At 33.7% G+C, this 576716-nt stretch overlaps 29 protein-coding genes, 1 long non-coding RNA gene and 1 other non-coding gene across 87 annotated transcripts in view; 13 read left to right on the forward strand and 18 right to left on the reverse strand.

Moving 5' to 3' along the window:
• The window catches only part of LOC106074211 (beta-alanyl-dopamine/carcinine hydrolase-like), a 22712-nt gene extending 12892 nt beyond the window's left edge, over nt 1-9820 (reverse strand). Inside the window, exon 1 of the mRNA XM_056028800.1 lies at nt 9650-9820. The gene's annotated coding sequence lies outside the window, so the exon portion shown is untranslated. The remainder of the gene's footprint in view (nt 1-9649) is intronic.
• LOC106074947 (beta-alanyl-dopamine/carcinine hydrolase-like) overlaps nt 1-13658 on the reverse strand; it is a 15238-nt gene extending 1580 nt beyond the window's left edge. The window contains exons 1-8 of the mRNA XM_056028801.1: nt 13367-13658; nt 9249-9348; nt 7289-7415; nt 6996-7169; nt 6068-6207; nt 4283-4348; nt 3955-4099; nt 1747-1914 (exon numbers count right to left, since the gene is read on the reverse strand). Of these exons, the coding sequence (XP_055884776.1) occupies nt 1747-1914; nt 3955-4099; nt 4283-4348; nt 6068-6207; nt 6996-7169; nt 7289-7415; nt 9249-9348; nt 13367-13658 (1212 nt within the window). The remainder of the gene's footprint in view (nt 1-1746; nt 1915-3954; nt 4100-4282; nt 4349-6067; nt 6208-6995; nt 7170-7288; nt 7416-9248; nt 9349-13366) is intronic.
• A 482-nt stretch (nt 13659-14140) lies between these two features.
• LOC106074948 (beta-alanyl-dopamine/carcinine hydrolase-like) lies at nt 14141-24298 on the reverse strand. Of its 4 annotated transcripts, none has more exons than XM_013235850.2 (9): nt 23882-24298; nt 22821-22926; nt 22551-22677; nt 20657-20830; nt 19314-19453; nt 18633-18698; nt 18362-18506; nt 17219-17386; nt 14141-16026 (listed from the first exon to the last, which is right to left on the reverse strand). In XM_013235850.2, the coding sequence occupies exons 2-9, from the start codon at nt 22916-22918 to the stop codon at nt 15808-15810; spliced, it is 1137 nt and encodes a 378-aa protein (XP_013091304.2). In that variant the 5' UTR covers nt 22919-22926; nt 23882-24298; the 3' UTR covers nt 14141-15807. The 4 variants fall into 4 exon arrangements, with proteins under 4 accessions (XP_013091304.2, XP_013091303.2, XP_055886478.1 ...); XM_013235849.2 differs by having other exon boundaries at nt 23828-24298; XM_056030503.1 differs by having other exon boundaries at nt 24140-24294.
• Nucleotides 24299-27798: 3500 nt separating this feature from the next.
• Nucleotides 27799-61951, reverse strand: LOC106064365 (proteasome adapter and scaffold protein ECM29-like). 2 transcript variants are annotated; one of them, XR_008778063.1, is made up of 50 exons: nt 61381-61951; nt 60378-60508; nt 59825-59941; nt 59180-59298; nt 58916-59065; nt 57904-58149; nt 57246-57366; nt 56574-56690; nt 56343-56428; nt 55789-55867; nt 53738-53854; nt 52502-52624; nt 51916-52019; nt 51543-51672; nt 50674-50754; nt 49605-49797; nt 48951-49042; nt 48704-48838; nt 47633-47703; nt 47461-47525; nt 47134-47372; nt 46732-46833; nt 46353-46466; nt 45886-45978; nt 45655-45769; nt 45271-45385; nt 44567-44638; nt 43934-44051; nt 43524-43694; nt 42887-42966; nt 42354-42459; nt 41907-41954; nt 41264-41385; nt 36560-36719; nt 35642-35701; nt 35399-35488; nt 35140-35206; nt 34810-34901; nt 33688-33754; nt 33266-33460; nt 32308-32519; nt 32153-32196; nt 31988-32042; nt 31398-31544; nt 31189-31309; nt 30338-30443; nt 30120-30214; nt 29847-29918; nt 28865-29131; nt 27799-28801 (listed from the first exon to the last, which is right to left on the reverse strand). XR_008778063.1 is itself a non-coding variant. In XM_056030062.1 (49 exons), the coding sequence occupies exons 1-49, from the start codon at nt 61403-61405 to the stop codon at nt 28968-28970; spliced, it is 5544 nt and encodes a 1847-aa protein (XP_055886037.1). In that variant the 5' UTR covers nt 61406-61951; the 3' UTR covers nt 27799-28967. The 2 variants fall into 2 exon arrangements, 1 of the variants encoding a protein (XP_055886037.1); XM_056030062.1 differs by having other exon boundaries at nt 27799-29131.
• An 8819-nt stretch (nt 61952-70770) lies between these two features.
• On the forward strand, nt 70771-99667 carry LOC106064366 (vitamin D3 hydroxylase-associated protein-like). 2 transcript variants are annotated; one of them, XM_056029764.1, is made up of 18 exons: nt 70771-70946; nt 79886-80059; nt 80306-80407; nt 81095-81151; nt 81926-82012; nt 83271-83342; nt 84145-84206; nt 85892-86098; nt 87266-87312; nt 92522-92646; nt 93001-93126; nt 93546-93643; nt 94333-94432; nt 94581-94627; nt 95981-96020; nt 96325-96436; nt 96597-96745; nt 97293-99667. In XM_056029764.1, exons 1-18 carry the CDS (start codon nt 70944-70946, stop codon nt 97416-97418), a joined length of 1734 nt encoding a protein of 577 aa, XP_055885739.1. In that variant the 5' UTR covers nt 70771-70943; the 3' UTR covers nt 97419-99667. The 2 variants fall into 2 exon arrangements, with proteins under 2 accessions (XP_055885739.1, XP_055885738.1); XM_056029763.1 differs by lacking the exon at nt 70771-70946 and adding an exon at nt 76805-76959.
• LOC129926361 (uncharacterized) lies at nt 88241-91813 on the reverse strand. Of its 7 annotated transcripts, none has more exons than XR_008777978.1 (6): nt 91710-91775; nt 91453-91558; nt 90094-90236; nt 89597-89696; nt 89078-89191; nt 88241-88408 (listed from the first exon to the last, which is right to left on the reverse strand). It is a non-coding gene; the product is annotated as an uncharacterized LOC129926361 (long non-coding RNA). The 7 variants fall into 7 exon arrangements; XR_008777980.1 differs by having other exon boundaries at nt 91523-91558; nt 91710-91724; XR_008777976.1 differs by lacking the exon at nt 91453-91558 and having other exon boundaries at nt 91710-91813.
• Nucleotides 99668-103617: 3950 nt separating the features above from the next.
• LOC106064317 (ATP synthase mitochondrial F1 complex assembly factor 1-like) lies at nt 103618-110635 on the reverse strand. Its single transcript, XM_013222816.2, has 10 exons — nt 110518-110635; nt 109116-109341; nt 108816-108969; nt 108335-108397; nt 107947-107997; nt 106714-106761; nt 106514-106609; nt 104416-104482; nt 104213-104253; nt 103618-103849 (listed from the first exon to the last, which is right to left on the reverse strand). The coding sequence occupies exons 2-10, from the start codon at nt 109328-109330 to the stop codon at nt 103685-103687; spliced, it is 900 nt and encodes a 299-aa protein (XP_013078270.2). The 5' UTR covers nt 109331-109341; nt 110518-110635; the 3' UTR covers nt 103618-103684.
• Nucleotides 110636-111895: 1260 nt separating this feature from the next.
• LOC106064315 (vacuolar protein sorting-associated protein 28 homolog) lies at nt 111896-119218 on the forward strand. Of its 9 annotated transcripts, XM_056028712.1 has the most exons (11): nt 112862-112928; nt 112961-112979; nt 113331-113385; nt 114007-114035; nt 114207-114244; nt 114461-114550; nt 115150-115252; nt 115354-115455; nt 115918-115971; nt 117400-117491; nt 118949-119218. In XM_056028712.1, exons 3-11 carry the CDS (start codon nt 113346-113348, stop codon nt 119067-119069), a joined length of 669 nt encoding a protein of 222 aa, XP_055884687.1. In that variant the 5' UTR covers nt 112862-112928; nt 112961-112979; nt 113331-113345; the 3' UTR covers nt 119070-119218. The 9 variants fall into 9 exon arrangements, with proteins under 9 accessions (XP_055884682.1, XP_055884681.1, XP_055884680.1 ...); XM_056028707.1 differs by lacking the exons at nt 112862-112928; nt 112961-112979 and adding an exon at nt 111896-111973 and having other exon boundaries at nt 113329-113385; XM_056028706.1 differs by lacking the exons at nt 112862-112928; nt 112961-112979 and adding an exon at nt 112128-112170.
• A 1147-nt stretch (nt 119219-120365) lies between these two features.
• On the reverse strand, nt 120366-129051 carry LOC106064318 (DEP domain-containing protein 1A-like). The gene is made up of 11 exons (XM_056028703.1): nt 128716-129051; nt 127331-127488; nt 127056-127169; nt 126228-126590; nt 125874-126052; nt 125083-125223; nt 123602-124927; nt 123067-123236; nt 122759-122935; nt 121729-121902; nt 120366-121049 (listed from the first exon to the last, which is right to left on the reverse strand). The coding sequence occupies exons 1-11, from the start codon at nt 128776-128778 to the stop codon at nt 120909-120911; spliced, it is 3006 nt and encodes a 1001-aa protein (XP_055884678.1). The 5' UTR covers nt 128779-129051; the 3' UTR covers nt 120366-120908.
• A 39-nt stretch (nt 129052-129090) lies between these two features.
• On the forward strand, nt 129091-154858 carry LOC106064319 (oxysterol-binding protein-related protein 9-like). 3 transcript variants are annotated; one of them, XM_013222819.2, is made up of 21 exons: nt 129091-129705; nt 131225-131275; nt 132238-132316; nt 132885-132955; nt 133251-133349; nt 133525-133602; nt 136065-136115; nt 136422-136524; nt 138323-138427; nt 142189-142291; nt 143013-143119; nt 143807-143836; nt 144734-144896; nt 145135-145303; nt 146318-146402; nt 146881-147055; nt 148226-148322; nt 148684-148806; nt 149232-149323; nt 149853-149988; nt 151788-154858. In XM_013222819.2, the coding sequence occupies exons 1-21, from the start codon at nt 129595-129597 to the stop codon at nt 151884-151886; spliced, it is 2127 nt and encodes a 708-aa protein (XP_013078273.2). In that variant the 5' UTR covers nt 129091-129594; the 3' UTR covers nt 151887-154858. The 3 variants fall into 3 exon arrangements, with proteins under 3 accessions (XP_013078273.2, XP_013078274.2, XP_013078275.2); XM_013222820.2 differs by lacking the exon at nt 138323-138427 and adding an exon at nt 141610-141669; XM_013222821.2 differs by lacking the exon at nt 138323-138427 and having other exon boundaries at nt 129093-129705.
• Nucleotides 154859-161192: 6334 nt separating this feature from the next.
• LOC106064367 (receptor-type tyrosine-protein phosphatase T-like) lies at nt 161193-185700 on the reverse strand. 5 transcript variants are annotated; one of them, XM_056028975.1, is made up of 26 exons: nt 185391-185700; nt 180385-180519; nt 179402-179656; nt 178853-178987; nt 177732-177866; nt 177333-177488; nt 176598-176732; nt 175597-175731; nt 173674-173782; nt 173338-173429; nt 172459-172643; nt 171691-171778; nt 171383-171459; nt 171242-171278; nt 170556-170653; nt 170219-170344; nt 169943-170094; nt 169216-169351; nt 168461-168607; nt 167158-167257; nt 166981-167054; nt 166740-166874; nt 166229-166363; nt 165021-165172; nt 164631-164766; nt 161193-163392 (listed from the first exon to the last, which is right to left on the reverse strand). In XM_056028975.1, exons 1-26 carry the CDS (start codon nt 185467-185469, stop codon nt 163339-163341), a joined length of 3198 nt encoding a protein of 1065 aa, XP_055884950.1. In that variant the 5' UTR covers nt 185470-185700; the 3' UTR covers nt 161193-163338. The 5 variants fall into 5 exon arrangements, with proteins under 5 accessions (XP_055884950.1, XP_055884948.1, XP_055884947.1 ...); XM_056028973.1 differs by having other exon boundaries at nt 170222-170344; nt 173323-173429; XM_056028972.1 differs by having other exon boundaries at nt 173323-173429; nt 173674-173779; nt 185391-185699.
• A 778-nt stretch (nt 185701-186478) lies between these two features.
• On the forward strand, nt 186479-199877 carry LOC106064321 (uncharacterized). 2 transcript variants are annotated; one of them, XM_013222822.2, is made up of 16 exons: nt 186479-186799; nt 188236-188371; nt 189576-189816; nt 191211-191366; nt 192016-192103; nt 192236-192360; nt 192500-192558; nt 193819-193897; nt 194012-194096; nt 194971-195043; nt 195195-195269; nt 195983-196107; nt 196620-196770; nt 196926-196999; nt 197931-198035; nt 199156-199877. In XM_013222822.2, exons 1-16 carry the CDS (start codon nt 186497-186499, stop codon nt 199282-199284), a joined length of 2004 nt encoding a protein of 667 aa, XP_013078276.2. In that variant the 5' UTR covers nt 186479-186496; the 3' UTR covers nt 199285-199877. The 2 variants fall into 2 exon arrangements, with proteins under 2 accessions (XP_013078276.2, XP_013078277.2); XM_013222823.2 differs by lacking the exon at nt 186479-186799 and adding an exon at nt 187896-187997.
• A 5278-nt stretch (nt 199878-205155) lies between these two features.
• LOC129926231 (cysteine-rich, acidic integral membrane protein-like) lies at nt 205156-206258 on the forward strand. Its single transcript, XM_056028802.1, has 2 exons — nt 205156-205186; nt 205801-206258. The coding sequence occupies exons 1-2, from the start codon at nt 205156-205158 to the stop codon at nt 206256-206258; spliced, it is 489 nt and encodes a 162-aa protein (XP_055884777.1).
• On the reverse strand, nt 206255-236473 carry LOC106064375 (uncharacterized PE-PGRS family protein PE_PGRS54-like). The gene is made up of 9 exons (XM_056028803.1): nt 236317-236473; nt 226804-226881; nt 225849-226034; nt 224903-225063; nt 222945-223499; nt 217318-219462; nt 215241-216018; nt 207395-207981; nt 206255-206687 (listed from the first exon to the last, which is right to left on the reverse strand). Exons 1-9 carry the CDS (start codon nt 236327-236329, stop codon nt 206358-206360), a joined length of 4833 nt encoding a protein of 1610 aa, XP_055884778.1. The 5' UTR covers nt 236330-236473; the 3' UTR covers nt 206255-206357.
• Nucleotides 236474-245656: 9183 nt separating this feature from the next.
• Nucleotides 245657-274727, forward strand: LOC106064368 (metabotropic glutamate receptor 1-like). Its single transcript, XM_013222918.2, has 3 exons — nt 245657-245817; nt 266469-269470; nt 272382-274727. The coding sequence occupies exons 2-3, from the start codon at nt 267293-267295 to the stop codon at nt 272904-272906; spliced, it is 2703 nt and encodes a 900-aa protein (XP_013078372.2). The 5' UTR covers nt 245657-245817; nt 266469-267292; the 3' UTR covers nt 272907-274727.
• Nucleotides 274728-282520: 7793 nt separating this feature from the next.
• Nucleotides 282521-344934, reverse strand: LOC106064322 (spermatogenesis-associated protein 1-like). Of its 6 annotated transcripts, none has more exons than XM_056029707.1 (14): nt 344633-344934; nt 309495-309601; nt 303031-303151; nt 301623-301676; nt 300486-300636; nt 295412-295835; nt 294712-294850; nt 293648-294229; nt 292514-292574; nt 291680-291805; nt 290312-290487; nt 289645-289743; nt 288382-288470; nt 283842-283980 (listed from the first exon to the last, which is right to left on the reverse strand). In XM_056029707.1, exons 1-13 carry the CDS (start codon nt 344735-344737, stop codon nt 288396-288398), a joined length of 2220 nt encoding a protein of 739 aa, XP_055885682.1. In that variant the 5' UTR covers nt 344738-344934; the 3' UTR covers nt 283842-283980; nt 288382-288395. The 6 variants fall into 6 exon arrangements, with proteins under 6 accessions (XP_055885680.1, XP_055885684.1, XP_013078279.2 ...); XM_056029708.1 differs by lacking the exon at nt 283842-283980 and adding an exon at nt 285061-285187; XM_056029705.1 differs by lacking the exon at nt 288382-288470 and having other exon boundaries at nt 282521-283980.
• Nucleotides 344935-346108: 1174 nt separating this feature from the next.
• LOC106064325 (39S ribosomal protein L15, mitochondrial-like) lies at nt 346109-353443 on the forward strand. The gene is made up of 5 exons (XM_013222829.2): nt 346109-346245; nt 348168-348322; nt 349244-349409; nt 350004-350198; nt 351320-353443. Exons 1-5 carry the CDS (start codon nt 346150-346152, stop codon nt 351590-351592), a joined length of 885 nt encoding a protein of 294 aa, XP_013078283.2. The 5' UTR covers nt 346109-346149; the 3' UTR covers nt 351593-353443.
• On the reverse strand, nt 352719-374183 carry LOC106064324 (EF-hand calcium-binding domain-containing protein 14-like). Of its 5 annotated transcripts, none has more exons than XM_056028742.1 (12): nt 373642-374183; nt 373107-373280; nt 371988-372148; nt 361944-362080; nt 359249-359347; nt 359089-359160; nt 358820-358870; nt 358630-358713; nt 358144-358206; nt 357875-357946; nt 355635-355709; nt 352719-355506 (listed from the first exon to the last, which is right to left on the reverse strand). In XM_056028742.1, exons 2-12 carry the CDS (start codon nt 373244-373246, stop codon nt 355330-355332), a joined length of 1131 nt encoding a protein of 376 aa, XP_055884717.1. In that variant the 5' UTR covers nt 373247-373280; nt 373642-374183; the 3' UTR covers nt 352719-355329. The 5 variants fall into 5 exon arrangements, with proteins under 5 accessions (XP_055884717.1, XP_013078281.2, XP_055884716.1 ...); XM_013222827.2 differs by lacking the exons at nt 371988-372148; nt 373107-373280; nt 373642-374183 and adding exons at nt 362491-362636; nt 363006-363523; nt 364470-364586; XM_056028741.1 differs by lacking the exons at nt 371988-372148; nt 373107-373280; nt 373642-374183 and adding exons at nt 362491-362636; nt 363006-363372; nt 364470-364550.
• Nucleotides 374184-378768: 4585 nt separating this feature from the next.
• Nucleotides 378769-387541, forward strand: LOC106064376 (uncharacterized). 2 transcript variants are annotated; one of them, XM_013222929.2, is made up of 3 exons: nt 378769-378900; nt 383339-383535; nt 387356-387541. In XM_013222929.2, the coding sequence occupies exons 2-3, from the start codon at nt 383344-383346 to the stop codon at nt 387449-387451; spliced, it is 288 nt and encodes a 95-aa protein (XP_013078383.1). In that variant the 5' UTR covers nt 378769-378900; nt 383339-383343; the 3' UTR covers nt 387452-387541. The 2 variants fall into 2 exon arrangements, with proteins under 2 accessions (XP_013078383.1, XP_013078381.1); XM_013222927.2 differs by lacking the exon at nt 378769-378900 and adding an exon at nt 379079-379205.
• A 3406-nt stretch (nt 387542-390947) lies between these two features.
• On the reverse strand, nt 390948-391034 carry Trnay-gua (transfer RNA tyrosine (anticodon GUA)). The gene is given in 2 exon segments: nt 390948-390983; nt 390998-391034. It is a non-coding gene; the product is annotated as a tRNA-Tyr (tRNA).
• Nucleotides 391035-391106: 72 nt separating this feature from the next.
• On the forward strand, nt 391107-401969 carry LOC106064369 (uncharacterized). Its single transcript, XM_013222919.2, has 2 exons — nt 391107-391516; nt 400265-401969. Exons 1-2 carry the CDS (start codon nt 391129-391131, stop codon nt 400687-400689), a joined length of 813 nt encoding a protein of 270 aa, XP_013078373.2. The 5' UTR covers nt 391107-391128; the 3' UTR covers nt 400690-401969.
• A 5651-nt stretch (nt 401970-407620) lies between these two features.
• On the forward strand, nt 407621-417884 carry LOC106064327 (palmitoyltransferase ZDHHC21-like). 2 transcript variants are annotated; one of them, XM_056030443.1, is made up of 8 exons: nt 407621-407941; nt 409289-409556; nt 410269-410367; nt 410630-410738; nt 412033-412171; nt 413509-413625; nt 413933-413979; nt 414669-417884. In XM_056030443.1, exons 2-8 carry the CDS (start codon nt 409334-409336, stop codon nt 414787-414789), a joined length of 855 nt encoding a protein of 284 aa, XP_055886418.1. In that variant the 5' UTR covers nt 407621-407941; nt 409289-409333; the 3' UTR covers nt 414790-417884. The 2 variants fall into 2 exon arrangements, with proteins under 2 accessions (XP_055886418.1, XP_013078289.1); XM_013222835.2 differs by having other exon boundaries at nt 407624-407941; nt 410627-410738.
• On the reverse strand, nt 417777-433442 carry LOC106064326 (fatty-acid amide hydrolase 1-like). Of its 3 annotated transcripts, none has more exons than XM_013222831.2 (21): nt 433356-433442; nt 430781-430954; nt 430084-430191; nt 429856-429909; nt 428614-428730; nt 427992-428156; nt 427720-427788; nt 427367-427431; nt 426968-427174; nt 426418-426455; nt 425411-425535; nt 424216-424341; nt 423868-423965; nt 423157-423256; nt 422516-422559; nt 422324-422363; nt 421438-421549; nt 420598-420746; nt 419681-419698; nt 418632-418734; nt 417777-418039 (listed from the first exon to the last, which is right to left on the reverse strand). In XM_013222831.2, the coding sequence occupies exons 3-21, from the start codon at nt 430177-430179 to the stop codon at nt 418020-418022; spliced, it is 1746 nt and encodes a 581-aa protein (XP_013078285.2). In that variant the 5' UTR covers nt 430180-430191; nt 430781-430954; nt 433356-433442; the 3' UTR covers nt 417777-418019. The 3 variants fall into 3 exon arrangements, with proteins under 3 accessions (XP_013078285.2, XP_013078284.2, XP_013078287.2); XM_013222830.2 differs by lacking the exon at nt 433356-433442 and adding an exon at nt 431914-432092; XM_013222833.2 differs by lacking the exons at nt 419681-419698; nt 433356-433442 and adding an exon at nt 431914-432092.
• Nucleotides 433443-434811: 1369 nt separating this feature from the next.
• LOC106064329 (uncharacterized) lies at nt 434812-441539 on the forward strand. Its single transcript, XM_013222840.2, has 4 exons — nt 434812-435638; nt 437972-438083; nt 438282-438468; nt 439957-441539. Exons 1-4 carry the CDS (start codon nt 435242-435244, stop codon nt 440251-440253), a joined length of 993 nt encoding a protein of 330 aa, XP_013078294.2. The 5' UTR covers nt 434812-435241; the 3' UTR covers nt 440254-441539.
• Nucleotides 441540-442164: 625 nt separating this feature from the next.
• LOC106064370 (tyrosine-protein kinase SRK2-like) lies at nt 442165-471313 on the reverse strand. 4 transcript variants are annotated; one of them, XM_056028388.1, is made up of 12 exons: nt 471017-471313; nt 453892-454115; nt 453464-453545; nt 452794-452901; nt 452590-452681; nt 450986-451144; nt 450372-450518; nt 449827-449948; nt 449261-449398; nt 448227-448383; nt 447943-448074; nt 442165-446489 (listed from the first exon to the last, which is right to left on the reverse strand). In XM_056028388.1, the coding sequence occupies exons 2-12, from the start codon at nt 454076-454078 to the stop codon at nt 446269-446271; spliced, it is 1545 nt and encodes a 514-aa protein (XP_055884363.1). In that variant the 5' UTR covers nt 454079-454115; nt 471017-471313; the 3' UTR covers nt 442165-446268. The 4 variants fall into 4 exon arrangements, with proteins under 4 accessions (XP_055884363.1, XP_055884362.1, XP_055884364.1 ...); XM_056028387.1 differs by having other exon boundaries at nt 471002-471313; XM_056028389.1 differs by lacking the exon at nt 471017-471313 and adding an exon at nt 459142-459579.
• A 3519-nt stretch (nt 471314-474832) lies between these two features.
• Nucleotides 474833-501304, reverse strand: LOC106064328 (rapamycin-insensitive companion of mTOR-like). Of its 2 annotated transcripts, none has more exons than XM_056029896.1 (36): nt 501178-501304; nt 501015-501065; nt 500496-500655; nt 500267-500398; nt 499049-499239; nt 498240-498412; nt 497955-498013; nt 497783-497850; nt 497434-497516; nt 497098-497185; nt 496336-496426; nt 495926-495992; nt 495453-495533; nt 495090-495190; nt 494034-494211; nt 493580-493684; nt 492807-492853; nt 492279-492414; nt 492031-492090; nt 491642-491796; nt 490918-491044; nt 490375-490539; nt 490098-490253; nt 488440-488546; nt 487454-487541; nt 487013-487105; nt 486803-486909; nt 486042-486138; nt 483184-484553; nt 480383-480536; nt 479564-479624; nt 478577-478699; nt 478287-478451; nt 477636-477756; nt 476045-476183; nt 474833-475715 (listed from the first exon to the last, which is right to left on the reverse strand). In XM_056029896.1, exons 1-36 carry the CDS (start codon nt 501230-501232, stop codon nt 475605-475607), a joined length of 5265 nt encoding a protein of 1754 aa, XP_055885871.1. In that variant the 5' UTR covers nt 501233-501304; the 3' UTR covers nt 474833-475604. The 2 variants fall into 2 exon arrangements, with proteins under 2 accessions (XP_055885871.1, XP_055885870.1); XM_056029895.1 differs by having other exon boundaries at nt 477636-477759.
• A 586-nt stretch (nt 501305-501890) lies between these two features.
• LOC106064330 (tyrosine-protein kinase SRK3-like) lies at nt 501891-523520 on the forward strand. 6 transcript variants are annotated; one of them, XM_056029472.1, is made up of 13 exons: nt 501891-501909; nt 506333-506376; nt 508056-508422; nt 511551-511635; nt 511800-511910; nt 513014-513105; nt 513208-513372; nt 513828-513974; nt 514867-514988; nt 515502-515639; nt 517325-517478; nt 518631-518762; nt 519580-523520. In XM_056029472.1, exons 3-13 carry the CDS (start codon nt 508260-508262, stop codon nt 519783-519785), a joined length of 1515 nt encoding a protein of 504 aa, XP_055885447.1. In that variant the 5' UTR covers nt 501891-501909; nt 506333-506376; nt 508056-508259; the 3' UTR covers nt 519786-523520. The 6 variants fall into 6 exon arrangements, with proteins under 6 accessions (XP_055885447.1, XP_055885445.1, XP_055885443.1 ...); XM_056029470.1 differs by lacking the exon at nt 501891-501909 and adding an exon at nt 501927-502048; XM_056029468.1 differs by lacking the exon at nt 501891-501909 and adding an exon at nt 501935-502092.
• Nucleotides 523521-524520: 1000 nt separating this feature from the next.
• On the reverse strand, nt 524521-539190 carry LOC106064377 (uncharacterized). 2 transcript variants are annotated; one of them, XM_013222930.2, is made up of 6 exons: nt 539043-539190; nt 537772-537932; nt 530264-530368; nt 528535-528636; nt 526391-526420; nt 524521-524995 (listed from the first exon to the last, which is right to left on the reverse strand). In XM_013222930.2, exons 2-6 carry the CDS (start codon nt 537851-537853, stop codon nt 524820-524822), a joined length of 495 nt encoding a protein of 164 aa, XP_013078384.2. In that variant the 5' UTR covers nt 537854-537932; nt 539043-539190; the 3' UTR covers nt 524521-524819. The 2 variants fall into 2 exon arrangements, with proteins under 2 accessions (XP_013078384.2, XP_013078385.2); XM_013222931.2 differs by lacking the exon at nt 539043-539190 and adding an exon at nt 538941-539039.
• A 2711-nt stretch (nt 539191-541901) lies between these two features.
• Nucleotides 541902-557342, reverse strand: LOC106064371 (inactive pancreatic lipase-related protein 1-like). 3 transcript variants are annotated; one of them, XM_056030259.1, is made up of 11 exons: nt 557169-557342; nt 555679-555850; nt 553344-553459; nt 552089-552279; nt 550471-550584; nt 549775-549888; nt 549071-549185; nt 546870-546986; nt 543853-543963; nt 542763-543020; nt 541902-542167 (listed from the first exon to the last, which is right to left on the reverse strand). In XM_056030259.1, coding segments are annotated over exons 3-11 (1086 nt in total). In that variant the 5' UTR covers nt 553408-553459; nt 555679-555850; nt 557169-557342; the 3' UTR covers nt 541902-542165. The 3 variants fall into 3 exon arrangements, with proteins under 3 accessions (XP_055886234.1, XP_055886233.1, XP_055886232.1); XM_056030258.1 differs by lacking the exon at nt 555679-555850 and having other exon boundaries at nt 557169-557341; XM_056030257.1 differs by lacking the exon at nt 555679-555850 and having other exon boundaries at nt 553344-553492; nt 557169-557341.
• A 2008-nt stretch (nt 557343-559350) lies between these two features.
• Nucleotides 559351-564075, forward strand: LOC106064332 (myosin regulatory light chain 12B-like). Of its 5 annotated transcripts, none has more exons than XM_013222844.2 (6): nt 559391-559501; nt 560740-560786; nt 561049-561257; nt 561486-561647; nt 561905-561972; nt 563226-564075. In XM_013222844.2, exons 3-6 carry the CDS (start codon nt 561074-561076, stop codon nt 563331-563333), a joined length of 522 nt encoding a protein of 173 aa, XP_013078298.2. In that variant the 5' UTR covers nt 559391-559501; nt 560740-560786; nt 561049-561073; the 3' UTR covers nt 563334-564075. The 5 variants fall into 5 exon arrangements, with proteins under 5 accessions (XP_013078297.2, XP_013078298.2, XP_055885880.1 ...); XM_056029905.1 differs by having other exon boundaries at nt 559392-559501; nt 560740-560838; XM_056029906.1 differs by lacking the exon at nt 559391-559501 and adding an exon at nt 559745-559824.
• Nucleotides 564076-568938: 4863 nt separating this feature from the next.
• Nucleotides 568939-576716, reverse strand: part of LOC106064378 (armadillo repeat-containing protein 1-like) — an 11000-nt gene continuing 3222 nt past the window's right edge. For both annotated transcript variants that reach the window (XM_013222932.2, XM_013222933.2), the window contains exons 2-9: nt 573552-573646; nt 573312-573386; nt 572944-573035; nt 572557-572667; nt 572212-572311; nt 571369-571485; nt 570664-570738; nt 568939-569665 (exon numbers count right to left, since the gene is read on the reverse strand). In XM_013222932.2, coding sequence (XP_013078386.2) covers nt 569462-569665; nt 570664-570738; nt 571369-571485; nt 572212-572311; nt 572557-572667; nt 572944-573035; nt 573312-573386; nt 573552-573646 — 869 coding nt within the window. In that variant the 3' untranslated portion in view covers nt 568939-569461. The remainder of the gene's footprint in view (nt 569666-570663; nt 570739-571368; nt 571486-572211; nt 572312-572556; nt 572668-572943; nt 573036-573311; nt 573387-573551; nt 573647-576716) is intronic.

The following is a 576716-nucleotide window of genomic DNA, read 5'->3' on the forward strand; positions in this document are numbered from 1 at the left end:
GTTTATCCAACTACGATCAGTTCCTAAGAGGCCGAGTGAGTACATGTCCCAACAAAATAAAAAAGAATTTATTGTAATTTAAGTGCTCACGAAAACAAATAAAGATCATACAGAAAGTTTAAAAAGCAAATATTTCTCGATTATTTTCCACAGTACAACTTACATCTAATATCTAGATCAACATTTTATTGTATATTATCATGCAGAGCCTCAAAGACGTGTTGGTCACAAACAAAATTGCCGGGCGAAAATAGATGAAGATAGATTTTCTATCAACACATAAGAAAGAGTTACTGATGGAAATACTTTCCTTGGACCGTATTGTTCATGAAATAATAGCCCCATAAGAACAACGCCATGATAAATATGAATTTTAGTCGCTTTTATTCAATTCTCAGAAGGAATTCAAACTCGACGGTTCTCCCAGCGACATAGACAAAAATGAATTTTGCCTGGGGGCTTCAGATCATTGTCGCAGTTACGCCGAACTTCCAAAACAAGAATCTATTGAGCTTTAGAGTTTTATTTTTTTTAAATATGTCAGTCCCCGAATATTGCTATCTTGATTCGCATATTTTTTTTTACTATTGTGGTAAGTGTGGCTACATGCAAGCGAAGTTTTTTCAAACTTACTTTGATGAAGAAATACTTACAATCAACGTTGACGATTTTAATATTCACAAATTAGGCAACTTTGTTTGTTGAACAAGACCTAGTCTAAAAAAAAAACTGACTTCGACAAAATTATCGATAGTTGGCCGGCGAGAAAGAACGTGAGATTCACTTGTATTGGTTTTTTTTTTTGTAAATTCGATGCTTTGAGAAATAGCAATGCTTAAATAATGAACACACTTTATTTTAAAATTAGAAACTTTTCGCTGTTTGAAACTTTTTTCTTGGAGGGCATCATTAGGAACTACCGCACAGGGCATCAAATACCCTAGCTACGCCACTGCAATGAAGGCAGAAGTTTAAAGTAATTTAAAAAAATAGTCAATAAAGGCAGAAGTTTATAGTAATTTTTTTTTTAAAGTCAATGAAGGCAGAGTTTAAAGTAATTTTTAAAGAAAAGGTTCTTCTAGAAATAAAATAATTTCTTAAATATTAAAGGACAAGATCAAGTAAGTTATCAATGACCAACTAAATGAACAGATAAGTTTCAGATCTTTTGTAGCTTTACAATTGACAAGTTTGTCACAATTACAACACAACGATAGTTTGAACTCTCAAAGTAACGTTTCACAGGGTAGACACCGCAACTCGTATTCCCAATTCGTTAGCCCTGTAGTCGAGGGCCCCACAACTTAAGCAGGGCTTTAACTGGCAGCCAGAAAATGATGGAGAGCAGTAGTTCAGGTGGCTATATAGACCTAGCACTGGTCTACATAGTTTGACACATCCAAACCGTTGTCCTCTGGTGTTCGATTCTCCTTTCCATTTAGGCCTGACTTCTGTAGTAGCTTCCCTTTTGGTCTCTGATTAAAGATGTAACCTAGCTATTTACTTCTCTTTGTTCTAATTTAAGATCTTCTACTTACTTGTTCTATTCTCTTTGTTTTAATTTAAGATCTACTATTTAATATTTTATTCACTTTGTTCTGATTGATATCTATCATATACTTCTATTCTCTTTGATCGAATTAAAAAATCTATCATTTATTTCTTTTATTCTCTTTGTTCTAATTAAAAGATCTATCATTTACTTTTTCTACTCTCTTTGATATATTTAAAAGATCTATTATTTACTTCTTCTATTCTCTTTGACCTGGCAATGGAACTCATAAAACCCGGAATTTCTTCTATTTCCAGATGTCTGTAGTTGTTGACATGATAATAATGACCGGACTTGCTGGGGTCTCTCTCTTCTGCTATTGTAAGCACGTGGACTAACGAAACATTGGCGTGGGGTCCAACCTGAAGAACAAAGTTTTGGACAATAAGAATTTTCTGACAATAATTTTCTTTAAATCTTAAGCATTGTTGGCTTCATAATTGTTATGCACAATCTGGACATTGATAAGATGGCTTATATATAAGTACAGAAAATGGAAAGTTTTATTTCTGGTTGAAAAGTCATAAAGAATGTGTTGGAGTACTTTGTACTGGATTCTATCAGCACACATAATCAATGTTCAGGAAGCTACATGAATGAATTTTTATTTTGGTTTTCATTTAGATTTATCTTACGGTACCAAGGCTCATATTTATTGTCAGGCCATTTTTTTTGACGACCATTGCCCTGACGTAAGCTATAAAGATCTCTAGTTGTATAAGGGATATTCTTCTCCTTAGCTTATAAATTACAGTCACGTTAAGTGTGCCCAACGCTAACCCATCTGTTAGTCTAGTCGTCAATATAAATAAGAGACTTTAACTCTTTTTAATCCATTGATTTTCCTGGCTGATTGAGGCAACCCGCTCCATGGTCTTACGGCATTATGGAAGAAAGAGCAGTTGTAGAAATATGTTATATCTTATGGTATAAGAAACGCTCATTTTTAGTGACTTTCTGAGTATTTTATTACGTTTTATTTTTGCATCTATAAATTATGGATGAGTGTACTATTATATAGTATAACTGCTTAACTCTTTATTCTTCTGTTTTGGCGTGTCACCAAGTGGAGGGAGGTTACTAATCGTGTTAACTCAAGTCAAATGTGAATATTCGTTTCATTAAAAACTAATATCGTGTACTTTATCAGAAACAAATTAAAACAAAATTGTTTTCTTATCTTTTAGTTTTTCTTTTCACATGTTGCCAACTTCAATTTGTTTTTCTTTTCAACTTATTCGCTTGGACAATTTCAGTTAAATGTTAAAATGCTAGCAGTACTTTTAATGCCTTAAGAAAATAACAAAAGCAGCTCCATCATTTTTATATTACATATTTAATTATTTTTCCGCCGAATTTAAAAACGATAAAAGAGTGCGGGCTGTAGTTCAACAAATGATACTTTAAATGGATGAAATGAATGATACTTTAAGGTCTATGGGACGTGGCATTGAGCCGTTGGTCTCTGTTGATTAAGATGAACGAATAATAACATAACTCTAGGTATAAATTATAATACAACTAATCAGCTGTTTAATCTTGCGCCATTTTGGTTGACAACAACAGTTACAGGGGATGTTACTCCCAAACACCGAGTGGTTCAACCTATATAAAACACACATCCACAGTCTCCAATGCCCACAAGTTGCGACGATGCAGGTCAGTGTTGAGGCCTACTAAAACGATTGGCCTCTGCTTAACGCCTCATACACCCAAACATGAGTTCATTAGACTTGTACAAGGTTTAAGAACAAACAACTTGTTAAAGCATAGAGTACATATTGACTATATACAGGGCTTTTTTTCTTTGACGGTACGCACCGGTTCGGCGTACCGGCACCTTTTTCAATGTGGTGAAAAAATTATTACTTTTCTTGTATTTTAACGTTCATTATTAATATATTATATTATTAATTTGTTTAAAATTTGAATTTGTTTAAAATTTCGCGCAATAAAAATTAAAATATAAAACGCGAAACTGATTTCCCCACACACTTTTCCGGTCATGCTTGTTTTTAAGCCTTAATGCCTTTAAAATTACAATATTTGAATGTAATAATTAAAGTTTAAAGAAATTAAAACGAGTTTCAATACTAATAAAGTAATAATAAAACAATTTAAGTTGGTTAATTATAAAATAACATTATTTAGACATTTACTATCTTTGGAGTTGGGATTTAGCTTGCATCAAGGTGCGAACTGGTACTTAAAAGTTAGGCAATCCATCACTGAGTACCGGCAACTATTTTTTTTTTACCAAAAAAACCCACTGACTATATATAAACTTACTGCATCGATACCTTTTAACTCAAGTGAACAAAAACTAAAATAAATATGACGATGAATTAATAAAAATAATAATAATTGACACCAATGTTAAAACTGATAAATAAATGTCTGACCTCTACTGACCACATACAAGTTGGGTTTTCAATGTCCACAACGTTCAATGAGAATCCAATAGCAACTCCAAAACCTGGGTTTTTAATGAGTTCAATGACTTCATCTATAGAATGAGCTTTCATGAGGCTCCTGTTTATAAATTGCCTGTCAATAATAAGAACGTTGAGGGTTGTTTTTTAAAGTTGTACACAAGTGTGTTCATAGATTGTTCTGAGTGTAGAGAGTCTGGATCTAAATAGATCAATACAGCTTTAAACTTTAAAAAAAGGAGTAATTTAAAATGCATGTCAATACTGAAACAGTAAACAAAAACAAAACTCTAAATACCTAGGTGTCGCTGTTTCAATAACATGTTCAGCATATAAAGCGTTGCCAGTAAACACCAGACCATGTCTGTCAGAAACACACAAAGTCATGTCGTGTAATTGTCATTTTATTTTATTTCTATATAAATCATCCCATTATAAAACAAATTTTTACCTTTACCATTACCTATCCCTTAGTCTGTTGGACAGTTGGGGCACCATGCAAGACTTGTCGACCGTCTTTCTCCATTCCTCCCTTTTTTTTTTTTTTTGCCTTGTTTAGAACCTCTCTCAATGGCAGGCCCGTCCATTCTTTAATGTTGTCCTCCCATCGCTTTTTCTGTCTGCCTCTTCTTCTTTACCTGGCACTGTTCCCTGAAGGAAGGTCTTTGCGAGCCCCGTAGATCTTGTAATGTGGCCATAGGTTTTAAGCTTTCGTCTTTTTACAATAGTTAGAAGGTCGTCATGGGCTCCGATCGCGGCAGTAAACCTGTCTCTGATTTCTTGGTTTGTGATGCGGTCTTTGAATGTGATGCCTAGGATCCTTCTGTAGCATCTCAATTCCATTGCTAGGATCCTTCTCTCTAGCTCTGCATTCAACGTCCACGACTCGCAAGCATATAGAAATGTGGCCATGACCAGGGAGCGCATCAGTCTGATTTTGGTGCCGAGGGCTAAGCCCTTGTCTTTCCATATTATTTTAAGTACTTCATAAACTGCATTTCAATTTTACTGAAAAGTTATTAATTTATTTTTTTATTGAACCACGGTTTATACATTTTTAATTATTTGAAATTGTTGACTATTTTAAAACTTTCTATATGTCTTAGCAATAAAACAAAAATAGACATGGAAAAGTGGTTTGAGTGCTTGACAAGTCCCCAAAAGTCTGCGGAGTCTAGGAGTGCATGGGGCGCCCTCGTGGTGGAGGCTGCCCAGGCCTGAGCAAGCTATTATAGCAACAGTGCAGGGCGCAGGGCATGCCACTGTCCTGTTGGCTCATATTTCTCACGGCTATGGTCAAACTTCGACTCATGGTGCCCCCGCACAAATTCTTGATCTGTATTGTGAAATGTATGCATTACACAAAACAGCAGGGTTTTTGCCCAGAGCTTTTGCAAGAGAATATTTGAACCTTTCAAGCCCTCACTCAAATGGAGTTTGATTATGATTATATGTCTTAGCATAAACAGCCTGAAATAACGAAAATATTTGAATGGAGCCATTGCAGATTTTCTTACTGGAACTAACACTCATATATTGCTGTGTATCTTACATTATTTCAGTTGTACTATATCAATAGGGGATTCTCATAAATGGAGTATGTGGTATATCTAGTGTACGAAATTCGAAAGTATTGACAAGCTTTGTATTTTTAATAACTTAAAATTGTTGTGCACTTTTTAGTACTACAGAATTTACGTTTTAGCTCTAACCACAGACATTTTATATACATCTGTGACTCTGATATTTGTAGAATAAACATGGCCAGATTTACGGTAATACAAGACTGTGCAGCCGCAAAGAACTTCATCCTTAAAGGAGCCTTCAAATTAATTTTAAGTATATTTTATATTTTAAAAAAATTTTGCATACTAAATATAATAAGCGAGATGACATTAAATTTACAAGTCCTTTATTTCACTCTTCAAAAATATGACATGCTTTTAGGTTTATTAATTATATTTTTATCAAAGCTTGAAGATGGTAGGGGCCTTCACAAAATCCTAGGGTTAGCCTTAGCGGTCGACATGCATTGTATATTAAGTCGTTCGGCAATAATAAATGAGAGTATGTTTGGCATTACCTGTTGAATGCTATTGCTGTACCTGGCAACTCGCCAGGGTAACAAAACGATGTAAAATTCTCTAATTCTGTGCCACTTTGGTCATCTACTATTCTTACACTCACCATGTAAGCATAAGTATCAATTTTGAAATCACAGTCCTGTGTTTTAAAAAAAAAGTAATATTAATTAATTGCATAGGCCTATTAACTCTGAGAAACTAAAGAAAATAATATTACATTTGCGTCCTTTATTTCTCTTGTTACAAATATGAAATGCTTTTTGAGATATTAATATTTATATAGTCACTTGAAGAGGTGCTTGCACAAACATAATGCCCATTGTTTCTACTTACTGAAATCCTTAGCCGGAAACACGCCCCATGCCTCAACTCTAAGTACTCTAACCACGTCAAGATCTGCAGCCCCCGGGATTGCTACCCTGCCTTATGGTGGCGCCCGAGTGGAAACGATCGTAGGAGGAAACGATTAGGCTAAAGGGTAGCAAAACAAGACTCCTGTGGGGGTGCCTAAGGGGGTGCGAGAGCATCCTCGTTGCACAGCGCGGAGTTGTAAAAAAGCTCCCACAACCTTATCACAATCCAGGCGCTGTTCCTCAAGGGGCCGTTACATAAATGGTGTGTCCCGCACAGTTAGCCTGGTATAGAAAAGGAAAATGGCGGGGTCTTAGTGTACGCGGTCTCTTGCCGCGAGTCTGACCCACCCGTCAGACAGAACAGTGTACACTGTTCTCATTCAGGCCGGGGAGAGGGAGCTCTTGTTCACTTTTGCTGGCCTAGAGTTCCAAGAGCCGAGGGCTCAACTCTACCTGACAGTTTAAGAAGATCTGCAGTCTTTTTTTTTTTCTCTCTCTCTGCTCAAAGATAGTCTCATATTACCTAATACTTTGTGATGTCAAAACGTAATGTCATAGAAGTCATAGCACTTACTTCATTGTGAGCTAAGATTTTGACTGTCGGTGTATTGAGGTAGATATCTGTACAGCCAGACCTTTCTTTGTAGGCAAATGGGAAATTCTTTGAAATATTACGAACTTCTTTAGATATATTCAACTTGAACAAGCGATCAAAGGGCATCTTGGCGCCGTCTGCCATGCCTTTAATCTGTCATCAAAACGAACATTGACTCTAAAAACCTTAGTCAGAATTTAAATAATTGGCAATCTGTTCATAATTAAAATGGATTACCCACATACAAAAAAAAATATGTCAGATTTATTTACCTCTTGTATGTATTGGGGAAAATTCATTTCACAAACTTTCAAAGCAGTGTTGAAGTACTCTTGTCCTCTTGGGGTCTCATAAAATGGAAGCTCACATCTAATTAGATTTTCAGATTCACTCCAAAACCTTGACATATATATAAGCCTATATGTAAGCTCTGAATTTCATTAAAAGATATATATATATATTATCAATAAGAATAGTGTGAATACAAAGTAACGCGCGATAAAAATCTCTGGTGGTCAGGCTTAATTATTTGAGCCCTCGAATGGTCAACCAAGAGACAATTGCGACAACGGTCGTAACGACCTACCTACCCACTCCAGTCTTCTAGCCCAGAGTGGCGCAGTGGGAGGCAGACCGCAAGATAGAAGAGGCCGTCAAGGCCGCGGATAACATTCGCAGATTTTTAGAAGCTGTAGTTTTTATGCAGTAGACTTTTCGCACTGCAGCTTGAAAGGCAATGAGACGGCTGACACGCTTACAAAAGAGAGCGCGCTGGACACACCAAATCTCGAAGCACTACGTATGTTTCTAAAGAAAATGACAAAAATCAGAGAGTGGATCAATGAGAAGTAATAGAAATCATATGACAAAGCCGTGGTGTCTGACAAAGCCGTGGTGTCTGACAAAGCCGTGGTGTCTGACAAAGCCGTGGTATCTGACAACGCCGTGGTATCTGACAAAGCCGTGGTATCTGACAACGCCGTGGTATCTGACAACGCCGTGGTGTCTGACAAAGCCGTGGTGTTTGACAAAGCCGTGGTGTTTGACAAAGCAGTGGTGTCTGACAAAGCCGTGGTATCTGACAAAGCCGTGGTATCTGACAACGCCGTGGTGTCTGACAAAGCCGTGGTGTTTGACAGCAGAGCCCAGACCTGGCGTTGTGGTGTCTAGGAAGGGCAAAACACTCTTAAAGCACAGCGCAAGACGGAACACTTTCATATCGGTGCCCCGCGGCCTTCGTGACAGCTCTCCAACAGGCCATCTGCTGCCAGCTACTTTCCTCTATGCCAGTGAGGGCAAAATGGCGCCTGAGTAGATCTTTATACGGGGGGCAACTCTGTTTTACATAATAATATTAATACGGACTCAAGGTATCAGGCCTACTGAATGGTAGGAGTAACTCTTCATGACAATACATTACAACCAGTTTTACATTTACATTATAAATTATAATTTTATGATTTACAAACGTTTATTAGGCAAGCAAATTTGAGACCACGTCTCTTGAAACTAGACCAAGTATGATGCAATGCTAGAGGGAGAGGCCCTTTCGTTTTTCTTTTCCATACAGGCTCATATGCCGTGCTAGTGTCTGGCACTGAAAAGCCCCTTTAATGAACGGCGTGTGGATTATGACATCCCCACCAGTGCGATGAACTCAGTTCCGTTTGGCACCCCAACTTGGGATCAGTTCTGCTTTCACATCGAGGCTAAGAAGCGTTGGCCGGAAATGCAGAGAATAGCGTTCTAGAAATGTTGCCTTTTTTTTTTTATTTTGCATAAACACGTTATGAAGACTAATTAGTCCTGACTGTGTAACCTAAGCCACCGGATCTTATGTCTTATTAAGTAAGACCTAATTAGTCCTGACTGTGAAACCTAAGTCACAGGATCTTATGTCTTATTAAGTAAGACCTAATTAGTCCTGACTGTGAAACCTAAGCCACAGGATCTAATGTCTTATTAAGTAAGACCTAATTAGTCCTGACTGTGAAACCTAAGCCACGGGATCTAATGTCTTATTAAGTAAGACCAAATTAGTCCTGACTGTGAAACCTAAGCCACAGGATCTAATGTCTTATTAAGTAAGACCTAATTAGTCCTGACTGTGAAACCTAAGCCACGGGATCCAATGTTTTATTAAGTTTCTTGTTCACTAAACATCTTAAAATGTTGTAAATGTTGTCTATGTATTAATACTCGGTGACTTCTCTAAAAGAATGGTTCAATCACCTGTTGATTCTCTCAGCAAATGTTGATCCAATACTGTAGCCAACTTCATAATAAGTTCCTGTGGTATACAGCAATGGTAGACTCTTGGACATATTAGTTTCTGCAATACAGTACATTCAATCATGTAGTGTTTAAACAAATGTATTATTAATCCATGCATGCATCACTCAACTAAGCCCTTCCACGTGCATACTCAACTTTTATTATTAGAACTAAAAATAGTCAAGTGGTATGTTCATTAAAAAAATATTAGAATCCTTACTCCATAATCTTTCACCAAGTAATTAATTCAACACTAAGTACAAATGTAATATATCTATTAATGCAAATATGTTCTTAAAATTTAGGAAATTCATTACAAGCAAACACTGCAACACTTTAGAAATGTTTAGCAAACTCACAAATATTCAGAGAGAAAATCTGCTATGAACACCAAGATCTTTGAAGAGAATGAACATCTCTAAGCTAATCGGTGTCAGTTTAAACCTATGAACGCGGCCTCTTAATAGCTTATTAATGAGTGTAGCCTAATGTCCACGTATGGTAGGCCTATTGTCTTAGTCTCGACAGGTTGAAACTTAAACATTCGACATATAAACTTAATTTACATGTATTTAAGGAGTGAATAGGTCAGCTGGTGAGTTAAGATACGGGCAACTCGTTCTGTCTGCCTGTCTGTCTGGTACAAAAAACAAAAGTGTGTCCACGTTATTTGTCCCACACCCATTCTTGGATGAAGTGGAAACTTTGCCACATGTATTCATCAGCATAGACAAGACATGAATCAATTTAAAAACATGTTCAATTAATTACTGGCAATTAATTTTTTTTTTATGCCAACGAGGACAACTAATCAGTATTCCCAGATACGGCTCACTATGTAGGGCTTCGTTTACTTAGATAATTGAACCGTTTTATCTCTTCCACACCCATTCTCGGAACAAGTTAAAACTTGAAACGATTGTTTATCGTGCCTCACAAATCATGAATCAAATATTTTTTTTTAAATGACCAATCAGTCAATTAATTATTGGTTATTAATTATTTTGCTTGATATCAAATAAGGGAAATAACTTCTGCATTGTTGAGAGATATAGTTGCACGTGCGGAGTTCTTAACTTTGATAAGCTTTGTTTTTTTTATTAAAGGATGTTTTGTATTTTGCTTGTTAAAGTAAAATATGAAATGCTTCTGGAGAACTTGGATAATTCTGGGGATAATTCTGGAGATAATTCCGACTGATTTGGTAGGGAATGGGTCACGGAGAACATTTTCACAAGTCATCCTAGCGAGGCCTAGAAAAAAACAAAATCAGAAGATTCAAGCTGGCAAAATAAAAATAACTTAATGAAAGTCCAGATAGGCCTATAGCAAAATTAGAGTGTAGATCCTTTTGATTAAAGTTTGAATGAGTTCATCACGTTTCTCCTCTTCAATGTTTCAAAAACTAAAAAGTTTAGACTCCCTGACGCAAACCCAAACTATTGTGGTAGTCAGACTTCATTAATTTGCAGGATGTAAACAATAAATACAAAAACGTTCCCCACTGTCTGATACATTTTGATGGAAGTCTGTAATTCCATTTCCTTGGACAGAGCTGCTGCTCTATCTTGGAGCACTAAGAACTAGTGTGGTTCGTTGAAAAAGGAATTTTGGACCAAACTGTGAAAATTGAACAGAGTTTAAGGGGAGGAGGACCACCTGAGGCTTTTTTTTTATTATTTTTTAACCAAATGCGTTCATATTTGGTATACATATATATGGAGTTAATCTAATGTAAAAAATGTAAAAAAAATCTTTGGTTGCCATGGAAACGCCGCCATATTGGATTTTTTAAGGTAACTTTAATGCCGAGTATTTGTTGAAAATGAATGAAATAACTTGAATTTAATACTTAAACAATGTATCTAGAAAGCTATAGACTTAGAAATTGAATAAATCTTTTTTACTTTTTTAATATAAACACACTGTACTCCCTTAATGAGTTCACATCACATGAATAAATAAATACAAATTACTTTACAATCATAATGGAACACAAAAATAAAGGAATTTTTAAATTTTTTTTGGAAAATGTTTTTTTCTTGAGGCTTTGAATAAGAGATTGACCCTTTACAAAATAATTAGATCAATTAGATTCATTATAAGACATCATTTTGGCCAGGTTCACATCTAACTGCACATTCACTTTCACCTATCCCTTGGTCTGCTGGACCTTTGGGGCACCACACAGGATCTGTCAACCTTCTTTCTCCATTCTTCTCTGTCATTCGCCTTTGATAGAATTTCATTATGATATTCTTTCTGAAAATATTGAAACCTACCTTTTTACCTGCCTGGGTGGACCACTTTGGGGGCCGACGTTGAGTTTGTGTTTCCACACAAAGAGTTTTTGTAACCTTGTTTTTAATTGATTCATGTTTGTTAGGAACAATTAATAATGGACCTCATTCACCAATCGTAAGCAAACAACATTTAGCCACGTGATTCTCTATCTCTTCTATACAAATTACGTAATACACTAAGGCTGTCACGTGACAGTTTTTTTTCCGTTGTTTTATCAATATTATCACGTGGCTAAATGTTGTTTGTTTAAAATTGGTGAATGGGAATTGGGAGAAATAATATGTATAAACCATACAGAGTTGGTATAAGCTTTGTAAAAATTTAATTTTCTTTTGAGTTCAAAGAGCTCAAAAATTTAGAATTTATGCAGGTATATATATAAAAAGTACCCTTAATTTTAAGACATAAGATTTATTGGGCAGATGATGTAACGGTCCTCTTTTTCTATGGCCGACGGTTAGCGAGAGTGTCATGTGGCCAACTCCACGATCAAGCGCCTTACCTAACTCAAGTCAGGTACTCATTAGAGTTTGGTGGACTCAGTGGCGTCCTAAAATTCCAGACCAAAATATCCGGGACATCCCGGTTCGGACTCTAATCGCTTTACCGCTCAGCCGCTACGCCCCCGTAGGTATATTAGAGAACAATTCTATATTAATAGGTCAGGTCAGGATGACTCGAATTTAACCGTTATAACCGTTTAAAAATATTAAATTATTGTAAAATGAAATTTGGCTTTGTCTTCTCATGAGGTCATAATGCGTCTTTTATGTTTGAATACGACGAATGAATTGGACACGTCTTTTTGTTTTTATATACGTAGAGATAAACGAATTGATGGACGCATCTGGTAGGACTATATGTAATATTTGCCCGCACTTAGCGTGGCACCCCTAGGAAAACGTCCATAATTAGACATTAATAGGCTATTGTGTGTAGGTCTGTGTTGAGCTGTACCTCCACTGACAAGGGCGGAACCAGAACTGTGGGAGTTGAAGGGAGGGAGGATTCTTTTTAAATGTTCAAAACCCTAACCCAAGTAAACCTTAATCCTAAATACAGGAAGGTGGGGCTTAAAAATCACATCGTCACAAAGACATAATCCAACGCGCAATTTTTTTTCTTATCTGTCTACCCGAATCCAAGTTATAACATCGGACGCTCTGAAAATCACATCTATAGCTCCTCCTTCGTGGTCCAAGATGACCATACTCCCCATTTCCTATGAACTCGAATATGGCTATAGAGTCCAATCCTCGATTTAAAAAGTCGGCCGCATACATGGCTTGGGTAAGTTGGGTCTAATGCAGATAAGTCTGCTTCTTCTCTCGGCGTTTTGTTAGCTCTGCGTTCTTTCATGCTGGCCGCTCTCCTTGCTTGGTATCTTGAGACTCCGACTCACTAACGGCTTCACGTCAGAAGCGATTGAGAACTCTTAAGGGTGTCTTTGTAATGCCTGTGTCCCCCCCCCCCCCCAGGGCGCTTTCCTGCAAAAAGATCCCCATAAAGAAATCGTTTTGGGAGGCGATTTTCTGGCATAAGGACATGTCCCTCCCATCGAAAATGGGACATTTTTTGCTGTGGCGTGGATACTAGTTATATGTGACAACTGTAGGATATCAACGACTGATATATGATCAAAGCAGCTCACCTGGTGCATTTTTCTTGGATAGTGTATGTGGAAGGAGTTACGCTTTTTTGGTGTAGTGAGAATATAAAAGGTCCAGCACTCTGGTGTACGTAAGAGTAAAGACAGGACTACAGTACTGTACCGTAGACTTTCACTTGTATAGATATGCTGAGTCCTCTCCGTTGCCACACATGTCCTTGAAGTCTGCCAAAAGCAGCACTGGCACGGAAGTCGACCTCGTCATCAAGGTTGGCATTTGCTGTCATGGTGCTTCCCAAATAGACAAATTCTTTCACATTTGCTGTCATGGTGCTTCCCAAATAGACAAATTCTTTCACATTTGCTGTCATGGTGCTTCCCAAATAGACAAATTCTTTCACATTTGCTGTCATGGTGCTTCCCAAATAGACAAATTCTTTCACATTTGCTGTCATGGTGCTTCCCAAATTCTTTCACATTTGCTCATTTTGGGCCATCTATGAAAATGTATGGTTCTGTGACTGATTTATTTGGTGGAGGTTGGTACAACACTAGTCTTTTTTTTTACATTGAATCTGAGGCCAAAATTTTTGCAGGCGATGGCGAAGGACAAACTCTTTTGAAGGTCCTCTTCATTGGAAGCATTTTAGGGCACAGTCGTCTGCGAATAGCAGGTCTCTGGTGTAGTCCTATTTTACTTTGGTCTTCGCCATCGTATGTCAGCTCCATCGCTTTCTTCGCGCAAGTCATCTATCAGCATGGCTGTGAACATTAAGCTTTTTTTTTTTTATAGAACTAAGAATGTCAAGAAAGTCAATGTAAAAAAAAAACTGAAGTAGGGGATGTATGATTGAGCTTACATTTCATAAAGAAACGTAACAATACATTTTCAACCAAGTGCTAACAACTTGTAACAAGATCAAAAAATAAAAAACTATTTCACTGGTAAAAAAATATTTATTAACAAAATGAAGAAATAATGAAGTCACATAATGAAGTGGTCAAAGTATTAAGTCAATGTGGAATAAGAATTGAACAAAAAAAAATCTGTTTGCAAAAAACAAAATAATAAACATCAGTCAGACTAATGAGGTCAATAAGATTAATGAGGTCAATAAGATTAATGAGGTCAATAAGATTAATGAGGTCAATATAACAAAACTCTTTTGATATTCTTGCTTTCAACCTTTTTCATGTTAAAAATCAGTTTGAAAATAAAAAACTGAAATGCATTAAATTGAGTCCAGGTGGAGACTCTGTGACATAACAAGACGGACAAGTAGTCTAGTTAATTAGTCATCAATTGGTTTTGTAGGTCTGATCCTAGCATTTAAATTGAGATGCTACAGAAAGATCCTAGGTCCTAAGTATCAGATAAAAAGGCCACATCAGAAACAAAGAGATTAGAAACAGAATTAACACAGCCATTGGACCCCACCATGAATTCTCAGCACTGTAAAACAAAAAAAAGAAATGAAAAACTCTATGGGTCCTTAAGACTGGCAAAGACCTTCCTTCAGGGAACAGTATAAGGAAAAAGAAGAAGAGGTAGACAGAGAAAGTGATGGGAAGACAACATAAAAGAATGGACAAGCCTGCCATTGAAAGAGATTTTATGCAAGGTGAAACAAAAAGAGAGTAGTGGAGAAAGACGGTCATCATATCTTGTGTGGTGCCCAATTGGCTTAGAAGACTAAGGGATGGGTGAATGTGGATATTCTGTATAATGGTGAAATTTTCAGTCCAAATTAGATTTTAACAAGAAAAACATAAAAATACTTTTTAAAAAAACTAAGCTTATACAGAGTGTAATGGTATCAATTAATTTGGATCAGTCATCTGATTAACAATAATAAATCTGTGCGATTAAAAATATTTTTTACTAATTGTTTTGGTTTAGCGCCATTTTATGCTTTTAGCTTTCTCAATGAGGTATGAACGAATCACTGACTGGATTAGTTTGGAAAGGGGAGGGGAAAAAAAGAGGAATATCTGTGTGAAGGTTACTGTGATCACTTTTTAAATGTATACAAAAAATTGCTCACTTGGCTCAAGGCTCCTCAGGGGACTGATATAAGCATTACTTATACCACCACATGTCAAGTATGACTTCTTTCTTTTGTTTGATACCAAACAAAATAATTAATTATCAACAGTTAATTAGCTAATTGGTTATATTTTTTTTAATTGATTCTTGATTTGTCAGGTACAAAATTTCAACTTGATCCAAGATTGGGTATGGCAGAAATAATGTGTCCAAACTTTTTACCAGACAGACAGAGTCAGTTCATATAAGATTTTTAAAAAGGCACAATTCTAGCAAAAAAAAAACAACAACATTACATATGGTGGTACAAAATGCCACTGTGATTATGCCACTATGAAATGGCATTTTCTTTATGTTTGAGGTCTTATTTTACAAGCACCTGAAAAACAAAACCTTTCTCTAAACTATAGATTCTAAACAGTTTCTGAAAATCGAATAATGAGAATCACATTTTAATGTAAAAGTTAATACTGTTGTTTTTTTTTAAATAATATTTCTGAAATACATAGACACTGTAAAAATATCTGATCAAAAACAACAATGAAGTACACAAAAAATCAAACATCCAAAATATTGAGATGAAATAAAGGCACAGCTTTCTCTCTGCTTGGGTTCTCTGTGTAAAAGTCTATTCTGTTTTTATTAACATCCACAATGGCAGTCAGAGCTGTGGCAGATTTGTCAGTGGACCTCTTTGTCCTATAGATTGGATACTCCATGTTTTCCTGATCCCCAAGTACACACAAAACATCATGCAGACTGTTTGGGGGTGGCAGCTGCAGGACAAAAAAAATATTGTGTTAAAGCAAGAATCCCTTTGGAACTACATCGGAGCACAATATGAATAGTAAGAATATTAAAAATAAAATGCACACTTGAAGCAAGAACGTCCCTTATGAAAGAGAAAATATAGCCATGTAATAAATAATGATGTAGTTTGTTCTGAGTAGTAAAATGGTTGATGCATTTCTTAGCTTGGAATGCTTACTTATGCAAATGTTTTATTATTTGCTGCAAGTAATTAAGTAAAAATGAAAAGGTTCTTAACATCTGATAAGACAGAATAAAGTAGGTTTCAATTTATCCCTTAAAGGTGTATGAGGCAGGTAATGTTCTCTATTTCTCTAGCATTCAGCTATTAAATGTGCATTGTGGGTCACATTATTTCCCCTTGCATAATATGTTCTTACTGTGTTATTGTGTTGGTTTGTTCAATAATCAGGCCAAGGGATTGTTCAGTTCATCAGTCACTCTTTCTGGTTTGTTGGTATTTGGTATGCAGTGTTAATGAGGTAGCACATGTCAGCCCCACTGCGGGGATCCAGGCAAACCCAGTATAACCCAGTGTTAGGATCTATAGAGCCTCAGCATTTCTCATTGTTTGCTGGCCAAAATGATCAATTGAAAGAGGTAAAAAATCCATCTTGGGTCAATTTAGGTTTGATAAACAGTCTTATGTTGGGTCAATATAGGTTTGATAAACAGTCTTATGTTGGGTCAATATAGGTTTGATAAACAGTCTTATGTTGAGTCAATATAGGTTTGATAAACAGTCTTATGTTGTTATATAGGTTTATAAGTATAGCCTAAAAATGAGTGATATTTTTTGTGATTTAGACTTGTATGTCAGAATTTTATCAATATTATGTTTTTAGTTCAATACACAAGACAGTGAGAGATCAATTAAAAGGAAAAAGATTACATTTTATTAGAGCTAGATCCATAGAAAGAAAAGGGAAGAGCCCTTCAGGATCACAGGTATTGGGGACTATTAGGTTAAGGGACTAAGGTGTGCTATGGTTAAGGTAAGCCACACAGAAATTAAATAAAATTTATTTGTAGATAATTTCATAATAGAACAGAATGAAGAATGTATTAAAATTATCTGGCAACATTCTAGCTCTCTAAAAAGAAATTTCATTTAACATCAACCTATTTGAACTCAAGATCATGAGAACAACTATTTACTTCCTCTGTCCTCTTAGTTCTGAATTTGGAGCTCTTTAGCTCTGCTGTTTCTTGAATGTTGAGATGTTTATATTGGTTTATATGGTAATAATGACACGGCTTGCTGGAGTCTTTCTCTTCTGCTATTGTGTGCACATGGAATAATGAAACATTGGCTTGAGGTCCAACCTAAAAAAAACAAAGACTTTTGTAATCATGTTTTCATCTCTTTCTTCTTTATCTCTTTGATCAAGAGGTTAGAGGTTACATGATGATTTGCTCATCAAATTACAGAGAGGTAGGAAAGCAGCTTATCTAACAGAGTTTTCAGGTTTTTGAATGTGTGGTTGATTTATAATGTTTCTGAACTATAATCAATCAAATGTTTATGTTAATTAAGCAAGCAGATTACTTTCAGATTTTTAAAAATTAAAATGTGTTTTTATTCCTAATTTTCTATACACTTACCAGTTTGTCCTAAACTATTCTAATTTATTTAAGTTTATACCTTATTACTAAGTTTTTTTTAAAGTCTTGACCAAATATAATAAAAATCTGAAAGCATTACAAATATCTTTTTTTATTTTAAAACTTCAGTACAAATCATCCTCCCTACCTTAATAGCTACAATCAAATGATAAAATGCTAGAGACATACTTAGATAGTTTAGAGCTTAATTTAAACACTAAATATTTATTCTACCAAATATTTGTATTTCTGCACTATAGAATTAAAACTTGTGTACATCAAAGTGAAAAGCTTGAACACAAAGTCTACAAGTCTTTGGTTCAAAACTTGATAGTAATAAGAATTTTGACTTGACATCCAAAGAGGGTCTCGAGTCCATCCCTCCATCTCATGGATATGTCACAGCTGTTTCTGGGAAACCAATTATGTTTGATAGATTTTCTGGTCACAGACATGAGTGATATCTAAGGTATATTTCCAAGACTATTTCCAAAGTCTTAATTACAGGGAAATGCTTCCCTTAGAGTACATTTTGTGACTGTGAGAAAAAATTCTATCTACTGCACAAATTCAATTTTACAAATATCAAAAAGCTGATCATCAAACATTAAATAAGGCCAGATGATAATTCTATTTTTTTAAGCTATAACAAATATTATAGTAAAACAATATATAACCTAGATAACAAAAGCTGACCTCTATTGACCAAAAGTCAGTTGGATTTGTGATGTCCACAACATTCACTGCAAAGCCATAGGCAACACCAAATCCTGGGTTTTTAATTAATTCAATTAATTCATCTAGAGAATGAGCTTTAATAATGCTTCTATTTAAAAATTGCCTGCAATAACGAAACAAAAAATAATTTTCTTAAAAAGTGAATTGGAAGGCATTGTGTTTGAAACATAAATAAATATTACAATACAATACAAAATGTCTTAAAGTGTTAGAATATATTTGATAATACCTAGGAGGAGCTGTTTCAATAATATAGTCTGTGTATAAGCCATCAATAGTAAAGACCATACCATATCTGTCAAATAGAAAGTCAGGTAATAAAACTACATTCATAAAAAAAAAATATCAATTTGAGTTTAAAAACAGGTTTATATAATACATAAAAAATTGTACTCAATAATCTCAGTAACCAAATTCTATATAGTCTGCCATAAAAATGGGAATCTTTTTACTGGTACCTGTACAACAGCACTAAAGATTTTCATACTCTGGCTTATAAAATATTGTTCTTAAATGTAGCAACTACCTTATATTCCATAAAAATAAAATCTTTAATATTCTGACTACAGTTTTGGTTGTAATATTTCTTGATGTCAATAAAATGAGACGATCATTTGTTTACATATTTAAGTCACTCAGTTACTTTTGAACAAAATGAAACAAAAATTGAGCTGTACTTTTCAAGCAGATAGATTGAAGTTAGCTCACAGATTGGAGTTAGCTCATAGATTGTAGTTAGCTCATGTCTTTTGAACTTTTTAGATAACATCTGGAATGATGTTTTCTTTCAACCAACTTAAGCTTCAGAAAAATTTGTATTGGAGTCCCAGGAATGAAATTATGCCTATATGTCTGTTCATGTTGGTTATACAGACTTTTGATGTTAATTATAAAGAATTTTTAGCATTACCTGTTGAATGAAACAGCTGTACCTGGCAAAACACCGGGGTAACAATAAGATGTAAAGCTCTCCAATTCTCTGACACCTTGCTCATCTAATATCCGTACACTCACCATATAGCCATATTTTTTTATCTTGGGATCACAGTCCTACAAAATATTATTATGCAGGTGTCTATAAGAACAAGCAAACAGATCCCTTCTTTGCTACCAGGCCTTCATCTACTTTTACTCTTTTATTAGTACACCTACCCCTAGTCTTTAGGTCTGCCACCCAACCCACAGCTCATCCTAGCCTTGCTTTCAACAAATTTGTAAAAAAGGGAAACCAAAAGTAAAGACAAAATTATTTGTTGCTTTTTTTGTTTTACAATGTATATGTCATTAGGAAAACCATATAAAAGGTACAGATTTTCACATATTATATGAATAATGAATATCATAACAATGCTACTTCCATAACATTTTCCAGATAATCAATGATAAAAGAAGTCAAGAACAACTATAATGAACAGGATATCCTTTTTGCGATATATTTTAATGAGAGGAGCTGGCAGAATAACAAAATACTTTTTCTTTAAGCATAACTCCTTTTTGTTAAACCAGAAAGTGAGACATCTTCATTCATCTCTATACTTATGTAATAGACTTACACCCATCTTTTTTTGCTTATTATATGAATAGTTCAATTAAAATTATTTCACACAAAAAAAAAGAATCTGATTTTAATAAGCTTCTTAAAAGGTTGCTTGCAATGCTCTATAACAATAACTTGATAATCCTGAGGTATATTTTTATTTCTTTTTTTTTTAATAAAAAAAAAAGTGAAGTATCCCTTTCAGACACAGAGATCTATGAGGCAGACGATGTAATGGTCATTTGTTTCTTTGGCCCATATTTGATGAGGATATCATTTTGCCAGCACAATGACCGATCGCCTTTAATTGTCCCCCTCTTATGTCAGGCACCCATTAGTGTTGGGTACACTCATGGAAGTCCTTAAAATCCCAACATAGAAAACAGTTTTCACCAGAATTAAAACCAGAGACCCCTCAATTTGTAAGCCAAGTGCTTTACCCACTAAGCCACCACACATCATCTTTGTTTACTATTGCATATTAAATTTCTAAGACTCAATTGTTTAATTAACTCATATTTTAGAACCGTGTCATTTAGTATGTACATTAAAACTAAAGGAAAAAATTTTAGCCAAGCAGTTCCTCTCAGTCACACATTTCTTGATTTTTTTTATTTTACTTTAACTTGATGCATAAATCAAAAAAAATTTAACTAACTACTAACAACAAGAAATAGAGCTGTGTTGATAAACTAGTAAAATTAAATACCACTCACTTCATTGTGACCTAAAATTTTGACTGTTGGTCTATTTAGGAAGACATCTGAGCATCCAGTTTTTTCTTTGGTTACACTTGGGACTTTGACTAAAACATTTTGAACTTCTTTAGAGATGTTCAGCATGAACAAGTGATCAAAGGGCATCTTGGCTCCATCTGCCATGCCTTTAATCTGCCATTAGAAAGAGAAAGGAAATACTGACTAAATTTTCTAGCGTTGATTAAAAAATATACACTCAAAATGAATAGAAAAAAAGCTTAGTTTCAGGATTTGGAATGTCTCTAAGGTGTTTTTAGAAGAGGCATTTTTAAGGCTCTGCCTGAATTTCCAATGTAAATCATTTGTCACCTTGTGTATATTCAAAATCATGAAACTAGGATTGTTTTGATTATTTTAATAACATTTAACATAGGGCTACCACTGATCTCATCACTGCAACAATGCAATGGCAAAAACACCCATCTGCAGATTGGAAATAAACATATTGAAATGTCAGGCACAATCCATCCTCATGGGACAAACATTTATTTAAATGAAATGGGGATAAACATTATGCCCTTTTCCCATTTATCTAAGTTAGATTGCACGATTCCCTTCTGATTTCCAGCTTTTTGCCACAAGTGCAGATCATTTCTTTTCTGCCTCAATAGACAGCAACATCAGACAGATGTAAGCTTATTTTGTCTTAATTGTTTTTGGGTTTTTTTGTATGTTTGTAGCTGATATCTCTAATAGAGGCCTCTTGCTTGCCCCACACAGCCTTTGTTTTTACTTAGTTTGGCAGAGTTTCCTATATTGTATTTTCTATACAGTCGTTCACCTCTACAGCAATAAATCTTTTTATATTTCAGTCATAAAACATATATAGAAACAAAAAGATCTTTCAATGGAATCACACAAAATATTAATTGTACACTTGGACATTTCCTTTACCATATTAATGGCCTACATATTAAATTATATTATTAAACATATATTTTTGCCATCCAGGTTATGTTGAACAAGTGTTCAGTTTAATTATGTGGAATGCTTGTTAATGATAGAACTTTAACATTGTGAAGCACTTCTATGTCTGTCATGGGACCTATATTGTCATGGGTGTTATTTGTCAGCGCTATTTCGTTGTTCATTATTTGTAAGTTGAAAGTAGAAGACAGAAATGGGAATGAAAGAAAGGCAAATAACTCTGAAGAACTAGGTATTTTATATATCACTCTAAACCATGGAAAGCCCTGCATAAAAGAATTCCAATATGTAGGGTCAGCTGAAGCAACTTAGAGCTAATGTTTTCATTTAGTTAATTTTTATATTAACTGACACTGACTGCAGAGCTAGAGAAGAGGATCCTAGCAACGAAATTGAGATGCTACAGAAGGATCCTAGCTATCACATTTAAAGACCGCATCACAAACAAAGAGATTAGAGACAGGGTTACTAGAGCGATTGGACACCACGATGACCAGCTAACTATGGCCATATTACAAGGTCTTCAGGGCTTGCTAAGACCTTTCTTCAGGGAACAGTACCAGGAAAAGAAGAAGAGGCAAACAGAGAAAGCAATGGGAAGACAACATAAAAGAATGGATGCCATTTAAAGAGGTTCTATCCAAAGCAAAAGACAGAGAGGAATGGAGAAAGATGGCTGACTAATTCTGTGTGATGCCCCAACGATCCAACACTAAGGGATAGGTGAAGGTGGTGAATTGTTAAATTAATAATGACATTTACAATAACTTTAAAAACAAAAATATGGCAATGTCTTAAAGTACAGAATTTCATGTAACTAGGGAGACGTAGAATAGAAATTGAAATATTTGTTCTCTATATTTGTCAAAGTCAGTGTCAGCTAAAAAATTAATTAAAATTAATTATGCAAATCAGATTTATTTACCTCCTGTATGTATTGGGGAAAATTCATTTCACAAACTTTTAAAGCAGCATTGAAGTACTCTTGCCCTCTAGAGGTCTCATGAAATGGAATGTCATATTTACTAACACCTTCAGATTCATTCCAGAACCTTGACAAAATGTAAAAAATAAAAATAAATTTAAAAAAAAAAAAAAAAAGAAGTAAACCTACCATTTATATTAAGAATTTATTCTGATTTAATCAGATCTCTTTATTCAAATTCTGTTAGTGGTAAAAGAATGTCTGTGTCACCTGTTGATTCTTTCAGCAAATGTTGATCCTATACTGAAGCCAACTTCATAGTAGGTTCCAGTAGCATAGAGGAATGGTAGTGTCTGACTCATAGACATTTTGATTTCTGTAATGCAAAACACTGAACATTGTATGATTAAAACAAGTGTATACTATGGCCATGCATAAAACACTATTCCAAACTCTTTATATAATTTAGACACAGACCTCCGTTTGTTTAATATATCACATAAATCATCAACTTTATACAGTACTGCACCATAAGGATTCAGATTCTTATGGAGAGAGTGTGTATAGACTGATGGTGCTATTTTTATGCTTCCAAGGTTAATTTTTAAACTGGTGTTTAAAAGGAGCTAGGTGACGGCTAATAAAAGATGAGACATGCACAGACAAGATGGCAGGTACAAACAAATTTGAATGATTTGTGTAATAATTGAAAATATTATAACATTTTGTGATAAAATTTTTATTTTGTCTATGACTACACAGATATCATAAGCATGTTGATATTTATGAATTAAAGTTGTTTATTTTGTTCTGACTAAGAATTTTAATATTCAAATTTATGAGTTAAGTTAATATATACATCAACAGAATAGACTGGATTAGCTGTCTGGGGATACACGTACCAGAACACCAACCCAACAACACAGAAGACTTTATTGTCAAGTTTAACAGAGAAGTGTTGGAGGTGATATGACATTCCCATTGGTACTTGCTCGAGCCCATAATAAATGACTTAGTCTTGTGAAAAGAATGTATTTTTACTAATAGATAAGATCTAGAGCAAGATTTTTAAATAGATTCTTCATCTCTTTCAATCAAAACAACACAGTAACAGCATAGGTGCATAGAAATATGATTCTAGATATAGCGTTCATTAAATTTAAATAAAACTGGAACTATGAGGAAAGAATTGCCAGAATACACCAACAGAGAGACAAAGAGATATGCATATACAAATATATATCTATATTATAGTATATAATATTTAAGACCGTCACCTTATTTATTTTTTTTTAGCTTTAAAGATGATTATTAATGTTTGTCTAAATTACCGTGACTGTAATTTCAGTGTAGCCAAAGAACTAAATAATAATACTAGTACTGACAACGACAAGAAATTCAATCTAGATCTATCATGTAGTACTATTATCTAGACCTAGATTCTTAGATTTACATCTAGATATATGTATGATCTACATCTAGTCTAGGCAGGTCTGCGTACTAATACTAATAATTAATTAGTGTAGTCATGGTGTGATAACACTGTGTGCTGCTGTTAGATAAAATTTAAAGATAATAATTTGGCCTACAAATGCAAACATCTAAAGAGGATTAGATCTGTTATCAAAGAAGTAGACTTCTATAGACACTATAGTATAGACGCTCTATCTATAGTCTACTATATATTCTATTAGATTGAGGTAGACCTAACTAAACTACATTTGAGAAATAAACACTATTGATGAAAGGGAAATCACTGCTTTTTTTTTTTATATGATAGGGTTAAGAGAGTTCATTAGGTGTGTGTGTTTGTGTGTAGAATGCACCTATACAAAATAGAGCTAGACATCTAGATTAGTGGTCTTCAACTGGGGACGACTGGGAACAAATGAGGGACGCAGAGATGAAAGAACTCCGATCTAAAGGTGCTCTGAAACACAATGAATAAAGAATATTTCAGAGTTAGATTCTAAAGCTGGCGAAGTAAAGTAGATCTAGGCCTATAAAGATATGGCCTCCTTCAGTCGCGAAGCGACTTTGGATCATCTCATGGAGTAGTAAGAAGTATTTCTGTCCACGAGAAAACAAGAATAGGCCTATTCACACTATGGATGACTGGCTGCGCGCTTGACTGTCGTTACAAAGATCCCGCTCAATAGCAAGAATTACCAAATGTTTCAATCTGTCTTTGAGAATTGTTTTCCATATTGAATGACACCTTAAAATGACAAAAATTTTTTTATATATTTCCGTATATTTTAATGACTTTTTCGTATATTGTGCGATTTCGGGAGAATTCCAGGAGTTTACTGGTAAATCGACAGGAGGGCGCTGGAAATTGGTTTAATTAAATAATTTAGATAAATTGGTTTAATTAAAAATGTAGGCCTATACACCTTGAAATAGAGCGGGTCCTTTGAAAGTGGGGGCCATGCAAAATAGCGGAGTATCCCTCAACAGTTTAAACGAGAAGAAGTAAAGGAAAGATCACTCTCTTATTTCTGCGGATAGTCCACGAGAAAACAAGAGGGGGGGGGGGAGAACACGTAGCCACAAAATAGCAGGGCCGGACCGTTGTAACCAAGAAATATCACTCTTTTTTTTATTTCTACCTCACGTTAAAAAAAAATAAGGGGGGGGGGGTAATCTACTCTGTAGTAACTATAGAGGCGACAGAGCACGCTCAAGAGTTTGGATACCATTTTTGCAACTCGGACGGAGGGAGTTATCTTAGGCAGGGCCGCCGCGAGGGTTGTGGACGCCTGCATGCGAAATTAAAAATGCCGCCCCCCCCCTTCCACCTTTTTTTTTTCTAAAAAAACAATTCCATTTAGACTGAGCTGGACGCTGTTCCAAAAGTGGCCTTTGATTTAAATCCATTTTTTGTAGACCATTCCATTTTTTTCTTGCATATTTGCACCGCTGTTGTATCTCTCAAGTAGGCCTACAACTATAAGCCATGCACTAGGAACAATTTTGAATATACATGCCAACAGAAATCTGAATTATTAGTTCTTTGTAATAAACATTAAAAACTGATCTCGTTCTGACTACTCGCTTATGCTCCTGTATTTGCGACGATTATAATTGATGAGCTGCGGCGGGTATATTACGATGAACAGCGGAAATAATCATGATCTATATAGGCCTACAATTTCTTGAGAACTTTGACTGCTCAATAGTGACCGTTACATGGTCTGGACGTGGGTATGTTCACGTGTTTGTTATTGTAAGTTAAAGTAGCCTATAATAATAAATAAAAGCTTGAAATTCAAAAGCCATCAGAACTTTTTCAACGTTCGTAAACTTTCATAATAATTATCACGATTGTATTTTGGAGAGATGTGCATTGTATCCATGTTATTTCTATTTCCATGTGTTGTATTATATCGTCACTAGATAAACTTATCCCAGTGTGGAATCTGCATGTTCAAATGAGACTATGATTAACATTGGTTAGGCCAATAATAGAATACGCATCATCTGTTTGGGACCTTTCAACTCAAGAACAGACAAAAAATATAGCAGTGAGACTCGAGATCATAACAAACGAATATTCACATTTGATTAGAGTAACAACTTTAGGAAATATCACTAAATTTAGAAACCCTTCAGGCGAAGACTTAAAAGTAAAGTAGCAATTATACATAAAACATCAAACCATAATCTTTCGATACAAAAACAAAGCCTAACGAAATACTTAGAAAAACAGAAAGATAAAAGAATTATTTTTTTTTAAAGTAACGTTTGTATTGTAGAAGATAAGATGACACCATCTTTTTTTTTTTTTGAAGTAACGTCTGTATTATTGGGCCCATAAGATAAGATAATTTTAAGTCGACTTCATGAACATATAGCAAGCTTCTTATCAAAAAGGACAAATCCTTAGAGAACTTTACGAAAAGAATGAAAATGAAAAATGAGCAGTTAATAAAAAAACGCTCGACTATTCATACAGCAGTGAAGCAGAAGACGTAAGGACATTAGGACGTTCCCAGAACCGCGACCCCTGGAGGAAGCTGGTTGGTGGCCTGTTCGTTGGATAAAAGCCTTTCTAACGATCAATGGGATAACGGCGGAATCGGTGCCGATTCCTTACTGGACTTCACTGAAGGTTGGTGACCTATAACCCAGACGGGACCACGTGAGAAGATGGTTTAGTGGCCTCTTACACGATTGGTTCATGGACCTTAGTCTTAGAACTCACTTCTCATAAATCTCAAACAGCATGTGACACTTATTTTCAAGAACACTAAACCTTAGCCTTTATATATATATACTTATTGAACATTATTATATTGTGAACAGCGCCATAGAGATTAAACTATTAATAGCATTACAATTAATAAAGGCAAAACAAATACGCCAAAATAGTTACATTTTACAGATCACATACTGATAGTGTAAGGAAAGTAACTGGAGAAAGGGAAGCAACAAAACAAAATACAAAGGATGCAGGGTTTGCAAAGTAACTGGAGAAAGGGAAGTAACAAAATACAATCAAACGACAACGTAGAGGAGAAGACAAAACTTAATGAGACTCCAAATACAGCAACAGAGCAGAATATAGTGAACCAGGCAGCCATACAAATGGTGCAACAGACCAGAAAAATGGTAGATCTAATTCTAAACGTTGGATCTAATTTGAAATATGTGTGTCCTTGTCCTTTTAAAATAAAAAAAAAATAATAAAAAATGTGTTTATAAACATTGTATATCAGTGTTATGTTTATTTCATCTTCAACATTGGTTTATGATTTAATTAGCAGCAAGAATTTTTAATAAGTATATTTTACTTTCCTCAAATTAATTCATTAATAGTTGTGTTACTCAACATCTTTAATCTTTTTGTGTACTTGGAATACAAAGTTCTAGACTGAGGCAGAGCAGCAACTTGTTTTTCAAGTGTTGATGTGTTATCAGTATTATAGCAGCAAGAATACATTCAGAAGTTTATATACATTTTGGAGAGATCCCAGTATCATAGTAACAAGAATTCATTTAGAAGTTTATATACATTTTGGAGAGATCCCAGTATCATAGCAACAAGAATAAATTCACAAGCTTATATACTTTCGGGGGAGTTTAGTCTTCAGTATGTTGACTCCTTAAAAGTTAAAACAGAATTTCTGACAAGAAGAAAGTAAAGGGAAATAGTCTATCACATTTAAATATGCTTCTTTTTTTTTTAAGATATTATATTTTGAAGATCAATGGGAACACAAGTCAACAAAAAAGAACACATGAATCATCATTAGGTTTTATTCAACAAAAATGTTTAACATTTGTAACTGTTTTAACACATAACAAAAAATTTAAATTTAAAAAAATCAAATAAAAAAAAAAAAGGCTATACATAAAAACAAAAAATCATAAGTTGAGATCTGTTTTTTACAAGTAATTTTTAGTATTAAAAATAATGATTTATTAAGACCCCAATTGACCAAGTTAGAAAATGAATAAATAAACTTCCTAATGTTCTAAGCACTCTAACACAAATTACTTTGGATAATTTTATTTCGTTTCCATTCAAGGCTTTGTTCTGTTGAAATAATTGTTCAGTTGAAGTAACTGTTGACTAAAGTTGAACTAGAATGAGATCCATTAGATCACTAGAACTAAGTTAATAAATCAAGCAAACAAGATGATGTACACACACATGGGACACATGTCTCAATAAAAATTTCTGTAATTTGTAAAAGCTATCTGTAATTTGACATTGTATAGTTTATTATATTCTAAAAATACAACGGGTGAGCAAATTTTCATATCAATGTTTAACAACGGAAACTTGAGAACAAGCATAACACTGAATGGAGTCAAGACTGTATCAATGGAGTCAAGACTGTATCAATGACCACAAGAGCTAAGATGCTTAATACTTCCAAGATAAAAATATATTTTACATTTCATTTTTTCAAAATCTTGAAATGAATTCAGTATGTGTGGGTCAAGATACATTTTTATTTTAAAAAAAAAATAAATTAAGAAAATACTAATCTACTACACAATAACTATGTTCTAAAATTGCATCATTTTATTTAATTCTAAACAGCATTTTTAATTTGAAAAATACTTTTACTCTTGAAATACTTTATCCTTAATATAAATACACATATCTTTCACACCAAAACTAGCACGCCCTTATGTAATCTCATTCAAATTTTCACAAATCAAGAGTTTATTTTAGTAGCAAGGTGTTCAATTTCATGTCTCTGAATTTCAAAATCCCATTTGTGATTCTATCTGATGCTAAAACAAACCTAAATCTTTCTAATGTATACAAAAAAATCTGAACTTGTCTTAAGTCAGAAGATAAAGTATGATAGAGATATGCAACCAGCATGTATGTGTACAGACTTCAAACTTGGCTAATGATGGTACAAACTCTAAAAGTAATCAAAGAAAGAAGTTCAATCAGTGTTCCATGGCCTCAATGTTAGCTGTGATGGGGCCGACAGTTAGGAGTAAGGTTTTAGCTCTGTCTCTCAACTCCCAGGGTCCAGTTTCTGCAATGGGTGTTATCTCATCCTTCAATCGGCTCAATAACGTCTCGTCAATTAATCTGAGCTGGTCACAGGCTAGAATGATAGCAATGTAATAATAGAACCTACTACAAAGTAGCGTGAATGCCAGTGCTGGCACAATAATTATATAACTGTGTGAGTGTGATGTTAATGAAATTAAAAGATTGGACTATATCATGCTATAAGCATGAAAGCTGTTCTATAAAAAAGCAATAAAAAAAAATACTTTAAAAAAATAAAGCTTGTCTAAGGGAAAGAACAGCTAATTACTGCCATTTAGCTGAAAATTACAAAGTTTAGCTCACTTTCTGCTATATAAAAAAAATTAATGATTTCGTACTATATGATTAACTAATTGGTTAATTTTGGATTGATTTGTGCATTGCCATTGACTATGAATAATTATGCAAATTTTCAACTTGATATGAGAATGGGAAGTGGGAAAAAAACGTGTTGAAATGTGATATGGGGATTAAATCCATATATATATCCACATCTCTTATTTATTCACCTTATTTCGATATCAAACAAAATAATTAATCACCAATAATTATTTAACTAATTGATTAATTATTTTTTTATTGATTCATGTCTTGCCAGGTTCAATGAATAATTGTACAAAGTTTCAACTAGATCCAAGAATGGGAAATGGGAGAAAAAACAAGTTCTAAATTTTTATCAGACTAGACAGAGTGAGGTGATGTAAGCTTTGTAAAAAAGTAATTTTAATTTTAAAATAAATAATGAATATTATTAAGAGAAATATTACCTGCAAGTGCACTGATGATTGATTCAATAAGAGACAGACTTTCAGTCCTCAGAGATAGATACTTAATGTTATCTGGGTAGTTGAAAATGAAAAGATACTATGACACAAACTGATTTTATAGTCTTCTGTGCCATACAGTGACATGTTATAGGACAGTGAGAAGACAGTAGCGTAACTAATCAGAAGTGTAACTAATCAGAGGTGTAACTAATCAGAGGTACCTCACTTTAAAAATGCATTTAATTCACCAGGAGCTTAAGCCTAAGTACTTACTGAGATCAGCAAGGGAGGTAATCAAAAGTTTTTGAACTAAGTTCTTCACATTTCCAGCATTGGAAACAACATTTTCTTTCTGTAAAATAGCCAGTCTGTGGAACGATGATGAAAGATATATTAGCAATATGAGAAAATGTAAGATTATCTGCTAAACAAGAAATATTAACAACTGAAAAGATTAGGGGAGAAAAAGTAAGTGAAACATTGATTTTTACCTTTGTAACAACTTCTGCAGATCTTTCAAAATAATCATTTGAATTTTCCATGTTGAGATAGGCATTGACTCACAAAGTAATTGTACAAACACATCTATATAAGAGGCTGAAAGAAAAAAAACATTTTGTTTTTTAAATAACTCAACTCTGTAGACAAAAAGATAAAGGCACATTCCTCAACACAAAACACAAATAAACAATGATTTATAATAACCACAAAAAAAGGTATTGACAAAAATCTGTAAAAGAAACCTAATCAATTTTAGTTTGTAAGTAATCTAGCTTGTGAGAAATTCACAAGATGAAGAGCATTAAGTTAGCAAGTCATCTACACAAGTAAGCTCACTCTACCCTAGGGCTTGTCTGTTTTTATGTTGTTTAATAGTACTTAACAGTGAAAGTACATTTTTACTTTTGTTGGAGTGAATGTATTATTTTAGTATTACTTCAGACCAGCAAAAAGTAAATTTACATTCTGGGAATACCTATAAAAGGATGAGGTCTATTTAAATAAAACAGAGTGAAAAAAAAGGTTTCAGAAGGCTTTAGTCAAATTAAGTTATCATTTTGTTAATTTATGTTATATTTTATACTAATGAGTATAGTTTATCAATAAAAGTTGGCATATATTGTTGTTTTTCTGTACAATTACTGTATATTGAGTTTTTATTTTCATTATTTGAATTTACTGAAGATATTTTGGGGTTCTGGAACAAGTCATCCTAGTTTCCATAGTTTCTAATAAAATATCTGCTTTGCAATACTAGTGCTTTGGATTAATTTGTGAGATGCTTAAAATACTGTTTTGCTTGAATGAAATAACTCAGTGCAGGACTAACTATTATACTCACCTTGTGTGGACGGATTGGACGGCCATGCCTCACCCAACAATGTAAAAGCACAACTCAATATCTCCTGTTTCTGACTCAAACTAGAATCTTCATCATCATCAGGTTTGTTTCCACTAGAAGCCTGATAAACAAGCAAAATGTTTTATAGTGATTTAAGAAATTTCACTACACTTAAAAAATTATCTAAGCAATAAAAATGTTGCTTCTACCTGGCCAACTATAGACTGAGTCATTTCCCAGACTGCCTTAAAATGGTCAAGTTGGTAGAGTTCTAAAATAGGTCCAAGACATTTCATTGCAGCCATTTTGTAAGCTGGATTCTCTTTACCACATTCTCTTAAAATAACTGTCAGTATCTGAAATAAATAATGTAAAATAAAGAAAGAGCACAGAAATCATCAGAAAAATGAAAAAAATGTTTTGATTATAAACATGTACCAAAGTTCACAGCCTCATCATTAAAATTCTATCACTGCTGGAAAGTTATCCACACAGACAGAAAATCCAGACTTTAGAGATTAATGTCTTTAGAGTATCAGCTATAAAGGGATGTATTCAACATGCTGGCTTCTACCATAATACAAAATGTCCTAGCTGTTTAGCTGAAAGAGACCACTGAGGCTAAATTTATCCCACAAAAATAAAAAAGGTTATAATTAAAAGGAAGGAATGAGAAATTATTCCAGACCAACTTTTTTCAAAATGTTAAAAGCCACTACCGGTACTGGAGACAAGACTTTGCAGGTTACAATAACACAAATATGAGAGGAGTTCAAAACAAACATAAACACTGACTGACCTGTTCTAGGCTGAGACTAGTTGAGGATGTTGAGGAGCTCTTTAGAATCTCTTGTCTGCGGAAACATGAAATGATTACCCAACATGCAAAGAGCAGAATGTAAGCTATACACAAAATTAGCTCTAAGAAGAATGTCAAAGTCTAAGAGGTAACCAGTTTTCCTACCTGCAGGATGTACACACAACTGACAGAGCATTCAAAAGAGATTCCTGGAGAGAAAAAAAGGATTGTGAATGTCAGAAACCCAGAAAAGTTTTTTTTCAAGTCAAATCATTGTAAGGTTGTTTCTTTCTTGAAATAAGACTTAAGTCACAACCAACCTTGCCCTCCCATGTTCTCCCTGATAAGCCTTCAACCAAAGCAAGTACAATCTGGTCTAAGTGTGGTGACTCCAGCTGATTGCCTAGTTTCTGGGCCACAGTGGCCATGGCCCTTGCAGACTGAGCCTTGACTGACCAGGCCTGAGACTGGATGGAAGAGGAGAGCAGAGCCACAATCTCTGGTAGATAAAGTCTTATCCCAGCTTCAGTGCCTGGAAATAGGTCAAGAACATGAACCAAGTAGTTCAATGCAAACTATTTTCATTTCAGAAAACATGCTCATTTATAGAAAAAAAAAAGAAATTTAAATCTTCCTCTTTAAACACAAAAATTTGATGAGATAAAATAATTGGAGGTTAAAGAAAAGGTAACAAAAATATGAATTAATAAAACAAATGAGGCCAAAGGAAAAAAAATCCAATTTACTTTTCAATTGTTTAATGACATATCATAGCTCAGAATTACATGCATTGAACTATGACCTAATGACATACAAAATATCTCTATATTTTAAGTCAGTGTACAATAAATAAAAGACATACTAGATTATCAGTGAATGTAAAGGTACACATTTAATACTACAAGAAGAAACAGTCCAATGAGTTACTTAAAAAAAACTCTCAAGAATTTATAAACGTACACATTTATTTCATCAAGAAGAAACAGTCCAATGAGTTACTTAAAAAAAAATTCTAAGAATTTATTCCACAAATAGTTATAGCAAAATTTTAAAAGTAACACAGAACCAATTTCGACAATTATTTTGCTAATAATTAAATATCAGGTTTGGTTTCTAAACAATTGTCTACAAACAAAGATTTTTTACAATGCGATATTTGAATCTACCATTATATAAATTCTTGAAATTATACTTGGCCAAACTAAATTTTTACAATTAAGAATGTATTATTATATTTTTCAAAAAAATACACTGAAGCAGTATCCACAAATGACAGACCTGGTGTAATCTCATTCCAAACATCCGACCAATCAGAAGAATCCTCAGATTTTTTCCCATCTTCCTTTTTCACCTCTTCATGCATAGCAAAAAAAGCCAATGGCATTGCCAGATTGGCATGTCTACGCAATGTGTCAGGACTGTATTCAGAAATGGCATGCAGAGTTACACTACATCCATGTCGAGCTTGTGATCCTGTTTTTGGTAGAAAGAAAATCATTTTTTTGTTCAGAGTAACACTCTCTCATAGAAAGACAACACCAGAATCAAATTACTAAAACCAAAAGGTCTTAATGAGTGCTTTATGTAATGAGTTAGTGAATCTACACTTTAAGTAGTGAGTTAGTGAATCAACACTTTAAGTAGTGAGTTAGTGAATCTACACTTTACATAGTGAATTAGTGAATCTACAAACTGTTTACCTTCACTTTCTAAATACCAAACTTTGAGTTTTTCAATGAGTCTCTCCACACTGCTGTCTTTGGAAACCTGCAAACATTTTGAGAGAGGTTTGTAATTTAGAATGGTACTTAACTTAGTGTATTGACAATTAAGAGTGACTGGACGGACATGCTATCGTGACAATCACATAAAAAGAATAGAAAAAAAATTAACAATCCTTGAACAACACAGAATATAGCTGTGTATAAATATGGCAAGTAGCTATTGAATAGAGCACCAAACCAAATGTCCAGGGCTGAAATCCTGGCTTTCCTAAGAAATGATAGCACTAGATTTAAAGCCTGCAATGACAGATATAAGAGAAAGAAAACTAGGAATGCTTAATTGATTCTTATTAGAAATGTCTTGTGATTACAAGGATAGATTTTACAATTAAAAACAGCAAGATTGAACAAAATAGAGCAGACACAGCAGACAGAGAAGTGCACTGAGTGACTACATACAGACATCTTGTTTGTTTTTTTCACAAGTAGAGCTGAGACAGTCTCACAGAGGAAGTAACAAAAGAGCTGTGTTAAACTTTCAACTGCTTCACAGCTGTGTTAAACTTTCAACTACTTCACAGCTGTGTTAAACTTTCAACTGCTTCACAGCTGTGCTAAACTTTCAACTGCTTCACAGCTGTGTTAAACTTTCAACTGCTTCACAGCCATGTTAAACTTTCAACTGCTTCACAGCTGTGTTAAACTTTCAACTGCTTCACAGCTTTGTAATGATAATGTTTGAATGTTAGTGGAGCAGATCAATCTAGAGAATAAAATTAGTTTTCTAAATCTACAAATACCAGTTCATTCCTCAAATAGGATGTGTATTCAAATATCGGTACAGTACAGATGCAAAAATCAAAGTGAACTTCCAATTAAAGATTTGGCCACATAGAACAACCATATCACCATTGGGAAAACAATTCTTGTGTCTCTTATTGGCAAGCAATTAAACAGTGAACATTCAAGATTTATACCCTCACAGCTAGCCACTATAAAGTTGGTCTATAGAAGAACAAAAAAAAAAATTTATATTTTATAACACTAGTTCCCAAAAAAATATGCATTAAAAAACCTTATCATAAGTATTCAACTCACCTTGACTAAATAGCCAATCGCTGTGGCATATGATTTTCTGACTACAGCATTTCTGTCATTTAATCCATGGAGAAAAGCTGCTAACAGTTTTCCTGTTAAACCAAACAATTGCAAGGGAAGTGATGTAAACACAGAAATAAAAAAGTTTGACTAAAATAAACAAACAATTAGTCAGTATAATTCATAAACTCTATATATCTTTAGCAACAAAGACTTAACTTCAAACTTAACTTTGATGTATCACTCATGATACTTACTAAATAGAAGAGTAGAGAAACAAAAAGTGATAATAGAAAGTAAGTATCAGGACTAAAGAACTATTTGTTTGACCTGTGTATGGGCTGAGATCTTGTGGGCATTGATGGACTAGGGAGACCACAAAACTAGAGCATCCAGCCTGAAATATACAAAACTTGGTAGTAATAATGGATAAATGGCAATGTACTAAAAAAAAAAACCATTAAACACTAGAAAATAAATTCTTGCTTATGCTGCTATTCATCTCAATCACAATCCATAATAAAAAAAAACAATTATGTAAGGAAAAGAATAGCTTAAGGTATACTCAAGTTTAAGTTAATAAACTCACCTTTGTGCTGACACCGATACCACCCTTGACTATTTCTATCAGTCTTGGTATGAGCTCCTCTAGTATTGTATTATCTACATACTGGACACACTGCCAAACACACAGTTGGGAATAAGAATTAGAAAAACTTTGTTACAAAATAATTAAAAAAAAACAGCTAACCAATGGCTAGATCACCAGACTACTATAGATTTCACAAAACCATAAACACATATCAGAAGACTGAACAATCTGGACCATTACCCTGTTAATTGTTTCCATCATGGGGGACATTTTGGAGGCTGCTATCCTGGCACTATCCAACTGAAAAATATAAGATAAAAAGGTCAAAAGTTTATGATGGCTCATTAAGCACTCAAGTCCCAGATATGTGGTGAGTTTTTGTTTGTCTTCTTCTTCATTTGTGGTTTCATAAATTTTAATTTGGTACACAACATCAAATTTTGAAATGTCATTACATTAGATAGCATCAGTATCCCAGGTAAAATATATATGCATGGAAATAGGGGAATGGGACATTATAAATTAAAGAATCAAAATCATAAGTCATTTTAAATTATAATTAAATTTAGAAAAATTGCAAAAATAAATGTTAACATTTTCATATTAATATTAAGATGTTAAACAAAAAGTCTGTCTGATTTTAAGATTACTTTGCTTATAGCTAGAAATAAGTTATTCTGATTTCCAAACTGCCTCATGGGCATTCATCACATTTATCACAAAAAAAAACATGTAATGTCTGATTGATATCAAATGATGTCTTTCAGACAGACGTTTAGACTGCAAAATATAGCTCATAGGGATTGAATCCTGCACCTATATTGTTTGTCATTAGTAGGGGAAAGTAAAAAAAAAAACAGCTCAGGGATACCAGACATCATTTGTGTAACACTTTACACTCAGAACTATTATTCAGAGTCTCCTTTATGAAGCCTAAGACGTTCTGCAACTGAAAGGCCAACTGAATACCCACTGAACAGTGTGATGGCCAAACATGTCTTGTTTAGCAGTTCACTAGTTCACCTAACTATTCACAATATCATTAGGACAAATGTTAATGCTGATACATTGATTGACATTGCATTCCCAACGTGGACAAAGAGACTGAATCTAACAAGAGGAGGTTGTTATTCATACACTAGGTCTTAGAGCACTGACCTTGTCTTGGTTAGCCTGTGTGCCTGTGTGTAGACTCAAGTAATTCATGACTGATGGTTCTAGTCCACTTACAGCTTCTAGAAGAGCAGGCACAAGCACAGGAATGCTGGGTTTTAGCAGTGCTCCAGCATTTCTACTGATTTGTAAGATGGTGGACAAACTGTACAGAGAAACAAACATAAACAACATTGAGAGCTACACAATACTACAACAATCTACTTAATGAGATTTCATCTAGGCATTGAGCTACTTTGAGCTCATTTTACACATTAATATCAACATTAAAAATATACAATTTAGGCAGTTAGGTGTCAAACAAAACAGTTGAAAAAATCCACTGTCAAGCAATGTTATCAATCAAAGTCATTTCCTACAGGATTTAGAAATACAAAAAAAAAAAAAAAACATAACCTATACATTACCAATATATTGATTAGAAAATAATATCAGGTGACCGAGCCTCGCTCGGATGAATAATTTGTTAAGGAAGGATATATACCCGAAGTCATTTTGAGAATATTTTTGTACCAGGTGGCCGAACCTCGCTCTGTTAAATAATTTCGGAAGGTTATATACCCGAAGTCATTTTGGGAATATTCTTGTAATTACGAAAATGAACGATCGGATAAAGACTACTAATCTGAAGAGTTGTTTTAGTGTTCTGTTAGTTCTAATTGTAGGCCTAATTGTACATGTCGATTAAATTTAAAGTCTTTTAAGTCCTCCTACAGTCTAGACAAACTACAGCTCACGTCCGTCTTATAGTTTTACAATCTATCTTTTGCGTAAAACTATTGTAGGCTTACTATTATTGGCTTGGAAGAAAGTCTTTGCAATGTAACTTCTCTACGTTATAGGGTAAAACATGCACTTAGTGACAAAGTAAAATGGCGCATTTTTTCTTATTAGACTTAAATCATGGCATTAGTTTTCTAAAGAAACGTTTCCGTGGGGCACCTCTGTTACGCCAAACAATATGCTCGTTACCCATACGGGATACGTGCCCTGCCCAGCCTGACAGTCGGACTATAGGAAGTTCATACCGGCTTTTGCCATCCATCCATCCTTGTGGTACTATGGCCTGCTTTTACACATCCATCCATTCAGATCTCTCCTGGCCCTAACTCCAAGCTTTTTACCGAGGTTTATAGTTAAATCAAAAGAGGCTGCAGTGTACTCAAACTCGTTGACCGCTAGATGGATATCATGTTTAGTGTGAGCAAGTAAGGCGTAGAGAAGCTGTGTTATGACCAGTTCCTTTGTTTTGGTACAGGAGAGGTAGACACTGAAGCATGAACACATGGTAATAATTCACCAGCAAAATAATAATAATAATAAGGCTTGTCTTAGAGTCCGAAAATTAATGAGGATTGCAGCTGTGACCTACATATCTTGCCACATCCAGGGCAAGCATAACCATTGTCCGCGATGTTCGATTAAGATTTTCTTTTAGCGTCTGCGTCTGTCCTCGGCAGCAAATTTTCTTTTGGTCTCAAATGTGTATCCGCGGCCTTTGTATAGAGGGAATTCTTTAAGTCCGACAGTTACGCTGGACAGAGCAGTATCCTATATGGGAGACGAATCTTAGACGAACGCATGCCAAAGGCAGTGTTTTTTTTGGTGAGCTAAAAAGTGGTTGACGTAACACCGAAACCCTTAAAAGACCAGCTTATGGCGCAAACTTGACTTAGCTGACATAGAAGAGAGCACATGGTTGCATGCAACCTCAGAACGAGACAGCTGGAGGTCACCAGCAAAATAAACAACAAAGTAAAAGGTATCTACACCGCTCTACACAATTAAAGTGTAAACAACTTATTAAGCACTTAAAACACAATAACTAATCATATATCGGCACATTTAATTTCATTACTTTTCTTTCATAGTTCTATAATAAATCAATCTACATTAAGATGGTGCGCAAATGTTTCATTAGGTCTATTGATTCTTTAGAACTCGTTATTGTTTGCAAAGAAATATTTTAGTGTACTGCGGTAAGCCTAGTGACGTAAGCAGCGTTTTTCCCGTTTACGTCATGGAAAATTTTCATTCATAAAACATTCTAGCCAAAACTAATTTTTCGATAATGAGGCATTTTCAAACCGATATAACGGTCGACCTCGAGTTTTCCCGATGTGGCCAATGAGTTGAGAATTTTTTTCTCACTATTATGCACATACCATGAACTTTTAAAGAAAATCGTTAGAGCCGTTTTCGAAATAAAATTTATATATATATATAAATATAAATATATATACATACATACATACATACATACAAGAATTGCTCGCTTAAGAGTATAGGATTGACAAATGTATTAATAGAACTACACTTTAACCTCCATAAATCCCCCAAATTCCTATAGTAGTTTTACAGAAGGGTATATAATGCTGTGGAATATGTTAAATCATGATCTTGGTAACAAGATTTGACTGTATTTTATAATGATTAATTTAGGAGAAAATTTAGATTATGTGAGAGATTAAATAATAAACATACATTTCCCTTTTCACTGGCAAATCTGTAAATGACCTAGTGTGACAAGTCAAAAACTCGCTGTCAGAGTCACTCAAATTTATCACAGCATTAATTATTATTTTTCATTATTTATTTATTTTATTTTAATTATTTCCCCATCCTACCCCTAAATCATTCACCCGCCACACCTTTTCCGCTCCAGGCTAGACTTAGTTGACCACATTGGAGATAGTTAAGGCGCGTCCTTTCATTTATCTTCCCTTGACCGGGGCAAAGATACACACAGACTCTTTGATCTTATCGGCAGGATGTCTGACAGCCGCAGTGGACACCACCTTGTGTGGAATGCAAGTCTACCCCCCCTTTCTCCTAGGTCTCTCTTTGATCTAGGAGACCACGAGGACAAACACGCCCATTGACCTCCCAATGTGCGAATCCCATCTCTTGTCGGACTTCACCCACGTGTAAGATAATTCTAAGCCTAGGACATTTCCTGTTTCCGCTCACATTTTCCAGGCCTTTGTATATAAGGTAAATTAAATCAAGTCAGACGCTCTCTTTCTCATTCGAGCTGAGCTATCGAGTCTGGACTATATCATTTATTCTCCCTCCTAGAGGAATACCTGGTGGTAAGCCGAACTTAATCACAAGTTCCATCTTAATTACTTTGTGCATATTTCCATTGGATATTATCATGTGTATTTTGCTTAGTTCATTTATATTTAATTAGTGCATTGTGTATTTCTCACTGGCGTAAGTAGAAAACATAAACATGTCCTATGTATTTATTTGTTTATTGCATTACTCTATTAATGCTACATTGCTCAATTGATCGTTGAGGCAACCATGTATATATTTGTACATCTTATTTTATTTCCTTTATCTCGGCTGATCGCCTTGATAATTTTACTATCGCACTAATACTGCGCTTAGAAAGGAGATATGAGTTATCTCCCCTGTATTGAATTATCTCCCCTTTACTCATTTTACTCTAATGAGAGTTGCGCCGCTTGAACGGACACACTCTCCATTCAAGCGCGCTCCATTGTTCTCGACCCACGATCATATGTAATCATACCGTCAGGGTCGCTGACCACCGCCCAATTCAACCCCCCCCCTTTTCTTTCTCTATCCACCTGTGTTGTTTATTTGAGATTATTATTTCCCCTTCTAAGTACATTTTTATATTATTACTTTCCCTTTTATGTACATTTTTATATCGTTACTATCAGCCATCTATTATTCCAAATCCCATTTGTCATCATCTCCCCTTTTGTGCTCAAAAGCAATTTCACCAATCTGACGAATGCACCTCAGTCGAGGGCATCGATAAGATGCATAAGAGACATGTCCTAACTTGTCTTTATTTATCCGCAGCCTCCCTCAGGTGTCTGCCTATTTACCTGCCTATTTATCTATTGGATCAATTGCCTATTTATTTGCTATCGAGAATCACCTCCTATTTAGGTGCTTTGTGCTATTCAGCGCTGCACTTGCCTACTGAGATCTACTCAACTCTACTACTTGGCGCTATCGGCCTTGCCCGCCTATCCGACAGCCCACCTGTCAACTTGTTAGGTGCGACGTCCCTATAGACCCAGATCTGTGTGAGACGTCATAGCTACGCCAACCCTCTGCAACTCACTGGACATATCCTGTCAACTACGCTGCCCACGGCAGATCAGCTCTGCCCGAAGTAACCTTGTGCCCACGGTAGCCGACCACCCGCCCTACTGTGCCCACTACAGATATTAGATTTTGGGGATTGAGACTCCACAAGAACTATATCACCGGCGTCCCTCTAGCCGCTAGAGCGCCACCTCCAGATGCAGAACCTCAAGCCAGGACACAGCCAGCTGCGACATCAACAGGAAAACCAGCTAAGTCAGAGGACAAAGTGACATACTCTCTTATTAGGTGCAAGAGTGATGATTAAAGCTAGCATTATTTAGAGATAGAAGCAAACCCTCCCCCTTTTATTCTTATATGTATATTTATGTAAATAAATATTCTTCATTTTTAACTTTTGTATCTATCTTTCATTGCTTTGTCTCGTTGCGTGTCTGCTCCCGATTCATATAGGTTGGTGTGTGATAGCTTTAAAAATAATCATCCCCTAGACATTAAACGCGCCAAACACACGTCACATTTCCCCACCTGTCACACCTAGATGTGACTATGATTTGACATTGATAACTATATAATATACAAACTGAGATTTCATACCCAATTGCTCTCACTTCTGAGACAGTGCTGTGTAGCGAACACTGGAGAAGACATGGAAGAATTAACTTGGTGGCTTTCTCTCCCACTTTACCATTAGTCACATCACAGACTTTGATGGAAACCTGCAGGTGGAACACAGGTGTTTTAACACTAGTTTTAAAATAGCTTCCTGTAGTAGTAGTCTTCTATTAACAGCATTGAGCAGAGTTCTTGATACACTAAAATTATGTTTTATTTAGCTACAAGTAAAAAAAAAACTTAAATAAAATACCAACATGTCAATGCATCATATTATTAAAACAGAATATTAAAATAATAAATATAATGGCTTAGTTTGAAGCTGTGGATTTGGATAACTTCTGTTTAATCCCCAATCTTTCACTGTCCAACTAGAATCAGCCAAAAATTAATATCCATTGAAATATAATGAATATGCTTAATTATTAACTAAAGTTTCCAACAGAGCTCTGGTTGATTGTAAAAATGTTCAATTTAATGATTGAATTGATCTACATCAGCAAGTGATTGGAATGTTAGCACTATAAGAGTGGTTTGTTTAAACTTATATCCATCAGTTCATGTTAAAAACATTTGTCTTATTTTGGTGAAATCAAAATTTTAAAATATTTTTTAAATGTCTTACCTTACTGAGTGTTTTACAGGCTGAGTCAGCAGCAAGACGCACAGATTCCTACAGAGATCAAAATTAATAGAAGCATAAGCAAGAATATGTCATGTAAATTTTTATAAAATCTTAATGAATGTATTCTTATAAAACATATAACACTAATGTTCTTTGACTTTAAAAAATGTGATTTTTGGTTTAGAAAGTAAAATTATTAAATTCAGAAATAGAATCTATAAACAGCACAGTTAACATTTCAATATCTAAGTCTTTTTGTAGATCAACATAAAGTGTTGGTAGACTTGAATTGAAACACAGAAAAAGTTAGTAGAGTTACAAAGTTGAAACAGAGACGTTAGCAGACTTGCAACTTGAAACAAAAAAAAGTTAGCGGACTTGAAAAGTTAAAACAGATAGAAAATGCTAGTACTTGAAAAATTAACGAGAAATATCTTAACCACTCACCTTGATATCATCTCTGACCTTCAAACAAATTTCCCACAGCTGAGGAATGTCCTCAATAATATCATCTAGCACACGCCCACGCAGTAAATCACTCACAGCCAAACAACTGGTCATAGACAAATAGATGGAAATATGTGTCAATGTATTTATTGTTGTTTACAAAACCAAAATATTTTTAAAATACATTTTTCTTAAAAGTATTAATGAAAAGAGAAAAAAAAGTTGAAAGCTAACTTTTGGAAGAAATGAATCTAGTTGGGCTGGAAAGAACTTCAATTACTTCTAATTCATTAATATTCTATTAATGAATGTTTTAAATAGAAATATTACATTAATATGCTACCAAATGATAGTTTTAGTAAATATAGGTTACCAGTCAAGATCCAGCAGTTGGAGTACAGTTAAGGAAGTAGACACTGACAAACAATGTTAAAGATGCAATAAACAGAAAATCTTCATTTACTGCTTTCTCTAATACAGGGGGAAGTGAACAATTGTTAATATAAATGACTAGAAGTCTATATCTGTATCACCTTGATTCTCTAATTCTCCATTGATTGCTGGTCAGATTGCTAATGAGGTCATCCAAAATTTTCTTCAGATAAATATCCACCTGGTAACATAGATAAACCATTTTATAGAATGAATGAGAGTGTAGATACTCAACTACATAAATAGCCTAGAGTTGCTGAAGGCAAAACAAGTCAATGAAACTGCTCAATCGCTATAGCGGAAGCTACAGCTTGACATCACCTGCCTTGAAGTTTGTTAGACTATTGGGGAATCACAAGTGACCAGTTTCTTCCATTTCTCGGCTGGCCAATCAGCTGGGTTCTTTCCAGTGTGAGGTTTGTTCTCAGCCATATTTTATCTTACCCCCTCATTTCATGCTCCTTAAATCTCTCTACTTTTTTTTCTCACTACTATAACCTTTAAGGTAGCATTTGTAAATTTTGAGGACCTTGTGATATAGCCTGAGTTTTCTTTTTTTTTACTCTGGTTAGGAAGTCAGCAAACATATAATTTTTACTTTGAAAAGATCTGGAATTAGACTATAAGGACTTGAAGGGAAGAAAAAAAACTTTCTCTTTAGTATCAGAAAAAAACATAAGAAAAAAACATACTTAGTATTTAAAATGTTAAAAACTAATACATCATCATATTACTTACAGTCTTTTTATTATCTTGAACTAATGCATTCCAAATGCTGGACATGGCTTGTTGAATCTTTGGATTAGGATCAAACTGATACCTGTACAGTTTTGGAACTATTTTATCCATAAATGGGGCCAACTGTTCACCAGCCTGTGCTGCAATTGTAGAGAATCCAAAAGCAGCTCCCTGAAGATATATTTACATATACTATAACATTGTTTAAAGAAAAAAAATTGTGCAAAATTTAAATAATGTTTGTAGAAGCTAACAAAATTATTAATGTATTAAACAAAACAATAACATAAAAAATGTTTTAATAGTATTAATGATGTAAAAATGTTAAAGAAAAAACAATTAAATTATATAACAAATAAAAGTAATAAACAAAACAAACCAATATCAAGTGTGTAAAACTATGTACACACCTTACGAGTATTCCAAGTTGCATTATGATTGGCTAAATGCATGAACTTGTAGATCAGATCCGGCTGGTTCAAGTCAGTTGCTATAGCACACAGCTCTTTGTAGGTTGATAATCCAGAGCTGTTGATTACAAAAAGATTCATTAACAAACAATTGTGTATTCCTATTTTCAAGCCTACAGAAAGCACTAGGTAAATAAAAGTGTGATCAAAAAGTCTCATCCAGGATTGAATTGAACCCAATTTAACATTTTTATACCATTTATTTTTACCAACATGTAATGGAAATGTTAATTTTATTCTAAAACTCCATCAATAGTTGAAATAAATGTGTTTGGTTTTGTTTGGCATATTTTGAATCCTCATTCAAATTTGAAAATTATTACATCCTAGCCCAAATTTCCCACAGGCTTGGTTTGCATCCAAGACCATTGAGACGACAGTCCAAGCACATACCAAACGACCAGGCATTCATTGTTTTCTAATGTGTTTCATGGAAATAAAATGTTTATGTTACAAATACTTCATGCCAAATGTTGCCTTATTAAATAGGAAATCATGACATCTAAGCCTTAACTTTGTCATTGTAACCACTCAGTACCAATGCTTGTGAGTTTATTATAAATATCAACCTACCCATCAGGTGCTTTGCCCAGCGCTCCACTCTGGAAAACTGTAGTGTCAGCACTTACTTCTGTCTTGGCAGAACTGAAGAAAGCAAAAACAAATTATATTGAAACAGTTTTCCTTTAAGATCATAGAATTTCAAAAGTTTCTCCGGCTGATAGTTTATGCACACAATAGTTGTTTAGTGGTTTTCTCCTCTATCCTATTTCTAGCAATAACTTAGTTGAGAATGAGATTTTACAATCCTCCTCCTTTTTAATCCTGGCTTGGGAAGGTCACATTCCTTGTTCCATATGCTAGGATACTCCTTCTTCCCTATTGCTATTAGAGCATGGAAAGGTTTACCTTAGTCAGCAAGGAAAACCAATGACTTGGCATAATTTAAGTCACTGCTTAACATGCATGACTAGACTGACCTAGGGACACCCGTAGGATGTAATCATCTTCTTTTTTGAAGTAACATGTGTATTTTATAAGAAGACAAGAGTTCCTATCTTGAGCAGATATCCCATTGTAAGGTTTTGAAACAGAGAAATTTGATCACACACAAACACTCAGCCCCAATCCCTACTGTACTGTAAGTTATAAACATAAAACTCAACATATTGTAAATATTTGTGTTTAATTTTCTTTCTTTTTTTAATTAAAGTCAGCCAAACCCAGTATAGGTTGGGATATTAAGGTTCAATTTATCATGATAATTGACCACTGACCTTTTTCCTGTCATGAGAGTTTCAACCAGCTCAGAAACTAAAACATTCTTCTGTTCAGGAGTGCACACTTCCATAACTTGCCCAAGTCCCTTGCTAGCCAAATCTTGAGTTATTTCTGTTGAGTAGCACAAACAGATACAAAGCAATCATCAAAGAACAATTAAACACACACATTTTATATTATCTTTATCTTTTAAACCTTCCAAAAATGGCTGCAAATATTAGTACAAATGACAGAGACATTCATCTTTATTGTTATCCATTTGATTTATAGAAGTATTAATACATTAAAAATTTAGTAATGTAATCCTTACCCTAATTTGCTTATATATTTTCTGAAGATTACCTGTGTAAATTTCTTTAAAAAAAATATAACTAAAATACCATCATTTTCTGAAAGCATCCTCATGAAAGCCCTTTGAATGTCTAAGAGAGATGACTGAAGAGCTTTGTGATGGCCTGCCTGGCGGATCAATGTCAGAAGCCACACACATGCACCCTTGGAAAATAAATTTGAAATATAACAAATCTATTGGAGGCAATCGAGACCATTAATGTAAATTTAGTCTTTTTATTTCTATCATATTTATATATCATGAATAGATGACTAGCTACCTGTCTCAGATGTGGATTAGAATGACAAATGTAAGTGGACAAAAGCTCATTCAAGAACCAAGAGACATCATCATTAATATTCACAACATTTTTCTGAAAAATAAAACATAAATTAGAAAAACTCTACCATACATTAGAGGAAAAAAAAAAGTTGCATAGTTTCAGTTATTAAAGAAACTAGAAAACAGATTAAGGCCAAACATAAGTCTTAGACCAGTGTTTCCCAAACTTTTTCCTCAACGGAACACTTTGCACATTCTGAGTATTTAGAGGAACACTTTTTTTTTTAAAGACAAAATAATTCAAATAGTGGGCTACTACATAAGTTATTCCAGTAGTTCATGGAACACCTACTCAGGCCTCGCAGAACACTAGGATTCCAGGGAACACAGTTTGGGAGACACTGTTTTAGCCTATCAAAATAATATCTTTCAAATTATTGCTGAAACCCATTCTAAAGTAATTACCTGATGTTCTTCCTTGGATGTGGTCCAGATGCATCTGGACCTTGGAGAACTTGCCCCCATTGCCATGTCTACAAGGGCTTGCCCAATGGTAAACTGAAGCTCTATTTGTTTGGACTGAAGAGGAGTTACAAATGTTCAAAGTCAAGAAAAAGAGATGAATGTGTCAGACAATAGTTTGAATAACAAGTAGTATTCATACAAATACTAACAATAACAAAACAAAACAAAAACAATTAAAATGTTATCACTGAAAAACACAATGCAATTTCGCAACAAAATTACAAGGAAACAAAAAGAAAATGACAAAAAATGTATAACAGGTATTAACAACATGTAATCAGATCTAATGGTACAAAGAATTAAAAGTGTTACTATTTACTTGAATTGCATTGATAAGGTCTTCCATTGCCTTCCTTTTATGAGGGAAGTCTGCATCTCCAACACAGATATCTCCCAAGCAAGCAGCTGCTCTCTCTTTGATCTAAGCAAACATAAAAAAATATAAAAGAAAAATATGTATAATGAAAAACTTCTACATGGCTATAAGGAATGTAGCTATGATCAACACTAAATTTTGTTAGTGTAATCTTTTTGGCACAGAAAATATACATAAATATTGGACAATGATCTGTGATAACAGCAAACACAATATCCATTTGGAAGTAATTTTGTCAATAGTTTCCTCAAAATATGAACTGATTGCAGAGTTAGTGAGCTAATTGTTGATGTAAGAGTGACATTACAAACAAACCAAGCCCTGACAAACCAAGCCCTGACAAACCTTGTTTTGTTCATTACTGGTTTTGATCTTGCCTACAAGTTTGTTGACTAAATAAAGTTTGGTGATGACTTCTGATGTACTCTCTGTTTTCCTCTCCTCTGTGTTGACTGGATCAGTGCCATTAATATTACCTTCTGGTATGCCAGGTGGTAAAGACAATGGGCCATTTCTGCCAATTTCACTCAAGGCCAAACAGGCAGTGGATTTTTTGGAAACATTACTGTCATCAAGTAAGCTAGCTGTTCCAAAAAGAAAAAAAAATTAATGCAAATATAGGTTGATCTATAAATCAAGGTAAAGGTGAAGATGTAAATAAACAACTAGTACCTATAGTTTGAACACACTGCGTCAGAAGAGGTTGGTCATGAACGGTACTACCATTACCACCAGACCTGGAAGACAGAGGTAACAATATGAACAAATTATGTTAAGAAACAAAAATGATGTTAAGGCTGCCACATTGCTAGTATTCTTATAATAAAGAAAAAAAATGTTTTACCTGAGAACTTTCATCTTGAGCCCAATACAATAGCCAAGAGCTAATAGTGATCCAAGCACTAGTTCAGAATTCTGGAAAATAGAACCATACTACAATATGTCAATGTTTGGGACAATGTCAAGAACTTTCTTTATTATTGGATTGGTTTGTAATGTGGAAACATTCTTCAAATTTTAAATAGTTCTTCTTAAATTCATTTTTTAGCAAGCCTGCAGGAATAAAAGTCGCTATTGTGTTTTATGCTGTTCTTTCCCTCTAACATTTTCACTAGTGAAATAAGTTTTGACTTCATCTTGTTCATGTTAAATCAATTTTTTTCTTTTATAACTATTTACGAATGATTCAGAGCTATACACTTAGTTAATGTCCTTTGTAAATAAAGTATGTGTTACATTCTGTAGCAGTCCTTTCTGTAAAAATAGCAATGGGTTACTAACACAACTGACTGTAGTCTTCAGGGTGCTTGAAATAGACATAGCAGCTTTTTTTTATCCCTTTCTGCAGAAGCACTCATACATAATCAGTTATATATGCATAAGTATGCACAAAGAGCTTTTTTATTTTAAAAAAAAAAGGTGAAGAAGTTTATACACACAAAGTCAAAAGCTGCAGATATGCTATTAAAATTTAATTTCATTATGTGCAACTATGCAAACAAACAGGTGCAATAGCTATCTCTTGTTATTTCAAAGTAACTGCGTAGCTGATAGACATTTTGATAACAAGGCCTATTTTAAATTATTACTATAGAAACACAAAATAAACTAAACAATTATTTGTAAGATGCAATTCATTTAATGACAGTATTGAATATACTTAACTATTTAGTACGTTTTTTTAATCAAATGTTGATTTTCAAGTTATAAACAGGAATTTATAATGAACCATAATTACTTTTTTCCATTTCCATTTAGTTCTTAGAAAAGATTGACCATTGACCCAAAATGTACAATTCTATCAAGTTTGAGGTATATTTTTTAGTTTTGTTTTCATAATGTCAAGGTGATAAACATCACATGTAAAAAAAAAAACAAAAAAATCTTAAGAAAAAAAGCTCCAGCTCCAGTGTACCTTGTCAGTGAGATTGCCTAAGAAAGTTTTGATATCACTGCAGAAATCTGTTGGGGACTTGGTGTACCAGCAGACAATGGCATACAGTTCAGCAGCATACTGCTTGATGTCATCCTTGGAGCTGCTCAGTAAACTCTGGGGATAAGTTCCAAAATCAGATCATTCCTAAAATTATGCAATGTTCAATACTGCTAATTAAAATTAAATGTACTGAGGTTTTTAAAAAAAAAGAGTTATTGGTACTGACTTTTATCCAATCCAAATTGTGAGAAAGCTTGGGTGCCAATACAGTGGGAACCATAGCAACCATTTCCAGAAGACAATACATTGGTTCACTATCTGTGCAGAAACAAAACCAAAATAAAATTAGGCTTCACTTTCTTGTGGAATGAGTAATCATTCTTAATGTCTATGAATACATAAAGTCCATAAAGAATAAATTTGAGAACATTAGGTCATCAATAGCTTGGGCTATAGCCAATGCCTGCAGAAGTGTATAACAACATTCCACTTTTATCTTCCCTTTAATCTTATTTTCTTTCTTTTTTTTTTTTTGAAGTGTCATTATTATTTTTTAACATTCATTGACAACATAGCTTATCTTTTAATAACTTTATTTAACATAAAAATTTTAACAAAATTTATATAAAAACACACCAAGTCGATGTAAACACATGATGATTTAACTGGATGGTTATTTTTAGATTTTGGTGAATTTTTTTCACATGCAAGTACTCAACAATAGGTAAAGCAGCATAGTGCCATTTTGGAAATTATTAAAAAAAATCAATACATTAGTTGGTGGAGTTAATTAACATAAGTAGTAACATTAGTAAATAAATTGTGAATAAAAAAGTGCATAAGTAAAAGCTATAGTCAACTAACTGCAATATAAACCTACTTGTTGAGACCATGAGGAGCTCTATCAACATGCGAACATACTGCTGTATGGGCCCATCATCTCCAGGATACTTCTCTAGAAGGCTCTTAACAGTGGCCAGCAAGGATGGAACTTGGTCTGGAAGGTTCTCCAAGTTCCAGTCAACTGCTATGCCTGCCAGTTGTGACAGGCACATTCGCAAGTAAAGTAGAACCTGAAAGAAGTAAATATTTGGGAGACATTGATATTTCTAAATGATTTGTGATATTTCATTTTGAAACAAAATGAAATATGCAATGTTGATCTTAACACTTGTCTATTCATTTCATTGAATACAAGAATGAACTCAGTTAGGTCAAAGAAAAAAAATGGTCTAAAATTAAAATAATAAATGTAAAAATCTATAACACTCATATTTAGAATTTCTATTTATCCATGGTGATAAAAGCATATTATAATTATATGTAAAAACACGGGTTACTTGTCATTATGTAAAAATATTTGTTTAAGGGTAATCCAATTACTAAATTTCAATGTAGTCCCTTAACAGTATTCACAGAGAAATTTTTGTTATGTTGTGGCAGAAACACAGCAGGATCAAACATGTTCTTAGGTAATATTCATGATATCTTGGCAGAAACGCAGCAGGATCAAACATATTCTTAGGTAATATTCATGATATCTTGGCAGAAACGCAGCAGGATCAAACATATTGTTAGGTAATATTCATGATATCTGTGAGGTCTTTTTTCCAACTTTTCAGCAGATATCATAATAGTGTAGTGTTATTTTTTTTTACATTATATTTTTGTTATATTTTAACAAGTCTAATAGGAATAATTTATGGTTGTTTTGTCAATATGTGTTATGCTGCAAATATAGATTTTTTTTTTATCTGACTTATGAAACAGAATTAGTTAACAAAGTGAATCAAGACAAAGTAGCCCATTAATATCAGAACATTTGTGGATTACATAAAAAACTGGAGACTCATTCCAAATATGTACCTTAGAAATTCTTTATACTTCTGATATCAATAAATAAATGTAATTATTATTGAAAGTTGTTAGTCTTGTCTGCAATGACTCACCTCACTGTATGTGATTGGACTAAATGGAAGAGTTGCATTGACTGTAGAGTATCTGTTCTGGGAGGCTTTCCTTTGTGCAGCCTGGCAAACCATATTGAAATAAGAAAAGCAGTACAAAAATGTTCATTCTATATTTACCAATATGTAGAAGATGAATAGTTGAAAAAAAGAGTAACAAGAATAATAGAATGTGAAGTCTGGTTGAGTGACATATTTCTTGGTTACACTAGGTTTATAACAATATGATATTTGAGGGGATCAATTCCATATTATGAATCAATCAAGAAATAATTGATTTGAAAGTAAACTGAAGCTGAAATGTAGTTTGCTGATCTTCTTCCAACAGCTCCCCCCCCCCATCCACAAAATAAATTAGACCACAGCACCAGGAGCCTGATATAGGAGCATGGAAATGGACAGTATAAAAATATTAATGATAAGAATGGTCATTTAGAAGCTGATAAAGTAAGAGATATTGGTAAGAGGAAAAAAACAACAACAAAGATGTGAGTTGTTTCCCATGAATTCACAATGATCTCTAGTGTTGATTCAGGAATTATAAAAGTGAACAGCTGAGCTCTTAGACTAAGAAATACATGTACATTATGACACTTGTTCTGTTTTTTCATCTTCATATACACACTGTATAGAATAAATAAGGGCAGTACTAAAAGATGAAAACCAAAACCATCATCCCTAGTTGAAGAGGCAGGTGTGTTATCTTGAATTTTTTCTAGTAGTCTTCACCTATCGTGTTGTGCGATCAAGTGTGACATGTGGATTCAGCACAATGCATGCACAAATCATATGCTAAGTGTACACAAGCTAATTGTATGTCTTTATATAAAACCATGGAATACAGTGTTTACCTTATCTACTATGTATCGCATCATCTCAACAAAATCTGGCAACTTCTGCTCATCTGACTGTTTGCTGGACAATGTTGGGATTTGTGTGTTTCTTAAAGCTTTCTTACATTCAGACTTGATATCCTCCTTCCTAGGAAAGATACATTTAGAAAGAATAAGTTTAAATGTAAAAATAGCGTAAATAATTATTTTTAAAAAAGCTAATCATCATAAGAAAAAAAAGAAATGCTGATATTTTTTATAATAAAATATACTACAATCAATAATAACAACAACAAAAATAAATAAATAAGCATTCATAAAAAAATTTAGAAAACAGAATATAATTTAACTGTATTTTTTTTTAAAAGATAATAAAAATACATAAACTTACAAATCACCAGTTCCTAAAAGTAAAATATAGCGAGAAGGAATATTATGACTTTGAAATACTGTTGCTGCATACTGTACAATGACTGTTCTAACTTGGGGCTCCTCCTGTTCATAGAATAAGATATTGAGTAAATGTTATATATTTCTCTAAAAGAATCAATTATTAAAATTTCAAAGCTGAATGTTAATAATGTAGATACTTAGAGATAATAGCCTCAGTTTAAATTATGCCATAAAGTGTGGGGACATTAATGTTTTGGTGAAACTTTTTTTTTTACATTATTGTAACTTTGGTATATGGCAATGATGCTACAATGTTAAGTTCTTAATTTTATGAATCATTTGCAGGAGAGTTCAATGTAGCCAAAGGAATAACACCAACCCAATGTACTCCCTTAAGAATGTCAGGCAAAAGAGCTCAACAGATTTTAAAACGTCCACAATTCAGAGAAAACAATCTATATAATCATCTGGACTTCCAGTTTAGCAGCCTAGTGTGCCATCTTTAAATAAATGCAAAACATTTTCAAGCTACCCATTTAAAAATACGATTTCAATCCAACATTTAACACTTAAAGGCCTATCACCTTGTCAATGTTCTGAAGTAATAAAGCTTCCATCAGTCTTTGGTTTGTATCATCCAAGCTTCGGAAAGCTTCTGCCATCAATGATAAAGCTTCTTGCACAGCCATCCTTGTCTCACCATCTTCCTGAAGTTGAAAAAAAATGTAAAATAAACAAACAAAATGACATTTGATTAAAACATGATAAATGAATTCGACTTGACTTATTTACAACTAAATTTATTAAACTAACCCTCTCCCAATTTTTTTACAATAGCAATCCAAATAAAAAGAAACAAAAAATTCCCCTTTCAGACCTTACATAGGGCAGATGATGTAAAGGTCATCTGTTTCTGAAGCCCTTGGTTAAAAAGGGTGTCATGTGGATAGCACAATGATTAACTGCCTTTAATTTTGCCCAACTAATGTCAGGTATCCATTAGAGCTGGGTGGACTCATAGGCGCCCTAAAGATCATGAAATTAAAAATCCCAGTCTTCACCAGGATCAAACCAGGGACTCCCGTTTCAGAAACCAAGCTTATAACACTCAGCCACTGCACCTCCTAACAATCAAATACTGCACAATAAATAAAACTGATTGGTCTGTTGAAAAAAAAAATGAATAGCCTGTAGAAATTCTGTAAGATGTGAGGTCAACTCTAAATGTAAGGGCAATGTTTCAGCTCAAGTAGTTCAAGCACTTGCTGGATATGGACAAAGTTACTTTAAAATGCCACAGATTTGTACATGTGAAATTCCTAAACAAATAAAGCTGTTGAAATGATACATTGAAATTAAAAGGAGAATGTAGACACTTAACCTATTTAGTTTAGGAATTCATTACAAGCAGTTGCATTATTTTTATATTATTTTCATAAAAGAATATAATATCCAAATCTTAAAATAATTAGTACAATTTATATGGATGTATTTCAATGACTGTTATCGCTGACAAAGGTACTATTTTTCATTAAAAGTATATATTGTCTTGCAATAATAAGTAATATTTATGTATATATTTTGTTTGTATACATTTGCCAAATTAAGCTATACCCAAATTACCACTTTGTATGTGGTCTGGACAAGATAACTTATGACATAGTTAGGGGAACTGCTTGAAACAAGCTATAACATTTTTTTAAAATCTTTTCTTTTCAATTACATAATACTAAGAAACCTACCTACTAGTTCTAAACCTAAACTTTAGACAAATAGTAAGACCTAAAAAAAAACTTCAGACCCTTCAACGTAAAACTTACTTGGCACAATGCATCAAAGAACAGTTGCACCACCTGCAAGTCTTTAGAAATTTTATTGGGAGATCTCCGTCCAATTTTTCCAACAGCTACATAGGCCAGGCTTCTTAGTTTTGCATCCTTAAAAAAAAATGATTTACATACATATGAAACATAAAGTGACAACAACAAATTTTTGTTTACTTGACCGAAGTAGCCTTAAAAAAAAAGGGTGGGGGGCATGATAAAGAATCAAAGTTATTAAAAAATTTTACACAATTAATTTTACACAGCAAGAAGTTTTAAGATTGATCTTGAAAACTGGTTTAAATATGGATTAAATTGTAGATTACTGTGGTGAGGTTCTAATTTATTATGTGAATTTAATATACACTAAAAAAAAAAAAAAAGTCTGAGAACAAACACATTATTTTACAACACAAAATATACAGCCATCTGTTAGTTGAGAACTAAAACAAGACAACACACGCTAACCATGGTAGGAATTTTTAATGTCAGTAAATATTTATGATAGCAAATAGTTTGAGCAAACCAAATATAAAAGTATTTGCAGTATGCGATACCAAATAACACCAACAAAACCAACAAAAATTATACTTTTTAAGATTATACTTTTTAAGAATAACTTGTTTGAAGATTATTTGAAAAATAAATACAATATTAATAACCGGCAATACTGCTTGACTTGTAAGTCAATAATGGCAATCAATATTATTATAAAACAAAAAGGATTTAGTTGAGACTTTCTAAAACAATGTCTGCTTTCTACCTGCTGCATTGCAACAAGACCCACATGCTTGTCAGCCAGATACATGAACATGAAATGATGAACTTATGGGATGGAGACAAACTTTGTTGAAGCTTCACACTAAAATGGTAATAGCTGATATTACTTGTTCTAGCAAATTTTCTAAACTAGTTAAGTGTATTGTTGGTACTAATTATTTAAATTCATTCTAAAGACAATGCATAAGCTTCACTAAGTCAATAAAAATAAAGGTATAATTCATTGTCTCCTACAGCTCAACCAATCAGAATGTAGAAGTTCATCTGGTCAAAACTAGTAAACCAGGAAACAAAAACAATCATTAGTTTGTCATTCTGGATATAATTCAGCAAACTTGATTTTATATAGACAGAACTCCTTCTAGAAAGAGTATCTTTTTATTAATAGTATTTTGCCTTTTGTTCCAAATTTCTCTGCTGTGAAAGACATGGAAAAGATTTGTACCCCTGACTTATGTGTTCATCCCACTAAGCTAAACTGACATATTGGAGTTGACAAAACCGTATGTAACTAAAATGTCCGTGCACATTTGAGACTACTGTGCAATGCATTTAAATAACAACAACAACAAAAAAAAAGGAGTGGAAGTGTACGGGTGAAAAATGTTCTTACAGTTCAAATACATTTGACTAGAACTTCATCTGAAATACATTCGACTAGAACTTCATCTCAATGTTAAAGAACAACAAAAAAATTGTCCTTTTCTACAAGAACCCAAGAACATGGGCCATGAACGTATTGGATGATGATGAGGAAGGCAAGTGCCATGGTGATGAGACCATGCAACTACACTCAATGGAAAGACAAACGTTTCCTTATAATCAAGTTTTGGGGCAGTGCCCATGCTAACTTGCCTTGTAAATAATATGCTTGCCTATTTTCCGATTCTGCAATAAGGTTCGGTCACACAAAATAAAACTCAGAGAAAAACAAACAAGAGTTAAACAAGAAGTAGCAATAAAAGAAACATAGATGTATTTCATTGGTATGAATGGTTCTGTTTGATAAAATGACTGTTTAACCCAACATTTAACCCAATGTTTAACCCAATGCAAACACATTCTTGAATGTTGACTTACAGCAAACTTGTGGCTTTAAAGATCAAAACTAAAAATAGACAAGCTACTATGTATTCTTTATGTCAATTCTAAATGAGTTTTAACACTGTATAGATGTTATTTATTTTATTCAAAAGAAACTGTCACAGGAGAAAATGAGATGAACTGAAATAAACATTTTGAGAGGTGCATATATTATAATTCTTTACCTCTTTGGATTCATTGATAAGCTTGAGTAAACCATTAAGTAGAATAACATCAAACATGGCAAACTTGCTCTCTTCACAACTGAAACAGTCAAACAATATTTTAACATGCACATTTAACTAGTGTATACTTTATGGAGCATCAGCACTTGAGACAACTAGAGTTGTCAATAGAAACACAGACAAAAATAAAACATCAAGTTGGCAGACTATAGCAGAAGATAAGAACTGTGAAGGAAAAAAAGTAGCACCAACTTATGATATAAAAATTAGTAAAACGAAAAGAACTTGTTTAACGATGTGCTAAAATAATACATAAGTATATAAGTATTTGAGAAAAAATTGTCTTGATGAAAAAAAAACTAATTATAAGAGAAGAAATTTATGTCAAACCAAGTCAGGCAATAAAGTTCTCTAGAAGAGATTAAGTTTCTAATGGATATTGGACATCACAATCAAATAAGTTGCTTTCATTATAGCTGAGTAGGGCCAAGGACGTGAAAAAGTAATGCATAGATAAACTCAAACAACACCAGATTTGAAATGAAGATACTTACTTCAGACAGATGTGATGAACAAACTCCACAGCCATGACACGAAGTTTTGCATTAGGGTTGACACCAAACAGACAGTCAAATACTATCTGAGGACAGAGTAGCATTTAACATATGGCAAGATTCATTTACTGAACAAAAGCTTTATCAGTTTGCATGAAAATATTTTTTTTTATATTTTAAAATAGCTAAATTTTATCATATTAAAACACTATTGATGCATATATATCTCACCTGCAGGCAAGCTGGAAACATATTGGTAGCCTCCCTTGCTTTCAGCAAAAGCGGAAAAATTTTCAAGCGTATCCTTGGACTCACAGCACTACGCCTGTCATCAGGCTTGATTAGTGGCTAAAAATGTTTTCATAGGTCAAGATGTGGATAAGTAGTAGTAAATTTAGCATTACTTAGTTCTACTTACAGAAAAAAGTATTTCCAAAAAAAAAACATAAAAGTAGTAGATGAAGCAAACACAGTTTGTATTTCTAGTTTTTATGTTTTGTTATGGTGCACTTAATAGTTCAATATAGTTTATTTATTGATTTGTCTTGCAACTACAAAATAACTTGTTCTACAAGTGCGTGTAAAAACAAATTATTATATTTATAATTTTGTATTTTATAATCCTCTTGTTAAAATGTGTACAGTTATAAATCAGAAAATAAAAAAAGTTTTGTAGGATACAAACAAAAACTTGTGAGCTACTATTAAAGTTTAAAAAGAACTATTCCTATGCTTAGTCCCTACAAAGTTCAAGGAGTGGGGAGCAGATTAATATTATTTTTTTCAATAAGAAAATACTTATTGAATTTAGATAGTGTTTTTAATAAATAAATGTAGGCTCAAGATTTTTGATCAACTGAAACATTAATAAAGTAAAATAATAAAGAAAATGGAAATGCCAACCTGGCCTTTTACAATCACTGTTCCTTGGAAAAGTGAAAACAATTTACTGAGAATCTCTTTGGAATTCCAATCAACACTTCCTGTGATTTTTTTAAGTTCCATGTCTGCTGATGTAGCAACACTGCAAGAGTTGATCCAAAAAATAAATTATTTTGACTGAAGCATAAAAACCAAATAGAAAACTAAGCTGATTATAATAATTTTCTTTTATTTTCAGACTAACAGAAAAAATTAGAAATAAACTGTAATTTGAAATTGTATTTCACACACACACAATTTTTAAAGAATAGCTAAATTCTTTTTTACATCTTCAAGGCCTAGAGGTATATAAAATGTGTTTCCATTACCAACCAACAGTTTAGGAGAATATGGTGTGGACAGCTTAATGACCTACTAACACTTTTAATTATACCAAGTAAGCATGCCTGAATATTTCAAGTTTGGAAAAAATCAGAACTGGCCATATCATACTTAGGCCTGCGACACCTGGTTTAGTGCTCTACCACTTGGTCACTACAAACAACACAAAATACTCTTTACTAAACAGTGACAAAGTAATATATATATATATATAATTATATATATATATAAATATATATATATACCAGCTAAAAATGGCTACAATAACTCGAGACAACAAAAGCAACTTTTGTATTACCTGTGTCTGGTGTCTGAGGAAGCCACAACAAAATGACACACAGTTTCTGACTCAGTCAGGACACCACTAGCCAAAAATGTTATTATGCTCAGCTTGGCTTTCTCCAGCTCCTCTGGCACCATAGGAGTCTCACCAATGAGGCGTTTGAAAGAAGTCTGGCTAAGACCAGGTGGTGGGGGCACATTGGGAGGTTGGGAAGGTAACTCTGAGCCATCTGCAGATGCTGGAGCAGAAGTGACATGAGAGCTGAAAAGAAATAAATCAATAGAATTAATATATGTATCTGTGATATATACAGAACATATTTTTAAATCAACTGTAGATTTTTCTTTTCAGTAACATCTCTATCCTAATAATATGTAGCTTATGGTGGTCTAGATTTTAAAGGGATATTTATGTTAAGTTTTCATCTACAAAATTTTAAGATATATCAGAATAGATTAGAAGAGATGAGATCATTGTCTTGTACTCTCTCTCTGTATTTCAAATCCAACTAAAGTTTCTGATTCTCCCCAACTGATAGTGAAAATCAGATATGGAGCACTGTGCTGACTCGCAATACCTTCCTGTATTATTTGACACTGAAACAGGCAAGCTTTCCTTTACCTGACCTGAATGTTGTTTTTCACTTCTATATGCTTTTATCTCACACTGTGACAAGGTATCCCAAAGACAAAATTTTTTAGATATTCAGAAAGTATGAAGCAATATAGCAAGAAGCAAGATAGACACTTTCTTCATTCTCATTTTTATGTTGGGAGGGTTCAGACAAGTAGCCCTATAAGTCAGATGAAGGTTTCTCCATATAGTTTTTCTTCTAAAGGAGGGTTTTAGGACCAATGTCTTATTCAGGCCTCTCAACAGAATATACAGCTCAATGCCAACCATAAAAAGAGTGCCAAGACAGAGTGTTCTAAAAATATGTAGTTAGCTGCCCATCATGATAGATCTATTATTATAAATACTGAAATATATAATTATTAATATAATAAATAGATAGAAAATAGTTTACTTGTAGGTGAGAAGCAGGACATCCATAAAATAGTCTAACACCAGCTGCTTGACACCAGGCTTATCTGCTAGCTGAAATTTTGATCTGCACTCTGCTTCAGTTTTTGGCATTTTCAAATGTCTTAGAGCAGGAAGCAGTAACTGAAGAAGGCTAAAATAAAAAAAATAAAAACAATTTAAATTCTGAAACAACAATAATAAAGAGAAAAAAAAAAGGCTTTACATTTAGTTATTAAAGTCCATAAGAAAACTATGAAGCTCTCACCTGTCTTGATGATTTTGAGATCTTCCATCTAAACAGTTGATCAGTAGTGGAACAAGCTCAGCCTGTTTATCTGGTTCAACTCTTGGATATCCAATTTTAATAAAAAGAATAGTGAAATTCTGGAAAAAAAAAAATCTTATTAAGTATTAAATATCAATCCCTTTGGTTGGTTAAACTTTACTACTTGAGATTTTGTTGTTTTTTTTTTTGTTTTTTTTTTTGCTTGATGTGAAGACTGGCAACTTTCAAAGAAAGGAATGACAACATTTAATTCTTTGGAAGGATACAAAGACAGAACTTGCTTAAAAAAATAATACTGTGTACATGTCATAATTCTCAGAATTATTATAAAATTTTAACTTGATTTTTTAGTTTTCAAATTTTATACAAACATCAACCAATTTACCCAGGTGTTCATACTTCAAATTGCTATCAGTGCAACTAATTTACAAGGTTTGCTATTTGACATTTAATTCCCAAAAGTCCTACAAATTGACATGTATTTTTGAGGGAAATAAAACCAAACAAACTTGACATTCCCCATAAATTGCCAGGTGTTAAAAATGCCAACTATTAGGTAATGCTAAGATTTAGCACAGCTATGATAAAGATGAACAAAAACAAAGACTTTTATGTATATCATACTGTAATGAATGGTGTAGCAGTTGGATCCTGAAATTGAGTTAATAAAGCATCAAGTGGAAGCTTGATCTGGTTTCTACTTTTCAATCTGGTCTTGATATGGGCTAAGAGTTTTAGTACCTGCTCACAAATAAAAATAAATATGGTTTCATTTTAATTTTTTAAAGTTAAAAAGAATTTGACAAAAGGTTTTTAAGACTACAAAAAAATATACTATGAATTGTTTTTTGTTTTGTTTTTTTACTTTTAATATTCAGTACAGAAAAGTTTTGATCCATATCATAAAGGTATTTTTTTGTATTAACATAAAATAAAACACAATATTTTTTTTTTATGTTACCTTCAAATGAAATGTTTATTTTCTAATTTATTTCTAATGAAGTTTTTTTTAAACTTCAATACATTTTTGTTAATTTAAAGGGTTTTAGAAAATGCTTTCAAAAACTTAAAAGATTGATTGGTAAAGTCTTCTAAAACAGTATTAACAATTAATTAATGAACAGACAAAAAAGGAATTTGAGATACTTAGACTACAAAGAGTCAACAAAATTCTTACTTTGGACCTCACTGCTTCATCTGGACTATTGAGTTTTAAAAGCAATGGTGCTAAAAATTTTCCAAGTGCAGTCTGCAGTTGTTCATCTGTCTCTGCTGAGCCTATGCGTAAAAACACTCTTTCCACAAGTGCTGAATTCAGAAATTAATTAGATTTTACATTTTACCAAAATAATTTCACAAAGATAAAATTGGTTTCAAATTAAGTGTTCTATGAGTTAGTATGTACTCCAATACTCAGTTTTATTAGTCATTTCTTTAGGGGTGTGAAGGGAGATCTAGGTGATGAAAATTCTAATAAAATAGAAACATTCCAACTCATTCACCACAAAAATAAACAAATAGATTTGATGGTGTTTATTAACTTTACCATCTTAAACTTAGAGATCTATTTAACTAAGGGCTAATCACATTTACCAACTAGCTAGTGATGTGCTTGGGAAATATATAACAAATTTTCAAAATTCAGGTCAAGAAGAAGAATTGTAAAGTATAAGCAGTCAGAGTATGTATAATTAGACTATCTAGATCTATACTATACTATATAACTCATGACAAGTCAAGATTAGAACAGATCATTACATCAGACTTTGAATAGATCTAGATCTAGATGATGAGAACAGTAGATGATCATGATGTAGTGGCATGTTCGGTGTCTGAAACTTGCCTGGCTGACTAGCCATGCGGTTTGCATGATGGACAGTACTGGACTGTCATTCGGAATTATCGATGGTCCTGGGTTCAAACCCTGCCCACTCCCATCGTCCCATCCCCTGTCATACTGCATAAATTAACTTCAACTATGAAGCTGGAGCATCGGAAAACACGTAAAACATTTTACAAACATCGTACTAGAATCTATAGATAGATCTATTAGTAAGTATGCTTAGCCTTAGCCCCTACAAAGTTCAAGAAGAATCTAAAATGACTAACTAGATTGAAATATTAGATAATTACATTCATTAGTCATGTCATTAGTAAATTTAAAATCATTTTTTTTTTACCATTCTCGTCTTGAGCTGAAGTCATTTTTTTGGACACAGGAATTTCCGGAATTTCACCTCCCTCTGCTCTATTGACCAGGCTATCTGAGTATTGTTTACTATTTGTATTAGATATCTAGATAGTAGATCTAGTAACTAGTATTTATCTACTATGATCTAGTCTAGTAATCATCTAGTATAGATCATTAGTCATTAGATTATGATTAGATCATAGATAGTTCATAGACTTAGTAGAATCTATATAAATCTAGATCTAGGACTAGATGACTCGCTGCTTTGCTTTTTAAACTTAAAAACTTAAAGTTAAAGTTTAACTTAACTTGAAGTTAAACTTAGTTAAAGTTTAAAATAAATTAAAAGTAAAAAAGTCAGGATCAAATCAAGATGTACTTCATCTAGTATCTAGGTCTAGACTAATATAGATCTAGTATGAAATGTGAGTCCAGTCAAGGGTAATTTATAGATCTAATAGATCTAGAGCTAGATCTAGTATTTATTTTTATAATTCTAATAGAATCCAGAGGGTCTAGTTCTAATGAGTTACGAAAAGACGTTGTTATGATTTAGCAAATTGTGCACATCTTTTGTGTTAAAGAACAATAAAGAACATTATACGTGCACCGGTAAACCATATTTATAGTTCAGTGCCTAAAAGGTTTCTCAGTGGTAAAATCACCCAAAGGCCAAAGCAAAGGTATTAAAAATCTTAGTGTAAAGGACTACCAGGACCAGAACGACTCAGTGCCGTATTAGACTTAAAAAGCTACAAAGCTATTTGAGATAGAGGGCCCTTTATAAATCCAGATATATGACAGTGCTAAATATATCTTGGATAGCAGCGGGCACGATATGAAGTTAATAATGAGCCCATGACCATCGAGGCGACGAACGACAATCCAGCGCATACGCACTACGACCAGACAGGCAGTCCAAGATGTATATTTCTCTCCTATTAAATTTATTAACCCTCCTAATAGGCTTCTTCTTTCATATGCGTAGGCCTACCAAATTAAAAGAATGTATAGCCTATAATATAGAGTCCTGTATATTTATCTTATATAATAGGCCTACAGACGTTACTTCAAAAAAGAAGATGATTAGGCTACGCCCTGCGCGTCACAACGACTTCTGTATGGGGAGCTGTGTGCAGGAAAGCGCTCCCAGGGAGGCCAATACAAGCGCTACATAGACACTCCCAAGAGCTCCTTCAAGGAATGCGATATCGGCATTCACAGTTGTGAAGTACTAGCTCTCGATCGCTCTTCATGGCGTGAAGCTGTGAGTCTCGGAGTCTCAAGATTTGAAGCAAGAAGAGTGGCCAGGGCGATAGAGCGCCGAACCAACAAAAAGCTGAGAGAAGAAGAAGGCCAATCTGCAACTGACCAAACCTACCCATGCCACGTATGCGGCCGGCTTTTTAAAGCGAGGATTGGACTTTACAGTCATCTTCGAGTCCATAGGAAATGAGAAATGTGCTCATCTTCGACAACGAAGGGTGAGCTATATATATATCTATATATGGTCCAGTTGGAAAGGGGTGGGAGTACAAAGAAGTTAGTGTCTGTGTGACTATTACCGTCATCGTTTTTTAGATGCATTTTTTTTAAAGTGAACGACCTAAATTCGATCTCGAGGACTCAAGCCTCCAACGAAGCACTATGCCAGGGAAGTGTTAATGAAAATAGAAGGTTCAAATTGTGAGTTTTGAGCTTTAAAGCTTTATCTCTACAAAGTATAAAGGAGACTAATTCAACTTATACCACGCCACATCGATACCAAACGATATAATTAATTACCAATAGTTAATTAACTAATTGTTTGTTTGTTTTTTTTAATAGATTCTTGTTGTGTCAGGTAAAAAAAATCATTTTGCAAAAATTTTAGCTTGATATGAGATTGGGTGTGGGAGAAATAACGTATACAACCTTTGTGTTAATATTAGAAGATATTACATCATTGTTTGTTGTTTATGTTTTATGCGAAAGCAAAGAATCGGACGGAAATAAAAGTTAGTTATATATGTCTACCTTGATAAAGACAGTCTCGTTATTATCATTATTAATTAGTAACGTCTACAGTAATTCATTATTAATCTGTGACTACAGAACATGGTGTCAGATTTGTTTTCAGATCTTGTGTCAGATCTGGTGTTAGATTAGGTGTCAAATCTAGTGTCACATTGCTTTAAAGTGCTGGTAACAGGTAGATTTAGATCTAGTGGTTTCTAAATTGCTAAAAGTACATTTTATATGTGGTGTCGTTAGTTCATATTGTTAGATCTAGATCTAGACATAGAATCTAGAATCTGTACGAATAATGGAATTATTCGATCCTCCTAAACCGTTGTCACTAGACGGTAATCTATCTGAAAGATGGAAAAAATGGAGACAAAGTTTTGAACTGTTTATGGTTGCCACTGAAAAAAATACGAAGCCCGAGCCAGTGAAGAAAGCTTTATTGTTACACCTGATCGGTGAACCCGCTCGAGACATCTACAATACTTTTCAAGTATGTGAAGATGAGACTGTAGACAAACTCATTGAAAGGTTTCAGAATTATTTTTTGCCTAAGTCCAACACTGTGTATGACAGATTTAAATTCTTTTCAAGAAAGCAGAAAGACGGAGAAACGTTTGAACAGTATTATACTGAGTTAAAGAATTTGGCAAAAGAATGCAAGTTTGACAACCTTCGAGATGAACTCATCAGAGATCGATTGGTATGTGGCATACAGTCGGATCGAGTGAGAGAGAGACTTCTGAGAGATGTAGACTTAACTTTAGAGAAAGCAGCAAGCATAATTCGTGCTGACGAGCATACCCAGAACCAAATGATAGATATGAAAGGACTACATGTGGATGCTGCTAACAAATTAAAGAAGACAGAAGATAGAAAGCCAGTCAAAACCTCACAGGAAAATATGGCAAAGAATCATGTAACAAGTTTCATTAGAGATTGCAGATCTTGTGGTGGATCTCACAGAAAATACTATTGCCCAGCATTCGGACAGACATGCCGAAAATGTAAAAAGAGAAATCATTTCGCTGTAAAATGTCGGTCGAAACACTTCAAGGCTGTTGATTTACTGGAAGATGAAAGTCAGTCAAGCCAAGTAAATGAGTTGTGGTTTGAGGCAATTGGTACTGACAACAATGTCAAAGTTTGGATGGTTGATGTCAATATTATGGGAAAAATAGTCAAAATGAAGATTGACACAGGAGCACAAGCTAATGTGATATCAGAGTCAACGTGGAACAATTTAGAAACTGATACTCAGTTAAAGAATTCAAATACTACCCTACGAGCATTGGGGGATGAAGCATTAGAAATGAAGGGAGTTGCATCGGTCACGTTTAAAGTCGGCGATGTAGAAGTTAAAGATGATCTGTACGTGATCAAGAAAAGTATAAATCCTATACTAGGTCTGAAGACATCTATTGCTTTAAAACTAATTGAGGCAAAGAGAAATGTCGAAGTACACGATGTCAAGCAACAAAATGAAGTTCCACAAGTGTTGATGAAAAAATATAAGCAAGTATTCGAAGGACTCGGTACATACAAAATGAAGTATCACATTAAACTGACGTCAGATGCAAAACCACTTATTCAATGTGCGCGCAGAGTTGCACCATCACTCTATGAAGAATTAAAAAGAAAACTCACACAAATGCAACAAGATGGAGTGATCACAGAATTTGATGAACCAACAGAATGGGTTCATAACTTGGTTATAGCAAAGAAGAAAGATAATTCTTTGAGGTTGTGTTTAGATCCCCGAGAACTGAACAAATATATAATGAGAGAACATTTCACTATACCAACATTTGATCAAATCAATAGTTCACTGGGAGCAGCAAAAGTGTTTAGTATACTTGATCAAAAGGATGCATATTGGCAAGTTGAGTTGGATGAACCAAGCTCTTATTTATGTACATTCAATACTCCGTTTGGAAGATACAGATTCTTGAGAATGCCTTTTGGTATATCCTCAGCTAGTGAAGTATTACAGAAACGTGCTTATCAAGTATTCGGAGACATCCCAGGTGTACATATCATGTCAGATGACATGCTGATTGCAGCAAAAGATGAAAAAGAACATGATCAAATTTTTGAAAATGTTCTGGAGAGAGCTAGAAAGAACAATGTAAAGTTCAACAAGAACAAGATACAATATAAACTTTCTGGTGTTAGTTATCTCGGAAGACAAATTGGAGCAGATGGTATTCGTCCAGATCCAGCTAAAATCAAAGCAATAATGGAGATGTCAGCACCAACAGATCGAACAGGAATTCAAAGACTGCTAGGGATGTTGAACTTTCTGTCAAGTTTCATTCCAAACATGTCAACAATTACCAGTCCATAACCCTGAAAAGCCAGTTACTATTCAGTGTGACGCTTCTTCTAAAGTGTTGGGAGCATGTTTAATGCAAGAAGATAAACCAGTTGCGTATACGTCAAGATCATTGACAGAAACAGAGTGCAGATATGCACAAATAGAAAAGGAAATGTTAGCTATAGTGTTTGCAGCTGAACATTTTCACCATTATATTTTTGGAAGAACTGTGACTGTACAATCAGAACACAAACCTTTGCAAACTATTGTGACTAAGCCTTTACATAAGATTTCACCAAGACTTCAGTTGATGATGTTAAGACTGTTGAGATATCAATTAACAGTAACTTACACTCCAGGTTCAAAAATGCAAATAGCTGATACGTTATCGCGTGCGTACATCAATGGTCAAGAACAATCAAATTCAAATGATGACATGGTTATGAGAATTCATAGCGCAACAGCACAGTTTCCGGGAAGTGATCAGAAGATTATTGAAATTAGAAGGAAAACTGAATCTGATGCTAAATTAAAACTTGTAATGAATTATGTCAGAGAAGGTTGTCCAAAGATAAAAACTCAAGTTCATGAAACAGTGAAAGTGTATTGGTCATTTAAAGACAGTATTCATGAAGAGAATGGAATATTGTTTTATGAGAACAGAATTATAATTCCTTCAAGTATGAGAAATGAAATTCTCGACAAGTTGCACATAGGTCATTTTGGTCTTGAGAAAACCAGATCGAAGGCAAAATAGAGTGTGTTTTGGCCAGGATTGTCTAAAGATATTTTTTCGACAATAATGAAATGCGCAACATGTGCAACGTTCAAAAGAAATAATGTGAAGGAAAAATTGCTACCTCATGCTGTACCAGACAGACCATGGAAAAAGGTTGCGACAGATTTGTTTGAATGGCAAAACAATGACTATTTGCTAGTTGTGGACTATTTCTCCAAATATCCTGAAATAAAACGACTAGAGAACAAAACAGCAGAATGTGTTATCAGGGCAATGAAAGGTATTTTTGCTAGACATGGCATACCAGAAGAAATAGTGAGCGACAATATGCCATTCAAAAGCTATCAATATAGAGAGTTTGCTTCTGAATGGGGTTTCAAGATAACAACATCAAGTCCCAGATACCCTCAATCAAATGGACAAAGTGAGGTGTATGTTGGTATCGTAAAGCAGATATTCAACAAAGCATACAAAAGTGGGAAAGATCCATATCTCGCTATGCTCGAGTACAGAAATACTCCGATAAGCGGACTGCTTTATTCGCCATCACAACTGTTGATGAGTAGAAGACTCAGGGACATCATTCCAACTGATCCCAAACTATTGAAACCATCGGTAGCTGAAAATGACATTACTCAACGAACGACAGAGGAAAAGCAAAGTGAGGTACGATGCAAAAGCAAGGTTACCTAAAGACTACTCTGTCGGGGAGAAGGTGAGAGTTCGTCTAGGACAAACATGGCAGAAAGCAGTCGTCATTAAGAAACATCCATCACCCAGATCTTACATCATAAAGACAAATGATGGGAAAACATACAGACGAAATCAACGGTTTTTAAACAAGAGCTACGAAAAAGACATCTCTAGGTACTATGACACCGACGAAGACAATGATCAGCAAACTGTTAGAACAAAAGAAACAGACAATTATAAACCAACATCTAGAGAACTTGCTGTGCCGGTCAAGACAACCAGAAGTGGTCGAGTTGTCAAAATTCCTTGTAAATATAAGTATTAAGAACTTTAAAAGGAAGGATGTGATGATAGCTTCAAAAGGAAGGATGTGTTAATATTAGAAGATATTACGTCATTGTTTGTTGTTTATGTTTTATGCGAAAGCAAAGAATCGGACGGAAATAAAAGTTAGTTATATATGTCTACCTTGATAAAGACAGTCTCGTTATTATCATTATTAATTAGTAACGTCTAGAGTAATTCATTATTAATCTGTGACTACAGAACAACCTTTTTACCAGACAGAGTGAGATGATATAGGGCCTATAAGCTTTGTAAAAACGGTCAACACATAATTATCGCATCAGTTGGCTGTTCTCCTTGGATTCAGTTTTCTCCTCACCTTTTTTTTCGGGCTTATGGACTTCAATTTACAAATTAAACTTTTCATCCTCAATTTGTTTAATTGTTATCTGACCACCTCGCGAGGTCATCTGTTATGTTCTGGATAGCTTAGAAATCTCGTTTGAGTGTCTACATCTAGGAATCTGCTACACACATCATTTGATGAGCTCTCAGAATATCAGACCCACTTGTTTAATTCAAAACGTGCAGGAAAAGAAAATACTGACACATTGTTACACTATATATATTCACGAAGGACATTATAGTAGCGGGGCTATTTCACTAAAGATAATTCAACCAAATTAATAATAAATTCGTGACTGAACTCAGTGGATACGCTATCTATAAGACTGGGAATGGTTTTGTTAGTCCCTTTATTGAATTATCCGACTATATTCACAGTTATATTCACACTAAGATTGTTCTTTATTGATTCATCCGACGTTATATTCATACTAAGATTGTCCTTTATTGATTCATCCGACGTTATATTCATACTAAGATTGTTCTTTATTGATTCATCCGACTATATTCACACTAAAATTGTTCTTTATTGATTCATCCGGCTATATTCACACTAAAATTGTTCTTTATTGATTCATCCGACTATATTCACACTAAAATTGTTCTTTATTGATTCATCCGACTATATTCACACTAAAATTGTTCTTTATTGATTCATCCGGCTATATTCATACTAAGATTGTGTTGTTGTTGTTTTTTATTGATTTCTCATTAGCTTTCAATACCATATAATAGAAATTCATTTACTTATGGAAAAAAAATGGAAGATTAAATTAGTCCATATATAATACTATGTGCTAATGAATTTTTGACACGGAGACCTCAGAGGGTTAGGGTATTGTAATATCGAATGCACGTATAATTAACACAGGGATGCCCCATGAGACTGTGACATCGCCATTGTGATTCATTTTGTACACTAATGATTTTCAATCGGATAGTCCTTTTTTTGTTCCTTCACAAAATTCGCAATTGGTGATTTTGGTCTCTTCTTGCCCCTGCTCTCAGAGAGCTCAGCCCTAAATGATTATTTCATATAAATAAAACACATTGAAAAATAGTGTAAAGATCAATTTTAATACTAAATGTAAAAAAAAAAAACAACTCAAAGAAATGATAATCAATTTTCGTAGAGAAAAGAAGGTACATGATAGGGGCCTATTGCAGTGGCGTAGCTAGGGTAGGCTATTTGATGCCCTGTGCGGCAGTGTCTCGTGATGCCCCCCCCCCCCCACCAAAATAAAAAACGTTTTAAAACAGCGAAAAGTTTCTAATTTCAAAATAAATTTTATTCATATTTAAGCATTGCTATTTCGCAAAGAATCTATTTTACAAAAAGATAATACAAGTGAATCTCACGTGCTTTCTCGCCGGCAAACTAACGATAATTTTATCTTTTTTTTTTTTTTGTCTACTTTCAAGTCATTCCTATTCTTTAAGCTTATCTATAGAAACTGACCATTTCTTGGACTTACGATTTATGACCTATTTTTGTACAGAATGTTGACCAGCCAATAACAGTTTAATTATCTTAACATAGTAGAAACTTTATCCTCCCCCTCCACCAATTGCCCCCCCCCTTTCCTGTCGTTTAATTTTGAACAAGACATTTTTTTTTTAACATTGATAGATGGAGTTATTATTTATTAGTTGTTCAGATGAATGACATGTATTCAATGTTCAGTAAGCCGTAGTTCTAGAGGCTAGTATTCTTTGTTCTCGGTTTACACCGTTTAGGATCGGAAACCGGGGCCCGTACATCACACCCTAGATGAGCCCGGAAAAAAACCTCCTGAGTGCTACGGCTTTGCCACCTTACAAGGGGGTTTGAGTTCGGATCCCGACTCTATCAGGGTTGTGTTTGCTGAGCGGTTGGAAAACCTTCTCCCAATACTCTTTCACCCCGCTTTTCAACAAGAGATTGGACCATTACTAATTGGTAATTTATATTTAAAAAAAAAGACAAATATAAACGTGTCCATAACCAGTGCATTGAACAATGAAGTAACATCATGTAAGGCTTCAAAAAAAAAGTGTAAAAGTGCGTTGCCTTCAAGAGATTGAAACAAATCTGGTAAAATTTGATTCAAGCTGGTCTACAGCTTACATTTAATTTAAGAAAGAATATAGGACATAACTAATTACCAAAACAAATAGAGAAAGTTTGTCATCAGTTTGATGCCCCACACCACTTGATGCCCAGTGCGGCCCGCACAACCCGCACATTGCTAGCTACGGTACGCCACTGGCCTATTTCTGTAGCTGGAGAGAACATTGAAATTGTTCAAACTTTTAAATACCTTGTTACAAAACTAGACAATAAATTACACTTTACTGCGAATACTGATTCTATCAGAAAAAAAAAGGACAACAAATATTACGATTTCTAAGAAAAATATCCTCCTTTAGTGTTAGCAAAAAAAAAAAAAAAAGCGTTGGCAATGATTTATCATTGTATATTACAATTATACTTCAAAAATAGGTAAAATGTTGTTGTTGTTTTTTTTTATTTGAAGAATTGTAGAACCCACAAAATGCTTTATATTTTCTTGTAAAAAAAAAGGTCCCCCGGACTGTCTTGATTGACACCCGCCTAACCTTTTTGTTGTTCTGTGTATGTATAGTGTTCCCAAGATGAAAACATTGGCTTTGTATAGCCTTTTTTTTTTATTTTCACGAAGAGGAATTCAAAGTTGTTGTTTTTAGGGGGTGCATGTGTTAAGGTTGAAGGATCCCCTTTAGGCATGAGAATTTTTTAAAGAAAAAAAAAATAGCGCTCTCGACAGAGTTACCCTCTAGCAGGTTTGGAGGGAGGGTGGCGAGCTCGCAGTTTGAGAACCGCTGGTTTACATCATCGGGATTAGATTTCAAGGTCTGTAACTCTTAGTTCTTTAGATTTTATATCAAACAAGTTTCGATAGCAACAGCTAGAGTTATTAGAAATTAATTAGATCTAGACCTCTAGACTATACTATAGAGTATAGATCAATGAATGGAGATTATGTTATTTAGGATAATCGTTATTTAATCGCTTTCTTGGCTGAGAACTTGGATTTATATCTAGAATAATCGATCCAGAGCTAGATCTAGATTCTATATAATTATTACAATGGTAAAAATCATCATAGGCCTACGTATAAATAATCATTTATAATAATTTATTGAATAATAGTTAAATAGATAATTATAATTATAATAGATCAGATGTGTACATTGTGTATTACTCATACTCGTCTCATACTCATAGTTGATAGTATTAGTATTGTGTAGTATAATTACAGATAATACTTTAATAATAATAGTAATATTATTATATTTATATTATTAATATAGACTTAGATCTAGATCGAATCTACTGATCTAGAATCTAGTAATTTAAGTGTGTTTGTGTGTTACATCAAGATTAGTCTCTAGATTTTAGATCTATAAATATTATAATATAGGGATATAGATCTATAGGCATAATACTAGATCTGAACTAGATCTATGTGGTACTACTACTAGATTTAGTAGGCTTAGTAGGCCCCTATACGGTAGTTAACCCAGATTTATTTTTATTTTTTTTAAAGATCTACAATCTAGATATCTAAAATATCTAGACTAGGATATAGATTATAGATCTAGATCTAGAATAGATTAAAGCTCTCTAAAATAAATTAAAATCAAATTCATTTTAGTTTTACTAGATCTAGGCAGCCTATACATCTATCACTATATATCACCTACTTAGATCTATCTAGAAACTAATAGATTATATAATAATTATATAACTATATAAGTATATAGATCTACTTTTAGTTTTATTGTCTTGTTGGTATTTATTGAGTAGAGGAGTATAATAGAATCCTTGATAGATTAACTTGGATATATTTTTTGACCTTATTAAATGATACAATATTGAAAGCATTATAAAACTTTAAATTGACACCAGATGTCATTAGCCTATACAATTTCCTATAAACAAAAAAAAAACAAGCATAATATTATAATTGAAATTTTGTTTTTAAAAAAAAGGGAAATAACTAAAAAAAAAAACATTGCCATATCTCAATACTGCAGGAAGAAGCTCGTTTTTCTATTAAAAAAAAAAACAACTAATTAGATCTAGATCTAGTACCACTAATTGATTAACTAATTGGTGAATTGTTTTATTGATTCATGCATTGTCATCAACATTAAATAGTTGTGCATGGGAAGTGGGAACAAACGTGTACAAAAATGGTTGAAGGGAAACAGCCTATAGCTCCACATAATGGCTGAGGTGCTTGTTTCTTTCTTTGTTGTTTTTTTTTCTTCTGAATCAAAGATTACAAGTTCGAATTCTGACTAGTGCTGAAATTGTTTATTCAGGATGTTTACGTTTTCCCGAGTATCTAAATGAGCATCTAAGTTGGAGAAAGAATATAGCTGAAAAGAGGTCGCTATATACAACAATTGCTATTTGAATCAAGCAGAAACAATCGATAGGCCTACTTGAAGTCAACTGTAAAGCAGATGCGTTGAGAACTTCGGCCCAATGCTAGAACGCTCCATGCGTCATTAAATTTCACACAGTTTGCTGTATCAACGCATCAATTGCACATTATCAAGAATTGAAACAGTGTCACTTGTTTTCCTGTTAGACCGACATTAATGCTTTATTAGCTAGTGTTTGTAATTATTTATGATTATGAATAGAATAATACAAAGCGATCGTCAAATTAAAAGACCTATCAAGGACCCCCGGCCGCTGCAATGAGTTCTCTCTGTGCCGCCCTTTACGATCCAGAGCTCAAGATAATTCGAGCTTTTCATTTTTTCATCTTTTCTTGACCCATTCTATTTTCTTAAATTATTAACTACAAATGCTGCCATTGTATAAGTCACGTGTGCTTCTCTCTGTATCCTCTGTTAACAGTAGGCTATGATCCTGTATGTCCTATTTCGTCATTATCTTCTTTTAAATCATTGTAATCTTTTAAGACTACGACTTGATCCTTTTTAGGAAATGTGTCGTGACACAGCACACAGAGAAGTTCACTGAGTGACTACGTAGACTTCAGACGTCTTGATCTGTTTCACCTTTACATCTTATCTTATCTTATAAATTACACACGTTCTTTCAAAATTAGATAACTAGGCTCTATGCGTAATGCTTATGATTGTATTAGTCTAGTTCTGCATGTTAATTAAAGACTTTGAAATTCTTTTAGTCACTGGTTTCCCTGGCTGATTCGCGCAACCCGTTCCATGCTTTATATGCACTTAGAAAGAACGAGCATTTTTACGAATTTTTCGAGTTTGTTGGTAAGCGTACGAAACAAAACTGGCCGTCATTCATTCGGAACTGATATGCAATGAGACGGCGTTGTTTCCGCGTGATAAAAAAAATTGACCTAGATTTGTTTGTTTTCACGTCTGCTTATGAATAATGCGAGAACGCCAAACTTAAAAATCTGTTCCAGTCAGCATATACCCAATGCCGTGCCCACTGAGCCTTCTCTGTCCTGCTCCAGAGGACCTTAAGTCAAGCTAGTCCACGGCCGCTCAGTATCCAATCGTTAAAGTCGTTCTAGTTTGTTGGATTTTGTTATCTTTAGGTCTCAGTTGTTCTTTCAGAAAGTGAAGATTCACCTTCATCTTCATGTCCGTCCGTTGAACTGTTGGGGCACCACACATGATGTGATGATGTGTCCACCTTTATTTCTTCATTCCTTTCTGACTTTTGCCTTGAATAGAATCTCTTTCAATGGCAGTCATGCCCATTCTTTAGCGTTGTTTTCCCATCGCTTTCCCTGTCTGCCTCTTCTTCTTCTACTGTTCCCCGAAGGAAGGTCTATGCGAGCTCTGAGGACCTCTTCTTCTACTGTTCCCCGAAGGAAGGTCTATGCGAGCTCTGAGGACCTCTTCTTCTACTGTTCCCCGAAGGAAGGTTTATGCGATCTCTGAGGACCTTTGATATGGCCATAAAGATTATTACGTCAAAGCCCGCACCTCTTACAGCTGTGGATAGCATCAAAATGGGTTCTTGACGACACTCTAAAGCGCATACCACACGACCAGCCAGCCAATGTTGTATTTTGTTTTTTTAATTTTGATTTCACGATCATACTATAATGAAAAAAACGGTCGTGCCACTTATTTTCCGGGTATTGTCTACGTTTGCAAACATTGTGCAGAGCGGCTAGGGATGAGCTGGACCCTAATTGCTCCATTCAATACCCGTCACCAGCTTCTTGGCATCTCTTTGAGTTGAGATTCTTGTCGTAAGGCTCGCACTACTCTGTTGCATTCAATCTAGTATAAAATGAATAGCAGACGATTCCTGTCTCATGTTTAAATAAGGCTAAAGAGCATTCCTCAATTTGTGGTAAGCAGAGGCGATCTTTTTTTAAGGGCAAACAAACATTAGTTGTATTTACATTGTACCAATAGATCCAGATTTGAGTATTGATCAATTAAAACATGTAAAAAATAAACATCTAAATTATGAAGCATTTCTTTCCTAACCGTTTTCACGAGAAACTTACTTGATTTTTTGCATCTGACATTCCAACGCGATTCTATCCTTCTTTCTCACACCATTAGATCGAAGACGTTAGTGCGTAATAGATATATATGTCTCTTGAACTAACTGGTATTTGATATTCTTTGTTTGACATTATTTGATCTTCACTATAGGGAAATATGCGGGAAAAAAAAGAAAAAAAAGTAAGTGTGACCAAAAGTACAGGAAATAACTTGCTGTCGGGAGCCCCCAGACTCTGTAGTGCACCTAAGGTTGTTGTTTTTTGGGGGGCCGGAGATCATAAGTAATTGATTTAAAACTCTGGCATAATGCACTAGTGTGGCCTACTGTTATTAGCTAAACTGTGCCTTAAAAAAATATCAAAATGATACAGGAAAGACGTCGCTTGGCGTCTACTACTGGATCTCAGAGGATTACGTCTGATAGAAATTTGTATAAGAATGATGGCTTCTCTATTCACGAAAAGGCCAACTATGTTAATTGGTTTAGAAAATTAGCAATAAATATAAAGATCTAGTCTACATCTTGACTAACCGAGCACGACATGGCCTAAATTGGGCCAATGTGCCAAAAACCCAAAATATCAGAATATTGATGGTTCCCCTCCTTTCCTACACCATCTCTTTGTCATTTCCAGAAGCTTTCATTGAGAGACTATAAAAAAGATAAATGTTGAATAACTTTTTCAGCTTTTGTTTCGTAAACTCTTTAAGTATGATTCTCATTTCCGAGTACCCTTTTTTCCACTTTTTTTATTGATACCCACGCATCTACATTCTGTGTTCATTTTTCGAATTGTGTCCGCCATTATTAAGTTCTTTGGCTTATTCCCTTCTGATGTAGGGGACTTGTTTATCCGAAACTAAAAAACACTGATTCTGTTGTCTCTATTTCTTTATGTTGTCTTTATATAATTCTTTTAGTCCAAACATCTTTGATCTCCTCACCATGGCACACCGTCTCACTATACACACTACTAACTCATTTACATCTTATTTGGCATGCGCTAACCACTTTGGAAATGGCCATGAATAATTTCAATACACAGGCCAACTAAAAACTGATCTCACTTCTCGAGATCTAATTACCGAAAAAAATGTATCCATTAGAAATGAAATGTAGTAAGGTAGTGAAGATATTATAAACCAGTGCTTCTCAATTCGAGGAATGTGGAGCCATCAGACTATATCCTTACCTTAACGTCATAATGAATATATGATCTAGGCCTAGTGATAATTGATTATATGATTACGATTACTTTGCTCCCCACTCCCTAAGCTTAAAAACTATTATTTAGACCAGTGTTTCCCAAACTTTTTCCTTAACGGAACACTTCGCACATTCTGAGTATTTAACGGAACACGTTGCTTTATTTTTTTTAGAGAGATCATTTCATTTAGTGGTCTACTAGTTAATTATTCCAGTAGTTCGCGGAACACCTATTCAGGCTTCGCGGAACACTAGGGTTCCGCGGAACGCAGTTTGGGAAACACGAATCTAGAACCCCCCAAAAAATGCTTATGATTCCAATATCCAATCAATGGGGTAAATATTGGCTTCAAAATCAGGACTCATAAAAAATAGTGACACCTTTAAGTTACAGATGGGAGGACAATGTTGGTGTTTTAATGTGGCGACTGAGGAGGTCAGAGCAGACTATTATTGCGCAGTGCAGGACAGAACATTGTCCTATTGGGGCATATTTTGCCCGGTTCCGCACGAACTTTGAATCCCGATGCCGTCACTGTGGAGAGAGCGTCGAAACAGTGTCGCATATCTTGTACAAGTGTCCCCAGCTCCGCGAGCTAAAGGGGGACGTGTCTGAGCAGTCACTCGACTTGTATGGTAGCTATGAGGCACTAAGCCGGACGGCCAAGTTTCTTGCCAGAGCACAACGGGAGGATTGAGTCCTTCCTGCTCTGTTTTTTTTTTTTCAATAGGAGTTCATCTCAGGTGTTTTACTGCGAGACGGTTAATAGACAGTCAATTATAGCAATACATGTTGTTTTTTTCATTCCTAATGACTATGTAAAGTTTCCCTCTCAGACCATGCGGTCTATAGGGCAGATGATGTTAAGGTCATCAGCTCTAATGGGTACCTGACATTAGTTGGGGAGAACTAAAGGCGGTTGGTCGTTGTGATGGCCACATGACACCCTCCCTTCACACACGCCTCCCTCACTGGCATACTACTATCAATTTCTTCTATTTAAAAATGTTTGTACTGTTTTTATGGATTTTATGTGTTATGTAATGGAATATCGTACACTAGTCTTTAAAGAAACAGTCTTCTGACTAGGGAAAAAAACACACCCAAACAGCATCATAAATATAGGCATACAGCCTACAATGAATAATTTGAAAAAGCCGAACTAGAAGGAACTATATAAGTACTTAGTAGTGATATCAGAACCACTCCACTTAACGCTTCACCGTTGACTAACTCCAGTCGGCCTGTATTATTAATTCAGACAGTATATTAGCTGGTGAACGTGTGGGCCTGGAGGGTCAAAGGTCCAGATCTATCAAATAGGCCTACTTGTATCGGCTCAAGACTAGTTTTTATTATATTTCATTTAGCCAGATGGATATCTACTGGAAAGACTTTCTTGCTCAAGTAAACATACAGTTAAATTACATGTGTTGATAGTCTGTGCGCGCATGTGTGTTTTTTTTTTGGTGCTAGCACATAGAACCTTTAATGATTTTATGGAAATCGCTTTGATTATCAACTCTTTTTCGGTTCCACTCATAGACTGTCATCGTGACGATCTTAGATCAAACCCTCGCTTGTTTTCTTTGGCGTAAACAATCCAGTATATAGGCCTACCAGTAATTTTAAGCGGCTTAGGTGTTGAGAAATCAATGATGTATTTAGACTTAAACTTTAAAGGCCCTAATAAGCTATTTGAGGGGCTTTTTATAAGTCCAGACATTAGGCCTATATGTCGGGGATAAATATTTCTAGGATGCCCAAAGCTATATAGCTTGTGTTGCATATAGGTAGCCTAATTCTGGCCCTTACTTTTGGTTCAGTGGTTTGGGTAGCTAACCATTTACAGTTTAAGATTTGTCCTAAACCACATTAGTCAGGGGTCAGTATCGTAGACTAAAGGTCACAATTAATGGTACTTTGCACGAGACATAATTAGTATGAAGATAAGGCTTAATTATATATTATTTTAGTAACTAGGCTAGCTGTCAACATTAATGAGATTTTGACGTAGGCGATGTATCTCTTTTGAAATATTCTTTTTAGAAGGGCCGGAATTAAGGGAGGGCAGGCGGGACTACTTTTACTTTGGCAACGCTGGCCAGAAGTGTCCGCTTGTAGTATCTCCGGATTTACGCCTACGGCAGTGCGTCAACCCAGGGCCTTATCCCCCACAAACTCAAAAAATAGACATTTTAAAACAAGAAAGAAGGAAAACGAAATTAAATTTACACGTAACTTTTTTTTTCTTTCTTCTAAAATATATAATGCTTTTTAGATACAAGTATTACTATTGATTAGGATTTGTATTGATGATTTCGAAAAAGTGCACCGCCGTGTAGGGACATCCACAAAATCCTGTCCCGGTGCCTCCACTTACCTAAATCCGGCCCTGCTTTTGAGACATTTTAGTCTAATATGTAGGCCAATCTATCTTTCCTGTAGTATGTGGGAAAGAATTGTTTGAACTGATGTTTATAGTCGTGTTTGGAAGCTCATGTCTGCCACCGAGTGTTTGGAAGCTCATGTCTGCCACCGAGGGGACTACTGGCGACATTTTTTCCCCCTAAGTTTTTAGTTGCTTCAAATCAAAGTGTGTGTGTGTGTTTGTATGTCGCTGAAGGTTATTATATAATAAATAAGGCTTGTATTTTGTAAGTCACAGTTGGGGCTGCGCAGCCAAGGGAAATACTGCATTCCTCACTGATCCATATTATATATATATATATATATATATATATCTTATATAATACAGACGTTACTTGAAAAAAGAAGATGATTACGTCCTTACGTCCTACGCGTCATGCATTTAGTCATATATATATATGCAGTATATATGCAGTATTGCCTCCAGCCTGCGCAGAGTATTTTTAAAGTGATAATTGGCTCGCGCAGGCCAATACCCTACAGTGGCACAGAAGTCTCAAGGTTTTATATTGGAGTTTCCGTCTCCTAGACTGGCTGCCGATCAAGGCTATATAGAGCCCAGTCTACATTGTTAGTGACATGCGATCTCCCACGAACGAAACTGTCCATCAGCGAGTCCTTCCAGCCGGTACACGTGTCATATCAATGTTTCATGAAGTGCTGTTATATAGAAGAAATAATTCAGTTTGTATCAGTTGACCAATCAATTGAGTGCTTGTCTACATTGGTCTACTTTTGTTACGTTACCATTCCATCAGATAAATGTTTGCATGTTGTAATGTGGTTATCTCAGAGGTTCTCACTGTGTTGTTTTCTAAAATGGCCATTGTTAAATATTTGCAGTGTTTACCCCCCCCCCTTTTTTTTTTTCAAGATATTCACACAGGACTAAATGTTCTCAAATGAAGGGCATTGACTGCCTTTACTGAAGACTTTTACCAAGTAACCTAATACGGTGGTTTGAGAACCACTGATTTAAATCTGAAGAAAAATGTAAAACATTGGAAAAATACATTATTAGTAATCTTTGACATGTTTTGAAACTATTGTTTCTTTGAATATATTGTGTTAAGAAAAGCCTATTGCCTAATAACTGCTTTAGTGACTACAATCATCTTCTTTTTTGAAGTAACGTCTGTATTATATAAGATAAGACACATTACGTCATAAAAAGATGGTCCAAAATTGAGTTTGCAGCCAAGGTCTTGGCTTGGAATACTTTTGTGTAACTGATACCTGGAGAAAAGTAGAGGTGACCATTGCACTCATTGTGCTGACCACTAACACCCTACATAATATAATAGTTATGGACTGAAACAGATCTAGCCCGCCCTGAGAATTAGGGTCTTTAAGAAGTTTAGTATTTTAAAGTTTTGTTAGGATTTGGCTAAAACAATGTTAGATCTAGTTGTGTGGCATTTAGAAACTCCAGCATTCACAAAACTAAAACCAAGGAATAGGTCTGTTTGCTAGATAAGATTATAATATCTTTGAATATGTGCACTTCTGGGAGTCTCACTTGCACGATGCACAGCACCACATTGCCCTAACCATGTTTCACTATGTTATACTATTTGCTCTTTAGGACATGTAGCACATTATATCAAAGGCATCTCACATCAATACACTATTTACGTTTAGGTTATGTAGTGTATTATCTTAACCATACTATATTAACCATATTTCACTTCGCTACACTATCTGCTTTTTAAAATCCATAGCACATTATAGACCCCACAATCTGTTTTTTATGGCATGCAATATATGCATCTTCAAGGCCAGTATAGACTTCAGTTACTCAATTATTGGTACAGCCTTGGAACTTCAATATCCCCAATAAATAACTATAGTGTCCTAGAGTTAAAAAGCTCACCCATGTAACTGATGATTATGCTCCCTCTAGGTGGACAAGTCAACACTATGTTCCAGTCTAGTCATCACTGTGGTCAGTTTCACAGCCCTCCAGTGGCTCTACAGAGCCTACAAACGACGAGAGATGTTTTTCAAAATTCGCCGCAGATACTTGAAAGCCAGGAGAAGTATCGAGCATCTGAGAGAGAAGCTGAGTGAGATTCGTGTGAGTAGCATTCCTTTTGTTTATCAAAATGTTTAAAATGTTTCAGATACCACACATTGGTGGATGAGTGAAGGAAGGACATATGTTTGCATAAAATTAAATCATTATGTTGGGATTAAGTCATTATGTTGTGCAAAGTGCGTATCATCTTAAAACATTATGTTGTGCAAAAGTGCATGTCATCTTAAGTCATTATGTTGTGCAAAGTTTATGTCTCCTATAAAGTCTTCTTATATTTTACATCAGATCAACAAAGATGTATTGAGTCTTAACTTCTCTGAACTACAGAAACTGTTACAATCAGGTGAATTGGGAGCTTTAGAAGTTCTGCAAGCCTACCAAACTATGGTCAGTTACTTTTTTCTTTCTTTTTTTTCTCTTTCCTTTCTATAACTGTTATTTATAGCAAAGATTATTTTTAAAAAAACATTGTCAGACAGTAATAGGTTTTGCAAAACAATCCAAGTTCTAGACATGAAAGTAAAAAATCTGACTTGTGTTAATAATAAAAAAAAATAATCTTTAACCTCCAAGAGCAATTTTTAGTCTAGGAACTAGGACTACTATTTGGACCAATTACAGAGGTGGTTGGAGAAATGGAGCATTCCTGGAAGAGATAGACTGAAATGAACATTATGTAGAGAAAGAAAAATTAATTTGAAAAACAAAACTACACGCTTTATTGTTAGGTCATAAACATTTGACACCAATCTTTACATTGTTTTATTACTGGTATTATTGAACTTTGTTTGTTTGCTTTACATATTTTGGATGCCCTTTCAGAATTGAAGAATATTACATCTTAGGTCAAACCTCCCACAGGGAGGGCTTAAGAGAAAACTACAGGACGAGGCAGCCATGAGATTTTTTATTAGATTATTGCCACATAAAATTTGTAAACATAATTCATATTTTATTTGCTGTGATGTGAAATAAACTCTGTAGATCTAGTTCTATGCAAAAATGAGTGTTTTGTAAATAAATAAATGCCCTTACTTTTTTGTATTCATTGTTTCATATAACTGAATGGACCAGGCCTTAAATATCAATGAAGAAATAAATGCCATAACAGATGTTATAGAGTCAGCCACTGTGAGTATTGCTTGTACTCCTTAAAAAATAATTTACACCATTGTAGGCCTATGTGTATTTTTTTGTTATTTAAAATTATTCTTCAATAGATGTCTTAAACAAAATTATGTTAATTAACAATGCAATTTTTAGAAGATTTTGAATTAATCATTTACCTTTACCTATCCCTTTGTCTATTGGACTGTTGGGGCACCATGCAAGACTCGTCGACCATCTTTCTCCTTTCTTCTCTGTCTTTTGCCTTAGAACCTCTTTCAATGGTAGGCCCGTCCATTCTTTTATGTTGTCCTCCCATCACATTCGCTGTTAGCCTCTTCTTCTTTTTCCTGGTATTGCTCCCTGAAGGAAGGTCTTTGAGAGCCCTGAAGATCTTTGTAATATGACCATAGATTTTAAGCTTGCTTTTTTTTTTACGATAGTTAACAGGTCATCATGAGGTCCAATCACTGCAGTAACTCTGTCTCATCATCTTGAAAGGGGGGGGGGGGGCTTTAATCAGTTTGACACTTTAAGTGAAAGATATAGCCTACTCTTTATAAAATTTTGTTGGCCCTAAAAAAAAATCTTTAAAATGTATGACTCACAGCATATATTCAGTTTACTGTCTGGCTAGGAATACTAGCATCATGATAATGGGAACATAGATTTTATAAATAAAAAAAATATTTAATCATTTCTGCTCATTTGCCTGACTTAACAATAAATTCTTTTGACTAAAAAAAATAAAACTACACTTTACATTTTGACCTAAATGCATTGTGATATATTCAACAGTCTGAGGCAATACGACTTGATGGAGTCAATGACAGAGGACCTTTACATGGGATACCTATTAGTGTCAAAGAAAGTGTTGGGCTGAAGGTAACACTTGTGTACCAGTTGTCATTTCTTTTTTTTTAAATTTAGATCTCTTTTAAGTCTATAAGATTCCATTCAATCCATTGTAAAGCAAGACTCCATGATAGACTCCTAGTCCAGTTTAGTATTTGTTCTTACAAGCTAGGCTAATGACATGTTTAGCTGGTTCTACATATTTCTTCTGTGATTGATGGCTATAATGATCATTGTTTACACATCTGACTTTTGGTTCTTGGTCTCATGTTCAGAAGATAAAGAACTTGTAATTTTCTATGTCTATTGTACTATAGTCTTATTACACTTAATGCTAACAAATTTTGATGTAAGGAGAACTTTTTTGTTATAAAACCTCATTTTGTCTTATTTACTATGAGAATTCTATGAACATTTAGAATACAGTTCACTGCGAGTATGGGATGGGGAGGGGGGGGTTTCATCAGATTGTTGGCGGAAAACATTGGAATTTCAAAAGTTTATTTTTTGTTGCAAATGTTGATGTTGGAAGTTGCCACGAATTTAAGATGGTTTCATCAGCATTGCACACTTGTTCAGGTGTAAGGCCTAGGTAGGTAATTTTAACATTTAAATTTTTAATAAAGTTTGAAACTTCTTTCTCATTGTCAGATAACTTCTCTGCACATGTAAGAAAGAAATATTGTGCAGCTTTTAAAAATTCTTAAACCAGCCGAGGCTAAAACGGAAATGATCTCTTTTTTTTTGTGATTTCACAATTTTAAAACGTTTTCTTTCTCTTTTAAATATCTTCAGAAATCGGGCCTTGTTTTTCCTTCCCTGTTCAAGCCAAGCATATAAGGAACTTCCTCAACATGTGGATATTCTCTTGATTTAAGGTTTTTTTCTCTTGGTCCCATCTTCAATAGATTTCATAAAAAGTTCTACCAACAAAATGACATGTGTAAACTGTCATCACAGACATTATCTTAAGCACATATAACCAAGAAACAAATAAAAAGAGACCGGACGTGTGTCACAATGTTATGTACAGCTGATGCATACTTCTTTTCCTCGTCAGATTACTAAGTGTGACAGATTATGAAGTGTTGGACTATCGAGAGTTAACTGTGTTATCATGAGTAGTATTAAGAATATATTTAGCTGAACAGTTTTACTTTATGCAAGTTGTGGCTCTGTAAAGAAGATTGGTGATGAAATAGTTTTCTGAATTTGAAACAAAATATATTTTTTTTGGTAATCATATATATGATATGGCATATTACTAACATCTAATATATTTTTACAGGGACTGGACTGCACTGCAGGCTTTGGTCAGCTGGCAGATGTTTTGAAAAAAGATGATTCAGTTTTAATTAAGGTAACTTTAATAAAGGGAATTATGAGGCAATTGGAAGAATCTCCTATTTTTGGTCGAAATTTAGTGAATGATTTTTTGCTATGATTTTGTTTATTTTAGATGAGATTTTAAGACTAAACCAGCACAGCCAAGGGGGTTTTGAGTTTAAAACCCCCTACCAGGGGTTTTGCAGTTAAATCCCCCTCTTCTATAAAACAAAACAAAAAAATGCAAACAACAATCCCCAAATTCCAAGAGCACAGCTAAGGAAGATTTTGATTTTAAACCCCCCTCCAAAATTTATGATAAACCCCTCTCTTCAATATAAAAAAGCAAATTACACACTTAAAATTCTATGAGCATAGCCAAAGGGGTTTTGAGTTTAACCCCCCCCCCTCAGTAGGGTTTGAAGCTAAAAAATACCTCTTCAATATAAAAAAAAAGCAAATTATGCACTCTAAATCTATGAGCGTAGCCAAAGGGGTTTTGAGTTTAGACACCCCTTTAGAGGGGTTTGATGCTAAAAATACCTCTGATTATTACCTTTTATTGTTTGTAATTTTTAAAAGTAATATTTTTAATTAATGAAAAAAAAAACAGCCCTCTACTCAAATTGAGAATTAATTGAAATGTCTTAAAAACATATCTATCTATCAATAATTTGATTTGTCAAATACAAACACTCTCTTGCTAAGCAGCAGTCTAAAGACTATCAAAATTTCTACATTTGTAATTTTAAAGACTCACTATGCATGTGGAGCAAATATTCAACAAAATTTCTTTGTATGTGAAGGAATAAACCAGTAACTTGACATCTTGACAGGTACTGAGACTGAAAGGTGCCATTCCATTTATTCGTACCAACATCCCACAAGGCATGCGAAGGTATTTATTTTGTTAATATTTTGACAACTTAAAAAAATAGAGAGATTTATAGATCTAGATCTTCTTCTTCTTCTAGCCAGTTTTATTGCTGCTGAGCTGTGAGCTCTTTTGCAGACTGTGCCAAGGAAAAATAGTGTGCTGTTTTCTTCAATTGTTCAGCACTGCCATACAGGGTGTTGGTTATGTTGGGCTGTAGTGGAAGTAGGGTCTGCCTAAGGTGGATTAGGGAGGGGCATTCAAAGAGGATATGGTTTACGGTTTCATAAGGGTGGGCTCAGTGTCTGCAAAGGGGAAGTTGTGTGGAATCTATTTTGTTCAGATGGTAATTTAACAGAGGTAGATAAATTAAACAAGTATTTCAAGAATGTTTTTTATCTGTGAATGTCAATTGCTAATAAGAATGACTTAAAATTAGTAATGTAGCAGTTGTCTTTAAAAAATTAAGGGGAGACAACTTTGGGACATTGGGGATAACAGTCCATAGCACATACCTCATGACCAGGCAACCATGTAAATGTTTAATGATATTGATCCAACAAATAATATACTTTCTGCAAATTTATTCTAATAGAAATCCTATTATTGGTGCACTAGATAAGAAGCTTCTACTAATAGGATACAAAAATCTCAATGCCTGTAGATGATATGGAACATTCAGTCATCACATGCCTGCCTCTTCGGCAAACTGATCTAACTGTCTGTCTTCTTGACACATGAATGTACTCATAATTTAAAAAGTGTTAAGTTTAAAAACATTTATAAACCTTGATCATTATATTTAATCACATTAAATAAATAAAAAAAAAATTAAAAAGATTAGAGATTGGTTATTATAATTCCTCTTTTAATTTTAGTATTGTTACGAATCTCACTATCCAGGCTCTCTGCAAACTGCACCATACACCACCAACTTAAAGAACTTGACAACTCAGGGCTCCAAAGTAACGTAACACTTTAATAGTTGCATAAATAACAGCCAATACTGTACAATTGGCAACACGTACACTGTACAAATATCTCTCCAATAACACCATTCCGCCGTATCAACTCTTGCACTGGCCTCTCCGTCTCGTTCCGGGCTTGCACTGGGTTCAACAGTTCAGGACTGACTTCACACACTAGGCTCGTTGTGTCGGACTCGATCGCAGACCAAGATCAAGATGCCAGTCGTCTCAACTGTACTTGACAGTACTCCGCACTGAACCGTCGTAATGCTCCGTACAGAACCACACCGCTGAACTGTGCTGTAGTCGACCGGACTGTAGTGAACCGGGCTCTGAACCGTCTTGACTGCGTCACCTCCGCTCTTATATAGGGTTCCTACTGGCCTTCTCAAACCGGACAGAATGCCGCTCGACGTTTCTAGGTGGTCAGATGACTACAACTCTCGTGACGCTCCTTAGCTCTGTTCACGACGGCGATCCTTCCCGAACTGTCCTGTTGACACTCGACTCGGCTGATCGTTGTAGCTCGTCACGGTTGACCGCTCGTCTAGCGCTGGGGCGATTTGCGTCGGCTGACTACACACACACCACTACCCCTCTCTGTGCCACCACCAAGTTTATAACAGTATTTATGACAAAAAATAAATTTAAATCTATTATGAACCTATTTTTTTAAGGGATTCTAAATAAATTTAATTATCCATATTGTATTTGGGTCAAGGAAATTTCTTCTGCTTTCAGCTTTGCCTGTTCAAATCCTATTTATGGTGAAACCAAAAATCCATTAAATATGTCAAGGTGTCCTGGTGGATCATCAGGTGGGGAAGGTGCCATTATTGGTGGAAAGGGCTCTATTCTAGGAGTGGGAAGTGATATTGGAGGCAGCTTGCGGTGTCCAGCCGCGTTTTGTGGAATATGTGCTCTGAAACCAACATCTTCTAGAATAAGGTAAAACACACATATTCTTTACATGCAACCAAAGAATTCCAGGTGTAAGCTTTAAGGCTCACTAGTAAAACATGTCAATAGCATAGATAAATCACTTAACAAGACTGGATTTAGACTTTATATTTGAGATACGGGGCCCTCTGTAAGTTCAGAAATTATATGTAAGTGCCAGATGTGATCTTCAGATACCTAGAGGGTTGAACTGATATACAAGTATGCAGTTAGATATTATATCTTTTAAATTAGAATCATTACAAATAGAATCATTAAATCATTTTAAAAAATATGCCCCCCAATAAAGTGTGGGCCCTAATCTATAGGTTGCATACCCTGTAAATCCTGCACTGCACTTAAACCATTGTTGAAAATGTTAAATATACTTTATATAAATAATAGATAAGTTAAATTAAGTTCCACACTTTGTCACTGGGAATATGTTCCTATAACATCATTTATAGAGATGATCATTTATCAAAGAAAGAGACATCTGGAGCTGAAGATGGTGTGAAACAACTATTATGTTTACATAGCAAAAACAAAACAAAAAGGAGTGGTTTAGAATTGAAGGAAAAATTGAAAAGAAAAAGAACTAATTGGAATCATAAAGTACGGGTACAGTGGAAGAATACTTTTCTAGCAAAGAACTCATTGCAGTAAAGGTAACCCCTTGTGATCTTAGGGGTCAGGTGATGTAAAGCTAATCTTTTCTATGGCCAATGGTTAATGAGGGTGTTATGTGGCTAGCACAACCATCTTTACTTTTCCAACATATTTCAGGTACCAATTAGAGTTTGGTGGATCAGAGCAGGTGTCCTAAAAATTATGAACTTTAAAACCTGAGTCTTCACAGACATTTGAACTTTGAAAGCCAAGCACTTTACCACTTGCCACCTCACCCTGGTATATATATACACAAAAATTTTGTCTTTTTGCCTAGATGATGAGGTCTATTTATTTATTTATATATATATATATATATATATATATATATAGCGGAGAATTTTGATTAAGCACCTTTTCAAGAACTTCCTATAGTACAAGTACAAGATTCAGTAAGTGAGTGATGCCTCTACATTAGGATTAAATTTCTTATTTATGAAATACAGAAATGCAATAATTACTGAAGAAAATACTTTGAGGAATCAACCTTTTTTTTTACTCTTTCAGTTCTTTTGGTAATTTTAGCACTGATGCAATAGGAGGACAGAACATAGGTAAGTGATGCAAGATTTAAATTCTCTAACATGTTATACAACAGAACCCTATAAACATGCCCATTACGGCCCAGTATCAGTTTTAATTAGGGTTATCCCCCTTTGCCCTAATTGCAGCCCTAAATAGCCCAAATCGCGCCGCGCATACCGTTTGCACATTGGCGTCATTAGGTTCCCATAAGGGACCAATACGGGCTACCCTAATCGTGCCAATATGGGCCCAGAATGGGTAAACCCACTTCCGGATTCATTGGGGATTTCCAGAATCGCACCCTAATCAAGCCCATACTAGCCCCAATGGTTTAGTAACTGAGATTTTCATTGGGGTTTAATTAGGGATAACCCTTACTGTGCCAATATCGGTCCGATGCTGGCCTGAATGGTTTAGTAACTGAAACATTTATTAGGGTTCAATTAGGGATAACCCTTATTGTGCCATTATCGGTCCAATGCTGGCCCTAATGGTTTAGTAATTGAAATATTTATTAGGGCTCAATTAGGTATTATCATGCAAATACTGTCTCCGATGGTTCAGTCATTAAATTTTATTATGGCTTAATTAGGAATAATCTTTAATGTTTTTCAATACTGTAGTTTAAAACAAATTCATTAGTGATTTTTTGTTTATAATGCCCTTTTTGTTCAAATGCAGCTCAATGGTTTAGTATGAGATTTTTAACCTTTTACATAGGTCTACTTTCACACTGATGATTTAGATCTAGCAATAGAATTATTTGGAAATTATAATAATTGAACCAGTGCATGATTTCTATATACATCTAGCTATAATGTCAACATATTTATAAAGTAATGGACAAGTTAAATTACATTTTTGGGTTTGAACACTATCAAACAATACAATTTTTGGTAACGTACTATATAAGACTTGCATGCTCTGATCATTTATTCTTAAATCAAACTTACACAATTAACTTTTTTTTATTTTTTATTCATGGAATAATTAACCAACACAAAAGACAAATATAACAGCACAAACAAGATATCAAGACAGCATTTTCATTCAATTCTTAGCATTCTTTACAAGCTGACTTCAAGGCTGGTGGCAATAATTCATATTTTGACTTCCATGCAGCAGCTGGAACAAACAAACAAACAAATAAATATTATAGTCATGTAATAAAACTACCTTCAAGCTGTATTAATAATAAAAAGAATCTAACAATTAAACATCAGAAGACCTTACATTTATCTATTACATTTATCTATGTGGACATACTATTTAACGGTTATATTTCCAGCCCTTGATGATAAACGGTGCTCAAAAATTAATTCTAAAGCCTATTAAGCAACACAAAAATTAATGGTATTCCAAAATTTGGAGTTCAATCTTCTCCTTATATTAAATGTTATGAATTGGTGTCAGCAAATGTGGCACTGGTATTTGACTATGCTAAAAGTGCAATGGCAGACTAGATCGAGCTAGGCTTCAATTCATTCAATATTATATTTTGTCCAATTTATTTATATTAACTTTATCACAGGCTCTTACTAATACAACTATATTCTGTTTGTAATTAGAGTTCTATGGTAATTTTAAAAATAAGTTGGCTGAAAAGTTATTCTAGAATTAAAATAAACAATTATCACAGTGAAACTTTAAAAAAACATAAAAAAAAAAACCCACAACCAGCATATTTCAAAATTAGGATAGCATTTCTTTATTTACATTTAATAAATTCCATCCCATTAACAATTTACTTTCAGATTGCTGATCAGTAATCTAAAAGCAAAATTTAATTCTTACCTTCTTGAGCAGGCTTGCTTATGAAAAGATGATGAACAGCATCTGTACTGCATGCATAGGTTATTATTAACCTAAAAGATTAATGTCAACTTCCCCTAAAGAAAATGTGGCGATCTGTTAAAAAAAAATAAAAAAATAAATAAATAAAAACATAAAAAATGTTTAAAGAATGCAAAAAAAAATAATATTACAATAGAGGCAAAACACAAAATGTTTAAGGTAAGGTATACAAGAAGGATTGTTGCTATATAATGACATTAGGTCAAAAACAATTCTATGTCCTATTTTCATTGTATAAATGTTCATTATAATTTTTTATGCAAATTAATAATGAACTTAAATCTCAGTGAAATTACAAAAAGCTGAAGATATTGCTCTCGAACATTGTTTCACAAGATTAACATTTATTTTACATTTTCTTTATTTAATCGATTTGATCTCATTAAAATTTTCATTTGGTTTAGGGGGATGTGGGGTGTCACTGATCAGTAATCTTAAAGAAAAATTTATTCTTCGTACCTTTTAGAGCAGGCTTCCTCATGAAAAGATATTGAACAGCATCTGTAGTGCATACATAGACAATTCTTATTGTCAGCTGCCCTTAAAGAAAACTGGCATTCTAAAAAAAAAAAATAAAAAATAAAAATAAAATTACAATAAAGACAAATCCTGAAACGTTTATGGTATGGTTATAAGAAAAACTGTTGCTATAGCCTAATGATGAGACTCTGTATTTTTTCTTTAACAGTATCCACACAATGAAATTTTTAAAAGCCTAAGCCTTAGCTAAGCCTATAGAATGAATCCTAGATCAAATTGTAGAAAAATGTATAATATAATAATTAGTAGATATTCTAGCAAGATCTAAATATAATCTAGATCTATGTCTAGTTTATAGATCTAGAATTTCTAGATCTGTATAGATCTATTTAATTCTATTACATAGAGCCTAGAGTCTTTAAAATTTACAAAAAATAAAATCTAACATATATTGGTGAATAAAGATGTAACGCTACCTGGACCTGGTTATGTGGTATGCACGATGGACTGTTTGGTCGCCTTGTTGGTCTCTGCATGGTCGTCTGGTTCATACCCTGCAACTACCATCACTTCCCTAAGCTCCTTTGAGGTTTAGACAACCAAGTAGATATCTTCAACTCTGAAGGAACATTTAAAAAAAAAACAAAAAACAATGTCAATATAGGGCTATAGTCTAAAGCAGCTATAGGGTTAGCCGTTAGTGGCGTTAGTCTATTATATATAGGCCCCTAATATAGATATACTATATATATACATATTTTTCTAGACATATCTTAATATCTGATTTTAAAACCAATATAAACGTTTGATTTTATTTATTTGTATAAATTTAAACATTCTAAACTCTAGACTAGATTTTCAAGATCTGGAGTGTAGGCCTAATATTGTACATTAGTCTCTACAAAGTAAATATCTATATTATAAGATTATAAGTCTATACTATAGGTCTATGACTATAACTAGTTACTAGATCTAGAATTATTTAATCTAAATGACCTATCGCCTATACTATGAAAAAATTAAAGATTAGTCTGTATTAACAATATATTAATTAAATATTATTCTATATCTACTAAATTTTCTAATAACAACTAGATTTTAGAATCTAGACTATTCTAGACTATCTTTTATTAGATCTAGATCTAAGTTTACTAAGTCTTAGTATATCTTATAAGTCTAGGTCAATTTTTTCTAACCTCAAAATATTTGAATTAGAATAGAACTAAAATCTATATATGAGTATGAGTACTATGAGTATAATAATTATTATATTAATATACCAAAGTGTCCAAAGTCCTAAGTCTAAGTATTAGTTTACAGTTACGTGACTAGATACTTAGATAGGCATATAGACTAGATCTAATATTCTGCCCTAAAAGTTAAAAGGTAGTAGATTTAGATTTAAGATCTAGTAAGTCCTTTTTTAACTAAATCTAATTCTATGCTGCAGATGCATTAGCCATTTCATGGTAGATTCTTAGCTTCTAGAATCTAGATCTAGAATCTATTCTAAATAGTAAATCAGTAAATCTAGTCATAACGCATGAATGTTAATCACTTAAGTTAAGTCTAAGTCGTCTAGATCTAGATTTAATAGGTCTCAAGTCTAGATATATATTAATAATATATTAATAATATTATATCGTACTAGATCTAGTAGCCTATTACTACTATTAGATATTATAATAAAACTAGTCTAGAGAGATCTATAGAATCTCTAGATCTAGATTCTTAGCATTCTAGATTATCTAGATATATCGATATATCTATAAATCTATTCTAAGTCTAGACCTAATCTACTATCTAGATTAGATCTGTTAGTAGTGTTAGAGTACTTAGAGATTCGTCATCTGATGATGATCTGTACTTGTGATAGGCTTAAGACTTTAACTTATAAGTTACGACCATTCCAATTGAATTTCCATGGCTGCTGCCATGAGTCTGATGAGTTGAAGAACATATGCATTGATTATGATATCAAGAAGTACAGCTCATATAATTATTTATAATAGATCTATTATATTAATGAAAGTCTAGATTGACTAGACCTAGACTAGAGCTCTATAACTTGTAGTATAACTAATAACTTAACAGATTTAGATCTAGATCTAGCTAGCTCTAATTTGATCCACGTGTGTACGCTCAAGAGTGAAGACTGAATAATCCAGTTTGTGCCGAATATCTCGAGCTTAAAAGAAATAAATGCTTCTTTTTCATTGGTCGAAAAAAATGTTAAAATGTATAAAACATTTTTTAAAAATCTAAATCTAAAAAAAAAACAACAAAAAAACAAATATGTTCTCCTTTAACTTTAGATTCTATGTGTGATTAAATATTACTAGATATAGATATATTTTTTTAGTGTGCACATTAAAAAATCACACACACACACACACACACACACACACTATTTGATTACGAAAAGTCTGCATTGGGCCCATACGGGTAAAACTTCACTATTCCAGTTAGGGATTTCCCCAATAGAACCCTAATTAATTTTTTTAAAAATCTTAATATTACTTACAAAAAGGATTCAAAGCAACATTTAGCTTTAAGACGATTAATACTACATTTTAAAACATCATAATATTGTTTTTTATGTTATAATAAAGATTTCATCATGTTGGTTCTGGCGTGATTGGGGAAATCCCACACCGGCACGAAAGCGGAAAGACGTTAACGGCCCAATAACTAAAATCCCACACCGATCCGTTAACGTTTTTATAGGGGCGATTGTAAGTAGGTCAATCTACCCAATGAAACCATATTACCCCAGACCGCGACAGAATGGTTTCGATGGGGCTTTGTTTATAGGGAACGTACATGTTTTATTTGTATTGCTAGAAATAGAATTATAAAATACATATTGATCTATTGTGTTTGTATATGTTTGTTTATGTTTAGTGCCATCAGCTTATGGTCCTATGGGAAGAGATGTTACAACCCTAATTGACTTTATGGAGGCTGTCATATGTCCTGAAATATTTTCGCTTGATCCGCATGTAACACCTATTCCATTTAGACATGAGGTAACATATACCATAGTAGGAATTATAATAGGTTATATATATATATATATATATAGAGAGAGAATTATATTCTATAATTTATACAGAGTTACCTAAGTATAGTGTTATTTAATCCTTTTTACAATTTACAAATTCTGTGAGAATTGCTTTAAAAATATTAGTTTAAAATAAATAAAAAAAGCAGCACTGAAACATTTGTAATATTTTTTTAATCACTTTTCCGTAGAGCAACTTTCATGCTTAGCAGGCTCGGAGCTCTATGGTCCAATCTCTTTTGTGGACCAGTTGGACGGGGGGGGGGGGGGGGGGGGTTAAAATGAAAATAGTAGCTAATGCAATGTATTGTTGTTTCAGTTACTGGAGAGCTCTGCTCCTCTCAGAATAGGTTACTATGTGTATGATGAGTGTACACGATGCACACCACCAGTTGTTAGAGCTGTCATGATGGCCAAGTCACTACTACAAGACAGGGGTCACACTGTAGGTATTATGTTCTAGTACCAGTAAATCTATTAATAGCAAATTTGATGTAGGGTTTACCACTTTCCTTAGCTAGACACTATGACACTACTAGAGTATTGTGTGGCTAGTCCAGACTAGCAGACTTGGGGAAACCATTAAAAGTTACTTCAGAAAAGAATATTATTACATTCTAGTTCAAATCTTCTGTAATATGGCAGATGAAGACAAACTCTGCTTTTTCTGGTTTCTAAATCTTTAAATCTTGAAAGAAAAAACACCCAAATAAAACTAAATTCTTATCACTATTTATGACTAATTAAAACAATCAAACATTGTTGTGTAAAAAGTTAATTTTTATTAAGAAAAAGCTATTCTGTTTCTAGAAAATTCCTTTTGTATAATGAACTAGCTTTTACAAATTCTTGTTTCTACTACAGCTTGTTGAGATCAAACCATACAAACCAATGTATGCTTGTGCTGATATACTGATTCCTGCTTTGTTTGGAGATGATTGTGACAGTTATGCAGACTTGTTGTAAGCAGAAGTGTAACTTTTCTATGTTCTATGTACTGAAGAACAGTAGATTGTTAAAATAAACTTGAAAAAAAAAAAAAAAAAGAATTTTTAAGTAATTTTGTATCTGCAATTACTCAGGCCTGACCAATTTATGTCTTTTATCGCCATTTGATCCAGAATTTATTTGTGTTATTTTCCCCAAATTACTAACTTTATTATTCAAACAGGATCGCGATAACAGGCTGCTGGTTAATTCAGTTGATATTTAAGGATTTTTACTTGAGATCTGTTCCTCAAAGTATAGCCATGTTAGTTTATGAGCTCTAGATATAAACCATCTGGGGATAGGTCAGCAAGTTGGTCAGTGTTCTGACCACTCTAAACTTTTAGACTTGAGGATTTCTTTTGGTTTGTGGTTCCTTACCACAGGTTTTAACTGAAAAAAAAATGCTTTTACTGCAGAATCATCAGTGAATAAAACAAAAGCAAAAAAAAAAAAAAGATAATTTAGGTTAGAGGGGAGACCCACTAATACTGACTTTGCATAACTGACTGTTATAGTGTAATATCAATATTTCTATATTATTTTTAGTTAACGAATTCAGAGTAGGAAAATGTTATTGCCCACTTCAAATTCATAGACTATACAAACTTTTAATCGAACATAATAAAATTTTGATAAAACAAGCAATCATCATTCATTTCAGAAAATATGACACAACTTGTGAGATCATGTATAATACCTACAGGTTTAATCAATATCCATATCTCTTGCGATTGCTGTTTATGAGACTTCAACAGCTGATGGTAACAGCAAAGTTGTTTTATCTAAATCATGTTAATATCTAATTAGTTAATAAATTAGTTAAATGAGATATATAGTGGGAAAAAATACCTTACCTTAGTTTTAAGATTGCTATAAAAATATTAATTTCAATTAAAAATTATTTTTCAGCATAATGACCCACTAATTGTTGCCATGATGAAAAGAAAATCAATGAGGTAAAACTTTGAGTGTTGAGATAATTATAACTTGAATGCTTCACTAAAAAAAAAATTTTTACCATAAAGCTTGAATATTGAACTGTAAATAAGAATATGAGGATTACCTTCACAGGAAGATTAATGTATATTGATTATTGAACATTAAGGCAATCCCAAATTGGTAATGCATTTATATAAACTAGGTAAAGTATATTTATTGTGTGGAACATCAAAATATACATCTGTCTTTGTTCTGCTTTACTGCAACATTTTGCAATAAATTTTGAACTTCACTCATTCTCATTTTTTGCCCCTTCAGATCATAGAAACATTGTAAAAAGAAAGCTAGTAAAAACAAAGTGAAGAGAAACATAGTATAAAGAAATAGTAAAAAGAAACATAGTAAAAAGAAACATAGTAAAGAGAAACATAGTAAAGAGAAACACAGTAATGAGAAACACAGTAATGAGAAACACAGTAATGAGAAACAGTAAAAAAGAAACATGCTAAAATGAAAGGACTATCAAGAGAACATTTACTGTTTTTTTTCCCAATATATTTTCTTTAAGCATTATACAATTTATAAAACAAATCACTGTTTTATTTTTTTATTATTGTTTCATTAATACCAACTACTAACCTAATGATTAATTAGATATTTTATATTATTATTTATATATTATGTTTTGTGCTGTTCTCTCCTCTCAAACAATAAGATTCCAAAAGCTAAAAGTGTATTGAATATTTATTTCACTATTGCCTGTAACATTCTTGATAAGAGTGCAACAGTTACTTTTGGTCTTCTGAATGTGGCTCTTGTTTTGAGAATTAAATATGTAGAAAGTTGTATAACATACAACAATATAATCAGCAATATAATAATAAGGAAAATGAATAAATATTTAGGTATATAATTTCACCCTCACTGGAATGAGGAAAGTAGCTGGCAGCAGATGACCTCTGAAAGAGACAGTTGTAGAGCTCTAACAAAGGCCATGGGACACACATTTGAGACCTAAAGAAAAGCCCTTATTGAAGAAGACAAAAAAAAAACTTAAATTAACCCCCATGGACAACAGCTTTGTCTGCTCGAGATGTGGAAATATATGCAGGTCACAACTGGGTTTGCATGGTCATGTGAAATGCTGCACTCATCCTTAATCTTTGGATTTGAAGACATTGCCATTATTATTATTATTATGTATTCTTAGGTACAACAGATACTTATGAAAATGTGCACATATTTTTTTTGGCATATAATATGCATTTAATTATAACATTATTTTAAGCAAATTAAAAGGCAGTGTATGTTAAATGATGTGCATACATAGGCATACATATATGCTGGAACTTTTCTTTTAATATTTACAGATCTATATCTGATTGGTTTAGGAAAGCAAATGAATGCAAGGTACAACTAACATATAGATTTAGTTTTTTTTTCATTTAATGTAGATGATATAAGATCTAGTACTTTTCATTTTAACTAGATGATTTAGGATCTAGTAGTACTGTTCCTTACACTACATAATATAATATCAAGTACTCTCTATATAAAGTTGATAAGATCTAGTAGGCTACTTTGTATTTAAACTAAATAATATGTGTTAAAATTTGTGTAAATTATTATGGATAACATTTTTTAATTGTAATCATTGAATATTAAATATTAGATGTCTAACAATATTTATTATTATTGATTGAATATCATCCAGGAGTACCAAATGGAATTTGCAACTAGATGGAAAAAGCAAAATTTAGATGTAGTAATCTGTCCATGTTTGCCTTGTGCTCCACCAAGGGTTGGACTGGAACAGAAATTGTTAGGTTGGATTTGATTCGTTGAGCTTTTTAACATTTTATTATAAAAATAATGATCAAACTGGGGTAATATTACTAAATTTATTTTATAAAATAATTTTTTAGAAATAATAATAATTAATTTGTTGTATTTTGTATTCTTTTCTGCATCCATTATCTATCTTAGCCATTTTGACCTACACTGGCCTTTATAATGTGCTGAACTACCCAGCTGGTACTCTACCAGTGACCACGGTGACAACAAGTGATGTGGGAAACACAATGAATCCTAGCTACTACCCAGCCTACACTGCTATAGAAAAACTGATACAGAGGGTAGGTTGTTCATTCAGATGCTACAATAGTTAACACTTAATTGTAATAAGTGCATTCTGTCATTTATAGATGCTGTCTTCAAAAACTATGAATGTCAAACTGTATGCATCCTATTAATTACCAATTTGTGTTCATTTATGTTTCTGACTAGTTCAAAAAATCTATTCTAAGTCTAAATTCACCAGCAAGGGAAAATCATGGTCACATTGAGACCACTTGGTTGTAGACAAGTAAACTTGTAGCAATATACAAAATAAATTGTTTGACTTCATAACACCCCAAAATTTGTATATACGTCTCTAGATGTAGATATATATAAAATCTTTCAAATGGCGAAAAAGTATTATTAATATTAAATCAATATCTTATAAATGTTTATTTCTTAATAATGACAAAATTGTATGAATTTTTTAAATGTTATTAAAATCACTGTCTGTTCTTTTTTTACACCAAGTAACTTTCTTGATAAGAGTCTTCATTTAACCTAATTCTTTCAATAGAAGAAACATTCTGTTGAAAGATGAAATTGTTTCTTTTGTCAATATAGGACTGTGAAGGGAGTGAAGGATTGCCTATTGGAATACAAGTTGTGGGACTTCCATTCACTGAAGAAGTTGTGCTGCGTGTCATGTTAGAACTAGAAACAGCACTTAAGAGCTCTAATCGCCACTAAAAATTCCTCTAGTGTTGAATTTATTTTTTTTCTGATTAGGATTTAATAAATTTAGTAAAGAAGTATTAAAACAAATATTTATATATTTTGTTCCATTAAAATCAATATAATTTAAACAATATATTCTTGTTATTAAAAATTATTATAGCTTAAATTTAGACATAATTTTTTAACCAAACAAATTTTGTGCCATTATATCTTTGAATCTTCTATAATAAATCATACTTATCATAATGCGGACTATAGGTGTACATTTAAAACAAAATTTAATATTTAACACCATTTGGTAAAAACAGAAAACAGTTTAATTTTATTTTTAAATTCCTAAAAAACAATACTCCAATAATGCAACAGTAGAAAGTAAGTTACATACATTTGTGTGATCTATTGAATATTAAACTGAGATAGTGTTTAGATGTATGAATCAATTCATGGAAATGGAAACCTGCTGGCTCATAGTTGGAAGCTATGCACTAGTTCAAAGTAGAGTGAATTAAGCCATAGATAACAATCATTTGTTGCACTAATTCTTGGGCCATTTCTCATTTCTGGGTAAATAGATTTTATAAGCAGATTGATAATACAATGTTCAAAAATAAATATTCAACTCAAGAAATGAAAATAGGAGAAAAAAAAATATAGATGAAGTAGGCCTAGTGATTTCTAAAATATTTCTCTCAGTATTAGCAACAATAATAGGATATTGATGGACATGACACATGATTCAATGGCTTGGTTACTAAGCTGATGGTCCTGGGTTCAACAAAGTTTTAAGTATTCCTGAAAAAAAAAGTAAAGTACCTGTTGGGATTAGAAATACGAGAAAGTGTCAAGGTGTAAATGAGAGAATGATGTTTGTTTTGGCAATATGTTATGGCTAGGTGAGATGTGAGCAATAAAAGTGTCTGCATGGTCTAGGATTGACTTTTGTTAATTTGAAAAGATACAAAGGTATTTAAAGGCCTGATTTTGTTAGTGTTAGTTAGTTGGAGCTGTAGAGAGAATAGAGTTGGAGCTGCATTGTAGAAGTATTTGTATAATAAATATATTGAAACTGCTACAAGATTTAGACTTGTCCTTGTTGTAATTCAAGAACAGACAAAATAAATCATCACAAAAAAAATAAAAATATCTTGCATCATAACAGTAACCCTTTCAGACCTTAGAGTCTATAGGGAAGATGATAGAAAGGTCATCTATGTCTTATGATGTAATCAGTTTAACAACCAACTGCCATTACTTTCCCCAACTAAAGTCGGCAACCCGTTCCAGTAGGATGGACTCAGGGGCACCCTAAAAATCCCAAAATTCAAAATCCTGTCTTCACCCAGATTCAAACCTGGGATTTCTCAGTTCAGAAGCCAAGCTCTTTACCGCTCAGCCATGGCGTCCCAGAGTACTCCTATATTCATAATAAATGAGTAAATGGTTTATTTATAAATTTCTTTTTTATATCATTTATATTACCAGACTTGCATTTTACAATTGTTTATGTTATACATTGCTACTCAGAATTTTGCATGTATCAAATATTTCACTAAATCTTTTTATATAGTGGATAGTTGGTTAAGCTAGCATAAAAGCCTAAATATATCTGTTGATGAGAAACCTTTAGGTCTATTTTCCATCTCTTTCCACTCACTTTACCTTCTCATTATTTGAACAAGATTATGTGACAGTGACTGATATATTTTGTAACATTAGCTGACATATTCCTTGAAGTGACAGGCATTTAGTGTGAAAAATGACAGAACTAAACACCTTGTGAATAAGCCTTGAGTTTTGTAATTTCAAGGTGTCTGTTGAATTCTGGTGGCTCTATTTTTTTTTAATTTAACTAAACATGAACATGTCTTGATGTGGCTGGATTGTTCACATTTTATATCGCTTTTACTTATATTGTATCATTTTTTTCAAGTGCTTTTTTCTTGATGTGATTAGATTTGACATCATATATTTTATTCAGTGTATTTATAACAGTATTTTTATTTAAAATCCTTTTTTTTAAGAATAAGCAGGGCATTTTATCTTATTAATTTCAAAGAACATAATTTCTTCCAAACATGCAGGTAAGCTGCACCTTGAAGATGACTTTTATATCTTTTCATTGAAAAAAAATGTTATTGTTGCTCTGTGAGTTTGGTATATTCAACCAGACATACGATGGCAAACATAACATTTTAAATAAATATTTGACATTCAATTTCATTTATTTGTATATTAAATTTTCAAGTCTAAACAATTACAAATGTTTGTTGACTTTTTAATACAAATAGGCCTATAAAGTAAATGTAATTTCCTCTAGTTCCACTTGTTTGCTATACAATGACGTTAAAACTGTTGGATAAAAGAAACATTGAAAATGAAACAAACTTCTGAGGTCGAAGTTGAAAGTTACCTGAAACATAAGATAATTGTGTAAAGTAAACATCAATCTTAATATCAAACTGCGACAGGATAAACTCAAAACCTTCATTTCTTGGAAAAGCTTACACAAACTAGAGTAGGCTAATAAACAGTGCAGATGTTATTATTTAACAATGATTTATTTTTTTTACAAAACATTAAACAATAATTCACAATTACGTTGAAAATACAATTTAAAAAACAAACTTACTATTGGACATTCTTGGTTTTAGTCATTACATTTTGTTAAACATTAGTTTCTAGAAACATAACATCTGTCATATTACTGAATAACTAGATTTACTCAAATATTTTTCACATAATAATAATGATAATTAAGGCTTGTCTTTGAGTCCGAAGATTATGAGAAATGCAGTATTTCCGTGGCTATACGCAGCCCCCAGCTGTGGCCTACATATAATAATTGATCAAATCATGTTCTACCTGCATCAAGGAACAGCTTTATTAATTAGTTTGATATTTGAGCGATTCCAAGAGCTGTCAATACCAAGGTTGGAATAGGAGCACTCAAAGCTTTAGACGATCAAATCCAGCTGCTATATTGTGGATTAGCTGACTTTTCATCTTGCCATTATATGGTTGGATCATCCAGTCAATACAAGACACCCTCATCCAACTTGTCGACTCCCTTTTGTTTCACCCGTTTATTTCATTTTTCTTGTAATGTAAAAAAAATCTTTTCCGTGTTCCTTCAGAGTTGAAGAAATTTACTTCCTAGTCCAAACTTCCCGCAGGACGACGGAGAATGGGAGCGGGCAGGGTTTGATCCCGGGACCATCGATAAATCCAACGACAGTCTAGCGCGCAAAACGCACGTCCAGGCAGCCATCCAGATGTTGATCTGTTTGAAAAAAGAAATTGATGCTACGACCTCTTTTAAGCTTGATTTAAGTATCAATTAATAGTCAGGGGCGGACTCGCTATGTTCGCATTCGGGCAAATGCTCGGTGGGTCGGTACCCAAATGGGCCGGTAGGACTACAGTAATCATCTTTTTTGAAATCACGCCTATATTTTATAAAATAAGAGCCACATGGATGTCACTAAGGCACTTATTCAATTGTTAAAGGTTTTCTAGTATTCTCTTACAACTGAAGCCCTCTGAGCGACGTATTTATATTTACTGTATGCACGTATAGGTCTACAATTATAAAACTTAACAGAATGATTTTATGGACAGGTAGACCCAGGATTGGATGTCCATCATAGAATATACAATTTATGGGCCTGATGAAATTAAAATGCCCCGGCCGATTTTGACACCCAGTCGCCCCTGCTGACAGTCACTTATGGGGAAAGAGCATATGCCAAAGGCAATCATTTTTTAGTGAGCGTAGTAGAGATGCCCCACGGAAACGATTCTTTAACACAATGTTTTTAAGTCTCTTTGGAAAAAATGTGCCATTTTATTTTGTTACAAAGTGCATGCTTTACCCTATAACGAGATTTTGCGTCACTTGATGTTTCGTACTAAAGACTTAATGAATATACTAATTGCAATATTAATGTCTAAACGTAACCATTTGAGACGTTACAATGCAAAGACTTTCTTCCGAGCCAATAATAGCCCCATAATTTTAGGCAATCGTAAACGACTCGACCTGAGCTGCGGTTTTCTAGACTGTATCTTATCTTATGAAATACAGACGTCACTTCAAAATAGATGATTACGTCCTGCGCTTGTTCTGTATGGGGACTTTCTTTTCTAATCGCCATGAACATTGACATTTAGAACTAAAAGAACACGAAAGCAAGATTTCGAATTGGGAGTCTTTAACTGATCCAAATTAAGTAAAATATATATTTCCTAAACAAATTATCAAACGAGCGAAGCTCAGGCACCTGGTAGTTATATTAATATATGAAATTATAACATGCATGACTAAATTGACACATGGAATGTGTATGACCAGCTTAGGCGCCAACTTGCTGTAGCTGACATAGAAGAGATCACCTGGTTGCATGCGGCTTCAGAATGAGACAGCTGAAGGTCACTCACAAAGGCCGCGGGATACACATTTAAGACCAAAAGAAAATCGACCACCGGAGGACAATGGTTATGCTTGCCCTGGATGTGGCAAAATATGTAGGTCACAGCTGGGCCGAAGGCCGAGCACACCGGGAATCCCTATGTTTTACCAAGCTATCCGTGCAGAACTCGCCTTTAGTGTAACTGTCCCTTGAGGAACGGCACATGGATTATCGACAGGAACTTGGAAGCTCTCAACTTCGCACCTTGCAATGGGAAAGCTCTCACATTCCCTTTGACACTTTGTTTTGCTATTCATTTAATCACTTCCTCTAGTGATCATTTCCACCCGAGTGCCACGTTGAGGCAGAATAGCGTACTCGGGTATGCTCCACCAAGGGTTGGACTAGAACAGATTGTTAGGTTGGATTTTATTTGTCGAGCTTTTCAACATTTTATTATAAAAATAATGATCAAACTGGTGTAATATTACGAAATTTATTTTATAAAATGTTGTTTTTTTTTTAATAATAATTTATTTGTTGTATTTTGTCTTTGTTCTGCATTCATTATCTATCTTAGCCATTTTGACCTTTATAATGTACTGAACTACCCAGCTGGTACTCTACCAGTGACCACAAGTGATGTGGGAAACACAATGAATCCTAGCTACTACCCAGCCTACACTGATATAGAAAAATTGATACAGAGGGTAGGTCATTCATTTAGATGCTACAATAGTTAACATCTGATCACTGCTATAGAAAAACTGATACAGAGGGTAAGTTGTTCATTTAGATTTTTAGATGCTACAATAGTTAACATCTGATCACTGCTATAGAAAAACTGATACAGAGGGTAAGTTGTTCATTTAGATTTTTAGATGCTACAATAGTTAACATCTGATCACTGCTATAGAAAAACTGATACAGAGGGTAAGTTGCTCATTTAGATTTTTAGATGCTACAATAGTTAACATCTGATCACTGCTATAGAAAAACTGATACAGAGGGTAAGTTGCTCATTTAGATTTTTAGATGCTACAATAGTTAACATCTGATCACTGCTATAGAAAAACTGATACAGAGGGTAGGTTGCTCATTTAGATTTTTAGATGCTACAATAGTTAACATCTGATCACTGCTATAGAAAAACTGATACAGAGGGTAAGTTGCTCATTTAGATTTTTAGATGCTACAATAGTTAACATCTGATCACTGCTATAGAAAAACTGATACAGAGGGTAGGTTGCTCATTTAGATTTTTAGATGCTACAATAGTTAACATCTGATCACTGCTATAGAAAAACTGATACAGAGGGTAAGTTGTTCATTCAGATGTTACAATAGTTAACACTTGATTGTAATCTATTTTTGTAGAAAGTCTGTTGAAAGATGAAATTGTTTCTTTTGTCAATGTAGGACTGTGAAGGGAGTGAAGGATTGCCTATTGGAATACAAGTTGTGGGACTTCCATTCACTGAAGAAGTTGTGCTGCGTGTCATGTTAGAACTAGAAACAGCACTTAAGAGCTCTCATCGCCACTAAAAATTCTACAGAGTATTGATTTTTATTTTTTTAGTAAATAATTATAGAAAAGAAGTATTAAAACAAATATCTATTTGTACCATTAAAATCAACATTATTACTTAAAATATAAATTTTTTAACTAAAAGTTTTTTCTTTCAATTATATATTTAAATCTTGTATGATATGCATTTTTATCATAATGTTGACTAAAGGTGTACATTGAAAAAATTAGGCGACAAAACAAATAAAAAACTTACAAGAACAACACAAAACAGTTTAATTTAATTTTTTTATTCCTACCCTGATAATGCACTAGTAGAAAGTAAGTTATGTACATGTGATCTATTTAATATTAAATTGAGGTAGTGCTTTAACTGCATCAATCAATTCTTGATAATGGAATCTTGCTGGCTCATAGTTGAAACGATACACTAATTCAAAGTAGCGAGAGTTCAGGCCGTAGAAAACACTCATTTGTTGCACTAGTCCTAGGGCCATTTCTCGTTTCTAGGGGAATACATTTGATTCAAAGATTTGATTATATAATGAATAAAATATTAAGTCAAGAACTAAATGTGTGAAGAAGCAAAGCCTAAGTATTGATTTCTATAAGATTTAACTAAGTATCAGCAATAATATAATAATAGGACATGGACATGTGTTAAAGTTATTTAGGTACTTTTCTGCTCAACTGGGTTTTCTGGGTTCAATTTCTGGTAGAAAAAGAAAGTAGTAATTATTTGATGATGTGCCTGATTATCAGTTAATGGGGATGTCACCTCTGTAAACTGCTGACTAAAGAACTGGGTTGGAACATGGAATATAATTATGGAGAGAAAGAATTAAAAGATATTTCAGTGTACCACTCACCAGAACATTGCTGTCATATTTACCAGACATTAGCACGATTCCTGGGGGAGAAATAATAATAATAATAATCTTCATTGTCTGTAAGGAAATTTGTCTTGCAATATAAAAGTATATAAAAAAAACAACAACAACTAATTACTATAAGACAAATTTTTATTTTATTATTATTATTTATTGCCTGATCATGTTTTCCTAATGCTTACCTTTATCTTCTAAAAACTCTGTGTAATGATTTAATGTTAAACAAGGAGGTGCATTTTCTCTAACAAGCTAAAGGAAAAAGAAAAATATACTGTGAATGTTTCAAGTTTTTATTACTTCTAAAGTCATAATCAATGGTTTATTTAAAAATGTGTCATTTGTTGATGTCAATTATGTTACCAGCATTGCATTTTAAAATTGTTCATGTTATACATTGCTTTTAGAACTCTGCATTTACAAATGTTTCACTAAAACGTTTTATATGGTCGAAAGTTGGCTGAGTTAGTGATAACTCCTGTAATGAGAAACCTTTCTGTCTCTTGAGCCTCTCTTTCCACTCACTGCACCTTCTCACTATCTGAGCCAGATTATGTGACAGTGACCGACAGAACCAAAACACCAATTTCAGCCTTTATTTCAAGAAAGTCTGTCAAATTCAGGTTCATCTAAACAAGAACATGTCCTAATGAGGCTGGATTATTTACAATTCATTAATATCACTTTGATTTCTATTTGTATTATGTTCTCAAAAGTAGTTGTTGTTTTTTTCTTGGTGGGATTGATTTGTCTGGTATTTTATTATAATTATTACAATGCTTATTGTTTATCAGAAGAATGCAAATTGATATATGTATGTATTAAACCAGGACATCAGTAAACTAAAGAAAATAGAAGCTCATCTGTGTCTTATTAGTCTTTGTTTTAGATTAAATAGAGATAGATATCTTCAATTAATTTACTAACAACTCACTACATCACAACTTGGAAAATGACATGACTTCGTCTGTCGCATCTGGTAGAGAAAATCAGTAGTACCGTTGCAAGGGTGAGCGATTGGATGGTTGAAAATAAACTCAAGATGAACGAAGACAAGACAGAAATAATTAAAATTGGCAGTCGGAACAATGTTTCAAAAGTTGAAATCACAGATTCTCTCTTTATCACGAACTGCCATGTTCCTTTTGTCCATGTAGTGCGGAATCTTGGAGTTTTCTTCGACTCAACACTATCTTTCGACCCACACATAAGTCAGCTCTGCAAAGGTCTTTATCTGCAGCTGCGCAGATTAGGCCAGATCCGACCATATTTAACAACGGAGTCAACAAAAACGCTAGCTGTGGCATTCATACTCTCCCGCCTTGACTACTGCAACGCCGTGCTAGCAGGTATACCTGATGACAAAATAGCCAAGCTGCAACGTATACAAAACAACGCCGCTCGAGTAGTCCTTAAAAAAACTAGACAAGATTCTGCTACTACGCTCTTGCGCACGCTCCATTGGCTTCCCGTGAAAGCGAGAATCGATTACAAGGTCGCCACACTTTGTCATCAGTGTATATATAACAATGAGATGCCCTTGTACCTTAGCGAACTGATTACTCCATATGTCCCCCAGAGAGCCCTGCACTCAATGGACTCAACCCTTTTAGTAGTGCCACGTTTCTCCCTCAAAAGCTACGGTGTGCGGGCTTTTTCAGTTCACGGACCAAAGCTTTGGAACTCACTTCCTATTGATCTCAGACAGACAACATGCTACACCACTTTTAAGAAGAACATTAAGACCTATCTGTTTAAAACTTTTTTAGATTAACTGTCATTTTAGCTCTCGTGTTTTTGTTTGTAATGTTGTTACAGCGCCTTGAGCCTAAATTTTGTTTGTTAACAGCGCTTTATAAATAAAATTATTATTATTATTATTTTATTCATTGTATTTAAAACAGTGTTAAGATTTAAAATCTTTTATTCTAATTTTTGTTGAAAGAATGAGCAAGACGATTAATTTATTAATCCTACCAATAATGCTTCAATAGGTAAGGTGCAACTAGAGAATGAGATTTTGTTTGCTTTTCAATTCAAGAATTTTTGTTGTTGTTGTGGACATATTTTACACTAACACAAACATTTTAAATAAATGTTTGCCATTCAATTTGATTTTTCGAAAAAATTGGATCTTTAACCCTAAACAATTAGAAATGTTGTCAACTTTTTAATACAAAATAAAATGTATTTCCCATATAACTTATAATGTGTGTGCCATACAATGAAGTCGAAACTGTGACAAAGAAAAATAAAACCATTTTTGGTCAAGGTTAAACTTACCTGAAACATAGATAACTGTGTAAAGTAGACATCATTCTGATCAAACTGCGACAGGATAAACTCAAAACCTTCATTTCTTGGAATAGCATACACAAACTAGAGAAAGGAACAGTGCAGGTATTATTTTAGTTTACAAGACATCAAACAATAATTTACTATTGTATGCATTTTTTTTTTATAAAAAAATTTTCATAACTTACTACTGGACATTCTTTGGCTTTAATCATTAAATTTTGATAAACATTAGTCTGTAGAGACAAAACACAACAAATTAGTAAGATTAGATTCAATTAAATATTTATCATACGCTAATCAAACTTTGTTCTATATGCATCAATAAGTATAACCTTTATAAGAAAAAAGCACTATAGCAGAAGTCACTAACAGCTGATTATCAAATCTATCCAGCTCTTAACAATCACAAGCCCAGCATTATTCTTAACTAGAGCCTCCTAACAATCACAGCCCCTTCATTGTTCTTAGCTGTCAGACCCTTTCTTGTTCTTAGCTGTCAACTATCACAGCAAATGCCTTGTTCTTAGCTGTCAGCCCTTGGCTATCACAATCCCTGCCTTTTTCTTAACTACTAGTCCCTATCTGTTCCTTCCCTGCCTTGTTTTACCAGTCCCTGCCTGTTACATCTCTGCCTTGTTTTACCAGTCCCTGCCTGTTACATCTCTGCCTTGTATTTAGCTACCAGTCCCTGCCTGTTCCTTCCCTGCCTTGTATTTAGCTTCCAGCCCCTGCCTGTTACATCTCTGCCTTGTATTTAGCTACCAGTCCCTGCCTGTTACATCTCTGCCTTGTATTTAGCTACCAGCCCCTGCCTATTCCTTCCCTGCCTTGTATTTAGCTACCAGCCCCTGCCTGTTCCTTCCCTGCCTTGTATTTAGCTTCCAGCCCCTGCCTGTTACATCTCTGCCTTGTATTTAGCTACCAGTCCCTGCCTGTTACATCTCTGCCTTGTATTTAGCTACCAGCCCCTGCCAGTTACATCCCTGCCTTGTTTTACCAGTCCCTGCCTGTTACATCTCTGCCTTGTATTTAGCTACCAGCCCCTGCCTGTTACATCTCTGCCTTGTTTTACCAGTCCCTGCCTGTTACATCTCTGCCTTGTATTTAGCTACCAGCCCCTGCCAGTTACATCCCTGCCTCGTTCTTAGTTGCCAGTACCTAGCTATCACAAAAAACTTTGTTTTTTTACTATCTAGTTACAGGAAAAAGGATGAAAGCTATAAAAAAGAATATCAGTACCAGTTGCTTCCAACAGGTGACTTTAGTTAGCTTAAAATTGACTACTTTGTGTTTTCATATGGTTATAGTCTCTCCCAAATATTATTATCTGACATTTAGAACTAGTTTTTTTTTAATGGCAGTTTGATATACAATACGAAAGGAAAAAAAAACAATTACAGGAAATATTTATATTTTACCTTGAGAACAGCATATACACAATCTTTACCATTATGATACTCATTCCAAATCTGAAAAATAAATATGGACAGAGTGACTAGACAAGCAAACATTAAGTTTAATAAATGAATAAAAAAAAAAAATTTTAACAAGCATCTATGTAGACTGAGTATCATTTTGCTACTGGTTGGTTTTCAAAAGCACTGCCTTGTCCCTATTGTCATAATTCAATAAGGGAAATTACCTACTACTGGTAAAAGGAAGCAAAAGCACTGAAAAAAAAAAGGCTTTAACTCCTATACTCTGTAACATATCTATTCTACTTCTTGTATGCTGAATGGTATAACCTTTAATGAGTTTGCTATATTTAACAGTTGTAATTTCAAAAAATAGTCTATAATTACTTACTTGAGTTATTTCTTCTGCTGTTTTGTCACATACCAAATCCATCTTCATAATGGAGTCCAACCCCTGAAAATAGCAGTACGAATATTTAAAATGAAATAAGTTAGGATTCCATTTTTTATGCCAGATAAACTTTCTAAGGCTAAACTAAATTGTCAACAAATTTATAGTATGTGAATTGATGTAGAGCTAATTTTAAAATGCCTTCACAAATGAGTGACCACATCCTAGTTTGTGCAATGTAACTGCAGGCTTGACACCCACTTCAGGAAACCAGGACATAAGAAATAAATAGGACAATTGGCTAAGCTGTAGATTTCTGCAGTTAATTACTAATATAATCCTTATCAGCTGACCTAATCCCTTTTTTATTAGAAATTTTTTCTTAGTGAACTTATAAAAGAGATTTCGTCCAAAACAGAATGCCAATTAATGAATTAGCTACTTCAACACTATTCAGAATTATTATTAAGTAAATATTTACCTGTTTTTTTGACATCCCTACTCCAGACTTAGCAACCTCTGAAGGAAGAACAGTTTGTGGAGGCTGAAGTTTCTTGGAGCTGTCATCAACTTTTTTAGGCTTAAGCCGATCAGCAAGATCTTTTATTCTAGCTTCATATTCATTGGGGCTGTTGCTATAAAAATAAACACATATGATACCCAATTATGCATACATAACTATTATACTATACAAATTTCTTTAATGTTTTAGGATTTTTTTTTATCTAAAAGATTTTTTAAAAATAAAATTTAAGAAGAAAAAAGGAAACAACATACTGACCTCTGTAGGTGCTGAAGTTTAGATTTATACTTGTTGAAGAAGGGGTTGGATTCTATTTCAGTAGAATTTGGGTTGGAATTTTCTTTATTAAACTTGATAGCAGAAGTTGAGAACAATGCTGATGGATGTGCCGACTGATTCTGATTCAACAGCATATGATTTAGAATTCTACGAAGGCATGTAACCTTTGTAAAAGTTGGTACTCTTAAATGCATCCTGAGCTGGTCTAAAATATATTGGATAGAAAAAAGTTACAAGTGAACGTAGCTATCTCATGATGATACCTTGATTTTGTATGATTAATTAAATGTATTTTAAAAGTATTGAAACCAAACTACTAAAGGAACTAGTCTAGACATGGTTTGAGGCTTGAACTGAAGTCTATGAGTTTCACTTTCACCTATCCCTTAGTCTGTTGGGCACCAGGCAAGATTTGTCAACCATCTTTCTACGTATATAAGAATGTGGACATGACCAGTCTGAATTTGGTGTTAAGGGCTATGCCTTTGTCTTTCCATATTTTTTTTTAGTTTAGCAAGAGTTTACCTAGCTCTAAATGGGTAATTGGAATAAGCTGAGAAAAATTAAGACAGCTGGTCGTTGTACTCATAACATAAACCCCTCATTAAATTTTGTCTTGAAATATTAATAAATATTTTTATTAACAAAAGATAATTTCAATAAATATGAATGAAGAGGTTTTTATTGCCTATAAGTAAGACTAAAAACGATTCAAAAGAACTTTAAAAAATTATTTAATATTATTTTTGTTCTACTTTTTGAAAAAAAAAGAACACTGAAAAAACTATTCAGTCTATAGTGCTTAGATTGCAGTAAAAAATTGGGTCAAACAATAATGTGTTGTGAAACACATACTATTTCATCCTAGTAATTTCTGCCATGTTGAAAGGTAGTTTCAGGGAAAATGTGGGGATGAGGTAAACTTAATCTACTAATGGCAACTTCTTCAAATTGTTATGGCATGATTAGGAGTTAATTACTTGTTACGGAGATAGGGGAAGTTTTGACTAAGAGACAATGACGTGGCTAGTAAAAACAAGAATAGGTTTTAGAGATACCAGCCAATGTAAACAGACTACTTCCAGGACAACGTAGAGATAGGTAGAAATTTATGAACGTATACAGTTAGCTGACATTCAATGGTTCCCTTCATTGCTATTAAACTTGTTCGACATTCAGTATCAGCATCGACTAACTTCTACTGATTGTTCGGCCTTTTGCCAGTGTTATTGAATTGCATATTACTTTGAGTGTTACCTCCATTTGGTTTATTTGCATTAGACACAGTGGAAGCACTTAACAAAATGTAGGAGTCTCAAAGCCTAATCAAATCAAACTCAGCAACAGATCAAAATAAATAACAGTCAAGATTTTTATTTACTGATGGTTATGCATTCAATTCTTGCTCTAAAATGAACTACTGCTACCTTCAGGCCACTCCCCCTCTCTGGTCTACAAAAGACAGGCACTGGCACTGAGCATGCTGTAATTATTAAAGTTGCCTAGATACAATTAGATCTTGATTCTTTATTCTACTAACAAGTGTAATTTTAGTATAAATTATAGATAAAACTAATCTTTTATTTATTATCTAGATTAGTTATAGATCTATAGATAAATCTGTATGACTATAGATAGAATAAAAGTATATATAGAATTTGCTGAGACTGCTGCCTTCAGCCTTGTTTGGTCTGTCCATCAACCACAAAAAAAAACAAAAAACACTGGTCTCTCTCCAGCTCCAAAAATCAATGTGAATGGTCATCTTCTTAATGGAGGCATTAATTGGAGGCAGGTGTGGACAGTATAGAAGCACTAATTACCATTCAACAGCTACGCTGGGTCGAACACTTATATACTAGGCTATATAATATAGCATGGAAGACAACTGCATGCCAAAGGCAATCCATCTTTGCTAGCTTAAAGGAGGATGGTATTAGCAGAGGTGCCCTGTAAGTGCTATTTATAGATGAGCCCATTTCACCCTTGCAGTCACTGGCATTTAGACTCTAGAAGAAAGTAACTGACAGCTGAAGTATGAAAGAGACAGTAGGACTCAGTAGGAGAGCTCTTTAACAAAGGACAGGTACCACGTTTGATATCCAAAGAAAACCCGTTTTATTGACGATAGGCACAGAAGACGATATAAGAAAACTTTTTTTTAACTACAGACAGACAATGGCTTTGTCTGTATGAGATGGGGAAAAATATGCAGGTCGCAACTGGGTTGACAGTCATCAGAGTCATCTCAAGTCATGTGAAACAAACACTGCACTCATTTGACTCCCCTTTTAATAATAATATATTAATATAATATAATTATAAATAATAAATATATTAATTAATAATAATATTTAATTCTAATTGAAGTAATTGTCAAATTGATGACTGTAATGTCTAATTACTGTAAATGATAACTCTGTAATCTACATCTAGTATCTAGATCTAGATTTCAATTCAAATTTTTTTATTCAAATCTAATCTAAAATTAAATCTTAATTAAGTTAAATCTTACTCTATGTGACTAGATCTAATATAACAATATAGATCTATTCTAAAAGACTAATAGTCTACTCTAGTAGATCTATGTAAATACTAGACCGTAGTAGACCCTTTTAATTTATAAATACTAATAGTAATAGACTCTACTGTGTATTGTGATTTTAATTTCAAATCTAGGCCAGTGAGTTTTGACCTTACGACACATATTCTGTGTGACCGTGAGCTACATTCTATTATTAGAACAGATTCTAAAATACAGTCAAATTCTAAAATCTAACGGTTTTACACATGTGGCGTCTAACTATCTATTCTTAAAATTAACTGATTTAGTCAAAAGTTTAGATTCTACTCTGACCATCAATATAGAAATTAGATCTAATATCTAGAATCTAGATTTAAATTTTGAGAGCGCTTTAGTGATGTACGGCGGCTTACGTTTAGATAGAAATAGTAGTAGAGTTCTCTTGTGAGAAAAATAAATAAATCATTGTTTATATTATTAGATCATGAATGATTAGACCTATTACTATTAGTAAGTATTACTAATCTAGACTAATTCCATGATTAGACCTACTACTAACTACTAGTCTATATTTATATTATATCTTATTATTAGATCTAGACTAAAATCTATAAGTTCATATAGATAAATGTGTAGATTAGCGGATTTATAAAAAAAAACGACTTTAATTAACAACAACAAGCCTTTGAATAGTTTGAAATTGACTAAATTCTAAATTGTTACACTACTTTATACTAGATCTACATCTAGGCATTACTACTTACACTTTCAAACTTTTACTTTGTAAGTCACAGTGAGTAAGTTTGTTAGATTCTTAGATCTAGATCTAGATAGATCTACTTGTAATTTGTAAGTGTTACTTAGTGTTACTCAAGTTACTGTTAACAACAACAAGCCTTTGAAATTGACTAAATTCTAAATTGTTACACTTTCAAACTTTGACTGTGAGTAAGTTTGTTAGATTTTTAGTATAGTATGATCTAGATTCTAGATCTAGATTTCTAGATAGATCTACTTGTAATTTGTAAGTGTTACTTAGTGTTACTCAAGTTACTGTTAACAACAACAAGCCTTTGAAATTGACTAAATTCTAAATTGTTACACTTTCAAACTTTGACTGTGAGTAAGTTTGTTAGATTTTTAGATCTACATCTAGATCTAGATTTCTAGATAGATCTACTTGTAATTTGTAAGTGTTACTTAGTGTTACTCAAGTTACTGTTACTCACTAAAGTTACTGTCAGTAGTGTCAGACTACCACTAGTTACTAGTTACTGTGGATATTTTTTAATTTTTTTTTTGTGGTACCACTGTTAGTAGTAAGTGTTTTAAGTAAAAGTGTAAAGTTAAATTGAGTTAGAATTAGAACTGTTAGTTTATCATAGTTTATGCTAGATCTAGTTAAAGTTTATTAAGTTTATAATTTAGACTAAAGTTTAGAAATTAGATCTAGAGTCTAGTAGTGTTTCTAGATCTAGAATCTTAGCTAGTAGTTCTACTAATCTACTACTAGAACTAGATCTAGACTTTTAGAGCTAGAAAAAAATAATGATTTTATTATTTATTATTATTAATTATACTGACATTACAGTTCATTACTGTTGTGTACACTACACCTAATAATATATATACTCATGATACTGACTATAATATAATAATACTTCATCTAGATTCTAAACATCATAATGTTTGCTCAAGTAGGCATTCAACAAAACTCTGCTCCAAGTAAGTTCTAGATCAAGGTCTAGATCTATAATCATATATAGTATTTTTATATAGTCATTATTGACATTATCATTATAGAATCTAGAAATATAGTCTAGATTATATTAGATCTAGATCTATACAATATATTATATATATAATTTAGATCTAGATACAAATTTACTTACACTATCATCAATCCAGTCTACTGTCTAGCATCTCTACCATCCTACCACTTACTCTACTGTCCTACTCATCACTGTAAAATGTAAGCTAGTTTGGACTTAGAAAATCTATATAGTTTACTCCTCCAAAAAATTATATCAAGATGTCATCTAATATATTTAATAAAGCTAATTGTAAAGTGTTTGTTTTATATTAAAGTAGATAAATGTTATTCACAAAAATCCACTCTATTCTACCCATCTTGAATCTTGGCATTTGAAACTTAATCATGAATATTTATTGGATTGTTTTGGATGCAGTAGGATGGGTGTCAGAATTCACAACCACAGCTCTAAACAAACAAGCAATTGACTTGAGTAGTACATTGATTTTATTGTAGCTTTAAGAATAAAAAAAAAAAGCACAAATTTTGTTTAAAATGTAAAATTATCTCTTTTTTTTTTTTCAATTTTACAGATCAAGCAAATAATCCAGGTTTATATGAGGTATTTAATTTGTCAAATCCAAAGATATTTATAGTTGATATTAAATATTTATTAGCATGTATGACTTTTTTTTATCATTAGTTAAAAAAAGGTATTTGAAAGAAGAAAAGTCTTAACCTAATCTCTCACATCCATTACAACCTTTAATAATGTATTCATTTTTTTTTTCAGGAAGTTAAATTATACAGGACAGCACGAGAGAGAGAAAAGTAAGTTTCGCAAGATTTTTTTTATACAAAGCAAAATTTCTATTTTTATTTCTAAGCATTTCTTGTTACATTAATGTATCAAAGACATGAAGAATAATCTGTTTGTAGAAATCAGTTATAAATCATTTAAAATGATTTGCAATTTATCACAAAGAAAACTGCTTATAAAGAATACAAAGTTTCCAGGAAAACTTTTTATTTATTTCCTTGAAATAGATATGACAACATGGCAGATCTCTATGCTGTGATCAACACATTGCAAAGTCTAGAGAAGGCTTATATCAGAGATGCTGTACTTGCCAAAGAGTAAGTAGTTTTGAGCTTAAAGACTAATCTTTTTGATCTATTCATCAAGTTCTGTTAGTCCTGAGTTATTCTTTATGATTTCTTTAAATTGTATTTAAAATCTTTCCTTTATAATATATGGGACATAATTATCTTCTCTTCTGAAGTAATGTTTGCAATTTATAAGATCATCAAGTTTTTACTGTTTATGAATGTCTCTCTTTGAATAGTAGGAGCCTGCTTGCAGTATTTATCCCACTTACCACTAAAGAAATAGGACCAGAGCACATGACACTGGAACTAGAAAAAAAAGAGATGCAAAAGCAATAATAAATACTCTTCATTCAATTTTTGCTGCATACTTTTTACTTAGAACAGGATTGATTTAGTTCCATCCTATATTGTTATAAGCAAATTCACTCTAGCTAGATTTATAAACTTATAATTCATGTGCAGCATATTTGATGCAGGTATGATCACTAAATTGCATAACCAATTTTACTTTGCTATGATCCTGGATGCATTCTTTAGTTGTTGCTGAAGAGATCTAATTGCAAACTAATTATTTGTTATTCTCTATTTTTATGTTGTTTGAAAAGGTAACATTTTATTTTTTTTAGGTACACTGCAACATGTTCAAAACTTTTGGTCCAGTATAAAGCAGCATTCAAACAAGTTCAGAGTGATTTCCCAACTATTGAAGAGTTCATGAAAAAATACAGGGTAGGAAACTTTGACAAAACAAATGTATATATTTTTTCCATTTGCTGTAATATTTCTCATGTTTGTTTGTTTTTATTTTGTTGTTATTTTTGTTATTACAGCTAGATTGCCCTGCTGCTCTAGAAAGGATAAAGGAGGACAGGCCTATTACTATCAAGGATGACAAAGGCAACACTAGCAAATGTATTGCAGACATTGTATCTGTAAGTTGTTATCCTTCCACCATCAAAATTATGACTTCTAAAACACTGAAATAGTTTTGGTTGGTGTTTTGTTCTTATTAGTAAATGAATGGTTGGCTCAACGAACTTTATGTATCCTTTGTAGTTTAACAAAAAATGAATTCCAGGGAAATATCATGGCATATTATGGAAGTTATTTGTTAAAGTACAATTAACTTATGATCTATCTGCAATGGGCATAATTATAACCAGTGTTGCAGTCTTTTAAAAAAGTTATTTAAAAAAAATTTCAAATACTTAGCCAGCCTTGCACTTAATGTTACACTAACCATTTATTGTCACAGGATCTTGTCTAAAATCTTTTGAAAAACGTTTTTTAAAAAAATCTCTACTTACACTCTGAAATTTTTATTCAAAATGATGTAAATGTAGACTCCCTATTTAACATTACTATAATGTAATTGTAGCATATTTTTTCCCCAGCTATTTATCACAATAATGGACAAACTAAGGCTAGAGATTCGTGCTATGGATGAGGTAAGGGCTAACTTTTAATCTTTAAACTTTTCCTGTTTTTTTTTGTTTTTTTTTCTTATATTCAAAATAAAAAAGCAACAGGTAAATATTAACTATTGTTTAAAAAAATGTGGACTCTTTTTTTTTATGTGCATGTAAAAGAAACAGGGTAAAGTTAATGGTACAGCACAACTAGGGTTGGCCTTAGGCCACTGCAACCTATGCTGCCAGATTGGGCCCCGCATTTCATTGGCCCACGGTAATTCTAGGTGTAAGTTATTAAATTAAACCATTATAACTTATATTCCCGTAGCCTCCTGATTCTCCAGGAGCTCCTGGCAATCTCCTGATATTGCAAAATATTATAAAAAGTGCTGGAAATCTGAAATTATTAAAAATCTAAAATAAAAATAGACAAAGTTGTCGTTTTGGGGTGTCTTTCAATATGATAAATGCCAATGTTATGCGCGATTAATAAAACTGCATTGGCACCTTTCACTTAACAATTTTCTAATACAACTCTTAGTTTTACTTATTATACTTCTCTGACTAGGCCCCTTGCAAATTCATAGGGCCCCACTATTGTTAGAACCAGCCCAGATGCAACTTCAACATAAGTTTTGTCAGACACCTAAGCCAGAATTATTAGATTTTATAAGTATAATGTTGATTGAATTTGTTAATACAGTGGTTGGTTAATCGTTTGCTAGCTGGTATATATATCATGGTGATTGAATTTGTTAATACAGTGGTTGGTTAATCGTTTTCTAGCTGATAAATTGAGAGTCTCATGCTCAAATCCAGAATGTTGTTTTCTTACAAACCTACAGATCTCAAATTATCCCCCTTAAATAGGTGCCTAACATTGGTTCAACATTTTTTATGTTGTCCTCAGAAACAAGGGAATGTACATTTTGTTTTGTGCAAAATGGAGTTATGTGTCTTTTGCTTTTCAAAACAGTGTCTATTTTTTTACTTCCACTCACTGGTTTTGGAAAAAGTTTACACTCACTAACTTGTTTTCTATGTGCTCACACCAGATTCAAACCATTGAATGAGAAAGAAGATATTTATTTAAGAATACAATAATAAAATTAAATAAATTCTGTGTTCTATGATTAATTGTTTTTTTTTGTGACCATTATTGTTCTTACCCTCACCTCCTCCCCCTTTCTCTCCAAGATTAGCACTTTTGGATTTGTTTAGTTTTTGAAAACAATCAAAACTTCTTTTCAGTGATAAACTTTCTTAGAAAATATTTCTGTCCCATTTGAACAAAAGAAGCTGAAAGTAAATAAAATATTTGCCTATTTGTAATTGGTAAATAAATGCTTTCTATTATCTTCATTTCTCTTTAATACAGTAGACTGTTCATGACCAGTTACCTCCTTATTTCTTTCATTATCTAAAATGCACGAATGCTAACTGTAGAAATTCCTCAATATACAGATCCAGCCTGACCTACGAGAGTTGTCTGAGACTATGACCAGGTTAAGTCTTCTACCTGCTGACTTTGAAGGCAAACAAAGAGTGAAAAAATGGTAACAAGTTTTAACAACTTTGTATTATTTTATTTTTACCTGGTAGTATTATATATTTTTTAAAAATTCTTTTCTATGTATCTCATGTTCATTCTGCTTTGGATTTGTAAAAAACAAACAAAAACATACCTAGCAACCAAGCTCATTGATAAAAAAATTAGTGTGAATATTATTTTTTTCTTCTGTTAAAACCAAGTTATAAATGCATCCAGTTTTTCAAGCAAATACAAAATTTTAATTTTCAGCTTTTTCAAGCTTATAATCTTTATTTTACTTAGCAAACTTCACTAAAATATTAAGTGACCTGCTAATGTTCTCTGAAATAGTAATCATGAAAATGCAATGGCGCCTGGTGATTTTATATGCCCAACCTGTGATCGCAGCTGTGTATCAAGGATTGGCCTCTTTAGTCACACAAGAAGTTGCAAAGGGAAAAGATCGTCTCACGAGACGTAAAATGCCACAGAGCACACCTTAACCATCTTCAATCTCCTTATGGTACCGTAAAGCAAAAGAGGGTGCTCTGTCAAGGCCTAAACTTATGTAACATAGGTGCATATTTATATGTACTTTTTAAATCAATAATATGTTTTTAAAAATGTGCAACTGTTTTTTTGGTGAATACTGTTTGCTTTTCAACATAAGAAGCTGCTTCATTATTGGAATCTAAATTTCTTAAACACCCCCAGCCATTTCCCAAAAATATTTATCAAATAAGAATACCTTTTTATTTTTTACATAGACACTTTTCTTTTCTTAGTAAAATAGGAGGATCCATATAACTAGTCTATCTATATCTCAGGTGAAATACACTGTGGTTTCCAGTTAAAGCAGGTCTCCTTAAAGTTGTCTTGGTTACAGTATGCCCACTCCACAAAACATCTGCCATGAACTATGGTGCTTTGACCAATATTTTATTTTTCTGATCCATGCACCGATTAGGAAGAACCACCAGCTTATTTTTGATGAGCTTTTTAAAGGCAGAGATCTTCCTATGCCAAAGGCAATAAAGCCTGCATTTCTTTCTGAATGTGCTTCCATATCCTTTAATCATCCAAGATCATCAAGGCAGCAATTACTTTATTTCAGAGTTCAACTCTCCTACTTTCTTAAGCATAGCTTTATCAAGCACCTTTCACTCACTATTAGCAATAATTGTTTTGAGATGTTTTAGTTGATACTCCACTCCATGACCTCAAACCTTGTAGCTGTTTCTATGGTATTCGGAGATAACCCTTAAATCTAATGGCCCTTTCCCTATAGACCACTGGATGCATTTTACAGGCAGTATTGCCTTGAAGAGAGACTTCTATCTATAATAATTAAGATTGTATCATTGTTAATACAGCATACAGTATATTGTAGTGATCTTCTCTTAAAATTATAGTATTCTAAATAGCTAGTCTTATGATAAAAATGTTTGAACTAATAAAAATATTTTGTCATAATCTTTGCAGGTTAGACACGTTGGGAAATATGCAAGCTTCAGAAGAATTAGATGATGGTCAAGTTCGACAGATGCTTTTTGATCTGGATGCAGCATACAATGAATTTAACAGAGTTTTGCATGATCATTAAAATGAATTTAGGAACAAGTTTTGCTTTTCTTTCCACCCCTAAAAAAAATTGTTTACAAATTTGCTGTATTTATTATGTTAAAAATATAAAAATTACTACAATTCTAAAAAACATTAAATTATGTCCATTTTCATTTTAAAATATACATTCATTTAGTCTTTGTTTTTTTATTCAGCCTATTTAGTTATAAATTACATGATGATTGTGGCAATCCAAAATATATATTTAAAGAAGTTCTCTTAATTAACCCTTTGATATATGGGCCCTATGCTTGTCTACATAATAATCTAAAACAATAATTAAGGGCCTTCATTAGTTAAAGGAGAAAAAAGTAACTTTCTTCAAGGTATCGTGAAACTATAAATACTACACTATAAGAATTAATCAACTCAAGAATTTTATTAAATTGAATTTTAATGACTAGATATTAACGTTTCTAATGAAGTTGAACAATGGATTTCAAAAGTATAAAAACAAAAGATTCATTAAGTATCAATACAAGTTTGAATACATTTGATTAATTGTTTTTAATAAATTGCATAGCTAGAAAAAAATTATTTAATTTGTCTAGGAAGTAAGCCTTTAACAACATAAATACTAGGACGGTCAAAATCAGCAGTAATACCAAGTATATAATTAGAATTGAATTGTTATGACAAGTTGGATTATCAGCATGGAAGTCTTTTTAGAAAACCAATGAAATTGTTACAATGATAACTACATTTGTATTACTACTTAAGAGGTACATGAATTAGAACATCTGTCTATTTATTGCCAATGTATGAGTTGTAGAAATGTAGTACATTTTGTTAGCATTCCAAGTATATTTTTTTTTGTAAATTGAACACCGGGGCTTCTGTATGAGTATACATAAAGAGGAATGTGGGCTTAATTTTAAACATACTACCCCAAGGCAGATTTTTAAAAATTAAAAAGGTAACAATATGAGAACACCTTTGAGCTTTATTTCTTTTTATTGCCATCCAACTAACCCTCCCCTCTCTTTTCCAAACATAGTTACCTAGAGGGCCAGCTATTGAAAATAAAAATCAAGCCTAGTAGAGTATGGAATGCATATGCTGTAAAGGTTATAAATCCTACTTGTACAATTGTGAATGTTATATTGAATGTACACCTATTTGAAAAAATAAACATTGCATTGAATTCATCAAATACAAATTTTTTTTTGGAATATATGTAATTGGCATGCATACAAATACAGGAGATAGTCTAATAAGTGAATTAAATGCTAATATATAAAATAAACTATTCTTAATGACATTAGTAGCCAAAGTAATTTTTGTTTAAACTAAGGCAACTTAATTTTAAAAATTAAAACAGAGTGAATATACAATGAACACATGAATTCATTATGAAATCAAAACTATATACAAATTAGCAGGGTATTATGGCACATCATCAAAAATAACAAGATTACAAGGGAAGAGGGAGATGTCAATACACATTGAAAAGAATGATGTGTTCTTTAGAGGTTGAAAGAAGACACTTAGTGCATAGTTTAAAGGCCTTGAACATATTTTACAATGTCTAAAAGGCAAACAAAATCAAACGACATAAATGAGATATTTACAAAATAGCACCTTCAAATTGAGACAATATATAGTATGCATAATAACTGCTACTTAGATGCAAGTTGTCAATAATGAAAAATAATTCCTTAAAGAAGGATTACTATTTTGGTAAAAGGATCATTGTTACAATTTTAAAATGTAAACATATTTACAAAATTTAATGCCCTTATGTTTTTATATTGAACCAGGAAGACTTGAAATTCAATGTGAACATGCCCAAAATATGACAAATTATAACAATGACGCTTCACAATCTAAGGCCTTTTAGTCTGTTGAGGGGTCCAGATTTTGAAGGCTTCCTTTCTTTTGGCTTCAATGTAACAACTGCAGCTTCTGATTCAGGTGTAGGAAAACGTTGTGCATAGATCGTTGGGTATGTTCTTTGAAACTTGTACATGCAACAACAAAAATTACAATTAATGTTTTTGAAAAAAAAAAGATTTAATAAGTAATAGATGTGTAGGCTACACATGAATCTTATAAGACCAAACCAGATTAACAAAGACAGTTGACAAGAAAAGTGAGACAGATTATCATATAGACATAAAGTAAACAGAGCTGCTGTGGAAAGGAAGCAAAGAGAAACTTCCTGCTGGGTTTTTAGAGATTTTAGGTAAAACAAAAAATCTTATTAGAGACATAGACACTTAAATGGTTTTAAAGATGCACAACCAACACTTGGACTCAATATTTCAATGAAAACTTTAAAATGTGGAGTATTTACCAGAGAGCATGTTTTTTCCTTAACATTTTTTAAAGAACACATATTGTTACTGGATCCATAATAACATTTTTTGTCCACAGTACATCACAGACTGACAGAATGACAAAATATATGATACAAACCCATCAATAAACAGTATTCTCAAGAAACTTCTTGTTTCTGCCTTGATTGGCTTTAATTGAAAAGTAGCTTTCAATGCTACCAGTACTAATGGTAAGTAAAGAAAGCACATTTCTCTCTCAGTTCTCTCTAAGTCTCTTCCTTTTTGAAGTTCTCCATTTTAAATTGTTTGTTTGACATTTTATTTTTAAAAATTGTTTTTATAAGTGAACAGTAACGTTACCTGTTTCAAATGTTTTTTCTTTGTTTTTGTGTCCAAATGATCATTGGCAACAATCCCCTCCAACAGCTGGGCCAGTGCAGACTGTGAGGTTGATATCCTTTGATTCTCATAGTCAGTGACAGTTGTCTGCTGGCAGAATCTGACAGTTCTGTCAGGTCTTGGTGAATAGACAACCTTTAAACACATTGTGAATTAATGAAATAATATTTTTTATTAAACTGAAAATTTAGTTGTATTTGAGAATATAATGACTTACACCACATGTGAAATGATGCTCAGGACAGCAGACAAAAGTTGAGGAGACTACAACAATAATTTAAGAATGAATGCTGGTGCCATACCAATAGACAAATTTATGTTTCAGCATAAAAAATAATTTGGCCCTCTACTACAAATGCCCACTAATCAAATATCATCAATTCACAGCCTCATCATAGTTCAACATGGAAATCATCTATGGAATATCTTTACCTATCAAAAAACTATGTAAAAATGATTTCACTAGACTTTATTGCGCTGTAAGAGTGATTTTTGCAGTGTGCTGTACACTTGTACTACCTTTAAAATTTAATCTACAAGTGGTTCAGGATACAGGCGCTGAGAGTTAAAGTGGTTGACTTCTAAACTGAGAGGTCCCGGGTTTGAATCTCTGTGAAGACTGAAATTTTTAGTGCGCCCCTGAGTCCATTCAGATCTAATGAGTACCTGACATTAGTAGGGGAAAGTAAAGGTGATTGGTCATTGTGCTGGCCACATGACACCCACAATAACGATCAGCCATAGAAACTGATGGCCACATCTGCCCTCTAAATAGCAAGGTCTGAAAGGGGTACTTTACTTTTATTCAGGATACACAAATACCACACAACAGTAAATTATGAAAACAAATGCAGACTTCAATAAGTTAATTCCCTAGCCGCTTGGGTTTTATTAAAATTAGTTTTATTTAATATTTTCCAACATTCTATTTTGATAGTATTAAAAAAACAACAACAATATATGGGTAGCACTAAGCATTTATGATTCCTACTTGTGGTCTCTGCATTATCTTGAGTCTGTTGCTAACTTGAGCTTTAATTTCTGAAGGCGGAGTGAAGATATCATCATAGAAATCTAGCATGAAGGACACCAGCTGTAAGACAAGTACATTGTCCAGTTCACTGTCTTCTTGAGAATGAATGATTCCTTTGTAAAAAGTACTTAAGAGCTGCAATAAGATCAAAAAAAAATATTGTTCTATCACATCCAGAGTCACCAATTTTTTAACATAATAATAATAATAATAATAAAAAAGCATCAGTGTGTGTCGTAAATACATATGATGGCTATTTGTCTTACCAAACTTCGCGTTGTCTGGGTATAATCAAGAAAGAGGTTTGGGTTCGAATTCATTTTAGTCATCATTTTAAACAGAAGGTGAAGTTTTCTTCTGTTGGCAGGGGGCAGAAGAAGGCTGACCATTTGTAGAGAATTTTTAGCCCTCTCTTCAAAAAGTCCATTTCTGGGAACTGGAATGGGTAAAAGAAAAACAAATTAATTTAGTGTTAATTAAATGAAATGATTGCTATCAATATTTAAAGACAATACCTTTTTTTTTTTAAAGCTAGCAATGAATTTAAAATTGTTTTTCAAAATACGAATGTATTTATTAACAAACGCGAAAAAAAAAAGTTTCTGAACCTCCTGTATCGCAAACTTGTGATTTTATAGTACAAGCTTTCAATAGCTTTTTTTTTTGCAAGATAATACTGTGTGTGTGTATATATATATATAAATAATAATGTTAATGAGTATATGTTATAGAATATCTGTTAATGCAAATATGTAAATTTATGTATCTATTAAGATAAGGTAAAAAAAAAAAAGTACTTACAGTTCAAGAAATTATTTTCACAACTCTGAACTTTATTAGTGCTAAAGAATGGGGTTATGTATGACAAATGGAGATCTGGTGTGACAGCATGACTTTTAGGTGACAGAAGATGAGTGGAAACTGTATCAGAGTAAGGCCTGGGAAGTGATGCCTCACCATTTTCTATTACTGGCAAGTTCTCTGTTGTCACAGCTAGAGAAGACCCTTTCTCAGCTTCAGTCAGTGAAACAGGTCTTTGTCTCTGAGTTCTGTTTCTTCTAAGCAAAGAGGTACCCTCTTCTTCTGATGATTTTACAGGCCTGTAACCAGGGCCATAAGCTTTTACTAAAGAAGGTGTCCTGGAAATCTGTGTGAGACTCTTGTTAGGGCCTAGGCTACCTGATGCAGGAGACGAAGAAACAGAGTGGCTCATGTCTTTTTCACACAGTTCCATATCATTTAAATTTTGGTGACTCAGACTTTTTTTCTTGCTTATACTCTCATTGTGTGATATAAAACTTGAATGTCTATTGACGCTAGTGTAACTTGTGTTATGCTTTATATTAAGTAGGCTTTTGTTTTCTGTCATGTCACATGACTGATTTGTCACATCATATTGTGACTTACTCCTGGGTAAAAATTTGTGAGGTGGGCTTTGTATCTGATTGACTTGTGAACTCCCTGGTGACCTCTCAAGGTCAGCACTGGTTTGCTTTTCTTTATTCCCAGTGCGATCAAGAGGCAGCTGATATAAATCATCCTCTTCATCGTGACCATAATCTGTGGTCATACCATTCTGGTAAAATATTCTTGTCACTGTCCGGTTATCAGGCCCAAATGCTGTTTCATATCTTGACACTTTCAGATTGGGTGTGGATCCATATTTTCTAATAGTTGACCGATCTAGGTGTGACACTGGCCAAGCTTCACCAGCTGAATGAGTGGTTTTGGACAAGGCGTGGCAGCTTTTAAACGATGTCATAGTTGGAAAGATGTCCACATTAGGAAAATGGTCAGTACTTTTGTGACCCTCACGAATTTTGTCCATGCCATCAGTACTTGGGAAAACTTTCCTGTTGTTGTAACTTAAATAGGATTTATCCATGTGACTGACAAATCGCAGGTCTTCTTGAGTACCAAAGTGTTGGCGAGACAGGCCAATCGACTGCAGATCCTCATTGGTGCCAAATGTATGATCAGTGTTATCCAGCAAGCAGTACTTTCGAGTGAAATTCAGGATAATGTTTTCCAACGAGGCAGAGGTCCACAGGCTACTGCCCATGCTTGCCTCTCCTTGACCAGTGTGATGAGGGGAGGAGTGTCTAGGTTGACTGTTGCCTGCCATTACTGAAACAAACAAAAAAATGCCTATTAATAAAGAAAACTTAAAACAAGGTTTATTGGGTGAATATTACATTCTGCATGAATGTAGAATTAAATCTGTGTTGAGACAGAAAAGTTGTATTTACTGATATTAACATAGTGCTCAATATGATACTTACCAAAAACATTTATGAAGACATCATAATATATGTAGGGTATGAGGGGTTCATCTAGCCCAAGAAAATAGTCTTTGACAACACCAAAAACATCTTTCTCGAATCCTGGATAATTAGGTAACCCTGGCTCTGGTGGTTCCGGCCCTAAACACAGATACAATTAATAGATTTGATAAATATGTTTAGATTTAGATTGCAATCACAAGAATTTAGATCTAAACAAAATTGAAAACTTTAACCCAATAGCTCCTATTTCCAGTTTGAAAAGAGTCTATGCATAGAGGTAGCTCTAAATTTTTTTTTAAATTTTATCATGAAAAAAACAACAACAACATTGGAACATTCTTTTTACAATAATATAAACATATATAGAAATAAAAATAGGAAAATATGTCTAGTTTTGAAACAATATATAATAATATATAAAATGGGATAATTTATATTTTTAAATTTAATATCTTTAGATAAAACAAGCCTTTAAAAAAAGTACTCAATTTCCTAGGTATACTTTCATTTTATAAAATTGCAGAAAATAAAAATAGCTATACACATTCAGTTTTCATTAAAAAAAAAATCGCAATGCTTGTGTTCTCATTCTGAACAAGACTCGCATAAAAGTTTTTAAAAAGGCTTCTAACTTTCTGTTGCATTAGGTATATACCAAAAACAATGCATCCTAATGCTTGGATTAAGTAAAAAACTTGAAAGAATGAAAATCAAGGAAGATAGTTAAATAATTTTAAAAAAACTGATGAAGAAGAAATGTATAATAAAAAAATAAATGGAGTATTTACAGCGAGCCAAACATTTCATGGCAGACATGACCCATTGAGGTAGGTGGTCTTTGGCATCCAAATTGGTCACTATGCCACTTTTGTTCAGATATATGCAATTGTGCATAATATTATAGCCATCAATTTCCTCTTCTGTGATGATGCCAGTCAGCTGTCTCACACTTAAAGTTTTTTGAAGCCTGGCAGAAAATAGAAATACATTACTAGTTAGAGTTACAGCACAACATCAGTCTACAACGAGGGGAAATGAAGATGATAATCCAAACCAAATAATAACTTAATAATTTGTAAAAAAATAATATATATATCCATTCAAACTTTTAAACATAAATGTTTTAGAAGAAAATCAAACACCTGTGAATAAAAATAGTTTTCCAAGTGTCCTTGATCTCTCGAGTTGTTAAAATTCTAGTCACAAGATGGCAGGGTGGGTAACTTTCTTTCTCTGTGTCTTGTTTGTTCCTTTCCTCCTCTTTCACACCTTTTTCTTTTTTAAGAATTGATATTTTTCTGCTAAGTTTGGATATTGGCTTCTGTTCCACAGTACATGCAACTTCTTTTGCTTGAAAAGGGGCATCCTTATCTTTATGATAAAGTGGTTTTTCAGGCTTATTGATTGAATGATCTTTTAGTGGAGGCCTGTTGATGCCAGAATCATTTCTTGGAGCAAGTGGAAGGCGATAAATTTTCATCTTTGATGGAGATGCTGGCAAAAATCTAGTTAATAAACAAAATTTACATTTTTTGAAAGTAATCATCACTAAATTTCTTATTGCTTACAAATTAAATATTATATGTATGTAGCACTGCAAGTTAGAATTTTTTTTTAAAGTTTCAGGATTACATGACCACCTATGTTTAATAGACAATCGACATTATGAAAAATCGGGGCACTTGGTGACACTTTTGAGTGATAACATAGTAAGATAAATTCTGCTATACCTATTGTATGGTTCTTTTTTTCAAAACTGATGTAAAATAAAAAGCTTCCATCAATGTATCAAATGAGTTTAAGCTAAAATAATTTGGGTTTTTTGCTAATTTTAAAATTGACATTTCAATGTATTAAGAAACTATGATGATGTGGTAGAGTTAGTGGCTACTGCGCTAAGATGTAATAATCTTCAATTTAAATGAAACATCCAAAAATGTTACAAAACAAAAGAATTTGTCCAAATTTACCTGTAAAGTCTATTCTCTTGTACATCCTGCTTGTGGCGCATACTTTTTGTCACTTTCACTTCTTCGAAGATACCAGCTTTATAAAGTTTATTGAGCAAGGAAAGGGCTTTTTGTCTGTAATAGGTTTTAGGTTTTTCTTGATTTTAAAAGTGCATCAAAAAAAGTTATAGAGACGTGTCTTAAATATTTACTGAAAAATAAATTCTATTCATCAGGTTCAAGAAAGGTTTTCCAATTTAACATTATCAAACATTTAAATGAAACTCTTAGCTCACCTTGAAACCTCTTCATTAAAGTTATTATTGTTTTTTAGATAATGCAGTAGCCATTCAGCAGCGGATGTTCCAGAAAAGCAATTATCAAAAGTCTTCATGTAACGTCTGTGTTTCCCACATGGAACATATTGGCGAAAGGCAAAAATCACATCATTCCACTGAGAAAAAAATAATTAATTAAGAGTCTTTTAATGCAAAAGGGTATTAGGATGGGATAATATAAGGATTAGCTACAATGCTCTGATAAATGTTTAAAAATCTTAACATTTTTTAAGTCCAGTGTATGTCTTTGATTTTAAACATCTCAATTTATATTATTTTTTAAATTAATATTAGAGTATAATCTAGATCTAGATTAGATTTCAAATCTAGAGACAGAAATAGAGAACTATAAAAGAGTGTATATTCATTAATCCTGGAGATATCTTAATATTATTAAATTAAGTCACCCCATGATGCAGCGATCTGCACCGCCAGACATTTATAAGCAATTCTTGTTGATATCATCAAGTACTATGCATTGTTTAAAAAAAGGCTTAATCAACCTAGTGAAGATGATGCTGTCAATGTGTTATTTTACATTATAAATATATTTATAATGTAAAATAACACCTTGATATAAATATTATAAAGCTGTGGAAGTTTCTACCAAACAGCATTCTAGAAAAAGGATTGAAGTCGTTTTACAAAAAATTGGATTAGCTGATTAGCTGTGAATGAATGATAGCAGCTGCATGTGAGATAAAGTAATGAAATTAAAAGTGTATTATAAGTTAAATAAGGTATACTTGTTCCAAATTTTAAGCTTCCATAGATAGATTAGATCATGGAATCATGGTTATAAAGTATAAAGTTATGATGAGTTAAAGACAAAAATTCATTTTTTAAATCAGTTTTTTTTTTTTTACATAGAACCTAGATCTATATTTATAATAATAATATAGAATGATAGAATAGTCCATAACTTCACTCCTATATAACATAAATTACATAGAAAGATAAACTTGGTGTCCTTGTAAACCTCTCAGCACCCCAATATCTACATAACTAGAATTAACTAGATCTAGATCTACTTGTCTTTTATTTTAAACTAGAATTACAAGATCTATCTCTAGACAGTTTCTGTTGATAGAGTTTATAGTTTATAGAGTCTCTATATATTTTGTAAATATTCTATAAAATCTATTATTTTAGTCAAGTATCTACTGTACTAGAGTCTAGACTAGACTCTCACTCTATATAGAAGAAAAAAATGGGGTCTAGATAATTTCATATATAAATAATAATTAATATATAGATCTAGAGATCTAGATCTAGAGTCTAGATAAAGTAAGATAGTAGATCTAGAATCTATATGATTAAATTATTTTAAATATATTATTTACCAGACGTGTTGCTTTGTACGGTCCACAATAAGCAGAATCTTGTGTATTTCTTGTTAATTCCATGTTTAGAATCTAGACAATAGATCTAGATCTACCGTAGTAGCGAACTATTGACACTAGACTAGTCTATAGAATCTAGATCTAGATATAATAATAATAACTTATCTTTAATAAATATAGAACCCTAGAAACGTGCTGAACACAAACATTTTTAATTTCAAAGCAACAACAACACTTAAAAACAAAACCTTTTCCTTGATTGGATGGCTAAAAATATACAGAGCAAAGCCTCAAGTTTGATTGGATAGGTTAGATCTATTGTTTTTTTGTTTTTTTTCTTTTTAATGCTGTGAAAAAATTACTTCCGGAAATAGAAAAACAACAACCTGAAAGTGTTTTCACTTTATTGGACATCTAAGATCTAGATCTAGGGATTTAATCCACTCTAAAAATCTAGATCATTATACTTTATTATTCGGATTAAAATGTGTAGGCCTTGTCTATGTAGACATAAGAGTAACTAGGGTAGATCTAGATAAGTCATCATAAGTCGATAAGGAGATTTACTTTTCTTCGTAGATCTCTTGTTAGTTAAGTTTATTTAAGTTAATAGTTTCTAAGTTTGTCTATAGATCTATAATAATTCTCTAGCTAGAGTGCTAGACTATCGAGAAGTACATTAAATTACATTGATAACATCATTGTAACATTAGATCTATCTAGATCTAGGTCATTAGACCAGTTACTCAGTTACATGAGATGGTTAGTGTGATCTAGATCTAGTTCTAAGTTCTAGACTGATTGTTCTTTGCCGTTGTCTACTAGATAGATCTATTCTATAGCTTAGTTTATTCTGAAAGTAGAATTTAGCAAAAAAACATGGCGATCAAAATGGAAGGTCCACTCAGTAAATGGACTAATGTTATGAAAGGTTGGCAATATCGTTGGTTTGTTTTGGATGATGAATCAGGTCTTCTGTCATATTACACTGTGAGTATTTATAATTTTGTGTTATAAAGCAGACAAAGTTGTTATCAAATGATAATGGAATTTTCTTTAAAAAAATTACAGTAGTACTATCTATAAAGTATAATCATAATGATAATCATTTCAATGTTAATCATGGATATTTAATCTAATGTAATAATTGTAAAATGTAGATTCATAAGATTGTAGTAATACTAGATCTGGTAGTAGTAATAGTAATTGTAGATTTCTAGATTATATCAATGTCATTATTGAGTAGGCATACATGTAGACCTAATTACTAATTCATTTTTGTAAGTTATGTACTACACTGTAACAGTGACTGTGACTGTCTCACACTCAGACTATAGTGACTATAGTAGGCTATTTTTTTTTATTAATATTTTGACTACTAGATCTATCTATAAGACTACTAGTAAGATAGATTAGATATACCAAAGGGGGTGGAGCATGTAATCTACATGATGGCTGTTGCAGTGGCTTAAATTAAATACTCTTGTATACCAATTGAGAATTGAGGCCAAATTATTTAGTGATATAATATTAAGTAATTACTAATTAGCTAGATTTATCAAGCTTTTAACTTTTAGGAACCCTGCTTTGTTATCAAGGCATTCAAGGCTATTGTACTCACAACCCCAAAAATAAAGAAAGATCACTCTTATATTCATGAACCGAAATTGGTGGTATTTTAGGTTTAATTTTTTTTTAAAAAAAAGCTGTTTTATATAAAAATTGCACTTAAATTGTACTTTTACATCGCTATTGTGTATTTATTAACATTGTATAGCCAGCACACTATTTTTCCTTGGCACAATCTGCAAAAGACAGAAAAGAGCTCACTGCTCAAAGCTGGCTAGAAAAAGAAGAATAGCCAGCACATAAAAAAAAAAGTTAAGCTAAATATTTGAATACAAAGACCTTTACTTGTGAATAGTATACATTACCATCCTTTTGACTTGCAACAGTCAACTTAAAGATATATCTGCAAGAGCAACCTACCAGTTTAAACCTTTATTTACTTCCCTTTCCTGCTTTACAATTGGGGGGTGGGGTGAAGATAACCTCATTAAGGTTTGTTGTCTATAAAGATAACATTTTCTTTTAGAAGTTTGGTTTTCTCAAGTTTTCTGTAACAATATAAAAAGATTGATTCAGATCAGTCACCAGCTACAAAGGAGTTTTATAGCTATGCTCTTGCTGCTCAAGTTTAATGTGTTCCATTCATGTTGCTTTCTCTTCGTCAAAATATCTTTTTAAAATTTGAGTTTTCTTAATCATATAAATCCATAGTTCTAGTGTTGTTAGTATTAGTAGGTAATTCTGTTTAAAAACTCATTTTCATGTTTGGTGTAATGCACAAATTGTGAGACTAATTTCCATACAGACAATAAAGATTATTATTACTATTATTTTACTTGGCTAAAATAATGGCTAGGCCAAACAATAATTCCATTGCAACTACAATGCTTATTTCTTTTTACAGCTTGTTTTGTATATAGTTCATTTGTTTGTTTTTTAGTCCAAGGATAAAATGGTCAAGGGTTCTAGACGAGGATGTGTGCGCTTAAAGGTAGGTATTGGCCTATAAATTTGAGGTATCTATTGACATATAAATTTGAGGTATATTTTGGCACATGCATTGTCAGATAAACAATGTATGTCATATAAACTTAATGATATGTATTTTGGGGCGTTGTGGCTGATGGATGTAGCACTTTGCTATTGCATTTGAAGCTCAGTTAAGACTGGGACTTTGAGCTTTGGGATTTTTAGGTTGCCCCCAAGTTTACAGAAATATAATGAATATCGGACATTGATTGGGAAAAATAAAGGTGGTTGGATGTTGTGTTCACCAAATGATGCCTTCACTAACTGTCAGGCATAAAACCAGATTCATGCTATAGTTACATTATTTGTCCCATAAGTACTGTTGTCATTTAAACTTACAGTAAATTGTATTATAAGTCTGTCAATATTTGACTAAGACTAAGACTTCTTTATTGATCCTTACGGAAATTTGTTGTGATTACAAGGACTCTTTTCTCATATAAAGACAACACAACAGAAAAATACATTGTTAAAGGATGTTTATGGGTTCTGTTAAGCAGTTTCAAAATGTTAGACAGGTTATGAATGTTCCTTCAGAGTTGAAGATAATCTACTTCCTGCAGGATGACAGGGGATGGCAACAGGCAGGCTATGAACCAGGGACCATCTTGACACCTGAATGACAGTCCAGCACACATACAGCATGACTAGCCAGCCATTCTCGTCCTGATCTATTAATATGCATTTTTAACTTAATTCATTTTAATAATTCTAACAGCAGTATTAACACAAAGCATGCTTTGTAAAGATAATTTTAAGGTCATTTTATGATTACATCAATAAGCGTACACAAATTTTTTCAAGTAAATAAAAACAAATGTAAAATGGCTAATTTGTCCAAAAAAGTGTCTTAATGTTGTTTTTTTTTAAATGAAATATTTTGTCTGAATATAAAAGACATGCTAATTACTTGCTTTATTACAGGGTGCTATCATTGGTATAGATGATGAAGATGAAAGTACTTTTACAATTACAGTAGACCACAAAACATTTCATTTTCAAGGTTTGTTCTTATTTTAGTTTTACTTTAAAATGTTTGTTGAAGCAAAAAAAAAAAATATAGCAGATTTTAGAGTTCTTCAGAAGTACATAGAATTCTAATTTATAAAGCGCTGGTTATGAGTGTGTAAGTGTTTTCGTGTGTGAATGTTGTTCGGATTTGCATCTATATTGTTATTGTTATTGTACAGTAGTTACGCTGAGGTTGTCAATTGTAGTCAAACTGAATTTCCATTTGATTGGATCAATAAAAATTATCTTATCTTATTTTTGTGACTCATACCTATTGCTGATCAAATTTTCCACAATTTTACCAATCTCTTATGATGCATGCCTCCATCATTTACTTTAGTAGGTCTGATGTTCAATAATAGTCATCAAAGAAATGATAAAGGTTTGGTTCCTTTGTAGCATTATACCTTTCATAAACAAGCCCCCATGTCATTATTTGAAAATGCCATCAGATATTTTATTTCATTAGTCTCATGCACAGTAAGTAATGTGAAACAAAAATAGCTGCAAAATTGTAAAATATCATTAACCAGAATTTTTTTTTTTCACTTTTATATCAGCAAGAGACGAGGATGAAAGAGAGAGATGGATTGAGGCATTGGAGTGTGCTATATGTAACATTGGTGCCCCAGTAAGTTTTACTTCATTTTTATCTTATTTTAGTATAAAAATATAAAAAATGTATTTAAACAAATCTATTATCTTATAAGTTACTGCTGTTTATGTATACAAAAAAAAAGATACATTAGCTTAAAAAAAAAATTAATAGTAGATAATGGGGGGTTCAAGATAAAAAACTTTTAGAACAAAGAAAATATATGTAAGTGAAATATTTTTTGTTTATTTCTTGGCTGCTTTGAAACTTTTGTTTCCTCTCATATTTATAACAAAGTATTACACTAGTAGACCTCTGTATATGTTAACAGAAAGCCAGTGATGCCCACCAAGCCAGTACATTAGAAGATTTTGAAAAGAAACTCATGGAAACTGATGCTTACCTGCAGCTACTCATAGAACAAAATGAGGTACATAGATCCCTGGAAATTATTTAAATTAAAAAAAATAATTTTAAACCTGTTTTCTGAAACATTGACAGAAAATATTATTTTATGTGTGTGTGTAATATTTCTTTAATATTGACAATATAGGCCTAAATGTTTTGTTATTTAGTTAACTGTATTTATTTATCTTCACCACCAGGCCCTTGAGAAAAAGATATACGAATGCCCAAACGAGGCTGATAAAGAACGGTACAACGTGATTAAAGTTACAGCTGATGTAAGTATTGCTGATATTTTATCAGAATAATATAACTAGCACAACTAGCATAGGGATTATAAATATAGGAACACTAAGGAATAATTTTGGTACTAACAGATTGATATGATCAGGACATATTAACCCAATAGCTCCTATTTCTGGTTAGGAAAAACCCTTCCTGGGCCCTAAGCAAAGAGGGATAATCCTGAATTTTAAAAAATCCTAAAAAATATTTATTTTGAAAAAAATAATCAAATTTTAGATCTAACATATATAAACAAACAAATAACTTTTAAAAAATAGAATGATATGTCTAGTTTCAAAAAATATATACTTCTAATACCATTAGAATATAAATAAGCTTCAAAAATGCCCATTTTCCCACGTTGGGGCTTATACACTGAGGCAATGGGCCTGTTCGTTTGAAAAATTATTTAAGATTTTAAAATCTTTCTGATTTTATTAAAAATAGAATTGGTAATCTCCACAATGATTTGTAATCACGCTTGCAACGAGACTAGAAGAAATCTTCTTTTAAAAAAGTTTAAAGCAAGTATATTGAACAGGGGATTTTAGAGACGTTCTAAAATGAACGTTTAGGATTAGGGCAAAATGGGAAAACGTTTCCAACTGCAGAAGGAGCTAATGGGTTAATCTGTTTCTGTTAAGTATAAGATAAATAAGGTTCAGTTAATAGGATAATAAAGTTGATGTGACGTTCTCAACTTGTTTGATATATCCTATGTTCTCTGTACACAGATTTAAGCCCTATTGCAGACCTGCCTACCGTTACGCAAAATGCGTATTCGTTACGCAAAATCTCCCAAAAATGACCGTCAGTACGCAAATACGCATTTAACCCGTCGCGTTACGCATTTCGTATCCTTTTTTTTCCCCTCTCTTGACTAGCTTACGAGCGGTCACGGAGGTCGCACTAAGCCGTCCTGTTGGGGGGGGGGGGAACAGAAAAGGTGGGGGGACACATTGTGTCCAGATCTTGATTGGTTCTTAATAGCAATTAGATTTAGTCTAGAAATGAAGAACGCGAGAGTGAGGGAGTGGCGGGTTGGTATCGTCAGTTAGCTGATACACCAACGTGACTTTTTTTTTTTTTGTAAGTTCATTAGTAGTTGAATCCCTGATTCCCGTATTCATTTATATAGAAAAAAATATCGGAGTGCTATTGATTCAAAACACATTGAGTGACATTGTAGATATCTAGTCTAGATCTAGATCTGGATTCTAGATCTAGAATCTAGAAAACTTGTTATACAGGAATAGATCTAGCTAGAGTCTAGCAGCAGTCTAGCTAGTCATTACGTTATGTCATGATTACTCATGATTCTCTACATTACTCTACAATCTAGATCCAATTTAGTTGTAGTATGATTTAGATTGACAAGATCTAGATTGATAACATCTACTACCATCTAGTCTAGATCTAGACTAGATTCTTTGTCTTAGTATAGAATATAGAATATATCAAGGATGAAGATAGGCCTACGAAAGTTTGGAGTAGACCTAGAATCTAGATCTATGTTTGTAGCGAATCCACGGCATCGGTAACACTCTTAAGCCCAGATCTAGAGTAGATTATATTCATTATATAGACAGATCCAGATCTAGGCTAGATATCATCTCTATTGTCGTATTGATCATGACATCTAGATCTAATATTATATATATATATATATATATATATATATAGGCCTATATATATATATATATATTTATATGACAAAATAGTGGATCATGTAAGTATTACGCATTCTGGTGCCAAAATACGCATTTTGACCATCAGTGTTACGCATTTGGACTTTTTTTGGTAGGCAGGTCTGCTATTGAAATTGAACAATAAATAAACTAAACCTCATCTAAATAAATGCTAGCAATGATTAGTACATTTGATGGTGACTACTAATGGTGGACCTTTTTATAATGATTTACTACTTGCAAGTTTGTCAGTTAATGGAAAACTAAGAAATAATTGTTGATTACAGAAGTGCCTTTTAATATTTCATTCAATGAGTTTAGAATCAAAGTAAGAAGATGAATTTCTATTACCTTTCTCGTTGAATTTGTAGCCTAATTTCATCGCATCCTCTCTCTCTAAATATGTAGACGCCAGAAATTCATGCTGCTTATCAGCTTCTATTTTTAAATAATGATAAGAAATTAATACAATTAGTGATTTAGACAATCCATTCATAACATTAGATATACTTAACAATCTCAAATGTGAAGGCCTCTCTAATAATTTCAGAAATAATTACATGCTAAAATTTATTGAGTTTGAAGGATTTGCTTATTTGTTACACCCTGCTTGGGGCAAAAGAACAATGTTTAAAACCCGAAACTTTTATATAGAAATGTTTAATGTAATTAGGTTTTATTATTTGATGTTTAGAAACAAAGTTTATCAATGCATCTTTAATTACCAGCTTTAATTTTTTTTTTAATCATTTTTTTTTTTTTATTAGGCTATGATTGAGGCCATAAAACATTCCATAATTCAGCTTCAGATATCAAAGGTAAATGACAATGTAGACCTTGTAGATAACTTAAAAATCCTAATTTTTGTGGTTTAAGCACCTACAAAGTTTCACCTAGAGCTAAAGTTTTTATTTAGTTTCACTAATTGTGACAAAGCATTGAATGAGATAAGAGAATGAATTGGTCTTAATAAAATGTAACGCAGTTTCAATACAGTGTTGTTTTTGTTTTTCCAAGCATTTTTACAGAGTGTGTACACTAATTGTAAACAAAGACTTAATTTGTGTGTGTGTGTGTTGGTCATTGCAGTGACTGATTTATTCTTTGACAAATTATATAATCAGGAAAATTTAAAAGAACCTGTTGTCAATGGAACACTGCACAATGCTGGGCCACTCATTACAGATGGTGCTAATTTCAGTCACTACAGTGCATCCCCTAGACAAGGTTAGTCTTGTTTAATTTTTTTTTTAATTTATAAGGCTTATGTGTTTACCTTGTGGTGCAAATTGTGCTGTCATTTTTTTAAAATCACTTCTTCAAAGGAGAGCCTGTTGTTGCTAAATGATATGAGACAGGATTTTAGATGTTGAATGAATTTCGTATACAATAGTAGAAGAAAATAACATCACAACTTTTATACCCTATTGTCGTATTGCATTTTTATTTGATCACAAAATAATGCTACAAAACTTACACTAATTTTTTATAAAAGACTACTCTGTAAGAACAAGCTGACTAACAATAGTGTGAAAAACATTTTCCCTGACCCCAATCGGAGTACCATTAGTCTTTGACAGCATGACAATATTTAAGGATATTTTAGACGGTTCCCGGTCATTTCATCTTATTTTATTTAACAAAGAGTAATTGTAGAAATCATGAAATAGGCAATATTTAATATATTCATTTTTATTTACATGACACATTAGATAAGAATAAAATTAAATGGCACTAGAAACTTTAAAAATGTAACATTTATAAATATAGAGGTCGTGTAAAATAGTTTTTATGTGTTGATATCTGTACATTAAATAGATAGGCTATTGTAATTACAGAAGACGATCCATCGATTCATATTATTGAACTATGTTTGTAATTCTCTTTGCCTATAACACAATTTACAACTTAAATGTTTAAAAGAAATTAAAGTAAAACTTATATAGTCAACACGATATCCTGAGGATAGGTGAAGTCAGCTTTTAGTAGAAAAAAACACCATATTTCAAGGCTCAAAATGACACGCCCATTTTCAAGAAAGAGTGATTAAAAAATAAAATAAAGTGAAAGACGGTTGTTAGGAGTTATCATCATTAGTATTCTTACTGTTCTCATGTCTTAAATGATTTTCACTACTTACACCACACCTCAGCCTTTGATGATAAGTTATCAGCGGCATGGTCATAATTATTCTAATTGTTCTCATCTTTCAAAAGATTTCCACCACACATTGGCCTTTCATCATTAAATCATTCACAGTATAATATAATATTACTACCCCCACATCCAATAGAAATGCTATAAGTAGGCTACATACCTACATTTACAATATATTATAAGATTTCTCATCAAGAATGTAAAGTGGAAGGGGAAACACTATAAACGCAATAATAGCATGTAAAAAAAAATATCAAAAAACATTCTACATGATCATATTTATATATTAGATAAAATGAGGGCTTAAAATGAAAGCCTTAACAGCACAATTAAACAATGAATACGAAAAAATATTTAATTGGGGATGAAATGACCGGCCACCATTTTAGACGCAGATAATGTAAATAAAGATTGCATTTAAGTTTAAAACATGTGGTTGTGACCTGTCTTCCTGAAAAGTCTTCAAGCACTTGTTTTTGTTTTCGTAGCAGTGAATGTAAAGTATTGTCACTGCCCACATTTAATATTTTACTGTATCAATAGCAACATGTTTGTAAAGTACAAGTTTAATTTGTGAACATACTTGTTAGTAAGCATTGTTTTGTTACAGAACATTCACTTGTTATAAAGTACATGTTGACTCACTGGTACACACTGATTTACTAGAGTACATGTTAACTCACTGGTACACACTGATTTACTAGAGTACATGTTGACTCACTGGTACACACTGATTTACTAGAGTACATGTTGACTTGTAGTACACATTGACTTGTCAGCACACATAATGTTTTTTGAGATTACATGTTGATTTGTTAGTATACTTTTTTGTACACATAATTTTTTTTTGCTATTGATGTTACTTCAGTGGTACCATCTTTGTCTACGGAAAATATATGTAAGGAGAGCCGGCCAGGACAAAAGTACCTGACAGCACAGACCAGTATTTCCCTCCCCAACCTCTCTTGTCCCGGTACTGTCATTCAAATGTTGTGCATTCGTTGTTTGCTATTTACACTGCCTGTATGGGACACGTCTGCCACATTATACAAAGCTTCAACTTGTGTTGGTTATCAAAAGGCTGTAATCCCTTGCTTTCTTGTAGACACATTGTGATTTCTTGATTTGTATGTTTGCTATGCTACTATAAGGATATCTTTTCTTTCCCTTAATTTATATATGTAAACCTGTTTGGAAAACACTGTTTGTAACCGTGTTCTTTAACTAATACTTAAAATAAACTTGATCTGAAAACATGGAAAGGGAAGTTTTTAGATTCAATGGTTGGCTTTCATTTTGGAATGGGTACTATGTTATATATACCTATATTCATGAATGGCTTTTAAATACACTGCATTTGAACTAAGAATATTGGAATCAAATCCAGGTGATGCTGGGAATTTTAATGTAACTCTTTCTCTCCCATAATTATTTTCCACATTCTGATGGAATTTATATTTCACTACCCTGTTATGTTAAAACTTCAATAAATTTTTTTGTTATCAGATAATGTTATAGTTTGTGTAGAATTAATGGGGAATTCATGCCCTTTTTATATAAAACAAATTAATGTTTATAAAACCTTAATTTAATTTTGGATTATGGAGCTTAACAATGAAAAATGGACAAGACCCATTAAAACTAGATCTAGACTAGATCGAGGTAATATTTTAAAATCCAAATTGAAATAAAAGTATTTTTTATGATAGTTATTCATATTTTCACAAAGCTTAATTTATAAAATATCTAAAACAAAATTATTGCCTTGAGCTCTTTGGGTCATTACCATCCCAGAAATTAATCTGAAGTAAATAGAGCCTTTTCTAGCCCCCCATTCTTAAAAAAAACATCTTTTTTTTTTTTTGTAAAAACACATTGAAAATGAAAAAAAATCCGGATGTTTTACAAATGGAAACTTTTCAAGATATAATTTTAAGAAATTAAAAATAGTTTGGGAGGAGAGAAAAAAAATTGACTTTTTAAGCATTGGCAATAATATTGTTGATTAAGCTGAAAGAATGGGATCAAATCAATGATGCAATAGTTGATTAGGAAAGAAAGAGTTAAAATTATAAGGGTTCATTGGTTCATGCAGCTCTAAGGAATTAGTGAAAATGAAAGAGGCTGTTTAATTTGTTAGTTACATCAGAACGAGTATAGCACTGCGACGCCGCTGACCCCAAATTGTATCGGCACTGCCTTTCCTTTGGATACATCAGCTGTGTGGAGAGGGGGGAACTGATGTGTGGGCGACATCGTTTCGACCACAGCTAATGCCCAGGCATTCATCTCACCGAGGTGATCCATAGTCGCTTCGCGACTGAAGGAGGCCATAGAGAGAGAGACTTCAGAACGAGATGATCTTTACATTATTTGCCTCATAGATTATGTTATGAAGGAAAAAAATTAAACAGCAATTTCTTGGAGCATTGAAGTCTTTGAAGATTTGTTTCATTATCTGTCAATACAGCAGCATAGAAGCAGATTCAATCAGTTCTTCACTGAAGTAACACAATCCACAGAATTGTTGAAATGAATTTGACATCACAGTGACAAATACAAAACAAATTGTTAAACTAGGTCTTTCTTTTACAGTGTTTTAAAAAGTCCTTTCCAGAAGCCATATCAACTATTGATCTTTCTTCAAGTACTTTTCCAGCTGCTTTAAAAATTGAGAAATAAAAAAAAAATAATTTTTTACCTTTGTCATAACCTGCTATTCACTGTTGACCAACAGGATTTGTTGGATCTGACATCAGTATATTTTTGCATGCTAGTATCTTTACATTGTGGTTGAGGTAGGACTTGTAAAGCTTGTTTGAAGTCCATTCTTTTTTTTTTTTTTTTTAAATTAGTGCACACACAATTTTCTCCTTCAAATTTCTTTTGTTATTTAATCATCACTGATTTCTTCTACGTTTATAGTTAGATCTAATTATCATTCAATATAAATAATTAATTATAAAACGCTGTTAAAACATACGGCAAGTTTAAAGCACTTTAAAACCATAAGAGAACTGAAATATTTTGATTGTATATATATTACATGCATATTACAAGTATTTACCTTACACAAAGTTGCTCTTAAGTTTTCTTAACATAGTAATTCAGGCTATTTATTTAAGGTCAGTTCTGGAGTGATACCTTCATTTTTATATAGAAAAGATAGAGGGAGAGGGTTTTTTTTTGTCACTCTAAGCATACTTTGCACTCTTGTTCTTGATCTGGGACACTTAGGCTTTAGGGTCAAAGTGGAGTGCTAGAAGAAAATTAGTATCCTGTCTCTAAATGCTGCTATAAATTACGTGGTATTCTCTGTGTTTGAGTGGTATGCTTGTTTTTTATGTTTTAGTGATGTAAATAATGTTGAACATGTATAGGTTTGGTGTTAGGGTTTGTAATACTTTGCGTTTTTCCACTTATCACAGGATTAGATTATGTCAATAGAAATACTACTTTACAGGATTAGATTATGTCAATAGAAAAGCTACTTCATTTTGTTTTTTAGTGGTCAAATGCCTTTAACTAGTAATTATATAGTAATTATTGTTTTCAGTACATACAAATCTTTTCTTTACAGTAAATGTTTTAATCATATTGCTTCTGCTTTTACAATATCAAGGGCACAAAAGCAATAGCGCACATCTGAATATCATTTTAAATTAAAAGAAAAGCTTATGCTTCATCTCTTTTGATTTCTCTGCCATTCATTAAAGCATGTAAACATATATTGATTAGCAATGTTTCAAAGCTGTACCCTCTTTTTTTTTTTGGCATCGCAACAAAGAGCAGCTGGCTTGGAAACCTTTAATATTAATAATGCGATGTACAATTAATATTAGTGGAGAATTCTTTCAACTGAGGACAGTTATTGACTCTTTCTTAATATTAGTTCATACTGCTCTGACTTAATACAGTCCTGGTTTCACTTAACTCTTGCTAAGATGATGGCAATAGAAACTAAAATCAATTTTCGCTGATTCTCATTGAACTCTAGTCTATGAGTTAATTTAATTGTAGCATTCCTTGGATTTTTTTTTGGGGGGGAGTGATATTTATAATCCAAACATTAAAAATATGAAAACTCAGAAACTCCACACCCTTTCAACTTTACTTTTTTTCCAGTCTTTAAACCATGTCATGTTTTTATTTCAGATAACAATAATCAGTGCAGATCCTTTTTCCCTTTTGGAACAGCCATTGAATTTGGCAAAAGTAGTCATTCAATGTTCTGAATTGTTGATATTTTTCTGCATTTTCATTGTTTGTTTCATTCCTTTTTAAATTTTGTTTAGTTACCAAATTTTTAATACTGCCATTATTTAAGGTTTCTGGGCAGTCATGTTTTAATGGCAATTTCTGCAATACTAAAGATGTATAGTCCCGGGCTAAAATCTTTGAAACTATGTAATAACTATTCAGAACATTCCATTACTAATGTTCCTATATTGGATCTTTGAATTTTTAAATATTTTTTTTAATAGCAGCTTGAAGCAAAATTAATCTTAAAAACTGATATTTAGAACTATTAAAATATGAATAACATATAACTTTTCAGTTTCACTGCAAAATGATTCTTTACAAAAAATACTTTCTCAAACAAGACAGGCATTGAAGTAAACAATACTTATTGAATCATTGATCAATATATTTGGGGTGTGTGTGTACATTAATTTTTTTGTCTTTTTTATTCAGTATGTCAATCATTCTTGTTTTTGTTTATTTCAAAACTAGATGAAACATTAAATGCTTCAGCTGTAGACTCATTCCCAGTCACCTCCTATTCCTCCAGTGAAGATGAAGAGTTCTATGATGCTGAGGAGCAGAAATCTCCAAAGTATGATTATTTGTTCACACTTGTAGTCTTTAACTCTTGAGCTTCAGATTCTTGATTCAATTGGCAAATTAGTTTTAGCTTGTTTTTGTTTGTTTGCTTTTTCATTTGGTAAGGGGTTAAATAGCTACATTAAAGAAAAGGATTTATTTGATATCTATTTGTCTTATTATGTAACAGACATGGACTCAAGCTTTGGTCTATAAACTTTTAAATTGTGCACAAGGTGAAGTCAATTTTCTAATGGCAGTCTGTTCCATTTTAAAATCATTCTTCTCATTTAAATGGTAAGAAGATGTAATTTTGTGTAAAAAAAAAAGTAATGTTCCCCTTTCAGAGAATGCGATCTATAGGGCTATGATGTTAGATCATCTGTAACAACCAGGACGTCATGTGGCCAGCACAACGATAAACTGCCTTTACTTTCTCCTATTAAAATCAGGTACTCATTAAGTTGGTGCGCACTAAAAATTCAGAAATTCGAAATTTCAGTCCTCACTGAGATTAGAACCCAAGACCCAGGTTTGCTAGCCAAGTGCTTAACCGCTCTGCCACTGTGCCCCCAAATTTATGTCAAGGCTGCCAATTTAGGAAATGTAGCTCATGCAAATGCACAATTTTAGAAATGATAACAAATATTTTGTATTGAATGATCACTGATCAAATATTTACTTTCTTGATTCTTTTGATACTTGACATTCTAACTTTTGAATGTTTTCACCAGACGAGCAGATCCTAACCTAGCACTAACAGAACCTGCTGACTGTGATGATGTGATTCAGTCTGCTACAGAGACTCCAGTTATCTCAGCTGCTGAAGATTACTTTGATGGTAATTCTTACTTAATAAATAGTTTTAGAATTTTTTTCAGTGGAGTTAATATGTGATTCAGTATATGTAGAAAAAAAGCTATGTGTCACTTCAGCATTGACTGTATGAAACAAGTATTGATAACAAAGCAAACTTAACTAAAGCATAAATATATCAAGCATTATCCATAGGTACATTTTCTTTTTTTTTTTATTCAAATCTGAGAAATAGTTATCATGGTGTCTTTTTAATTTTGTTTAACACTTGGCGTAAACGTTATCTCTCATTTACAGCAAATCACAAAATAAATTTAAATTTGGCGTGTAGGATCAATTACAACTATGTTAGGGTTTAAAAAGTGAAGTTCCCCTTTCAGACCTTGCGATCTATAGGGCAGATGATGTAAAGGTCATCTGTTTCTGTGGCCCACGGATAACTGGGGTGCCATTTGGCCTGCACAATGACCAACTGCTTTTACTTTTGATGTCAGGTACCCATTAGAGCTGGGTGGACTCAGAGGCGCCCTTAAGATCCTGAAAATAAATATTAAATATCCCAGTCTTTACTAGGATTTGAATCTTGGACCACTGCTTCAGAAGCTAACCACTCAGCCACCGCTTCTCCAATTTATTGTTTGGTATAATATATTTTATTATTTATGTTTATTTTTTATTATTATCATTCTCTTGTTTTTCTTTCCATTGGCAGAACTGTATGACACAAGAGACAATGAAGATTGTAAGTAAATTTGTAATGATAGTAATCTTCATTTTGTCAAAGGACATTTTTTTTTTAGAAATCTTTGTGTTTTACATAAAATAGTTTCTTAATACTCAGTCAATAAAATGACAATTTTAATATGCAAAAGTATGAATTTACTTTGATTCACAGTCAAACATTTTAAAAGGTTTTTATATTATTATATAATCTCCTAGGGAATAAAATTGTTTTTGTGATAGTAAAAGGATCTCATCTTATCTCTGCCTGTGGTCCCTTCTGGGGCATACATAGGCCACCAACCAGCTTCCTCCAGGTGTCTCGGTTCTGGGCAATCTGCTTTTAAATCGCGGTGCCATGTATTTCTGTTCTGTCCCTCTTTCCTTGGGAGTTCAAGGCTAAGGTTTGCCCGTTATGTTGGATGCAGGCAAGCGTCTCTGAAGGATATAAATTCATTTTAAATTCACTCAATGTTTACACATTTTTTTCTCTAATAAACAAAAAAACAAAGTGGTTTATTGGGTTTTAATAGATAGTGACATTGTTAAATGTAAAGTACCCCTTTCAGACCATTGCAATGTATTGAGCAGATGATGTTATAGTTCATCTGTTTCTATGGTTAACGGTTTACGAGGGTGCCATTTGGCCAGCACAACAACCTTTACTTTCCATCTAATGTCAGGTACCTATAAGAGTTCGGTGGGCTCAGGGGCATCCTAAAAATCCAGAAATATAAAATTCCAGTCTTCACCAACATTTGAACCCCTCAGTTCACCCTGACCTTGCCCCATGCTCAAAGTGTATTAAACAGTGTATGTAGCTTACACAAGTTACTTTGGTTGTCACTGTAAATAATCATGATCTCAAAGATTACATTTTGTTGGTTGATTTTCATTGTCTTATAATGTTATGTTACAGTGGGCTCAATGGAGGAACATGGGAGCATAATTGGACATCTGCTATCCCAAGTTCGTATCGGCATGGACCTGACCAAAGTTGTTTTACCTACGTTTATCCTTGAGAGACGCTCACTTTTAGAAATGTTTGCTGATTTTTTTGCTCACCCTGATGCATTCACCAAGTAAGTGCTTATTATCACTTCATTTAAAAAATCAAACTTTGAACAGTTTACTGTAAGATTTTCTATTAAGCTATTTGATTACTTTAATAATTTTTTTATAGTTTGTATTTTTATTGTGTTATCTGTTGTGACATTTGTGTGGCAGACATCTTTTTTTGATATATATATTCTTTGATGACATAAGCATTTTTTTTTTAATTTATGATATACTAGGAGACATAAAAATACATCAATTTAGAATTGCAGAGTTGCCCACCCCTAAGGAGAGAATGGTGCAAGTAGTGCGATGGTATCTTGGAGCATTCCATGCTGGTAGACCCAGTGAGATAGCCAAGAAACCTTACAATCCCATCCTTGGGGAGACTTTCAAGTGCCACTGGCAAATTCCTGACAGCACTGATGACAGAGTCAGTACTTTTTCATTAGAAGTTTTTAAACATTGTTACAATAGTTTTAAAATTCTCAGAAAATGTTTTATGTTGAATTTTATAGTGTTTTTAAAGTTTCTGTTCATATCAGATTTTCTAAAATTTTGTCATAGTAAGCTTTTGTAACTTTCTCACTGTAAACCTTTTCAAATTATTATTATTATTATTTTCTTTTAAATATTTTTAAAAGTATTCAGAATAGAGGGAAAAAGTATCACTAAAAAATTTAGATCCACTGGTTGTGTTATTCTAACCCTCCCAGCCCTGAGCCCCTGAAACTGTCCCCAATGTCCTTAGCTCCTGAGGGCCATGCCCCACTGTCTTTCAAGGTCTAGTTCAATCAGTCTCTTGCTGTAGCTTTCGATGGAAGTAAAAACATCATTGTTAATACTCCTAAGAGTCAAAATTAACTTAAATATGATGAAATTTAGGCTTATTTCAAGCCTAGACCTACCTTGTATGTGCCTGGTTTATGTAAAATCACTCCTATTCAGTGTAAACACATGGCCGCAGGCATTTGCAAAGCTAAACTTGTGGTTTAATTACGATTGGTTGGTTATTTTTAGATTCCGACTCTTTTATCTTGTGTGTGAAATAGGCAAGTACTGAAAACTGTCCACCAGCATAGCTGTCATTGTGGAAATAACTGTAAAAGCGTCCCACTTGTCTGATTCTGTTAAGAAACAAAACAGTTTCTTGTTACCTCTTTCTCTCCTGTTAAGGATACATTGTAGATTTGACCCCATTAAATTAAATTAATTTTTGGTTTTATAAATTTGTATTTGTGTTATGTAAAAAGAGCATGGATTCTCTTATAATTCTATACCAAAAGTAACATTTTCTGATTACAAACGAAAATGTAATTGAAGTTTAATCACAACAGGGTAGAATGTACAAATGTGAAAAATGAATAATTCTGTCAGAACGTGGAAAATAATTATGGGAATAAAGAGTTAATACATTTAACATTGACAATAGCCTTTTGTTGTCCAGGAACCAGCTAGTGATGGACCAATTCCATGGGCTTCAAAAGATAACTTAGCTTTCATAGCGGAGCAGGTCTCCCACCACCCACCCAGTAAATATATTTGTTTGTTTGTTTAGTTTCTTTGTAAAATATGTTTGAAGGTTGAAAGAAGTCTGCATTTTTGTATTTCCTAATTTAGTAATGGATAATAATAATTAAATGCACATTATTAGATAAGATTTAACAGTTTAAAAATAGATAATTTCATATAAGATTATACATATATCATAATATTTGGGCTTTTGCATTTAACTGTGGTAATGGTTTAGACATAAAATGAAAGTATCGAGATGCTCTTTAAATATTGGAAAATAAGAACTATACCTGATTGCATTACCACTGTATAATTTAAATTATATACAAGGTCAACAAAGTGTATGTTAATCATAATATAAGATCTCAGAATTCAATAAAAAATTATTATCATATTTTAAAATGTGCTTATTTCTTTGTTGTAACATAGGATTTTAACTGTAATCACAACTACATTTGTATCTTGAAACAAACTAATTATCTGATACTTTTGTAGTTTCAGCTTTTTACTGTGAGAATTACAACCGAAGAATATCACTAGATGGCTATGTTTGGACCAAGTCCAAGTTTCTTGGGTTGTCTATTGGTGTCCACATGATTGGAGAATGTGTGTTGTCTGTCATAGATTATGATGAAGAGTACACATTGACCTTCCCCAGTGGCTATGGCAGGTATAGTTTAAGAATTTGCTTATGCTTGCATTTTTTGTTACAATAAAAAAAAAAATTGGATTCAGATTCTACAAAACAAATGTTGTTTTTTTTTGTTGTTGTTTTGTTCTATGGTTAAGATATATTTTGATTGTATGTGTATTATTTTATTTGTGAATACTGTGCTTACAATAATTAGTTAGGGTTAACTAACACTGGAAGTTTTTTTTGTATAGTTCCTTGCTCTCATAGCATTCTCAGTGAGATGTGCCAAGCATTACATTTTAGGGGGAAGACTAAGGTTTTATTGCTCATTTATAGAGCCTGAGAAATCAAATCATATTCAATTTCATCTAATTACTATTTTTTGTACATTTTTTCTCCTACACCCACTCTCAGATCAAGCTGAAATTTTGAACAATTATTTCCTTTTCCTGACAACACAAGAGTCATAAAAAAATGAACTAATTAGTTGATTAAATATTGGTAATAAATTACTTTGGTATCTCAAACAAGGGAAGAAATAGTTCTTGACTGAAGTGGTGTATAAGCTGACTTGGCCTCCTTTATAGGTGGCCATTTTAAAGTAAGTTAGAAACAAACAATAGATAACTATACAATTTTCTATTTTCATACACACCTCACAACAGAGTGGCTAGAATGTTGGCTTGAGGAGGCTTGAGCCATGAGTTCAAATTCAGGTCGTTCTTCCTTGATATATATATATACAAAATGATTTTTAAAAATGATTACAGTAAAATTCACCCAGACATCCCTTTCTTTTTCTTCCCTCCCCCCCCCCCCCCCTCCAATTTTCCCAACAGAAAAGTGACAGCATTATAGCGTAGAGAAAGCTAAAAACATGAAAAAACGTTAAAAAAAATACAAAAATATTTCTAAATGTACATATTTATTGTTGTTGGTCTAGATCTATTACAAACTTTATCACATGGCTGATCCAAACTGATTGATAGGCTATAATTACACTTTGTATAAGCTTTGTTTTTGTTTTTTCAAGTATTTTTTATGTTTTTCCTGTATGTAAATCTATTTATGTCAAACAAGTCATAGAGGTTTATGTATCAAAAGTATTTTTTTTACATTTTGTAGTTTATGGTGTAAATAATGTTCTTTCTGAAATTTTGTTTTTTGTCAATTATAATATTTGTTGTCTGATTTTATAATGGTCAGGTCTATTCTAACTGTCCCATGGGTAGAGCTAGGAGGAAAGATTCTTATTAATTGTGCCAAGACAGGATTTTCTAGTCAAGTGGAGTTTCACACCAAAGTAAGTAAGGCAAAGAGCATTGAAATGTGTTAACTTGCAAAGATTTGTCATAAACTTGGCCAGAAAACAAAATGGTAACAAAGCACAGACAGAGAATTGTTACATCATCATTTACAGCTTATGGTTAGTCTAGAAAGAAGTTTCTAATCAGCATGTGAAATTTTGATGTAAACTGCTCTTGGGTGAGTTAGGAAAATGTAAGCATCAAATTGGGTACTGCTGTATATGACAACTCTTTACTAAGTTGCCACTCTTTTTTATGCTTGAAATTTGTGTTTCTTTTATGAATGTATTAGTCAAATGGTTTTGTTGACAAATGTGTTACTTACTGAATGATCTTCATCAATGTGTGTCTTCACAGCCATTCTACGGCAGCAAGAAACATAGAGTTACTGCCCAGATCTTTGAGCCCAACGATAAAAAACCTTTTGTCAACATAGAGGGAGAGTGGAATGGAGTCATGTATGCCAAATGGGCCACTGGAGTAAGGATTCATTCAGTTTTGGTTTTTGCTCTTCTTTCATTGTGTACATTAAAATACAAAATCACCAACATGCCAATAAATAAGTTGCTTATACTTCCCCTGTTGTATACCTCTTTGCTGTGTGTCCATAACTAATCCTACCCCTAGTCTTTATTTTGATTATGATGCTATACAGAAACTAACCTAAATACACAAAACAAAAGGAATCTCAATTTTTACACACCTAATTTCTTATTGTAAACGTACATAGCCTAACACCCTTTGAAAGAAAAAGACTTTGCTGATTTTTTAAATAAAATTCTTACTTGTAATTGTTGCATTGCTATTTTTTTTTTCAATTTATTTTATTTTATCAGGAATAAGATTTGTTTTTCTTTTAAAATTTCATTAATTCTATTAAATTAATTTTAATGTTTCCTTTACAGAAAAATGAAGTTTTTGTGGATACTAAAACATTACCTATCATCAAGAAGATTGTGCAACCACCAGATCAGCAGGGTCCACTGGAGTCTAGGAAGTAAGTAAATAACCATTTTGTTGAACTAACTATTTATTAAAAGAAATCAACAATTTTCAAAATGTGGGCCAAAACCACTACCTAATGATTGGCAAAGAAGTGCTTTAAATTTCTATTTCTATTTGCTATATTAATAGCACATTTTTAAAAATGTGGTTTCTAAGGAAGGGTACAAATGGTGTATGTTGCCAGATCCATTAGCATGTTAGAAACCACAAAAACCACAGTTACAAGAACACCTTGTAAAAAATTTGTAGTGGCTTTTGTGAAAAATACTTAGGCAATGATTCTATGGGTCGCACATTTTGATCCTGATCAAATTAATTATTTTAACTGATAAGATCATTTTACAAAGCTGATATCAACTTTGTCTGTCTGGCCAAAAGCTTGTACACCTTATTTCTCCGACACCCAATCTCGGTTCAAGCAGAAATTCTGAAGCATCAACACAAGGAATGTATTTTTTGTCGTTCTGGAGAGTTAAGGTTTCATGATTTAATTTTGGTTTTTAAAAAAAATCATTTCTCAGACTCTGGCGGAATGTGACTTTCTACCTGAAGGAAAAGCGTGTGGATGACGCAACAGAAGAAAAACATAAACTAGAACAAAGACAGAGGGATGAAGCCAAGGAAAGGAAAGAACAAGGGAAGAAATGGGAAACTCAGGTACTAGATACAGCAAGCAGTTGTAGTATTCAGGCACCCAAAACAGTTTTTTTGTATTCATATTTAGTGAAACTTGAAGATTTCAAAGAAGTTAGAAGTTATTATCAGTAGATTAACTAAAACATGTTTGTGTAATACATCCATAAACATTCTGCATACATTTTTACTGTAATATATTTCTTCTTTTGATCCTATTTGAGAACCAAGTCTATCTTTTTAAAATAATTACTTATGCATGGGGTTTCCTATTTGAATGCTTAGTACTTCAACTTACAAAGTACTTTTAATTTTTGGAGGCCCCCGAAAGGGGAAAAGACGCTTTTAGTTTTGTGTGGCCTGTCTGTCCGTCCGTCAGTCCCGTTTAGATCTCAGAAACTAGAAGAGAAATTTAAATCAGACATCATGATATTCCAAATCTTTCAAAGTTCTGATGCAACAGCTACTTTTTTCTTTTCCAAAAGTTAACCATCTAATTTTTTAAATTATATATGCAAGCAGATTTTTCAAAAAATTGCACTGCTATTCAATGAAAAACTTCAGGGGAGGTAACTTTTTTAAAAGGGCCATGGACTTCTTCATTAATAACTCTAGTTTCATTCATAGATTCGCGCATTGGTACAAAAAAATTGTGTCAATGGATCATTATAAAATATATTTTCCATTTATTAACTAGCTCATTCAATAGATTACTGATTCAAATGTTGTTTTTAAAAAAGAATTTCGATACGAACTTCGTTTTAGTTATAAGCTTCAAAAATAACGAACTACTTCTATAGCGCGCAGTTTTGACGTATCCTCATTATATAGGCCTACATTTGACAGGCTAAGTAAGACTAAATAGAGCCCAGATCTAGATATATTTATAATATTTATATTATAAATGTATTGATAATTTGAAAAAAAAAAATTATTATTAAGACAATAACTTATCTTCTGACAGCTTAGGGGTGCAGATTTATTTATTATGTAAACAATAGTATCACATTAAGAAATGAATCGGATACGAACAGCATAGTCATAGTACACCATTACCTACTATTCATGATCATAACATTGGCCTAGGTCTAGTATTTCTAAGATTAAACATTAAATTCATACGAGTTCTAGTCTAGATATAGTAGATTCTATATCAAGATTCTACATCTAATTCTAGATCTAGATTTAGATCTAGATATAGACTTAGATCTAGTTCTAGACTAAGACTTAGATCTTGAATCTAGATATAGATCTAAAACTAGGTCTAAATCTAGCTAGATTTATGTCTAGTTTGTATGACAAATGACAATGGAGATATTAATTTTTATTTGCGAGGGGAAAGTCTTGACTCAAGTAGCTTAAAGTAGGTCAAGAATTTTTTTTTTCGTGTTGCCAATTTATCTAATTTTGTTAGAAGAGTAAATTTTTTTAGTTTCTCTTTATTACATGTAACATGTTATTAATTTGGACTAGGTTAATAATTATTATTTTAAAAATATAAGTGTACGCTAAATGAATATATGGAGATGCTGTGGCTGAGGGGTAAAGCACTTGGAACGGAAAGTCCCGTGTTCGAATCCTAGTGAAGACTCTCAGTGGACCACTTCAGGGGCCGATTTTGAGTTTGTGTTTCCACATAAACTGTCTTTGTAACCTTTGTAACCTGTGATTTCTTTAAACCTTGTTGCATTCAGAAAGCAATACTATTAGTCATTTCTACATATAAAAATTGCTTGCACATGTTGATACGAAATTTTACTCTTGAAGATTAAAATTTCAATGACTTTTTTTTTAATATGTTTTTTTTTCTTCTCCAATTTTAGTTTTTCCATGAAGTAGGTGAACACTGGGTCTACCATAACCCTTTGGTCAAGCGACTGAAAAATAAGACTCCCCAGACACAACGCAAACGCCCAGCCTAAATGCTTCCTGTCTCTTCATTCTAGGCTCACAGTCTGCACCGGCCAGGGACCTGATACTTCAGTCAGACAGGACCATAAAGTGTGAAAGATGTTTTTATGCAAATTAAAATGTTTTATTATTAGAGATTTTCCATTTACCAGGGACTAGATTGGGATCTATTGTCTTTTCATGTGTACAAGCCATTCGATGTATATCTAACCTCAAGATATAAATAATTTTGGCTCAGCAGCTTCTATTCCTTGCAGTCTTACACATTCATTGCATTTTTGTTTTGTTAAAAAAAGTTGTTTTTCAGTTTCTTCCACATCTTGCATTTAAAAAGTATAACTTTGATATTTGTTTAGTAATGATGTATGTAATTAGAAACTTAGAACTACATTGACCTAGATATAGAAAATACTTTTTTCTCTTTTTTTAAAAAAAAACATTATTGTCAGTTTTTTTTCATTGTTATTGTGTTCTAAACATTTATTTTAGAAATTAATATAAATTATAAATAAATACAATATACATACTCTGCATGTTAAATTTTCACCTTTGTGCTATGTGATTGTTCAGATTTTTTCTTTTAGGACTAATGCTGAACTAAGTGACTACATGTTTATGTTTATGTTAACTTAAAGTATTTTTTAAAATATAGCCTTTTTTTATTGGAGGAGGGGGGGGGGGGGAGACCAGGTTTATCTAAACAACTGAAGCCAGATGTATAGGGAGAAAATACAAAAACGTGATGGGAAAAGTTTTGGGGACAAATTCCTGATACTAGCTTAATGTGGTATATTTTTCTGTGGGTTGTAGTACTTGCTCAAGCCCTTCAGGACAATCATCTCTTTGAACTATGTTGTAGTTTTGCTTTCTCCCAATCATCTCTTTGAACTATGTTGTAGTTTTGCTTTCTCCCAATCATCTCTTTGAACTATGTTGTAGTTTTGCTTTCTCCCAATCATCTCTTTGAACTATGTTGTAGTTTTGCTTTCTCCCAATCATCTCTTTGAACTATGTTGTAGTTTTGCGTTCTCCCAATCATCTCTTTGAACTATGTTGTAGTTTTGCTTTCTCCCAATCATCTCTTTGAACTATGTTGTAGTTTTGCTTTCTCCCAATCATCTCTTTGAACTATGTTGTAGTTTTGCTTTCTCCCAATCATCTCTTTGAACTATGTTGTAGTTTTGCTTTCTCCCAATCATCTCTTTGAACTATGTTGTAGTTTTGCTTTCTCCCAATCATCTCTTTGAACTATGTTGTAGTTTTGCTTTCTCCCAATCATCTCTTTGAACTATGTTGTAGTTTTGCTTTCTCCCAATCATCTCTTTGAACTATGTTGTAGTTTTGCTTTCTCCCAATCATCTCTTTGAACTATGTTGTAGTTTTGCTTTCTCCCAATCATCTCTTTGAACTATGTTGTAGTTTTGCTTTCTCCCAATCATCTCTTTGAACTATGTTGTAGTTTTGCGTTCTCCCAATCATCTCTTTGAACTATGTTGTAGTTTTGCTTTCTCCCAATCATCTCTTTGAACTATGTTGTAGTTTTGCTTTCTCCCAATCATCTCTTTGAACTATGTTGTAGTTTTGCTTTCTCCCAATCATCTCTTTGAACTATGTTGTAGTTTTGCTTTCTCCCAATCATCTCTTTGAACTATGTTGTAGTTTTGCTTTCTCCCAATCATCTCTTTGAACTATGTTGTAGTTTTGCTTTCTCCCAATCATCTCTTTGAACTATGTTGTAGTTTTGCTTTCTCCCAATCATCTCTTTGAACTATGTTGTAGTTTTGCTTTCTCCCTGTTTCTGCAGTCTTCCAACTGTCTCCTATTGTCCACAGCCCCTGGTTGCATTTGTAGCTCCTCTTGTATTCCTACCTATGTATGTCCTCCCTATCTTTGAGTTTGTGTGGACTTTATCAACAACCAGTATAGTGTCCAGATGAACAAATGCTACACCTGCTAGTGTGTGTGTGTGATGACATTTGAACATGTGTGTATAAGCTAACATTTATTTATTCTTTCATGTGAACTATTGAGACCCTATAATGGTTTGGAGTTGGGGACTGGGGATTTTATTTTTTTTTCTCTATGATTTTGCTGTCTCTGTTATTTTATTATTATTTAGTAACAGCATTGCCATTCGAGAAAATAGTCCTCACAATTATTCTATAAAAGAAAAAAAAAGATTTCCTATTTCATTAGCGATACACAGTTTTGTTCTGATGATATATAGTAAAAGTTTTTTTTTTTCTGTATCGTCATAGTTACAAGCCAAATAGTTAAGCAGCCATACTACATGAGTTCTTTTGTTAGAAATTAAGGGCTTCAGAAATGAAAAATTCCTAATGGAGAAATTTGAGTTTGTCCTGACTAGTGGTATTCAACTGTTGTGAGAGAGCAATGTATTAGAGGCAATCCTTCTTCTCACTTTTGAATGTCACAGCAAACAATGACATTTATGGTATTTTCCTGCTTTTGAAAAAAAAAAAATATTAGAAGAGAAAAACTTGAACCATTGTATAACATTCTGAACTAGTTTATGAATACAACTTTGTTGATGCCTTGAAGTATTGTGCTAATTTGTGATACTGTGTACAGATTTTGTTGACTTTATGACATTCAGAATCATTGCAGTCATTGTTGCATCATCTGTGTCTTTAGTTATTCAAGAAATTTAATCTGATTTTCTTTGGACATTGTTTTATTTCAATGTTGGACTGGATTGTCTGCAAGATTTTTTTGGTTTCAAACTATATGGCTTGTCTGATATATTCCAAGTTATGAAAGTTTATTAAAAATGATTTTATTTTGTAATCTACCACAGAAATGAAACAATAAATATCTCTTTCAATATGGCTTGAGCAAGAGCTTTAAAGTTTATCAAAGTTTCTATTCCAGTCCAATGTTTTCTAAGTCAACATTTAGATATATTTACTATTTCTTTCAACAATGTGATGTTTCACAATAAAATTTATTGATACAATGAAAATATTTTCTGTCTTGTTTTTTTACATAGTGCTATAGTCTATGCCAATAGTGTACATTGGTAGTGTTCCTTCGTAGTGTAGCCTACTTGGGCGCCCGCAGGATTTTTTGCTGGGGGGTGCAAGTCGCCACTCATGGCTCAAAGTCGTAACTGCAACTTTTTTATTACAAAGAATAATAAAGAAAAGAAATGGTGTACCACGCCACCCATACCTATGCGATATCACTAGCGGAACTTTGGAGTGGGGGGGGGGTGATTTTTTTCCTAACCCTATGCATAAACGTGCGTACAGCATATATATATATATGGTTCCCGGTCACTTCATCCCCGGTCATTTCATCCCCGGTCACTTCATCCCGGTCATTTCATCCTCCGTCACTTCATCCCCTGGTCACTTCATCTCATTTTATGAGAATAAAATAGAGCTGTGTTTCTCAACCTTCGGCGAAAAAATAAAAAAGTCATGTTGAGGCCTTTCTCTTGCAAGCCGACGCAAAAGGCATTTTCTTGCATTTTTCACTGCAGAAACGCATCCTACTGACATCTACATCTCATTATTTATCATTGGGGTTCGGGGCGAAGCCCCGACGCCAAAAGCGATTTCTTGCATTCTCCTGACATTTATAGCTCATTATTTATCAGTGGGGTTTTTTGAAACCGTAAACCATATCCTCTTTGAATGCCCCTCCCTAATCCACCTTAGGCAGACCCTACTTCCACTACAGCCCAACATAACCAACACGCTGTACGGCAGTGCTGAACAACTAAAGAAAACAGCACACTTTTTTCCCTTGGCACAGTCTGCAAAAGAGCTCACAGCTCAGCAGCAATAAAGCTGGCTAGAAGAAGAAGAAAAGAAGAATCAGTGGGGTTCGCACTTTCTTGCATTCTTCATTGCATAAACACATTCTCCCTACATCTATAGGTCACTATTTATCAGTGGGGTTCGGACGCAAAAAGCATTTTCTTGCATTCTTCACTGCATAAACACATTCTACTTACATCTACAGCTCATTATTTATCAGTGGGGTTCGGGTCGAAGCCCAATCACGAAAAGCGTTTTCTTGCATTCTTCACTAATTTTAAAGAAACGCATTCACCTAAAGCTCATTATTCATCCTATTAGAAAGGACCTTTTGAATAATGTTGAAAAATATTCTAATATAAATTTGTAGGCCCTTAATACATTGCAAATAAAACCGATTTGTTCCTTGAAAAGATAAGATACCCCACATCTTTAGATTAAGGCTTTGAGGATCGCCGCCGAAAAAAAATTATTCGATAAATAATATTCAATAAAATTCAAGCATAAATTGTGAGTTATAGTCCCAAATTTATTTAACTAGAAAAATATCAGATTGAGTAAAGGTTGGAAAAAAGCGACTAGGAAAAGATTATCTGGGTTTAGAACTCATCTCAATTATGACTCTTATACTGAAAAATTTCGTTTGAATTAAAACTTTTCAAAAGCAAAGTCTTTCTTAAAATAATTAAGATAAATTCATGTGAAATTACATAAACTCTGTCTGGAAAGGGGAGGGGGCGATAGAGTGAAAATGATTAATCCTCGCGCCTTTTTATAATTTCTGCCAATGGTTGCATTTGACATTAAAGAATAGGGTTGGGGCGACTCGATATAAGAATATAATTTTATAGCATGTATAAATTATATTAGTGACAGATTTTTTTTTAAATTTTGTAATTTCTTAACTATAATACAAAAAGAAAAAGTATTGGTTTGTCCCATGGGGGTGAAGGTGATTGCATGTATCGCCCATCCCACCTAGTACAACCCTTTTTTATTTTATATTTACTAATGATAAAATTTGTGATTAGAGTGTGGTGCGACATATTATACAATGGGTTCACGTAGTTTATATTATATTCATAATCAACTAATTTTTGTTCACATGCAATGATTTCTCCATAAAAATAGGACCGCCCCCCCCCCACTCAGAGGGCTAAAGTGGGGAGGGCAGTACATGCAATCGCCCCCCCCCCCCCACACACACCACCGAATCGGCAAAAATACCTGAAGGAGAACGAAGAAGAAGAAGAAGAGTGACATAATATAAAATTTATATATTAGTTCAACTAATTTTGTTCACAGACTATGATTTCTCCGAAACGTAGGACCGCCCCCCCCCCCCACCACTCAACTAGGTTTTAGGTGGGAAGGGCAGTAGAGGTATTCGATCCCCACCCCCATCGGCCAACAGGGGAACGACATAATATAAAGATTAGTAAAAATACCAATAACAAGTTTTAATCATATTGATATTCAATTGATTCTGTTAGCAAGCTGTGATTTCTACATATAAATTGGACCGCCCCCCCACTCGAAAGTTTATTGGGGGGGGGGGGGCGGAATTGATGCCATCATCCCCTCCCGACCCCACCATATCGACCGACATACTAGAGGGGGGGGGGCGAAATAATCTAAAAATATGTTTAAATATAAATAATTAGTATATATTATTAACATAAGTAATAAATTCGTATACAAATTGTGTGAATTGTATACTAAAATCGTCCGCACCCCCCGCCTTCGGGGAGGGGGGGGGGGTCCTGGATCCGCCAGTGTGCGATATTAAGTTCACAGTAAATACTTGGTTCATGAAATTAAAAAAAACAAAAAACAACTAACGCGTGAACAAACTAATTACTATACACTTTGGTCAGTATCCGTGCGGCTCGTGCATCCCAACGGTCGATAAAACAAAAAATGCAACACTGCCAAAACTGTAAATAACTTTACTACTTAATTGCTTCTTGTCGCGATGGACAAGCCGGCAATGAACGCTTATCTGCAGTGCTGATATTCTTCATAATGTTGCAGCTCTTGCAAAACCAGTTGAACTGAGCATTATTAATTGCTTGAAAAGTGAAACATTATAGTGAAGAATGTAACGAACCAAGTGACGTCATGTAAAGCCGTGTTTTGTAACTCCCGAAATCCAAACACATGTTTTTTTCTTCGGTGTGTCTGTCAACTACAAATTCTTGGTAGCACCAATTCAATACACAGTTTGCCCACATTTAATAGTAATAATAATAATCTTTATTCTCCGTGAGGACATTTTTATAATTGTGCATTACAAAAAAAACAACAACATAGTTACATAGTTAGAAGAAACATTTGCACGATAGTACACGAGATATATGTTCATACCCCAGTTTCTCTTTAAATTTCTCTTTCCTATGAACTCAAAAGATGGCTATGAGTCCACTCCTCACTTTAAAAAGCTGGCCACACACATGGCATGTGGAAGTCTACTGCAGTTAACCCTGCTCCTGCTTCTCTCAGGCTTTTGTTAGCTCAATTTCCTTTCATGCTGGCCACTCTCCTTGCCTCGAAACTTGACACTCACTAGTGATTCCCAGCCGTGAATGTCAATATTTCACTCCTTGAAAGAGCTCTTAAGGATGTCTTTGTAACGATTGTGAATGTTATATAGATAATGCAAGTTCCCACATTTCACACATGGGCCACCTGCATACAAACTCTATAATCTTTTTATGGGCCACCTGCATACAAACTCTACTTTCTTTTTTACATTTCTGCTTTCAATACTTTGCTATTAGTTAATTCAATGATAAAACACAAACGAGATCATCTTTATGACAAAGGTATTTTATTGATCCTGACAAAGGAACCATGAATTATGTTTTCAATATAAATCTGACATTATAAATAGAATATTTACTGGCTCTATTCATAAAGTGAACAAAAAAAGATTTTTTTAAAGTGTTACATTTATATTAAATTTTATTTCTTCTTATATTATTTCAATAATCAAAAATTCTCTGGAAAAAAGTAAAATTTCATACAAAGAATAAAACAATTACAATTTCAAACACATTTGATAGCGGCTATTATCTTTAAAGAGCTGAGAATAGCAGGTCATGGATACCTAATACAAATATTGATGTGTAAACATTACAAAGTAACTATATGATTCAACTTTCAAACACTAGATGTGATGAGAAACTATTCCAAAGCATACAAAAAAGTAATAGTTCCTGCGATGTCTCAAATAAATGTAATGATAAAAACCTATCTTATTTCTTTTCTGTAGACGTCACTGGTATCACTGAGACAAGGTAATAGAATCAAATATTTTCCCTTTAAGATTGTATATATTTTGTCTCGCCCCAATTTTAAAAATAGATTGTAAAACAATGCCCCTGGCATCTTAAAATGCTACAACAGATCCTCCCTGTTTTTTTCTTTAACAGCAGGATAAGTTTTACAGCAATAACACATATTCTCTCCCTTTTCCAAGTATACAAAGTAAAAAATATTTTTTTCCCATGACAGTTTATATCTTGCTATTATATATATATATATATTTATCACCCTGATTAGTAACAAAACCTGCGGACAAGCTGTGTAACAGACACAGAGTCTTGCACCTTGTTAAGTGTTACAAAAAAAAAAAAAAAAAAACACTTGCCCCATGTTCCCCCCCCCCTCCCCCCCCCCCCCCAAAAAAAAAATAATTGACCCATGAACATAGAGGAAAGCAGAAAACAATCTGGGTACTTTTTTTTTAAACATCAATTACTTGAGTCTCAGACAACTTTGGAAGTCAATCTGTATTTCCCTATTTGAAAGCCAGTATAATCAAAGATCTAAATAATAAAAATCCATTATCAAAGATCTTTCTTGACTGTCAAGTCTATATGAAATGTTTGGAATAGTCCACAAAAAATGTCACAATATATAAAATGAGTACAGTCTTAGAAAAAAAATCATGTATACAACCAACTGAATTGTCAAAGACAATAATACATAGAAGCTGAAATGCTGAGAAACTTTATTATAATGAACTTCATGTGTACATAAAACAGTAATTACATTGCAGAGCATTCTTTAGTTTTGTGCTGGGATTCGGGCTCAATACAATCAAAGCATTCATTCTCATGGATCGAGATACAATTTTGTATAAGATACTATCAAACATGATTCATTTTAGATTTATTTTAAGAGCCATTGGCTGTCATACTGGTGGGTCCTAGGAGATTCGCACATTAAAACCTGATGTGAAAAATTGTATGGCACCAGCACTAAATATATGTAAGGGAAATTAGATGGTCAAGCACTACATTGGCCACAGAACACCTTCATTAACTCTACTTCATTTGCCCCCCCCCAAAAAAAAAACAAAACAGTTTTTTAAATAAATAATTCAATATATTCACAATGTGAAAAGGAAGTTCAATATAGCAGGCGTGTTACTGAACTGATGACAAACTATTGTGTGAATAATTAATGTCCAACCTTTGTAAGCCTGGGGCTTAAATAAATTTACAACACACGCCATGAAATGACTAAAAAAAAAATCTGTGAGTCCAATGGAACTGACTTTCTGTAGCTCTGCTACACCAGTGGGCATAATTTTTAGAGCACTGCATCATGGGCTGGATATGACCCACAGGTCAAAGGTTGACATCACTAGTGAAAATCAACAACTTTAGATTTTATATTTTGTACACTAGAATGTAGAAAAATGCAAGGTACAAGGTAATAGAATGGTTTTGTATGCTTTGTAAAAAATCCAACAACAATGGAAAGTTTCAAAATGAGATTCTGAGACAAGCAACTTAAGGTTTGATCTATTTCATGATCAGCTCTAAACAACTCTTGTCACAATAATAGGAGTTGTGTATAGTATGTATATACATAAATGCATTCAGCTAATAATAAAGCTTCTTTATTGACTTCACATATCTAGCTACAAAAATGTATACACAACCAACTCATAACTTTATAATGGAAAATGGAGAGAAAGAAAGAATACACAAAAGAAAATGATTTCTTCAAAAATGTTTCATTCCCATAAGTGTTATAAAATTGTGCAAGTCACCTTTGGAGTGTCGACAGCTATTGAGTTTGGAATTTAACAAATTATATCCATAATATCAAAATTATTACAAATGCAAAGTAGGTCACCTATAAGGTTTAAATTATGTAAAGTGGGTCACAAAATATTCATTCTATTGTGAAGCAGGTCACAAATATTGATGAGAACTTGTGAAGTAGATGAGACATGTTTCACAATGTACATTGGAGTAGGGCACTCAGCCAGATGAAGAAGAAAAAAAAAGCAGTAAAAACTATGTGCAACAAAAAGTGATGCCTGACCTATATACAAACTTTTCATTCCATTATGTACATTCAGTTGTGAAGCTATGGCCAAGGGGTAAAACAGAACACAAAAGGAAATATGGCCAAGGGAAAGAAACAGCTTTATCACTCAACATTTCTTCTTTTAAGGCATGAAAATGAATGAGAACTGGTAAGGCAAAACAATCTCTAGAAGCAAAGAAATACTTTTTTTTTTCAACAACTGGGATTTATTCACACATATCTTTCCCTAACCAACAGCCAGAGTTGAAAAGCTGTCTCCATCATACAAGAGTCAAATACAACCAATAGTCTGAATAAGTACAGAATAAGTGTGAACACGATGGCTCAGTGGTGGAACTTGGACAGTGTTTGATACTTTCAAATGTACAGTATCCAAGGAAATTTTCTAATTCACAAGAATGTGGTAAAGATAAGATGTCTTAATGCAGATTAAGGAGCCAAACAAATTTATTGTTTTTTTTTAAATCTTCTTCTCAGGAACAAACAGCTAAAGTAATCTGATATACTGTTGCATAACAATATACCAAAAATGATGGCTAATTTCTTAATTGCAATTGTTGATTGGGTACATTTTGATTACTCAAATATGACTTATCACCAATACAAGTTCAAAAGACGTTTATCAATCAAAATATTAACAAATATTCACACAAATCACCGTAGCTTCAAAAACATTGTCTAAGGATAACATGAATATACTATGTAAAAAACATAATGCTTTCTATTTTACCTCCATCCTCAAAGTGAGACACTAAATCAAAGACATAGTATAATACAGAACAGATGAACTGGTAGACCTAAGAGATACAAGTCAAGTGAAAACAATATTTTTCATCTAAAAATCAAAGATTTTTCATATTAAATTTTTTTTAAAGTTAAATTTATTTAAAAAAATAAAAATGTTTTAAGAACAAAGTAATATTTTTATGCTTTTATGTTCTCATACATGTAAATCTAAACAAAAACAAAACATTAACTAATACACTGCCACTGAATAACAATCTAAAGAATTTTAAAAGCACATTTTGATTACAAGACAAAGCCTTGGTAAGTAGCATTTTGAGGAGAAAAAATAATTATTTGTAAACTGAGTGCTTATGCATGTAACATAGTTAGTTCCCTTGTTGGAATAAAATCACAGAATGATATTCAACAAGTTTTAAATGGTGGGTCATAACAAAAAGTTTGGACCATAATAAAAAGTTACAATTGAAACCAAATAGTTAGGGCCAACAGACAATTATGGAGCATAAAAAATAAAGTTTGGGCCAAATAAAAAGGATTGGACCAATACAAAAAGTTTAGATCTAGCAATTTAAAATAAATTTTGTACTGAGATTTGATGAAATGGGATTGACAATATCAGTGGTGCCCTTCACTTTGACATGGTTACAAAAAGTTAAACTAAGACAAATGATAGAAATACAATAATATGGTAACATTCTCATAAACAGCTTGTCTAGAGATGTGAAACAAAAAAAAACAACAACATGTTCTTAGTACAAAAAAAATATACTCTCACTAACAATGTAAACACATCATCCATGAAAAAACTTTCACAACCTTGAATGTGAGCTAAGAACAAAAATACATTTTGTGAAGACAAAACTTTGAGCTGTTCCAAAAATAATTTTAAAAAAAATTTGTAAGCTGAACTGAAGTTTTCCTGATCACAGGCTATGAACATGTTTTGGAAAGTTTCAAAAGTCAATTAAGAACAAATCCCAAAATAATAAAATACATATACAACAGTCTTGGCAATAAAAGCTTTGAGCTTTGTAATGGACCAATTTTTTAAAAGTATCGCAGAAAATTGTTAAGGAATGATATAGGTTAAAGCCACACAAAAAAAAAATTAGAAGTGTTGATAGAAAAAAACAAAAAAACATGATTACAAGGAATGGTTTTACAAACATTGGAATGTGACAAACACACTGCAGACTCATCACTCTCTTTCTTTCTAGTCAAGAAAATGTAAACACAGCCAGTGAAACTGTTTTCAGAGAAATAGAATTCAATGAAACACAGAAAAAAATGTCATTGTGCCAAAGCTTCTAAACACAGGAACACTTCTAAACATTGATTTACACATCTGACACTGAAACAATAGAAATATCTGCAGATGGCTGGTGAATGTTTTCATATAAATAACATAAAACATTCGCATAACTTACTTTTTTTGTTTTTGTCCAAGTATATTTAAGTACTTGCAGCTAAACAATTATCTACATCAAAATATTTGCTTTGAGAATGTAAGCACCAGATATCCCAAGCTGAACACTAAGAAAAAAAAATGGGCAATTACTAGTGAACTAGTGCCAGGAAGAGATCACTCTTGGTCCATGTACTCCTGTACAACTTGGTATAAAAACTTGTATTGTTCCTGAAAACAAACAATAAATTACAAAATATAAATATATATACAAAATTTATATCACTAACATTTAACAATGCTTAAAAAATAATATCAAGATATAAAATGGGGTGGCTGCCTGGTCAAGTGATATGTGCTTCAGGGTGACATCTGATTGGTCCAAGTTCAAACCCTGACCCCTGCCATCGCCTGCCACCCTGTTTTGGGATAGTACCTAATAACTTTCATTTCAGAAAGAATGTCTGAATTTTACAAGTCAACAACTAAACTTTACTTGATAACAAGGTTACAAAGACAGTTTGTGTGGAAACAAAATCGGCTCCTGAAGTGGTTCACCCAGGCAGGTAAGAAGGCAGGTTTCAATATTTTCAGAAAGAATATCAAAATGAAATTCTATCAAAGACAAATGACAGAGAAGAATGGAATGTGTGGTGCTCCAACGGTCCAGCAGACCAAGGGATAGGTGAAAGAGAAGGTGAAGTAAGGTATGAACCTAGCCAAACTGATGTGTTATAATGATTATCTAATTGATCTAATTGTTTTGAAATGGTCGATCTCTTATTCAAAGCCTCAAGGAGAAAAAAAACGTTTCCTTAAAAAAATATACAAGAATTGGTTACTCTGTAAGTGATAATATGAAAACTACTTTTCTTACTTATTAATTGTTGCTTTAAATTATGTTTCACTTATATGCATATTCAATAGATTTTTTCTCTTTAAACAAAAAGTAAACTTTGATTTTTGTAATTTAGTAGTTAGTATGACAGAACTTACATAACTTAGTGAAAAAAATAAAAAAATCTAAAACCCTTTGCAAAAATGTGTTAAAAATATGACAAGTAGTCGACTCCCTTACTAAATAACCTCAGTTGTTTGTTACTATTAATAGTGAATAGTTGTAAAAATGGTGTATTTTTTATGAAAAAACTACTTGCATAGTTGATTTTAAAAATTAAATTTTTTGCTTTCAGAAAAGAAAAAAGTAGCCATTGCATAAGAACTTTGAAAGGTCTAAAATGTCATGATGTCGGATTTTAATATCTTTTCTAGTTTACAAGATCTAAACAGGACGGACGAATGGACGGACAGACAGACCACACAAAACTAATAGCTTCTATTCCCCTTTTGGAGGCTGCTAAAAATATGAACAATTATAAAAAAAATTCACAAAACATTTTGAGAGATATTAATAACCTTCTGTCATTTATAATCGTTTGTAATTATATAGTTTGTAATTTAAAATGTACCAGATTTTCAATCAGCTGAGGGCGGTTGATGCGGATCTGTTTAACTGTTTGATAGACATCCACTTCATAGTCTAGCTCCAGTCTTTCCAAGAGTAGACTTACAGCAACAAACACACCACTTTTGCTAGCACCATTCCTGTTACAAAAGTTAAGTTACAATACAATAGATGACTTCATAGTTACAATACTTCAGAGTACACATTTTAAATTAGCCAAACCAGAATCCAAGAATTTAAACAATAAACTCAACTTTGAACACTAAAATAAATCTAAAACTATAGTAGATGGAAAGATTGAGGGTGAAAGAGTTACAAATTGATACTTTCATCCTAGGTTAGGATTCTAATATCAAACAGTGATTGATTAAATTCATGGTTTCTATGCACTTACATGCAGTGAACAGTGACTGGGCCCTTGCTGTTCTGCTTTAACCAATCATGGACCAAACGATGGAGGCGCAGTAGAGGATTGATAGAATTGGGTACAGTCTGGTAGTCTGGCCAGGACTTGAACATAAACTGCTTGATGGCTCTTTCCTCTCCCTTCACACACAGAAGGACAAAATATAACCAGATTATGTAGAGTCATTGAAACGAATTCTCATTAATGTACAAAACAAAAAAGACTTGCTACTGCACATAAAAAAAAAAATCTTTAAAAATAAAACAAAGAAAATTGAATTTTTTTTTTTTACAATAACATTTCTAGATTTCTAAGTCCCCTTATTCAAAACTTTGCTATCCAAGTTTAATTAGCTAATACAAATGTAAATACAAGATAACAAATGGACTTAGGGTGCCCCTGATAGTCAGACATTTTGTTACTTTTAAACACACATCTAATGCATATTCAGTTGCAGATGTTTAGTATAACACAATCTAACCTTTTTTTTAACATCTTGGTTTTAATATGGTTTACATGCATGTGATTAAAAAAGCATACCAAATTTGGATAAACAAGAATTCCCTTTCAGAAAGTAGCCATTGCACATATATATTGAAGGCAAAGGTAAAACTGGATTTTTTATGAGTGCGTTTAGATTTTGAGATCTTAACATTACTGACAGATAAGAAGACAGTGAACACAGAATAAAGATTTTTCTTTTGATAAAAAGAGAATTTTGAAAAAGAAAGAAATGATAGAACTGGTTAAAGCATTTCTCTTGTGTTGGTATTTTTAATAATTTTGTAATTAGACAGATGTGTGGCTGAGTTGCAAAAACCACTTGATACACTATCAAGGGGGCTCCAGTTCAAATCCTGACTCTAGCTGAGTTGTGTTTGCTATGCCTCTAAAGGCAGCATGGAAACCCCCTCCAAGTCCACAAAAGAGATTGGACCAATGTGCACTGAGCATGCATGAAGGATGCACTATATAAAAACAGTTTAAAAAAAACTAGACCAAGACACATAGACATCTTTAAACTTAAAAGCTAAATTCTTGTAAAACATGTCTTACTGCAGTTTGGGTGTGTGTAAGTTTACTGGACATTATTTGATATCTGTACTATTTATCAAAGGTCTATACAACTGACAGTAAAACAATGCCTGCTCAAATTAACAGTGTCTGTACAACTGACCACTACAAAGTATCCATACCTTATCAAAGTGGCTCAGCTTGAAGATCCTAATGGTGACATCAGGGTCAGACTCAGAGGATGACAGCAGCTCAACACTCAGTGGTCCATGCTCCACGGTGTAACCATATTCTTCTGGCCAGTACAGGGCACACGTCTGAGACACATTGAAATTGTAGTGAAATGTTTCATTGTTTTCATGCTCAAATTGGACATATTTTTTTTTTATTTCTTAAGCAAATTATCAGAGAATAAATGTACTTTTTGAGCACATTTTAAAAAATATTGATACAAATTTTGTCTTCATTTGCTATTATCCAAAGATGTGTATCTCCTATAATACATAGAAAGGCTACTATGATAAACTGTATCTATTTAATGTCCTTTATATTTAGTAATAGACAAAAGGTTATTTAAATGTCATCAGTTTTGATTTAAATGTCACTGCCACAACTAACGAGTTTAAATAAATAACCGAGTTACAGGCAGCGTTAAAAAGCTGATTGTAAACAGAAAAAAAAAAGATCTCTTACTTTATCGTTTCTATCAAACTCATTCAACATGATAATTGTATCTGATGAGGTGTCGTACAGCATCCGCCAAAAGTCTGCTACAGTGGAGGGGAGAGGCATCTGTGTGACAATAAACTGATCTTTCTGGGTGTAGCTCTGAGACAAAATAGAGTCACTCAATATTGTACTTCTAGGATTTCTTTCTTAATAAAGGTTATACAACTACTGGATCAACATTGCATTCTATTTATAAATCACTTACTGACAAATAAACAGCATTGATATATTCATTACAGCCCTCGACAGGTGTGTACAAGTAGGGACGACTACGGTTGGCTAAAAAAAAAGAATAAAGAAAGAGACATTGAATTCAAAGATTCTGAGATGACATGGCTGGAGAATAATGCTATAGTTATAATAGTGTTATCTCCTCCACTACCTGGTAAGATATTCTTAAATCTGTTCTTTGCCATATTTTGTTCCTGAAATGCAGTGGAGCATTCTTCTCTTTCTATTGTGGGAGACAGAAGTTGTAGAACCTGAAAATCATGAAAAGGAATGCGAAGAGTATTAGAGAAAAAAACAACAACATGAAATAAATTTTTGTTAACAAGCCACTTTGTCTAAACACTGAAGACCCATAAAAAGTGAACAGCTTTAACATGTACTTCAAATTTTAAAAACATTTACCCAATCGATAAGAGCGTACCAAGTCATGTGGTGGACACCAACATTTGAGGTCATGCTTATATCCAGCATGTCAGTCAGTTAGGGAAGAACAGAATGCCTCGATTGTCATATTCTTAAAGCCTGTTAAACTCTGATCATAATGAATAACATTCTACCTATTAAACTGTTTAATTTATGTTAACTGCAGCTATTACCCTTTGCTATTGGTCCAGTTTATAAATACAACCACTGTCAATATATTTGATTGTTTTCTCAAATTTTTTTTTTTTACACCAAGTGGCAAGTTTGATAGACATTGTGATTGCAAGGAAGAGGGAATACAACTATGACAAAAAAGTCAGTCGTTACATTTTGCTGTAATAAGAGCGTACCAAGTCATGTGGTGGACACCAACATTTGAGGTCATGCTTATATCCAGCATGTCAGTCAGTTAGGGAAGAACAGAATGCCTCGATTGTCATATTCTTAAAGCCTGTTAAACTCTGATCATAATGAATAACATTCTACCTATTAAACTGTTTAATTTATGTTAACTGCAGCTATTACCCTTTGCTATTGGTCCAGTTTATAAATACAACCACTGTCAATATATTTGATTGTTTTCTCAAATTTTTTTTTTTTACACCAAGTGGCAAGTTTGATAGACATTGTGATTGCAAGGAAGAGGGAATACAACTATGACAAAAAAGTCAGTCGTTACATTTTGCTGTAATAAGAGCGTACCAAGTCATGTGGTGGACACCAACATTTGAGGTCATGCTTATATCCAGCATGTCAGTCAGTTAGGGAAGAACAGAATGCCTCGATTGTCATATTCTTAAAGCCTGTTAAACTCTGATCATAATGAATAACATTCTACCTATTAAACTGTTTAATTTATGTTAACTGCAGCTATTACCCTTTGCTATTGGTCCAGTTTATAAATACAACCACTGTCAATATATTTGATTGTTTTCTCAAATTTTTTTTTTTTACACCAAGTGGCAAGTTTGATAGACATTGTGATTGCAAGGAAGAGGGAATACAACTATGACAAAAAAGTCAGTCGTTACATTTTGCTGTTTTTCCATCGGAGACGTGTCACCCCCATCAGAGATGAGCATCTTCTCATAAACTGTATGGAAACTGGAGCGTGATATAGTTGTGTTGCCTGCCATCAGAGCTTCAAGCACAGCATCGTACACAAAAACATATTGCTCCTGGAAATAATATCAGTATCACAGTTACAACTGTTAATTAAAAGGAGGGAAAAATTACAACAAATAAAACTAAAGTAACCAAATAAATGTATAATTGTAACTTTGAAATTGGCATACATGGCTTTAGAGATTGACATGTGTCAGAGGTTACCAAGCTGTACATTTACATGTGTCAGGGGTTACCAAGCTGTACATTACAGTCCAAAGCTAGATTTAAAAATTCAAGGATGGTGGTGCTTCAGTGGGTAAACATTTATATGTTGATCTAAAGGGAGTTTAATGCCAAGTTAGGATGATGAAACTTTTAGTCTGAGCGGAGGTCAAAGTGTTCATCCATTTGTAGTACAAAATGTGTACCAGGACTCGTGGAAAAAAATAGATGTTAGCTTTAAAGACAACCGACTTTATCTTCATCATCAAATTTTTTTGTTTGAAATATAAAAGTAGTATTAAACTAACTATAAATTAAAAATGTAAGTTTCCACACTCATTCAACTAAGACACATCTCAACATTACATTAGAAAGAATGTATTCATTTTTTGTTTTATTAATGACAATGTATCCATAAAAGAAAAAAAAAAGGTAAGTTTATGAATTCTCTTCTTACCAAAGTCTGTATCATGTTGACTCTGTTGGCCCTCATCAACTGGGCACACCTCAGCACATCCACTTGGTTTTCAGCCACAGCTTGCTCCAACAAGTAATTCAGTGCTATAAAAGTGCCAGTACGCCCAATGCCAGCACTAGAGAAACAAGAAATTCATTCACATTGGCAGGCATACAAAAACATGTATAAAAAATTGTGCAATTCAAATGAAAGTGGCATGTCATTGTTTTCATAAGATGTAATCAAATAAAGGATAAAAAAAAAGAAAAAAAAAACCCTTATGTACAAATATATATCTGAATGAGTAAATGCTAAATAAATTAAAAAACATTATTAAGTGAGAGGATAAGTTTGGTCAGACAATGCATTTCTGATGTTCAATTTCATTTAATTCTTTCCTTTTAATCAATTACTGTACATTCAAACAATATTGTGATGTCAGAGATACAATTGTTAAGTATAAATCCAAAACTGATTTCCTTTAACAATAAATATAAAGCTTTTTTAAAGCTGACGGAAATCCTGTCATCAACATACCGCCAAAACATTGCAATGCAAATATTCAAACAATGAAAGAATTAATAATTTGTTATTCAAAATAGATCCATGACATTAAGATTCTAATATATTTACAGATCAAATAAAAAATATATATATAAAAAAAAACAACTCGATTATCTTTAAAAATATATTTAAATATCATAAAAAAAAAAAAAAAAATTGTGACCTGCAATGGGACAGAACTGGAGCAGAGTCTTCTGGTTTAAAGTTCATAACTTTTCTTCTAAATGCCAGAAGAGTTGTTGGGTATGTTGGTGCTCCATGGTCTGACCAAGTTGTGAAATGAAACTGTTTCACAATACGATTGTTTTCCATTTCCTAAGAAAGTATGGGACATTTAAGACCTTCAAAATAACTTTGAAATAACACCAGGTCTTATCAATTTTTATTTTCTTTAAAATGTATTTTAAAAAGATGTTTACAGATGAAATCAACAGCATACCGCTACCTTGGAGATTTCAAAAGTCCTTATAATAAAGTCACTGTACTTGGTGACATTGACATGGAGCACAGTTATGTCCCCGTACTTCTGGCTTCCCTCATCTGGCCAATACTGCTCACACTTTTTCTGAAACAAACACACAAGTGAATTGAAAATAAAACTGTTAAATGTACTTCTTCAACAAATTAAATTATGGCTTTTTTTTTTTTTATATAGCGCTACAACCATATTATTGACATGTACAAGGCTGTTATTACATATCTCTTTATAAAAGAATTTTTCTTTAATTTAAAATATCTTTGGGACAGCTTGCATAAAGTATGACATACTGCGGTACCTTGCAAGCTTCCATTAGATTGGTCAACATAATAATCTTGGAGACTTTGTGCTGCCACACCATCCTCCAAAAGTCTCTGATCATGATCTTGTTTGGACCTGAAATACATGGAGAGTCAACTGTATAGTCATGATAATAAAAGGAGAAGGAATGTAGGTCAAGCAACGAATAAAGTATCTGACCAGAGGCTTAAAGAAGTTTTTAGAGTAAAAAAAAAAATAATAAAATCCTTTGGAAGCTAATTTGTAGGATGACTGGAGTTAACCTGGTTGTTAGCTTGAAATAAATTGAGGATATAGGGCCAGCATCCTCAAGAAAGCCTTAAACCTTTTCACCCCTACCAAGGAAAAATTTTGGTCAACATAAGACATATCAGATTTGATCAGATATCATCAATAGGTCACCCTCAAATTTGATGTTTTTGGATAGTCAATACCATCTCATAAATTGACTAGGCTTTTAATCAAATAGCAGCCATTTAAATGTTTGTACATTATAAAGATTGAATGTTTCAATAAATGCCTAATTATAATAGAAAGAAAATAATAGTTATACTTTATGTCTTCACTTTTGTCCTGGCTACCTGATAAGAAATTGAAACATGTGACTGCTACATATTCTATCATTTCTAGAAGGAATATTTGATCAAAACTATTTGGACACAATCTTTCAGTACAAACATTTACCTTGTGAAGCAATGTAGGCCCTAGGCTTGGAATAACCCTGCAATTAATCAAAACAATAAAATAGCATTAAAAATCACCCATTTCTTTGAAAAAAAAAAAGCATTAAATTTTGATTCTAAAACAATACATAAAATAACTTACATCCATAAAATTAGCATTAACATAGTCTGAAAATGGTTCGTTGGGCAAAGGATCCAGCACTACACGAGAATGGTCATCTGTAAAAAAACAACAAAAATGAGACAAAAAAACAACAACAAAAAAAAAACCAACAAAAAAACAATTATCATTTGTAAAAAAAAAAAAAACAAAAAAAAAAAACAATTAGACAAGAAAGGTCATCTGTAAAAAACAATAAGACTAGACCTGTCATCTACAAAAAAGTTGAAAAACTAAGCACAATTAAACAACCAAACTCATTCTAAAGTTCTCATTCCATATTAGCTTACATGCAACAATGTTTCCATATCTGTTCTTGACTTTATTTTCCAGTTTTCTGGCTACCTCACACTGAGCCAGTAGACCCATTGGAAGTTCCTGAATGAGAAGATAACAAGTTTGTATGTTAATGAGGTTTTGTTTTTTAGTTTTGCAGCCCCAGTTTAAAGTCAAGTGTCACAACCACTAGAGTTAAACAATGGAAAATCTATTTCTGAAATACATTTAAATTTGTTTGCAAAACAACATCATAGATTTCATGAGCTCCAGTTATTAATATTTGCATTGTTTTACTTGTTAATTTTTCTGTTACAATCACCTCTAGGATAGACATATTAAAAGACAAGGAAGATAGTTCGGACATATTTTAATTTTAAATCATTTATGAGCAAGTGTTGACAAAAGGCAACTCTATTTTTAAAGATCTTGTTTGATATGATGACAGTCACCAAATTATTAGCATGTGTTGACTAAAGGCAACTCTATTTTTAAAGATCTTGTTTGATATGATGACAGTCACCAAATTATTAGCATGTGGAAATCATGAGAGTAATTAACCGCAAAGTTTAAGAAAAATGAGGGAAAAATATTTTACTTTTTTTTTACTTTTTTTCCCCCCAAGCTGAACATTTGAGCCTATTCCCTCAGTTTTTTTAAACCCAGTTGCAGCCTCTAAAAATCAATTAATATGATATAAAATATTTAGTTTTAATGTATACACTGTACTGATATAATAATTACTAATTTTATAATTCCTTTAAACCATTAAGTACACACACCTCAAACTCGCGTTTAAAACCTTCCCAGCTATGTTCTTTGTTCTTGGAGATGTAGCTGAAAAGATCAGACACTGGCACTGGACTTGTCTGTTTCCTAGCATTCACATTAACATAGATGGGCTCTGTGGTGCCATTGGGCCCCTTGGTTTCATCATCATCCATAACAGAAGATGGTAATTCTTTACCTGAGATAACATAAAAAATAAACTAGAACATCAATACACAACAGTAACAGGAATGTCAAGATAAGATGACAGTATAGACATAGTCAACTCAAAAATGAGAGATATGGATGTACTCAAATAAAAAGTAGTTGAAGAATCTTTATTGACAAAAGCACTAGAGAAGACATACTAAAATAATGTTCACTGTTGGCTACTTTTTTGAAGTGTGGTCACTCATTTGATTTTAGCCCTGAACCCATTTTATACAACTGAACTGGGGTTATCAAATATCTTTCAGTTCATTTTTTAAAAATCTAATATATTTCTATTTAGTAATTTCATATGTTTGGAAATAATGTAATAATGGTACTTTAATTACTAAAAATTTTATCAAAGTCAACTCAAGTATCAATGTCCTATTCATTTATTTGCAATAACAGTTCGTCTAAGGCAGTTTCTAATCTTCCTTAAACAGATTAGCATGTTAACTGTCTTCAATCAAAAACATTTACACTTATTTCACCATTCCAGCCTTGAACAGGATTTTAAACTGATGACTTAGAAATGGAGCCCTGTGCTGCTTGGACATCGACCCATACTGTTAGTGCCAACCTAATAAATTACACTATAAAATGGCTTCCTGGTGTGTTAAATAACTGAATGACACCACCATCTCTTAACAACAAGTGTATATACACACCGACTCGAGAATCACCTAATAAGTGGCAGCTTTCTTCCCGGGGCAAAGTATCATCCCCATTCACAACAAACTTGGAGGAGACACTCACGTTTTTCTGACGTCGATTCCTGGGAAATTAGTTCAAAAGACAAGGAAGAGTTATAGAAAATGAAAAATATCACTGTTGGGTACAATGTAAAACAACATTTACATAAGAAGTTTAGTGAAAGTGTTAATATACAAGTCATTGATAAATAGTAAGAAAATGAATAAAGATAGATATATAGATAGATAGATGGATATCTTTAATTTGTATGCTACTGTAACACTATTTAAAATTCAAATATATTTACAATTTCGATTTCAGCATACCTGTATATTAAACAAAATGTAACAAACAGTAAAATAACCACAACTGCTATTCCCAGGCCAGTGCCTATAGCCACTGTTGCTTTGTTAGTGTCTTCTGCTTGGATTCCTGCTGAATAAAAGTGTATCTTACACAACAATCAAGACCAGCAATTTAGTTCTGTTCTAAAAAAAAATATGTCAAGCACCCCAGACTTTACATTAGGATAAAAAGTATCTTTATTTTAAATAAAAGAACAAAATTCCTTTTTTTTCTGTTTTATTTTAATTCTCAGATGCATTGGGTTTTCTGAAATGTTCTTAAAGATAAGAAAAAAAAAAATCCATTGCATTAACATGATACATCCCTAATAACCAAGTAATAATAATAATAATAATAATAATATTAATAAAAATTATTTTCATTTTTATCCGTGAGGAACTATGTCTTACAACTGTTCCCCTTTCAGACCTTGCGATCTATAAGGCAGCTGATGTTAAAGTCATCAGTTTCATGTTATATGCATTACACACAACAAAACATTTTAAACAGGTCAATTAAAAGATGATCTTGTTCAGCAGTTATAATCTGGGGTATGCTAATCTCAAAAAGTGTAGACATTGTGCGTATGTTGTCCCTATTAAAAATTATTCCCCTTGGTAAGAGAGTTGATATTGCAATAGTTGTGGGTTATGCATGTTACATTAGTGCATTGATTGCAGTCATTCATGCCCCTGGCTTATGGCCTTAGCTGTGTCATCTATCTGATTAAATCTAACAAGTGATAGCAGAGCATGGTTCCTATCCACTGACTTGTGGGTTATGGGCCCAGTAAATAATCAGCGGACCACTTAGGGGATACTGAAAAAATGATTTCTTATAATGGAAAACAATCTTTTAATGAAGAGAAATTAGCTTTGTAGATATGAGGAGGGGGGGGGGGAGAACAAAATATCTAGTTGAGAAAGAGCTGATCTAATAATCGAAATGTGTAAATCATGTTTAGTTATTTTTTTAATCTGAGCTAGTTGAGGCACACACTAAATAATACTCCAGTCCTTGAATGTGTGAAACATTTGAAGTGTTTGTATATTTTATTCTATAAAAAATACTGTTATAACAACAGATGATAAGCATATGAAACATTAGAAACAATTTTTTATTATAATGCTTCTAATAATTAAAAACTTTGTATGTTATGATTTCCTCTAAAAAAAAATTTAAGAACTTATGAACAATTTTTTTTTTAAAGTTCACATTGAATCTGAAAACAATTAACAAGAGAAAATTGACTTCATACCTTTTTTTTTAGGAAGATTCCAAACAAAATAGTGGCTTAAAAGCAGCAAACACTATGAAGATCTTATAAAAACATTTTTTCCCCCAAACAAAGTGGTAATTATTGGATGAGGGGAATACTGTGTTTAAAAACTTAAATGTAAAGTTAAAAAAAAACAGTTAACAAAACTGAAGAAGTTGAAAAGAAATTCTGAATTTGATACTAAACAAATTATTTTATTTTATAAAGCTTTTTTTTTTATTAATAAATAATCAAATATAATGATGATAAAATTTCTTGTTGGAAAAGTATTTCAATAATAAAATCTTATAGTTTTAAGGGCCATTTTAAATTTCATATCACTTTAAGAATTACATGTTCTTGTAGCATATGCAATATTGATTTTTTTTTTTTTTTAGAAAATAATACATTATAAAATTGTATCTGTCTTCCAGTACTTTCCAAGAATATGGAAATAAAGTTTCAGTGTATAGTTTTTCATTATTTGCAGTTAATTTTTAACAAACATTTAATTCTGAAGTCATCAAGATGTTGTACAATTGAATCAAAAACAAATAAAAAGAATTCTTAATAGCTGGTAGTTAAAAAACAGTCAAAGTATAGCAATGATATGAAGGTCTACCACAAATGTGAGTTAAATAATTACCCAGTGCATAAGGACAGTCTTGTCCATCTTGACAACCAACCAGACATTTGCCAGTGAAGGCATCACAAGTTGAATTATTTTTACATTTGCCACACTTGAAACGACAGTCTTTACCATAGTATCCCGGTTGACAAACTGATTGGAAAAATAGCAAATTCACTTCATCATTATACAATGTGATAAAGAGTTAAAAGTACTTACATATGCAGGAGAAGGAAACAACGGAACTTTTGTCATTGTCTAAAAACCTAGACATTTCTGCTCAGTATTTATTTTAATTTACAAAATATTGGATGATTTGTAAGCCACATTATGATATATTTAGTTTTAATAAGATTGATAATAAGAGTCATTTGAATAAGCAAACGAGAATAAGTGATTCTTTAGATCATGATTTTTTTTTAATGTATTAATTTGTGAAGTTTCAACAAGCTTCCACAGAACAAAATGGAAGGATCAGTACTTTTTCTCAACACATTTTTGTTTGTTTGATAATGGTATGTTGATCTTTTATACTGTTATGGCACGATTAGGAATTAGTTATTTGTTTCATAGAAAGGGAAAGTTTTGACTCAGAGACTATGACGCGACTAGTAAAACAAAGACTAGGATTTGAAGAAGAATAGTGAAAAGTAAACAGACTACTTTGGACGGCTTTATAGAGAGGCAGCGTTTTATGAAGGTAGAGATCTAGTTTGATGATATTTGACAGTTTCCTTCGTTATTATTTAACTTCTTGTTTGACATTTGCTATCAGTGTCAATAAACTTATATTGTTGGCCTTTTGCCTGTCTTATTTGATTTTGTTATTTGAGAATTAGCTCTGTTTGACTTATCATTATAAAAAAAAAAAGAGCATGGAAGTGCCTAACAACACATTTTTTCTATGCCAAGCTGAGCAATGCTTTCACTATGTAACCATTTTCATTCAGAGAAAAGCTATTTAAAACCAATGCAATTATTATTGATATTTGTTTCAAACCTTACAAGTTTCAGCTTACTTTGATCACATTTGTCACTTGTATATCCATCCTGACATCCATGGGGACACAGTCCTGTCCCAGGGTCACACATCTCATGGTCCTGACATAGACCACACTTTGTAAGGCAATTCACTCCATATCTTCCTCTACAAGCTGAAGCATACAAAGTATTAATGAGAAACAAAGGAGGCCATGAACAGTTGTTTGAATACAAAATTTTACAAGATACACTAACTTCCTGAAGGGTTAATTCAAACTAAGATCTCAAGTTAAGAAATCATAAAACAAAGTGGTGGATTTGGGGGAAGCAAAATGAAACAAAGTAAAGCAAGAATTATAAAAAAAAATATATTAAAAAAAAATGATCTCATCTCAAGACATACTTGTGGAATGTTTGGGATCTCAACAGGAACTTTAGTGAAAATGTAAAACTTTTCCATGACATTGATGACAATTATATAACTATTCAGCTACCAAGTCCCTTAATGTTAATATGCTGACATTGTTAATTATTTAAAAAACAATTTAAAATGAATTACACAACACTATAGTGTACCAAATCAAAGTAATCACCACTGAATACCATTTTTCTTGGAAATAAATCAGCTTAATTTTTTTTTATTTAAGTTCACAAATTACTGAAAAAAATACACTAGTTACTTTAAACACTGTTAATTAGAACTGAACCCTTTTTCTATAAAAATAGTTCCCTATAAAATGTATCCAGACACTTGCTATGATATCTAGACATACCTTCATTGCACAATGTCAACTCACTGCCATGTGAAGTTTTATATCCAGGCTGACAACCGCTAGGACAGGAACCAGTTTTAGAGTTGCATGCTTCATTATTCAGACAATGGCCACATGTTATGTTGCAGTTGGCACCATAGGTTGTTCCATTGCAAGCTAAAAAATGTACATGCAAACACAAAATATGAATGCTATAGATGACAAATCCCTAATCAATTAATTTCTAATTGTCCCTATAAATATATAATTTTTTTTTGTTGATCTTTTAAGCTTTCAAACTTCTTTTCTATTTGTTTAAAACCTAAAACTAAGCTCTGATAGGAAGAAATAGCAGAAGCAGATTTGGAATTAAAGATATTGCTACTCTAAGAAAATGGCACAAAATTGTGTGTTTCTTACGTGTTCGACAAGTATTCCCCATAAAACCTTCTAAACAGCCACTACGACAATGTCCAGTCTCGGGATTACAATCTTTGTTTAAGCAATTGTCACAAGATGATCTACACTGCAAACCAAATCTGCCAAGATTGCATTCTGGAAAAGTTTTGGATGTAATGTTACCTTTAATACTAGAAAAGTTACCAATAATAGTCCCAATTTAGACTAATCTATACCATATATGCACTCAATCTCAAGCTGTTCAATAAATGTTCTTATGTATTATCTTTTCAGAAGCAAACCTCCAGTTTTTCCACATTTATATTTCAATTAAGTAAGTTTTTGATCACTGCTAAGTAAATTGAATGTTTTTATGCTAACAGTGTGACTAATAATCCAGAACTCAAAACTGAAGTAAGTTCTTCATAAGAAAAATGTGTGAAAAAGACCAACAGATTAATTAAATCCAAACACATAGGTTAATGGCAGATGGGAACATAAAGCTTTATGCACATGTCAAAGTTTTGTTTCCTACTGCTATTGTTTTTTTCAATTTGATTCAGAAAAGGCACAGCTAACAATTATGTAGTATGTAGTTGTTTCAAATTGACTTTATTAAACATTCAATTTAATTTGAATAATTCAATCTTTTTTTTTTTCTTCTTATACTTAAAATTTAAAAAATACTAAAAAAAACACAAAACAAAGCTTATATTAAGCATACTTGTATTAATTAGTTTGGATCAGACATGTAATTAAATTTGTAATAGATCTAGACTAACAATAAAAATAAATAATAAATTAAAAAAAAGGAACTACCTGAATTCAAACGTGTGATTAACATGTAAAAACTTTTGGTCAGACAGACAGACAGAATGAGTTGATATAAGCTTTGAAAAAATGTGTCATTTAAAATTAAGTAGAGAGAGAATCTTCTATTAACACAAACAGTTGAGGTATTAAAACTTTTTTTAAAAAAAGTTCACTTTAAATGTTGACTCAAGATCAAGAATATACAGTGAATAAATGAATGTTAAAAAAAGGTTTGGGTTTTTATGCAATATGTACTTTTAAACAAAGAAGAATGAGCAATATTCTGTTTTTATATCTTATTCTAATTAAACAACAAAGTTTAGACTTACTTTTCTGACACATATGACCAAGCCAACCTTCAGCACAACCAGACTTACAGTAGCCATTTTGATTGCATATTTCTGAGTCATTTCTACAATGGCACTGAGTCTTACAGCCTTCACCAAAGAGGTAGTCTGGACAATCTGAAAGGACAAAAATTGGATCAGGTCAGTTGGATTTTAGCCTATTATTGCAAATTACTTGGAATAATAGAAGGTATTTTTTAAGAGCTATAACACTAAACAAATAAAGTTAGATATTTTAGTCTATTTAAATAAAAGAAATTATTTTTAAAATTTCAATTTCCACAATGTCTAAGCAATGAAGACTTGCAGGAAATGTAGATGACGTTTTGTTTTGATCCCAGTTTTGTCAGTTGCTTTGAGAGATATCCATCATTATTTGTGAATGAAAAGACTGTCATTTTACAAACTTTACATGATACTCATACAACTTTTTTTTTAAAAATCCTAACTGATTTTATGAAATTATGTTTTAAAAGGCTTCAACATTAAGTCAAAGAAGACTCTGATTTTAGTTTATTTAAAAAGTTTTACCTTTTTTTGAAAGAGAGCACTCCCCAAGGGAACCATTGAGAGCTGTGAAGCACCAGATAAAACTGAGTCGGCCTCCAATAGGCACTTCTGGGTTTCTACAGTAGTTCTCTGGTGTGTCGTCGGGTTCAAACTTGATGGTTTTATTATTTACTGTCCATTTGACATCACTCCACTTTAGGCAAACAGCATTATCTTTAGTTTTGTTCACATGACCTGCGTAATGTAGGCCTCGAGAATCATATTTATACTGATCCTCTGAAATAGACATTTGATAAAGATAGAAATGTCAAGTCTGGGGTAGTTTAGCACTTATTTAATTTTACAGAAATTTAAATGAGTGAAGGATCTGAGTTTAACATTTTGTTAATTTTATGGAAATTTAGATGATTGAATGATCTGAGGGTATTACATTTTTTATAATCAAGATATCTACATATTAGCTATTTAAAACAAAACAAGCAACATAAAATAAAACCTTAAAAAACAACAAAAAAAAACAAACAAATATTAGCTACGAAGATGAACTCCACACTTACACTTTAAAATTTATTTCCTTTTTCAATAACAAACCAAATGAAAACATTACCATTGTTTTGTGTGGAACAATTGAATAATTGTGAAAAGTTCCAACTTGATTGGCGAATGGGAAGTGGAAGAAATAGTGTTTTAGAAATGTGTACCAGACAGTCAGAGTTAATAGAAGCTTTGTAAAGAGATGTGTCTGCTGATTGAAAATGTCTTAGTTTCCTTTTTTTTTTTTTGTAAATTGACCACATTACTTGTTCCACTAAGCCCTAACATGAACATGAATTATGTTTGGGCAAGTAAGAGTGGTTATGTTATTGTAATGTCAAAATGAAACATCCTCAAAAAGAAAAAACAACAACACTACTTTAAAGCTATAAAAGAAACTGGTTTTCACTCCATCATCTCTCTGATCAAAAGGGTGGTTGAGAATGAAGTGTTATATAAATAAGGCTTACCAAATAAACAATGATCACCATAGTAACCAGGTTTGCAGCCCCCATTGCATTTACCAGTTACAGGATCACAGGCTCCTAGCAGGCAGTTCTTACACTGTAGTTTACATTTCCAGCCAAAGAAAGTTTCTGGACAACCTGAAAAAAAAAAAAAAAACAGGTATAGTGTCATCTTTCATGTTTATATTGTTTTTAATGCTAAATTTAAATGACTGTAGGGCAAACACCTTTTATTGCGGTGCAAAATTAATACATTGGAAGAAAATTAAGCTAAATATTTCATGTTGCCAAAATCAATGGAAATCTGCCAGTTGCTTTTGTCAAAAAAGTAAAATTAGAAACTGGCAGATTTTCATTCTCAACCACCCTTTTGATCAGGAGTTAGGATTCAAATTCAAGCCCCCCTTGATAGGTAGCCAAGCGGTTTCTGCCACTCAGCCAAAATGGCTGTCAACCCTTAATTATATGAACTTTAAAAAAAAAATGATTGAATATAGTTTAATAAGATGTGGCACTTCACACAAAATGATTCATTTTACAACCAGGCTGGCCCTAATGAAAAGCATATGACATATGTTGCAATTTACAAATGTCATTAATATTATACATATTAATATTAGTTTCTATTATGAATATAGATCTCTTTTAAAGTTTGCAACAAGATTTGGCAATCAGGAGAATGGCCCAAGCCCTTTGACCCAATCATTCATCATCACTCTTCCAAAGAAAGGCAATTTACAACTCTGTCATAATTACCACACCATCAGCTTCATAAGCAATCCTAGCAAAATCCTGTTAAAAATTATATTAAACCAGCTGAAACCAATAGAAGACAAAATTATATCAGAAGAACCAAGCCCAAGCGGGTTTTAGACAAGGTCACAGCACAACAGAACAAATCTTAACCTCTGAATACTCCTAACACCAAGAGAATCTTTTCCATGTCTTTATTGATTACAAAAATGCTTTTGACAGTATGGCATGGAGCTACCATCTCAGATGAGGGAACCAAACCTGAACTACTGGCCAGAATTGCACAGGCCTGTCAGTGAATGAAATTCTATCCAAGGCAAAGGACAGAGAGGACAATAAGGGATAGTTGAAGGTGATAGATCTCTTAAGCCTTTATTATCTTTATTATTCATATTTCAGTGACTATCAGTAAACCATTCATTTTTTTTAAATGTTCAACCTATGATGACATTTAGACTAACATGATTTCTACTTGGATATATATAGCTCAGGGCATAATTTTTGGACCAGTCTAAAGTTGATTATGAAAAGAGATATATCAAGGTTAATAGTCTTGGCTCCATGATGGCTATACACTTGAATGTGAATGTATAATGGCTACTCAAGATGTAGACAAGTAACTTTTGTATAGATGATGACAAGTAGACTAAACATGATTGCTGCATTGTTTTTAATTTTCTCTTGATTGAAATCTATTTAAAAATAAACATTAATTGAGATAGGATACATGGCATTATATTATATAGCAATATAAAAATAAAGGCCTTGGTACTAAGTCATTCCACATATATATATATTTATTTAACAGCAATGAAAGTTAACTAGACCAAGTAGTTAGGACAAGCTCTTCTCAATGTCAACACACATCCTCTAACATTAACACTATTGGAAAACAACACTCAACACATCCTCTAACATTGACACTATTGGAAAACAATAATCAACATATCATTTAACATTGACACTATTGGAAAACAACACCCAACACGTCCTCTAACATTGACACTATTGGAAAACAACACTCAACACATCCTCTAACATTAACACTATTGGAAAACAACACTCAACACATGATTTAACATTGACACTATTGGAAAACAACTCAACACATCCTCTAACATTAACACTATTGGAAAACAACACTCAACACATCCTCTAACATTAACACTATTGGAAAACAACACTCAACACATCATTTAACATTGACACTATTGGAAAACAACACCCAACACGTCCTCTAACATTGACACTATTGGAAAACAACACTCAACACATCCTCTAACATTAACACTATTGGAAAACAACACTCAACACATGATTTAACATTGACACTATTGGAAAACAACTCAACACATCATTTAACATTGACACTATTGGAAAACAACTCAACACATCATTTAACATTGACAGTATTGGAAAACAACACTCAACACATCATTAGACATTAACACTATTGGAAAAAAACACTCAATACATCATTTAACATTGACACTATTGGAAAACAACACTAACTCCTAAAGGGATGGGAAGCCTGAGAATGAAAGATTATTTTTAAACTCTTTTTTTTTTTTAAGGAAAAGGGAAAAGTCAATTACATTCCAAATTTAGACTGTCAAAGGTCACATGACAAGATGAGAGCACTTAAAGTGAATCACCTTTTTGACATTTGCTCTTCTCCACTCACCCCCTAAAATTTGTGTCAGTTGAAGAGGAAAAACACAAAAGCTAAACCAATTGAGCTATTTTTAGATACGCTTTACATTTTGTCACAAAAATTATTAGTTTAGACTACGGTCTTTTGGGATTGTATGTAAAAAAATTTAAGATTTAGGCCAAAGGTTTCTATAAGTTGTAATAAGTATTTCACTAAACTTCTGCCTTCATCAACAACCTTAATTAGTGAAAGAGTTATTGTACAAAATTAACAAAGAATGTTTACTTTATTTACATGTTTCTTCAGTCATCACTTTCAATTACCCTTCATAAAAAAAAAGTACTATAATAAAATGATATAAATTTAACAAGCATTTAATATATTTTATCTCCTGAGTAGTTTACTTTTATTTTAAATATTTAAAGTTAAGGCAGGACAAAAATAATTCAAAATGGTTTATCCATGTGCTATATCATTTTATTTAGCTGTAGAAAGAATTATAGGATAGGTATTATAGCAGAAGCACTATAAAGTTGACATAGGAAAAGGTTGGTAATCAATCAGTAAATCTTTAAATATGAAGAGGCACAAGAATCGGCACAAAATATTGGCAAAAAATGTGCCTAATGTTCTTGAAACCAACTTTCTAAAGTCACCAACACACAGTATACAGTATCTAGCAAAACACTAGTCAAAATAGTTGAAAACTTTTTTTTTTGCTTCTTAACATAGTCAATTATTGCACCAAACAGCATTGCTGCATCTTGAAGTTTAATAGGGAATTTTTTTTTTTTACAAGTCAACTTTCTTATAAACTTTTGTTAAGAAATATTGTATATATCAGATTAGCTTCAAAAGCAAATAAAAACTATCTCTGATATCAAGTTTATTTACAAAAAGTAATCCAAATTAGTACTGAAATCAAATACAAATATGCTTTAACTTTGATGGAAATGACAGCCCCTCCAAAAATGTTAATACACATTTTTAGACATTTTTGGGAGATTAAAAAAATAGATCTATAGATTAAAAAAATAGATCTAAGTCAGGTTTATCAAAGTACCTAGAATCTAGATCTAATACAAATACATGATCTAGATCTAGTAGTATTACTTACTACAGGGCCAGTTGAATGGAGAGCAGTTGGGGCTACAGCCCAGAGAAAGGGGCCTCCACAAGAGAGAAAAAAATGTATATTTCGACAGGTCAGAAATTTTACTTTTTTTTCAAACTTTTTTTTTTTGCAATTTTACCAGCACTATTTTGAATCTTACAGTTGGCAACACTGTTGTGTTTAATTTGTGTCCACCTATTAGTGTGCTTGTGTTCTCAGAGAGACCAAATATATTGCGTAAACCCAACAAATTTACATTAAAAAAAAAAATATATATATATATGCCTATTAAATCATTTTATTTTTTTAGACGAAAATTTAATTTACAATTGAAGTACTTTCTTTTACAATATTCCATGGCATGCTTTTAGATCTAGATCTATAATTGTCTATATTGACTATATATATAAAAAAAATAAAAAATTAATTGAATTTATATAAGTGAAGTGGATTTAAAGTCATTTAGAATTTAAAAGCTTTCAAAAAAGTGTAGATTCTATGCCTCCTCATACTTGACATACCTAAATCCGGCTCTGACTTACTAGATCTAGATCTAAATTACTATACTATAATAAGTTACAGTCAATATAGTCAGTATAGTCTATAGAATACTATAGATATAGCCAATATAGGAGAGGATAGTATTAAGTATTATACATATACTTATACTTTGAAAACTTGAACACTTAAGTCTAAAGTCTAACTTAAACTAAATGAGTTCCAAGGGATCTATATTGATCTAGATTCAGATTCTAGATCAGAACTGACACTTGTGACAGTAGATGATACTAGATTTAGTTAGAATTCTAGAATCTAGATCAGTAGATCTAATCTAAATCTAATGGACGGATGTCTTAAATTAATAAAATTTATAATAAATAATAATAGATCTAGATTATTCTAGATCGAACAACTTTATAAATAAACAGTGCAAAAACACTGCTGAGACTGAGTACTCTGACTCTGAGTCCTGACTCTCACTCTCAGTAGTGACAGTGAGTAGTCTCAGTCAGTGCAGTCACGTGCAGTGTTTACATTTTTTAATTTTAATGTGAATAAAATAAATTTTTTAAAAATTAGTCAATAACTTATACTATACTATACTAGATTTAACTAGATTTTGATTTACTAGATATCTATTTTTAATTTTATAGATCTAGAAGTCTAGACTAGAACTCACAAAATGTGATTGTGACAAATGACACAATGACTGAATGAGTGACAATCATGACAATGTCCACAATGACAATCAGAATCACTGAATCAGTCACAATGATCTCAATGATGTGACTGTCAACTGTCACTGTGAGTGTGACAATGATCAATCATAATCATAAATCAATGATCACAATCTGTCATTACTGTCAATCAAATGACATTTTTTATTAGACCTAGATCTATTCTAATTTAGAGTCTAGATCTAGAACATTGCTAAAAGAAAAACGGGTATACCAAAAAACGAATAACTAAATAATAAATTATAGTTACCTGTGGAGCAGAGAGCTGGCAATGGACCCAAAAATGCAATGAAAATCAAACAAACTAGGAACACAACTGGGTCCGCCATAGTTGTCTACATTTTCCGATTCATATTTTTACAGAAAAAAAGAAAGGAAAAAAAAAAAAAACCTCACCAAGGTCACCAGTTCTAGATGGACTAGATCTAGTTAAAAGCCTAGATGTAGACTAGACATCTATGAATAATATAGAGTCTATAGATCTAGATCACAGACGTATCTAGGTACACTGAAAAAAATCGCTACAATCTTTATATAGAACAGATATATATTAATAGGCCTGATGTTGATATAGATCTATATATAGACTCAAATGAATATAGATCTATGTGAAAAAGAAAATAGAAGTCAGTTTCCATTTCTTGCAGCAACGGATGATCCATATCTATTTTTTTTTATTGATGGAACGTGTGTAACTAATAAGAATTGGTCACTTGTGATTCTGAAACACACACACACACCCTACCCCTGAAACCCATCCCATTTTATAAGGGATTTTTTTTTTAATGAGCGGCTGAGAGTGGAATAAAATTTAAATTACTATTACATGTATACGGATATTTGGATAGCCTACAAGTCAGACCATCGCGCCGTGTTGACCTTTTTTTTTTTTTTTTTTTTTGATTAGCTGCCATAATACGTAAATGTAAATATGCTTTGACCATCTGACAATATCTACTTCCATATGCGAGGTTTACTTTTCATAAATTGGCCGCTTTTATTGTCAAACGTAATGACCAGCTTTATAGTTTATGGTGACAGTTGAAGAGTTCTCATTTTCTATGCTAAATATTACCCGGTTTACCCCTCAACTAATTTAGAAACCTTGTGGAAAACGGGAGAGAGAAGTGTAGAAATTGCTTCCTTTGAGTCTCTTACAAAATGGAACTAGACCTATATAGTTTCTAGAGCAATGGAACTAGATTTAAGTCTATATATAGAGAGAGATCTCGTTCCATGTTAAATATAGTAATAGTTCCATGTTTAGAGCATGTTCTGCGAATGAAAAAAAATAAATAAAAAATAGAGCTCTTTTGTGTGTAAATGCTTTACTTGACGATTCGCTGCTGACCTACTATGTTGACAAAAATGGCGAGCAGTGATTTGTGTGACAGTGTATATTACTCTAGATTTAACGACACAATGCAAGAAGAAGGTTGTTGGAAACAGCTATGTAGAGAACTGTTGCTAGAAAAAAATTCAGGCGACTCTGGTCAAGACGAAAATAGCTGTTTTGGTCGACCTGGTAGCCAAATAGACCAAAAAGTTGAGTTCAGAAACAAATTTGGGGAAAAAGTTTTCGGCATACCGGTAATAATTGATTTCAATCGCATTCTACAGCTAAAGCAAGTTCATGAAAATGATGGAATTATTACTGGGGTAAATATCAATTAGTTATTAGATCTTCTTATTTTGCATTTTCACTATTAGGATGGAGGGTTTAGGTTACTATTCCAATGAATACCTGAGATGAACTGTGCACTATTTGGTAAACCTCTCAATGTAGAATGCAGCTTTAGAGGACATGGTTGGCTTTCTCTGGTGTGACTGCACAAAGGCAAATTTAACTAGTTCCAATTTAATTTTGTTATTAGGAATTATTAGGTCTATTATTTTTTTTCTCCCATTTCCCTAGTGCCATAGTGACATTAGAGAATGTGTATAGGTTGCCAGAATCAGCCAGGAAATTATTTTAATTATTTAGCAGAAGTATAAGTCTCTAATTAACATAGGATTGTGAAATTAATTTGATCATCAGGCTAATGTAGTGTGCTTCAATCTTGTACTTGTTTATATAAATCCATTTGAAGGATTTTCTGATAGGGAGAGAACAAACTGTTATAATAAATGGATCTAAATCAACACTAGAACATAATTTAAGTAAGATTATTTGCATATGATTGCATAATACATAAAAACATCACAAGATAGAGAAAATTTTACCAAGAGAATTAGATGAGTTATAGAAATGGGAATCAGATTGGAGCATGTCTTTCCACTCATAATACCTAGGTGTTTTAATAAATGAATAACTATCATGAAATACCCTTATTGACAAAAATATTAAACAATCAAACAAAGCATTAACCCTAATTAAAAGAAATTTCTACAAATCAAATAAGAACATAAAACTAAAAAGTTTTTTAACCTTGGTTAGGCGAATAGTAGAATATGCATCCTCAAGGACCCCTCCACTAAAAAAAAAAGACACAAAATATTCTCATTTATTTAAATTTAAAAACCCTTCAGGATAGAAGACTTAAAAAATAAAGTAACAATTATACATAAAACACTGAACCATCATCTTGAAATACAAAAACAAAACTTATTAAAATACCCAGAAAGATACAAAGATAAAGGCACATCCCTTATTCCATGTGATAGGACACATTTTTACAAGTGCACCTTCTTTCCTAGTACTATTAGAGCTAGGAATGGGTTGCCCGAGTCAGCCAGGAAAACCAATGACTTGGCAGAATTTAGGTAATTGATTAACATGCATAACTAGACTGACCTAGGAACACGCGATGTAATCATCTTTTTTTGTTAAATTAACGTCTGTATAAGATAAGATTAGGTAATTTTTTTCCTTTTTTTTAAATTAAGTTTTCATAAATTAAGATTAATACTATTTCCTAGCCCAAACGTCCTGCTGGACTGCAGCAGATGGGAATGTGAAGGAACATCTTAATTACAATCCAAGCACATACCACATGATCATATTAAGCAATGCTTGATTATCAGGAATGCTGAAAATTATGTGTTGTAAATTAGGAGAATAGTACTATAGAGGTAATGTTTTATATGTTAATCAGGTTTCCAACAGAGACCTTCTCCATGCTGTATGTGGACTGTATGATATTTCGCTTCCTGATATGGAGTCGGAGACTATCTATAACACAGTTTGTGCAAAGTGGGCAAGAACCATAGCAATTGTTCAAGATATTAAAGGTAAAAGTTTAAGAAAACTAAAGTGAGTTCCTAATGTTCTATTTCCTGTGATTCCAGTGGCTAATGCTGTAAAGTTATCTTTTTTCTATACCAAAGCTTAGAAGAGGGTCTTAAGTGTTCAGCACAATGATTGAACACCCCCTCTTCCCCCTCTCCCCCCCCCCCCCCACAAGTGATACACATAATTTAAGGCCTGCTGGTCACGGGTCATATTTAACTAGTTTATATATATTATATCATGTATAGATGTGTGTATGTCTGTGTGTGTTTGTCTGTTTTTTGTGTGTCTTGCATGCATGTGTCTGTGTATACATTTGTTTGTGGATGTGTGTGCGTGCATGTGTGTCTCTGTGTGTGTAAGTGTTATGCTTGTTAATAGAAACATAGAGCTGGTTTGTAAAATGTTTGATACAATTTCAATTCATTAAAGTAAAGAAAGTTCCCCTTTCAGATCATGCATCTGCTAATAGGCCATCCACTTCTTTGGCCAATGGTCAACGAGTAGGATTTCATGTTGCCAGCAAAATGACCAACTGCCTTTACTTTCCCCTAACTCAAGTCAGGTGCCCCTTAGAGTTGGGTGGACTCAGAGTTACCTTAAAAATCCTGAAGTTGAAAATCCCAGTCTTCACTGAGATTCAAACACAGGATCCCAGGTCCATGCTTAACCACTCAGCCTCTGTGCCCCCAATTCATGACAAGGCATCTCTTATTTTAATTTCTTTTCTTTTTTATTTTTTTGAGGGCTGGGGCAAGACAACGAAAAGTTATTTGTTATAACTGAATACAATTTCTTTCAAGTTGATAATTTAGAGTAATTAGGCAAACTAGCTCATACAATAACAACTTATCTTTATTTTTATTTTTTAATATACTATGTTCAAATTCAAAATATAAACTTTGTGAGAGGAAACAAAAAAGACATTTCAAACACTCTGAATTGGATGAAGTTTATTTAATGTAGATGGGAAGCTCTAATTCTTTATCCTTTATGATGAAAAATTATTTCCACTGAAACCCCCTCCCCCAGTTCACATATTCACTTAGTGTCAGCAGTATTAATTCTTTTGCTTAACTCTCCCCTTCCTCTTTAGGTCATCTTACACTGTAATAAACTACATATCAAATCTGTTCTTTTTTTTTTAAGCTATTCCTGTTTAGCATCAATATCTTAACATTATTTTAGTTGCTGCTTATTCCGCAGATGCCACAGATAATATGATGGAAAGACTCATAAAGAAAAGAGTGAGAGAGCAGAAAAAACTCCTGGAAGACCAGCATGAAAAGAAAGAAGCCAATAAAGATGCTTGGAAGGCTAAGATAGATGAAGTGGAAGACGTATTCAAAGAGGAGGAAGAAGAAGTCCATCTCAGTGCTTTTATAGATGTTTTCAGTGATACAGATGAAGAGGAAGATGAGGATGTTGATGAGGAAGAAGAAGATAGGTAATTTCTTGAATGAAGTCTTCTTGAAATGAAACAATTAAGCTGTTCATTAGTTAAACTTTCTTGATATTTGTACATTTCACAAAATCTTTACTACTAATGAGTGCTATTATAATTACCAATATAAGTAAGAATATTTCCAGAGCATTCTATTATTAAGTGTTTTTTAATATAAATTGCCATAAGTAGCTCTAAATTTATAATAGTTCAAAGAGGTTCTGCAGAACTTACTTTAAAACTATTAATTTTTTTTTTGGATAAAGAATAAAGAACTTCATGGTATCAGTTTATATTAAGGACTGCTATTATCATGTGTATAGTTCCCTGTTCAGACCTTGTGGTCTATAGGGCAGATGATGTAAAGGTCATCTGTTTTTGTGGCCTACTGTTATTGCAGGTGTCATGTGGTCTGCACAATGATCAACCACTTTTACTTTTCCCTGACTTATAATGTTAAGTATCTATTAGAGCTGGCTGGACTCAGAGGCATCCTAAAGATCCTGAAATTAAAAATCCAAGTCTTCACCAGGACCCCTATCCTGTGTATATCATATATTAAGTTCATTGCCTCAATGAGGTTGGAGTGTCAAAATAAAAGATATTGTTTTTCATTTTGTTTTTAGGGTTTAGTTTGATAATTTTCCAACATTATTTTCATTTGTATGCCCTTAACAAAGTATTTGTATTAGGTTACTGAGTTAATTTAAGCCATAAAAGAAATGAAATCTTTTTTTTTTAATATAGCATTTTTCTTAAATTATTTAGTTCTAGACTGCAAAAATTGTCCGATCTTTCACTCTGATTCTATCAAATTACCTCAGATTTTTTTGATTCCCTCTCTTTCCAATCCCAACCTTCAGTATCATTTGCTTAGTATGATGCCTATTTAATTCTTTTAGTTGTTTCTTTCTTTTGGTTGTTCTGTCTTCCTGGCCCCTAATTCATTAGGAAAGATCTTCGTAATTCCTAGCTTGTCCAATGCACTATTATTGATCTACAAATTTTGTTGTATACCTTACTATTAGCTATGTAGACTTGATGTCTTATCTTCTTGACAGCAAATATACCTTAATAAATGATAACAAAAAATTTGTAATACGTCTTAATAAACTTAAAGATAATGAATTTTAATCTCCAATTGACTAATCCTCGAATATTAATTTTTTTGAAAGAATGGGAGAGCAACAAAAGTCAATCATTTTAGAATAATCATGTTTATCATTTTTATTTCATCCCAGAATCCCCCCTGAGTCAATAATTTTGGTTCTAAGTTCTAAAACCAATGTTTTTTTCGGCATTGAGTAATATATTCAATATAGCTGGTGGTTAAATGCTAACTGACTATAAATAACACTTATCTACCAATTCATTTATTACTTTACTATTCAAAATAGTTCTGAAGAAAATTACACAAAAGGAATTAATACATTTATCAAGTCAAGTTTTGAGAGACGGCAGCAAAGAGAAAGTTCAGACTGTTTAATTACTCCATCAACTATCGGAATTGAAAATAGATTGTTAGGATGTGTAACATTCGAAAAGAAATTCATGTAAGCTATCCTATTTATTAAATTCATATTGTTTAGCTGTTTTGTTTTCTTTGTATTAAAATACAATCATGATAGAAATGTTTTTTTCTTATCAGATATACTATTTTAAATTTATTATCATACAGTTTCTATCTCTTAAGTGGTTAATTTGTTTATAAAATATACAATTTTGTGATTTAAAACTAGATTTTGGTAATTAATTATAACCTTCAAAGATCAGCAAGTAGATACCGGTATCTCACTTTGTGGGATGATGGATGTTATTTCTGATTTTAACAATGGTTAAAAATCTTAATTTAAAGACCACATCATGTTTGTGAAGTTTTAAAACATGAATAACTTCATGAAGATGCCATGTCTTTTTTTATGTAGTGTGTTAATAAGTTCCTTTTTTCTTCATTACATTTTTTTCATACAAAAATTTCTAGTCTTAATTTAGTTAGTTAGTTGTTTTTTTTTTGTTTTTTTTTTTTTTAAATTAAAAAGTTACTTGAAGTTTTGTTGAAATCGATTTTGAATGGCAGCCTTACGTCATATCATATTATTATGGTCAATCACAAAAATGACTTTGAAAAAATGGTATTGAAACAATTCATTGGCTTAAGTTTGATTGTGCTTTCACTTCATACTCTTTGCTTGATTGTTCCAGTGAAGAGAAACAGAGAGTCATCCACATAACTTTGATTAGCATTAGACCAAGATACAGACATTACAAGATTGGTCAATATCTGCTGTCTGTAAGTTGTGTTTGAAAGCTATTGAATGAACCAAAGTTTACTCTATATTGATGACATGTTAATAAGACTTCTTGTTTAAAATACAACTCCTAGTTGCTGTCTTATTAATATAGAACACAACTTTATTTCCAGAAATGTGTTTCACCTGTAATCACTGGACACTTTGATGCTGTGGTGGTCCATGCTGATAATTCTGCTGTTAATTTCTTTGGCAAATATGGATTTTCTGCAGATGTGGCTCTAAATAAGAAATGGGGGTAATGGAAAACTCTGCCCAGAGTTTAATGATTACTTCTTAGTTCATGGCTAGAATAAGTTTTAAAAGTATTTATTTCAATACATCTCCTTCTATAACTTCCACCCTAATTAAGATTTTTTTTGTTGCCTTTGTTTTAGTGAACTTGCTGATGCATTTACTAATTGTACACTCATGACTTACTTCCCTCCCTTCTCTGGTAAGTAAATAAACAGTGTTGTCTCCCTTCCATTTTGTTAAACTTTACACTTTTAGGTTTAAAATACACAGGTAAATATAAAATACTGATTAAAAAAAAACAACTTCATCTAAGTTTAAAAGCTATGCAGTCCACATGTATGAATTGTTCAACTGGATTTTCTTTTGGCAACTATACATGATTCTTTCCTCAACATTAACTTAAATAATTATTGTAGCGAAAGCTTCATTCTAAATGTAGTTTACTTGGACTTTAGAACAGCCATAGTAGAAAAAAGTGACAGAATGAAAAAAGTCATGGTCATTCTCACAAGCTCCAGCTACAATAGCATGCCCAGTTTGTAGTTGAATATTCTGGGCTCAAAATAGTCTCACCAGTCATATGCAAAATTAGTCACATGCAGAGACATAGTATGACAAAACCAACTCCTCAAACCCCTGTATGATAAAAGTGGTCATCATTGACTATAATAGATAAACTTAACATAGCTTAAGAGTATAACAGTTTTGAGGAGATAACTTGCTTCATCCATGGATAGCTACCTAGTCATGGTGTATGCATCCTGGACTGTCTTCTCAAAGGTTCTACATTAAAACCCTAAATGAAGTTTGGGCTAGGATGTAATAATCAATTCTGAAAGAATATCCGAAACATGTAAAACAAACAATTTAAATGTGAATCAGTAGCATAGCATTCTTTTGGATTTTTCAGTTTTTTTATTAAGCTTGGCAATATCCTGATACATTTACTTAATGACAAGCATTTGTCACCTAGCAATCTATGTCCACATTTCACATTTACCAAGGCATATGGAAGTTAAAAAATATACTAGCTTAAATAGAACATTGTAAAATTTCTCTTTTTTGTAGCTCAGCACATTCCTTTTCCACCACCAAGTTAGAGTAACTCTTTCAGCTCTTTCCTTTTCCACCACCAAGTTAAACTCTTTCAGCTCTTTCCTTTCCACCACCAAGTTAGAGTAACTCTTTCAGCTCTTTCCTTTTTCACCACCATCAAGTTTGTGTTACTCTTTCAGCTCTTTCCTTTTCAACCACCAAGTTAGAGTAACTCTTTCAGCTCTTTCCTTTTCCACCACCAAGTTAGAGTAACTCTTTCAGCTCTTTCCTTTTCCACCACCAAGTTAGAGTAACTCTTTCAGCTCTTTCCTTTTCCACCACCATCAAGTTTGTGTTACTCTTTCAGCTCTTTCCTTTTCCACCACCAAGTTAGAGTAACTCTTTCAGCTCTTTTTTCTTTCAGGACACAGTCTTCTGCCTACAAAAGTAACTAGAGAACAAGATGCAGACATGTATGACATAGACCAGGAGCTGGAAAAGTGGTGAGAATAGTGAAAATACATCATTCAGTGTAATGCTAATATTTTAGCATTCAAAAGCAGAAATATTAATTTGTATTTAAAAGTTTTTGTTTTTTTGTTGTTTTTTTTTGGAAGGCAAAGAAAAAGTGAAGAGGCTTACCAAGGGCAGTTAACTTGTATTCTGAAGTTTAGAAATGAAATTTTACAGCTTAAAAATACTGTAAGTAAAACTCACAATAAATACACATACTTGCAATTAATATGGCGAAGAATGACCTGATAATTATATTTCAAGTCTTTATCTGCTGTAAAGACTCTTTAATAACTTGACGCTCAAAGCATTTCTATGCTTGTGAATATATGAGTTTAATTCATACTTTTCCACATTAAAAAGTTGATCATATGTAGATGTCTATGTTGAAGACTGTATATCTCAAGGATCCTAGAAATGGAATTGGGATGCTACAGAAAGATCCTGGTATCACTTACAAAGACTGCATCACAAATGAAGAGATTAAAAACAGGATTAATATAATACATGTGAACTACTGCCAAAAAAACAAAAATTTAAACTTTATGGCCATATCAAAATGTCCAGAGGACAGGCAAAGACCTTCCTTCAGGAAACAGTATCAGGAAAAAGATTAAGGTTCAGACAGAGAAAGCGATGGGAAGACAGCATAATAGAATGGACACACCTGTCTTTGAAAGAAATTTTATCCAAGGCAAAAGACAAAGAGGAATGGAGAAAGATAGTCAACAGATCTTATGTGGTGCCAAAACAGTTCATCAGATTAAGGGATAGGTGAAGGTGATGTTGAAGAAACAAATGCTGTTATGCTGAAGATATTTACATATCAGTGTAGAAAAAGCTACCATATGTTGAGGATATGTAGATTTCTGAGGTGAATATTTAAACATTACTATATTGAGGATATATATATGTCCATGTGGAAAATAGAAACACATATATGTTGAAGATATTTAGACATCTTAGATCATGTATGTTGAATTTATAAACACTAATATTCTGAGGATAGGTAGATGTGAATATTTGTTATTGATTCTAAGAATTTTTTTTTTATCTTTTGTAGATCAGAGTTCAGAATGAATTATTAACTAAGCTTGTCACCACTAACAGAGTGAACAGAGATGCTTTAGAAATAGGTCAGGTGTGGTTTATTTGAATAAGTTCAGTAAATCCTTCAATGATAACCCATTGTTAATGTCTAAAATGTTGTTCATGTTTGCAAGATTTAATTAGCATTCTCTGAAAAAGAAGTTTAGTTGTTGTTAAATGATGCTTCACTTTGTTTAGAGAGAGACCTCAGGTCAACACATTTAGACCAGGCTGTCAGCTCCTTGACCAGGGGACTACAGTCACTTAATACAGGTGATACACATTTTTTAAATTTTAAATACAGGCTTTTTTTATTTTCCAATTATAATATGCATCAATATAGAAATGTGAATTGGTAATAATAAAAAAAAACAATATTAGCTACTAACTTGGCAAATTTCTGCTGGTTCGCAAGTTAGCTCAGGATGGTATGCGTTGAATCAATAATATCTTTTTTATGTTTTAGTTTCTTTTTATTTAAAAGTGATTTTTTTTAGTTTGTTGTACATGTTTTGGATGTTCCTTGAGAATTAAAGATAATTAAATCATAGCTCAAACATCCTGCAGAATGACAGGGGAAGGCAGCTGTCCGGGTTCAAACCAGGGACCATCAAGACGACAGTCCAGAGCGCATGTAACACAACCAACCTGTTTGTAGCTGAGCATTTTTATCTTGATTTCTTTTCTTATGAATTGATATTTTGAAGTGAGAACTCAACTAAACACCTGAAGTGAGTTCTCAACTTAAACACCTGAAGTGAGTTTTCAACTAAACACCTGAATTGAGTTCTCTACTAAACACCTGAAGTCAGTTTGAGTCAAATGAAGACAAAATGAGTTTTTTGACTTACCAAGCAATACATAAACTGTTGACTAAATTATACAGCATGTACCATTATATCTTCAGAACATTTTGTTTATGATTTGAAACTATATAATATTTAAATTCTAAAAGATATTTCTTTTTTTTTTTATTTGTGCTATAGAATCAAAACAACCATTGCAGAGTTTCAGTAGCATTTCAAACACAGAGATCATATCTAGATTTATTCAGGGTATGGAGGCAGACGGCTCAGTCAAGATTGTATATAGTGTCACTTCTATCAACAAGGTACAGAGAAACAAAATTTTGTGTGCTGTCTGTGCTTGAAACATTTGTTATTTAACTAAAGCAAAAAATGTAGAAGTAGTTTCCTTACACCCATCAAATAAGAAAGCCTTAAATGAATTAGCTAATACAACTGAAGTAAAGCCTTCTTTTTAATTTATGACCCTTCTTGGTGGTGGTGGAGGTTTTAATATATCCTATGGCCTCTAAATGGTTTAAGGAATATTTATGCAAAGTGTCATCCGCATTGGTTAAAGGTTTTTTAATTTCTTTATAAAGAACAATTCATACACCTTATATTGCGCTTTACATATTAGATAGTTGATTGGTGTTAAATTTTTTAAAATGCAAATTTAGTTACTTGTATTAGTTTTTTAATGTATATATTTAATTTCATTACACTGATATAATAATATAACTTGGATATAATGTATAGTTATATACAATATTATAAGATAAGAAAGTCTTTTTTTTCATGTTTATTAATATTCTATTTCATCCCACTTTTTGTTCAGGCTATTCTAAGCCCTGATGTCCATGCCTTGTATGAAAAAACAGTCAGACATTTGCATGACTCGTCCATGATCACAGCTCTATATTTCTGTGGTTCACTTGAAAAACCCAGTCGATTGCAGCACATTTTGACCCATGGTTTCTCAGAAGAAGGTAAGCATCATGCCTTCATTTTGTCTCTGTCATATTCAATTTTTTTTTTTTTTTACCTTTCCTGTCATGAAACTATTGAGGGGGATAACTCTGCAAGACATACAATTTACTTAAAAGAATTTTTATTATGTTTATTGCAAAATATTTTCTCGTAGATTTCAGCTATGGAGAGTTTGGGAGAGGACTTTATTTTTCCAAATACCCTTCCAAAGCTGCTCAGTTTTCCGTGGTAAGTTCTGTTTGAAATAAGTGTTGCTTCTTTTATAAATATTTTATTGGATGGGGCGCGGGGTGGATGAGTGGTTAAGTGCTTGGCTTCTAAACCTTGGGTCCTGGGTTTGATTCTTAATGAAGCCTGGGATTTTGAGTCCAAATCTTTAGTTGGGGAAAGTAAAGTCAATTGGTCATTGTGCTGGCCACATGACACCCTGCTCATTAATTGTTAGCCAAAGAAACAGATGAACATAACATCATCTGCCCTATAGATTACAAGGTCTGAAAGGGTAACTTTTATTTTTTCAATAGATTCTGATTCATGAAAATATTGATGTTGGGAGCCTATGACTGTTGTTTTAAATTTTAATGGTGGCTAGGATTTTTGGCTCATGATAAAGATTCACATAGATTAAATAAATACTTGACATAAACTATAACCTAGAGTGTAAAGTAGGTTGATACTGGTGAATGCTACTGCACTTGTCTTATAGATTTTTTGGGTCTTAATAGAATATTTTTTCAATTTTATTTCATTCTTGTATAACAAAATGTTTAGAACTATAAACTAAAACTCAATAATGAAATAAAGAAAATATGTAAACCTTATCTTATCTTTAAAAATATAGACATTACTTCAAAAAAAGAAGATGATTGCATCCTATGCGCACATAATTAATATAATCAGTTACATCTCATTGCCTCATATTCATTTGAATTTTAACATAATCTCAACTTCTGGTATAAACTTAATTTACCTTTGTATTTTTTTCTCCCCCATTTAAATAATCTTGATATTCCCCATCTTTTAACATTTCCCCATCTTTTAATTTTTCCCCATCTTTTTCATTTTGAACAGATGTATTTTTATTCTAGCCAAATTATGTTACTAAAAGAATGTATTTCCATAAACAAAAATATATTTTTACTAATTGTTTGTTTTGTAGCTAGGGAAACTGCTGGAGGCACAAGTTGCTTTAGGTCAAACAGAGAGTGTTTTGAAGTGTGACAGAACTAGAAAAAGTCCATCAGAAGGGTATGACTCCATCTTTGTAAGTATTCATTTGTTTTGAAATAGTGGACTTGATGCTAACTTTGACTAAAAAAAAGAGTTCTAAATTTTATTAAGAATGATTTTAATCATAAATTGATATCAATTTATAGTCAAAAGAAAGGGATGCACAGATTTAACAGTTGTAAACCTTTAAATTTGTAGCATTTACAGTAATTACATAAAGTAAAGGTTCTTTTTCTTTCTTTGAGAAAAAATCTATTTGTGACAGTGAAAAACATTTTATGCCATACAAGGACCCACCTCTGACCTATATAATTAACCAACAAATATGCTGATTTCTCTCAGTGGGTCTTTATGATTTTGAAAAGACATTTAGATTCATCTTGAAATATCTTTTTCAATACCTGACATTATGATGGCCTCAGTCATTATCTGTGATGAGAAACTGTGTTTTGTCTAGGTATTAGTGTTCAATAGGGTTACTATCTCTGTAGTTGTTGATCTTTTTCAGTCATATAATAACTATGGTTCATCTGGTAATGAGATGAAATCCTGTGCATTATTTTCATGTGCATTATGTGCATTATCCTGTGATTTTTCCACACTGTTCTTGTCCCCCCACCTTGCAGCCCATATTCAAAGAAATGGCCCAATACAGTTTCGGATTTAACACTATTTGACAAACAAATAACATATGAAAATGATCTCCCTCTAATGTGTGTTAATAGTACAATTACAGTGGTCTACAAAAAAAAAGTGGAGTTCAAGTCTTAACACCATACATGTTGTGAACAAATAGAATCTAGCATGTACTAGAGCAAACATGTCACATTCTAATGGAGTAAAAATATATCTTTGTTTTTGAATGGCTGCCTGGTCATGCGGTTTGCGCGCTGGACTGTCGTTTGGATTTATCGATAGTCCTGGGTTCAAATCCTGCCTGCTCCCATTCTCCGTCATTCTGCAGGAGGTTTGGACTAGGAAGTAAACTATCTTGAACTCTGAAGGAACATCAGAAACATGTAAAACATTTTAAAACAAACAAACATTTTTAAAACAATCCATTTCTTCTGACCAAGAGTAGATATTTTTAAAATTATTAAATGTATTTTTAAATTAAAATTATACATACATGTTTTTTCCCCATTAATCTTCAGACTCCAGGGAGATTATATAGACAAGGTGACAATGAAAATGCCATGTTATGCCAGGAATATGTTCTGTTTGATGCTCATCAAGTGCTGCCACTTTGGATTTTGTCTTACAGTGCTTACCCAAACTCATGATTTCGCATTTGCTTTAATTTCCAACAGTTTATCTATGAGTGAAATTCATTATGTAAATTATATGTCATCTAGAAATATATATCATTGTTTTAAATATCAAATTATAAATATTTGTTATTAACTTATTTATGGTTGTGATCATGCTGAATCTGTGAAGTGTTTGTTTTGAATCTCTAAAAAGACACATGTGTCCTTAGATTATCGATAATGTGAATGCAAATTATAATTTATTTGCCCTAAATATTTAATTTTTTGAAGTAACTTAAGCTAATGATGTAAGTTATTTTGAAAATTTTTTTAAAAACAGATATTTTTTTTTAATGTAGCAAACTTTTTTTGCAAAATTTTTATTGCAACTAGATCTTAGTAGGCTTTTTAAAAACACAACAATATCAATTAGATCTAAGCATTTTATAACATAGTGATATCAGTTAGATCTAAGCATTTTATAACATAGTGATATCAGTTAGATCTAAGCATTTTATAACATAGTGATATCAGTTAGATCTAATTATTTTCTTTATATTTTTAAGTCTGTCTTGTAAATGCTCAACTGAAGTGAACTGATTAAAAAAAAGTTTAATATCATTGTCTATCTGTTCTTGTTTTTTTTTACATTCTTCATTAATTCTTAATTGAAACAATTTTTTTTTTACTTTCTGAAATAGAAATAATATATATAATACTAATTTTCTTTTTCAATGACAATGGCACAAGTCATAAAAAGATTTATATAGTCATTAATTACAAAATATTTAGTGACTTTGTTACCAATACCCAAATTAAATATATATGCATTCATGTCCACTGTTCGCTTTGCATCATGTATCACATGGGCCAACTATCTCATTGATCCACATCCATATCTACTCGTCACTTCATCTGACCCTGTATTGTCACCATAAACTCAGCCTTATTTCACTGACCAATTCAGTTCACATTGATTGTCCCACCATCCATTAACCTCCTTTACCATATATGTTTAGATAGTGAACTCACCAAAACTATTGTACTCAATTAAACACAAACAAAAAAACATTTTTAATTGCATTCCTAAGTTCTGCTTTCTCAATTATAATGGAGGGGACTCTTTTCAGTTTCCAGACCAGGCAGTTTGCCATAGAGTTGTTATAGGGCCAGTGTCTTGCCCACTTGAATGGAGTTTTGAAGGACATGATCAGCATTCTCTGGTGGCACTTCACTAGGGCATATTTCACAAGCCCATTATATTTGCTTCTGGAATATATGCCGTCTCATTCTGTTGTGTCTGATTCTGATGTGAAAAATTATATGTTGGTCATTTTGGAATTTTTGTTTTTAATTCGTGTGGTGTTATTGACATTGAAGAATTGAATCAAGTTTCAACTTCATCCCATAATGAAAAGTGGGTTGGAAAATGTGGACAAGATTCCACCCAAACAGACTGAATGAGTTGATATAAACTTTGTTAAAAAAACACAAGAAAAACATTTTAAAAAAATACTTAAAGAAAAAAAAGCTCATTTTAAGTTTAATTGTATCAATTACTTTGGATCAGTCTTATAATTATATGTATAACTGGCCTAGATATAATAAATCTGTGCAATCATTATTATTATTATTAGAAATATTTTTACTAATTGTTTTTGTTTAGTTATGAAATGGGGAGGGGGAAAAGGGGGCATCTTAGTGAATGTTTACATGAGCACAAGAGACTTCAAGGGGACTTATACAACTTACACCACAACATCTGTCAATTACGATTTCTTTCCCTTGTTCAAGATATCAAACAAAATAACCAATTACCGTAAGTTAATTAACTAATTAGTTGTTTTTTTTTAAATTGATTCTTGTGTTGTCAGGTAAAAGAAAAAAAATGTTCACAGTTTCAGTTTAATCCGAGATTGGGTTTGGGAGTAATAACGTGTACAAATTTATTACCAGATAGACAGACAGACAGACTGATAAAGTGAGTTGATATAAGCTTTGCAAAAATGTTCAAAATATGCGAATATAGCTTGAAGGTGAAACTAGGCTACTAGATCTACATTGGAAAAAAAAAAGGTAAAAATCATTTCTTTAGGCGTGGACTCTGCAGATGCATGATAGATGTAGGATCTCGGAGCTGAGATAGTGAATGAAATCAAAGATTGTGTGTGTGTGTGTGTGTGCGTGGCATAAATCGCTTGGCTACGTATCTGTGGGGCTCAAGCTAAGCTGTAGGCCAGGGGTGGGCAACCTTTTTCAACCGAGAGCTGCAATAACAAAATTTGGGGACTGGGCGGGCCGCATATATATATATATATAAGAGTTAGCAATTTTTTAAACTAATTTTACAAATTATTTTTTTTAAATTTTGCTATTGTCTATTTACATCTAACATTTCACCACGAATGTATAGTAGTACTTGAAGTATATAACTGTTTACTCTCGTGCATAATGTTCCGGAACCATGGAACTAGCTTATAGTTGTTTTTCTTGTGACTACTGTCAAACAAATTTCCTTCAATAAGCATCGATCTATTCTAACACTTGATAAGTTTTAAACAAAAAGAAAATCTTGTTCAAGGATGAATGTGGTTCCATAAAATGTGAAAGTATAAGTTTCTTAAAGTGTGGATATACAGCTTCTAGCACCCATGAAGCTCCCGCGAAAGAACTGACTGGAACCTCTATTTCAGGTCATAATTTGCTTGGAGGTATGTCATCTGGAGTTATATCAGCTTCTGCATTAAATTATGAGCTGAGAGTATTGAAAACTGGTTTCAAGTTCTTGACGTCTTAAAATTTGCTTTCAAATTCCACAATCCAGGAATCCAAATAAGTCTTGTACTTTTCAACGATTTCCCTAGAAACAGTTTCACCTTTCAGCCAATGTAAAATGATAAGGCCTTAATTTCGCTTGTTGGCCTCAAGAAATGGAATAGCTTTGTTTAAAAAGATTTAGGATGCACATACATTTCATGTGAAAACAACAAATTGCAATGCTTCCGATGATAAACATGAAGTAGGCCTATGTCTTCAACTCTTCTTTAGAAATATTGCGAAAGGGTCACAGTCAATGTCCATCAAGGAACCTAACAATTTCTTCCTTGTTATTCCATATTGATTTAATGATTGGCCAGCGGATATTACTGTGTTACCGAACATCGGGATGTTTTAATTCCAAATCTTCACGTACTTTAGTGAACTGCCAGTTGAGGCCAGCCTTGGATAATTGGAGGCCATAGGCGAAGTGTATGTGGTGGCCTCGAATAAAACAGAAAAATACAAAATAAAGTGACAAAACTAAAATTATGGCATTAAAAACCTAGTGTACTTCCAACACTAACATGGAGTTCAAGTTTCGCTATTCCTTCTGTATAATATTAAATTGTATTTCCTGTGTGGGGGCCCCAACAATTATGGACCGGAGAGGCTACATATCTGGTCTATGACCAACATTTGATTACAATATACCATAACGTATTCGAATTCAGTGTAGCTTTGTGTAAACTTTCCAGTGGCTAGTTTATGGTTGGGTTAGTTTTTTTATTTTATTAAAAAGGCTGTTTTTCTCAGTCAAAGCTCCATCATGTGTTACCCTTTCCATATTGTACAAGCCAATCCAACTTTTTCAACACAATTCTTCAAAGCATTGAATAAATACTGGCCTGGGCTTATGTCTTTTACTAAATTTATCGAAATATTGCTATTAAATATAATCTTCGTTTACTTTAAACTTCTTAGAAGGACGTTTAGAGACAATGTTTCTTTCCTCTTCATTGTAAGTGATAAGAATCAAAAGTTTCAATAACTTCTATAGATATTTACAATTATTTATTTTTAATATATTTGCGATTTTATATGTGTAATGTGTGGGCACACATGATTTATTTGGGTTTCCGCGGGCCGCATAAAACACCTCGGCGGGCCGCATGTGGCCCGCGGGTCGTAATTTGCCCACCCCTGCTGTAGGCTATTTGCTGAGGGCTTTAAGGCACACGTATATATATATATATATTTGTAATTCGACCATACTGCACTGAGTATACTATAGCATGAAAGATGAGCAATACAAAAGACTAGTTTTGTTAGTTTGGTAAATAGTTACAATCAATTCAAATTACAAGCCTTTGTTTTTATCTTAAATTGAACATCGCATTATTTATTTTATAATTCGTCATTGTATCTAAATTCGATCACCCAACTTTACTCGTATCATGTGTGTGGTCGAATTTTTAAAGCGAGGTTTGGGCTCCATAGCTATCTTCGAGTTGATAGAAAATGGAAAATGTGCTCATTTTGGACTATGAATGAAGAGCTATATACATATAAATATATAGGGGGCCTATTTATATAATAACGTCTTAAAGTCTTCATGGGTGCAGTCATGTCTATTGACACTGCATGCATAGACTAGCCTATGTCTTTAACTTGAATCAATGTTTTTATTTTTATGTTATATCTCTTAAGGTCATACATTAAATACATTGTAGTAACGTGGGTAGCAAGTAAGTTAAATACATTAATATTCAGAAATAGTTTGAGTATCGCCTTCTAAATCTAGATCCAAAGGCCTATTACTGGAATATTATAAAGTGTATAGATCTATGGGCCTACATTCGCTTAACAAGGATTCTTTCTTGCTTGTTTGTTTGTAAAAAGATTTACATGTTTCGGATGTTCCTTCAGAGTTAAAGATAGTTTACTTCCTAGTCCAAACATCCCGCAGGACGACGGGGGATGGGAGCGGGCAGGATTTGAACCCTCGACCACCGATAAATCCAAATGACAGTCCAGCGCACAAACGGTACGACCAGGCAGCCATCCTTGCTTGTGGAAGACGGGGGCGGAGTAAAAAAAAATGTTCAATAGTTTTTTAGTCTTAAATTCATTAGTTATGAAGAGAAAAACAATCGCTCTATAAGTTGTATAGGCCTACAGGAAATACTGCCATGTCTTTAACAAGAAACATTAAAATGTTTTTCTTGTTATAGAACATTTTTAAAATGTTCATATTTTCTTCGTTGGTCTAACATTCCTTCATTTATTGAGGTCATTGGAAGCCGGGCTCATCAAGTTACCCATCCTCTTGCCTATGCAATGATTAAAATATGATCTCACATCAAAATGAAACCAACTACTATCAGCTGATCAAGTATTGTCTGTCAATCAACATTCTCAGCAGATAGTTTGCATAGACAATGAAGCTTAAGCAAGAATATATATATACAGTTTTATTTCTAACCGGAGTTTAACAGACATCATTGTAATAAAACCGTGAGCTACTTGTCATTCGTTTGCTCTGTCGGGAAACAAATTCATTAGAAGGACACTCAATTCATGGTAGTCTCCCTTTAACGTTGTCTCTTGAGGAATCTCCTTATCTTATATAATACAGACGTTACTTCAAAAAGATGATTACGTCCAACGATTTTCTGATGATGTGACTCAGTTCCACTCTAGGAATGATAACACGAATTTGGTGAAGTAATTTCACTCAGTAGGCATCATTCAAGTCCTTGAAGACGTCTGAGCGGTCATTTTTACATTTCCTTCTGTTAGCTTGCATACTCCTGGAAATTTGACAGTTTATGTATAAATTTGGGAAAAAAAAAACTAGCTAATGTGCCAAACAGTGAAAACTCTGATTTGACAGTTCTAATAAAAAAAAATAATCATCTCAATATGTAATATGGCTTACGTCTTATCTTAAGAACAAGGCTTTAGCGGGAATTTCCGCAAACGACTTTAATATATATTTGTGTTCAGTAGATATCTCCATAAATAAATAGACATAAATTAACATTTTGGTTGTCACTTCTTGTTTGTTACTTCATTGAACTTTTAAAGTCGCGTTGTCTTTTGTTACATGCAAACGTTATTAAACTGTTTCATATTTTAATTTAAATGTCTGTGATTAATGTGCGGTGGCTAAATGGTAAAGCAAATGTCATTCGAATTCTTGTGAAGACTGGGATTTTTTTTTATTTCGGCATCTTTAGGGTGCCTTTGAATCCACGCATCTCTAATGAATACCTGACAAAAAGTTAGGGAAAGTAAAGGCGATTGGTCGTTGTGCTGGCCACATGACACCTGCGTTAACCAAGGGTTAAGATAAGATAAGGGCCAATGAGACCGATGACCTTTACATCATCTGCAAGGCCTGAAAAGGGAACTTTAATTTCTTTGTCTGTAATAGTGAAACAGTAATGTCATTGTTGTTATAAAATCACGACCAATTAGTCACACTCTCGCACCGCCAGGATCGAGATTCAATGTCGTATTTATAGTGGATACAATGTATTGAAGTCTCTTCATCAGTTTCCACCGAGAGAGTTTCTCGTGATGTAGCAGACTTGCTCAGTAGACCCAACACTCCCTAACTCTAACACTCCCTTACTCTAACACTTCCTAACTCTAACTGGTTAACTTGATGATTGTTTTGCTTCGTTCACATTTTTCAATTTGAAACCCTCACCCCTCCGTCTAGGCTTCGACCCAGAGTGTGTGTTTATACACAGTTTATATCAATTCCTGTATTTTAAAAAAAAGCGTTTTTCTCTAAGTTTGACTGTCAGTTGTCTGATGGTACACTTTGTAAGTTTGACTGTCAGTTGTCAGATGGTACACTTTGTAAGTTTGACTGTCAGTTGTCTGATGGTACACTTTGTAAGTTTGACTGTCAGTTGTCTGATGGTACACTTTGTAAGTTTGACTGTCAGTTGTCTGATGGTACACTTTGTAAGTTTGACTGCCAGTTGTCTGATGGTACACTTTGTAAGTTTGACTGTCAGTTGTCTGATGGTACACTTTGTAAGTCTGACTGTCAGTTGTCTGATGGTACACTTTGTAAGTTTGACTGTCAGTTGTCTGATGGTACACTTTGTAAGTTTGACTGCCAGTTGTCTGATGGTACACTTTGTATTATTTATGAAACTTGCATTAGAACAATGTACATGACAAAGACAGGATTATTTGTTGTTGTTAAAGAAGAAGAGACACTGTATTGAAAGGTTTATCTGAAGTCATTTCTTTATTGAACTGAGCAGTACACAATCAATTCTTGTGCACAATGAATACTTAACATAATTCTGAGTCAGTGTGGCTTTTTATTTGCCGCACCCTCCCCCACAGCCACCTCCACAGCCGCCTCCACCTCCACAGCCTCCGCCTCCACTTCCTCCTCCACTTCCTCCTCCGTATCCGCCTCCACCTCCACTTCCTCCTCCACTTCCACCGGGTCTTCCACCGCCTGAACCACCAGAACCACCAGGCCTTCGTCCACCAGATCCTCCTCCTCCTCCGCCACCACCCCCTCCTCCTCCCGACGAGCAGATGCCATCAGCTTGCCTGTACACTTTCTCCTCGTGGGCAACATACTCTTTGCCGTTGCAAAATGTTTCCGGGTTCGCACCAGCCGACACACAATCTCCTGTGTCCTGTAATGTACAAAGAGAAATGAATAGCAATCATGTGTTCATACCAGTTGGACAGTCATTTCAGAAGAGATCAGAAGGAAGACAAAGGCTCGATATATTTAAAGTAATGTCAGCCTTTGATGTTGGTTCTACACTCCGGCTGCCTTGAACTACGTTGTGCCCAGTATTTCTAAATATCAGGTTGGATGTCATACGTTTTATTAGTGGTTTACTATAAACAAGCAAAATATTTTTTTAAAAATCATAAAAAAAAAAACAAAGCTTATATAAGGGGAACAACCACAAACATCCCTGCCAAATATCTCAATACTCTCTCTCTCTCTCTCTCTTTTTTCTATACAAACACATTAATTAATTTCCACTAACTGATTAACGAAATCGTTAATTTTTTGATCGATTTCCTGTATTGTCATCGACTATGAATAAATATGTAAAACTTCAGTTTGGTCCGAGAATGAAAGGTGGAAGAAAAAACGTGTACAAGGCGTAAGGAGGGGAATAACTCCACATATACAGCCACACATCTCAGTAAGAAGCATTTATTTCCCAATAGAATGGGTGTAGTAGAAATAACGTGTACAAAAAATGGACCAGACCGACTGGGATGATATAAGCTTTGTAATAAGACACATGACGTGGTATGTTGCATGGAATTGTGGATAAAACACTTAATTATTTGACACATTATACGGTCAGTATGAACTTACCTCGTTAAAGTACATAGTCTCTGGGCAGAAAGTGCATGGCCCGACGACCTCTGTTGGACTGCAAGTGAAGAAAGCGTTACAGTAGTCATCATGGGGAATAAAGAAACCGTCTTCAGACTGACCAGCTAGTCTACTATTGGTGCATCGTGGGTCACCGCCTCCTCTGCCGCCTCCTCCACCTGATCCTCCTCCGCCAGATCCTCCTCTGCCGCCTCCTCCACCTGATCCTCCTCCGCCAGATCCTCCTCTGCCGCCTCCTCCACCTGATCCTCCTCCACCTGATCCTCCTCCGCCAGATCCTCCTCTGCCGCCTCCTCCGCCTGATCCTCCTCCGCCAGATCCTCCTCTGCCACCTCCTCCAGATCCACCTCTACCACCGGAACCTCCTCCTTGCATGCCGCCGCCGCCACCGCTACCTCCTCCGGAACCACCTCTTCCGCCGGATCCTCCGCCTTGCATTCCACCGCCACCATTGCCGCCACCAGAGCCTCCTTGATTGCCACTTGATCCGCCTCTGTTGCCGCCGCTACCGCCGCCGCCGGATCCTCCTCCGTATCCTCCACCAGAACCACCTTGATTGCCCCTACCTGAGGAGAGAAAGAAAAAGTAGATCTTTTAAAAACATTCTTCTAAGAAGAAGATCATCTATAAGAAGGTTAACGTCTAGTCCAAAGTAATCATTATGTGTGTAAGGGGAAAGCAATTTAACGTTTCTCGTGCTGACATTTTACACAGTCTTGAGTTAATGTCAGGTGATAAATATTTAAGAATCAAGGATTGCATAATTTGTACTAGTAGAAAACCAACATGAATAAATTAGATCTGAATAAATGATCCATGATTGTTTACAGCATCTTATCAGAGAGTAAACCTTCCAAGTCAGAACTTTGGCGAGCGCTGGCTGTATAATCATTAGGCTAATGAGTCGATTTGGCGTACCAGACGAACTTAGCTATAAATGTCTTACTTATCAGCAAGAATAAACATTTAAACACAAATGTAATACTCTTAGAAATATAAAGACTGGCCTATGACACCAATTTTATATTCTCCTTTTAATATTATAGGTAAATTGATGTTTGAAAAATGATGCCTAAATATCAGTTGTCTTCTCAATCCCACGTACAAGACATACATCAATACATGTATTTGAAATAATGGAGGTAGTCTGTCACTGTTAACATTATGTAGGCTAGTTCCATTCACGTACAAGACATACATCAATACATGTATTTGAAATAATGGAGGTAGTCTGTCACTGTTAACATTATGTAGGCTAGTTCCATTCAAATAGAAGTGAAAACAAAAAAGACGACAATCATTATGTTAATATAATCACAACAACCGATTCTACAATCAGAAATTACCATTAACATCTAGATCAATCATGTATTGAACGGTATCACGACACTCGAGTTTAGTCTATTATGCAGCCAGTTACACGAAGATCTGGATTCATAATATACGGGAGGCTATCGTGACATTATACGAAAATTTTGAGCTCTATTTGCTCTATCTGGTCAGAGAAAGTACAAGTTGACAGAGTCTAAAAAACATAATGCAAGAAGATACTTGTAAATGTCTAGATCTATATTAATGACTATATAATATTACTGGTTTTTGTTTGTTGCCTGCTTGGTTTGTGTTTTACTGTTTTCAGAAGGGACAATAACCGAGATTTTTTGTTCAAAAAAGAAAATTTGTAAATTTCGTACATTACAACAATGAAGGGTGAAAAAAAATGGTTGACTGATATAACTGGATTGTAAATCAGTCGTATAGCCATTTAGTTTGAGCAAGAAGATAATCACATCTATTGTGTTCTTGGTAACCCAAATGAGTTAAACACCAATAGAGCAAGAAATCAAAAGACGCAAATGGGGCTGGACTGGCCATGCATTGTGAACAAGGGGAAAAACATTGCAAAACATGGCTCTGGACTGAAACCCACAGTGGAAGAGAAATTCCTGGAGACCAAAACAAACATGAAGGAGACTGGTAGATCAAGAAACAAAGATGGCAGGATGGACATGGACCCACCTGAAAGGAATTGCCCTCTACAAAGTCCTATGGCAAAGTTCCTTTGCGGCCCTACGCTCCACTTGGAATCAAATTGATTAAGTCATGATAGAAGTTATTCTAGAAATCTAAATAGGTGCATGTTACAGATTAAAAACCATGTTCTTTTTAAACGAACTTTCACTGTAAACAAAAAGAAAAGTTTATTGAGCAAGATTATCAAGTTACAAACTCTTTAGCCTCAGGAAGTCTCGCAATTTTTTTTTTACTTTGTATTTGCAGCGATTTCCAAGTTTCAGTATTGATTAGAATGAGGCATTAGAAAAACTAGAATTCTAAGACAATAAAGTTTGTGCTGAAAGACCTGATGTATAACTGCGTGTTTGAGCGACAAGAATAAGGATACAATAATGATATAATCTATAAAAAAAAAGACAATCTGAGATTTCAGAAGCTAATGTATAGAAAACTGTAGACCAATGGAGAAAGACTATCAACAGATCGCTCCAATGGTTCGAAAGACTAAAGGACAGGTGAAGACCAACTACTTGACATAATATATTCATGACCTCTTTTACTGACCCATCTATTAACTAATAACTAAATGTGTATATCATCAATGGGACAAAGTGAATCGTTGGTTTGAATGCTGCTGCAGGTTGGGAATGTTTCAATCGAGGACTAGAATTTGTCCTCAGCCCACTTGTGTCGACACTGTGTTCACACAGATGGATGGCTGCCTGGTCATGTGGTATGGGCTTTAGACTGTCCCAAGTTTGAGCCTCAGTCATGGGTAAGGTTCGGACTAGGAAGTAATAATCTTCAGTTCCGTAGGAATGTCCGAAACATGTCAAATGATTGTGATATAACCTTCACGAGTTCTCCCAAATGATACTTTCCGGAGTCTACCAAAAGTAACGTCCCTGAGTTAACCAGAAGTAACGTCCCCGATCTCACAAAGATGTAGACCTACACATCCTTGAAACTTTCCCACAAAGAAGAGGGTAAAAATCCTTTTTATTATTATAAAGACCGAAGCTCTCGTTTTCTACTAGCATTTTTGTTCAATAGTAATACAGTAGAGAGAAGACCCTTTAGACCTAACCATCAACTCTGACTACATTTTTGTTCAATTGTACTACAGTAGAGAGAACACCCTTTAGACCTAACCATCAACTCTGACTACATTTTGACTCAATACATAATTAAATAGGAGTGAACTGTATATGTCCATCTTGTCTTCTATGTTACAAAGATGGATTTAGAGAGTGAATAAACAATAAAAACATAGAATGTGCCAATTATGTAGTTACTCCAGAAAGCGCAGGCAACTCTAGATTCGAGTAGTGCTGGGAAAAACAGAATAGCATACCTGATGTCCTGACATTTGAATATGAAATGAGCTTTCCGAGTTAGTATGAATAACGGAATTTTGTTTGTAACTTATGTTTTAGACACATTTTTAGTAAAACATTTACCTGTGATAAGTTACTGAATGTCTAAATCATTCTAGAATATTCTGTTTGTAGCAGTATTCAACTCCCTCCCTCCTTTTTTTAAAAAAGTCAAAAGTTTCACTCACAGGAAATTTGAAAATCTTTTCCCCAAAACCTGCGTTCAAACTCAAAATATATTTTGTGTATGTGAGTAGATATGTCAGTGACTTGGAAAGGGTAGCCTGAATCAGCCCTGGTTAACCAATGACGTGATAGAGTTTAAATTCAAATGAATGATTAATTTAACACGTAGCACGCTTAGGACATCATTTTGTTTAATTTCATTTTTATTACGAAATACTGTGATTTATAAGATAAGTTGGTATGAAATACTGTGATTTATAAGATAAGTTGGTATGAAATACTGTGATAAGATAAGTTGGTACGAAATACTGTGATTTATAAGTTAAGTTGGTACGAAATACTGATTTATAAGATAAGTTGGTACGAAATACTGTGATTTATAAGATAAGTTGGTACGAAATACTGTGATCTATAAGATAAGTTGGTATGAAATACTGTGATTTATAAGATAAGTTGGTATGAAATACTGTGATTTATAAGATATGTTGGTATGAAATACTTAAATTAGTCACTAACTTGTTAACTTTTTTGCTGACAACGGAACGGTACTTAGAAAGTTAATAGTTTATTGATCAGGTGTTGTTGTTTTTACCTCTCAACAACACGTCGTAACACCCCCCCCCCACCCACCCACCCCAGGTCATGATATTTATTTTTTTAAATTGGCTCTGTGATTAGATTATGTTTGAATGTTGGAACAGCTCAAAAACAATTGCTGGAGGCAATATAAAGATTCTAGTTTAGTGCAATATACTGGGTAAGCTAAAAGGACCCTTTATTCTAAAAAGTGTTCTCAGAAGTTTCTGTCTAATTAAAATATTTTATAATCCTCATTTTAAACCTAACTTTAAAAAAAAAGAACGCAAGTAGATATTAAGTTCATAGAGTCTAACATGTTCTCGCAATGTCTATTACAACAAGAGCGGGTTTTTGAAAAAAAGTCAAGTTTTTCTTAAGTTCAGTTCTAAGTTTATCTATTGATCAGTTCACTCGTGTGTTAGTGATTGAGACCATAAATACTTTTGTTGAATTCTCTTTTATACTTTTTAAGTCTCCTTAAACGGGAAGATTATGTAACTCTCTTGTATTTAAACAACAACAAAGACCAACTTTAAATTGATTCTTCTAGTTTGTACTCTTTTTTTAACTCCCCATTTCTATTACTATATTGCCGAAGGACCTGGGTCAGTTCCTTGGTGACTTTTCCATGGAACCCACAGGGCGGATTTTTATTGGACACAATCTCTTCGAAAATTTACGGGAATTATCAAAATGACTTTTCATAGCGCAATAGTTGGCAAAACTAAAGAAGAGAAATGTAAGAAAGTTGACACGTTTAAATAGAGCCGATAGAACAGGATATAGTGAACAACAAGAAGTAGACTTCCATCTAACATACAACTAAACTGGTCAAGGATTTAATACATAAGTATTGTCTCATTTAATAGACCTACAAAACTGGTCAAGGATTAAATGCATAAGTATTGTCTCATTTAATAGACCTACAAAACTGGTCAAGGATTAAATACATAAGTTTTGCCAACATGTACAGACCTACGAAACTAGTCAGTGACTGTGTACTGAAAGTTGAGATGTTTGCGTTATTAAGAGAATGGTGTAATGGCTTACTTAACAGAAATAGAACCATTGGTTTTAATAATCGGATTTTATTTGTTTCGGTTAATCCTTTCATAGATTACAATTTAAATTGTATTCTCATGGCGTAGCTTTTTGTTTTGATGATTTTTAATATGTAGAATAATGTCGAAATTTTCAACTCGTGATTTAATTGAAGAATCCGTGGGAAAATATTGTCTCATTTTCATAAAAAAAAATAATTCCTAAACACAAAAACTTGGACCAATGAATTGAAAGATTCTACTAACTCCAATCCCAAAATTATATTTTGCATAAGCGCCAAAGGGGGCATAGCACTTGCCTTCTAAACCGAGGCGTCTCTAGATCCAATCCAGTAAAGAATTGGGATTTGGAACTTCGGGATTTTAAAGACTCCCCCAAGTCTAAAGTGTACATGAAGCTGTGTGGCCACATGATACCTTCGTTAACCGTCGGCCATAAAACCAGATGGTCTTTACATCATCTGCACCCATAGGCCGCAAGAAAGTGGTAAAGTGAAAAGTTATCCAATATAAAAATAGCTTGCTATTCGGTTTTGATTTCCACTGTTTCTATTTTTGTTCTTCCGCCTTTTGTACTTCTGCTGAATCTATTTTTTTTAATGATTTTTTTTCTTTAGCACTGGCACAACGTTATATTTAGTGTGTATAAAGGGGAATGGACTTTAAAGTCTCAGTGGCTATAATTTTCTATCAAAGGAGCTTCTAATAAGAGACAAAAAAAAACGCCTGAACAGAAAAAACAAAATGTAACATGTTCCGAATAATCGGAACTTCTTTTTCTTGTTGCAATAAATTGTGCTCTAAACATTTGTATCATGTCTCTCTGAACTTCTTTATATGTTATCAAGCTTCCTGACTTTTAGCGTTCAAGTTGAAATCAATGTGACCAGCACAATGTTTTTTGTTCTTTAGCCTATAATAACTTTGCATATTAATTATGTTTGTCGAAAGTGGAAGTACAACGCTGCCAACTTTATTTTCAATATTTTTTTTTTTTAGTAAACATTCATTTTAGCTCATGATAAGATAATAGTAGAGAAGTGACGCGAGATTCAGTAAGAGGAATGAGCTCTTCACACCTAGAGACTAGATAAGTTCTCTAAAGAAAAGGAAAAGCACAACCCCTGGCGGTGCGATACAAGCGAGAAAGCTAGAAAACTGTTAACAAAACCAACTCGACTGAACTCTTCACGATGTGACCAATGCCGGGTTAAGGTTAGGGTTATGTGTAAGCGGAACAGAATATACAAAAAAAAAAAAACAAAAAAAAACAGGAAGCTTGGGCTATGCAAGAGATTCGGGATCTATGTTTAAATCTTGGTGGAAATTGAGAAATTTATTTTTTAGCTTGGAATTTTAAACGTAATTTAGATCACGACTAATGAACAAAATAGCGCGCAGACTTTGAAGCCAAAGATTAAGAACAAAGAAGGAAAGAAATTAGGTTACCAAAAGTCACGTGGTACAAAATAGGCGGCACTCGTGATTAAAAGAGAATTGTAAACAGAAGCTTCCTTACTGTTTGGCATTGAGAAGGTTTCGGAAACCAACGGAAACAACATCGGACTTCTCTCCCCTTCTTTTTTTCAAAATTCGAACTCTGAAGACATTTTCTATAATTGCACTGAACAATTCTACAAATTTCAAAACTGTTATAATTATTCTAAATAATCTGCAATTAACCATATCTTTTAATAAAAGACAACCTAAATCAATCCGAAATTATTACTTGATTCTAGTTCGTCTTAATTTCCGCAATAAACTTTTTTTAGTTTAGTTTTGTGTGTGTGTGTACGTGTGTGTGCGTGTGTGTGTGTTTGTGTGTTTACTACGAAGTGTAAACATAAATATTTTAGTTTTATCATTGGACCATTTGAATGTTTTAAGAACAGGAATCAATTTTGTAATAATCCATTCTATTAACGAAATGCATTTTCTGAGCTGCTGATCCAAAACATAAAAAGGGAATGTTTTATGTCGATAGGCCATGGTAAGCAACTAAATGATAGATAGAAAGATAGATAGACAGATAGATAGATAGAAAGATAGACAGATAGATAGATAGATAGATAGATAGATAGATAGATAGATAGATAGATAAATATATATATATATATATTTTATATATATATATATATATATATATATAGAGAGAGAGAGAGAGATAGATAGATAGATAGATAGATAGATAGATAGATAGATAGATAGATAGATAGATAGATAGATAGATAGATAGATAGATAGATAGATAGATAGTTAGATAGAGATAGATAGATAGATAGATAAATAGATAGATAAATGGATAGATACATAAAGACAGACAGTCAAAAATATATGTAGATCTAGGGATAAATATGGTGTCTATGAGGTTAAATATAGCCTATAAATATATAAATATCTAGATAGCTATTATGTATGCATATATAATGTGCTAGCTACTGATATAATATGTAGCCTAATATTGGCTTTCTATGTAAGATCTGACACGAATGTTTTGTTGTATATTAGTTGTAACAAGTATTTTTATTAACAAAATGCATACAAAATTATGGACTATTTGGATGATCAGGACAAAAAAAAAAAAAGGTGAATACATTAAACTTTAACCCTGCATAGTGTTAGAGCCACCACACCTACTGGTCCCACAGGAGCCGCCCCCGCTTCCTTCACAGCCCCCAGAGCTTTGATTTCTGTTTAGAAAAGGATTGTTGGCCTGGCTACACCCTCCTGAACCACTCCCCCCTTGGTTGCCACTTCTTTGGTTACCGTTTCCTTGGTTACCGTTCCCTTGGTTACCGTTCCCTTTGTTACCGCCCCCTGTGCCGCATCCGACTCCGAAACCTCCGCAGTTTGAGCCCGAGCTGCTGTTACCGTTGCTTCCGCCTCGGCCGCCTGAGTTGTTGTTGTTATTGCCACCAGAACCGTTGCCCTCGGATCCACCCATTCCACCCGATCCTCCAGATCCACCTCTTCCGCCAGATCCACCTGATCCGCCAGATCCACCCGATCCTCCGGATCCACCTGATCCTTCAGATCCACCTCTTCCGCCAGATCCACCTGATCCTTCAGATCCACCTCTTCCGCCAGATCCACCTGATCCTTCAGATCCACCTCTTCCGCCAGATCCTTCAGATCCACCTCTTCCGCCAGATCCACCTGATCCTCCAGATCCACCTCTTCCGCCAGATCCACCTGATCCTTCAGATCCACCTCTTCCGCCAGATCCACCCGATCCTCCGGATCCACCTCTTCCGCCGTAGCCACTGCCACCAGACGAACACGTTCCATCAGCTTGCCTGTAGACCTTTTCATCATGTGCCACGTACTCTTTGCCTCTGCACAAGTCGTTGACGTTTCCCCCTGCTACAAAACAGGTGCCACTCTCCTGCAAGTACGAAAGAAACCATAATTGTTTTATCTCTTCTCCATTAGTTTTTATATGTAATTTGCATTTTTACAATACCTCTTTTCAAATCACAATTTATATATATATATATATATATATATATATATATATATATATATCATATGTATATATATATGTATATATAAAAATATATATGTATGTATGTAACAAGTATATATGTATACACATGCCATCCGGCGATTTCTATAAGAAATCCAGAAAAACGCAAATATAGCAGAGAAAAGAATAAATAACTTTTTGGCCATACAAGGATCATTCCAGTTTGACCGTTTTAATTTCCTCAAATTGAAAAGGAAATAAATGTAAATTTGCCTAGACACGTGGTCTAGATCTAGATCTGACATCGGTTTTGAAAGGACTATCGCTTTTGGAAATTTAAAAAATGTAAGGCATCCTTGATTCAAGAGTTAAGTCAATTATGTTCTGTACAATTTTGCGCATCGTCTTCTAAGTCTAGATCTAAAGGGAAATCATTGTATTGATATAAAGGTAATCTTATCTTCTTCTTATCTTATCTTATATGATACAGACGTTACTTCAAAAAAGAAGATGATTACGTTCTACGCGTCATGCATTTAGTCATGCTTATTAACCAATGACCTAAACTCTGCCAAGTCACTGGTTTTCCTGGCTATAATATATATAGTCTTAGCCCACTGCAACCTATGCGGTCGCAGTGGGCCCCGCTCTTTCATATATATATATATAATACAATAGATCTATACATTCGCTTAACCAAGATTCTTTCTCGAGGGAAAGGGGAATCAGCGGGGTAAAAAATGTTCCATTTTTTAATCTATCATTCATTAGTTATTAATAGAAACAACAATCGCTCTATAAGCTGTAGGTATTGTCTTTCAAAACAAACTATTTTTAATCTTTTCTTGCCAAGTGAGATAATGAGTTCAATACTTCAAAGCCAATACACCCTGTTTACAGTAGGGACGATGGCTGAATAGTTAAGCGCTGGGGTCAAATCGCGGTGAAGACTAGAATTTTAAATTTGGGGATTTTTTTTAGGGCGCCCCTGAGTACACCCAACTTAAATGGGTACCTGATTTAGGTTGGGGAAAGTAAAGGCGGTTGGTCGTAGTGCTGGCCACATGACACCCTGCTTGTTAGCCGTTGGCCAAAGAAAGAGATGACCTTAACATCGTTTGTCTTATAGATGAAAAGGTCTGCATTGGAAACTTTACTTGACTATGTTTCATGTTTACAGTATTAATACTAAAGATTTTAGAAAGTTCCTAAACGTACCTCATTGAAATACATGGTCTCTGGGCAGAAAGTGCATGGGCCTAGAACTTCCGTCGGGCTGCACGTGAAGAAGGCGTTACAATACTCTTCGTGGGCTATGAAGAAGCCGTCTTCAGACAGTCCGCTCTGTCTGCTGCTGAAGCATCGTGGGTCACCGCCTCTATTGCTTCCACCGCTTCTGCCGCCGCCTTGATTCCTGTTTCCGGAGCCACCAGACTGATTATTTCTTCCCCCTTGATTACCCCCGAAACTGCCTTGGTTTCCACCTGATCCCACTTGGTTATTCCCTGACTCTCCTCGATTGCTGCCGGATCCTTGGCTGCATCCAGAGCCGCCACATCCGCCGCTGCCTCCTCTGGCTCCTCCATTTCTGCTGTTGCCATTGTTGCTATCCTCGTCGTAATCATCGCCGCCGTTGTTTCCGTTATTTCCCCCTCCTATGATTCCATTCCCATATCCTCCAGTGTTACCACCTCTGCTATTCCCTGAACCAGTGTTCCTTTGGTTGCCGTTATTACCTGCCCCTGAGTTGTCCCTGCCTCCTTGACTTCCACTACCACAACTGCCACCTGAACCAGAACGAGAGCCAGCACCACCGCATCCACCACCGTTGTTTCCCCCTCCTACGTTTCCGCTGCCAAATCCACCATTGGTTCCTCCTCCTATATTTTCATTTTCAGATCCACCATTCCTATTGCCACCGTTCATTCCACCACCCATATTTCCACTTCCAGATCCACTATTCGATCCACTTCCCATGTTTCCGTTTCCGGATCCACCGTTTCGATTGCCACCGTTCATTCCACCACCCATATTTCCACTCCCGGATCCACTATTCGATCCACTTCCCATGTTTCCATTTCCGGATCCACTATTCCTATTGCCACCGTTCATTCCGTCACCTCCTACATTTCCACTTCCTGATCCACCGTTATTTCCACCTCCCATATATCCACTTCCAGATCCACTATTCAATCCGCTTCCCATGTTTCCGTTTCCGGATCCACCGTTTCTATTGCCACCGTTCATTCCACCACCCATATTTCCACTCCCGGATCCACTATTCATTCCACTTCCCATGTTTCCATTTCCGGATCCACCGTTTCTATTGCCACCGTTCATTCCACCACCCATATTTCCACTCCCGGATCCACTATTCATTCCACTTCCCATGTTTCCGTTTCCGGATCCACCGTTTCTATTGCCACCGTTCATTCCGTCACCTCCTACATTTCCACTTCCTGATCCACCGTTATTTCCACCTCCCATATATCCACTTCCAGATCCACTATTCAATCCGCTTCCCATGTTTCCGTTTCCGGATCCACCGTTTCTATTGCCACCGTTCATTCCACCACCCATATTTCCACTCCCGGATCCACTATTCATTCCACCACCCATATTTCCACTTCCGGATCCACTATTCATTCCACTTCCCATGTTTCCATTTCCGGATCCACCGTTTCTGTTACCGCCAATAATTCCCCCTCCCAAATTTTCATTACCGTATCCTCCAGTGTTGCCTCCCCTGTTATTCCCCGAACCAGAGTTCCCTTGGTTGCCGCTATTACCTTCCCCTGAGCTGCCCCTGTTTCCACCGACATTTCCACCTCCCATGTTTCCGCTGCCGGATCCACCGTTTCTGTTACCGCCATTCATTCCCCCTCCCACATTGTCATTACCATATCCTCCTCTGTTACCGTTTCTGTTATTCCCCGAACCAGAGTTCCCTTGGTTGTTATTACCTCCCTCTGGGTTGCCCCTGCCTCCGCTGCCTCCCCCGTTACTTCCACCTCCCATGTTTCCGCTGCCGGATCCACCGTTTCTGTTACCGCCATTCATTCCCCCTCCTCCGTTTCCACCTCCCATGTTTCCATTACTATATCCTCCAGTGTTGCCGCCCCAGTTGTTTCCCGAACCAGAGTTCCCTTGGTTGCCGTTATTACCTCCCCCTGAGTTTCCATTGCCTCCGCTGCTGCCTCCTCCATTGCCTCTTCCTCCTCCATTGCCGCTACCACCGCCTCCACCTCCACTTCCGCACACTCCGTCAGCCTGAATGAAGACCTTCTCGGAGTGCTCTACGTATTGTTTTCCACCACATACTCCTTGAGGGTCTCTTCCTGCAGAGACGCACTCTCCTGAGTCCTGTTAGATGGAAGGAAAACAAAGACTTAATTATGTTCTAAACATTTAGTCATGTGCTAAACACACAGTCATGTGCTAAACACACAGTCATATGCTAAACACACCGTCATATGCTAAACATTTAGTCATGTCCTAAACACACAGTCATGTGTCAGTTGTTAAAAATTTAATCATAATGTCGCACGTTACACGTGCGTTACACGCAGTCACGTGCTAAAGACCCAGTCGTGCGCTAAAAAATGTGTTAAAAAAAAAAGAATCTATATATATATATAATTCTCTTCATGGCTCAACAGTTTGGACACCAAGATGTAAAGGAAAGATAACTCTCTTATTTCTGCGGAGTTGAGTTACCCCACGATATTTTAGAGGCGAAAACAAAAGAGAGGGAGGGGGGAGAGAACAAGTAGTAGTCACCCGTCACCAAATAGCAGGGCTGGGCTTAACAATTGTGACCAAGAAGTCATGGAAAGAGAACAAATAAACTACTCTGTATTCTCCCGTCACTAAATAGCAGAGCCGAACTTAAACATTGTGGGGCCCTATGCGAAACGTATTTAGCGAGGCCAAGTTTGTTTAGGGATACGGATTATAAGTGAAAATTAAGAGTTTGTATTAGAAAATACATTCGTCTTTGCATTTCATTCATTCTTTACTACGTACATAATTATTTTACGAGCCTTGCGTGTAGCGAAGTTATACAGTATATCGTAAAAAATTTATTTCCTTCATAGAAAACGCTCAATAGCAAGAATTACCAAATGTTTCAATCTATCTACGAGAATTGTTGACCTCAAGTAATTCTTCATTAGTTTGAGGAGCGAGAAGCTTCACTAGATTACACAATTACGGGTATTGCGTAATGTCTTTTCTTTATCGCGCTTAGGATTGGCATTTCCATATTGAATGACACCTCAAAATGACAATTTTTGTCTATATATTTCAGGAGATTTGTATGAATTTTCCAATGATTTTAATTATTTCCGGATATTTCCAGGACTTTTCGAATATTTTGCAATTTCAGGAGATTTCCAGGATCTCGCTCCTCATAAATCAGGAGGCCGCGGGATATCTGTTATAAGTTATAAAATGGTTTCATTTAATAATTTATACACCTAGAATTAGCGCGGGTCCTATGAAAGTGCTGGGTCCACTGAGGTTGCATAGGTTGCAGTGGCCTAATGCCGGCCCTGCAAAATAGCGCCGTATGCTACGCCACCGGTCGACTAGTAAACATTAATATTGATTGGATCCGGGGGTGCCGGGTTCGAATCCTGGTGAACGAAGCAGGACGTTTTGGCGCCGCCGTTTTGGCCACGCCGTTTTGGCGCGAATGTCGTTTTGGCGCTAGCCGTTTTGGCGACGGGACGTTTTGGCGCGAAATACATTATGTACGTTTATTGTATTATTTCTTTTAAAAGAATTATTCATATCTATGTTTTGCATGAGTGTTTGTGTTAAGACATATTTTTCACGTACTAAAGGTAAATGTGTGTTTGTGTTTCACATCATTTTCTTTAATAAACATTTTGGCTTGTTTATGTGTGTTTATTAAGAGGCACACTTTTATTTCAAAAAAGTTTTTTAAAATATTACTTTAAAATAAAAAAAAAAAGAAAAAAAAATGAAACGATGATAGACTAAAAATTGATGCAATTATTTGTTTACATTAACATTGGTTTATTTAATGACTGTATTGTATCTCCAGCTATACGTACCAAACACTTGCTAATAAAAACAATTCGCTGAAAGGTGTTAGAATTCATACTATACATACAATATTATGGTAGAGTGAAATAAACATTCTTATAAAAGCTACGTGCTTATTAAATTATCGTCAAATGATATCTCGCGCCAAAACGTCCCGTCGCCAAAACGTCTCGCGCCAAAACGTCCCTGTGCCAAAACGGCGGCGCCTAAACGTCACGTACCGCTGGTGAAGATTAATTTCGGGATCTTTGGGCGCCTCAGAGTCCACCCAGCTCTAATGGGTACCTGACATAAGTTGGGGAAAAGTAAAGGCGGTTTGTCGTTGCGCTGGCCACGTGACACCCTCGTAAACCATAGGCCACAGAAACAGATGACCTTTACATCATCTGACTGGCCACGTGACACCCTCGTAAACCATAGGCCACAGAAACAGATGACCTTTACATCATCTGACTTATAGACCAGAAGGCCAGAAAGGGAAAATTAGAAAAGAATAGAAAAGATATGAATGAATGTGGTGGCAAGCACCTCTAACACAGTTTGATTTCAGATGTATTTAAAAAAAAATAGAAATAAAACGAAATGCACAATAGAAACGATGCTATTAATACTTAAGGTCGACACGGAAAGATGTTTATAAGATGTGGTGGGGGAAAGACGAATCAGCGGCCATCTTGATCACTTCATGTTGAGGCATATTTGTATTTTATTTATCTTTCCTATTGTTGTAGCATCAACTAGAGCAAGCAGATGTGTTGAGTCATCGATAGGGCCAAGCAAAACTAGAGAGCAGGGCCGCCAATGACACCATTTTAAGTAAAGTAGTGATAAATGTAAAGGCTATTATCGACAGAGTAAACTCTTAATAGGCTTAGTAAAGACTCATCGACTAGTAGAGCTCTTCGAGTAGATAAAATGTCTAACACGTTTTCTTCAGTCATTCTTAGTTGATAATACCCTAATGTCTGGACGGGGGGTCCCTGGTTCGAATCCTAGGATTTTTAATCTCGGGATCTTTGTGCGCCTCTGAGTCCACCCAGCTCTATTGGGTTCCTGACATTAGTTGGGGTAAAGTAAATGCAGTTGGTCGTTGTGCTGGCTACATGACACCCTCGTTAACCGTAGGCCACAGAAACCTATGATCTTTACATCATCTGCCATATAGACCACAAGGTCTGAAAGGGGAACTTTACTTTTACTATTACCGTAATGATAAAATACAAATTGTGAATATCTATAAAGAGAAATATGCAAGCTAATTGTCCTGATAGACAAGACTACCTGACTAAGTAGACAGAGACAATACAAAGAGACTGAGACTACCTAAGTAGAAACTACCTAAGGGGACAGATACTAACTGACTAAGGTGATAGAGAATATCTGACTAAGTGGACATAAACGCCTGAATAAGACAGAACTTGATTAAGAGACACAGACTACCTAAGTAGACACAGACTATCAGATTAAATAAACGATAGTATCTGACTTAGACTTTTGGACTAAGTAAACAGAGACAGATTAATAGAGATTATCTGACTAAGTACACAGAGGCTATCTTTCTAAAAGATGTAAGTAGAATCTTTCTTGGAGATTATCTAAAAAGACAAGGGCTATACTTCTAAAAATAAGTAAGCAGAATTCTCTAAGAGATTATCTGACAATTAAGTCAGATGCTATCTTTCTAAAAAAAAAAAGTCGGCAGAATTTTTCTAGCCAAACTCTAATAAGAGAAGTGTGTTAATGCAAAGTCCAAGTTAATTAGTTTCTTTTACCTCATCAAAGTACAGAGTCTCTGGACAGAAGATACATGGACCTAGCACTTGTGTTGGACTGCAAGTGAAGAAAGCGTTACAGTAGTCATCGTGGGGAATAAAGAAAGGGTCTTCAGACTGACCAGCTAGTCTACTATTGGTGCATCGTGGGTCACCGCCTCCTCTGCTGCCTCCTCCGCTGGATCCTCCTCTGTTGCTTCCAGATCCACCTCTACTTTGGCTTCCACCACCTCCCCCTCCTCCACTGCCGCCTCCGCAACCACCTCTTGATCCACCGCCACAGCCTCCACCTGAACCTCCGCCCCTGCTGCCTCCGCAGCCACCCCCGCCGCATCCGCCGTCGCTGTCTCTCTTGCGTCGGCTCATCATTTCCGATGAGGACTCTTCGGATGAAGCCTCTGGTGAACCTTCGGGCGCGCCAAAGCCTTCCAAGGGATCGGGACGACAGGATCCATCGGTCATGGCCCAGGTGATGTCTTTATGGCCCACTATCTTCTTGTCACCGCAGAGCTCTTCAATGTCCATGTTTCCTTTGTCGAAGCACATTCCTTCTTTCTGTTGACAAGAGAGTCACAAACAAAGTTTATATTAAGTTATTATAATTTATGCAACTAGGAAACTAAGTCTTTTTTCTAGCATGGATTTTTATTTTAAAATCCTTCTTGATAAAATACGTTACATAACCGGCTGTTACATCTGTTAAGCTATATAGGTCACAATGATGTCTTCCTAAATGCCAATGCTTCATAGATTTTTCTTCTAAAATTTTGTTTAGAATATGCTAGAAAAGAATGAATACCTTTTCCTAGACTATTTGTTAAGGCAACTAAAACATCATTATCAAGCAATAGCTAGTATTTCAGTGTTCTCATCAGATTGAATGCAGTTGCCAGGATTTTGTTTTCGTGACATTTCGTACAAAAAAAAATGTAGTAAATCCCAATGTGTTGTTGAAATGTATTTTTCGCGTGAATGGACCTCATTCACCAATCGTAAATTAACACATTTAGCCACGTCATAATATTGATAAAACAATGAAAAATACGTATCAGGTGACAGCCTTTATGGATTACATAATTTGTATAGAAGATATATAGAATCACGTGGCTAAATGTTGTTTGTTTACGATTGATGAATGAGGTCCATTGCTTAGATGATATAATCACCTTTTATATTAGACTAGCTGTTGTTCAGTGTAGGATTCTTTTAAGAAAAATGCTTATGGTAGTTCATTACATAATAATTAAACTATTTTTTTTTTGTAATAGCTTAAAAAAGACAGTCTTGTTTTTAGTATTTTTATGTACGCATTTATTAACGCTTTATATTAGAAATCTTTTACCAATTTTAGTGCTTTAATAAGTACTACATGAACTTATCAGTAGGCAAATTTTTATGGTACAACGAATGTATATCATGATCTACTAATACTACACTTATACTTGGAAGTACTCATGTCATTAAGTAATTACATACTTAATATCGTTACCATATCCCTATCTCCATCCATAGGACCCTATTGAGAAGTGTGATCAATGAAAAAACTAGTTCCTAGACCTATCTTATCCTCTTATCTTATATAATACAGACGTTACTTCAAAAAAAGAAGATGATTACGCCCTACGCGTCATCAGATCTAGAGGACTATGTATACATTTATAAATCAATTTAAAGAAACACCCAAAGGTTTCATTAATACTCGATCCATAGTGCAAACTATTTGTTCTTAACTTTACCCTATCCTTCCAAAATCACCGAGTCATTCAAAGCCGGAAGATGATTTGACGATTTGTAGCAAGGGGAGATGAAGCCTGTACACGATTTCAAATTGGGTGGTAGATTTGTAAACGCCCCAAATCCCAGTTTACGTTGGGAAGAAAAAAAAAGGTGCAGAATTGTATCCATTACGACTAATCCATAAATTTTCAGATCTGATTTCTACCTGCCCATAAACTTACATGGTTGAAATAGAGTCCTTCACCACAGAACATACACTGAGGGAACAGGTGACCAGGACTGCACACGTAGTAGGCATTGCAGAACCTTGGGTGCTGAACGTGGAAAGCCTTCTTGGAGCTTTCGTAAGGATTCGATGCACACACGGACACTGACGCTTCGACTGGGAAAGAACACAAAATCAAACGTAATACTAATGGCTGGAGCAGTCGTGGTGGATGGCTTTCCGAGGATTCTAGCTAATATAAATGGTGAGTTCTGTCGAGTCGTAAATGTTTTTTAAGTTAACCTTTTTTAGTTGGTTAGTGGATATTAAAATACAATGTCGTTCTATGCGAAAAAAAAAAGAAAGCAGATGTAACTGTTTTTACAAAGCTAATATCAACTCGCTCTGTTTGTCTGGTAAAAAGCTTGTACACGTTATTTCTACCACACCCAGTCTCGGATCAAGCTGAAACTTTGCACAAATACTCATTGGCATAGACAATTTATTAATCAATAAACAAATAATTGTCAGGTAATTAATTATTTGTTTGATACCAACAAGGGAAATTAGAACTTCCGTATGCAGGAGATATGGCTAAATATATAGGGTTTGGTCCCCCAATAGGATTGCTCACATTAATTCTCCAACACCCATTCTAGGATCAAGTTGAAATTTTAAACAATTATTTATTGTATTATTGTATCTAACAAAGGATGAATTTAAAAAATTGTCAATTAATTATTGGTAATTAATTATAAGAAAAAAAGCTTCTACATTTTTGAGAGGTTTTTGTGTAAGTGCGGAGTTCTTCCCTTTAAATAAGCTTTTTTTTTTAAAAATGAAGATTTTTAAGATTTTTTTTTTTGCTTGTTTTTTTTTATATATAATTATCGAAAACTTTGATACCACTAAGAACAAATTTAACTATGAGCATCAAAAAAAGTCATTTCCATTGCATTTACCTAGTTGAGTTGTACGTTCACAGCCAGGGTAGGGCTCTGGACGTGGCCAGTCGCAGTAACTTTTCTTGGGGTTAAACTCGAGTCCGTCGCTGCATTTCATGACTGTAGGCTCTTTGTTATCACACTGAACATATTTAGAGCAGTCCGGGGAATACTGAAATGCTCCCACGGGTTCCGGACATTTGACTGAAAAGAAATAGGATTCGAAATAATTTAAAAACTTGTCTTATAGTCCAATATGTTTTGTAAAACATTTTCGACCCAGGTAATAAACTATGATATTGTTATAACCCTGCCATGCACACCGCCATCCAAGCTAGTGCAGAATGTGCGCACTGTTAGAGACTAGACTAGGAAAGATGTTGACATTGGAAAGAAAATAACGAAGTTCCGCCCAAGTCTAGAGCTGATGATGAGGCTGTGCTCAAGGCAAACGTTGTTCTATGTATTTGTGATGTCCCCACATCTATATCATTGAGTTATCTCCCTTAAGTTATGATAAAATGAAACGTAAAGAACGATAACTTCAAACCAAATTGCAATGAATATGAATCGAAGTAATAGATAATGGGCTATTGTTCGGGTTTGAAAATCATAACCATATTTCAGATTCACCATTGGAATGGAACCAGTGGCGTAACTAGGGATTCATTTAGGGGCCCGATGGGGGGCTTGACCTCTTTAGGGGCCCCAACAGTTTGACATCCGACATCATTAATTGAGATAATCGCGTAATATTTAATATTTAATGTAAAAAAAAATTCGAACTTTCATTTGGGGTGCCCCAGATCCCCCTACCATAGCTACGCCACTGAATGGAACTCGAATGCATACATTTTGGTTTCTGTACTTAAGGTCTGTTAATCATTCAAATCTATTTGACAATCAATTGTCGAATATATCATTTTAAAAAGAAGCCTGCTCATTCTGGTTCATCTTTAATATTTCTACTTACATTCATCATTGGTGGGTATAGCTACAGCCAGACAAACAAGGACACAGACAATTATGCACTGCAACACGCTAGTGTTTTCTGGGGATTAAAAAAATTCCATGGTATTATTACAACTTTATTAAATTTAGAGTTATATAGAGTAGGTAATCATTTAATATAAAAATTTAAACACCAGAAAAACAAGGTTACAAAGAGTGAAACACAAACTCAAAATCAGCCCCCGAAAAGGTTCGCTCAGGCATGTAAAAAGGAAGGTTTCATTTTTTTCTGAAAGAATATCAGAAACTATGAACTACAAACTATCAACAACTACAACCCTATCTCCGTCGATACAAAAAGAAGGGACGCGCTTGTGTCGAAAGTGTTGCCAATAATATAATGTTGTATTGATAATTCGACTAACGACTTGATACCACAGGATACGGAGAATATTAATGCTATTACTATTACATTGTTAATATTCATTTGTATTCAATGAGATGATAGTTATGAAGATATAGTTATATCCTATAGTGGTATGTCATAGTTCACGTCTACAATATGAAACACTACTTATTAATTGTTGTTTTAAATTCAATTCAACTTGTATGCATATTAAATAGATTTTTTCTCTTTAAAAATACAAGTAAACATTTTTTTTTTAAATTACTTAACTTAGTACAATTTCGGAAATATTTTTTTTATGACAAAAAAATCTAAGACCGTCTGCATAAATATCTTAAAATGTGGTGAATAGACATCTTCTTTACTAAAAAAAAGTCTCCCGTGTTTGTTACTATTAATAGGGAATAGTTGTAAAAATTGTGTATTTTTATGAAAAAAAAAACTACTTGCATAGTTGATTTTAAAATTACAATTTTTCGATTTCAGAAAAGAAAAAAGTAGGCATTGCATCAGAATGGTCTAAAATATCATGATGTCAGATTTTCAATATATTTTTTAGTTTACGAGATCTTAACGGGACGGACGGACAAACAGACCACACAAAACTAACTATTTCCCTTTCGGGAGCCGGTAAAAATTACTTTAAAAAAAAAAGACAATTCCTCCTTAAGAAGCTGATGACTGTTTCGTAAGAGCAAATATTGTACTCTTAATAACTAATGTATGGGAAATTAAAACAAAAATGGAACATGTTCTACCACGCTCCTATTCTCCCTCACCAAGGGAAAAAAATATATTATATCTAGACTGGAAACCGGAAACAAATTCTTATCCGCTATTGATCGATTCACAGACCTATATATATAGATTTTAATGTACGTAATTCTTTTTTCAAGCTCAAAGGGAAGTCGCCCCAATCAATCTCTTTTGTCTTAGAAAAGTTCTGATCTTTAGTTTTCAAAGTTTAGAAATAATGCAAAATCATTTCTCGGATTTTCTTTAGAATGGACTATTAATCACAGAACTATATATTGACGCAAATGTATGAAACAAAGCCATTTCCTGTTAGTTTCCATTGAGATAATGTTTCAAAAATCCTAGATCGAAATAATTCATGTCTATTGATTTTAATCATCTTATGTACATTTAAATAGATTGATTACCAAGATCTTTCTTGATAATGTATCTAAAAATTGCAAAATAATAATTATGAGACCAGAGTACTCTTATTTTTGATATTTAATTACTAGATCTAGATCCGAAAATGAAATTATATATTACATAGGTTAGGGTTGAAAAAAACTTTACTTCTTATAACTACTTTACAAAACAACGCCTTGTTTCAACTTTAAAAAAATGTTCACGAGATTATTAAACTCTTTAGAGAAAAGGGCCCTACGGGGGGGGGGGGATACCCGTAGACGTTATCTGTTTAAGATAAAAAAAATGTCTAGTTCCCTTGCAAAATTTAAATAAATTTCAAAAACTTATAACTGTCAAGCAATAGAGTTTTCCCAGCTTGGGCAAATGGTAATTCTTTTCCCAATTCATCAACTGTCAAAATTCTAGCAAAATCTTAAAGGCCATTTTCGAAAACTGTGTTTACCCATGAGGTTCCATCTTAATTAACAGATGAAAGTGCTACCTGAATAGAGGAATTGTAAAACTGGAGGCATGGTCTGGAGACATTTTGTTATCAAAAGTCACGTGTTACACAACTTGTCACAAAACAAGTATCTCAGTAAATCACTGACCTAGATCAGTGCTTCTCATCCAGAGAAACGCTCACTTGCCAGAGCAGTCGCCATACAGATTGAGGTATTGGAAAGTAATTCTTTTAATGACAGAGAACGTTTCTATAGAAGATCGATATCTAGGTTGCAAAGAGTTTTTTTTTTTTAAAAGCTGAGGGATTCCGACACTTTGAACATTATATCTGAGGAAGAAGATCTTGGACAAAGTAAACTGTGAGAACCTCTGGGTTGACTCCATGAACAAGTTGTGACTGCAGTCAATGAAACAGAACACGCGAGATGTAAACGCTGAGGCGATGAAGTGTTCCAGTGTGGCCTGCTGGGTAGTTTGTAATGGCTGCCATGTTGTTGTATACAGGATAGGGGAAAGCGTCAGTTTGTTTGCTGGCACAGAGAGAGAGAGAGAGAGAGAGACTGCAGAGAGTGAGATGCACTGATGGAAAGACTTATTGTGTATGTGTGAGTGAGAGAGAGAGAGAGAGAGAGACTGCAGAGAGTGAGATGCACTGATGGAAAGACTTATTGTGTATGTGTGAGTGAGAGAGCGAGAGAGAGTGAGAGAGAAAGAAAGGCTAAAGAGGAAGAAAAGAAAAAAAAAGGGGGAAATATAATCAGGAAGATACAAACAGATAAAAGAAATGCATAGAGAGGAAGAAAAGAAAATACCACTAAGCTATCGTGAGAAACAGAGCGAGAAGGCTTTGACCCAAAGATTTAGTCATTGATAGACAGAGACAGTGGCGTAGCAACCATGGCGCGAAGGGGTTCATTGTGCCTGGACCCTCGACCACTAAGAGTCTAAACGGGCTCTGGTAAGGGGCCAAACAAATTCTCAAACAAGAAAAACATAACAATTTTTTTTTTTTTTTGTTAAAGATAAAACCTCCTTTATATAACGTATAGAGCGATTATATTTCTCTAAATAACTACTGATTGTTAGATTTAAAAATAAATAAAACATTTTAAATCCTGCCACATCCCCCCCTCAAGAAAGAATACTGGTTTAGCGAATGTATAGATAGATCCTTATGTATAGCTATGAATAGATATGATTAGCTATTAGACCTATAGATCTAGACATATGTTGTTCAATGCAACTTTTATCAAGAATACAAATAAATATATCAACTATGTGGGATAGATAATAACAAACCAGAGAAACACTAGTTTGGGGAGAGTCCAAACTTCACCGTTGTGAGAGAAACATTTTAAATGCCAACAGTCTGGCCAAGGCCAACATAGGTCTAGCAATATTTTAAAATAAAATACCCAAAGCAAAAGGTAAAAAAGACTAAAGATATGAACTTGATTCTGTTAGCAGAGTATAGGCTACTTATATGGAACATGTATTTAAAAGCTACTTATGACAACAAAATCCTAAATAGAATTCAAGAAGCTCATATATACAGAAAGATTATACAATGTAGGATAGAAAATATTAAATAAAAATAAAAAATAAAAGTAAAATGTACATTAAAGTAAATGAAAATTGAAATGTATAAGAAATTAAAGACTATATTTAAACATAACAAACTTTAATTAGAGAATAAAAGGAACAATTCGTTGTTGTTTTTTTTAAGAAAAACATGTAAATGTATCTAAGGAGATAGATGTGCTTTTTCTTTAGCATAGAAAAAATCAAAACAACTTTCCGCCAAATTATTAGTCTAAAATTTGTCAATAATGGTCCATTCACATGCGATAATAAAAGAACTGTCTCCTTCGAAACTGAGCTCCAGATTAACATTGACAATTTTGCTGTCCTGAGCCCGTAAGAACAATTTCTACAAGTATTCCAATACTTGTGACGAAGAAAACGAATTCAGAATATAAGAACATTCAACATGTGAGTCAAAGAACATTCAACATGTGAGTCAAAGAACATTCAACATGTGAGTCAAAGAACATTCAACATGTGAGTCGAAGTCCAAGCAATTTACTGGTTGACTAATGACATTGACGTTTCAAATGACCCGGAAGTTTTGCTTACACCCACGAGGAACTTGTGTACTTTGTGTATTGTCTGACTTAATATGTTTTTTTTTTTTTTTGGGGGGGGGGGGAGTTTAAAAAAGTGAACATAATCGTCTAATCGGCTATTGGATGATTTTTCTCCTAAGCTACTTTAATATCAACTGGCTTGCTGGCATTTACAAACTCAAATTTAATTCTTTCTACACATGATTCTTTGTCTTTGCATTTTAAATAATTAATAAGGCTCAGCTAATATAACATTGAGACACTGTAGGAAGGGACACCCAAACTATATAATCAGAACATTTATTTTTATTTGCACAAATGCACAAATTGTAAGACAAATTTCCATACGGACAATAAAGATCATCATCATTATTATTATTATTATTTATTCGCAGGGCCGGATTTAAGCATGTGGAGTGTAGATTTTTTGTTCAAGCCTCTACACTTTTCCCAAAGCTTCAATAAAAATCCAGCTATTAATGAAATGTAATAAACAAAGAGAGTACTTGTCAATTATATTTAATTTTCCTTCGTTTAAAAAAAATAAAATATTTTAATAAATATATTTTAGTAACAAAAATGTAAATCGTTAGGGTTTACGCAGCGTAGCTAGTCTGGAGTGTTTTACGAGCAAACTAAAAGCGGACACTTTGTAACCACGACAGTGTTGTTGCCAACTGTAAGATTGAAAGTATTTTCGGTAAAAATGCGAACAAAAAATATTCCGAAGTAACAGACTTCTCTCTTTAAGGATTTTTTCTCTATTGTGGGGGGGGGACTCCTTTCTTATGGATTTCCGATGGTGACAATACCACCTGCCCTCCATTAAATCCGGCACTGTTTACTTGCATTCTTCATTTTTATAGTTTTCATATTTTGAATATTTGTTTCTGGTCATCAAACTAAGGTGTTCGCTATAAGAAAGTTTGATATAGTATTGCGATAGTTCATATGACAGATGCTTGTCATTGTGTTAAAAAAAAAATCAAATATGAAAACTGTTTAAGTATTTGGTTGATCTACACGAAGGGCAAAGAAATTACTTGAATGATTACTTCAGGGACCGAATGAATCTCTATGCTTATCTCCAGGTAAGATTTATTAGCCAGAGCTAAAGTTGCGATTTGTAGAATCATGGCTTTCCTGAAAATATCAATTTTGCTACTTATAAAAAAACACAAGGGCTAGAGCCTGGACAAACAAATAGGGTTGACAAAGCTATCAGACAATAGCAAGCTGGTTTTTTTTTTAATCGTATATAAGGGAAAGAACAGCACATTTACAGCCATATATCCCGATACTGAAAGATTTAGTTACTTTGTTCTATATCAAACAAAAATAATTAATTACCGCTAATTAATAAGATAATTATTTAATTTTTTTAAAATTTATTCATGTTTTGCTAAGGACAATGGATAACTGTGCAAAGTTTTAACTTGATCCGAGAATAGAAGTGGGAGAAATAACATGTACAAAATGTGTACCAGACAGACAGACGGACGGAGTGAGTTGATAGAAAGTTTTTGCATAAAGATTTAAAGGACCATCTTCTGATTTTATACTACATTAAGTTCCGGCGTTTAAACAAATAATTACAAAATTAATATATTACAAGAAATCCGTGTATTTCTAGAAAGGTGTACGCTTTGAAGCTTCAATTGAATGCAATAATGTCAATCTATTTCTTAGTATTGAGGGTTAACGAACTTACTGACGTCATAATGTTTACTCGGGGTCAAGGCTGAGTGGGGGTGGGGGGTCCATGTGGTATAAGGGACTGGTGCAAGGCGTGGGAGGCGTATGTGGTAGAGGGATCAGGGCGGGGGAGGCGTATATGGTATGTGGCTTCACATATCATTCATTCTATGGGTGAAGTCTTTACACGATGTTTTAAGCCTGAGCTGTATGTTCTGAGAGAGAAACAAACAAAGAAAATAGTTCAAAGTGTATAAGTCAGGATGCCAAACAGTTATCGTTTGTTACAAAATAGCTACACACGGGAGTTAACTCTTGTAGCCAAATTTCACATATCGACAAGAAACGTGGGAGTTGGAGCAGCGACGGAGCAAAGGATCAGTCAAAAGTAAATGTCACAAAGGCTAAACTCGGCGGTCTTAAGGACAGTGAGTCTTACTAAAGGGCTTTGACATAGTTTGAACTAGACTTTTGGGTGTGAAAGTCCTGCACTAGACTGTACATTTGGCTTATGGACATTTAGGTCATTCGAGACTTCGACTTTCTCTTTTACGCAATTTACTATGGTGATGACCATACGTAACGCGACTACCTAAAGCAATTTCCATTTTTTTTAAATACAAAAGCGGTTCATGCGTTCGGGAGCACACCTAGCAGTGGCGTAGCTAGGTTTGGGGGAGGAGGGGGAGAATTTGAAAATCCCCCCCGGGCCCCCACTTGAAAGGGACTCCAAATGAGTGTTTTTTACATTAAATATTACACAAAATGCAGGGATCCCAAAGAGGTCAAGCCTCCTGGGCCCACAAATGATGGAAAATTCCTAGCTACGTCGCTGACACCTAGGGTGCCAGGCGATCAGCACTCTTAGGGCAGCAATACTTCCAACGCTTCCCAACATATCCCAACAAATTACTTCAAATCATATTTGCAAAAGAAAAGTCCCCAATAAACAAATCAAAACTTGTCTAAGAAGTTAATGAACATAGCAACAGAAATATATGATACTTGACGTCATGATAGTAAGTAATGATGATACCCATTTTAGTACCTCCCTCCGGCACCAACCCGCTCTCTTCGGTAAGACACAGCATGCGATGCGATACACCACTAGTTAGCGCAACGCCCAAAGATTTCCATTGGGGCTATTGTAATGATCTATGTTCTTTTGTATATAGATATTTGTAGGCCACCCAGGCCTGTTATCAAAAGTTGATCAAGAAAACATTTTATCATTTCTAGTTATTGATTGCAAACATTTTGATCCTGCAAACTGAGCCTTACTGGCAACCCAAAAGTCTGACGTAGTTATAGAAGATTCGCTTTTTTTTTTCTGCTTATTTGAATGTGGCCAGATAATACTTCGATTCAAACGTTTGGATTTTAAGAATAAAAATACTTTAAAAAAACAACAACAAGAAAGCTTGTATTAAGCAAAGTTGTATCAATTAGTTAGGATCTGTCATGTAATTAAATTTGTAATAGAAATGGACTAACAATAATAAATCTGTGCGATTAGAAATATTTTTACTAATTGTTTACCGCAATTTTATGATTCTAGCTTTCTCAATACCCTATGATCCTATTTACTTGTCTGGACAAATGGCGAGGGGTAGAAGAAGGGGGTATCTGTGTAAACGTTATTATGATCGCTTTTTAAATGAATACAAAAACTTGTTCACTCAGTGCTCAAGCCTACTCAAGGACACTAATTTAACATATACCACCACATCTGTCAACTACGCTTTCTTTCCCTTGTTCGATACCAAACAAATTAATTAACTACCAATAGTTAATTAACTAATTAGTTTTTTTTTTTAATTCTTCTTTTGTCATGTCAAAGAAATAAGTGTGTCAAATTTCGACTTGATCCGATATTGGGTGTAGGAGAAATAAGGTGTCCAGTCTTTGTACCAGACAGACAGACTGACAGACTGAGAAATAAGGTGTCCAGTCTTTGTACCAGACAGACAGACTGACAGGAGAAATAAGGTGTCCAGTCTTTGTACCAGACAGACAGACAGACAGACTGACAGGAGAAATAAGGTGTCCAGTCTTTGTACCAGACAGACAGACTGACAGACTGACAGGAGAAATAAGGTGTCCAGTCTTTGTACCAGACAGACAGACTGACAGACTGACAGGAGAAATAAGGTGTCCAGTCTTTGTACCAGACAGACAGACTGATAGACTGACAGGAGAAATAAGGTGTCCAGTCTTTGTACCAGACAGACAGACTGACAGACTGACAGGAGAAATAAGGTGTCCAGTCTTTGTACCAGACAGACAGACTGACAGAGTGAGTTGATAGAAGCTTTGGCAAACAAAAGTACGATAACAAGAGATACACTAGTAACATTGGATTATAGCTGAATAGAAATTAAACTTGATGTTGTTTTTTAATATAGTTTCTGTTTTTGTTTTGTGTTTACTTTACTATTAATCTTTAACTTTCTTTTTGTAAGAGATTTTCACTAGAAATTCAAAACACGGTAATCTCATCGTTTAAAGATCCGTTGTACTCTAGTTAAACAGTAAAATACAGTAACAGAAAAGAAGATATTACGATGTGGAGAAACGTGGAGGCGATGTAAGGAAACCTTTAGAAAAACGTAAAAAAATAAATAGACAAACGAGTCAATGTCAAGGACGCTATATGGGAATATCATTGTTGTCAGCTTAATACTAAAAATAACTAATACCGCGGGTGAAAGAGCTTATAGATTTGGTTTTACAGTGTGAACGAAATAATTGTAAACTTTTAAAATGCATATAGTACCAACTCTTCTCATTTTCTGTACACTAAATATATATTTAGAGTTATCCGCCTTAGTGGAAAAACTCTCATTTCTGCAGTATTTTGGAGATTCGATTAACTTAACAATGTCAAGGACGTGTAAATTGAACCTTATTGTTACCAACTAAAATAGAAAAAAAACGGAGTTAAAATTCCAAGTGTAACTTTGTTTTTAAATGCACTAGCCTATAATTTTAAAATGCACTATTATATCGAAGTGTTGCCCACAAAAGTTTGTAAGTTGCGTTACTGTCATAGAATGAAAGTCTTTCATAGTGAAATAATTTTGTGCTACAAACGAAGGAGAGAGAATTGGATTCTGTAAAGCCAAAACGTGCACACAAGAATGTTCCTATATCTTCAAAAAAATGCATAGTTTGTCAACACTTTCTTTGATTTGTACACCAGATACACACACACATACAAAACAAGTTATTTAAAAAAAAGTTTTTCCGCTACGTAGCTTCAATATAGCTCTGTGGTACAGGCTTATATATTAGGACTACGGTATAAACTTATTTTACTGATTGTCACAAAATGGTGGCCATTCCATAAATAGCAAACTTTTTTTTTGGTGTATTCGGTGTACAGAATGCGGAAGTATTTATTTCAAAAATTCATCTTTAAAACCATACAATTTTGTTTCCCTTTTTAGCACCGTAGAATCAAAATTTAGCAGCAAAATGTAAACAAAGATAATAACTTCACGTGAAAATCTCCCATAGCTTTGAAACAATGTGAAAAGTTTGCAAGTTTAACGAAAACACTAACATCTAACGAAACAAAAATAATAAATCAAGATGTCATGAAAAAACAACAAGAAATACTGATTGGCCTCAACACGGTCAATACAATTGAAGAAGCAGTTCTTTCGGACGTTGTGTCCAGGTATAGTAGTGTACTCACCTTGTAACACCATTGTGTCCAGTCGATGGTCAGTCACAAACAAGATGTGACTGTCCTCTAGAACACAACCAGAATGGAATGACTGTAGCAGCTCACTTGTCCTACTTATATATATGTCCGTCTGTCACAGTCTCGACCACGGAGGCTGCACCCGTTCTCAAGTTTTTTGGTGTACCTTCACGTGGTGGATTCTCTCCCCCTCCCCCCTTTCTTTTCTACTTCTGTCATACCTGAGGGTAAAGGCGAGGGGGGGGGGGATGATGCATATTCGGAACGCCCCGTGCCCCAAAAGCATGTCCATTTCTTGATTGGTGTTTGTTTAGATGGGTTTGCCTCCCCTTCCTCCAGTTCTTTCCCATAATCCAACAGTGCAAAAGGGAACAAGTCAATGCACTTCCACTGGCTGCTTTATTAGTTCAACAAATTGCGCGGGAATGACATTTTCACGTATGTTCCCCTCCCTCTCCCTGCTTTGTGTTTTCTCTTTTTAATCTTTCAAAATTAAAAAAAAAAAGATGTGACTGAGTAACATTTAGCTTAACACTTTGTCCGGGAGAGAAACAAAAATTAGCCATCACATTCAACATTATTTGTAGATATTTACGCAAGTTTAAACATTTAAGCTTTTACAAAATTATGTTTTCTTAAGGATTTTGTGTCTGTTGTTTCTTGGTTTGTTTTGCAGCATACCCGGGATTGATTATAATTGACAATGGCGACCTGCAGACGACAATGACTTGAACGTAGGAGCGTTGAATCATCACGATGCTATCACAGCAAAGCAGACGGCTTCATTTGTCTATTGTCTAGCCTCGTGTCGTCTGCTAAGTGAGGAGAAATGTCTCGAATTTTGCGCGAAATACTAGTAGGTCAAGTTCATAAAGGTCATACAAACGAAACTTTTCAAGTGGTTGCGTTGTGGTTCAAACCTTTTCTTATTTTACAGCCCAGGCCAGGCGTAGACCTAATTTTTATCACTATTAGAACAACAAAAATTAAGGTTAAAAAATGTAATGTTAATTGGATATTTTCATGAATTCCTAAATAGCAAGCTTTTTGGTGTATCCGGTGTATAGAATACAGAAGTATTGATAAACTAAACGTTTTAAAAACCATTTAATAGTTATTATGCAGTGTCGAAAAACAGAGAACAGGGAGTAACTTAAAGTCCGAAAATTTTCAGTGAGACCAAGAACATTGAGTTGAGATTATGTCATGAGCGTTAGAAGATTGCAATGGCTTTAATTTTCATGACATTCAAATGGAAAGGACAGAAAAGTCTTGGGTTTATATGGACTTTTGTCCACTGATTTGGAATAAACAAACTTGACCTGCTACATTTTTTTTGTTTTTTTTTTCGCTATCTTATCTTATATAATACAGACGTTACTTCAAAAAAGAAGATGATTACGTCCTACGCGTCATGCATTTAGTCATGCATATTAACCAATGACCTAAATTCTGCTAAGTCACTGGTTTTCCTGGCTAGCCCAGGCAACCCATTCCATGCACTAAGGAAGAAGGAGCATTTGTACAAATTTGTCCAAGCATATGGAAATAGGAATGTGCCTTTATCTTTGTCTCTTTCTGAGTATTTTATTAAATTGTGTTCAGTGTTTTATGTATAATTGCTACTTTACTTTTGAGTCTTCTATCCTGAAGGCTTTCTAAATTTAGTGATTTTACTAAAGGTGTTACTCTAGTCAAGTGTGAATATTCGTTTGTTATGAATCTCACTGAACTGATGTGTCCCAGGATCGAATCTCGAGGGATGATTGGGATTTTTAATTTCGGGATCTTTAGGGCGCCTCTGAGTCCATCAAGAAATACAGACGTTACTTCAAAAAAGAAAACAATTAGTTGGGGAAAAAAATGGTCGTTGTGCTGGTAAAATGACACCCTGTGATAGTGAACATCTGACATCATAATATTTGAGTCCATTCAAAGTTATGATGCAACGGCTACTTTTTTCTTTTCTAAAAGCGACAAATCTAATTTTTAAAATCATTTATGCAAGCATTTTGTTCATAAAAATACACCACTTTTACAACTATTCACAGATTAACAGTGACAAACACGCTAGGCTCTATATTAAAAGACAGGATGACTATTTACCAGATTTGAAACAAATGCAAATGGTTTTAGACTTTTTTTTTTTTTTACATATTTATTGCTACGTTAAGTAAGTTCTGTCCTAATATTTACTACGTTTACCCAAAAATAATGGTTTTTTTTTCAGAGAAAAAAATCTATTTAGTATGCATATAAGTCGGACATAATTTAAAACAACAATTAATAAGTAGGTTTTCATCTTATCTCGTGAACTGCAGTGATATATCATAGCTAACGAAGAGTCAACTAAAGGAGTTGTTTTTGTTTTTTTTTACGAAAATGGTTTTTTCTTTTTTTTTTGAGGATTTGAATAAGAGTATGAGCCTTCAAAAATAATTAGATCAATTAGATATTCATTATAAGACATCAGTTAGGCCAGGTTCACATTTAATTTCACATTTACTTTCACCTATCCTTTGGTCTGCTGGACCGCTGGGGCACCATACAAGATCTGTCAACCTTCTTTCTCCATTATTCTCTGTCTTTTTCTTTGATATAATTTAATTCTGATAATCTTTCTGAAAATATTGAAACCTGCCTTTTTACCTGCCTGGGTGGACTACTTTGGGGGCCGATTTTGAGTTTGTGTTTCCACACAAACTGTCTTTGTAACCTTGTTTTTGTACTGTTTACAGCCGAACATTTTTAATTGAAATTCTAAAATAGTAATAAACACTTCCATCAACTACACTTTTAGAGTATATACTTTTCACTCTTACCACTTTCACTTATCTCTTGATCTGCTAGACGTTGGGACACCACATATGATCTTTTGCCATTAGAGTCTTTTTCACGGGCCCGTCCATTCCCCATAATATTTCACCCCATAGCTTCCTTAATCTGACTCTCCTTGTTTTCGCTGGTCATGTTCCCTGCAGGAAAGTCTTGCAAGCCCCGAGGATCTCATTATATAGCCGTCTATGCTTAATGGCCTAATGTCATATACTTTGTACAGACTTAGCCTATAACCTACGACCAACAGATGTTTTACAGTTATACGTTTTACTCATGAGACATACTTAGAATCAGAAGCGTAGTGATGGGCGGCAGGAGGCACGATGCCCTGGACGCCACACTCATGGGGCGCCACACGCAGCCTATATTTTTATGTGATGTTCATGAAAAATGGAGTGGGGGGGGGCGCCAATAAAGTACCTTGCCCCGGGCGCACGTTTTGCTCACTACGCCTCTGCTTAGAGTCGTCCAAGTTATAGGAGAATATCGTACATGGAGGCAAACCCAAGAATAGCAAGCTTTCTGGTGGATCCGGTGTACAGAACATGGTAGTGTGGATAACAAGTATTTTAATAAATCTTTTTTTTTTCAGCATTAATATCAAATTTCTTATTTCTGTCACTCGATGCACAAAAGTAATTACTTTTTTTTAGTTGGCAACAGTGATCTTTCAATATGGCGTCTTAGACATAGCGATTTCTGTCCTCATCTTTTTTTTTTATCTTTTTAATTCTTTTTTTTATTTTAACGTTTTCTTTTAGGTTCCATTACATCCCGTGTACGCTATTCTGCCTCAACGTGGAAACGATCACTATAGGAAGTGATTAGCGGAGGTACCCGGTTTGCTCGGCTTTCGGCCATGCATTCCATAGTCCATGCGCCCGGAGAGCCGGATATATCGGAAATAGCAAAGTTTTACAAAGACATTGACTTGGACCTCTTCCAGACAGAACGGTTTGTTCAAGCACGCTTACACGCCTAGAATGAGAAGAGCCTTCGGCTCAACTCTTTTGACAATGATACGGTTCCATTACATTGTTATCACATGTCTTCATATCGCTTTCTCGTTTTTTTTCTCTCTCGCTGTATTTGGTTGCTTAGAGAAAAACGGGATCTTAACAATCAATGAGTAAACAAAGAGCAGATAACTGTGTTTCACTTTTAATGTGGTAACTCCCAGTGGAGCTGGATTGGTTATTAAAGAAACGATAAAACTGTAACATTTCGAGACTACTGCTCTGAATGTATTAAAGTGTAGATCAGCGGTCTTCAACCTTTTTTGGCCTACCGCCCCATTTTCGTATTTTTTTTTCTATTTAAAAATTCCGCCAGCGCCCCCATCTAAGAAAAACACTTATAAAGAAGCGTGAGAAGGCTAATTTGAACAAAAAGTCATTTATTTATTAATTTTTATGTTGTCAATAACACTTATCCCGCATAGGAGACGACCGCATGCCAAAGGCGATCTACTTTGGTGAGCTTAGCGTAGGACCGAGTTACAGAGGTGCCCCCGTAAGCGCTTTAACGATGCCCTCACTGGCATAAAGGAAAGTAACTGGCAGCATTCTCTGGCAGCAGATGGCCTCTGGGAGATACTGTTGGAGAGCTCTCACAAGAGGAGCGGAACAAACAATTGAGACTCAAAGAAAAGCCATTATTGAACGCAGGCGCAAAAGACGGAAAGAAAATTTAAATAGACCGCCAGCAGACAACGGCTTTGTCTGCATAAAATTCGGGAAAATATGCAGGTCGCAACTGGGTTTGCGTAGTTATGTGTAACACTGCACTCAGTCATATTCTTCGGAATCGAAGGCAATGCCAATATTATCATCAGGGCCGCCGCTACCTATTGTGCAATGTGTGCATTGCACGCAGGCAGCCGACTTCAGGGGGCGGCCAAATCATTATTTCAAGGTTACTTTTTAAAAAAGAAATTAGATAAATAAAAAAAATTACTTAAATATTTTATATAAATTCTTATTATTCCATTATCCTTGAAAAATATAAACGATATTCGTACATTAGAAATTATCTCGGAAACTAGAACAAAAAAGTAGAGCAGCATACGAGGGATTCCCAAGGTTTTCCCATAGGCGCCCACTCATTTTGTGCCTTGAATTTCGGAGATGTTGATAAAATTATTTTTCAATCGAATAGCCTGCACTGTAAGTAAATATATACCGGTAATTAAAAAGTCAATTTTAAAATCATTTTCAAGGGGGGGGGGCGCAAAAAGGGGTGTTATGGAGTGTGTGTGTGTTTCTTAGGAGGCGGTAAGAAGAGGTTAAGCGATTGATTGGTGGTTATGAAGTGACGATGATGAAATTAGCTTAGCTAGTGCAAATGTGAGACCATCTTAAGACATGAAAGAGTAAAGACTTTTTTTGTTGTTGTGAGGTAAATTTTGTTTAAATATTTGTTTATTTCATTACTGTTAGATCTATATTTCATCTCAAGTTAAATCTTAAATAATTACAATTATATTGAGTTTTTGTTCACCTCTACCTCCAGGAAGAACTTTTTACGCTTAAAAATGATGTAGGCAACACAATGTCCCCCCAAAAAACCCATAACAACGTTTCAGTGAAATTTCATGACATTAATTTGGTTTCTAGACACAATGTTCACATTGAAAATGAAAAATAAAACATAAAAATTGTGACTAAGTTTCTTTTCTTTTTTTTTTATTACATTCTATAAAAAAAAAACAAAAAAAAACAACAACTCATGGATGCCATTGTGGAAGCCTACATCGCTCCTCTGGGCTCCAGCTTCTAAAGGGGGCTCGAACGAAAATGTTTTTACCTTGGGGGTCGTCTCCCGGGAATGTGAGAAGCACTGCCTTACTATGATTTATTTTAAGTCATTGTTTAATGACTTGTACTTTGGATTATTTTTTTGCATTTAACTCAAGAAAAATATTCAGCTTGAGTTGCTTCATTTGTTGGATAAATTTGTAGGCAACTCTGAATCCGTGTATGTCAGATGATTGTGGATACAATGCACATATCTCCAAAATACAATCGTGATAATTACTATGAAAGTGTACAGAACGTTGAAAAAGATCCACTGTTAATGGCTTTTGTATTTCGAGCTTTTTTTTGGATTGTGTTTTAACGTACAATAACAAACAAGTTGACATATCCACGTCCAGACCATGTAACACTGTTGAAAAGTCAAAGTTATCGAGAAATTGTATATAGATCATGATCATTTACGCTGGTCATTGTAATATTCCTACCGCAGCTCATCAACTATATTCGTCGCAAATACAGAAGCATAAGCGAGTAGTCAGAACGAGATCAGTTTTTAGTGTTTATCACAGAATAAATCAGCCGACAGTCACCAGATTCCCGGAGCATAGCCAAGGGTACCCCCTCCCTTTTCCAGAGTTTTTTGACGTTAAAAAGGGGGCGGTATTTTTAATTTCGCACGCAGGCGGCCACAACCCTCGCGGCGGCCCTGATTATCATTATACAAAAAATCTGTCAAATAATTTGCTGTGATTACACAAAAAATTTATCTGATTGTCATGACTTTCTTTAAAATCCTAAGAACAGCCCCCATTTAAATTTTGGAATATTAGGGCCTACTGTTTTCAGGTTTAACTTTAAATTTAGTTTTATTTTTAAAATAAACATTATTATTGCTGAATTCAGTACAAAGGGAAATTAAGCTAATGTCAACCTTGTGCCTCCTGCAGTCTGACACTATTAGAAATTTTAAGCTTTAAATGAGCCAAAGCAAGGCGAAGGTCTCCTTTGGTGGCTACATCCAGTCTATTTCTTTGCTTATTTATTTTGCTTATTAGTTTGTTAGCACTAAATCTAGGTATACCATGTATGTTCAAGCACTAGCGGATCCAGAACTTCGGAGTGGAGGGGGCGATTTTTTTCCAAACCCTAACCCTAACGCCCAATAAACCCTAACCCTAAGCATAAACGCGCTTACAGTGTATATATATATATATATATATATATATTAGAATGTTTAAAAAGCAGTGTTTCTCAACCTTCGGCGAAAAAAGCAGACAAAAACAGCCACATTGAGGCCTTTCTCTTGACAGCTAGGGGGTCTGGGGGAGCGCTGTAAGCTCCCCCATGAGGCCCCGAGCCAAAATCGTTTTTTTGCTTTCTTCACTGCAGAACCGCATTCTCCTGACATCCACAGCTCATTATTTATCCTATTCAAAAAAGGATCTTTTGAATAATGTTTTACTTGAAAATATTCTAATATGAATTTATAGGTCCTTACTACCTTGCAAATACAACCGATTTGTTCCTTGAAAAAAAAAGATAACTCACATATTATTTCGATTAATGCTTTGAGGATCGCAGTCGAAAAAAAATTATTTGAAAAATTTAAAAAAAAAAAGCCATGTTGAGGCCTCTCCCTAGATAGCTAGGGGGTCTGGGACCTTTCTCTTGACAGCTAGGGGGTCTGAGGGAGCGCTGTAAGCTCCCTCAGTGGGGATCGGGGCGAAGCCCCGACGCCAAAATCGTTTTCTTGCATTCTTCACTGCAGAAACGCACTTTCCTAACATCTACATCTCGGTAGAGTGAAAACGTTAATCCTCGCTCCTTTTTCTGATTTCTGCTAATGATTGCATTTGGCATTAAAGAATAGGGGGTGGGGCGACTCGATAAAAGAATTCAATTGATAGCATATATAAATTATATTAGTGACACTTTTTTTTTATTTTGTAATTTCTTAACTAAAATACAAAAAGAAAAAATTATTGGTTTGTCCGACGGGTGGAAGGCAATGGCAAGTATCACCCCTCCCACCTGGAACAACCCTTTTTCATTTTATATTTACTTATGATAAAATTTAAGATCAGATCGTGTGTCCGACATTATATACAAATGGATTAAAACATCAATATATAGTTTATATTATATAGATATTCAACTAATTTTGTTCAAAAACTATGATTTCTCCATAAAAATAGGACCGCCCCACCCCATTCAGAGGGCTAGAGTGGGGAGGGCAGCAGAAGCTGTCGCCCCCCCCCCTTCATCCACCTCACCGAATCGGCTAAGATACCAGAAGTGTAGCAACATAATATAAAAATTATAAAATGTATAAAACTAATTTTGTTCACAAACTATGATTTCTAATTAAAGTAGGACCGCCCCCCCCTCAAAGGGCTTAGGTTGGAAGGGCTACATATGTACGCCCCCCCCCCCCAATCGGCTAACAGGGGAACGACATAATATAAAGATCGGTTAAAATATCAATAACAAGTTTTAATTATATAGATATTTAATTGATTCTGTTAACAAGCTGTGATTTCTACAAATAAATTGGACCGCCCCCCCACTCGAAAGTTTATGGTGGGGGGGGGGGCGGGATTGATGCCATCGCCACCTTCCAATTAGACCAAATCGGCCAACATACTAGAGGGGGGGGGCGAAATAATCTAAAAATAGGTTGAAATATAAATAATTAGTATATATTATTAACATAACTAATAAATTCGTATAGAAATTGTGTGATTTCTTTACTAAAAGTCGTCCGCCCCCCCCCCTTGGTGGAGGTCGGCCGAGTGGGGGGGGGGGCGATCGCCCCTACCGCCCCACCCCTGGATCCGCCAGTGTGTTCAAGGAAAAGCTAAAAAAAAAATAATCCCATTTTCGACCACAGTTTTGGAATTTTACTGAAACATTCAAATGCAGCCACATCTCCAATTTCAACATTCTATCATACTGAAGACATCATTTTGTAGATCTATTTTTTCTTGCAACTCTATCAGAACATCGGTAACAGAAGTCATTTCTTCATTGAACATTGTTATGTGAATTGCATAGGCAGTAATTCATTTGTCAACAAACAAGCTATTTGAGATTGTAAAACTCTTTAAAATAGATGTAATATCTCGATAAAAGAAATAATGATATAGTCAATGAAAGTACATTTCTTTTCTTGCATTCAGAAGTTGGTTTCATTCATTTGCGTTAGATGCCTACCATGTGAAACCATTTTTTAGCCTCTTCTTTAGGTCATCGCCAACCGTGTTTTTTTTTCTCTTCCTTCCTTGCAATGCGCAAATGTTTCTTGTCATATTACATTCAAACCCCCCCCCCTCACCCCAATATAAACAAAAATATACGGATTCAAACCCGACATCTTTGATTTCTGAAGCCATATTTTCGGGTGTCAAGTAGCAAAGAGCTGATATGTGCTTTTCTAGAAGATTTTTTTCTTTCAGAAGCTCTGCCTAGTTTAAAAAAAAAACAACAACAAACAAAAACAGACAAACAGCAATGAGTTGGGTGAGATAAAAAGATGACCCCATCGGCTGACCTTCCTTTCAATACATTCATTGCTATGATAGTTATTGATTGTACAGACAGTTTCAAACTCGAAGAAGCCAGTTTGCACTATTTTACACTGCTTCTATATCGTATTCTTTTCTAAGCCTGAAGTTTCGGAAATCCTGGCCAATTGTTTTACAGCTCTCCTATTAAAAAAAAAATGGTTGCCATGCATAGAGATGCGTGTCGCCTCTCTTCCTTCTGTAGTGACCAAGCGCGAACTCTATGACGATGTGAGTCTGGTTCTTTTCCAAGACATTCTACGCACTCGACAGACAAAGATCTATTCTTCTTGATGGAGAGAGATGAGCTCTGGTGTGGCTTGAAGATCTCTGTGGTGAGTTGTAATGTGTCATAGACTGGAACTTGTTAATAAACATCTTGTGTGCATAATTATTTTTTAAATCTCTTGCTTATCTCCCATTTATTGGCATGTAGAAAAAATAATAATTTTGTTTCAGGTAACTACAAAGATAATTTCTTTAATTGTCTTTAAAAATTATTAAAAATTTTCAACAATATAAATTTCAAATTTGCGTAATAATGTGAACACTTTAGCAGAATTTTGTAAACATTTCTAATTATTAATTTTTTCTATTTACGAAATAAAAAAGGGAGACAAGCAAGAGTGTTTTGGAGATGTGCCAAGAATTGTGACTGATACCATACATTTTACATGTGCTTGAGCAGCATTTAAATATCTTAACTACGCGAGTCTCTGTAATTTGCATTTATCTAATAATTTAAACTGTTTAATAATTTATTAAACAGTATTAAGCTATACAAAAGTTTTGAAATAAATGAGTATTTTGAACTAATTAATATGCTCGAAAGGGATGGATAATAACACTATCTATCAATACTATCTGCTCAATTATAGTCTCGGACACCGGACTCCAGCACAGTTATGTTTACTGAGGGCCTAAAGGCAGCACATAAAAACCCATCTCCCACTTATCCATCAATGTAAATTGGACCATAGCGATCTGAGCATACTATAAGCAATAATCTGGAATGTTGAGCTATATAAAAGCTAGTAAAAAACAACAACAACAAAAAAAAAAAAAAAACAAACACCAAAAAAACAAGAAGAACAGACAACACTTAAAAAACACAAGACGAAGTTTATACGAAGTATAAGTGTATCAATTAGTTGGGATCAGTCACTTAATTAAGTTTGTAATAGATCTAGATCAACACTGATAAATCTGTGCGATTTGAAATTTGTTTACCAATTTTATTCTTTTGTTTAACGCTATTTCATGCTTTTAGCTTTCTCAATACGCTATGATGATATAATGATGTGACAGTAATTGGTTTTTAAAAGCATTTAAAAAAAAAAGGGGGGGGGGACGACCTGAATCAAAGCCATAGTGTATTGGCGATTTTCACGCTAAACTAAACAATGTCAAGGACGCTAAATTAACGTCTAAACTGCCAATCCAATAAAAGTTACCAACACAAGAGCTTCAAAACAAAACTTGATTCTGTAGTGCTAAAATGTTTACATTGGGCAACTTTGTAAAAACATAGAGTATCGATACTTCCTTTAGTTTGTACACCGGATACACCTAAAAGCTTACTATTTATAGATTTGTCGCCCTGAATGAAAATCTCCAATACAGGTGAATGTTGGGATACGATAGAATTATTCATTTGTGTATGTAATGGGTCGATCTGATGGCTGCGTTTGTGCCGTGAATTATGTTGAATGTGGTTAGGGTTAGGTTGAATGTTGTTGTTATTTTAATCCAACGTCGTAGTTAAAATGTTGTTGGAGTAGTAGGAGTATGTGGATGTTAGAGATGAGTAGGGACAGGGAGGAGAGAAGGAGAGAGAGAGGGGTGAAGTTGGAGAGAGAGAGTGGGGGAGGAGAGAGAGAAAAAAAGAGAATGGGAGAGAAAGAGAGTGGGAATGTCCGAATCTCTGCCCATGTATGTGTTCAATGGTTAGTTTTGTTTGTCTGTTATTTGCATTTGTAACTTTGACTTCCTTTATAGCGCTTGTGCTTCGTGACAAAAAAACAGGTTAAAGTGTTAAATTATTAGATTGAAACCTAAGAGGCTTGGATTCTTGGGCTCCATGACTTTCTTGATGCGGTCCGTGACATCTCTATGGACCTAAGTCTTAACAGGTTAGGCCCAAGTGGTGCAGTGTACATAGACATTACATATAGACGTTAGATTAATGCTGTAATGCCCAACGTAATTCGACCAGCCGGCCATTTTCGTTTCCGACACTCGTGTCGCGGGCCACATGACCGAAAAGGTACCAAAAGAAAAAACGAAATGAACTTGACCTGAAACAATTTTATTGGATCTCTTTAATGGATATTTGAAGTTGATCTTTGGTTTTACGCGTCGGAAAATGGCTTCCCGTCTCTACTTCATATGTGAATATCAATTATCATTGTAGCTATTTTCCACCGTCTCATTTTCTGGTCTCTTTCTGGTAAATATTCCCATCTATCCTACAATCTCTAGGCGTAGCTTAACAATCTTTTATTCGCGGCTCAAAGCAAGAATGGCGTCATATTTGTTTATATAGTCGTATATAGGTTTACTTTTTTTTAAAACAACCACACTTTCTTTACAAATCAAATATTTAAGATTATTATCATTATTATCATGGCGGGCCGAATAGAACCACATCGCGGGCCGAATCTGGCCCACGGGCCGTATTTTGGGCATCACTGGATTAATGGATGATCTTCATTAAGTACTTGACTGTGTAATTCATGTGTAATTTTACATGCATGTCACGTAGTCTTTCCAAATAAACACCTAGAAATACTCTGATATGTTGGTTCAAATGTGGGAGGGCATGTCTAAAGCTGCCAGAAATGATGTCCGTTGAAAACATCGTGCCAGGATTAGTCATTTAAAACTTAATAATAGACAGGTCAGACATTAGTTGATGTCAACATTGCGCCACTAAAAATATGTATTTATAGCTTATATTTTTTTTTCAATTTTACAAATTTATTTATTCCAAGCACGTAATGCAGAAGAGTAAAGAATTTTAACATTCCTGAAATCTGCTTGGAATTTGTCACTCCAATGAGTGTCTAGTGGGAGATTTGAACCTTAATGTTCTTAGAAACCACGAACATGCTCAAGCGAACACGTTGTAAATCTATGGGAGAGTGGGGGCTGAGTGGTTGAGCGCTCGGCTTCCGAACATGGGGTCCTGGGGTCGAATCTCGGGGAAGACTGGGATTTTCAGGGCTCGTCTGAGTCCACCCAACTTTAATGGGTACCTGACCTAAGTTCGGGGGAAAGTAAAGGCTATTGGTCGTTGAGCTGGCCACATGACATCCTGCTCGTTAACCGTTGGCCAAATAAAACAGTTGACTTTAACATCATCTGCCCTATAGATCGCAGGGTCTGAAAGGGGACTTTACTTTTTATTGTAAATCTATACTTTAAAAGTAATTATATAACACTTTTATTTACAGGCTTCAAACAAGTAAGATAAAAAAAAAGATTTAAAAAAAATTCTTCCATATATAAACGATTACTTTGTTATTACTAAATAATGAATGAGACATAGAAAGCAACATTTATTATCCCGCCCATATTTCCGCCTCCCCCAGGTCCGACCCCCCCCCCAGCCCGGTTAGCCTATATGTATGTATCATTCGAGTTTGGTGATACATATCCAAACATGGCGACATTAAAAGACATTATTCATTCAACTCTTTACTGAATGCATGCGGGAATACCCCCTGACGTTTGTGGATAGAAGACTCAAAAGTAAACTGTATAGACCTCCAGACTAAACTTTAAGAAGATAATAATTTTTAAAAATTTAACCGTTAAAAAACGAGTTTTCCCTGTGTGACAAATCAGCTAGTATTTCTTTCCCCAAAGACATACATAAACTGCCCTATTTCTATGAAAATCTATACAGCTGTATTCAAGATTCGTGTCCAAATTTTGTATTTTGACCCCATGAAGAATTTGCAAGCTGATAAGAGAAATTGTAAAGAAAACAAATGCCTATATCTGGGATTTTCACTATAAGCTAAACAATGTTCAATACTCTAATGGTACTAGGAAGGAATGAGTACTTGTGTAAATTTGTTCTAGCCTACGGAATAGGAAACGTACCTTTATCTTTGTGTCTTTCAGAGGTCTTTTTATCCGGTGATATTTTTGAAATGTTAAGGTTTAGTCCTTGATGTAGTATTGTTTCCTTACATTTCTGTCTCTGTCTTCAGATGTGTCTCTAAGTTTGGGATATTGTAGTGAAATTTAAGTATTCATTGGAGATAAACCCCAAGGCTCTATTCAAGTTTCTTAAAGTTTTCTAGAAGTTTTCCTTGGTATTTACAATTTCATATATTAGCGTGGAACCTGCATGCAAACTAGGTGGACACGAATCTCGAAAAAGGTTCTACTATTTTCCTTTTATAATTACATTGGCTGTATTTTGATTTGGAAATTCCCGCTTGTATTTAGTCAAAACTTTAAAAAAAAAAAAACGTTTAGGTACATTTTGCGCACCGTATTATGTAGACATCATTAACTGGATGGCTAGAAGTAACATGTGACAATAGACATAGGTACATTATATTTATACACAACTTATCAATACAGAATGTTCTAGAATAGGAATATTTTATATCTAACAAAAACCATCAATACATCTTTCACTGAATCTAAACTACTCTAGACAACTATTCTTAATGTTTCCAAGTATGGATCTATATTCCCGAACTAGAATCTTCTTTCTCTGGGATTTATACATGGGCGTAACCTGGATAGTTTTCGGATGGGGGAGGGCGGAATAGGGACGGGTAACACATTTTTTTCTTTTTATTTAATTAATTATTTAGTGCGAGGTAATCGCCCTTACAAAATGTCATCCACTCCATAAAGGAGGGATTTTTTTAAATACTTTTTTGTTTTTCCTCTATGTTTTGCTTGTATGAAGAATTTAAAAAACGCAAACACTTACAAACACTTACAAGCACACGCACAAACGTATACAGCATGGATCGTTTGGTATCATGTTAGGTTTTTTAAAATCCTAGTTTAAGGCTCAAAATCTAATCCTGCTGCATCTGAATTAGCCGGAGGAAAATAAACAAACTGGGTCGTTGTCCTGGTCACATGAAATATATATATATATAGTGGGGAATTTAAAAAAAAAAGTATCACAAATCAATGAAACAAAATATCTTCATACCATGGCCGAGAAATGAATGATATTAAAAATAGAACTGTTATATTGACATAGAAACTAAGAGTTCAAACCAATTACTTCAGCTAGCAGTACAAGTACATTGTCAATCCCGCAAACGTGAAAGTCGCAAATGATACACCTCTCCTCTATGTTCTGTTTGAAAATGAAGCTAGACCAGACATTGTCAGTTAATGCTTTCAATATTTGAGGGAAGCTTCAGAAAGTATTTCGCAACATTTTCGTGTGTGTGCCAAAGTGAACATTACATCTATCCGCTGATATTAATGTCTGAAATCTGTTACCAACCAAAAAATTCATCTCCATCTACTTGTATATGAATTGTTTTAAGAATCAACTTAATTGAAGAATGCGTGAGGGAGAAATAGCGTTAAAACAATTATTTAAGGGAACTAAACCCAACAAATTTAGCCATATCTATGAATACTGAAGTATCAGTTTTCCTTGTTGCTATTAAACAAAATAATAAATAACATGTAATTAATTGTCTAATGGTTTCTTTTTTTTTATGGATTCCTGTCTTGTCTTCGTCAAAGAATAATTGTGCGAAGTTTCAGCTTGATCCGAGATTAGGTGTGGGAGAAATAACGTGAGCACACATTTTACTAGACAGTGTGAGTTGATATAAGCTTTTTTAAAAATAAGTTGTTCATCTACATGCTCAGAGTGCGCAAAGTGTTCCGTTAAGGAAAAAATTTGGAAAACACTGTCCTAAGGTGAACATTTACGAACGAAATTGTGAAGTATTATGGGATAGGTAAGTCCAAAGGCGAACATTTACCATTGATTAACAATTAGTAAATTTTGCTAATTTGTTTCGTTTAATCTGCATAATTTACGTTATAAAAGTAAAACAACAAACCAATAAACTAAGTGTTATATAAACAAGAAAATCCTAAAAAAAATTTATAAAATAGAGCTTATATGAAGTGTAATTGTTTCAATGGACCTCATTCACCAAGACAAACGGTCACGTGATAATATTGATAAAACAACGAAAAAAAAAGGTCACGTGATAACCATTGGTGATTAAAAATAGATCGTAATATGTATAGAAAAGATAGAGAAGCACATGACTCAATTTTGTTTGTTTGAGGTCCATTAGTTAGGGTTATGATCGGTCATGTAAATAAATTTGTGCAATAAATCTGTTCAATTAATAATATTTTTACCAAATGTTTTTGTTTAGCGCTATTTCATGCTTTTAGCTTACTCAATACGCTATGCTCCTATCACTTATCTGGACCAGTTGGGAAAATGAGGGGGGGGGGAGAATGTAAAAGAAATAGTTGTGCAAAATTTTAGATTGATCCGAGATTGGTTGTGGGAGAAATAACAAGTACAAACTTTTGACCAGACAGACACACAGACAGACGACATAGTTGATCTAGGCCTAAGCTTTGTACAAAGTAAATTAAGTGTAACAACAAACCAGTGCTGTAAAAATAATGTTTAACCAGTGAACTAAGATGCTAAATAACCGACGCTAATCTAAGCCTTACACCAACATCAAGCCAGAAGAATTGGATACGAAAATAACAAATCCAGTCCAACTTTTAAAACTGTAACACCAATAATTTTGTTTCGGTTAACACTGTGCTACACTATAATGTCTTTAATGGACTCTCGCAATTTGATAAGATAATAAACGAATGAATGTCCTATTTTGATCTAATTAAAACATGTTTTAACCCATTAAGATAATGACATTTTATTGAGACGTCATTGAAGGAGATTGTACCAAGAAGAATGGAAATGCGCTGGCGTTGCCTCGTTTTAGAGATAATCTCATAACGAGGCCATTAGAGGTGACTCGACAGCAGCAAAGCTTTATCGTTTTCAATAGTATCGAGTGGAATGGTGGTATGAAACTTGCAGACGACATTTCAATTACTTTTTTTAGAAACATATTGATGAAACTATCAAAAAATCAAACAAAGCATTCGGGTTTATTAAAAGAAATTTCTATAAATCAAATAAGAACATAAAACTAAAATGTTATTTAACCTTGGTTAGGCCAATAATAGAATATGCATCCTCTGTTTGGGACCCGTCAACTCGAGAAAACATGAAGAAACTGGAACAGACACAAAATAGAGCAGTGAGATTCATAACAAACGAATATTCACATTTGACTAGAGTAACACCTTTAGTAAAATCACTAAATTTAGAAAGCCTTCAGGATAGAAGACTCAAAAGTAAAGTTGCAATTATACATAAAACACTGAACCATAATCTTCAAATACAAAATTTAATAAAATACTCTGAAACACACAACGATAAAGGCACATTCCTCGTCCCATATGCTAGGACAAATTTGTACAAATACTCCTTCTTCCCTAGTGCTATTAGAACATGGAATGGGTTGCCTGAGCTAGCCAGGAAAACCAGTGACTAGGCAGAATTTAAGTCATTGGTTAATATGCATGACGCGTAGGACGTAATCATTTTTTTTTGAAGTAACGTCTGTATTATACAAGATAAGATAGATAAGAAAATACAAATTTATTTCAAAATAAAAAAAACAAAAACAATAGTGATTTTAATATTTTATTAAGTTTTACTTTGGAAGATCGGTTCGGTGTTTTGATACTTTATGAAATTGACAATGGAAAGTAAATCTGTTCAGTATTTTGATTCATCAGAGTTGATGTCACAGCGCTTCTCCGAACTTGTAGCTGCAGGCGGGGACCCTATTGCGCTATATCAATCTGTCATTATGGGATCTCAATTTGTCAATATTTACACAGGGACCCAAGTGTGCATATCAACAAACCAAATGTAACCTGCATCTATGTACACATTCAACAGTCACTCATGACTGGTCATCACTGTATCCCAATCAACGTCTACGTTGGATGACGTGTTCGGCGTCATAGCTCAACAGAGCATGTGATGACGTAATGATCAGCATGTAATGACGTAATGATCAGCATGTAATGACGTAATGACGAACATGTAATGACGTAATGATAAACATGTACTGACGTTATGATAAACATGTAATGACGTTATAATAAACATGTAAGGACAAAATAATAAACATGTAATGACGTTATGATAAACATTTAAAGACGTTATAATAAACATGTAATGACGTTATGATAAACATTTAATGACGTTATGATAAACATGTAATGACGTTATGATAAACATGTAATGATGTAATGATAAACATGTAATGACGTTATGATAAACATGTAATGACGTTATAGTAAACATGTAATGACGTTATGATAAACATGTAATGACGTTATAGTAAATATGTAATGACGTTATGATAAACATGTAATGACGTAATGATAAACATGTAATGACGTTATGATAAACATGTCATAACGTAATGATAAACATGTAATGACGTAATAATAAAACATGCAATGACGTAATGATAAACATGCAATGACGTAATGATAAACATGCAATGACGTTATGATAAACATGTAATGAGAATCTTGACCTTAAAATTCTATTCCCCAGTCTGTCTCATACAGTTGTTCTCTTTGAAGAGTTAGGCCCCCTGCTCTTCTTTGCCTGTCATAGTATAGACCTGGGAGACTAGAGCATATTTGTACACATATTTGTACACTTATTTGTACACATATTTGTATTGTACGTTTTAAAACGTGTTCATTTCTCTTTTAATTTTGAAGCCAGAAGTAACGACAAAGGGGGGGGGGGATAAGTTACTACTGAATGGGTCTAAAATGTTTGTAAAATGTTTTACATGTTTCGGATGTTCTTTCAGAGTTGCAGATTATTTACTTATTAATTCAAACCTCCCGCAGGACGACGGGGGATGGCAGCGCTCAGTGTATGAACCCGGGACCATCTAGACGATAGAACGACAGTCCAGAGCGCATACCGCGCGGCTAGGCAGCCATCCTATGTACTAAGTAGGTACCTCGACATATTGTTTGTATAATTAAAGAGTTGAGGCTATAAATAGTCCACCAGATGTCGGGGCTTTGAATACATCTAGAAGGCCAAACCAATTGTGAGTTGAGATTATAAATGATTAATTTGATCCACGAATAAATGTTCATCTACAAAACAGAAAAGGTTTTTTATCTCTTTACATGTCATGCTATTTCCATTAAGTACACATCAAACGCACCATTATTAGTGATATTTCCTGAAATGATTTGTAAACAAATGAAAAAAAAAAACTGTGGTTTTCGTGGACAATGTAAACCTAGAAATCAGACCACGTGACCTTCCAGTGATCTGGATGTTGAATATACAGGAAAGAGAGACAGAGACAGAGAGAACGTATGGATTATACTTGAAGCGTGGAACTGGGGGCGGAAGGGGTCGGGTGTGGGAAAATGCGAGAGATTAAAAAAAAAAAGACTTTATTAGTATACCTTTCAGACATGACCTCCTGTTATATTTCATCCATTTTATATCTTAATATATAATTCTTTTCATGGCGCAACAGTTTGAACACCAAGAAGTAAAGGAAAGATCACTCTTTTATTTCTAAAAGTCGGACTGGAGTTACCCCACGTAGGTGTGGGGGAGAACAGGTAATCTACTCTGCATTCACCCGTCACTAAATAGCAGGACCGAACATAACCATTGTGGGGCCCTATGCGAAACGGATTTCGCGGGGTCAAGTTTGGGTAGGTATACGATAATAAGTGAAAATTAAGAATTTTTATTAGAAAATAAATTCGTCTTTGCATTTTATTTATCCTTTACAACGTACAAAATTACATTCCGAGCCTTGCGTGTAGCGAAGTCATACAGTATATCGTAAAAATTCTATTTCCTACATAGATCACGCTCAATAGCAAGAATTACCAAATGTTTCAATCTATCTACGTGAATTGTTGACCTCAAGTAATTCTTCATTAGTTTGAGGCGCGAGAAGCCTCTTTCACTAGATTTCACAATTACGGGTATTGCATAATGCCGTTTTTTTAACGCGCGTAGGATTGGCATTTTCCATATTGAATGACACCCCAAAATGACAATTTTTGTCTATATATTTCAGGAGATTTGTATGAGTTTTCAAAAGATTTTAATAAGTTCGGAGATTTCCAGGACTTTTTCGTATATTTTGCAATTTCAGGAGATTTCCAGGAACTCCTGGTAAATCAGGAAATCTGTTATAAGTTATAAAATGGTTTGATTTAATAATTTACATCTAGAATTAGCGCGGGTTCAATGAAAGTGCTGGGCCCACTCGGGTCGCATAGGTTGCAGTGGCCTAAGGCCGGCAATAAGAATACAGTTCTTTATGACCGTGTGGTATGAGCTCTGGACTGTCGTTCGATGGTCACAATGGTCCCAGTTCGACCCCTGCCCGCCGCCACCCCCCGCCCGCCGCCACCCCCCGCCGTTCTATGAGTGTTTCTAAGTAGGATGTAATTATCTTTAAATCTGAAGGAACATCCGAAACTTGTAAAACAAAAACATTTTCCCCCAAAAGAAACCTAATACTCTCAAGAACAAAAACAATTTCCCTCAAAAGAAACCTAATACTCTCAAGAACAAAAACAATTTCCCTCAAAAGAAACCTAATACTCTCAAGAACAAAAACAATTTCCCTTAAAAGAAACCTAATACTCTCAAGAACAAAAACAATTTCCCTCAAAAGAAACCTAATACTCTCAAGAACAGATTTCTGTTGGGTTTTTCAAGCACCACTTCACACAGAGCTCTTGTCAAACAAATGTGTGGGTAATTCTGGCATCAGAAGTAGTCGTAGTAGAATACAAGAAGGCGTTGAATTTTAGCAGTAGTCATATCAGAAGCCGGCTAATGACTTCACAAGTAGGCATATATTTAAGAAGCTGACACAATCTCTATCCAAGAACATGCTGACATTTTTTCGTGGAGAAAGTTTAATATCTAGAAGATATCTATATTATCTCTGCCTTGACTTAAGAATGGCCCCATGGTTTCAGTAGCCAACTTGAGCCTGTTTCTAGCGTGAAGTTCTCCATATTTATAGATATCTGTAGGCAAGTTTGTATGAAACTACTCTGACTTTGTTAAGGTAATTTATTTCCTTGTTCATACGTGAAAATCACATCATGACCAATGTTTTAACCTCCCCCCCCTGCACACTGTGATGGTCCATGTGGATGATTCCTAGGTCACTGTAACATCTGTAAATAGTACGCTTAATCAATAAGTCTTACTTAGTCTTCTGGGTCTAAACACGAAAAAACAAAAAGTTGGTAAACAAAGGTGTCTATCCAAAGTGGTGTCACGGTTTCATTTTTAATGTTACGGAACAATTTGTATTACTCCTTTTTTTCCCCTTCACCGTAAGAGAAATTACTTTTCTGTGGCTTACACCGTTTTGACCCCCCCCCCCCCAAAAAAAAAAAAAAACCTCATTATTTTTAACATTCTGGTGTTAATTTACATTGCGTCTGTTTCACTGACATTTTTTTGTGTGACTCCAATGTTTGCTAGCTGTGTTCCGATTGACATTTGGGAAAGTAATCCCTCTGCTGATTGTGTGTGTGTGTGTATGTGTGCGTGTGTGTGTGCAGGGCTGGATTTACATAAGTAGAGGCATTGAAAAAAAAAGAGGCTACTACTCACTTTCCAGGGCACCAATATAGATCTATACGTATTTAGTTGTAATTATTACAAATTGTAGGCCTTTTTTTTTTTTTTACAAAGATATATTTTACTACCAAGCTTATATCAACGCACTCTGTCTGTCTGTCTGTCTTGTACGAATCTTTTTCACGTTATCTCTTCCACTTTCCAGTCTCAGATTAGCTTGAAACTTTGCACAACTTGAAGACAAAACATGAATCAATAAAAACAATTAACCTATTAGTTAATTGATTAGTGGTAATTAACCCTTTAAACGCGTGTGGTAGTTTAGCCTCTAAACATTAGAATTGTAATTCCATTTTGTATGCACTCTTGTAAAAAAAAAAGCTCAGCACTTTAAGGGTTAATTGATTTATTGCAGCGTTACTGAAAGAGGTATGGCAGTAGCTTTGCTGTTCTTTACCCTTATGTAAGCTTTGTTGTTGTTATAAAAAAAAATATTTTTTATATTTTGCTTATTAACTATTTTACAAAAACCTCAATCTTAAAACGAATGAAATTAGATTGAACTGTAACATAACAGTAGCAATGGACATCTCGCAGTTGATGTATACTTTCTGGGACTTGGCTTTCACAAAGTCTTTGAGCAACTCTTAAAAGTCTTTCAATGTGATAACATCATAACTTACAATAATCACTGCTATACTACTGCAATAAATACTAAAATAATGACCACAACAGATACTAAAACAGTAATTTTAATATATATATATATCCTGTATATACTTTGTACTTTGACGTTTACGCTAAATAGCTTACTGGGGTCACATTTTCCGTAATAAGTGCACTAAATAGCTTGCTGGAGTCATATTTACTGTAATAAGTGGACTAAATAGCTTTGCTGGGGTCATATTCTTATCTTATCTTATATAATACAGACGTTACTTCAAAAAAGAAGATGATTACGTCCTACGCGTCATGCATTTAGTCATGCATATTAACCAATGACTTAAATTCTGCCAAGTCACTGGTTTTCCTGGCTAGCTCAGGCAACCCATTCCATGCTCTAATAGCACTAGGGAAGAATGAGTATTTGTACAAATTTGTCCTAGCATATGGGACGAGGAATGTGCCTTTATCTTTGTGTCTTTCAGAGTATTTTATTAAATTTTGTTTTTGTATTTGTAGATTATGGTTCAGTGTTTTATGTATTATTGCTACTTTACTTTTGAGCCTTCTGTCCTGAAGGCTTTCTAAATTTAGTGATTTTACTAAAGGTGTTACTCTAGTCAAATGTGAATATTCGTTTGTTATGAATCGCACTGCTCTATTTTGTGTCTGTTCTAGTTTCTTAATGTTTTCTTGAGTTGAGTTATTTACCGTAATAAGTGCACTAAATAGCTTGCTGGGGTCGTATTTACCGTAATAAGTAAAATAAATAGATTGTTGGGGTTATATTTACCATGTAAATGTGTTTTTTTTAAATCTTCCTTAGACAATCGCCATTGTTTTCAATTTGACTAAAGTTTGACTCAATCAATATGTAGAATTCTTTCTTTGACTGACAAAACTGATTTTTATTAAAAGTACAGGAAGTGACAAAGAGAAAACAAAAGTAAGACAAAAAAACAGACACAGACACATTTAAAAAAAAAAGAGAACCAAGAGAGACAGATAACGATGATGAGAAACGTGAGAATGAAAAGAGGGAGAAAAGTGAAATAAGGAAAGAGAGACTTTAAGGAGCGAGAAAGAATAAGAGAGAGAGAGAGAGAGAGAGAACGGATAGAGATAAAGGAAAACAAAAGAGAAAATGAAGAGAGAGAAGAAAAAGAAAAGGAAGAATAAAAAAAAAATAAAGAGAAAAAAATGTGAAAAAGAGAGAAAATGAAACAGAGAAGAAGAGGAAAGTAAGGGGCTGGGTGGGGGTATAATACAAGTATCAAGTGTTGAAATTGAAGAACAGGGAGCAGATAGAAAGTACAATCTGTAAGCCCATGTGATTAGCTGGTGTGTGATGGCGAACAAGAGAGCGCGCGTGTGTGTGTGTGTGAGTGAGAGAGAGAGAGAAAGCTATCATTAACAAGATAATGGTGTCAGGAAATAAGGTGACAAAGAAAAAAATATTATACTTCCCTGGACTGAAAGCTAAAAATAAATAATTCAAAGACAATCATTTGATATTATTTGAAAAAAAACAAAACCTCTCTTTTGACAGTTATTCCCCTTGGCGATATATTTCTCTTTTGACGGTTATTCCCCTTGGCGATCTATTTGTGATCTTCAAAGTACACGAAGAACTGAATATGATACATCAGAATTCTACCACCATAAACCAGCTCGACCCAGACATCAACCAAACATTTGCAACGTTGAAATACACTTGCCACTAAGTTGCCACACTTTCAAAAACAATTATCAAGTAGAAAAAGATGACCAGTTCTGTTTCTTGTATGGTATAATTGATAAAAGAGTAATTTTTATAATAGATCTGTGGCATTGTAAGTCTCGACAGACGACCTTTTCCCTTTGCAACATCCCACGTGACTAAATAGGCCAATCCTTGATGAACAGCTGTGGTTGTAATAGATCAATGTCAAACTAATGGTCAGTTTTCCCCCTGGAACAATGAAGCAGTCTAGCAGTCATTTTATTATTGTCTTTTCACGCTTTGACTGTTGAAACATCGAAAATGTTATGTCATTGAGAATACTCTTTGGTTATTTGTGTTTCCTTCCATGACTTAATATGTATTACTTGTTTAGATTGTCCCTTATACAGAAAGTGTCTAATTTATACATACGGGAAGGGCGGCCATAACTATTGCGAGCCCAACGCGAATTGGATTGCGCGCGGCCCAGTCAGGCTAGGGATAAGGATAATAAGTGAAAACTAGTTGTTTTTTTTTTTAAATTACAAAATAAATCCGTCTTTGCATTACATTTTTATTGAATGAAAGCTGACAATGCCGTTTTTATTTTATCGAGCGTATGATTGACGTTTACCATATTGAATGACTATGTCTATTTTTAAGGACATTTTTATGAGTTTTTCAGGAGATTCTAGTAATTTCAGGAGATTTCCAGGAATTTTTTCGTATATTTTGCAATTTCAGGAGTTGAGAACCCTATTATTAGTTATAATAGTTTCATTTAATAATTTACACCTAGAATTAGCACAGGGCCTATGGAAGTGGGGGGGGGGGGCACTGCGACCGCATAGGTTGCAGTGGCCAAAGGCCGTCACTGCATACGGGCAGGGAAATCACTTGCAAACAAATATTTATGCTTAATAATGATGTTATTGAAATGATATGTATGGAAGTTCTTTCAAAATGTTGTTGCAACGTACGCCATTTTGTTTTGTAACTATACTTTCATAAAGGAACTATCATCTTAAGCAAATTCTTGTATCTTTTGAAAATTTACAGGATTGCAGGGAATTATAATCACTCATGAGTTATCACTCTTATATAATCCTTCTAAGTAACGTCATATATTTAGGATCAGATTAATTCATAGAATTATTTGTTCGCATTACACAAGAAAAAAAGATAAACGTCAAAACTGGTTATCATTAGGCTATCGCTATAAGCCCCAGACTCTTGCGATCCCCATGAAATGAAACGACTTCAACGCTGGTTATCACATATTTTAGTAGGACATGTCACATGACCTTTTAACGTCTCGTTGACAAAGATGAAAAAAAAAGGATTGTATTCTCTGACTTAATTAAACAAGACTCTACATTAAACCTAAACATTTATTTAGTTGTACATTTTTAGCAGAGTTTTTTTCTTCTATTTTGTTTTTTTTTTGGCTATGCTTTTTTTTTGTCTCTTTGGATTTGTCAAGAAATAACATTTGATAGTTGTTGTTTTTTTGTCTGTTGTTGTTCTATTTATTAATGAAGAAATATGAGATGGCTCTGGTGGCCATTAGTTCTTTTCTTTGTACAACTTCTGTCTGAGCTACTTTTGTTGTAGGAAGACCAAAGATAAGGAGATCAATAGTCCTCCACTAAGACTTCGTCCACCGCCTAATGATAGACTATAAATCGTAATGTTTGATGTATGTTGGCTAGACTTTTTTTAAAAAAAATCTAATGTTTGAAATATGTTGGCTAGACTTTTTAAAACAAAAAATCTAATTAGGACTTAGTGTGTAGTAAAACAATTATAAAAGTAATTTTTCGAACCACTTTGTTTTTCAGAAGACGTGAATGATAATAAACAAAAGTTAAACAAGACAAATCTAAAAAAAATCCTTTTTTTTTTAAACTAAGCTTATCAATTGGGGAAGAACTCCACCCTAATCAAACAAAATAATTAATTAACAATAATTAATTGGCTGATTGCGTATTTTTGTTTATTGATTCGTATTTTGTCAAGTACAAAAAATAATTGTTTAAAATATCGATTGGAGAATACGTGAGAGAGTAATAACATTAACAATTATTTAAGGGGGGTAAACCCAACAAATTTAGCCCTATGTGTGAATACTGAAGAATTAGTTGCCCTAGTTGGGATTAAACAAAATATTTAATTCCCAGTAATTAATTGTCTGATTGTTCTTTTTTTTATTGATTCATGTCTTGTCTATGCCAATAAATAATCGTACAAGGTTGCCTGGTCGTGCGGTTTGCGCGCTGGACTGTCGTTCGGATTTATCGATGGTCGAGGGTTCAAATCCTGCCCCGCTCCCATTCCCCGTCGTCCTGCGGGAGGTTTGGACTAGGAAGTAAACTATCTTCAACTCTGAAGGAACATCCGAAACATGTAAAACATTTTACAAACAAACTTGATCTGAGAATTGGTGAGTGAGAAATAACGTGTAAATTTTTTACCAGACAGACAGACAGACAGAGTGAGTTGATATAAGCTTTGTAAAGAAAATGTTGGCCAATATTTTAAAAAGCATCATGGAAAAAATATGGTATTTTTTTAACCAAATAATACTGTCGATAGACATTAGATAGCTTAAGCATATAATTGATGAGAAAATATTTTTAAAAACTTAAAGTAATTTTCGAAAGTTATAAAAAATCTTGAAAACTCAAGACTATTTATTGTAAACCAAAATATGTAAAGACTAGCACAATACACGAAAGTGTCTTTACAAAAGAAAATGGCTGACTTTGTCATAACAACATCATTTGTAAGGCTACCACTACCACTATTCATAAACCCCTACGAAGATTCTCGTTGCCTGTCAGAGGGTGGTACTGTTGTAGACCGTGTGATTGTCAAAAGAGTTGCAGTAACCTGCTGTTGTTGTTTTCATAACGTTTAAGGAGTTTTGGCTAGAATGCCGCTAGAATGTAATAATCTTTATTTCTTAAGAAACATCTTAAAACACGAAAAAGTCCCGAGTACAATGCTAAGGTACCACTGAGTACATCTTGTGAACCACTGGATAACAGAGATAAGAAGATGACACAATAATCGCTTTTCGTATTTTGTTAAATGATTTTTTCGTGTTTGATTTTTTTGTAACTCTGTCTCTGAAGATTGCTGGTTATAAATAGATACCGTCCCTTCTCTCTCAATTCTACAGCATCAAAGTGATCATTTAGAATAGGTCTCTGTTTAGAGTGGGTTATGCTGTTAATATGTGTAATAATTTACTAATAACAATGTACATTAAATATTGTCATACTTTAGCAATTAAAATATAATAGTCACATTTTAAAAGGTATTTAAATTTATGACAGAAATAATTGCACATTTATCTGTTAAAAACAGTAGTTTGTAAAGAGTATTTTATAAATGAAATCGATTGACCAATCTTTGTGACTTTGCCTTTACGTTTCTTAGAAATTAGCGGAGGGCAATTTATGGGCATATATATATATACATATATATATAGTGGGAAGCGTGGTCAAGAGGCTAAGTACGCTTGAACCTGGCTTGTCTTGGCTACCTAGGAATGGGGCTCGAGGTTTGACACCCGAGTCGAGCAGAGTTGCGTTTACTGAGCGCCTACATGCAGCACGGAAAACCTTCTACCAGATACCCCCCTCCCCCACTGATCCACAAATGACATTGGACCATAACGCTGTGAGCATGCTATAAGCATGAAAGTAGCGCTATATAAAGCTATAAATGTAATTATAGATTATTCCTTACGCTAGAACAACCTCATTCACGTGCTCCTTCTTTCCTAGTCCTATTAGAGGGTTGCCTGAATCAGCCATGAAAACCAACGACTTAGCAGAGTTTAACATGCATGACTAGATTGACAGGTAATGCTTAGGACGTAATTATCTTCATTTTTTAAAGTAACGTCATAATATATAAGATAGGATATATATTAAGTGTAGCAGCACAGCACACGAGGACAGCAAGTAGTTAACAAGATTGTCTTATCTTTTAATTACAAACAAACTAACAAGGTAACTTTTATTATTTAATTGGTAGCCGGGATCTTGAAAAATTTAAACGCTCTTGATATTCTTTCTTTTTTAGCTGATTTCAAAATATTCCTATTTTATTTTACTACATTTATTTTTAGGTTACCACATCGCCCCCCCCCCCCCAATTCACCATATCGATTTATTTTCTCATGCTATATTAATGTGTGTATGATATTAAAGAATGTAAACCATGCTATTAAAATTACAAATTGAAACAAAGATCAGATTATTTCGAATCCCAAAATTAACCCAGGCATGTCTCATGGCTACGTTGTTAACTGGTATAATTTTTGTTCTGTTTATTGTTACATGATATTTACACAGCACTTTAACAAACATGAAGACAGCAAGTAGTTAGCAAGATTGTCTTATCCTTCAATTACAGTCCAAAGTGTAGTACTAGACTGACAACATACCTTGTATAGTAGACACACGAACATGTGACATTTGGCTGACATAACATTAGTGTTGATAGAGTGGGTGAAAAAAAAAGAGGAACACGGACGCCTTTAAAAGTTGTTTGTAGTCTGGGGTAGTTTTTGTTTTAAATTTTTAGGCTTTTTTTTAAACACTAGTGTTGTGGGTTTTTTTTTTATGCTAATGTTGGTTTAAAAATGAGATTATAATAAATCCGTCGTCTCTTCTGCTCTAACATGATGAACTGGTTCGCCATTTTGTAGCGGAAAGAAAAAAAATGTTAAATATAATCTAGGTACGTGCAAATGGAATGACGCAAGCATTGAAAGATTTTTAGCGGGCCCCGAAAGGGGTAAAAACGCTATTAGTTTTGTGTGGCCCGTCTGTCCGTCCGTCCCGTTTAGATCTCAGAAACTAGAAGAGAAAATGAAAATCGGAAATCATGATATTTTAGATCATTCACAGTTCTGATGCAACGGCTACTTTTTTATTTTCCGCAAGTGAACCATCTAATTTTTACTATTATATATGCAGGCGGATTTTTTAAAAAATTACACCACTTTTAAATGAAAAGGGGTAGGAGTGCGAGGAGTGCGGTCCGCACCGGTCGACACCATTTTGGGGGTGACAACCAAGATGGAAAAATTATAACTTGACAAAAGCAGACACATTGGAAAAGATAATAGATATATGCCCAAATATGCCTTGACACATCTAGGTGGTAGTTTAAGTGTAAATGACACAGCACAACGTTATACCATTTGAAGTATAACAAAAGAAACCTGTTCATATGATGTTAAGTCTGTTTATATTTTTAATTAAATATTATTATTAAATTCGCAATAACATTTCAATAAATATAATAAACATTGGGATTTTACATTTGAGTAAAAATCAATAAAAGTGGGTAATCAGCTCACTCTATTGGTTCAACAAAAGAAAAATAACTAGCAATAGTGTTCATTGAAACATATTTCAAGAAAGTTGATGGGGAAGGGATGACACCCTGAGCTACCGCACTAGGTGTCACCGGCACTGTATCTGGAGGTTTCCATGCTGATCTTAGGTGATCACTTAACGCTTCTCTACTTATTCCAGAAGAGCTAGAAGTCTTATCAAAGACGACATGTTGCACAGTTTGCTTTTATGTGAAAAATAACGCCAAATTTTTTAAATTTCTTTAAACGATCAAAACAAGAATATGGCTTGAATATATTTCTCGACCATTGGTGAATTTGATGGGGGCCGCCTCTGAGTTTGTATGATAACACAAACTCTCTTTGTAATCTTGTTCGAAATGGCTTGGGTAAGTTCTGCAGATAAAATTTCTTATGAGCACAAACGCTTATTTTTCATCTACACGGGTTGAACTCACGATCAGAATTAAGATGAAGATCGTTTACTTAAATCACAGATTGGATTATGAAAACAGACAGACAGACAGACACATACACACACTTTGGGTTGGAAATATAATTTTTTAATTCGATCAAATCGTTCAATCCCCGTGACTGAGACTTATTTCTTTTTAAAAAATCGTTTTACGTGTAGCCTAAGTTTCCTAATCAATATTTGTAAGTTCACTTTCCTTGACACAATTTATGTTTTATTTAGCTGTAATAGGTTTCAAACGTTTGAGCCATATTGTAACAATATTACGGTATAACAAGAATGAATTCACTTCTTCTTGGAAGGCAGCCAAAATGTTTTTTCTCTCCCTCAATCACATAGGGATTCAACTCAACACTAAATGGTTTTTCTCTCCCTCAATCACATAGGGATTCAAGTCAACACTAAATGTTTTTTCTCTCCCTCAATCACATAGGGATTCAAGTCAACACTAAATGGTTTTTCTCTCCCTCAATCACATAGGGATTCAAGTCAACACTAAATGGTTTTTCTCTCCCTCAATCACATAGGGATTCAAGTCAACACTAAATGGTTTTTCCTTGTCATATTGGTTGGCCCAGTGGTAAAGTGCTTGGGGTCCTTACTGAACAGTCACGAGTTTGAATCATAGTAACGATTTTTGTGTTTTCCTAATTTTTGAAAGAGTTGAGAGAAGCATAGACATGGCCTGGGAGTCTGGGACATTTTACTTTGTATTCCCAAACACCCCACTTGATATTTTTTGGTACCTACATTTAGCCTACGTCTTGGGGACCAGCCCTGGGATAGCACAAAGTTGTAGTTTGAAACTTTGAAAGTTTGAGTGTTATTTGTAATTATTATTATACGAACTGTGACCGGTTGGATTGAACGTTTCATTGACTCTGTGGGTTGTAGTTTGACTACCATTGGCGTTTTTGGCAAGAGTTGTCTGGATGGGGATGAATAGAGTACTGTATTGAGTCAGGTTTAACAAACTCTTTTTAGAGTGTAGAGCTACTCTGAAAATTAAAAATCTTTTTTTTTCTTTTTCAGGAATTAGAGAACTTATGTAGAGAGAAAACTTTGAATTGAGATGTAGCCAAAGTATCTGAATTGAGATGTAGCCAAAGTATCTGAACTGAGATGTAGCCAAAGTATCTGAACTGAGATGTAGCCAAAGTATCTGAACTGAGATGTAGCCAAAGTATCTGAACTGAGATGTAGCCAAAGTATCTGAACTGAGATGTAGCCAAAGTATCTGAACTGAGATGTAGCCAAAGTATCTGAACTGAGATGTAGCCAAAGTATCTGAATTGAGATGTAGTCAAAGTATCTGAACTGTTCTAAACGTGAACTGCTTGTACAAATCATCTCATCTCTCCCTTGACTTTCGTCGCAGGGGGTGTTATAACAATCCCTCCACTTTTCCCAGTCAGCAGCTGTTCTAAGTAGGATATTATGAGAGAGGCGGGTCCATTCTTGTATGTTATCCAACCAGCTTTTCTTTGGACGACCCATTCTTCGCACCTTAAAGAATGACTTTGATAGTGAGTCAACAAAGAAAATCGATTTTCAGAACATTTCCAGTCACTCCTTTTAACAGGTACGACGATGTTCTGCTCAAGCATTCAACTGTTTGTAGTGCTGAGCTTTTAAAACACTAGAATGTCAGACATAAATGAAGAACGTCACAGACTTACACCGTTACGGGCGATGAGCACATAAATAAGCAGCCAGATTTCTTTTGCTTCGCTGAACTCACTAGTCAACGCCATACATTGTCGCGATGGTAAACTAAGACAAACTGAACCAGCCGTAGATATGAAAAGTCTCATAGATTGAAGTCTGACTTACATGTGGATTTACTTTTTTTTTAAATGTCGAGTAGAAGTGAGCTCATGATTTTCTCGACATTGCCAGCACTGACTGCTTCAATGTACGCCATGAAACAAGGACATCTTCAAGCTTTAACTACTAGCTTCCTGTTTCTGTTCTTGCCTTCCATATATCCGGCGATGTCTCAGTACAGTTTTGGTGACGCCATACTTCCTGGGCTGAGCCAGGGCGCATACGTCAAAAACGGAGATTTAAATCTGGGAACATTTCTGGGGATTTATACGTCACTCAGCTCGACCAGCTTTAAGTGTGACGTCTTCGCTCTCACAGAGAGCACGCTACAGAAGATGGAGGCCATAGCCTATGCCGTGGAGCTCACCAACAACAGCTCCGCCATTCTGCCCAACGTGAGCTTGGGGTTTGTTATTCTAGACGAGTGCGGACATCCCAACACGGTCCTTGCACAGTCCTTGAACTTTCTTCCTAAATTGAAAAATTCATCTTCCGTCGGGAGCGGAGGCACCACATATGACGTCGTTGGAGTCGTCAGCCCGAGCAGAAGTGACTGGACGTCTCCGATATCTCAAATGTATTCTGTCGCCAAACTTCCAATCGTGGGCTACAAAACAGGAAGTGATGAGCTGTCTGACAAGTATAAACACCGCTACTTCCTTCGAGTAGTTCCCCCTGATAAATACCAAGTGATGGCTATGTTGAACTTTATCCACAAAATGGGATGGTCGTATATCTCCGTCCTCTATCACTCGGGCAATTACGGGGAGCCGCCTTTCGACACGATCAAACAACTGGCGCCTAAATTCGGCATCTGCATTGCATCGTCCAATAAAGTAGACGAGCTGACAGATATGGGCCCCGTGGTGAAAGACCTGCTGGACGTCCCACGAGCACGCGTTGTCATCCTGTTCACCAACTTGCCTGTGGTGGTTAACCTGTTCGACACAATTAAGCTTTTCAACGCGTCCGGATATTTCATATGGTTGGGAAGCAACGCGTGGGCGGGATCCGCGGTTGCCTCCCTTCAAAACTACGCTGCGGAAATAGCAGGAAGCTTCGTCTTTCAGCAGATTTATGCACGCGTTCCGGATTTCGAGAAGTTTTACTTGTCCAGAACTCCAGCCACCTCCTCCAACCCATGGCTTCTTTCCGCGTGGGAGTCTTTCACCAACTGCTCCTGGATGAGCTCCTCTTGTCAAGCGCATCGCGCTGAGAGCCTCGCTTTCGGGGACGACAACTCCCACGTGATCAACACTGTCTTTGTCTTTGCTAACGCTATAGATCGGTTATTACGAGACAAGTGTCCCAATGCTACAGGCAAAGATGCAAGATCTTGTATCACTGGTGAGCTTCTCCTAAGCTATCTTCTCAATACATCACTCATTAGTTACACCGGAAGGATTCACTTCGACGACAAAGGCGACATGACTGGCAAGTACTGGATTAAGCAGATCATTCCTAAAGACTCGCGAGGCCTCGCCGAGGCATTGATTGCGACTTACGACATAATTACCAGTCAGGTGGATTACAGCCTCAGCTACAAAATCTCTTGGAAGTATTTCAAAACGGTGGAAAGAATCGAACCCTTGTCTAGCGATGATGATGCTGAAATGCCAGAATCCGTGTGTAGCCGACCATGCGGACCACAAGAGCTTAAGATCCCTAAAAAGCTCGAATGCTGTTGGGATTGCCGCACGTGTCGCAGCTACGAGAGGCTCCGTCACGACATAGCCTCGTGTGAGACTTGCGCTGAATTTTATTGGCCAGATCCGAAGACGAACTATACCACGTGCCAGGCCATACCATTGTCTCACCCGTCCATCAATGGTACAATGTCCATCGTCATCATCGCTCTCGGCATTCTCGCCATCATGTTCGCCATCATTGTCTTTGCAGCCTACATTTTCCTCTGGGACGTCAGGGTTATAAAAGCCTCGAGCAGGGAGCTCAGCGTCCTGCAGCTCATCGCTGTCCTCCTGGGCTACGTAACAATCATCTGCTTCCAAAACATGCCCACCACTGAGCTGTGTGGCGCCATCTATGTTATGTTCTGCCTTAGCTTCAGCTGGCTCTACTCTCCACTGCTGGTCAAAGCTGTTCGAATATTTAGAATCTTTCAAAGCGGCTCCAAGTACAACATGCGACCAAAGTTCGTCAATTCAAAATCGCAGATCATCATGGCCACTATACTCATCTTTTTTCAGGTAACAAGTAGTAATAGAATATCATGGCCACTATACTTATCTTTTTTCAAGTAACAAGTAGTAATAGAATATCATGGCCACTATACTTATCTTTTTTCAAGTAACAAGTAGTAATAGAATATCATGGCCACTATACTTATCTTTTTTCAAGTAACAAGTAGTAATAGAATATCATGGCCACTATACTCATCTTTTTTCAAGTAACAAGTAGTAATAGAATATCATGGCCACTATACTCATCTTTTTTCAAGTAACAAGTAGTAATAGAATATCATGGCCACTATACTTATCTTTTTTCAAGTAACAAGTAGTAATAGAATATCATGGCCACTATACTCATCTTTTTTCAAGTAACAAGTAGTAATAGAATATCATGGCCACTATACTTATCTTTTTTCAAGTAACAAGTAGTAATAGAATATCATGGCCACTATACTTATCTTTTTTCAAGTAACAAGTAGTAATAGAATATCATGGCCACTATACTCATCTTTTTTCAAGTAACAAGTAGTAATAGAATATCATGGCCACTATACTTATCTTTTTTCAAGTAACAAGTAGTAATAGAATATCATGGCCACTATACTTATCTTTTTTCAAGTAACAAGTAGTAATAGAATATCATGGCCACTATACTTATCTTTTTTCAAGTAACAAGTAGTAATAGAATATCATGGCCACTATACTTATCTTTTTTCAAGTAACAAGTAGTAATAGAATATCATGGCCACTATACTTATCTTTTTTCAAGTAACAAGTAGTAATAGAATATCATGGCCACTATACTCATCTTTTTTCAGGTAACAAGTAGTAATAGAATATCATGGCCACTATACTTATCTTTTTTCAAGTAACAAGTAGTAATAGAATATCATGGCCACTATACTTATCTTTTTTCAAGTAACAAGTAGTAATAGAATATCATGGCCACTATACTTATCTTTTTTCAAGTAACAAGTAGTAATAGAATATCATGGCCACTATACTTATCTTTTTTCAAGTAACAAGTAGTAATAGAATATCATGGCCACTATACTTATCTTTTTTCAAGTAACAAGTAGTAATAGAATATCATGGCCACTATACTTATCTTTTTTCAAGTAACAAGTAGTAATAGAATATCATGACCACTATACTTATCTTTTTTCAAGTAACAAGTAGTAATAGAATATCATGACCACTATACTTATCTTTTTTCAAGTAACAAGTAGTAATAGAATATCATGGCCACTATACTTATCTTTTTTCAAGTAACAAGTAGTAATAGAATATCATGACCACTATACTTATCTTTTTTCAAGTAACAAGTAGTAATAGAATATCATGGCCACTATACTCATCTTTTTTCAGGTAACAAGTAGTAATAGAATACATGTTTGTTTGTTTTCCACGTCTCGGATGTTCCTTCGGAGTTGAAGATAATCCACTTCTTAGTCTAATAGGGAATGGCAGTTGGCAGGGTATGAGCCCGGAGCCCTGTGACGACCATTTTGTGCGCATAATACGTCTTTCCTAAACTAAATTTTGCACTTTCTTAGTTTCAATATTATTTTATTGACGATGACATCACTCTTGTTATCAACGTAATATGTAGAAGACGATAGATACTATTTAGTAAACTGTATCCATAGAATGGAGTCCATAAAGTAAATGATTAGTAATGAGAGAAATTGAAATAATGTTTTCAATTTGTTTGGGACTGAAGGTTACAACTGTGACCTACAACACACACCCCGTCTGACAACATGGCCCGCAACAATTTTCAGATCATTTGATCCCATAACTTTGTATATACTTTATATCGACTCACACTGCTGTGAGTCGTGGCTGCCTGGTCGTGTTGTAAGTGCGCTGGCTGGCTGGTTCAGGGTTGATAGTTGATACCCTGCCACTTGCCATCACCAGTCGTCCTGCGGCAGGTTTGGGCTAGAATGTAGATTTTCAACTCTGAAAGAAAATCAAAAATATGTAAAATAAAACATTTTACAACACTGTCTGTCTGTCTGCAAAATATGTTGTACAAATGATTTTTCCCACACCCATTCTAATCAAGTCAAGTTGAAACTTTGCACAATTATTAATTATCGTAGACAATACATGAATCAATAAAATAAAATCCAATTAGTCAATTAGTTACTGGTGATTAATTATTTTGTTTGATACCAACCAGGGAAATTTATCCTTCAGTATTCACTGACGCAATTACATACTAGGGTCTTTTCCCATTAGATAATTGTTATGAAATTATTTATTGTACCTAATACTGCTATAACCAATATGCTTTTTTTCTAAAGATATTCATCAACCAGTAATATTAGTACTAAAAAATATATCCGTATCTATACAGATTTGTAAGAACGCCTGCTATTGAAAAATAGTATTCAATATATCTTCAATTTAATAATGCAATGCGATTTAAAAATTGTTTTTACATCTTGATTAAACCTTATTTTGATATCAACATTTTTTAGAAATTCTATGACGTGTCAACTAAAAAAAGGCAAAATAAATTTGATTCCTTAATAAACGTTAGCATCATCCAGGTTAATAAAGATTAGTGTGCTTTTTAAACTAAAGAGTTCCTAGGCAATACCATGCCATCACTTGACAACTTAAAAACAATATCAGTTCGTTATGCTGAAAGTAGTTATAAGCAGGGCTTTTTGTGACGGTACGCGTACCGGCACCTTTTCAATGTAGGGAAAAAATTATACTTTTCTTGCATTTTAACGACGTTTACTATTAATTTATTGGTAGTTAAAAGTTAGGCAATCCATCACAGAGTACCGGCACCTATTTGTTTACAAAAAAAAAAAACAACACTGGTTATAAATATAATAATAATCCGTTGACACTTAGCCAACGCAGATACTATCAAAAATTATCTGTAATCGATTTGTTTTATTTACAGATCATCATTTGTATCATCATCTTTATCATGTACAAGCCCAGCTCTACCTTAACCCAGCCTATAGCCACCGACAAATTCGTCGAGTTGTCATGTGACATGACCCTCCCAGGTCTCATATCCTTCCTAGCCTACAACTTGGTGCTAGTCTCCCTTTGTTCCGTCTTCGCCTTCAAGACCCGCAAACTTCCGGACAACTTCAACGAGTCCAAGTTTATGTCCATGTGCGTGGCCACCACGTTGGTCATCTGGCTGGCCTTCACGCCCACTTACCTGACGGCTATCTACCAGTACGTTCGCGTGCTGCTGCTGTCGGCGGCGCTGTTGCTAAACCACACCGTGGCTCTGTTGTTCCTATTTATCCCGAAGATATACGCTGGGCTGTGGATTCCGCAGGAACCATCAGTACGCAACGTCAGCTACAGGTTCCAAACGGCCACAGCCAAGACAGCGAGGACTTCTCACCAACCAAATATCAATCAAGTAGGTCCACACAGTTGCACGGAACAGCAACGTCAAGGATTTTAATTGCAATGAGACAAAATTAAAAATCGCAACTTTAGTGTCGGCGAGGAGAAATGGGGGAAAACCAGTAATAAGTGCCAAAAAGCACAAGATTATTTTAAAAACAAATATTGCCAGAATAGCGTACGTCTACGAAAGAAATAAACCATTATGTCGAGTGTCAGAAAAGAACATGTAATAATGTAAACTAATGTCAATTATGTGCAATACTTGTATTATACCAAGTGTTTCTTATTTGCTGACATCTAAATGTATGGCTGATTAAACTAGCATTGTCACGGGAAAATAACGGCTATTTTCAAATTGCGGCCGATAAAAAAATACAGAGAATGAAATTGTACTCTTCAACGACGAAGGTGAAGTTAGAAAAGTGAGTTGGTTGTTGTTTCAACAAAAACTATTAATAACTTAAAAGAGTCTAACAACATTGGCTGGATAAGTTCAGGTAAACGCTATATGTGTATTCTCCTAAGATGACCAGTTCTATTACCATCGATAGATTTTATCACTTCAAGTAGGAAAACATTTGGATTAGTCCTGAGACCTGGAACCAAATATTCTGATGATGGCGTAGCAAACTGGGTTTATTTCTGGCAATGTAAAATTCTTGAAAATTAAAATTTATTCAGGTGGTACATTCTAGAAAACTAAAAACGCTAAAAAAAATTAAGTTCATTAAAATATTTCAGAACATTTCACCTCAGTTTATAATAAACCCTTTCTTTTGTAGTTGATTTTTTAAATTTAATTCCCAGATTGGTACTCGAAGCTGCGTAGCATAGGCCTACATAGATCTAGGTTTTGCATGATCGGTTACTTCTCTGCCTGCACCACATATATCGTCGTCAATATACCGAGCAGCCACTTCAACATAAAAAAATGGGTCATCTCAAATGTATTCCTTTTATTTGTCTTCACATCCCATTCTTTCCATCTTGTTATATCATCGACAAAATCCACCGAAATAAATCAAGATTCCTTTTCTATTTCTAACAAAGTTAGACGAGAGTCACATGACAGTCACATGATAGTCTCCACGTTGAACATTTCAGAATGGCGTCCATGTCCATAATGTCCTGCAAGGTGACAAGAGAGGATGCTACACCAACGTGGGGAAAATCTTGTTGAAAACTGTTGACAACTAGGCCTACGAGTTGAAAAGCTTAGAAATAGCATGATCTAGAAGTTGATGGAGGATTTATAGCTAACAATCATCCTAAGAATATCAGCCCCTGGAGCGGCTTCAAGATCTACTACTTTTGCCTTTACGAATTACACTCAGGAGATTTTGAAAATAAAACTTGCCCGATACACTTTGCTAGGAGATTTATTTGAAAGCATGTTGCCGCCCTGGAGTTGGCAGGCATATGAGCACAACTCTTCAAACGACTGTAACTCAAAAAGTGTGTGTAGTATAATTATTATTGTAATAGGCCTATAAGTATTTTATATTGCACATGAAAGTTTTCTCCTAAGTTCTATAGTAGAACTCAACACCCCACCCACCCCTTAAAAGAAATCTGATTTTAAAATAATTGATTTCAAAAGAAACTGATTTCGACAAAATCAAAGTACGAAATACACTCGAACCAACTAGACAGGGATTAACAGATGAATTGTTATAAGGGACAGCTTCAAACTCATTACAAAACAAAACATCAGCCATGAAACTATACTACAATACATCAACCATGCATCAACTTTGAATCTCGATGCTCAATAGTGCTCAATGAATTCATTAATTCATTATAATAATCCAATGTATATAACATATGGTGAGCATAATAAAGATTATCATGAATAATCATATGTCTATAACATATAGTCTGCATAATAAAGATGATTATAAATAATCATGAGGACAATGTAGCCTGTTCATTTATTATTTTTGTTGTTTTTTTTACTAATAAAAGATACTTGTACTTGTCAGGTGTGTGGGTTAGTTGTTGAAGAAGGATTAAGGTCAGAGCTCAATGAGACTAAAATCTACACCAGTGCTGCCCAATCTGCGGTCCATCTCCAACCCGTGGCACCATACCATCCGGTCCTCAAAACATCTGACCGCAGTTTATAATGAAGTTGAAGAGGGTCAGTTCAACAAAATAGTCTATGTAGCCATTGAGTTGATGGGTCGGAAATGTATATGACACCATGCCGAAAGAAATTGAGAGCCACTGTTCTGCACAATCAAACGATCGGGTCTATTGGTAATTGAAACCAAATAAGTATGCTTATATTTCATATGAATATTGTTTGTACCTCACTTTGGTTGATTGAATGAGCACTTGTAGAGTTAGAATGAACAATAAGTCTATTGGAAGTCTTATATTCAAAATTAGTTGGATAGAGTTTGTTATAGATTAGGAGAGATAGTCGGAGACTGGATAAAGAATCGTATAATGAATATTATAATTGTACTGGTCATGGACTAATGTAGTGGTATAAGCTGAATTAGTCCCCTTTATACTTTGTGAAGAGAAATAGGTCGCCGCTTTAAAGTTTGAAATTAACAATAGATAACTATAAAACCTTCTGTTTTCATAAGCACTTCGCTTGCACAGTGTTTATGTATTGGCTTGATGTGGAATTCAGGTCGTTCAATTTTTTTTTATATAAATGCATTTAAAAAGCGATCATAGTAACATTTACACATATACCCCCTTCTTTCTCCGCCACCGCCCTTTCCCAACTGGTCCAGACAAGTGAGAAGTTCATAGCGTCTTGAGAAAGCTAAAAGCATGAAATTGCGCTAAACAAAAACAATTTGTAAAACTGTTTCTAATCGCACAGATTTATTATTGTTAATCCTGATCTATTACAAATTGAATGACATAACTGACTCAAACTAAACTTCGTTTAATACAACCTTTGTATTTTAAAAAGTATTTTTCTTGTTTTTTTTTTTTTTATATACTTTTTCAAAATGCTGGATTAGATTTCACACAGAGTGTTCAACGATATTTTTTTAAAAGAAATATTGATTTTTTTTTTTGTTTCTGTTTTGTCCGATAAATGTACTCAGTTTATAGCGTCACAACTAGATAGAGACTTGGCTTCACTCAACCGAGTGCCTTTCATGTCCAGTGTAAGCTGTCTGATTGCTTCTGTTTCAAGAGTTTTACATTGATTGCTCCAGCTCCAAGAACTATTTTTTTTAAAGAACAAAACTAGTATGCTGATACATTTCTGTCCTATAATTATCTGCAACCAGAATTAATTTGTTTTTAATCAATAATATATAGATTAACATCTATTTTTTTAATGACGATTTCAAAGGAGAAATGTATTTGATGCTGAATTTGAAAGAAAAAAGAAAGGTTCAATATTTTTTGTTTTGTTTTGTTTTGTTTTGAGGAACTGTCAGTAGAAACAAATGGTCAGAAGAGACAAACGAGGATGAAATCATTCGTGATGACGTATGTTCAGGTCCGGATTCAAGGGAGGACAGGTGGAGCTACAACCCAGAAATATCCACAAGAAAGGATACAATATTTTAAAATCTTATAGTTGGCAACACTGTCTTGGTTTAAAAAGTGTCCGCATATGGAGTGCTCGTATTCTCGTCCTACATTGTGTAAACAAAACAAAAAAAAAACTTGCATTTTTTTGTGATTCAAATACGAATGTGAAATCCTATACTCTTAAGCGAGCAATTCTTGTATGTATGTATATATATTTATATATATATATATATAATTTTTTTTTCGAAAACGGCTCTAACGATTTTCTTTAAAAGTTCACGGTATGTGCATAATAGTGAGAAAAAAATTCTCAACTCATTGGCCACATCAGGAAAACTCGAGTTTGACCGTTATATCGGTTTGAAAATGGCTCATTATCGAAAAATTAATTTTGGCTAGAATGTTTTATGAATGAAAATTTTCCATGACGTAAACGGGAAAAACGCTGCTTACGTCACTAGGCTTATCGCAGTACACTAAAATATTTCTTTGCAAACAAGAACGAGTTTTAAAGGATCAATAGACCTAATTAAACATTTGCGCACCATCTTACTTTAGATTGATTTATTATAGAACTATGAAAGAAAAGTAATGAAATTAAATGTACCGATGTATGATTAGTTATTGTGTTTTAAGTGCTTAATAAATTGTTTATTCTTTAATTGCGTAGAGTGGTGTTGATACCTTTTACATTGTTGTTTATTTAGCTGGTGACCTCCAGCTGTCTCGTTCTGAGGCCGCATGCTAAGGCAAGTCGGCGCCTAAACTGGTCTTTTAAGCGTTACGGTGTTACGTCGACCACTTTTTAGCTCACCAAAAAAGACTTCCTCTGGTATACGTTCGTCTGAGATTCGTCTCCCATACAGGATACTGCTCTGTCCAGCGTAACTGTCGGACTTAAAGAATTCCATCTATACAAAGGCCGCGGATACACATTTGAGACCAAAAGAAAATCTGCTGCCGAGGACAGACGCAGACGCTAAAATAAAATCTTAATCGATCACCGCGGACAATGGTTATGCTTGCCCTGGATGTGGCAAAATATGTAGGTCACAGCTGCAATCCTCATTAATTTTCGGACTCGAAGACAAGCCTTATTATTATTATTATTTTCCTGGTGAATTATTACCATGTGTTCATGCTTCGGTGTCTACTGTCCTGTACCAAAACAAAGGAAATGGTCATAACACAGCTTCTCTACGCCTTACTTGCTCACACTAAACATGATATCCATCTAGCGGTCAACGAGTTTGCGTACGCTGCAGCCTCTTTTAATTTAATTATAAACCTCGGTAAAAAAAGCTTGGAGTTAGGGCGTGTTGACGGAAGGCCCATGAGAGATCTGAATGGAGAGATCTGTAAAAGCAGGCCATATCCCTCCACGGGCTGTAGCACCACTGGGATGGATGGATGGATGACAAAAGCCGTTATGAACTTCTTATAGTCCGACAGTCAGGCTGGGCAGGGCAGGTATCCCGTATGGGGGACGAACATATTTTTCGGCGTAACAGAGATGCCCCATGGAAACGTTTCTTTAGAAAACTAATGCAATGATTTAAGTCTATTAAGAAAAAAATTGCCATTTTACTTTGTCACAAAGTGCCTGTTTTACCCTATAACGTAGAGATTTGCGTCACTTGATGTTTCGCACTAAAGCCATAATGAATATACTAATTCCATAATTAAATGTCTGAACGTAACCAACTGAGAAGTAACACTGCAAAGATTTTCTTCCAAGCCAATAATAGTAGGCCTACAATAGATGGATTGTAAAACTATAAGACGGATGTGAGCTGTGGTTGGTCTAGCTCTATACTATAGGAGGACTTCAGAGACTTTATATTTAATCGTCATGTGCAATTACATTTAGAACGAACAGAACACTAAAGCAACTCTTCAGATGAGTAGTCTTTATATGGTCGTTCATTTTTGTAATTACAACAATAGCCCAATAGTTTTACGCGAAAGAAGCAATGTAAAACGTTAAGACGTGAGCTGTGGTTTTCTATAGGCCTACTGTTGGGGGGACTTTCTATTCTAATCGCCATGTACAATTACATTGAGAACTGACAGAACGAAAAAGCAACTCTTCGGATTGATAGTCTTTACCCGATCATTCATTTTCGTAATTACAGCAATATTCCCAAAATGACTTCGGGTATATAACCTTCCTTAACAAATTATTCATCCGAGCGAGGCTCGGTCACCTGATATTATTTTTTTAAACGAAGGAAAATTCAATTTCATTTACAAGTACTCTCTTTATTTTATAGCATGGCATGCTTTTAGATATTAGTATTTTTGTTTTATTAATAAGTGGATTTTAATTAAAGCTTTTAAAAAATGGTAGGGGCCAAAAGGGCCTCCACACACAAAAAAAAAAACTGCCCCGGCGCCTACACATAGTTAAATCCGTCTCTGGGTATGTTGGCTTGTTCGCTGAGTGTCTGTGTGTGTGTGTGTGTGAGAGAGAGAGAGAGAGAGCAAGAGAGAGGAAGTAACATTAAAACCTAGCATCTAGCCATTGTGTTTGAATGGACTCTACAAGACATCTATATTATAAGAAAACATTGACGACATAGCTGAAACTGAATTTTAACAGAAACTCAAACCAACTGAATATCTTTCAGAATTTATTGTCATCATTTTTTGCTCCTGAATAAAGATAAACTTCTAAAAATACTCATGCAATTACTAATATGTAAAACCTGAGATGAGATTTCAAACATGAACATCTCTTACAATTAAATATGCTAATGAACTTGTTCAGGTAAATCTAAATTCTTGTTTTAAATTTAGTTGGAATGGCCCAAAGATCGATACTTCTTTCAGCATCCCGTGACTGTTGATGCAACGTCCACACTCCGGCCTCATTTGTTGTTTTGAACAATGTCAAAACGATGTTTACAAGTTATCATGTAGATGTAGATTCAAAACAAGATCAAAGATCTAAGCGAATAATTTCTGCACATACATTACAGGCCTACTAGCTATTTTGACCCGGCTTTGCTCGGATTTTGTCGCTCTGTTCTGGCTTTGTATTATTAAAATGGTTTCTATGCAGTTTTAACATTAAAAATTTATGGCAGGATGCCTCATAGACCCAAGTCTAGCAAACTTTTTTTGTTGTAGGGTAACTTTACGTATCCTAAGATCATCACTATTCTCTAAGGAACGTTCATGCCAAGTTTCATCAAGATTGGTCAAACTGTTTTGGATTTCAATGAAAGACATACATACACCTTACATTCTACTTTATATATTAGATGACAGTCACAAGACCAAATTTGATCAAATAACCCTTGTTCTGTAATTTGGACAGATTATAATTGTACCAGCAACCATTAAATTGAATTTTTTTTTCTAAAAGTGGAAAAATGTTTGCAAAAGTTCAAAAATAATAAATGTAGCTCACGTCGTCTAGAAAGAATTCCAGTTTACTGCACGTGAGTCGGTGAGAGTGGACATGCGCAGTATGCTATTTCATCTAATTGGTTCGTTACTTCCGGTGGCTGCAGTCTTTGATGAAAGAGACACAAATCGCTGCAAATGTTTGTTATTAAAAATTTGAACTACGGGCGAAATTGCTCATGAAATTGGGTGAATTGAGTTGATATTCTTGCTTGCATGTAGATTCTAATAACAGATTTAAAATGTTTTGATTTTGTATTTGATTAACTAAATCAGGGGTACAGACACACATGCACAACAAACTCTGAACTCATTATTTAATTTTGACGGCTATTTGACTTACCTGGAAATGAATAGTAACAACTAATCTCCCCTACAAGAACAAATATGCTACAAATTGTAATATAACATCTGCATGATTTTGTTTTTAATCAAGTTGTTTGTTATTGTTATTTTTTTTTAAATCTTAACAAAATTCTGAAAAATGTATTATGCTTTGAGCAATACCAAACATTTTCTAATCTAAAGAAATTCTGGTTATGCCCTTGTATAAATGTAATCAGAGTATATTAAATTCTAGTTTGGTGATACAGACCCAGGCATAGAAATATAAACAGACGGTAGTTTAGACTGAATCCTACAAAAGACAGGGCGCGAAATATTCCTGAACGTCAAATTGTTGATTCGACTCTTTAGTGTATAGAAGCGGGAATTTCCATTGACGTGTTTCAAGATCTAGATCTCCAGACCAAATTTAATTTTAAGATTATTGATTTTGAAAAATTATAACAGACCAAAGATTTTCCTGTGAGAACATCAATGAGTTCACCAGCAATTCAGCAATGTTATGTTTTTTATACATGTGTATTATTATACATCAAAAAATACATTTTAAAAGATCCCAAGTAGCTGTTGCACACATTAAAATGTTTTAAATGTTACTTTGTAAACTGTTTTAAATGTTTCTTTGAAAAAAGGTTTTAAATGTTTCTTTGTAAAATGTTTTAAATGTTTCAGTTGTCCTTCAGATTCTGAAGATAATTATATTCTAGCCCTAACCTCCAGCTGGATGACAGGGGATGGCAGCGGGTAGGATTCAAACCCAGGACCTTCGTCACCACGAACGTCATTCCAGAGCGCATACCCCTGGTGAAACACAAACAATTGAGGCTCTTTCCTATGAGGCCTCGAACAAATTTAACTTTGTTTTTGGTGGCGAAGAGAGTACCAGTAGGATGTGGTCTGACCTATATTTTATGTTTAAATGCATCAGATGGTACGAGGTTCTGTAGGACTTATTTATTATTTAAAAATCTTATCCTAATCTTGTTTCCAAATTTTGGTTCATGGAAACTCAAGTCTTACAACTTCACTTACACCATAGAAGATAATAGTTTACTAAATAATGTATGTTTAGACATTGAAGCATAGTTGTTCAGTAAGAGACTTATCTCCATAGTTTACTAAATAATGTATGTTTAGACATTGAAGCATAGTTGTTCAGTAAGAGACTTATCTCCATAGTTTACTAAATAATGTATGTTTAGACATTGAAGCATAGTTGTTCAGTAAGAGACTTATCTCCATAGTTTACTAAATAATGTATGTTTAGACATTGAAGCATAGTTGTTCAGTAAGAGACTTATCTCCATAGTTTACTAAATAATGTATGTTTAGACATTGAAGCATAGTTGTTCAGTAAGAGACTTATCTCCATAGTTTACTAAATAATGTATGTTTAGACATTGAAGCATAGTTGTTCAGTAAGAGACCAATCTCCATAGTTTACTAAATAATGTATGTTTAGACATTGAAGCATAGTTGTTCAGTAAGAGACTTATCTCCATAGTTTACTAAATAATGTATGTTTAGACATTGAAGCATAGTTGTTCAGTAAGAGACTTATCTCCATAGTTTACTAAATAATGTATGTTTAGACATTGAAGCATAGTTGTTCAGTAAGAGACTTATCTCCATAGTTTACTAAATAATGTATGTTTAGACATTGAAGCATAGTTGTTCAGTAAGAGACTTATCTCCATAGTTTACTAAATAATGTATGTTTAGACATTGAAGCATAGTTGTTCAGTAAGAGACTTATCTCCATAGTTTACTAAATAATGTATGTTTAGACATTGAAGCATAGTTGTTCAGTAAGAGACTTATCTCCATAGTTTACTAAATAATGTATGTTTAGACATTGAAGCATAGTTGTTCAGTAAGAGACCAATCTCCTACTGTGGTTCTAAATATGGGGTCAGAGGTGGTCTAAAGTCAGTTGCCTTATGAGGCATCGTTTTATTAGCAAATTTTTCTAACGGGCCATTCACTTAGAATCCTTCCACTCCTCAATATTCCGTTCACTCATCATGAAAATAAGATCAAGGATCTAGAATCTGGAAGAACTTTCTTGACCATACCATAAACAGATCTAGCAGTGCATGCTCTAATACTCGCATGTTCTTTCTCAACTCAGGAAGGATGTTTATAGAGAAAAAAAAAAGGGGAGGTGGAATAAATCAATTGAAATGCTGTGTATTAAGGCAAACATTCCAGTTGAAATGAACCGTTTCCTCTATTTTACTAATCAGCCAAATTTGACTATGGAATGGGTAAAAAAAAATCAATTTTATTACGCAAAGTTGAGTTTAAAGTAGCAAGAAGTATCCAGTATATTAGTATAACAAGCTACTAACGAAACAAACAATAATAAAAAGCTATAAATGAAAAAAACTAAAATGTAAAAAATGGAATTAAATCATGTATTGTTTCAACATCTTTTTATTGTACAATTTGACCTGTAACATATTTTTGCAAATAAAAAATCAAATTCAAGAGATAATAATAATAATAGGTAACCAATATAAATTTGGCTCTTAAGATGTTTGCTTAAATAATAAAAATAAAATATAAACAATGTTTATACATGATAATAAATATATCCATTGGGTAGAAAGTCAGTTGAGAGTCAGCACATTCATTTTCAATTATTTCATAGGAGTAAAAAAAAAAAAAAAGAGACACTAAGTCAAAGAGTTTTTGTCTCTATACTTCCTAGAATGAAACCCAATGGACCACAAGTATGACAGAAAACAAAAAATAAGATCTACCAGTAGTAGAAAAATGTGTTTCAGAATCTCAGATTACTTAGAAGTTTATAACAGGCCAACGTAAGACTTTGTATCGCAATAACATATTATTTTTCTTAAAATTTTCTGGGCAATTAAAAATTTTAATTAATTGAGAAAATAACAAGTTGAAAAACAAATTTTAGATATGAAAACAGACTTATATAAAGTTGTATCTCTTTGGTCAATATATCAAATTGTACTTAACAGCTGCATTCTTATGAAAAAAAAACTTTTTAAAATGATGTGCTTCACTTCTGATAAAAGAATTTTAATTTTAATTTTTGGTTAACAAGAACATTTTCAATAGTTAAGGAAAGAATATTTTTGAGACTTAGCCACATTAATTTTAAAACTCCAGTAAGCTCAATGTTAAAAATAATCTTTTCAACTTATATAATACACAACATTAGTGGATTCTATTTTTTTCCAAAAAATTGTTAACCTTAAATTTATATTTTTATATTATATGGCACTTTGAAGACACTGAATAAAGTAAAAACAAAATTGATAAGAATTTACAAGTACATTATAACTAACATCAAGACTGAGATTGAAATGCATTTAGATACAAACCTGTATGTGATACTTTCTACAATTTACTTTTTCACATGATATTATATTAGTATTTTGTATCTATTAATCATATATTTTCATAAGCACAATTTTAACATTTTGAATGATGGACAAAAACTAAGCTTTTCATAGGTAAAATATTTGTGCAGAAAACATTATTTCTAAGCCTTTCATTAAACAGATGCTATCATTTAAAACTAGAACATTTTGATTTCATTGACAAAAATGTTGGTGATGAAGATATATTCTATTTGTGTTTTCAGTGTAATTAGTTAGGGCTGAGTAAGAAAAGAAAAATATCACAAATTAGAAACCTTCTAGGGAAGTTTTTGAATAGTCAGACTTTGGATCTGATATGTACCTAGGATGACTGCTATTGATGTCAAGTAAAGATGGATTCAGGGCCGCTAGTTGTTGCTGTCGAGTTTTTTCCATGCTTAGTTTCCTCTGATTCAGCTCTGCTCTCAGGGCCCGCAACTCCCCTTGTGCCTGGTTTCGTAGCTGGAATGTATAAATAAGTATAACAAGGTTGTTAAGAGGGTCACTTCTTTGATGACCCCCTAGGGTTATGTAATGAAACAGTTGGTTCTGAGCTGGGGTTTTTTAATCCCTGTACATATGATGAACTTTTAACTTTTATTACCAAAACTATGAAATTAATTTAAAAAAACAAACAATTGATAATTACATTACAACACAACCATGTCTGACAAAAAATTAGTTTGTAATTTATTAACAATTAATTTTTTTACAACAAACAATGCAGCTGAAACTATTAAGACATATACATTCTGAAGTTGTGATAGGTATATTAAAATGTTTTAAAAAAGCACATATACATTCCAAAATGTGATAGGTACATGAAATGTTTTAAAAAGCACATATATAAATATGTAAATAAATGACCTATATTTTTATTTATATACAGTACATTATAATTACTTTAATCTAATAAAACACCTAATGATAGTTTTAAAATTAAATTCTCTAGATTCTATATCTTTGGTTAGTCATATATTTACCATTCATTTAGAAGTAAATGTCCTATCTTATAGTTATTTACCAGGTATTTTACAGTTGCTTATTTTTGGCTATTAATATAAAAATAAAGAGAATATGGTTTCTACAATTTGTTTCTTTAATATCTTTTTATATGCTGACCTTTTTAGACTAGTATTAGTTTCTGTGTGTTTATGAGCTATAAATAGATGATTTGTTTGTCTGCTAATAAATATTTTTTCTTACTACAGAGTCAAACAATCCAAAACATGACAAAACGTTTTTTGTATCAGTTCAATTGAAAACAATGGTGTTCAACATATTTATGATAAAATAAACAAAACTGTGTTTCAAACCAAAGATACAGACTTGTAACAAAAATAAAATTTAGTATTTGTCATCATACACATTTCAGAATTGCTTATATTCATGCATTCATTTGGACAAGATTTTTTTTTTTAATTCTAGATGATCTCTCTTATCCCAATCTACTTTTGTGGACTCTACTGGTAGCAAAAGTCATATTTGTCTGTGTTCACTTGTAGATATTCCTTCAAATTTAGACGCAGTTAAAGAGTTAATTAGCTGCTGGTGCTACTTTGTCAGTTCTCTCAACATCAAGACTGCTTCTTGCCATCTTCAGTGCCAGTCTGTTTTGCATGGCTTCAGCACGAACACCTTTCATCTCTATCTGAGCCTGGGCACGCAGCTGTGAGACAACATTAGTTCTTATTTACATTCAACACTTTGGTTAAGTGGTGTGTGTGTTTGCAAGTTACTAGAAATTCAAGTAACATTTTAAAATTATAACTTGAAATTACCAGCTACTTTTTTGTTTTACAATTATGCATTAATGCAGGGAACATGGAAATATCACAAGTAAACAAAAATAAATGAGAGAGATGTATGATTTTTAAAACTCTTCCATTGATTTGGAATGTAAAAGTTTTTCTATCAATTTAGGCAACACTAAAAGCTGAAATTACCTTAATTTAATTCTTAAACTGTATAAATGTTGGAATGTACCCAATTATCAAAAGCCATATGATTTCCATTTTTTTTAAAGGAGCAAATGCAAAAGCCTATACTAATCTAATAAGTCTACTTAACGAATTGCATCTTATTATCCAATGTCACATTTTTAATACTGGCTTTATGCTATATATGAAACAATGAAACTACTTGACACTTAATATCTTACTTTGCTACCTTCTGCTTCAGACTTTGGGACATCACCATATTTATACAGTTATGTATTGTCAGCTTGTTAAGTCATTCTTAGCAATGTCTAATAAAAGAATTGTCAACTTTAAACAATCCCAAGTATACTATTTTTATTACATAAAGTATCCTAGCATCTGACAGAAATATTTACATCTAGCTGCAAAATATGGCTTTCAACAGCTAAAAAGTTGAATATGTCATTTAAAAAAAAAAAACAAATTTCCACATAAGTACTTAATAATGTTTCTGCTAAAACAAAAATCCATTATGAACATGTCATATGGCTCATAAAACTAATAGAAACTATTTACTGAACTCCAAAATTGTCACATTTTTTATTTGTTTTGTACATTTTTAACTATTTATTTTTTAAATTTATGTAAATAATTTATTTAAAAATTAATATATACATTTTTTTTTTATTTCTGAGTTAAGTTTAAGTATTAAGATTAAGTTTAATAATTATATAACTACAAAAAAATACTGTTATTAAAATTATGGAATGGGTTGCCTGAGCCAGAAAAAAACAATGACTTGGCAGAATTTAAGTCAATGGTTAACATGCATGACTAGATTTACTTAGCAACACACGTAATCATCTTTTTCAAAGTAATGTCTGTATTTTAAAAGATAAGATAAGATAATTACAATTTTCAGAAGAAATAAGAAAGCTATGAAAAAACATGTTATTTTTAAATTAGAAGCAAGAAATATTCTTGTAATATAGTTATTTCATTGAAGTTTTTTTTTATTACTTTCATGAAACTTTTCTTTCAATCTGTAGTTTTTTTGTGTTTTTTTTTTCAGTTATTTCTTCATTGCAAAGTTCACTACAAATTAAGTAAAATGGGGAAAAAAATGTTTTAAGATCAATTAATTTATCTACATAATATATCCTTATTTACTAGTAATGATCCGATACATAACATATACAATGACATTTTTCTGCTTAATTATCTATTTTATCTAATTTTTAAGTTATTTACAGCTGCTTTTTTCACTCTAAAAAAAAAAACTGAAATAATTTCTTCTACTTTTCTAAAAATTGTATTTAAAAAAAAGATGATATTGTAAGGTATACATTGGTAGAGCCAGAAAACAAAGAAGCAGATATATGGGATCAACTTCAAAATTGTATTACTCATTATGACAGCTGAATATTGTTTAGCATATTAAAATGCATATTTTAGCAATAAAACATTTACTGTAATCAAACATGCAAAGTGATTTACTTTTGTGATTTCAAAAAAAAAAAAAGTGCCATTTCTAATACATTTTAAATCTTTGTCATGTGTCATTGCAACTAAAGTGAGGCACACATTCCAGCTTTGAAGTGAAAACAGATTTCATGAGAGGAACACATTAGTTGTCATATGGTGCAGCAGTAAAAACAAAAAGTAGAAAATCATTTTTTGTTTATCGCAATATTATTAGCATATAATAAAAGCCAAGGGAGAAAAAAAAAACAGCCAGAACCAACAGTTTCAAAAGTTCATTATAACTATTAATATTGTATAAAAGGTTTTATAAATATATTTCTAGTTTAATTTACAAGAAAAAAAAAAAATATATATATGCAATAAAATATATATTTTTAAAGGCTGACATTTATGTTTTATTAGTCAAAATATTTTTGAAGTTTGTTACATATAGATGATTTTAGTCTTAAGAGTTATAATATACAACACAATGAAACCTAATCATGTGTTTTTTAATGATAAAAAATTGTAAAGTTTAGGTTTCAGTTATCAATTAATTTAATTACCGTATTTTCATGCATATAACCCACACAAATTAAAAAATTAGTAAAAACAAAATCTTATAACCCCATCCTTATATACCCTGCATGTGTAAAGTATGACTTGTCATAAACTACCAGTATATAAAGCTGTGACTCAGCAGACTGTCCCTTGAGATGCAATTGTGATCCTATTGTTGTTCCAACAAGCAATACTTAGAGTGCAACATGCGTTTCATATCTGTAGTTTGCTGTTTTGACAGAAAGTCATTGACCTAATTATCTGATGATGGTGGAAAGGATTTAATGGAGCAGTTGAACTTGGGCCCTATGATTTGCTAGATTGTGCATCTACCTCATCGGTACAATTTGTTTTCTTGTGGTTTATAATGAGATGTTCATAAAGCTTTCCAATGTACATTTTAACCACACAGCAAACTATAGGAGGTATAAAAAACCCACAGGCATGTCCATACTTTCTGTTATGCTATATTTATGAGTAAAATTAATTTTGTAATCCCTGTACCTTTGTATACAGCTGCCATTCATTCATAAAAACTTGTAAAATCCATGGGTTATATGCGCAAAAATATGGTTATATTTGTTTATCTTTAACTTAACATAAGTTATATACCTTTTAATGACAAAATGAAAACAAGTTTTTAAGATGAATTAATTAACATAAACACTCAGTGCAAAGACAACATTCACAATAAAATCAGATACATGCTAAGCTTACAATTAAACTCTTATTGAGTGTATATAAATAAAATGAATGTAAGTTTAAAATAAGCTGCAACTGAGTAGATACTACATCTAGTAGCTTTTACAGAGACCCTTCCTTTTACTCTACATCTGAGCAGGTGATTTTAAAAAAATGTAAATTGACTTTATGAATAGAATCAGTTGATAAATGAGGCTTCAAGGAGGAGAGACAGTACCTCAAAGTGTTGGTTTAGAGAGTTTCTGGTGGTAGACTGTTGTGTAGGGTGTAGGCAGGTGGCCTCTCAACTTTAACTAAAATGTTTACCTGGCAGAGAATGGAAGAAATAAAACAACTATTTGCCCTTTTCTTGTTCTCTATAACAGTAATGAGAATTGAGTTTGATTTCACCTATCTATGTACAAATATACACATTTGTATATTATGGAGCTAAAGAGGTCAAATGTGTCTTATTACTTTGTAACTCAGGGATCAATGTAGATATATAATAAACTCCTAATGGAATAGCTGAGCGTTGATTGAATATAGATTCAGTGTATTTTAAAATGGCAGAAATGTTGTCATTTGAAATTAATCAAAGAAAGAAATGCATTCAAAAAGAAAAGCAAGGATTAGTTTTAATGCTGAATATATTTTGTTTGGTATGGAGACTACCATTTGGAATAGAAAGATATTGGGATACATTAAACTAGGAATGAATCTTTCATTAAACATGCAGAGAAGAGCTAAGAAATACATGCTTTGAACATCAGAGAATGTTACAACATTTACTACAATTGATTTGAAAACAAAAAAGTTTAATAGCATTTATCTAAATGATGTTTTCTTTGTCTGCTTCTCTTCAAAATGAATTAATTATTAATAATAATAAGTAAGTGTTACCTAGTCAACTCAATCTTATAATAAAAGAATTTTAAATTTATTCAGTGATTCCATTCCAATCCACTAGCACAGATAATTTTGTTCTTTTCAATTAAATGATGGAGAAATACATTAATTTTATTGTATTTATCATAATCATTGAGGCTTCTTAATATTCTTAATCATTACAATAAGCTAAAAGAAAAGTAAAGAACATTCTAAAGACTATGATTATTTTAACCATATAGAAATGTAAACATTCTTTGGGACTTAAAATGAAGTTTTTTGTATAAATATAAATATCAACAAACTGAGTTTCATAAAGTATGTAATAAAACTATATTGAGTTAAAAGGATGTTATCTTTATATTTATAATACAGTTACAGCCAAAATGAAGGTTTAAGCGAGTGCACATTTATTACAGGAAGCTATCAACATCAAAACAGCATCAAGCATCCTTATCCAAAGTGTTGGTTATAAAGCCGCAAAACATAACTCACAGAACAGCAGCATTACACAAGTCTAATCACTTACCATAGGCTACCAGCGAACTCAGGCTACCAAACAACTCTTAACAGGTTAAAAACATTTGAACAAGAAGCAAGCAGTTTGACTTACCTTCATCTCAGCAGTAAGTTTCATCCTAGCATTCTCCACCCTGCGCTGTAAGTCTTCTATTTCGTGTTGAATCTTAGTACACTGGATGATATAATTACTCTGTAATAGAACAGGGGAATTATTAGATAAAAAGCTAACAATTTGTATTATTGGTTTGTTGTACAATTTTTTAAAAATTATGATTTTATATAAACCATGTTATGTAGGCCTATATGATGATATATAGTATATCTAAAATATGTGTTAATGGAATAAGTAAGAAATGACCATGCTATGCATAAGCACAGAATAAAATTATCAAAAACAAATGACAGCTAGATTATAGAACTCTCAAACTGTAATATTAATATATTGACATGAAAGAAAGATTCAGTCATAAGTGTGAAACAAAAAATATCCAAGGGAAATAACAAAGAATAAGAAAGTTATAGCTAGTAAAAATACAATTAAAAAGTCACAGATTCAAGCTAAATTCCTCCCTTTGTTTCCAGCTTTATATAAAAGCCACTGGTTTAAAAGAACCAGATTGATGTTTATATTTAAAAAAAAACCTCTCTTCACTCCCTCAATTCATACTAAAAAAATCAACAAACATTTCAATGTTCTACATCTTATAGAGGTTAGATTTTGAATAATCTAGAACTACTCTCCCTGTACTGTCAATTACCTTTGGTGATGGCTGTGCATCAATAAATTTTGCATTTTTCTCTTTTGGGCCCTCTAAAGTATTCATTAATTTTTTGTGCAACGCCTCCAGTTCTTGCTGCAGCCGATTACTATTCTCTTCAAGAGGTGCTGTTTTCTTCTTTTCTTCAAAGTATTTCTTTTTCCACATGTCCCGAGCTGGCAAAGTAGAAATAGGACACTGATGAAATCTCAAGTACATAAAGTGATTCTTTAAACATTGTTGGTTAACTAATACAAATCAGTCCACAAAATCACTTTTCAACTTTTCTCACAAGTAAAATCTACAATGTGATTTGTTAGACACCTTATTTATATAGGTTAGTTATTTAGCGACGCACCATAGATGACGCATATTGAACGGGACTAGTGACGTTTGGGATATGTTGGGTTAGAGACCGGAAAATCAGTTAGCGATAAAACATTCCAGGGTAACGACGTGTTTAGTGACAGAGACTTCTACTGTGGTCAGACTACGATGTGATTTATTGACTCAAATGTACAAAAGGAATAAGTCAAATATGTATGCATTAAAAAAATGTATATGCTGATGAATTAGAAATGAGCACAAGCATAGTGTAAGAAAGAAAACTTGGAGATGGCATTTCAAAGCTTGGGTGGAGAGAGTACGGAAAACAATTATAAGAAAAGATTTACGATTTTCGCAACTCTATAGACTCAGCAAGTTATCATTTCATTGTGCATTTGTGTGTGTATTATGAATATTTCTGTGCATGTTACTAGAGAGTGAAGAGTATTTGTTTCAAATGAGTTCAAAACATGGAGGCAATAAAAATGGGGATTGGGAACAAGTACCATGCTGTTCTTGTGTTATTCCATTCAGAAAAAAAGAAAAACACTCTTTAGGAACAGTGAATACTATGAAGTTTGATGAAGGCATTAATAGAAAATGTTTCACTGAAATTTTTTTTTTTACCATAGTTCATCAACTTAACTGCTCACAGGATACTTTTTGGCAAAAAACATTTAGGAAAAGGCAGCAAACAAAATGAATGTGACTGATATGTTTGTAAAATGTTTTACATGTTTCGGATGTTCCCTTCAGAGTTGAAGATATCTACATCCTAGCCCAAACCTCCCAGCCATCCTTTGTAAATCTCTTGCACCCTGCCAGAAGTTCCATAATGAGTTTGTTGCTTAACCTTAAGTTACATAGTAACAAAGAATTTAGGAATTAGATTACTTAGTAATACTATTAATATTGATCTTCGCTATGCTCTGTAATACAATTACAGCCACAGAGATAATGAGAAATCGTATAACATTTTTTGTGTAGCTGTTTTATGTTACAAAAAGATCCAGGGGGGACTATTATGATAAATGTAAGCACCTTCATTCCTTCTGTTCGTTGTTTTATGCTGCATCTGTTTTGCTCTTTTCACCAAATCCTCTCTCTCTTTCTCCTGGTCCTGCCTGGCCTGACGTGCATCTTCAATGTCTTTCAACAATTGATTTTCTGGAGATAGAAGTACAAAAGATTTCATTGTGAAGAAAGAAACAATGCATAATTTAGGATATGTCCTTCTGATACCTGTTGAAATATTTAAGCAGAGTGCTTGGCCTTTGATATATATGATAATAAGGTTTCATAGAAGAAAAAGTCATTGGTTTATTACATACTATATTCTACATAGTTAACACATTATTTATAAATATTTCACTTAGTTAACACATTGTTTATAAATATTCTATATAGTTTACACATTGTTTACGTATGTGATGATGGTCCACAATTTTATGTGTTATTTTTAAAGAATATTTTGATGTTACAAGTTACTTACTCAGTACTGTATTTAGGCTTTTAAAGATAAGGAACCCTTTGTAAGTTCAGATATTGTATGACCCTAAGCTATAGCGTGTGTTGCCAAGAGGTAAATCTGGACCTGTACTTATTCCCTTTGGTATGACTGGTTTGTATCTATATAATTTTCTAATAAATGGATTTACTCAAAATTGCATTAGTATTTTTCACAATACACTTATACATATGTATAATACTTATGTATTTTTAAATACAAACATTAAACTAATTAAAAGCTTTTCAAGTAATCCTCCTAAAAAAAATGTTTCATCTTGTCTGCTTTAGTATTACTGCATGGACCAAAATCAGATATCTTTATAAATAAAAACCAAAACATATGGAATCAAATCAGTATGTACTTACTTTCATTTCTTCTTCGTTGTTTGGCTGATTCTGAGTCTCTAACAGGTGGAGGTGATGTCTCCTTTGTTTGTAGAAAAACATAGAAATAAATAATTTTTTAAAGAATCTGTTAGTCTACTTCAGAAAGGGGAATGACAATATAATTTAAGAGTCTATCTGATTTTTTGCTTTTGAAACTGTTGAGAAATTTTTTACAAAATGTTTTATTTCATTTAAAATGGCGATGTTCCAATTATAAAAGAAACAAAATCCAATAAAGTAACTGAATAGGAATAAAATATAAATAATGGTAAAATATCATGTATTGAAATCAAAGAAGCACAAAACAAACTGTTTTGGTGAGTTAATATTGAGCTGGGCATTGCTCTTATTATGTTTGTAAGAAAATGATGGAGATTATCAAAATATTAAAATCCTCTCCTTAAAAATATAAATAAATTCAATAAAGTTTCACAGATTAATATTTATAGTGAAAATAAGCCTAAATTATTGCAAGCATGAAGTTGGTTACTGTTTTTAAATTACTTATACTTTTCACAATTAGCTCTCATTTAATTTATTAAATTAAATAAATATCACTTGTCAAAAAAAAAACCTATCCATAAGTCTCAACAATTTTTAACTGCTATTGAACCAAAAATACCTATTGCTATATTGAAAAAAAAAAAAAAATCTCATGTGATGAACTTTAGTCAAAGAATTATTTTATAAAACACTAAAAGCAACAAAGTGTGTGACAGTGAAAATTAAGGGCGGAAAAAAGAATTTAAAAAAAAATGAAATTTTTATTATCCAATAATTAACTGAAAATAAAAACACTGTTGATGTTTAGCAGTGACTAGTGTTTCTTATAAACAAGAATTTCATTTATTCACTTTTATATTCGTATATTCAGTAAAATAGGGCTTATGTATTAAGGACATAAAATATTTTTTTTTTATGCTATTCCTTGTAAGGGAAATAATTATTTATTTATTTTGTAAACAAAAAATATTAATTATAACTGCTTATCATAGCAAAAAATAAAAAGGGCCAAATGTAAACGACTCTTCAAATCTAGTTCCACCTAAATTTAAAAAAAATAAACAGTGAATAAAAAAGAAAAAAAAAAGTAACAACAAAATAAAGACTAACTTTTGATCTTTGATTTTCTTTTTCTCGCATGGCATGCTCTTCTCTCAACTTTTTGTCCCACTCTTCTTGGTCTTGCCTCCTTTTCAATTCCCTTCTTTCTTCCTCTATCCTTCTTTCTTCTTCCACTCTTTTTGATTCTTTTATTCTTTCTTCCTCCCTCCTCCTTTCTTCTTCTTTCTTTTTTTCCTCTTCTTTTCTTCTTTCTTCTTCTCTTTTTCTTTCCTCTGCTTTCTTCTTTTCTTCATCTTTCCTCTTCTCTGCTTCTTTTCTAAGCTTCTCTTCTTCTTTCTCTCTCTCCTCTTCTTTCCTTCGTTTTTCTTCCTCTTTTCTACGTCTGTCAGCTTCTTCTCGTCTCCTCTGCTCTTCCTCCTCCATCCATCTAGTTTCCTCTTCTGCTTGTTCTTCCATTCGTCTTCTCTCTTGCTCTTCTCTCTCTCTTCTCTCTTCCTCTAGTCTTTTTCTTTCACTCTCTTCCAACTGCTGTCTCTCAAATTCTTCTCTTCTTCTGTTCTCCAACTCTCTGTGATGCCTTTCATCCTCTTCCCGCCGTTTGTCTGCTAATGCTTGCCTTTTTCTACTGTCCTACATTACACATTGAGAAAACATGGACTCATAAAACATGAATAAGAAAAAACATTGAGATGAAAACATTTGACAACAATTAGAAAAGGAGTGCACTTGAAAACAATCAAAACTGACGTATTTTAATTTCTTGTCAAATTAAATCAAAATTTTAGATCGTTAGAGAAATTAAGAAAATTTTGAGCAGAAGACAAAAATAACAAGTAAAACATTTTAAAGCAGAAGATGATTTGGTGCACTTTAGAAAAGATGCATGTTCAATGTGAAATAAGAAATATAGATTTACACACACCAAAAATCATAGAAGACAAATCAGTCTTAGATATAACAATTTTAGAAACAATAGTTATATATTGAAATATAAAACATTTAAGTCAATATTTATCAAAAATAATTATTAACTTATTGAATGTCTCAGAGACATTTAGATTAGAATTACAACACACACAAAAAAACAAGAAAAAACAAATATTTTGAACAACCTTATCTGCCTGCCATCTTTGTCTATCACTGTCAAATCCCAATTCCAAGTCTTCTAGCCTTCTTCTCCTCTCTTCTTCTGTTTCATCATCAAATAAGTATTTATCATCATCCAGCTTTCTCTGGAGATCTTGTGTTTTCCTTTACAAAATATAGACAGTACATTACAATAAGACTAACACTAAGACTGCTTTATTGATCCTTATGGAAATTTGTTGTGATTACAAGGACTCTTTCTCATATCAAAACAACACAACAGAAACATACACATAAATAAAACAGACACAACATAAAGAGTTCATTCAGCGATTACACACAGGCATCTTGGTCATTTCAATTTCCTGATCAAAAAGTGGCGCTGATAGAGTCTGACAGAGTAATGAACGAACAAGTTTTGTACTGCTCAGTTCTTGTTTTGATAGACAGAAGTCGCCAATTTGCGACGACTTGACGTAGTTCTGATGGAGTGGGTGGCTGTTGTCTTCCAAGATTTTTCTGATATATATTTTTAAATATATAATGATAATCTGTATTATCATTGAGGAAATTTGTCTTTGTTTTATGAATTTTCTTTTATTTATTGAGATGGAAAATGATAAAGAATACTCCTTTCAGAGCTACCAAAACATAGCATAGTAAGAGGTCAGTGGATAAAAGACCTAAATAATGATCATGCACATTATTAAGAATCTGATTTGTCACCTGAGTTTATAGTCATGATCCTCTCGACTTCGTTTCTTGTAGTCATCATCATCTGTAACAATAGAATCATTATCATCTTGCTCATCAGAGCCCCTTTTTGTCTCAGAAGGATGCCCTGTTTGGCCAGATTTTTCTGAATCTATGACCATTTTTTTAACCGGCTGGTCATCCCAGTCTGATGAAGGCTGCTCATGGTATACTTTGGGCTGTGAGGCTGGTTTCCCATTATGAAGTTGGTAAGGGTTGTGATGCCCATTGTGTCTGCTAAAAGGGGAGTCATCTGTGCTATAGTTTTTGGGTTCTGGAGACATAGGGTCATGGTGTCTGTTTTTTTCTGGGCCTATTTTAGGGAGGGGATGATATTTTTGGACAGGGGAAGAAGGTTGATATTTAGGCTTATTGCTACGTTCATTATCAGAATCACCTGAAACACATAAAGAAAAAAAAACTTTAACAAAAATGTTAATAATAATGATTTTAAAGTTTTAATCAAATAACTCCAAGTCTAGAAATAAAATGTAGATAAGATTGCTATAAACTAAGTAATTAATTAATAAATTCTTTACAAAAAAAATGATATAGGTTTCATCTTTTCAATTAAATTAACCAACAATGACATATTTAAAAAAAAAAGCATGTGCAGTTAAATAAACATGAGAAGCTTTAAACATATATGTATGTGGCTAAACTATTGTATAAAATAGTGCTAAGTGATGTTTTTGTTGAAAAAAAAAACGTATGTAAAAATAACAATTTAGTGTGACTTGTAAAACACCAGAAAATAAATTTAGCATGACACAATCTAATACAACCAGTAGACATGCTAAACAGTAAAACTTTCTTAAATGGAACTCAAACGTATTGAACATTTTGATTTTTTTAAAGAGTATCCTGTGGCCAGGTAAACATAACAAGAACAGCCCCCGGGTAAGAATCTTGTGGCCAGGTAAACATAACAAGAACAGCCCCTGTGTTAGGTTATTTTACTCAGTCACTTATTTTGTATACAGGTCTACTGCAAATCAAACTTGTGAAAATGAATCCCTAAAGTAGAAGAGTGACTGTATAGCTGTTTTTTTCTGATAATCAGTATTATAACAAATCAAATAAGAATATTTTAAAGTGATGTCTTAAAGTTGTAAAAATGTTTTACATAATTCGGATGTTCCTTCAGAGTTGAAGATAGTTTACTTCCTAGTCCAAACCTCCCGCAGGACGACGGGGGATGGGAGCGGGCAGGGTTTGAACCCTCGACCGTCGATAAATCCGAACGACAGTCCAGCGAGCAAACCGCACGACCAGGCAGATATGTTTGAAGATAATATCTATGTTTTATTAAGCACATTTTTCAGCAAACATAATTTAGTAATTTTAGACATATAATTCTATAAAGCTATAAATATATAAAGAAGTATACTAGTGAAATCATAAATATCTAAAAAATAAAATGTGAAAATAAATGTGATATAATGTCTATATTATAACATAAGTATAAGCATCATATTGTAATAATATATTGTGTAGAACATATAATAATTTGAATGAGCTGTCACTATTCCCTTAGCCTCTCAAAAACAAATGGGAAAGTTTAACTTAACACCATAGCTTGTGTCACAATATTTTTGTTAAAAATAAAAAATTATTTTTCAGTCATTGTATTTAGTTTCGGGTTTATCATAGTCTAAGTATTTCTAGTATTTATATTGTGAGATCATTCTATCAATGGCAAAGAAATCGAGTCCTTTTATAGTCAGCCATCTATATCAGAGACTAAAGGAATATAGACAGATACTACTAATACATTGATATAATATCATTACAAGGCTAAATATACACTATTACAACTAAATACTCAAAATTACAATCTCAAATCCTTTCTCACTCACAGAACATTTATGTTCATTTGTATTATATACTTTTACAGCAAATATTCACACACATAAAAAAAAAACACCAAACCTGTGTCCACTATGACAGGTTAGTTTTTAAAAAAATACTTATAAAAAAATTTGCATATTTTAAAAATATTTTTCAAAGGATACCTAATTTTTTAAAACAATGTGCTTGGTGTAAATAAATAAATTGATAAATAATAAGTACAATCGAATTCAGCTAATTGGACCACTGGGTAAATAGATTATTCATAGCAAAACAAGTCCTATTACAAAGTTGTATAGTTATTCTCTTTTTGAACTGAATTTCTATTTAATCTGACCTTGGAAAGTGAGAGGGAAGAAGAAAGTAAGCCACAAGAATTAAGAATGTTTAACCTTCGACAATGATGAAATTGAAGATTAAGACACAGCAATCATTGGTTGAATAGCAATGAAACTAATATTGCAGCACAAGACAAGGAAAATGATGCTGATGCCCCTAATGAGTTGGTGCAAGTGACTATGCAGGCTACTAAGAAATACAGAGAAACTTTGAGCTATTTCATGGTGTATTAAATGTTTGTGGTCATTTTGTTCATTCTGTCAAGAGAATGAGTAAGGTCACATTGGGCTTGATCTTCAAATGATTGGAATTTTGCAGGAATGTTTTTATGTTACATACATTTTAGCATGTTCCATCTTGTAATTTAGGGCATGTTCATTTAATCAGACCAGCTGGTTTATTAGGACCAAAACTATTATATCCTGATGTGGTCTGATTAACTGGATTCGACTGTATTAAAATAAAAGTTAGAAGGTTTTCTGTTTGAATATAATATTTTAAAAGTTATTATTATAATCTTTGTAAAAATATTTTAAGCTATGGCAATTACCAACAATCCTAGGTATAATAGTGTTACTTTATAATTGCCATGATTTTATTATAATTTTAGACTAAGCCACAGAACTACATGTTTTTCAAAGTTAAAAAACAAAAACTATACATCTGAACAATCTATTATAATGGCACATGTTGTAAATTCAGAAACCAATGCTCCTGTATTAAGTTTCTGGGCATACAGTACTTTAAAAACAAGGCAAGGAAAAAAAAATTGTTTATAGGAGTATGTGTTGACTTTTATTGATTGGCTCCAGTGTAGATTAAAGCTTTTGGCTGTGTACCAGAATGTCTTCCCTGTCAAATCACTAACCCTAAAATTGTGTTGAGATCTCATTGGAGTGAAGTGCACCGACACTATTGTTTCTGAGGGACAACCCTATCTACACAATTACAGAAGGCAAGGAAATTAATATACCTGGAACTTGCTTATATAGGGCAAAGCATTATATGTGATATATGCTGGTTAATTAAATGTTTTGATTACATTTGCATAAGGGAAGTAACTAGTTATTACAATCATAAAATAAACATCGATACATGAAATATTTATGGTAATTGTGATTGTGCATGCATAAATCTAATGAAAGAAAGAATTGAATATGAAAAAAAAAAACAAAAAACAATGTAAATGAAGTGGACATACCAAAATATACCATGAACCAAGGAGCTTTCAGTTATTGCCTTCTTCTTTCAACAACAAGCTACTTTAAAATTAGGAATGTTAATGGTTGAAATGTAAACAATTATATGCAGCAAATAAATCAACTGATCTTTGTTTTTTTTTGTTGGTCACTTTACTTAATATTCACTGAATCTGAGATCAGGATCACAAAAAAAAAACTATTGAGAATATATAGTTTTCTTAAAAAACCCAAGACCCATGACAGCAAGGAACAGGTCTCTTAAATCACCCAGAAAAACTAAGGACTTATATCTAGTAAATATCAAACCCTTATATTCCTATGAAAAACTAGATCTAGATTAACACATAGATAACAGGACATGCCCAAGATATTCTTTTATTAATGAATGTAGGTATGATGAAATCTATATTAAACAAAAGTTAGAGAAATGAAATGTCTTAGCACTAAATGAAATACCATCATGTTTAAAATGTGACATCCATCTGAAATTTGAGCCGGCCATTATATCTAGATCTAGTAGCATAAATAACACAGCATTAACAAGATATCCGGAAATATGTTATGGAATAAATCAAGTAAAGGAACAGGCCAGTGAGACTGAGAAAAAGAATGAAATAATAGTGACAAAGAATGAAAGGTATTGGTGTTGATTTAATAAATGATTCCCAGAGTTTTTGAAGCATGTGGTACAGATGTCTAGATCTAATCTTTTTATTTTTCTAATAGACGCATTTAATTTGATTTAGATTAGTTATTTGTTTAAGTTTAAGGAGCCCTCCTTCATTGCAACAAAGCAGTCTCATACTAGATGTAAAGCTAATGAGTGTTCTGCTTGATAAGCTTTCAACCAAATATGCCTACTCAATTTGTCCCCATTGGCTAGAGTAGGGTTTCAATACAAATCAATACCAAGTTATATGTCTGCTAAAAGCTCAATTCTCAATCAGAGTTAAAGCCCCTGTTGTCCCAAATTTCATGTGCAGATCAACCTTGAAATTTTAAAACTAATGTGCTGAAATGGTAGCTTGAAGGTTCCTCATAAACTGTTGTAGAGTATAATAATCTAGTTTAAAGCTGTAAATAAGGTAATTATTTTTAACAAAATGTAAAAGATATCTGGTATTGGGATAATTCCAGTAGAAGAAATAACAATTTCAAAAAGATGATTTTTAATGAATAATTGGTTCATGTTGCCATAATCAGGCTTGTTGTTTTTTACATGCAAAACTAAAACAACAGAAACAGTAACAATAATCCTATTTTATTATGAACAGGAGTTATTCCCCAAAGAATTTATAACTATTCAATGCACAAGTATGAGGGAATTTTAAAATAAGCAAGATTTAATGCATCATACATGACTTAAATAGCTGAGTGTTGAGTGTCAATAATATTTCAATAAATATATATCATGTTAAGCCTTATAGAATCAAAAACGATGGATCACAGCAAACAGAATCCAATTATATTTTTCATATCCAGAAACTATAGATAGACTAAAATTTGGATACATGTCTAACACTTGGCATTAAAACTAAATTTAAAGAAAGGCCATCAATAGTGTCTAGCTATTAAACAAACTATTGCAACACAACACACATGTCAACTATCACAGCACTAAATGCAAAGGAATAAACACTTAAAGCTGATCAAACCTGGATAATTGATTCTATATGTTCCATTGTAGTTTCTGTGGGATGGGGATGTCCGCCTTGAAGTAGGAGGAGACTGTGATGACCTATCACTAGCCATTGCATCTCTCATTTCTGGTGTGGTCTCCAGAATATAGAGTTCAGGAGCATAAGCCTAGTCAAATTTTGAAGAAAAAAGGTTTGATTTCATGTTGTATAGCCTGTAAATTTCTATGTTATCTTTTTTATCATGCTAAATGTGATGCATTGAGGGCTAGTCTAGCTGTGCAGCTCTTATAAAATTCTTATCAGTAGTATGTAGTGTCTTATCTTATCTTTTTGCATTTGTAAATTATTTAGATGAGACTGAATACAAGTTGGAAAGAGTCACAAAAGTGTGTTCATATATTCTCAGGATATTAATGTGAACAGTATGCGTATAATGTGGACTGAATTTTTTGAGTTTTATATATTACGACAATTTTGTGAGTGATTAGAGTAAGTTGGTTTGTAAGAGTAAAAGTGTTAGAGTTAGTTGGTTTGCTGGAGTATAAGGAGACATATACTTTGTTCTTTCTGTGTTTTCATATTATACATATTCTTAAAACAATAAAAACTATACATTCAGTCTCAGCATACACGCTACTGACATTCTTAGCTTAGATGAACTTAATTAAAAATAATCAGACTTTGGCAGCCAAGAATTTTGTATCAATTAACAACCTTGATGACTAATTTATTTTTTGAATTGCATTTCAAGCAAGGTACTATTTGAAATCTCTTTTGAGTACTTTTGATAAGTATAATTAGGTGGTGATACAAAAAATGAACAGATAACATAAATAATGCATAACATTTGAAGGTCAACACTGGGATTAATTGATGCACCCTATTCTATTCTTAACAAAAGCCATTAACTGTTCAGTTTTGGTAGACTGAGTATATTAAAGAATGTACACAAGATTTACAGTTCTTGACCACTTTCAAGCAATAGGTACATATGTAAAAATCTGGATGAGTTCTTAGGCTTCAAACTTTAAATCTTTGAACTACAAATTAAACATTCAATAATTTGTCCAGGCCATTACCTCTAGTAGACTCAAAAATGTCAAAAAATCAAGTTATGTCTTATAGAAATATAAGAATAAATCCTTGACTTACCACTGGAGGTACAAAGTGTTTAGCCTTCAGCTGATATTCTTGTTTTGCCAGAAGCTGTAAGCAGTTAGAAATAGTGGAGTATTATTATTATAAATGTTATAACTTATAACACAAAACATATTAGTCGAAAAACTTAAACCCAGACAAAGGCTAGATCTTATCTCCAAAATCTAACTAGAGTAGATCATCTACCGGACATACAAATTAAAAAATAGAGTCTAGTAATTCACAAAAAACCTTTTTTTTTAAAAAAAAACAGGGTTAATTGTTTCAGGGGATCATTATATGGAGTTCCTTAATTCAAGCTGCAGGTCTGGTTTCACTTCTTCTCAGAACACAATTATAGGGCATAATTAAAATATCTAGAATCAAAGTCTTTTTCAATTGCACTTAAGTCTAAATATTGTAGCGACACACTTTGGGTGACTAATAATGAATGTGCAATTATGATAGCATTAATTCAAAGCAAGTCTGTAGTGTAGATATAGATAAAGGGTCAGTTGAAGTTAGACTATCAAAGGAGCAACATCTTTTATTATAGAGACTGAGACTAGAATGTTCCCATTCCCAATTAAATGTTCACTTTATTGTAAATGTCTTGCTCTATTACTATGAACTCAAAAGTAATACTACACATACAGAAATATGCAATCAATCTTCTGATCAGTACAAGTTCTACAGACCCAGATTAGACACCTTTACAATATCTCCTTCACATTTTGCCAAGATTTTCTCTTCTAGTTATCTTCATAATTCCTAAACTTGTTCCCACAGAAGTCGGTGATTTAAACCTTGTGAAAGGTGTTGTTTGAACCTAGGCTAAAGAATGTCTTAGAAATCACCAATAATTTTTACTTTAAAATTTCACTTGTTCATGTGACAGAAAAAAAAATCAACTTGCTTTAAAAATGTAAATTTGTTAACTATGAGTGAGGGCTAAAAGATATTTTCAAGTAGTATTATTAAAACATGTGAAGATTAACATAGAATTTTTCAATGGGTCATAGGTGGCCCACACAGTTCTAGATTTAGATTGAGATAATAGACATAAATAAATATAGACTGGCCGAAGGAAGTAACTTCATGCAACTTGAAAACATGTATATCTATTGTATTCGGATTTCCGAATTATGAAAAAATTCATGATCTTTATTCTTAGAGATTAAACAAAACACTAGTGAAAATATTGTAATACTTATATAGGTTATGGCTGAAATAGATATGAATACTTAACTTTTATACTGATCATAAATGCTGTATAATAAAGTACACAAAATTGTAAGTCACAAATTTTCGTTTCATAAAACTCTTTAATCGGCCAGTCTATATTTATTTATGTCTATGATTGAGATATATTGTTCTCTTTTTAAAAAAATCCCATAACAAGTATTCTGAGAGAGTAGCTTACCCTTGTAAGACTTCTGCCAACACTTCTAAGAAAGACATAATCTCTGGGTAGTAGATCATCCAATTGCAATTGACTGACCATCTCTTCCCTGATTTCTGCAAGACGAAGCTCTAATGGCACTCTGTACAGACACAAAATAATTTAGCAAATAATTTTCTTTGTTTTTTTTTTTCTTTTATGAACTGTTAGGTTAATAGCTAAAAATGCTCTATTAGAAATATATTTTTAAGATGTTTGCAAATATTTAAAGCAAGAAGAAATACAGCCAATAAACAATGCCAACTCAACTGACGGAAGATTCTAACACTATTCTATGGACTATTGAATATAACTGTAACAATTAATAATAAGCAACAACAGAAGCTATCAGTATCTCTACAGTAACAATACACCCTGTTCAGCCTGTTATATTACTACTCGAGCGGATAATGACAACTGACATCGCAGTCACATTCCTGATTACAGTCATTTGAAGCACTAAGCATTCCTTATTCTTATAACTTGTCAATGGGGAGTACTGCTGCACACCTGCAACATCATCAGAAAATTTCTCAGTGGACACTTATTTGGGGTTAAGAGAACTAGATCTAGATCATCTAGATTCTAGATCTACAAGTAGGCCTACAATCACATTGATACAATTTACAATCACAATGAAATGTTTCCCTTTTTTTTTACTCTAACGAAGCTCGACCTTGGGCTTTGGCAGAAGAGTGCCAGAGAATGGTACAATAAAAAGTAATACATTTCCATATAAATCTCTAATAATCTTCATAAAAATTATCAGTGCGAAAATATCCAGATCTACATTCATAACACAGTCTCTCTTAAACATTTCATGTGAAATTTTCAACAAGTTACATTTTGTTCAACGATTTTATTGCCAAGGAACAAAAGAGTTCCAAAGTCTCTTTATTTTGCGATCGGTGCCTTGTATTTTCTTTGTGACGATAAAATTTTTAAATCACGAAGAAGAGGGTGTTTTTTTTATGCTTAAAATTTGTATAGCTTTCTCAGCAATGTTTTTCTCGACTAGGTGTCCGAGTGTGGTTTGTTTGTTGCCTATGATCTTACTAGCAGCATTTAGAATTTTATAAAAAGTTTAATTTTATTTTTTCTGTTCAGATCGCCTTACCAGGCAGTGATGTTGAAACTTAGAATACTGAAGATGTGAGCATGATAAAACATTGACAAGGCTTTCGTGCTAACACTAAAGGAGGACATTTTTCTTAGAAGCCCTAATCTTTATTGTCCTTTTTGTGATGTAATCTGTGTTTTGCTGTTAAAAAATAAATTAAACTGATAGCAGGCAGACTAATATCAAAACAAGCGGGTTTTAGACAAGGTCACAGAACAAATCCTAAACCTCAGAATACTCTGTGAAAAATACCTCCAACACCAAGAGAATCTTTTCCATGTGTTAATTGATTTCAAGAAAGCTTTCGACAGAGTATGGCATGGGCACTTTGGGCGACAATGGAAAAGTACAACAGAAGGCCACTAGTGCGGAGTACATCAACTGTTCGACAATAATATTGCAGGGGACTAGTTAAAAACCACAGTTGGAGTAAGACAAGGCTGCCTACTCTCACCAACACTTTTCAATATCTTCCTTGAAAGGATAATGGACGATGCTCTCGAAGGCTATGAAGGTACTGTTAGCATTGGAGGAAGAAGAATTATTAACCTGCGCTTTGCGGATGACATAGATAGTCTAGCAGGGACAGAAAGAACTAGCTGACCTGGTGATGCGCATAGATAAGACTTCCGCACATTAGTATATGCTTGTGAGTCTTGGACGCTGACTGCAGAACTAGAGAGGAGGATCCTAGCAATGGAATTGAAATGCTACAGAATCCTAGGTATCACATTTAAAGACAGCATCACAAACGAAGAGGGTTACTACAGCGATTTTGAACTAGTTTAATAAGTTTCGTTAAGATTGGTCTAACTGTGTTTATTTCTATTAGGAACATACATTCAAATGTTTTATATATTTGATAAATCATTAACTATAACTAAGTTGTTCGCCTTTGCTCCTATTTGAATGAATTTTAATTGCCCTAAAGCAGACACCTTTATTAATATGTCTGTATATTTCTGAGAATGTGTTGTCATTTTAAATTAACCTAAATATCTAGATCTTAATAGAAAAAGCGAGTCAATGAACTAGTGAGTGGGGTATTATTTCCACCAAGACTTGTGATGCCAAAAGCATCAAGACAAGACAGCTGAAGAAGAAAGATAAGGAGAGATACAACTATTTTAAACAATGTAGCGAAAACTACATGGAACATGGCTGCAACAGCCAGAGAAAAAGAAATAATCACATCGAACATCACGAGCCTATTTGGGTAATCGTGAAGACCAAACTAAAAGGGCGCTGAGCTTCAAGATTATCGATATTTGCATAATCGCTCCATAAACATCCATAATCGGAATTTGTAAATAACGATTTTCTTTCCACGTCATGTGAATATTTAATCTTCTATCAATCATATTATTTAAAAATATTTGACACGACTGCATTTGAGATATGCACCGAATGACATATTTATGGTCAAGATGACCATAGAAAAAAATCGATTACAGATACGTGGAATCGATGTAAGAAAGACTAGAGAGTGTGAAAGTTTAAAGCTTATCTTCTGGGTGATTTTTACTTCCTTCAGTAAAAGATAATTTTGTTTTTAATCTGTTGCGCTTTTCTGTGTTTTTTTTCTCTTAGTATAATTGTGTAGATTAATAGTAATACTTCTGCTTTGTTTTCAACTTTGTCTACTTCGACAGATTCCATAAAAGACAGCCACGCTCTGTTGCTGGTTTCGGAAAAAATAACCTCAAGCTGCTTCTATTATGGGGAAAGAGGCTATATTCTTTCCACTGTAGAAAAACCTGGTGGTCCTTTACAATTAGTCCTATACGATCAGTTGTCCCTTTTCAAAGAAGAGAAACCTTAAAACAGTGTCCTCCTATTTCTATCTCACTTCCTGACCATCAATAAGCAAAGATATTAAGACACGATTAGTGGAGAAAACTTGGTTTCTTTACTTGTCTAAGATCGAGGCTAAGTTGTCAATCAAGACAGACAGACAGACAGACGCCAATACAGAAAGCATGGTAATCGTATTGACTTTGTTGAAATGAATGTGTGCGATAACCGAGGACATTTGCTTTTATATCAATGAAACAAATTAAAAAGTATTCTTATTATTTTACAAGCAATACAAGTGCTACTTCAACTTATACCAGCTTATCAGTCAAGTCAAATGTCTTTCTCCTGTTCGAGACACCAAACTAAATAATTAATTACCAATAGTTAATTAACTAATTGGTTAATTTTTTTAAAAAAAATTGATTCTTGTGATGTCAGGTAAAAGAAATAAATGTGCAAAAATTAAGCTTGATCCGAGATTGGGTGTGGGAGAAATAACATGTACAAACTTTTTACCAGACAGACAGATAGAGTGAGTAGATTTAAGCTTTGTAAAAAAATGTTCAGTTGTAGTACGGTAGTACTAGGTCCTGTAATAACAAACTCGAGAATGAAAGATTGATGGTTTGCGACAACTAATAGTTCAATCAATAAACTGTATGTCGCGCAATGACAACGCGACTACGGTCTGATAAACGAGACATCTTTTGTTCCTCCTTATTGAATATTGAAAGGCCGGCATTGAAATGGGCGATTTATTGATCGTAGAATAGTCAAGCATTTGTTTCTGGCATTTAAATAAATGTATCTTACAGCAGTAGAAGTTCATTGTAAATAGTCTTATTTTAAAACTCAAATTCATATACTAATAGACCTACCCCCGTCTCAAAAGACCATTTTTTCACTCTTTCTATACTAGTGTGACCTGCAAGGCCAATCCTTGACATACATTCACGTTCACAAGTTAATAAGCAATTAGAATCATCAGAGACTGAAGCGTTTTATTTTTATTCCTGCTCCTGGGATGTTCACCTTCTCCGATCCAGGTGATGGCTCTTACTCTTCTTTCTTTAGGTCTACTAGTATGACCATCTACAGGCACAATGTCTCATTAGCTCTGGCCAAGAGGTATATGGAGTGGGAACTAAGGTGTGTTTTCTATAGTTTCATTTACTCGCCTGCCAATGGATTTGATATTGTAATGGTGTGTATTACTTGCCATGTTTATGTGTTAAGGAGGAATGTCCGTTATCCCAGCTTAAGTGTTGAAGTTATTTTTTTGTTTAGAGTTTGCGTTGTATTCACACTCAGTATATTTCAACAAGAAGAAAATATAAAAATATACTTTAAAAAAAAGCTTATATTAAGCGTATTTGTATCAATTAGTTTGGATCAGCCATGCAATTACATTTGTAATAGATCTAGACTACAAATAAAAAAAGCATTTATAAATATTAAAAAAAAAAAGAAGGAACGACCCGAACTCTCAAGCCCAACACGGTAACCACTTTGCTAGTGAACATGGAAGATTGTAAAGTTATCTATTGTTTTAATAGTCCTATTTTTTCATGTTGTGTTCACTAAGACTCAGACGACGACCTATAAAGGGGACTAATTCTGCGTATACAACCTTATCAGACAAGTACAAATTCTTTCCCTTGTTTGAGATACCAAACAAATAATAAATTACCAATAGTTAATTAACTAACTGGTTAATTTTTTTATCGATTCTTGTGTTGTCAGGTAAAAGAAATAATTGTGCAAAATGTCAGCTTGTTCCGAGATTGAGTGTCGGAGAAATAACATGTACAAACTTACCAGATAGACAGACAGAGTGAGTTGATATAAACTTTGTAAAAAGGGGTTAAGAATTTCCGTAGTAGAGCGATAAAAAAAACACAGTGAACCGAATCAAAGAGTTTTCAAGAGAGAAGAATAAGATGTAGATCTCAACAGAAAATTGATGGAAACAAACAAGTCTTAGTTCATGTGACTGTAGTAACTGATAATTAGCTATATTACATTGAACTTCTCTCTTCTATCTACACCTCTTGTCGTATATACTTCAAAATATTCACCCATCCTTCAAATCTGTTTCATCTAGGCCAATTTATCTACTGATTATTTCACTTTTTGACTCCATTACAATCATTTGAAGATATCTAAATATTTTTGAAAAGACTAAAACATAGCCTAACCAGGCTTATACAAAGACTTATTCAGAGTGTTTCGCATTATTGTATTATATTGTGTACTATTGTTTGGTCGAATCCCGCTCGCCGTTATCCAGCCGCCGACCCCCCCCCCATCCCCCTTTCCCTTTGCCACACTGGACGAGATTACTATTTTTTTTCTTCCTCGAAAAAATGTCCGTTTCTGACTGGTCTTAACTCCTCTCACCCCCCTACCTTACTATTAGCCCCATGACAGTAATAAAAATATGATCATATGTTTGAACAATGTTGTTGACAATCTTCTGGAGGCACTCAGGCGCGACTGGTCAGCTTCACCTTCTTAAGACATAAGCGGCTGGAAGTCTCTCTCCCTTTGGCAGACATGATGACCAAATAAAGTGAAAACAAATAGCAGAACGAAATCAACAAAAGGCCGGCAACTCCTTCGCTAAATGTTCCCCGGGAGTGTCAAAGAGCTTTTCCGATCAGAGATCGATAATGAATTGATTATTTTTTTTTTGTGTGAGCTTGATATCAATGATTGCTTCGTTCTGAACACTTCAAGCAGCTAAACGAGAGAGTTGGGGGGGAGGCCAGAGAAGACAACGTAACGTAGCAATGCAGCGGTATCCGTGTTTCATAATGCAAGTTTCTATGCATCTCAGAACAACACAAGCCACGCCATAAAGTGATGTCTGAGAAATAGAGCCAGGAGAAGTACAATACCTTAAAAAAAAAAACAATGAGGCAGATGTGTGAATAGAGTAGAGCAGCGTATTTAAATGTTAAAACTGCAGGGTCTATTCATGGATGTAAGTGACATCGACTCACTCTGTCTGAACACGTTGTTTCTCCCACTTCCCAGGATCGGATCAAGTTGAGACTTTGCACAATGATTCCTTGTTGATAACAACAGATTTATCAAATAATCAATACAAAAAATTAACCCATTGGTTGTTTAGTGGTAACTAATTAGTTGTGTTTGATATCGAAAAAGGAAATAAATTTTACGGTATTGAGATATATGGCTGTAATTGTGGAGTTATTCCCCTTAGAAATCTATTTGTTTTTTAAAAAGGTATTTTGAAAATATTTTACTTGTCTCTAATGTGCGAACGAATTTTGTTACGTGGGGGGGGGGGTAGATCGTTACCGGTGAACGTTGTAGAAACACTGGAGTAGCTTTTTATCTTGTAAGGAAAGTTGCAGATATGAGAACAGAGTATAACAGTTTGAGGATCACTGAAACAGTGTGTTGGAGGATTTGTGGACAGCTCATCTAGCAGTACATCTCGGTCCTGACCATTCCTGAGTACAGAGTGGTTGTTCAGAAGCAAATAGATCTAGTGACATACCTGATGATGCCAACAGATACAGTCTCTGTGACGACATTGTTGAGAATGTTGTTGAAATTTTCCCGCCATAATTCGGATGGTACTTTGTAAACATGCAGATCACACAGCTGGAAAAAAAAACGAAATCTTTATAGGCGTTGTGACGTTGTGACTTAAATTTAGATCTAACAAAAAAGAAAAAGGGGGAAAATGAAGGACTTTTTGTTGGAAACATATAAATCAAATTACATACTTTTATTTCTTCATTTGTTTTTGATATATTAAATGTACACCGTTTAAAGGTTATGTATTTTTGTAAACAATGTAAATATACGCCTGTTTTTATTTATTCTTTTTTATTTACAGGATGAGAACACAAACTAGCAAGAAAAAAATAAAGTTATAAAAAAGCATGTTTATTTCTTCTTAATATTCACCCTCAGGTTAGATAAACAAACTTATAGTCCCGAATGTACTAAGATCTTATTTAGTGCCTGCAAGATGAGCAAGAACCGGAAATCATTTTGTTAGATGTTAGTAGTGAATTATTTTGTTAGATGTTAGTAGTGAATTATTTTGTTAGATGCTAGTAGTGAATCATTTTGTTAGATGTTACGAGTGAATCATTTTGCTAAATGCTAACTCGAGAATCATTTTGTTAGATTACAAGTGAACAATTTTGTTAGATGAGTGAATCATTTTGTTAGATGAGTGAATCATTTCGTTAGATGAGTGAATCATTTCGCTAAATACTAACTCCAGCATTATTTTGTTACATGTTTGATGTTGTGCCACGCTCGAACTCGGGAACAACGTGGACAAATTAAAATCGCAAACCAAAAGACCAGGAAGCCATAAACATGGAGTTTTACATACAACATATTTTTGGGCATATCCTATTTCAGTATGTCCGTACATTGGAAGAGAGCAGAAGTAAATAGAAACGATGGAAAGATAGTATTATGGGATGGACGTGTCTTGACATAGATTTGACTCTACAGACGAATAGAAACAGAAAGGAATGGAGTGAACTGCCTGGTAGATCACTTGTGTTCCAATGGTTCAATTGATTTTGGGACCGATGAACGCGAAGATAAGCGAAGACTTGCTAGTAACTAGATACACAATATTAATGACAAAGAGATAGAATAGATCTAGATTGTATGCGTGCATTAGCCTTCATATAAAGTTTATGTCCGGGTGTACTTTAATAAAAAGTGGGATAGGCACAGTGCTAAGACGGGTAGTTACGCTAAATCTCCAAACTGGATAAGTTATTATATGATGTCACGCAATCTTATCTCATCGCTGAACTCTTGCCGCGAGCCTCGTTCTGAGGTGTAATTGTTTGCAAAGTATGGCCTTGAACCTTGATTTATTTCTTGCATTCCTTACTAATCTTGAATGGGTGTTAAAACCCTATTAATTCATTTTCAATAAGAAATGAATTTTTTTCTTGCTTTTAAGACTGTGATTGTTATTATTCCAAAATGTGTTTCAAAATCTCTGGCATTGTCGGATTGGAGACTCATTAAAGGGAAACAGAATTCAGTGTCGTTTAACTTAGTTTTGTTATTTAAAAAAAAGCTTGTTTGAAGTTCAACATAGAGAATAAAAACGCAATACATTGATTTAGTTGTACTAACTGCTAGGAGCTACAAACCGACGACCGAATATTAATGATATGGTAGGTCCGCAACAGTAATGGCAGGTCTGAAAAATAATGAAAATTTTCCTTAAAAAAATGTTCAGGGTCATAAAGATGTCTTTCGGCTGATATCACAATTGGTAATCGCCTATTTTATAATTTCTTTTCACTTCTACAGACACTTAAAACTCCAAACGAATGTTTCATTAGTTTGTTCGTTTGTCACTTTTTTTTTAACGTTGTGGGCTAGTGGCACTCCAATGTCGATGATAAGTTCAGATGTTTCATGTTTATCGATACTAAATAGATCTGGCATCATTATCATTATATTAAAAACATGTGGACATGTAGAGGCAGGCCGGCCTTAGACCTCCAAATGGCGGTGGCCTCGAATGGACTCAACACAAATCGCTAAACTTGGATCAAATCTCAAAGATAGAAGAGCTCATGACTCGTTTATTTACACAGTTCTAGGTCTCCTCTATGATTCAAGATGCTATACAGAATGTTACGGCCTACGGGAATGGCGCTATATGAATTTATTTGATCTGTTGATGTAGGTATTTATGCAGGGAGGTTTTAATTCATTGAATAATTTTATTTTAGGCCTTCTTTTTTTATATTTCATTCGGGGCATATCTAATTCACTTCGCATAAAGCCTCCTAAGACTGGAACTTCACTGACACATCAGATGAGCTACAAACATATCATGAAAACTACCTTTGTCCAACATAAGAACATACAAAATTTACCGCTTACAATTCTAAATACAAAGCTATAGAAAATGTAGTTCTTACAATTCTAAACACACAGCTGCTCGAAATAAATGAACGCTAACAATGACAGATTACGTACAATAACAAGTTTTACAATAATAAGTCTGTAGATTCGTATTGTAAACTATACATAATTCAACTAGTTAGACAGTTAGTTGGTCAACTTGGGTACACTTTGCGGTCAGTAAGGTCACTAAGGGCAGGTCAGTACACTGAATACAAAAGTCAAAGATGTAACCCAATGTAGTTTGCAGTTCTAGTTACAATAACTACTTATTTTAGGGGAAATAAAGTTGCAATATTTAAAAAAGAATTCGTACGATTACGTAAAGCAACTAATTTTATAATTACAGGTCTTTAGATGGTTATTTAAGCTTTGAAAAGATCCTAATAAGTAGAAGAACATTTTCAACGCAATAAACAAAATAGTTCAATTGTAGGCATGGTTTAAAAATTATAATACAGCTTTCTATTTAGTCCTTGTCATATTTTCTTATTTCAATAAAACTTAAGACCATGGCGTCTGGCAAGTTTGATGATGATTAGAGACATTACACGTGAGGAGCTAAATTACACATGAGGAGCTGAATTACACGTGAGGAGCTAAATTACACATGAGGAGTTGAATTACACATTAGGAGTTGCTATTTACTCATCTAAACTAAACTCCATCTCTGAGCAAACACAAGCTACGTTGATAGTAAAAAGAAGACGATTTGTATTTAGGTTCAAGTTATTTGATCATATTTTATTGAATTCTATTCCCGATCAAAACCAGTGCGATCGATACATTCCTGCGATTTCTTCACTAACGACCGCCAGGATCAAAGGTGAATCGACTCTTGGGGCCGCAGAAAGAAGTATTCGACCCCTTCAACCATTTCAGTGATGCTATGTCCACTTCCGGTGCCTTTGAAAAGTCGGTGCTAGGCAACCATCGATGAGAATGTATGCGGAAGGCATGTGCGAATGTAAAGATGTGGGTGAGCTTCTGTTTATTCTATACCTATCGGGGCCCAATGCTCAAAATTCCCTTTTGTTTCTTTAGATCCAATAATCAATAGTTTCCATATGCTTGTGTAAATGTACTATAAAAAAGAAAACACACAGTATAAATATTAGCCTCCCAATTGAATTGATGAAATGGACATTATAATTTTCAACTCTGTTTTAAAGAGATTTTTTTTTAACAGAGCGAAATGTGCAAACAAGCTGGCAAATACAGAGACTTCCTGTGCTAAAAAAAAAAAAAGTACAGAATCACGATAAGATGGGGAAAACACTGGCATCTTTGGAATGTCAATATTTGGTTTCGTTTGTTTAAGTAAATATTCCAATGAATAACGCGAGCGCTCAAAATGACCGGTACCTCTCATTATTGTTGTCGCGGACGTAATCATATTTCGTCATCGGAATAACGGCATTGTTAGCATGAAACAATGTCTAGTTAGATCCGTTTCCACGAAAGGAACTTTATAAAGTGTATTTTTGTGAGATGCATTAAAGGTGCATTGGTTTCCTAAGTCAGAAAGAATATTTTTTATCATTGCTTTTTAGAGGAATGATGAGAGAGAGAGAGAGAGAGAGAGAGAGAGAGAGAGAGAGAGAGAGAGAGAGAGAGAGAGAGAGAGAGAGAGAGATCAATAATGTAATGAATACCTTTGTTTGACTAGCTAACTAAAAGTGTAGTCCACACTACGACGAAGCGAGACAAACCCTGACAAATGCTTTTGATTAAATCATATCACAGGTGACTAAATATGTGGGTCTCAGATGGATCAGCGTAGCCATGTGAAACATTGCGCTCTCCCTTAATCTGAGGCCTTAAAAACAACGTTTTCCTATTGGTCTAGACTAGATCATAATAACTCCCGACTTATACTGCTATACAACTACAGACATTTTTTAAGTAAGTTAGATGTTTTGAAGTTAAAACATTTTTTAAAATCAATATGTCGCGAACTTCCCATTTAGTATGTTGTTGTCATAGACATAAATAAATATAGACTGGCCGAAGGAAGTAACTTCATGTAACTTGAAAACATGTACATCTATTGTATTCGGATTTCCGAATTATGAAAAATTGCACGATCTTCATTCTTAGAGATTAAAAAAAAACACTCGTGAAAATAATGTAATACTTATACAGGTTATGGCTGAAATAGATATGAATACTTAACTTTTAAACTGCTAATAAATGCTGTATAATAAAGTATACTAAATTGCAAGTCACAAATTTTCGATTCATAAAACTCTTTAATCGGCCAGTCTATATTTATTTATGTCTATGGTTGTTGTTTTTTTTTCTTTTTAGTAAAATAAAAAACACAAAACGTAATTTTAACAGAACAATAAGCAAAAAAAACAAACTTTTTAACAAAGCTTATATTGAGAAATGAAAAGGCATTGTTTAGTTACTGCCATATTTCTAATTATTGTTTAGTGTATCTCCCTATTTCTATATAAAACAAATTTAATACATCACCACTAATTGATTAACTAACTGGTAGTTTTTAAATTGATTTGTGTAGTGTCATCGACAATGAATAACTGTAAAATTGCAACTTGATCCGAGAGTTCGAGATGGAGTAGTTAATATAAGCTTTGTACAAATTTACAGAGAGAGAAAATGAAAAATCACTTTCAGTTGTCACTGGCAGTGTCATGCATCGATGGGCAAAGTGAAACATTAATTAAAACGGTCACAGTAAATGCCTGCATGCCACGCTTCATTGAACATGGACTCAATAAAGCCTACTGACACAGCCAACATTGAACATGGATTCAACAACAACATGAAATTGTAAGCATCTGAACGTATCCTTTAAATGTATTGAAAACATCTTCGTGACGTTGGCATTGCTATTCCATTGATATCAACAGAAGCATTCTTATAGCTTATACGTTACAGACGTTACTTCAAAAGGGAAGATGATTACGTCCTAACCATGTCCCTGTGTTCAATATAGTCATGCATGTTAATCAGTGAGTTAAACTCTGCCAAAATCGTTGATTTTCCTGGCTAATTCAGGCAACCCACTCCATTCTCTAATAGCACTAAGAAAGAAGGAGCATTTGTACAAGTTTGTCCTAGAATATAGAATAAGAAATGTGCCTTTATCTTCGTGTCTTTCTGTGAATTTTATTAGGTTTTGTTTTTGTATTCGTAGATTATGGTTCAGTGTTTTATGTATTCTCATATTTTTGTGTGTGAAAGTTTTGGTGTTCCTTCAGAAAGGAAGACTACAACGTTCAATCAACATTCTGCGAGTTGGCAGGGAATCACGTGACTACAGGCGGAAGCGGATACAACACGAGCAGGCAGCTGTTAAGAAAACGTTTCACTTCTTTTGAGGTATAAAAGAGGGAGGGGGGGGGTGAAGTAGATAAAAACACTTCAAAAGGATATTCTGTGACCATGGCGATAGTTCATATTGGTTCTCTAGCTGAGATCAACTATCCTTTTTGGAGCTAATTGAGATCGATTGAATTTAGTACATACGGCCAATTCCTCTAGTTATAAATCTCAATGTTCTGTTACGACCCAGTCTCTTAATCAGTAGCCATAAAAGTCTCTTAATCAGTAGCCATAAAAGTCTCTTAATCAGTAGCCATAAAAGTCTCTTAATCAGTAGCCATAAAAGTCTCTTAATCAGTAGCCATAAAAGTCTCTTAGTCAGTAGCCATAAACTCCAATGCTACAATCGTTAGCCGAACATTTTAATCCCACAATCGTTAGCCAAACATTTCTATACCTCAATAATTAAATGAACATTCCAACCCCACAATCATAATCCGAACATTTTAATCCCTATCCGGAAGCCGAACCATTATAATTTCTTCTCATAAAGGAAATTAAATATTTGAATTAAAAAAAAAAAAAAAAAAATTCTCCGTAGACCTTTGTCATGTCATCTCACCTTAGTCAAGTTAGAGTCTGCTCTGGCAAGCTTCTCCTTGTCTGCATGTTCATTAAGCTTGACCACACTCGATGTGACTTTACTTCTAGAAGTATCCATGAATCAATCTAGTCAACAGCAGAACCAATCAAGGGCTATCCAAACGAAATAATAATGCTTCGTTCAAACGAAATGCAATGTAAAATGCGAAACTGTTAAACTGACGATCCGGAAAAAATGCGAAACTCGTACTTCCTTTTTAGTTGAGAGGAATAAATCGAGCGTGATCCTTTAGAAAATATTTTTTTTAAAAAGACAGAGAAAAACAATGCACTTTAAATGTCGATAAATTGTGAGACATAATGACGGAACACTCTTGTGATTCTTTAAGTTTCTATCTCGCTGTAAGGAATCTAGTGAGAGTTACTTTCGTTTTTAACGTGGTTTCCGGTATGGTAGACACGTATCAATCTCTATCTCCTAGGAGAAATTAAAGGAAAGACAACTTGTGTTTTTATGATATCGGCAGACAACAGCTAATTCATTGTTATCTGGTTGCTGGCAACAAGACATTGTACGACTGATTAATTATTGATGTCTGAAACGATCTGCATTAATATTTTTTATTACGCGTTCTTATGAAACGATCTAGTAGAATACATAAATACACAACGAATATCTAAATCTATAGTGTAACGCTGTTTGTTTTAGTTTTATTGTGGATATATTTTTTTTTTCAATTGTTTTTCTTGATATATTCTGGGTTTTTTATTGTACAAAAAAATTACACTGTTTTGCTGTACCGGGTATTATTGATCAATGATTATTTATTCAATATTTATTATTGACCCATGATTTATGTTCTAATGTTTGTAGATTTTTTTTACTATTTTATTTTTCGTCTTGAATACAGCTCAAAATGTTGCCCCCCTCTCCCATTCATTTTAACCCATTTCCGCCTACTTCTATTTAATGCAGACATGGCATGTTGATCCTGGCGATTTCCTAGGCTTACGTTTAAATACCATATTGTATCTTAAGCACGTGTAAATTACAAAAAAAAACATTGAGGACACTCTACTACAGTGTAATCCTGAGATATATTCCAAGACCACCGAACACACCAAAAGAATAACACGTCGAAAACAAAACACTGATGTTTGTCTTCGAACAGTCAATTGAAAGATTGATCCGTTCCTTATCACTTCTCAGTCAGTCGGAAAGACGAAAACACTGTCAATCTATGTCTATTTATAGAGATAACAAAGTTTTTTTATATACATTTTTTGCCTTTTTTCCCGACACTTAAATTTCCGAAATGTTGTAGGCCTAATACTCCATCCATATTACAGAGAGCATCGACTTCCCATTACTTTAATAATACTTCGTTGTAATGAATATTAGCCAATCTATAATATAAACTGTGACGTAAGACAATACTAACCAGAAATTCGTGTTTTCCGAAAAGGACAGAATGCACCTTAACTCTTCACGAAAAGAAAATAAAAAGGGGGAAAAAAACACTTGTTATTGAGGAGGCAGCATTGCTTGGTCACCATGGAGATCTGACAGAATGGTAGCAGTCTCGGCAATCGGGGCTGACTTTATCAGAGAAATGAAACATCGGTAGGCGACAGTCCGCTTAGAAAAGTAATCCGCAATAATCTCGGCTTACGCAGTCTCATTCAAATCTTTATTCGTCCTACTGCGCCCACTTTATAATCTCAGTGTCGACTTCTACTTGACGTTGCTGAAGTCTTTTGGAACACAAAAAAACGGTGTGTTTTTTTTTTATTTTTATCGCCAATGAAGTAGAATATAACGGAATAAGTTTTGACTTTTCTAACGGGCGCGTTTCAACTGGAATTGAACTACTTCCTCAGTAAAACAACGGTAAAACAAAGATATTTTAAAATAAAAAGCCTTTTTTTTCTTCTTCTTCACAGAACTCGCGCAAGAAATCACCTTTTCAAACTAAAATGATAAGTTATGTAACTGAACTCTCATATCAATCCAACAAAGAATCTATAACACAATTCCTTAACATGAAGTATCCACAGACAACACAGTAATGTGGGCAGAAATTATATAGAGTCTAGATCCAACTGTACGTATAGAAAGTGACTGGTCGACTTGCAAGGCGTGATTGAACTTTCAACTTAAACTGAAATACACTGACATACAAAAGTCTTTAGTTTCAAATTACACTTGCACGCAGAAGAAAAGAAATTGAAAGCGAGACTGAGAGTTGAAAGGAGTTAGGCCTATTCAGCGTGAACTATTTAAAGTTGTAACTCTCTTCAATGACACCGCTTTTACTATGAACGAAAGATTCCGCCAATTAGATCTTAAGTAGCCTATTCTTCAAATGAAATTTTAGTTTAAACGTAGACCTAGCAGTTTATTTCAATAGACTTAAGCATGTGAGTAATACAGCACGTTAATACTTTTCAAAATGCCAATCTTAAGAACCATTTGATGTTTAATACACATTCCATGGCCTACTCCTATGCAAGATTGTGCATTATGATTGGAACTATTAATTGACCATGCAATGTTGTCCACGTGACCGGTTTCCATGGGGTTTGCTATTGTTCCGTTGCCTCGCTACAAGGAGGATGTGGTGATCCCACGAACCATCTTCTTTCTTTTGTTGTATGTCTGTATGAGCGAGCATGTGTTTACCTTTACTTTTATTATTCTCCAAGCACACGTCTATAGACAAGATACAAAAAAACTCTGCCACAATAGAGCGTTGATTAGTTACACCACACCATTGTAGGATCACATTACTCTGAACACGCTTTACGAAATTACAAAGCTTATCTAAGGAGACGAACTTCAAAGCTTATCTAAGGAGACGAACTTCAAAGCTTATCTAAGGAGACGAACTTCAAAGCTTATCTAAGGAGACGAACTTCAAAGCTTATCTAAGGAGACGAACTTCAAAGCTTATCTAAGGAGACGAACTTCAAAGCTTATCTAAGGAGACGAACTTCAAAGCTTATCTAAGGAGACGAACTTCAAAGCTTATCTAAGGAGACGAACTTCAAAGCTTATCTAAGGAGACGAACTTCAAAGCTTATCTAAGGAGACGAACTTCAAAGCTTATCTAAGGAGACGAACTTCAAAGCTTATCTAAGGAGACGAACTTCAAAGCTTAGCTAAGGAGACGAACTTCAAAGCTTATCTAAGGAGACGAACTTCAAAGCTTATCTAAGGAGACGAACTTCAAAGCTTATCTAAGGAGACGAACTTCAAAGCTTAGCTAAGGAGACGAACTTCAAAGCTTATCTAAGGAGACGAACTTCAAAGCTTATCTAAGGAGACGAACTTCAAAGCTTAGCTAAGGAGACGAACTTCAAAGCTTATCTAAGGAGACGAACTTCAAAGCTTATCTAAGGAGACGAACTTCAAAGCTTATCTAAGGAGACGAACTTCAAAGCTTATCTAAGGAGACGAACTTCAAAGCTTATCCAAGGAGACGAACTTCAAAGCTTATCCAAGGAGACGAACTTCAAAGCTTATCTAAGGAGACGAACTTCAAAGCTTATCTAAGGAGACGAACTTCAAAGCTTATCTAAGGAGACGAACTTCAAAGCTTATCTAAGGAGACGAACTTCAAAGCTTATCTAAGGAGACGAACTTCAAAGCTTATCTAAGGAGACGAACTTCAAAGCTTATCTAAGGAGACGAACTTCAAAGCTTATCTAAGGAGACGAACTTCAAAGCTTATCTAAGGAGACGAACTTCAAAGCTTATCTAAGGAGACGAACTTCAAAGCTTATCTAAGGAGACGAACTTCAAAGCTTATCTAAGGAGACGAACTTCAAAGCTTATCTAAGGAGACGAACTTCAAAGCTTATCTAAGGAGACGAACTTCAAAGCTTATCTAAGGAGACGAACTTCAAAGCTTATCTAAGGAGACGAACTTCAAAGCTTATCTAAGGAGACGAACTTCAAAGCTTAGCTAATGAGACGAGCTTCAAAGCTTAGCTAAGGAGACGAACTTCAAAGCTTATCTAAGGAGACGAACTACGTATGCAACTGTGTCTCTCAATAATGTATAATTTATTTCCCTTTTTTATATAAAAAATTGTTAATTACTAATAAATAATGAGTGATATGTTAATTTTTAAATGATACGTGTTTTGTCAAGAACAATAAATAATTGTGGAAAGTTTCAACTAGTGTTATCTATACTAATAATAATTATTATAATAATATAATACTGAAGGGTTAATTTTCCTTGTTGGTGTCAAGCAAAATTCTTAATTGCATTTTACTAAATCACCGATTTGTTGTGTTTTTTTTTTCATTATTGATTTATGTTTTGTTAGGTACAATAAATAGTTGTGTAAAGTTTCAAGTTGATCCGAGAATGGGAAGTGGGAGAAATAAGCGCTCAAAATTTTTACCTGACAAACAGACAGACATAGTGAGTTGATAAAAGCTTTATAAAAATATTATTTTCATTAGACCTATTTTAGAACAACTTCCATATTTGTGTTTCAAATTGATTCGCCTCTGCTTGGAATAAAATTTCAAAGACAAATTCATGAAGTTGTCTATTGATATTCAATGAAGACCTTTGTGGACTTTAAATAAAAGCATCGTTTCGACATCCATGTTTTACTCCAAACAGAAATAATAGAGAAACAAAACTCATATTTGTATGATATCTAAAGAGAATTGATTAGTAAAACTTTTGTTTAGGATTTTTTTAACCATTTTTTTTTCTTATAAAATTTTGGATCTAAAGCACAGAGGTTTTGTTGTGTTTATATTCTGGTTCACTGTATCTCCTCTAACTCCTTATTATTATTAATCTTTAAGAAAATCTTTTATCATAAAATTGGCAAGAATATTAATGTCTGTACCGTATTAAAGTTTGTCCTCTATAGAGGATTAAAAAAAATGTTCATGGCTATCTTTTTGGTGTCTCCGGTGTAGAGAATGAAGGAAGTGTTAACACGCTATTTGTTCAAGTTCTACGCTAACGTTGTGCACATTTTACTGCTGCAGAATCACATTTTCTGAGCTTTCTCGTTTGTAGCTCACTTTTATTGGATTTAGTTGGCAACAGTGAAGTTCCATTGAGCGTCCTTCACATTGTTTAGTTTATCGTGAAAATACCCAAAGTCATGAGCATTATGTTTGGTTTTGTTCCAGCTTTGAAACAACGTGTAAATGTCTTCATTTCACTTTTCATATCAGATAAAATATTAATTTAATGCGAGCTAAAAGAAAGATAGTGCGGGGGGGGGGTAATTGGCCATATTAATTCGGGTATTTTTTGTATGCAGTGAAACTTCAGTAAAGAGTGATTAACATTGATACACAATGTTTTTTTTTTAATAATCAAAGTGTGAGCCACTGTGGCCCATGCCAACAAAGGTGTGACCAGACGCGCCTCTAACAATACATGTGACAAGACAAGAAAACGAGGATGTCAATGAAACTGACGCATGCTCCAATGAAAATCACCCAAACATGGTGACACCTGACTACGGTACAACAAATGTTTTGTCTCAGAGAAGACAAAAGATGAATGTTGATAGCCACATCGTTTTTATTTTAGTTCCATTTCAATTGAGTAGCTTCCCCTGCTGCCTGGCAACCCAGACAATGGCCTATTTTTTTTTCTCCCTCCACTGGTCTAGCTGGTGTTTGATTAATTATTTCTTGGCTGCTGAGTGTTTAAACATGTCCACCCTTTGCAAGAAAATCTTTATTTGAATTGTGTTCCACACCGGTCTCCTTACCCCTGTTTTTTTTTTTAAAGAATTATGAGAGGACTAATAGACTTGAATACCTTTTATTTAAATATGCATATTTAATCATCTTTATGTTTCTCGTCGACCAAGCAGCCACATTGTAGTGATTTGCAATGAGTCTGGTAGAATAAAATAGAGTTAAACTAGCTTGCGAATGCAAATATCTATTTTCAAATCCACGTTTTTCAACGGTAAACATCGGTCTCACGTGATGTAAGCAACAAGGTCGCAAGAGAAGTGTAAACAGGAAGGTTTTTTTTAAATACATTTTCTTCTCGTAGCTTCAAGTTTCTATCTAAAAGAGTAAATATGTTTAGGAGATCATTAGAAATCTAAAAAAAAATCATTTTGTTACTAGAAGTTTCTGTTTAAAAATGTATATTTATAGGAGACGAGATTATTTCGAAGTGTTAATCAATCTGATCAGTTTATAAGTTTCAAGCCTCATGTTGAGTCTACTACTGTGATTTTATTTTTTACAATTATTATTGAATTCGGATTATATTGCATGATATGTAGTGTGTGTCCAATCTTTCATGATTTCTAATTGAAGGGTTAAATTATCTTTTTTCGAAAAAAATTATTCATAAACAAAGAATTTTTCGGCATGCATTTGGATTTTGGGTCATCAGACTAAATTTCTGAAAATATCAAGACATATAGGTAAAGTAACTCCATTGTAAAAATTGGGTAATTGGATAGTGCATACCGATTGCAAATCCACAGCGCTAAACATTTGTAGCCGCTACAAAATAATCATAGAGGCGAGTACATATAGAGAGGCTCTAGTCACAGCCAACGGAGGTCACGCTCTAGTCGCATTGAAAAATAAAGTGTCAATAACTCTTTCTGATGTCATCAACTCGAACAATATTTTTTTTACTGTTAAAGATATGACCATACTGCAATAAAAGGCTTCAAAGAATCCAACAAATTCTATTGCAACGTATAAAACACCAGAATCTATGTAACCTAAGAACAGAGCTAGACTTGAGAATGGACATGGGGGCCAATCATCTGAGCATGTCTAACCTTAACCAAATTCCGAGTTGGATTTGCCTCATACAGACTATGACTGAGTTGACTTGCCTGATGTTGACAATGGCTTCGTTGACTTTCCTGATATTGACAATGGCTGCGTTGACTTGCCTGATATTGACAATGGCTGCGTTGACTTGGCTGATATTGACAATGGCTGCGTTGACTTGCCTGATATAGACAACGGCTGCGTTGACTTGCCTGATATAGACAACGGCTGCGTTGACTTGCCTGATATAGACAATGGCTGCAGCCAATAAAAGACTATAAAACAACAGCGTCCTTTTTACTGTACAGAAAGTACAGAAAACGAAACCTACGGAATTTGAATTGAATTTGAATGATTTGTACGAGCTTTTCCTCATTTAACGCTAACTATATTTTACTTTTAGCTTTTCAAATTGTTGTCGTATAGCGCTCAATTCATGTTCAAGCATGCTCAATGAACTCTGGTCCAATCTCTTTTGTTGGAGGGGAGGGGGAGCGGGAAGAGTATGTGGGAGAAGGTTTCCATGCTGCCTTCAGGTGCTCAGCAAATACATCTCAGCTCTTGTACAATATTTTAGTTGGCGAATGTATAAGAATGCTCTTGGATTTGAAACGTGGAGGTCGGGGTTGACTCCTCTTTTTCCCCCAGCAAACGCCGCTTCTACCTAAAGAGCTCATTGAATTCCAAAACATTATTTCTTTCTAAGCTTATCATGAGTGGATTGGTTTTAGCGAGGGTAGACCTTGGTCTTTTCTACCACAATATGAGAATCATCGAAATGATTGAACTTCAAAACAAGAACAGGGAATCCATAGGCAGAAAATACATTTCATTATCTTTGTCCTTAGGAAAGACTGGAAAATTTTTTTGTTTGATTTATGTCGTCATAGAGAGTAAGTTGGCACTTCAAAACAAATGGGTAACAGCACTGACAATACTAGTCTATAGTTACCTATAAGTACTAAATACGTGCATTTATCTCCCTTTTTTATTTGGTGGGGGAGGGATTTTACTGAGTTATGGAAAACTTAAAGAATATGCTAAATAATATAAGTCACACATGTATACGACTTTTTTGTTTTTCTTTTCACAAAAAAATTACACGCAGAATGAATGGGAAAGTAAGTTGTCCTTAGACTTTGAAATGTAATGTCTTTTACTGATTAACATGGCTCTGAATACAGCGTGCTGTGATTCAGTTGAAAGTCTACTCATGCAACAACAGTGGAGATGATAAGGAATTGTTCTATTCTATACACTATTCAAAAAGGTAAATATAAAAACTTGTCTAGACTTTGTGAAGTCTTTGAAAGCATGTTTCTTTGATGAGAACGGATCCTCTTCCAGGATATATGTCAGTGCTATTAATACTTTGAATCAGGTTTACCATAAGAACCTTAAAAATAAATCGATTCAAATAATTGCATATTAACTAGATTTGGTACAAGATCTATTTGATTCTAGACAGACTACTGGCTCTATAGCTAAGCTAACGAGACGTGAAGGCCTTGAAATTAACAATTAGTGATTAAAATTATATTACTATTATCATTTTCATTATTGCTTTCTCGCGTGCGTGATCCTAGACAGTAGAGCTTTAGTCTAGTCACACCAATCTTTTTGTGGACCTCATTAGATTGTGGGGGTATCTGTGAAAAGACTGCCGTGCTGCCTTTAGGCGCTCAGCAAACACAAATCAGCTAGTCAAATCTGTAATTATAAATCCATTCAAGTTTCACAGGTAGCCAAGCGGTTTAGGCATATGATATAATATACACTGCCATAAACATAAAGCCTGCTAGCATTACAATACGATAATTATTTCATGTGCATCTAACTCACACTAATTCCGCTGACTGCATCAAGCTGTAAAACTGGATAACTTTCAAATATGATTAGAATGCATTGTACAATGAATAATACTGCATCGATTTTTTTTCCTTTTATTTGACTAGTTCAACTAGTGTTCAGGACACTGACTCATCAACAAAAATAACAAATGAAAATGTATGTTTTTTATTGTTAGTGTGTGTTGCTCCCAGACTGCGTATTGTGTCGCAAAGGTTAAGCTACGTAACTACTGTTTTAAATCAAAGCCACAGAATATTCTTTGCCTCGTAGCCCTTGTCTAGATTCGGTCCTGACTGAATGCAGCCCACATCTGGAGCTTAGCCGATCTAATAAGTTTGATCAGTTCGTGGGGGGGATTCCATATTTACATCAACAAGTCATATCATTTTGGTCCAATATTAAGAGAGAAAGAGAACTAGACACTTTTAAGGGCCTATATACAAGTCAGAATGTTGTAAAATATATATATATATAAGGCAATCGCTGGCCAGCTATGTGAACTCAATATTAACAATGACTTTCATAAATCTTAACAGTGACAAAGATCAGTCAAATCGGATAAGCCAATACAGAAGGAACTCAAAACTTTTGCTTATTTATTTCATAACGTCGATTAGAATCGATTTCTCTTACAAAATTTATGAGCATTGCTTTACTGGGCACAGTCAGGGACAGAAAACTCTTTTACTGAAAGGCAAGATTTTAAAAAGGTGGGAGACAGGACGGGGAGAGAAGGTTTGTCTGCCCCTGTGTAATTATTATAAACATGCAGTTTGTGATTGTTGTTATTATTCCCCCTTGCCACATTTATTATCTCCCCGCGTCTAAATATACGCTTGGTTTTGAGTTACCGTAACACACGAAGCCACCATGATTCTAGGAGTGAAACGCTAAAATAACAATTGGAGTAATTACCTTCTTACGTAAGATCAGAACGAGGCTAGTAATTCCTTGTTTGCTCGGTTATTACTCAGGCTTATAGATCCATGTTTTAGCCTATAATATGCTTTTGACAACACTAAAATATAGAGAAAATGATCCGCAAAAAGTGAAGCGGCACTATGTGAAGGGTTTCAAGTGTGGTGGCACTGACAGTAAACAATATTCACAAAGAGATGGGGGACAAGCACGGATAGAAAAAGGGAAAAGGGAGATGTGTGTAAATCAGCAGTGTAACCTTATCGCTATTCTAGAATCTAGGTTCTAAAGCTAACTTCTTGGAGAATGAATTCAGAATGAGAAATTATGTTGTTTTGTTGTTGTTGTTTTGTTGCTGTTGTTGTTTTTGTCTAGGAAACTTCCTTTGTTACACTACGGCATTTCTCTCTTATTGGCTACTTGAGTATACAATACTACAAAATGAGAAAGGAGTGTCTTTTTAAACGTACTACTACTGTGAACAGTACAGTGGTTATAGATATCTTCAATACTGTTACACAGACAGTTATGCATGGAGCATGATAGGTTTGTGCGTTGGGCTGTAGCTCCTGGTAGCAAGTCCAACTTCTCTCTGTTGGCGCATTAAATAACGTTATAAAGAAACTGAAATAAAGTTATAAAGCTTCTTTTTTTTTTCAATCGATTTAAACAATATTCTTCAATTCAATTTCAAACTACTGTCCTCAACATGCATCCCTCATGCGTGCAATTGCAGATAAAACACTTAACCATAATCTTCAAATACAAAAAAAAAATTAATAAAATACTCAGAAAGACACAAAGATAAAGGCACATTTCTCATTCCATATGCTAGGACAAATTTGTACAAATACTCCTTCTTCCCTAGTGCTATAAGAGCATGGAATGGATTGCCTGACCTAGCCAGGAAAACCAGTGACTTGGCAGAATTTAAGTCATTGGATAATATGCATGACTGAATGCATGACGCGTAGGACGTAATCATCTTTTTTTGAAGTAACGTCTGTATTATATAAGATAAGATGATAAAATTCTGTCTTCTGTCTCCCTTCTCTTCCGCCGCTAAGTCCCTTGTATCTTCGTCAATGCTTCTCAAAAGTTACATCAGACACTAGACACATGGAGTCATGTAGTTACACGAATCAAGTCGTTGAAATTAGTTCTTTTTCTGATGTATTTTGCTTTGAGTGATCTCGCTGCTTCCACTTATCATAACAAGGAATCAACTAGATCAACGGACTAAGTATGTCAACAGTAGCCTGAAACTGTAGCAAATTGAAACCGAAGACACATGCATAATTAAAATGCTATATAAACGCACGCAATAAACTTTCGATTGGTAAGACTTCGCTGAATTTACAATCTCTTAAAACAAGATTTGAAGGCATTACGTTCTAAAAAACTAATTTCGTAGGCGACAAGTGTGTACCCGATGTGTCTGTTATACTACCAGGGTCATTTTTTTTTTACAGTGGCATTGCCAGGCTAAACATAATAAACCAGATAACAAATACCTTGGACTACATGTTCAGCAACAGGTCGAAAAAATGTTTTTGTTTTGATTAATTAATAACATTAATTGGTGGTAAGGGGGATAACTTCGAGGTTGCACCTTGAAACAGCGACTGAAAAAAATGTGGAGTGGAAAAAAAACAATAAGAAAAAAAAATTATTTGAGAGATGAGAAAGCAATCTACCTTAAACCTACATTTTTTGTTCTTTATGGATGTGTAAGCATGTACTAAGGTATAGCTAAAGTTATAGTTTGCATACCAACTAAGGCCAGTGTCTCATTAGCCATGACGTACATTAGCCAAATACGTGTTCTGGAGTGCGTGTTTATTGTATAATCATGGGAAAAGGGGAGCGGATAGTTTTGGTTTTGTAGGATGAGCTTTTTAATGAAACACGAGATGGTCTGGAGTAATTTAAATAAAATAAAAGGGACGGCGTGAAAGATGAAGAGGAGAATAACCAGAGATGTGAGACAGTAACTAGACAGAGATGTGAGACAGTAACTAGACAGAGATGTGAGACAGTAACTAGACAGAGATGTGAGACAGTAACTAGACAGAGATGTGAGACAGTAACTAGACAGAGATGTGAGACAAGAGATGTGAGACAGTAACTAGACAGAGATGTGAAACAAGAGATGTGAGACAAGAGATGTGAGACAGTAACTAGACAGAGATGTGAGACAAGAGATGTGAGACAAGAGATGTGAGACAAGAGATGTGAGACAGTAACTAGACAGAGATGTGAGACAAGAGATGTGAGACAGTAACTAGACAGAGATGTGAGATAGTAACTAGACAGAGATGTGAGACAGTATGAGACAGAAAAGAAGTGAATTATTAGTGAGTTAGGTTTTGTTAAAATTATCATTTCATTTGTAATTCTACATATGTTATGATATATGCACAATCAAGTTGAATGTGTGTATATTTATAATAAAAATTATATCTAAGTTTGTTTTAAAAGAAGTCAGTTCAAATGTATTTAAAGTTTATTTCATTAAAAATGTAATACGCTTACATCGGTTTGTTGAACTAGCTGTTTGGAGCTACAAAACAACGATCGAGTAACAATAATATATCAGCAAATAGATCTACTTAACCAGCGTTAAAACAAAACCAATTGACAATGACCAAATATTTCAGATATTTACAGCAGACAGATCTATTAGAATCAGTGTTAAAGCAGCACCGATTTACAATGACCAAATATGTGAACTATTTACAGCAGACAGATCTACTAATACCAGTGTTGAAGCAGCCCTGATCTACATTGACCAAATATGTCACATGTGTTATCCTGGCAAGAGTGCAATGTTAAGCCATTCATTGAATCCATTGTTCTGTTAAACTAATCGTTCCATGTTTGCAACGAACTGACAAAATGTGTCCCCACTAAAGATAGAGGGACAACCTCTGCACGCAAGTCTGACTACAGCGACGTGGTACGCCCCCCATCTTGTGTAATGCTAAAAGATGTAAAACTCTATGTATAACTAGATGGACATTACAAAATTTTATCGGCAATTAATTTTAAGTTATGTTCTTGTTGACGTGTGCTATATATTAATATTGGCTGTTAAACTGAATGGGAAAATATGCTATAGCAGGCCAGGGCCCTCCATGGGCTTTAGTGCTTCTGGGATGGATGGCTGTTAAACTGAATGGGAAAATGTGCTATAGCAGGCCAGGGCCCTCCTTGGGCTTTAGTGCTTCTGGGATGGATGGCTGTTAAACTGAATGGGAAAATGTGCTATAGCAGGCCAGGGCCCTCCATGGGCTTTAGTGCCACTGGGATGGATGGCTGTTAAACTGAATGGGAAAATGTGCTATAGCAGGCCAGGGTCCCCCATGGGCTTTAGTGCCACTGGGATGGATGGCTGTTAAACTGAATGGGAAAATGTGCTATAGCAGGCTAGGGACCTCCATTTGGGCTTTAGTGCTACTGGGATGGATGGCTGTTAAACTGAATGGGAAAATGTGCTATAGCAGGCTAGGGACCTCCATTTGGGCTTTAGTGCTACTGGGATGGATGGGTGTTAAGGTGAATAAAAATCTGGAATTTAAAATTGACTCACTGTGTGAGTTTGTTTTTCTTTTACTAATGGATTGGCTTGAAATAAAAGAGTTAATTTATTTTTACTTATTTAAGAACATAAGAACTGCGACCAAGATCAGACTCTTCAACACCATTGTTAGGCTAATATTACTTTATGGAGCAGAGGAATAAAGAAACCTCCTCACCACCACGAAAAAAAAAAACAGCTATTCATCAATACCCCAGAAAGATTTGTATGATCCGATGGACAGACAAGATTTCGAATGAGGAACTAGGGCAAAGAAAAAAACAACACAGCACTCAGTTGAAGAAGACGCTGTATATGTAGATGGATAGGCCACACCCATCGCAAGCCTGCATCCAACATTACAAGGCAAGTCCTCACCTGGCACCCCCAGGGAAAGACGAAGAGGGGACGGCCCAGGAAGCAGGGGCCACGCAGATGGGTATGATGTGGGACAGTTGAAGACTCTCGCCTGGAGGAAGCTGGTTGCTGGCCCTCGCCCCAGACGAGATCACAACAGAGATGACAGATATTGTTTTTTTTTAAGCAGAAAGTTGGCAGATTCATGTGAGTTTCTAATTTAAAGAGAAAAATAGTACGCTGGAATGAAAAGAAAATGACTTTGCATTGTTTGTCTATAACTAGCATATGCCATGTACGGATACTCGAATAAAGTCTGTCATTTTTAAGATAAGATAGAAAAAAAATTAAGTACACCGGTTGAGAAAAGCAAAAAAAAAAACAAAAAAAAAACAAACATCTATATTGTAATTGTAATATTGTAAAATAGTTAGAAGAACTAGACTCGTCACGTGTGAATGATGACGTCACTGTCTGTGCTCTGTTCTTGTAAATAAACTTGTAAATAAACAACATGGTACTGTCAACCCTTCTTTAGTTTTCCCCCATTAGCTTTATAATATCTTGACACTATTGAAACTGTAAAGACGGTCTTTACTTCAGCCTGTCTACGTACTAAGGAATAGCCACTCTCTATCTAGGACAATATACAATGAGGGCACTTTGAAAAAGTAAACAGTCATCTGGTTAAGTTTTTACAAACATTTGACATCCTAGACAAGGTTTCATGCATAGAAAATAATTATTTCAGCATCGCTTGTCATTTCAGGGAACGGGGGGAGGGGGGAAATCAAAACCCACGCTCGAGTTTTGGTCGTAAGAGTAATTGACTGATATTGATCAGCAAGTCTTCAATCATTTCTAGAACCATGGTTAATAGAACAGCTGTCTCCACAGTTCACCCCCAAAGGTTCTCGGTTTTCTTGCGGAGTCATGCTACAGATAGTATTAGAAGAATACCGGATGCCCTTGTATAAACTTGAAGCATTCTAATTTCGAAACCATACAAAATAATCATTAGTTTTTTGTTGTTGTTGTTGTTTTTCTAAAGCGTTCAAAATAAATGTTGTATTAAAGTAAAGTACAGGACAAAAAAAAAAATTAGCTGCTATAGATTTGGGAAGGTGGCGCGGTGGCTGTGTGGTTAAGCGCTTGGTTTCTGAACCTGGGGTCCTGGATTCAAATCTTGAGGAAGTCTGGGATTTTGAATTTAGGGATTTTTAGGGCTCCCCTGAGTTTACACAACTCTGATGGGTACCTGACATAAGTTGGGGCAAAGTAAAGGTGGTTGGTCGTTGTGCTAGTCACGTGACACCCTGCACGTTAAACGTTAACAAAAGAAACAAATGACCTTAACTGACCTTAACATCATCTGCCCTATAGATCCAAGGTGTGATAGGGAAACTTTTTTTTACTTATAGATTTGGCAGCTCTATCACGCACCTCAAAGACTTTATCCCGGACGTTAACTCTTCTATGACCAGCCTATCTATTTAAGAATAAATATATTTCAAGAGTTATCTTTCTTTTACCCATCAGCTCTCTACTCTCTAGTAGTTGGATTTCTTTATGTTGCTTTTATCATTCTCATTCACTCACAAACGCCACCAGGACCGGCCTTAGTGCCGATTTGACCGATTACTCCAATTGGGCTCCGCGCCTGGCATGGGCCCCGAAATTTACATTAAGCTTATCACTATCAGTCATGGCTCTTGTCACGGGCTTTAGATATAGGACTTGTAGAGTTAATATATTTAGTGTAGATCTATCGTACGATTGGCGTAACGTTTTTTAACCCACAGGCACCTATTACGTTTGAGTTGCTTCCTATGCATGCTGTATAACAAATGTTGGTAGAATGATCTAATCAATAGTAATAGTTGTTATTGTAAAAAAAAAATTAGGAAAGGGCGGGCCTTATGAATTTCGGGGCCCAATTCAATGGATACTTTCGAGGCCACCTCTTCTAATTTTTGAAATCTTTTTTTTTTATTTTGTCATTGTTGTTGTTTTTGTTTAATAATCTTCTCTCTAGACTGCCTGTTTTTTTTTTTTGTTTTTTTTTTTGGGGGGGGGGGTATTTTTGTTCCCCTTTCATCCTTACCTCCCCATTACCCAGTAGATTTTGGACACATCAGCTCTGTTGTGCCTTCAGCTCTGTTGTGCCTTCAGCTCTGTTGTGCCTTCATTCGCCAATTTATATGCCGTTTCGTTTGTTTTAATTATTAATTACTACCCAACAGTATTGATTCAAAGTTAACACTAGCGTGTTCTAAAACTGATGTGATCTAATTTTAGATTAATTTTAAACTCGTTTTTTTTTTTTAAATAATTAAAAAAAAAAAAATTCGTCTCCGAAATAATTTATTGTTATTGTTAATTTTTTAAATTTTTTTTTTAATTTTTGGAACCAAATATTTGGTGAAAATCTGCCAAAGACCAAGAAATAAAAGTGCCCCGGTAGCACTCAGAGTTTGCCTCAGATTACAGGATAGATTTGAGCTAATGCCAGTAATAGGTTTTATTCCTGCCAGGCCATAACAGGCGACCTAGAATTATCTATACGTTATAAAAATCTCCCTGTGTTTGTGTGTGTGTGTCTTTTCGTTTCATGTTCTATCGACAGACATGTTTTTACTATTGATTAACGCCGAACTGAATTATGAAAATGGGGGAGAGAGGCGGGTGGCTAGGTTCGTATCTATGGCTTAGTATTTTAACAGTCAATAATGGTAGGGTACTAACTAGAGGCGGCTCGGGTGACTAATTGATGTGGTGTTGGGGCTTAGAAAGCGACAGAAATGCTGTAGTAGTAGATTTATCCATGTGACTTGGGATGGGGAGAGGGGGGGGGGGGGTTGACTGGCGACTAAAATAAACGTGAATGTGATTTTATTTACCAAGTAATTCTAGTCTAAGACAAGTGTATGTTTTAGTCTATTGAAACATAATATAGATCATAAGTAATGTAAGTATATGTAGGCCTATTATTTTTTTAAAAACTATTACAGAATTAAGAGATGAACATAAAACTAGTAATTCAGACAATATTTGAATTGTATTAGCTGTTATGGTTATTTTTTTACAAAGCTTCTATCAACTTACTCTGTCTGTCTGGTTAAAAGTTTGTACACGTTATTTCTCCCACACCCAATCTCGAATCAAGCTGAAACTTTAATGAATTATTTAGAATACCTAAAAAAACATGAATCTATCAAAAATGTACCCATTAGTCATTTAATTATTGATAATTGATTATACTGATTGATATCGAATAAGAGAAATAAAGGCTACACTATTGAGAGATATAATTGTAAGTGCGGAGTTCTTTCCCTTAGATAAGCTTTGGTTTGGTTTGGTTTTTTGTTTTCTTAAAGGATTTTTTTAAATATTTTCCTTCTTCAATTATTTGAATGGAAAAATTCAGTGCAATGAAAGTGTCTTCAATAGGTGAGGTATTCGGCCAACATATTTTAGCATAATATTATTTGACATTGGTGTACTTGTAATAAATACTTCCCATGGCATGACCTCGAATAGCCTCTGGGCATCAGGAAACACAGGCAGAGCCAAGTTCAAAGAAATGACTATGCGAGAACTGAGAACTGTTTTACACAAATAAAAATCGGATCACAAACGGAATAGACAGGGTTCACCGATTGGACACCGAGACGACCTGCTAACTGCTGTCAAAAAAACGCTAACTAAAACTTTATGGCCATATCGTAAAGTTCTTAGGGCTCGCAAAAACCTTCCTTCAGGGAACAGTACCAGACAAAAAAAGGAGGCAGACAGAGAAAGATAACAGTAAACAAGAAAAACATAAAGAATACTTTAACACAAAAAAAAAGATGATACGAAGTGTAATTGTATCAATTAGTCTGGATCAGTCGTGTAATTAAAGGACTATTAGACCTAAGCCAACAACAATAAATCTGTGCGATTATATATCATTTAAGTAATTGTTGTTGTTTTTTAGCACTATTTCATGCTTTTAGCTTTTCAATGCGCTATGATCCTATCACTTGTCTGGACCAGTTGGGAAAATGGGTGGGGGGAGGAGAAAGGAATGTCTGGTCGAATTTGACCGTAATCGGTTTTTAAAAGCATTTAGAGAAAAAAAAAAGGGGGACGACCTAAATTCTAACTCATGGCTCACGCCTCCTCAAGCCGACGCACTAACCACTCTGCTAGTGAGGTGCTTATGACTATAGATGATTGTATATGCAAACATTAGAGAAGTCATCGATTATTTTTAGCGAAAATAGAAATAAAATGATTCTTGAACACCAAAAATGCCACAAAGATTTTGTCAATCACGTGCTGTAGATACCAAAGTGAAATTGCTCCAGCAATAACCGCGTCGCAAAAAAAAAAAAAAAAAAATCCTTACATTAGCTTATTTGAGTCACTGATAAATAAAATTGGGTATCACTGTACTGTCTATCGGCCAAGCCTATATAAGTCTTTCTAAATAGTCAATACAAAACACCTGTTGATTACGACTTCAGCTTATCGACATTGGGAACGCTTCAACTCAGCAGACGTCAAGTGCTTGTTCCGTATGCTTACGTTTGATTTGTATCTAAACTTTTCTTGGGCTAGTGCGGCACTTCAAATGACAGTTTCAATGGCTACCTTGCGTCATTTGCATAGCTCGAGGTACTTCTACTTTATCATTTGCTTTCACTCGGCTGTGGCTACTATTCTTCAACACTTTAAGGGCAACAATGGAAACCTGAACATAAAAAAAAAAGGAATTCAAGGCATATAATAAATTCTAGGGCTCCGTTATTCATTGCATTTATGACGATTTAGTGGGGAAAAAAACAACATATTCGCATGTTCTAAAAGACTTCGTCAAATAGGATCTACGTTGAAGTGGGGGGAAGGGGACGGAAGAAATAATAATGGATTCAAACCAAGCCTATAGGCTATAAGTTATATTGTTTTCGACATTTAATTTAAGTACCAAGTTTGTTTGTTGTTGTTTTTTTTTTTTTTTTTGGTGGACGGGGGTATTAATGGATAGAAACGATATTGCTGTAGTCACGGGCGAGGGGTGAAAGTTTGTATGTGTGAATGTATAATTCAATTTTACTTTGTATAGCAACGTTTCTGATACTGTGGGGCGCCCCCCCCCCCGAGTGGAACGCGAAGGTTTTGTTTGTTTTAAACCACACAAAAAAAAATGTTTTATTTCCATTGTATTTCTAAATCCAAATATGTATGTCAGTCACGTAAAAAAACGACATTATTCACAATGTTACAAAAGTGTAGGCAGAGACGTGGTTTTAACTTTTTTACTATTTTCGTGAAAGGCATCTACATCTAGGCCTACATTTACATCTACACAGTGGCGTAGCTAGAGTATATGATGCCTGGTGCGGTACCTCATCTTGATGCCCCCCACCCCAAAAAAAAAAAAAAAAAACTAACTAATTAATAACGTTGCAAAACCTTACTTTTTTGTTCAAAATAATATGTATTCATTCATCAAATATTGTTAATTCTTTCATGGCCTTAATGATCTTTCATGACCACAGCATTATCATAGCCTTGACCCCTGCAGTCCATTATGTCTAAGCCACCCGAAGGCAATTTCTCTAGAATCATCTCAGTGATTCCAGCAGCATGCTTGTCCTTTGTATCGATGAAGTCAATAAAAGACCCACGAACCTGCACCCGTCATTATCCATAACAACATACCGTAAAATTTGGGAAATTTTATCCAGCTTTGAGATGTCAGGTGTACTGTCAAAAATAATAGAGAAATATTTGGCTTGTTTTACTTGCTGTATGATTTGTTTTTTAGCGTGATTCCCCCAATATTGTAATAAATTCATTTTGTATTTGTGGAGACATGTATGTATTCGGTCTGGAACAAAGCTTAGTTCGAAGCACGTGCTCCCTCAAGAGTGGATCGTACTTTGATAGTAATTTTACTAACTCTCCAGGTTTTCGTCTCTTGTATAATCAAATCTTGGGCCTTGTTGTCAATATTGTTCCCTACTCTCAGGCGAACTTCAAGTTCCCTCCAAGCAAGCGATGACTAAATGTGAGCTCTGCTGGTCTCATGTTTTTCTATTTTCGGGGATAACCTCCACCACTCATTGAATCCATCTTTGGATTTAAATGAAGATTTGGTACTTGATCTTGTTGAGAAGAGTATGCAGGGGAAGCAAAATAAGGATTCTTTTTTTTTTTTTTTGGCGAATAACACATCCACTTTCAAAGAACTTTCTCGCCGTTTGACATTTGCCGGAAAAAAAAAGCCTTTGAAAGCTTTCTAGCCTTTCCTTTTGCTGATTCTTGATTTCTATACTCCTCTCTGAATTGACTGTCCATACGCTGAACTGTTTCAGATCCTTGAGTGACAAGGTGTATGCGAATATTATCTGTGACATCAGGCAAATCTCCAATGTCGTTCAGTCTAGAGTTTATTATCCTGCTTTCTGTATTGTTTACACTGTCTGATGGTTCAGCTTCTTTAGTATGAATTTTTGAGGAGTGTACTAAAGACATGCTTGTGTGCTGTCCTTTAGTCTCTAGAAACTGCGATATTGAAGTATTTTCTTCTTTTCAGGATGTCGGCCTCATCATTTTTTTCTGGATTCAATGATAACCGTCTCATCTTGCTTTGTTGCTTTTAATTGTTCAGTTAATTCATACCCAATAACAGCTCGCCTATAGTCGGTGGACTCTGGCAATGATGTGACTTCAAATTGTCTCGATGCTTCTTTAGACTTAAGAAATTTAAGAAACGCACCTCACTGCGGTCAAAGAAACTGCTTTATGCGGATGACATTGTCCTCTGGTCAACCGGCAAGAAAGTCTTCCAAATACAGGCGGCATTACAAGCAGACCTCCAAACCATCTCCTCGTATTGCGACAAATGACAGATTCAGATAAACGTTGCCAAAACGACCTGGTCCCTGTTAAGCCTAGGGATCGACATTCTTAAGGCTCCATTCGAGCTTCAACTCGGTGGGCTGCGACTCCAACGTGAAAACACGCCAAAATATCTAGGGGTGACCCTGGATAGAAAACTAACAATGCTCCAGCACGTCCAGGAAGTTGAAAGAAAAGCCTCGGAGAAGTTAGCGTTACTAAGAAAGCTGGCCAGCACAAAGTGGGGTGCCAAAGCTTACATGCTACGCACATTGTACTTAGGGGCAGTCAGATCACAAATTGAGTCCAGCTATATAGTTCAAGTATATGCTAGTAAAACTGCCCTCGAATCACTCGACCGATTACAATCACAGGCACTAAGGTTCATTTGTGGCACCTTTCGGACAAGCCCAACAAACGCGGCTGAAATCTTAACAAACGTGGCCCCTTTACATTTAAGGAGGGAGAGGGCGGTACTTACAGCCTATGAGCGCTACAAAAGGGGCGACTCTAGGCTACCCACCTCAATATTAGTGCGACAGTGGAGAGAGGAACCGCATAAAAATGCGATCGTTCCTCATTGCGGCCAATTTGTCAAAATCAGCTGGACTCTCCACTGACATAATCCCAATTAGAAGAATTAGTACTTGCCCTCCGTGGAGGAGAATGCCGGCCCGACAAATAAGCATGTCCCTTATAGGGCAAGAGGGAGCCACCAAGAGGCGATTAACACCTGCCATACTCCAAAACTTGGCATCAGCTACACTAAAGTCCTACCCATCAGATGCCATTTTCTGTTATACCGATGGGTCGGTAAAGAGGGACTCCGATAGATCTGGGTATGGAGGCCTTATAGTCTACCCAGACCGGACAGAACCAGAGATGCCGATTTCTCCGTCTGAGTTTAAAAGGGTTTTGAGGCGCCAGCCAGACTAGTCAGTCTTGAGCACTGTTCATCATTTTGTTTACGTTACAGTATTACAATTAACTAGTTAGTTAAAAAAAAACTCGTACAAAACAAAGGTTAGCTTATTTAAAAATATTGACATTACAATAGAATTATTTCCAAAATTAAACTATAAAGATTCATAAAGAAATGAATAAACTAAGACAATTGTTTAGAGCTAGAGTTTAGAAATATATTTGTAAACTCAATATCTAGATTAAACCATTGGACTAAACAATGAAGTAAAAAAAGGTTGGCCTATCTTCTTCTTTTTTATATTACAGAGCATTGGTCAGTGTAGTAACAACATGCACCGTGTGTCCGAAATAAATCTAGTAAATTAGATACAAACTGTTCTATAGCTTACATTGTATGGAAGAAATAGTCAAGGAGATGAAACAAAATAGCGACATGACTAGTTTATAAATCGTTAGTTCATGTTTAAAATACAGCAGTTTATGTTTGTTCGTGTCCATACAATTAGTCGTTTTTACTGAAAAGCTCACGGAAATAGGAAATTAATACACACTGGGGGAAATTTGGTGCCCCTCTCCACTTGGTGCCCTATGCGGCCCGCACCACCCGCACATTGGTAGCTACGTCACTGCATCTACATTTACATCTTCATCTACATCTACATCAAGATGGAGTCACAACTTTCTTTTGAAGAATTCACTTTCATGCATTCACTGGGTTTTTTTCGTCAGAAAAGTCAAATATCTCCCAACTGGCATACCGTCGCTTTCTTGACTTCTTTTTGGATGAACCAATTAAGCGTTGTGTAGGTTAGTCGGAATGAATGAGAGGATGACGGGAAGTGTGACGGATGTAACGTTGTGGTAGATTAAAATAAATATGACAAGGACGGTGTTCTTTTCGTTCTTATCAACTGCAGCCCTAGTGGTCAGTCGCCAACCTAGTGGTCAGCCGCAGCACTAGTGGTCAGCCGCAACCCTAGTGGTCAACCGCCACCCTAGTGGTCAGCCGCCACCCTAAAGGTTAGCCGCAACCCTAGAGGTCAGCCGCCATCCTTGTGGTCAGTCGCCAACCTAGTGGTCAGCCGCAGCACTAGTTGTCAGCCGCAACCCTAGTGGTCAACCGCCACCCTAGTGGTCAGCCTCCACCCTAATGGTTAGCCGCAACCCTAGAGGTCAGCCGCCACCCTTGTGGTTAGCCGCAAACCTAACGGTCAGCCGCAGCCCAAGTGGTCAGCCGCAACCCTAGTGGTCAACCTCAGCCCTAGTTAACATTGTTAGTCGTCGAGATGCCCGAACAAGTCACAGACCGAAAACAACCCAATAGAAGAAAGTCTATCTGGAGGGACAGGAGAGCTGCCTGGTCTGGAAACTACAGCGCAGTTCATCGTTGATATTGGACCCTCCAACATAAAAATGAGGACGCATTTATATAAATGAAATAAATTAGTGTTACGTTGCGTCTTGGTTGATTGGGTGTAGTTATGATAAATTTTACCATAAATACATAAATATTTAGAAATGAATAAAGCACAGAACAAATCCAAGAATAGAAATACTAAGCACTTTAATTAATAATCCAACGAGAATAATCGCATCAGTTAAAATCACAACCCTAAAATCTTTTTAACTAGTATTAGGCCTATAAGATAAACCTTTTAAAAAAACTTCGATAGTCCACTTGTTTTCTGTAAACACTGTTTACACGAGAACTACTAAAATCTAGATTCACCTCGCAGCTTCTATTTTTACCAGTGATTCCCAAAGTGGTCTAAATAGACCCCCAGGAGTCTACGAAATTGAAAAAGTAAATTGGGGTTCTATAAAATGGGCACGGGGATCTACGATAATGAATCTCATTTCAGCAGGTCGTGACTTTCATTTTGATATCCCGTTAGTGGAATTATTTTATACACGCATTTATGATTTGTACTTTACTAAATGCTCGATTGAAAAATCGTAGTATTTAATTTTATAACTCTATTTAAATAGCTTAATTTTGTCTAGTTGTAACTTAAACAAAAATAAATGTAGACTGTACAGTGTTGAGTATTTGAAATTGGATTTCATTCCTTCCTTGTCAAACAAACCATTGTTTATGTGCCTTTTTAATGACGCAATGAAACCAATTAAGCTGGAGGATCATTTGAGACGATGACACCCTGATAAAAAAACATAAAGATTTGAAAAACTTTCAAACACTCAAAGATAAAGTTCAGAATAGACCCACAAAATCTTGATCGACATCATATAGTAAGATGAGTTATAACAGTAAAAGCTTCTTCTTCTTCGTACTTATAATTATGCTGGAGAGCTCAGATGACTAGACAAGTATTTGAGATGAACTGATGAAAAGTGGTATCCAGATCGGGCATCTCTCCATATAGTTTCTCTTCTATGGTGGTGTTTTGGGGCCAATGTCTTATTCGAGCCTTTTGGTGCAGAATGCAGTTTTGAAGGACATGGTCAGCATTCTCTGGTGGCACTCCACATGGGCGAATTTCACTGGTCCCAATTTTTTTGTCTCATTCTGTTGTGTCTGGATCTTATGTGAAAAATTAGACGTCGGTCGTATAAGGATAGTTTATAATTGGCGTCGTCCTTCTTGTAATTCGGATGATAGTTTGTCCATTTCTCGATTTTTTTATTTACTATTAGTTTCTATATTTCTATTTGTTCTCCAACACTTGGCAAGTGTGTCAACCTTCTCATTTCCTTTTATTTCAATATTTGCTGGTATCCATTGGAGAACAGTTTTCTTGCTGTTGTTGTTGAGCTTTATAAGTGCTGTCCTGAATCATTAGAGGAAATAGAGTTTTTCAAGTTTTGAAGGACTATTTTTGCATCGGTTAGGAAAACATTCTGTGTGGCGTACTTGGGTGATTTGCTAGCGTGGTAGCTGCTAGTTCCGGTGCTTCCCTTTCCGCTCTGAGGCTATCAGAGATCTCATCATCGGCAATGGACTTAATTTATTAATTAATTATTCTCCATTTGGCCATTCGTTGAGTACTCCAGCTCCTCCTGTATATTGACTTCTTGAGATAAACTCTGACCCAATGGTTGTTAGGGTAACGAATTGGTAGAAGAGGGTTCACTAAATTCTTGAGCACTGTAAGATTGTAGTCAAGATTTTCTTTCTTCTTATGTAATTTTTTTGCAAACAACATATTTCTCCAAATTACACATTTCTCTATACAGCTGGCTGAGTCAACCTTATATGGTAATGGGATATTTTTATTGGCATATGTTGGATTTATTACAGATATAAAAACAAATCCACAAAATAAGAAATATGTTCTTTGCGAAAACTTTTACAATGATACTTAAGACAATATTTAATGTTTGGAAGGACTTCTTCATAGAACAACAAATCCCTAAATAAAACATAATCTCCCTAGCAATGAATGATGAGCTTGCAAACCTTTTAAAACAAACCGTTTCCAGTGTGTTTGATAATTGTATGATATACGTAGTAACAATTATTTTGGTTTAAATCTGAATTTCGTTTATAAAAAGATTTTGGTTTAAATCTGAATTTTGTTAATAAAAAGATATAACTTAAAATGTAGCTTTGAAATACTTTTTTTTACTATTTGACTCACTGATTATAAATAAGTTATAAAAAACGTAAAATTTGAAGTTAATGAATTTTCATAAATGAAATATAACTGAAGCCAAAACTAACAAGAAAATTATTTTCAAAAAAAAAAAAAAGCTCATATTAAGAGTAGCTGTATCGATTAGTTTGGATCAGTCATGTAATTAAATTTGTAATAAATGTAGATTAACACTAATAAATCTGTGCTATAAGAAATATTCTAACCAATTGTTTTTTGCTTAACGTAATTTCATGCTTTTAGCTTTCCCAATACGCTAAGATCCTATCACGTGTACAAAATTTTATAAGACAAGAGTTAGTAGATATAAGCTTTATAACAATTCTTACGAACGAAGCCAGAAATGCTTAACAAGCATTTCTCGGTAAGTGAATGTGTTTTAGATGGGGGTTTTTATGCACGTATTTTGTATACAATTTTAAGACGCGATATGCGATATAGTTATAACCAAAGAGCCAGCCTCATGTTCGTGAGGCTAAAAAAAACAACAACTGCCTTTTAACCTACATTGCTTACCAAAACAGCGTAGCTACTGAAGCGACCTACGGGTTTGAGTGAAAACACAAAACTCCGTTTGTGTAAGTGTTACGCTTTCCCTTTGCTTGTCAAAGGAAGTCATCGGATCAGTAAAAGCAACCTGTCTAAAACATTGGCTTTTTATGGGACAAAAATCAATGAACATTCAGTCTATATTACGAGTGGATTACGTTCAAGTAGGAAAGGCACAAAAGAGTTACAATAAATCTTTAAATGCAAGCATCTGTTTCAATAGATTACAGGCATGCAGCATGTCAAACGTATTATATCTAGTTACTATAGATTTAGATCTATCATAATGAAAGAATTAGATGTATGTATGCAGAGGCATGTCAGAATTGGGAGAAAAGGGAGGATGAAAAAAAAACAGACATTTTATGTCTATGTACAGGCCAGCGGAATATGTTTTATTGTTCATTGTTGACATGTTGTCTTGATCTGCACTGGGTAATATGAGACAAGACTAGTCACTAGACTTTTTTTTACTTTTGGTAAAAACAAACCCCCACTCCACAAATTATATCATATATATATATATATATATATATATATATATATATATATATATATATATATATATATATGTATGTATGTATGTATGTATGTATGTATGTATGTATGTATGTATGTATGTATGTATGTATGTATGTATGTATGTGTATGTATGTATGTATGTATGTATGTATGTATGTATGTATGTATGTATGTGTATGTGTGTGTATGTGTATGTGTGTGTGAGAGAGAGAGAGAGAGAGAAGACTAGGATTTTCATTTTCGGTACCAGACGGCGGCTGGGGAAAAGTAAATGCGGTTGGTCGTTGTGCTGACCACATAACACACTCGATAACCGTGAGCCACAGACAGATGACCTTTACATTATCTACCCTATAGATTTGAAATAGTATATTTAATCAAATTATATTCATTTTGCTAATGGCAAAAAAACAACACATTTTAATATTAATTGCGATATGCCACACAAGTAACTTTTTCACCAATTCAACTTTTTGGTTTCATCTTTTAATTATTTATTAAAAGCCTCCGTAATAGAGATTATGAGAATTGTGCATGTAAGCATTGTACAAATGAGCTTGCATTTTTACATGTCAACATTCTGGCAGGCAAAAAGGAAGAACCCCCTTAATACTGGGAAGAGACGAAAGCTGAGCTCGTTTGGTCATATCATATCTCTCTATCAAAAGTCATTCTTCAAAGTATAGTGAAGGGATCATGAAGAAGGGGCCTCCAAAGAAAACATAAAAGAATGGACTGGTCTCTCTCTTAATATCCTGCTAAGAACAGCTGCTGACTGGGAAAAGTAGAGGGATTTGGTTACACGAACTATTTAAAAAAGGAGAAAAATCTGACCCAGGGAACTACAGACCAGTATCACTTACCAGCATCACATGTAAAATCCTAGAACACATAATATGTAGCAACATCATAAACCACTTAGACAAACATAATGTCCTCACACCATACCAACATGGCTTTAGGAAATATAGATCATGTGAAACACAACTAATAGGACTAATTGATGATTTTTCAAAAGGTTTAGATAATAGTGAACAAATAGATGCTATCTTACTAGATTTTTCTAAGGCTTTTGACAAAGTTCACCACCATAGTTTGCTTAAAAAATTAAAATATTTCGGCATTAATGGTCCACTGCATCAGTGGATTAAAGACTTTCTGATAGGGAGAGAACAAACTGTAATAATAAATGGCTCTAAATCAACACCGATAACAGTAAACTCAGGTGTACCTCAAGGTACAGTCTTGGGTCCACTACTATTTTTAATTTACATAAATGATTTACCAAATTGCATTAGTTCAGGAACAAAAGTCAGATTATTTGCAGACGATTGCATAATATATAGAACAATAAAAACAACACAAGACACAGATATTTTACAAAGAGAATTAGATGAATTACAGAAATGGGAATCAAATTGGAGCATGTCTTTCCACCCAGAAAAATGTCAGTTGTTAAGAGTAACAAAAAAACTAAAACAAATTAATTCCACTTATCTTATTCATGGCAAACCAGTATCACAGACTAAAAACGCAAAATACCTAGGTGTTATAATAAATGAAAAACTATCATGGAATACACATATTGATGAAACTACAAAAAAATCAAACAAAGCATTAGGATTTATTAAAAGAAATTTCTATAAATCAAATAAGAACATAAAACTAAAATGTTACTTAACCTTGGTTAGGCCAATAATAGAATATGCATCTTCCGTTTGGGACCCCTCAACTCAAGAAAACATTAAGAAACTGGAACAGACACAAAATAGAGCAGTGAGATTCATAACAAACGAATATTCACATTTGACTAGAGTAACACCTTTAGTAAAATCACTAAATTTAGAAAGCCTTCAGGACAGAAGGCTCAAAAGTAAAGTAGCAATCATACATAAAACACTGAACCATAATCTTCAAATACAAAAACAAAATTTAATAAAATACTCTGAAAGACACAAAGATAAAGGCACATTCCTCGTCCCATATGCTAGGACAAATTTGTACAAATACTCCTTCTTCCCTAGTGCTATTAGAGCATGGAATGGGTTGCCTGAGCTAGCCAGGAAAACCAGTGACTTGGCAGAATTTAAGTCATTGGTTAATATGCATGACTAAATGCATGACGCGTAGGACGTAATCATCTTCTTTTTTGAAGTAACGTCTGTATTATATAAGATAAGATAAGAAGATAACTGTCACAGCACTCCTACGACGAAAGTCAAGAGACAGGCGATGGTGATGAAACATTGTTGTGTTTCTAAGTCATTACATAGATCTATAAACTTGTTATTCAGCATAACATAAATTGTCATAAATTAATATACACAAACACACACACACATTATATATATATATATATATATATATATATATATATATATATATATATATATATATATATATATATATATATATATATATATATATATATAAACTATTATTTCAAACGGCATATTACAGTCCTAGCTACTATAATTAATTACGTAGTTTTCCTAATGTTTAGACCAGCTATTGCAGCTGTGTGTTTGCTGGATTAACCATTGTAGGCCTACTAGTAGGCTATTATAATTAAGAGCAACAAAAACAACAAAACTGTTAAATACATACAGTGTTATGATCTAGATTTAGCTGTAGACAAGTCAGTTCTAAAGATCTAGAATCTGCTAGATCTAGATATTATATATCTAGGTCACCCTAGGCCTAGGTTTCATATATACCCTAAATCGCCAAAACAGTGTAAACGGTCCGAGTTGTCAGTCTGATTTTAGACCGAGATATAGATCTAAATAATAGAGGGTAGATCGAGTTGAATCCCCAAAACTTACCAGCTCCGATGGGGGTCTTGAAGGTGGTCTGCTAATCTGACTTTGACTTAGCGTTTGATGACTGCTACGGTGACTGTTGTAGTTATTTAACGTTCCTCGGCTCATTTCACTGGAAAGGTTGTAGTGTTACAGTATCAGAAGAGAAAAACGCGATCAATCCAATATATGAACAGCATTTATTATGTCATTTACAAAAATATAAACTGTTCCAAATCAATAACACGTTTTTAGATATCTACATCTCAAAAGGTTTCAGGCCTTACGCGGTTTCCAGGTAGTGTTCTGCTTGTTGTGATGGAATCACGTGACGACGCACTTGACTCAGGGGAAGCCACTCAATATCATAGTGTTCTGTGTGCGTGATGTAAGTGTAGTGTAGCTTCCCTTTACGGTTTGTTCTCATAAATAATAAATAAGATAAAAACAGAAACATTCTTCCCAAGACGATCGAAGATTCGAGACAACAGAATTTTAAATTTAACAATGTAGGTTCCAGTTGTTGTTGTTTTTTTTCAAAATGACTAATTTTGCATCTATGTGGGCCTACTGCTACAACACAAGGTATTGTTACTGAGCTGGCTAATTGAAATTGAAACCTGTCCAGTCTATTATAGATTTACAAACAACAGTGCGCGCATTACTTTGTTTGATATTTGCCTAATTATGTTTATTATAAATAGTAGCCATTAGTAGGCACTGAAATTCTATGTATTGTGTTAAAGAACATCCTAATTGACAACCTTATCTTATCTTATATAATACAGACGCTACTTAAAAAAAAGAAGATGATTACGTCCTACGCGTCATGCAATGGTTATGCATGGTTATGCATGCGCTAGCTGTGGCAAAATATGTATTGTATTGTATTGTATATTGTATATTGTATTCCTCATTAATCTTCGAACTCGAAGACAAGCCTTATTATTTCATTTCTAGTGCAATGGGATTTGTGGAAAACATATTTAAGAAATTTAAAATACGTCATACGAAAATAAAACATTGTGACAGGAAGTGCAGCAGTTTCATGTAGGCATCATTAACTCATTATTTCTAAGTAAATGCACATGATATTTTAATTTACCTAGTCGTAGACTATGAGAGGCGTGAATTGAATTAACTTCGCTAAGGTCAATGACCAACGTACCCTAGTAGGCCTAGGCCTAACGTAATATAATAGATCCACATATATAGGCCTAAAAGAGCTGGTCGGATCGAGATATAGCTTAGCTAAACGATCAAGTCGCTTGTTGTGCAGAATTACAATTTTGATGTCTTAAAAATTACTTATTTAACTTGCAGATTAAATTGAACCAAATGTGTATTTGACATCTAGAACTAATATGTGAATAGCTTTGAGATAATTATTTTCACCCAAACACCTTGTTGTAGGGCCACAAGCTAAGGTGTAAGGATCTAAATGAACTGTTTAAGTGTGCGCGCATGATTCTATTATATATGCCAGTGATATTATTTTAGTTCTTCATTAATCGAAAACCAAGAAAATTTATTGTGAGAAAATGGCTTCCAAAGTCACCGAAGGAGCACTAACTTTATTAAAAACTCTTCCTCGAGTGGCACTTAACAATATAAAGGACTTACCTACGACATTATATGTGGGTACCGATATAATATATATGAAGATAATGTTAATTACGTTTTAGCGTCTGTAATCATTTGAGACCACATTTGCTTATCGATCAGAATAGTCAATAGATCTAGTCTAAGACTAAAATAAAAACTTTAATTTTAAACTAAAAAGTCAAGCAGTTTCATGAGTTTGTCTCAGGCTCAGTGACACTCAGTCTCAGAGACTCAGTTGTGTGAGTTACTTGTTAGGACCCAGTTACATTGAGCTAGGTGTTAGTAACACAGTGTTAGCAGTCTGACTCTCTGAGTGAACTAAGTTACTGTCTAGTAGTAGTAACACTTAGAAACAGTAACACTAACACTACACAGTCAACTCAATCATAAATTATCATAACTCACTATGTGACTCCACACTAAGTTAGTCTGACTAAGTTATACTGATACTCATTTATTTAGTGTGTGTGTTAGTCATTAGTGACATTAGTCATTACTCACTCAGAGTCACTGAACTGTCTTAGAAAGTGTCTACATATAACATATAGATTCTATGAATATGATACTATGATCAGACTATCATGAGTTGAGTATGACTACTGACTGAGACTCTTGACTCTTCCTACTAGATTCTAGATCTATAGTATACTTCTATAGTATTCTATATGTAGTTGGGAGGACATAATATACGGGTCGGCTGAACTTGACCAAGCACCGGTCAGCAAAGGGTCAAGTTGACCTCTGCCCCGGTAGCTGGGATTAGAATTCCTTTTCCTGCTGGCATCCTCCATTAAAACTTGCTCCTACGCACCTACTCCAATACCACCTTGTCTGATCCTGCTGTGTTTGTCCTAAGTTAATTGTTTTGACCAAGGCTGCAGGTTTTTTTTACTTAATACAATTATACTCTAACTTAATACAATTATATATTAAAAAAATAACTAACTTAACTACCCTGAAAGTAAAAAAAAACAACAACCGGAATATCTCAAATGGCACAATATAAAATAAAATAGTACTTGTCAGCTTCTGACTTGATTGGAAGGTTCCGAAGGCTCCACTTATCGTCTGACAGGGAGGTCTGGTAGACTCTTTCTTCGGATCCCACTTCTGACACCAAAAGATTCTGTGGTGGGTTCAGCACAGAATATGACAACCAAAATGACGAAGCAAGTCAGGAGGCTTATTTCAAGTTTAATGTACACAAAAAAAACCTGATTCCTGTATTCCTTTGTATAGAAAAAAATATCGAAGTGCTATCGATTCAAAACACATTGAGTGACATTGTAGATATCTAGTCTAGATATCTAGTCTAGAGGCTCGAATAAGACATTGGCCCCAAAATACCCCAATAGAAAGAAAACTATTTAGAGAACTCTCTGATTTGGAAACCACTGTGTAGTTCATCTCATATATTGGTCTAGTCATCTGAATGCTCCAACATAAAAATGAAAATGAGGAAGAAGAAGAAGAGAATTGCTTTGATTTTTTTATTACACTGTTGTTCAATCAATGAGAAATAACACAATTTCTAGAGTGTTCTCCTTCATTGTTACATACTATGTTGTGCTAAACATACAGTAAAAACTATAAATCAGGAGTAAGTGCTTATAAGTAGAATTTTAGGCTTGAGTTCAAGGTCTAGAATCTAACTCTAGGAATTTAGTGTTATGGACAGTTAAGTTTAAGGATAACTTAACAGCTAATCTTGATTGTATAGTATAATTGATATAGTGTTCCGTTACATTTAATTTTTAACATTGTATGCACCGGGAAAACAATTTTTAAAATTATTACTGTCCAACAGCTGATGAGTAGCCAGATAGTTTCACTTATAGGTCAAACCATTGTAGAAATAAATAATAATTCCCACATTAAACAAAAAAAAAAAGATTAGTTCCATATATGTATTATCTTTTTATCAATTTTTTATTTTGTGTTTTGATATTTTCAGAAAAAAAAAACAGATAGGGCAGCTGGCAGGAAGAAAAAAGGTCGAGGTGACAAGGGTCAGGGTGCGAGAGGTACATGGGATCCTATTGGGTATGAGGGAGGACAAGCTCCTCTGATCCTTACAACACCTGTAGAGAAACACTATGGAAAATATGCGTGAGTATTTTTATCACTTCAATGGGAGCTGGATATTTATGTTTACTTTTGTTTTTGAAAGCAATTAGTACATAATGTCTACCCTTTATTAACTTTGTAATTTTTATAAATTCTATAAAAGTGTGTTGATCCTCTCAAATCAGGCTCTCTGCAAACACTGCTCTATATGAACACCACCAACTCAAGACATTGACAGCTCAGGCTCTAAATAACATGATTCTTTATTGATTGTAATAAATAATAGCCAAATACTGTACAATTGCCATCACTAAAGATCTAGCTGTAACCATTGTACTCAATTTGTAGTGAACTCTCTGTCTTGTCTTAAACTTGGTTGAATTCAACTGTCTCAGACTCACTTCACTGTGGACTAACAGTACCAGACTGAAATGTATTGACTCTGACACACTGTCTTTAGATAGGGTTCATCAAGGCCTTCTAGAAAAATTACAGAAAATACCAGTCCTGATCCCATGACCATATCACAGGTGATTTACAGGTGTAGAGTTCATACCTGTAATGTCCTTTGATACAGTTGACCACTAAGTAGCACGCTGATCTGTGTTACATGTGTCAGCTGATAGCACACACAGCTACTCCTACCTATGTTACCACTACAGCTATGTAATGTCAAAGCAAGTGAATAAATACAATATGTTACACTTATCTCCATCCTTAAAGACTAGGATTATGTTTATGACAGAACTTTAAACAGCACCTTTTCAATAATACCAGTGGCATTAAGTGTTCTTTAAGAGATGATCTAGTTTCAAACCTGTGTAATTTCATCTTAATTTGTCCATTTTTTTCACAAATTCTTATTGAATTATATTTTTTCTACAATCTAAAATTAACTAGATAATATACACATATATTTAAATTCTTGTCAAGACCTATTTTAATTTTATAAATTCATTGCAGAGTACGTCGACAGTATCCACCTATCAGCTTGCTAGAAGTACAAAGACTTATCGACCTACAAAGAGTGGACATTAAACGACCAATAGACATTACGTCCATTTGCAATACAAATCTTTACCATCTGGATGTTTCTAAGAATCATTTTGGTTTCAATCTCACAGAAGAGGTTCATTTTCATTTTGATTTATTGTTTTATGAATAAAAATTATCATTTTATTATATTCATTATTTTTGTCTATCTCCTTCTTCTCCTTCTGAACTCTCTCTCTGTGTGTTAATAAGATTTTCTTGTTTTGTTCAACATTTTTTTTCATGATACCAACTTATAATCTGCAAGTATACACATACATTATCATTATTGCTTAAAATTTTTTGTATACCTTTTTAAAAAGTAAATTGGAGAAAGTAAAGCGGTTGATCATTGTGCTGGCCACATGACACCCTTGTTAACATTCGGCCATAGAAACAAATGACCTTTACGTCATCTCCCCTATTGATTGCAAAGTCTGAAAGGGGAACATAACTTTTTGTGATAAATATTCAGTCTCTTTTTGTCATAGCAATTATTCCTGATCAATATACATAATTCTGCTTAGAAACTCATCCATTTGAGTGTTTTACACATTTTATATTTCTCATTTACTAGTCTTTAATAAATTCAAAATTAATTTGTCTTTATCTACTCTAATCAATTTTGTTTTAATATGGTCTTGATCTGTCTGTATAAATCTTAGATTCCTTTTTTTTCTTTTCCTAACAGGGTTGTGATGTCTTCAATGCTAAAGTCAACTTAGAAGTTCAGTGGGTAACAGAACTGGTTATTGCTGCTGTTGAGAGAAATGGTGGTACCATCACTACACGCTACTATGATCCACAATGCGTGGCGGCACTCAATAACCCAAAGGCTTTTTTCGAGAAAGGTCTACCAATACCAAAATGTAAACTTCCCCCGCAGGTAACCATTATAGAAAAATAAAAGTTTAATGACTTTCCGTGGTGCCCATAGATTTATCTGCTTTTAAAGTCCAGAGTAAGATATTTTTAACTAGTACTCTTGATGTCTTAGAATTCACTGAGACCTAGTTTGTTTCCATTCCACCACACCTCTGCCTCCACTTCTTCTCTACTGTATACCTAATGATGTCAGTTTTTTCATCTCTTACAATTTTGTAGTGCTGATAGGTAATTTCATGTGCCAAGATTTCTTTTAATTTTTTTTCCCCTAGTAAGAATAAAAAAACAAAATGAAAAAGAAGAGTTTAATTTCACACATTTGCATATTGCCCTTTGGGTCCATTAATTGGTAATTTCTATATTTTTAGTTTGTTAATACAGTGAGCCCCTGCTTAAGGACAGGGTTAGGGACCAGAAAATGTGTGTTTCTTCATTAATTGTGACCCAAGATTGCTACTTCACCACGAATGCTGCTGTTGTGTAAGCTGAATTCACATTGAAAGTGATGGAACCAACCTTTGCTTGTGCTGAATGTTTCAGTGCACTCTTCACCCTCACATGCTTTTAGTGTGGCATTGATGCTTAATGCCTTGCTCTTTACGATATGGACTATAGGGTGCTTTCTTACTTATTTGGTCGCTAAACCAAACGCCAACATTTTTTCTATTTCATGGATCAGGCCCTTACGCTCTCTGGTGAGAACAGCCTTACATCTCTCAGTACTCTTTTCATGCCTCTTTTTCTCTTTGAGTATGGTTGAAATGAGAAAATCCCATGCTACTAGCTGTTGCTAATGGTGGAATGAGAAAACCCCATGCTACTAGTGATTGCTAAGACTTTCATTTTACCTTCGCACTTCTGTATGATCTTATCTTCATGTCTAGGTCATGGTTTTTCTGGGTTTCTTATAGTAAATTCCTGTCGGTTTATTTCTTATTAATGCATTTCCTATTTTTGTGGCAGAGAAAATAAAATGAAGTCAAAATGTCTTTGTGTTCATGGCATTGTTATAATGAAATTAGATTTCATTTAAACTCCATTTTTTCTAATTTAATTGCATAAAAATAACAAAATGCCATATAAAGATCTAACAGGCTTAACAAACGCATTTTCTTTTTTCAGGACGCTCTAGAATTCTACTCAAACCCAAATAATCGTGGCTATTTAGCTGATCCAGAAAAGGTGCTTGAAGCTCGGGAAAAACTTGCCCAAAAGTATGGCTACAAATTACCAGATTTAAGCAGCGACCCTGTCAAGTCCTTGCTCCTGATGAGAAAAGATCCTTTACAGATATTTTATGGTCTTGAACCTGGTTGGATTGTCAATATGGCTGATAAATGTATTTTGAAGCCTAAAGATGAAGATTATCTCAGATATTATGCTAATGTTTACTGAAATTATATTAATAAAAAAGAATTATTCAAATGTTTTGGTCTTTTTTTTTATTTTTCTCTACAAGAAAAAGAAAATTGAATTGTCTCAAGGAATGGTGAAAAGATAAGTTCATTATTTCCATTGCTAAAGTTTGAGTTGATGTCATGACTTAATTAGTAACATTCTCTTATTGTCTTACAAGTTTCAGACACTCCTTTTTAAACCTGCAGGACCAGCATGGCAATAAGTGCATACCAGGGTTAAATGTATACACAGAGTAAAGCTTAGTTAGCTGCTATAGTCCAATTTCTTTTATTCAAATGATAAGCAAATACATTTATGGTGCAAAAGTCAAATTTATTTTATATAATTTATCACTGCTAGTAGAATCCCATTGGTATTATTAAATTAATTTGATTTTCCAAATACACCACAGAAAAACTATGGTGACAACACAGAAGAAAAAAAAGATATTCATTGTTACTATCTTAAACACAAAGTTTGCATAGCAGAACAAATACTAGTGGGACACTACCTCCTTCAACTTATACTGATTAGATCATTACATCTAGTCTGTCTAGTAAACATAACCAAATACTTAAAATTTGTGTATACACCATGAAAACATGAATTAATTATTATTAACTACTTCACCTCCCTATGTATCATTTTTGTATGTAATGTTAAAAAAATCTGATCTTTTTTATACTTTACATTGTACAAATTCAATCAAATAAAAGAACTCAGTTTGCTAAAGACTAATGAATAAAATGCTCACAATAGCTGAAATACAGAGTAAGCACTACTGCAAGGCAACACTTGTTTAATTACACAGGTGTGTGGTTTCAGTGAACAAACTAGGTCTGAACTATTCAACCAGTACAGAGCACTATTACACACAACTTAGTATATTATTAAAGCCTATGCTCAAATTTGAAGTACTTGCCTCTGTTAGTAATCTATAGATATGCAGTTTTATTCAAATACATTTTCAAAGATATGTTTGTAATTGTTTTTAAACAAACATTTTTGTTCCATAATTGAATTGAATATTATTTTTCTTAATCCCTCCCTCCCTTCCAATTTTCTTTGAACAATCTCTATTAGATTTGTGTCAATGTGAGAGAAATAAAGAAACACACAATACTTCCAGGGTACTCATTTTAATATCACCTTTTCTAGTGTTACAGATAATGTGCTGCCCAGAAGACAATTTGTTAAAATCCTCTTCTTAAAAAGAATCATTTCTAGAGAATAAGATTGTGAGCATCTTATTTAGCTATTGAAAACATCCATCAATTCCAGTGTTATAGCTCAATTTTTAGAGATCCTTTTTTGATATGAATGTATTGTATTTGATAAAATTTTCCTAAATGAATATTAGTGATAAATAATACAACCACTTAAAAAGGTTATTTCATTTCTCATCAAATGTATGTTCAAGAGCCAAACACAAATGTATTTTTACAAACAGTATCACAATTACAAGAATAACATGTTCTTTAAGAAATTGCGGACATAAAATATTGATAGGCCTGTCAAAACTTTTAAAGTATAAATAATAATAACCACACATCTGTAATTTCTTTGACTTTCCTTTGGAGACTATGTCTAAGTGTGTTTTAACTTTGTACGTTTAAAATGAAAGAAAAGAATATGTACAAACAAAAAGAAAAAAAAAAAGGCAAGTAATAGTAAAATAAGTAGAAGAGCATCATATAAGGGAGAGAAAATGTGTTCAGTTCCTACAGTGCCAGTGAATGCCAGTCAAATAACTAGATAGATTATTCAGATGCTTTTACAAATAATTTAATAATGTACAGTTTTACCCAATTTATGAATGTCAGTATTGTCAAATAAAAACTTTTTTTTTTTAATTTATTCTTGGTAATTTAAATAGGGATGAAGGACAGTGACATCACCAGTACCCGAATCTGTTTTCTATCTGTAGGTATAAGAATAGGTGGGAGTGAACAGTACAACAATATTAGATGCACAGTGATGAACATGAAGTACTAATATAACCTTCTTTCCCTGACATATTTACAAAAACTATTTCATGTAACAAGAACTACTACAGAAACAAAATTTATAACCTTAGAAATCAGGGGTGAAAAAAAACAATAATAAAAGCGAAATTCTTTGGCCTTAGTCATTAAAAGAGAACTGAATCCAATCAATGCCACCTGACTGCTAAGAAGTGTGGGCACAAGCCTTACAAACATTTCTTCTCAACTCAAACTCCTGTGTGCTACATGTGCATCTAGTTTTGTGATGACAAAATGAAATCAATAAGATAAGCTGAGCAGGAGAAATTAAAATAAAAACATTGTCACAAAAGTCAAAGAAAAAATACACATAAAAAATAAATGAAAGAATTTTAGTTGGCATCACATTGTCATGACAAAAAAACAGATCAACAAAAGCAAACCATTCCAAGAATAACAGCTGTTGAACAAGAATATTACTTGAGAAGAAACTACTTTTTAAATGATTGAAATCTTGTGTAAAAGTATATCAGTAAATAGGATAAATAAATACAATCTTTACATTTGTATATAATTAACATTTAAATGAGATGATGCAACAGCCTCTCGTAAATATAAATGAAACATTAAAACAAACTTGCTCTTTCTACTTAAGTATAGGTCATCACAAAGTAAGCTTTAAACTAAATTTGGTTACCGGGTATTTCAAAATATTTGCTATGTTCACCAAATGTCCCATAAACATAAGAGCACCACAAGAATACATTTTTCTGAAGATTTACTGAGTACAGTAAATGTCAAATGTCTATCAGCTGAGAGGCCAAAATCCAGATTCTTTACAGATATATTAAATACAGTGTTTAAAATCAGACACACATACAGGTTAAACAATAGCAGCATGACTATCACCCAAATTCATTTTCAAAGTCATTCACTCCATTCAATCATATCAGGTACTCTTGGAAAATTCATTCGATGCAGTGCTTTCAGTTAAAATTGGTTCATGTGTAGAAAAAAAAATTAATCATGATAGAATAAAGCACACTTATTCACATAGATCATGAGACAAAATAATAATCTACAAGACTAACATTATGCATTTGATTAGATGTCAATGCAGTGCATAAAGGGATTACAAATTGGTGATGGATTTCAATGCATCAAACTAATTTTACAAAATTGTAGCTAATAACTTAAGCCATGTCAAGAAATAGATCAATTTAGGAAATTCATCTTTAAAAGAAAATTAAGAAAGGTATCTTTCTTTTTAAAAATTAAGACTTACTAAAGTTTGGCTTATTTATAAGTAGCTGCATTTGAATGTGATAAAAATGTGAAGTCACATTAGTTGAAATCCTGTAAGTGTAGTCCAAAGGTATTTTTTAAATCATTATTTTGTTTGAATCGTTGTACACACAGTGACACTGTGAATAATGTCTAACTGAACAAAAAATATGAACTGTTAAATAGTTCATCATAAAGGTGTGTTGAAAAAAATGTTGAAATCAAGCGCTATCTAAGTCCAGTTATTATTTACGTCAACACTTGAAACTACTAGGAATGATGGCTGGCTATTGCAAGAAGAATAAGATGACATACATTCTTTTCTTGAATGAAGACTGGTAAAGATTTATGCAATTCATAAAATGTGTTGGTTTTGGTTTTTTTTTTAGAAATTTATAAGATTTAGAAAATGAATAAGTTTTAAATGCACATCTTTTGAAAGTCCTGAAAAATATGTATTGGTACAAAGATGACATGAACATGAAGTTATTTGGTAGTTTTAGTTAAAGTAGATTGACTTGGAGTTTCAGTTGTGTATTTGACCTGATTTTTCAACTGGTTCAATACAGATGTCACATTTAAAACAGCTGAGTCTATGGTATTCAAATGCAAAGAGAGATCTTCAAACTCATGGCTTAGGGTATAAAGGGTCTGGTTAATTTTCTGAAATATTAAATTACATTTATGTTTAAAGGCAAGATTACAGAAAATATCTAAATATCAATTTTTGATACACAGAAAAAAAAATGTGTTGAGCTTTAAATATCTAAGTTTAAAAATAAAAAATCTACCTCTGTGTTACTCAATGTTTCTTGCTTAAATGCTAAAAATTCTCCTCGTTCTGTGACATTGCCAGAGAGATAAGTCTTTAGAGAAAAAAAAAGTGAGTAATTGAATGAAAACATGCTCAACAATCTTGTTCATTGTTTAACCAGACATGCCTACCCCCAAGACCCAGAATGTGGAACACTCAGGTTCAAAATGTGGAATTTTGGGCCCCAATGTGGAACATATGCGCGTTTATGTTTGTCAGCCATACTGTACCCAATATAAATAAAACTTCAATTATATTAGCCTACTTTAATAACAATACTAGTTTGCTTTTTATAAATTAGATGTAAATAGTATAATATAATTAAAAGTAAGAAAACCTTTAATTCATAATTATGTCCTTTGTTTGAAATCAATAGTAGATGTAAATAGTATAATATAATTAAAAGTAAGAAAACCTTTAATTCATAATTATGTCCTTTGTTTGAAATCAATAGTTCTAACTCCTATGTGATTATTCTAGATCTACTTGATTATCTATCCTTTTCTAGGGCTCTACTCTAGTCACTCTAGATGTTGGCTCTAGTTAGTGCTAGATCTAAAATAATTTAAGAGTCTGTCTACTAGTAGTACTAGTCTAGGACTAGACCTACATCTAATAAGTCCTCTAAGTCTAAGAACACAGATTATAATAAATATATTATAGATCTAAATATTTATGTCTAGATCTATGGACTTATTGAGAACTAAATTTATTACATATGATAATGATACATAGAAATCTAGAGATCTATCACCTTCTAAGTCTATTTCTCTAGATACTAAGATAGATCTAGATTTAGTATCATCTAGACTCTAGTAACTAGTTAAATCTAGTGCTGGATCTAGATACTAATTTATTTAGACTATGTAATAAGTAGATATATAGCCTTATTTAGATCTAGGCCTTAGCCTTACTGTGTCTAAGTTAATTAATTACATTTAGATTTAGATCTAGGTCTAGATCTCTAATAATCTATTTGAAAAAAAATCCTTTTCTTAGAATAGAATTACCTAAGAAACCAGTTGAGTTAGTCACGTTAGTCAGAATAGCGCCTTTGTCGGGAAAAGAAAGGGATTTGAATGGAAAATTAGGTTTATTAGCACTTACTAGATTCTAAGAATAGATCTAGACCTAGAGTACTAGATCTAGATGTAGATCTATGTCTAGATCTAGCTCAACCATATCTTCGTAAATTTAGGACACACCGGGTCCGGGAGGAGATGAAATGTAAACAATAAACACAGACCTAGATATATTTTATTTTGCATTCAGTATTTTCATTTCGCATTATTAATAAATAATGAAAAATCGGCGATTTTTTTTTTGTGTCGGAATTCAGACTTGGCGGAACAAAAAATCGTGAATGCGGAACATGTGAGCTTTTTTTTATGCTTTTGCGGGACGGTTCCGCATAATGCGGGACTGTAGGCATGTCTGTTTAACCCAGCAACTATTTAGTGGGATAGAATGCAGTGTTTATGGTAGACTAATGCTGTATGATGTGATAGGAAGTTACCAGCATTTTTTTTCTATGAATGTTTAAGTTAACTGGACTGAATAACAGCTATTAAAGTTTAAGTTGACTGGACTGAATAAGAGCTATAAATGTTTAAGTTGACTGGACTGAATATAAAAAAAAAATGTAAAGTAAAATTTCCCTTTCAGACCTTGTGGTCTATAGGGCAGATGATGTAAAAGGTCTACGGCTTACAAGGGTGTCAAATGGCCAGCACAACGACCAACCGCCTTTACTTTTACTCCCTTAACTGGACTGAATAACAGCTATAAATGTTTAAGTTGACTGGACTGAATATAAAAAAAAAAATGTAAAGTAAAATTTCCCTTTCAGACCTTGTGGTCTATAGGGCAGATGATGTAAAAGGTCTACGGCTTACGAGGGTGTCATGTGGCCAGCACAACGACCAACCGCCTTTACTTTTACTCCCTTATCTGGACTGAATAACAGCTTTAAATGTTTAAGTTGACTGGATTGATTAACAGCTTTAAATGTTTAAGTTGACTGGACTGAATAACAGCTTTAAATGTTTAAGTCGACTGGACTGAATAACAGCTTTAAATGTTTAAGTTGACTGGACTGCCTCACAATTATATTAGCTGCACATCAATTATTAGTTGTTTTATTATATGTCCATTTTTAAAGCACACTGTACACTGGGGAATAGGGGAAACATTCTAAATTCTAATGCCATCAAGTACCTGTTTCAAATCATCCAGTGTGGCACTGACTTGCTCAGAAAGTTTAGATACAACCTCACTGCTACTGGAACTCTGTAGAAATAGCAAGGGAGTAAAATCATAATCATAATAGCACAAACAAACTCCATAGTGAAAGTCTTATGCCTAACCTGTTTACATATTTATATGTAAGACAAATAAAATATTTAAATTTATGTATGAACTTTTTACTAAAACTACATTAAACAGCAATTACATGCATTAAATAATCTGTTAGTCTTATTACTTACATTCAATGAAGGAGACTGTTGTGATAGCGACTGAACTAATACCTCCAATGAAGAGATCTTGGACTTGAAAGAAAAGGCAGGAAATAACAAAAATAACATAAATAAAAAGAACAATAATATTTCTTTAACCTGTAGTTTTTTTTTTTAAAAAAGCATTTTTTTTTAATGAAAGTCATTTTTAAAATCAAATGCATCTTTTCCAAACAACATTAATTTTAATTTATAAAAAAAAAATCAAATTCACATTCAGTAAAGAGTAGAAAGTAAATTATGAAGCTGATTTTATGAGGTTTAATCTTTAGAGTAAAATGAGAGATAAGAGACTTGATGAGAACAATGTTGACCACTATTTATTAAAAAAGGTCTTGTATAACTGCTAGTTTTCATTGCCGCTTTTAAATGTATTTTCTTTGTACTAATTTGTTTGCATGGCTAAGGTTTTGTGAGTGCAACAAATAAAAAAAAAATGTTACTTTTTTTTTTTACCTCATGCAAATTAAAATCTTTAGTCAGATTGCTGATTCCTGCTTCAACTATTTTCTGAAGATCAGCCAACTGTTGCTTTATTAACTGTTAGAAAATTTGAAAATGATGTCAAATTGTAAACCAAAGTATCTATCATTTAAATTATTGGCAAAAAAAAAAATATCACCAGTCAATTTAGTTGCTAACTCACCTGGTTATTAATGCCTGCATCTTCTGTGGGAGCTACTTTCTTCATTGATTCCTGACAGCATTAAGTAACAAAGATGTAATGAAGAAATGAGCATGGCAGAAATATTCTTTTTTTTTTCATATAAAAAGTTACTAAGGTAACCCATAAGTAATAGCTAGTATTAAGATATATACTAGTTTAATTCTGCCTAATAATATCTAGTAGACACTATTCCTTTCTACAGCACGAAAGATACAAAAGCAAATTAAAAAAAAAATGTGTTCCAATACCTCTAATTCTTTCAGTTTGGATTCTAATTCTATTGTCTTGGCACTTTGGTCACTTCCCAATTTGGCAACAGTCTAAAAAAAAAAATCAATAATGGTATTACTTTTTATACAACACATTCCATAGCAAAGTATCTTGACTAAAGAAAACACAATGACTTACATTGGCTAAAGTATGTAGTTGGGATGGTGCATCTACATATTCTTTAGCATCCAAAACAGACTTTTCAAGCTCAGAGTTCTTTCCTTCCAGAGATGTGATCTTGAATTTAAAAAAAAATGTAACAAGTAAAGTATTTAAACAAAAGAGTTTGTTTTTTTTAAAGAAAATTCCTCCTTTCTGAAGCTAATGACTTTAAGAGCAATTATTTTGCTTTTAATACCTATTGATAAAAAAAAAATATTAAAATTTTTACCCCACCCCAATTCTTCCTCCTCCCCTGAAACAGATCCTGGTTAAGCTAATGTATAAATCTAGAACTATATAAATTCTAATGATAGGCCTAGATATACAGACTTAGAAGACAAGCAAAATGTTACAGAACATCTATTTATTTATTTCACTCTATAATGATGAGATTCGGGAATACCAGCTGACAAGATAAAGATAGTCCAAACCTCCAAGCCAAATGAACTATTAGATTATTATACTTCAAATAAATTATAAATGTCAAACTAGAGTTTTCCCTGTGCAGCCAATTAGCTTATAATTATTTTTTTTAAATATATATAAGCTGTCAAATTTCCAAGACAGTTAACAGGAAAATTGTTAACAGTCATTTTCGAGATCTGTGTCCACCCAGCTTTTTGTTGTTTTTTATTTTTGCTTTTTTCACCTGAAGAAGAATTTGCAAGCTGATGTAAAAATAAGTATATATTAAGATTTCATTCACAGAAACTCCTTAAATATGTGTTTTAGATTAGCAAAAAAAGTATATTAAACACTTTTACCAATACAAGACAAGCTATAACCACAGTGATCGAAAACAATGAGGAGCTCTTTTGACTTAAGAAGCATATAGAAAGTGGACAGAATATTGCAAAGAGCTGTATAACTTCAAGATAAATCCCAACTACAGTCTATTCAACAAAAAACCTTAGGATAATAGAGACTTTGCAAGGCTCCAATACTAGAGTCAAAAGAAGAGGAAGCAGTAAGATAATTTAAAGGTGGCAAGTCGCCAAGAATTGATAACACACCATCAGACCTTTTAAAGCACGGTAGCTCACATATAACTAAATGTTTTTGGACAATCTGCCAAAACATATGGAACAAAAAAATGTAGTCAAAAGAATGGATCCAATCTTTAATTATTCCACTGAACAAGAAAGGAAACATGAGACAATGCCAAAACTATAGAATAAGTCTGATCAGTCATCCAAGCAAAATAATCTTAAGAATAATTTTCAAAAGATTAAAAAAAAAAGAGGAGGTCCTTTATGAAGAACATGCAGGCTTCAGAGTAGATAGAAACATTGAACAAATATTCAACATAAGAATGTAAAATGAAAAATAAAATCCACTGAAATGTGAATAGTTCAATACTTCTAAACAACCAAATTGGAGAAGATTTTAGACATCCACAGTAGTTAAGCAAGGGATCTCTCTCCATCTTTTTATAACATAATTCTGGAGCATATTATGACGAAACTCTAAAAATATTTACTCCTAGCTTGACCGTAAGCGGTGGTCTATTTCAAATCTCAAGTTTGCAGAAGATATAGATCTCTGAGAAAAGTGGATGCTGCAGCTAGAGCCGTTGACATGGAAATCAGTGAAGAAAAAAGCAAAATACTAGTTTGTGGTAGATATAGTATAAGATGTTGCATACAGCTGAATGGCCAAACAACTGAAGAAGTTGACGCATTTAAATGCCTAGAGTCAACCAAAACAAAAGATGGAGGATCTATAAAAGAGATAAAAACTCTATTAGGCTTGGCATCCACGGTCATGAGCAAACAGTGGAAAATCTAGAAAAGTAATAACAGATCCAAGTAAAATGAAAACTGTATTCTAATGGTCTCTGTACGCCAATATGGTTGTGAAAGGCTTAAAGAAGAATTCAAGCCTTTGAGAGCAAATGCTACAGAAAAATGCTGAGTTTCAAATACCAGGAAAAGAAGACAAATGAGTTTGTACTGTTACAAGTCAACACTCTGGATGGCAAAAAAGAGGAACTCATCAATACTGTGAAGAGATAAAAGCTGAGATGGTTGGGTCATATTGTAAGACATGACTCACTGTCAAAAGTCATCCTTCAATGTACAATGGAGGGAGCATGAAGAAAGGGTCATCTAAAGAAAAGCTGGCTGGACAACATAAAAGAATGGAGCAGCCTCTCTCTTGGATTGTCTGTTATTTAAGATATTTAAATAAAATATTCTAAATAATTTCGAGAAAAGACTGCAAAGAACTTGATTAGGGTGTTCTTCCAGCAATAAACCCAGAAAGATAAAGGTCATAACTTACAGATAGTAAATACAGGAGAGATGAATCCAAATTATCAACTGCTACCTTTCAAACAGTGACTAGTGTAAAATTAATCTTGATTGATAGAAAAAGATACTCTCTTATCCATGTATTCCTTTTTCACACAGAAAATGATGGTGACAGATTTAATTATAACTGTTAAGATAATGACACTAGAATTTTAGGACTAAAGAGACATTCACAATTTATAGTGATTTTCAACATCTTTTTTTTTTAGATCTTAACAAAACAGAGGGACAGACCACATAAAACTAATAGTGGCTATGCCCCCTTTCAGGGGTTGCTTCAACAAGCAACTTGCTCTTATATGGTCACCTTGATCCACCAAAACAAGTCTGTATATAAGAAAGTCAAAGAGACAACTCACCTTGATGGACATTTCTTTGAGGGTTTTATTGAATCCTTCCATTTCTTTCTTCACATCAAATAATGTTTTGTTCACCTGCTCTATTTGATTCTGTAGCTTTAACTGAGCATCAGGTGAGGCTTTGTCTGCAGATTGCACTGGAGAAGGGTTTAATAGATTCACATTTAGTTAGTTCAAGTGTTGTTCTTCTTAAGACTTTATATAGTTCAAGAAAACACTATCTTATTATTAAAGCTCTACCTTCATGTATAATTGTGCAAATATTGAAGTTTACATAATACCCACCAAATTTTTTAAAAAAGGATAAGTAAACAATACTTATGATACTGATAACACAATATTATAAAACAAAATGACTACAAAAACAGTGTACAGAGAAAAAAAAATAGATTCAGCACTATAATACAATGTAACCAAAAGAAAGTGTGGAAAAAAATAAGTTTACAGCCTTTTTCAATTTAAGAATTAATGTCAACAAAAGTTTTTGGTATTTAAAAAAACAAACAAAAAAAACAAGACTTGGGTAAATCTGAGCATCTAGCTCTACCTGAATGCACCTGGCTCCTTAAAGTATTCAATTCATGTCGTATGTGCCACTGGACCCAGATTAGTCCAAAACATGTTGTCATACACGCCATGGAGATTATAAATAGACTGATTCGTGCTATCATACTCTGACACACACAACATCGGCTGAATATCAAAGAAGATCATAATGTCCACTGAGGTGGAACAAATTGTTCAAGAGTAAGATTTATTTTGAAAAATTATCTTAGAAATAAGATGTAGCTTTTATTCTACTCTATGGACTTGGAAACTGTTTGAAGAAATACAGTACTTAACTAACTATTTTTTTTACATGAGCAATATAGTGTTAAGAACCTATAATAATAACATTTTTATCTATGTTTTAATATATTATACATATGCATGTGCTATTAAGTAATCAATTTTTAACAATTAAATCATAGGCATTTAAATTCGAAAATCTAATTCATTTTTTAAAATGAACCATTCATAACATGTAAGTTTCAAACTAAGCATACAAAAGATAAAAATTACTTTTTTCGTTTGGAAGTTATAGGTGGTAATGAGAACTCAGAAACTTCTGATGAATCTGAGTTGTAGTCTAGCAACTCTTGAGCACTTGAGCCGTTCTTTCTACCTCGCGGCAATTTCATGGTGTCTACCAGTGCATCCAATTGTCTTCGCTTTTTCATTTTTTTAGGCAACTTGTAATCAATTTCACTCTTGACATTCACCATGATAGGGTCGTTAGAAAAGTATGTCTTAATTGACAACTATTTTGGTTATTGATAAGTGATTTATCCAACAAATTCAATCCATTTAGACTTACTTCACAATCATTTTATAATGCTGTTTTATGAGTGTTATTCCAAGCATACAACTGTAGTCATGTCCATTATAGCTATGTTTTAAGGTTGTAAACAAACAAATAACTAAACAATATCTTGAACAATTATATTTTGTATTACTCAGATATCTGAAGACTGTTACTGAATAATTTATAATATTTACAAGAAATATCCATTCCAATCTCACAATTTAAATGGTTTAACCTGCAGAATAGACACAATCCATTGGTATAATACTCAACCAAAGAAAATCTTTTTAAAAATGTATTAATTTAGATCATCGCTATATTCAGACTAAAATAACTAGATCGAGATCAGTTGATCAGTAGAACTTAACAACTTAGATTAGAAGCTAGATCTAGATAGTATATTTTAGAAATAGAATCTTTTTATTCAATTCTAGATGTAAATCTAAATTACTCTACTAGATCTAGATCAAATCATAGATCTAGATATAAATTCTAGTCCTAGATCTAGAATTAGATGAAAACTATATCTAGTAATGTCTAGTTCTATTTAAAAATTTAATTATTCATTTTTTAAATTAAAATCTCTACGACACCTTTCTAACTCAACTGTTACTAGTGTTACTCAGTTACTGTCTAGAGTCTAGATCGATCGACTAGATCTATATTTATATTAAATTATATACTAGATCTATTCTATAACTTATTAAGTTATTATAATTATATAACTATAACTATAAAGTAAAGTAGAACAGTAGAACATATATTATATAATAATCATATTAATAAATATTATACTAATTATACTTATAACAGTAGGCGGGTTATACTTATAGTATTAGTAAAAGTTATACTAAAAAATACTAAGTAACACTAACGAGTAAGTAAGTAAACTAAAACTCGCCTAGTAACTAGAATCGACTAGATCTAGTTTTAGATCTAGATCTATTAAAATTTTAAAAAGATTAGATTTACTAGAAACTAGAATAAATAACTTCAATTCAATAATTAATTAATTTAGTCATTTAGAATTTTTAGATCTATCTCTACACTGAGTCTACAGACTTAACAGACTATAGTCGATAGACTATAGACACTATAGACTATAGACTATAGTTAGTCTATACTAAAGAATTAGATCTAGAAATATAGAATATACTGCTTATAATTATAATACTAGTTACTAGCTAGATACTAGGGTAGAGAGTCAGAGAAATAATTATTTAGATCTATATATATAGTCTATATTTATAGAGTATTCTGATTCTCATTCTGTGTTGTTTATGTTTGGCATAATGATATACCGGATGTAATTATCGATTGACATAACATAAAAAAACGCAACTTTCTTGAACTCAAATAAACGAAAAAAAAAAAGTTTGTTCAGTATTCAGTTCGACAACTTTAAAAAATATAGAGAGATCTAGATCTATATAAATATAAACATACTTGTGGTATTAGCTTGACCCATCGAGTAGTTTCATTGATTTGTTCTCAGACTGTAGTCTACATTTTTATTTTGGCCCAACTCCCTTTTTTATTATTATTATTGCACTTTCAATGACATGTACGTTCCCCAACAAATACTTTTGGCCCATCACTTCTAGATCTACATTTAGAACCTAGTATCTGTTACTTTGAATTGGAACGGTCCGCTTTTAAATGCACATACTTTTGGCCTGTGGATTCTAGATCTAGTATGCCCGCAACAAACACAAATTTAATAGTCATACACTGACTCCATTTCATTTGGTTTTTATAACTTTGTACACACAAAATAATTAGGCTACACATTCATGTAAATGTAGCTATTTGATTTGTTTGTTTTTTTTTTTTTTTGTTTTTTTTTTTGGGGGGGGGGGAGGGGTGCTAAAAATGATCCTATAACTTTGAAAAAGCTTATCAACGCCTCCTTTCACCGGATGAACCAAAAAGCTAACTATATGCTCGATTCTAGTCGATGCTTCAATGGCAACGTCTAAGACAACGCAGAATGATTACGTCATTCGCAGAGAATTATGAAAGGTGCAGGCTGTCCTAGGCACATACGGCGCGTAAAAGGATTAACTACAATGGTCTAGATCTTAGTACCAATTTGAGACTGTCAGAGTTGAGCCATAGGCTCTATAGATTCTAGAAACTCTAGGCCAGCAAAAGCGAACAAGGGCTCCCTCTCACCGGCCTGATTGAACAGAGTGTTCTGTCTGGCGGAGGGTCTATATTCGTGTCTATTTTGACGCTGTCATTTCCAGTGACATGATCACAACGGACTCGCGGACTAAACCTCCGCCATTTTCCTATTCTCTTAGTAACATTTGAAAGCCTCCATATGTCAAGGTTTTCAACTTTTTGTCAACATGTAGCGGAATTTAAAAAAAAAAAAAGGGGGGGGGGGTTTCATGTGAAAAGAAATACGGAAGTAGATTACATGAAGTGTGCTTATTATTGATACCATCAAGGTCACCTCCCTCGCAAGGATCATTGTAACTTGGTACCTGGCGAGTCTTGTGCGTCACAAACTTGTATTAAGTTTTAAATCGGAACATAACTCCTTAATTAAACAAAGTGTGTGCATTTAACCGTGAAAAGTGAACTGTCATTAGAAAACCGTGTACTAGCAAGTAAACCCGCCTAGCGTGGCGAGCTATATGTTGTATGAACATACAATCCATTTCATTATCGAATCGTCGAATATGACATTTCCCTGGTTTGAGAATGTTTTTCATAGCACATTAGATAAGATTTAAAAAATAAAAAAAGATTAATTCTCAATGACAATTGTTTTGATAACATTGGCTCACAACATCAACATGTAGACAAAAAGAAAAACATCTTACAAGTACAACAGCTTTATAGTCAAATGAACACACACACACACAAACTTCCCATCTTTGGTAATAGTTTCACAAATAAAATCTGTTTTACATTCTCGTTTGTGAGCCTATCCTAGTTAAGCCAAACCTTTATTTCATCATATTCAATTAAGTAAACACCTGTTTTTTATCCAAAGTTTACATTATATAAAAATAACGGTAATTGAACTTTTCTTTTTAGATTGAAACACTGTACATTTATGTAGGTACATTTGGTTTTAAAACCAGACTAATATATATTAGAAACGCATTTATTCACACATTAAGTTTGCACAACGAATAGTCGTTTCAATACAAGTCCACAATTTACACATTTTCAATTTCTTTATACGCATTTAAGAACAAGGTAGGTGATTAAATACAAGTGCACACAAAAAAACTCAATGTAAAATGTAGACAGTAGCAAAGGTTAACATGAAAAGATTGACAACAAAATAAAAATCTACAATATCAATGATGCATAAACATGTTGACAGGGCCGGTCTTAGGCCACTGCAACCTATGCGGCCGCAGTGGCCCCGCACTTTCATAGGCCCCGTGCGATGCGAATTCTAGGTGTAAATTATTAAATTAAACCATTTTAACTTATTATTTAAAGGTTCCAGGAATTCTCCTAAAATAAAAAAAAAATTAAGAAAAACATGAAAATGTCCTGAAATTATTAAAATCTTCCGAAACCTCATGCAAATCTCCTTAAAACAGACAAAATTGTCATTTCGGCTTTTTGTTGGAAAACTATTATCTACTGTAGATGGCTCGTAAAGTTAATTTGACAGTGATTTTGTACTTAGTAAAGTATGAATAAAATGCAAAGACGAATTTATTTTCTAATACAAAATCTTAATTTTCCCTTATCATCCTTATCACAACCCAAATTAGGCCCCCGCGCAATCCGTTTCGCATAGGGCCCCGCAACCTGTAGGACCGGCCCTGTATGTTGACATGACTGTATCACAACACATTGTATAGGATTAGTCAGAAAATAGTCAGTCAGTCGGTGGTCGAACTAGGATAGGAATATATTTGTTTATAAGTTGTAAAGAACAAATGATAGGAAATCACTGAGCGGAACTAGAATGAAATGAAACAAAACGATTTGATATACAACAGGATGCAATTTAAAACAGACGAGACACACAAAAAATAAATATCAACTTTAGGAAGCAACAGTACTCAATTGGGGCTAAGGACATTGTCATCAATGACATGCAAGTAGATGACGCCATATTGCCGTCAAATAATGGTTGTCAACTGAAAACACATGACCTTGAACTTGGGAAAAGTCTGTATTTGTTTAACACGTGTGTCTTTACTGACGTTAGGAGATTCTCAACGCATATATTATGACGAGGGATGGGCAGATAGGGAATTTTGGTTCAACAGGATAAATTAGCTGTGTGTGTGTGTGTAGGTCTAGGGAACAAAACTTGGAAAGAGAGGTACTCGTTAATATGAATGCTCCAGTGATCTTTACTGAAATATAACTAAGTTATAAATATGAATACTCCAATGGTATTTAGATATTTACTGAGACAGCACATTCTGTAATGTAATGCTTAGTGTTACGTGCGCATCTTAGTGTAAATGTGAAATGGTGCGATTGCGTGTTGAAAGGGGAGAAACAAAATGGAGGAATATGAACAAGAAAGTGTTTTCAGTGTTAATAAAGATTAAAGTATTTATAAACTGTGTTTTGTCGTTTTCATGTATAAAGGGTCTCATAAAATATGAAGGCGTAACACTTAGTATATTTATCATGCTCATAATTTAAGACCAAACTCCAGGTGGAAAAGGAACTCTTCAAATCAGCAGTGCGAAAGTGAACTTTGTTTTGAACGCCAAAGAAAGGGGGGGGGGGGGTGGAGTAAGGAAAGCTATTTTAAAAAACCCTATCAGTACCGGTATACAAATAAATCGTAGTTGAGTCACTATGTAACTAAATCTAGATTTCGTAACTATCGAATTTTGAACTGTCTCGGGTAAACTAGACACCAAATGTCCGCGAATTTCTCAGCGATTTCAACTAGCAGGAGTTTGTGTATCCACTTTCTAATTATATGCTCCTCACATCCATTTGGAGGGGAGGGGGGTGGGCTTTCTTTGAAATATTCATCAGATCTACCAAGCTTGACGTTTCAGAAGCCACGGTGTTGATGTATGAATGTTTAGAAGTTCGAAAATGTATTCTATCAAATAAGAAATTAGAAAAAAAAAAAAGGTTAATGTGGCAACCTAAGTTTTTCGCCAACGACCCAAGACTTATAAACTTAGTGTGTTGTAGTTAGTCTTATCAGATTCCTTTTTTTAGATGTAGAAATGCAACGAATACATAGTTTGGGTGGAAATCAAGTCGGCAATTGGGTTAAAGAAATCACGATTTTCCAACGCGGGCTACTTTAAAAAAAAAAAAGTCTTTGCCCCTACCAATCTCAATGTTAATGTAATCCAGCCTTCTCTATCTCTGCTAATGATAAGGTTAGGTCATTCGTGTGTCCAGGTCAAGTGTGTTGGTGAAGTGGCGTAGAGAGACTAACAGAGAGTCAAGTTAATACCAACAGGTGGTTTGGAAATCCGGATCACAATGTCCCACGAATCTATTTTGGGTATTACGCTGAAAGAAGAAACTCTTGACAATGACGTTTGTTGGATTGTTTTAGAGAATCCGAATTGACCTTATTGAATCGTTCGTGATTTGTTTTTTTTATACTTTTATGAAGAGAAAATAATCAGATTTAGTTGGTAAAAAAAAAGGATGGAGTTTATGGGATTACAACTAATAGTGAGATGTCTTTATAAAGTGCCTTTGATGTGTGATCGTATTCTCACTAATCTTCTATAGTGGTCTAATGAGAATCCGATTCGATCTGTAAGAGTTGACCCAATCATGCCACATGGCCACCAAAAGTAAGACTATTCGAATGGTATAAAGTTAGAACTCTGGTAAGCATTTGCGTGTAAGGTATCACATCTTGCCATTTCGTGAGGAGAATCATTCTGAGGAGTCTGTCGGAAATGAATTATCTTCTTGTACATAGGTGTCAAGAGGCAAAGAGTAATGTTGTAGACACCTTCAGTCGTGTTTGTCAGGTGATAACAGTGGCATAGCAACCAATGCGCGAAGGTGTACAATGCACCATGACCATTGAGACCCACGGGGGCCTTGAAAAAAAAAAGAATATAATATTTATAGGAATGCATGATACATGATAGTCGATTTGTCACTCATCACATTCAACCTCTTTGGACACGGGTCCTTGCTAGGTATCACCTACCAAGACTGTATCACAAATGAGGAGTTTCGAAACAGGATCACAACGGCAATCGGGCCAGTGAAACCAGTCGAAAAAAAGCAAATTAAAACTTTATGGCCATATCACAAGAACCTCATGGCTCGCAAAGACCTTCATTCAGGAAACAGTACCAGGGAAAAGAAGAAGAGGCAGACACAACGATGGGAAGACAACATAAAAGAAAAGATGGGTTTTTCATTGCGTTTCTAAAAGACAATGGAATGGAAAAAGAAGGTCAACATTGGTGCCCCAAAATCAAAGAGACAGTCAGTCACCAGTATAACTAGTCTGTGTTGAAGTATTCGGGTTTCCAACAAAAACAATATCACAGAACTATGCTGACGGTCTTAAATAATTTTTTTATTTAAAATACCGAATGTATTTTTTTAAGTATAGGTGAATAAGATTTTTTTTTTTATATATAGTGGTCAATATTCACTATTGACAAAACATGCAATAAGAAAGGGGGGGGGGTAACTATTTAACAATAAGGCTGTCAAAGGGGAGAAAAAAAACAATAGTGTAAATGATCAGACCACCTTGTCATTGTGAAATAAGTGTCACAAGCAAGCCAGCAGACATGGACTACACAACATATTGCTGACAGCAAGTTTACAATGAGTACAACATTACTAGAATGGTTTGCATATACTAAAACAGTTGAGAGATTTACAAAGCCCTATCTTACAGTAGTCTAATACCATCTAGAAACAGATGGAAGATAACTATTTAAGGCTTAAGAAAGAAAAAAAAGGAGAAGAATTGCAAAATTGAACATTTATAATGATTTCTCCTGTTAAATTTCATACTATCTAATAATTTATTTTCCAAGAAACTAATGTATTTTTTTTACATGATACATTGAGGTTCAAATCATTAAAGTTTGAGATATTTCATCAAAGTTTCAAATTCATTTGATTGTTTCATTGTTCTTGCTCCATCATAATCTTATCATCCAAAACCTGGCAATCAAGTGCAAACACTAAATCTAACCCAGTGTTTAAGTCTGTACCAGTGTGTCTGATGTCATCTTACATTTACCTTACATTTACAGTGTTCTGAACCAGTGTTGGGATGAAGGGTGCTAACTAAATCTTCAACAGGAGTTTAGTTTGATTCAAGTTGTAAATAACAGAAACATTTTCTTTTATTTGAAAAGGAAAACATATAGAAATGAAATGCTATTAGATGGATTAAATATAAAAAAAATATTGATCTACTGAAGAAGTACATCAAATCCATTTCCCCATTATTATGAGAAAAAATATTTATTTAACAAAAAAAAATAATGATCATATTTTCAGTGCAGTAATGGATGTCTAAATTTGGATATAAAGCATTGCAAGCCTGCCCTAATCACTTATAAGTCTAATAATTAACTTTTTTGCTAATAATAAAATAACAACAAGCTATAATATGAAATATCAAGAAAGATGGAACAGTTTGTAAGAGACCAATAAACAAAAATATGAACATATTTACAAAAAAAAACACAAAAGTTCAAGAATAAAATGCTAAACATAAATACACACAAGTTAAACATTTATTTATAGGTTACAACAGTCAGCTACCTGCAGAATTAAATCTGATCTACTAGTATGACGAAACCAGCCAATACGTTACCAAGTCAAGTTGCAGTTGGAAAATCATTAAAAAAATGTTTTTATTGCATAGGAAATTTATTTATTTAAAAAACAACTAATATTTTGGTACAGTGAACCTAAAGATTATAGATGAGTATCTTATTGAAATGGTGAGTTTGTTAATAACATCTGGGCTATGGAGTTCATAACTTAAGAAGGAAATCTTCTAATCCTAATGTTACTTTGTTCCTATACTGCATTATTCATAACACCATAAAAAAACTTTTTTTTTTCATAAGTTAGTAAGTAAAGTAATAAAGTAACCATTTCAGCCTTAGTAATTTATTGGGCACGACAGCCTTTACTCTTCCCAAACTAATGTTAGGTACCCATTAGAGTTGGATGGAGTTAGGAGATCAATACGATTTTCTGTCTTGCGCTAGATTCCTCAGTTTGTAAACCAAGCACTTTGCCACTTAGCTCCCATGCTCATTTTTTCATAATTTACAGATTGTTAAAAATTTATAATAAAGTAAAACTCTCAGGTGTAGAAACATCCCTAAACAACTCCTATATAGCCAGTTAAGGGAAGGGAAATGACCACAAGGTGGACAAAGAATACACTTCAGGGACACCCTCAAAGCTTCTCTGAAAGCCTACAGCATTGACCCTGCCACCTGGGAGATAGAAACACATGATAGAGCATCACAGAGTCGAGCTGTGAAAACTGGCAAACAAATTGCAGAAGACAAGAGAAAAGCACTAGCAGAAGAAAAGTGTTTGAAAAAAAAGCAAGACCAATGACACTAGCTCCAGCCGAACATTGTTGGCTCACATGGGTCTCACCAGCCACTTGAGGTGGCAAAAAACCCCAGTGCAAAGCCTGGATGTTAAAAGTGGTTATCATGGCACCACGATGGACAAACTATATATAATTGCACTATTATAATACTCACGTGTAATCTGACGTTCTAGCTCATTCAATCTCTGCAAAGCCCAGTAAGACAATCCAGTTAAAACAATGATAGAGACCAGGCCACAGAATGCAACAATAACTTTAATTATAGTCCAAGCTGTACATACAGGCTCCTGTTGCTTGCTGCTTGATGACTTCCTTCTGTGGATTTGATTGGCATTGAAGTTATTATTTTATTTGTAGATCAGATATCAATAAAATATTACATGATACATAATGTGTGGCAGTGTCCTAACAGTTGTAGATAGATTGCTTTAAGAAGAGGTAAGAACAAATGTACAAATTACTTCGAAAATACTTAAAGAGAAACTCTAAAATGCTCAGTAAATCCATTGTTATAAAAGTGATTCTTTATTGGAACCTTCTAAATAAGATAATATACTTAATGCCAAGGCACATAAATATTACAAACTTCTACAACATTTATTGTATAAATATAGCAACTAAATGTGTAAAAGTTTAGAATGTCTACAAAGAAAGCAATCAAAGTAACTTTAAATAATTTAGACATTTAATTAAAAAAAAAAAATTATGGCTTTTATATAGCGCTACTTTCATGCTTATAGCATGCTCAGAGCGCTTTGGACCAATCTAGGTTGTGGACCAGTGGAGGGGAGGGGGCATCTAGGAGAATGTTTTTCCGTGCTGCCTTTAGGCGCTCAGTAAACACAACTCTGCCCGAGTCAGGTGTCGAACCTCGAGCCCTCTCATAGGTAGCCAAGCCAAGCTAAGTTCAAGCGCACTTAGCCTCTCAACCACGAAGATATCAGATATTAGACACAGATAAAAAATTGAGGCAGTCAGTGTATGAGATAAACAAGATTGAACTGTCACTTTACTCTCTGTTAAGTATAAGAGTTTCACTTTTTAAAACACATCTTTATAGAAGTTATAGTATTTTTTATCCTTTCTCAACCCTATTTTAACTATCATGAATTGAGTTGTATCATACAAGTAAATGTCCAGAACTCATCCTCCTGACACTCTACATCTCTATTATGCCAAGGCAATGTCAGCTTCATTAGATGTATGAAACCTACCCTGCCACCATAACAATGCTGTCTAGGCCAACTTTCATAATTTTAGAAGCTATAATTACCTTCTTTGTTTTTTCCCTTTAAGGGGAGGCAATTTTAAATCTGGAACAGCATCACTTTCACTATCTGAAGAATACAATAGATTCATGTAATCTTGATTGGACATAGGCTTTCCAGTCTTTGTTTTACCATTTTGCGCCATTGTTAGCCTCTTTATTTATACCTGACTTGTGTGCCTGCAATGATATCATGTTAAATCATGAAATAAAACTGTATTTTAAGCATAATCTAATAATATAAATATAGCATATTTTCATATATATATATATATATATTAAATATATATATATATATATTTATTTTAATACATATTACTGAATCTCCTAAGAAAATATATTATTTAACCTAATTTAAGTTATATATATTTTTTTGATTCTATGTAATGATTTTTTATTTTTGTTATGTATGAACTTCATTATCATGAAATATTATAGACGTCGAATTGTATATATATATATATATATATATATACAATATATGTTGATCTATATATGACTAATATGTGTGTGTGTAAATATAAATCTATGATCTACTTACTTCAACTTCTTTTTCAAATTTAATAGATGTACTTCAATTTTCAATACACTTGTGTCTGTCACACTCAGTCTGTGTGTTGTGACTTGTCAATTTCAATTTATTATTTATATTTATAGAATCTCATGCTATGTTCCATAAGACTGTAGTACTGTAGTTTTTACAATTCGAGTGTGTAAGTCACACTAAGTCACATACCATCAGATACGATAAAAATTAGAATTATACTACAGACACTACAGCACTAAATAAATGTCAAAATGATAGTCAATTTTTGGAACTCTACTAATAAATAAACTACTAATAAATAGTACAAATACTATTTTATACTATTTACTATTACTATTATTAGTATTAGCCATTACTACTATTTAACTAGATCTAGATCTAGCAGAATCTAGCTGTAACTAAGTATACTCATACTGAGTATAAGTTAACTAAATAGAGATATATTTATTGTCTAATATTCTCTTGATCTCTACAATTTTCTCTATGACAAGACCTAGATGATAGATCTAGATCTACTCCTCGGCTCAAGTGGAGCTAGAACTACATTAGATGAGATCTACTAAAAGAAACTGAAAACAAGAACAACAAAAAATAATCCAAGTTTTTCAAGACCAAAGATAACAGTGGAGTTGCCAACTAGTATTTCAGACTTTTTGCTTAGCACACGTAATCGTGTTTAGATAGGAATCTTATATTATTTTGCTCCTTTTCGATCAGTTTAAAATTTAAAGCATACTGCATGGGCGTAGCCAGGATGTTAGGGGTTCAACCCCCAACCAACACCAGAAATAAAATCGATCCAGCGGAAGGGGTATTTGGTGACACTATAGTTTTCGTTTATTTTTTTTATGCAAATTTTCACCATGAACGTAGCCGGGAGATTGGGGAAGTGCAATAAAAATTTTAAAAATATAGACCTATATATAGCTAACTGCATTCTCGCGTTTCACGATCTCGGCATATCAAAGAGGCTCTACCCCTCCCGGATAAAATTAACTGGGCCCCATTAATATAGCAAATGTACTAGAAAATCAAAATATGCCACCAAATTCCAGGAAAGCAGTGGTGTAGCTATAATAGGGTGGGGGAGGAGGGGGGAGAATTTGAAGATCCCCCCGGGTCCCCACTTGAGCGGGGCCCCCAAATGAGTGTCCGAAATTTGTTTTTAATAAATTAAATATTACGTCACTGTCGTGTAACCTTGCATTTCAGGTTGTTATATAAGTTAGTGACCCTGTGGTATGTATTTCACACAGAGTATTAACTCTTTCCGTGCGGAGTTACTCTCAATTTCAAGGAGTAACTTCCATAGCGCTGACTAGTGCCGTGTTCCTCATAGGAAGTAACTTGGTATATTTGGTAGTTTATTTCATCATCCCTATCATGAAGAAACATGATAAGAGCACTGAAAACAAAGGAGACAATGAACGTGTCGAAGAAAAGTAGGCCTATCACTATTCAGATGATTCATACAAAGATACAGCAGTCGAAGAAGTGACAATGTCTCTTGATGAGAGAAGTAGTGCTGAAGAAACTCCAGGAGAATACCCTTTTACCACAGTAAAAAAAAAACATCTAAAGTAATTGATACAGATGAGTAGCTTAATTATTTTTCCAAAACAAAGATGAATGGTATTGTTTACAGTAGAATTTACCCAAAATAAATCACGTAGTTTGATATCATGGTTCACTAGAAAGCTTCCAACAGGAGAAATCTGCAACTGATCTTGGCCCCTCTTCTCTCCACACTTGGGATGCCTATTTTGTTTTGCATGCGTACTGTTTTCTGAGGCATCAGAAAAGACATCTAGTGCATTGAGCAAACCAGGAGTTAATTTCACCAAATGGAAGAAACATGAGAGACTGAAAGAACATGAAGAAGGAGTCCATTACAGACAAGTTTTTTTTCAAGTGGAAGCTAGAAGAACAAAAGCTTACGGCAGAACCAGATGAACTGTCACATTTGTTTCGGCGAAAACTCAAGCTTACGTGGTCACAATGAAAAACTGAATTCATCCAATCCTGGGAACTTCCTAGCATCTTTGAAATTTCTTGCAGAATTTGATGAAGTTACGAAACACCACTTACATAGAATTGAATATAATAAGACACATTATTTGTCATCAGAAATTCAAAATGAGTTCATTAACTTGATGGGCAATAAAATTAGGGAATCAATTGTTGGAAAGACAATCTAGTTTGATATTTTCTCTGATGCTTGATTCCACCCCAGATGTTTCTCATCAAGAACAGGTATCCCTAATACTTGGGTGTTGATAATTTCGAAATAAAAGAGTCATTCATTGGTTACTTTAAAATTTGAAACCTGATGGACAACATTATGAAGAACTTGTTCAGAAAACTCTTAAAGATATTGGACTGGACTTTGATCTGTGCAGAGGTCAAACCTATGATAACGCAGCCACAATAAGTGGCCGTCTGTCTCTTAGACATAAATCCAAAGGCAACATTTCTAAACTGTGATAATTACTCTCTGAACCTGGTAGCTGTTCATTCTGCTGAGATAGATCAAACAATTGTCCCCCTTTTTTTTTTTTTTGGAATTGTATATGAATTGTTTACCTTTTTTTCCAAGTCACTCCAGAGATGGGCCAAACTGAAAGAAGCTGGAGCCGGGAGTTTTAAAAAGGTGGTCCGCATACGTCGTCAGTTTCCTTGCATCTCGACAAAATCATCAAGCTGTTGGAGAAACTTTCTGAATCAACAAATGAAAGAACGGAGGGCACGGTCATAACAATTGCGGGGCCCTATGCGAAACTGATTGCGCGGGGCCTAGTCTGGGTGGGAATAAGGATAATAAGTGAAAATTAAGATTTTGTATTAGAAAAAAAATCGACTTTGCATTTTATTCATTCTTTACTAAGTACAAAATTGCGATCAAATTAACTTTACTTTACTAACCTTGCCACCTATGGCATATTTTTATGCCATTGACTATAGAAGTAAATAAGGTATTGGAACTTTCGGTTTAGGTGAAAACTCGTCCGATTATTACATTTTATTACATGAAAACTGACGATTCCCGTAGGATTGGCGCTTTCCGTAATAAATGACACCCACAAATGACAATTTTGTCAATTTTTCAGGAGATTTTTATAAGTTTTCATGAGATTTTAATAAATGCAGGACATTTCAAGGAATTTTTCGTATATATTTTGCAATTTAATAATTACACATAGAATTAGCGCGGGGCCTATGAAAGCGCGGGGCCCACTGCGACCACATAGGTTGCAATGGCCTAAGACCGGCTCTGGATGCACGAGCACTTTTCATCAACAAACCAGTGCCACAATCACCAATTGACATATTGAGGAATGATGTGGTAATGATGTGTGCCAAACCTTGCAACATCCATTCGAATACTGCTAACTCAGGCCACGTCCATTGCGTCATATGAGAGATCATTCTCAAAACACAAGTTAATCAAAAAAATATCTCAGGGGCACAATGACGCAAAAAAAAATGCTTAATGTCAGTGGAGTCACAAATACTAGACACTATCGATGTAGATGATATTATAGATGCCTTTGCTGCACAGAAAGCACGACGTGAAGCGATATGAATTGAGCTTTGTCACTTGTGCATTATTTCACCAATAAACAACGGTATTATGCATTAAAAGAGTCTCAATGATTATTTCCTGTTAATTTTACTGATATAGGCCTACTGTACCAATTTGAATGTAGGGTTAAGTACATTATCTCATGTCATGATGTCGAATGTCAAAATGCAAGGGGCCCCCAAATAGATCAATCCCTCCGGGCCCCCAAATCCCTAGCTACACCCCCGCAGGAAAAGGTGAATTTCACCAAACACTAGTTAGCTAGGGATAGCAGTTCATCTAGGAGAGAAAACCAAAGGCTATGGGAGCACACCCAAAAAGAAAAGCAGGCTGAAGTCGGAGTCAATGGGCCTACTGGCGCATGACACATTGACACGCAACCTCATCTATGTTGGAGTTCAGTAACGATTCTAATAGATGTGGCGTCCTGCCTGTGGAATCCCGCCGCGAAGGTAGGGGCCAAGCTCTCCGCCTCGAAGAAGCCCACATAAGCGAGCTGGTGGTTCTTCTATATCTGCCTGTGGAGCCAGGAGCCAGGGGCAAGAAAGTAAAAACTATTATATGCTACTGGCCAACACTCTAAGCCTTCAAAACTGTTCTCTTTACCATGACAAATAGCCTATGACAACCAATCCAACTCCTGGCTCAGATATGGGCCCAGCGGAACTGTTTTCACTAACAGAAGGGGGCAATTTAAGGCGAGTAACTGGAGTCTAAACCAGCTTAGTAAGCTTCGGGCAGGAAGTGCTCGTTAGCTAAATTAGCTTGGCTGGCTACCCACCTAGAAGAAGGAAAAATCTCAATTCAAACCTCTGTTGCCTTGTAGCTATACCCAAACATGGGAAAGGCTGCTCCGAGAGTAAACCCTGAGGAAAAATCAGGAGCTGGCGACCCTTAGGCAGTCTGCAGCACACAGTGCTGTACTGCTACACCCTGGCGGAGTCTGCTACGTCGCTTATTCTAAACTGTATCGGCACTTGCCGTTACTGTAGATACATCAGCTGCGTGGAGAGGGGGAACTAATTGTCTGGGCGACATTGTTCCGTCCATAGCTATATTAAAATGCCTATAGGCATTCGAAAATCTCATTTCTAACCCTAACCATTTTGGTGTCATGTTTTTTTCAAGATCCTTCGAAGGCAGCGCAAGTGGAGTGAGTTTAGTTTTCTCTCATGTCCACGACTCACTGCCTTACAGTAGCGTGCTAAGAACGCATGCCTTGTAGACCTCCATTTTGGTCGCTGTTGTGAATTTCTGGTTTTCTCAAACTCTTGGTCGGATCGGAGTCTAGCAAAGGTTGATGCGGCCTGCCCTGTGCGTTTTTTTTTTTGTTTTTTTTTTTTTACAATAAGGTTTTGTAAAATAAAAATTTTTAAAAAATTATTCAAAATTGTTCATTTTATTTAGATCTAGAATTCTTGGTATAGGGGCTATATAGCCCCTTCTTTTTTTGAAGTAACGTCTGTATTATATAAGATAAGATAAGATAAATCTAGATATTTTTTGCCCACGGAAAAAAAAAATTAAAAATTACAAATATTGTTTTGCTGTATTGAATCGTTTCCAAAAACAAAAACTTTTTGTTAGTTCAAGAAAACATAATCCATAGCTCTTATTTTAGAGTTTCACTTGACCTTCTTGTTTACCTTTTTTTTGGTAGACTTGAAAATGTAATAATTTTTGTAATGTAGATTTAATTTTTGTTAGACTATAATCTAGATCTAGCTATATATGAAAAAAAAAAGATTAGCAAGATTGAGATCGAATTGTCTAAATTGCTGCTTTTCACTGATCACTTTCACTTTGTCTTGGTCTTTTTCGTTCGGGCTCGGCTTTTTCAAGTCCGACCATGACCAAGGCCAAGAGTGCAAGAGTTACAGTAGAGGCAAGAGTCTGACTCGAAGAGTCGAGTCCAAGACTTAGACTGTAGACAGTCACAGTGACTTGGTCTTGATGACAACTTGGTCCAGTCTGAGTCAGATTGTTTTTCAAAACCTTTTGTGATTTGATTATCATTATTATCAGTATACTACAAATAATTATTATTATTAATAATAATAATATTATACTTATAGACTAGATCTAGTATAGTATCTCAGTATCAGGATAATCACTGACTCAAGTGTCAGCTGTACTGTGCTGTTGCAGTGTCTGTAGAGAATAGATCTATTATATATTATAGTCTAGATCTACTTTAATTTCTTTAATATTAATAGTTAGTAGTTAGTTAGTAGACTTAATATTGATGTATTCTACTTTTCTAGAGGCTACTCTAGACTGTCTAGAGTTAGAGTGACTAGAGACTCTAAAGTGACTAAAGACACACAAAGTTAAAGTACTAGAATATGAATATAATATTTAGATTTAGATCTATTATTATTATGATTATCTGTGATTAATTAATGATAATATATAAATATTATTCTAGTAATTGTATCTTCTATAGCTCTATCAATATCATATTCTATAATCTATTAAATCTATTATATGATCTATCATCTATCTTGTGGTCTAGTAGATATAACAATCTAATACTAATACTAACTAATAGTAAATAAGTTAGATCTAGATTTAGACATGATTTACTAGATTCTAGAATCTAGATGTTATCAATTCTAATCTAGATTTTATTGATAAGATAATGGGGATTAATGCTATATTAGTATAATAACTTAACTATAATAATAATATTTGCTAGAATTTCACTCCTAGTATAATAATATTTAATTAATGTAATATATATAATAATAAGCCTTCCCATACCTATATTTTGTATCATTGAGTAGCTATATCCATAAAATAGATCCAGTTCAGACCACTGATAGTACTTATCTAGATTCTATAGAGATTTGAAGCAATGAAGGTGATAGAAATGTTGATCTAGATAAAGGAAGGAGCAAAAATCATGTTTAAGAAAAACAACTACTTATGTAAATATATAAATTATATTATGACTTCTACATTAGTCATTGTGGTTATCTTCACTGTTAAAATATATAGACTCTTATGAATAAGTCATAGTCTATCTAGATAGATCTAGAGTCTATATGTTTATTAAAAATTTCTCTAGACTCTAGAGGCATTGTGCATTGTGTAGTATGTTGGATTTCATACCTTGCATATAATATATATGTTTATGTGTATATACATAATGCATATATATATATATATTAGGGGTGCACCGGATAGTCCCTCCGGCTCCGGCTTCTGCCGAATATCCAGCATTTTTTACTATCCGGTGCTATTCGGCTCCGGTCGGATATCACTACCGGATAGTAAACCGGATAGTAAAAAATACACCTATTTAATATGCATAAAGTGGACCTCGTTCCATTACTGTCTGTTATAGAATGTATTAATGCTTATATGAAAACAAAATAATGTGCTTAAAAATAGAGCCATTATGAATATGCACCAAACATCGTTTATTATAAAGACAAGGCATGTTAATAACCTAATATAAATAGAGATGAAACTTTACATCATAAATGCGCTTTACATACAGAGCAGCAATGGCTGGCACTTTTTTCAATTTGTCTTGACCTTTGAGTAAGTTAGTTAACATGTTAAAATGCTACATTCCTTGACTAAGTCATGCTGACCAGACGTCTGTCTAGCTGTGCGGGTATATCTCCAGAGGTAGAGATGAACAACTCCAACCCCTTTAGTCCATCACATTGAGTTGTTGTTTTTTTATAGGCAGGTGACCACAAGTTAAATACGATGGACGTATGTTTAATGTCAGCGTATTGACACTCTCTAGTGGTCACACCTTTCGAGGGAACTGAGTTTGTTTACTTAGTAGTTAATCTTTATTGGGGGGGGGGGGGGGGCTGGACTACCACAGCCACACCTCTAAGGTGACCAGGTATATTTCTAGATGAACATCTCCCTCCCCCCTTTTATTTGTTTAGCCCATCACATTGAGTTCATTGATTGACAGGTGAACCCAAGTCAGATACGATGGACGTAAGCACTCTCTAAAGGTCACACGAGGGAACTAGGTTTGATATTGGGGATGGACTAGACTTTACATTATAAATTCGTATTACATACGTAGCAGCGATGTCTGGCACACTTTAAAAGCTTGTCTTGACCTTTGAGTGGTCTAGTAACCATGTAATATTTCTTAACTAAGTCAAGCTGATTGTCTAGATGTGCGGATATATCTCCAGAGGTAGAGATGACCAACCCCCACCTCCTTTTGTTTGTTTAGTCCATAACATTGTGTTCACAGATAGGCAGCTGACCACATTAAGCCAGATGTCAACGTGTTGACACTTTCTAGAGGTCACATCTTATGAGGGAACTGGGTTTGTTTACTTGGAGAAGAATTTTTATTAAGGGCGGGACTACAAGCCAAATCTCTATAAGGTTAATCTGGTATGAGTTTGTTTATTATAATATAGGTTGTCAATCAATGGTCTGGGCCACAAGCCACACCTTTTATACTATTGGCCGGGACAATAAGTTTGTTTACTTTAAGTCTCAATTAGGAGGCTGGACTACAAGCCAAACAGACACTGACCAGGGGTATCTTTAAAGGGAGGGCTCAAGAGACTCAACACCCCGAACTTCTTATTTGTTTAATCCATGATAATGTATTGATAGACATTGACCATTCTTAAGCCAGAATGGATTAACGCAGATTGTTGAGAAATATTGACACTGTCTAGAGGTGACTAGATGATGAGACTAAGTTTGTTTACTTGGAGAGAAAAGTCATTTAGGGCACTGAACACACGTTCGTCGCACAATAAAATAAAACAAATATGTGCATGTGTGAGTGTATGTATTTTTTCCCCTTGTATTAAAACTTTTAGAAAGAAAACTAATATCATTGTTTTAATCTATTGACTTAATATATTAAGGAAAACCTTACAGTAAAATTTAACATCGCAGAAAATAAATTGATCTAAAACACCACAATTAGATCTAGCAAACAAAGAAAAAATATGCTGGAATATTAAGAAACACTTGACCTCTGTAACTACGGTACAGATATAATTTATCTATATGCTTGACTGGCCATGCCAATGTGTTATCCTTTTTCGCCTGCACACTAAACACTGTTGCGTATGCCCAAGAACAAAAACGCGTGATGGTCAACACCATCATCAAACACACTACACTAGGACTACATGTGTAGGCTCACTAAGTCTATCTGACCAGATTGTTATTATCAGTCGAACACAGAGTCTATTTATGTTGTTTTTTTTTGGTACGGAGGGTGTGAATGAGTTTTTTCTTTCTTCTATAGTTGATTTTCCTGATTTTCTTAGATCTATATAACAGTAGATCTAAACATAGATACCAATAATAGGCCTACAGACTACAATTAAATCTATGCTTTGCAACATTTAAGGCTCAGGCTATGAGTAGGTATAATAGATGTTCCTGCTGTTAATAAAATATCGTTTGTCGCAAATGAATTAATAAATATATGACCTACTACGCTTCAAATTCCAACTATTAACTAACAGCTATCAGTATTAATCCCTTGAAGCCAGAACCAGAAGCAGTCTTTGGACTTAAAATTACAAGTCTGATGACCAGTTGTTGGTCAGAAATTCTTGAACACATACATCCAACCACCATACAAGCCAGATGAGAGATTTACATTAGTAACTAGTTAAATATATACTAATATATTTTACATTGACCCTCCAACACACAGCCTTTATGGTTGGTGGCCTCGTACATGCTACACAGATTAATTTTTGTTTATAAATACTGTTAAGCTTGAATAAATCAATCAGTAACAGAGTTTAAAACAATAAGGTATATAAAAGAAAAAAAATAAAACCAACCAATATAGGTATGTTATTTAACAGTTTCGTAAAATGCTCAGCAATACAAGCTATTTACAAGACACTTAGGTATTCGGCTCCGGCCCCGGCCGAATATCAAATTTTACTATCCGGTCATATCCGGCTCCGGACGGATATTAAAAAGTACTATCTGGTGCACCCCTAATATATATATGTATATTATGAGATGTGTCAGTAGAACTGTATGGAGAAAGATTTTATCCACTTAATTATTGTTAAAAATAGTCATTGCTTTTCTTTACTGTAACTTTTTACCCATGATCCTCTTCATTTCTAGCAAGAATGTCTCTGCCAGTTATCTACACACCAATTACCAAGCTACAATTAAACTGGGAAAATACTCAAGGTGGACCCTGTGGGAATCAGTACATGGATTTTATGAGATGTGCCAGTAGAACTGGTATGGAGAAAGCTAAATATGAGTGTAAGAATGAACTGGCAGACTTTCATGAATGTCTTAGGAAAGGAAAACAGGTAGGAAAAAAAATGTTTAAAACAGTTATCATCTTACATTTACAAGGCATGATTCATTACTGTTTTTTTTCACTATTGCAAAAGTCCTGCTAGAGTTTATAAGTGTTATTCAGATGTATAAAACTTTTCTATTATAGGACCTTTTGCCTGAAATATTTATAACATTTAAAAAAATATTTCAGATTATTTAGTTTTTGTTAGTTATCTCAACACACAAGAAAAATGTGAATTAGCTTTTTTTTTCTTCAAATATATTTATTATATACATCACATAGTGGGAAAAAAATCATGCCATTTGTTAATTCAAAATGTTAAATAGAGCCTGTGTAACTTTTGTTTTTTCATGACCTGTGAGCTGTTCTATAAAACACATTGTCAACATCTTACCTTAGAAAAACATCACTGCTCACAATTGCTTTTTTTTTTTCACTGTTTTTAAACTACTAAGGAAAAGAAACATTTATGCTAATATGACTTATACATTAAAATAAAAGAATTATAGATAATTAAGGATTATAAATTTGTAAGTTTTATTTTGATCATAAATTTTATTATTTTATAATTTGTATCAATTGGCTGGATAAATAGCACTGATTCTGCTTGGATCACTGTGGCCTAATGTCTCAATCAGTGCTGCTACTCACATTGCCTGTTGTGTCTATTGTCTACTGTTGCTAATCATTTCCTTAACTTTTTATCACTCTATATGATCACTCAAATTCAGTACTTTTGCTAACTGCATTACTAAAGTTACTAAATAAAACACATTGGTAGTAATCAACAATTATCAATTTGCTGTCTAGTCTTAGCCCTATCAATGGTTTGTTGTCTTACCGTGTGTCTTCACTAACCACTTACTATATGCTGCTTATCTAGATCCAGACTCTTACTTTTATATCTGCCACATGCCCCTGGAGTCAATGTAGTGAATCTCCATTACTAATAAGCACTCCCCGATAATGTATGTCTAGTCTATTGAAACTGTTTTTTTTATGTATGTTCTATGAGATGTCACCTTCATAGGTTTATCTCATCATGCCTAACTGTCTTATCTATTTTGAAATACCCTAGTTCTTACCCTACATCCTATAAATTATAGTGTCATTGCTGTAATTTCACTGTGCATTTTCTCACTGTGTTCCTAACCCTTTAGCTGTCTACTCTGCCTGGCTAAATCTCAGGTATCAGAGATCCATGAGAAGATTTTCTCCCTAAACAAACTTAAAAACTTCTTAAACACACACACTCACTTACCCAAATGACTTAAACCAACTCTTAGACACTCATTTATTGAAACAGTTTACATTTTAATCTTTTTTTTTTTCCTTTTGTTTGGAATAAGGAGTTCACATACTTTCGTTTTATGAAATGTTTTTATAATTAATACTGTCCATGAAAATAAGGAACAGATTTGGATGATTTCCAATATTTTAAAAAATGTAAGCTTTGAACACATAGAACTGACCTGCTGGATTTTGAATCATGGATCAACATTATTTAATTACCAATACCTAATTGATTTTAAATTACTAAAAGAAAAATAGCTTTAAAAAAAAATCCTAATTGTTAATAATTTATTCATATAAGCCATTATAAAATGTATAAAATATAAAATACATAACATTTGAACTCCCATTTTATTGATTGTTACTAATATATGTTACTAGTCGACCTGCGGCGTAGCATACACCGCTATTTTGTAGGGCAGGCCTTAGGCCACTGCAACCTATGCGTCCGCAGTGTGCCTCAAACTTTCATAGGATCCGCGCTAATTCTAGGTGTATAAATGATTAAGTTAAACCATTTTATAACTTATAACAGATTTCCCGTGGCCTCCTGATTTACCAGGAGCTCCTGGAAATCTCCTGAAATAGCAAAATATACGAATAAATCCTGGAAACATCCGGAAATTATTTAAAATCATATGAAAACTCATACAAATATCCTGAAATATATGGACAAAAATTGTCATTCAATATGGAAAACACCAATCCTATGGGCACTAAAAAAAATGGCATTATGCAATACCAGTTATTGTGGAATCTAGTGAAAGTAGCTACTCACGCCTTAAACTAATGAAGAATTTACTTGAGGTCAACATTTCTCGTAGATAGATTGAAACATTTGATAATTCTTGCTATTGAGCGTGATCTATGTAGGAAATATAATTTTTATGATATACTGTATGATTTTGCCACACACAAGGCAAGGCTAAAGTAATTCTGTACGTAGTAAAGAATGAATAAAATGCAAAGACAAATTTATTTTCTAATACAAACTATTAATTTTCATGTATTATCCGTATCCCTACCCAAACTTGACCCTGCGAAATCTGTTTCGCATTGGACCCCACAATGGTTAAGTCCGGCCCTGCTATTTAGTGATGGGTGAATACAGAGTAGATTACTTGTTCTCTTTACATGACGTCTTGGTCACAACGGTTAAGTCCGGCCCAGCTATTTAGTGACAGGTGAATACTACTTGTTCTCCCCCCCCCCCTTTTTTTTTGCCTCTAAAATTATGTGGGGTAACTCTAGTCCGTCCGATTTGCAAAAATAAATTGTGATCTTTCCGTTACTTGGTGTCCAAACTCTTGAGCCATGAAGAGAATTATATATTTAGATAGCTCTGAGGTCATACTGATGCCACTTTACAATAACTTATTTGTATTATATTTGTAATTTGTAATAATGTTATAAACCTGGTGATGACACAGATGGGATAGTGCTGTGTGTACTTTTAGCCCACACAAATCGCCCCAGGCCAGCACTAGATGAGCAGTCAATGATCTGTGTTGTGAATAGTACTCAGGCAAGTCAAGTTGAATGTAGTCATGTGATCAACCAGAACTAGAAGGCCTAGATGGACCCTATATAAGTGCAATGGTGTCAAAGTCAAGTCACTTCAAGTTACCTCGCTATTTCACAAGTACAAGAACCAGCACAGTGTGAAGTCAGTCCGGAACAGAGAATTGAGTACAAGTCCAGGAAGAGATGGAGAGTTAGTGGTGTTTGAGAAAGCGTTACAGAGTTGCGATGAAGGTTTTGTAAAGTCAGTGTTTCATTGTTGCCAATAAATTGGCTGTGATTTATTCGACATTAAAGTGTTACGTTACTTTGGAGCCCCGAGTTCTTTGAATTGGTTGTGTCGTGTGGTGCATTTTGCAGAGAGCATGGATAGTGAGAAATGTTAAATATACTAATAGTATCTTTTTATTATTATTCTTATGATTAGATGGAACTTTTAGAGTGCACCAGTAGCTATCTTGGACAGGAGTAGTTTTAAAAACTAAATTGGAAAAATGATGTGTCAAATAACTACAAATAAAACACAAATTTTTAAAATAGTTTTTCTCTCAGATTCAGATGTATTTTTTTACTTTCGAATTGTGTAGTATGATTTTAAAATCATATTTTTATTAATGTAAACAGAATTTTTTTGGATAAAAATAACTTATAACAAAAACATGATGGTTGTCTATTCTAATGTGGTGTTATATTCTAAAGTGATGTAACATATTTTTGTTGCATTACTAGTTCAATTGCTATTTCCATCGAACTGCTCTTTTGGGAAATATTATTTTACTTAAATTTGTAAATCTTGAAACATTAAATTAGTCATTGTAACTAATGGTTATGAATATTCCATTTTTAAACGGTGAAAATTTTATTTTTCTTTAATTTAAAAAGATATATTTAATAAATAATATCAACAAATATAACATTTAGACTACTGGTATAAATATTCTGCAATATGTGGCTTTATTATGTTTAGTTTCTCACAAACAATAGAATGTACTAGCATTGATTTTTTTTTTCAGTTGGAGCGTGTTAAAATAATGAATGCAGAGAGGAAGAGACAAAAAAGACCACCCATTGAACCCCTGGCAAAAGATATTCCTGAAAGAGGATACTAGAGATGTGTATCTTTCAATGTGTTAAAATTTGTACAGAAAAAAATGATATTTAGAGCTTATTTTTAAACAAATAAAAGGCTTTTGTTTAAATATTTGTATTGATTTTTTAAAATTATGATACCTACAAATGTAATTAAAAGTTTCATACTTTAATTTAAAAGTTAGTTAAATAATTGCTATCTTCTGTAATAACTGTTAAATGTAATTTTTAAAAATATATTAATATATAGGCTTTTCTCCAAAGATTTTGGAAGAGTATTTCAGGTGTCTGTGCAGTCTTAGCTATGATTTATATATTTTGCCACAGCAAGAGCAGACACAACTTTTGTCTGCTGCTGGTCAATTTTAGTTCTCTTCACAGTCAATGCCTGTCCTCAGAAGTAGATTTTCTTTTGGTCTCAAATGTGTATTCCTCTGCCTTTTTAAAAGATCTCCAGCTGTCTCTTTCGGAAGCTGCCAAGTGCTTTTATTAAAGCCAGTTAGAGCAAGCCGGCTCCTGGGTTGGTATTTAAAGCATATTTGGGGTACCTCTTTTACATCATCTTCCATTAAGCTCCACAAAAAAAGATAGCCTTTGGCATACATTCATCTTCCATGCAGTAAAGGTGCCCTGCCCAGCATAGCTGATGAATGATAAGCGTAAAAAGGGATTTAAAATCAGTGAACATTGATACTGACCATTTGGGAAGACATAGCCTTAGACCGCACTAGTTGGAGAGAGACGGTGACTAAGAAAGCTTTAGACAGGGAGAAAACATGGGCCTCCATTTTTTAAGAAAAGCGTGCCACACGGAAAATGGCCAGCTCCTCCACCAAAGCGAAAGCCACATTGACAATGACATGCCTTATATGTGGACGGGAGTGTCTCTCCAAAATAGGGCTCCAGAGTAATATGAAAAAGTGTTCGAGATGAACCATAGTTGTTTCATGACTGAAGGAGGCCAATGACTGACTGAGTCTGTTGGACCAGGTTGGGGCACCAAGCAAGACTTGTCGACCTTCTTTCTCCATTCCTCCCTGTCTTTTGCCTTGTTTAGAACCTCTTTCAATGAGTTGTAAAAAAAAACAAGCTTAAATTATATGGCCATATTACAAGATCTTCAGGGCTCGCAAAGACCTTCCTTCAGGGAACAGTGCCAGGAAAAGAAGAGGCAGACAGACAGAAAGCAATGGAAGGACAACATAAAAGAAAGGACGGGCTTGCCATTGAAAGATTAAAGAGGATTTAGCTTTTAAGCTACTAAAATAGACATAGGGCCTATATATATATAGATAGATAGATAGTTAGATATAGGGCTGTGCTAAAAACGTATTAGGGTTACTAACTTTCAGTGAAGTGCCTCCCACTTAGTCAAAGTTTAAAAACTTATTTTAAATGTACATTAAGATTGCTTTGAAAAGTGGTGTTTTTTTCCAGGATAAGATGAGGTTAGACATAAAATGATTAAATATCTTGAGCTCTGAGTTATTACTAGAAAAGTTCCAGATTGCCTGAATTAGCTCGGGGGGGGGGGGGGGGGCGCCTACACTGGTAAAATTAATATCGCGGATTTACAAATTATATTATGTAGCATAAGAAAAACAAATGCATAGTTTTTAAAAGTTCCAGATCAATTTATAGGGTCACCAGTACAAATGGGAAAGTTAGCAACAGGATCAAAAGTCCATTAGAGCTAATGGGTTAAATTATGTTGCATAAGTAAAACAGTGGCGATTATTATTTAAAAGGTCTAAATATAGCTGTCACCTGATACACATACCTTGCCGTGATGTGGCAGCTTGAGTGCCTCAATGACCCTCAGAGCTATACCGGCGGGAGCTCATCACTCCTGGCTGGTACTACCAAGCCGGACAGGTCTGTTAGGAAAGAGGCCAGACAAAAGGTGCATCCCCTTCCCCGGGACATAGGGGTTGTGTGATAGGCTAACAACCTGTCCACGGAAATAATAGTGTTATAGAAACCAGAGCAAAAACACAAATACTAAACAGAGGCGAGAGTAGAGCTCCACAAAGGAGACTTATGAAAGCTGTGCAGGGAAAGTCGAACGCAGTATACTAGAGGAAGCCGAGAGGACCGGAAAGAGCTGGGAAGCCATAAAAAAAAACTAGCAAGAGACCGTGGAGAGTGGCGTGTTTTTGCTGAGGCCTTATGTTCCACGAGGAAATCAAAGGAATGATGATGAAATATAGGCATAACTTCTACATCTAGATAGGCCAATGGGGAAGTTAGCTACATGATCCAAAGTCGATTACATTTAATGACGTCCTGAATTATTGTTTGTTGTATGAAATAGGGATTTCCCCTTGTGTCAGAATTACATTTATGTGGTAGACTACATTTGAACAATGTCATTGAAAATGGTTGTGGGGTCCAAATGCAACAAAATCAATACAGAAGCGCAAATTAAACAAGAGCCGAAAACAATTTAAGTTATTAAATTTCAAGGGAATGTCGTTAATGAATGAACTGGCACGTCGACATTTAGACTACTGAAAGTCAAGCCACGTTAGAAGACGAACAAATGCTAACATTAAAACGATGAAGATGCAGTTTGAAATGTAGGACTACATGTATGACTTATATTTCCGGTATCTCTGAATAACTTAATGGATGCCAGCACATATATTTAAACTATAAAGAAAATGAGAAGGCTGATACACTTTTCAAGTGTGGGAGAACAAATACACAATTGAACATTGCACTCTATCCAGAAGAGATGAAGAAACTAAGAGTCAATAGAATAAACGAGAAATGGACAAGCTCTCATCCGAATTACAGGAAAGACAGGACGCCTATAATAAGCTATACCGACATGACCAACGTCTAATCTTTCTCCTTAGAACCGGACACAACAGAATGAGACAACATAGTCTACGTTCCGGAAGCTAAAAATTGGAACTAGCGGAATCTGCCCTTTTGGAGTGTCAGAATGCTGACCATATCCTTCAAAACTTCATTCTTTATCAAGAGGCCCGAACAAGACACTGGCCTTAAAACACCCCTAAAGAAAGAAAACTATATGGGGAGCTGCCGATTTGGAAACCACTGAGCAGTTCATCCGCTTCAACATAACAATGAGAATAAGGAAGAAGAAGAAAAAGGAACAATTTAGTGTGTGGTACACCAGGCGCTAAAAAAAAAATGAGGCTACTCGGGACGCTCTCATTAAGCAACGATTTTTCTCTTTACGTCAATAGGCTTGTTACTTGAGTACTTACGTCAGTAGGCCTGTTGCTCGAGTACTTACGTCAGTAGGCCTGTCACTCGAGTAGCCTACTTACGTCAGTAGGTCTGTTACTCGAGCAGCCTACTTACGTCAGTAGGCCCTTTACTCGAGTACTTACGTCAGTAGACCTGTTACTCTGGTACTTACGCAGTTACAATATGAAACCTGAAAGCTTTTTAAAAACTTGTTATAGATTTGAAAAATGTAATAATAATAACAAGCTAGCTAAAGTAATAATAATAATCATTTAAAACAAATGGAAAAAAAATTCCCGCGAACCGGATTCGAACCAGTGACCTAAGGATATCTCTTGTTACAGCTACAGTCCTCCGCTCTACCAACTGAGCTATCGCGGGTCACATTGTTAAAGTATAGAGTTTTTGTGTAGTTTGTGGAATCAATCTTCTTCGTTAAATGTTTAAGAAAAGTTTATTTATTAAGATAATAAAAATGGCATCAGGCGACGAAACCGAAAGTACAAATGATTCTCACAATAGATCCTTTTTACTTCTAAATTATTTGGATAGTATTGAAGATAGTGTAGAAAATGTATACAGAAAAGCGCAAGATCTTTCACAAGAAAGGGATACCCTCATAACATTACTTTCTGAGCTGGAAGCTGAATCAAACGATATTGCAATAGTAACCTCAAAAAAGTTAAAACATAAAAATATTGAAAATGATCATGATCATCATCATGATGACAAAAGGTTTGACAAAAGAAATGATTATGATACAGATGATCATCACAGCCGTCTGAATCTGGGTCTTGATGTTCACGTTCATGATCATGAAGTCAATTATCAGGAAAGTGAAAGCAGTAAGAACGGACTGAATGGTAAATATAATAAAACAATTTTAGTCACTTTAGATCTGGATTTTGGATCTAGATATCTAGAGTCTAGACCTAGAAACTAGAATCTCTATGACTATAATAGTCTATAAGTAGTAGATCTATAAAAGTATATATAATTATAATTCTATCTAATCTATAAATTTTATTATAATTTAATATAGTCACTAGATCTAGAGTCCCTGAAGCAGGCAAAATGGTAAGGCCAAAGTCTTTGGCCTTACCATTAACACAAAAAAGACTGAAGTCTTATTTGCCTGCTCCAGCACAGGGAAAGCCTACTCAGATCCAAGCATCAACCTCAACATTTAATAATAATAATTATAATGATATAAATGCGGTGGACAGATTCACATATCATGGCAACACACTCTCCAGAAACGGAAAGTTTGATAATGAAATCAACCTGCGCATCACCAAGGCCAGTGCATCCTATGGCAGACTGTCTAAAAATGTCTAAAAATGTCTATATCAACACAAATTCAAGGCTAGGGATCTATCGAGCTGTCATTGCTCTATGCCTCAGAAATGTGGACAGTGTACAGAAAACATGCAAAGAAACTGAACCACTTCCACATGACATGTCTAAGAAAAACAAATGGCAAGAAAAAATACCAAATACTGAAGTCCTTCGAAAATCGGGTCTGCAAAGCATCCACACAATCCTGATGCTGTCCTAGCTGCAATGGGCAGGACACGTCTGTAGAATGGAAGACCACAGCATCCCTAAACGACTCCTGTATGGCCAATGAAGGGAAGGAAAGCGCTCGCAAGGCGGTCAAATAAAACGCATAAGGGACACCCTCAAAGCTTCTCTAAAGGAGTTCAGCATAGACCCAGCCACCTGGGAGACAGAGGCACATTAGAGAGCATCATGGTATTGCACTGTGAAAACTGGCGCACAGGTTGCTGAGGAAAAGAGAACAACACTGGCAGAAGAAAAGCCCCAGAGAAAAAAAGCAAGGCTGGAATAACCTGCCTAGTGTGCAGCCAAAGATTCTGGGCTCACATAGGTCTCACCAGCCACATGAGTAGGCACAAAACCCCTGTGCAAAGCCATCAGCCCCCTGGATGACAAAAGTGGTCATCATTGAACCACGATGGACAAACTATATATAAATAGATCTAGAGCAGTGTTTCTCAAACTGTGTGCCGCGATTTGCAGATGTGCAGCGGGAGTTTTCAGAACGCCATACGTGCAGCGTTACACAGGTCTGCCTAATATTACATTTTTATTTTACATTGCAACATCACCATTTGTAACGACCAGAAATAGTTCTCTGCCCTGCAAAATCGGATTGCTCCATTTTGACAGAAAAGGGTGTTAGCCATTCAGGTTATGAAATTTTCCACTATACTTATATTATTATAATGATTAAAATGTAGGCCGCCTAAGCAGATGCACAGCAATTTTGAATTGGTAATGATAATAATAAGCGATGCGTTTCATGTAAATTGTTTAGGTGTATGCTAATAATAACAAATTATCAATAAGCGTTATTCATTGTTATCCATGGAGAAATACGTTAGCAAGAATGAAACTGCGAAAGTGTTAAATGAAGAGCAAGGAACCAAACGAAGGTACAAAGAAGATTACATCGGATATGGTTTCATATCTTCTGTACCTGAAGACGCTCCATTGTCATTCTTTATGATCTGCAATGCAACTCTGGCGAATGAGGCCCTTGTTCCAAGCAAATTGAAGAGACACTAGGAAACAAAACACCTAGCTGTAAAAGCGCAACCGAAGGAATACTTTGAAATCATCAGGGGCTCAACAAAATAAACAAGCTAAGAAACTTGAATTTAAGTCTTCAATCCTCAAAACTGAAGTCATGTGGTGAAAAATTGTCTTTGTGGCAAAGTAAGATCTCGAAAGGAGTCTTCGACTGCTTTCCTACTTACAATGAATGTGCTTCAAATAAAGAAATCACCCCCGAAATTCTGTACTCTTTGACACACCTGCAGTCAGCATTGCAGCATTACTTCCCAACAGTTGGAAGTCATGAATATGGATGGGTCAGCTCTCCATTTGGAAACAATGAAGCTACAAATCTTACAACTGAAGAAGAAGAGCAGCTCATTGATTTAAAAAATGATGCAATTTTAAGTCAAAATTTGTATTAGTGCGTCTACATGTGTTTTGGATTTCAATCAACAAGTTATATACTGCAATCAGTTTATATCTTCATGGTTTTTTTAATTTGGATTTTCAAGTCTAAGAAAAGAGAGAGACTTCTTACAATAGACGATGAAATGCGAGTTTGTTTATCGACTTTGGAGTCTCGATTAGATCGCATTTCCTCTCAAAAACAGGCACACTTTTCACATCGAATGTAATACTTAAAAACAAGTCAAATAATTTATCATTTTATTATAAAACAACTGTTGCTCTTCGTGGTGTGCCGCAAAATTTTAGTTGTTTTTTTACTTTTCCGGCAGACAAAAAAGTTTGAGAAACACTGATCTAGAGTCTAGAATTATAGATCTAATAAGTAATATCATCTACATTCTAACATTCTAGATCTATAATTCTAGATCTAGCTATAGACATAGATCTATATTGTTGTAACTCCAGTGGCGGACTGAAAGGGTTAATGTGTGTGCGGCCTACTGATACACACGACTCAGGCCAATCACACAGGTCAACGGGTCAACGGCTGTCGATAGACAAGGGACAGTGCTGCTAGTTCACGCAACTATGACCCATGTTGTGGTCATGTGATTGAGAGCCTGCACGGACTAGCGACAGTGTGTAACAATAAACAGTTGAGTCCAGGACAGCAAGGACTTGTGGTACCTTTCAGTCCTCGAAAGAATGTAGCTGTACGAGCTAGAGAGACTAGTAATGCTTAGTTAGGCAGTTCTGTTAAGTTCAAGAAAGCATTTGAATTGATGTAGCCAATTGTGTTGAATTGGCTATCGATGTATTTATAATTAAACTGCCACTTAATTACTTGAAGCTCTTGTTGTCAAATTCTTGTGTTAGACGTGCTGTTGTGTTGTTAAGTAGTGTTTGCAGAAGGCCTGATTGAGAAAATCGTAACAATATTATTTACAGTGTTACCAAAAGTAAGATCTACTAAGACTAAGTATATTGGCCACATGAAATGCTTCACACCTCATTACTCATCAGACTAGAACATAATAGCCTTATTATATAAAAAAAATTCAAAATCATTTATGAAACAATTTTATTTACATTATTTGGATTCCAAACATAGAGTCAATATTAATGCCAATAAAATCAGAAAATTTTATTATAATTATATGTCTTTAAGTTTCTTTTCGTTATAAAACCTATATCAAATTGACTCTGTCTGTCTTATTTCTTCCACTGCTGAGGGCTACAGGCCCATTTCACTCTCATCTTGTGTGGCAAAGATGGCTGAGAAAATACTAAATGAGCATCTGGTTTGGTACGGTACTTATAGCTCTAGAACAGGCTGGTTTCAGTGCTGGAGTTTCTGCTTGTCACAACACTTTACATGCAAGATGTCACAATGTGTTGTGATGCCGGGGATTTTACTTGAAATAAAATAGTTGAATAAATGAAGATCTAGAATCACAGTAGAAGATTTTTAGTTAAAACAAAACTCTGGAACTTTATTTAAATATAAAACGTAAGTACAGCTTATGTACAAATTACAGATCAAATCAACACAAAATATCACAAAGGCTTTTAAAACAGAGCTCTTAGAAGACCGACTGACTACTATCAAAATATTTTATCGACTGACGTTCTCTCTACTCTCGCCAATTCTCTGGCGCTAACTCTTTTTTAAAAAATGTCTTTGTTTAATTTCAAATCAACCAATAGATTTGAAACATCATAATCACGTTTTGGGAAAAACCTGAGGTGCTGTCAAGGGTCTAAATTTGTGGGGTAATTCCTGAGGCTCAGTAAGGGTTTATATTTCTTTTAAATGTGAAATGTACAAATAATTCTATAATGGCATCTTTGACATATTACCCCCCCCCCCCTCCATTTAGCATTTGTATGGTAATAGAAATGCTCATATGTATTAAAAATATTTAAATATACACAAAATACCATACATGAAATTATAGAAAAATGGTTGAGGTAACATATGACAATGCTCTGAAAAATAAAGTCAACAAAATGTAAATGCAGTGTCAGGTATATGAGAATAGAATTATTGATGAATTTGAACACCTGTTTCACTATTCAAGTGGTTATGAAAATGAGACAATATCAAAAGTTGTACAAAGCATAATACTTGAATAAATTAAATCTTGAATTGAATGAGTTACTTCTCTTTATGTGCTTCATGATAAAATTAAAATATGACATTATAACTCATTTGGTTAGTACTAATGTGAAAATGTGTACATGGAAAAATATATTGCATATGAAAAATTGACATAGAAAAAATTGATGTATACATGACAATCTTCTGAATAATGATACTAAATGTAATACAAATCTTAATATGTGTGAAGCAATGAAGAATTTCAATTATAAGTCATGTATCTGTACTATTATAATAGGATATATGCAATAATAATATACCTGAAATAAAATACCTGAAATGAAATGCACATGATTTAAAAATTAAGATGTCTGATGCATGTCATATGCAATGATGCTGAAACATAATAAACAAAGTAATTGATTAAACATATCTTGAATGAGTGACCTTCCTCAGCGGGTTGCTTGGTGCTGAAAAAAAATGTAACATAATCTTGAAAAATGAGTAGACAAATTAATTAATTAATTAAATATAACTGGATAATGTTCTTCCTTGACGAGTATGAATGATAGTGAATCAAGTGACACTAAATATGCTATAGTACATATGGAAAGTAGAAATGTAAAGTTCGGAACCCTTCTGAATTGCCGTCATGGATGTGTGTACGTGTTTTTTAAACTTGAAGAAAAGGTCTTTCAGTTTATGAAGCTGTTGTCTCCATGTCATATTGATCTCACAGATAATGTCTGATTGAACCGCGTTTGAGTTTGGTGAAAATAAGAACTGTCCGAAACCAAAACTCAATTTTCTGGTTGATGAACTTTGACGCTGTAGAACAATGGTAGCAGAATGTTTTGCATTAGAATGTTCAATAGAGCAATGACTGAACATGTCTGAGTTCAATCGGTCGATACAGCAATGTTGAAGAAGTTTATTTGTTCCTTTCTGAAGAAAAGTTGCCCCTTGAGTGGACGGAGGATGAAACTTGGTGTTGTCAATGTTATTGCTTTCTGAGTTTCTTTCAAATTGCAGTACTGGAAATGTCTCAGAAACACTGGTAAAGAAATCTGCATGGACTGTAAACACTTTAATGTTCTTCACTGTTTGTAGTGCTATGTCATTCAGAGTGATGACCTTGGGAATGTCAATGTGATTTGATGCTGCTAATGAAACATCTATCTCAGGAATGGGTGTTGATGATGTTTCTTCTTCTTCCTCAGGAATAGTTGCTAAGCTTGTAAAATGTTCAACTTCTGCTTTGATGTCTTCATTATCTGTTTCATGGTAATGTTCAAACATATGAACATGAATTACTTTGGTTGACTTGTTGATGTTGATTTCATAAAGCAGGTTGGAAATCTTTCTGATGATGTGGAAAGGACCTTGCCATTTGTAAAACAGTTTGTTACTGAAATCTGGTAACAGTAATTTGACTTTATCTCCTTGATCAAACTGTCTTGATTTCATGTGTTCATGTACTATTCTTTGACTTCCAATGTTCATGGTTGTAATGGCTTCTTGAGTTGACTCACATTCTTTCAAATGAGGAATACTAGTATGAGTTGTAGAGTCAGATTGAATAGTTTCACTTTTGTCTGGTATAGCCAAAGTTGATTGAATAAAAATTTCTTTGTTATCTGCTTGATTCTGGTTCATGAGACTTGTCTTGACTGTAGCAAAAATGTTCAATGCATATCATAGTATTGGTAGATAATGATGCAGATGTCTTGTTCAAATCTTGATGTATGGAGTCATCATCAGTGTTTAGGGATGGAAAAGTACTTGGTAGAGGTGGGCTTGTATTGTCAGGTAGGGATGGACATGTAGAACTAGTAGCAGGTAGGGATGGACATGTAGTAACAGGTAGGGATGGACATGTAGTAACAGGTAGGGATGGACATGTAGTAGGCAGTGATGTCCCTGTAGATTTACTTGAGTCTTGATTCATAGATTCATTGTTGTCAATTCTAACTTTGTAGTCTTCTTTGTTCTTTGTTTTAGTTATGTTGCTTTTCTTTTGAGTTTGTTTCTTCTCACAATAATCATGTTGACAATGTGAACAATTATTAATGTATTTCTTGACATCTTTGGTCAAGCTAGGCCAATAATATTCTTTGGCAATTCTCTTCTTAGTACTTGTTACACTCATATGTATGGTTTCATAAAATTCATGCTTTGCTTTGATTATTTGTTGTCTGTACTTCTGTGGTACATATATTTGTTCAATCACATTGTACTTGCGGAAAATATACTTCTTGAGAAATCCATCTTCGAGATATGCTGTACGCTTTCTTAATTGAGCTTTCTGGTATATTCTTGTTAATGTTGCATCATTCTTTTGTTCAGCTTTGAATTCGGTATTTTTCAATTCTAATAATTCTCGTTTTAGTTCTTCTTGCCGTCTTCTGTCGTTTTCTCTGTCGAACTCAGCTAATTTATTATCAAACCATCTTTCTCGTTCATGTGAAGGAATGTTGAGTTTTTCTGCTAAAGCTATGGCTTCACCTATTATGTCTGTTGTTAAAGTCATGTTACAATGTACTTTTGCTTGATATTCTTTTTCTTCCTGTCGATGAACCCATTCATCTGGTTTAGGTACTTGTTTTTCTTTAGCTATGTCAAATAATTCTAACCATCTTTGTGTTCTTGTCTTTGGAGACATGTTGAAAAATATACCAACTTGGAATGTAGAAATATAGTAACGTTTTGAATATAACAAATCAATGTTAGTTAAGCCGTAACTGGCTATGAAGTAGAACTTTGTTTTACAGTAGAAGTACTACTGGAGTCGTTGTGTTCTAGAACCGGAAGCCATATTTAATTTTTTTGTTAGTTTCTTGTATTGGAGCAAAATGTTCAATATCTGGATTTTGGCTTTATCTCAGATATAATAATAATATAATGACAAAGTTCTTGAAGCCTCAATTTGCTAATAATGCTTGACAGTAAACTTGTAGTTACTGGAGTCGTATGATTGAATATATAGATCTATTGAGCCGAGTACTTTTTACTGGTTTAACAGTTGGTTAAATCTGGTCTTCTGTTTACTTTGTGCCAGACAAATGATTATTTACTGGTCTTCTTTATAATGACTATAATGCCAGTTATTTGCTTTACTGGTCTTTTATATTGCCAGTTATTTGCTTTACTGGTCTTTTTTATAATGCCAGTTATTATGTATATTGGTCTTATTCCTTTTGCCAATTACACATAATAATAGATTTCGTGAGTTAGACGTAACTCTAACGAAAATCTTTATAAAAGAATTATCGATAACCAACTGACCTGTTAAACACAGAAATTCTGTCCTCCGTTAAATAAGAATGAAGTTCCTTTGAAGAGTTTAGAAATTGGTCCTAGATCTTGAATAAATTTCGTTAAAAGTTGTCCATAAACTTTTATTAGTCGGAGAGTGCCAAATATGTCACAACACTTTACATGCAAGATGTCACAATGTGTTGTGATGCCGGGGATTTTACTTGAAATAAAATAGTTGAATAAATGAAGATCTAGAATCACAGTAGAAGATTTTTAGTTAAAACAAAACTCTGGAACTTTATTTAAATATAAAACTAAGTACAGCTTATGTACAAATTACAGATCAAATCAACACAAAATATCACAAAGGCTTTTAAAACAGAGCTTTTAGAAGACCGACTGACTACTATCAAAATATTTTATCGACTGACGTTCTCTCTACTCTCGCCAATTCTCTGGCGCTAACTCTTTTTTAAAAAATGTCTTTGTTTAATTTCAAATCAACCAATAGATTTGAAACATCATAATCACGTTTTGGGAAAAACCTGAGGTGCTGTCAAGGGTCTAAATTTGTGGGGTAATTCCTGAGGCTCAGTAAGGGTTTATATTTCTTTTAAATGTGAAATGTACAAATAATTCTATAATGGCATCTGTGACACTGCTATAGACCAAGTCAACATCTTTGTGCAGAGGGTGGTAGATTCCAAAGGACCAAAAGCACATAATATGCAGTCTTCATTGATTTAAAACAGGCATATGAGAAAGTATAGGGGCCCATGGGGCCTTTATAAATGACCTACCAGCTCAGCTAAAATGCCAAATGCTTATGATAATTAAATTATTTTTTCAAACATAATAATACTATTTTTACTTTAATGAATATTCAAAAATGGATTTATAATGGATTAATGGATTTATAATTACTGTGCAAATACAGCAGTGTTTGTTTTGTGGTCCCTTGAAAAATACCCAGTTTACCCAAAAGGCAGTTTGCTAAACACTGCTTTAAACATTTTGTCTTGTCTGCCTCAGGTTCAGGCAACTGATTTTATATCTGAATGAGATTTGAATGTGTCTGTCTGTAAACCAATACACTATCTAAAGGTTTGCATATGTACAGAGCTAACAACCTGTTTCTATATGTATGGATTTTTTTTTCAAACTTATGTTTCATAATTTAATGATAAATACATGTTTTTTTTTTTAATAAAGTTGCCTAAGAACATCCTCTTAATCTGATCTGGTTTATGAACTCTTTCAGGTCACTGCCAAGAAATTCAAAGCAGTATAGAGAGATTAAAACAAAGATTACTAAACATTGAAATAAAAGTTCATACAGTGCGCACAGATGAACAGCAACATTCTTACTTTAAAGTGAACTCTTTGATAAAAAGATTAGAACATGTGTGCCTCGATGGAGATCCTGATGATGATTCTTTCAGAAAGCAAGCTAAAGGTTATCTCAATGCTTGTCTTTCAGATATGCAGTCAGGTGGTCCAGTGGACTATAGGTTTCAGGGAATGATTCTAGACTGTAAGTTGGAAGATCAGAAACAAGTTAGGCAACGACTGGAGTGTTTAGTTCAAGGAAGGATTCATGAGAAGTTCATTGAAAATGTGCTAAGGGACAAGGCGATAGAGATAGAAGATGCTGGTAATACAGAGGCTAGAGATGTGGAGATGTGATGTATCACAGCATTCAACTCCTCTATCCAAAACCTAGAACAGTCCTTGCAGTAATATCAGAATCTTAAATTTACTTGTGCTGCATTATCTTAAAATTTATTTTTTAATTGCTATTCATTTTGTAATATCTTATTTTAATTTGACTAAATAATATTAATTAGTATGCATGAAGATCCCAAAAATTGAATCTTGTTAGCTGAAAGTAACTACTGTCAGTGTTTTAGACTAACTTTCTGAGAACATTAGACCTTCTATTTATATGAATTTAATTAACACTTTATCGTTTAATATGCTACTGTCCCCACCGAAGAATTGGCTGCTACACATGACAATGCTAATTATCTGGAAGATTATAGTAAGAGCAATATAGTTTGCATTGTTCTAGGTAAACAAAATGTAAACAATTATTTTTATATGGATGGGTTGCATCTATGCATCTGTACTTGTAATTTATTACACACAAAAAAAGTGTCCAGTATCTGCTTCATATTGGAAGTGCACTTAACATTCTTTGACTGCAAAATGTGTGTTCATGTAAATATGAGGGAAAAAAGACCTTAACTCTTTCTCTCCGTAATTATTTACCACATTCTGGTGGAATCAACGTTGGTATCATCTGTTAGGAGAGAAAGAGTTAAAGAATACTATCAACTCAAATGTTGTGAATATAATGTGCAATTCTTATTTACAGTAAATTATTTCACAGTGTTGCTCAAGGGTTTCCATGCTCTTAATTAATATCCAATTAAGCCATAGCGGTGTATATTTGTTTTCTTTTTTTTGTTTGAAAAATGTTGATATGTTGTTTTTTTTAACACATAATTAATTTCGTTTCTTGCCTTTATTATATTTTAACCTTTATAAGGAAAAAGATTTATCTGCCCCGGTATTAACCAAACCAAGGAGAAGGAGGTTTGATTACACATTTATTTTTAATGAACACTTAATTGAAACATTAAAGACACATGCAATTTGCTAGCAAGCAGGGTATATGTTCAGAGTTGTTCATCAAGGATGAAAATTAAGACAATGAGCTCCCAGATCTAATTATTGCACATCCATTTATAGCCTGAGTAATTATATATTTATAAGAAAATGTACCAAAACTTGTAATCACAACAAATTTCCGTAAGGATCAAAAAAGCAGTCTTAGTCTTAGTCTTAAAAGGCGGAGGTTATACAATGTTCAATTAAGAAGATTTATTGACTAATTTCACTTTCCATATTCCTTTTATACTGTAAAGAAATAAAAGAAGTAATTCAGATGAAGTTAAAAAAAAGGTGAGCATTAACAGGTAAACTTATTTGTTGGTTTTATTTGTAATGAAATAACTTTATAAAGAACAGTATTTAACTAGTTTAGGTTTTATTGATTTTCTTTGTTCATTAAAAAAAAAAGTCATTTCTTATTTAAAAAAAAAAAAATTACAGACATTCCTCAAAAACAAAATATTATGTCCGCCTGTTGTGTAACTCTTTTCACTCATAGTTTTCAACAAGACCAGTATTTTACTATGTGCAGCATATTCTCATTAAAATGACTTGCAAGATTTTCTTTACTCCATATGTCTTACCTTTTTTTCTTGAATGTTTTATGTAATCCATTACTTTTTATGACAATTCTTATGCATCTTATATATTTTTTTATAATTAAAAAAAAAAAACGAATAAATTTTTTTTGTTATAGTAGATAGATTTGAACATGCGTGTCACTTTGGATCCTTTGAGTTTACAGAAACAACAGTTTAGTATTTTTAAATTGTCTTATTTTGTATTTGCATAATATTTATATCCCAAAGGGTAATCAATATGTAGGAATAAATGCAATTTTCATAGAACTATTATTTGTAAAGATATTTTTGAAAAAAAAATCATTCTGTAGAGAAATCAAAAATGAAGAATTTTACTCTAGTATCATATTTATAAGATAGACACTGACGGAATAAATGTTTGTTTTTATAATTTTATACTTACATCATTATATATGTATTTTTCAATTATAATAAAAAGTCTTATTTTTGAAATCAAATAGATACCATAATGTTTGAAGACTTCTGTGTCACTTTCTTTGTGAAAGTTTGGTCTTTTTTTTTGTTACAAGACATCACAGTGATCATTCAAACAACATTGTATGCAGGAGTGAAATAAAATGTATGATTTTTTATTTAATTATTTCAAGTTTGCAAAAAAAAAATATAAATAAATTTTATAAACTAATTTTGATGATATTTGTATGTAGATTATATTTTATTTGTTGTTGTTTTTTTTTAAATCCTGTTTTGTCGTAGTGCTGAATAGGTAAAAAAAAAAATTAAAAAAGGAATACAAGTAATTTCAGTATATAATAAAAATATTAAATATAATCGCAAAATTTCTAAAGAAAATAAAAATTAGCAACAATCTTAAATGTAGCTTAATTTGAAGTTACTGTAAGAGCAAACCACTGCAGCTAAAGCTTGTACTCATTATAATGAGGCTTTTGAATAGAACACACTGTGATCTTTCTGCATTAGGAACACAACTTCAACAATACATCCAAACAGAAGCATTTTATTCTTCTGCTATGAGATCAGTGGCTTCTAATTCGTGACTAAACGAAGCTAACACACAGTGAAAAAAAAAAAAAAACAACTGCAGGAATAAACATTGACAGAGAAAAACTCAGTTGAATGCACAATAACACAAATGAATTTTTGGTCACAAAGCCATTAACTGCTTAAAAAAAAACTGAAAGACAACTAACAATGAACACTTAATTGGTTTATGTTTAAAACATTGATGTTGTTGGCTATCAAGCATTTCGCTTTTGTAAGAACAGTGGAATCCAGAGATAGGTCGACTTCGCTTACATCGAAACTCCATTTATATCGAATTCACTTCACTGTTACTTTTTTTCCCTTCTTTGTCCTTGTTAAAACAAAATCGAAGCTAGTTTTGTCCGGTACCGGATACTTCCAATAAAACCTTAAAATTTCTTGAACTATCTTTTGCACGTATGAAACAAGCCAGGAGCTCTTGACGTTCACCAGTCCTACAACACGCTGCTATCGATAGATTTCTAACACCGCACTGTGCGTGTTCAGCATGTAGGCCTATATGGCCCTATATATAATGAGCTTTTTTTTTTGCGGGAGGGACAAAGACTAACCGACTACCTCTCCGATTCCTCCCTTTCTCTCTCTCTGAGTCTCTTTCACTCTCAATCTCTCTCTCTCTCACTAAAACAAACACAGTAGCGCACTCACCAGGCAAAGTGCACTGTGTTGTAATACTAATGATCTTCTATATCGATATTTTATAATGTATGAACAGAATGGCCTCGTCAATTTCTAAAATTCCAAATCATTTGAAGAGAAATTATTATATCTGACAATGGAAACGAAAATGACAGAAAACTACTGCTGCGAAATGCTATTTAGGTTATGTGGTTGTTGTTGTTTTAAAGTCAACATAAAATATGAAACCTATTTCCTATTCCATAAGCTATGTAGGCTTAGTACAAGTGCTCCTTCTACCTTAGTGCCATTAGATCAACCAGGAAAATCAACGAATTGGCAGACTTTACGCTTCTACCGGTAATTAAAAGTAATAGTTAATATGTTCTCAATACTATGATTACCATCAAAGTGATTAAACCTTAACTTTTCTAATGCTTATGTCTGTATTTTATGATAATTTTTTTTTTTTAGAAATTTAGAATAGGCTTTATTATTTTTAATTTAACAAATAGAAAATTATTGGATCTAAATAACAATCAATTAAAGTGTTCCGCTCAATTCTCAAAATGTGCGGAGTGTTCCGAAATGAAAATACAAAATAGCAGGAATGTCTGGAATCCTCTGCCAAGAGAGACAAATGACTGCAATGTCTTCGCCAGTTTGCTCAAACAAAATATTCAGGAAGGTTGCAGAATCTCACATTAACGTTCACGAGGGAACATTCCGAACTTCATTTACTCCTGGAGACTCGCTAGACGACGCAGAAATACTAACTGATATCCACAAAGATGCAGGCTTAACTATTTAGGAATACAATGCATTATAGAAACACACGTTTGCATTCATGCGTTCAGTTTTATGCATATCATATGTAATTAAGTTGTGGGCCGAATCGTATAGCAATGCCCGGGACGATTTTGACAACCAGTCTGCCCTTTTATTCTATAACAAGGGTTGCGGGCCCTTAGTTAGTAGAATGAAAAAGGAAAAAAAAGGGGGGGGGGGGAGGACAGAATTTGAGGGCTGGAAAATTGTGTTGTAATGCGGGCAGTTTTATTAATGGGCAAAATAAACATATACACTAATTACTCCAACCGTAGATTAGCACGACGGGTATCTGCTAGTGTACAAATAAAGATGGTAAAGCGCTTGGCCGAGTTCGAATCTTCTTATCTTACCTTATAAAAACATACGTTACTTCAAAAAAGAAGATGATGATCGACGTCCTGCGCGTGTTCCTAGGTCGATCAGACCGCCTCTGAATCCACCCAGCTCTAATGGGTGCCTGATATTAGTTGGCGAAAAGTAAAGGCGGTTGGTCGCTGTGCTGGCCACATACATGACACCCTTTTCTTAACCATGGGCTATAGAAACATATGACCTTTACATATTAACTGCACTATTGATCGCGAGGTCTGAAAGGGGAACTTTACTTACAAATTAAGAAGTCTTTTTTAGCGTATATTCCTACCTAAGTAGGCCTATTTCTAGCCTTGGAAAAAAAACGACATTATTACATTGTCAATTTTTTTTTATTTAGATCTATTTTTGGATAAAAATGGAGAAAAAAACAATAATCAAAATGCAATATGGCAGTGATGCCCAAAATACGGCCAGATCCTTCGGCACAAAGTGTAGAAAATCCCCCCCCCCCTCCAAAAAAAAAAAAAGATTGAAAAAAATGTATCTTTGCCTACGTTAGGCCCTCTCTTTTTCTCTGATGGATCGGTACCATGACTTTTAAGATGTGTATGTTTATGAAACGGGAAAGCCGAAGAAACTACAAATAATAATAATAATAATATTAATAATAATCTTTATTATCCGTAAGGAAATTTGTCTTACAATTTGTGCATTACACCAAACAAAAAACATTATAACTATAAGAAACCAAAGTGTACATTCACACCAGACTCACTCATAATTTACATGTGACAAAGTTTATACCAGATTGTTCTTATTTAATGATTTGATTGCCAGGGGAACAAAAGAGTGTTTGTGTCTGTTTGTCTTTGCTATCGGTGTCTTGTATCTCTTTTGTGATGGTAAAATCACAAAATCCTGACACAAAGGGTGATTCTTTATTTCGAGGATCTTGTTAGCTTTTTTATAGATGTTTGTCTCAAACAACTGCCCAAATGGGGTTTGTTTTTTGCCAATGATTTTGCCAGCAGCATTTAGGATTCTATTAAGTTTATTTTTATTTTTAATGCTCAGATTGCCATACCAGGCAGTGATATTGAAACTTAAAATATTGCAGATGTGAGCGTGATAAAACATAGCCAAGGCCTTTTCGCTAACATTAAACGAGGACAGTTTTCTTAGTAGTCGTAATCTTTGCTGCCCTTTTTTGCTGATGTAATCAGTATTTGCAGTAAAATTTAGTTTATTGTCTAGGATAGTACCAAGGTATTTAAAGGTTTGCACAATTTCAATAGTCTCTCCAGCTACAGAAACAATATCATTTTCCTTCTTGTCCCTACGAAAATCGATTATCATTTCTTTGGGTTTTTTTTACATTTAATAATAAAAAATTATCTTTACAGTATTCTTCAATGTGTTCTAATTCTTTGAAATACTCATTTACGTCTGAGCTCTCTGAGAGCAGGGCAAGAAGAGCCGCATCATCAGCGAATTTTGTGAAGGAGCAACAAGAACTATCGGATTGAAAATCATTGGTGTACAAAATGAACCACAATGGCGATGTCACAGCCCCCTGGGGCGCCCCTGTGTTAACTATGCGTTCATTAGATATAACATTGTTTACCCTAACCCTCTGAGCTCTCTGGGTCAAAAATTCATTAGCCCATAGTATTATGTATGGACTAATCTGCAACGCTTTCATCTTTTCAATGAGTAAATGAATTTGTATAGTGTTAAAAGCTGATGAGAAATCAATAAAGAGCAATCTTACATAAGTGTTCGGTAAGTCCAGATGTTTGTAGACACAGTTTAAAATATTTAGGTTGGGGAAAAAATATGCATGTCGCAACTGGGTTTGCGTAGTCACGTCTTAGTTACTAATCAAATATTTTGGATTATTATTATGTTCCACAAAAAAAAAAAAGTAAAGATACGTTGACTTTTCCTGTTAGGTTCAACATGGGTCGACGCAGTGACAAATTACATCAAATTCTGTGAAAACATGTGTGTCAGCACTAAGAGCATCAAGATATAAACGGCATTATAAAACAAATATGACGCCATTCTTGCTTTGAGCCGCGAATAAAAGATTGTTAAACCATGGAACTATACTAAACTACGCATAGAAATTGGTATGGGAATATTTACCAAAGAGAGACAAGAAAATGAGTCGGTGGTAATATATATTCTTCTTCTTCTTCTTCATCGTTCTCATTGTTATGTTGGAGTGTTCATATGACTAGCCCAATACATGAGATGAACTGCGCAGTGGTTTCCAAATCATGGAGCTCTCCATATAGTTTTCTTTCTATTGGGGTGATTTGGGGCCAATGTCTTATACTAGACAATCATCTAGAGCTATACTTGTTGTTACTGAAGAAAGGCGAAGAAGACGGAAAGAAAACTTAAATAGACCGTCGGCGGACAACGGCTTGATCTGCATGAGATGGGGAAAAAATATGCATGTCGCAACTGGGTTTGCGTAGTCACGTCTTAGTTACATGGTCACGTGAAATAACGAATGCACTTATCGAAGACATTACTATTTTTATTATTATGTTAGTAACTCTGTTTTGATTGTTGAAGTAATCTCCCCTGACTTGGTGCTGCCACTGTGTTGGTTTTCATCGGTTTTGGTTTCGTCCTAAAATGGCAGCTCCTTAATAAAATAATCGTCAATAAATCCACCTCTATGAAGTCGGAATAATGGTCCACAGTATTTAGATACTGGTTTCCTCATCCATTAAATTCATTAATCTATATCAACGCCTACTTTTTCTCACATGCTAGGTCTAGATTTCTAGATCTATTTACTATTTATTATTATTTAGTATTTGATTTCCATTTATTCTAGTCCCCTCACCCAGTCAAACTGTCACTGTGTAGTTGTAGTAAGTAACTTCTGACATTAACTTAATTTCAACTTGTGTTAGGTTACATTACATTACAGTTCTGATTTGTATCGTGTGTGTTGCCAGAGGCAGAGAGTAATTTTCAATTATTACTAAATACTACCCTACTATAACTGCAGTATAATTACTAATACAGTTGTGAGTTATGTAATAGTAAATTCAGTAAATAAATGATAGAATCTAATGATCTATCAGATAGATCATTAGACTTAGATGCAGTACTAGTTTTTACTAGTAGTAGTATTACTAGATCTAAGATAAGATCTAGATTCTATGTCTCTATCTATATTAAGTATATATAAGTATATAGTAAGACCTATTTAGATTTTAAAATAATCTATCACTATCATCTAGAGCAAGTGGTAGTTTTATTTTAATCTAGATGTCTAGCTCTAGAAAATACAATCTATATACATATAGAATCTAGTCGACATCATTGTAACAATAGTAATATATGTAGATCTATATGAATATGTGAATATAAACTTTGAATTTGAATAATTTTTTCATAGTCACTTATAACGATAGTAATAGGTCATAGTAGAGAATAAGAGCTAGGCTAGTCGAGCCAAAGACATCTAGGATCTGGTCTGTTTAAGATGTGATCCATGTTTCGCAATTTTTTCTCTAAAAAAACTTTCTTTCCTTTGAATCCTATGCGAGGCCCCCATCTTCCAACGAAGACATTTAGCGTTCTCCATCAGTGGTCAGTTTAGATGGCCTTGTTGCCTTCCACATCTGCCCTCAGCAGATGTATTTTCTTCTGGTCTCAAATCTGTATCCCACAGCAAAGTATCTCCAGCTGTCTTGTTCTGAAGCTGTCTACAGCCAGGTGCTCTCTTCTATGTCCGTTAAAGAAAGTTGGTACCTAAGCTGGTCTTAAAAGCGTTTTTGTGGGGCACCCCTGCTACGTCGACAATGACTTAGCAGAGTTAAAGTTAAATTAACATGACTAGATTAATATATAATGGATATGTGTAAGGTGTAATTATTTTCTATTTTGAATAAATGTCTGTAATTTATAAGATGAAAAGATAACTAATTATTAATTTTAAATTTTATGTTATCTAGATCCTTTATGGATGATGTAGTTAATATTGTACTAGTATACTAGATCTTGTAGTCCTATAAATGATGAATTTCCCTGAATAGTTAAACATTGTTAGACTATTGGAAAGAAAGTTTAAACTCATCAATTCACAATAGTTATGAAATGAGAAATATATTCTTACATTACCTTCTTTCATGTATATTTATGAGGTTGTAAATTTAGTTGTTTTTTGAAATTTTTTCTAATAAATATATTAAATGTTTTGTATTTTGCAGATCACTTGGCACTGAATTCTAACAGGAAGTAAATGTATTTAAAAAATGATAAACATGAATAATATTATGAACTTAATTCCATCACATAAAGAGGAGAGTACATTACATCTACCCTGTTTGGGACGGGTTCATGTTGTCAGTGACAGAGAAGGACGATGCTACGCTTCTATAGTTCTGGCCTACTGGTTATATGGAACCTTTGCTCCTTTATTTATCATTGTTAAGCCAGCTTATGAAGATGGTGTTATCTCCTGGTTTGTAGTTTATGGTGAGACCATGGTCACATTAAAAAATTAGATTTTTTATATCTGTTTAAAAATAAAAATGTAAATGAAAGCTATTGAGCTATCACTTAGTGTTTAATACCAATGAAACTTTTTTTTTCTCTATTTTTTTAAATGATCTATACAATTTTTTAAATTGAGCTATCAAAGCCTATTTGTATAGCGTAGTAGGCTACATATCACTTCACTCATATAAAATATAATTAATTCTGTATTGATGTTCAATAAAAAGAATTAATTATAACTATCAACATATTTGGAAAAAAACATTTAGCCTATGTTGACAATCAATAAATATAAATACACATTTTATAACCAGTGAGATACACAAATGATGGTTATAAAGTTAAGTTATTTTAGGCATATATATATATATATATATATATATAGAGATTTATCAATGTTTGATTTAAGCCTTATGGAATATATATCACCATTGGAGTTCAGCCAAAATTTGTGTAAGACTTCAGCACCCTGAATCCCTAAAACTCTATTCAAGAAGTTCTTGTTTCAAGAATAGGAGGTAGTGGTGGATAGTCAATTGTGGGATCCACCAATCTATGTGTTTGGAAGAATAAGACCATGCTGTTGGTCCTAGTATAGACCAAATTAAATATTTGTTGATTGTTGTCTTGGAAATAGGTGAATAAAGTTGTCAAGGACATTATTACTATGAGAAAACTTTTTTTTTTTCAGGATATTATCTTGTATCTGCTTTATGTCTGCTATCATTTTTATCTGCATCTTTAAAAAATCCTGGAAACATTCCCAGTTATACAGGAACCGAAAATGAAGGTAATTCTATGAATTAAATCATAAAAATCCTTTTTTTTAAAAAATAAAATCAAAGCTTATCTCTTGCAAGACTGATTCATTGTTTTATTTTTTATTTATTTTCTTATTAATTATTTCTTTTAATCCATTGTTATTATACAGCCTGTCATGTATTTAATTCTTTTAAGTTTCACAAGTAACTGTCATAACAAAATTATTTCCTTAAAAAAAGTATTGCCAGCAGGATAGCTTCATTCATTTATTTAATTTTTCTCCATAGCAGACACTAAGTGGAATAAATGTAAAGTTTGCAACCAAATGCGACCTCCACGAGCACATCACTGTCGTAGGTGTGGACATTGTGTTATGAAAATGGATCATCATTGTCCATGGTAATCTTTTATTTAAATTAACTCTTAATCTTGTCAGTCTACAGAGTTTTATAATATCTCATGATGCCAGATACTTACCTTTTATATATATACTTATATAGATATACATAGTAATAAATTGAAGGGAAGCAACTCAACGAATACAGATATTTATTCATGGGACATCACAAAGATATAATAACAATATCTATCTTGCGTGTAGCTTCTTCATTAGCTCTAGACTTGGGTGGAACTTTCTTCTTTAATGTCAAGATTCCTTCTTAGTCTAGTCTCTAACAGTGCGCACCTACAACACTTCTTAGATGGGAGAGTTATATATAGAATTGATAATTGATTTTAGGGAAGATAAAGGCTGTCTTGCAGAAGTTCAGATAACAACCAAATGCAAGAATATAGATACCTAGGTACAACTATCAACAACATACTATAATATAGTGAACACTGTCAAAACCTTTTACACCATAATTCATCGACAACTCTTCTATCTTAGAAAGCTAAGAAAATTTAAAATTGACAAACAATAATTAAACTTTTCTATTCTGCAACCATCAGCAGTCTTATTAACTTTGCCATCACCCGCTGTTATGGTAATACTTCACTGGTACTAAGATATAGATTAAATAGACTAATTAAAAAAGCATAGAATATCAGTCAAACACAGCTACCATCTCTTGAATAATTTTTTCATGAAAGATGCCTTTCCAAAACACACAACCTGAGACAACCTGCACCCATTAAACCTCTGTTACATCAGATATGGACGAAGTGGTCATCTCCTTTCCATTAGGACTAAAACAGAAAAATTTAAAAGCTCCTTTATCCCACTTTTGGTCAGAGTGTTGCAAAGTCATCTGTCGTCACAGAGAAGTACATAAACGTCTAATTCATAAAGCGCTAGTTGTGAATGTGTATGTGTTTCGTGTGTGAATATTGTTCATATTTGCATCTATGTTATTATTGTTATAGTAGTTACGCTGAGGTGGTCAGCTGTAGCCAAACTGAATTTTCATTTGTTTGGACCAATAAAAATTATCTTATCTTTATATATATATAAATTTTCTAACGAATCGGGTAAACCTGTTGTCACAGTATTTTATACTTGATATCAAATATCAATATGTCTGCTAAATGGGTAAACCATTTTCACATTGTACTTTCATTTTCATCTCAAAAATTTTTTTAAAAATGTTAAGGTAACATTCGCAATGTTTGACATAGATGATTTATTTCTATTTAATCTTTACAGGATCAACAACTTTGACATAAATCATTTATTTCTATATAATCTTTACAGGATCAACAACTGTGTTGGAGAGAATAATCACTTTGCCTTTATTCTCTTATTGCTTTATGCTTTTCTGCTGAGCTTGTATGCTTTTGTCTTGGTCATGCTACATTTCTGGGTGTTTCCTAAGTGTGTTAGTTGTGACAAAGTAAGTTTTTTTTGTTTTTCATATAGTACACAGCATTCCTGCAGCCTCCTGATTTTTCAGGAGCTCATGGAAATCTACTTTATAACTTTATAATAGCTTTAAAACATTTAAACTTAATAATAGCAGTGAAGCATTCAATTTTTACAATACTGATAGCAGTAAAGCATTCAAACTTAAAAACAGGGGTGAAACATTAACCTTTTTATATTGGTGAAACTTTAATAGCAATAAAATATTTAAACTTAATAATAATGAAACATTCAAACTTTATTACTGCAGTAAAAAATTTAAACTTTTATGATAGCAGTGAAACAATAAAACTTAATAATAGCAATAAAACACTTAACCCAATATTAGCAGTGAAACATTAAAACCTTATAATAGCAGTGAAACAGTAAAACTTTAAAATAGCTGTGAAACATTTCAATTTTATAATATCAGTATATGATTTAGACTTTATAATAGCAGTAAAATATTTCAACCTTATTATTGCAGTAAAACATTTCAACTTTATAATAACAACAAAACATAAGAGCAGTGAAGCATTCAAACTTTAAATAGTTAATATTAAAAATAATTCATAAAATAGATTTCCACTGAAATAGTTAATTGATAGTGTATTGCAATTTTTGTAAGTAGATTTTAATCAACTCCAATAGTTTAGAAAAGAAATATAGATTTTTAAAGTTTTTACAGATTTTTAGTAGAGTCAGTTTACCACTACTTTTTTTTTTCTCAACCAATCAGATAAATTTAATTTTCTGATTTCAGAAAAAAAAATATTGTAAATTTATTTATATGAAATTAAGCCAATAGTACAAATCTAGTTTAAAATTATTCTTTTATATGTTGGTTCTTAAATTTATTACTAAATGTATGTAGAGTTTGTAGTTTTTCCACTCCTGAAATAGAATATTTTACCTGGACATCTCAGAATGGTGGGGGAACCCTGAGTTCAGCCTTACTATATACCACATTGTTTAATTCATAATCTTCGATTATGAAAGTTGAATCACACATTAGGATATTGCATCTATGTATATCTAATATCTGCTAGACTTTGGACTGTTGCTTTAAACATATCAGTTTGACATACAATATGAGCATTATTAATAATGCTTAATAATAATAATAAAATTAATAATAATAACAATACAAATGGCTGAGTTCAATGTTAGGCAGACTTTGCAACAAGCCAACTGCTGTAATAAGAAGCATACACTTTCTGATGTATTTGCTTGAATGTACATTGTAATGCTTTCTGTTAAAACAACTTACTCTATTTTATAAATGTGTGTCAGATGGTTCTTATGCTTGTTAAATATTTGTATTCACAGGAAGTCTTTTACATCAAACACAGTATCTGGTTCATGTATCTTGAGTTCATTCTGTCACTACAGATGATGTCCTTAATGGGCATACAGCTGTTTCAGCAACACCTTAATGTCCTCAGAGTAAGTGAGCTTTATAGCAATCAAGGGTCTCAATTTTACATAAGAATTTGACCTCAGCACTTCAAATAGCCGTAGAAAGGGTTAACAGTGACTGCATGAAAAATTGTTGTGATAATATTTGGGGGTAAAATGAATTGAGGGTCAAAGTGGATAGTTCATTATCCTTTGTCAAATTTACTTTGATCAGGTGGTTTAACATTACAGGAAAAAGTTGTTTTTTTTAAAATTCTGAGCATTCAATCATTTGAACAAGTCCAGCTCGTTTAAGAGTGACTAATTCATTCTACTGAAATCATTTGTTCTACAGAATAAAACCACACTGGAAACTATGATGGACCCCAGGAGTACCTTATAGTAAGTTCTTATGTATATCTTTTACTTTTTTTTTACTTTTTATGTATATCTTAGACCGACTTTTAAAAAGTATATGTACTTCATTTTACATTCACTCTAACTGTACTGGGTTGGGATAGCTGAGTGGTAAAGGGTCTTATCAAACTTTGATGCTTGTGTACTTTAAAAAAAAAGACAAAAGTATTTATTTGTGTTAAGACAAAAGTATCTATTTGTGTTCCCATGTACACCTGATGAAGTGAATGTAGTTGATACACTTTCAGAGCTTCCAAAACGTATCTAGCCTTCAGAATGTATGACAGAAAGGTTGTGGGGACCCTACAAATGCAGGCTGTTGTAAAGTTTTGGTTTCAAACATTGTGATCTATGGGGCAGATGATGTTAAGGTCATCTGTTTCTATGAGCAGGGTGTCATGTGGCCAGCACAAACCAACCGCCTTTACTTTCCCCAACTTAAGTCGGGTACACATTAGAGTTGGGTGGACTCAGCCCGCCCTAAAAATCATGAAATTCAATGTTCCAGTCTTTACGGAGTCAAACCCAAGAGCCCAGGTTCAGAAGCTAATGGCTTAACCACTCAGCCCCCTAATACAGACTTAGATTATAATAAGATCATTTGTTAAGGTGTAAACTGGAATGTTGTATTTTGTCTATTTGAACTAATGGAATAACTTCTACTCTGTTGCCAGTATTCAAGGACAGTGCTCTCAGTCATATAGGGAAATCTGTGGCCAAGGTCACCCGCTGTTCTGGCTGATTCCTATAGGGAAGAGAAAAGCACTTCCAAGTGACACTCAGTACTATGTATGACAAGGTCATGGCAGTGTGGACATTCTCTAGATATGAGGCCACCCACGGCTAGACACTGAAGAACATCTAGCTTGTAGCACAGTGTACACAGCTTCTGTGTGGGCCAGAAATGTGTTGGTTTGATTTTTTTGGGGGGGGGGGGGGGATGTAGAGGGCCAGAAGAGGACATAATAGAGATACATATAGTATAATCTGATATTTATCAGCACTCAGATGGGTCTGACATAATTCTTTCCAGTTATCCTGTGCTTGATGAAATGAGGTTTAAGTCTATGAATGCTTTAACTAAGTACAAATATTTATATGTAATTATTATATGTATTATAAATGTTACATGTAATTTAAAAAGTAATGATTATTACTATGTATAAAAAAAAATATTTGTGTGTTTTTACTTTAGTTTATTTGCATCTGTGATGCATTATATCATCATACAAAAAGTCATCTAGAGGTTAAAGTAAATTATTTATTGATGTATTTACATTTTTTTTTGGATATCTACATTTTATTACTAGGTCAGTTCAGGAGACATTCTGTGGGCAATACAATAACCCAAAAATTATGAATTGATAATTAATATTGATATATTTAATTATTTTTTTTAAAGACAGTTCATTGATAAAGCTATTTAACTATTACTGATAAAATAACATATTGTGCTTAGACAAATTCTCAATGTTATACTCTTTGAAGCTAACATATTATGTTAACCAGTTTTAGATTATAATGTGATAACTAGCTTAATCATTAAGGAACCCATAGGATACTTACATTTTACTTGTGAAAATGAGTTGATTCACATTTATTTTATGTTACATTAGAAAAAAAAAGTAGTTTTTAGCTGGGATTTTATTTTATTTGCTTTATTTATAATAAGTGCTCAATAAATCTACCAAATAGGAGTGTGGACAATATTACAAAAAAACATCTCTTGGCATAAAACAATTATCTTTTTTTTTCCCCTTTCCTGACACTGGAGTATGTGGCTTTGAGCATTTTTTAACATTACGATGAAGCTTTCATTGTATTTCTCAATTACTTTCCGAGTGTTAGCAATTGAGAATCAAAGCTTATAGTATAACCATTAGACTTCAAGAGCAGAAGAAATCTTAATGTTGATTACTTAGCTTATTTACTTAACTATGCAAAATCATTTGATTATATTAAAAAATGTTGTAATTGTTGTTCTGTATTACACATCTATAGTTGTTTAATCTGAAAATGAATCAAATGTTAAAATAGTTTTAGCCATTAGAATTACTTGGTGAAATGTTAAGTGTGTCATCTAGAACTACTTCATTAGTTTTACATATATACACATCTCCTACTTACGTAGGTAAACTGGTTTGGTGCCATGCAGCAATCAAGATTGCTTTTTGTATATGTATTTATATTATATATTTTATATATGAATGTGTCATTAATTTTGGTTAGATTGTATACAGGTTGTGCACTCTTCTAGTTTCTATGTACTATTGCATAAGATCTTTGTTTCTTTGAGTGCTCTTTTAATTTGATAGTTCTGAAATATTTTCTCCATTATGTTGTTACAATGTACATTGTTACTCTTGGATATTCTCATAGCTTAGTTTTGATTGCAAAATAATGTATTCTTTTGAATATTCTGCTAGTCTTTTGAATATTTTTGTTTTTATCTTGTATAGCTACACTAAGGTCTAGGCCTTTACAATTTAGATTCAGTAATTTATATTTTTTTCTTATCTACTTGGAAAGTTTGGATATGAGCCCACACATTTTTCTCTATCATGATTTTTTTTCCTATTATTTTCATTTTACAAATAGTCCAGAAGAGAACATTCTGCAATTTATTTTTAGTTCTAATCTTTTCATTGAAGTCTATGGTAGTTTAAGCGAAAAGAGAATCTAAATCAACACTGGCTGACAATGGTTACGTCTGCGTTGGATGTGTAAAATACATAGGTTGCAGCAGTGGGCTGCTTAGCCACATCGAAGACAAACCTTGTATAAGGTAGATTGAAGTAGAAGAGTCACAGGGTTCGAGCACTCAGAAATTTGTGAGAAATTCAAGTATGATTGGCAGCAGTAACTACAGAAAGTCTGTTCAAAAAGTTGATTATATCTCTTAGGGTGAGCCTTTCTACTTGCCTCGGAGAAGGTCTCAAAAAGTTTGTGTTTGACTCACATTTTTACTTACATTGGAACTAAAAACAATGTTTCTCTAGAGAAGTCTTGTTGATTCAGTTTATGTTCAGCAAATTTGGGCTGAATATCACCTAATAAGATGTGTTGTAAATTCTATTTAAAAACAAAATTAAATTTATCCATTTGAAAAGAAATGCTCATTTCCATCAACATGCCTATTTCACAGACATTCTGTGTATATCTCAGTTATCATGTTAGAAATCTTTGTTGTACATCTTTGATATTTTAGTTGTCCAAAAAGGGGCATTGCTTTTGTTGTACTATCCCATTTGATATCATTTACAGAACTCTACCCTCTCTATATATCCTAAGCTATTTTCTCATTTCTTCCTTAGTACATTTCTGAGTTCAATTAGTGAACTTTTGTCCACTACTTTCCCTCTTGTTATACTGCCATCTGTCAAGTTTATTAACTTACATCAATATGGAATCATACATGATTATTACTTGACATTCCATGCACTCATAAACTAGATGTGAGGTCAAGAAACCATGCTTGCTAGAGACAATAAGTTTGAATAGAAATATACTTAGTTTTCAGGCTACGCTCTTTTTTTTTTTTTCAAATTTTTTTTTTTTTGTTTTTGTATTAAAAAAAAATTAAATTACTTATAAGTATAAAAAAGTATACAATCATTCTGTAAAACATTGTTAGTTTTGAAAAGGGGGTTTCTTATTTAATTTCTTAGCACCAAAAAAATTGTGCCATCAACGATCAATTTTTATGCTTTTTATTTTTTATTAGAAGTGTTGCTAAATATAAATGTTCCTGTTTAATGGAAACAAGACAAGTCTTCCTCAACAAAGTTTTGTAGGGTTTTTTTATTATTCAACATTCAGTATGTGACATTTCTTAAATGGTTTCTATATCCATACGCTGTTTGTTTGTAAATAAATGAAAATACTAAGTATGTTTATTTTTTGTTTTTTCATTTACAAAATTCAAATTTAGTGTCTGCTTTATTATACTAGTTCACTTTTTGTCACCATTAGATGTATCTGTTTCACTTTAATGACACAAGATGTCACTGGTCACATCCCTGAGTTTAGTCTACATTGGACTTTGCTAAAAAAAAAAAACACAAAAAAAAAACAAGTTAGACAATGAAGTAAATGTATAATTTAAATGGTTTAAAACATTTTTTTAATATCCAGTGACTGAAGACATCACAATATTTCCCTTCAAAAAATACTTATAGGCAGTGTCTGTGAAATGATAGACAATAGTGACCAGTCAGTCCCTTGACCTCCTGTACAATGATGTCATTGAACAAAACAAAAGATAAGGCTATGGAAAATAATTTTCAGATAAAACGACATAAACAAAAAATCGATTGATCTCATACAACTGAAAAAAAAAAAAGAAAATGCTGTTTGAGAAATATATTGTTTAGTGTCTATAATTATCAATTATCTTGTTTTGAATACTAAAACTGCCCAACAAACTAATAATTAAATATTTATGAGGGTTCATTTTTGTAATCAAAATTTTGTACCAACATTATGGATCACTTAACCAGCAGAGCTGTGTACATGATCACCTCATTAAAAATACTCCAATTTTAGCATATCAGATTATGAATGTATTATTGATATGTTGACCATGCTTTATTGGCACACATAGTGCACCTACAATCTAAGAAGTGAGTATATTTTACCTTGAACTGCTTCCTCTAATTCTCTCATTACTCTAAGGACTAATTCATCATAAAAAGGCAGAGCAGCTATCTGCACACCTAATGGCAGTCCAATGTTTGTGATCTGCAAATAGACACATGCTAGTTAAAAGAGGCTTTATAAATTCATAAACCTGATGGAAAAGAAACTAATTGCTTGATACTAAATTTAAGATGGTAAACTGGTATGCTCAAATATTATTATTGCTAAATCAAATTTCTTATAAATCTTATACATTACAGAAGATAATTATGTCCTTGGCGTGTCCATGTGTTAATCTAGTTGTGCATGTTAATTAGAGACTTAAGCTCTGCTAAGTCATAGGTTTTAGTTAGTTTTCAATTATAACCAGGAATAAAAACAGGTGTCTGAAAAAATGCAAATACACCTATTTCCTTTGGAAACAATTAGGTGTATCCCTAGAGATGAATGAATCCCAAGGGTAGAAATAACATGGAGGCACATACAAGGAAAACAGAAACAGGGATGTCCTCATGTAACTTGGTACCGCACCTTCATGGAGGACCTCAAAGGCAGTGGACACCAGCTGGGAAGAGGCTGCCGACATTACAAGAGACTGTGGCGCATGAGGGTCTAAGTAAATCTAGTGAAGACTTGTGTAAAACATGGAGGCAGAGAAAAAGATTCAAATTTTTATGGAGTGTTTACAACAACAAAAAAAGGACATCCAAGGGGAAAAATCAGTGATTTTGTTAGGCAAACATTATCCATGTTGATATGATCAATCTGTAATCACTAATTAAACTAAATCTAAAGCTAAACTCTGAAACTAAACAAAAGTTTCTTAAGTTTTTACATGTTTTTCTCAATAAAGAAATGTAGCATCTCTGATTTATACCATGTTGTTTATAAATATAATACATGAATGTTTATGCCAGTGCTAATTTTTTGTTTAAATTATGAAATTAATTATATTATTAAAAATAAAGTTATTTATGAAAAAATTAAATTAGAGTCAAACATTTTAAAATATTTCAACAAAATGGAGAAACTTTAAATACAGTATTACCTTTGGATCTAATTGATCCTAGTGAGAAAAGTAAAATACATATGAATGAGGTGATTTTTTTTTAAGTCACTAAGCTACAATCTCAATGCAAGCTACTTCTGTTTCAACTCTATTGACAAAAATGTTAGTAGGATATAATATTTGTTAAATCAGTACACTCTGTACTCTATGACATTAAAACAGAGATAATCTTTATAGTAGAATTGAAAGTTTTAATTTGTGAAAGACACAAAATGTTAAGCTTGCTAAAATAATCAAACAAAGTTTTTAAAAATGGGAGATTAAAAATAAGAATCAACTTGTGAATATTTGGAAATGAATGGTGGACTGAATTATTTGTCTATTCTACTTTCCTTAAAAATAAAGAAGTTCAGCCAGAAACTAACAAACCTGACATTCCATGGATCAAGAAAAAAAAGGGGGTACCACTTCGGACCTAGCAATCTATGGGGGCAGATCTTATCTTATATAATACAGACATTACTTTAAAAAAGAAGATGATTATGTGTATAATGATGATATAATGATATAAAGCTCAGCTGTTTCTATGTCTGATGGTTAACCAAGGTGTCATGTTGTCTGCACAATGACCCATCAATTTTACTTCCCCAATATATACCAGGTACAAATTAAAGTTGGCTGGACTCAGGGGCATTGTTAATAATCTGCGTTCGAAATTCCAGTCTTTACTGGTATTCGAACCACTTAGCCACCTCGCCCCACAACAACAAAAAAAAAACAACTAACTATGCTGATTCAGAAAATTGAGAAATATGAAAAAAAAAAAAAAAAAAAAAAAAGAGTAAAAATAATTAAGTCTTGTATAAAATGAAAAAAATATATACATAAAAATAGTGTCTCATTTTATGAAAACTATTTCCACATCAACAAAAAGTAGCTATCTAAAAATTATTTACCTCCACAATTAACCTTTCCAATTTAGTTGAAACCTTGTATTTCATAGAATTCTTTAGATTTTCATTGTCTGATTTCTCCACTTCTGCTACAGGGACACAACCAGCTGGGAAGTCCAAGACATTGAATAATGTTGCAAAAGTTAAACAGCCTGCAATAAACCAATAGAATTCGTTTTCATTATGACTGACATACACATAATACCTTCTTAACCATTGCAATCATATATTAGGAATTTAAAAAATGAGCTTAAAATTAAATTGCAAATTTTACCAACTCAAGGCCACATTAATTCAATTAAAAAACAATGTAAAAGAATGGACCAGCCTCTCTCTTACATGTTATAACAGCTGCTGACCGGAAATTGTGGAGACAGTGAGTTATATAAGCTTTGTTAATTCCAATACAACATAATTTGACCCCCATGCAACTAGCTGTGTATTGCAAACTTGCAACATGTGCTTAATAGCACAGATGCATCCATGACAGAAAGTCATTTGCATTGAGATAATTTTATTTTTTGTGTTATATAACTTATTCAAGACAAAGTAATTGAAAAACAAACTTCACTCAAAATGTATGAAGTGCGCAGATAAATAAATCATTAAGGAAAAAAAGCCAAATATGATTTATACCTTTCATCTCCAAGACACATTTTTGTTATAAAGTAAGTATTAGGTAGAGGTTTAAAAATGGATTAACTGAAATGAGTCTCAGTTCAAGGGAAGGGTCACAAATAAGCCCAGTTGCAAATACGGATTGTTTGGCAGTGGATAATTTAAAAAATTTGTATAAAACCTTACAAGAAACATCTAAATGAAAAATCAGACAAAAACTTTTACCAGTAAAATATTTTTCATTTCCAAGTTTTAAAGCTGCAAAAGGAAGAACTGGGCAAAGTAAAGCATCAATTTTGGCTTCATTCCATTTTTTCATGAATCTAAGTTTAAAGTCCTGTTTCATGACATAGAAATAAATTACTGAATCAAATTCTATAAATGAAGTTTTAAATACCATATACAGACCCATACACTACCGAAAGTAGCATCCTAATGTGCAGTGCTCAATGTATCCAATAATAATAATAATAATCTTGTTTTATAATTATGCATTTCAAATAACAATACATAGATAGAACAATTTACACTATAGCACACAAAATATGCATTCATACCCCAGTTATTTTTTTACATTACATGTGAAATTAACATCAAATAGTAAAATGGTTTAAAAGTTAATGATAAATATTGGAAAAAACTTTCAACCAACATGATAAAATATCATCTGCTGAGATATTTACTAAGCCCTTTGTATACTGATGGTAAAGGCCACCAGTCTCAAGTCTTCTAACTACACTATACATGTCAACATTATAGCATGAAAAATAATCATTAATTTCATTCTTAAAACAAGACATGCATCCAAATAAGCTATCATTATAAAATAATATTGAAGGGAATTGTATCTCTACACTTTCTTGCATTGTCCACATGATCCCCTCCCCAGTTCTGAGTAAATCAAATCTGTCAACAGAACTGCTTTTCTTTTATTTGAATGATTCAGATTGTCTAAAACAATAACCCAACATGCTTGTAAAAATAAAGTTTTTTTTTCTTCATAATATCAGACAGGTTTAAGCTTTTCCAATCGATGAAAATGAATAGTTCATATAGCATCAATTCAAGAAACCAAATTATTTAAACAGAACCAACAAAACAGAAAAACTACCCCAATGTTTTTCATCAAATTCCACCAATCAGTCACAGTCCTGAGGAGCAAAAAAAAAAATGAAGAGGTTTGCCAAAATTTATATTTAGAAATGCATGAAAATCTTGATCCCCAAATAGAATTTCTTTTCCTAGGTTCACTATACTTGATCTGAATATCACTGAATATAATTTATTAAACAGAACAACTTACTCTGGATACTTGATGGCCATTAGATCAGCATCAATAGGGTTATTCTGAAATAGAGCAAGCCGTTTAGCACACAGATATTATTATTTATAAACTGTCTTTTACTAATAAGATCATTCAAGATATATATAATATTTTAAATATAATAAATTATAATAAAACAATATAATGCAATTACCCAATTAATAATAAATTATTTACTTGTTAGGTTTTGTGTGTGGTAGCAAGTGATACAAAATACCTCTAGCAATAAGGTTTACATAGAATCTAAGAAACAATTCTATTAGACAATTTTGGAAACTTAACTACATAGTACAATAATCTCTACGTAATAGATGCAATATAAATATTTTTTAATACATCAATTACTTTTTTTTACTGAAAGGTAACATGTCGGAGTAACAAAATGAACTACAATACATTAGGAGCAATGGATAGTCCAAATTAATTTTATCTTTTACTGTAAGACAGTTCCTAGTCCAGCCAGCTTTAAAAGGTACCCAGCTTCTGTTAGGTAAAAGAAGTTGTTCATTCTATAGGGCATAGAAATAGGTAACTCATATAAAATTCCTAATTTTAGTTAGGGTCTTAAAGCAAAGTCAATTAGAAAAATTATGAAGATAGGAAAAAAAAGTGAAACTTACCATGAACCTGTAGAAGAAAGAGAAAAGGAACCTAACAGGGTAATGTGTGAATGGTGTATAGAAACTGCTCCTTAGACTTGAGTCAACTTTATCTGTGTACCTGTGGATATATGGTTTAACTTGCTGAAATTAAATACTAGAAATAAAAAGAAAATAATTTTATCAAGGATTTATCATTTGTTGATGTTGATTTTTAGTAAACTGAATTGATTACCGGTATCTCAGTGTTTCCCAAACTTTTTCCTTAACGGAACACTTCGTGCATTCTGAATATTTAGAGGCACACTTTGCTTATTTTTTAGAGTTAATCATTCCAGTAGTTCAGAACAGCTATTCAGGACTCGCAGAACACCAGGGTTCTGCAGAACACATTTTGGGAAACACTGGATTATCTATATAGAAGCTAAATACATGTTAGAATAAAAGGATCTAATGGTACATTAAGGCATCTTCAAATAAGCAAAATTATTTTAAAATGTCTGGCTGTCAATAGCATATTTAGATGGTGCTTCTTCAGATTAGAAGTTTATTTATTAAGGAACTTTTCAAAAGGTTGTATTTGTGAAGGTTAATCTTTTTCGTGCAATGAAATATACAAAGTTGAATAAGGGATCATACAATTGGGCATTAATGGCCTTAACATAATATAATATGATAACAAAAAAAAAGTGTCCAATTTAACAACTACAACTGTTTGAATGACAAACACACAGATAACAATGAATGTCCTGAGAGTTTGAGCCAAGTAATGCAGGGAGGAACAGTTTTGTCAACATCATCTTCAGGTCAGGCGGGTCAAACTTGACAACCTTAAATTTTGAACAAGAATAAAAACATCTATTTTTTATTACTATTAATATATTTTTTTAATTATGAAAGATTTTAATGAAATAAAGGTAGGATAGGAAGTGCCAGATTTTTCCAAGCACATACTTATTTATTGCACAACTTTCATAGAAAAAATAAATGAATAAATTTTTAGATGTGATCTGCTAATTATATCTAAATTTAGCGGAATTCTGGTAAGTAGAATTGGAAGATATTCGAAGTGGTTCTCACCTTGTGGCCACGAGCTTCAAGCAATGTTTTAGCCAGCAGTACAGCTCTTTCAACTGCTGGTGTAGACTTTGTACAACTGTCCTCTATAAAGTAGCCAATTTGCAAAAGCCTATTACTTTCATATTGCTGAGATATAAAATATATGAAAATGTATAAAGAACATGTGAGAGAAAACACACAACACTGTAGCATTAGGTGGTTTACCAATTTACTTAACATTTAGTTTACACATTATGTCAACAAAGCATGCAAGGGTAGGCAACCAATGAACAGAAATAATCCATTTAACCTGACATTAGAACATGAAATGTCAATTACTACCATACATTAAAAGCTACCTCCAGATTATTCAAATTAATTTTAGATATTAGATTTTTGAAAATATAATAATTATCATATTTGTTATAAAATTTTAAAACAACATGAACTGTTTGAAGTAAATACTTGTACTTGATAAAAAATATAAATACAAAATCAATAAACAAACTTTGCCGCCTTTATCTCCAAAGTCATGATGTACAAAGAATAAAAAAATTTTATAAATATTTAAAGAAAAACTAGATCTTAATGTATCGATACTTAAAAGATTAATGAGCCACTATTTGTAGCAAATTTTATTCTTCAATGTTGCAAATGGTTAATAGACTTTCATCAAATCAACCGAACATATATGTGCCATAAAATGTAATAGTTATGTATACAAAAAGAAAATGAATAATAATAATAGTTTAATTTATAGAGCGCTGCTAACATAAAAAATGTAGGCTTAAGACGCTGTGATAACATTACAAACATAAACATGAGAGCTAAAATAACAAACTAATCTAAAAAAGTTTTAATGCCATAGAGAACAATCCTAGAAGTAATGTGTGAAGATTCAAATTGAGGAGAAAGTGTCATTTTTAGACTTATTAGACTCTTCAAGTTGCTGGTGGTGATATGGAAATGCTCGAGAAAGGCTGGATTTAAAGGGATGGAAGGCGGGGCTACAGCCCAGGGGTCCTCCACAAGATATGGGCCCCCTCAATCTGACTGTACCAGGTAAGATTAAAATGAAAGATCTCTATCTTGAGAGGCAGTCAATCAGTTCTGTGGTTCTTGATCTATGTGACTCTACCAGGTAAAATTAAAATGAACATGATCAAAATGATGATTTAAAAAAAGGTCATACACATAATGTAATTATTTTACATACCGCTTCATCAAAAGCTAATGGGGTCACTCTACAATCCAACTCAAAGTGCAGTGGCACACATGTGGCATGCATGAAACGTACAAGCCCCTCAACATTACGGGACAACGGTCCGACACAAATAGGAACTAAATTGGACATTGATTGTTAGTAATTAAATCTAGTGAGTTGCTAAATAAATTTAAAACACAAATTCACAGGTAGCCCTTGGGGGTCAGTCATAATTAGACATCACACACAAACTCACACTTTGAATTAACAAACATGAGAGCATTATTATCATGAACAGATTTTTGTAGGAGAAAATGAGAACCTTGTATGTATCTTTGATTGTGCTCATTTTGAATTACGAATTTCACAGAAGTCTGGCTATTGAATAACATGTAACAAAAGCTGCTTTTCTTTTTTAAATCTCAATTTAAAAATGGTTTAAACATAAAAGCATTTAATATGTATATTTTAATTTGAGTAAAAAAAATAATAAAAGGGTTTGCTTTAAGGTGTGAATATTTGAAAGATTTTCAAATGTGTTTTGGGCTACCTTTTTCAATTTTAATTTAAAATATATTTTTATATATGTATGTGCATCACATATTTAAAAAAAAACAAAATGTCTCACTTTCAACAGACCAACACTGGTTTTTGGACCTCTGAAAAACATGGTAATGGTCATGGTAAAAACTTATTTTCGTAACAACTTTGAGGTGTAGGATCTTTAAATTTTGTTTTTCATGGCCATCTTCTGAATTAGTTCTTTAACCCATATTTGCTTTTGAGAGAAATGTATTATGTCTTTCATAGTTAGTCACTCTACTGCAGATAGAGGTATGCTGGGATTTCTGCGACTGTTGCAATTTTTTTTTTCACATTTAGAAGATCTCTTCAAGACAGGTAATTATAACTTTGCTGCACTACATGCTATACAAAAATTGATTGGATGAGAGGGGGGGGGGCTTATTCACTAATATTATTTTTTTAAGTTACATCTTTTTCTGACACTTGTCACTTACTTTTTTCTTGTCCTGAGAGAACTGTTAACCCTTTATGGCTGAATGAATAATATCAATAACAACTCATTAAAACCCCCAAAAAATGTCTACATGTCTATGTAAATAAGATGACTCACAATCCCTAATAACAATGGTAGTTGGTTAGTGACATTATTATGCAAGCAAATCTGGAATGTGATTAGTATGACATCATTTTTCAATCATTTGGGAAGCTAAAAATAGCTCATAAGGTTCTAATCTGGTGACTTCACATTCCTAGATGGTTCCAAAATGTTCTTGAAAATGACAATCTAGCCAACTCCATAGAGTTGTACATTGATGATTTATTTCAGGAGTCTAGCTATGGGTTTATTGCTCCATTCATTTATATAGAGTAATTATTATGCTGATAACTTAGTATTAAACATGATGTATGTTTAAGAGTCTACCAAACTCTTGAATACAATAAGTAAGCTAGATAGGAGAGGTTTAATGTGATAGTGTGAGTTAGTTTATGATTGTGTCTACTAATAATGAGCCAATGATAATTTTACACAGCAAATGATACTACCTTATCCTACAGGATGTTGGCTTGAAACCGCACACACCACAGAAATGAGCTGGTATTCTGATACCCCCAGAGATGTCAGTTCCAACTCCAAGAATAGACCCTTTGCAGGCCAACAGTGATCCTTCACCACTGGAACCTCCACCTGGAGATCTACCAGCAACAAATGGATGAACTGTTGTGCCATAAATTGGATTTGATGATGCAAACCTAGTAAGCAATAAATAAAACAATTTTTTTAATGTTAGCTTTTACCGACAAAAATAGTTTTATGTATGTTTTGTTTTGTTATTTCAGACCTTAATTACTACATAACACATCAATGGTGGATTCTTTACAGGAGTTTTGTGATCAGCACAAACTCAAGAGAGTGCTTAAAGCCTATTTTTAACAGCAACTTACGATTGTAAGCCAATCTGTGGTACATTTGTTCTTATAAATGGAATAGCACCTTGAGATTTGAGAACCTGATAGTATTAAAAAAAATACAATTTTATTAATATGCATATATTAATATGTAGTAACTCCCAACCCTTGAAATCTGAAATGGGTTTCTCTTCCATTGACTTCTATATAAGTTTAATAATGTACTGGGCTTTTGAATCTCTTTGAATCATTATTTTTAAAAAGAATGAAAATCTCTAAACCAGTGTCTTTGTAGTTACATACATCATATCATAAGACTGGCTAGATTACAAGTTTACAAAAGTATGACAGATACTAAGTCTAAATTAGAATTATTTCTAAATTCCTACCTTAACAATAACAGCATCTTTCACCATGACATTAAGATTGAGACTTAAACCTGCAGTGGAATCATGGGACTAAACAATGGACCAGAAGGAAAAAAAAGTAAATAGAATATATAAAAAATACCATTCTTAAAAAGCACTGAAAGTTTGAATGGAAAGGAAATTTTTTTAAAACTCAAAAAAATTTGAACAGAAATTAACAGTAAAATTAGTTTTCTTTTCATGCAATTCTTTTTTTTTTTTTTGTTAGTGGTTTTGAAGACACAAAGACTTACCTTCACATGAATAATTTCAGTTAAACTAATTGGAATGCCATAAACAGAATAGCGTCTGATATTTTGTAGTTCTTTTACTGAAAGGGATTTTCCCTGTACACTCAAGTTTTTACTGGAACATTCACTTTCCTTGTTACTGAAGCAGGAAAATAGTTTGGTGTACATCTGAAAAGATAGATGAACTTAAAAAACAATCATTAGTGTAAAGTTTGGTAACTATGCATGGATATGTGTAGGACATAACTTGGATATGTGTAGGATATGTGTAGGACATAACTTGGATATGTGTAGGACATAACTTGGAGATATGTGGGACATAACTTGGAGATGTGTAGGGAGCTTTACTTTTTTACTATAATTTTTTTACAAGGCATTTAATTTTATTCTTTTTAAATGCATCACACTTTTAAATGAACATATTGCCGATTTTGTAACTTTTACAATTATTATTTGTTGGATAAAAGATCAGGGGATGAAATGCCCAGGGATGAAGGGACTGAGGGATGAAGTAACCAGACACCCATTGAATCTTTTTTTAAATCACATGTAAGTTTGTTTGTTTTTCTTTCAGAATAAATTAGTAAAAGTATTTATTCTACTGTAAAAAAATAAAAAATCTGACCTGGTAAAAAATTGATCCTGAAGTTGGAGGAGCAGCTAATAAATTAGTTTCTTTGACAGGAATAGTTATTGCTATGGATTCTTTCTTGACTGATGTCCTTTTTTCAAATTCTTTTAACTAGTAGGCCAAAACAGAAAAGATCATTTAACAATAGAAACTAAGACATGAAATAATTTTGAGCCACATTTTCCACTTAGGTGTAGTAACCTAATGATCTTCTTGATTCTATAGGGGTGTGAGTTATGTCTTATTATACAAAATGTTATACAAAACATTTTTATATATCATATAAGTTAAAAGACTTCTTGTATTAAAATTTACAATTTGCTATTGCTGTATCCTTCATCAATGATAGCAAATGAAATTCAAGCCACAGACAGTTGACAAATCCTTCTTCTTCTTCTAGCCAGCTTTTTGGGGCTGAGCTGTGAGCTCTTTTGCAGACTTTGCCAAGAAAAAATAGTGTGCTGTTCTCTTCAGTTGTTCAGCACTGCTGTACAGGGTGTTGGTTATGTCGGGCTGTAGTAGTAGTAGGGTCTGGCTAAGGTGGATTAGGAAGGGGCATTGAAAGTTGATATATTTACAGTTTCATAAGGGTGGGTACAGTGTCTACAAAGGTGGAGTTGTGTGGAATTTATTTTGTTAAGATGGTAATTCAACAGAGCTGTGTCCTGTTCTTAGTTGGAAGATTGCTCTTTGCAGGGGAGGAAATTAATACTGTCCAGTTTGTTAGGGAATGGTCATTTCTTTGTACATAGCTCTCATTTGACAATCTAAAGCACACCTGAAATGACCAGTTGTCCTTAACATGGCATTAAATTAATTTGAATGCTGTTCAAAGAACATAATGTAATTAATAAAAAGGGAAATACTAGTTCTCAATACACTGACATTAAAAGTGAAAAAGGCATTACCAAGACAACATTATAACATATAATTGATATCTAGTAATATCTAGCGCCTGAGTGGATAACAATTTTTTTCTTAAATTTTTCCTAAAATAAGCCTACAAAAATTAAACTTTAAATCTTTTGGTTTGTTAGCCAGATGTTCTGGCATACAGCCACCACATTCTGTAAAATAGTTTGAAATTAAAAAAATGAAATATATGGGTTAATATCAAATATCTAAAAATCAAAGAACAAAATGAAAGATCCATTAGCAATATAACTTTCAATAAATTTCAACTTCAATTTCAACTTCAACTAACTGGAAATACTATAAATCTATTAAAATACATACATCAAGAGGGATGAAGTCAGCAATCCCATTTAGATGTTTATTACAGTTCAAGGCCTTGGGGAAAAAAAAAGAATATTTAAAGTAGTACTTTTTAGTAATAATTAGTATTTAATTTTAATTTAAAAATACTATTTAAAAAAAGGTTTCTAAAATTTGATTTCAAGTGAAATAATATTGAATAATCTGCAGCATTTTCTATTTATTGTAAAAGAAAGAACAATCATTTACCTGTTGCTGGAAGGCATTTATGACCATTTCTGGCATCAAGATAGAGTCTTGAATTTCATTTGAAAGGTCACGCAACGTCATGTATGGAATGAACATATTTGGAGAAGTCTTTTTAAGAAAAAGAATAGATATAAAAAGTTTTTCTTTAAGAGAAAGTTCTGAGACAACCAGCAAGAAAAAAATATAAACATTTTGGGTTGCACATTTTGTAATGAATGCAACTAATTTTGTTTATTTAAATATAATTTCTAAATATTCAATATGTTTGAAAGATTTGAAATAGAAACAAAGGTTATAAAATATTATATAAAATAAAAATTAGATTTGTTTTAAAAAAAGGAAATCATGTCTTAAATTCTGCAACATTACATTAGCTTAGATAATAATGGTTGTATCTGTCAAAATGGAATTTTTTCATATTGTTACATTATACGTATTATCATATAAGTTTTTGAAACAGCTATTTTTATCTTAAGACATAATTTAGGAAATTCTGCACAACAAATAATTTCAAGCCTCATTAACCAAGAAACTTTTTTTTGACAATATTTGCCTACAGTTTGAATTAAACTTATTGCCTTCTTTTAACATTTTGAACATGTATTATCATAAATTAAACATTTCAACACTCATCATGTACAACAAAAAAACACAACAGTAGTTTATTGAAGTTGTTAAAAAAAAATTCAATTGCAACCTTGACATCTTTTAATTTATGAGTTAGACTGTCACATCGTTGTTTTAGAGACTGTTTACGTTTCCTGATCTTCCAAAGATTGGCTAAAAAGTTGATGTGCTGTACTCCAAGATGAATGAGATAAAGTAGAAAGATGGCTGCCACAAATCTTTTTCTGTATTGTTCTGGGACATACTGAAGTAAATTTATTTGGAGACTAAAAGATGATTTAATAAATGTAATGCATTGTGCTATAATACATAAAACACTAAACCATAATTTACAAATAGAAAAACAAAATCTAATGAAATACCCAGAAAGGCACAAAAATAGAGGGACATTTCTTATTCCATACGCTAGAACGAATTTGTACAAGTGCTTCTTCTTCCTTAGAGAATAGAAAGGGTTGCATGAATCAGCCAGGCAAACCAAAATGTAGCAGAGCAAAGTCATTGATTAACATGCATGACTAGATTGACACATGAAATGCATAGGATGTAATTATCTTCTTTTGTGAAGTAATGTCTTTAAGAGAGATAGAAGTGTGTAGCTGTCTTGCAAGAGTAAGAGACAGATATGAAATAAATCATAAAGATTTTAGGGGTAGGGAGCAATGTTTTGTAACATATGCTCACAGCCTTATTGATTCAAAAAGATCTGCTTAGCTGCTAATTACTAGATCAACTAATAGGTCTAGTACTAATACTGCAATTAGTTTGATAATACCGTACCTAACTTTTATCTACTTTGGAGAATTAGATATTGGTATCTAATTTAACATATGCTACTAGTTTGAGTAACTCAGTAAGAACATATCCCCATATAATTAGATCTAGGCTATAGCCTATAGTATTAAATAGCTAAAAGCAGAAATTACCATTAAAATTAAATATAATAATTATTCTTATGAATGATTATCTGATCATTATCAGTCATTTTAAATTTTATTTCATTATCATAATTGATAATATTCATGATCATATGTCAATGTCCGATTAAATTATCTTATTATGATTAAAAAATATGATAGTAAATGAGTCAATTTTTTTTTTAGTAAATTACTGTAATTTAGTGTAAATCATTTAACATTAAGTTACATTAATCATTATGATTATCGTATTGATACACAGTTGATAGTATGATATTTAACTTACTAAAAGTTTACTGTGTATGTATGATAAATAAATTTCGATAGCCTTTATCGGCATTATATAATGAAACACCATTATTAGGTCTAGATATCTAGATCTATAAGAGATCTTCTAGATTCCTTTTTGACGCTCATAGGAAAATTTGTGTACTGTTGCTGGCAACTAATTGAAATTTAATTTAAACATCGTTTCTGGAGAGTGGCAAAAAAATTCACAGACCTATAGATTCAACAAATATATTGAGAGGTAGGAGATCGCTGCAACAGAGATGCAGATGGGTAATGCGCTTACTTACTAGAATAGTCCTGTACTTCGTCTACTCTACATAATTCAAGAGCTGGACTCTTAGACTCTACACACTGCCATCTGAACCTCTAGATTTAGATAGATCTTATATTTTAAAATATTACGTTTGCCGAATATAGAAAAAAATATTTTCTATGAATGTCTTTGTCAGCAAACGTTAAAAGTTTGAATTCTTACAGTCCTAACACGGTGGATACGTAAACAACACAATATATTAAGCTCGACAGGGGTAGTTATATACAGTCCACGGATAATTGTCTCTGAAAATTATCAGTTTTCTCCCTTGCCATAAAACAGACACAAACACTCTTTTGTTCCCCTGGCAATCAAATCATTAAATAAGAACAATCTGATATAAACTTTGTCACATGTAGCCTAAATTATGAGTGAGTCTGGTGTGAATGTACACTTTGGTTTCTTATAGTTATAATGTTTTTTGTTTGGTGTAATGCACAAATTGTAAGACAAATTTCCTTACGGATAATAAAGATTATTATTATTATTATTATTATTATTGAGGGAAAAAAAACTGTTAGATAATAAAATCGAACATCCATACTGATTTGTCTTTTCATTGTTGTCAATTATAAATCCTTTCTTGAACCAGTTGCCCAGATGTTGAAGTCTATCCATCTTAAATTGTGGCTGCTCAACAGCACATCAGCAATCTCATTGATATAATAATAAAAACACCATGACCCTGCCTAGGAACCCTTCATCCAAGGATGATATTCTGGATAAGGCTAAACAATGCTGGTGTTAATGTCAATTTGGACGACGTAGGGCATGAGATTCGCCAATGGGAAGAAAAAACACTCCACTGACAAGGCTGCTTCCTTAACATGGCTCAAAGCAGGTCATCTCTACTCTGAAACCGAAGGCCTTGTTACAGCAATACAGGACAGAGTAATTAGGGCAAAAAATTACCAGAAGCATATCCTAAAACTCTATGTTGTTGACAAATGCCGAAAATGTGGTAATGTGGGTGAGTCAATTGAACATAATGGCAGGATGTTCAGCCCTGTCAGAATCTGCCTACCTAGGTCGCCATAACCAAGTTGCAAAGTTAATACACCAACACTTAGCTTTGACACATAATTTGATCTGTAAGGATACTCTTCCTTATTACAAATACTCACCACAAGAGGTTCTCGAGTCTACTGATCATCTGCTGTACTGGGATAGGCCTATTTTGACCGACAAAATGGTAGATTTTAAGCGCCCTGATCTGCTGTTCATTGATTTAAAAAAAAAAAAAAAAAAAAAAAAAAAAAACGCTACCATTATTGACAACTCCGTACCACTGTCTCGTAATTTAAGAAAATCTGAAATGGGAAAACAACGAAAATATGGGAGCCTAGGTTTGGAGATTAAACGTTTATGGAAGTTATCCAAAATAACAACATACCCCATTGTTATATCAACCGAGGGGATAATAACAACTGACCTCACATTAGTGGCGTAGCTAGGGTGGGGGGGGGGAGGAAAGGGGGAGAATTTGAAAATCCCCCCCCCCATATGAGTGTTTTTTACATTAAAAATTAAATATTACGCAAAGTGCAGGAGCACCCAAAGAGTAAAAGCCCCCCGGGGCCCCCAAACGATGGAAAATTCCTAGCTACGCCCCTGACTCACATATACCTTAGATGACCTTAACATTCCTAGGAAAATTCTCGTTGCCTGTCAGAGGGCGGTACTGCTGCAGACCTGCCACATCACCAGAAAATCCATCAGTGGAAACTGACTACAATGAGTTTTGTTTCTCTTTAAACTCGACCCTGGCAGCGCCAGAGAATGAATAGCATACTCGTTCGTTTCTAACATAATAATAATCAAATTCTTTTTAAAGACCACACGTTATTCTCGGATCAAGTTGAAACTTCGCGAAATTACTTTTTGGCATAGACAAGACATGAATCAATTAAAAAACAACAACATGTAACCGTAATTAACTTTTTTTTTTTTTGAAACCAACAAGGGAAACAAATCCCTCAGTATTCACAGATAAGGAGGGGGGAAATTAAATATGCTAACATAAAATAATAAATAAGCTTATTGAGCCTTGAATTAATCATTAACTGATAGATCAAGAATGTTTAGTGAAAGTATGCCTATATAGTATATATATATATATATATATATATATATATATATATATATATATATATATATATATATATATATATATATATATATATATATATATATATATATATATATATATATATACGGCCTCCTATTTCCAATTTTCGTTTTGCAGCCCTCGATAGAAACAGGCTGCCCACCCCTGCTCTAGTTTATATGTATATAAGATTCCTAGTTTTTTTAAAACCCAAATTGAGATCTAAATCTCTACGTCCGTCCTCGGTAAATTATAAATCAATCTCAATCTAAAACTCTCAGAGTCTCGTTGGGCTTAGTTTTAAAATCATTTTTAAAAATCATAGCCCAGTTTCGATTTTAGATCTAGATCCAATAAAAGCACAAGTCGACGTTTAATAAGAAAATATAAAAACTCACAAGGGTAGGGTTGTTACTTTACAGAGAACCTCTGTCTCTGACTCTGATATAAGAATGCTTGTTGCCTAGTTACGAGGTCATAACAGTCTGTGTAGCAGACAGTTGCATTTTTATTTCTGTTAGTCTCACACGTTATTTGAACAATGAAACGGATTAGATATAGTTCTACTAGATTATAATACGTGATTTAATTTATTCTTTTATTTTTTCATTCCAGAGTTAATAGAAAATTAGTTTATTTAACTCTACTAGATGTAGAATAGGCCTATGCCTATAGACGACTATACTATGACTATAGTAGGCCTATAGGCCTACTTCATTTATCATTATGTCTTGTGAGAAAACGCAACTTTAATTTAGGACAACATTATAAGCCAAGAACTAGGATAGATTTGTGTAGGCTACTCGTGAAGTTTTGGTTTTTTTTTTTTCGACTTTATATCATTCTTGGAGTTTTTATTTTGTTCAGGGAAATTTATTTTTTTATAATTATATAGACCTCGAAATGGGATGTAAACAGTCTAGGACTATTAGAGTCCAACCCATTAGTTTGGACAAATCAAATACCCAGAGATCACCAGGAAAGATTTCTAAAACAGACTCAAAAAGTGACATATTCTCGGTAGAGTACGAGCTAGACTCCGAGGGTAACAAAGTCTTGAAAGAGAAAAAGTCACGTCTGCATCGAGGTAAAAAAACACAGAGTTTATCGGGTGCCAGGCTACCGGACGGGGAGAGAGGTCTTTCTGCCACATCAAAAGCATCAGCCGACTCAGGGCTCGGCCTGGCAGGGGAGGATTACACGTATGGGCAAGACCTGGGAGAAAATATTATCACTGAGTACTCTCCGCAAGACGAAGTGAACAAAGTGGAAAGATGTTTTGTTGAAAGGGGCAACTTGGGTGAGCAACTTTTGTGGATTTTTTTTTGTTAAATGGAAAACAAGAATTATAAAAATATTTTAGAATCTTACTTTATGTTTAAATAATATAGAAAACTAAACATTCATGTTTTATTTTCATTGAAAAATAAATAGATAAAAATGGGTTAATATGGAGATTAAACCCTAAGACAATCCAGCCCAGTCATACTTCTATGGACAAAATTTTAGCTTGAAATAAATGATTCTTTTTTTTTTTTTTACTTGTTTTTGACCCCCTTCCACCTTTCACCAGCTTCCACCTTCCATACATGAAGAAAGTGTGAAATAATAGTAGGCCTATAATTTTAGTTTTTTTTAAGTGGGGGGGGGGCTCTACAATTTTACTTCCCCAATATTGTTATTAGATGTTTAGTCTTACTAATGTAGTGTTAGAAGTTTAGGGTTACTAATGTAGTGTTAGAAGTTTAGGGTTACTAATGTAGTGTTAGAAGTTTAGGGTTACTAATGTAGTGTTAGAAGTTTAGGGTTACTAATGTAGTGTTAGATGTCTATGCTTATTAATGTAGTGTTAGATGTTTAGGGTTACTAATGTAGTGTTAGATGTTAGTTTTAGACTATTCCAAATTGAAGCAGCTTCTTTTAAAATGTCACAACTTCGAACCTATCTAGTTACCGACGACATGACATCATAAGTCTATCTTAGGCCTACGTCAGAACGGCATGATTTCTCCTAATTGACGTATGTAGCCTACGTAATAGGCCCTACGTACCATCGTTATGTTAGTGTATTTTGCGTAATCAGAGCACGGCCGCTACAAAACATCTTGCTAAACATGAAGATCAAGCCTATTTTAAAAGTGCATATGCTTTACATCTAGCTTCCAATGACTCTCACACTCTAGTATCGGTCCGTCCCACACTCTTTTTTAATTTATTTGACCTGCACTCTTTTATCGGGAGACAATTTTTAGACAAAGAAGAGATAAAAATAGGTTAGTATTTAGACATTATTTAGACTCTAGGAGAATGAATTTCAGAAGCGAAGAAAGCAGGAAAATACTTAGGGCAAAAAACTGGGTATATAGGCCTAGATATTATGGGGGGGGGGGGGGGTCACAAGCAAAAGTTTGAGAAACCAAGAGGCCCTATACTAAGAGATAAAAGAACAATTCTTAAGATCTAGAACAAACGAGACACGAACTCGAAATGTAGACATACAATAGAAAACTTGAATACAATATTGTAAGATAATGTAGACCTACAATACAAAACTTGAATACAATATTGTAAGATAATGTAGACCTACAATAGAAATCTTGAATAACTTAACTTATTCAAAACGGGGTTCAGCAAGCAGTTCCTGATAACTGATAAGAACAAAAAAAATGTGCTAGTATAAAGGTTACTTTTTAGTTCAGTAGCCAAAGACTTTTATATGGCCAGCGAGACTTCCACTCAACTTTGGGTAAATTATATTCCCACTAGCAACTATGCTAAACACTTACAAGACAAGTTTGCGTGTGACAAAACGATACAAACTTTCATCCTATATGTATTTGTATATGTACATTAAAAAAAAAAGACATTATGCTATTTAAATTTGTACCACTTTTAAAAGTAATAGAGTCCTTACACTCAATTCAATTCAGTTACGACTTACAAGCGATAGAATTTCGTTAAGACACTTCATGCTTATACAACTTTATGAAAGTAATACAGGCCTTACGATTACCGGATGTTTCATATTAACAAAAATATTTATTTATTTATTAGTTCTTTGCACGAAAGCAGTGTTGATACTTGATAGTAGGGTGCAATGTTTTTGGATATTTTGTTGAATTTCAACCATTTGTAAGCCTCCATGCACAAAGCTTGTACTGAGACTTTATCACGGTCCAGATATCTGGATTTCCCTGTTCCCGTCCAGGGCAGTAAGCCCCGCGTGCATCAGCACTGTCGTTCTCAAGACCTATCGTACTTTTAAAACCAGTCTTTTCAATTTCAACTAAATTATTTGTACCGTAGATATATAAAATAAACATTACGTGTATTACTGGTTCATTTGGGTGTTGTGCCCACCTGGCTTTTGCCGCAATGCTTAAAGCCATTACGCCCCTTTCTCACAGGCTTTGAAGATACTTGTTACTAGACAAAATTATTGTCAAGGGAAGTAACAGGGAGTCGTGTTTCCTTTTAGCAAATTTTCTAGCATTGTGTCAACCAGAAATGAACAATGAGCTTATGAATGCAACAATAACAATATGCATTATATAACAGGTAGGCCTACCAAATTTGTGGGACGTTATAATTATCCTATGTTTCTTTATTCTTATAATAAACTTTTATTTTTAGAGCTAGGTATCACCGGTGTACCGCTCCCCACACGACTCGGTGGCAAACAACAAGTTCGACAAGATGAGGAAACAATTTTACAGTCACTTCTTAAAGAGGGACTCATTGCTAAGTAAGTTTTATGATATTTTCACCAGTAATCTTTTTTTATTTTTGTTGTTGTTTGTTAGTTGTAGTTTTTTTGTGTGTGTGTGTTTTTTTGTAACTTCAATTTTTTGGTCAATAATTCAATTAAAGATTTTCTATATTAAAAAGAAATTCCTGTTATTCTAGATCTATGTATACCATATGCTTGAACATTTCATTATAGACCAGCAACCGAGTCCTCTGGTGGTGTCAGCTTTGATATTGTGACTAAAGACTCCTTTGATTTTCCTGGGCTTCCTCGGCCTCCACCTCGGCAGCTAGAAAAACTAGAAAGGAGAAGAAAGAAAAAAAGAGTTTTGACAGAGGAGGAGATTAAAGAAAAATTAGAAAGGGCAGAGAGAAGAAGAAAAGTGAGTAATTAATTTTAATATTCAATATCTGTTAACCTTTGTTAAGTTAAACTTCTTTTTTGTTAATATCTGAAATAATAACAACTTATGATTATTAGGACCATAAAATTTGTCTAAGGAAAAAAAATTCATGAATTTAAGTTAGCATTCTATGCGCTAGCATGATGGCTTTCTGGTAAAATGCTTGACTTATGAAAAAAGGGGTCTCGGGTTTGAATACAGGTGAAAACTGTTATATCTGAATTATCATAATGCCGAGTCCACCCAACATTAGTTGGGAAAAGTAAATTTGGTTGGTCGTTGTGATGGTCACATGACCCTCTCCTTGATTGACGGCCCTAGAAAGTGATTTTTTTACATAATCTAGCTTATGGATTGGAAGATCTAAAAGGGAACTATCTTTTTACTTATGTGCTGGTTATCAAATATATTTAAGCTATGTCCTTGAACGATCAAGCTACATGTCAGATGTAATCATGTAATAGTCAATAAGTTTGAGATCTACTTTCAACACTGGAGTAACTCTGGACCAAAGAATACCCTGTATTGATTAAAGCTCCCATTTGTCTCCCTTGCTGATGAATAAGTAACACCATGACAACTAAGCTAGCTTCAAGAACACCTCATCCAGAAAGTTCAGAATAATTTATCGCTAATTATAGGGATTCACAGTGTGAATAATTAAAGCCAAAAAGTTGGTTAATTGATTGAGCAGTTGTAATGTTAGGTAATAATGATCTTGTATGTGCTTATGATGAATGGCTGCCTCTGAATGGTAATGGATATAGAATGAGACCAATAGAAAAACACATTCCTTCATAGCCTTGAAAATGGGTAAACTTGAATGCCATTATTTCTTTTCTCATTGTGTAATGAAGTATGTGTCTACCTCCAGATAGGGGACTGTAAGATTTCATATTCCCCCCCCCCTCCAATATTCTAAATTTAGAGACATTTCAGGACAAAAGACTTAAAAGTAAAGTAGCAATAATACATAAAATACTGAACCATAACTTACAAATAAAAAAATAAATAAAAAACCTAATAAATTACTTAGTAAAACCCATTTCTTATTACATACACTCTGACTCAAGCTAGTGATCATTTTTTTTCCCTAGTGCCAAAAGAGCATGGACAGGTTGCCTGAATCAGCCAGAAAAACTAATGATTTAGCAAAGTTTATGTCTCCAATTAACAAGCACCACTAGATTGACACATAGATACTAATCGTACATAAATATCATCTCTTTTGAAAGAATGTCTGTTGTCTATAAGGAAAGATATTCAGCCAGTTATAGTTCCATAGAATACAATCAAACTCTAAATAACTAATAACCAATTTCATTAGTATTCACAGCTGAATCGAGCTTCAATGAAAAATAAAATGAAATAATCTTTTAAAGAATGACAGTTAATAATTAAATATTATTTCTTAAAATAAAATACATTAAAATAAAGTAATTTTAATAAATTTTTTTTAAATTTCAGAATCGAGAAGAAGAAAAAATTAACAGAATAAAGACATTAGAAAAATCAGATGCTTTGGCAGCACTTGACAACTTTGAACAGTATAAGAAAGAAAAAGAGGAGCTGCAGACGCAGAAGATGGACACAGTAGCAGACAACCGTGAGAAAAAACTCAATGAAATCAAAGAGAAAATCAAAGAAAGGGAAAGAAGAGCAATAGAAGTTCGGAAGAGGAAGCAGAAAGCACTTGAAGAGGGTCTGGAGGCAACGGGCATTATAACTAACACAGATCCGGACGATGTTCCAGTGGAACATTGATTTAAAGTCATTTCTCACCAGTATTTATTAGAAGTAGCTATCAGTTCAAAGTAGCTATCATGTATTATTAAGTATTATTGTGTCTCTATTATACTTTAGATATTGGAAAAGTTTAAGCTCAGTAACTGAAATTGGTAACATAATGCGTAGATGTCATGCAATTAGGAACGAAATTAAAATTTCTCTTTTTGAAGATTATTATTATATACATGACTTGTAAATTGCAATAGGTAAATTCAAAATGTAGAAAAATACACAAATGCATCAATATTTATAAGAATTGAAGATTCAGATTTTTAATTTAACTTAAAAGATAATTAAGAGTTACTATTGTTAAATTTGTACATATTTTTTTTAATCCCACCATACTTTCTATATTGTATTCTGCCTTATGTTTTTGTCTTTATAGCTTATAAATGAACAAGAATTATGCAATAGGTCATGCACTTTAAATATTTGTATTAACCTATTTAGGGCAAATTAGTGTTATGTAAGAACATAGGTCAGAAAAATAATTTTAAAAACTATTCATGCTGCTAATTCTAATATTTATCTGACAGACATAACATTCTTACCAAATGTAAATGAGCAGCATTGATAGATTTGTCTCCACTGGGTAACAAATTCATTCTGTTCAAATTTAGTGTTATGCAATCATTAGCAGTATTTAACACAAAGTATTTGGGGTTTCTCTACACTTATTATTATTATGTAAAACAAGGTTGCTAGACGCAAGTAAAATCCATGCCTTGCAGGTACTCTTTGTAAATGAGAAACCAATATGGTTCAATTATAATATACTTGATATATATTAAAATATACTAGATATCATTTTGCATAATTTGGTAAGGCCACAACTATGTCCAAATGTTGGTGCATCACTTATCACAACTATTATGGTAAATATTGATAAGTCATTAGACTCTTGTTTCAATATTATAGTTATTTCACTAATTGTAATTTATCCTATGAATGTATAGTCATAACATGAAAATTGTTATGTGTAATGTCTTAGAAAAACTAAAAATTGACATGTAACATATTGCCAGTATTTGATGCACAGCTGTTGTTGCAAATGTTTGTACATAAAAACAATTCAGTATTACAAGACTGTGATTAGTATCCATGTGTTTTTATAAACTCACAAGCAAAAGATTTCTTTTTTCTGCTCAATTACACTTGTATGTTTCTACATTGTTCTTTGTGTTAGTGAAAACACTTTACATTCACTAGTGCAGCAATATCTTAGACTTGCTTTTTACAATCAATAAAACGTTTGGAGTTCTGTTGTATGTTTCTTTTAGTCCTGATTACAAAATAAAGTTGTGAGCCTTTCTTTCAATGCAGTAAGACTGGCATAGGGATTTGTTTGAACAAAATATATCTCATAATAAAAATAAACATACCTTCAATTAGCTGAGATAACTACCCATCAGGTTATAGCTGGAGTTATTGTATAATCAGCACCTCTCACAAAGATACCTGAATTAATGTTAGCAATAAATATCTAGTAGCAAGGAAACAACTGTCTGGGGGTGTTTCAATTAACATACTCATTTCTGACCATCAAAACTAGCTTAGGTAGATAAATAAATGCATGAAAAATGTGTCACTAAATGATAGCACATACTATCCAAATCCAATAGTAGGCTGATGCAGGTTTGGAAGTTGAGGGGTAAAGTAATGAATTTATGAAATGAGAGACTTAGTTTGAATGCTAGTAAAGGATAAATGTTCAATTCTGTATTTTAAATTGCTCTAACTCTAATGTATACTTGATATAAGTAAGCTGCTGTGCTAGCAACATGTCACCCTCATTAAGCATAGATAATAGATAAAAGTGAGCTTTACATCAGTAGCCTCACTGACTGCTGGTCTCATCTATTCATTACTATATAACAAAGGCAACAATTGAAAGTAGTAGCCAAATTTATTTGTTCAATGTGTGTTTGGAATGGATAAGACAATATATATATATAGCAAAAAATATGTACATATTTAGTGAACTTGCCAACTCTGAATTGAGGATACAAGTTTTCCAAAGCAAAATCATTTAAAAAGAAATAACAAATCAAATGTTGAGCTAACATTCACCCAATGTGATCAAGTAACAACTTTAAAAGTAGCTAATAGATTTTAAATATATATATATTGAAGTGGGTTTACGATGTATTCAATAAATTATTCAATTAAACCAATTACCTTTAAAATAACAAAACAACAATTTTTTTTTTAAACATCTTCTAAAAATAGCCTAATGCTAATCAGACATATTTGGTGAGTGATCAAATCTTTATCTAAATGAATAGAAATGTGTTCAAAAGAAAAAAAGGCCAATAAAAATACCAAAGAAATTACTTTGCATGACAATTTAAAAAGAAAACACTTTAAAAATAGTGTGTAGCAATAAATATTGACTATCTTTAAACTAACTTCAAAATATAACTATACAAATGTACCACTTGAAAATAGTTTCTATCCAAAAGAACTGTGCTTTTAGTTAAAATGCTAAACTGACCATGGATATTTATATATATTTATATATATAGTGTGTGTGGGAGCCATACTGCTTCTAGGATCCATAGTGAACATTAGGAGAATGAAACCATTTGAAAAACAACTAGAGACAATTTGATGTGAATAGTAATGAAGTTAACATGAAACAAACAAAAATGCTGTGCACAGAAATGAACTATGAATAGTACAAGTAAGGGAATGCTAATACATTCAGTTCCTTGATTCTTTTTTTCCAATGCCAATGTTTGACAGATGTCATACATCAACCATTTTTACTTGCCCAAACATATTCAGGGCTGTATGGACTTTTTGATCGCTTTTTATAGAGAGATACTTTCTTGCTTATAAACATGCTCATTGCGCTATGGTCTAATCTCTTTTGTGGACCAGTGAGGGATGGGAGTTTCTGGGAGAAGGTTTTGACGCTCGCAAAACACAACTCCAGCCCCGTATCCAAGAGATTTAAGCCACTAGGTCACACATCCAGTTCCTAAATTGAAATTAATTCTGCTGGATTCAAGCTCAAGATCCCTTAGTTTGGATGCCAGGCACTTAGAAACTTGACCTCTTTGTTTTTAATGTAAATAGTGATGAAGGAAAAATAGCAAGAAAATATCTATAGATTGTGTCAGTTAAAACAGAATGAAATTTTTTGTTGTTCTTATAGCACTATGACCTCACTCTCATAGACTCAACAGCTAACAAACTATAAGAAAGAAATTTTTGTTGATTGCAAGAGCCAAATTTGAGAAGTTAGAAGTAAGGACCAGGATTAGAGACTTGAAGAATTCATTTTTTTTTTAAAGATTCAATTCTATATAAAAACAACCTAAATACAGATTTCATATTTATACACTGTCATTCATTGTCAATTCTCTCACAGAGACTTAAAGGATAGAAACATAAACAATGATGCAACATGTCTTTTGTTGTCTTGTGAAATGAATTCAGATTGTCATTAGCACTTGTGACATTATGCTGTGTTCTACAATACATTGATATTTATGCAAGTGCTCAGATGCAGGAAACATTTTCTAAAATGTTTGTTATCAGATCACCTGGTGAAATTGAACAATACCAAAACACATTAGTTAGTGTGAACACCTATGTCTAAAGCACAGAACTAATAACATACAATGAAGGAATGAAGGGATTTTTTAAAAGTACCAAAATAAACATAATAGATTTAAAACAATATATCTACATCCAACAATGTTCAACAACATAATTTCCATTAAAAAAACAACAATAACAAGAAACATAGGCACATAGTATTGTATACAAGACTATACATAAAAATAGGATGTAAGAATTATTGATGTACTCCTCAATCATGTTTTAAACATGTACTACACTCAAGCTTTTAGCCTATTATCTATAAATTTTTAGCACATACAAATAAAAATATGACCAATTTGCTGTATATATACTTTCAAAACTATAGCTATAGACAGTTGCATGTACCAGATCATCATCTGATCAAGCCCTAAGAAAACATACAAAAAGTGCACATGTCTTGCAAGCAAGAAACTGTGTGCAAATCTATAGAGCATATTAATGTATATAAAACAGAATAAGGTCACTTAAGACAAAGTGTTCAAGTTTCAACAAATGTAAAATACAACAAATTGACCATAAGTGGTTCAAAGGTTTGGACCATCTTGGGAATGTTAAGTTTAGCATAGGCATCAAGGTAGGGTGGGCACTTGTAACAAAGAAAAAAGTGTACACTTAAAAAGTCCAACTATGAATTGTGCACAATGACCCTTGCACTCAAACATTAATAAGTCAAAATTGTTCTTGTTTAGACCAGACAGTAACTAAGAAAAAGTGCATCAGCTTTAAGCCTGCCATTTTTTGTTGTTGAAAGAGTGTGGTAAAGAAAGTATATAAATGCAGATGAGTAAATAGTTTCAACAGACACAGACCTACTTAAAGAAAAAAAAAATATTTTGCATTTTATAAGTAAACTGATCTATTTGTTTTGTGCTGTTAAAGAAAAAGGGAATGCATTTCTTAGATCAACAAGACAGAATCAAATGGTTGACATTTATATAGCTTATACCATCTTCAAAGATTTTCTAATTCTACTACACTGGTAGCTTTAAAATATACACAGTGATAGCAATACACATTATTTTACATTATGAACAAAATTTGATACAGAAATTGTGAACAATATTATTGTCAAGACAAAGAGTGACTTCTTTTATGGAACCTGTTGCAGTGGTTCCAACCAGAGGTTTCATTTTTTAGTAATGGTCAAAGTAAAGAAAGATGCGGCATTGTTAGAGTTGTGACCCTTGAAGTTGTGAATCATCAACTTGGGAGCCTTTGCCTTCTACATAGCAATATCTATTGTCAGTGCTTTGCTAGAACTGGAGAGAACCATTTACCATGTACAGCATATCAGTTTGAAACCCTCATTACATATCCAGTTGTATAACCAAAATTCAACAAAGATTTTCCTTTGCCTCAGCAGTAACATGAAATCCTAAAACACTAAAATCTTTAAAAACAATAGATTTTTACAAATATTTGTTCAAACATAAACAAACTTATTCCATAAAAGGCTTTATAAAAAACCATCAAGGTAAAAGAATTCATGATCTAAAAAATGAAAAGGCCAAACACATCATCTCAATCATAAATAATTTCCCCCACAAGTCACCAGAATACAACATGCCCAATCTTAACCTTAGGGACATCACATCATGTATCTAATGTTATTTCACCACCGCTAAACATGTCTCAATAGAACTGAACATTAGTTGTATTTATAGCCAATTCAAAGTGGACATTTATTGAATGCAATATATTTCTTCAGCCAAGTTTATTTAATGGAATACACAAAACTCAATTCCACAAGCATAGTCTATGCTTTAGTGCTTGTCACAGAATACAGACATTTAAGAGGCATTTATTAGCAACTTAAGTATCTTCCAGTTTAACTCAATAGTGCAAATTAAACTAAGCTGCTATATTGCTTTAACTCAATAATGCTTAACTAAGCTGCTATATTGCTTTGAACTCAATAGTGCTAGTTAAACTAAGCTGCTATATTGCTTCAAACTCATTAGTGATGGTTTAACTAAGCTGCCTTATTGCTAAGTCAGTAATACAAATTATATATATATAAGGTTGCCAATTAAGCAGCTTAGTTTCACTAGACTATTGAGTTCAACTACATGTTACATGAGCTACTTTTCAATAACAAACATTTTCAACTTCCACATTCAAAGTGAAGACATTAAATAAATGTGTAATTTTTTTTTTTTGGGTCATAAATGGACCAGGATGAGAGACTTTCATGTATGAAACCAAATAATGCTGAACTCATAATAAACAATATAATTATCTTTAGAGATAGGTGTAGTGAAACATCAATAATGTCATAACAATGCAGCTGTAACATTCAAAACTCACATGCTGCTAAACTCGTGGGAAAAGGAATGGAGACAAGCTATGCTCACACCAGCTGGTGCACTTGGCACACAGTTAAAGTTCATCCATGTCTCTGTAGCTGGGCTCCACATTGACAAAATAGTCATCGAAAAAGTTGTGAAGACTTTCAAAGGTCGGCCTCTCCTCTGGCTGCCTGTGCCAACACTTCATCATCATATTGAAGTAAGAGTCTGGCACCTCTATTGGACCATTGGTTGGTTTGCTCATTCGTCTGCCTTTTTCCACCATCTGTAACACTTCTGAGCCTGCCATACCTGGGGGAGAAAGTAATCAGCACATTTCACTTTTATACTGTTTACTTGTAAAATGTTTTACATGTTTCGAATGTTCCTTCAGAATTGAAGATAATTACTTCCTAGTCCAAACCTCCCGCAGGATGATGGGGGATGGGAGCAGGCAGGGTTTGAACCCGGGACCATTGATAAATCTGAACAACAGTCCAGCGTGCAAACAGCATGACCAGGCAGCCATCCTTAAAGTGTTTGGAGTTTAATAATGGAAATCTGATACAATAATGTCTATAAAAGTCACAAGATGATGATTTGATTTGATTTTGATTTGAGGCACATCGGCACAATTTAGGCCATGTCGTGCCTGCAGTCCCTCAAGGACCACTCTCTCTCTAAACAACAAGGGCCAGATTCTATACAGTCATATAATTAAAATCAGGGTCTATTCACAGTTAAAATAGTAAAGGTAGTAAAAATTTAAATATTTGGTAAAAATCTAATGTAAATAGTGCATGTTCACAAATTCAGAAATCAGATCTTCGTAGATAGCCCCACTTCCCGAATAAAGCCCAGTACCTTCCCAGGGTCGACATTATTAAATAGTGTTTTTAGATTAGTGGGTCTAAAATATTTCGCCCTGACATCCTGGTATCTGGGGCAATCAACGAGGATATGTTCCACGGTGAGGCGAGAGTCACAGTACTCGCAAAGTGGGGGCTCCTCTCTCTTCAGTACAAAAGAGTGCGTGATGTAGGTGTGGCCAATCCTAAGTCTGGACATGGTTGTGCTACCACGCCTTGTCAGACCCTTAGATGTGGGCCGCCACCTGACATCCGCCACAATCTGCCTGAGTTTACTGTGAGTCTCAGCCTCCCATCGGTTCTGCCACTCTCGATAGGTGGCCACAAGATGATGATGTTGAGTTTAACCAAAGCAAAAACATTTGAGGATAAAGGGTCTTTATGCAGGTTGTGATGTTAATACTTTGTGCAGAGAATTATCTAGCCAGCTCAATGTTATTCTTCTAGCATTAGGATTACAGGATTGTGCTGACTAGACAATAGAAACTGTTGGAACATTTTTTTTTCCTCATCCTGTCACCTGAAATTCCCTCTACCTTTTATTTAACACAATAATAAGACTTTATTAGATTTCGATTTTACTTTTTAACTGTTATATTAATCCATTAACAAAATGTAAAAATTTTTAAATTATTTAATTTTCATACAGACTTCCACCTGAAATATACAGCTAAGAGTTTGATACTATCATATCAAATTTATCTGACATGAGTTATTTACTATTTTTTGTACACTTTTTTTGAGGAAAAAAAGTAGTTAAGCTTTTAATTATAATATTATTTATTTAGCAAAAAAAACCACTTTGGAAATAGAGTTCTTTTCAAAAGAAAAAAAAAAAACCTGGCAGATGAAATATAAAATAAAGAGGCAGCAAAAAAAAATTTTTTTTTACAAACCTGGATATGGAACTTTGCCATATGTAATAATTTCATACATAAGTACACCAAAAGACCATACATCTGACTTAATACTAAATTTTCTCTCTAGGGCTGCCTCTGGAGCTGTCCATTTAATAGGAAACTTTGCATCTAAAAAGAATATTACAATGATTTAATAATATTTCTTATAGCATTCTTTTTTAAAATGATTTTCTTATGTAGTTAAATTTCTAGATACTGTAAACTTTAATACTAAAATTGAAATAAATGGTTCTGGCTAATAACGTATCTATGTGACTTACTTTCATTAGCCTCATAGATATCATCAGCTTCTAAAATACGAGCTAGGCCAAAGTCTGCCACTTTGACATCATAGTGTTCTCCAACAAGGATGTTGGCAGCCCTCAAGTCTCTGTGCACAAAGTTGACACTCTCTAAATATGTCATACCTTCAGCTATCTGGCAAAGAAAACACAATTTTAAAATGTAAGTGCCTCTTCAAGGGTAGGCAGTAAATAATGTTATGTTCTTTATTCCCCTCAAGGAGTTAGGTGGATTTCAAAATGTGTCAGTTTAATAGCATCCAAAAATCTGTTATATAAGTCTGAATTGTGAAGATTGGAGATAAATAGAGAAACAAAGTGATATATATTTATTCATCTAACAATAAATTCTTTAATCTTTAAGAGACTAAGACTGTTATCTTGATCTTATTGGAAGTTAGTTGTGATTACAAGGATTTTTTTTTCAGTTAAACACAACAACTTCCACCAAAGAGAACAGTCATAACAAAAAGATAAGTTCTCACAGACTACACAGACATCTTGATGTTTTTCAAATTTCCTACTTAACGAATATCACTGATACAGTCTGACAGTTCTTCTTTCAAACCTTGTGATCTATAGGGCATATGATGTAAAGGCCATCTGTTTCTGTGGCCCACGATTAACGATGGTATCATGTGGTCAGCATAATGACCAACCACCTTTACTTTTCCCAAACAAAGTCAGGTACCCATTAGAGTTGGGTGGAAGAGGCGCCCTAAAGATCCAGAAATTTAAAATCCCAGTCTTCACCAGGATTTGAAACTGGGACCCACAGTTCAGTGGCCATGTGCTCTACCACTGAGCCCCCTAAAATCTGACAGAGTAAGAAAGAATTGTTAAAAATCATGAGGGGAAAACAACAATACTCAAGTACTATTTCTCTATTTCTTTATTTATTATTAATTTGTTGTCCATGTTTTTCACCTAAATTCACTCTGAGCCCAAGTGAGAAATAAACAAAACAGATGTAAGAAATTAAACACTATTATAAAAGTGAATCTAATTTCTACCTGTGAATTCATTTCTATAAGTGTTGTAAACTTGAGCTTCTTTCCCTGGTCCGAGCGAAGAAAATCAAGCAAAGCTCCATTAACCATAAGCTCTGTTATTATATAAAAAGGTTCTGTGGCTGATACAACAGCCAGCAGCTGAAGAACAGAAAGAAAAAAACAATCATTATCACTTTGTCCACAACTCAATGAAAAACAAAATAACAGAGAATGAAATGTGATTAAATAAGTGTTGATTAATCTTTGAACTAATATGTCAGGGATATTTTGTATTTCAGTATTTTTAGACTACTCTAAGAAATGACACTGATTATATTGTAATAACCCTGTCCTGCAGTGGATCTTGCGGTGTGCGCCAGAGAACAAGATGAATATATTGTTGATAAAGAGGGTTAGGGTTAGGGATGTCTTGATTGATGGCTGTCAATGTTCACCCTGTTTTGTGAGTTCATTATTTAACTTGTGTTTTTTCCATTTCCATTGGCGTTGAGTTGCCCGTCAAAAAGTTATTTCAGTATGTTTCATGTTATGTAAAATAGAATTTTAATTAAAAAAATAGATCAAACCTGTACAAGTTTAGAGTGGGTCAATTTGTGCATAATTTTGGCCTCATTGAGAAAAGCCTCAGCAGACATAGTTCCTGGTTTCAAAGTTTTCACAGCAACATCCACAACTTTCCTCATGGTACCTTACAAGATAAGTTCAAAGGTCAGAGCACATGATTCAATATTGTTTTCACATATATATTAAAATCACATAATTGAAAAAAAAGTATTACTTTTTAGGATGCTATGTGCTGTCAACATATATTGAACATGTAATGTCTAAAAAAGTTTGAATAACAGATTGCTGGATCAATTTATTTATCTTAAAATACAGATGTTTCCTTATTTTGTCAAGATTATTTTAGAAATGGCATTAAGAAAGTGCAGAAACTATTGGCCTCCAAAAAACAATGCATAAACTAGACATGAAAAAAAAAGTCAACAAATAGATCTACAATGTATTAGCCAATAGGAATACAACAGAGGCATCAATGTCAGGGGAGAATACTATGTCAAGTCAAGTTTGTAATAACAAAAATAAGCTTGGTAACTAAAACTTAACTGACCTTTCCAGACTTCTCCAAAGCAACCAGCTCCTAGTTTGTGTGTTAATTTCACTGCGTCTCTAGGAAGCTCTAGATCTCTAAAGTGAACAACTGGTCTGATTCGAGGACAAGCTAATGCTAACCGACAACACAGACCATCAGAATTTTCTGAACATGGAAAACATAAACTTTTATTTAATGCATTATATTAAATTAGATTCCTCTTACAAGAAATATATATATGACATAGATTTTTAAAATATGTAACGTTTTTGAGCCTTTGTTGGGCTTATAATCTCTTTCAATAAGTAGACAGCATTTCAGCTTACACTTTTTCTGAGAAGGTTTGTTAATAAATCTGCTGCCAAGTCTTAAAATAACTGAATCATTAACTGCATTACCCTTGATTTCTCTTGTTCAACTATTAATTACAGAGATTATAAAAGATCTAAATTATTATTTAACAAGGACACACACTTAGATAAATAGCTAAATAAATATTTTGCTATTGAAATTTAATTAAAAAAAAAAAAAGCTTACCACTAAAAAGAATAAAAAGGTTTATTGGTTCAGTAAAATAACTTAAGTTAAAATTGAAATGTTATATATAGAAAGACTACAAGAGAAGTACAAACCTTTATAATAATTAATGACATCAAATAAACTTTTAAATATTTTTTTAGCACTGATGTAATATCCACCCTCATCCATTTTTCTTATTCTGTAGTGTTTTACACAGGGGTCACCATTGGCTTTGTCGCTGTCTCGTACAGAGAGCACATAAGATGATTTATCTAAACAAAAATTACAACATGGTAAGAAAACAGGACATATTTATAAGGAATATACTTACATATGTAAATAGAATTAATATACTTATATATTTATATAGAAGTAATATACTTGTTGGGAATTATTGCATTGAACTATACTTTTACAGTCTATAATTTTAATCAGACCTAACACTTGACCTTACATAGGTCTCACCAGCCACATGAGGAGGAATAAAACCTCAGTGCAAAGCCCTCAGGCTCCTGGATGGCAAAAGTGGTCTTCATCAAACTAAAACGTATGAACTATATATACATATATATATATATATATATATAATAATAATAATAATAATCTTTATTATCCGTAAGGAAATTTGTCTTACAATTTGTGCATTACACCAAACAAAAAACATTATAACTATAAGAAACCAAAGTGTACATTCACACCAGACTCACTCATAATTTACATGTGACAAAGTTTATACAAGATTGTTCTTATTTAATGATTTGATTGCCAGGGGAACAAAGGAGTGTTTGTGTCTGTCTGTCTTTGCTATCGGTGTCTTGTATCTCTTTTGTGATGGTAAAATCACAAAATCCTGACACAAAGGGTGATTCTTTATTTCGAGGATCTTGTTAGCTTTTTTATAGACGTTTGTCTCAAACAACTGCCCAAATGGGGTTTGTTTTTTGCCAATGATTGTGCCAGCAGCATTTAGGATTCTATAAAATTTATTCCTATTTTTAATGCTCAGATTGCCATACCAGGCAGTGATATTGAAACTTAAAATATTGCAGTTGTGAGTGTGATAAAACATAGCCAAGGCCTTTTCGCTAACATTAAACGAGGACAGTTTTCTTAGTAATCGTAATCTTTGCTGCCCTTTTTTGCTGATATAATCAGTATTTGCAGTAAAATTTAGTTTATTGTCTAGGCTAGTACCAAGGTATTTAAAGGTTTGCACAATTTCAATGGTCTCTCCAGCTACAGAAACAATATCATTTTCCTTCTTGTCCCTACGAAAATCGATTATCATTTCTTTGGGTTTTTTTACATTTAATAATAAAAAATTATCTTTACAGTATTTTTCAATGTATTCTATTTCTCTGAAATACTCATTTACGTCTGAGCTCTCTGAGAGCAGGGCAAGAAGAGCCGCATCATCAGCGAATTTTGTGAAGGAGCAACAAGAACTATCCGATTGAAAATTATTGGTGTACAAAATGAACCACAATGGCGATGTCACAGCCCCCTGGGGCGCCCCTGTGTTAACTATGCGTTCATTAGATATAACATTGTTTACCCTAACCCTCTGAGCTCTCTGGGTCAAAAATTCATTAGCCCATAGTATTATGTATGGACTAATCTGCAACGCTTTCATCTTTTCAATGAGTAAATGAAGTTGTATAGTGTTAAAAGCTGATGAGAAATATATATATGTATTATTATGAGAATTCCCACTGACCTGTTGCCTCTCTAACTAAAAATGTTCCTTGAGGATTGCCAGGTAACAGTAACATTTTATCTGATTCTTTGCGGTCAAACTCAAACCACCAACTGGAAAGAAAACAAAACAATAACAAATAAAAAAAAATAAAAAAAATTAATGATATTTAACATTCACAGAGAATTATTGATTATCAGCATGCTTATACAATGATGAACTTACTCTTGAGTTTGTGGTGATGTATCATCTTTAATGACATAATTGCTTGGAATGTAACCTTTCTTGCCTGACTTGGTATGTGTGGCCAGCCACCAGTCATTTGATTCCGATCTGGGAACAAATAAAATTTTTACCACTTGTTTCTGATTATAAAAATAATTAAAACAAACAAGAAAATTAAACTTCCTCGAGGTAATGAGCTTATTGTATCTGTTGATTTTTTAATATTAATCACAGAGGCAACCCAATTGGAAAAGCTGATAAATACTACCCACCAATATGTAAAGACTTCCCCAATTACCAATTGCTTGATCTAAAGCATATTAAAAGCATTAAAAACTTCTAAGAATATTGTTCATTGGTCAAGTGGGAACATGCTTTGAGTTAACAGACTTTGTAGTAGCTCAAACAAAACAAACAAAAAAAACAGCAATAACTAGAACAGAGAAGAGCAGGAGAAAAGTCAAACTGGGGAGACGTGACAGCAGGTGGACATCAGGTTCTAGACCATCAAGAAACATTCTAGTAAGCATAAATCCTATTTGTCACACATTTCTTTTCAGTAGTTTCAAACCTCTAGATAAGTCTAAAACATTTGTAGTAAATAATAACTCAAATCAATTAGAATAAACAAATTGGCCTAAAATTGTTCATTTTAGCCTTGGGCACTTACAAATCCTCCACCTCCATAAGATCCCCTTTCTTGAAAGACAAGTCATCTTCATTTATTGCTTCAAAGTTGTACAAAGCTCGAACTGTTGTAGGACAAAAAAACAACATTCTTTATTTCATATTTTTATTAACACTGAACAAATACAGAGAGATAAAAAGAACAAGAGAGAGAGAGGGATTTTTCTTTATTGGCGCATTTTAATTCTATCAGGAAGAATATAGTTGACAAAAAATGCTGTTTCAATTGTAATTTAATTGTAATTTAAAAAAAAACAAAAAAAAACTATGTATTTAGAAAAAGAAACAAAAGATAATTTTCTAAAAAGAAAATTGTATAAAAAATTTAAAGATTAAAGAAAATCAACATTTTCACACATGTATTGCTGTACTGAATAAAGAAACAGTGAATTTTTTAAAAATGATACAGACCTCTGTTTTTAGCAGGTGGTGGAATAGGCAATGGTCTAATGTGATGGTCACCAGAGCCTCCAGAGTGAGGATGCTGGTCATCTGTGTGGGGAGATGAAATATGGACTGAGGGGTTTGGGTCAGGCAGATACTTAGCACCATTCTCCTTCTTCTGCCTCCCACCCCCAACTGGACAGACGTTACCCATCCAGGATAGATGGTGTCACACTAACTCTTAGGAAGTTCTGCAAGATAAAAAAACAAAAATAAAGTTTAATTTCATTATAAATAGTTAATGGACTAAAATAGACAAGATCATTCATAAGAGTACAAGAAGGTATCTATGAACAAATACTGGACATTAATACTTATATTGATTGCCTTTGAGTTTGAAGAATAAAGAAATGTGCAGTATTTCATGTAGCTAAGCTGACCTGTGATCTACAGTTTTACCACATCCAATGCCTGACATAAGTGCTGTCTGCTGGTGGATGGTTTAAACTAACTATAAAAGGTCTGCTAAAGACACCTCAATCCATAACAGATACTGGACATGAAACTAAAAAATCACACTCCACCAGTATTTAGATGATATAAACTACAGTGCTACGACCCTCTGAAATGGGCAGATTAATTTGTTTGTTTTTTTCTAAGCCAATCAATGTATTTTAAGCACCTCTCAAGTCAATAATTATACTTTTACATTGCAAGGTCTGGAAAGGAAACTTTACTTTACTACTTTTTGTTATTAAAATACTTCAAAATAAAACTAAACAAAAACAAATTTTAATTTCAAAGAATAAGCCTTGAAGAAACAAAATAATTTCATTGACAATGGTGAAGTTACTTAAAAAATAAAACTTTCAAAGGTCAGCAATGAAAACCAACTATCATTTTCAACCTAGGTCAATAAAGCAAAGTTGTATTTTGTCATGGTTACACTAATAAAAATATCACAATTTTATTGTATCTAGTGCTTTCTCCAGTAATGCTCCATATACATTAATTTGAGAACCATTGGTAAGGGCATTACAGGTACGATTTGTATAAGAAAATATTAGATCTACAGCTTTTAATTTTGGAAAAGAATTGAACTTTTATGAAGAATGTCTGTTCCGATCTCACCACATAAATAATAGATTGTTTAAACATGGCAACTACAAAAAGGCTGTTTTTTTTATCTAAACTGCAACAGTAAGTGGTCTCAAGGGTGTAACAGTATCCCAACTAGACATACACCACCACCTCAGCAAGCCATAACTGTTGACTGGACAAGGCTTGAAAGAAGCAGAAATGAAACTGTGCTCAAGTGTGGATAGGTTTTTTTTTCCTTTGTCTGTGACGCCCATTTAGTCAGTTACACTTGAATGGCTAAAAATAATGCCAACATGTAACACATATATGTATATGACCAAACCAATAGGTGAGATGATAAACAACAAGGAAGAAATATCTGTAGATATTCAGTGAAAGTTTCAGCAGCAACAAGCATAGGATATAACACAAATATTTCTGTACTTGGCTTCAGTATCAACAGGATACAGATGTGTTAAAATAACAATAACAACCCCCTTCATGTGTGTGTGAGAGAGAGTAAGTGAGTGTTTATGTCAAAAGTATTTGCATTTTGGAAAAGAAATAATGAACTGTATCAGCTACACTGATGCTGTAGAGTAAAAATATCAGAAGGTGAAGGTTTGCAACTATACTATTTGTGTTTTTACAAAGTCATTATATCAACTATATTTCTCCCACACCCAATCTCAGATCAAGTTGAAATTTTGCACAATTTTTCCTTGTATCTGATAAAACAAGAATCAATTTAAACAATTGACCAATTAGTTAATTAACTATTGGTAATTAATTATTTTGTTTGGTATCAAACAAGGGAAAGATTGTACTTGACAGATGTGGTATTATTATTGGTGTTATACTTTGTGTAGAGAATTAGGTCGTGGCTTAAAGGTATGAAACTAAAAATAGATAGCTTTAAAACCTTCTTTCATAAGCACTTGGCTGACACGTAGGTTAGTATATTGGCTTTAGGAGGTTTGATCCCAAATTCAAGTCATGCAACTTTTTTTTTTAAATTTATAAAATGCATTTAAAAAGTAACTTTCACCCAGTACCCCCTTCTTTTTCCCTTTCCCCTCTTCCCAACTGGTCCAGACAAGTATTTGAGTATTTTGTAGCAGAGATAACTACATTGAACACTTAATGTTGGGCCATGTTAAAGTAGCTCAAGTTAGAAATGAAATACAATGTGAGACCAGGTTACCAAGACAACAGATTTACATTAGCCAATGCAGAGCTGTGTTTGGTTTCAACACAAATACACAGACTGTCCTTCAGCACAGGGTTTTTTTTTAATCAGTGACTTGATTGTTGGGTGACAAGCTGGACAACTGAGGCATCACTGAATAAACAAATCTTAACACTGAAATCTAAAAACAATCATCCTTCCCATTTTAAATGGCTTTAGATGAGAAAACAAAGTATGGTGCTGGTGCTATCAGTGATTCCCAAATGTGTGCTGACAGCCAGTATAGCTAACAAAGAGGAATTTTTTTTATAGAAAACTGAGCATCATTTATAATTTATGAAGATACTTGTAAATAATAGAGCAAAATATGGACACAACAAATTAATAAATAGTTTAGCAAAGCAAATCAAATATACAGTCCAAAAGAAAGAAAGAGTTTAACACAAAAAGTCAATAATAGAAAAACACAAATAAATATAAAGAAAAAGTAGTTAAGCACAACAAATCGAAGAGTCAAACACAAATAAAGAGTTTGACACAAACTAAATCAAACAAATAAAAACACAAAATAGAGAAACATGTAGTTTAGCTAAACAAGTTAAATATACAGCCAGGCACCAAGAAACAAATAGTTTAGCAGAACAAATCAAACATACAGCCAGGCACAAAGAAACAAGTAGTTTAGCAGAACAAATCAAACACACAGATCAAAGAAAATGAATAGATTTGCAAAACAAACAGTTGGACACAAGGAATTTAAAGCAAAACAAACTAGAGTCAAGTACAAGAAATACAGTTTATCCCAATAACTCTTAAAACAACACTCTTGAGTTTTCACTTCAACAGGAAGCCTATATGCCTCTTGTTTCAAATAAGAGAGAAACAAGGAAGAAGTCACAGGTCAGTGGCCCAAAATACATCAACAACAACACAAAGTGATATGGCTCATGCATTCATCAAATCTAGATCAGATGCAAATCTCAGGATAAAAATATAGACTGTAAGCTTAAGAAAAATGGTCATCATTTGTTATTTTTGCCTTTATGTTGTGTATATCTCAACAGATTCTGATAATGTTTGATTCTAGAGTTGACTAAATTGTTGACTAGGCGTAGCTTGGCTTTGAATGTATAGAGTCTAGCTGAGGTAAGTTAACACATATACCTCAGTATATGATACAGGTTGCAAGTCCTCACAGTTTAAGTTCAAAATAATAAAACAGTAAGTAACATAAACATTCATTCAGCCATTCTCCGTGATAGGCTTACATCAAATACCTTAAGCCCACTCTAAATGTTGCTCACCACATACTGACATTGTATTTAATTCTGAACAGGAGATAAAGGATTACATGCCTAGAAACTTAAAACAAGATTTCAAAACTGATGCACATGAGTTCTATGTTAATATAAACTTATCACTATGATCAATAGTACGCATGGAGTGATCACAAATAAAAAATAATTTATGTTAATAATCTTCCGCTTAACAACATTAAGCTTCTAATTAATAGTGCTTTGATAGGCATAAGTTTTTAAATTAAAACTTTGATAAACCCAACAAACCCACTTCAGTGCAAACACTGATACCCCTCTTGACCCCCCCCCCCCAAAAAAAAAAAGTATTTTTTAAATAACCCTGTCCTGTAGAGCAGTGCAGAGAAACAGAAAAGCATCACATTGTTTTTCAAAGGTACAGACTCCTAAAGAGCCAATAGCTCAGTTGCTTAAGGCTGGTTAGCTCTAACCAGTGTACTCATAATAGTATGAGCTAAAAAAACAAAATCTATATATATAATTCTCCTCTTCCCTCAAGAGTTTGTACGAGAAGAAGTAAAGGAAAGATCACTCTCTTATTTACCCCACGAAAAAACAAGAGGGGGGGGGAGAACAAGTGGGTATTGACATGTCGATACGCTTGGCTGCATGCTGGACTGTCAAACCCTGCCCGCTCCATCCCCCTTCGTCCTGCGGGAGGTTTGGACTAGGAAGTAAACTATCATCAACTCTGAAGGAACATCCGAAACGTGTAAAACATTTTATAAGCAAACATTTTACAAACACTAAATAGCAGCGCCGGACTTAACCATTGTGACCAAGAAGTCATGGAAAGAGAACAAGTAATCTACTATGTATATTTACAGGTCACCAAATAGCAGGGCCGAACTTAACAATTGTGGGGCCCTATGCGAAACGGATTTCACGGGGCCAAGTTTGGGTAGGGAAGCGGATAATAAGTGAAATTTAACAGTTTGTATTAGAAAATAAATTCGTATATAATGCATTTTATTAATTCTTTACTAGTACAGAATTACTTTATGAGCCTTGCGTGTAGCAAAGTCATACAGTATATCATAATAATTCTGTTTTCTACATAGATCACGCTCAATAGCAAGAATTACCAAATGTTTCAATCTATCTTTGAGAATTGTTGACCTCAAGTAATTCTTCATTAGTTTGAGGAGCAAGAAGCTTCTTTCACCAGATTACACAATTACGGCTAATGCATAATGCAGTTTTTATTTATCGCGCCATTTTCCATATTGAATGACACCCCAAAATGACAATTTTTGTCTATATATTCCGTATATTTTGAGGACTATTTCATATATTTTGCTATTTCGGGAGATTTACAGGAACTTCTGGTAAATCAACAGAAGGGCGCGGGAAATCTGTTTCAAGTTATAAAATGGTTTAATTTAATCATTTATACACCTTGAATTAGCGCAAGTCCAATGAAAGTGAGGGGCCCAATGCGGTCGCATGGGTTGCAGTAGCCTAAGGACTGCCCTGCGAAATTGCGGGCGTATGCTACGCCGCCGGTCGACTAGTGTTAATATAATATTTAAAAAAAAAAATGAGTGAAGTGTCAAAGTTTTCAGACAGTAAATTTGAGAAACACTTCGTTATTTCAACGTCCTAATTAAAAAATCAATCAACTACTAGACTACACATGCCAAGGTTTGAGTGGTTAATATTTGAAAAGCTGTAAAACATCGACCGTCTTACTTTTCTCCCGTGAACATAAAATAAGCAGCCTTATCTTTCCGAATGTGACACGGCAGTTCTGACACTGTAATGCCAGTAAGTAAATGTCACAACGGTTGCATGACAGGTTCCACTGTAGTGCCAGGATGTAGTTAAAACCAGTTGAAACAGTGTATGGTCTTTTGAGAGAGATGCTCATGGGGGAGGGGGTGTCACTGTGACGTCCACATGCTGCAATCTCGCATATAAATAAACAATGGCACACCAGAGGGAACTAAACCCACGAGCTTGTCATCTGTCGGCGCAAGTTGTCCCAAGTATGGTCAGTGGTGTACAATGGAAGAGAGAGAGATTGTATCGCTCAGTCTTGTACTTCCTGTCATGATGTTAGCAACAGCAACGTGTGCTCGTCTTGAGATACGAGCACACACACACACGATGAACACTACACACTTGTCTTGAGATACGAGCACACACACACACACGATGAACACTACACACTTGTCTTGTGCAAGTTAAAACATAAACAAAAAGAACGAGCTGTCGACTGGAATACAAAATCAAAAGGGACAAGTTATGATCACCTAATTAACACCACATGGGCTCAGCGTTTAGCGGATACATTTATGTACACATTTCTTTTTACCAGTCTTGGGTTAGTAGACATGATGTCATGACGTCAGTACACACACACACGATGGGCGAGGGGAGTGCACTATGACCTTTGATGGCTGTGTGACTGGGAGTGGAAGAGGCGGTCATAACGTGGTATGGTCATGCACCCTCCCGTCCCCCCAGGGCGCAAACCATCCCAGCTGTCCTTTTAAAGACGAGCTAGGCACCTGTCCTGGTCGTAACCCAAGTTACATACATGCACGGAATTTTTTTTTCTATAGCTGTACACAACAAGTCCTAGTCTCAGACCATGCCAACAGTTACAGCATCGATTTTTTTTTAAACGTTCAATAAAGCAGTAAATGGGAAAAAAAAATATTTAGCACTGGTCTCAACAACCTGACCACGACCTGATGTCAGTGCTAGCCAACTAGACCACGACGCCGAGGTTTCATAAAGTAAAAGTGGATAACTAGAAAGGGCAATTTACACAAAGAATAAACGCAGAGTTCCATTCATAGTCCGAAAGATGTGTCTATAGATTTAAGACAAACTTTAGATAACAAATACTCAACCAGAATATAATGTAATTTCTGATTTACAATAATGCTTTTTTTTAAAGGGGAGTTTAAGTCTTTTTTTTTTATAAAAAAAAGAGGGGGGAGGAGATTGTTGTACATTCAATTTACATCTTGAAAAAAAAAAGGATCATTTAATTTTTCTTAAACCGCGTTGGTCTGACAAAAAAATGTTTCATTGCATCAAAGAAATACATGAATTAATTTTGTAAACGTGTTTCTTTCCAATGCACTTCCTTGACGTGACAGAAGTAAACTTAGGACATTTAGCATCTTTCGCATTTAGGCTGAACTTCCATAAACGTTTACACAAGTCATTATCCAAGTAGTTCTACGTCTAGTTACAAATGAAGATGTGCTGAGACTTGAACATAGAAAAGAGGATCACATTTGACAACAGAGCTGGTTAAAAGAAGAGCACAGCTCTACATGACACATCTACCTGGATGTACAGACAATGGTCCTACTAAGAGACTGCTCCAATATGATACATGACATCCTAACGGAGAAGTTGTTTGTAATCAACATTACGGGAAACAGAATTGCAGTCTCTCTGTTACTACGTGGTCCCACTGGGAAGTTGAATACAATGTGTGAGTTGAGGATTCTTGGAATGGCTAGTTACATCGAACTCTTATCTCACAGAGATCATGGAGTGAGGGAGAGACACAGACGAAGAGGATGTGTACAAAAAGACAGAGAATTGTGTACAAATAGAGAGGATGTGTAGAAAGAGACATAGAAAATATCTAGAAAGAGACAGAGTGGATATGTAGAAAGAGACAGAGAGGATGTGTACAAAGAGACAGGATGTGTAGAAAGAGACAGAGAAAATATCTAGAAAGAGACAGAGGGGATATGTAGAAAGAGACAGAGAGGATGTGTACAAAGAGACAGGATGTGTAGAAAGAGACAGAGAGGAATACAAAGAAGAAAGGATGTGTTCAAAGGATGCGTGTAAATAGACGATGGGGAAATAACACAGGTGATGTGTTTGGGGAAGAACAAGTAAGAATTATGTAAGAGGACAAAACAATTTTAACTATTTTAGAGTTGTCAATAGACTCTAGATAAAACCAGAAATGGTGCTGAAAGAGAAATGGCTTCTTCAATCCATTGTCCGTGTTGATACCTTGCTCAGCACGGTAAGATCTAATTCATGATTTTACTTTTACGAGAAAGATGAAAAAGAAAATGGATGAATGCTAAAAATAATGTAGTGCCTGTTCCTCCTCCCTTACTTTCCTAATTCCCTCACAGAGTTAGCAGACAATTAGGCTGAAAGTGTAGACCGTCTGGTCAATGTCAATGTTACGTACACGTTGGATAGACTAGATTGTATTAGCAGCTTGACATCCAAGTGATGGGAGAATACCGTGTGGTCAATGTCTCTGTTACGTACACGTTGGATAGACTAGATTGTATTAGCAGCTTGACATCCAAGTGATGGGAGGATACCGCGTGGTCAATGTCACTGTTACGTGCACGTTGGATAGACTACATTGTATTAGCAGCTTGACACCCAAGTAAAAGAAATAATTGAGCGAAATTTCAGCTTGATCCAAGATTGGATGTAGGAGAAATAACGTTTAAAGACTTTTTAACTTTTTACCAGACAGACAGAGTGAGTTGATATAAGTTTTGTAAAAAAAAACAAGGTTACAAAAGACAGTTTGTGTGGAAACACAAACTCTAAATCGGCCCCCGAAGTAAAATGTTTTACATAATTCGGATAATCCTTCAGAGTTGAAGATAGTTTACTTCCTAGTCCAAACCTCCCTCAGGACGACGGGGGATGGGAGCAGGCAGGGTTTGAACCTTCGATCGTCGATAAATCCAAACGACAGTCCAGCGCGCAAACCGCACGACCAGTGGTCCACCCAGGTAGGCTTCAATATTTTCAGAAAGAAAATCCGAATGAAATTATATCAAAGACAAATGAGAGATAAGAATGGAGAAAGAAGGTTAACAGATCTTGTGTAGTGCCCCAACCGTCCCGCAGATCAAAGGATACGTGAAAGTGAATGTAAAGTTAGATGTGAACCTGGCCTAACTAGTTTGTGGTCTATAGGACAGATGATGTAAAGTTCATCTGTTTTTGTAGCCTACGGTTAACGAGGGTGTCATGTAGCCAGCACAACGACCAACCGCCTTTGCTTTTCCCCGACTAATGTCAGGTACCCATTAGAGCTGGGTAGACTCAGAAGTTGAAAATCCCAGTCTTCACCAGGATTCGAACCCGGGACCCTCGGTTCGAACTAAATAAGTTAATTGTTTTGAAAAGGCTCAATCTCATATTCAAATCCTCAAAAAAAAAAAAAAAAAAAAAAAAAAAAAAAAAAAAAAAATTCCACTATATAGAAAAAATGTTCACGAAAATGTTATTTATAAGATTACTATTCGTCTTAAATTAGGTCTAACATATAATGCATACTAATTAGCTTTTTCTTATAAAAAACTGCTTGCATAATTAATTTTAAAAATTAGAATTTTCGCTTTCAGGAAAAAAAAAGTAGCCGTTGCATCAGAACTTTGAATGGTCTAAAATATTGTGAAGTCGGATTTTCAGTATCTCTTCTAGTTTACGAGATCTAAACGGGACGGACGGACAGACGGACAGACATTTCGCACAAAACTAATAGCGTCTTTTCCCCTTTCGGGGGCCGCTAAAAAGAGTGGGAGGGGCTGGGGCACTTTGATGAAATCCACTTGAGGTGCATGGAATCGTGGGGCAATCAAAGCACAAGTTCAAACAAAAAAAATACTGCTATAGTTTGACGAGCTGTGTTCCAACCAGGAAGGTAAATGTTCAGTGTGTGATGTGATAGTCTCAGCCCTTGTCAATAGCAGTTATCTAATGGTATCGTTCCCACACATGTAAGACTGTTCAGGTAAACTGATAATACATTGGAAGCAAAATTATTAACGTTTTTTTTTTCTTTCATTATTATGTTTTGTTTCCTTTTTCTCTCCCTTCCATTTGTCCCCTTAGTTAGAGCGTTTCCTTCGATCACGTTGCAATACGTTGCAATGAAGCGACAAGAAACAGTAGAGGACTATCACACATTCAGTGAGAGCCATCTCTTGATTAGGTGTGACTTCGATCACGTTGCATTGAAGCGACAAGAAACAGTAGAGGACTGTCACACATTCAGTGAGAGCCATCTCTTGATTAGGTGTGACTTCGATCACGTTGCATTGAAGCGACAAGAAACAGTAGAGGACTGTCACACATTCAGTGAGAGCCATCTCTTGATTAGGTGTGACTTTGATCACACACTTCGTATTTTCCTGCCATACTCAAGGCGCTGTGATCGTTGCATTACAGCATACTGCCCCCGCCCCCCAAACCAGGTTGGCCAACGGAAAAGACCGGCCAAACACATATTAAATACAGATGCCAGTTTAAACAGAATGTTTACAAAAAATGTGCAGTGTTGAGTATACACGTGTACACGCGACAGAAACAAAACACGTACACAATAGCATTACAACATACGGGTACGTTCTAATAGATGGATAAAACTGGTTTGTAGAATCACCATCCGCTTTCAAATTAATTACATGTCAGAGTTAATGAGATTCCGCTTTTGTAATGTTTTCAACTTACATCCTTAATGTAATATGGTGTGTGTGTGTTTACGTGCGCATAACAGCAGGGCTTCTGTCCAGGGCTTTTGCAAGAGAGGATTTGAACATCTCAAGCCTTCATTTAAATGGATTTTGATGATAATGATGAATCAACAATTAGACCTCAAGATAACCAACAGCTTAGCAGCAAAATCTATCTAGAAGAAACAATACAATTACTTTCGCTAATACATAAACTAAAAATATGTTGATAGTATGAAGAAGAGGCTGGCTTAAGACAAAACTTTGTAATTTCTCACTTCATAATTTTTTGTACTTCTTTAATTTACCCCCCCCCCTTTTTTTTTTAATAGGGATTTTTTTTTTTTGCTTTTCGGGTCACAAATTGACGTATTGTTCATGTTCATGCCACTATTGACTATACAGAGTTACTGTTGTCCAGGAAGAAGTGTTAGTTTTAGGTAATCACATCACAATGGATGTCTATGGTGAATGAATGTAGTGAATAGCTATGTCAACAGGACAACTGATAATATTGCTGTACACCACCACCACCACAAACTCACAGTACGTCGCTGTGTACAGAGAGGCAGCCTATCCGTCAACACAGCTCCCACACACACTGATCGGGTGACAGCAGCACAATCTCAACGCAAACACATCGGTATTCTCCCCTAAACGGTAGGCATGTAATTATCCCCCATCCTCATAAGCAGACTTACCGATTAGATTTACATTACTTTTGCCAATTAATATGTTTACGGATGCAAGTACTTTATAGAAGCAAAGTTCGATAACACTTATTTTGAAAACTATCAGCATCAGTGTAGAAACGATTTGTGACCGGATTTACAATAAGACTACGTGACAGCTCCCCAAACAACCCATTTATTACAAAGCTTATATCAACTCACTCTAGTACAAAGCGTATATCAACTCACTCTAGTACAAAGCGTATATCAACTCACTCTAGTACAAGGCTTATATCAACTCATTCTAGTACAATGTTTATATCAACTAACTCTAGTACAAAGCTTATATCAACTCTAGTACAAATTTTGAACACTTCCCATTCTCGGGTGTAGATGAAACTTTGCACTATTATTCAAACATGAATCAATAATAATAATTAAAAAAAAACAATTAGTTAATTAGTGGTAATTAATTTTGTTTTGATATTAAAAAGAGAAATAAATCTTACAATATTGATATACATGGCTGTAAATTTAGAGTTACTCCCCAGAGATAATGTTTTTTTTTATCCAATCTTTTTTTTTTTTGCTAAACGTTGGGAAAATTGTAATTACCCATTTAATTTTAAAACGGAACATTTTCAAAAGGTTTTAAGAATCACTTAAGTCTAGTCCAAGGTAAGAGAAAATAAAACAACAACAAACAACATCGCCTTCTTATTACACTTGAGCCAGCCAGTGGCAGGTAGAGATTGGACAAATACTGGACAGTGAGGACAATACGTGACGCTACAGCCAGTGAGTGCCCTGTCTCCAGGGGCAGGCGTTATAAATACGACCGCAGCCTTATCTCCACGAGCGGTGGGCTCAAATATGCACAGCGGCTGTAAACATGGGAGATAAGCCGCAAGGAGAAGATATGTGCACCGAGCGTTAGGGGCAACCTCCAATCTTTCTAGAATGACTAGCAAGATAATCGAGTCAGTAGAGTCAAGCAACAACACGGAGCTTCAGATATTTACACTAGCCAATCAAAGAGTTGACATGAAAACGACGATAAAGCGATTGGAAGTCGATCTAGAGTTATCTGATTCAAACACTGAAAGACACGAAGTTGTGTGTGTTTTAACCATTGAATCAAAACTTGAGCCAAAGTACTGAGTTTAACTGGCAAATACTTATAAAACTATAGACTACAGTAACAGGTAAATTACAAATGAACTGCAATGGACAGAGCAGCGAGGGAGAAAGTCTTGATTTATTGTTCATAATTTAGGCATCAACAGATTAAGCAAAGATAGCGTGAGTGACGCTGGATTTTAAGTAGGAATATAAAACTAAGGATTGAATTTTTGAAGACACTAAGTTGAATATTCTTGGAGTGTGGAACCTTCGATTGCGGCTAATAAATAACCCTAAATTCCTTTTCCAAATAGTAAAAAAAAAAAAAGGTTTATGTTTGCTTGCATAAAACATAGCTTAATTAATTTAAAACTTAAAATATTGATTTTACTTCAACAAAATTTTCAGACTAATTCAATCTTAGAAAAACAGGAATCATTAACTAAACAAGTTACAATTACTATCGAAACAATAGCGCATTTTAACCTTAGAAAATTAACTTTTTTTTTTGTCAGAAAATGTGTATTCATCTATCTAACAACTCTAGATGCTTTCATTCACAGTGTGAGCTTTTTACATAACGCATATAATGACCAGGAATATTTCTAAAAAAGAAAACTCAATCTTTCTCGACCCAACACGCAAAGTAGACATTCTTTTCAAGTAACGTCTTTCTGATACTTTGTCCCCCACTACTGTATTCATCCATTGGCAAGCGATCAGTCAAAAATAGAAACGTACATTTTATAACTAAAAGATTTTTTAAATACTTATATGGCCCGTAGTCTAGCCTAGATTCTAGACATAAGGTAAAATGTAACGGGAATTCCCATTTGTTCTGGTTCTATAATTATCAGAGAAAATGCCCAGCGTTGGCCTACATATGTAAATTAAAAAAAAAAAACATTATCAGACTACATCAGACATCTGACCTCATAATCTCATCTAAGTCACTGCATAACATAGCAATAAAAAAAAGGGCTTACTTAGAAAACAAGCAAGTACTTGGTACAAGATAGTACACTGATTACGTAACTACTTTGTATAGCAAGTAGGATACTACATCCGTGCTACCCATCATCCCTTTCGCAATGATATAGTGACGGGAAAGTTGGAACTTGAGGAAAAAGTTATGTTAATATAGTGACGGGAAAGTTGGAACTTGAGAAAAAAGTTATGTTAATATAGTGACGGGAAAGTTGGAACTTGAGAAAAAAGTTATGTTAAAAGTTAATTTGAATACATAACAACTCTATTATTGTCTTTATCCGACTAGGCAATGCAAACACGGGTAGTGCGTACCGCAAACCAATCGCTAAGCAAAACAAGTGAATGCGTGAAATGGAACAAATGTTGAAGTTAAAACAATAATTGTTCAACATTTGCCTTGTCGTTAATGAGAAATAAATGCCATCCACCTTTGCGCTTAACAATGAAAGTCTAACCAAGCCCACCTTGACACTGGATAGATCTGCTTTCTTGCGATACAAGACGGGGCAAAGGTCAAATTGAGACTTTTTTTTTTATTGTGGAGACTAGTATGTTAAAACATTACAAAGGATTAGAGAAGCAAGGAGAGAGGCGCGGTGGCTGAGCGGTAAAGCGCTTGGCTTCCGAACCGGGGGTCCCGGGTTGGAAGATTTTGGGATCTTTGGGCGCCTCTGAGCGAGACCTGAACACTGACCTGCAACGTGGCTACCTGTGAGCAGAGGAGACCAATAGCTCGTTGCCACGTCACAGGTCTATAGTATCGGTTGGAGAAACTCTCCGTTATACTGTTGCAACTAGATGAAGTGAAGGGAGAGAAAAAAAAAGACAAAATCCTTCACCCCCCCCCAACACACACTTGTTTATCTGCAGTATTAAAACTTTGTGGAAGGTAGCGCAACAGGAAAAAAATGGTATTTAAGTTCCGGGTTCATTCATTGCTTGAGACTGCCCAGTCCATAGGAGTGTGTTAATGTAGCGGTAGCACTGCTGGGGCCTAGCACAACACGTCGATCACTTCAATACACAAACCTTGAGGGGCAGCTTTAACCCATTCAAACTTTTTGATTAAAAAAAAAAATTGGGGGCAAAGAAAAAAATGGGTTAACACGATGGACATCTACGCATAGCACTACAAGCCACAAAGTTACACATCACACATCAACAATATAGTAAATTAAGCCAAACAATATAGGAAATATCTACTGAGGTTTGAATCAATACAACCAAACTACGCGAAATTTACATGCTATTGTCACTTTTGTGCTCTCTAAAAGAAAAAAATAACAACCCAATTATGTTTGGCTCATTAATATTAATTAACATCATTGAAAATGCATATGGTATATCAGCTTCTCCTACACAAAACATTAGATGTCAAATATAATATCCCGGGTCAGTGGTCTAGTAACTATATTAAACCTCCCTCTTAAGAGACTAGACTAATTCTACAGACTTTAACAAAATTAAAATTAAAAACTCCAAATATACAACCACATATCTCAATAGGTAGCAATTACTTCCCTTTTTCTGTACCAAACAAAACAATAAATTAACTACTTGGTAAAATTTTTTATTGATTCATGTTTTGTTAGGTACAACAAATAATTGTGTAAAGTTTCAATTTGATCAGAGAATTGATGTGTACAAAAATTGTACCAGACATACAGACAGAATGAGTTGATGCAAGTTTTGTAAAATAAAAATGTATTTAAAACATGGAATATTTTAATAATTGTCATTTAACAGAAGCTAGGGTGATGAAAATATGACTAGAAAAACTTCATATATATTTGCTTAAATACCATTATACTATAAAACTGACTAGCAAGGCTCATTTGTATATAGGAAGAGTGAATTTTGTTATTTATACCCTGCTGTTAGAAAAAAGCAGTCCTCAAAGACTAAAAATGTCTTGCTAAAATAAGTAGATTCTAGACTTCTCTTATAATACATAAGACATAGCATAGTATAGGGTGAAATGAGAAGACACTGAAGAGCAACAAATTTAAATGCAATTTAAATAGCATAATAACTGAATTAGCCTAGCTATAATTCTGTAGAATTGTTCATATGGTTATATTACACCAGTGTTTATCACTAGAGAAGACACCTTACAGAAGACTTTCTCTACATTAGAAGAAAACTTTACTACAACTTTGTCAATAGATGTCTCAACAAAGAATGGGCTGTAGGCCATAATTTACAATCAATCAATAGAAAACGTTTAGGAGGTGTAATCTGAATCACTACTTATTTGGTAGTACATGTGCTTCTTAAGAAGGAACAACATAGAGAAACTGATGTGTGTTGACTATTTGTAGCTTTCATTAAACTCTTGTGATTAATGAAATCCATTAATTTTTGTAATTACCCATTACATTCCTAAACATTATTTAACTGTACAGCCATATATATTTTTATTGTGACCTTTCTATTGGATAAATTAGAATGTACAAAATACTGTTATAAATGTTTTTAACTAAATAGATCTAGTATGTATTAAGTAAAGAGAAATGATTCAAAGAGTAGACTGTTGGAAGCTCAATCAATTTTCCTCATAAACATTCTACCATCATATGCTCATTACAATGCTCTGAATCAGTTGCAGTTGAGAACAACTGCACAACAGAATGGAAAAATCTCAGCAATTTTATTAACCCACTAGTTTTGGTTGGTTGGCTAACTTGTGACTATAACCAAACATGGGAAAGGCTTTGGAAGACAACCCTGGGGGAAAAACAGGACCTGGTGACTCTTAGGCAGATTGTGGCACACTGGCACAACCTGCGATAATACTGATCCCAAACTGTATCGAATTTTTCCATTCCTTTGGTCGCTTATTATATATATACATATATATATATATAAAATTATTATTAAGTGTATAGTATAATGATAGATCAAATAGATTAGATATGGATTCATACATAGATCTAGCATCTTAATTTATTAGGTTTAGTCCTAGATCTTGATTAATGCAAATCTAAAATCTATATATAAATATTCTAACAATCTAGTTCTAGGACAAGAGAAGTCTGGCCTCTAAGTCTAGGGCCTAGGGAGTCTACCACTATAGGTGACACATGACACATTAGAAGATTTTAGAGTCTATATAGGTATTATATATATATACAGAATATAATAATAAAGTCTCTATAGAGTCTAGTTTCAAAATAATATTAAATATATTTATAATATAAATAACATATAAATCATAGATATTAATACTGGAATCTACATACTTTCTAGACTCATATATACATATATAGAGATACATAATTGTATTATTAAATGTAAATCATCTTCTTTTTTGAAATAACGTCTGTATAATATAAAATAAAAGATTTTTCTTCGAGCTATTTTATAATTAAAAAAAAAAAAAGTAGATTCTTTATTATAATTTATAATACTAAAATAACTATCATTTATAGTTATAGTATGTATATATATATAAATATATATTAAATAGTATATAACAGTGACATAGATAGTCTTAGAACTATAGATCTAGCTCTAGATCTTTCAACTTGATCTAAATCTACTTGTTTAATCAGTAAATTACTTAAATCTAGATCTAGATAGAAATCTAGAAAATTCTTAATTTACTCATCTCTACTGACACTGACTGAGATTGTCTATACTACAGACCATTGTCAATTTAGATCCATATACTATGTCATCTATGTTTGTAATTAATATGTTTATAGTGGATCTAGTATTATAGATCAATATAACTAGATTTTATAATTAGTATTATAAAAATAATCAGTAAATTACCTTTAAATTTAAATCTTTAAAGTTTAACTTTAGACATAATCTAGATCTAGAATTAAAAATAAATCATAAATCTCAGTGTCTACAGTACTGAGTACTCTTACTTAGATGACTTAGATCTATAACTTATTTTTAACTTAGATTTTTATTAGATAATAGATCTATAATATATTTATATTATTAAAATTGTTATATTATAATTATATATATAACTTATTTTGTATTAATTATAATTAATATTTATAATTATTTATACTAAAACTAACTTACAGTTATGTCAGTTAATACTAATATTAGTAATAATAGTATCTAGAACTCTGAACTTAGAACTAAGAAGACCTATACTATGTCCTAATACTAGATCTAGTTTACAATCTAGTAATAATTATAATATAGTTTATATTATATACTTTATAGTAATACTAAATAGTTAAAATACTGACTAGATCTAATACTATTAATTATTAATACTAATATTAAGACTAAGACTAAGAGTAGACTAAACTAAAATGTACTTACACTCTCAGTACTTACAAGTTAGTTACACTTACACTACGTCTACAGTAACAGTGACAAAGTGAAAGTATAACACACTAACTCTAGTCTAGTCTAGTCTCTAGCCTAATTTCTAGCAGTATTAGTAAACTTCCTAGATCTAGATCTACTAGATCATATATAATAATATCCTCTGGATGTTAGATCTAGATATAGACTCTAGAGATCTATGTAGTCTAGATCTAAAGTATGTCAAGTATTAGAATTTAGATCTGTATTGAGTATTGTCTCACATTCATACAAAAAAGCAGGAAGTTTGACTCGGGTCTTATTTTGGTGATTTTCTCGTTTTCAATGCAATTTTCCAAGATATACGAGATTTCAACGTGAAGAGGCGCGGCTAAGCTTGCTAGAAGACCGAAAAAAAAAAAGCATCTAGTGATCACATTATTAGATTAGATCTAGAAAATCTATAGATCTAAATAATTTATCTGGTCCAGGTCTAGATCTATTACAATCTAAGCCTTTTCTCAATGAAATTGAATAAATAAAAAGAGGGTCGGTAAAGAATCTCTTATTCTTGCTTGGCAAGTGGGGGTTTCCTTTGGTCATCGGCCATAACGGCGAGCTCTTTTCTTATTTTTGGAGAAACTCTATTTATAAGAATAAAGATATTTGTAAATCATTCATTAAGTAAATGTGTGTGTTTTCCTTTTTTTAACTTTCTTCTTTGTCGTTTTCTTCAGTGCTATTGTTACCAGACGTAGGCCTACATCAAAAGGAAAAGACTGCCAATTTTTGTGGTCGTGTATTCCGTAGGCCTATGCGGCAGACATTGGCCAAAAATTTATGTTATTTAAACGTAGACTACAAATTCACTCATAAACGATGTAGGGGAAGCTTATTGTCAGTACCTAACAGACTAAGGCATTAAAAAAAAAAATAAATGATCTTGATGCAACCCAGTGGCGTCACTAGGGGGGTGCGGTCCGCACCGGGTGACACCCAGTGGGGGGTGACACCCGAATGGAAAAAAAATTGAATATTGGCAAAAACTAGAAAATAAAAGCCCGAATGAAAAAAAAAAACTGAATATCGGCATCTAGCAGATTCAAAAACAAATAAATCTCAAGATATATACCCAAATATGTCTAGGCAAATCTACTGTAATTATATATATATATACACATCAAACTTCACTTATCCCTTGGTCTGCTGGATAGTTGGGGCACCACACAGGATCTGTCAACCTTCTTTCTCCATTCTTCACATTCACTTATCCTTTGGTCTGCTGGGCCGCTACGCAATATCAGTCAACCTTCTTTCTCCATTCTTCTCTGTCATTTGTCTTTGATAGAATTTCATTCTGATGTTCTTTCTGAAAATATTAAAATCTGCCTTTTTACTTGCCTGGGTGGACCACTTCGGGGGCAGATGTTAGACAAAATGTCTTTGTAACCTTGTTTAGATTCTATTTTAAATATGCTTATTTTCTTTAGTATTTCTCCGCCTATCTTTTAGGACAGCTAGATTTAGTGTTGTATCCGTCACAAAAGCACGGATATTCGTACTCTTCATTCCATGAGTATGGAGTAAACTTCTGTTGCTATAAGACTTAGATCCTACGCATTTCTCCCGAAGCCAAATTATCTAGAAACCTAGATTTAAAAAATAAGAAAAAACATAAAAATACTTTTAAAAAACCGGTGCCGGCCCACTGGGCATTTGCCCGAATGCCTATATAGCCAGTTCGCATCCCATATGATGAAATGTCCTTATCTTTTGAAACCGATCACTCCATATTCCCATCATAATCGTGTTACATGGATTCTGTTCTGTGTTCTCGTAAGGTCCGTGAGCATACATTATGCTTGTTAAAACATTGGCAATAGAAACTAAGACCTTTATTTTATAGTAGACCTTAGAAAAAAAAAAACGGATGGACTTATGCTTCTTTTATTCAAAGCCCTGGACAAAAATTATAATATCTATCAAATGAAAGGACTTTGAAGCAAAATCAAAGAATACATGTTCGAGCGTACAAGATGGAATTGTGGGAGTGTCACTGCAATTAATTCTGTTCAAATACTATACAAATACAGAAGTGGAACAAACAGGTTTTGTAATGAGTTAAATTTAATAATCAAGCATATTATTATTATTTTGACAATAAGGCAAACACTAGCAGAGATAAAATGACCTGCCACTGAATCTTTCAAATTTTCCCACAAGGCAATTTACATAAAAAAAATTCAAGTGGCCACAAAAAAGTAATATAGCCTCCAATTATAAATTCCAAGGGAAAAATATGATACAAAAAAAAAACAACAACATACTATGTGTGTGTATATATAACTTGGCATTTATAAAAACCTGCATTAAATGAATGTATTCTTGAATACTGAGAAGTTCCTGCAAAGAATACCTAGAGTTGATACTTGAGTCTGTGTTTGTGTGTTAGTTTATATATAAATAGTTTCTATGTACAAGCTTGAAACAATTGTAGCATCTGAAAGACAATATTTTTTATTTTAAAAAAATGTGTTCATTACAAAATGTTCATTTGTGCCAATCACAAACTCTAATAAAACTCTAAGACTTCTTTACACAGCAATACACCAGTGACACAACCTATCATTCTTGTTTCATCCATTTGAAAACAGATTTTTTTTTTTTACAAAATGTAGACAATATTTTTCTTGAATCTATTTGGGGCATATTGGGGGTAAGAAACTTTCTCAAGCTGCACTTCCAACAATGTGCTATTTTCCAAAAGTTATACAAGTAAGGAGTTGGTGTCTAAACATGCCATGGAGAAAAACTAGCTTATTCAAACATGACCAGAAAAGCCTATAACATTGTACACACTGACTCTAGAATCAAGTTTTCCCTTCAAGCTCTAAATGAAGTGAAGATCCCTGGTTTCTGTCACCAGCACAACATTCAACTGCCTCTGCTCTTTCCAACAAAGAGTCTACATCCCCAAGTATCTACCAGAACTTGTCATGAGCCTTTTCTCTACTTCCATGTACTCTGCCATCAACAGTGAAGACTAGATTAACACATGGATGAATGTTTGTAGAAAGAACTTCTGTCAATTTTGAAGTAAAATCCACTACAGGAGGACTATTAGATCTAGCAAGCTACTTCTACTGCAGCTACATTCACTTCTCTATCACAGACCTGGACAAACAAATGTGTGTCACTCCACTAAGGATTGAGTCCAAACTTACATAAATAAGTAAAAACAGACCAACCAGCTACAGATCCTCATCATGAAATGAAATACTGAGCCAAAGTCTTAGAATCACATGTCATTTTTATCTTTCTACAACAAAGGGAAGCAACTTTGTTCAACAATTTACTGTCATATTATGATATATATATATTAGGAAGTCAACATGATCACCATAATTTCTTTCTTAAAGCAATACTTGTCATTCATGTGGGTTTGTTGCTTTGCTGTAGAGAAAAATGTGTGTACCAATCTAGTTTCTAAAGGATCACCAGTTTTTACAAATCTGGCTGGCTGAATGGACTAAATAAAGTTGAAAATGTGGCTGTGTAAACCAATTTAAAAGTCACATTTTAGAGAGTTGTATCTTTTGCTCTAATAAATTTTTAAATGATTCAAAGTATAAAGCAAACATGCACAAAGATTCTCTTGTGTTAGGAGTAAGGGTGTGCCAGTTTAACATCTAAACATGAACAAAATGTTACAAAGTATAATAAGAAATTAAATTCAGAAATATCAACTGCAAGAAAGAAAATTATGAAATTATCAGCTGCAATAAGAACTAAATCGATGAACAAAATTCACATATTAATTTAGTTTACCACAAAATGGCTTAAAAGTTCATGTGTATTATTTATTAACAGTCAGAGAAGTCAATTCTACATCTAGTTACTTTAGTATAAAAACACTGTGCAGTATCTTTTAGGCTGTCAGTCACAAAGCACCATTTACACTTATCACAGATCATTCCTTAACATTCTATACTATATTTCCACTTGTCCAGAAACCCTGAGACATGAATTGTACACTCATACATAGCAGTGGCTCATACAAATTAAAAAAAAAAAGGTAGAGGTGCCGAGTTTAAACAATAAAATAAGTATACAAAAAGAAAATAAAAGCAATGTTCAAAATTGCTATGAGGTACTCTCCTTCGATGTCAACATACCACCACTGCACACACAATAACACATGCATACTTGAGGAATAAATACAATGCATCAGTTTATCACTACACACATTTTGACTGGGTCTTGATTAGTGAATCACAGATAATGTATATGTACACAGTTCACTTGTCTTGAAAAAAAAAAAAACATCAAAATCTTGACATGGAATGATGACAAAAAAAAATGTTTGTACTCTATGATAGTTGTATAGGGATGTTCTGGAGTATCAGCTTCACACACACATGAGAAGTTAGTGCAAGGCTAAGATGTGCACACTACAGAAGTCCTAGCGCAGTCCTACTTCTTTAGTAAATGAATGATGAATCTGTCCTGTCAAAAGCTCAAAGATACAGCTGCCTATGTTTAAAGTGATACTCATCCCAGCACAAAAATAACTTCAGCTCTAGCTTCTGTTCTTAGATTCATCTTTTCCTTTGTGCATCTAAGCAAATGAAAAGTCCTGAAAATCATCCAAGCTGTCTTGTCTGATGGGGGCCATATGTGGACTTGGGTCTAGTTCTAGGCCTAGATACTGACAGGGGGCTGCTAAAAGCTAGGAACAAAAAACAAATAGTTATTAATAAATTATTATCAACAAAGCCTTAGTCTTCAGTAATCCAATAAAGCTCTCACAAATATTAACTGAAAATTTCATTTTAAATAAAACTTAATATGCATGATCACAACAACAGATAATACAGATGTTATTACCACAACAGATAATACAGATGTTACAACACTAAAAAGAAATTTTGAAATAAAACAATGAAAAATGAAAACCACATAGTTATATCCTGACTTCCCCTGACTTAGCCAACTACATGTCCAATATAAATGAAATAGATAATGACTAGTGTAAATAATGAGATGACTGGCACTAACCTCTACTAAGTCTAATTCATCAAACAACTCATGTATAAATCTCCTGGCCACAAGTCTATAGGAGTATGTAGACAGTAAATGGCATACTTCAGAATAAAAGCAAATACTTTGAAAACACTTTGGGAATCTTTGCTTCAAGCTGTGGAGAGCAGACATCATTAGTGTTAGTTCAAATTTATGGTGAAATTATTTACAGCATCAACAAAATATTGCATCCTTTAAATAAGATTTAGTAATATATAATGTGTGGATAACATAGAACCTGATCAAAGAGCATAACTAGAACAAAACAAATAATTCAAATACTGGTACACAAAACCTAATGGAAAGGAAAGCAATTGGAAATGAAGCATTGAAACAATAATCTAATTCTGATGCACTGGCCACAAAAATGGTACAGCACTTCCAGAGGTCTAACACTCATGGATAGCTGCCTGGTCATGTGCTTCAGACTGTTGTAATAATGATCCAGAGTTCAAACCCTGCCCACTTTCATTCCCTGCCATCCTGCAGAACATTTCTGAAAACCTCAGAAGATGAGCACATTTCTCATCCTATGAACATGAAGATGATTGTAAAGCTCTTGAGAGTGTCTTTATAGCACTTGTATTGATCCCCTATGGAGCACTTTCCTGCAAACAACTCCCCATACATAAGTCATTTGGGAAGGTGATTGTCTGGCATGTGGACAACATGTCCCGCCCATCGAAATTGTGACCTTTTTACTGTCGCATTGACACAGTTCATGTTTAACATCTTATGGATACTCCTTAGACAGCATAGGTGGAAGGAGTTTAGCTTTTTGATGTGATGGGAATATAAGGTTCAGGACTCTGATGCATAAAAGAGTGACGGGAGAACTACAGCACTCAGAAACATATAAACAAACTAAACAACATTCTTTTATTAAATCTTGTTTTGACCAATTTAAGTTCCATAAATCCATGAAGATATAAATTATTGACCAAAAACAAAAGTAAAGGTCAGATGTAACAGTTTGCAATTTATTTAGGAAGATCACATTTCTCAAGAGATATCCAAGTGTTCATCGATAATTAAAAAGTAATATAGCAGCAAACAAGGCTTTGAATGAATGTTCACTAATTTAATGTCATCTACTTATGTGTTCTAACACCCATCATTCATTTGTTACTAGTTTGATATCATTTATTTATATGTTCTTGTAAAGACTTTAAGTTAAAATTATGTTTGAAAATGTGTGTGATGTCTCAAGGCCCTGTCTTAAGAGTATATGAAATTCAAAGAATATTATATTAAGAGGTTCAGTTGGCTTAGTCTGGTTATTTAATTAATAATATTAGTTAGGCATTGCACATCCATTTATTTGAATTCAATATTAAACACATAATTATTCTTGTCATATTTATTTAATTTTAATTTGAGGTTTGTTATCTGTTATTGTTTTTCATTAACAAGTACATTGTGTTCATGAGGCCAAAGAATCCTCTAACTGATATAATTGCATGGGAAGATGTACATTATTCATTATAACACAACCCAATAAAGAGCAAGCCAAGCTGTCTGTCTCAAAACTTAATTTACAAACTAATGAGTGACACGCATGTTTTACCTTAGCAGTCCTGTCTCTGAACTCTTCAAGCCTACAGAACTGCCCAGGTTGACAATCAATCTCATGACTTCCAGACGGATCAGTTCTCTTCCTTCCTCACTGTCTTCCCGTAATTTTTTCTCTGCTGCACAAGAATAGTTTGTTGGATTACAGTCATTCATTAAGGCAAGAGTATTAAAAGAAAGCTTTTCTTTTTCTATGACTTCTTGTTTAGTTCCTCTGTTATTGTTCAACAACTTAAAATTACTCTTTCTGTTTGCGAACTGAAATGTAGCATGAGCTTTTGAATTTATCTATCAGTCTACCCTAATGGTAAAAATTGGAGTATGTGGTTAATGTAGTGTTCTAGAAATAGAGGATAATTATTTGTGCAAAGATATTTTTAAGCCATAGCAACCACCCCTCACTTGTAATAAATTCTCTAGAAAATACTATGTTGTACTCCTATTTATGTTCTAATCTAGTCAATCATGTTAATTATAGATATAAGCCCTACTAATAGCTACTTCATCACTTTTCTCTGGCTAATTCAGTTAACATGTTCTACAATAGAATATATCCATTGACATTCACCACAGATGCATGGATTATACAAATCGTTTCCCATGCTGACATTGATAAAAGATAGCATTCTAAATTAAATAAACAAACCTGTTTCATGACCACTTGATCCACTTGTCTGGCTGCCTGGAGTGGCAGAAGATGAATGGTCATTCATGCTGCCTCCCCTTGTCCGAACTATATCAAACATGGAGTGGACAGCATCACTTTGGTCTAATTTTACTGCCTCTGTATCCTGACCTTTTGATATTGTATCTATAATATATATGTATAAAATGATGTTGCATTGTACCAAATCATCTTAATACTGTGACTGTCTAGTTTTTTTGTTTTCAGTAACACAATGATCTGATAAGTTTATCTGCTATATTTGAACTTACAAGAAGTATTTAATGAGCTTGGTACTGCTTTCTTTCTGTACCTATTGCAAACAATACAGACCTCTGTGGTGTGTTCAAAGGACATTTCCTTCTTCAATGGAGGAACACCAGCTTTTAGACTGTCTGCAAGCATCAAAGTATAGATATGTAATCAACATAGGAACACCAGCTTTTGGACTATAAATAACAAAATATAGATATCTAATCAAGTGTTCCTTAAAACTAAATAAAATGTATTATTTTACTACTACAGAAAAATGTGGATCATTTGTAGATTTTATTTAAAATGTTAGTTAAAATCTACTGTAGTTAATAGAATTTAACCTAAGTAAGATTATGTTGAGTATAAGCAACAAATAGAGGTATACCATAATGTTGAATGTAGAAAAAAAACTTTTGACTATAAACTTAAAATTAAATTTTTTTTTTTCATAGCTCTGCTGCATTAAAAAAAATTATTAAGACTCAGTACAGTTTTCAGCATGGTGACTGAGTGGTAAAGAGCTTGGCTTTCGAAACAGCTGGTTCGAATCCTGGTGAAGACTGGGATTTTTAATTACAGGATCTTTGGGCGCTTCTGAGTCCACCCAGCTGTAATGGGTACCTGACATTAGTTGGGGAAAAGTCAAGACGGTTGGCTGTTGTGCTGGCCACATGACACCCTCGTTAACCTTAGGCCACAGAAACAGATGACCTTTACATCGTCTGCCCTATAGACCACAAGGTCTGAAAGGGGAACTTTATAGGTTTCAGCATTTCTTTTTGTGTGAGTACTCATTGAATTAAAATAAAATAAAGATACACTTGCTCCCCAAAATCTTTTAAATTAAAAAAAATTAACAAAAAGTCATTAGCTTTCCTAGGTGAATTGGCATCATAAAAGAAATTATGTGGAAAAAAAAATTGTTTTGTCTTTTTACAAATTTTATTATTATTAAAATTAAAAAAAAAGACAAAGAACTAAAACTTTAGAAACAGAAATTTTACCAGAGGCTGAGCCTGTGTCTAAGTCTGTTGAAGTTTTTCTTAATGTCTCAGCTTCTGTGTCCTGTAGTAAATGGTAATACAATGACAGCTTCATCTAAATAATGGCTGTAGACTACGTTTACTTTAATAAAAGAAGTCCAAAACTTTAACTCCTTGTCTCCGTAACAAAACTCCCAGCCTTGATTTGACCTGGCCCTAGGGCTTTAAAAGTAATTCTTTCTTTTTTTTTCTCCCATGTTTTTAATTGCTTAAAACATATCTTGCTAAACATCAGGAATTTTCTTCTCTCAACCTTTTTATAGTGAAAGAGTGGGAGGCTGAAAAAGTCAATAGTTTACATTGACGTTCTGGAGGGTAGAGACATGGAATAGTGTGCTCAGGACAATCCATGAAAACAATCATATGTACTTCTTAAATGTGGTATATATATAAAGTTGTGTGAAAATATGAATAAATCGTAAAAAAATAATCTTTATTAATTTGAATCATGATATATTTCCTAGATCTAGAGTTGACTTGTCCACAGTTGGCCAGTTTTAATTTTACATTTTCATAAACCAATATTAAAATATTTTTTGGTTTCATAAACATTCATTTGTGCTACATAAAAATGGCATACATATGTTCTCCTTTAATTCTAAAAATAATATAACATTTTCTGAGAATAAACAAAAAAGGTAATACAAGTTGAATTGGAACATGGTAGCACACTGCAAAAGGGCAAACAAAATTCAGTCCAAACGTGGAAAATAATTTAAGAGACCAAAAATAAACAAAAGTCTATACACCTAACAAGAGGCAAAAGTATTTATAGCAAACCTCAAAGATCATTTTGATATCTACAGGAAGAGTTATGCCAACAAATCGATTGCTAGGTGACAAAGGCTTGAAGGCTGCCCTATTGAGACTTGAGATAGGTGATGAAGGCACATCTTGTTCTTGTAATGATACACTACTTACATTTCGTCTCATGCTGATGAAAATAGTTAGAAATATTAGCACAACTTTAAGATACATGCTCTATTTACAAAACTTATTATTACTAAATTTTTTCTTTAATGTACAAGTTTTTAAATAAAAAAAAAAAATTAATTAGTCCCAAATGTAAAACAGTTGTGAAAATGAGGCACTGGATAGATCCAGATGGAGACCAAGCATAAAAAAAAGGTCCTGAATTGCAGATGGCTTACACACCAGAAGTAGAAATAAGGGTAAAAGTGCTACACTGTCTGGTGAGTACAGATGCCCAACCTGTGACTGCAGCTGTATATTAAGGTTTGGTCTCTTTGGTCACATGACAGGTAAAATGCCACAAAAAATTTTTCTATTCAAATTTAACACAAAAAAATAGTTATCTAACCAGATGCAAATGGTTTAAGTAGGTGTAGCAATCACTCCCATTAAATTTATTGAGAAATATTAAGCATAATTCGGAAAAAAAAACAGAGCAAAAAAACATTTTTGGCCTTATCTCAAACCATATAAATCCAAAAGCTAATTGAATTGAGTCATAATAATAATTAGGGAGAATTGATGAATCTTTGGGATGATATGAACATTATAATTCTATTAATTAAAAAAAAAATTAAGATCTTTAAAAGTATCTTGATGTTAGTTGTATCCCAGCATGAATAAAATATGTTCACTATATTAGCACTGGAAAAAAAGGTTAATTTTAAATCATAATTAAATTGTATTTTTAATAGTTTAAATGCAATGACTCTCTTCAATAGTATTGTTTATGTAGGATTTGCATTTACTCTTTTGACATAAAAATGTTTGTATTGTACCCTAAGTCTCATTGCAAAACATAGGAACAAATGGTTCAAATAACTGTCAGTATAGCTACTGGATCTCAACAGGTGAACAAGAATGGGTAATAGATCACACACAACCAATAAATTAATAATATTTATATAATTTACAACTATTTCCTGACTTTAACTCCTAAGCAGAAATAACTATAAAAAAAAAAATTTTTTTTTTTTTTTAATTCTGTAAAGTTTGAATGCCTTCAGAAAGGAAAAAAATTCTCATAAACACTTGATTTATATGGTTGGTTTAATATACTGTGTTATCAGCATATTCATTAAAAAATATTTAGAAAAAATAAAAACAAAAACAAACAAGACAAGCTATACACAGCAGGCCTAACCTTAACACACTGGATACACCCATTGATTTGTTCCCAGGCTTTATATTGTTTATTATGGCCAGAACACCAAATTTTCTTTTTTTGAATTTTAATAAACGGGCCACATTTTAATGATCAACATAACAAACTTTTTTAGCCTGCAAATTAGTGTATCTCTATTAGGATAAAATTTCACAGTCTGCTCTCTCTTTTTTGCTCCCTGGAACCCCCATTTTTTTAAAAACCTGTGCATTGAAATTTCTTTGACATAGACTTTTGACTTGATTTGGAAAGACACACTTCATGACACGTCCCCGACACATATATGCACACATACTTTGGGTCCGTGCGATCTAGTATCACTTTTACTTATCTGCTCCTTTTCTCCATTCAATCTATATTATATTTGGACCATGACCCCCCATACATACACAGTGACACAAACACACAAGGGCTTTCACACTCTTCTGCCCATTTTTATTACAATGAAAATCTTTAACTTTTTATGCATCCTCTAATGCGCTTTTCAGCTTTTGAATTCTGTATATAGCAACTTTGGTTGGTTTTACTTTTTTTTTTTCATCCTTTAATCTTAAAGCAAGCAATGTATATGGTATTAGACATCACAAACATTTCTTTAGACCATCAGTCTCAGGCCTAGAGAAAAAAATGCATTTTCCAAAGGCGCCATTCCCATTCGATTTCCCTCACTACATTTATGTGTTCTCTAAATAAGAAATATATATCCATTTGGTTTTATTAATTGTAATGGTTTATTTGACCCTTTTTAAATATAGCGAAATGACAACAGATCTAGTTCTATCTTTTTGATGCTAATAGAGAAAAAAAAACATTTGCCGAAGGTGCCAATTGAATTCTACATTCCCATTCCCTACTCAAAATTTATTTGGTCTTCTCTAATATAAAAAGAAATATCAATCTGGTTTTATTTATTGTAAAAGTTTATTTGACCTCTTTTGAATGTAGCGAAATAATAGATCTAGATATATCTTTTTTTATGGTATTAGGATTAGTTTTTTTTTTTTTATTTAGTCAGCATCTAAAAGGAAAGCACTTAGGGAAAAGAAATAAAATACAGGGAGTCCTACTTATGTGCTTCTTCTATACTTTATATATAGACTGTGGTCTTTTGGATAATACTGAAAATAAAAACAAAGGTTTGATAGAAAGCTTGCGGTTTTTCACAATTTTCGGTGATGAGGTTGTGAATCTGTCGAAACCGATTCTTAGCAACCACTTAGGAGGTAAATGGAACCTGTGTATGAAATCTCAGTATGTTTAAGAGATTAATGAGTCTGTGATAATTTGCAAATATATAGCAGATTATCTTCTTGTTATGTAAAGACATAAAGTACCCATCACATACAAAAGTTTAACAACTGCTGGTAACTTCCTATGGCATTGTACCGCATTTAAACACCATTCTATCACAATAAAAGTTAACACGTTAAAAACATGCTCTAACCTTAGCCACATATTGCTCTCGACACTAAGCTCTGAGTCCTGGCTGATTGTACGATGCAATGAGGTTGCCTCTAGTAATGTTACCTCCCCATCACCTTCAGCACTATACGTTCGTTGTCTTTTAATGTTTCTGAGAGCAGCATATCCCAGAGCATCTCTTTGAGAGGTAAAGGACTGACCCCCATTAGCAGTGATGCCAAGGGCAGGAGATGCTGAGCGTCTTTTGGCACTGGGAATGCGGGAAAGTCTGAAAAGGCTTCGCTGTAACACAGAGTGGTGCACTGGTTCCTTGACAGGTTCCACTGGCAGTTTGAGAGTTGAGGTACCTGTCAGAGTGCTGAGGGAAGAGGAGCTGGGGATGGGGGTTAAGGCATTGTTTAAAAATGTTGATGAGATGCTGCCTGGTGCTGGTAAGGTGTTTGAGTCACAAGACCCAACACCACTAGTGTCCGTAGTGTTGAAACTACTTCCTCTACTCTTGCTCCGAAATGAGTTCTCAGTGCCACTTATCTCTTTCCCGACAAGAAGTGAAGGCGCCCCCATTTTAAAACTCACAACATCTTTGGAGGCATTAGTGTCAGGGGTAACTGAAAGTCTGCCAGATGTTTCTTTGTTTGATACACTATCAGCTCCATTATGGGAATGTAAAGAACCATTTACAGTTGCTGAAGACACAGATGAACATTCAACAGTTAATAATGTGCCAATATCATTGGGCTGAGAACCAAAGTTATCAAGGATGGCAGAATCCTCATCTGAACTAGTTCTTAATTTAACAATAGGGGAAGCAATCAGTTGAATAGAGTCACGAGAAGTAGATTGCCTAACTTTGGTGGGCTCTTTCGATGTATATTGATCAGTCACATCTAAAGTGATCGAGTTTATATTTATAGGCACTGAATCATACTTTGATGGTGAAGAGGGATGAGAAGCCCTGAGAGTTATTTTGTCACCAGTCTGAGCACGAGGTCGTATGTCCCCAAAAGTTTTTGAAACTCCACGCTCTGATTGAGACCTGGATGGTAAAGACTGATATTTATTATAGTTTTCAGAGTCATGGGAAGAAGTCTTGTAGTAACCAGTGGCATTTGAGACATTTAAAGTGCCCATGGTGTATTGGCAGCTTGCAGACGAATGTCTTTGGTTCGGGTCTTTAGTGGATGGGACGGATGATGCGCCTAAATCGGCAGCAGAAGGATTTGTTTTACGTGGGAATGTTTCCTCTTGAATCAGTGAGAGACTCATGCTGCCCATGGAAGAAATGCGATGATTTTCTTGATGGCTGCTCGATGCTAGCCTGTCACTGTTAAAAAGAGCTTCTTCCACTGGACCATGCATCCAGCCATCTTGATCAAGTACAGGAAAAATTTCCTAGAAAGAAAAATAAAAAAAAATTTCTTTGATTAAAAACTAAATCACGTTTTGTTTATCAGATATGACTTAAAAAAGTTGCAGGAGTATAAAGGTCATTGAGAAAAAAATTGTAATGAAAGTATTTAGGTATTTATGAAAAACAAAATGCTGGTTTTAGTCATGGTTAAAATGAAAACTTTGGCTTTCAAATGTGGTCAAAGGAAAGGACTGTATCTTAGGAGGCTTACCTCAATATTCAAATCGTACTACCACTGCATCACTAGTCATAGTCTAGTAATAAGGAGCTATGTTAATTTTAGAGGGTATTTTTGTGATAATACAATAATTATTATAATCATAGATGTGGGTGGTAAAAACACTTTTAAAGACAAATAATTTAAATATTCAAAGTATGATATACTCATTTTATAGCATATCATGTGTGATATCTTTCAATGAGCTGCTAGCATCACAAAAGGTGTGTTTATATGGCATCCACTGGCCTCGTCTGGGTGAGTGTGCCTACACCAATTATCTCCTATTCCTCCTATCTTACACTGTCACACACACACACACCAGAAAAACGTACATAATCACTATTACTAGCTATTTTTGAATTTCTAAACAGAATGGCATTGCCAAGTTCTTCAATATGTATTCTTTCAAGAGACAATACAAATTTCTAACTCTTGAAAACAAAAAGACTTTGCAGCAAGATGTCAACAAAAACAACACAATGCCCAAAGAAGATGCTGCAGAAAAATGGGTTATTACAGGGAACACTTTGTCAACTATATTAATGAACCATGAACTAACATTAAATATTAACCACTCTCACTTTAGAGAGGTTTTCACAAACAAGGGAAGTAATTTGTAACAAATGAAAATCTATATCATTTCCTTGTTAAAGGATTAGTTGAAGCTTTAATATCTAAATTTGTGCCACTTCAAATTTAAGTTGATTTCTTGTGTAATCATTAACATTCCTTTTTTTTTTTAAATATAAGAATTTACAAAACAAAATTGGAAACTCAACAAACAATAAAAAGTATATTACTTAATACAGGATAATGTACATAATTTTGCTCACCATTGAATCCAAAATGTGTAAATGAAAAGTACACAAGAAAAATAATATAAGATAATATTATTTGAAAATTGTAAACTTGTCAACACATAGGTGATCTTTCTATGTGTGTGTGTGAACAGCCACAGAGGATAATGCTTAAGCATAGAAAAACTCTCCAAGGCCTACTTCATCTGTTTTACAAAAGCTCATAGACCAAGATATTAAGAGGCACTAAAAGCACTCACTGAACTAGAAAGTGTGAAGATCAATACAGACTGAATAGGTGATTAGTGTGCTAAAGGGATGATATAAGCCCGACTGAAAAGACAAAGTCCTATAGCTGTGGCTCAGGGAGCTTGTGCATGCAGAGATACACATAGGAACTAGTCAGTTTTTGTTTCAATACTATTTAGAAGAAAAAAAAATGGAACTTATACTTTTCTTGTATGGCACCTTGACTCCCAGCCAAGTTGGTTGAGTATATCTGTTCCTTTCCTAGTGCTAGCAATCAAACCCAGCACAAAGAAGGCAGTTCTATTAGAAGATAATAAATGTAAGTAATAAAAAACATAAACTCAAATCTTAAGAAAATACAATTTTGAAAAAAACAACAACAAAAAAACAAGTAACAGCCCAACAATATATTTATCTTAAGACCTATAGAAGAAAATATTTAATAATAAGTCATAAAGTTGTTGCTACATTAAAACAGACAGGAAATTGGGGAAGGAGTGGAATTCAAATAACAGCCTTCAAGCTTTAAAAGAAATGACATTATTTACACTGCTCATAAAATGTTTGATTTATATTTATATTTCACTGAAAGTTATCACAAAATGATGCTTTCTAATACAATTTCTTTCCTGCTTATAGATTTTCTAGTGATTTAGACAATGGAATATTTACAGTGATGGAAGTGGATACATAAGAAAAGTTTTAAAATTGGTTTCAGTTATCATTGTAACCTTTTTTTTTTTTAAACATGGGTGTTTTGCTGTTGTACCTCTTTTTATTTATTTATAATTTTAAAAAAATGAAATATTTCAATAATCATACTCCATGACCCAAGGGAGGTGTAGTTTTGTTACAGCTAGGGGGTGGGGGGAGGTGTAGTTCTGTTAGAGCTGGAAGGGAAGGGGTGGGGGATATATTTTCTTGGTTGTGTTAAAAAAAAAACACCAATTTCAATCAACTCTACCCTCTAATAGAAAATACTCCATTTTCTTCAGCTAGACGAATAATTTCAGGTATAATCTTTTCAGTTTCTAGCCAAGCCAAACCATCACAAGACATTCCAATGTGGCCCTGTGGAATATATATGTTATTATCATATTACCAAGTGACACAAAGATATACATCCATATCAATGTCCTATGATGTCTATCAAATCAGTTCAAGCTGAACCTACCAATGCCCATAAAGCTGTTTTTAATTCAGTGATCTCTGTATTGTTTGATACTCTTTGTTCAATGACACATTGCAAGTACTCCTTGATACAATCCTGCAATTTAACACAAACAAGTAAGTACATTGATAAGTAGACTAAGGGAGATACATTTTCTATAATGCTAGTTAAAAGAAAACTACTATAAACAAATAGTCACGCTACCACAATTTAAAACAAATTTTTAAAAACATCTACTATACTGACAGATAGTATTCTACACCAGTCTGAGCACGAAGTCATTGGAATGCACACACAAGAAATACCTATAATACTGACAGATAGTATTCCACAAGCCAAATACTTTACATAACTTAATAATATTGATAGAATTCCACAGGCCACATACTTAATTCAAGAAAGAAATGTAATACTTATAGTACTATAACAAAATATAACTTCTACCTGTTTACGTAATACATCTAGACCCTCATCATGTAAAGTAAGCTGACCATACAAATGTACTGGAAGATACACATCTTTCTTGGGACCTCTGCAATATACACAGCATTTAGTTTCATTCTGTATGGATAGATATATCTGAGATCAAGACTGTCCTACACCACACTGGTCTGGCATAGGCAGCAGAACTCACAGTCGTGAATCAATGGTTTGCAGAGGGTGGCCAGACTAATAATCACAAGCAGTTCCTTCTTTTTTTAAAAAAGCTTATATCAACTCACTCCATCTATCTCTCAGGTACAAATTTTGTACTCATTATTTCTCCCACTTCCCATTCTCAGATAAGTTGAAAAATTGCTCCTAACAAAGCATGAATTAATAAACAAAATGAACCAATTATAGATATAGATAAGGGAAATAGCTGTATAAGCTTTTTTAAAAAGTATTTTTATTTTTTAGTTTGCTTGTTTCCAGTTTCTTCCCTTTAGTGCTTGGTGGAATCAAGTTTAGCTCCCAAGACTTGAGATAGCCTTGCATGCAAACATATTTTTATAAGATATATAAGACCTTACTGGTAATTGTACAAGACTATATATATTTTGTATCACACAACAGAATGTGTCAGGGTCACCAAAAAAAAAAAAAGAGGTTATTTTAGTCACACAATTATTCTAGAAATCAGTGAAAGCTTATGGGAGAAATAAAAAAAGTGCTAAAAGCCCAAGGGTCAAGGGTGCTTAACTATGCAGTAAAGAGCATCCAGATTATTCTTAATTTAAAATGCCTGTGTAAAAAAGGGGGCAAAATTGGAAATTTGGTGTCAATTATATTTGTGAATTGTTAAACTACGCTTGGATACTGTGACACTAGACCTATGTCTGGAAATACTGATTTGTATTAACCAATCATATTTTGTTTAATACACATGGTAATTATTGTTGGTAAGTGAATAGCAATAGGCCTACAACACCAGACAGAAATGTACCTACTTGAGAATAGATCTTCTAGGGCAGGACCCAGTAAATGACTTCTCATATGTAGTAAGAGCCTCATTCAGCATTTCCTCAACTATATCTACATACTGCTTATTGAAAGACTGCATCAGGAAGGTGAAAATAAAAAGTATAAAATTCACTGAAACTTGTTTAAATCATTACTGATTAAATAGATTTACTTTAAATCATTAAGTTGAATTAGGAAAATAAGTAATGTTGAGATGGTTGAAGTAGATTTCCTTATGAAAGGATGAAAGTGGCAAATATTTTTCTGCTCAACAGAAGGTTTCTAGTTCAAACAGAGATAGTAGCAGTGATGTTTTTGTTTTTTTTTAATTCAAGATTTAACCAATTTGTATTTAGGCAAAAGTAAATACAAATACCCCTATCCCATGAATGCCTGAACAAGATGCTAAAAACAAGATTACAAGAGATGTACACATTCCTAACAAGTCAGCAATCAGTTTGAATCAAGGTGGAAATCTTGGTTTGTCTACACAATTTAATTCAAGATTTAACCAATTTGTATTTAGGCAAAAGTAAATACAAATACCCCTATCCCATGAATGCCTGAACAAGATGCTAAAAACAAGATTACAAGAGATGTACACATTCCTAACAAGTCAGCAATCAGTTTGAATCAAGGTGGAAATCTTGGTTTGTCTACACAATTTAATTCAAGATTTAACCAATTTGTATTTAGGCAAAAGTAAATACAAATACCCCTATCCCATGAATGCCTGAACAAGATGCTAAAAACAAGATTACAAGAGATGTACACATTCCTAACAAGTCAGCAATCAGTTTGAATCAAGGTGGAAATCTTGGTTTGTCTACACAATTTAATTCAAGATTTAACCAATTTGTATTTAGGCAAAAGTAAATACAAATACCCCTATCCCATGAATGCCTGAACAAGATGCTAAAAACAAGATTACAAGAGATGTACACATTCCTAACAAGTCAGCAATCAGTTTGAATCAAGGTGGAAATCTTGGTTTGTCTACACAATTTAATTCAAGATTTAACCAATTTGTATTTAGGCAAAAGTAAATACAAATACCCCTATCCCATGAATGCCTGAACAAGATGCTAAAAACAAGATTACAAGAGATGTACACATTCCTAACAAGTCAGCAATCAGTTTGAATCAAGGTGGAAATCTTGGTTTGTCTACACAATGCTACCAACTAAGAGATCCCTAGAATGATTCAAAGTGGAAACCATCAGTTTAAGTTGGAATCAAGTCTACTCAGGAAAAGCCAGGTCTTTGTTTCTTCTTGTGGCTAATATTTCAATATTGATATTTTACCCACTGGTAAAAAAAAATACCCCATTCAGACCATGCGATTTATGGGTAGATGATGTAAAGGTTATTTGTATCTTTGAAAGACAGTTAATAAGGGTGTCATGTGGCCCGTACAATGACCAATCATCTTAACTTTCCTGATCTAATGTCAAGTACCCTTTAGAGTTGGGTGGACTCAGCGGCGTTCTAATAAATCCAGATATTCAAAATTCCAGCCTTCACTGAATCCGAGACCCCTAGTTAAGAAGCCAAGCAATATACCACTGGTAAACTTATTAATCCATAAGACTATTTTGTGCAAGTTGAAAAGTAAGGTTCTATTTAGTATTAGTTGATGGATTACCTTATGCCATTGCTCAAGTTGAGAGGAAATAAAGTTGGCATCATTGAGAGAACGGAATCCCTGGACATTGGAAACAAATCTAGTTAACAGCATAATTCCCTTCTCTCCTAGATGAAGCAGTGAGGGCCTCAACTTGATGACACTTTTTAAATACTCCTGACACAGAATCAAACAAACAGTTATACAACTCAAGGTGCATCATTTAAAACCAATTATACAAATTACAATTACAAACTAGACTACATTCCCCATTACAGAAAAAAACAGATCTAAGTACCTCATTGTCACAAGCTTCATCTAAAATGTTGACTGCTGACATTGCAATACTTTTCTCTGGGTCATATAGCTGAGTTATAAGTAGCTCAATACCCCATGTACTGAAACCAGGAGTGCAGGCCCGCATCAACACACGCAATAATTTGGTAGCATACAGGCGACAAACCTATGCAGATGAAAAAGAAATGAAAAATCTAGTTGATGTTAGTTTAAATTATAAAAGGGAGAGGTTAGGACTTAAGAAAAATGTAGAAGTAACTGGAACTTTGATATTACTGTTTGAAATAGTGAGGGTTTTAGTTTTTAACTAAAGAAAAAAAAAAGATCTTGATAAATTAAAAAATATATAATATTTAGTTTAACTTTATAATTTCTCAGTTTTCTTTTTCCTTTTAAATAATGAACATGTAATAAACTCCACCAAATTTTGAGTATATGTTAAATATACAACAATAATATATACAGCAAAACTAATTTATGTAAAAAACAACTACTTCACCATATCATGTGTTTCTGTTTACAGCTAATTATAAAAGTATCTTACATCTTGGGTTGCTGTCAATGCTTTAGACAAAATAGGCCTAGTGGAACCATCAGCAGCATAATTCAAACAGGAAATGGCAAGCTTCACATAAAGTATATTGGTACTGGGAGACATCAGTTCTAAGAGGCTGTTGTAAAAATAGTAAAAAAAAAACAGTCAGCCTAAATTGATTTCTGTGCCAAAAATTATATTAAAGTAACTCTTATTCTGTTAATTTATATATTTAATTCAATTAATGTTTTAAAATATAACACTATTCACATCAAAAAGTCTTACTATTTTGAAATAAATAATACACAATTTTACAAGAATATTTGAAATATTTTCTTTTCTCTCAAACTTGTTTTGTCAATCTTCATACAACAGTTTAGACTTTAATATCAATCAAATCTTACAGAAATAATATTTAGTACCCATACAGGATTTATTTGACATGAAATGTTGATTGTTGAATAAATGTACTCTATATTTCAAGTATTTTTACATGAAAATTGTCATTTTATTATTAATTTTTAGTTTTTTGTATATAACGCACAGTTCTAAAACATGTTTTTTTTCCAAGAAATAAAGTTCATTTTAACTATTTACTAGAAACAAGTCCCATCAAATAAAGTTTGTCCAAATGACTATTAACAGCTAATTGGCCTGAAGTTGACTGGATGAGACTTGTATCTAAATGACTATTAACAGCTAACAGGCCTGAAGTTGACTGGATGAAACTTACGTCTGTATGATTCCATTTTTTTCTAAATGCACAGTTCCCTTTTTTGTGGCAGATAGTCTTCCGATGAAGAGAAAATAGTAACGACACATTTTGTCTTGAAGTCTTTTGGATCCAAACATTGCATTCTCATCTACTGGTACATTCAACTTAGTCACCTGGAAAAAAAAAGGAGTACAAGTTTGAAAAGACAAAAATGTCCAACATTTAATCTACCATGTTTTTGTATATATGGTATATGGTTTGCATATATTCAAAAATTTAGCGGATAAAAATTACAATAATAATGTTGGCCTACAGAAAGTACAAGAGTGCAAAGACCACAAAAGACATTTTTTCTAGACCAGACTTAAATCATATGTATTATGTAAGTCTATGTACTTTTACTCTACCTCCTTGAGATTCTCAGCAATATCTGATAACAACTCAGTGATCAATTTTTCAGCTTCATCCTAGGCACAGAAGAAATTCAAATGAAATGATATGAAAAATTGCATCCTCTTTACAGGAAACAAAAACGTAAAACTGTTTTACTGTATTTATATCTCTATTAATTTATCAACATTTAATTATTTATATTCAAGTGTACAATTTTGATAAGTTAAAAAAGTATTCAAATTGATTGAAACTGTGTGGTTACTGAGTTAGATGAGATCAGGAAATCAATAAGATGACATCCCACAACACAGATCTTCCTTAAGTTTGGATCAGTAATGTCAGTCTTTGAGAACAAATCATTTTCTGGTTTGAAGAAATAGACCAAACGCTTGATAAACCTGCAAAACAGTCAATGGAATTACACAAGGAATGTGTAGAGATGGAAGTAAAGTGAAGAGTAAGTTCATAAAATAATACATATTTGTAAGACTGCTCAATAAAATGCTTCAAAGTGAATCTAAGCTTTGTAGATCTTGTCATAAAAGTTCCAAACTACACTGTTCAATCTTTATGCAGAAATAGCCTATACATTTTAAAAGATGGTTTATGTCACAAAGATAAGTAAAATCATGATGACACTGATAAGGCGATGTTTTGCCTTACTATATATATTTTTTTATACACAAGTCACCTAGCAACACATATAATTATTAAAACCAAATATAAGTAAATTAAAACTAGTCCTTATAAATTTACAATGAACACATTGTTGCACAAAAGAAAAAGTTACCTGTGTTGATTCTGATCATCCAATTTCTTGAACTTGTCATCTGGCCACTGCAAACACACAAAAATGTTTAATATTCGTGTATTAAGAAAGAATAGGTGACTAGTCATAATAGCCATATGAAACCCTTGTTAACCTACAGCCTAGGTCTCAAAGGGAACTTCAGCATTAGATATTTGATTTCTTAGAAACTATAAGAACCACCCAATAATTTATGGATGTCATACAACCAAGATATAAACAAAAAAGAGGGGAAAAGAGTCTTATTTCCAAGGCTTAAATGCCAAACCAAGTCTTTGAAACAGACTAGGTACCATGAAACTATTTTGATTTGATGTTTAATACTGATTATTAATGTTAATATATGTAGTATTAAGATAAACTTGTATCGCATTTATACTAATTAGTTATTATGAACTACTTAAAAGACTTTCTAATTATTATAAGCTAAACACAAGTAAAAGTAACAGGATTTTAATGTTCTTTTTGCTGCTGTAGTATGTTCTAAATTGATCAGCACTGCCATACAGGGTTTCCTTGGGTTGCTATGTTGTGCAGCAGTGGGATATGCTGAGACATTATAAGAAGAGGTTTGACAGTTTCATAAAAATGTGAGAAATGTCTGCAGCATGTGAAAAATTTAAAGTTGAGTGTCCTTTTCCATGTATTTTACTGTTATAGCAAAGGCAAGAATATTTTATTAGGTGCAAAGCTGATCTTGAAACTGATAGAAATAAGAATGTGTTAAATTTAAGGAATTAACTAGTCATATGTACCTTTAACAAAGCAGCAATAATAGGCCAGTTCCATTCAGTGTTGTTTGTTGTTGTGTTCACTTTTGAGTCACGAATAGCTTGAACAGTCATTTCATCACCAGTCACCTGACATTTTAATAGTAAGTCAATTTATCATTTCAAATGACCTTAATGCATAAAAAGTCTACAAAAGAATACAAAGCAAAGTTCCATGCAGGGCTGGAGCATTGAGCTCAGGACAAAGATGTTGATGCCTATAGCATTTTCATTCAAATCTTAAAGCCTAAAAAATCCAAATCAGTGGAAGTATGTGTGTTTGTGACAGATAGCCTATTATTAGACCAACTTTTTTATCTTGAAAGTTAAGGAAAAGCTGAATAGAACTTTCTACAAGCTCTTTTAGTTTACGAAAATGATGAGTGTCTTATCCATGAAGTCATGTGTCAGACTCTAATAAATACAACAAAAAAATTACCTTTTTAAAATAATAATGAGAGAGACTCTCACGATGCAGGATCCAATGCTTGTTAGTGGCCTCAGACATCTTTCCTGCATGCTGCAGCAACTGGTCAAGGAACACAGTGCAGGGTCGACTTTTCCTCTTCATCATTTTATGGAATCTTGTTAAGTACATCACTGCCTGGTATGCTTGGCTAGATGAGAACATAAATAATCAATATTAAGATTGAATAAAGCAGTTACTTTGTGTTCTCTATGAGTTCATATTAAGGAGGTCATTACAATATTAAAATATTAAATTATTTTAACTAGGCATTTTGAATCAAAAAATATTTTTTGTCCACTATGAATGGCTAATTATACAAGACAAGAATTAATTTGTATAAAAATCTTTTAATGACAATCACGAGTGAAAAATATGTGGACTTAAAGGGCATAGGGTTTTGGGTTGAATTGGCATATTCATGCCCTTGGAGTTAAAATATTTTTGAAACAACATGTAACTAGAATTTCATTTCACTTTCAGGCAACAGCACATTCATTTTTTTCTATTTCTAATGATACTTAAAACCAAGGCAGGATTTGGGGGAGGGCAGGTTAAGATGCTACCATGGGGCTTCCACAAAAGAGGGGTCCCCACAATAGAGATTAAAAAAAAATCCAAATTTCAAAGGGTTAGCAACTTTTAAGTTTTGATGGTTTTTTTTTGCATTTTACCAATAATATTGAAGCTAAAAGCCTACTTAGTATTAAAAGTTATTTACTCCGGGAGTAGATTTAAGCGAAATCATTAACGGTTTTTTGTTTAAAAAAAAAGCTAGCACAGCTTCATTCCTTAATGATGTAATTTAATTTTTAATCAATTGTATTTGACTTAACAAATTACTACATTTGTTAAAAATGTTATTTATTGGCTATAAATTCTTTAAAGACTTGATGGATAGAAAAAAAAAAGTGTTTCTTTTTTGGAAAATAGTGCCTCAGCTCCTTTGTTTCCCCAGGGCTTCCAGGCCTTCAAATCTGGCCCTGCTTAAAGCCTAAATAATTTGATAAGAAATAATGCTTCACTCACTGTCTTTTCTCAGCACCAGATTCAGTTGATGAAGCTATGGAAATCAATGTAGGCAGACATTCATGGTGATGTAAACATTCTTGTGGGAGAAGAACATTGGCCTGAAATATTTCATATAATGTCATTTATCAAACCTTTATGTCCCATATAATTAAATCCTTATGCAATCACTACTGATCAGTTATTTCTAATATTCAAACATCATTATCTTAGCTCATTTAAGCAATTATTTCTGAAAATGTCCTTAGTTTCAGCCAAATGTCTAAAGTAAAACTAAATGTATTATCAATCCCTCTACACATTAATAGCGAGTGGGGCTCCTTAAAAATCTACAGAATCAGATTTAATTATTTGTGTTCATACCATGTGAAGCAATTCACCAAGCAAGATCACAGCTCTGTTAAATAGTGGACCTGTACTAGTAATAACAACTTCTATCAATGCCTGAAAAGAACAAACAGTAATAGTGAAAAAAAACAAAACTTTCCTAATTAATGTGTTCTTATCCTAGCCTTGTTTAAATACAACTTGTATCAAAGATTCTTAGAGAAACCTTTGAAAACTCAGAATTCAAGGATGTTTGAAATAGCAATTAAAAATAATGAAGATACTTTCTTGAAATAGAAAGAAATGATTGTGATAATCCTAATACCTATACTATTAAAAGAGCTAGCTTATAGTTTACTTTCAAATTAACTATGTAAATCAGATGAAAAAAAAAGACACTGTTGATAACTATGACCAACATTTGTTTCCATAGTGAAAAAAAAACAAAAACAAAATATTAAGAGTAGAACAAAATTTAATAGTTTAAAAAAAAAAAAAAGAAAACTTACCTCACATAAGCCAGCAGTGAAGAAAGCAGACAACAGAAGAGCAAGGTGATTTTCTATCAAATTAGGTCTGATCAAGGATAATCATAAGTTAATTTTCTATTCTAAGTATTTGTGATAATATTTTTGTTACCCCAGTAAAGGGAATAACTATTTTTTGTAAACAATCAAAAGAGTGGTGTTTTGTGACCACCAACATTTTTTTCTCCAGATACCTTACAGCAACAATTGCAATGTTATTAACATGTATCTAATATCTGTCAAAGTCATTTCTAATGCTAAATAGAATTTGTATTTGTTTGTTTCTATATCAAATCTAATTCAAAAAACTATTTAAACAATTCTTATTACATTAAAAACTTATTTAGTATTCTATAAAAAATATAAAAAATCAAAGAAAACAAAATGTTTGCCTGGTTGGTGAAATGTGAGGTAGAATGGCTCTTCCCTCCTCTGCTACAAAGCCCTCTGCCAATTTCCAAGCATCTTTCATCTCACAAGGATCTAAAAGAAGTTCATTTTGAAATAAAAGACTTTGTGCCTTAACCAATAATAGAAATGCATTACAATGTTGAGCTAATATAAAAGTGATCAATCTAAACATACCACCAAAAGTTTTTAGTTGGAGAAAAATGTTCCCCTCTATCTGTTCATCTCTTTTATCACAAAAATCAAAGTATCAAATGGTCAGCTTATTCCTTCAACCTGATTGCATTGTTTCTCTTCCTTTAGAAATATCTTAATACTTCTAAAAAAAGACCATGAGCTCAAAATCTAGATTTTGTGTTTTGACCTCTACTGTCATGAGAGGTAACTATCAGTATTAACTCTTGCAACTACTTAAACTTTTTTTTTTTTAGAACTCTTGAGATATGGCTGTCACTGGTATGATATTGAATATAGTAAAATGACAAAACCTTTATTGCAAATGAAAGTACCTAAAAACAAATTGCTAGAACAAAGGAATTAATCTCGCCAATTGATCCTAGTCTGCAACATAGTTGTTGTAAGGTATAAACTAGATGAAGGGATTGACAAGACATTTCATTCATCACCTTAACTAGCATGTAACTGAAAGAAGTACTAAATCTTAGCTATCGTAAACATTCATCACAGACTATAAACAGTATATTGGTCAAGTAAATAAAGAAAATTTTTTAAAACATTTTACTAACCAACACTAGAAAAAGCTGTAGCGAAATCTTCTGACCAAGTCGGTAATGTAAGACGAAATAAGTCTGATATTACTTCTAAGACATACTTCTGCTCATGCAAATAATAAAAAAGCAAAGAAAAATCTATTTAGAACAAATTAATAAATATGAATATAAGTAGTTTTAATTTTTTTTTAAACTTGTCATAACAGAAAATATAAATGAATATTATTCAACTCAATTTCCAGTCACAATATATGTGATTCATTTCAGTTAATAATGCCTGGTCTAGATCCCATTTTTATATATTTGTAATAATAATTAGGTAATTCAATCCAAATCTAACAGCTTGCTTACTCTAATTTCCACATATGGTAAATAAAGTATTCCTATAAGAGACTGCATCCCTGAGCCATCAGGATGACATAGACGTATAAGACCTTTAAGGAGAAAAATACAGCACTTTGACTTTACATTGCATTTAAAATAGAATAAATGTAAATTGATCAATAAGAAACAGAATAGAAAAACTCTTTTCCCCTTTTTCAACCATACAAGTTACAATAAATAGATAAAATATCAAGAAATGTGTTCAAATATTGCCTACTTAAGTCACTGACTAAAAAAAAAATAAAAAAATACATCAGCTAAAATTTTGATAGTGACATAGCAATATCAGTAGAATTATTCTAAGGTTTTATTTTACCTGGCCAAGATCTCATCACAGATATGACTGCCATTTTACTTGCTATGAATTTTGAATCTCTCTCCTCACTGATATAAAATAAAGTAACTGTGTTAGACACAAGGCTAATGATATAATTATTGCATGTTTATGTTTTAAAAGTGAATATAAAATAAAGTTATTATTCTCTTACTTTCTTCCATCTTCAACACTATAACGAAAATGACTGTCAGTGAAAGGTGCTAGTAGGCGCTATAGAAAAAAAAAAAAGTTAAAGGATTTCAAAATTTTAAACCAACTATCCTTCAATCTCATTTTTTTTATGCATTAAAGAGCAGAATTATTAAACAGTAATTGCAGCAAAATTGAATAAAAATATTTTCTAAAAAATATCCCTTATAAATATGATTTTTTTTTTTAAATAAGTTAAAAAAAAAAAAAAACAGGTTCATAAAACATAATTTTATAAAGTATCTACCTCCAAGTCTACTTGGGGTCGAATGAAGGGCCTAGTATGAGGCTGGTTCAGAAGAAATATGATAACAGATGTCAGGGCTTCATTTAGCCGAGGGTACTGATGACAATCAAGTATATTCCAAATGAGAGTTTGAATACCACCACACTGAGCTACCAGGTTAACATTATAAAATGCTGTGAAAAATAAGACATGCAAAAATGTGTCATAAAGTTTTTAAAATATAAAGAAAAAACAAACAAACAAACACTAAAAATAAAAAATGTAACACCTAATTTTCCAAAAGACATATCATGCACAAGCAATCTAATAAAAATTCAATACATTCAACATTCAATAACAAAAACAAGTACATTACACCATGGGTTCAAGTGATGATCAAGAACAAAAGTAAACTTTCATTTTATGTGAAAAGAGGGTTGAGTGAAGTGCCAGCAACCATCTCAAATCTATCATTACAAAAAAAGACTGAAAGAACAGAAGAAATAGAAGACTCTTCATTTATGACACTGGTGATATAAACTGGAGACAAGATTCTGACACAGATAAGAAGATGGAATCTACTACACAGACAACTAGAGAGAAGGTACTTGCTGAGCTTTACCTTGCTTTTGACATGAGTAAGGCAACAGCTTAATCAAGTTAAATTAAATTTTTTTAAAAGAAGAATGCAAACCATAGAACAAATATGGAATGACAATTCCACAATGTATTTATCTCAACATGGCATCATACACACCTCAACAGATATAAAACAGACATGAACAAGTCCAGTCCAAAATTTATCTCATTTTAAATGATGGCATACATACCCAATTCACATATTGTCTCTAAAGAAACCCGCACCATTCTGTCTCTCTCACTAGCTCCATCATTACCAATGGCAACAAGGACATACAGCAAAGATTTAGGGCACTTGCTGGGGGAAGTTTTAATGATTTGTCTGATTAGTTTGATGGCATGGATTCTCTCTATTTCATTGTCGAGACTGACATCAAGACATCTGTAAAGAAAAACATAGTCAAAATATTATATCTATATCTATATATAAAATACTAATATTTTAATTTAGTCTACCGTACCAAACCTTATATTTGATATATAATTGACAAAGATTGTATTTTGTGTTATAACAGTATATATATGAAAAATAGTAAAATGTCTGTAATGTGAAGATCATTTGACAGTGATAATGGATGGTGATGACTGTTTAATTGTTGGTAGTCAGTTTTTGACGAAGCTATCTTTGAACAATTGAATAAAACAAAGTCATTGTAATTATAACAAGCTGCAAGTTATATACTTCTAGGTGTATATAAATTTTAAAAATCGAAACAAAAAATAGATAAGAACTTTAAATTATTGAGCTAAATCTATAAAAAAAAAACACTTAAATTTGTCAATTCTGTAATAATGACACTATATTATTAAGGTTTACAAAATATAACCCTTCTAAGACAAAATAGCACAGAAGCAAAGCAAAATTCTGGGTCACCCAGATGTTATGGTTAGTGAGAAAGGATACTAAATAATATACTATCTTAATTGTGCTATAAACAGTTTAATTCTGCCTGCAAAATAATATTTTTTTTTCAGAACAAAAGCTTTAAATTAAGCTATAATTAGCATATAAGTAACTAAATAAAGTTCTCTTGAAACCTATCAGTCCAAAGAGTGTTGATGTAACTCTGCTTGTTTCTACATCCAACAGTTAGCAAGGGAGTCTTCCAACCAGCATGAAAAACAGAAATATTTACTTTTTTTTTTCCTGACAGAATTCCTATATAGTAGTATACCATTTTCAGCTGGATGGAATTGAGAAAATTCCAAAATTAAATCTCCCAGACTTCACAAAGGATAGAACAAAAGGTCTTTATTTCAACAGCTGAGTGACCCCCCCCCCTCACTCAGTCACATTGCATTAATGCTTTTTCAGGCTCTTAATTACCAGTCCACCTGTGAGTTAGTATTTGATACAATCCAGTTTACTAAGTAAACATTAATGTACAAAATTACATTTAGGAACTCACCTTGCAACTAGGAAATCAAAATGTAAATGTAAAAAAATATCCAGCGTTTCATTATAAGGTAAGAGATAACGAATCACACGCAGAGTTGCTGTACGGACTTGTTTGGCATCATTCAACAATCCAATACCTAAGCTGTAAAACAAGCAATGACATTTTCAGAATCAAGAATATAAAAACATTATTAGTTCATATAGTTACAATACTTTTAGCTTTCCTTTGAACAACTTACCATGACAAGATGTCAAGTATTGGTACTCCAAGATCAACGCTATAACCAGAATGTTTGATTAATTTCACAAAACTATTGAGGTAAGCTGTCTTTCTACTACTGGGCACTCCATTTTGAGAGACTAAATTCTTTAAAATTTCCTTCACATTCTCACAAGGCTCTACAAAAGATTAAATACAAATGTGAGAAAAAAATACTTTTATTCAATTATTGTACCAAAATGTAACTAGACTCTAGACAAAAGTAAAAGTATAGTCAGTATGACTATGACTATGAGTATACTACTAGTTACTACTACTCACTAGTACTAGATTGATCTAGTAAAAAAAGTATAGAAAATAGAACAGATTCAACAGATTAGATCTAGATTGTAGATACGGAACTCGAGATCAAAGAATCTAGATTCTGGATCTATTCTATTTTATAAATCTAGATCTAGATTCTAGATCTAAATCTAATTCATTCGTGAAATTTGAAATGATGAATTCATGATCATGCAAAAAAATATTAAAAAATCACCTTTGTTATGATCCAGTTTTATGACAACATCTTCAGCACTTTCATGTCGAACTGTCAAGAAAACATATTATTAATGTAAATGGTAGATTCTATATCAAAGTAGAATTTCGTAATCATAAAACGACAACTGTTATTTATGTTTTAAATACAATATTATGCATACCACGATATCGCCCAGCTTTAAGATTTCGGACCGGGCGAGTCGATCCGGTCGCCATTTTTTTCTGACTTTGAAGATATGTTTGTCGTAAAAGTTAGACTACCAAAATCTTTATAAATCTAGTCTAGCCTAAGCTTAGTAAGCCACCCCCACCCCTTTCCTTTTTTTTTTTTTAACACTTAATTAGACTCAATACACTGCTGACCAGGAAAAGTGAACGGATTTGGTTACTCAAATTGTCACATCTCCCCTACGACGAAAGTCTTATAAGGGACAGATGATTTCGATAAATCAACTCACAATAGTTGATTAACGACTCGGTGAAACTTTGCATCTAAATTTTGTCGATGTCTATATTTATATATAAACAAAATAGTGTAGATACTAATTGATCAAATTAAAAGACAAGAGACACAATGTCGATAAAGTCAAACTGTGGGTCAAGATTTACTTAGTGATCGTCACCTAATGCCTAATTAGTCTGAAATACAGTCGAGTCCCTTTGGAATTTCCATTTTAAAATCGTTTATTTCGCATGTTTTTTTTTAATAAAAAATAAATTTCACTTCCATGGTTGATCCTATTCATTTATCATCATATTACTCATGCCCCCCTTGCTCCCTAACCCTACCCAACTCCGCAACTCTACAACATCATACAACTCTTTTTTACGACATTAACTACATTAGCAGAATTAGCACCCTTGGTTTAAAATTCTTCCGAGTGCGACCGAAGGTAGGACCTGGATATGCGACAACTTTCACACTCACTGTCACTCAATCTGTATCCGTGTTCAAAGACCAGGACTTAGACCTAAGTCTTAGATCTAAATCTAGAGTAGTCTGATCTAGATCTATTATAAATAAAGAAATCGGTAAAACTTCCCATCGAAGGCCCCTTTTGAAGAATGTTACGCAAGTATTAGATCTAGAATCTAGATCTAGATTACTTTCAGCCTTACTAAAGACTTAAAAGAGTAAAGTTACTGTCCTTTACTAAGGCGACTAAGCCTTTAGCCTTTACTTAGTAATGTGTAAATGACACTATAATATAGTATTGACACTATGACAGTCTTAAACTTAAACGCTTCTCAAGTGAAGTGACAGTTAGTGAGGTAGTCACTCACACTAGTCACTCACTAGTGACTAGTTGCAGTGTCTTTAGTCATTAGTCTTACTAATTAAATATCTATTATAGATCTAAGTTTTAGCCTTTAGTTTAAAGTTACTTTGCTTAGAGTTTAGACTAGTCTAGTATTATTAAGTATAGACTTATACTTATAGTAGTTATAGTAGTATAGTACAGTAGTAACTATAAATAAGATGATTTCTAATTCTAGACTCTACTAGACAGATCTAGATCTAGATAGATGATAGATCTACAATCTGGATCTCATCTATGACTATGATCTAGATTCTAGATCTAGTTCTGTTTTTATATTTTATCTCAAAACTAATCTGACTAATCATACTACTAACTACATAGTACATTAGTATAATACTATAATATTACACATTGCATGATTTTTATTAGTCATGGAGTCATAGTATTAGTAACTCATAGAGTTAGAGTGATAGACTCATAACTCATACTACTACTTAAGTACTTACACTTACACATAATGACATTATAATGATTATATTATAGAATATATTCTTATACTATATTATAACTATAGATAGTCTAGTTCTACTTTAAGTTTAGTTACTTTAGTACAATCGTGTAAATAGTAGATTAACTAGATAATCAATCATAATCTGAGTCTGAGAGTCTACTTAAGTCAAGTCTACTGTCTTAGTCAACTTAGTCTGTGATTAGTATCTAATCTAGACTAGATCTGTCATCTAGAATAATCTCGATCGAGTTACTTAATTAAATAGGTTTACTGTAATTAGTGCAATAGATCTATTAGATTCTATATTATTATTTTACCGCCCATGCCCGATCAGGTTTTTTTCGGTTGTCCAATAGTCAATAGTAGTTACATAGTAGGCTTCTATAGGCTCATAAACCTGCACCCAAAAGCTGTACCATTGCAAATTATTATTAACACGAAAAAAAAACATTTTTTTTAGTTTTTATGATTTTAACTATTGTTGATAGTTTTTATGATTTTAACTATTGTTGATATGATTAGGTCGCACTTAAGTTACTAGATCTAGATTCTAGCACTAGCTCTCGATCGCTCTTCATAGCGTGAAGCTGTGAGTCTTGTAATATGAAGATTTGAAGCAAGAAGAATAGTTAGGATGAAAGAGCGCCGAACCAACAAAAAGCTGAGAAAAGAAGCATGCCTATCTGCAACTGACCAAACCCACTCATGCCACGTATGCAGCCGCTTTTTAAAACAAGAATTGGACTTTACAGTCACCTTCGAATCCATAGGAAATGAGAAATGTGCTCATCTTCGATCACGAAGGATGAGCTATATATAAATTATAGCCTTTATATAGCGCTACTTGCATGCTCAGAGCGCTATGGTCCAATCTCATTTGTGGATTTGTGGGGGAAGGGGGTATCTGGGAGAAGGTTTTCTGTGCTGCCTTTAGGCGCTCAGTTAATACAACTCAGCCCGAGTCTGGTGTCGACCCTTGAGACCCCTTCATAGGTAGCCAAACCAAGCCAAGTTCAAGCGTACTTAGCCTCTCGACCATGCTTCTCACTAGATCTAGATATATTATGGAGTATATCCTCAGTATATTTGGAGTATATTTATTTAATTATATATAGAATTCTAGATCTATGTCTATACATAAATTTATATTTTATAAATATATTGATCTACTATGACTATATATATATATTTTATACTAGTGAAGTCTAATCACTAATGAGTATAGGCTACTATCTAGCTATAGGCAGGGGCATAGCATGAATTATAGCTTTCTACCAGACTACACTCTTAGTTCTGGACTCTAGATCTAGATCATTCTAGATGAGATAAAAATCATAGGAAGACTCTAGTTCTAGTAAGTAGACTCAAGTGTCTCTAGACTAGACTCAAGTAATTAATCATCTAAAATTCTAATCTTCTCTCTAAATTTCAATTAGATAAAGATTGATTAAAAGATAATTAACTTGATCTCATATTTCTGAATTCTAGAGATCTAATAATAATAATAGGTCTAGATCTAGTATTCTAGTTTCTAGAATAGATAAAAAAATCAAGACTATACTGACTATCATTATAATAATCAAAGAATAGTGAGAATACTGAATGCTCAAATAAAAAAAAAATTATATTTACAGTATTAAAGAGTTTTATACTTAGAATCTTAGATATCTATAGATTTAAATTCTAGTTGAGTTCTAGATCTCTATAAAACTATTAATATATTATAACTTTTATTAATAAATATTACACAACTTTCAACTTCAATGTTTACTATTTACTAGTGTTTACATTAGTTTACAAGTGTAGAATCTATAGTCTTGTAGAAACACAAATGAAATTTATAATGATAATTAACCAATATTTATATAACTCATTAAAATACACATTTTTCTGTCATTTGTCTCTCACTTGTTCTCCCATTCTTCAACTTTCACACCCCTATTTATTAACTTGAACAGCTCATGGTTTCAGCAGAATCTGTTCAGCCTAAACAACATCAAAGTTTGCAGTCACCACTAATTTATTGTTCATTCGTTTAAATGACAGTACATATAATAATCTATAAATAAAACATTTCCCCCATCTATTTATTAGTCAAATAAGCCAGTCTTATATTGTTGATAAATCAGTGGACAAAAAAAGCATTTACCCCTGACCTTCTCTCCTTCTGGGGGAGGTGAAAAATTAAAATTTCTATATGTACTTTGACCTTAAGATCAACATTGTTGCTTTGAGAAAAACAAAAACAAAATATATCAGAAATGAGAAAAAAAAATGGAGCATGTACACTAGTTATGTAGTGGATATAATAATACTGAGAGATGTTCATGTGCTTACCTGTACTCCTAACAATTTTACTCTAGATCCTGCAATAGAACAGTGCACATTATAACCCCCTCCCCATATTTTGGCTCATAAATTCTAGATCAAGTAGGTCTTGAGAATAAAAACCTTTACTTTGTTCTTCCCATTTGACAGCCTCATTATAGGAACTAGGAACCCCATTTTACAGTCTTCTTTGGCCCATCAGTTGTAGCCTTTAAGTTAAAGCCTATTAATACTTTTTCTTTATAGTGACTTTTAAAAGCCATCCCTTTAATATGCATATATATATATATATGAATATATATATGAATGAACAATATATATACCAATTTCTTTTGTTCTTCTTTGGCTTATCGGTTGTAGCTCTTAAGTTTAAAGTCTATTAATGCTTTGCCTTCTTTGTATTGACTTTATAAACATTTCTTAAATATATATATGCAAATTTTTTTTTGGCTTGTAGTTGTATCTAAGATTTTAATCTTTTCTTAGTCTCCTCACTTGGAATAGTTTGAGAGAGCATGTCCCTTCCACATTCAACACTTTAGACCCTCATATACTTTTAGCCCCATCATATTTCTAATGATAAATACATCTGCTCTGCTGCTTCTGCTCCTCAGTTCAAGTATTTAAAAGATTTAACTGTTTGATTTGCTTTTTTTTTTTTTTAAGGTTTATTTTATAGTTTTATATAGTCTCTCTCCCCCCCCCCCCCAAACATAAGCACTGACATTTCTTTGGTTTGTCATTTCTAGATCTAGTCTTAGACTTAATGGGCAGTTTGAGAATAACATCTCCTTTCACTCTTCCCCCCCCCCTTCCCCCAACACATTTCTTTGTTTTGTCTTTTCTATTATATTTAGATTCCAGATACTTTATGTATAATTTATAAATGCACCCCTTATACAAACTCAGACTTCTTTGTCCTGTCAGTTGCATCCTATTTAGAAGGATAACTTAGATTTTCTACTCCATTGTCTTTCCCCCACCTCATACGTTAATACAAACAAACAAAATATCCACATATATACTTACTCACACAGCCTGACAGCTCTTTGGCTCCTCAGTTCTAGATATCATAAAAAAAACTTTGCTTTTAGCATACTGCATTCTTTCACAACTTAGTCTTACACACTCACTATTTCACAAATGTACAGGCCTAGCAGTGCTACTCTGTGTTTTTAAGTAATTAATGAAGATAATACTTTTTTTTTTAATTAGATTTTAAACCTTGAGAAGAAGAATGAAAACAAATGTTGTCTTGGGTAAGTTGAAGTTCTAATTGCATTTATATCCAACAAGAAAAATGCTTGGTATTTAAAAAGCTCATGGAAAGAAATATATATTTTATATAAAACAGTTAATGCTTTGGCTTTTATATGTATACTACTCACTAGCTGGTACTTGTACATAATAAATATTTTTGCCCCATAAATTCTAGTATACTTATACCTTACCTCCCCCTCCCCTCCCCCCACAGGCCCCATTTTGAAAAAGTAGTCCTATATACAGTTTCTGACTATTCTTAAACAGGTCAAGAGGAAACCCCCTTCCATATAGCCTCCCCCCTTTTTTTTCCTTCCCTCCAAAACACACACACATCATAATGAAATTTCTTAGGTGTGTCAGTTTTCTAGATTTAGCTCAAATTGCTTCCCTTCATTGTTTAGAGGGACATTTCTTAACGATAGATATATATTTATGGTATAATGGTATTATGGTATAATTTCTTTCTTCTATTAGGTGACTATTTGCCCCTGTTAACCTTAATCCTCAGTCCTGATTATCTTGTTAGCATTGATACCATAAAAAAAAAAAAAAAAAAAAAATGGGGAGGGGGGAATGTAATCAAGTTTGAAAGGCATTCTAGCATCACATTTTGTTGTAGCTAAACCCATTTTAATAAAAATATGCTAGACTATAAAAGATAGCATAAGATAAATTCATGTATTTAACTTCCTTGATAACCTAGACATTTTCTGTGTTAAAATATAAGTCTGTGCCTAAATATACCTAAAGGCAGAGCTATGTGTGGTGTGTCCCTCAATCATACATAGCTTCAATAGACTAAACTTTGTTATTTTTCTTGGCTGTGCATTTCAAGAAGCCAAGTTGTGCTAGCTAAATAACTTCCTGGTTGGAGTTATTTAAGCCAAAGTTTATTGCAGCCCTCTGACTGCTGTGTAAATCTTGTTTTGTGTTTGATGTCACACAACTGAGGACATAGATAACAGATTGTTCATATATCACAGTCAAATTTTAACTAAGTTAAATATTAACTTAAATAGTTTCACATGTTAAAAGTGGCCTAGTTCTAAGCCTGTGAAATTTAGATACATTCTAGTGTTGAAAAGCTTCTTCTAAGAATTTCATTATTATTCAAAAACACTTTTTAGTGTTCACTCAGTATACTCTTTATAACTAGATATTAATATTATAAAAGGATGTTTTGTTTTTCATTCTTCATTTAAAAAGTAAAAATTGGATTACTAAAACCATCTTGTCTGTTCTAGTTGTTAAGTAGTGCTTTACTTCAAAAATAGTAATCTATGATATTTAACTTAGAAGGCCTTTACAGGTATCTATACTTAAAATAACCTAGCCTTTGCATTTATGCTTTTTATTCTCTTTTGGGTTGTTAGAAATAACAATTATTAAATTATTTCAAAAACATTGTTTAAACATTAAACAGAAGAAACAGAAACAGAAGAATACTTTGTTAAAAAATGATAATCATGCTGAAAAGAATAGTCATATCTACCAAACATTCATAACATTGATTTACTTCAGAAATGAAAAGGATTAAAAACTTTGTTTCATATTATCTTAAAAAATAATTCCTGTTTTCTAATTTCAATATATTTCTTCTTTTTTTCACATTTGAAATAGTGTTTCTTTAATGTTTCTGTTTAATATTCCTTATCACTATTTTTCTTCTCTACAGATTATTATGAAGATTGACACATCAGATCCATTACATTTTGCTACTCATGGATCTATGATGAGATGAAGGAGATAAACAAGAACCACACAGTTATTATTGAAATAACTCCTTTGGCGCTGTTGAAGTAGTACAGTTTTCTTATACCGATAAATAGTTGACTCATTTAAGACTGCACCACCGATGTGCTAAAAAGTTATTTCCACTATGGGAAACAAAATCAGTGATGGATTTAGTAAAATCAGGACCAAAGCTAATAGGAAGCGCACATCTGAAACACCGTCCACAAATGTTATCCACAGTAGTGGAATTTCTTCTCCGAGTAGAGAGTTGCCTCCCATTCCAACACCAACATCAACAAAAGTAATAGGTGAGTTTTCTAACTTAAAAAAAAAAAGTTTTGATAAGCAATGATTCAATGTATTCCTTTTCTTTGCAGTTTTCAATGTTTGCAATTTTTTAAATTAATTTTCCTGCTTTGAAAACCATTCAGGTTTTTTTTTTTTTTAAAGTGTTCCAGATAATTGTTGGTCTTCCTTTATTTTCCCTAGAACCTTATGAGGATTAGCCTTAATGTTGCCTATTAGTTGACTATTTCCTCAAGGCTTGGCTCTGTTATGTTGATTTTTTTCTTTTTTTTAATTGATGTAATGAGATATACTCATAAATTTTTAAGGGTATAAAATAAACAATAGAAGAAAAAAATTGATCTAAAAAATACAAAAGATATGATTTCAGCTTTCACATAGTGTACTAAATTACAATTTAAAAATACCTACATTCTAGAAATATGTATGCTACATTATATATTAGTTACATCAATTCACATGTGCACCCAATAGGATGAAGTGTCAGACTATCAATGGACTGATTGTTTTCATTTCTTTAGAGTGTTTCAGTGGTTATTAGTAAAACATTCATTGGTATTGGTAGCCTGGGCAAGAGTTGAAGATCACTGTTAAATAGCGTAATTGCCAAATATACACTGAGGCTGCCATAGATAGGAAGAAAACTTTGTTATCTAAAACAGTTCATGCCTGAACTGTGGCAAAGTTTTTTTATTGGCCTGTTAAGTCACATCAGGTTGTGCAGACTCCAACATGCATCGTCTCTCGAGTGTGTATGTACGATGCCACCAACTGTAAAGGATGCGTGTAGGAAGGTCAATGTAAATAATATTAGTATATATTTAACTAATTACTAATGTAAATCTCTCATAAGTAAATTGCAATCTGCCTTGTATAGTGGTCGTATGTATGTGTTCATGTATTTCAGAGCAACAACTTGGTCAGATATACCTAGTGAGCCTACACATGTAGTGCTAGAGTAGTATGTATAGTTGTTTGTGTTAACCATCAAGCATTGTTTTTTCCTTGAGCATACGCACACAATAGAGTTGGGTGTCAGTCAAAAAAGATAACACATTGGCATGGTCAGTCAAGCATATAGATAAATTATACCCGTCCACTAGTTAGAGGTCAAGGGTTGTTTTTTTTTTATGCTCCAGCATATTGTTTCTTTGTTTGCTAGATCTAACTGCGGTGCTATTGTTCAATTTATTTTATGCGATTTTAAAATTTACTGTAAGGTTTTCCGTTATTTATTAAGTCAAAAGAATTAAACAATGAAATTAGCTTTCTTTGTAAAGATTTTAATACAAGGCAAAAATACACACAAGCAAACATGCACACCTTTGTTTTATTTTATTGTGCAAAGAACGTACGTAAGAAACATTAAATGCAAAGAACGTATGTTAGAAACATCTTTCTTAATTAATACTTATTAATTATTTTATTCGTGGTTTCAGTGACTGTTACAAAAGGGAACCATAGTAAGCCTATGGATGTCAGGTGTAAAAGTCGTCCTAGCCTGATACACACTGGCTAAGTACGCATCTTAAGTAAAACAAAATAGTAATAACAAGGAGTTAATTGACTGTCACAAATTATTAAGAATATTGTTATCAAATCAAGACACTTAACTGCAGAAGTAATATTCAAGTTAACATGTTAGAAAAATTATTTAACCGTAATATTTATTGACAGTGTAATATCCTTTGTTAGCATGTTGCGTTTTTTCATTCTGGCTTAAAAATGTCAATGTCTATCAATAAATTGGGTATCAAGGACCAAAGAAAAAAAAAAAGAGTAGGGGGTGTTTAGCTCTCCATTTAAAGATAGTCCTGGTCGTGTCTTCTACAAAATAATTAGTTACTGGCTTACTGGGCTATATAATCTCGCAGTTTGTGTTCTGTGTAGCTAAAGGTCACTCGCTTAGGTGCGTGTGATCTTTAGTTCAGCTTACTAATTGAGATTTATGTTCAAGTAAATCTGCACACTTGAAAAGGTGTGGCCTCTAGCCCAACCATGTGATTAAGATTTTTCTCCAAATACGCAAACTCTTTGTCCAGATACCCGTGTAGATGTTTGGCTTGAAGTCCAGTCCCCCCCTCCCAATTAAGATTAACTACTAAGTAAACAAATATAGTTCCCTCGTGTGACCTCTAGAGAGTGCTTACGTCCATCGTATCTGACTTGGGGTCACCTGTCAATCAATGAACTCAATGTGATGGACTAAACTAATAAAAGTTGTTCATCTGGAAATATACCTAGTTACCTTAGAGGTGTGGCTCTTGTAGTCCAGCCCCCCTAATAAAGATTAACTACTAAATAAACAAACTCAGTTCCCTCGAAAGGTGTGACCTCTAAAGAGTGTCAATACGCTGACATTAAACCTACGTCCATCGTATTTAACTTGTGGTCACCTGCCTATAAAAAAAAAAACTCAAATGTAATGGACTAAACAAATAAAAGGGGTGGGAGTTGTTCATCTCTACCTCTGGAGATATACCCGCACAGCTAGACAGACGTCTGGTCAGCATGACGTAGTCAAGGAATGTAGCATTTTAACATGTTAACTAACCTACTCAAAGGGCAAGACAAATTGAAAAAAGTGTCAGCCATAGCTGCTCTGTATGTAAAGCGCATTTATGATGTTAAGTTTCATTTCTATTTATATTAAGTTATTAACATTCCTTGTCTTTATAATAAACTATGTTTGGTGCATATTCATAATGGCTCTATTTTTAAGCACATTATTTTGTTTTAATATAAACATTAATACATTCTACAACAGACATTAATGGAACGAGGTCCACTTTATGCATATTAAATAGGTGTATTTTTTACTATCCGGTAGTGATATCCGACCGGAGCCGAATAGCACCGGATAGTAAAAAATGCCGGATATTCGGCAGAAGCCTGGGCCGGAGGGACTATCCGGTGCACCCCTAATATATATATATAATTTTTTTAAAAAGTATAATTCTAAACCTTTAGATCCAGAAATGTTGATCTTTATTTCACTGCCATCTGAACCTTTTGATTACTAAAATCATTGTGTTGTAGTTTTCTTTTAGAAACAATACAAATTTTGGATTTAGGAATTCTGTAAGATACTAATACTTTTCATAACTGCATTACCATGTATTTATTTTAGTTCGAGCCCTGTATGACTTTGCTGGTGTAAGTGATGATGATCTGTCTTTCAAAAAAGGTGATAAGCTAGAGATAGAACAATCAAAGTAAGTGCTAACATTTAGTTAACTTAAATAATTATTCTTAGAACAAAACCAAATTTAAAAAAAAAATTAAATTGAAATAGATAAATAAATGTTTAAATTAATAATTTCTTTCTATGTCAGAGTAATTGTATGTATTTTATTTGTTGTTTTTTTCTTTTAATTAGCATTACAGATCAAGAGGACTGGTGGCTAGCTAGACATACTAGAACCAATGCTACTGGATACATTCCAAGTAATTATGTTGTTAAAGCTGATGAATCTCCACAGAGCCAAGAGTAAGTACTTGTACTTTTTGTTGGGATATACTAGATCCCTGCCTTGTTTACAGTTCAGGTTTCTTTACATTCGTAAATTGGATATTAGTTTTTAGCCGCTGGGTAATAGAGCGTATAACTACTGATTTGAATATGTTACAAAATTTTGATATAGATGCGTACGATGTGTCAGCCAGAGTTGGTGGGAGTAAATGTGACTGGTTACTGATAGCTGATCTCAGGGCCTTTGTAGACTGTCTAGTTTACTTCAGTCTAATAGACTTTGGCTATAAGTCAAATTATAGGAAAATGTAAATGTTTTTGAGAGTGGTTTTTCTATTTCAGTTGTACTTAGCATCACAACAAAGATTAAGAAACACTAAGTGAAACACATGTTAGCAGGCTACATTTATTATATAATGAATGATATTCTATATCCACTAAAGAAATTACATCAAATCCCATAAATACAATGGATATCAAAAAGTCCACTCAGTAGGTAGCCCTAGTGACAACTGCCTGCCTTCTATCATAACCAACTAACCTCCCTCTATATACTCAATGGTTTTTCTTCTGCTTTTAACATGGATACCTGTTATTGACTAAAAATCACAACCTGTCACAATGAGTCTGTGACAATGTCTACAATGTTAATATTTGACACTATATTATAGATTGTACTGCTGATTTCAATCTTCTTTCATCCAAAATATAGTTTGAATTGAAATGTCTGTTGCCTCAATGATTTCCTAGAAATAGATCAATGTTTATTTTTTATCTATATTGTGTGGAACAAGTGACATCTTTTTCTCACTTAAAGTTTCAGCTTCTATCTTAAATTCTAGCATTTTGTGATGTAATTAATATCTGTTGTTGTTATTGTTGTTGTTTTTTATTTGGGGGGGGGGGGAAGGCTTGGTATAAACTCTTGTAGTAAATACAGTCTTAATATTACACACAATTCTTCAATCCATTTATATTTCATGCATTGTTATAACGCCCATAAAACTTAAGACCAGTAGATAAGGGTAATATGTTTTTCATTGAGTTGTACAAAAAATATGATGACATAATACAAATGCTATTTAGCTTTGCTTATGCTTGAATATTGTCTTTTAAAACAGCTGGTGGTATAACTTTGACAGACATGAAGCAGAGAGGAGGTTGCTCTTACCAGGACATAAAACTGGAACTTTTTTGATTCGTCCTGCTGGAGGTTTGTTAGCTATAAAGTTATTCTTTTTTTTTTTATTGTTTTATTTCTATATGCTTCCGTTTTCTATTCATTATAGCATTTTTTGCTTTGTTTTTATTTCAGACAATTTGTCTTATGTTCTCTCTGTCCTTGATCTTGGAACAACTAAAGGATGTGACCCAACTATTAAGCATTACCGTATCAAAACCATGGACAATGGGGACTTCTATATTAGCACAAACAGGCAGTTTAAAGATTTGGCAGCACTTATTACTTTCTATCAAAGCAGTAAGTAGATACAATTTCTATTTGGTACAGAGCTCATTGTTTTTGTAGAGCTCTAAATCTCTAATGTCTATATAAAACATGTGTCAAAATAGTTTTGAATTATTATAAAATAAATTTAAAGGAAAATGAGATCTCGCTTCCAGACATATCTGTAGGCTAGTCTTGGGCGTCCCTTGGGTCTGACTTCCTCAGCACGAGAATGTCCTTAAGAATTCTTCCATCTAGCATCCCTCGACATGTCCAAGCCAATGTATCGTCTCTGTGTCAAAAGAGGATTGATACTGTGTGTAGTGGCCTATTTAAAAACTTCCTCATAGGAGACACCATTCCTCCAGGAGATGCACATTATGAATTGCTGACAGCACACTGCACTTATGGCATGATTTCATTGGAATCAATAGTATTTTAAATGTTTGCTAATTTTGTTTTAAAACAGGTTTATTTTCTTTCCCTAGAGAACTCCACAGGTCTGTGTTGTCCCTTACATATACCATGCCCACGGATGAAACCTATTCCAATCTTTGATGAGCTGGAAGTGAAAAGAGATGCAGTTTTGCTGACCACTAAACTAGGTGCAGGCTGTTTTGGTGAAGTATGGAAAGGTAACTTGTGATTTGATTTGTTTTTAGATGAAATACTCTGGCCATCAAGACCCAAGAAGATTTAAATATTTAATGGTGGTTCAAAATAGTAATATGTAATGCTGATCCCTGCAACAATACAGAAGTGGACGAAAATGTGTCTAGTTTGTGTTTTCAAAGAACTTTTGAAGTTGTATTTTTATTTTGTTTGGTACAAACAGATACATGTTACACATCATTACTTTTTTTTTTTTTTTAGACATTATCAGTCCTTTAATTTCTGCTTTAATAAGGAAATATTATTTTTAACTTCTTTAGGGTATATAATATGAAAATAGCTCATCATTTAAAAAGAAAACAATTTCGTCACTTTTATTTTGAAAGGCTCAAATACCTGCTTCCAAACTTATCAAGGGACATAAATCTGCCCATTGATTTATTGGTTTAAAAAAAAAATTCTATCAGAAAACTGGAGATGTGGTGACTGAGTGGTACTTGGCTGGGGTCCTGTTCAAACCCTGGTGAAGACTGAGATTTTTACTTTTGGGATCTTTAAGGCACCTCTGAGTCCACCCAGCTCTAATGGGTACCTGACATTAGTTGGAGAAAAGTAAAGGCGGTTGGTCGTTCTACTGGCCACATGACACCCTCGTTAACCATGGGCCTTAGAAACAGATGACCTTTTTTTTACATAATCTGCCCCATAGATCACAAGGTCTGAAAGGGAAACTTTACTTTACTTTTATATCCTAGAAAACTAAAATTTTACAAAAGATTTTAGCAGTTTTCATTTTAAAGTTTTGTTTAACATTGTATAGTTCTATGGTTACATATTTTTTATTTATTTATTCAGGCAAACGTATCTAAGGTAGCTAAGGTAATATAGGATTCAGTTGTAATTTTATTATTTCAGGAAAACTTCATAAAGTATTAGATGTTGCTGTTAAACAGTTAAAGAAAGACTCCATGTCTTCTGAGGCCTTCCTTGATGAAGCCAGGATAATGCACAAACTCTACCATGACAGGATAGTGCGGGTTAGCTCTTTTTGTTTCTATAGCTCACTATTGAAATATTTATTATTATTATTATTATTGGTTTATTGATGTTTCCACCACTCCAACCCATCCAGATAGTATTTAGTGTCAACTAAAGGTTTCACTTTTGGAGGAAGAAATTTTCATGTAATGATAATGCCATCACCTTTGTGACATCTATTTTAAAAATGGAGAAATATGTTATATACTAATTGAATGGGTCGGAGAGGTGGGAGCATTGCTGTTATAAGTGCATAGATCTAAATGTAGATTATGTAGGAAATACAAATTAATTTGAAGAAAAAAAAATACATGTTTCATTGTTAGGAAACATTTCAGACCACCCTTGTATATATATAGGGAGAGAGACTGCTATACACATCATCATCATTATCATGATATTAGTCATTTAAAGCAAAGATTTTTAGTCTCAACATTGTCTTGGCCTTCTTTGCTATGTGAATGTTTACATTATATTAGCCATGTTGATAGAGCTACTTAATCTTTCAACAGTTACTGGGAGTTGTTTTGAATGCCGAGCCATTTTTAATCATCACAGAGCTGATGATTCATGGAGCCCTGCTAGATTTTCTACATTCTGAATCTGGAAAGAAACTAAAATTTTCTCATTTGATAAGCATGAATTCACAGGTTAGTGTTAAGCATGATATATGTTGCTTTAATCAGTTGTTGTTGTTTTTTGTAGTGTTTTTAAAAAGCATTGTTAGTAGTTTTAACTCTATAGCTTTAGCAGTTTATTTTATTTTAAGGAGTAGCACTTATTTCCTAAGAGTGCTGACGTACCAGTTTAGTTATTATACAAGTTCAATATTTAATATCACACTTATAAACATACTGGTCTAATTCCTTTTTCCTATTCAATAACAAGAAAAGCTATCTCAGCTAGATTTACACAGTGTTGGAACTTGTTTAAGATAAACAAATGTTGAAGCCTGGCATTATTTGCTTATGGTGCAATCATATAACCCTTAATAATAGTTTATGCTTAGACAAAACCTTTTTATGGGCCTCAATTAGTATTTACAGTTATCTCTTAATATCTAGTTGAATGCAATAGGAAGTGACCTCTGTTTAAAAGATCTTTGTAAAAAGAAATCTTGTTTTATTGACACAAGAAGTCCATGAGACCTGGCTTTTTTTTATTAATTTATTTCTTTTACAATACCTCTATTCAGCTCATATCTTCATGGAACCTGCCTTGAATCGAATCTTAAAAATGGCTCTGACAATTTTCCTAGAAATTTAACAGTGGATGTATATTGCTGAGAAAAGAATTACTAGCGCGTTGGACACACTGCAAAAACTCTAGTTTGACCATTATAATTTTTTCTAAGTAAAAAAAAAAAGAAAGAAATTTAAATTTGGTTAGAGAACGAGAAGATATTTATCTTGAAGGGACTATATGTCTTTAAGTATCTCCACATTCATTGAAGAGTTTAATAAATTAATGTTCAGGAACATTTTGTGCGTCATCTTCTAAGATCTAAAGGCCTATTATTGGAATATTATAAAAGTAGTAGATCTATAAATTCGCTTAACCAGGATTTTTTCTGGGGAGGGGGGTAAAAATGTTCCATTGGTTTTTAATCTAACATTCATTATTTATTAAGAGAAAAACAATCGCTCTATAAGTTATAAAAGGAGTTATTGTCTTTAAAAAAAAATATTTTTTTATGTTTTTCTTGTGTATGACAGTATTAGGGATATCTATTTTGTTTTTGTTACTAAATTATTATCATTGATTTTAAAATTAAGCAAAAATAAACAACTTAGAGATTGGAGGGTGACAAAAAAATCTGAAAGGTCAACCTGAAACCACAAATCTATATTACTTAGGGCAGAGTGATTACTACAGTTGGTCTCACAGTTTTAAGAAGCTTTGTAAAATCCTAACTCTTATTTTTACAATCATATTGGCTAGATCTTATTTTAAAAAATTCAGATAAGCCTTACTAGACCTTAGCACCCTGCTTATTTCCTTAACACTTAGGAATGCTTTATTTTGAGTTTTCTTAGTTAACAATCAAACCATGCTTTTGAAACTGGTGACTGCTTAACTTAGCTGTGGTCTTGTAATACTGCTCCAGATAACCTTTGGATTGGTCTGTATTTGACTCTTTCCACCTTTTGCTTTTGGCTTCTAGATCTTACTTTTAACTATTGGCTTGATGGCTTGACCACATTTTGTATGTTTCATAGCTTTCTCATTCTTGCCAAAGAATCTGTTTCAGTATCTCTGTTTGTCTGTTTACCAAATAATTTGTTTTAGACAATTTCTTTTGTGATCCTAAGTTTTTCTTTCTTGATTTCCACAGATTGCTGAAGGCATGGCATTTTTAGAGGTCAAAGGATACATTCACAGAGATCTCAGAGCAGCCAACATTCTTGTAGGAGAACAATACTGTGTCAAAATAGCAGATTTGGGCTTGGCAAGGTCATTAAAGGAGGATGTATATAATGCCCATCAAGGTAAATGGATGAGAATAGTTTATTTATATTTCAGTATTTGTTAGGCCCAAGCCTTACTTGACTAAATAGTTAATAGGAGAGAGTTACAATTATACATGTGAAGTATAGTGTCAAAATAAAACAAATAATAGTTTTGTTTAATACTTTATATTCAGTATTATGTCACATTGGGCCTACATAATATACACTCTTTTATAGAGAATGAATTTTTTAACTTGTCTCTAAAATTGCACGCTAGTAAACAAACTAGTTATACATTGGACATCATGTTTTCATTTTAAACATCAAAGAAGGGTTTAATACATTTGACTTTTTTTTATCACAACTGCTGGAATAAAGACTATGTCAGGGCAGGGGGTTGTATTTACAACAGGAAGGTCTGAACTGGTTACAAAATAGGATTAGCATTTTCAGTTTGTATAGATCTAATTTGTAGTGTGTTTAATAGGAAATTAGTTTATTCACAAGGATTTTTCATCTTTTCTTCACTATTTTCAAGCCCATTCATGTTGTAGATATCAAAATAAAATATATATACAATATAAAAAGAGTATACATTTGCACTTGAAACCATATTTCAAGCATGGGGAGAAATTGGTTTGCATTGAAGTTGTAGTTGGTTTTCTTTTGACTCAATTGTGTTTCTAACCACATGCAAGTGTCTTAAGCTATATAGACTTTACATATATTTAGTAGAGACACTTAATTCAACGAATAAGTTTCTATCCTATTATCCTGGTTTCACTCCTGATGCTTCCTTTGAATCCAATAAATGAAGAGTGTAGGAATTAGACTTCTCACTGTTGAAATCTTTTAAGTTAACTCTTTCTCACCTAACTGACAATACCAACGTTGATTCCACTATAATGTGGTGAATAATTATGGAGAGAAAGAGTTAACTTAATGTTTGTCTGTTCTATGTAGCACTTTTTTTTTTATATTGAAATTGCTTTTCAGTTTGTCTTTTTTTAAATTTATTAATCAGTTAAAGATAATGAGCAGTGGAAAACATTTGTCCTTTTGATATGACCAGTCCTACGTTACACTACATCATCATGTTTTATGAAATATGCCATACCAAATAATTTTTTTTTATAAATAGTTTGAGCTTTACTAAGTTTGTTTAATTCAATGCATGTCTTTTCTTTTCAGATGCTAAGTTTCCCATTAAATGGACAGCACCTGAAGCAGCTCATGAAAGAAAATTCACAACAAAATCAGATGTATGGTCCTTTGGTGTACTTATGTATGAAATTATTACTTTTGGGAAAGTGCCCTATCCAGGTTAGAACACAAAATTTATAATTTTTCTCTTTTTTGATAAATGTTATAAATGTTTTCAAAAATATTAAACTTCAAATGCTATAAAAGTGGTTAAAAAAAGAAAGTATTTACTATTATTTACAATGAAATGATGTTACAGCTTACAAGTCTCCTTGGTAGATGATGAGCGCACTCTAATTTTGTATAAAAATGAAAATAGTTGTGCAGTCCAATCTTTGCTTTGAAAAGTCAGTTTCTTTCAGAGCAGATATCTTGGGCTGCCTTGTATGTAATAGCTCTAAATTTCTGGGCTTATCTTTAAACATGTAAGTTTGTAAGTTGAGATTGTAACTTGCTAATTGAAAATCTTTAAAGTGAAGAAATTAGCTTCATGTCAATAGCACTTCCTCTCTCTTGGGGCCAAAAAGGGTCAAGACAGCTGGAGCTGGTTTGGGGTATAATGGTGGATCAGTGTGCTCATCATCCCCTTTGGTTTTCAGAACATTTCAAATTTGCTAGAACACCTGATTGCCCATGTAGTCCATTTTGACTGTTGCACCATGCAATCTAATCAACCTAACTTCTATACTCCAGAGGTACTACTCTTAATTTTGAGATCCATACACCCTATCTTACTTAATCCTATTCCTACTCATGTGTAGGAAACAAATTCTTAATAAGACATTTGAAACTCAATATGTCTCTTGACTCCTTGTTTCTAGAGATTACCTAGCAAACAAAACCATGTACTTTTTAACATTTCTGATTTATTTACTTTTCACCAGACATTACATATTTCAATTTGAGATAATTCAATATAAATTGCTTAATTCTCCAGGCATGAATGGTAGTGAGGTCTTGCGCATGATTGAACGAGGAGAACGTATGGCTATGCCAGCTCATAACCCCATTCCCATACCAGTACAGTACTATGAGTTGATGAAGAAGTGCTGGCATCAGAATCCAGATGACAGGCCAACATTTGAAAGTCTACATGATTTATTTGACAATTATACCATCAGCACTGAAGAGCAATATCTTTGAACGAGGCTTTTTTTTTTAACTTTAAAAATCTGCAAGGTTAAATAAGTTATTATGGCTTTAGTACTACTTGTAAATACTGTCTGAAACAACAACTGACATACTATATATATTGATTTTACTGTTGCTGGTACTATTACCCTAATAACAATCTGATTGTTGTGATCAACAAATACATAAATATAAGACACTCAGAGATAACACAAATATAATGTATCTTGTGAATGGAATTGACCTATGTATCATTTTAGTTCTCATGTTTATGTTTGTAATGTTATCACGGTGCCTTGAGCCTACATCATGTTTGTTAACAGCGCTCTATAATTTAAATTGTTATTATTATTATTATTTTTAAGTTATAACAAATACATTGTATTTTATTAATGGAAGTTGTGGTAAAGCCTTCATCTCCATATCATATATACTGACATAATGAAATTATGTTATATGCTTATTAAGATAAAATGTCTTCTCAATAATTAATATATACAATTTATATTGTGCCAAAAAAACAAAACAACAAAAGATCTTATCATGAAAGACACTAGAACAAAATTGAATGACATTCAATGTAATGATATCCTTCTTCAAGTTATAATTTTTACTTTTGATTTTGAAGAAGCTTTAATGTTAAAACTCATCTTCCTGTGTCTTTTGTACACGAAAATGTGACAAACTTGGGTATAAGTTCTTGACTGTATGTTGTGGAGTTTTCGTTTTAGAAACATTGAACTGTTTTCCCAGAATTAAAAAACAATTGTTAATAACATGTTTATGTTTTTTTGGTGCATAGTTGTTTTTGTTTTTTTAATGGAATCAAATAAAATCCCTTCATTTGAAGGCTGAGAACCCCTTGGAACAGTTTCTATGGTTAAAAATTGATAAATCAATTATTTCAATATACACAAGTTTTGCCTCTATCATCTATACATCAGACTCCCTTGAAACCTATAGCCTCTGAGACTTAGATTTAAAGATAAGTGGAGTCTGCAGAGTGCAGCTTGAAATAGTGTTTTTTTTAAAGTGATGTTAAATGTTTACTACCAACAAAGGTATAGTTGTATATTAATGATACTGGTAAAGTGTTGTGATTCCTTTTGATGATTTGTTTGCTGTAATCAAAAATGTCTTTCCATTTGTCAACAGACATATATGGCAATCTATTGTGTTTCCTTGAACATATTTAAAACATTTCAGTTGAAAAACATAATCCTAAACAAAAATTATGGGCCATTCTGGTTAATCAGGCCATCTGCTTTTTTGCAAATAATCAATAAATACCAAATTCATTTTGTAATCAGACCAACTGTTTATCCTGACAAGATAGCAGAACATAAAGGCATTGACATAAGGTTGTTCTTTCTTCTGTGATGTGTCTATCCACGTGCCATGATCAGAATTGTCATTTCCAATGTTACACTTTATTCCTTGTTGAAATTTCTACCATCAAACTGTGCCTTGTACAAATATTTGTTCTTATGAATTCATTGACTAATGTGTCACTTTTATTTCTAAAGGGATTATGTGACTCTCAATCTGTGCCTTATCCAAATGAATAGTACTGTGATTTCCTAGACCAATGTGTTAAGTACATATTCTCAGGTTGTACTCATGAAATTTTTATGATAACCCATTTTTAGTAAGACATTTATTTCTTCATTTAAACCACATCTTTTTTTTTTGCTGGCATTCAAATTTGGTTGTTTTTGTTGAGCTTTTTGTTGTGTGTAATGATAATTGTTGTGTCAGAATTTAAATATAATTAGAGAAATGTCTCACCTTATACACTTTATTCAAGCTATTTATTTGAATGAATAGTGCATATTAAATATTTAAGTTGTTAGTGAATATTCAGAGATGTATCAAATTTAGACTAGAAAAATTCATCTGAATTTTGATGTTTCTATACTTACATTGTGCTAGTTATTCACTCTGTATACAAATGTTTTGATATACTCCTTTACATTGCTAATTCATAATCTACTGATGGTATTTATAATTGTAGACTAAAATTTTATCAGATGAATTGATAATGTCAAATTTCAAGCAGTTTTGTGTTTTTGGCATTCAATTTTTTTGACCTTAAAAGTGCATATCACAGCATTTTATTGTATTTTTTGTTACTGTTTTTTTTTTTTTAACGTTTTTTTACTTCCTGCAAGTTAGAATAAACTGGCTTGTGCTAGGCCCAAGAAAATTAGATTTCAAACTTGCACATTATATACTGTCAATATTGTATGAATAAATAACTTGATAACTTGCTAGCATATCATGTTGGTATTGTACAAAATACATTGTACAAAATACATTGCTGGCATGTCAATACAAGAGTCTAATTATCTGACCATATTTTACTAGCATGTTAATACCATGAGTTATTTTATATAATTATATACCTGTCCACAATGTAATGCTCGCATCTGATTTCCTAGGAGACCTGAGGGGAACAGACTGGCAGGGATTAATAGTCATGTTAGAGGTGCAGTGTAGACATGGCAGCATACAATGGAGCACACCAAATGTACTTCTTGTGAAATCAAAATGTTTTCATCCTGATATTCCTTTTAGTGCGAAGTTATAATCATTAGTTTTTTTCATTTTCTTGGGTCCAGTATTGACAACCCTTGGCATAATCTGCTTATAAATAGACAGGTAGTGAAGATCCTCATTGTGTTATCTACCTTTGTGTCCAGCTCTCGATCAGCAAAGTTTTATTTTATAATCAGCTCAAAAAAAAATCAAAAGTTTAACTTTGTTGCCTGACAAATGTATGTATATGTAAATTTATGTACATTTCAAATGTGTTTCTGTGAGATGTATTAGAAGTGTACAAATGATGCACTTTGGATGTTTTTGTTTTTTTTAATCACTTACATCATTACTATTCTCTGTTGGACTTAAGTTTTGTTATTAGAACCTTCTTTTCCCTCCATTCTTAGTGGCAGGTCAATCTCCACCTGTTATTAAAGGGAGAACAAGTCAAAATAATCAAAAGAGTAGTTGCAATGGAGTGTTCAGTTGTTGTTTTTATATTGTGTACTATAATATTTGTTAAATTGTCTGCCCTTACATGTTTTTGCAACCATATAGTACTTCTTGTATTCTCGTTTGGATCTGTGAATGAAGTTTATATCAAGTTTACACCAGAATTGTGTGAGTGTGAGTATATTTTACTTGCATATATATTTAAATATATATATAGATAGATAGATATCTATATACATTTTATAATTGATATTTTTTCAAGTGCCTTATTGTCATTTTTTTTGTTTTTGTATGATGTGTAATTAATTAGTGTAGTGCTAGGTCTAATGTTGATCTGTAATGTACAGTGATGTTAGTGAAATGGAGCACACCAAATGTACTTCTTGTGAAATCAAAATGTTTTCATCCTGATATTCCTTTGAATGTGAATCATTAGTTTTTTTCATTTTCTTGGGTCCAGTATTGACAACCCTTGGCATAATCTGCTTATAAATAGACAGGTAGTGAAGATCCTCATTGTGTTATCTACCTTTGTGTCCAGCTCTTGATCAGCTGTATGATGTGTAATTAGTTATAATATTAGTGTAGTGCTAGGTCTAATGTTGATCTGTAATGTACAGTGATGTTAGTGAAATGTGCTCACATCACTCCCACCATTAGCTGTCCCCTACTTTAATAAGGATTGGATTGTATATTGTTTTTATTCTAATGAGAATCAACCAATTAAATAAAAAAAAAAACGTGAACTTAAAATTAATGTGTTGTTGTTTTTTTTTAATTACCTTCTTTTGTTGTTTGTCCAACATTTGATTGAAGGAATAAGATAGATATCAAACCAACACATCATTTATTACATTGCATTGCTTTCATTCAAGTCAAACGCTTTCATTCAGGACCTATGGGGCCAAGACAAATGTTTCATTCAAGTCAAACGTTTTCATTCAGGACCTATGGGGCCAAGACCAAGGTTTCATTCAAGTCAAACGTTTTCATTCAGGACCTATGGGGCCAAGACAAATGTTTCATTCAAGTCAAACGTTTTCATTCAGGACCTATGGGGCCAAGACCAAGGTTTCATTCAAGTCAAACGTTTTCATTCAGGACCTATGGGGCCAAGACAAATGTTTCATTCATTTCTGAAATCTGAGTTTAACATTACTCTATTCCCTGCGGCGTGCTCTGACGAGCACAATAAGTGTCTGAAGAACTTCACCTTGACGCCCAACAAACGTCGGCTGGGTAGACTTAAATCCTGGGTACAAATCTTTATTACTTTGATTTACAATCATGCAATGGATTTATTTGTACCAAATATTTGACATGATGCGAAACAAAACTAGGCATTCCATGATACATGACTAGAATACAATGTAGACATTCCATGATACATGACTAGAATACAATGTAGGCATTCCATGATACATGACGAATACAATGCAGACATTTAATGATACATGACAATAATGCAATGTAGACATTTCAAGATATGTGACAAGAATATCTTCTGATGTTAGGCCTACCTATGCTTCTATGATATATGTCCAGATTACTGTGTAGATATTTTATAATGCGATTAGGCCGAAATTATGGGCATGATACAAATATTTACCCTGGCATGTCAACTGACAGATATCGGCTTACTAGATCGTTAATAGATTTATTTTACAGCCTAAGTTTTATTTCAAGAAAATATCAATAAAATGTTTGGTCCACAAAATGCAACTTTAGAATCAAAGTCAAGAAACGATGTTGATGCGATTATAAGGCTTTTATTCCAGGTTTACATTATTACCGACTGTAGTTGCAGACATAGGCTACACACTAAAGTCACTCAGGCCGTTGTTGTTTAACTGGTCAATGACTTGTAGAATAACTTGTCTTATTGGTATTTCTATTGAAAACATCTAGTCGAAAAATATCTAAGCGAATAAACTAGATTTAGATGTACGTATGTGCAGTTATGTAAAAAGTCTTTTTAAAAATGTAAAATTTAAATACGAATTAAAATTTAGAAAATGTTGTGTCGAAATCAGTTGAAAGTAAAAACCAAAACTAGAGTTCAGACGATTGGTTTGTTCTTGGTTCAGCTAGCGGGACAATGATGTCATCTTTTTTCAGTTGCAGCACTGGAGCTAACTCTTCTTCTAAAGATTGCTTTCTTTTGAGCGCTCTAAGTTTGTAATTCAACAATGTGGGACTTCGAACTGTTGACAGACGAGAATCCCCATCTGTTAAAGAAAACAAAATAGAGAATAGGGGCTCTATTGCAATGTATAACTGGTTGATATAATGTTGGATAATATCTTTTTGTTTTTCCTACGAATATTTGTCAGAAATTAGAGAACCGATTAGATTTTATTTCTAGTGCCCCGCACCCCAACCGATTGGATCTTCAAAAATTCCCGCAGCCACCTGCCCCACCTCCCCTTTTTGTAGAGCTTAAATCAACTCACTCTGTCTGTCTGTCTATCTGTCTCTGTCTGATAAAAGGTTGGTACACATGATCCAATCTTGGATCAAGCTGAAATTTTGGCCAATTATTTCTTTTACCTGACAAAACAAGAATCAATTAAAAAAAAACAACAACTAGGTAATTAACTATATGTAATAAATTATTTTGTTTGGTATACCGAAGAAGGAAAAGAAATTGTACTTAACTGAAGTGTTAGTAAAAGCTGAATTATTCCCCTATATAGGTCGCCGCTTTAAAGTCAGTTTGAAACAAACAATACCTAACTATACAATATTCAGTTTTTCATAGGCACCTAGCAGGGTGGTTAGTATGTCGGCTTGAGCCCACACGTTTTTTTTTTAAATAAATTCTTTTAGAAAGCGATTACGGTAAAGTTCTTCCAGATATTGGATATCTCCTCCCCTTCCCCCATTTTCCTAACCGGTCCAGTGATAGGATCATAGCGTACGGAAGCATGAAATAGCGCTAGACAAAAACAATTGATAAACAATTTTTCTAATCACCCAGATTTATCGTTGTAGGTCTAAATCTGATCCAAAGTAATTGATACAATTACACTTTGTATAGGTGTTTCCCTAGAAGTAATTTCTTTGTTTTTGTTACTAAATAATTATTATAACAATCTTTATTATCCTTAAAGAAATGTTTCTTACGGTTGTGCATTTTACATAACAATACATTATTATAACGATAGCAAGGAAACGTAGGCCTACATTCATACCACAGTTTCACTGAAACATATTACTTATAACATATGACCTTAATATCGGAAAGTCGGAATGTATTCACAGATTTAATATTGCCAATGGAACAAAAAGTTCTTGTGCCTGTTTTTTGTGATCGGTGTCTATATCTTTTGTAACGGTAGAACGTTAAAACCGTGATTACCAATGGTGTTTTTATCTTTATAGTTTCTCTCTACTAGGTGTCCCAATGCGGGGTTGTTTGTTGTTGCCTATATGATACCGGTATAACTAGAAGCCTAATGATAATACTTATAAATAGTGAGGACTAATATAACAACAACACTTGTTCCGTCTACTCGGTGAATTTTTTTTAAAAAGTTGTCATAGTAAATTAATTGATTCATAGCTGGACACAGAGGGAAAACTAGATCAAACTAACCGATAAAACTAACAGATATTATTACCTCTGTTTGTATCACTTTGAATTGTTGTACCTATAAAGTACAAAATATTTGTAAAAAAAAATGTTATATACATTCTTCCATAAAGAAATTACCAAATATATAACTAATATTAATTTGAACAACCAAGAAACGTTATAAATAAACTGTAAAGAGAGTATATTTCTTCTCTCATATTAAAACTTGCTCACACGCCCACTCACAACTTTAAACAACTCACGATTCATTGCTTGATTGCATTTTATATTTAATTTAGTGTTCTATTATAACAGTATTATTATGCGTGTGTAAAGTAGGCCTACAGCTTGGGCGTAGCCGGATACTTCACATGGGCAGATTTCACTGGTTCAAATTTGAGCTTCCGGTACATATGTTGTCTCATTTTGAGTCGAAAGATTATACTTTGATTTTATCGGGATAGCTTATAATAGGCATCACCATTCTTGTGATTCAGATGAGAGCTTGTCCATTTCTCATTTATTTTGTTCACAAACGATGGGTTAGACAAGTAGTCCGTATGCCTGAAAAATCGCCTCTCCAAATGACATTTTTAATGGGGAGCTGTGGGCAGGAAGGCGCCCTCAGTGGGGAGAACACAGACGTTACAAAGACACCCTTTAGAACTCCTCAAGGAATGTGAGATTGCCGTTTACGCCAGCGAAACGCTAGCTCTTGATTGCTCCTCATGGCGTGAAGCCGTGAGTGTCTGAGTTTCAAGATGTAAGGCAAGGAGATCAGCCATCAGCAAAGAACGCATATGCTGAGAAAAGAGGAGGGCATATCTGCTGCAGCTCAAACCTACCAACACATGCCACGTATGCATTTAAAAAGCGATCACGGTAACATTTATATTGTTACGAATCTCACTATCCAGGCTCTCTGCAAACTGCACCATACACCACCAACTTAAAGAACTTGACAAGTCAGGGCTCCAAAATAACGTAAAGGTTTAATGTCCATAAATAACAGCCAATACTGTACAATTGGCAGCACGTAGAACAGTACAAATAGCTCTGCGATAACAAATATCTCTCCGATACCACCGTTCCGCCGTATCAAGTCTTGCACTGGCCTCTCCGTCTCGTTCCGGGCTTGCACTGGGTTCAACAGTTCGGGACTGACTTCACACACTTGGGCTCGTTGTGTCGGACTCGATCACAGACCAAGATCAAGACGCCGTTCGTCTCAACTGTACTTGACAGTACTCCGCACTGAACCGTCGTAATGCTCCGTACAGAACCACACCGTTGAACTGTGCTGTAGTCGACCGTGTTCTGAACTCCTGTCGTGAACCCGCTTTCTGAACCTTGCTGTATTGAGCCCCTTTTCTCGACCGTCTTGACTGCGCAACCTCCGCTCTTATATAGGGTCCCTACTGGCCTTCTCGAACCGGACAGAACGCCCCTCGACGTTTCTAGGTGGTCAGATGACTATAACTCTCGTGACGCTCCTGAGCTCTGTTCACATCGGCGATCCTTCCCGAACTGTCCTGTTGACCCTCGACTCGGCTGACAGTCGTAACTCGTCACGCTTGACCGCTCGTCTAGCGCTGGCCTGGGGCGATTTGCGTCGGCTGACTACACTTACACCACTACCCCCATCTGTGCCACCACCAGGTTTATAACAATATAGATACCCCTTATTTCTACACTCACACCCTTGACAACTGGTTCCTACAAGTGCTAGGGTCATAGCATATTGTGAAAACTAAAAGCATGAAATTGAACCAAAACAGTTGGTAAAGATATTTTTAATCGCACATATTTATTATTGTTAGTCTAGGTCTATTACAAATTTAAATAAATGACTGATCCAGACTAATGAATACAACAACTAATTAATTTTGTTTTATGCCTATCTAGCAGAAAGGAAGCTAAAACCTGTAATTTTCAGAATAAATGGCACCAATTAGCGGTTCTTTCCTTTAGAATAGCTTTGTTTTGAGAAAGTATTCTTTTTCCATTGCTTGTTTTTTCTTTTGAATTAAAATTAATTTTAACCTCTATGTCTCTCTGTGTCTCTCTCGGTCACTCTCTCTCTCTCTCTCTCTCTCTGTCACTCTCTCTCTCTCTCTCTCTCCAGCTGACCCCTCCATCACTTGCACTAATGAATAATACTTCAGCACCAACACATTAAAAACAACATACTAAGATAAAAGATGAAGAGAAGAGTGACACTCATCACCAAGGTTACCAAAACCAACAGGGCCACGTAGCCAGCATTCGAAGGCGAGATATTATTGCTCTGATCTGTGGGGGGAAAATAATGAAAAATATTTTTAAAGACACTTAAAGCTCTATAGCACCCTATATTGGCACACCACGCACACAAACACACAATCTTTTAAATTGAGATCCACATTCAAATGAAAGATGCTAAGACAAATTCAAACAAATGCACCTTCTTCCCTAGTGCCATTACAGAATGGGTTGCCTGAATTAGCCCGAAAAACCAACGACTTAGCAGAGTTTAAGTCACTGTCTGTCTAGTAAAAAGTTTCTACACGTCATTTCTACCATACCCAATCTCGGATCAAGCTGAAATTGTGCACACTTTTTTTTAAAGGACAAGACAAGAATCAATAAAAAAAAACAACCTATTAGTTAATTAACTATTGGTATTTAATTATTTTGTTTGATATCGAAAAAGGGAAAGAAATTGATGTGATGGTAGAAGTTGAGTTAGTCCCCTTTATAATTTGCTTTAAAGTTTGAATCTAGCAGTAGATCTAACATAAAACCTTCTAATTTTCATAAGCATTTTTCTGGTACAGTGGTTACTGTGTTAGCTTGTGGAGGCTTTGTTTTTTTTTTAAGTATTTTTAGCGACCCCCGAAAGGGAAAAGACGCTATTAGTTTTGTGTGGCATGTCTGTCCGTCCGTCCCGTTTAGATCTCAGAAACCAGAAGAGAAAATGAAAATCGGACATCATGATATTTTAGATCATTCAAAGTTCTGATGCAACGGCTATTTTTTTCTTTTCTGGAAGCAAAAAATCTAATTTTTTAAATCAATTATGCAAGCATTTTTTTTTATAAAAATACACCATTTTTACAACTTTCTAGTAAGGCTGGTAGCTCCATACCATTTTTTAAAACACATTTAAGCAAATGGTTGTAGATTTTTGGTCAAAATATATTTTTTTTACAGTTTTATTGTTAAGTTATGTAAGCTCTGTAATACTAATTACTACATTTACGAAAAAAAAATGTTAACTTTTTTTTTAATGAGAAAAAATCTATTTACTAGGCAAATAAGTCGGACATAATTTAAATACAATTAATAAGTAGTTTTTCATATTATCGCGTGAACTTTAGGGTCTGCTCTAGTGTCTCAAAACACAAATCTAAAGGAATTATCTTTTTTTTACATATTTTTTTTCCTTGAGGCTTTGAATAATAGACTGACCCTTTACAAAACAATTAGATCAATAAGTTACTCTTTATAAGACATCAGTTAGGCCAGGTTCACATCTAACCTCACATTCACTTTCACCTATCCCTTGGTGTGCTGGACCTTTGGGGCACCACACAAGATCTGTCAACCTTATTTCTCCATTCTTCTCTGTCATTTGCCTTTGATAGAATTTCATTATGATATTCTTTCTGACAATATTGATACCTGTCTTTTTACCTGCCTGGGTGGACCACTTCTGATAGAATTTAATACCGATATTCTTCTGAAAATATTGAAACCTGCTTCGGGGGCCGATTTTGAGTGTGTTTCCACACAAACTGTCTTTGTAACCTTGTTTTATATTTTCTTGTTATTGCTACGTCTCTGTCCTTTATTTCAGGGGAAGTAACACCCATCCACAGTTTTTTTAACTCACACAATCATGCGATCTAAATTTTCAGTGAAAGTGTTTTGAACTTGCCGTGATATTGGACAGATCCTCGAATTCCTAAAAGTGAAGAGTTTGCGTTGGTTTCGTTCGTATGCGCTAATGATCGAGATGGCCAACGTGCAGTATTCTGATCATCTGTAGAAAGATTTCTTTATTAATCACCAACCATCAATCAGTTCTTAGACCATCCCGTCCAGCGACCAACGTACATGGTCAAGCTTGCAGTGGTTCAGTAGACCTGCTTTACAGACCTGGAATTACTCCAGTCTCTACTATTCAATAACCACTCATTCAAGTCGCGCTAACAAATACCAATGCCTCTTTTCTGTGGGCGCTAAAAATGCTTCGCGCAGGCTGGATGCGTCAAATCTGGTCAGTGTTGTCACGTTCAATCTGGTCAGTGTTGTCACGTTCAATCTGATCAGTGTTGTCACGTTCAATCTTGTCAGTGTTGTCACGTTCAATCTGGTCAGTGTTGTCACGTTCAATCTGGTCAGTGTTGTCACGTTCAGGCTGGGGCGGATTTAAGTAAGCGGAGGCCCGGGGCAGGAGTTTTGTGGAGGCCCAGGGGAAGGAGTTTTGTGGAGGCCCAGGGGCAGGAGTTTTGTGGAGGCCCAGGGGCAGGAGTTTTGTGGAGGCCCATGGACAGGAGTTTTGTGGAGGCCCAGGGGCAGGAGTTTTGTGGAGGCCCAGGGGCAGGAGTTTTGTGGAGGCCCAGGGGCAGGATTTTTGTGGAGGCCAAGGGGAAGGAGTTTTGTGGAGGCCCCTACACATTTTGGAAAGTTTTAATAAAGATCCACTTATGAATGGTAATACCTATAGCCATGCCATGTTTTAAAGGAAAGAAGTAGAATTCGCCTATTAGTAAATTTCCTCTCATTTGCCTTCTTATTTAAATGACATTATTTAATATGTTTATTTTAGTCAAAAGATGTATATTTTAGAGTTTGTGAAGGTTAAGGCACTGGGTCACTCTTAAAGCAATCTGGAGCTCTAAGGCATTATCTCTACATATAAGATACGAATCTATAATGTTTAGTCAGTCCTTCAATAAGGTTAAGAGACATGTAGAGTAACTAAAACAAACATGGAAAAGCTTCAGACATTTGTTCACAGATGCCTACTCCGGATATTAGGAAAAAAGATGACTACTGTCAATTTGTGGGAGAGAACTAGACTAAAGCCCATAGCCCAAGATATCAAAAAGAGAAAGTGGAGCTGGATAGGACATACTCTGCGAAAACCAGCTACCAGCGGACAGTTCTAAACCACGACAGTACGATTTTATGTAGTGTCGGTAAAAATGCGAAACAAATTCTCGACATTTGAAAAATGTAAAAGCTGTTGTATATTTTGTTTAAAATCTATATTGTGGGGGACCCTCTCTTGTGGATTCCCCTGGGCAGTATCCACGCCTGTCCTCCCCCATATCCAACCCTGCGTATAGTACTGCACTATTCCTTAATTTTCGGACTCGACAACATAATCTATAAATGCAGTATGCGTTCTAGACAGTGATTCAATGGTCACCATGGTGTCAGGTTCGAAACCTGTAATTATCTTCAAATATGAAGAAACGTGTTTAACCATGTTTGAAAGCTGGTGTGGTCACATAGGCATTGTTTATTGCTCAACAAATAACCATGATTGAAAGCTGGTGTGGTCACTACATAGGCATTGTTTATTGCTCAACAGCTGCGATTGTTGGGCAACTCTTATGCCTTTGACGATAGTTTTTAACGATCTAAAAGGAGACAGAACTCCATCTTCCCTTTGTTGCCTTAGACTCTTAGACCATCTTAGACAACAGTTTGTCTGCACTGGCATAATGAAAAGCAGCAGGAGAACTAATAGTGAGGTAGTAGAACATTTGAGGCCCAAAGATGTGGAATGTGTGTCTGAGTGGCATAAACCGCTTGGCTACCTATCAAAGCAGCTGAGTTCAAATCCCGACTGAGGTAGACTCAGGGAAGTCACAAAATCCCGAAGCTCAAAACCCATTCTTCATCAGGACTCAAACTCGAGACTACCAGTTAAGAAGCCAGACTCTTTACCATTCGGTCTCCACTCCCCATATGTGAATCTATCTATCTATCTATCTATCTATCTATCTATCTATCTATCTATCTATCTATCTATCTATCTATCTATCTATCTACCTACCAACCTACCTACCTACATATCTATCTATCTATCTATCTATCTATCTATCTATCTATCTATCTATCTATCTATCTATCTATCTATCTATCCTCTCTGAGAGAGTGAGAAATATGGCTACCTATCAAAGCAGCTGAGTTCAAATCCCGACTGAGGTAGACTCAGGGAAGTCACAAAATCCCGAAGCTCAAAACCCATTCTTCATCAGGACTCAAACTCGAGACTACCAGTTAAGAAGCCAGACTCTTTACCATTCGGTCTCCACTCCCCATATGTGAATCTATCTATCTATCTATCTATCTATCTATCTATCTATCTATCTATCTATCTATCTATCTATCTATCTATCTATCTATCTACCTACCTACCTACCTACCTACATATCTATCTATCTATCTATCTATCTATCTATCTATCTATCTATCTATCTATCTATCTATCTATCTATCTATCTATCTATCTATCTATCTATCTATCTATCTATCCTCTCTGAGAGAGTGAGAAATATGGCTACCTATCAAAGCAGCTGAGTTCAAATCCCGACTGAGGTAGACTCAGGGAAGTCACAAAATCCCGAAGCTCAAAACCCATTCTTCATCAGGACTCAAACTCGAGACTACCAGTTAAGAAGCCAGACTCTTTACCATTCGGTCTCCACTCCCCATATGTGAATCTATCTATCTATCTATCTATCTATCTATCTATCTATCTATCTATCTATCTATCTATCTATCTATCTATCTATCTATCTATCTATCTACCTACCTACCTACCTACCTACATATCTATCTATCTATCTATCTATCTATCTATCTATCTATCTATTTATCTATCTATCTATCTATCTATCTATCTATCTATCCTCTCTGAGAGAGTGAGAAATATGGCTACCTATCAAAGCAGCTGAGTTCAAATCCCGACTGAGGTAGACTCAGGGAAGTCACAAAATCCCGAAGCTCAAAACCCATTCTTCATCAGGACTCAAACTCGAGACTACCAGTTAAGAAGCCAGACTCTTTACCATTCGGTCTCCACTCCCCATATGTGAATCTATCTATCTATCTATCTATCTATCTATCTATCTATCTATCTATCTATCTATCTATCTATCTATCTATCTATCTATCTATCTATCTATCTATCTATCTATCTACCTACCTACCTACCTACCTACCTACATATCTATCTATCTATCTATCTATCTATCTATCTATCTATCTATCTATCTATCTATCTATCTATCTATCTATCTATCTATCTATCTATCTATCTATCTATCTATCTATCCTCTCTGAGAGAGTGAGAAATATGGCTACCTATCAAAGCAGCTGAGTTCAAATCCCGACTGAGGTAGACTCAGGGAAGTCACAAAATCCCGAAGCTCAAAACCCATTCTTCATCAGGACTCAAACTCGAGACTACCAGTTAAGAAGCCAGACTCTTTACCATTCGGTCTCCACTCCCCATATGTGAATCTATCTATCTATCTATCTATCTATCTATCTATCTATCTATCTATCTATCTATCTATCTATCTATCTATCTATCTATCTATCTATCTATCTATCTATCTATCTACCTACCTACCTACCTACCTACATATCTATCTATCTATCTATCTATCTATCTATCTATCTATCTATCTATCTATCTATCTATCTATCTATCCTCTCTGAGAGAGTGAGAAATATGGCTACCTATCAAAGCAGCTGAGTTCAAATCCCGACTGAGGTAGACTCAGGGAAGTCACAAAATCCCGAAGCTCAAAACCCATTCTTCATCAGGACTCAAACTCGAGACTACCAGTTAAGAAGCCAGACTCTTTACCATTCGGTCTCCACTCCCCATATGTGAATCTATCTATCTATCTATCTATCTATCTATCTATCTATCTATCTATCTATCTATCTATCTATCTATCTATCTATCTATCTATCTATCTATCTACCTACCTACCTACCTACCTACCTACATATCTATCTATCTATCTATCTATCTATCTATCTATCTATCTATCTATCTATCTATCTATCTATCTATCTATCTATCTATCTATCTATCTATCTATCTATCTATCTATCCTCTCTGAGAGAGTGAGAAATATGGCTACCTATCAAAGCAGCTGAGTTCAAATCCCGACTGAGGTAGACTCAGGGAAGTCACAAAATCCCGAAGCTCAAAACCCATTCTTCATCAGGACTCAAACTCGAGACTACCAGTTAAGAAGCCAGACTCTTTACCATTCGGTCTCCACTCCCCATATGTGAATCTATCTATCTATCTATCTATCTATCTATCTATCTATCTATCTATCTATCTATCTATCTATCTATCTATCTATCTATCTATCTATCTATCTATCTATCTATCTATCTATCTATCTATCTATCTATCTATCTATCTATCTATCTATCTATCTATCTATCCTCTCTGAGAGAGTGAGAAATATGGCTACCTATCAAAGCAGCTGAGTTCAAATCCCGACTGAGGTAGACTCAGGGAAGTCACAAAATCCCGAAGCTCAAAACCCATTCTTCATCAGGACTCAAACTCGAGACTACCAGTTAAGAAGCCAGACTCTTTACCATTCGGTCTCCACTCCCCATATGTGAATCTATCTATCTATCTATCTATCTATCTATCTATCTATCTATCTATCTATCTATCTATCTATCTATCTATCTATCTATCTATCTATCTATCTATCTATCTATCTACCTACCTACCTACCTACCTACATATCTATCTATCTATCTATCTATCTATCTATCTATCTATCTATCTATCTATCTATCTATCTATCTATCTATCTATCTATCTATCTATCTATCTATCCTCTCTGAGAGAGTGAGAAATATGGCTACCTATCAAAGCAGCTGAGTTCAAATCCCGACTGAGGTAGACTCAGGGAAGTCACAAAATCCCGAAGCTCAAAACCCATTCTTCATCAGGACTCAAACTCGAGACTACCAGTTAAGAAGCCAGACTCTTTACCATTCGGTCTCCACTCCCCATATGTGAATCTATCTATCTATCTATCTATCTATCTATCTATCTATCTATCTATCTATCTATCTATCTATCTATCTATCTATCTATCTATCTATCTACCTACCTACCTACCTACCTACATATCTATCTATCTATCTATCTATCTATCTATCTATCTATCTATTTATCTATCTATCTATCTATCTATCTATCTATCTATCCTCTCTGAGAGAGTGAGAAATATGGCTACCTATCAAAGCAGCTGAGTTCAAATCCCGACTGAGGTAGACTCAGGGAAGTCACAAAATCCCGAAGCTCAAAACCCATTCTTCATCAGGACTCAAACTCGAGACTACCAGTTAAGAAGCCAGACTCTTTACCATTCGGTCTCCACTCCCCATATGTGAATCTATCTATCTATCTATCTATCTATCTATCTATCTATCTATCTATCTATCTATCTATCTATCTATCTATCTATCTATCTATCTATCTATCTACCTACCTACCTACCTACCTACCTACATATCTATCTATCTATCTATCTATCTATCTATCTATCTATCTATCTATCTATCTATCTATCTATCTATCTATCTATCTATCTATCTATCTATCTATCTATCTATCTATCCTCTCTGAGAGAGTGAGAAATATGGCTACCTATCAAAGCAGCTGAGTTCAAATCCCGACTGAGGTAGACTCAGGGAAGTCACAAAATCCCGAAGCTCAAAACCCATTCTTCATCAGGACTCAAACTCGAGACTACCAGTTAAGAAGCCAGACTCTTTACCATTCGGTCTCCACTCCCCATATGTGAATCTATCTATCTATCTATCTATCTATCTATCTATCTATCTATCTATCTATCTATCTATCTATCTATCTATCTATCTATCTATCTATCTATCTATCTATCTATCTACCTACCTACCTACCTACCTACATATCTATCTATCTATCTATCTATCTATCTATCTATCTATCTATCTATCTATCTATCTATCTATCTATCCTCTCTGAGAGAGTGAGAAATATGGCTACCTATCAAAGCAGCTGAGTTCAAATCCCGACTGAGGTAGACTCAGGGAAGTCACAAAATCCCGAAGCTCAAAACCCATTCTTCATCAGGACTCAAACTCGAGACTACCAGTTAAGAAGCCAGACTCTTTACCATTCGGTCTCCACTCCCCATATGTGAATCTATCTATCTATCTATCTATCTATCTATCTATCTATCTATCTATCTATCTATCTATCTATCTATCTATCTATCTATCTATCTATCTATCTATCTACCTACCTACCTACCTACCTACCTACATATCTATCTATCTATCTATCTATCTATCTATCTATCTATCTATCTATCTATCTATCTATCTATCTATCTATCTATCTATCTATCTATCTATCCTCTCTGAGAGAGTGAGAAATATGGCTACCTATCAAAGCAGCTGAGTTCAAATCCCGACTGAGGTAGACTCAGGGAAGTCACAAAATCCCGAAGCTCAAAACCCATTCTTCATCAGGACTCAAACTCGAGACTACCAGTTAAGAAGCCAGACTCTTTACCATTCGGTCTCCACTCCCCATATGTGAATCTATCTATCTATCTATCTATCTATCTATCTATCTATCTATCTATCTATCTATCTATCTATCTATCTATCTATCTATCTATCTATCTATCTATCTATCTATCTATCTATCTATCTATCCTCTCTGAGAGAGTGAGAAATATATATATATATATATATATATATATATATATATATATATATATATATATATATATATATATATATATATATATATATATATAATAAGGCCTGTCTTCGAGTCCGAAGATTAGTGAGGAATGCAGTATTTCCCGTGGCTGCGCAGCCCCAGCTGAGACCTACATATTTTGCGACATCCAGGGCAAACATAACCATTGTCCGCAGGTGGTCGATTTAGATTTTCTTTTCGCCGTCTGCGTTTGTCCTCGTCAGCAGATTTTCTATTGGTCTCAAATGTGTATCCCGCGGCCTTCGTGAGTGACCTCCAGCTGTCTCGTTCTGAGGCCGCATGCAACCAGGTGCTCTCTTCTATGTCAGCCAAGGCAAGTTGACGCCTAAGCTGGTCTTTGAAGCTCACCAAAAAAGACTGCCTTTGGCATACGTTCGTCTCCGATACGGGATACGTGCTATACCCAGCGTAACTGTTGGACCAATAGAAGTCCCTCTATATTGTCCATACCGGCGTTCGTAAGGACATCGCAGTTTGTAGTGCGGTCTTGCCACCGTATGTCCATGATGGTGAAAGCGCTCAAGAAGTCTCTCTCTATATATATGCTAAAGTATTGAAGCCGATTCATATATTAAGATGAAATCAAGAAAACGCACCTTGGCCTTGGCAGATAATATGATTGGTTGTGTAGACTACTGTCACAGCATAACAATAGGGTGGTGTCAAATAAATCAACATCTGCAGTCAAAACATAACTGAATGAACATATTGCAGAGCTGGATTTATGTCATCTTTTCAGACCAAATAGAGAGATTCACTGTGAGAGAGACAATTACCTTTTTTTCAATTATCATATAAAACACATTACTATACATATCATTGAAACAATTAAACCTTAGTTTAATATGTGCATATAATTTTTAAAAATATACTTAGTTACTTATAAATATATGTTTTAAATATCAATACACGTATGATTTGAATATAAATATACAATAAGACATATCATAATACATAATATTTTAAATATCATTTAATAATACAAACAAACCTATACAAATCTTAACATTGTTATGAAATGTGTGTGTATATTACTATGGTGACTGGGGGAAGAGGTTAGCAATGCAATGTGAATGATCCAAGATCAGCCGCATTGTCGTCAGCGGTTTTACATAGGACACACGACTCCAGACCGCCAGAATGAAAAGACGTGTTTTTGTAATGAGTTAGATTTTGTTTAGAATGCCATTTTTTATATTATTACTAAAGTCTACTACAAATATTTCAAGTTGATTTTGAATATACTGTAATAAAAGTTATATTTAGTATTATTTACAAAGAAGTTATTCATGTTATTTCAAGATTTATAATTTAATGCAGTGACGGAGCAAGACCTAATTTTGATTGATGCAGGCAAGATATAATTTGCGAGGCTCTCTATATGCACAAAAGATGGTTATTAATAATTATTATATCATAATAAACAACATAAACTGTCAAATAGTTATTAATAAAAATGCCATTAAAAAAGAATTACAGAAACAGATATGTCCTGCTTCAAGCCTAATCCTAACTCCTCTATAATCGTTAGGTTGTAAGTTACTGTTCTCACTCTCTCAGCCTGGGATTAACATTTTATATTTGAGCGTTAACTCCACCTTAAGCGCCTCCCATCTTTGCATCATTGTAGTCACTTGGGACTTTGGCCACGACAGTTTTGAATATAAAAGCCATTAAAGGCATTGTATTCAACCTTTGTGTTTGTTATATATTTTCCAGTCATCTCAGTGACAACTTGTGGAAACCCGATATATAATGTACTTACATCAATAACTAGACTACCAAACTTTAAAATTCAAACATTTTATAATAAGATCTATGTAGGCTACATTAAGCTATAAATGGGGAACTAAAAAAGTCAACAAACCACTCTTGAGAAGTTCATCGTGCGATTGTCTGAGCTCTTGATAACATTGGCCATCTTGAATTCCCGAAAGATTCGTCTGTGCAGTGCTTAAAATCTCTGCACCATCGTTTTCACGCCATAAATCTTCGTCTTTCTATTGGAGATTTTCATTTATGGAGGAAAACTAAGGAATAGCATGATTTTTGGTGTATCCGTTTTACAATATAAAGGAAGTGTTGTTAATCTATGGTTTTTAATAAGCAACATGTTTTTTTTCCATGCACATTTTACCACTACAGAATCAAAGTTTTTAAGCGTTTCTCGTTGTAATTTTTATTTATTTGGCAAGTTCAATTTGTCCTTGACATTGTTTAGTTTACCATGAAAATCTCCGATACACGATCAAAGCAGACATCTTATTACCCATTACTTTTAGCATACAAAATTGGAGTCTAAAATATTTAATTTGATCAACTAGGTGTTCAGTCAACTTAATCCCCTGATCACTTACAGCAGTCACTAATTCCCTGTAATATAAGCCATTGCACCTTTTTTTCTCGCTAGGCTTGTATTCGAGTCCGAAGATTAATGAGGAATGCAGTATTTCCCATTTCTACGCAGCCCCAGCTGTGACCTACATATTTTGACACCCAGCGCATACATAACCATTGTCCGCCGATGGTCGATTTAAATTTTCTTTTCGTCTTCTATGTCTTTTCTTGGCAGCGGACTTTCTTTTGGCCTCAAATGTATATCCCGCGGCCTTCGTGAGTGATCTCCGGCTGTCTCGTTCTGAAGCCGCCTGCAGCCAGGTGCTCTCCTCTATGTCAATTAAAGCAAGCTGGCGCCGAATCTGGTCTTTAAGCGTTTATGGTGCGACAGCTACGCTGGGCAGGGCACGTATATCGTATGCCAAAAGCAGTCTTTTTTTTTTTGTAACCTTATAGATGGTCGCTATTCCTTAAACATTAATAAATAAAAAAGAATTTAATTATTTTTTTTACATTTTCATGACACATATTTTAATTTAATGTAATGTTATTCTTAAAATTGTTATTGAACAAAATTCTTATTATTGCAAGAAGAACTTCAACATGACTTCAGACTCTTCTTGATATAAATTGTTTCTGAAAGTTGTATATCAATGCGAGAAGTAAGCTAACGATCGTAGGTACAGAAGACGATCCCTTGTTACAAAGCTTATAACAACTAACTCTGATAAAAAGTTTGTTGAACATTTTTTTTCTCCCACTTCCCATTTCGGAACAAGTTGAAACCTTGTAGGCCTACATGTATTCAATGTACCTGGCAAGACCTGAATCAATCAAAAAATTTAGCAATTAGTTAATTATTGGTGATTAATTACTTTGATATCGAAATAAGGGGAATAAATGCTAAGTAATGAGAGATGTGAATGTATATATGGATTTAATCCCCTTTTTACGCTATGTCACCTTTTTTTCTCCTAATTCCCATTCTCGGATCAAGTTGAAATGTTGCGTAATTATTCAATAGTTGATGACAATACACCAAGCAATCCGAAAATTGGCCAATTAGTTAGTACTACTTCATTAATTTTGTTTTATATAGCAGAAAAGGACTAAACTCTGCGATTTTCAGAAAAAAGGCAGTAATTAGCGGCTTGTTTGTTTTTTTACCTTAGATAACCTTTGTTTTTAAAAAGTATTCTTTTTGCTTTTGCTTGTTCACGTTGTAATGTTGATGTTTCTTTTGGCTAATGTTGCGAATGTTCATAAAAGAATGTCCACACAATTGGAGGATGACAAGAAGAGAGGCTGGCGTTTAGGGTTACCTCCACGCTGTTATGATTAGGAATTAATTAGTTATTTGTTTCATAAATAGGGGACGTTTGGACTTAGAAGACAATGACGCGACTAATATAAACAAGACTAGGATTTGAGGAAGAATAGCGAAATGTAAACAGACTACTTTGGACGGTCTTAGAGAGAGGCAGCGTTCTATGAACGTAGAGATTTAGCTTGACGACATTCGTGTTTTGTTTTAACTTCTTGTTCGACATTCACTATTAGCGTCGACTTGCTGGTATTGTTGGCCTTTCGCTTGTTTTATAGGATTTCGTTATTTGAGCGCCTAACAATGCGTAAAGGGGGACAGAGAGGAAGGGAACGTCTTATAAAGGAGTCAACACGAAACAAAGATTAAAATATAAATAAAGCTGACAATTTAATTGAACTACCGCTACTATATTTCATATTATACTTCCGGGTCATCATTACATTTTCATCTGATCTCAATTTGTTTCTTAACTATTAGAAGAGATTACCTTTAAGGTTTTTGACTCAAGGTAACTGGCTGGTTAGCATGAGAGAAAAGACCCAACTTTACTAAAGCCAGCCCCACTTACTGAAGATTTAGAACAAAAAATAGTTTTAAAAAATGTATCCCAGTCGTAATTAGGAGAAGGTTATTGCGTGGCTGTCTTCATGCTGAGACATAACAATAATCAATCTAAAAATTAACCAATTAGTTAACCAATTAGTACTAATTAATTAATTATGGACGTTTTCTTCCGAGGATGCCCATCCATATATAATACATTTCTTGATGTGTCTGGTGTACAGAACTATTGATAAGCCAACAAATTATTTTAATAAATCCTATACGGTTGTACTTTCCAGTATTGTGGAATCACATTACATTCTGTTTCACTTGCAACACAAATACATTTGTATTAATTAAGTGGCAACAGTGATCTTCATTATATCACCACTACATTTCATTATATTCCTTTGTTTTCTTTTTTCTCTTCGTGAATTATATCGCCTAAGAACGTAAATGAAGTCTTATAAATTAAAGTGTAAGATATTTGTGATTTAAATTTGTATAGTGAACATTCCCTGTACAACAACGATTTTATTGATTTAAAACACAATTATCAAAATAGGTATATATGTATAATTAGTTTTTCTTTGTGGGCTTTTTTTTTATGCAGCTTGTGCGTCAGGCTTGATGATAGATACCAGCCCTTTAATTTTGAGTTGTCAGGTATTCTCGTGAGTTATGGTTCTTTCTAGTTGACAATTATCAATTCAAAACTTGGACAAAGGGGAGTTCCTTTTCAAAACGTTACATCCAAAAAGAAAAAAAAGCACATTGAGTATTTCCTGCAAAAAACGTGAACATAAATATTTAGATTATGTACTATTTCAAATGAATGTTATAAAATTAGCTTATATACAAGACTGCAAAATTCTTCAGGGTCCAACTGATCATATGGGCATTTGGGCAAATGTCTGGTGGGCTGGCACCCAAGGCGTGTCTCACGTCCAATGTGCCTAGTGGAATTACAGTAAGGCCAGTTATTCACAAAGACTAAGATGGCTGAGTGGTCGTGCGGTATGCGCGCTGGACATTCGTTCAGCCGACTCGAAGTTTCCGTGGTTCATACACTTCCCGCTACCATCCCCCGTTGTACTGAGAAAAGTTTGTACTAGGAAGTAGATTATCTTCAACCTTGATTAAACACCCGAAACATGTCAAACATTGTTCAGACATTTTACAGAGAGTTTTTTGTTTTTCGAACGTCAGTTAGCTATTAATTATGGTAGTAAATGGCTTGAATACATTGATTACATATTACATACCAGTCTACATAAAAATTTTAAGAAAACTATCACATGATAATTTGAAATGCATACTGTTAAAATCTCAATCTCTTTGCACTATGTATATTTATTCTTTTAACTTTTTAACACTTACAGCAAAAGGGAAATAACTCTGGTGTATTGGTCCTGTAGCAGACAGAGCTATGCAGAACAGATTGATACACCAGGTTGTAGCCCATCCCATGACACTGTCCAGTATCGCAAGGTGTGCACTGGTCCTGTTGCAAGGAGTCCTGGTCAGGACAGAGGTACGTCGGCCACCCGCAGACATGATTGACGGACTGCATGAAGAGCTGCGTTGCTCTCATATGTGAGCAGCCCAGAGCGGTTCTCATTGAATCAAAACCAGAACCTGCAACAAAACATTTCAGGGCGCAAGTTTATAAACAAGTCTCGCGCATTTTGCTTTTTAAAAAAATATAATTTTTCAATTTCATGAATTTCTTAGGGTTTAGTTTGAATTTTAACGGGAGGGGGAAAAACGTAACCATTACGAATAGCGGAGGTATTCTGTATCTGCTTTTTGTCTGCTTTCAGTCGTAGAACAAATACGACTCTTCTCGTGGAGCACTTCTTGTGGCTATTTAGTCTTAGATCAGACACATTTTAACTACCACATAAAATCAGAGAAAACCTGGCGCCTGTCTATGGGTTCATTAACTCTTTTTTTTTTCTTCGACAGCTGAAATTAGCGCAGCCCCGAAAACTGATCACTGCTCTCTACATTGTGCGGTCTAGAGCTATGTCTTCTATGCCCACTACTTTAAGATCACGTTTAATTACATCTAATAAAACGGAGATGAGCCTGACCTAAACAGTTTATATCTATTTTACCGATTGTAGATGGTAACTAGTGAGGTATCGCTGGTTGAACCATACAGAACTGAGAAGCCGATTGAACTATTGGGAAGCTGGTTGAACTATTGAGAAGCTGGTAGAACTATACAGAAGCTGGTTGAACTATAGAGAAATTGGTTGAACAATTGAAAAATATATGTTTGGATTCTCACTTAAATAACGATCTAACATACACAGAACGATATTAAAATACATAGTTATTAATTATTTTCCATCTTATCATGCTTAAACAATATTGAAAAGAAGAAAGAAAGAAAGAGCAAGACGATGCAGTCTGTGTTTTAGTTTGTGTGCACGTGGAAATGAAACAAAACAACTTGACTTACCTAGTGTGTTAAAGAAAGCAGAGACTCTACCTATCACACTGTTAGCACAGCTTGGCTGGTCTTCTCCGCCGTTGACGTAGAAGTCTACAGTTCCCATGGGTACCAATGTTCCTTGGGATACAGTGAACAGAACTTGTAGCATTTATATAACAATTTTATAAAAGTATATTGAAAACCAAATATATTTGATCTAAACCTTACAGCAAGTAATCTGACAGTAAAATTTAAATAAAACTAAAAAAAAAATTAAAGCCAAATAACAAGCACACGTTGGCTAAGGCTAATAGCTATAAATAAATGTCTACTATAGTATAAGACAAAAAGAAGTCTGTAATAAAAATAAAAACTTGTAACGTGTAATATGAAAATCATAAGGCCATATTTAAAGCAGTGCGCAGTGTGTACGGTTCCCTAGGGCCTCATTCTTTTAGAAACTATCGAAATGATTATAAATAAGTCTATTTCTTCAAGTATATAAAAACGGCGCGGGGAGGGAATCTAAAAACATAAGTAACTAAATCGTTTATATTTAAATTATTTCTTCTTAATTTTTTTTTATCTCAGACTCAGTGGCGTAGCAGGATACCAGTTGGCCCGGGTTCAAGAATATATTGGTGGGCCCCAATAAGACAAATACAATGTATGACAAAACAATTGAGTAATCTGAATGTATCGGTACACTGACCAAAAGACATTCCAATGCAAGAAGAGTAGCTTTTTAATCATCTTATTACCAATTGACTCTGTTAGAAGTGTCCAACACGAATTCAAAGTCAATGTTTGTTAAACAGAATGAAACCAGTAAACGGAGTTTCAAATATATAAAGAAATGATTTATGAGTTCTAGTTCCCGTTCTACACAATAACATTCCTAAAACACTTCTAGGTGTAAAACTTTGAAGCATTGATACAAGCTTTTATCTAGTTCTACGTCCATTATTTAACAGTAAATAGATCGAATATTTATTTACTAACATTTTTTTCTGCCCAAAGTAAGAAACCAGTGCATCTATTTCTAAATGCGCGAGCGGCGGCTTCTGATGAAACAATGCCCAAATGCCATTGTAGTATCCAGTCATGTTGGAAGCACCATCATAGCTTAAGCCTTGCAGTTTAAGGATAAATGGGGATGTTTTAAATTACTTGGAGCATTGGTTCAGCGAATTCTGCGGACGTCAGATTCTAACAAATATGAAAACCTAGAAATGACTAATTTCTTTTTCTTTGGATGTTCCGTCATCGGAGATCACTAGCAGCATCTCAAAAAAAAAAAAAAAAATACGAATTTGGTATCAACTTCTTATGTCTTAAGTGCTGCCACTGATGAAAGAGACAAATGGTACAGAATGGATGTCCTAAAGTACCAGTATGTTAGCAAGACACCGAGAGGTCCTGAAGTTCTGTTAGAATCACCAGAGACCGAAAAGACGTCAGTCTTAGTTTTGTAATTCAGAAACCATAAGTAAATCATGAGTACAAAAAGATGACTTTACATACTTTAAATACAAAACAAAAAAAAAATAAGCTTTGAAAAAATGAATAATTTGCAGCTGTATCGAAATTTTAATTAGTGACACTATACTACCCATAAGTGTTTAACTATAAACAGACAAGAAAAAAAAAGAATGGGCCGATATGTAAACGTTTGTCACCTCTAACGCACGATTAAGGGTTAGCCACCATTACAATTCACAAAATCTGATGGAAATCAAATCTTTACTTTAAAGCTTAAAACACTTGTTTTTAAATTCATATAAATTTTGGGACAAAGTTTAGGATATTTTGAGGGAGCTTTTTAAATTCTATTTTTTATCGGTTTTTACAAAAGTGCATTTATTTTTTCACTTTGGTGTCACCCCAAAGTTCTCAACTAGTCAAGAGTCATGGGCCCAGGCGCAGTGGGCCCCTAACGGTCGTGGGCCGGGTTCATTGAACCCCTTCGAGCCATAGATGCTACGCCACTGCTCAGACCTATTGACTTCAATTAGCTGATCAAAAATTTTGCTTTTGTCAAATCTTGTCAAATAGACCTATCTAGTTTATAAGTACACAATCATTTACACATACAAGAATACAACATTTTAGCAATGATGTAATTGAACATAATAGACAATGATGATATTGACCGACTAGTTCCTACACTATCAAATACACATCCAAGAACACAACAATATACCTAATTGAATTGAAGCAATGATGTCTAAATGTCTCGGTATTTATCCGATACAATTGGACATATTATTAGGTGGTATGACCAATACATAAGCTTGTAAAATATTCTTTTAAAATAAAAATGGATATATTCTATTTATTTTCTTTCAAAATAGGTGTCAATTGATGTTGATCTACGTTTTGCCTGTAGTGTTGTAATACCTCTTCTGGTATCATTAGGATGTCTGTTGTATTGATTAAATAGTTTTCTTCACACCACATTTGTTGTTGCGCATGTCTACTAGATTTACTGAGTACTATTCACCACAAACACGTAGATATATAAATAATTCCATCGTAGCAGACGTCATACTTTATTACCCATGAATAACAATCCATAAGATATTGACAACTTCAGCCATCATTAAATCACAAGTATTAGTTCACAGAAATCATATTATCCAATGAGAAATATTAAATACATAACTAGTAAGGTTATCTACTCTAGACATAATACGCCTATCTGCTTATCAAATCCTGGCGTCGACTGACTTCTGACCATGTGATCAACTCCCAAGAACGTGATTTCTTACCCACAATGCAACTGTAGCCCCTTGATTTACCCGTGCAACATGATACTCTCCATAAACAAGTGTATCTCGTGCTCCACAACCAATACATGTCACTGACTATCAAACAATGATGCGACAACATGCTTATATATCTCTTTTGTAAAATATTATTGACAGAAGCCAGAAGAACCCACAAAGATTTTGTTTGTCTAGGGCTTCTACTTACCTAAATCAGGCCCTGCAAACAATTTAATGCACACACAAACAAAATGACAGTAAAAAAATAATAATTACCCATGCCTATACCAAGAGTGCTGTCTGTGTGAATGACATCAACAAAAAGCGCATCTGAAGGATCAAGTCGCACTTCAGGTGGCGCATCTTCGAAACTTGGGCCTGCTGGATCTAATCCTGTTAAAATGAACATTCACATAGCCTATCTTAGTGGAAAGACAAAATCTCAAAACAAAAGACATCAAGACATGATATTCAAACTAAATAAAAGGAGGATGGGGAAGGGTTGTAGGTCGTTTGAGGACGGAAGTTCTGATTTCTATCGGGTCTCTGCACTAAGCTGGCAATGTGTTAGTAAGATGAACTTCAGGGAAGAGAAATATTTTTGTAGTTTAACGTTTCTTAGTTGTTGTTTTTTTAGATGAAGCGAAATATTATGACATTCTGTATTATTTGCTAAGGGTAAACGTATTATTTGTCCACTATTTATTTCTCGTGTCCACTAAGGGCCCACAAGCTCCTTGGATCGTTTTGACCCTTATTAATGCTAACAAGACTCTATTATTTATAAGAAAACTCAATATTAATTGAGCGTAGGCTCAATGACAAACTACCACGTGATGTCTTTGTATATAAATAGACCGATACTTACAAAATGACTTGATTCGTATGTTGTTGTTTTTTTGTCACATTCAATCTTCTAGTTTCTTGGGCCGCGGCCATTATCCATTTTTTTTAAAACCCTGGCCCACAGGTATAACCTGTCAGTGCCTTAGCAACCATGTCGCAAAAGGTTTGATTACGTCCGGGCCCAGGACTAATAGTTGGCTTATGTAGGCCTACAACGTTGAGTGTTACGATATAACTACTTGTAATTGGCCGTTTATACGGCAAGCATCGGTCTATGTGACTCTTGGATAGTTTCGCTCTTTATTAATATTTATACCATTATCACTTGAAAAGAATATAAAAGTTTTAAGGACACCATTACTTGTGGAAGCTGGTACATGCACGGAAATGTAAGTAGACCGATATATATATATATAATGACTATATTTTTTTTCAAATTCAATTTTCTAGTCTCTTGGAGGAGTGCAGGGCTCATTGTCATATTTTTAAATTCTGACTCGAATCATTATCCGCCCCTTCCCCTGGATCCTCCAATGCTTGTATGAGTATTCTTGAATAACAAATTCTGCTCGAATATCTCTTATGATGAGTGGTACACATATCGTTTTAGTTTTGTTTTGTGGCAAAGCAACATTTTACGGTAAGGGGATACGTTTAATATGCAGCTAAAACAAACAAAACACATTAGTACATTTAAATATCTATTACTCCTAAGTAGATATTCTAACAACTAATAGACGATAGGGGGATTTATTTTGGGGGGTACTCCTTTTATAAATCTAATCTAGTCGTTCTCGGATTTGTAGTCAATATGTGACATCCCCCAGACATAAAAAAGATAAGTTCACACTCCCTTAGCCAGGATTTTCTGTTTCCTGAACTGAAATGCATTCTCATGGCGACAAGAGCGCACTAGTTCTATATATCATAGGTTTTTTTTTTTTTTAAAAAGGCGCATGTCAACTTTAGTTAAAGAAAGAAGGAGGCGGCACTGGCCAATACTAAAATACGATGTGCAAATAGCGCATATAGCTCTGCGTCTGTAATGGGCCTGATAGTAGTAAGCAAGATGTCATATACCAGGTTCTAGTCCGCTAATGCTGGGGCGTAGCTAGGAATTTTCCATCGTTTGGGGACCGGGGGGGGGGGCTTGACCTCTCTGCATTTTGCGTACTATTTAATTTTTAATGTAGAAAACTCATTTGGGGACCCCTTACAAGTGGGGGCCCGGGGGATTTTCAAATTCTCCCCCCCTCCTCCCTCCACCCTAACTACGCCACTGCGCTAAAGTCGTCACTAGAACAATGTACGCCAATCAGGAGAAATTCCAAAGTTCTGACAAGAAAAAGTCGTGGAAATAGCAGAATCGCGTAAGTAAGAAAGTTTTAAAATTTAAAAAAAAATTAATAATAATTCCCGAACGTGAAAACGATGTATGAGTCTACCTGTTATCTTGAAAACGATGTATGAGTCTACCTGTTATCTTGAAAACGATGTATGAGTCTACCTGTTATCTTGAAAACGATGTATGAGTCTACCTGTTATCTTGAAAACGATGTATGAGTCTACCTGTTATCTTGAAAACGATCTATGAGTCTACCTGTTATCTTGAAAACGATGTATGAGTCTACCTGTTATCCGTCCGATTCCACCAAGACGACTTCCTGCAAAACCAGCGACGTGGGCCCCAAGGCTGAAACCTACCAGGTGAAAGGACGACGGCTGAGATCCGAGGGAAATCAGTTCCTTAATAAATGAATCTTTCATAAATGTCGATGTATAAATATTTCAAGTTATATAAAACACAAAAGTGAGTATCGTCTGTATTTTTTTGTGTTCAATGCATAAAATGTCAAGTTGTAGAGTAAATCTCAACTATTAAAATAGTTTGTCTTGACTGTAAGGGCCCAATAGGAAATACTGAAATGTCAAGGCTGTAGTCTGTAGGGTAGCCTAAATCTAAATACTAAAACCTAAATACTAACATGAGATATCAATTCTCTAACTCTTGGGTCAATCTGAACTAATGAAAGGAAAGGTTAAGGCTGTATGTAGGATCAATAACACTAAAAAGAAACCTTATTAGACCCTCTAGGTTTCAAATTGGTTTTTAATTAGCTTCATCTAATAAAAGATAATTTAATCTTTTGAATCATTCGAACAAATCCATTTCATGCATGAAATGTGTACAAATCTATTAACCATAAGCCAGAGATTAATCTTAGGCGTCTAAAGTAGCTAATATATAGAATCATATTATAATGTTAAATGTCTTTTATCCAAGGATCTACAAAAAAAAAACAGGTTTACTAGATCTCGATGTTTCAACACTGACCTGTACAAATAAAGCAAGCACAGCTCCAACAACTCTTGCGTTGGCGACACTTTGGTAGTAAAAGAAACTGTTGGCGCCTTGATACCAATCTACAGTTATAATATTCACGTCGTTCTGGGGACAATGTGAACACTAAAGATACCAATCTACAGTTATAATATTCACGTCGTTCTGGGGACAATGTGAACACTAAAGATACCAATCTACAGTTATAATATTCACGTCGTTCTGAGGACAATGTGAACACTAAAGATACCAATCTACAGTTATAATATTCACGTCGTTCTGGGGACAATGTGAACACTAAAGATACCAATCTACAGTTATAACATTCACGTCGTTCTGAGGACAATGTGAACACTAAAGAGTTTGACATTGTTAGATGCATCACATCAAAAGTGACATTTAGCATTCACCTAGAAAGTGACATTTACATTCGTATCAACAAAGACATTAAACATTCACCAATTATATTTTTTTCAGATCTTCACAGTTAAACCATGTTTATTGTTCATTTTCTCTCCCAATGTGGAAATGGATAAGACTTTTAATGTACTTTGCATCGTATTATGATCTCTTTCTATGGCCTCCTTCAGTCGTGAGGTGACTATGGATCATCTCATACAAATGAGCTGTAAGGGAGATAATATTAAAGCTTTAGTTGAAAAATTTTCGCTAGAGTTGTCTAAGCGTTACCTTAATAAGCAGCTCTCTGATCAAATCTTTGATCCAAATTTCATCTTGTCTTTCCAAGTAGCCGTGAATGATCAGCACAGTGTTTCGAGATACGTTATAATTGTTGAGTAGATTCTGTAGCAACAAAACAAAATATGTCATAATAGTTAAGTAGATTCTGTAGCAACAAAACAAAATATGTCGTAACTGTTGAGTAAATAATTCTGTAGCAACAAACCATAACATGAATATGTCAAAAAGTCATAAAATTTTATTAACATAAATTTATTTTTACCTATAATAATGAAACTAAAAGCCCGAAGTGATCATATTACAAATCAAGAAAGTTTCTACGTAAGCGCTAATAATTACAGTGGGCAACTTTTGTTTTGAGGTTTTCCATATTGATTGAACATACTGTTTCAGTGTTTGTCTTCACTGCAGCATGGTCATTTTCAACTAGAAATATCTATTACATAAGCCTACTAGTTGTTTTTAATATTTTTTAACCTTGCTAGTACTTTAAATGTGGAACAATTCAAAGAGTAAAGTCATATGTTTGGACCGACCCGTACATTTCAAGAGTAACAAAAGAGGAAAGATAAAAAAAAAAATCAAATGCGAGGAACAATAATTGCAACTGATTGAAAGTACATTGTATATTCAACACATAGACCTAGAAATATAAAGATTGGACAACGAGACAATTTCCCTTTGATTATTTATTAATCTACTTACATTGACGCGTAATCATCTTCTTTTTTTGAAGTAATGTCTGTATTATATAAAATATGATAAAATGGTTTAAAAATGTAACTAAGGATTCTTTAAATTCGCTATTTTTTTTACAAAGAAAATGTGTGATGTTAAGTTAAAAGATAATCTCAAAACAAAATAACAAAATAATTCCAATATTCCGAACATTTTGTCCATGTATATTAAAAAGAAGCACCCATGACATCTAATTTTGTTTATTATTATGGTGAAAGGATGAAATAATTTGAAATGTTATGTCAAGACTGTGTGTGGGTCAAGTTAAAATACGTTACTTCATATTTGTATATATAGATAGTTAGAAAACAGACAAACTGACTGACAGACAGACAGACAGACGGACGTACGGACGGACGGGCGGGCGGACAGATAGACAGACAGACAGACAGACAGATAGATAGACAGATAGACAGATAGACAGATAGATAGATAGATAGATAGATAGATAGATAGATAGATAGATAGATAGATAGATAGATAGATAGATAGATAGATAGATAGATGTTTGAAATTTGTTAAACTTTGTCAAATCTGAACGTCCTTTTTTAATGTCACAACTTGTTCTTTAGACAAATACTAAAATACAGGTTTTATGCAGCCAGAAATAAACTAATGAAGAGTACTAGGCTCTATGTTTCCGAGACTCTTCTGGAAGCGGGGTCTTGAGAGGCCACTTTTTAAAATATCTACCCTCACCGCTTCTGCGTGTTCGTTTATTTTTGGAATATCATCTACAATTCATACTTTAAATTCCTATACACACAAAAATAAAATAAGTACAATATGTCAGCGATTGATGCACACTCACACACATAGATCTCTCAGTGAGTGGCATCTCATTTATTATACAACCTATTCAAACAACCTGTTGTACATCCTCTAAGGTTACAGTTATATTGTGTCGTCTGCTGTACACGTGAAACTGGATGTTCATCGATTCTGGGCTCTGTGGGTAGAAGCCTGCGGAGTTGTTGAATGGGTAACTTAAAGGGAAGCAACCTAGATCTATAGGTGGATTGTTGAAACAAGGTGTCCACCATCCAGATAATATCCAACCTGTAGAAAAAAAAATTACAAAAACATACAAAAAAAGAAATGAATATTACCAGGTCAATGCATAACGTATGCAAGAACATGAACGGAAAAATTGCGAACATTTTACCCGATTTAAAAAAAAAAAATTACTCTAGACTCTCTGACGATAGCGAGTGTCGTTCCTCTAGCTAGACTCTAGCTAGACTCTAGATTAAATTCTAAATATCTGACCTGACTACCATTGTGACACATTACACTATTAGAGGAATCAGAAACAATGAAAAGAAAAATATTTAATATTGTTGTTATAAAAGGCAAAAATTGATCCCCATGAAAATGGAATATAGGCCTACATTTTACTCCAAAGTTTAAGATGTAGAATAGCCACCTCCCGTTCCCCTTCTGTTGTAAATAAAAATGTGTAGACTCGGTAAGTAACGGATCTTGTCGGTAGCTTGAGAATATTTTTCAACGCTCATGCGGTTGACACTCTGAGGTTATCAAACACTGAAACTGAAGGACAACTAGTTATCACTTACGTAGTATTGTTAGATACAAATACTGCACAAGATTTTCATTTAGTATTCATTATATGCAAAACCATAGACAGTAACGTCAATGACAAAAATATTTTTCTGAACTTACACGCATCAATGTATAGCACTATGGCCACTCTAATAAGATACACCTGAAGACTACTTTTCTACTTTACTGTGTGTTTGTTATATCTGGAAACTACGTTTCTACTTTACTGTGTGTTTGTTACATCTGGTAACCACTTTTCTACTTTACTGTGTGTTTGTCCCATCTGGTAACCACTTTTCTACTTTACTGTGTGTTTGTTACATCTGGAAACCACTTTTCTACTTTACTGTGTGTTTGTCCCATCTGGTAACCACTTTTCTACTTTACTGTGTGTTTGTTACATCTGGAAACCACTTTTCTACTTTACTGTGTGTTTGTTACATCTGGAAACCACTTTTCCACTTTACTGTGTGTTGTTTATGAATATCTTGCCGCGGGAGTTAATTAAATACAATTCGCGGTAACAATGAAAAGTGAAATGAACTGCGTCGTATTCTCACCGTAGCAACATCCAGAGCCTAACGCAATCACTGCCAATAACACAAGGGCAAAGGACTGTGCCATTTTGTCACATCTAGATCTACGTCACATGACCTCCAGTTGTAAAGAACCTATGCTGGAAAAGGTGAAGATCGCTTCAGAATTTGGTCTTCGTTAAACGAAAAAAAAGTAATAGAACACACTTAAACAGCAACACATTCTATTAAAGCATTAAAAAATAATATAATAATAATAATAATAATAATCTTTATTGTTCGTGTGGAAATTTGTCTTACAATTTGTGCATTACACCAAACAAAAAACATTATAACTATAAGAAACCAAAAGGTACATTCACACCAGACTCACTCATAATTTACATGTGACAAAGTTTATATCAGATTGTTCCTATTTAATTATTTGATTGCCAGGGGAACAAAAGAGTGTTTGTGTCTGTTTGTCTTTGATATCTTTGCTATATACACAACAATCTACAGTGATAATAATATACACATCAATATATAGAGATTACAACATAATTTCACCTTGATTTGCTACAATGAGCGTTCGCAGTATTTGTGTGTGTGTGTGTGGGGGGGGGAGTATTGTTTCGATCTTTTCTTTCGACACGGCAAAGTAGTTCACGATTCTTCATCGAAGAATTTTATGAAGAAAAAAAAAAAAGCTCAGGTGCGCACCTATTGGAAACCTTGGAAGAGGACAACTGTGAGACAAGAAAGCCTATACATACAGAAATCATGTTGCTTAAAATGTACTAGTGTCAAGTCTAGAATCATAGTTGGACTACAAATATACTACGTCTATATATAAACATAAGAGTCTACTAACTTGATATTTGCTTTGTATAGCTAACATCTTCATAAGTAAGTATTAAGGTACTAATTTGTTACTAAAAGAGAATGGTGCCTTTATGCCTAATACAATCTTATCCTTGACTCTTCCATCATTAAATGGACATTTTGTTTTGTTTTTTTTTTTTTGCTAGTTTTTAAATTTAAAAAAGGAACAGATCAGGAGAGAGTAAATGCTAAATAAGGAGTGGATATCAATGATTTGAACTGAAATCTGTGGAAGCTTTGTCTCGACATTCACGTAAGCAATAACTCCTTAACTTTTCGGGGGAAAAAATAATAAAATAGGCGATTACTATTTTTGTTTTCATTGTTTTGAGACATCAATATTTATAACTGAAAACTGCTCTTATCATTACTATAGTTTAGGAGATGATGGCATGATAATTTTAGAATATGAAGATCATAAGATAGTATAATGGTAAGCTATAGAAATGGTTTTTACAATGTTTTACGTGTTTCGGGGGTTGCTTCAGAGTTGAAGGTAGGCCCTACGTCTTGGTGACCTGACAGAATAGCGACGACAAAATAGCGCCGACAAAAAAGTGTGAAATTTCCCAACAAAATAGCGCTGACTTCTTTATAATGTATTTAAAAGTACCGAATTTATTAAGTCAAAGTTCTTGGGCAGCATTTTGGTTGCGATCTCTGTCTTCTTCAATTCTCCTAAAAATATCATGATTTTTAAATGTGGTAACCCTGTTCAAGGGTTAGGTATGATGATCTGTGTGTTACACATGTGTGCCATAGTGTAATTAGAAATCTTGATTATCTGCGACATCTCTCTTTGACAAAACCAGGGCGAACTTAGGCGTGTCAGGATTAGTTCAGCTGGCGGTCACTTATCTCGCCAAATGTAAATACTTCGAATATATAGATAACCCTTGGCCAGATGTTGTATGGAATTTGTATAACTATTGGGAGGACAACTATATTGGTCGCCAGAGAAGAAACCGCAAAGTGACTCTAAGATTTCTGATAGCATTGTGGAATATTAGAGATCCTGAACAGGACAATCTACCACGAACAAACAATTCAGTGGAGGGATGGCACCATGCATTTTAGCTATTGACGGTCATCACCCTAAGTTATAAGTTAATCTCTTACTTCCTCAGAGAACAGGCTCTATAGTTGTTAGTTCATTCACTTTGCCTAGGGTATCCAATTATCTAAGGCCGGCCCATCCTATGGTATGGAGAAGGTATGATAGTACACATCCATATTATCTGCTCCTATGAGGCTTTATATAATATAGATCATGTGAGTTGTATTTGTCCATATTACACACCCTAACTAATATCGAAGTTGTTGAAATGCCTTAAGTTAAGCTTAGACGTTCATCATCGGGGGCAGAGGAGTCTGTCCGTAAAAAAAGGGGGAGATAATTTTTAATATTATAAGAAGATTGTCGCCTAATTTATAACAAAGAATTAAAACAAGAAAATCTTATACAAAAATAGGTTTTAAAAAAATGACAAATTACTTGGTTTTGTTCCACTGTTGTCAAGAGGTAACCAGCTAACAATATATTTTGTCTCAAGGCAAATTTCATTTGATTAAAATACTAGAGCATTAGTTCTCAGCCTTTTGAAGGCTGCGACCCTTTTCACAAATCCCAACTATGAGGCAACTCTCAACAATGTACACTCATAAGCCTAAATAAACGAAACAATAGATCCAAGTATTTATATTTTCTGTAATGTACATCTGTATTTCTGACATTTCTGCTTATATTTAAATTGCAAAAAGATAAAATTGCATTTTTAAAACTTACAATAATTTACTTTTCTATCACGTTTTCATGCATGACAGAAAAACTAAAAAATAGCAAGATATTTGGTGTATCCGGTGTACAAATAAAGCGGTGCTGATAAGTCTGTAGTTTGTAGCACACAATAATTGCAATATGAAGAAAGCATTAGACTTTCACTATATGTCTTGTAACTTATTTAAAAACTAACTAGCGGTAATGAAAGAAATTTAAAACAAAGATCAATTGCGACGAATAGAGAGAATGTTAAAATTATGGTTGAAATCTTTTTAATTTAGTTGGCAACAGTATAGTTTAATTGACCGTCCTTGACATTGTTTAGTTTAGCGTTATTACCTCCAATACTTGTTGCATACTTATATGACAATTTTAAAAATACTAGGCGGAACAGTGATGACAGTTTGTGTAGTTGTAAACAAGATTCTTCATTGCCACAGAATTGTAGCGACAGTTTGTGCAGACAAGTCATGAAGTCATCATCAATGCAAAGGCTGAGCTTATTTCTGTTTTACCAGATCTGGAATTCTCGAGGAAGTCTTCAAAAAAGAAAAACAAATGTCATCTTCTCCGTCGTCTATTTCAGTTTTTAGACTTGATAACTAACAGGCCTGTTTCGCAAAGATATTCTGCTGGAAATGAAAGAAGATACACCATAATCTCAGTCAGAACGGGGTGTAACTTCAAACATGTGATCCAGATTTAGGTAAATGACATTGAAGAGAAATCATTTTTTGCTGCATTGTAAAAAAAATAGTATCTACCAATAGAAAAACTTAGTTACACGTTAGAATAGACAAAAAGCTCAATATTTCCGATTTCCGATGGTTTTAAGCGAACTCTGACCTGACAAATCATTTGACCCCCAAGGGATGCGCTGAACCGCTGCACTAGAAGTTAATGGGTGGGAAAGGTACAGCACAGAAAAGCTTTGGGTATCAATGGGAAATAACAAAACAGAAAATGACAAACAAAGAGTTGCTGGTCATGGGAAATCTACAAAGAGAAAACACGCCAAATATCTGAAGGATATAAATTCCTAGAACTAGATCTAGTGGTGGCGCTTCTCTGTGCTACGTATTCTTTTGGGATTATACAAAATGGTAAAAATGAAAAAAAAAAAGCATATGCACTGTGCTTGTAGTGGTGATGATCCAACAAAATGAATATGAAATGCGTGCACTATTAACCTAACTATAGCTCACCCTTATTCATGAGTTCTAACAATCCAAATATATCCGCTCGATGAATACCTACACCTTATATAACATGCATTACGATACAATAATATTCGTATCTATCAGTAGCCATACATAACTACTATTATTACTCATTCCTTTTTTGCTGTGGGTTGTATCTTTCCAATTGCTATCTTCAATAAAGTTATGTTATCATGACCTTTTCCTAGATGACCCAGGTAACATCTATCTGTAGGCCTACACAGTAACACAGATAACTAAACAATTAAAGTGCGTTTCTATAGGCCTTAAATCTGTCATTGAAAGGCCTTGGATTTAATCTTCTGATTATGAGCCAGCATTAAAATACATTTTCCTTTAATTAACATTCGTTGTTTTTTTTTTCATATATATTTTTTTCCAGTTTGACGTATGCCTAAAGCTAGGATAAAATGGAAACACATCGAAGCATGGAGCAACTTACAAAAAATGCTTCCACCGGATCAAGCAACAAACAGGAAAAATTCATATCATATGGCTTTTAGAGATCTTCATATATGGAGAAAAAACAACAAAAATATAGCAACCTTTCTGGTGTATCCGGTGTATAAAATAAAGGAAGTGTTGATAAGCTATGTTTTTTTTAAATTTACATGATAATTTCTTTGCACATTTTAGCATTGCTGAATCACATTTTTTTTTAAGCTTTACTGTTTGTGACTTTTATTTATTTGGCAATTTTAAAGTTCAACTTAGTATCTCCCTTTTCATATAATATTTAATTATCACTAAGAAAACAAAAGCTGTTTAGACAACGTAAAAGAATAAACCAACATCTCTCTTTATATCTTGCTGAGAATGGCTGCTGACCAGTTGAGAAATTTGGTCTTGGAACTGTCACAGCACCCTTACCACGAAAGTCAAGGGACAGATGATAGTGATGGTGATGATGATGATGATGAATTAATTAACTACTTGTTTAAGTTTTTTTCATTGATTCAGTTGTTGTCATCTTCAATGAATAATTGTGCAAAGTTTCAACTTGATCCGAGAATGGAAAGTGGGAGAAATATTGTGTACAAGATTCTGGCCAAACAGAGTGAGTTGATATAAGCTTTGTAAATAGGATTAAATGTGCAGATATAAGATAGGGACAGTTTCATTTTTTTAAATTACCATCAATTTTGGAAAAAAATTGTATGGTCTGCACCCACGATAGCGGTATAGTATAGTCGAATCAGTCCAAACCTTATCCACCGTTATTCAGTAGCAGCCTACGAAGACTCCATTAAACTAAAACACTTATCTTCTACTCTATGGACCTATTAGGTCTTTTGTGTATTATGTTGTTTTTTTTTTCACAACTTTGAAGACAAAATATAATTTATTACACGCTGTATGCATAGGTGTCTTTCAAAAAAGTATCGAAATTTAATTAAAATTAATTAAAATAAAAAAGGAGGGGGGTAACCTAGCTTTCAGAAGGCCAGTTGAGGAAACCGTTGCCTGAAGTCGAGTAACCTACCATGGTACAAGCCACGAGAGATGTTGATTTCAATTATTTTTTTATTAGCGCTTATTGTCTAGTTTTAGCGATCTAAATGGGAAAAACACATATATCACGATACTAAAAGCGCCCCCCCCCAACAAGTGTCGCTAAAACTAAACAAAATTGTATGGGTTTGTATAGACTAAATCAGTGTTTACGATAATGATATATTATGTCTAGATCTACAAGAGCCATAGGGCAGATGCGTAGTGGGCACGACGTGCGCCCGGGGCAAGGTACTTTAAAATTATTGGCGCCCCCCTCCTCCATTTTCCATGAACGTAACATAGAAATATAGGCTGAAGGTGGCATCCAGGAATCGTGCCCTCCCCCCTTCCCAACTCACCACGCCTTTGACAAGAGGTATCTGTTTTATTTACTGTTTCTACGCGATGTATAAGGAATTATATTTGCGGTCTAGACTCTAGAGGCAGACTGGGCTCCATTGCCTTGGTCTGCAGCCAGTCTTATAGGAGAATCAAAGGATTTCAAAACTCCAAAATAAAACCTACAAGCATCAGCTGTCCACAGCCTTCTCAGACTACTGAGCCACTGTGGTCAACATTTGGCCCAAAGAGTACCGTGGTTATGGTCTGCACTATCTACATTCCACTTACAAATACCTAGCGCAGGCTATATAATATATATAAGATCTATTTTCACAATTAAAAAAGTAATGTAATGTATTGTTCTATTAAAACAACTTTTGTGTTTGTTGAAATAGGATTGGCTAGTTGCTACTACTGATTTGTAAAATTAAAAAATAGACTGTAGATCTAGACCTAGACGTAAACCGTGTGTATCTTTATCAGTATGTATTACAAATTGATTGAAATAGAATATTTCGATCTATTTATTATAAGTTATTTCTATTCTGCAAAATTATTTCTAGTAGTTGTAGATCTACTTAGAATTTCATGTGTAACATAGATCTACTTTACATAGACATACAGTACACATATTTTTGTTTCCGGGTGACCTAAATACCATTTTCGTTATTTTGTCATCTGTCGCCTTTTAGTAGTGTGTTATGTGTATTAAAATCCTTATAAGGCTGGGTCGAGTGATTCACTCCCTGGCAGCCAGTGTGTCGGAAGCTGAGCTAAATAGAGTCTAGATCTCTAAGACAAATCGGTGAAACAAATATTTAAGACCTAATAACATAATATGATCTAGATCTAGTTTTTAGAATCTAATTAATATTAAATTTTATTAATTAGTGATTTAGACAATTTAGTCTTTAGAATTAGAAATATTAGTAATATCTATCATGTAAAATGATATATTGATATAATTATAATAATATTATTATTATTATATTATTATTTATTATATATGTCTGTGTAAAACTACTGTGTAAAAATAATGTACATGTAATATTAAATATAATATAATATATAAAATATAGATTATAGATCTAGAATCTAGATTGATCTAATTCTAATTAAATCTAAAATTGTCAAGAATCTATATAATCTATATATATTATATTATTATTTTAAATGTATTAGTTAGTCTTATACTAATAGAAGTAGTTTAGAGATATAAACTTATATACCATCTGAGACTGAGATCTATTGACTATTATATAAAGTAAAGTATTTTATAAATTAAGTCAGTTAGCTGTCAGTAACAGTGTATATTAAACGTATAGTTATAGTATAAATTTATTATTTTTTGGTTTAGATCAAGGTCTAGACTTTAGACTAAAATTTAGAATCCGGTTTTATTGCTTTCTTTAGAATCTAGGACTAGATCTATATTTTTTCAACATCAACTGTAGTTGTGATATAAAACTTTCTACTGCTAGCTACTAGCTAGATCATCTCTAGAGAGTAATTATGTTTATAGTGATATCAGATCATATCATATAGCTATAGATGATAAATCTAGAAAAAAGTCTTCATAAATACTTTATTATCATCCTCATGGAACATAGGGCCTCTCCAAAGTCTCTTGCTAGTTTTTTTAATGGCTTCACAGCTTTTTCCTTCCTCTCTGCTTCATCTAGTACACTGTGTCACTATGTTCATTTTTTGTCTTCCTCAGCGTTTTGTGCCCTGGGGATTGTACTCTAAGACCTGTATAGCTCTGTTGTAGGTATCTTTTCTAAGGGTTTGATCCATCCATCTCCACTTTCTCTCTAAGGTCTGCACTTCTATATTTCTTTATACTTCATAGATATCGATAAAATATAATTTATAACTGTTTTACTTTACTTATATAAATCTTTATTTAGTCTAATACTTTTATCTTAGTCTTAACGTTTCGAGTCAAGGGCGCTATAGTCGGTCGTCTCTCTATAATGACTATTAGATTGTGTAACAAACTTTTAATTACAAATGATTCTTCTTTCAGGTGAATAGTTATACTACATATCAAAATGTCTAGTAGAAAGACTAAGGGAAAGACAACCAAGAAGCGTGCTCAGCGAGCAACTTCAAATGTCTTTGCTATGTTTGATCAAGCTCAGATACAGGAGTTTAAGGAGGCATTCAATATGATTGATCAGAACAGAGATGGCTTCATTGATAAGGAAGATCTTCATGATATGCTTGCTTCATTAGGTAAATAGTAATATTGAAGTAATAAGTTTTTTTTTATTTGTCACAATTCTTATGTAACATATATGTATATTTAAAAAAATAGACCACACATTGCTATTGTGTGAATATTTCATGAATGGGTCTCTTTGTTGACTGGCCTAAAAAAAAAAAGCTTTTACTGCCTGTATTTCTAAAACTGTTGATCTGTTCGTTTAACAACCAAATATTTTGATCTGCTACATTTAAAAGGTAAGGATCCAGCAGATGCCTATCTAGATGAAATGATGAGTGCAGCCCCTGGTCCTATTAATTTCACCATGTTCCTGACAATGTTTGGTGACAAACTGAATGGAACAGACCCTGAGGATGTAATTAGAAATGCCTTCGCTTGCTTTGATGAAGAAGGAACTGGTGAGTGGATGAATATCTTTTGCTTTTTTCATAGTCTATAATCAGTTTCAAGTTTTCATTTAGGTTTAAAAAGAGAAAGTGAATTTCAATGAATAGTTTTACTTCGTTGTTCAACGATGGAATAGGTTTTCTGTCCATTCAAATTGTCAACTCTTAGATGGCAGAATAGCTAGAAGTGTTAACAGAAAATGGCTCATAAAAATATTATTGAGTCCTCTGCAAATTTATTATTATTTATTATTATTATTTCTTTTTAGGATCTATTCCAGAAGAGAGGTTAAGAGAACTACTGACAACGATGGGAGACAGGTTTACAGATGATGAGGTACTTATATGATGCTGTTATTATTTTTTTATTGTGCACAAATATCATACCTGAGACTTTAGAAGCATGGTTGAGAGGCTAAGTACTCTTGAACTTGGCTTGGCTTGGGTATCTATGAATGGGGCCTTAAGGTTCGACACCCGAATCAAGCAGAGTTGTGTTTACTGAGCGCCTAAAGGCAGCGCTGTAAACCTTCTTCCACCCCCCACCCCCCCCCCCCTTAAAAAAAAATTAGATTGTACCATAGCTCTCTGAGCATGCTAAATAAGCATGAAAGTAGCTCTATATAAAAGCTATAATTTATTACTCTGTAATCACATTTTTTAAAGCTTAATTTACTATTATTATTTTTTTTGGTAAAAGTAGAAAAGTTAAAATTGTAATGTCTCTCCCCTCTTCCCATTTAAAACATAATTTTGTATTGTTACAGCAAGAATCTAGTAGATAGTCCAGTTATATATCATTGGCATAGACTGCGCCTGAAGTAAATAGTTTTAGCTAATAAGCTTGATTTTACTTAGTACATAAATTATCAATCATCTAGAACTCCCAAAGTGGTCTTAGAATATATCATGTAAAATAAATGTCTGTTTAATCATTATTGAATAAGTTAAGTGTTATTCAACTTATCTTTTCCTATAACCTATAACCACAAATCTACTTACCTAGCCTATAACCTGATTGCCACAAATCTACTGACCTAGCCTATAACCCAATTGCCACAAATCTACTGACCTAGCCTATAATATGATTGCCACAAATCTACTGACCTAGCCTATAACCTGATTGTGGCGATTGCCACAAATCTACTAACCTTCTTTAAGTTTTCTATGACCTCCATTTTCTTTTCACTTTGTATGTTCATCCCTAAGCAGTTTTCTTGTTATATACTTCTACATGTTATGTCTTTATTCACAAAGATAATATATGGGATGATGTTTTTTTTTTCAACTTGTTGGTCCTTTAAGGTTGGTTCTTCATCTTGTGAAAATGAGATATTAGTTTAATGTACTTAAGGATTTTGTGGGGGTTTCAAGTGTACTTGACTCCAACCCATACCAGACAACTTGAAGCAAAAACTAAAGCAGATGGGTTTTTGTGCTGGCCAAAGAATTACCTCATTAAATGTTGATTAGCTAAAACAAATCTGTCCAGCCTAAAGATATTAAGCTCATAAAATAATTTTTAATGTTTGCATTTCTATTGTTCACTCCATGGATGTTATTTTGTTATTTTTGTTTATCATTATATAGGTTGATGACATGTACAGAGATGCACCAATCAATAAGAAAGGAGAATTCAACTACCTTGAGTTTACACGGATCCTGAAATATGGCAAACGTGAAGATGAGACTCAGTAATAGCTTTTAAAACATATGAACAACTTTGCATTACTTATTCTGGATGCTGACAATATAACTTTTATTCTTGCTTATTTCATTTTTTTTTTCATGGAGGAAGTAGTATTGTATGAAGTTTAATAGGTCTTTTTATTTTTTTTTCCCTTAGGATTACAGAATTTACTTCATGTTAATATTATAATAAGCTATTAATTACAAATTTAAGGGCTTTTACTGCTATGTTTCAGTGGCCTGTTTTCTAGAATTCATCTCGATATATTTGATCCAACATTTGTGTTTTGTTTTATTTGCCATGGATAAATCACATTCCACATGCATCTTTAAAGGGAACAATTTTTTGTGCTTTTTTATTTTTACAACTGGTGATGTTCATTTCCAAAAAGAAAAGTATTTTTTTTAATAACTATTCCAAGCCATGTTTATTTTGCTCATTGGGATTCTTTAATTGTTGATTTTTTTTTAGACTTTCAATCTTTCAGCATTGACTTGAGATGTGTTCTTATCTCAGTTTCTTTTATAATGTAAATAATACTTAGACTGTATCTGACACCATACACACTTGTCATGTAAACAGACAGTCTGATAAGAAATGAAATGTATTTGTCTTATGTCTATTTAATAAGACCATGGTGACTTGAAGGGAGTTTTAGCTTACTAAGCATTTATGTGTGCGTCAACACTAAGACCATTACCTAACTTTCATAGCCTGTCATTTTTTGTTCAATAAATGTATTGTATCTTTCATGTGTGTTTGCTTTATTATGAAAACTCTAATAACAAATATTTATACCTACATGTGGTTTGACTCATCATCTGGAAGATATTAGGAGCATCTTTAGTTGAAATTTTGCTGTCTTGTATTGTAGTTATCTATTTCATCAGCTTTAATAGCAGTCACTAAAAAAAATTCAGTGTGACTGGCTTCTCTTCCAAGTTTGAAATGGAATGTAGGTCACTTCCAGTAAACACTACCACACTATCTCCCACTCTCAACCCCCCAAGGTTTTTTAGTTGAATGGTATTTACCAGGAACAGCTAAGTAGACTGCTTGCTTACCTCAGCTGTATGTGCTAGCAGTGAGTGTAAGACGACCTGGAGACTATGTCCAGATACAGGGCAGCAGTGAGTAGGAGATTAAGAGCAGAAATAAAGCAAGGACCCACTTAAAGTCTAAAGAGTGTGTGTAGCAGGCAGTGAAGCCAAAAATATTCTTATGCACTAAGAACAAAATTTCTGACTGAATGCATGTAAAAACTTTTCAAATTAAATATATTTTAAAAAGAATAACTTGTAATGTGCTTAATTCAGGGTTAGTAGCACTTTTCCATGACAAAATTTTAAGTTTTTTTTAAGGATGAAATGTATGATATGTGTGTGTGTTTCCTATCCGTTTGTGTGATACATAGTAAAACATAAACAAAACTAAGCATTTATCAAATCAATTATTGTTATTTGATTTTAAAAATAATAAATATCTTGCCAATATGCCACAGAAACAATGTTATCAGCTGTGGTATGTCCACAGAAAATGTAATGAAAGTTATCTTTTAATCTAGTAACAACTTGACTGTCATCCCAAAACCTACCTCAAACAACCATTTTTTTTTTCAAAGATTTATTTAAAAACATTACAAATGGTTGCTTTTCCATTTTTAGCGGCCTTCGAAAGGGGAAAAGACGCTATTAGTTTTGTGTGAAATGTCTGTCTGTCCGTCCCGTTTAGATCTCGTAAACTAGAAAAGATATTGAAAATCCGACATCACAATATTTTAGACCATTCAAAGTTCTGATGCAACTGCTACTTTTTTTCTCTGAGTCCACTCAGCTCTAATGGGTACCTGACATTAGTTGGGGAAAAGTAAAGGCGGTTGGTCGTTGTGCTGGCTACATGACGCCCTCGTTAACCGTAGGCCATAAAACAGATGAACTTTACATCATCTGCCCTATAGACCACAAGGTCTGAAAGGGAACTAGTTAGGCCAGGTTCCCATCTAACTTTACATTCACTTTCACCTATCCTTTGATCTGCTGGACCGTTGGGGCACTACACAAGATCTGTTAACCTTCTTTCTCCATTCTTATCTCTCATTTGTCTTTGATATAATTTCATTCGGATGTTCTTTCTGAAAATATTGAAGCCTGCCTGGGTGGACCACTTCGGGGGCCGATTTTGAGTTTGTGTTTCCACACAAACTGTCTTTTGTAACCTTGTTTAAAATAAGAAACATTCTTAGAGATGCCTTCATAATGTGTATTCTCTGTGATGGAAGTGTTCATTATTAGTTCCCATGTGTATCTTATAGATACTAGAGTCATAGTGTGCATTTGAGGTCATGTTTTATTCTTTTATTAGCTAACTTAAATCCTTCTCATAAACAGAGCCAGTAATATAAAGGGCAATATAGGCCTATTTGAATGTTTAGTTGACATTTGCTTACTAAAAAATGGCTTTTGGGAGGGGGGGGGTTAGACCTATTCGCGTTTTTTTTTTCCTAGCAGAATCTTTTTCAACCATATTGTTTCCCTGGCTTTTACGAGTGAAATAATTTTTACGGACTTTTCACAGCTGTATGCGAAACATTTTCGTTAAATATACAGTAGATCTAGACTCTTGATCTAAGTCACTAAAATGCGCGGACTTTTCACGGCTCTGAGAGAAATATCTTCACTATATATATTCTAGTGATTTAGCGTAAATCTAGAGTCTAGATCAAAGTAAACAAAATTCGCGGACTTTTCACTGCTGTGTGAATATTATCTTCACTAAATTTACAGAAGATCTAGACTCTAAAGCTAATTCGCTAAAATTCGCGGACTTTAACTCTAAGTCACTACATTTTGCGGACTTTTCACGGCTGTGTGAGAATTATCTTCACTAGATTCTAGTGATTTCGAGTAAATCTAGAGTCAGAAGTCACTAAAATTCGCGGACGTGTGCGAATAATCTTCACTGGATACATCGTAGATCTAGAGTCTAGATCTAAGTCACTAAATTTGCGGGCTTTTCACTTCTTTGTGCTAATTAATTATCTTCACTAGATTCTAAACTCTAAGTGATTTAGCGTAAATCTAGAATCTAGTGTATTTCTGGAGTAATCTAGACATTAGATGTATCGACATCATTAAATTGACTAAAATTCACTGAGTTTTCAGGTTAGGTGCGAATTATCTTCACTAGATCTAACTTAGATCTAAATCTAGATACTATTAGGCCTACTAGATACTAGCTAGATCTAGATTTACGGACTTTCCACGCGAAGTCACTCTTAACCTTACAAGATTTTAGGTGAGGGAGGGCCCGGAGGGGTGTAGCCTACAAATTAGTCTAGTAATTGCTCTAATTATCATGGGCGTAGCCAGGGGGGGGGTTCTTGGGGTTCAAATCCCCCCCCCCCCCGCAGCGGGGGGACGGAATTAAGTGACTGATTTTTGCTTTCATTTTGTTTATTTTAGGTGAGATTTTAATACTAAATCATCACTTACCACAGCACAGCCGAGGCAATTTTGAGTTAAAAACCCTCTACCAGGTGGTTTTGAGTTTAAATCCCCCTACCAGGGGGTTTTGAGATTTTAAAAACCCCTATCAGGGGGTTTTGAGATACAAATCCCTCTACCAGGGGGCTTTGAGTTTAAAACCCCCTACAGGGGGTTTTAAATTTTAAACCCCCTACCAGAGGTTTTTGCAGTTAAATCCTCCTCTTCTATAAAACAAAACAAAAGAAATGCAAACAACAATCCCCAAATTCCAACAGCACAGTTAAGGAAGATTTTGATTTTAAAAACCCCATCCAAAATTTACGATAACCCCATCTTCAATATAAAAAAAAGAAATTACACACTCAAAATTCTATGAGCGTAGCCAAAGGGGTTTTGAGTTTAACCCCCCTCCCCCTTCCAGTTGGGGTTTGAAGCTAAAAAGTACCTCTTCAATATAAAAAAAAAAACAAATTACACACTATAAAATCCATGAGCGTAGCCAAAGGGGTTTTGAATTTAAATCCCCCTCCTCCAGATGGCTTTTTGTTTAAAGTTTAAAACCCCTCCAGATGGTTTTGAGTTTAAAATTCCCCTACAGAGCGTTTAGAGTTGAAAACCTCTCTCTTCAATATTATTTTAAAGCAAACTACAGTCACCAAATTCTATGATCGTAGCTAAATGGGGTTTTGAATTAAAAACAAAACAACAAAAAAAAAAACAGAGATTTTTTAGTTTAAAACCCCTCAACAGATGATTTGACGAAAAAACTTTCCTTTTCGATATAAAATCTAAAGCGAAATACAGGCATGTAATTCCTAGAGCGTAGTCAAGAAAGGTTACAAATTTCTACCAGTGGCTTGGGCTCCATTAATTAAGTGTGAATAGCCTTCTGACGAAATTGAAAATCATTAAATGTGTCTCAACAAAGATGGCTAAGACAGATTTTAGGAGTCAGTCATAGAGATCGGGTCTAAATCAAAGAAATCATATGCCGAACTGGGAGTCGAATCCTTAGTAAGGTTGTGACAGAGCGTCGCATGAGGTTTTGCGGGACATGTTTTCCGACAAAATGAATTACGCAAAATAAGAGTTGCGGAAACAGCTTGCCGGAAAATGCGCCGAACGGCGCGAGAGGGTTTAAGTCAGTAAGAATAGCACATTAGATTTTTGAAATAAAACTTTTTAATAGCAAGACAATGCACTGTAGAAACCTCAGAATATGCATTTTGTTGGCTTTCAATACCAGAAATAGTGCTCGGCGGCGGGGCTTCGCCCCGCGCTGGGGAAGCGCTGCGAACTCCCCCAGACCCCCTTGCTAGCAAGGGCGGGGAGTCTACAATAAACGTCTTCCGAAAGGGTCAGAATGTAATAAAGATTAATTATGTACACACACACACATATTTTTCTTTCGCCGGGGAGGGGGGGGGTGGTCCCAAAACCCTCCCCGAAAAAAAATCCTGGCAACGCCCATGCTAATTATAGACAATAGATGGAAACAAACATTTCTACGCTGACTTCAGAAAAATACAGCCAGATGAAATGCTTGCTTGAGCCAAGGACATCTTCAATCACGAGATCGCGCTTCACAAGTGGGTGAAAGCGTGACCTCCTATGTCGAAGGCGCCTGTGAAAGGCGGTGTAGACGCGTCACTGGTTAGCTCATTAACACAGCGTGCCCGTAAGGTCATGCGATCAGAATGCCTAGTTACGCAGTTGTTTTTTTCCCCCCGCATTTTTAGCAAGAAATAAGCAAAATTATGTTTAAAAAAAATATTGGGTAAAAATTTTGGGAGAGTGGACAAAATTTTAGGAGATTTTCGGCAATTTTTAGGAGGATTTTAGGAGACTTTTCATTTTTTAGGAGCCTACGAACCCTGTTAATTATTAAAAATAATTACTAAATAGGCATTCTGATAATATTGTTTACCGTAAACATATAATTTTCTATCCAATGACCAAATAATGCTTTGAGCTTAAAAACTCTGAATGACAGATAACAGATTTGAACATATAAATCTAAGTTGCAGACGTTTAATGGAGGTCTTTATTGAATAAGTCTATGAAACTTTATGATCCTACATGATCAGATTAAAAAAAGAACATAAAAGAATTAAACAAGTATAGAAAAAAAAAAAATGAAATTTTTTATTATCCACATCTAATGCCAAGGTTTGTATTCTAAAATATTTTCACAGCTTTTAAAGTAACATATCAAATTTAAATGCAAAAAGACTTAAAGTAACAAGCATTTAAAAACCATTAACAAGGTAAAAAAAAATATTTAAGTACTTAACAATACTTAATGTTTTTTGTCATATGGTATCATTTGTCTTTCAATATATACTTTAAAAAAAATCTGTATAGTGTATTTTAAAGAGTTTAAAACAATGTCAGAGGAAATATCATACAAGATGATTCAAGCTTTAATAATGAAAGAGGAATTATACTTCTAGGTATATATAAATAAGGCACTAAATAGAAATATTTCATTTATATAGTCTCGTTTCCCTAGATATTCACACACAGCATAAACTTAGTTTTATTAACAGCAGTCTTTACAGTCATTCTTTAATGAACTATACATTTCTATGAGTGTGTTATCATGAAATTCACAATGACATAGCAATGTTTTTTTTCCCTTTTGATTCAGTTCACCAGTAAAAGGAATTTGTTAAAAAATTGGTTGCCATAGAAAACCAACCCGCAGATTTTTTCTTGTCCTCTTCTGTGGGTCGTTTCACTGCCTTGTCATCAATGATGGTGGTATCAGAGTCATCAGACAAGTAATCAGGAAGTTCTTCATTTTCTTTGTCTGGTAAGACATATTGCTGACTAGTATTGAAACTTATGAATGTCTGGAAAAGATTTTTTTTCAATAATTTAAACACTATGAATTCATTAGATAACATTTAACAGCATTGATCATTAAAACTTCACTCCTACTTTGCTTTGTAAGGGCACTGTGACGATAAGAATTACCAAAGCTATCACTCCTCATGTGTATAAGTGAATCATGAAACAACCACCACTCAATCATTTTGTCCAATCTGCATTTTTTCTATCCATTTTGCCTGCACTCTATTTTTAGAGCAGATTAAAGGATAATTTTGGCCAATGTCAGTAAGAATACAGACTAATGTTTTTTTTCTTCTGGAACCATATACTTAGAAATTCCTAAACTCTTCTCTTTAAGGCAGGATTTGTTTAAAAAATATACAAATTTATGCAGTTCTATAAACAAACAAACACCTTATAAAAACATATCTGTTGTTTCTTTTCTGTTTAAACATCTAGCTTAAATGAGATTTTTAAGCAGATGCCAAGCTTATGGGTAAAATGTGAGGGAAAGTGGGAGATAACCAAGACGCCTTGAGAAAGCTAGTAGGTGGCAAATGTCCCAAACAGGACAACAGAGATGAGATAATCTAGCTCATATTACCAAAAAAGTAAATTTTAAAAAAGTACTGGGTATTTGAAAAAAAAAAAAATTCTGTCAGTTAAGATGAAAATACAGCTAACTGACAAACTCTGTGGAGTGTTCCTGTATTGAAAAAGGTATTGGCTATCAGATATTTTAACATTGTGCTTGTTTTCCCATTGCATATTGCATTTTTGTGTTTGCCATGGAAGGTCAAAGTACTTTAGCTGGTGAAATGGATTTACACTACATTTTTGATGCCTAAATATTTCTAATTTCTAACATTGAACATAAAATATCTGAAGCAAAAATATATATATATATATTGATGGATAAATAAATCAATGTTACCTTAATAATCTTTCTAACTACTATAGCTTTCACTGAAACATAATTAGACTAATGAGAGACATCATAGATTTTAAAAAAGTTTACCTCTTCTCCTTTGTCATTACGTATCACTTGTTGTGCAGTCATAGTCATAGACTTGGCAAGCGCTGATGTTAAGGTCTGAAACAAAAGCAGATTATTTTTGGTAATTTTTACACAATACAGAGGCACTCTAACATACTATGGGTGGGACAAAAACTGTGATAAAAATTAACAATTTTTAAGATCATTATTACACAAAGGCATCATTTTTCAACAGGTAAGTTATACAAAAGAAGTAGGTGACTCTATTTTTAATGTATTTTGGTATAAAAATAATAACAGTTTGTTTCAGTCTGCAGCAATATTTCTGCCTGCTTAATTTTTGGACGTTATTTGACAGCAGCAATGTTAATTTCTGGATTTGAGTCAAATTAAGCAAAGCTTTATAGTAGAGCAAAAGTAAGAATGTCATTAAAATTTGGTATGAACAGAGACTTGAACTAAAAACTTTTCCGTTTAAAAGTGCTTTACCACTCTACCAACACACATTCTAGTAAAATAAAAATATAATTTGATCTTAAGATCAAGCAACTGATGGTAAATCATTATGTGTGTATCATTCTCCTGCTCTGTTAAAATTTTTTACAAGGCAAATAAAAAACAACATGGGGGGGGGGAGGGGAAGCAGTAGCCCATCCATCAATGCTGTCTTATTTTTTCCTATCTTAGTAAGCATGGTATTAAATGCAAGATGAGAGTTTAGTTTACCTCTGGCTTGACATCAGGTTTTGTGCGCAATATACATCTCTTTTTACTCAGGTCAAATGTTATGCTGATCACACCTTTCACTTTCAGCAACAATCTAGCACACAGATCTCTGTCACCCTGACAAGAGTAGTTTACAAAATAATATTTAAAAAAAATAACTAAATTTCTCTTAGTAAATTCAATAATACACACATAACAGCACCTTTTTCTAACATGTGGTCCATTAACTACCTGGCCATCTGTTGCAAGAATTAAAATGAATTTAGATTTTATAGTTAAATATTTATTTACTTGTTGGATCATAGACACACATTACCAGTTTCCTCTATTTCTCAATGTTTCTTACTATCCTATTTAGTATAAAGACAATTATTGATTGGTGCTGTTTTTCTAAAGTTTCTGTCTGCTTCTCTTCTTTTTTTTTTCTGGTAATGTTCTTTGAAGGAGTTTTCACAAATCCTGGGCTAATTCTGTCATAACCATACTTCCTGAGCTAGGATTTTATCAATGTTTGGGAGGTCTGACCCACTTATGACAAACTATGATAGGGTCCCAAGTTATACCTAATAACTTCGTAAAGATTATCATCTGAATGACTTTCATTATTCATCTGTTAAAGAGTTCAAATTATAATTACAGAGGTATCAATTGTAAATACCAATCATTTAAATCTGCTTATAGGCCCGATTATGAAGAAAAATAAAATGAGTGATTCACATGAATGGCATTCCTATTACTCACTCCATACCAAAAAGAATGATAACAAAGGTAAAAAAAAATGTGATCCTCAAAAAAAAAGTAAATAGCTCCAGAGATTATTTGCAACACTGTACAATTAAGTACCTTATCATGAAAACCTTTCACTTGCAGAATAATTGATTTAGCCTTAACGCTGTCTTTAGAATGACTGTGAATACTCTGATTTTTCACACTTGAATTATTTCTGCAGTTAAGAAATAAAAAAAAAAAATTAACACACACACTTTTTCTTGAACTCTAAGGACACTGTTTCAAATAAAACATTAGCAAAAAAAAAAAAGTTAAAATATTTTAGTAGTCAACTGATTCTGGGTTGTTGTTTTTTCCTCCCAAAACTGTTTAAAAAATTATTATTGGATACTGGATATCTTACTAGTCAACAAAAAAGAAATTCTATGCTAACATATAATGTTCAAATTGAAGTCTTACCTGGAGACATTGCTGATATCTTTCAAAGAGTTGGAAGATACATCAGAAGTTTCACGCAGCTTTGTATAAAGTGATCCTGCTAGACCTGATAATGTTTCTTCTTTTTTCGAACTAAAAGAATGATAAAAAAAAGTATTATTTTTAAATTTATAACACAAACCAAAGAATATTCCATGATATATTTGATAGAGCCAGTAGAATCATGGTTATAAATTATTACGCCCAAAGTTTAGGATTTACATTTTTCTAAAAATGATGAAATAACAATCAGCAACTTTTTATTAACCAGTTTAACCCAATGTACAAAGTAACACTTATATTTCCAGAAAAATGTATGGTACTTTTCATAAGTAATCAAAAACTACAACAATAAAAACTATATCTGACCTGTACATGATAGACTCTAACTGGTCCATCATGCCCACCTGATTCCTGAGTAGTAAACGAGCTTCTAGACATTCACTTAGCAGCAGCAATGTCTATAACAAAGAATCAACAAAAAATTTATTTTAGCTTTTTAAATTAATTTTCTAAATAAAGTAGATCTGCTTTTCAGATGTAACTGTCTCAGTTGCAATGGTTTAATTTGTCTGTTTTGAATTTGGTCATGTAACTAGTGCATTAATCTGCCTTTCTTTCTGTAAAAATGTCTTATATACTTATATAAACTGGCTTAACTCAGCCCTAAGCAATTTACTTCTCAGTTGTCATATATAGCCCACATTCACACAGAATATGTGCTTAAAAACTGTTACCTGTAAAGCTTCCTTGACTATTTCTTGATTAGTATTTGACAACACTATCACAAGTCCACCTATACATGTTGAATCCTGGAACAGAAAATGAGATGCTCATAAAGCGATAACAAAAATTTTGATTTAATGTAACCAAACATTTCCAACAAAACCAATTCATTTTAAATTTTGCCATGACAATCTTAGCACAAACAAAATGGCTCTTTAATAATTATGTAGAGAAAGATCTTCATGACTTACTTTAGCCAATGCAAACCTCTTTTTAGGATCCAGTGCCATTGCCTTCATGGCAGCTATAGCTTCGACTGTAACCATTGCTCTAACTTTTTCTTGAGCTGTATGAGTAAATGTCATTATAATTATAATATATTTACATATATAATTATATATACCCTAGATATATCTAGCATTATCTAGCCAAGTAGAGGTCACATAGTGACCCCTAGGGCTAGGCCTAGATCTATAATTCTATGAAATCTATTGTATGACTATAATTATTTATTTATAACTATCATCTCTAGATCTTAGGCCCTAGATCTAGATCAGTAGATCAAGTGATCTAGACTGACTAGACTAGATTTTTTTATAAATTATAATTATAGACTGGATTAAACACTTAAACTTAAAACTGTCTTAACTTACAGTAGTAGTACTGTACACTGTACACTAGAAAACCAAACTTGGTTTAATCTATTCAAGTCTATTGTTATAATTCAATTTTTATTTGACCTAGCTAAGCTAGCAGTAGCAGCTAGTCACAGCTACGACCTAGCCTCTAGCAGTCTAGCTAGAGTACTCTAGACTGGCTAGACTAGTCACTCACTAAAGACACTAGATTCTATGACTAGTCACTTAAGTTAAGTCACAGTGACTAGGTCAGTAAGTAAAGTAAGTTGAGTAAGTCACTAGACTAAGACTAGTCTAGTCATTGACTAAGTTAGGCACTTCAACAAAAAAATTTGTTTTGATCATATTGTTTTGTAATTGATATCATTAAATAGAGCTTGGTGTCCCATTTACAAAAATATCAAATTTATGTTTCTATGATAAGTAGAAGCAAAGTTATGATTTTTTTTGTATTTATTTTTTTTTCCTTCTTTGGCTTTGTATTCAATAAAAAATTTTGGTACCCGAAAAATGACTTTTTGTTATTAAAGCATGCATATCTTTCTTATTATTCAATATTTTTGGTTCAAATTTTCAGAAGACTTTATGTATGTTATTTAAAACGTAATACTACCCCAATCTTTCATCTAAACCGATTTTTCATACTTTTCCAGCCGGGTGAAGCTGAAAATAGAGACGACAAATTTGGTCGAAATTTGACTTAATTAATGCACAACTTTTTTATTTGTCAATATTTCCATTTCAAATTTTCAGGAGACTTTACATGTTCTTTATATCATTTTATAACCCCCAAATCTTTCATCTAAATCTATTTTTTACACTTTTACAGCCGGGCGAAGCTGAAAATAGAGACGACAAATTTGGTCGAAATTTGACTTAATTAATGCACAACTTTTTATTTGTCAATATTTCCATTTCAAATTTTCAGGAGACTTTACATGTTCTTTATATCATTTTATAACGCCCAAATCTTTCATCTAAATCTATTTTTTTTTACACTTTTACAGCCGGGCGAAGCTGAAAATAGAGACGACAAATTTGGTCGAAATTTGACTTAATTCATGCACAACTTTTTTATTTGTCAATATTTCTATTTCAAATTTTCAGGAGACTTTAAATGTTCTATATATCATTTTTTAACCCCCAAATCTTTCATCTAAATCTATTTTTTATACTTTTACAGCCAGACGAAGCTAAAAATAGAACCGACAAATTTGGTCGGAATTTGACTTATTTAAGCACAACTTTTTTATTTATTAATATTACCATTTCAAATTTTCAAGAAACTTTAAACATGTTATTTGCTACAAAAATAAATAATAATTTTAAAGAAAAAAAGCAATTCAAAATTGTGACATTTATTTTTAAAAATTGTACTATGGGAACAGCTAGATTTTTTTCAAATATTGACGAGAACTTGTTTTTATTTCTTAATATTTAATCATAAAATTAAAAGGAGACTTTAAACAGCTGGAGTATGAAAAAGTTATCTTTAAAAAACATTTTTAAAATATTGACCTTTTATTTTATTGAAAAAAAAAATGCAGATGTAAAATTACAAAATATTTGGATATTTGGGGGGGGGGGGGCGAGGCAAGAGGCAATAGAAATCAATCATCATCATCATCATCATCATCATTCCTTTGAGTTCCTCATGGAACATAGGGCCTCGACATAAACACGCCACTCTCCACGGTCTCTTGCTAGCTTTTTGATGGTGTCCCAGCTCTTCCCGGTCTTCTCTGCTTCTTCAAGTACACTGCGTCGCCATGTTCTTTTTGGTCTTCCTCTGCGTCTTGTTCCCTGGGGGTTCCACTCTATGGCCTGCCTAGCTCTGTTGCTGGTATCTTTTCTAAGGGTGTGACCAATCCATCTCCACTTCCTCTCTAAGATCTGCACTTCTATATTTTTCTGTCCACTCATCTCCCACAGTTTGGTGTTTTCTACTTTGTCATACCAGTGTATTTTTAGGATATTTCTCAGGCATCTGTTGATGAAGGTCTGTATTTTTTTTGTTGTGGCTTCAGTTGTTCTCCATGTTTCAGAACCATACAGTAGGACAGCCTTGACATTAGAATTAAAGATTCTTAGTTTAGTCTTGTTTGAGATGTAAGGAGATTTCCAGGTTGGTTTTAGCTGTGTAAATGTCTGACGTGCTAGATTTATACGGCGTTTAATGTCTTCATCTGTTCCACCTGATATACTGACTACACTCCCAAGGTATATAAAATTTTCTACTTGGTCTATTGTCTGAGAATCCAATACTATGTCTCCACTTTGTTTATTGTTTACTTTAAGTACTTTAGTTTTTTGGTGGTTTATTTTGAGGCCTACTCTTTTTCCTACTTCGCTTAAAGCTGTGACCTTTTCTTGCATATCCTGTAGTCTGTGTGATAATAGGGCTATGTCATCAGCGAATTCCAGATCTTCCAGCTTTTGTGTGAGAGTCCATTGGATTCCTTTCCCTGCGTTAGAGTAGGCTTCTTTTGTGACCCAATCCAGTACTAGAAGGAACAGGAGTGGTGAAAGAAGACATCCCTGTTTGACTCCTGTTGTGACTGGAAATTCCTCTGACAGCTTGCCACAGTGGGTTACTTGGCAGGTGAAACCATCATAAAGGTTCTTGATTATGGTTATTATTTTATTGGGGATCCCATAATGTCTCATTACTGTCCAGATAGATTCTCTGTCGACACTATCAAAAGCTTTTTCAAAGTCAACAAAAGTTGCATAGAGAGGAGATTGCCATTCGACACATTGTTCTACAATTATCCTGAG

The sequence above is a fragment of the Biomphalaria glabrata genome, chromosome 5 (genome assembly GCF_947242115.1).
Source record: "Biomphalaria glabrata chromosome 5, xgBioGlab47.1, whole genome shotgun sequence".
Lineage (NCBI taxonomy): Eukaryota > Metazoa > Mollusca > Gastropoda > Planorbidae > Biomphalaria > Biomphalaria glabrata.

Excerpts from the sequence above, each read along its gene's own strand:
- LOC106074948 (XM_056030502.1), bottom strand. The coding sequence starts at position 23,552 with ATGGGCTCGAGCAAGTACCAATGGGAATGTCATATCACCTCCAACACT. Across the intron at positions 20,831-22,550 it reads TTCCCCAATACATACAGGAG|ATTAAAGGCATGGCAGATGG; the intron begins GTAAATAAATCT and ends TTCTAATGGCAG. Across the intron at positions 18,699-19,313 it reads ACAGCTGTTTCATTCAACAG|ATATGGTATGGTCTTTACTA; the intron begins GTAATGCTAAAA and ends TCTATTTGACAG.
- LOC106064365 (XM_056030062.1), bottom strand. The coding sequence starts at position 61,405 with ATGACTTCAGCTCAAGACGAGAATG. Across the intron at positions 59,066-59,179 it reads TCTCAAAATCATCAAGACAG|CCTTCTTCAGTTACTGCTTC; the intron begins GTGAGAGCTTCA and ends TTTTTATTTTAG. Across the intron at positions 29,132-29,846 it reads AATCATCAGTGCACTTGCAG|CCTGTGACCAGCTCAGATTA; the intron begins GTAATATTTCTC and ends CTATCATTCTAG.
- LOC106064366 (XM_056029763.1), top strand. The coding sequence starts at position 76,927 with ATGGATATCTACTGGAAAGACTTTCTTGCTCAA. Across the intron at positions 80,408-81,094 it reads TGCAAGCCTACCAAACTATG|GCCTTAAATATCAATGAAGA; the intron begins GTCAGTTACTTT and ends TGAATGGACCAG. Across the intron at positions 96,437-96,596 it reads ACTGGAACAGAAATTGTTAG|CCATTTTGACCTACACTGGC; the intron begins GTTGGATTTGAT and ends TATCTATCTTAG.
- LOC106064317 (XM_013222816.2), bottom strand. The coding sequence starts at position 109,330 with ATGCATTTAAGAGTACCAACTTTTACAAAGGTTACATGCCTTCGTAGA. Across the intron at positions 108,398-108,815 it reads TAGGGATGTCAAAAAAACAG|GGGTTGGACTCCATTATGAA; the intron begins GTAAATATTTAC and ends TGCTATTTTCAG. Across the intron at positions 107,998-108,334 it reads CAGCAGAAGAAATAACTCAA|ATTTGGAATGAGTATCATAA; the intron begins GTAAGTAATTAT and ends TTTATTTTTCAG.
- LOC106064315 (XM_056028707.1), top strand. The coding sequence starts at position 113,346 with ATGTTTGCTCAAGTAGGCATTCAACAAAACTCTGCTCCAA. Across the intron at positions 115,253-115,353 it reads AGTTCATGAAAAAATACAGG|CTAGATTGCCCTGCTGCTCT; the intron begins GTAGGAAACTTT and ends TTGTTATTACAG. Across the intron at positions 115,456-115,917 it reads GTATTGCAGACATTGTATCT|CTATTTATCACAATAATGGA; the intron begins GTAAGTTGTTAT and ends TTTTTTCCCCAG.
- LOC106064318 (XM_056028703.1), bottom strand. The coding sequence starts at position 128,778 with ATGGAATTAACAAGAAATACACAAGATTCTGCTTATTGTGGACCGTAC. Across the intron at positions 127,170-127,330 it reads TTTAATGAAGAGGTTTCAAG|ACAAAAAGCCCTTTCCTTGC; the intron begins GTGAGCTAAGAG and ends AACCTATTACAG. Across the intron at positions 122,936-123,066 it reads CCCAGACAACGCGAAGTTTG|CTCTTAAGTACTTTTTACAA; the intron begins GTAAGACAAATA and ends ATCTTATTGCAG.
- LOC106064319 (XM_013222819.2), top strand. The coding sequence starts at position 129,595 with ATGGCGATCAAAATGGAAGGTCCACTCAGTAAATGGACTAATGTTATG. Across the intron at positions 136,116-136,421 it reads TTCAGCTTCAGATATCAAAG|GAAAATTTAAAAGAACCTGT; the intron begins GTAAATGACAAT and ends TTATATAATCAG. Across the intron at positions 143,837-144,733 it reads CACAAGAGACAATGAAGATT|TGGGCTCAATGGAGGAACAT; the intron begins GTAAGTAAATTT and ends GTTATGTTACAG.
- LOC106064367 (XM_056028971.1), bottom strand. The coding sequence starts at position 185,469 with ATGGCGGACCCAGTTGTGTTCCTAGTTTGTTTGATTTTCATTGCATTT. Across the intron at positions 173,430-173,673 it reads ACATTTTGTTTAATATACAG|GAATCGACGTCAGAAAAACG; the intron begins GTATGCTGAAAT and ends CTAATTTCCCAG. Across the intron at positions 167,258-168,460 it reads CGATGGAAAAACAGCAAAAT|GTTCTACAACTTCTGTCTCC; the intron begins GTAACGACTGAC and ends CATGATTTTCAG.
- LOC106064321 (XM_013222822.2), top strand. The coding sequence starts at position 186,497 with ATGTTGACAAAAATGGCGAGCAGTGATTTGTGTGACAGTGTATATTAC. Across the intron at positions 186,800-188,235 it reads ATGATGGAATTATTACTGGG|GTTTCCAACAGAGACCTTCT; the intron begins GTAAATATCAAT and ends TATGTTAATCAG. Across the intron at positions 198,036-199,155 it reads AAGGGTATGACTCCATCTTT|ACTCCAGGGAGATTATATAG; the intron begins GTAAGTATTCAT and ends ATTAATCTTCAG.
- LOC129926231 (XM_056028802.1), top strand. The coding sequence starts at position 205,156 with ATGTCTGTGATTAATGTGCGGTGGCTAAATG. Across the intron at positions 205,187-205,800 it reads TAATGTGCGGTGGCTAAATG|CGTTTTTCTCTAAGTTTGAC; the intron begins GTAAAGCAAATG and ends TTTAAAAAAAAG.
- LOC106064375 (XM_056028803.1), bottom strand. Across the intron at positions 225,064-225,848 it reads TGAACGTACAACTCAACTAG|TCGAAGCGTCAGTGTCCGTG; the intron begins GTAAATGCAATG and ends GTTCTTTCCCAG. Across the intron at positions 206,688-207,394 it reads AGACTATGTACTTTAACGAG|GACACAGGAGATTGTGTGTC; the intron begins GTAAGTTCATAC and ends TGTACATTACAG.
- LOC106064368 (XM_013222918.2), top strand. The coding sequence starts at position 267,293 with ATGTCGAGTAGAAGTGAGCTCATGATTTTCTCGACATTGCCAGCACTG. Across the intron at positions 269,471-272,381 it reads CTATACTCATCTTTTTTCAG|ATCATCATTTGTATCATCAT; the intron begins GTAACAAGTAGT and ends TTTTATTTACAG.
- LOC106064322 (XM_056029705.1), bottom strand. The coding sequence starts at position 344,737 with ATGAGCCGAGGAACGTTAAATAACTACAACAGTCACCGTAGCAGTCAT. Across the intron at positions 301,677-303,030 it reads TTGGCAGAAGTCTTACAAGG|CTTCTGGCAAAACAAGAATA; the intron begins GTAAGCTACTCT and ends AACTGCTTACAG. Across the intron at positions 294,851-295,411 it reads GATCATGACTATAAACTCAG|GAAAACACAAGATCTCCAGA; the intron begins GTGACAAATCAG and ends TATTTTGTAAAG.
- LOC106064325 (XM_013222829.2), top strand. The coding sequence starts at position 346,150 with ATGGCTTCCAAAGTCACCGAAGGAGCACTAACTTTATTAAAAACTCTT. Across the intron at positions 346,246-348,167 it reads ACTTACCTACGACATTATAT|AAAAAAAAAACAGATAGGGC; the intron begins GTGGGTACCGAT and ends TGATATTTTCAG. Across the intron at positions 348,323-349,243 it reads AAACACTATGGAAAATATGC|AGTACGTCGACAGTATCCAC; the intron begins GTGAGTATTTTT and ends AATTCATTGCAG.
- LOC106064324 (XM_013222827.2), bottom strand. The coding sequence starts at position 363,208 with ATGGTGAATGTCAAGAGTGAAATTGATTACAAGTTGCCTAAAAAAATG. Across the intron at positions 358,871-359,088 it reads CCAAACTGAAAGAATTAGAG|GAATCAATGAAGAAAGTAGC; the intron begins GTATTGGAACAC and ends TAATGCTGTCAG. Across the intron at positions 358,714-358,819 it reads ATGCAGGCATTAATAACCAG|TTAATAAAGCAACAGTTGGC; the intron begins GTGAGTTAGCAA and ends ATTTTCTAACAG.
- LOC106064376 (XM_013222927.2), top strand. The coding sequence starts at position 379,184 with ATGACAACTTGGTCCAGTCTGA. Across the intron at positions 379,206-383,338 it reads GACAACTTGGTCCAGTCTGA|CAAGAATGTCTCTGCCAGTT; the intron begins GTCAGATTGTTT and ends CTTCATTTCTAG. Across the intron at positions 383,536-387,355 it reads GTCTTAGGAAAGGAAAACAG|TTGGAGCGTGTTAAAATAAT; the intron begins GTAGGAAAAAAA and ends TTTTTTTTTCAG.
- LOC106064369 (XM_013222919.2), top strand. The coding sequence starts at position 391,129 with ATGGCATCAGGCGACGAAACCGAAAGTACAAATGATTCTCACAATAGA. Across the intron at positions 391,517-400,264 it reads CAGTAAGAACGGACTGAATG|GTCACTGCCAAGAAATTCAA; the intron begins GTAAATATAATA and ends GAACTCTTTCAG.
- LOC106064327 (XM_013222835.2), top strand. The coding sequence starts at position 409,334 with ATGATAAACATGAATAATATTATGAACTTAATTCCATCACATAAAGAG. Across the intron at positions 412,172-413,508 it reads AGTGTGTTAGTTGTGACAAA|GAAGTCTTTTACATCAAACA; the intron begins GTAAGTTTTTTT and ends TTGTATTCACAG. Across the intron at positions 413,626-413,932 it reads AACACCTTAATGTCCTCAGA|AATAAAACCACACTGGAAAC; the intron begins GTAAGTGAGCTT and ends TTTGTTCTACAG.
- LOC106064326 (XM_013222830.2), bottom strand. The coding sequence starts at position 431,985 with ATGGTGTTTCATTATATAATGCCGATAAAGGCTATCGAAATTTATTTA. Across the intron at positions 428,731-429,855 it reads CTGACTTCATCCCTCTTGAT|TTAAAAGAATTTGAAAAAAG; the intron begins GTATGTATTTTA and ends TTGGCCTACTAG. Across the intron at positions 424,342-425,410 it reads CATTAGCTTTTGATGAAGCG|CAATATGAAAGTAATAGGCT; the intron begins GTATGTAAAATA and ends TTTATATCTCAG.
- LOC106064329 (XM_013222840.2), top strand. The coding sequence starts at position 435,242 with ATGGGATGTAAACAGTCTAGGACTATTAGAGTCCAACCCATTAGTTTG. Across the intron at positions 435,639-437,971 it reads TGTTGAAAGGGGCAACTTGG|AGCTAGGTATCACCGGTGTA; the intron begins GTGAGCAACTTT and ends TTTTATTTTTAG. Across the intron at positions 438,084-438,281 it reads AAAGAGGGACTCATTGCTAA|ACCAGCAACCGAGTCCTCTG; the intron begins GTAAGTTTTATG and ends ATTTCATTATAG.
- LOC106064370 (XM_056028388.1), bottom strand. The coding sequence starts at position 454,078 with ATGGGTAACGTCTGTCCAGTTGGGGGTGGGAGGCAGAAGAAGGAGAAT. Across the intron at positions 453,546-453,891 it reads ACCACCTGCTAAAAACAGAG|TTCGAGCTTTGTACAACTTT; the intron begins GTCTGTATCATT and ends GTCCTACAACAG. Across the intron at positions 446,490-447,942 it reads TGGCAAAGTTCCATATCCAG|GTATGGCAGGCTCAGAAGTG; the intron begins GTTTGTAAAAAA and ends TTTCTCCCCCAG.
- LOC106064328 (XM_056029895.1), bottom strand. The coding sequence starts at position 501,232 with ATGGCGACCGGATCGACTCGCCCGGTCCGAAATCTTAAAGCTGGGCGA. Across the intron at positions 490,254-490,374 it reads ATGAAGCTTGTGACAATGAG|GAGTATTTAAAAAGTGTCAT; the intron begins GTACTTAGATCT and ends ATTCTGTGTCAG. Across the intron at positions 487,542-488,439 it reads CCTAGAAGATCTATTCTCAA|AGGTCCCAAGAAAGATGTGT; the intron begins GTAGGTACATTT and ends TGTATATTGCAG.
- LOC106064330 (XM_056029472.1), top strand. The coding sequence starts at position 508,260 with ATGGGAAACAAAATCAGTGATGGATTTAGTAAAATCAGGACCAAAGCT. Across the intron at positions 514,989-515,501 it reads ACCATGACAGGATAGTGCGG|TTACTGGGAGTTGTTTTGAA; the intron begins GTTAGCTCTTTT and ends ATCTTTCAACAG. Across the intron at positions 518,763-519,579 it reads TGGGAAAGTGCCCTATCCAG|GCATGAATGGTAGTGAGGTC; the intron begins GTTAGAACACAA and ends TTAATTCTCCAG.
- LOC106064377 (XM_013222930.2), bottom strand. The coding sequence starts at position 537,853 with ATGTTGATTTATTTGACACCACCCTATTGTTATGCTGTGACAGTAGTC. Across the intron at positions 530,369-537,771 it reads TATTATCTGCCAAGGCCAAG|ATGATCAGAATACTGCACGT; the intron begins GTGCGTTTTCTT and ends ATCTTTCTACAG. Across the intron at positions 528,637-530,263 it reads AGGATCTGTCCAATATCACG|ATCAGAGCAATAATATCTCG; the intron begins GCAAGTTCAAAA and ends TTCCCCCCACAG.
- LOC106064371 (XM_056030259.1), bottom strand. The coding sequence starts at position 553,407 with ATGGCACAGTCCTTTGCCCTTGTGTTATTGGCAGTGATTGCGTTAGGC. Across the intron at positions 550,585-552,088 it reads CCTTAGAGGATGTACAACAG|AATCTACTCAACAATTATAA; the intron begins GTTGTTTGAATA and ends TTGTTGCTACAG. Across the intron at positions 543,964-546,869 it reads CACTCTTGGTATAGGCATGG|GAACATTGGTACCCATGGGA; the intron begins GTAATTATTATT and ends CTGTATCCCAAG.
- LOC106064332 (XM_013222843.2), top strand. The coding sequence starts at position 561,074 with ATGTCTAGTAGAAAGACTAAGGGAAAGACAACCAAGAAGCGTGCTCAG. Across the intron at positions 561,258-561,485 it reads TGATATGCTTGCTTCATTAG|GTAAGGATCCAGCAGATGCC; the intron begins GTAAATAGTAAT and ends TACATTTAAAAG. Across the intron at positions 561,973-563,225 it reads ACAGGTTTACAGATGATGAG|GTTGATGACATGTACAGAGA; the intron begins GTACTTATATGA and ends ATCATTATATAG.